This window comes from Balaenoptera ricei, chromosome 9 (assembly GCF_028023285.1).
Source record: "Balaenoptera ricei isolate mBalRic1 chromosome 9, mBalRic1.hap2, whole genome shotgun sequence".
Classification (NCBI taxonomy): Eukaryota; Metazoa; Chordata; class Mammalia; order Artiodactyla; family Balaenopteridae; genus Balaenoptera; species Balaenoptera ricei.
Genome location: NC_082647.1, coordinates 33177021 through 33583621, shown reverse-complemented (window position 1 = coordinate 33583621; position 406601 = coordinate 33177021). Strand labels below are relative to the sequence as shown.

The window sequence follows — 406601 nt, the reverse complement described above, 5'->3', positions numbered from 1 at the left end:
AATCCCAGGGCTTAGTTTTTTGTTTTTTTTTTTTACAGCTGTTTTTACAGTGCCTAATGCCCTGGATTTTCTGGAGTTGTCCCTATTTCTTTATTAAGTTAACATTTTTTGTTTTTGTTTTTGTTTTTGTTTTTTAACATCTTTATTGAAGTATAATTGCTTCACAATGGTGTGTTAGTTTCTGCTTTATAACAAAGTGAATCAGCACACATATACACACGTTCCCATATCTCCTCCCTCCCGCATCTCCCTCCCGGGCTTAGATTTCCCCACCACCCCCCCCACCCCGCCCAGGGCTTAGATTTAACAGTAGTGAGAAATAAGGGAAAAAATCCTGAATGTGATCAAGTTAATCTGGATGTGACTAGAAATTAATCTGGATGTGATAGAACTTAAGTTGCTAAAGATAATAAAGAAAATTTGTCATCTGTCTCCCCTAATAGAGTGTCAGCTGCCTGAAGGCAGATATCTCATCTTACCCATCTTCTTCACTACTGTGGCAGATACTCCTGGCTACCTACTCAAATGCTTCTTCCTTCCCCTTTCTTCCTTCTCCTGTCCCTCTCTACCCTCTTTTCTCTTCTTTCTTCCTTCTTTTCTTCTTTCCTTCCTACCTTCCTTCCTTCCTTTTTTCCCTCCCTTCCTTCTTTTTTTATTAACAGACCTCGAAGTATGTTGGGGGTGGCAATATGCCTTGTTAAAATACACATTTGCCCAGCTTCCTTTGCAGTCAGGGGTGGCCAAGTGATGAGAGGTAAGCAGAAGAAGCTGGGTGGGCCTTCAGGAAATGTTCTTTAAAGGAAATGACTCTTCTGATTCTCTCTCTTTGACCTTTTGCCCTCTGCCCCTCTTCATCCCTAGAATGTGGACCTGTTTCCTGGAAATGCTGCTTCCATCTTGCAGTCATGAGAATAAAAGCTGCACCCTGTACTGGAAACACAGCAGACCTGCAGAAGGAACCTGGACTTTGATGACTTCCTGGAGCAACTTCATGAGCCCTAGACTCTGAACTTCGTGTTATGTGAGAAACAGAACCCCCCCCCCATTTGGTTAAACCTCTATTTTTAGATTATCTGTTACATCAACTGACGACAGTCTTAACGAGAACAAGCCTGAATCCCCAGCTCCTAAAATGGAGCCCACCATAGAGGGTTCTCAGTAATCATTTGTAGAATGAATGAATCAAATGCAGATGCAGCACTAAAACCTCATGCAGTCGATGGCTTTAAGGTAGCAACAGGATGCAGAAGCAGAGAACAACAGTGCTCTGGAGGCCCCTTCACATCACTGTCTTTGTGAACAGCTCTCCTGAAGCCCAAATCAGCACAGTGTGGACGCTGCCCCAGGAATTATCCAACAGGGGGCACTGTCCACATCACCCCAAATGCACACACATCAGCTTTTCATGATTATCACGTAAATGAAAAACTTCATTTAAAAGTTCTTGCCAAAGTTCTTTAAAAACTCATAGATCTTGGACTGCCCTGGTGGCACAGTGGTTAAGAATCTGCCTGCCAATGCAGGGGACACGGGTTCGATCCTGGTCTGGGAAGATCCCACATGCCATGGATCAACTAAGCCCGTGCACCACAACTACTGAACCTGCGCTCTAGAACCCGTGAGCCACAACTACTGAGCCCACGTGCCACAACTACTGAAGCCCATGCACCTAGAGCCCGTGCTCCGCAACAAAGAGAAGCCACTGCAATGAGAAGCCCGTGCACAGCAACGAAGACCCAACACAGCCAAAAATTAAATTAATTAATTAATTAAAAAAAAAAACCCTCATAGATCTCCAAGAATATCCCAGTCTGAGAGATAATGTCCAGAAGGGCATTGTGGCCCTGAGATTTTCAGTCACAAAGAGGAGGCAGCATAACCCATGAAAAGTGGGTGCCTCCTTTTAGCATATTTTATTGGTAGCCATGGGCATGATTTGCTGTCTTCTTTTTTTTTAACTGGATTTTTTTTTAAATAAATTTATTATTATTTTTTTTTGGCTGCATTGGGTCTTCATTGCTGCGCACGGGCTTTCTCTAGTTGCGGCGAGCAGGGGCTACTCTTGGTTGCGGTGCCCGGGCTTCTCATTGTGATGGCTTCTCTTGGTGTGGAGCATGGGCTCTAGGTGCGTGGGCTTCAGTAGTTGTGGCACACGGGCTTCAGTAGTTGTGGCATGCGGGCTCTAGAGCACAGGCTCAGTAGTTGTGGTGCACGGGCTTAGTTGCTCCACAGCAATGTGGGATCTTCCCAGACCAGGGCTCGAAACTGTGTCCCCTGCATTGGCAGGCGGATTCTTAACCACTGTGTCACCAGGGAAGCCCTTAACTGGATTTTTAAAAAATATTTGTTTTATTTATTTATTTGGTTGAGCTGGGTCTTAGTTGCAGCAGGAGGGCTCCTTAGTTGCGGCATGTGGGCTCCTTAGTTGCGGCTTGCCAGCTCCTTAGTTGTGGCATGCAAACTCTTAGTTGCGTCATGCATGTGGGATCTAGTTCCCTGACCAGGGATGGAACCCCAGTCCCCTGCACTGGGAGCGTGTAGTCTTAACCACTGGGCCACCAGGGAAGTCCCTGATTTGCTGTCTTCTAGTTGTGTAACTTCAAGAGACAGAAAAATAAGCATGCCCCTGTGTGCCTGCCCTTACTAAATGTTTAGCAACTTTCAAGTTAGAAGCCAGCACAGTTTATTTTATTTATTTTTTATTTTTTATTTTTTTTAGCTTTTCATTCTTAGTTTATTATGAAAGATAAAAAGCTGCAAGCATGTTAAACAATATTTGACGGGCTGGGACTTGAAGATTTTCCTCCAATGGATCACCAAATATTGATTTTCACATCATTTCACTTAGCAACATAAAGAGAACAAGGCATGTCTTCTAATTATCTCCACACATTCTGGTCCTAAAACCATGCATCCCATTCTTCTATTCAAGACATCTTGGGATAACACATGATTTCTTTCCAACAGAAATAACTGTTCAAAGAAATGTGTTTAAACTGATGTGTTCACTTAAATTAAAAAGTGGTTTCCAGCTGATAAAGGTGATTGTTCTAGCTGATTTGAGTGATTGTTCTCATGTAGGCAATTACAAGACCACAAAGAGAAGCCCATAAAGTCTGACTTCTAATCACAACCTGACTGAGGGCATGCTCAAATGTGACAGTCGTTGATGGAGGCAACCTAGAGAGAGAGCCTGCAAAAATAAACCTCAAAAGAAAATAACAATAGTGGTATTTAGAAACTCTCTCTCTCTCTCTCTCTCTCTCTCTCACACACACACACACACACACACACACAGGCAAGGAGCAAGGGACACTGACCAGAACACGGAACATGGACTAGATCATGCATAGACCCCTAGCCTCTTAGTCTTATTTCTACATGTAGAGTTCCATGTTCTCTCTCTTTTTTTTTTTTTTAAACATCTTTATTGGAGTATAACTGCTTTACAATGGTGTGTTAGTTTCTGCTTTATAACAAAGTGAATCAGCTATACATATACATACATCCCCATCTCTCTTCCCTCTTGCGTTTCCCTCCCACCCTCCCTATCCCACCCCTCTTGGTGGTCACAAAGCACTGAGCTGATCTCCCTGTGCTATGCGGCTGCTTCCCACTAGCTATCTATTTTACATTTGGTAGTGTATATATGTCCATGCCACTCTCTTACTTCGTCCCAGCTTACCCTTCCCACTCCCCGTGTCAAGTCCATTCTCTACATCTGTGTCTTTATTCCTGTCCTGCCCCTAGGTTCTTAAGAACCTTTTTTTTAGATTCCATATATATGTGTTAGCATATGGTATTTGTTTTTCTCTTTCTGACTTACTTCACTCTGTATGACAGACTCTATGTCCATCCACCTCACCAGAAATAACTCAGTTTCATTTCTTTTTATGGCTGAGTAATACTCCATTGTATATATGTGCCACATCTTTATCCATTCATCTGTTCATGGACACTTAGGTTGCTTCCATGTCATCTGTCGATGGACATTTAGGTTGCTTTCATGTCCTGGCTATTGTAAATAGAACTGCAATGAACACTGGGGTACATGACTCTTTTTGAATTATGGTTTTCTCAGGGTATATGCCCAGTAGTGGGATTGCTTGGTCATATGGTAGTTTTATTTTTAGTTTTTTAAGGAACCTCCATACTGTTCTCCATAGTGGCTGTATCAATTTACATTCCCACCAACAGTGCAAGAGCGTTCCCTTTTCTCCACACCCTCTCCAGCATTTACTGTTGGTAGATTTTTTGATGATGGCCATTCTGACTGGTGTGAGCTGATACCTCATTGCAGTTTTGATTTGCATTTCTCTAATGATTAGTGATGTTGGGCATCCTTTCATGTGTTTGTTGGTAATCTGTATATCTTCTTTGGAGAAATGTCTCTTTAGGTCTTCTACCCATTTTTGGATTGGGTTGTTTGTTTTTTTGGTATTGAGCTTCATGAGCTGCTTGTAAATTTTGGAGATTAATCCTTTGTCAGTTGCATCATTTGCAAATATTTTCTCCCATTCTGAGGGATGTCTTTTCATCTTGTTTATGTTTTCCTTTGCCAGCACAGTTTAGTGTACAGGATAGAATTACACTCCTTTCAGTCATAGCTACCTGCCAATTAGCACAGCCTATTTATTCACTCATAAAGCCCTATTCATCTGCAGTAAAACATAAAGCTATTTTTGAGTTCTAAATATAGGCCTACGAGTGTGCAGTTTATTTTTATTAGGTACTCTTTAAAAGCAATTCTTTCCACCCCCTCAGGGCACCTATGAATATTTGTAAGAAACAGGCTGTACCAAAGTCACTCAGCAAGTTAAATCATTTACCTTATGGAGTTAAGTGAAAGAAAGTGATTAAGGTGTGTGGAAAGAGTCTATAATCGGATTATTGTTTCCTGTCTCTCTTTCCTCCTACTCTCCTGCCCTAGGATGTAAGCTCCACAAGAGCACAGATCTTTGTTTTGTTCACTAGTGTAGCCCATGCACCTAGAACACTGACTGACCAGCACTCAATGAATCCTTCATGATGAATGAACGAACAAACGGAACAGAAGGCAGCATAATTTCATAGTGCTGAGACAGCAGTCTGTAAAGGATTGTTGTTTGAAATGTAAGAATAGAGTGTTTCATCCATAGAACTGAATACTTCCTATGATAAGTTATGAAATATATAGAATTATTCCTGGAAACATTTTCACAAAACTGTCCATTCTGTAGGGCTCACTTTCACCCATACTTATCCCTTTACTGAATTGCGTCTGTGTTTCTACCTGTATGCCCTTTCTACAAGTCCACATTCCACCCACACCTTAAGGCCTGATCCAAGGGCTATTCCCTCCAAAAAAGCCTGCAAACTCATCTCTCTCTTTTTTTTGAATCCTTATAATATTTGATTTGTACTTCTCTTAAAAGAGTCATCCTATGATAAATCCTATTATAGTTATTTTGGGAACATGTTAATGGACTGTGAGTGTATTTACCATCACACCTGAAACAACAACAACAAAAGGGACAAAACATAGGAAACAACAGTTTTCAAGATATAAGAACACAAGGCAGTAAAGGACAGTGATACCCAAGGGTTGAAAAACAAGTGAAATGAACCCTGCAATGATCCCAGTCTACTTCAGAGAGTTTCCAGGCCGCAGCACATGGAGGGGAGACTGATGCAGAGCCTGACAGATACCCTGAACTGAGGTGACATTGCTGAGAGTCTGGGGATACCGGGACAGCTAGAGCTCACAGGAAAGAGGGCTGGAGTGGAGGGAGCTACACAAAAAGAAAATTCTGGAGATCTGCAGAGGGGCCTCTGCAAATATTCAGCAGAGTACTGATCAGTGCATGTGTGACGAAACTACCCTGTGCTGGGGAGAGAAGCACCCTAAACTAAGCATTAGAGAAGCTAGTACCCAGTGCTGACATGGGGCTAGGAGACTGCCTGTTCCCCTCAGCCGAACTGGAAGACCTCATGATTCACAGAGCATTGGCTAGACTACTTACAAGAGTCTTTCCTCAGTACTGGGATACAATTAGCCCTCAATTAAGCACAGCTCTGGTTGCATGTAACGAATCTTAAAAGCAAGACCCAAAAGGGTAAGTTGTTTTCCAGTAGCTTAACTATATCCCAGAACAAACCTTAAGAACACAATAAAAGTAATTCAAAATGTCTGGCATCCAGTTTGAAAATTTACCAGGCATGCAAAGAAGCAGGAAATTGTGACCTATAATGAGGATTAAGATCAATCAGTATAACAGACCTGAAACTGACTCATATGTTAGAAGAGCAGACAAGGACTTCAAAACAATTGTTTTAACTGTACTCCATATGCTGAAAAGATTAATTAAAGACATGGAAGATTTGATAAAGAGCCAAATCAAATTTCTAGAGATGAAAACAATATTGTCTAGAATGAAAAACACACTGGAATATGGGCTCAGTGGACTTGAAGGCATAGCAAAAGAAAATATACAAAATGGGACTCAAGTGAAAAAGAAGTAACAGAGCCTCAGTGAGCTAAGGGATAACTTCAAGTGACCAAAGGAGAGAAAAGAGAGAGGACAATAGAAATAATATTTGAGGAAATAATGGCCAAACATATTCCAAATTTGATGAAAACTATAAACCTATAGATACAAAAATCTCAATGAACCACAAACCCAAGAAACATGAAGAAAATGACACCAAAGCACATCATAACCAAATTACTTAAAACTGGTGATAAAGAGAATATTTTAAAAGCAGCCAAAGACAATGTTAAGTATGGTAAAACAAAGATAAGAATGACAATAGATTTCTCATTAAAAACAATGCAGTGAGAAGTCAGTGGAGAAACATCTTTAAAATACAGAAAGAAAAATCTATCAACCTATAATTCTATACCCAGTACACACATCTTTCGAAAATGAAGGTGAAATAAGAATTTTTTCAGATATAAAAGTCAAAGGAATTCATCACAATTCAGCCTGCATTACAAGAAATGTTAAAGGGCTTTCTTCCGGCAGAAAGAAAATGATACCAGTTGAAAGTATAGATCTTTACAAAGGAATGAAGAACACTGGAAGTAGAGGCTACATGGATCAATACACAAGGGTTCTGGGGTTTTGTGTTATTATTTAAATCTCTTTAAAAGATAATTGACTATTTAAACAAAAATAATAGCAATGTAGTGCGGGAGGTTTATAACAGATTTATAACATATATAAAGTAAAATATATGACGTCAGTAGCATGAATACAATGAATACTGAGAGAAGAAAAATATAACTATACTATTTTAAGATTCCTGTATTTTATAGCTATCTTTGTACCTGTAGTATCTTTCCTGTTAGACTTAGAGTATGATCCCTTTATGTTAGGATCCTAGTTATTTGTCTTCTAAGATTATGTGGTATAAAATAACCTAACATACAATGAATTGACCTTTGCAGGCAAGATTCCTTAATTCCTATTTGTCTTCTAGGCGAGTGACTGTGGGGGAGAAGAGCTGACTACATGAAAGATGGTGGCTTTTCATGTCTGAGGAGAATTGCTGAGAAAGCTGTTTTCAACAAGCATCTGCTCTGAGCCAGTGAACACACCTGTTTGCTTGTCTGGGTCTGCTACTTGCTCTTAGCCTAAACTGCATTACCAATGGGCCTGGCAAACACAAAATCTAAAACTGTGGAAATAGGATAAACAGCAGAAAGAAGCCATTAAAGAAAAGAATTATCTAACTCATAAGGACCCATATAGCCAGCTCCTCAAGAAGGAAAAAGAAACTAACACTTATCCACATTGAGAAGCTTCACATAGAGGAACTCACTTCATCCTGTGAGTGATGCATTGTTCCAATTTGACAGATGAAATAGTGGAGATTCAGAAAAGTAAAGTACCTTGTCCAAGATTACATAGAGGATAACCTTAGAGTTCTACCCCCTTAAACAATCCTTACACTTTTTAGATAAGATAAAAACCAAAGGCAATATTTTAAAGTGGGGTTTTCTAGGGATTTCTCTGGTGGTCCAGTGGCTAAGACTCCATGCTCCCAATGCAAGGGCCCTGGTTCGATCCCTGGTCAGGGAACTAGATCCCACATGCCACAACTAAGAGTTCACATGCCACAACTAAAAGATCATGTGTGCCAAAACTAAGACCCAGCACAGCCAAATAAATAAATATTTTTTAAAAATAAAATAAAGTGGGGTTTTCTAAATTTCATTTAAAAGTCTATCATGCATAATTACTTCAAATGGTTTATTTTTTCATTTATAAAGTAAAAATGAAAATAATTATAAGATGTTTAGAAATTCTCAAATTTTATACACACACACTCATTTTTTAAGCAACTTAAGTAAATAATATCACAAGGAGAGTTATCATATTAAAGAAAAGCAAAACATTTTTGTGTGTGTGTGTGTGTGTGGGAGGAGGGTGGCTTAGCCAGATAGAAGCCACTCTCCACGTTCATTTTTTTTTTCACACACACACACACACACACACTGTATTTTATTTTTACAAGAGATAAATAAACTGACACCAAGCATTGTAAATGGATGACCACAACAAAAGCAACAATGATTGCAATTACCAAACACAAAACACACTCATACTATGTCATAATATTGACATTCAGTCCAGTAATCCTCCACTGTAACAGCTCCTTTACTTTGCAGTGAAAATTGATTTGTATATTTTTTGCCTCTGAGTCCTTGTGGGATTTTTTTTTTTTATTCAAACAGAAAGTCACAAAAATTATAATCATCCTCATCAGTTCACTCAGTCCCATGTAATTTATTTTTCATCTTGATCTTTTGTTAGCACTTTTATGAATTCATCAGTTTTCCATTAGAGTTCTGAAAATGCTTATTCATTCAGCTCAGCAGTATAGTCAGTTACCAGAAACCTGTACTTGTCAGAGTCTTTTCTATGAATTCCTTGAAGATGAACCCCTTTTATAGGAACATATTTGCAAAAGCATCAGAGAACACCCAGAACAGTCTGTAAATGACAAAAGACTTAAAAATGACCACGGTTAAAGATTTGATGAAAGTTCATAATAATGCAATTGACAAGGAAATTTAGTTATGAGATATACATTTTAAAGTAATAACTAGAATTATGACTTATAACATTATACCAGAACATATAAGATTTTTAGAAATTTCATGTAATGTCTGAAACATTTATATTAACGTATTTCCATACAAATAACCCAAAGAAAGTTTAGTATTAGTTGTTTTTTTTTGTTTGTTTTTTATACTTCAGGTTCTTATTAGTCATCAATTTTATACACATCAGTGTATACATGTCAATCCCAATCGTGCAACTCAGCACACCACCATCCCCACCCCACCATGGTTTTCCCCCCTTGGTGTCCATACGTCTGTTCTCTACATCTGTGTCTCAACTTCTGCCCTGCAAACTGGTTCATCTGTACCATTTTTCTAGGTTCCACATACATGCGTTAATATACGATATTTGGCAAAACATTTTTTGAAGTCACAAGTTCTCTTAAAAGGAAAACTCAAAGGAAATATCAGGATTAATGGAATGAAAATAATTAAACAGTAAATAACATTGTATCATATTTCTCTGTTAATTTGATATGCTCTATCTATGATTGCTAAAGAGTTGAAGAGCTTTTTAAAGGACCAAAGTGAAAAAATCTAAATTGGCTTTTGGTTAGAATAACCTAATTTCTTTAGTAGCCATAAGGTTAAACCAAGGATAATAGCTCTTTTTTTCATATATTTTTTTATTGAAGTATAGTTGTTTTACAGTGTTGTGTTAATTTCTGCTGTACAGCGAAGTGATTCAGTTATACATATATATATATATATATATTCTTTTTTAATATTCTTTTCCATTATGGCCTATCATAGGATATTGAATATAGTTCCCTGTGCTATTTGCTGTTTAAATAACTCTTTATTATAAACAGATTCCACATCTTCAGACTGTTGTTCACCATTCAAAAGGAGAGAACAGAAGTCTGCAGGGTGAATGTGATTTCTTTCATTAAATGGAGGTTGGATAGTATAGTGGGTTGAATGGTAGCTGCCCCCCCAAAAGATATGTAAACACTAAATCCTCAGAACCTGTGGGTATTAATTTATTTGGAAAAATAGTCTTTGCAGATGTAATTAAGGTAAGGATCTTGAAATGAGGAGATCATCGTGGATTAACTGAGTATGTCCTAAATCCAATGACACATATCCTTATAAGACAAAGGCAGAGGGGGATTTAACACAGACAAAGGAGAAGAAGGCCATGTGAAAATGGAGACAGAGATGGACTTATGCTGACACAAACCATGGAGAGACACCAGAAGCCAGCAGAGGCAAGAAAGGATTCTCCCCTAGAGCCTTTGGAAGGAGCACAGCCCTACTGACGTCTTGATTTCAAGCTTCTGGTCACTAGAACTGTGAGAGGATAAATCCGTGTTGTTTTAACCCACAAAGTTTGTGGTCATTTGTTACAGCAGCCTTAGAAAATTAATGCAGATAGGGCACAGTTTAACCAGTAAAAACTTGTTTCTGTGGAAAGTTGCTCCTCAGAAGGAATTTTTATTGACTCTTTCCTAGCCAATGAATAGATGAAAACTCTTGAGATTAAAATGTGATTTCTAAGGGATGATGTGTCATTTTGATGATGCAGAGTTAAGTATTGCCTGCAGTGTACCGTGACTTAGGTTTGCAAATTTTGTAATTTTTCTAATCGACTGATAGAAAGTGACTCTTGTTCTCTGAGCATTTAATTATTTTCTATTACAGTTTATGAGAAATTTAGGATGGAAACTTGTTCCTCTTATCAAGTCAACAGTCAGATTTCCCCAGTTTTCCCCCACAATGTCTATTACATAACTTTGAGTAAATAAATGGAAAAGAAAATTTAGTTATGACAAAATTTAGGCAACTATCTATCTGACCAGTAGGACTCTTTATGCCACAGATATGATTTACCTGAATGACAGGGCAAAGCTCATTATGTGTGTTGCACAATCATTTTAAACCATGCTATAACTTAAAGTTATGGTTATTTAGGATTTTATACAGTCAGGCTGAGTGGAGTTTTTAAGAATTGCTTTTGAAGAACAAGTGGGCAGCATGTGTCAAGGAACTTTAAAGTGTTCTTAACTTTGACCACCGAATCCACCTCTGCATATCTATCCCAATAAAATAACCCTAAACTTAAAAATAGAAAGTTATAAATGCAGTGATATTCATTATGGAATGACTTAAAATAGTAAAATATTAGTAAGATTAGTCATGGAATGGTTTAAAAATTCTATGTTGTATGGAATATCATGCAATCATTAAATAAAATATGATGCTTTTGAAGACTATATAATAATATGGAGAAATCTTTTAATAATAATACGTAAGAGTAGTCTGCAACAATAAAATTAGGGGATGATTAGAACAATGTAAAAAGTAGGCATGGAAAAACTGATTGAGGGAAATATACTAAAATGTTAACTAACAGAAGGTGTATAGGGTCATGGTTCTTCATTATTTTTGTCTAATTTTCTTTATTTTCTAAACGTTATTGTGATTGTTTTGGCTCAAGTTGTGAACTGACCATAGCCAATTTGGGCATGTGCACTGGGTTGTTTTTTTTTTTTTTTTTTTTTTGGTTGATGTCAATTGCTATGAATAGTCATATGTAGCTATAGGTCTAGGTCTTCCCCCTCTCCTTTCCTTACAGCCTCAACATCATAGCTACCAGGTAGTATCTTAGGATGAAAGCTAGTCTCAGACCAAATTCTGACATACGCCCAAGCATTTATTAGAAACAAATATTAAAAGAATTTATATAACTTGTTCTGTAAGCTGGATAAAGTCCCCACTTTCTGAAATTTTAGGTGCTCTGCCACCCTTACATGAAAAAACTGCATGAAAGAAACAGGATTCAGTTAACCATATAGTTGGTATGAGGTAACCAGAAACCTTCCAGTTATCAACTAGTCCCAGAAGTGTTTAGGAATCATGCTCTTTGCACCACCCTCCCCCTATTGTTTCTTTTTGGAACCCTGGACAGTGTATTTTAAAATATTTTAACCAATTTCATATCTTGACTGCCACTAATTTCATAAATAAAAACTCACTTTTAACACCCCTGCTCTGCCTAGCAGAGGAAAAGGTAAACCCTCTCTAGTAGATGATAACATCATCTGGAACAGCCTCTATAATTATTTTTATACACAGTGTTAAGCATCATTAAAAAATTCTTAGACATATCAAAATAAAGCCAAGAGAGGAAGAAAAAAAAAACCAAATACACAATAACAATAGAGCCACAGGTGATCTAGATACTGAAGTTAATAGATGTGGACTTTAGAATAACTATGATTAATATATTCAAGAGAATAGAGAAAAAGATATGGATAAAAAGAATTTCTTACTCATTTAAAGAATTGGAATCTAAACAAAGAATAAAATAAAAATTCTAAAATCAAAGTGATTGCCATTATCTAACAGCATTACATTAAAAAAAAAAAAATCCCTGCTGGATGTGAGCTGAGAGAGAAAAGATAAAACTTTGTGGAGTTAGGTAACAATCTCCCCCACTCCTGGTCTATATTTGCATCCAATGATTTATACATAAACTAAGGAGACTTCTGGAAACATATAGCCCCCATAGAGGTTCAGACATAAGCAGTATATACTGATGAACTGAAGCAATTGCGATGGGCGATAGGATGAGGCTTCAATAAGAGTGGAACTGCTGAGGGTGCTCAGATGAGGTAGCAGAATGAGATCTCTGTCCCAAATTATTTTAGTATTATCCGCAATAGGCAGCAATGTTGTTATGTGATTTAAGGCAACTTGGCAATAATGAAATAACAGTCAATATATAAGTTCTCTAAACCACTGATCCTTAGTGGGGTGTAGGCAGTCCAGGAGTACATATATAGTCTGTTGAGTTTTAGGGAGGGAATGCTAAAACTTATATTTATGTTCAACTCATCTTTGAAAAGGTTATATATTTATTTTCATTGTGTATGTACATAGTATATTGATATGTGGAGCATACTAACTTGTAAATAGATATACATAGTTTGAGAGTGAGTTAAATATATATATTTTCCACTGTTGGCCAAAGTTTGGCCATTTCTCTAAACCTACATATTCATTTACTAAATTTCATGTTGCTTCTACTATATCATGATTCAAATCCCACTATAGCTGGTTAATATCTGAATTTGGAGTTTCATTTGCTAACCTCAGTTTTCTCCATCTATAATTTCTTGGAATTCAGGTGTTTTGTGCACTGGACTAAAATGACAACCGTATTTTGTAAAAAAGAGAATAGACAGTTTTCTCAAATTTAAATGTCTTTCCAGTACATTTTAATTAAATCTTTGCCTATTGCTGTTATTTATTTTCCAGTCCTAGTAAACAATAAAACAGATGAATAAAAAATTAGCAAAAAGAAACAGTTAAGGTATAGATTTTTTTTCAGCTTGTCTGCTAACTTTGTTTAATGGATACATGCTCTTAGCTATGACTTTTTTTATTGCAGATGTATAATATAGTCATATATTTATTTATTCTTACTTTGTATGCTGGAATTAAGCTTATCAGCATATTGTAAGGTTCCTTAAGGGCGCTAGACTCCCAAGATATGCTGATGCCTGAAAACATTGAGAAGCATCATTTTCTTTTATGGCTTTGATATCTGGTATCTTTTAATAGCACTTGGAAGAGTAACTTTTTCAGTTGACATAAATTTTGTTTACGTGTAAATAACTCGATAGGAGAGCATATTTTGAGAGTAGACAAGGGAAGGAAATAAAGGCGCTAGGCAGCTAAGGAAGAGAGAAGGCCTGCTAGGAGGTGTGGAAAATAAACGTCCTTCTACCTCTCAGTTTGCCTGGGGTAGGCCCTGCATCTTAGAATCTTATGACTTGAAAGAAAACTCAGAGGTCATTTAGCCCAGCTGTGACTGAGGGGGTTCCCAGGACACAGGACTTTCAGTTTTAAAACTAGGAAAGTCCCAGCAAACCTCATGCAACCTCCCACATTGTGCAAGGATCCCTTCTTACATGACAAACAAAAGCTGTTATTGTTCCCATTTTACAGATGAGGCTGGTGTCAGCCAAACATCTTTTAGAATACTCCCAGTGATCTCAGTGATGGGAAGCCAGCTAATGAGTCTGTTAGAGGCTTCCTCCTCAAATAGAAGTATTTCCCCATCATTTACATTCCTTGGTTCCTTCTTACATGAAAATCACAAAGCACTTACATTTTTTAAGTCTAGAAAACCAACTTGTCTGAGAGGTCAAAATTCAAATAACCCTAGCCCCTCACTCTTCAGCTCAATATACATAGTCATTTCAAATCAATTCAGCATTCAAGGCCTGTGTAAGTCTCCGGAGGGTATCTGATAAAAGAACAGGGGTCAATGAACAAATCTATAAAGAATACTTGATAAATGTGTCTAAACATGGTAGCCCAAGATAAGAGCCTCTGTTGGAATAAAAGTGTAATATGAAATGCATATGAGAAATAGAAGTGCAAATAATTAAATCTAGGCTATAGCAAGTTATTTCCTACAGTGTGTCCAATCAGTCAAACTTGACAAGTTAATTCAAATTGGTTTGATTATGTGGACATCTTCAGCTCAAAGGCTGAATGACAAACTCTGATCAAAGAGAAAAAATTATACTGTAAAAATAGTATTATAAAGATAATTTTGAGGGGGAGGAAAAACTCAAGGGAAGCCACAGTTTCAATTATAATCCATATTCACTAACTGTCATTATTAACAAGGCGATAAATCCCATTACAGTTAAATGTGCATAAGGTGCTAAATTTAGCAGCCATGCAATAGCATTGCAACTCAGAATAAAAGGAAAACCTGGAATAATTTTTGCAAGACAAAGTAAAGAAGAGAGGTTAGAAGATGGAGTGGGCAAGTGCATTACTTCAGACTAGCCTGAAATGTGCTTTAAGATAAAAAAAATCTGATTTTTCTTTTTTCCTCTTTTTTAGATTAGGTTTCTACACAGGCCAAATACACCAGATGATTGTGAAATTTTCACTTTAATTTGCATGCCTCAGTATAGTTCCACATTAGAAATGAGAACAAGATGAAATGTAACTGATAAAGTGTAAGGGAATACCTCTTGGTTAAAGAATGGAATTAATTATCAGAAATTAAAGAATAAATGGTCTGTGTCAATAAAAACAAATTTAAGCTTATATCATGACTATCCGATTTTTCTTAATTCTACCAATAATTCTATAACATCAGTTTAACCCAATTTCTGGATTTTTTTCAATGCAACAGATTGTTTAACTGAGGAGTCTAAATTTGTCAGGTGCTTTGGAGGTCTGTGTGCATGAACTTGAAATTTGAAGCCAAAACCACAAAATAACATGACATGACATAGCCAGTAAATAGCATATTATTTTTGTATTTCTCTTGGAATTATTTTATATGATGGTTATTACTGGTTCTGGGTATTTTTGAAATCCTGTAATTTTTAGCAAAGAAATGTCTAGATGTGACTCTGGTTCCTGAAACTCTAGCCAGTCATGGACCAAAAACATGCAGTTTTAAAATAAAATAATAAAGTTGGGATAACTGATGCTATTTTACATATATAGAAAATTTCAGACAATGAATTTTTATTTTGATTAAAAGTGCTGTATTAAAAAAAACCCTCTTGGGTTTGAGTATCAAGAATAAAAAGAAAAGTATACTATTATCATTTCTACACTATTTAAAGTGCAACTGAAAAACCAGCCCATCTTACAGTATCTTCCCAAGAGTAAAGATACTGAGTAGCTTAGTGAAGAATAGAGTAGTAAGTTTTTTTTAAATTGATTTATTTTATTTTTATTTATTTTTGGCTGTGCTGGGTCTTTGTTGCTGTGTGCGGGCTTTCTCTAGTTGCGGTGAGCAGGGGCTACTCTTCGTTGCAGTACATGGGCTTCTCATTGAGGTGGTTTCTCTTGTTGTGGAGCACGGGCTCTAGGCGCACGGGCTTCAGTAGTTGTGGCACGGCGGGCTCAGCAGTGTGGCTCGCAGGCTCTAGAGCGCAGGCTCAGTAGTTGTGGCACATGGCCTCAGTAGTTGTGGCTTGCAGGCTCTAGAGTGCAGGTTCAGTAGTTGTGCTGCATGCGCTTAGTTCCTCTGAGGCATGTGGGATCTTCGACCAGGACCAGGGCTCGAACTGTTTCCCCTGCATTGGCAGGTGGATTGTTAACCACTGCGCCACCAGGGAAGTCCCACCTTGAAGTATTGATGCCCAATTGAATGTGAGGAGGAAAGGAGGTGAGGGAGAGGGAGGAATCTGGGTGGCATGATCCTCAGATTCCTGAATTAGGGAGCTGGAAGGGTGATGATGCCCATTCCCTGATGGAACTCTAGAAGGAAGAGCAGTTGGGGGTGAGGAAGTAATGAGTTCACTTTTGGATATGATGACCTTGGGGTGACTGTGCACCAGCCCACTGAGAGATGGTCAAGTGGTGGTGGGACATATCTGGGATGTCACTATTTCATGAATGGTCCCACTCAACAGCCACCCTTCACTCTTTATCTTTACCCTGCCTATATTACCAGTCACAAAGGCCTGTCAGTTCTACTTCCTTAATATGTAATTTCCACCTACATAAATCTTGGTCATTTGGATTAGTGTGTGCAATGCCAAATAACTGTGAACACCTTAGCATTTCTACAAGGCCCTTCAAGATCAGACACTCTTCAGCTTTATCCCTCTCAACACTACTCCATGTAGAGCCTGCACTCCAGCCATATTGAAGCAGCTGAGGCTCTCACGAGATCTTGTTCTCACTCAATTCTGTATCCGAGCACAAAGACATGTCTCCAACCCCAACCCCCATCTCTGGCTGCACATCAGGGAGAGGCAATGATGAATAAGACAGGGCTGACCCTACAGGATCTCCTAGTAGATAATCAAAAAACTGTGGCTCAACTGAGTCAGATTTATGTCCCTTCTTTGAGGTTCACTGACAGCAAAAAGTCAGGCCTCAGGCTATTCACTTAAATTAAGTAGGCAAACCTATTGTAGAGAATCTGGTGGGTTACTTAATCATCACATAAAATAGATGTTTCATGTACTCATGTTGTTTTATTCTACTGAGAATCCAGGCATCATTGTTACATAAAAAATTGTTTGGTAGTATGCTGCAATAAATATCTATAAAAAAGTATGTGTGTGTCAATTTCTCTTATCCTTGCCTGTCTCACCGCTCTAGTAGATCAAATATATGGAGAAACCAGTAGCTGAGAGTGAGATCGGAATTAGTGAAAATGTAAGAGTAGTTCTATTATGTATGCCATAATACATAAAATACATGTAAAAAGTTAAAGGAGCTTGTTTTATTATGCGGAAACGACAAGTAAGCAAAACAAAATTTATAATAAAATATTCTCTTTAATGCTCAGAATTCTAAAAATGTCTTGGCTGTAGATTGGGTTACCTGCCATTGCTTTATTACTATCCAATACATAGAAAGTGAAATTATTTATGGACAGAAACAGAGTTTAAATTTTCATTTGGTAAAGGCAACGTTTCATTCAGTACAGACAAAAAACGTTTATAATTTACTTCTTGTTTAAAGTAGCCAGTTCAGAGTAAGCCAAAATTATCCCGGAGAATTGTTTATATTAAAAACAGGCTGAGAGTTGTTTGAACTGTCATCACCCCCCAGATTGGAAGATAAACATTCTTCTTGTCAAGATGTCTTTGGAAACCCCCTGTGCGGCTTCAAGGAAGACAAAACAAAGGTAAATAGTGTGCAACCCAAATCTTGCTTAACAGAATGATTTATCTTCAGGCCTACTAACCAGTGACAGGAGCACATCTAATTTTTTTCTAGTTGCTCCGGGTTTATTCATCCCTCTGAACCTAAATTCTGAGAGAAAGGAGTAGAGCGTTGCGTTTAAGACCTCGTACGCTGGCATCCATCGCACTGCAAATGAATTTTGGCTCGAGGTGAAGGTAAACGGCTCAGTCACTTTGTGCCTCAGTTTCCCTTATCTATATAATGGAGACTGTTGAAGGAATTAGGTGAGATTATACAGACCTTGGAACAGTGCCTGACATACAGGAAACCCTCAACATATGTCAAGAGTTTCCCTCAGCGCGCCACTTGGCTTGTCTTTCTAAATATTAGCATAATATAAATGGCATCAGAACGTGAGGGGCAAGGGCCACGTGATCCTTCCACGAAAGCCACTTGTGGGGGCCTTCAGAGAGTTAGCATTAAGGCTGGGAAAAAAAGGCAAGCGCGCCCGCGGCTCGCGCGCGATTTCCCGCCGCGCCCGCGTCCCGGGCGACGGGCGAGCTCCGGGGGCGCCGGGGCCGCGGCGGCGGCAGCGGCGGCGCGAGCGGCGCCTCCGGGCCGGTGAATCATCCCTGCAGACACCGAGAGCCGCGGCAGCAGAGAGCAGCGCCGGAAAAATGGCTGAAGCGGGCACGGGCTTTCTAGAGCAGCTCAAGTCCTGCATAGTTTGGTCTTGGACTTATCTCTGGACCGTATGGTTCTTCATCGTCCTCTTCCTGGTCTACATCCTGCGGGTACCCTTGAAAATCAACGACAATTTGAGCACAGGTAAGGCCCGGGCAGCCGGGCCCGCGGCGCTCGCCCCTCCCCCGCCCCGGAAAGTTAGTGCAACTCGCCCGGGGCCGCGACCAGCGGGGGCGGCCGGGCGCGCGCTCGAGGACGTGCCGGGTCCCGCGCACCGGATGCCCGCGGCCACCCGCGGCCACCCGCCAAGGACGCGGCGCCACGGCTGGCGGGGTAGACGGGGCGTGCGAGGGCGGCTGGCGGCCTTCGCGGCTCCGCGGCCCGCCGACCCCGCGGAGGAGGAGCTGCGCCGGCAGGCGGGCCCGGCCAGCGGCTGCCGCTTCTGCGCCCAAGGTGCTCGTCGGGCGGCGACCGAGGAGACGGAGGTCGGGAGGGAGGGAGTCCCCGCGGACGCCCCCTTGGCTGTCTGCGCGTGAAACCCGAGGGCTCCTCAGATTTGTACCGTGTCCTTCCTCACACGCTGTCGGCTGCGGGTGCAGAGCGTCCGAAGTGTAGTCGGACGAGGCGTGCCTCCCGCTCCCGGCGCGACTCGGCCGGTCGCGGGCGCCCCCGTGAGGGTGCTGCTCAGGGGTGCCCAGCGGCGAAGCCCCCAGAAGGAGTCGACCCCGCACCTGGGGCCAGGACTGCCCGCCTGAGAGCCCCCTGAGTTGCGGGCGAAGAGGCGTCTCTGTCTTTTAGACGGGGAGGGGGTTTCTCGAAGGTACTATCAGGGCTATGGATGACGTGTCAGATTACCAGACGGAATGTCAAAGGGACAAAAGGAGAGACAGGAAATCTGGAATTTATGATGGTTTTAAATGGTCTTAGCCCTTCTCTCTCCCTTCTCCCCGTCTGCATAAGGCGTTGGTAACTAGTCATGTTCAGGATCTTAGATAAAGCTCCACATGCTAAGAAGTGAGCCCCGCCATGTCTCCTCTCCACGGTCGTAAGTGCAGAAGGTAATTAAACAGGATCTTAAACTTGCAGCCAGCCAACTGAATCATTAAAAAACAACCACAGAGAAAACTCACACCAACAGTGACACTCCGGAGACAAATCAAAAACGCAAAGTATATTTTGCAGGAAGGGTTACAGTTCTTGAAGTCTGGAAATAGTTGTGGGACTCGTTAGAAAGGTCTTTTCTTTTTTAAAATTTCACAGTAATTTGAGAAATCCTTACAGTCTTGAATGAATACATATGTATTCTACCTAATGTGTGATTTACATACTCTGGGAGTCAGGGGTCTGGAAATGCATTTTCCTCTGTGTTGTTAACTGCACTAAAACAATTTTTAGAATGTTTGAGGTAATGTAGTCATTTTGTTAGGTACTTGTGCTTTTATTTATTTATTTATTTTTAATTTTTTAATTTATTTATTTTTGGCTGCATTGGGTCTTTGTTGCTGCGCATGGGCTTTCTCTAGTTGCTGCGAGCGGGGGCTACTCTTCTTTGTGGTGTGCGGACTTCTCATTGCGGTGGCTTCTCTTGTTGCAGAGCACGGGCTCTAGGTGCGCGGGCATCAGTAGTTGTGGCACGCAGGCTCAGTAGTTGTGGCGCGCAGGCTCAGTAGTTGTGGTGCGCGGGCTTAGTTACTCCGCGGCATGTGGGATCTTCCCGGATTAGGGCTCGAACCTATGTCCCCTGCATTGGCAGGTGGATTCTTAACCACTGCGCCACCAGGGGAGTCCCTACTTGTGCTTTTAAATACTAAACCTCATATACCTTGATTTCTTTAACTTGAACTCATGTTCATATTCACATTTGTTTCATAGTATCCCTTGGGATGGTACTCCTGGGGTACAGATAGGATTCTGCATCATCTTGCCATTTTTATAGGAGTTGCTCAGCCCTTGGATTCAGTCATCCTAGTGATGATAGCTTTCTGGCTTTTCCATCTGTTAGAGTGGTTGCTTATCAGAGTATTCTTCCTTGCTTTTGATTTCCTTGCCTTTGGCAAATATATCTCTAAGATACCTTCACCTTGCAGCATGTGGGGCCTTAGTTCCATGTGGGATCTTAGTTCCCCAACCAGGGATGGAAACCGGGCGCCCTGCATTGGAAGGCAGGGTCTTAACCACTGGACCACTGGGGAAGTCCCCAAAGTTTTGTTATTTTAAGAAGTTGCTTGAATATATGAGGCCATGGAGTCTTATATTTATTGGTAAGTGGGTTTGATTTTTTTCTCCCAAAAAATTCATTGTAAGGTTTAAAAAATATGAACGTTTCTCATTTAATACACATTTAAAATTTTTATTTCAGAACACACATTTGTAATACTACATTTTCTTAAAGCAGGTTATATAATCATCTACGTGTATATATGTGTGCATGTGCCCATAAGAGCCACATACCAATGCTTTATACAGAACAGGCAAGAAGCAAAATACCTATTGGGAATATGTGTAATTTTAAAAAATATTTATTTATTTATTTATTTGGCCTCCCCGGGTCTTAGTTGCAGGTGTTGGGATCTTCTTTGCCACATGCGGGATCTTTAGTTGTGGCATGCGGAATCTTTAGTTGCGGCGTGAGGGAATCTTTTAGTTGCAGCTTTTGGGATTTGGTCCCTGACCAGGGATCGAACCCGGTCCCCCTGCATTGGGAGTGTGAAGTCTTGACCACTGCACCACCAGGGAAGTCCCAATATGTGTAATTTTTAAGGAAGAAACTTGTTAGGTCCTCTCCCAGCAACTTTAAATCTAGTATTTCTCACAAACACCTTTGTTAATTAGCATTAGGATCATTTCTCATTTGGGCTTCTAAGAGATAGAGAAAATATGAAGACGAGATATGAGATTCAGGCCGTCTGGGCTGAATCTCATCAGACACATGACAGAGGGAACCGGAGACTATTTATCCCAGTGATGCTGGACTTCTGTTTTCAGTGTGGTTTTACGTACATTTTAGTCATAAAAGAAGGTAAAGGAGAAGCACACAGAGAGTACCTCTCTCTTTGCCACTTCTGTGAGAAGGTAAGGGGAGAAGGGGACATTGGACCCTCCTATGGTGGAACTTGTCCTTTCAGGGAGATCTAAATGGGTTCTAATGGGACTAATTTTGCTGTTCCTAAGCGCTATGGTGCTTGCCTCTTCCTGTGATGATGAAAGCACATGTCCCTGGAGAGGCTGCTGAATCTAGAGCTGCTTTTAGGAAGCCGTGGGTGGCTCAGGCCTCCTTCCTTAGGGAAGCTGACACTATTGACTGATTTGCAGATATTGAAAAATCCTTGCATCCCTGGGATAAATTCCACCTGATCATGGTGTATGATCCTTTTAATGTATTGTTGGATTTGGTTTGCTAGCATTTTTTTGAGGATTTTTGCGTCTATGTTCATCAGTGATATTGGCCTGTAATTTCCTTTTTTTGTGATACCTTTGTATGGTTTTTTTTTTAAATTTTTGAACATTATTCTATTTATTTTTTTATACAGCAGGTTCTTATTAGTCATCCATTTTATACACATCAGTGTATACATGTCAATCCCAATCTCCCAATTCATCACACCACCACCCCCACACCCCACCGCTTTCCCCCCTTGGTGTCCATATATTTGTTCTCTACATGTGTCTCAATTTCTGCCCTGCAAACCGGTTCATCTGTACCATTTTTCTACATTCTACATATATGCGTTAATATACGATATTTGTTTTTCTCTTTCTGACTTACTTCATTCTGTGTGACAGTCTCTAGATGCATCCACGTCTCTACAAATGACCCAATTTCGTTGCTTTTTATGGATAAGTAATATTCCATTGTATATATATACCACATCTTCTTTATCCATTCGTCTGTCGATGGGCATTTAGGTTGCTTCCATGACCTGGCTATTGTAAATAGTGCTGCAATGAACATTGGGGTGCATGTGTCTTTTTGAATTATGCTTTTCTCTGAGTATATGCCCAGTAGTGGGATCTCTGGGTCATATGGTAGTTCTATTTTTAGTTTTTTTAAGGAACCTCCATACTGTTCTCCATAGTGGCTGTATCAATTTACATTCCCACCAACAGTGCAAGAGGGTTCCCTTTTCTCCACACCCTCTCCAGCATTTGTTGTTTGTAGATTTTCTGATGATGCCCATTCTAACTGGTGTGAGGTGATACCTCATTGTAGTTTTGATTTGCATTTCTCTAATAATTACTGATGTTGAACAGGTTTTCATGTGCTTCGTGGCCGTCTGTATGTCTTCTTTGGAGAAATGTCTATTTAGGTCTTCTGCCCATTTTTGGATTGGGTTGTTTGTTTTTTTAACATTGAGCTGCATGAGCTGTTTATATATTTTGGAGATTAATCCTTTGTTCATTGATTTGTTTGCAACTATTTTCTCCCATTGTGAGGGTTGTCTTTTCGTCTTGTTTATGGTTTCCTTTGCTGTGCAAAAGCTTTGAAGTTTCATTAGGTCCCATTTGTTTATTTTTGTTTTTATTTCCATTACTCTAGGAGGTGGATCAAAAAAGATCTTGCTGTGATTTATGTCAAAGAGTGTTCTTCATATGTGTTCCTCTAAGAGTTTTATAGTGTCTGGTCTTACATTTAGGTCTCTAATCCATTTTGAGTTTATTTTTGTGTATGGTGTTCGGGAGTGTTCTAATTTCATTCTTTTACATGTAGCTGTCTAGTTTTCCCAGCACCACTTACTGAAGAGATTGTCTTTTCTCCATTATATATCCTTGCCTCCTCTGTCATAGATTAGTTGACCATAGGTGCGTGGGTTTATCGCTGGGCTTTCTATCTTGTTCCATTGATCTATATTTCTGTTTTTGGGCCACTACCATATTGTCTTGATTACTGTAGCTTTGTAGTATAGTCTAAAGTCAGGGAGTCTGATTCCTCCAACTCCGTTTTTTTCCCTCAAGACTGCTTTGGCTATTTGGGGTCTTTTGTGTCTCCATACAAATTTTAAGATTTTTTGTTCTAGTTCTGTAAAAAATGCCATTGGTAATTTGATAGGGATTGCATTGAATCTGTAGATTGCTTTGGGTAGTATAGTCATTTTCACAATATTGATTCTTCCAATCCAAGAACATGCTATATTTCTCCATCTGTTCATATCATCTTTAATTTCTTTCATCAGTGTCTTATAGTTTTCTGCATACAGGTCTTTTGTCCCCCTAGGTAGGCTTATTCCTAGGTATTTTATTCTTTTTGTTGCAATGGTAAATGGGAGTGTTTCCTTAATTTCTCTTTCAGATTTTTCATCATTAGGAATGATGAGATAGGAATGCAAGAGATTTCTGTGCATTAATTTTGTATCCTGCAACTTTACCAAATTCATTGATTAGCTCTAGTAGTTTTCTGGTGGCATCTTTAGGATTCTCTCTATATAGTATCATGTCATCTGCAAACAGTGACAGTTTTACTTCTTCTTTTCCAATTTGTATTCCTTTTATTTCTTTTTCTTCTATGATTGCCGTGACTAGGACGTCGAAAACTATGTTGAATAATAGTGGTGAGAGTGGACATCCTTGTCTTGTTCCTGATCTTAGAGGAAATGCTTTCAGTTTTTCACCTTTGAGAATGATGTTTGCTGTGGGTTTGTCATACATGGCCTTTATTATGTTGAAGTAGGTTCCCTGTATGCCCACTTTCGGGAGAGTTTTTATCATAAATGGGTGTTGAATTTTGTCGAAAGCTTTTTCTGCATCTATTAAGATGATCATACGGTGTTTATTCTTCAGTTTGTTAATATGGTTTATCACATTGATTGATTTGCGTATATTGAAGAATCCTTGAATCCCTGGGATAAATCCTGCTTGATCATGTTGTATGATCCTTTTAATGTGTTGGTGGATTCTGTTTGCTAGTATTTTGTTGAGGATTTTTGCATCTATATTCATCACTGATATTGGTCTGTAATTTTCTTTTTTTGTAGTATCTTTGTCTGGTTTTGGTATCAGGGTGATGGTGGCCTCACAGAATGAGTTTAGGAGTGTTCCTTCCTCTGCAGTTTTTTGGAAGAGTTTGAGAAGGATGGATGTTAGCTCTTCTCTAAATGTTTGTTAGAATTCACCTGTGAAGCCATCTGGTCCTGGACTTTTGTTTGTTGGAAGATTTTTAATCACAGTTTCAATTTCCTTACTTGTGATTGGTCTGTTCATATTTTCTATTTCTTCCTGGTTCAGTCTTGGAAGGTTATACCTTTCTAAGAATTTGTCCATTTCTTCCAGGTTGTCCATTTTATTGGCATAAAGTTGCTTGTAGTAGTCTCTTAGGATGCTTTGTATTTCTGCAGTGTCTGTTGTAACTTCTCCTTTTTCATTTCTAATTGTATTGATTTGAGTCCTCTCCCTCTTTTTCTTGATGATTCTGGCTAATGGGTTATCAATTTTGTTTATCTTCTCAAAGAACCAGCTTTTAGTTTTATTGATCTTTGCTATTGTTTTCTTTATTTCTATTTCATTTATTTCTGCTCTGATCTTTATGATTTCCTTCCTTCTGCTAACTTTGAGTTTTGTTTGTTCTTCTTTCTCTGGTTCCTTTAGGTTTAAGGTTAGATTGTTTATTTGAGATTTTTCTTGTTTCTTGAGGTAGGCTTGTATAGCTATAAACTTCCCTCTTAGAACTGCTTTTGGCGCATCCCATAGGTTTTGGATGGTCGTGTTTTCATTGTCATTTGTCTCTAGGTATTTTTTGATTTCCTCTTTGATTTCTTCAGTGATCTCTTGGTTATTTAGTAAAGTGTTGTTTAGCCTCCCTGTGTTTGTGTTTTTTACATTTTTTTTCCCTGTAATTGATTTCTAATCTCACAGCTTTGTGGTCAGAAAAGATGCTTGATATGATTTCAGTTTTCTTAAATTTACTAAGGCTTGATTTGTGACCCAAGATGTGATCTATCCTGGAGAATGTTCTGTGTGCACTTGAGAAGAAAGTGTAATCTGCTGTTTTTGGATGGAATGTCCTATAAATATCAATTAAATCTGTCTGGTCTGTTGTGTCATTTAAAGCTTGTGTTTCCTTATTAATCTTGTGTTTGTATGATCTGTCCATCGGTGTAAGTGAGATGTTAAAGTCCACCACTATTATTGTGTTACTGTCGATTTCCTCTTTTATAGCTGTTAGCAGTTACCTTATGTATTGAGGTGCTCCTATGTTGGGTGCATATATATTTATAATTGTTATATCTTTTTCTTGGATTGATCCCTTGATCATTATGTAGTGTCCTTCCTTGCCTCTTGTAACATTCTTTCTTTTAAAGTCTATTTTATCTGATATGAGTATTGCTACTCCAGCTTTCTTTTGATTTCCATTTGCATGGAATATCTTTTTCCATCCCCTCACTTTCAGTCTGTATGTGTCCCTAGATCTGAAGTGAGTCTCTTGTAGACAGCATATATATGGATCTTGCTTTTGTATCCATTCAGCAAGCCTGTGTCTTTTGGTTGGAGCAGTTAATCCATTCACATTTAATTATTGAAATGTATGTTCCTATGACCATTTTCTTAATTGTTTTGGGTTTGTTTTTGTAGGTCCTCTTCTTCTCTTGTGTTTCCCACTTAGAGAAGTTCCTTTAGCCTTTGTTGTAGAGCTGGTTTGGTGGTGCTGATTTCTCTTAGCTTTTGCTTGTCTGTAAAGCTTTTGATTTCTCCATCAAATCTGAATGAGATCCTTGCTGGGTAGAGTAATCTTGGTTGTAGGTTCTTCCCTTTCATCACTTTTAAGTATATCATGCCACTCCCTTCTGGCTTGTAAAGTTTCTGCTGAGAAATCAGCTGTTAACCTTATGGGGTTCCCTTGTATATTATTTCACTTTTCTCTTGCTGCTTTCAATAATTTTTCTTTGTCTTTAATTTTTGCCAATTTGATTACTATGTGTCTCGGCGTGTTTCTCCTTAGGTTTATCCTATATGGGACTCTGCACTTCCTGGACTTGGGTGACTATTTCCTTTCCCATGTTAGGGAAGTTTTCGACTATAATCTCTTCAAATATTTTCTCTTGTCCTTTCTCTCTCTCTTCTTCTTCTGGGTCCCCTATAATGCGAATATTGTTGCATTTAATGTTTTCCCAGAGGTCTCATAGGCTGTCTTCATTTCTTTTCATTCTTTTTTCTTTATTCTGTTCTGCAGCAGTGAATTCCACCATTCTGTCTTCCAGGTCACTTATCCATTCTTCTGCCTCAGTTATTCTGCTATTGATTCCTTCTAGTGTACTTTTCATTTCAGTTATTATATTGTTCATCTCTGTTTGTTTGTTCTTTAATTCTTCTAGATCTTTGTTAAACATTTCTTGCATCTTCTTGATCTTTGCCTGCATTCTTTTTCTGAGGTCCTGGATCATCTTCACTATCATTATTCTGAATTCTTTTTCTGGAAGGTTGCCTATCTCCACTTCATTTAGTCGTTTTTCTGGGGTTTTATCTTGTTCCTTCATCTGGTACATAGCCCTCTGCCTTTTCATCTTGTCTATCTTTCTGTGAATGTGGTTTTTGTTCCACACGCTGCAGGATTGTAGTTCTTCTTGCTTCTGCTGTCTGCCCTCTGTTGGATGAGGCTATCTAAGAGGCTTGTGTAAGTTTCCTGATAGGAGGGACTGGTGGTGGGTAGAGCTGGCTGTTGCTATGGTGAACAGAGCTCAGTAAAACTTTAATCTGCTTGTCTGCTAATGGGTGGGGCTGGGTCCCCTCCCTGTTGGTTGTTTGGCCTGAGGCGACCCAACAGTGGAGCCTACCCAGGCTCTTTGGTGGGGCTAATGGCAGACTTTGGGAGGGCTCACACCAAGCAGTACTTCCCAGAACTTCTGCTGCCAGTGTCCTTGTCCTCACGGTGAGACCGAGCCACCCTCCGCCTCTGCAGGAGACCCTCCAACACTGGCAGGTAGGTCTGGTTCAGTCTCTTTGGGGTCATTGCTTCTTCCCCTGGGTCCCAATGCACACACTACTTTGTGTGTGCCCTTCAAGAGTGGAGTCTCTGTTTCCCCCAGTCCTGTCTAAGTCCTGCAATCTAATCCCGCTAGCCTTCGAAGTCTGATTCTCTAGGAATTCCTCCTCCCGTTGCCGGTCCCCCAGGTTCAGAAGCCTGACGTGGGGCTCAGAACCTTCACTCCAGTGCGTGGGCTTCTGTGGTATAAGTGTTCTCCAGTTTGTGAGTCACCCAACCAGCAGTTATGGGATTTGATTTTATTGTGATTGCACCCCTCCTACCATCTCATTGTGGCTTCTCCTTTGTCTTTGGATGTGGGGTATCTTTTTTGGTGAGTTCCAGTGTCTTCCTGTCAATGATTGTTCAGCAGTTTGTTGTGATTCCTGTGTTCTCGCAGGAGGGAGTGAGAGCATGTCCTTCTACTCCGCCATCTTGAACCAATCTCCTTTGTATGGTTTTGGTGTCAGGGTGATGTTGGCCTCAAAGAATGAGTTTGGAAGTGTTCCTTCCTCTGCAATTTTTTGGAATAGTTTGAGGAGGGTAGGTATTAACTGTTCTCTGAATGTTTGGTAGAATTCACCTGTGAAACCGTCTTCTGTTTTGTTGGGAGCTTTTAAATTTAAATCTTATAATGAAAACTGAATTTAGGAAAGACGTAGGAGAAAACAAACATATTAGGAATAGCACACAGTGGTTAGTTTGATAATTGATTTTTGATGTTCTGCCCTTGAGTCAGATAGGAGAATGTTAAAATAGTTCTATGATTTACTGAAAATATAATGAACTTTTAAGAAGATTTTTAAAAACCCCAAATTATATTGTTACTTGTTAGTTTTCAAGTGAATTAATTATCCTAAAACAATGCTTTTCCAGAAGGGCAGAAAATTAATTGTAGATAGGAGCAGTCATGCATGATATTATTCAAGAAAAACAGTAGCATAGATTAATCTTTAAAAAATAGCACCATTACTTGCTTTATATTGTGGTGTTGACAGTGCTTTCTCATCTACCCTGTGTTCTGAGGTTTTAGATACTGAATTTAAAACACTTTGCACCTTTTCTTAAATATATACCTTTGCCATTTTTGCACCAAGCAGCATAAGTGATTTTCCAGCTCTGTGTCTGTTTCCTGAAAAGCAAGTTTTCAAAGATCTTTAAATCCTATTTCATTCCTTTTGGAAAGCGAATATAATAGTCTGACCTAAGTTTAAGATTCTTTATGTTATAAAACTTTTTTTGGTGTTAATTAAGATGATAAATACAGATGCAAAACTTATATTACTGAATGGAAATATACATAACTTCAGGTGCAGCTCAGATTTGAGTATTTTCGTATTGGAAATAGTTGCTCTAAACTTAATGCTCTGGATTTCTTGTCCTGAGGGCCTTGTTGCAGTTTACTTATGTTTTTGACCCTGGTGTGCCTGTTGTCTACAATCTTTTCCCCACCTGTAAATCCCACCTATCCTTCAAGGACCACCTTGCATGCTGCCTTCTGATTCTTTCAACCCAATGTGATATTTCCTCCAGTTTTCAGTGTATATTTTCTGAGAGGCATGTTGGCACTTTTTACCTTGCATGAATTATGGTTGTGTATGTTTAATATATGCTTCAGTGTTTGTGTATATGTGTCTCTCTTTCTGTATACATGTTTTACAGCTTCTACTAGACTCTAGTTCTTCATTTTCCACTGTACTTCCTTGAACATAATGGTTCCTTACCATTCATTGGATGAATCAATCTCCAAGTTGTGGTGTACCTAGTGAGGTGGGATTAGAATAATGGAATTGGTCAAACACATTACTGGGTATGGGCCTCATTTAAGTTTTCAGCTTTAGATCGAGGTCAGAAACTGTCACAAAAACTTAAGGAATTCCATGGTGAGTCATATGTATCTAATCCGTGGTGGTCCAGTTTATGAACACATAAAAAGACAATTTTATGATTGTCAGCTTTGAGATGAGGATCTATCCCAGCCATCTTACTTGCCCTTACTTATTTTTGGAGACATTTCTCTCAACCATAATGAAGCAATCCGAATGATACTTTTTTTCTTAGGCCCTCAGTTTCCGTACACGTTTAATGATAGCTTTATATTCCTTAAAATCCTTTCTAGCTCCAGAATTCTGCTTCAGTGCCTTGGGATAATTTTCATTGAGTGCAGAGTCTATAACTAAGCAAATACATGGACTTAATGAACATATATGTTTTTCCCAGGTTGGATTCTAATTCTTAGTAAATACAACTCCAAATTTTATGTGGCTTCCTTCAGTGGCTTTCCATTTCACTGAAAATAAAATCAAAATATGTTATCCTGGCTTACAAAGTCTGGTGACATGACCCCTACCTACCTCTCCTATCTGAACTTTGCCACATTCTTGAGGTGATTGTCCTTCAGACAATTGTGATTCTTTCTTATTCTTAAACATGCCTTGCTTGTTCTTACCTTGTGACCTTTGCACTAGCTGTGTCCTCCACCCGGAACATTTTCCTACTTGATTTTTACACGATCGTGTTTTTACTATTCTCATCTCTGCTTAAATTCACTTCTTTTGAGAGGCTTTCCCTGATGATCCAATCTACAGTGACCATTCAGTCATATAATACCACCAGATTTGAATTCTGTGTATATCACTTAGCACTGTTTGTAATAGTTCTTGTTTGTTTATTTATTTGCTGCATTCTCATGGTTTCCCCCCATGTGGTTGTAAACTCCATGAGAGTAGGGACCTCATTTGTTATGTTTTATCTGTCTTGTGGTTCCTCAGGATCTTGAACAGTGAGTGTTTGGGCCTAACATACGCTTAGCATGTATTTGTTGAATGGATGAAAAACCATGTCAGTTGGTTGTGGTGACTCAGAAGTAACACAGTCCTGTAGGAAATGATTTTGGAATATATCATGTAGTAATTTCTTATAAGATTTAGAATTGTGTTTACTGACTCTAAGTTATAAAGATTACCTTGAAATATTTACTGAAGTTCCAAAATATTAATACATTTTGATCCATTTTTAGGGGTAGAATTTTAAAGAAGGCTATCCTTCTGGTCTGTACTGTGCAGCAAATTTAATACAAAGGATGTTAAAAGTCAAAAATTGATTGCATTGGGAGCCAATTTGTGTAACATAACCTGGAACTTCAAACAAGGGAATTTGCAGTTAAGTGCCTCATATTATCTGTAAGGATGGAACTTGGGGTTCTACCAACACGGAAAAAGTTCTTGTCTGTCTGGAAGGATAGAGTAATAGAAGAAGTACTTTGCTGGGACATTTTTAAGAACAATATTGTCAGGCATTATGAAACTTAACAGAAACATAATTTCAAGTGATTAGAAATACTTAAGCACAATTAATTTAGTTCATGTATTTGTATATTCCCTTCTATAACTGTAGAAACCATTTCTAAGTTTATATGAGAAGCCAGAGTGAACATAGTGTTAGTGTTATAGAAATAAGCTTTATGGCCAATTTTACTGAAGTACTTCTTTCTCTATAAAGTACTGTATATATATTGAAAGAAAAAAATACCAGCTGCGATGAGATGAAAGGAGCATTGGATTTAGAAGATTTGAGTTCAAATTCCAGGTTGCCAATTGTTGGATAACTTGGACAAATTACTTTGTAAGACTCTTTCCTCATTTATATTATGAGGAGAGTAATCTCTATTTCATAGTTTTATTTTGAACTGTAAATGAGATAACCTTTAGCACTGAGCCTTGAGCACAGCACAAAAATATTAGCAATCGTATATCGTGTACCTGGTTGTTCTAGTCCATTTCACTGACTCTGAACTGTGTTCATTCATTGGTGAATTCATTCATCCACTGGTTTGTTTATTCATTCATTTGGAGTGGCAGATGCCAGTAAAATTGAAGTTACATTATTCCTGTTAATTATTATTTGGACACACAGTCTCACGTCAGTTATATTTCTCCCAGTTTCTGCACTTGCTTTCTGTGCTGAACAATGAACATCCTCTAATTTACTGCCTTGTTCACTAGTGCTTCTAGGTATATTTTGTTCCCTATGATTAAGGATCATGAATGGTAGAAGTCACATCTTAAAAATAAGATCGAGTGAAAATCTGTTGGTTGAAACTAGAAGGGATGAGGAACTAACGTTTACTGAGTTCTTAAATGAGCCAGGCTCTGTGCTGCCTGCTTTATCATTGGTTGTTAGGCTCCCTGGGCTTGTCTACGAGTCTGGTTATATCCCATATAAACAGCTATATAACTGATATTCTCTTTGTACATGTGGAATGAAAATTGTTCAAAGCAGAACAAGTATTGTTATAATACTAGTTGTCCTGTTAAAGAAAGCAACACAAATGAACTCATTAAAACATGTATTTTGATGGGAAAGCAACTTTATGAATGAGGATGAGAACTTGGTGGGAACTCTTGGAAGGGACTGTTTCTTGAGTATACTTGGAAGAGCTTGAGAGCAGGAATTATGACTTTTTCATCTTTGTATTTCCATCATATGGTCATTGCTGGTGATGATACATGAAAAGATGAATGCATGAATAACCTTGGGTGTTTTTAAGGCTTTCCAAGATCGATGGCACTGGTGGTCCTTTTCTTAGTTCACTTTACCACCTAAGGTTTTCTTTACCTCAGTTCAGAGGTGTATTGCTAATGCTCAGCACTCAAAGCTGGGCTTGTTATTTGGCTCACAAATGAAACTCAGAGAGATAGAAGGAATGTAAATTGGCGCAGCCACTGTGGGAAACAGTATGGATGTTTCTCAAAAACTAAAAATAGAACTAACATATGACCCAGCAATTCCACTCCTGGGTATATATCAGAAAAGAACAAAAACACTAACTCAAAAAGATACATGTACCCCAATGTTCATAGCAGCATTATTTACAATTGCCAAGATATGGAAGCAATCTAAATGTCCATCATCAGATGAATGGATAAAGCAGTGGTATATATATATATACAATGGAATACTATTCAGCCATAAAAAAAGTGAAATTTTGCCATTTGCAGCAGCATGGGTGGACTTGGAGGGCATGATGCTAAGTAAAATAAGTCAGAGAAAGACCAATACTGTATGATATCACTTATATGTGGAATCTAAAAAATACAGCAAACTAGGGAATATAACAAAAAAGAAGCAGACTCATAGATATAGAGAACAAACTAGTGGTTACCAGTGGGGAGAGGGAAGGAGGAAGGGGGAAGGGGCAATATAAGGGTGGGAGAGTGGGAGGCACAAACTATTGAGTGTAAGGCTCAAGGATGTATTGTACAACAGGGGGGATATAGCCAATGTGTTGTAATAACTGTAAATGGAAATTACCTTTAAAAATTGTATTAAAAATAAATAAATTAATTAAAAATATAAATTAAAAGAAAGAATATCTAAGAATTGCACTAAGCAGGATAATGAACTATTGGATTGTTTGTAGCCACACTACTGAATGTCTGTTTGTTGTAATCATGAAATAATATCTGCCAACATCCTTATTGTATTTGAAATGTCATTGTAAAGATATCTATAAAGCATTTTGAGTTTCCTGGTAGAGAGGGCATATGTAATGAAATTCGTTTTTTATGTTACAGTGGATCAGGGCAGTTTCTCATGTGTTATAGTTAGCAGTCATTCAAATATGGCAGGCTTTCCTGCACTACCTGTTGTGCTAAAATAAGAAACTGACAGGGCCATTCAGCTCTAGCAGTATGTCATACTAGCTGTGGCTGAGGCCAAAAGAGTCACTGTTTTAATTGTAGTTACTAAACCTCTCAGCAAAATAAGGCAACATTTATCTGTGGGAATATTTGTTTTCCCTCTGAATTTTAAGAAATTGAAGGTGTACTAGTAACAAGTATACTCTGTGGAGAACCCTAACTTTGTTCCATAAGTTGACTTCCAAATCTAATAAAGGATCTTGGTTAAGTGTCACTCTTTCTGAAATTTTGAGCAAGCCTGTAGAGAACTTTAAAGGAATCTCTTAGGTCAGTGAGCAAGGACTCTTTTTTTTTTTTTTTTTTTTTTTTTAGTTAAGACGCTTAACAATTTAAAATAGCATGTGGGCTTCCCTGGTGGCACAGTGGTTGGGAATCCGCCTGCCAATGCAGGGGACATGGGTTCAAGCCCCGGTCCGGGAAGATCCCACATGCCGTGGAGCAACTAAGCCTGCGAACCTCAACTACTGAGCCCACGTGCCACAACTACTGAGGCCCACGCGCCTAGAGCCCAAGCTCCTCAACAAGAGAAGCCACTGCAATGAGAAGCCCGCGCACCACAACGAAGAATAGGTCCTGCTCGCCACAACCAGAGAAAAGCGTGCACGCAGCCACGAAGACCCAATGCAGCCAAAACCAATAAATAAATAAAAATAAATAAATTTATAAAAAAAATAAAAAATTGTAAAAAATAAAATAGCACGAACAGTTGACATGCTCTGAGGCATAAAAGTCTTAAAAAAAGGAAGTGGCTTTTAAAAATAAGCAGTTTGAATCTGAATCTACGTGTAATCTAGAATTAGAGGGGGTTTTGCTTTGTTTTATTTTGAAGTCAGTTGTAATACCATTCTAAAATGTTATTTTATTAGCAGTAGGTAATAGTAGAATGCTTACATTTCTTCCCTCTGTTAAGCTTTTCCAGTTTCTAGTCTCCTTCTCTTGAAAATGAGAGAATGAAATTTACTTCTCCACAAAATTGATCTTTTTCATTTATTTGATAGGTGCTGTTTATTGGGCATTACTAATAGAACTAACAAAATAATGCTCTTGGGGTGTTTTGCAATTTATTACACCCACTTGACTCAATTGGTGCCCTTTCCGTGACATATATGTAGATTCTGGTAGTGTCACGTAGTAAGAACTGGTGTGATCTGGTTTGTACTTTTTGCCTGGGCATTGCTGGAAGGGGAGGGGAATTGCTATCCTCTATCATTGACATCTTTTATTTAAAATAAAACAAATTTTGCTTATCTCAGTTCAGGCTCAGAGTACTTGACATTATGGTTTAGAGAGAAACATTTTTCTTAGCTTATTTGGCTCTTTTAGCAAGGACAGTGTTTTTAATTGTACCCTTACATTGGAGAGATAAGTCTGAGAGGCTAAATTACAGTTCTTAAATATTAGAAACTTGCTTCTGAATTGTTTTTTCTCCAAACTGGAAGTTGTATATGCATTATCATTCAGTAAAAGCCTGAATATAGCAAATCTAATCAATTGGAGAAGGCTATTAACTTAAGAATAAGTTTTTTTCTTTTACATTATTTGAATAATCAGTTTCTTCAAGGGAAAGTACAGAAATGATGACAACATAACATAAATTAAGTTCGAGCAAAGAATGCAGACATAAATTAGTTTTAGCTGTAAAAGTATTCCTAAAAATGTTTGGTTTTTACACAAACAGGGTTTTTTTTTTTTTATTGCCTTGCCTCAGAAAATAATGTAACAGTTAATTTCTGGTAGATTTTAAAAACAGTTAAAAGAATTTTAATTCCTAAAAATGATCATTTTTAGTTCTAACCATGACAATATATGTGATGGAGAAGAGTAATTTAAATATTTAAAAAATATAAGACAAATAACGTGTTACTCTTCAGGGTGGTGAGGAACTAAATTCAAAGCTTGCATGAAAACTGACCAGCTGCTAAGAGAAAACAAAGATTTATTATTGCTCAGTCCAAAGGGAAAACTTAAATGATATTAGTAAGTACAGTGATTGCAGGCTGGGAATAGCCGGGGAAATGGAGTTGTGTAACAGTTGTCACAGGCAAGGGCTTTTCTCTACCATGTCTTGAACATTATAACCATCTGTTGTCTCATGTCTAGCTCACTTTCTAGGAACAAACATGAGCTAGTAGTGAAATATAAAATCCTTTTTAATGTATATTATTCTGTTTGTAACAGCTGCAAAAACAAAAGAAGATATGAAAATATTTAGATATTAAGACAGTATTTTATTAATGCATTATATGCCGTTGTTAGTCATTTATTATTTTGATAAAATGTGTTATATTTCATTAAAAATATGCTATTGATACATGAATGCTATTGATACTTGGCTTTACAGAAATCTCCTTTTAGCATTGACTAGTGGCAGCTAGACAATGTCAATCCTTTCAAATTGCTTTTCTTTTAAATAGTTTAGGCAAGGCAAAGTTCACATGTACTCCTAGGCAGGAAGCCCAACTGTATTTGTGAAATGACATTACGTTATTTCCACTTTGTATTTAGATGGAAACTGCTCTCTCCCAATCTTGGCACATTGCTTTCACCTCTTTTCTTAGAGGCACCAGAGAACAAGTAACTGTTGCTTGCAGCACAAAGTTGTGTGCCCATGTTTAACCTATCCCAATTTTCTTACCTCAGGGTGCAGCAAATTATCCCAAATGGGGTGGTAAAATTCTCAAATCAATGAAAAATTAATGTATCATGTGTTACTGTTAGAGATAAGATGAGTGTTAGTAAATCAAACCACCCATGATGTGATAAAGTGTTGCAAATTATCAAGGGATTCACTTTGCTGCTTATGAGTTTGCATCATTCCTATTGCCTTTTTTTTTGCCACTGTTACAAAGTAACTCAAATAAACCTGGATGTCTCAGGCTATACTGGCCTGGAAGTGTAAGACAGAGGATATATTAGAATGAATAAACAGTAACAATTCTGAGCCCACAGGGTGCAGCGGGGCTACTGTGCCCCTAATGACAGCTGTTAATGCCCACTCTTGTCCATGAGTGCTCCAGGGGGCGCTATTGTTACTTCTGGCTCCTGGTGCTCAGGACCGCTGTCCCTTCTTCCCCTCTCACTGGTACCCATTGTTGAGGACATTAAAGAGTGGCTTTGGTCAGGCAGACTGTGCATATCGTCATCCTGGGGGCAGGTTCCAGCTGGTCCAGTCAGTGTTATAGGAGGCCCATCAGTCTCAGCTAATTGTGTAAATTGTATCCAGCCTTGCCACTCCTGAATTACTGACAGCCTTAATGTATAATCATGCCCTTACCACATTTTAGCACAAGGTCAGTATGGGTTCAAGTCATGTACCAGTTCTGTGATCATAACACTATTTACCTTATTTATAACTGAAGATAATAGGATTGTTATGTGGATATAATGAAATAATGAGTAAAACCTTAGCATAGTGCCTCGCACAATCTAATGCTTAATATATTTTAGATGTTTAGTTGTAGCTGTTTTTGCTGCTACCACTGTAATATTGGCCTTGTTCTATAATTCTCAGTGCCTGACTCAATCAGCTTTTTCTCTTGAGTCAGTTTTTAGACTGGTAGTTTATTTTCCCTCCCCTCCCTCCCCCCCTTCCTTCCTTCCTCCCTCTCTCCCTCACTTCCTTCCTTCCTCTCTCTCTTCCTCCCTCCCTCCCTCTCTCCCCCTCTTTCTTTCTTTCTTTCTTTCTTTCTTTCTTTCTTTCTTTCTTTCTTTCTTTCTTTCTTTCTTTCTTTCTCTCTGTCTCTCTTCCCTTCCTTCCTTCTTCTGTTCTCCTTCTTCATTGTTATTTACACATTTGTTTTCTATATATTTTCTGTTTCCCTTCAAATTTTAGCAGAAATTTATGACAGTAGTTATAGGAACTCCGTTCCTGGTCAGGATGAACAAGCTTTTTATGATGATTAAAAAAAAATTTTTTTATACAGCAGGTTCTTATTAGTTACCTATTTTATACATATCAGTGTATACATGTCAATCCCAATCTCCCAATTCATCCCACCACCACCCCCACTTTCGCACCTTGGTGTCCATACATTTGTTCTCTACATCTGTGTCTCTATTTCTGCCCTGAAAACCGGTTATGATGATTTCTTAGTTTTATTCCTTAACTCTTTGTACTCTATTGACCATTTTCATAATTCTCCTGGAACTGCTTAAACCTCATGGGTAATTTCAAAGCCAAATTCACTAATCTCTTTCCAGATCTTGTTCTTATTGATTTGTTGTAGAAAAGGACTTTTTATGTTGAACCTCTAGTCTCTTACCATCAAATAATAAATCCATTGAGTCATACTGTTAGCAAGTTCCACTACATGGTGTGGGTGTGGAGGAAAAGAAAGATGACAAAGATGTGGTCCCTATCCTCAAGGTACTTAGTGCAGAGAGGGAAAGAGAAACAGGCACATTACCAGCTCTAATCCAAAGTGAAATGTGTGGAATACAAAGGAGCAAATGAATACAAAACAAGGGGATGAAAGAAAGCTTTAAATTCATGGTGGTAGTTTTTGAGTTTTCAGTTGCTCTCAGAACCCCTAGGCTAATGGAACTGTATTAACAAAGGAGTGTCATGTTGCTTGGTGCCTTCAGAAAACTGCATGTGTGGCTGAAGAGAGAGTGAAAAAGGGAGCAAAGTGAGAATCTGTTGGGGTTAAACTGGAGTTCGTTGTGAAGGATTTTAAAAATTTGAAAAAAATTCTAATTATGGCATATTTTACCCATAAAGAAAAGGACAAGAAATAATATAATGGGGTGACCCCCTACCTGTATTTAAACATTATTTATGTTAACATTTTACCATAAGTATTAATATTGTTTTTTATTTCTCTATTTTTAACATAAATATATAAACTATATTTTGTAGAATACTTTTAGATTTACAGAAGATTACTAAAATAGTACAGAGAGATCCCATATACCTAACATCCAGTTTCCCCTATTACTAATATCTTACATTATTATGGTACATTTGTTTCAATTAAGGAACCAATATTGACACATCATTTTTTAAAAATTATTTTATTGAAGTATAGTTGATTTACAATGTTGTGTTAGTTTCTGGTTTACAGCCAATGATTCAGATATATATATATCTGAATATATATATGTAATAGTTTGCATTTGCTAATCCCAAACTCCCAGTCCATCCCTCCCGCACCTCCCCTTCCCCATGGCAACCACAAGTCTGTTCTCTATGGCTGTGAGTCTGTTTCTGTTTCATAGATGAATTCATTTGTGACACATCATTTTTAATTGAAGTCTATACTTCATTCAGATTTCCTTAGTTTTTACCAAATGTCCTTTTACTATGTTCCAGGATTCCATCCAGTATACCACACTACATTGTTGTCATGTCTCCTTAGACTTCTTTTGGCTGTGACAGTGTTTCATATTTTTCTTGTTTTTGATGACCTTGATAGTTTTGGGGAGTATTGGTGAGGTGTTTTGTAGACTCTCCCTGAACTGGGATATGTCAGGAGTTTTTCTCATGATTTTTCTGGGATTATGGATTTGGGGAGGGAGGACCACAGAGGTAAAATTCTATTTTCATTACATATCATGGGTACATACTATCAATTTGATTTGTCACTGTTGATGTTGACCTTGATCACCTGACTGAGGTGGTTTAGTGTTTGTCAAGTTCTACACTGTAAAGCTACTCCCCTCTCCCCTTCAAATACTGTACTCTTAAAATGGAAGTCACTTTGCACAGCCCATGCTTCTGGAGTGAAGTTTTGCTTCCCTTTGTAAAAATAAACAGAGACCACCCAAAAGGAATAAGTAATGGCTATTTATTCAGAGCTTGCTATAGCAAGGAAGAACTTCACCAAGAATTGTTCACCATTTTGGAAACTCAGGACTCCAATAGCAATACCATTTGTAGTGTCTGAGTCACTAATATGACATACTTGTATCGGCCTGCATTGGTAGTTGTTGCATTCATGGTGATGCTATGTAAGGGTACAAGTGTCTGTCTACTTCATTAAATGTTTTACCAAAGTCATGAAAACATGTGCATTCTGAATACAATTGTATTATTTTAAACGGGGCCAGGACTAGGGTGGGCATGTGAGGTGCCTGGGTGCAGAATTTAAGGAGCTGCTCTCTCTCAGTCCTGCAGGTGCAGCTTCAGCATTTGCATGACTTTGCCTTAAATTTTATACCCTAGGTGCCTTGCTCGCCTTAGCCCAGTCCTGCCCTTGATTACAAATTGTGTTCTGTTTACTTCTTCTTTATATTAGAGTTAGGATATTATATTAGTTATTTTTGAAATTTATGTGTGAGAGTAGGTAGATTATTAAGTTTGTTACAGGATAGAAAGAGGGTGTTTAAAATTAGTTTTTATAAAAGGTGTTAGATCTGATTGGACTGAGAACCACTGCTGCAGGGCACATATTTGGAAGTGTCCCTTCCTTAGCCATATCAGCATCTTCAATTTTACTGGATATTGCCAGATTAATTTACATGTGATTGTATTAGTCAGAGATTGCTGCAGTAATGCTACATAAAACAAAACAAAACAAAACAAAACAAAACAAAACAAGAAAACACTTTAAAACTTAGTGGCTTAAAGCAATAAGTGTTTATTTTTCCCTGTTGCAACTCAAATGTGCTTGGCTAGATTCCTGACTCCAGACACCGGGCTCCAGGCTCCAGGCTGCAGATTAGGTTAAGGTCGGATTCAGGTCTGCTCCATGTCTCTCATTCTCTTGGACAAATAGCTACCCAGTCTTCTCATGCAACATGGCAAGAGCAAAAAGAAGGCAAGTGGAAATATGTAAAACCTCATGTGGGTCATATCTAGAACTGGCCTACTGTCTACTTCTCTGTCACTTCTGCCTACTTTCCATTGGTGAGAGCAAGTCATAAGCCCAACATCTGTGGGGTAGGGAAGTATACTCTGCTTATTCTGCAGAGCCATCTGGAAAAGACTGGATCATAATTCCAATACAAGGAGGGTATGAAGAGTTATGACCAATGATTCAGTTTACTACAATGGTTGTACCATTATATACTCTACCAGTCATGTAAGCAAGCTTCTATTTCTCAGCATCTTCAAGATCTTGATGTTACCAGACTTCAACATTTTTGCTAGTTTGATGTGTGCCAAATGACATATTGTTATTTTAATTTGCATTTCCAATTGTATATGTCTATTCAAAATATTTACTATATACTTGTTTTTAAAGATTAGTTTTTCTTCCACTATAAAGTCAGTTGATAAGAATAATAAAATCTTTTTGTGATGAAAACATAAGTTTGGAATATGAGATGATGGTTGTAATTAGTTACAAACTCTAGCAACCAATTTCTAGTCTTTTGCTTACATGATGTCAAATATTCTGAAGAATATTAAAAATGTCTATAGTCTTTTTAAAATAAATTTATTTATTTATTTATTTATTTTTGGCTGTGTTGGGTCTTTGTTGCTGCATGCGGGTTTTCTCTAGTTGCTGTGAGCGGGGGCTACTCTTCATTGCCGTGCGTGGGCTTCTCATTGCAGTGGCTTCTCTTGTTGTGGAGCACAGGCTCTAGGCGCGCGGGCTTCAGTAGTTGTGGCTCGTGGGCTCTAGAGCGCAGGCTCAGTAGTTGTGGCGCACGGACTTAGTTGCCCCTCAGCATGTGTGATCTTCCCGGACCAGGGCTTGAACCCGTGTCCCCTGCACTGGCAGGCGGATTCTTAACCACTGCACCACCAGGGAAGCCCTATACTCTGTTTTTGAAAGACCCTTTTAGTTCTGACATTATGATTCTGTGGACCTGGTGCATTTACAATTTTCTTTCTACTTAGTAATCTAATTCTGTTGAATCCATTTAGTAAGTCAGGTATACGTTATGTATTCCAAACTACTCTTTTGAAAATGTGACTGGTTATTACAGAATATGCTGATGTTGTGAGTTTCAGTAAACGGATTTCTGGGGTGTTTCTCTGGGAAGAGTGCTTCCTCTTTACTGGCACTGCTCCATCTGGAGGCAGCGCTTACCGGTGGACTCCATCCAGGTGAGAGAGGCGTGGGGAGGAAGAAAGGCACCCACAGAGTTTCTGCCTTGTATTGGGTGGGCCAAAAAGTTCCTTTGGCTTTGTAGTAAAAAAAAAAAGACACACTTTTCATTTTCACCAAGAAGTTTATTGGACAATGTATTCACCGTTTTGTTCCACTACTTTCTGCCATTTTTCAGGCAACTTCGTAATTCCATCTTCCCAAAACTATTTATCTTTTTGAGCAAAGAACTGGTCCAGGTGCCTTTTACAGTCTTTCAGGGAATTGAAATTTTCTCCATTAAGAGAATATTGTAAAGACCGAAATAAATGGATATCTGAAGGTGCAATGTCTGATGAATATGGTGGATGAATCAGAACTTCCCAGCTAAGCTGTAACAGTTTTTGCCTGGTCATCAAAGAAACATGCAGTCTTGCATTATCCTGATGGAAGAGTATGCGTTTTCTGTTGACTAATTCCGGACGCTTTTTGTCAAGTGCTGTTTTCACTTGGTCTAACTGAGAGCAGTACTTGTTGGAATTAATCATTTGGTTTTCTGGAAGGAGCTCTGTATAATAGAGGACTCCCTTCCAGTCCCACCATATACACAACATCACCTCCTTTGGATGAAGACTGGCCTTTGGTGTGGTTGGTGGTGATTCATTTCGCTTGCCCCACGATCTCTTCCATTCCACATTATTGTACAGTATCCACTTTTCATCGCCCGTCACAATTTGTTTTAAAAATGGAACATTTTCATTATGTTTAAGTAGAGAATTGCATGTGGAAATACGGTCAAGAAGGTTTTTTTCACTTAACTTATGTGGAACCCAAGCATCAAAGCGATTAACATAACCAAGCTGGTGCAAATGATTTTCAGCGCTTGATTTGGATATTTTGAGTATGTCGGCTATCTCCTGCATGGTATAACGTTGATTGTTCTCAATTAATGTCTCGATTTGATTGCTGTCAACTTCAACTGGTCTACCCGACTGTGGAGCATTGTCCAGTGAGAAATCTCCAACACGAAACTTCACAAACCACTTTTGACATGTTTGATCAGTCACAGCACCTTCTCCAAACACTGCACAAAACTATTTTTGTGTTTTAGTTGAGTTTTTACCTTTCTTGAAATAAAAAAGCATAATATGCTGAAAATGTTGCTTTTTTTTCTTCCATCTTCAATATTAAAATGGCTACACAAAAATTCACCAATTTTGATGTCTTTTTAAAAAATGCACACTGATATGACAGCTGTCACTTACAATCTAACGAAATTGTTTCGAATGAAGTTAAAGACAACTAAGCGCTTCTAGAGCCATCTTACGGAAAAAAACAAATGAAACTTTTGGCCAACCCAATACGTATAATCCCATTTATACCGGATCAGACAGGTTAGTCCTAGAATGGTGGTGTTTTTAGAGAAGCACAGGCCATTACTGACAACAATAACAAAAATGAGTGGAAAGGAATTTCATTCTATACTGTTATTTCTTAATGGAGATAGAATTCATAACCCCAGTGCATTTCTAGTGTCCGCTTTGTCTGCTGTTCCTCAGATATCACCCTGCCCTTTGTTCTCTCTCCTGTTCCCAGTCAGCCAGGACTTTTACTCTCCTTACTCTCTTCAGCCTCAGTGTATTATTGCAGAGATTGACTCTTCAATGGCCCTTTTCTCTCTTTCTACTGTCTCAGGTCCCCTCTTGTCTCTTAGGTCTAGTGCTTCTCTGCCCATTTTTTATTCTGCATCACAAAAATTCTGGGGACAGTGGACTAGGAGAGTCTCTTTCTTGGATTGTGAGGCTGGTGGAGTGAAGGTCTGGGGAGAGTATTGATTTGGATTTTCTTTGGCAGGCTGTGGACAGAGTGAGGACATCTATGCACAGGCCACCATTAATGCCTTTTGTGCTGTCACACAAGGAAGGGAAGGCTGGTTTGGGGCTCTAGGGGTGTGCCCAGTTCTTCCTGTTGCCCCAACAGCCCCATGGCCAGGAGCCATCCTTTAGAAAAAATATGGAAAGGAGGCAGGGCCTTCAAAGAGACAGCCATTGAGGCACTCCTGGTTTCTATGGGACTGATAAGGCTTGGTATTGCCAAGACAGGTCTGTTCTACAATAGTATGTGGAATATGATTCTTTTACAGGTGGGAGAAAAGCCGCCTCCTCATCAGGGATTGGTATATCCTTTCCTGCTGGAATAGCACTTTTTTTTTTTTCAGCACTGCACAGCATGCGGGATCTTAGTTCCCCAACCAGGGACTGAACCCGCGCCCCCTGCAGTGGATGGAGTCCTAACCACTGGACCGCCAGGGAGCTCCCCAGAATAGCACATTCTTACATGACCTGATACTCGGACGTTCAGGTCTTTTCTGTGTGATTCTTTCACTTTTTTTTTTTTTTTTTTAAATTTTATTTATTTATTTATTTATTTATGGCTGTGTTGGGTCTTCATTTCTGTGCGAGGGCTTTCTCTAGTTGTGGCAAGCGGGGGTCACTGTTCATCACGGTGCGCGGGCCTCTCATTATCGCGGCCTCTCTTGTTGCGGAGCACAGGCTCCAGACGCGCAGGCTCAGCAGTTGTGGTTCACGGGCCCAGTTGCTCCGCAGCATGTGGGATCTTCCCAGACCAGGGCTCGAACCCGTGTCCCCTGCATTAGCAGGCAGATTCTCAACCACTGCGCCACCAGGGAAGCCCAGATTCTTTCACTTTTAAGTGTGATTTTTAGAACTCCCGCGGCTTAGTTTTGGTGAATCCCTCCCCCACATCCCCCACCCCTTAAATACCTTTGCACAGTTGTCTTCACTGCAGCTACATCAGGGCCAACATGCCTGCTTGGCTTGGTCCTAGAGAGGTGATTTTAATCTGGAGTATAGCTGACTGGGGCACCAAATCCTGAATGGTAATGAGGTTTTAATCTTGAGGCTGCGGTTTCAGTAGATGGGCTGGCAATGCCAGGATTCTCTTTGACAGGCTAGTGGTTGGTGACTTGCTATATTCTTCAGCATCAACAAATTTTATTCTGTTAGGTAAGCAGGGAAAGGTTAGTTTTTGGTGCCAAGAGCTTAGCTGAGTCATTCCTTCACCCCTTCTGGCCATCCTCACATCTTTTGCTAAGACAGGTACACTTACTGGCTGTTGGCAGTCTTCAAAGAGAGAAACAGTAGGTCAGGAAAGCTGGGTCAGTGTACATGGAACAGCATGTCTCTTGCCAGGGAAGGGAAAGGCTGCTTCCTGATCTGTAGGTGTGAGGTTTTCTGATGCCTTCAGATCTGCTTTTTCTTGGAGGCCCAGCTATCACAAGGGTTAGTGAGGGTGAATCCTAGTTCTGATGTCTTAGAATCCAGCATCTTGGAAGGCAACAGAGGAGACCAAAAATAGAATGGACCTATTTACCTCCCAGAAAAGACTAGACTAGATTCTAGACTAGAACATTGTGTAAGGATTTTGAGTGGGGGAAATTAAATGCTTTGATGTATATTATGAATATAATTATTGCTGGCAGAGATAAGGGCACTATGTTAATGAAGGTCCCAGCAGGAAACATATCATATACTCAGATTGTTAATTGAGAAGAATTTAATAAACAAAGATGTGGGCAGGAAAATAAAAAAGGATATTTTATTGATAATAAAGGGTAGTGCACTACTTTGGAGCTAGCAGCAGCAGGGAGCCATTACCATCTGCAGGCCTGAAGAGACAAGGGGAAGCAGCAGTTACTGGAACCTGGAGAGAGAGCTCTGCAGAAGGCTGTGGCCTTCCGTAGAGAGCCAGGCCCAATTTGTGACTCTGAGGTGAAGCTGTACATTGGGAGCCGGGGAAGAATGTCCTTCCCCTATTCCCCGCCCACGCTCTGAATCCCTTGTTGGGGTCTCCCATTGGATGAACCAACCAGAGCCAGAGGGTAGAGTGAGGAAGGTGGGAAGTAAGCTGGAGGGGCAAATGGAAAATGCCTAGCATAAGGCACTTTTCTCTGCCTCCTTGAACCATTTTTTTAAAAGAGTTTCTTTTTCCTAACAAGAGGCATTTCTCAAGGTTCTGTTTTTCAATAATCTTCTTTCCTCATGCTGTACCTTTCAGTAATCTCATGTAGCTGAAACTCAAGTCTCTATTTCTTTTCTGCCCCCATCTCAGCTTCCAGGTTTGCATTTTCAGTGGCCTATTGGATATTTTCATTGAGATACAGATCGCTAGCTCTCTTCCTTCTCTTCCTCCCAGCAGAGCTCGATTTCTCTGAAGGATCTCACCACTTGCAAGGCTTGTAATAATCTTCATCTATTCTTTCCTTTACGTGTATTTAGTTGACAAATCCTGTCAAATTTTAGTGCCTCATGAATCGCTCTTCAATTCCTACTTCTATCTTTATTTCAGCCTTTATAATCTTATTACAATAATCTCCCAACTGATCTTCCTGCCTCTAATCTCTCCTAATCTATCCTCGTACTGGGATTTTGCTTTCAAATCCTTTAATGTCTTCCTGTTGCCTAGTAAATAAAATGGAGACATCTAAATCTAATATTCTAGGCCTTCTTCCATTAGCCCCGGTGAACCTTTCTAGCTTTTTTTTTTTATTTATTTATTTATTTAATTTTTAAAAAATCTTTGGCTGTGTTGGGTCTTCGTTTCTGTGCGAGGGCTTTCTCTAGTTGCGGCAAGCGGCGGCCACTCTTCATTGCGGTGCGCGGGCCTCTCACTATCGCGGCCTCTCTTGTTGCGGAGCACAGGCTCCAGACGCGCAGGCTCAGTAGTTGTGGTTCACGGGCCCAGTTGCTCCGCAGCATGTGGGATCTTCCCAGACCAGGGCTCGAACCCGTGTCCTCTGCATTGGCAGGCAGACTCTCAACCACTGCGCCACCAGGGAAGCCCCACCTTTCTAGCTTGATACTCAGTATTAACCTTCATATTATGCGCGCCACTCAAAATATACTTTATTTCATGTATTGCCATCATTTCCATTATGCTCATTTCTTAATCACTTTAAAAATTCCTCACTTTTTTTTTTATCATGGAGACCGTATGACACCTATAGTTTACTGATTCCAAATGGTTCCCCAAACCCCCAATTCTAAGTGCCCCACATTACCTATATATCCCATTGGCTCCTTAACCTCCTTGTCGTGTGTTTCCTGAGGACCTTGACCTTTCCTTCCAGAGTCTTACTCCTACTTATGGTACATCCAGGCCTGTCAGCCCCTGAACTCTGGGGGCCCTCAGTTTTCTCCCCAACAGTGTATGTTCCTCTGGAAGCCGAGCCCTTTTATTTGATGCTGGTCACAAGGAACAACTGACAGTCAATATGGAGGCCCCTCTAGCACTTCTGATTCACTTTTTGTTGACTAAAATTTTTATTTTAAAATAATCTTAAATTTACTGAGAAGTCGAAAGTCAGTACAGTTTTTTTTTTCTTCCAGAACCACTAGAGAGGACATTGCTGATGTGATTTCCTACACTTTCCTTAGTATTTCCTACAAACAAGGGTGTTCTCCTACATAACCTCAGTAAAATCATCAAAATAAATGGATTCTGCTAATTAATCAGTTTAATTAATCAGAAATTCATACAGTACTACCGTCTAGTTCTCAGGCACTACTCAAGTCTCACCAGTGGTTCCAATAATGTGCTTCATAGCAAAAGAATCATTTGCAATCATGCATTACATTTAGTTGCTGTGTCTCTTTAGTCCTCTTTAGTCTGGAACAGTTCCTCAGTTTTTCCTTGACTTTCATGGCCTGGATATTTTTGATGAGTACATGCCAGTTGTTTGGTAGAATGCCCTTCAATTTGGGTTTGCCCAATGGTTCTTCATGATTAAGTGCAGGTTATGTGTGTACCTTGGCCAGAATATCACAGTAGCAATGCCGTGTTTTCCTCATTGCATCCTGTCAGGTAGCTCATGATTTTTATTTGTCCTGTTAGTGGTGATGCTCATTTTGATCCTTTGAATCCTTGCGTCTGCAAGGATTTGCTGCTGTAAAGTTATTTTTACTCCTTTTGTAGTTAGTATGTATTTTGTGGAGAAGAGCTTTGAAATTACATAAATTCTTCATCAGACTTTCAGTGTATTCATTTATTTCTTTATATCAGTGTGGACTCCTGGTTTCCTGTTTTATTCAGTGAGCTATAATTTGTTACTATCACGATTATTATTTTGATACTCAAACTGTCCCAGATTTGGCCTGTGTGAACCCCTTCAAGCTGGCTTCTGTATCCTTTTGACCTGTCCCTGTCATTCTTGGAGAACTTGATTACTTTCTAAGATGTTCCAGTCTCAGCTTGTGCTTTACCTGCTCCAGCCTTAGAATCAGCAGTTTCTCTAAGACTCCCTTTTTCCTTTTAGTGGAGACAAATATTTAGAAGCCAAGATCTGGGCACAAGGTGTGCTTATTGCTTATTGGCGTTTTGCTGCTCCCAGTCATCTCAGACGACAGAGCAAGGGAATATTTGGATGGATAGATAGATAGATAGATAGATAGATAGATACAGATAGACATAGGCACGTTTACATGTGTATTTCTTTATATCTATTTATTCCCTATCTAGCTCTCTTGAAATCATGAATTCACATTGATACCTCAGATTCCATTCTAGTCCCTCCAGGGTTCATTCCAGTTTTCTTTCCATATCTGTTTCTTCACTGACAGTGAGAAACCTGGGTCCCACTATCCTTAATATACTTTCTGTTTGCTCAATATATCTGTATGTACCAGTATCTCTTAACGTTCCTTCTCACCTTACTCTGACTCTGACATACTTGGGTTATGAAACCACATGCTGAGCAGTCCTCAAAGGCCCTGCTCATCCTGTTTGGATTCTAACACCCAATACCTCTGCGTTCCTCCCCACTCCCCCCAGGGGGATGGCTTCCTCTCACCATTCAGCTCTGACATCACGTTTGGGGCCACTCCCTATTCTTATGCCCTCCTGACTCTGCTTGGGCTCTGACACCCCAAGCAGAGGTGTTCCCATGCATGGATGAGCTCCTCACCCTGCTCTGGGCCTCTGTGCTGCTGCCCCCCCCCACCACTGTGTTTGCCACCCCAGCATAGAGGCCCACTTTGCTTGGCCCTCCCTATGAGTTTAGCATGGAATTATTTAGGAGGAGAAAGAGAAGAGATGGACCAAACTCTATGATTGTTTACCCCCCTTCTTCTTACCTTTAAAAAAAAAAGATCCAAATAATCTGTTAATCAGTTACGACAGACCGAGAATTTCAATAGACCTGGCCTGTCCTCTTCCATTAAGCTATGCCATCATCTATTTGTTATATCCTTCAGTTCTTAAAATGGAATTTATCTAAATCTGCAAAGATGTAAGGCCCTGGAGAATTGAACTGTGTTCCAAAGGGAATGTGTCCTGAAAAGAAGAAGTTTGAATTCAAGCCCCAGTTTGCACATATTCATGTATGTGAGAGAGAGGAGAGGAGAGGAGAGGAGAAGGGAGGAAAGAGAGAGAGAAGAAAAATTTGAAAGTTGTGATCCATCATGTGTAAAGGCCTCTCTTGTGAAGGGGCCAATCTTTGTGCAATTAAAAAAAAAATTCTAAGAAGCCCCTCCTTTTTCTTCCAAACTAGGTTATGGATTAAGTAGCCTCTCCCAATGTGCGAGAAGGACCCACTTGTCTGTCATCTTCTCTTCTAGACTAGAAGTTTTTCAAGGGCAGGACTGTAGGCTCTGTGAGAGCAGGTCATGTCTGCTGGGACACCTTTGTATCTCCAGCCCCAGCTCTGGGCTCTGCTGCATGGGAGACCCTCCGTTAATATTAGTTTGTAACACTGGTTTGTACTTAGGCCCGACACCAAAGCCCATGAACTTTCTACTACACTTCACTGTGTTCAGGACTAAGATGGGCTTTGTCCCTTTGCCGTCTGATTAGTCTCAAAGTCTGAGGGATTATCTGTCATCCAACAGCACATCTCTCTTTTCTATGTTGGAGTCAGTTTTATGTGGCCTAAACTAAGTGTTGAGTGGGTTTGTATACACTTCATCTGTTGTATTACTTTTTTTTTTCCCCCAAGAACCCAGTTATAGTTAGATGAGCAGTGGATGGGGAGGTGACTTCATCACTTCTGTTTATATGACTCAAGTTCCTTAATATCTGAGATTCGGCTTCCTCATTTGCACAGCGGAGACTTTAATAACTTCCTTACTGGGCTGCTGTGGGGATTAAATGAGATGTAGCATATGTAAATGTGCCCAACACATTGCAGTGTGGGTGCGCGATGCAGTTGCAGTGTGGGTGCCCGATGCAGCTGTCAGTTAACTTCCTTCCACTTCACGTTTGAGTGTTAAAACAGCTGAACCTGGACTGTCCTAATGACCATTTAGTCTTTTTTAAAAAAAATAATTAATTTATTTTTGGCTGCGTTGCTGCACGCGGGCTTTCTCTAGTTGCGGTGAGCGGGTGCTACTGTTCGTCGCGGTGCGCGGGTTTCTCATTGCGGTGGCTTCTCTTGTTGTGGAGCACAGGCTCAAGACATGCAAGCTTCAGTAGTTGTGGCGCATGGGCGCTTAGTTGCTCCGCGGCATGTGGGATCTTTCCTCGACCAAGCATCGAACCCGTGTCCCCTGCATTGGCGGGCGGATTCTTAACCACTGCGCCACCAGGGAAGCCCTGACCATTTAGTCTTAATCATTACCTTAAAACTGGTATTACCCTTGATTTATTAGCCACATGGTTATTAAACATTTTAACAGAATTGGGTCCTGAACGACAAATGTCCATGATTTAGATTTTGGTAGTAATTTCATTTAGATCTGCTGTCCATGATCTCTTTATCTGGAGTAATTCTTTTTGCCACTAGATGGTGCTTGTCCATGCATTTGTGAGGCTTTCCTATATAAAGTTACATTATTTGGGGGAAAACACATCTCGATACCTTGGAGAGTTGTATATGTGGTATTGATACTCATGTTCATCCTGTTGATTAGATATTTTTAGGTTAAACTAGAGGTTAGGGGCAGAAATTTTTGGGACTTAAAAGTTCTTTTAGATCATTCTGTTTATCCATATAATTCCCAAATTTAAACATAAGACATTTATTAAAAAAATAATGAGATGGGAGGAATTAGATGAGTAAATATGGTATTCTTATTTTTGAGATGTACATAAAATTTGACCTAGGCTAATTCATGAATTAGTTAGAAATATCAAAATAATAAGCACTTTGTAAGCCCGTGTATAATTGTCTCTTGATTTTTCAATATGATCAGAAAGACTTAGCAGACAGTTCATCCTCAGATATGTTAGTAGCAGATAATTTAACATCATATTCAGCTCAGAGTGCATATCATTTGAAGTACGGTGATTGCTTTAAAACTGTGAAGCATTTTCTATATTGCTTTCTGATAAAATTCAACCAATACTTATCAAGGCTGCCTTACACGGGGATACAGAAATGAGGAGACCCATGGTCCTTTCCTTTCATGAAGTCATGAATAATTAATTGTGTTTGGCTGAGGTTAGCTGCTATAATAGAGATTGTGTGGGATCAGAGGAAGGGATTATCAGAATTTGTGGTACAGGACTTATTTAGATGAGCTGTAGGGGGAATCCTGTTAGGGATTTCCTACTCATTGTGTTTTCCATGAATAGCTGGACATAACCAGTTTGGGAACAAATACTTTGGTGAAAGATAATTTTAATTTTTAGAATTTCTCAGATAACATAGAGAACGGTTCTGGGCATGTGTGATTAGAGTCTGTTATAATTGAAAGTGGGATAACTTTACTTTTTCATCTTCACTATAAGTAGAAAGGAGTAGTGAGGACAGAGTTTGGTGGCAAATGGGGAGTTGTCGGTAGTAAAGCAGAGTCAGTGAGCTGAGAGCTGGTGGTTATACCCAGTATGGGGTTTTAGTTGCAGCAGAAACTGAGCCTGACCAATGTAAGGGAAAGTGAAAATGTTCAGAATCTAATGAAATGCTGAAGAACTAGATTTCAGAAAGGACAAAATACAGCACATCTCCAGGGATCTAGGTAGCAGGAACTAATGGATAGTTACCTCATATGCCACTGTCAGAATGAATGAATGTCAACTACATCAGTTTTTTAAAAAAACATTGCTAAATATCAGATTTCTTGGAGAGGGCATCCTTGTACCCATCCCAGTAGGCATCAAATGAAATGGGGAAGACTAGTTTGAGGGGAAGGAGGAGGAGGTTTGGGGAAAGACTAGTTTTGGATGTGTTAAGTTGGAGATATTCAGACATTCAAATGGAGATGTCAGGTAGGTAGGTGGATATTTGATTCTGGAGATAGGGAGAGAGAGATTTCGGACATAATTTATAGGTAGTATTTAAAGCCATGAGATTAGATAAGATTACCAAGAGAGTGAGTATAGAGAAGAGAAAAGTTCTAGACTGAGTTCCGAGGCTTTCCAATTTTAAGAGGTTGGGAAAAAGAGGAGGAACCGGCAAAGGTGATGGAGAAGGATGTTTAAGATCTTCTGTTGCAGATGGGCCCTTTACTGAGAATTCGTGTGCATATCTTCATCCTTCGAGCCCTTTCAAATAGTCCACATTCCCTAAGCTCCAACCTCCTAGCCCCCAATCCTTTATTATTACTCCTTTCAAGTCCTTGCTTATTCAGCAGGACATTAGCCACTGTGTCCAGAAATTTATATAGATTCTGAGCCTTGGCCTTCCCTCTTACAGAGTGAATAGATGTATTATTTGACATTCTGTCCACCTGAAGAATCTCTTTTCTTCCTTATCCTCAGAGGCACTCCAAAGAAGGGTTAGAAACTGTGACTGAGTGTGAGTGTGTCATATAGAGCCATCTAAATGGCTTGGTATTTTTCATCCGTAGGCCTCTTACTGGGTTCTGAGGAAGTCCCCATGAAGCCAGGATGTGGCTGAGGGATAGGAGGCCATGGGCAGTGAGTGCCTCGCTGGGAATGTGCATCCCCCTCAGCCCTTTGGGCTTGCTGTAGTGCCACTGGCCTGGCTGCTCAAGTCTGCAGCAAGAAAACTGCTCCGACTTGGATTTTCTATGCCTAGTCCCATAGTCTTGTTACTGAAAACTGGCCCTTGCTTTGGTTCTTGACTCTGCACCACCCCTTGAACTTCATACTTATTTTTCCTATAAGATTGCTCTTGGGGCTTCCCTGGTGGCGCAGTGGTTGAGAATCTGCCTGCTAATGCAGGGGACACGGGTTTGAGCCCTGATCTGGGAAGATCCCACATGCTGCAGAGCAACTAGGCCCGTGAGCCACAACTACTGAGCCTGCGCATCTGGAGCCTGTGCTTCGTGACGAGAGAGGCCGCGATAGTGAGAGGCCCGCACACCGCGATGAAGAGTGGCCCCCGCTTGCCACAACTAGAGAAAGCCCTCGCACGGAAGCGAAGACCCAACACAGTCAGAAATTAAAAAAAAAAAAAAAAAAAAAAAAAGCCCCTGTGGCACCCCGTACTTTGTGTATCCTGCACAATGCTGCGCAAATCTGACCACTAGTCGTTTCAAGAAAAAAAAAAAAAAGATTGCTCTTGGAACTCAGTTCTGCACATTCATTACTGACCTTACTACTTGCTCAGACCTCACAGGAAGCCTATCACCTAGGAGCTGCTGTTGTTCCCACATCCGGAGTCGGTTTCTATCTGGTACTGGGAATCACCCACCATGACCACACTCCTCTTTTCTTATTTTCCAAAAATTCCATAGCTAGTCCTGATACCAAACATTTGTTTTCTCCTTTGCTGGTTTAGGGGTACTGGCTATTTAGCCCCTGTTCTGACCTTAAAAGTTCAAAGTGCTTGAGACATTTTTATAATTCTGTAGAAGGACTCATAAGTATTTTCCTGCATCAGTTCATATCCCAACTTGATTAGTTGCTTTGATAAATCTAATAGAGTGTTTATTTGGGTATATTTGGGGTGATATTGGTGGGAGATTAGGTTGCAAGTTCACCCACTTTAATAAAATCGAATATTTATTGATATTTTAAAAAATGATACTGAAGGATATTTTTGTCTTCAACTTTCATTAAACTGGTTCATTTGAGGCCAATATTTTAGCTATTCACAACAATTAATTTTTTCCTATGTTTTTCTCAGTCTTTTAACATATTTCTATGTACAGATTTCATGGTTAAATTTTTTAAAATTTTATTGTAAAGCAAGTTGATCCTTCTGGATAAATGTATTTATTCTAATAATATTATGAGTGCTAGAGGGGAGGCTTTAAAAGATGAGAATTGTCTATTCTTGTCTTTTGTTGATTATTTTAAAGTATTTTTAGTATACTTTATAGATTACGATTTATTCCTCCCATACACTATTAGAATCCAACGATCTTTTTTTTTTTAAAATAAATTTATTTTATTTATTTTATTTTTGGCTGCATTGGGTCTTTGTTACTGTGTGCGGGCTTTCTCTAGTTGCGGTGAGCGGGGGCTACTCTTCGTTGCGGTGCGCAGGCTTCTCACTGTGGTGGCTTCTCTTGTTGCGGAGCATGGGCTCCAGACGCGCAGGCTCAGTAATTGTGGCTCACGGGCCCAGTTGCTCCGTGGCATGTGGGATCTTCCCGGACCAGGGCTCGAACCCGTGTCCCCTGCATTGGCAGGCAGACTCCCAAACACTGCGCCACCAGGGAAGCCCCCAACGATCATTTTAATTACTAGTCTCAATTATTTCAATAGCTATGATCACAGAGATTTCCAAAACCAAGAAATGAAGAAATCTATTTTTCTTGTCTCTGTTTCTTCCATATGCCTTTTTAAAAGGAGTGTGTTTTTGTCACTGTCCATTCTGTTAGAAATTTTCTTCATATATCTGGTGATCCTTGACTGATAGAAAACTCTGTGTGTGTGTGTTTGTGTGTGTGTGTGTGTGTGTGTGTATGGTGTTTTCAGGGGTGGGGAGATTGGTGATTGTTTAACCTTTGACTTCACTGTAGAGTGAGTGAGTAAATGAAAAAGAGTAATTTCTCCTTCTACTTTCTTTTTTTGTCCAGTTTGGACAAGTTTCTTTCTAGTCTGGGTGAAGCCATCCCTTTGACTTTTGTTCAGCATGCTAGCTGTGTTTGTGCTTAAGAATCCCATTTCTCTAAGGATTTAGTCTTGTTTCATTTTGTTCTGTTGTATGCACACATTGGGAAACAACCTTTTAAAAAATTATTGTACAGTGATCTAGGTTGTTATAATTGCACTAAAATAAGAAAGGAAGGTAGAAAATAAGTGGACAGTTTTCTCTATGTTATATAAATTGCAGTTTATAAGCATAGATTGAACTGTCTGTTCTATGCACTGTCCCCTAGAAAGCTGCATGGCTCACGCCCTCACTTTTTGAGGTTCCTAGTCAAATATCACCTTCTCAGTTCAGCCTTCCTTGACCCTTGAAAATAGTAAATCTCTTACCTTACCTGTCTACATACCCATTCTGCTTTTTGCCTCTATGAATTTGACTACTTGACGAACCTAATATAAAAGGAATCATTCAATATTTGTCCCTTTGTGACTGGTTTATTTCACTTAGCATAATGTCTTCAAGGTTCCAAATTTTCTTTTGAAGCAAGTAGATATAAGGATGTTCAGCAGTCCCACTCCTGGGCATATATATCCAGAAAGGATGAAAACTCTAACTTGAAAAGATACATGCACCCCAATTTCATAGCAGCACTATTTACAATAGCCAAGACATGGAAGCAACTCAAGTGTCTATCAACAGATGAGTAGAGAAAGAAGATGTGGTTTATACATACAATGGACTGTTACTCAGCCATAAAAAAGAATGAAATATTGCCATTTGCAGCAACCTGGATGGACCTAGAGAATATCATACTAAGTGAATTTAGTCACACAGAGAAAGACAAATATTATATCACTTACATATGTAATCTAAAAAAATAATACAAATGAACTTATTTACAAAACAGAAACAGACTCACAGACATAGAAAACAAACTTATGGTTACCAGAGGGGAAGAGGGGGAGGGATAAATTAGGAGTATGGGATTAACAGATATACACTACTATATATAAAATAGATAAACAATAAGGATTTACTGTAAAGCACAGGGAACTGTATTCAATCTCATAATAAACTATAATGGAAAAGAATGTGAAAAATAATATAATTTAATTTTTTTTTTTTTAACTTTTGGGTTTATTTATTTATTTATTTATTTATTTATTTATTTATTTATTTATTTATTTATGGCTGTGTTGGGTCTTCGTTTCTGTGCGAGGGCTTTCTCTAGTTGCGGCAAGCGGGGGCCACTCTTCATCGCGGTGCGCAGGCCTCTCATTATCGCGGCCTCTCTTGTTGCGGAGCACAGGCTCCAGACGCGCAGGCTCAGTAATTGTGGCTCACGGGCCCAGTTGCTCCGCGGCATGTGGGATCTTCCCAGACCAGGGCTCGAACCCGTGTCCCCTGCATTGGCAGGCAGACTCCCAACCACTGCGCCACCAGGGAAGCCCGAAAAATAATATATATCTGAATCATTTTGCTGTACACCTGAAACTAACACAATATTGTAAATCAACTATACTTCAATTGAAAAAAAAAAAGGAGAATGTTTTGGACTTGATTAGTGAATATACTTAACATTCTGGGATTTAAAAACATCTTTCCTAAAGTATCAAAGAAACTTAAAGACATAATTATTTGCCAAAAAATATGTCTAATTGACCAGTGATTTTTGTACATAATAAATAATAGAATCATTGACTAAAGGAAGCAACTATAAGTCTTTGGGGAAAGATAACCTGATTTTTATAGGAGAATTTCCTAAATGAGAAGGTATATTTACCTCCAAACAAGGAGAAACCAATGGACACAATGATTTTAGATTAAGAGAAAACCTTTGGTGATATTTTTATACCAAAGACTATTAAAGAAGAATTCATTAAGGCACTAGAAGAAGTACTTTGACATGAAGGAGATCTGTCTTAGAGACCACAATAAAGAACAGAAATAAATATATAGTTCTTGAACATGAAGTGCTAATAGTGGTTCTTCTGTAGAGAAACTGATGCTCTGAATATATGTGATATCTTCTTTTCTCCTTCTAGATAAATGATTGGAGATAGCATAATGACCCAGTCATCTTCTGTTTTCTCCTTCAGATTCACTTTTAGCCTTTTATACCCTTACATTCTACCCTAGGAGATGACTAATATAGACTTTTCCAGGCAGTTGTCTTGTCTTCTGTTTTCTGGTTGGGTTTAGCCAGTGGGAAGAAGCCTGGTAGGGGACTGTAGGACCTAGGGAGAGTGAGTTACCTGGCTGTACCCCTCCGTGAAAGCCACAGTATCTCTATATGAATTTCACTGTCTCTATGGTTTTCACTTTCCTGGTTCTGGTAATTTCTTCTTGGCTCTTTCCATCTTGTGGATGGTAATGGTCCTAGGGAACTGCACTATTTGTTATGATTACTCTATGCCCTTTCCACACCATTGTAAATAGTTCTTTTATTAAACTCTACTCAAAGTATTCTGATTTGGGTGTGGTATCTGCTTCCTGCTAGGACCCTGACTAGTATACATAACAGAATCTAGTGGGTAGTTGGAAGAGAGGAAAGAACCACCAGCGCAGGAGATCTGGACAGTAGCCTTGGCTCTGCCCTTACTTGTGAGAGACTGTAATCTCTTTACCTTTTGACAAATGAGGAATAGTAATATTAACCCTCCCCACTTTGAGGTGGTTTTGTGGTTATGTACATATATACATATTTAAGTTGCCCTGAATGCTTTTTGAAAAACAAGTTATCACAAACAAAAGGAGTTATTATCATTGTGCTCATGACCAGTTTGGAATGCCAAGTGAGGGGAGTAAAACCTTCTCGGTTGAGGTGATATGAGTGGACAGGAAGTGACTGACCTTTAAGCCTTAAATGACAAGGGTTGGCACTTGATTGGGAGCCCATGGAAAGCAGCCCCAAGTAAGAAGGAAGCTATTTTACAAATTGAGATGGACCGCACTGCAGACTGTAATCTCCTAGTCTTCCTTAGTTTGACTGTGCTTTGCTTCTTTCTCATTCTTGGTATTCAGCCCCTGAAATGGATCGTAACTTTGAGTACATCCAAGGGTTGCAACTCAAATGCCTTATCATCCATTTTACAAGATAAGAACCTTGGTTTACCAAGCAATCTGCCGCCTAAAGTCTTAGAGCCTGTCGGTTTGCGGTGGAACAGGGATGGAAATCAGGCATGCCTGTGCTGTACTGCTTTCCAAATTACTTGAGATTGAAATGTCCCCCCTTCTGCCTTTTAATAGTAGACCTATTAATAAAACTTCAGTACACCAGAAGTTTTGGAAAACTCTGGTTTAAAAGGAATTACAACAGAATTACTGCCTTAATCTTAGAGTTTCAAATAGTAGAGAGGTAGAAAAATACTTTTACAGTCTTATCACATGCTTTTTCAGGAATTTACATACTAAACATTTTAGATAGTTGGAGTGTAGCCTTCCAGGCCCCTCCGTGGGCACAATTCCAAGTGTGGTAAGTATGTGAACTACAAACCCTGTGAGGAAGAGAACCCAGTGACAGATAAAAGAGAAGATGGACCAGCTCTGAATTTGGGAGGGGCAAATAGGAGCAAATCTATACCTCTGTGGTTCCAAAGGGCTACATAGAGCCTCGTGAAGGGCATACTAGCCACCAGATAGTTGTTTTGTTAATAAAACAGAGTTTGGCCCTTAGTAGATGATATTCTGGAAAAGAAAGAAAGGTTAGGTGCCTTCTTAGTGTTATTTCACTTATCAATGTTATCTCGTAGAACAATTTGTTTATGGATATTATAAGAGAGCTGAAACATTCTGTAGCTACTAATCAAACTTGGTCTAATATTGAAGTTTCTGTTTTTAATGTTGCTCATGTCTAGAATTTTGTTCCAAAGCCAAATGTTAAAAAGAGTTTGGAGTTGAACTGTGATTGCATAAGTGCTTTTTGTTACTACCACTGAAGAATTCTGTCTTTGCTGTAAACATCCCGCAGAATGGCAGTGAGGTGCCTTGTCATATTCTTAGGAAGCCTTAGAGTGGTGCTGTCCAATAGAACTTTCTGTGATAATGGAGATGTTCTATAATAAAGCATCTGTTGAGCATATGTACTGGTGCTACCGAGGAACTGAATTTTTAATTTAAATTTAAATAGCCCTACTTAGCTAGTGGCTACCATGTTGGGCAGCAAAGCTTAGAGGTAACTTTAATATTTTTACAAGTGACCAAAAAAGCAAAGTGACCTTTGGGACTTTTTCAAGCTGCATGTTAAACACTGCTTTAGGGCTTAGTCCTATATCCTGTATCATCTCCATTTGTATCTCCAGTTACTTTTGTAGTCTATCAAAATAGTAAAGTTATTAGGAAAAGGTTATTCTGAGCTTTGTGTGACTTAAAATTTAAGATGGCAGGGAAATACAGTATTCAGGTTGGGAGGGCAGTGCTATCCTACTAGGGGCCATGCGGAAATGTGTGTGTAGGCTTTGTGTTGTCACAGTGACTGGTCAGTGCCACTGGCCTTTAATACCTGGGGGCCCAGGGATGTTAACTGTAGTGTTATCCTGCTTAAAATACCCATAGCGCCCTCATTGAGAAGTACTGTTGGATCTTTTTGATGGTAAGAGTTATATTACAATTGAGAAATCCTGGTATCCAAAGGGTTATCTCTTCTCTGAAAAACTCAGATATTTTAAAGACATTCTCTAAAGTTTCTGGCTATGAGGTTTTTTTCTATTCTGCAGCCTGTGGTGTTGTGAATCTAGAGTCCTTTTCAGCAGCAACCAATTAATAGAACATTTAAATGTTGATGTTGGAAAACACTGAAGAGGCTATTTGTCATTTGCTTAGTGCAGAAGCAGTGAAACTGGAACCTTATCTAGTGTGCATAAAAATCCAAAGGGATGATTGAAAAACTGTTCTGCTGCAAATGAATGGAAGCAACAGGAGGTCTAATCATTGTCAGCTGAGTCCTCACCCAAACAATATGCACCTCACTCTGCTTTAAAAGACAAATCAGTCAAACTATTTGTAGTTTTATGTGGGAAAATGCATGGGTTTATAGAATGTATTCCAAATTTAAAGGCCACCTTCTTCTTGAAAGAACAAAGTAGAAAAGAAAACTACCAATGCTAAGTCAGTTGAATGGTTTTACTGCTGTTTTCTGTTATGGTCCCTGGAGCTCAGGTGTCTGTTTTCCTGGAAAGGAACCTTTCACTTGATAAATGAGCTGGAAAGAGAGGCTTTTATATCTATGTGAGTTACAGAAAGGACTAGTGGTTAGTAAAGGTGATAAAATTGCAGGGATCAGGTAATGATGCTTTCAGAAGCCATCCATGTAGGCTGTTAACAGAGCCTACATGGCTCTGTTAACAGCCTACATGTTTCTGGGCCAAGCTTGGGAAAAGGTAGTCTTATGTAACTGTCATAGTAACCACAGACCGTTTCTGATACAGTCTAGTGTTACAATGTTTCTTTTTTCTTTTTTTGTAACTGTGGGTGGTAGACTGATAATTGCATTAATGTCAATATAGGGGGTATATTGACCACTTTTCCTTATTTTTCCCCTCAATGCCATAGTAATGGCAGGACCTTTATCTTGTTGTAGCAAAATATAATCTGATGTCTCTACTTTGCTTAAAGGCAAAATATAATAAAAACATATGGAAACCTGAAAAGACATCATGTTTTATAAATATACTTTCTTACTCATTGAAGTTTCCCTAAGTAATTTTTGCTGGAGATCAAGCAAGCAAGAATATCTGTTTTTGGGAGGAGATTTCAAGTGTCTAATGCAATATTGTTGTTTTTATACAGTATTTGGTTATGCTTACAAGCTTGTTAATTACCTTCAGTTGATAGCATAATTTATTTTTAATGCAGCCTATTTCAAATTGATTAGGTACATAGAATTTCTGCTAGTTCCCTAAGGGCTGCAGTGTGTGTGTGTGTGTGTGTGTGTGTGTGTGTGTGTGTTAAAGGTAGAATCCCTTCAATGAAAAAATTGTGCAAATCAATAATAACAAAATCTTATTCTTTTTCTACAGTGCCAGATGAATTAGTTTTTTAGAATGTGATTTTTTTTTTTTAATTAATTAATTAATTTATTTATTTTTGGCTGTGTTGGGTCTTCGTTTCTGTGCAAGGGCTTTCTCCAGTTGCGGCAAGTGGGGGCCACTCTTCATCGCGGTGCGCAGGCCTCTCACTATCGCGGCCTCTCTTGTTGCGGGGCACAGGCTGCAGACGCGCAGGCTCAGTAGTTGTGGCTCACGGGCCTAGTTGCTCCGCGGCATGTGGGATCTTCCCAGACCAGGGCTCGAACCCGTGTCCCCTGCATTAGCAGGCGGACTCCCAACCTCTGCGTCACCAGGGAAGCCCTTTTTTTTTTTTTTAATGTTTCTTAGGAAGGGGTTCGAAATGGGTTGTCTGTAGGTCATAAATTGCTACTGTTTTGACTCATGTCACATGGAGGGCGTCTTTGCAGGGTGACTACAATCTTTAGAGACCTCACTTCCATTTTCAGTGGTTTCTACAAATTTAAGGTGGGGATCTCTCAAAATGATACCGCCATTATCTATTGTCTACCTTTTAAATTGAGAAAACCTGACTTTTATGGTATCCTATTTTAAATTCTGTTTAGGTTCCTTGTTTGTTTCTTTTTTTCAAAGTTTCTTTATATTCATGTGGATAATGTTGAATAGTATGGATAATATGTTTTCGACAGAATAACTTGATCCAGATGGAAAATGATTGCCTTTTGGATATATAACAATAAAATTGTTAAATTAAGGAGGAAAAAAGCCCAGTGTTCTGAAAATAATTTCTTGGACAGCGATAATCAGAGGTCTAGGGAGATAGCTAAAGGGTTCTTTGACCTTGTTTTTGTATATCCATTTGGCTCAGAATTTTACCATTTTGTCATGTTGCCCATGGTCTCTGGAGAGAAAGGATGAAATATTCAGCTTGTTGAATCTCTTAATTCAGAAATATGTTGTGTATGTTGAAAAGAAATGAACAGTCTATAGAAATTTTTTAAAACTCTGGTAAGATAGCCATTTTAATAATTTAGAGCTCTTGATGGACTCTTTTTTATGCCTTTTAACATAAAGTCCATTATGATTTTATAGCAAAGATGGAGAAAATGATTGTGATAATGTAATATATGACAGTTTCTATCATAGTGTTTCAGTGTCTCTAACACATACTAAAGAACTCAATAAATGTTAGTTCTTGTCTTTTTTTTCTTTGAAAACCTTTTCTTTTGTTGAAAATGTAAAACAAGCATTCCTAGGATAATATTACATAATTTCTACAGTTATATTTTTTGTCACAATTCATACAAATACATTTGCATTTTACCAAAAAAGGAAAAAAGCCTCAGTCCTCAGGCATTAACTCCAAATTCAAAAGCTTCATGCCTCCCACATACTTTTCCCCTAATTCTTTGAGTGCATCTAGAGGACTTATGTAACCAAGTTCTTGTTCTCAGGGAGAAAAATGTAGACGTTATCATTGCACTATCCCCCAAATGACCTAAATAATCTATTCACCTTCAAGAAATCTGTCTTTGAATAGGCATTGATTGTAGTTGATGAGTATCTGAAAATAGACTTTTGATTATAGAAATAAAACATTTTTTCTTTTTTATACTTATATTTTACATTTAGTGTACTTAATGTTTTATGTCTGGTGTTAAGAACTCTCTATGAGCCTTTATTTTTATCTTGTAATGCTTTAGAATAACTTAAAGAGAGTACTTAATTTTAAAAAATGTGTAAGTTACAGTAAACAATTAAAAAGACGTTTTTCATGGGCTATTTTGGATAGAAGAAAACATTTATAATACATTTCTATGAAGACTTGATTCAAGTATAATTAGGAGTATTTTAGGTAAATAGTATGTGGGAACCTAATATATTTTTAATTTCTTTAGATATTTTTAAAACATGGCTATGTTTAAGTGTTTTGCTACTGTATAATGTCTGGAATTCACTGGCCTCTGTATTTTGTTCATTGTTACATCATCTATCCTCAGTGTATACATATTTTTTAAAGAAACATACACACATTCCTAGAATGTACATTCTCAATGAAATGCCAAGACATAGGTCTGTTGAATCTAATTTCACTGAAGCAGAAGGTATTTGTTACTATACTATAATATTGACAAAATAACTTTAAAAAAGTCTCCTATTTGATCATTATTTACTTATGATTCATTATGAGGGCAGATTTTTGATGTTAGTAATTCGTATTATATAAATATAAAATGTAATTTTATTTTAACATTGTACAGAGTGGAAAATCTAAAAGCTGTTGATCCTAAGTCTAGCCCCAGTTTCAATCTACTTCACCCTCAATTATGTTCTGTGGTAATGAGTCATAAATGGTCCCTGTTTTTCCTCTTTGTCTTTACGTTGGTTGTTACCATTAACATAAAAACATTTCCAGTTTTCACGATATATGTATCAGATTTTTATGAAACGCTAAAGGACATTACTGATAGACTCCATGAGATTCAGTTCCTTCTTTGCATATTACACTTCCTGCCTAAGTGCTGGTGGGCTGTGGAAATAATGACTAACGTGAAGCACTGTTTTAAGATACAGTATGCTGAATTCCCAGACATAAATTTAAAAATAAATTATGCTCATGAAAAGTATGTAGGGCATGTTTCTGCTAAAAAAAAGTCCTGGGAAAAAAATCTGAATTGAATCGAGAAGATGGAGTACCATATAAAGAATGACTCAGCCAAAGGACAGATATTTGTTATTTTTTTATCTTTAAGCATTTAACATATTAGAAAGCTGATGTATGAACAAATAACATGGATCATAAATATAAATGTTTCAGAGATGTTTTATTATTTAAGAAAAAGTCACTAATAATAATTTAATTAATAATAATAAATAATATTAACTCCTGACATTTTGCCATTTAGATGCTCTCACACATGAAATATGGGTGATAGGTTTCTGAGAGGTTCACATATTTCATATCTGAGAAAACTTGAGGTACATTGTTGCCTAAAGTCGGATTCAAAATTCAATCTTACTCTAATTCCAAGTAATTTTTCCACCTCGTATCTTTTTCATAGTTGATTGATAGCAGAGTCTATGCTATTTATGCTGTTTATAGCAGAGTCCAATAAAATAAGGACACTGCCTTTTTAAAGGACAGTGTCCATATTTTATTGGAAATAGTAAAGTTTTCAAAGGAGAAAAGTTGTTACAAGTCTGTCACCCTCTTATATCTTTTAAAGTTTCAGAATGAACTCGTTCCTTTCCTAGTTATTGTTCTTGTGTTTTAGGGATGCTGTCACCAGTTGGTAGCAGTGTAATATAATTATCTATTCTGAATGGTTTGTACGTTTACTGAGATTCAAGGAGTTGGTTTCTTTTCAAGTGTGTCCACTTATTCATTCAACAAGCATTGCTAGGCACTAGAGTTAAGAATGAAATTTTTATTCTTTATATGCTGTTTTATTCAAATTAAAAATTTAAACAGACTTGCATAAATGCCACTTAAAGTTAGTATTTCCCTACAAATTTAAGAATAGAAATATACTTCCTTTTTACCAATCCTTTATCATTCTTTTAGCCATTCTGACCCTAGTTATATGTATAGTTCCTGGTGACAGTATGTAATTTTAATGTATTTCAGGACTAATTGAATATAGTTCCCTGTGCCATATAGTAGGTCCTTGTTGTTTATCTATTTTATGTATAGTCGTGTGTATCTGTTAATCCTAAACTCCTAATTTATCCCTCCCCCCCTTTCCCCTTTGGTAACCATAAGTTTGTTTTCTATGTCTGTGAGTCTTTTTCTGTTTTGTAAATAAGTTCATTTGTATCATTTTTTTTAGATTCCACATATAAGTGATATCATATAATATTTGTCTTTCTCTGTCTGACTTACTTCACTTGTCTGATAATCCCTAGGTCCACCCATGTTGCTGCAAGTGGCATTATTTCATCCTTTTTTATGGCTGAGTAATATTCCATTATATCTATATATCTATATATATCTATAGATCTAGGAATATCTATATATATATCTATCTAGATCTAGATCTATATATCTCTATGTATCTATCTATATCTATATCTCTGTATCACATCTTCTTTATCCATTCATCTGTTGATGGACATTTAGGTCTTTTGCCTCCTTAAGTAGATTTATTCCTAGGTATTTTATTCTTTTCGTTGCAATGGTAAATGGAATTGTTTCCTTAATTTCTCTTTCTGACCTTTTGTTGTTTGTGTGTAGGAATGTAAGAGATCTCTGTGTATTAATTTTGTATCCTGCAACTTTACCAAATTCATTGATGAGCTCTAGTAGTTTTCTGATGGCATCTTTAGGGTTTTCTATGTGTAGTATCATGTCATCTGCAAACACTGACAGTTTTACTTCTTCCTTTTCCAATTTGGATTCCTTTTATTTATTTTTCTGATTGTGGTAGTTAGGACTTCCAATACTATGTTGAATAAAAGTGGTGAGAATGGTCATCCTTGTCTTGTTCCTGATCTTAGAGGAAATGCTTTCAGCTTTTCACCATTGAGTTTCCTCTGTGCTTACTTTCTGGAGAGGTTTTTTTTTTTCCATCATAAATAAATGTTTAATTTTATCAAAAGCTTTTTCTGCATCTATTGAGATGATCATATGGTTTTTATTCTTCAGTTTGTTAATGTGGTGTATCACATTGATTAATTTGTGGATATTGAAAAATCCTTGCATCCCTTGGATAAATCCCACTTCATCATGGTGTATGATCCTTTTAATGTATTGTTGGATTCGGCTTGCTAGTATTTTGTTGAGGATTTTTGCATCTATGTTCATCAGTGATATTGGCCTGTAATTTTCTTTTATCTTGTAATAACTATAATGGAAAAGAATCTGAAAAAGAATATATATATATACATATATATATGTATATATATGTGTATATGTATGTATATATATATATATATATATATATATATATATATATATAAAACTGAATCACTTTGCTGTACACCTGAAACTAACACAGCATTGTAAATCAACTATACTTCATTCTTAAAAAAAGGCTAACGGGACCCTTAGCTGGTAGATTTTTACGGCTTTCAGCCTTTTAGGCTTATTTACATATAAAGTGAAAATACCTTTTTTCTTTTTTTTTCGGGTTGAATGTTTTCCATAGTGAATTCATTCTACTTTTGCAACAGTGACAAATCATATAAAGTAGAAAGTGAAAATCATCAGTAGTTTTACTGCCAAAGTATCCACTGTATGCTTTTTTAAAGTGTCTTAAATTTTATTTTATTTAAAAATTTATTGAAAATTTTAAATTGTGGTAAAATGTACATAATGTAAAATTTACCATCTTAACTAGTTTTTAAGTGTACAGTTCAGTAGTGTTAAGTACATTCACATTGTTGTGCAACCATTCTTCAGAACTTTTTTCATCTTGCTGAAGTGCTATGCCCATTACAATTCCCCTTTCCCTTCCTCCCAGTCTCGGGCAACCACCCTTCTACTTTCTTTCTCTATGACTTACCGTAGATACTGCATATAAGTGGAATGATACAGTATTTGTCTTTCCATGACTGGCTTATTTCACTTAGGTAATGTCCTCAAGATTCATCCATATTGTAGCATGTGTCAGAATTTCCTTCCTTTTTCCCACTGTATGCTTTTCAAAACAAAAAACAAAAAACCTCTAAAGTGTTATCATATTATTCCTGTTGCTTTGCAAGTTATTTTTTAAACCTAACAGTGTATTGGAGATGTCTTCCAGAAGACATCAACATTTATACACAATTATATCATTAAATTGCTACCAAGAACGGCATTCCTATTCCACAGATGGGGAAAATGAGAATTGGAGGTGAGTACCTTTCAGTTTACAAGTTGCAGTGGCAGGGACAAAATGCAGGTCTGTTTGATTCTGGAGGCAGACTGCAGTGTGGTTTGTATAGAGTAAGGATGTGATTACTGTAGAAAAAGGAAGCAATTTTAAACACAAATTTCTGTGGTAGCTAAAGGATGATGGTGTGCTTTTGTTATGAGGAGGCTCCACAATTTGTATTTTATAGTTGCAGCAGACAGAAATATCTGTCTCTAGAAGCATCTTCCAAGTATCATACTACATTACATTTTCTCTTGAATCACTTACATCTGTGTTAAGACTGGGTATTTCTAAGGAGGCAGCAATTGTCCTAATCAGAAATATATTTTCATTGGCCTTTCAAAAAGCCAGAGATAAAAGAGCAGAGAAGAAATTATCTGCTTCTTATCTGAAGGATATGAAAAGTGAAAATTGCTGAAACTCTCAGTGAGCTACATCAGATATCATAATTAGTGTAGCTCGTTGCAAGCATTTTAGAGGTAGAAAAGACCACAGAAATAATCTAAACCTACTTCTTAATTTCATAAAAATGAGGTACTGTTGTGAAATGGCTACCTGAAGTAGTTGACTATGCATTTAGGCTTGAAATCTAAGTTTCTTGTTTCTCAAGAGTTCTCCTTCAGCTACTGTTGGTGAATGGGGTTAGATTTTCTCATACTAAACTAGCTGTTACTTGTGTTTTATACTCTGAGTGTACTTTGCATAAAGTTTCCTGGCTTATAGTATAATTGAGGAGATTTGGAGGTCTTAATGATTTCCATTTTTATAGAATTTTTGAGGGCTATAGATGTATGTGGGTTGGAAATGTTTTTGTTACACTGTTAAAGTAGATGATTTCTCACAAGTTGATTCAGCATTTACTACTAACTCTAACATGATAGGGAGTGAACAGGTAGTGTGGGCTGTCAAGACTAGGTGTTGCTCATAATATCATTAAAAAAGAAGGGCATTGGGGTACAAGTTTTCTTAAATTTCCAGCGCTGATCTGTCAAGCAGTTGTTGATGGAATCCATTATCTTTGTGAGTTTTTTTAATGGCAGAGACCTAATTGAAAATCAGAGTTCTTTCAGAGAAAGGTCAAATCAGCTAAAGATGATAGAACAGGCCTGGCAGACTATAGTCTGAGGGCCACCTGTTTCTGCAAGCTAACAGTGTTTTTAAAAAAATATTTTAAGTGGTTTAAAAAAATCAAAAGAAGAAAAATATTTCATGATACATGAAAATGATAAATCCAGTTTCACAGTCTAAAAATAAAGTTTTATTGGAACACAGCTACATATACTCATTTGTTTATGTGTTGTTTATGGTTACTTTTGCACTATAATGGCAGAATTGAGAAGTTGTGAGAGAGACTGGATGGTCCCACAGAATCTAAAATATTTACTGTTTGGTCCTTTGTAGAAATAGTGCTGACCCCTGTTAAAACATCAGTATTATTTTATGTTTTGGAGTACCATGGAAATTTGTGGCTTTCTTTGCTTACCAAAAACTCTAGCTGAATGCTACTACATTTCTTAAAGGATTCTCCACTGTTTTTTTGCCTCAGGGACAACCACAGTAGTCCATTCATGACTGTTTTTCATGACTTCCTTTGCTTATTTTCCCGCGGTTCCTTTTGCCAGCCAGGTGAACACACCAAAACCACACAGGAAGGTCTGTGGTTTTTCTAAAGAAGCTTTCTACAGAAGGATATGTTTGGCTTGGGTACCTCTCTGTTTGTTGTAGAAACCTGGATTTTGCTTGTGATCTTTCCACTAGAACTTTGATTCAAATATATATAAAATGACCCGCACTTTCAAAGTGTAAAATTAACAAACATTTATTGTTAGATTCATATTTGTGGGCAGAAAATCTTAATCTTTCATGTTTTTACCAGACATTTTAATAATGTTAGTTATGTTTTTCATGGCTCTTAATTTTACATCAAGGTTAGTTGATGGTTATTCTTTTTCATTGGTTAGCCTTAAACATTTAAGCCAATGTCTCGTTTTACAGTAATCTTTTTTTTTAAAATTTATTTATTTTATTTATTTATTTTTGGCTGTGTTGGGTCTTTGTTGCTGTGCGCGGGTTTCTCTAGTTGCAGCGAGCAGGGGCTACTCTTTGTTGCAGTGCGCGGGCTTCTCATTGCGGTGGCTTCTCTTGTTGTGGAGCTCGGGATCTAGGCTCGCGGGCTTCAGTAGTTGCAGCATGTGGGCTCAGTAGTTGTGGCTCCCGGGCTCTAGAGCACAGGCTCAGTAGTTGTGGTGCACGGGCTTAGTTGCTCCGCAGTATGTGGGATCTTCCTGGACCAGGGATCGAACACGTGTGCCCTGCATTGGCAGGCAGATTCTTAACCACTGCGCCCCCAGGGAAGCCCTACAGTAATCTTTTGATAGAATAAAAACATCAATGGTATTCCACCTCTTATAAAAGTTATTTCCCCCCTCTCTCCGTCTGTGTTTACTTGATGTCAGTTCTCTTGGGGCTCGTGTAAGAAAGGAGTGCCCCTGCTACTTTATAAGAGGTCTGAGTTTTACAGCTACTGAGAGCTTTGGATCCTGCCACCATTCTTTTCAAGCATAGCAAACAGGTGTTGTCTATCTAGAAATAAACCTTATCTGAAGGTTTGGAGTTGGATAAAGCAGATCTTCTCTCAGGTTTCAGCTTGCCTTTGGTCATAATTGTGCTTTTGTGCTTGGTGAGGATGGTTCTTAATTTTGTCTTGGAGAACGTATAGCACTGGTCTGGGCCATGGTATTGAGTTGAACAGTCCCCGTCTTACTTCATAGGGCTGTTTTGTTATCTGGTTGGTGCTTGATGCTTCTCTGTCTTAGCTTACTTAAACGTTTTGAGGTATGGAGAGCTCACTCATGGGAGGAGATGGGCTCATGCTGTTAGAATCTTCTTCAGTCAGAGAACCCTGTTTGCAGTGGAGTCTTCTCACATTATGGAATAGGCCATGTGGTAATCGTGCAGCTCAGTAAGCAAAACCAGTGAAGGATGACAGAACGTGAAAAGGAAATACTGAGGTGGATGCAGGCTGGAGTGGGTGGTAAGAAGCATGGGTGAGCATCAACTTCTTAGGTAACCTTTGTTCTGACTTAGAGTAAAGGGAAGTTGGGATGAAGCATACCATTAAGGCATTTTGACTTCACTGACTTGTCGGCGAGGAGGGTGAGAATAGAGACTGGAGGGAAAACCCCATGTTATCATTTCTGGAGTAAAAGGGTAAGCATTTTTAATCCAGTCCTGGGCTTGGGGTTTTAAAATGTGCAATAAAGTGAGTTATTGTGTGGGTTGGAAATACAGTGTAAGATACTATGGTAAAATTATGGTAAATGGTTTTATGTTACATTCTCCTTTTCTGAGGAGGGTAAAGGGCTATGGACTCCCACACCAAGAACTACTCCAGATAGGAAAGCCATGGCGGAGAAAGAGAGGAGATGTGTGTCTCAGTCTGAGCTGTCATCTACAGAAAACTTGGCACTCCCTGTCCAGGCTGTCTCAATCATGTTTTGGAAGGAGGGGTCACCTTCAGAAGCTTTATTGCTGGCACCCAGGCCTTGTTGTCCTAAGAGGTATGACCCACCAGGGCATGAACTCTCCAGTAGGCTTGGCCTCCAACAGTTATTTCTGTTGCGTTTCATGAATGTTTGTATTTGTCTGGTCACCCCTAGGCTGAGTTACTGGGGCCTGTCTAGGGAGGAACAGTGCCTGAACAGTTGGAGGAGTCAGCCATTCAGCGTGAATGCACTGGATTTGGACAATACCTGCTGGCTCCCTGGCTTCCCACCCTTGAGGTGGGGCTGTTCCCAAAGCCCTGTCAGGATGGAGGAGGGGATGGTGTGGGCTGGAGGAGGAGGAAGAGCTCCCTGCCGGGAGTTACTTGAGTTTTCTCATCCTGCTGTAATTGGTTTAAAGTAGAATCCTGTATTATTGGATTTGAACTGGATTTTAGGGGTCATCCAGTTCAACCTCCTCATTTTGCCTGTTGGGAATAGACACCTGTGAGGGTTCCAGGACTTATCCCAGACCAGAGAGGTAATGAGTGGCAGTGTTGAGGCTAGACCCCAGGTCTGTTGATTCAGTAACGATGCTTCTTCCAGCTTGGACTGTGAAGGGGTAAATTGTAGCATGAATCTGGGATGTGGTTTGGGGGTGCAGCATGGGCTGCTCCTGAGTCAGTAAGTTACACTTAGGACACTGGTCCCTGGGCTGTAGGCCGGAACAGGTGACCTGCAAAGGACCTCTGACTCCCATGACTTGTAAGCACGTTTAGGAGAGGGCTGTGATGTGATTGTTTCCGTGTCCGAGGGGTGCATCTAGGCATACCAGCGAGTCTCCTCTGCCAAGGGTGAGATGAGGCAAGAGAAGATTCTTGGGGAGGAAGGCAGGGGCGTCTAGTTGAAGGCGCTCTCCTCCTGAGTGAGCTTTGAAGTTGCAGTCAGAGGAACCTGCTCAGACTCTTTAGAGGCCAGACAAGTAGTATCTACTGTGACATTTGGAAACTGAAAAGTAGAGAGGGAGGGACATAGTGGTTGCTAGGAGTGTGCGGGTAGTACATAGTACAGGTCCTTTTATGGTTATAGCTTTCTGCACTTGAGTACTTATTTCTGCCTAACTGGCTAATGCAACTCTCATTTTAAGCTATCACAATGACTGTAAGCCTTATCCCTTTCATTCTGGTTATCTGTTTAATTTTTCTGCATGTTGGAATTGAAGATGGACTATAAAAAGAGAATTTTTATAAACTCTGAATTTTTATTAATACATGGCTTATTAGAATATCTGGCAAACTGCAGGGTTGGAAAGAATGAACCTAGTTTTTGGAAACAGTTTTTCTTGTTCTGCTTCCATTTATTGATCACCTACTCTATGGAGGCAGTGTGTGTAGTCGTTAAGCACAAGGGCTCTGAACGACACTACTTGGGTTAAATCCTGGCTCTGTTATGTATAGTGTGTGACCTCAGTTAAGTTACATACCCTCCATGCCTCAGTTTCCTCACTTATAAAATGAGGATAATACCTCACAGGGTTGCTGTGAGGGTTAAGTAAGTTATTAATATATGAGTTAGGACAGTGCTTGGTCCACATTAAGTGCTGTTTACATATTAGCTGTTATCACAACCCAGGCATTGATCTAGGCCCTTTGTCACTTAACTTATGAGGCAATTGAAGTCAAGAGAGATTTAAAAACTTGCTTAAGATCATCCAGATAAGAAGTGGCTAAGTTGTGGCTTAAACCTTCTCTGTCTGACACAAGGCCTGGCTCTCAACCACTCTGCTGGCTTTCTGAGGTGTGGCAAATCACTTAACTGTATTGTAGGTTTTATAGCTATCTACCCATCTATCCATCTATCTTCTACTTTCTAATTTGGATTTTTCATTATGTTCTCATTTTGTTAATAAAATGCATTTCCTTAAAATATCTGTGACTTAAGAGTTATAAATAAAATATAAAAGATAAAAATAAAACAATTGCTCTTACAATAATGCTGCTCAAATAATTAAAGAACTTTAAAAATCCATGCTAACAGTACTAAATTATGAAAGGCTTAAAACGTCATTTCATGTGACATCTGATAATGGCTATCAGTGTTGCCACACACATGTAAGTTGCGTGGAAATTAAGACAGTTATTATTAGGCATTTTAAGCATACCATTTTAAAACAATCATGGCATTAATGTTTTAACCATTTGCACATTTTAATTACCAGGAGGAAAGTATATCAAATTTTTATAGCTCATGGAAGGCTCCCCAGCTAGCACCCTAGATTGAGACAAAGAGAATTAAAGCCCGAGAAGTGAGACAAGGCTGCTTAGCAACAATGACAGGTGAGGTTGATGGGAATTAACAGCTTTTGACTGTTAGCAGAATGGTAGTGTAATGGGATCTGCTTATGGTGATGAAGCATTGACTAGATGGCTGAATGTAATGATGCTTTCTCATTTATTTCAGAAAATTATAGATGATATTGAGCCCAGAATGTTTAGATTTCTGTACTATTTATACTTTTGATATTGTATTGAAAATTAGATTCATATTGTATAGTACTGTCAACTTTGTAATTATCTTATGGAGAAACTTATTCAATGGAAAGGAAAGTAGCAAAATAAAAGCAAAACAAAACATCCCATTACTCCAGTAAAACCACTCAAAACACCAATACCTTATCTTTCTCAAAGTAGCTGCAGTTTAAGGGAGCATTAAGATGTCTCTAAATTGGAAATTGTCCAACTGTTCAGGTTGCTGAAAAAAAAAGAAAGCCGATAAAAAATTTAAAAATTTATTTATATCTTGTCTCTGGGCAAGGTCTAAAGAATTGTTGTATCAAGATGAAGTAACCATTCTTAAGGTTTCTTTAGCCAGGACACACTCAAGATCAAAACAATTGACAATGAAGGAAAAGATGGCTCAATGCATGTGGCAATGTGACATTAAAGATTACATCAGATACAGTCTGTCTCAGGAATGACCATATGTCCTTTCCATCTGATGTCTGTTTCAGGACTCAGACAAATGAGTTAAAGGTTTTAGATATGCTTTAAAGGATAGTTCTTTCATCACCTGTATTAGGTTTGTTTACAAATCAAATGTTTCAAATTGATCACATGTGCATACTATCAAAGGAATGAACATAATGACAATATTTTTCCTAAAAATTTGGATGCTGATTCATTTCAGGTTATGTGGGTTTGTAACATTGAGTACTAGGATGAAGTATAGATATCTTGTGTTCTTTTCACTTAGAGAAAGAAGAGAATTTATTTTTTCCCTAGTTTTAAACTAATACTACAGGAATGAAATGGGAAGAAATAATAGGTCTTTTCTAAGAAAGACTTTTCTAAGGATGGCTTTAAAAGAACAGGCAAAGGAGAGCAGAGCCATGACCGTTGCAGCTTGAATCGAGATAAGCAGAAGTGTGTGTGCTCAATGTCACATGGCAGGAGGCTTTCCCCAGAGTGGTTTGCCTGTCCAGGGAGCTGTTTCATTTTGTGTCTGATAGAGTTTTACTTTGGAAAATACCCGGTTCCCTGCCTGTTGCTTCATTATGGATTATACAGGTAAAATTAAATTTAAAATATTTTCCAGCCATGTAGAATTACTTAAAATATACTATTTTGAATTAGTATTTTAAAAAGTTACATTGGTTATGTTTGTAAATAAATGTATTTTAAAAATTATTATGCATGAATTTATTCCTGAGTATGTATGAATTTGTTGTATACAAATTGTGATTAATTTAGGATAAGTACTTAAGGGAATTTCTCAGACATACCCTTGTTGTTTCTTCTGTTTCAGTTTGGGTCATACTCAAACAGACTTAAAATAAACTGCAACCCATATTTAATCCGCATTTCTACCCTCTGGGCCAGAAGGTTTAGAATACAAATATTTGAGTTCAGATTATGCCACAGAGAGAATAAAATATATACACAGTCTACAGAGATTGTAAAACGTTTTTGCCATTGTGTTGGTTTTCTTGTGCATGTGTGTGGCCTGATCTTTTAGATGCGGTTGACGTAGTGAAGTGAATTGGAGAATTTCAGTTTTTATCCTAAATTTTCTGAGTGTAACTGACCTCTTCCTTTTTTAAACTGCTTAGCCTTGTTCTCAGTTTCTAGTTTCACTGAGTGGTAAGTTGGTACAAGAATAAAGTTAAGGTGAAGTTAACCAGGGGTGGTGTTTCTTGATGATTAAGTGGGAGCTTCCTTTAGATTGGATGGGGTGAAGGTGGGGTTGGGAGGTGAGGTGATGGTAAGGAGATATGGACATGGATCTTTGCCCAAAACTTATGCAGGTAATTCAAAATTATATTACCATAAATTCGAACTTTTGGGTAACGGTGACACTGTTTTCTGACACATTCCTCTTAAACTAAACAACTAAAACTTTGGAAGATATTTCCACCAGGGCAGGGACCTACTTTCCATACCCCGAATAATGAAAAAATCCCAGTGTGTGTTTAAATTAAGCATTATTTACATGTTCTTTATAAATGATCGCTTTTGATCTATGGAAGGATCTTTGGCAAGATAGCTAATTATGGTGAGAAAATCAAATTTTTTGTGAAATTGTTAATAAAATGCCATTTTTAGGCACTTGCTATGTAAAGGACTTCTGTGGTAAATATATTTTGAAGCTAAAACATTTAAAAGTAATTAATTATCCCAAATACCCAAATATGTTTTTTCTATAAATCCATATTTCCTATTTTAGAGTTCCTTTATAGCAAATACTATAGTAGTATCTCTTTCTCTCCTTCTCTCTCGCTCTCTCTGGATTTTGAATTTCTTTTCCTTATAACATTAGTGTACCAGAATTTCATTCCAGGGCTCTGAAATAGAATATAATTACCTGTTAGAAGGCTCACTGTATGTGTGATACTATGTTGAAGCAGAAAGGACTACATTTTATAGACATATACAAAGAAATCAAATTGCTATAATCTTAACAGGGAGCTTTACTATGAGTTTGTTTTTAATTATAAATTTGTACCTTTTTTCCAAAGAACAGAATCATTGTTTTTTTTTTCATTTTTCTATAGTTTATGTATTGCCATTAAAACACTTCTTTGTTGTTTTTAAGTAATACTTTATAAATGCATAGGTGGTATTTTAAAAGACGCACAACTTTAACATGCTAAATACACATCAAGAGGAATAGTAAGAAAATAAAGCTTTAATGTGAACAAAGGATACAGCTCCAGAGAAATTCCAGATATGACACTTTTAAAATTAGGTCTTGTATGTACTCTGAAGAGAATATGTGGTTTAAGTTCTTACCACACTAATAGAGATAACATTTATTAAGCTAGTTGTCTGATGTGGTAGGAAGCTATTTTGAGTATTGTCTTCTATGGTGATTTTTATAAACATTTACATATTTGCAAATATAGGTATACTTAGTCTACTAAACTTTGAAGAAAAGAACACACATGTTTTCAGTTCATGGAAGAGTGAATTCTTTTGCATTAGAAAAGAGAGTTTATTTATTTCAGTTCAGCACAACCACTTTTGTACTAATGACAGCATCATAGCACTAAAGGGGATATCTTCCAGTAGAAAACTGAGTCTTGAATATTCAAGAATAGATGTATTTTATTTTGTTTTTCTGGAAAGCTCTTTCCCCCGTGTGGTTTCCATGTTACCCATGTGGTTTCCTCTCAGTTTTTTCAGGTCTTTGTTGAAATGTCATCTTTTTAGGGTGACATTATCTGACGGTTTTACCTAAAATAACCCTCCCATTCAATCACTCCTCATTAATTCCTCTTATCTTTCTTTATAACATGTACTACCACTTGATATATTACATATTTGTTTGTCCGTCTCACCCTCTAGAATATAAGCTCCAAAGAGGAGAGAGTTTGTTAATGGCTGTATCCCTAGAGTGCAGAACAGTAGGCTTTCAGGAAATAGTTGTTGAGTCAATTTATGAATGGGGTTTCTTCTAAAAATTACTATTGATTTACTTTAAGATTTTCACTATTATCTTTCTTTATCAGCAACATTCTAATTTAACAATAATTATTTTGACCACTAAATTATTTTGAATACTGATCTCTTCTTTCATTGCTAATTTTATCCTGAAATTAACAGTACTCGCTTTACTAATGGAAGGGCAGGGTCCCAGGCAGGCAGGGTCGCAGGCATGCATAATTAGACATAATTGATAACCCAAAGATCATTTTGGTTTTGGAATGTATTATGTGATTTTTTTGAAGGGGCGTGGAGGACATCAGTCAGTTTTATTCTTCCTTCATTTTCTTTCATGATGTTTTCCTTAGGCAGGCCATTAATATTTGTCTTCATTCTCTGAGCTCATGCCAGCTGCCCAGAGGAGAGAATGGGAGCAAACTAAAATTTTGGCATCTGTTTTGTCAAAGATGGGTCTTTAGCCATATGGATTCCAACCTTCTGAAGTGTTTAGAAATACCTCAGGCATCCAGAGGTTATAGAAACCTTAATAGGAGTCAGAGGTTGTCATATGTGTCCAGATTGCTGGCAAGTGAGACCTAATTTTTTTTTTTTATATATATACATTTATTTATTTAATTTATTTATTTTTGGCTGCATCGGGTCTTCATTGCTGGGCGCGGGCTTTCTCTAGTGCGGCGAGCAGGGGCTGCTCTTTGTTGCAGTGCATGGGCCTCTCATTGCGGTGGCTTCTCTTGTTGCGGAGCATGGGCTCTAGGCATGCAGGCTTCAGTAGTTGTGGCATGTAGGCTCAGTAGTTGTGGCGCACGGGCTTAGTTGCTCCGCGGCATGTGGGATCTTCCCGGACCAGGGCTCGAACCCGTGTCCCCTGCATTGGCAGGTGGATTCTTAACCACTGCGCCACCAGGGAAGCCCAGAGACCTAACGTTTTTAACATACTGATCCTGCTATAGTTATCTAAAAAGTAGACATCTTGAAAAATATTGCAGCCTTTAACTTACTCTTAGAAATCTGTGCCAAGAAATAAATATAGGCACTCAGAAAAATGTATTTATATATGCATATATACACCCTCACATATAAGCTGAAGAAAGAGCTACATCAGTGAGTCAGCAAGAAGTTGTCACATATAGACTATGGCCTCTGGTGGGAAGTACCAATTGTCACTCGGTATCTGTGGCGGATTGGTTTCAGGACTGCCCTCACCCCCAAATCCACGGATGCTCAAATCCCTTATATAAAATCGTGTAGTATTTACATATAACCTACATGCATCCCCTCTGCATATTTTAAGTCATCTCGAGATTACTTATAATACCTAATATGTTATAAATGCTATGTAAGTTGTTGTAAATACAGTGTAAGTGCTATGTCAATAGTGTGCATCAAATTCAAGTTTTGCTTCTGGAACTTTCTGGAATTTCTATTTACGGAATATTTTGATCTGCAGTTGGTTGAATCCATGGATGTGGAACCAGTGGATACGGAGGACTAACTGTATCTCTACCCAGGGATCATTTTCTCATTCTACTTTTCCTTTTGCCTTTCTGATGGCCACATCCACCCCCATTTGTGTGACTATTCATGTGCAACATCTGGGATGCAATTTGAAATAGATCTTATGTTAAGATACTGTTCTGGTTTCAACCCTTTTGAAGTGTATTGCCCTTTCCCACTTCCTGCAGTTGTGTCTCAACACTATTATTGATACAGGCATACCTCGTTTTATTGAGCATTCTTTTATTGCTCTTTGCAGAAATTGCATCTTTTTACAAATTGAAAGTTTGTGGCAACCCTGCTTCAAGTAAGTCTATCAGCACCATTTTTCCAACAGATTTGCTCACTCTGTGTCTCTGTCTCACATTTTGGTAATTCTCAACATATTTCAAACTTTTTCGTTATTGTTACATTTGTTATGATGGTGACCTGCGATCAGTGATCTTTGGTGTTACTACTACAACTCGCTGAAGGCTCAGATGATGGTTAGCATTTTTTAGCAGTAAAGTATTTTAAAATTAACATTTTTTTTTTTTTTAGACATAGTGCTACAGCACTTAATAGACTACAGTGCAGTGTAAACATAAGTTGTATATGCACTGGATCCGATCTCACAGTATCTCTGAGGTATGCCTGTGTTCTCCATTGGTTGTTGACCTGGACCACTTATTTTGGGAGGGATGCATTTTTCTTAATTTTTGCAATTTTCAGTATAGTCCTTTCTGTCATTTTTAGTTTTTTTGGTGACCCTTCTCTTTTAAGAATTTTCTTCTCCATATTTTCAGTTGATTTCTATTTTCCTTTCATTTTAGTTGAATTCTTAAAATATAATTTTGGTAATTATTTTTTTATTTTTCAAGAGGCATTATAGAAGAGTAGTTAAGAGCCTATGTATTGGAACCAGACTGCCTGGGTTTGAGTCCCAGCTTATCACTTAGTAACCAGTGTGACCACTGTCTATCAAATGTGCATAACCCTACCTTGTAGGGTTGTTATGAAGATTACATAAGCTGATACATGTGAAGTTCCCAAAATAATACCTGGCACATAGTAAACATTTAGTAAATATTAGTTATTATTATCTTAGCTACAACAAAATATTTGTTCTTATGTAGCATCATTGCAATTTCTTCATAATGGTTCAGCATTTTCAGTAAGATAAAGGTCAAATTACCTTCAATAAATTATGCACATCCATACAATGGAATATTATGTAACCATTTAAAGATGAGATGGATCTACATATACTGACCAGAGAGTTATTAATGATATTTTTTAGATGATAATTTGCAGTTCCACAATCATATAAGAATTTAATGTTTAAAAACTGTGTTATATAAAGACATGTCTTTGTAAACTTTAGAAAATATTGGAAAAAGTATATACCTTAGATGAATGGATGGAAAAGAAACTTGAGCTTTTGAACTTCCTATTTTATATGATTTTAAAAGTGGGATTATTGAAAAAAACACACTTTTATGCATTTCAGTATTTTCAAAATATTAGAACAAAACTTTCTTTGCTTGTGTTGGATAGACATTCTAATTAAAGTCTGTGCACTTATAGCTTTTAGGAAAAAACAGATTTCTAAGAGTAAAGGTAATGCACGTAATGAGTCAAGAGACAAAATAATAATATCTTCTTTGTGTTGATGGAGGAAAAAGAATTATGCCCACTTGCACACAGGGGTACACTGGTGTGTGCACACAGCGTTAACATGACTGCGTTACTCGGGAGAAATGACAGGAATTCTCACAAGGTAAAATGAAGAAAAATAAGGCAAAAGAGACGGGATAGGAGAAATATGTGTACATACATATATTCCTAGAGTGGTGGTTTTCACATGTGAATAATAGTTGCAAAATAAATAATAATGTATTCACTAACATTTGAATGCTCACTGGGTGTTAAGCAGTGTTCTAAGTGCTTATAGTATTATTTTACTGTTACATTTGCTTGTGAATTTATATGCCCAGAAAGTGTGTGGAATAGTGTACATATTTTCACATATTTGTGGTTGAGTGTACAACCCCTGATCTGTCAGTCTACCACAAGCCTACTGAAAAAACAATGAGCTCTGGAGTTCTTTTAAAAGGTAGGTTATTTTTCTCATTTCTGATACTCTTAATTCCCTTGAGAAGTTCTACTTGCTGCATAAAACCAAGAACCCTGATTTGCATATCTTTGTGGTTGGTTGCTATAAAGCCAATATTTAAATTTCTCTGAGGTCTCTTTTAGTGCCTGGTATCACAGGATGAGGATCTTGTCAGGAGGGTGAATATATATGTGGCTCTTGGTCTGGTGCATTTTGTGACAAAGGAATTCCCCTTTGAATTGCCTGCTCCCCTGAAGCCCCTGGAGCCTCTGGCTCAAGCAGCGCAGTCGGTCTGTGCAGTGTCTCTGACGTCACCAGTGTATGCATAAGCCCAGCTATTGTCTTACTGCTATAACAGGGCTGGGGATTGCAGTATCCGCTGTTGCTGCTGCTCGCAGTCTTGCCCCTGCTGCTACCTAGTCCTGCCTCCCTGCATCCCAGAAGAGCCACGTCGGCCTGCCTTTCCGTATTGGATTTTCCAAAACAGCTCTTCGGTTTTTGGTGCTGTAGGAGACCTTGCTTTTCAATCACACGGGAGAACACTGGAGCTTGTAAGAGGAGAATCTGGCAGCTGGACACAGCTTGGACTGCATTGTCTGTCTTCACGACCTCTGCTGTGTAGCAGCTCATCTCTCCACTCTCACACGTACACTCTCCTCGATTTTTCTTCCTTCCTTTTTTTCCTTTCTTCTAATCTTTTAAAAGCAGCCTCTGGAGCCAGCCATGTTTGGCACTGAATCTTCATGTAAGTAAATGGATCTCACTTTGCTGTTTAGAAATCTGTTTGCTGTCATGGTTTCATTGGCTTGGAGTTCATATCACTTTGCCTTAGGTCATTAACAGCTTTTGTATTTTGGCTCTAATTACAAAGAAATTGGTCTCAGGGAAGGGACTCCCCCTTATCTGGGTTATTCATCCTTAAGGCCAGGGATGTCAGTGTGGTCAAAACCAGGCCTCCAAGAGGGAGGGGAGGAAGACAGGAATTGGGGCAGCCTCCCCAGAACGTGTTAATTGATGGGATCAAGTCTGTCACTGATCTATTGTTGTGGGTTCTATAATGGTCCTAAACCCTAAAATAGATACTGGAGGATCTGACATGATAGTGTTTATTAAAAAGGAAAAAAGGGCTTACATTTTTTATCTAAAAGGAGAATGGGGGTATCATTATATCCTCTTCTTCCATATTTTTACAGAAACATAGGAGTAGATATTATATGTAGATTTAAAGAATAAGAAATAAGCTTTATTTTTAAAGATGGATTTTTTTTTTTTTTTTTTTACACAATGGCTTCAATTTTGATATGCTGGCTAGTGCCACAGTCCAGCAGCATTGTATCTGTCTTAAAACTTATACAATGAAATTGCTTTGGTGCAGAGCAGGCCCTGCACAAGGGGCTGGGCTGGATGGCACTTGTAGACAGCTAAAACGGGTATTTGAAAAATGATGACCAGCCTAAGTAATGAGGATTATTTAATGCTGGATGTAGAATAGTATAACTTGTCGATGCAGTTATACAGGCTCTGCAGAATATTTTGTCATTATCCATAAGCAAAGGTGACAGTTAAGAATTTCTAAAGAGACTCAACCTGCTGACCTAGAACATTAAGCATTGGCAAGACACTATCTTTGTGGGGAGAGGGGGTTAGGGTAGGAATTTAGGAAACACATTTCTGATGAATATACCAACCTTTTCTTTCTGATCTCAGGTGATCAGTGTGACTATTTGTGCATAGCTGATGATTATTCCAGAATAGTAGTATTTCAAGAGAGCTAATAATCCTCAGTTCTTTTGTTTCTTGATTGGCTTTTTTAAAGGGTGGATTATTTTTGTTGTTTTACCTAGAAGCTTCCCATTTCTGAAATTACCACACTGCATTATCAAGGTCAAGATAGAATAACAATGAGATGTAATGTCCCATTCAGCACGTGGCAATTTTATTTTCTAATAATTTAAAAATGTTTTTTGAATTCACTTAATGATACATTTGGAATTATTGTCACCCAAGAAATAGAAACAGATTATTTAGTGGCAAAGACCTTCCAGTTTCATTTCAGTCATGGAATTTTGTTTATGTAGGAACCTAGGTATAGATAGAAATATTTATCTACTAAAGGAAAATTAGTCTTATTACTTTGTTTAGCTGAAAATGGAAGTTGAAACTCAGTGTGGGACTCTTTGGGTTCTTGGCATAGGGACTCTAGCATTGTGTGGCCAGGTTTACCAAGCAGACATGTTGACTTTCTTGATCATTAAACCTGATCTTTTGATAATATCACACATGTGCTATGTGCTCTGTTTGAAAACTGCTGGTTGCTTTTGGTCTCCATAGCTACCAAATTACTGTACAGGTAGAATACCATTCAGAAGACAGAACATCATCATGTAGGTTTTGGGCATTTTTTGACTTTACTGAGTATTAAATTTTGTTTCCTGCTTATCCCTAGAAGACCATAGATAGATTTGTACTGTCAGTGGTTGTAAAGTGTTGAGAATGGACTGCTTTCTTTAGATAAGGAGATTCCTTAAATCTGTACTCAGAGTTAAGACAATTGTATTTTCTTTGTGTTTTGAGGCATAGCTTTTCTAGACCTATAATGTCCATCTTTTGGAGGCTATTTTATAGGCTGAGACTATCTGTATTTGGAATATTCTGAAAAATAGTCACATTAAAAGTTCTAATTAGTTCAGAAGGGATCTTCCAAACCACCTAGGATATTCTTACTAAACTTTTACAATAAATACTTGTTTAGCCATCTACTCGATGTACAGTGCTGTGCTAGATCCTGGAAAGGTCTGTTTTTTTTTTCTAACATATTCTGATTTCATGATTCTTATCCTTGATTTCTGGTTGCAGTACCTTACTTGTATTGGATGCTTTTACTTTTTAAATTGAGGTATAGTTTACATACAATAAAATGCGTAAGTCAAAGTGTGTAGCTCATTGAATTTTTGCCTATGTTTACACCTATGGAACCACTACCCAGTTTGAGATACAGAACATTTCTATTACTCCAGAAAGTTTCCTTGTGATGACCCTTCCCAGTCAATTTTACTTCTCCTCCTCACCAAAAGGTAATCACTATTCTGAATTCTTTTGACATAGTCACTTGTACATGGCTCTTTAAAATTTTCTTTCTCTCCTCCTTGCTCTTTGCTTATAAGAGAAGGAAATGTCAGTAGAAATGTCCATGTCTTCATTTTCAAGTACTGTATTGATTAAGTTGACTTTTTGTTTCAGACCTTTGAGGTCAGGAATTTGAGGTAACCTGGGTATCACATTATAACATGTTTTGTCTCACTGAAAATAGTATTGCTTAATTTAAATGCCAAAAAAGCACCCGCCTCTTCCATACACACACACACACACACACACACATACACAAAAGAGCCTTAAAAATGACAAAAAATTTACCTGGAAGAGTAGACCCTTGTTTATCAAAGTTAAAACTTACATAGTTATGGCAACAAAATTAATAACTGCTTTGTCTGACCTCGTTTCAGTGAATACCTTCTTTTTCAAAAAATTTTATTTATTTATTTATTTATTTAGGCTGTGTTTGGTCTTTGTTGCTGCACGCGGGCTTTCTTTAGTTGTGGCGAGTGAGGTCTACTCTTCATTGCAGTGCACGGGTTTCTCACTGTGGTGGCTTCTCTTGTTGCAGAGCATGGGCTCTAGGCGTGCGGGCTGCAGTAGTTGTGGCACTTGGGCTCAGTAGTTGTGGCTCGTGAGCTCTAGAGCGCAGGCTCAGTAGTTGTGGCGCACGGGCTTAGTTGCTCCACGGCATGTGGGATCTTCCTGGACCAGGGCTTGAACCCGTGTCCCCTGCATTGGCAGGCGGATTCTTAACCACTGCGCCACCAGGGAAGGCCCAGTGAATATCTGCTTAATTCACTTTAGAATAACTCCAACAGTGCCAGTCACATTTTTTTCTCAGTGTATCTGAATCTCCCATAGTTGTGTAAATTGGGCACAATCTATTTTCAGCCCACTTTTAAATGGAAGTGTTCTATGTTATGTGTAGATTAATCATTAGTACAAAGCAGGAAGTATAGCTTCTGTAACTCTGTTACCATCTTGATATATTTCACCGAGCTTTTCCTTTACTGAAATTTCCCATGTCTAAAAATGGGAGAAGTAAGTCTGCTGTTTATCTGCTTTGAGGAAATGCAATTTTAGTCTGTGATCAAAATAATTTAGGTTTAAGAAGAAAGTACTAAAAATAAAGTTTTGTGAGGGGAGTGGTCTTTAAAATGCATATTTTAGGTACTTAATGATAGTTCATATTTTAAAATTGATAAATTGAATTCTATAAAAATTAAAAAATTTTCATTTCCTCTTAAAATTTTATAAATGGAGAAAAATTTCATCTTTTCTTTTTGTGGAGTAAGGAACACTGGTTTTGTACTGCATCCTTCCTCATAAAGCCAGTTATTCTCCAAAGAGTAAATACTTCAAGTACTTGGGCGTTTATTCAATTAGCGTTTATCTTGCTCGGTCCTCCTCCTGTTTCCCCTCCTATGTTTAACTTTTTCAGGCCTCAAGGGTACCATTTAAGATGTGCTGTGGTGGGAATTGTGCCCTGGTCTAACAAATTAATGTGTCTTCCAAAGCACCTACCAGTGAAGAGAGCAACATCTTACCTTTTCAGAAAGTGTGCCCTTGGGGCAAATAGTGTCATTTAATCCCTCCTCTCAACATTTTGTTATAGTCGTGATATATTAGAAAGAACATCTAGTGTTATCTCGAAAGGGAAAAAGAAATCACTGAAGTCCGAACAGAGCAGTAGTATTTTGTGAGCTTAGTGGTGATGGGGAAATGGTGGACCTGTGTGTCAGAGTGTCAGTTCTCTTTAGCTCTGGTGTGGCTGGCCCACAAGTCTTCCCTGCCATTCTCTGCATGCCCACATCACCTTCAGTAGGCAGCTAGATGCTGGAAAGGATTTGGGGCATGGGTGATGCCCCATGCAGTTTTCTTTGATGGGCACCAAAAGTGCAGCTGTTGCTTTCTTTTTTTTTAAAATAAATTTATTCATTTGGCTGTGTTGGGTCTTCATTGCTGCACGCGGACTTTAGTTGCAGTGAGCGGGGGCTACTCTTCGTTGTGGTGCCCGGGCTTCTTATTGCAGTGGCTTCTCTTGTTGCAGAGCACGGGCTCTAGGCACGTGGGCTTCAGCAGTTGTGGCACGCGGGCTCAGTAGTTGTGGTGCACGGGCTTAGTTGCTCTGTGGCATGTGGGATCTTCCCAGACTAGGGCTGGAACCTGTGTCCCCTGCTTTGGCAGGCAGATTCTTTTTTTTTTTTTAAAGAGTCTGTGCTATCTTTTTTTTTTTTTTTTTGCTGCGTTGGGTCTTCGTTGCTGTGCGCGAGCTTTCTCTAGCTGCGGGCAAGCGGGGGCTACTCTTCGTTGCGGTGCGCGGGCTTCTCATTGCAGTGGCTTCTCGTTGCGGAGCACAGGTTCTAGGCGCGTGGGCTTCATTAGTTGCAGCACGCGGGCTCAGTAGTTGTGGCTCACAGGCTCTAGAGCACAGGCTCAGTAGTTGTGGCTCATGGGCTTAGTTGCTCCGCGACATGTGGGATCTTCCCGGACCAGGGCTCGAACCCATGTCCTCTGCGTTGGCAGGCGGATTTTTACTGTGCTACCAGGAACGCTCCGGCAGGCAGATTCTTAACCACTGTGCTACCAGGGACGTCCCAACAGCTGTTGCTTTTTATTTTCATTACTGATGAATGCATTAATTTGGAACTGACAGCTTCTCAGTTTTAATAGTGAGTATGGTACCATGTTTCTAAGAACAATGTAATTATCTCAAATTTTGAGCCATTATGTGGGAAATAGTAAAATGAATATACCCTAGCAATATTAGGTCACCAAGAAACTGTATAATTAAATGGGCATCTCTTTGATAGAGAAATGAGTCACACTCCCTTTTTATGTGCATTTCAGGGCCATTCTTGACAACCAATCATACGTGAGATTAAACTTAGGTCTACTGTTTTGGTGTAATTTTTGTGAGTTGGTTGAGATGTTAACAGCAACTGTGGTCATTCAAAAATGGCTATTCACAACTGGAGTATTTTGCAATATAAACCCTAGTTCTTGTTAAATAATTGTATGAGACTGCTGTTTTTGCTGTCAAATGTATGTTTGACATTTTAGTACTATATCTCCCCCGCTTTATTAGTTTTTGTCATATGAAACTAGGTAATTTAGAAACAACTATTTTCCTTTCCTACGTCTTTAATCTGGCTGTTGGTATTTAGCTATATTGAATTTTAGATGCTTTCATCTTACTTAAAATACAAATACTTAAATATACACCCAAAAACTTACCTCTAATTCTGCACTCAGAACATTGAATGAAAGAAAAAATATTATTGCATGACTTTAGATAAATAGAAACCACAGACTGCTAAAGTCACAAATAAGGAAAAATAATTATAGATCACTGGGATTTACACTGGGACATGGTCATACAGGAGGCTGGGAAGTTAAAGCTCATATAACACTTTTGACTTATCTTACTATATTATTGTCTTTTCTTTCCTTCTGACAATGTGAGTTCTGATGTGAAATTTCCTTTTGGGTTTCTTGCCTGTTAACAGTTGACATCATAATTTTTAGTATCAAGGGAATATTGTAAACTAAATAAAGATAGGACTTTTTTTTCCTTCTGGGTATTTATATACTAATTCTACTAGTGCAGAAATGGGATAAAAATACCCAGTGGTTATTTTAAAATTCTCAGATTATTTATTTTCACTTGAGTATTGGTTTCCCTAATTGTTAGTTTGGTTTGTTCAGCAGAAATTACATATGAGTTTTCAGTGATCTGTTGTTTTCATTGTCACAATGGACCAGATTTATATCCTGTATAAACCGTGCGGAGTCTATGGGGAAAAATTACCATATATGGAAACTTTCCTTATAGAATCCCCATGGAGTTAGTTACACAGGATGTGAATAGAATTGTTATGGATTCTGAGTTGCAAAAGTCACTGATAATGTGTATTTTGAACATTAATCGTAGTCATCACATTAAATTATGTTCAAATACTGTTAAATTTTCAGTACAAGACCATATGGGACACAAGAATATGAATTGTATGGTCATTTTAAATTGTTTTTCGAAGCGTATTTATATCCCACCATTTTTTTCCTAATAAGTGTAAAACATTCATTAACAGCACATTTGCTGTGCTGGAGTAGTAAATTGTAATATTTTCTCTATAGAGATTTTGCTTTTATTAATAATGGATTCAGTTAACTGTGAACTGAAGGACCAAGATATAGTTTAATACGTGTTGTAGAAATGGCAGCAACCACGTGCCAGATACTGTGACTAAGTGCAGAGACTCTGGTGCTTGATTGCCTGGATGCAAATCACGGCTTTACCACGTTCTACCAGGGTTTGGCCGTCTACCATCTAAGCTCTTGGGGCCCAAAATGTGGCTTATCCGATGACCTCTTGATGTTAGGGAAATCTGCCTTTTTGGGCCAGGACATCTGCACCAGGGTAAGGCTTATCAAGGGTCACTGTGGAGATTAGACTCTGGCAGTGGGAAAGACTGGCTGAAGAAAGGGAAATCTCACTTCCTAAGACTGGGGGGAAGTTCCATCACGGGGATGTTTGAAGGGACCCAGTAGGAGATCTGAAGGGAGGAGACTGCATGAAACTGATGAAATAGGTCACGGTTGGCAAATGCCCAGCATATTTCTCACTACTGGTCATCCCTGTGGCAGACATCACTAACTGGTCACAGCACTTTTGTAGAATTGCCTTAAGCCGTAAAGGGTTGAAATGTTTTCCTCTTAAAACACTTATCTGTGCAAGTGTTTTCCACATTAGTGTGAACAATAGTCACATGAATAAATATTTAAATAAACTTGAAAACAATTATTGAATTAAGAAAAAAAATTAGGAATCTTAAGTGTTCCAGTAATATCCCTTTTTATATAAAATAAACAGACCATTCTCTGTTACATTGTGATTCTCAGTAATATCAAAATAATTCAGAGCTGCTACTCTCGTTTTTTTTTTTTTTTGAATTTTTTTTTTCTTTATTTTTTTGGCCGCGTCGGGTCTTAGTTGTGGCATGCGGGATCTTTCATTGCATCGCGCAGGCTTCTCTCTAGTTGTGGTGCTCGGGCTACTCTCTCTAGTTGTGGCGTGCGGGTTTTCTCTCCCTAGTTGTGTCAGGCGGGCTTAGTTGCTCCGTGGCATGTGGGATCTTAGTTCCCCGACCAGGGATTGAACCGGCGTCCCCTGCATTGAAAGACGGATTCTTTACCATTGGACCACCAGGGAAGTCCCCGCTACTCTCTTTTGAATGAAATTTACACCAATTGAAGACATATCCCCAGAGTGTAGCAGCATACCTAACATATACACTAAGCACTCATTCTTTGAAATTTGAATCTGCTGTGGCTTAAGGTAATATTGAAAATATGATGTATGGGCTTTATAGGGGATTGATACTCAGTTTAATTAAATTTTCTGGGCTAAGGAGTTTATCACACATAACTGGCACATATCAGAAATATGTCAGTGGACAACTCTTACCTGTCACCCTTCAGGCAGGAGTAGGTGACAATATGGACTTTTATTATTAAGCCCAAATTTGTTAGAGGTAAACTGCCATTTACTGATACTTTGCTATGTACTGTTAACTTGACTACATCTCATCTAAGTTCACTTATCACTTTTTAAAGATATTTAAGTAAAAATAACGAGGAATTATAATCATCAGTTCATTTACAGCATGAAAACCGAGAATTGTTTCTTTGCCCATCCTGATGTAATTTTAGGAATGAGAAAAATTATGTTCCATTTCTTTGTGAGAATTTCAGACTAAGACTCAGGCTTATTGGCATGCTTTGGGGAACAGTGAGTCTGCTTGGGATGCATACAGATTAGGAAACTGCAGTGACTCCATTAGAGTATTGTTTACTACTTCCTTTATCCACGGCTACTTCTAGAACACCTAGGCTTAGCGGGAGGCTTTGGTAGGGTTTGGCCTGGTGATACGCGTGGATAGTCCACGCATGGGCTTGACTCAGAAGTCTGGAATTTCTTACCTGAAACTTTCCTAGATTTGTTTTAGTATAATGGTGTTTCAGTTGTCTTTTGCTATATAACAAACTACCCCAAAATATAGTAACTTAAAATAAGCATTTATTATTATATTTCACAGTTCTGCAGATTGACTGATTGACTGGAGCCACTGGTGGTTCTTATGTAGAGTCTCTAATGTGGTTGCAGTCAGATGTCTCCTGGGCTGCAGTCATCTAAAGGCTCATCTGAGCTGGAGGGCCAGGATAGCTCTCCCACATGGATATCAGTTGAGGCTGGCTGTTGACTTGAGGCTCAGCTGAGGTTGTAGGCAGGAATGCCTATTCTTGGTTTCTCTGTGAGGTTCAAGCTTCTCACATCATGGTGCTAGGTTCTCAGAGGAAGCATCCTGTGACATAGCATCCAAGAGACCTAGGAGGAAGCTGCAAGGTTTCTTATGACCTGGTCTTGGAAGTCTTAGAAGTCACTTCCACCATATTATATTGGCCAAGCAAGTCACTAAGATGAGCCCAGATTCAAAGGGAAGGGAATTGGACTCCTCTTGGTGAGGGAGTGGCAAGAGTGTATTGTAGAAGAGCAAGTAGAATAGAAAATATCTTAGTGGCCATCTTTGGAAAATACACTTTGTCACAAGTAGTTTCCAAACTCTACTCCATGAAGTTGGTGCTTCAGGGATGTGCAAATCAGGGGTCTGCAAACTTTTTCTGTAAAGAGCCAGATAGTGAATATTTTAAACTTGTGGCCCATTCAATCTCTTTTGCAGCTACTCAACTCTGCCATTGTAGCACAAAAGAAGCCATAGACAAATGAGTGTGGCTGTGTTCCAATAAACCTTTATTTATGGATGTGGAAATTTGAATTTTATATAATTTTCACATGTCAAAAAATATTCTTCTTCTTTCGTTGTTGTTTTATTTTCAACTCTTTTAAAATGCAAAAAAACGTTCTTAGATCAAGGGCCATACAAAACCAGGTGGTAGGCAGGCTTTAGTCCATGCACCTTAGTTTGCTGACCCCTGCTCTTAATATTTGATTTGAATTTCATTTTTAATTGCTAAAAATCCTAAAAGAACAACAGATACATTCACATATTAAAAATAACTAATTTTGATATGTGGGGAACTACTGATAGATGAACTTAGGTTCTCATTGGTTGACTTTATTATTAAATATTATAAATTTGAACTTATAAATGTATGTCAGTTTTACATATTGGGCTCTGGCATAATATTCTGTTTGAAAAAAGGTTGTGTTAAAAATGACTGAAAAAAATAGAACAAAGAAACAAAATCACAGGACATTTGAAGGCTTAATTTCTAGTCTGTTCTTAGAATAACACTAGGTAAGACAGACTATGGAGAACTTCTATTTGATTCAATTTCACAAACATTTATGGGATGCAGAGGAATAGCATGTGATAAGAGATAAGAGGGCAAAAAGCTTTCAAAAAATTTAAAGTTCAACTGGATATGGGGGGTGAGGCAGTGAGAGGAGAACAGAGAGGGTTATGATATTAAAACGATATGTTTCTCTTTCAGTTAAGGCAGTGTAAATGAGATTATTTTTGACACAGGTACCCATGAATCAGAGAAAAAATTGGATGTCATTGGAATTGGCATTATATAATGGGTAGAATATGACAAGGGAAACCAACTTTTTCTTTAAATTTTATTGGAGAGCAATATACATATGATAAAATTATCCATTTTTAAAAGTATATCCATTTAAAATGTACAGTTTGATGAATTTTGGCAAATGTGTACCTATGTGTAACCATCATTATCAGTACAATCAAGATATAGAACATATCCGTCACCCCACAAAATTACCTTGTGCCACTTTGCAGTGTATCTCCATGTTTCTAGAATTTCATATAAATGGGATCATACAATGTATACTTGTTTCATTCAGCATAATGTTTTCAGTCATGTTGTTGTGGCTAGCGGTAGTTCATTTCTTTTTATTACTGAGTAGTAGAAAGAATACATAGTTGGCTCAGCCATTTGCCTGTTGATACGGAGTTGTTTCCTGTTTTTGGTTCTTATGAACAAAGCTGATGTAATTACTCATGTTTAATTCTCTGTGTGGACATATGTTTTAATTTTTCTTGGGTAAGGACCTAGAAATGCAATTATTGAGAAATTGCCAAGCTGTTTTCCGAAATGGTTATACTTTTTTGCATTCCCATCAGCAATGTGTGGGAGTCAGTTGCTTTATATCTTGTCAACACTTGATATTGTCAGTCTCTTTAATTTTAGCTAGTCTAATGAGTGTGTAGTGGTATATTGTGATTTTAACTTACACTTCCCTCGTCAGTAAAGATGTTGAACATCTTTTCACGTGCTTATTGACCATTGGTATATCTTCACTGATGAAGTGTCTGTTCAAATACTTTGACTTATAATTGAATTTTAAGAGTTCTTCATATATTTTGATACGATCTTTTTAAAGACATATGTCTTGATAATATTTTCTTATAGACTGTAGCTTTTTGTTTTCTTAATGATGTTAAGTTTTTAATTTTCTTAAAATACAGTTTTTCAGTGTCTTGTGTCCTATATAAATTTTTTTCCTAACCTAAGGTCGTAAAGGTTTTTCTCCCAAACGTTTTATATGTTTTGTTTCTATGTGTACTATGATCCATTTTCAGTAAATTTTTGTGTATAGTGTGAGGTAATGATGGACATTTATTTTTTTTCCACCAAAATTCAGTTGTTCCAGCACCATTTCTTGAAAAGACAATCCTTTCCCCATTGAATTGGCAACTTTATCAAAAATCAATTGTCTCTCTATTTTATTCCAGAGATCTCTGTGTTTATCCTTAGGCCATGGTATTATAGTCTTGATTGCTACAGATTTATGATTCCTTTTGAAATCAAGTAGTGTAAGCACTCCAGTTCTGTTCTTTTTCAAAATTGTTTTGGCTATACTTGATTCTTTCATACCCATAGAAATTTTAAAATTTGCTTGTCAATTTCTACAAAAAGTCCTACTGGTATTTTGATTGAGAGTGTTTAATCTATAAAGCAGTTTGGGGGGAGTTGATGGTTTAACAATTTTGAGTCTTCCAGTTCATGAACATGGTATATCCGTCCTTTCATTTAAGTCTTCTTTAGTTTCTCCCAGCAATGGTAAAATGAGTTATGAAATTAAAAGAATAGTTGGGGTTTCTTTTTTTCACTGCTAAAAGAATACTTATCTAGAGTAGAGTAACTTACCTCACCCACTGAATATTTGTTTCTAGGGAAAGTATAGTAAAATGTAAAAGTTGGTGGTATTAGTAAAATCTCATTAATTCAAATTTGGAGGACTTGCTTGAACTTGTGAAAAGTCTTAAATAGCCTGAAAAATGAGACTTTACTAAACAAATGTTGTCATGTAGAAGTCTTTGGGGGCAGATATTTTAGCAAATAGATAAGCAGAGTTTGTATGTTTATGTAAAATGCTATTTTTACAGCTATTTTAAAACATTTGCTCTCTCAACATGATAAACTACTTCTTTCTTCCTCTTGTTTGTTATCTTAGGAAATCACTTTCTTATATTTTAGAAGTAAATTTACTCCAGTTTTTGCCTAAATATTCACATTTCTTTAATTAAAAGGATCTGAACTTACAAATTTTTATATTTAGAAACAGGATCCCTCTTCTTATGAAACTGGTCCTATAGTCCTACTGGGTTACCAGCCTTTTTAAGAGTTTATTAAATCTATTGATCCTTATGATTTCAAGAGATTTGAAGCCAACCTCTCTCTAAAAATACATTCAGGATGGCATTTGTCACCTTTAAAAATTAAATTGAATTTGAATTGACTTTATTTTTTTAAGAATGTTTTCTAATTATTTGACACTAGTTGTGATAATTTCCAAAGTCTTCAAACTTCATGAAGCCAGATTTGATAGAGATTGAATTGACCTGACATAGCATATTATGTATATGCATTATAAATATGAATCAGTAAACATTTATCTAATGCCTAAAGCAAGTAACATCAAATCCCCCCACCCTTGTTTTAAGCAGCTTATAAAACAGCAGTTCTGTAATAACCCCCAGTTAACTAATGTAGTCTTTTGAAAACTATGGGGATGAATATACTTAATGGATTATGAGTTCATCTGTACTGACTTTCTCACCCTTTTTCTGAGTTGGTTCCAGGTAGCCCTACTATATTAGTTATTTTTGGTGTAAGTATATAGCACAATGCTTCAGAACCTGGGAGTTGAGACAGACAGACAAGGGGGCCTACTTTTACTCTGTAGCTGTGAGCATCTTATCTCAGCCTTAGTTTGTTCATCTGTAAAATGGGTATAATAGGTAACCTCATGAGAGTCTTATAATTCTTAAGTGAAATAGGTAAGTAGGGGGACAAGCCCTTAATGGCACATAAGCAATCAATAGTTTAATTATTTTTAAAGTTTTCCATACCAGAAATACTACATAGTATGTGTATATTGGTTATGAGATGGAGTATAATTGAGGGTAGAAATGGCAGCATCAGATGTATACAAGTTGAAAAGAATGAGAAAAAATAATTTTAATTGAAAAAGTTATTATTTGGTCCTTGCCGTCTGGCAGCCTACATTCTCAGGGGACAGGATGAATGAAATATATATAAAATTCATGCATGTATACTTTATTTTAATATTGATTTGTAGAAACGTTTTCACACATATATAGTTACCTAAGATAAGTGTTCTTGCCTCTGTTTATATCCACAGTCTCCTCGCTTCTGGTATCATTCTCATGGGTTTCTGTAATAGTCACCTTAACTTGTCTTCTTAGCTCCCCTTCCACCATGCCTAGGTGATTTTTTGCCTCTTTAAAAAAATTGAGATATAATTAACATACTATAAAATGCACAGATATTGTCTTCTATTCTATTAGTTTTGACAATTTTACATGCACCAATAAGCACCACCCAAGTAAGATATAGAGCATTTCTCATCACTTCAGAAAGTTCTCTTGTGCCTTTTCCAAATAGTTTCCCTCATCACTAGGCAGTCATTTTCTGATTTTTATGATTTAAGATTAGTTTTGCCTTGGAGTTAATGTATGTGGAATTACACAATTTGTATTCTTTTATGTCAGCTAGCTTGCTGATCATGTTTTCCAATGGCCAACACCTGTTCAAAAACTCGATGACTCTGCTTTTTGAACTAAATATAAACTTTTTGCCCAGGTGTTCAAAGCTAGCCACCATACGGTTGCCACTTTCCTCTCCTGGCTTAACTCCCACTACTACTCTGTATTTATTATTTGCTTTTTCCTGAGTGCCTTTTCTCATGCAAAGCCTTCTATTTGGATCTTACCTCTATTTCCAGCTATTCAAATCTTAACCATTCTCTAACTCTTTGAGGTTCATCTCAGGTACCAGTTACTCTGTGAATTTTCCTGGTTCTCCTAATGTGATGGTTCTCAAGCACTTTTTTTTTTTTTTTTGAATCATCATCCCATAGTCATCATCATAGAAACTTCTTTTGCACACAGAACAATTATTCTCAACTTTTCCAACATCATCCTTCTCCTATCCCCTGTCCCTCTAATCACTGCTCCCTACCAAAACTCATCCCACATTTTTGAATACCCTGTTGCACTTTTTAACGAAGGGTGCATGGTTCCTGGTTTACATGCTCTGGAATCTGACTTTTGAGGCTGAAATTCTCATTCTGCCCACTGTATGACCTTGGGTAGATTAACTACTCTGCACCTCAGTTTCTTCCTCTGTAAAATGGGGATATGTATCGCATACTATATCATGGGCTGTTGTGAGTTTTTAAATACAATTAAATGCTTATTACTTAGTAAAGACTCAATAAATGTTACCTATTATTATTAGGTATTATATTGGAGTCTTTTATGTTACTGCTTTATACTTCCAATTGCATTGCATTTTCCCTGTGACTTGAGTGTATTCATCTTAGTGGCTATCAAACTAAACAATAATAGTAATTTGTCCGTTTAATAGTTTTCTGTATGAAAGCTATGATGTGTTGGGAGATTCATTTAAAGACAGAATATTAGTGGTTCTGGGTTTTGTGCTTAATTCACCTAACACCTGTATTTATTTAATCTCATGTTTCGGAGTGTCTTGCTTATTAAAGTAAACACAATAATGTCAGTATCCTTCTCTTTATTAAGGAAAATGTGAATGGAATTCATACCTTTGTAGTGGTACCATATTTTATCTTATCTCAAGCTTGATATTTAAGGAGAATCTTTTAAATACAAATAATCATTCCCTAATTTTTCTGATTTATATGTTTGTAGTTTTGTTAGATTTTCTTAAAGTCATGCATATCTATAGTTCTTTTTTTTTTAAAGCTTCATGATACTTTGATATAGATGCTGCAGCATGCTTTGCATTGATTAACCTCCATTTAAATGGATTAGTGACATTTGATAAACTTTTTTCTTTTCTTTTTTTTTTTTGGTCTGCATTGGGTCTTTGTTGCTGCACGCAGGCTTTCTCTAGTTGCAGCGAGCGGGGACTACTCTTTGTTGCGGTGTGTGGGCTTCTCATTGCGGTGGCTTCTCTTGTTGCAGAACACGGGCTATAGGCGCACGGGCTTCAGTAGTTGTGGCATGTGGGCTCAGTAGTTGTGGCTCGCAGGCTCTAGAGTGCAGGCTCAGTAGTTGTGGCGCACGGGCTTAGTTGCTCCGCGGCATGTAGGATCTTCCTGGACCAGGGCTCGAACCCGTGTCCCCTACATTGGCAGGTGGATTTTTAACCACTGCGCCACCAAGGAAGTCCCTTGGTAAACTTCTTGATGCTTAATTGGAATGCACAGAATTATCACTATTTAAGGAAGAATAGTAGGGAAATAAAAGACCTATGAGTTTACTTTTGGGTTTATTTCTTTTAGGTTTTATACTAGCATGTATCAGAGATGTTTTTGTTTGTGTAAGGGGGAACAGATAGCAGCATTACTACTCTCTGCAGTATTTGTGCATATCATGGAAGACTTTTACTGTGGTGTTGCAACATGCCTTGCTTCCCTTCAGGCTTTCACTAAGCAAATACAATCTGTGCGTACATTTGATTTCATGCAGAGGATTGGAGAGTTGGGTTTTTTAGATATAAAATACCCAGGTCCCTGAGTCTTTGGGTCTTCTTCGGCTGGGTATTCATCAGCTGCGCACCTGACTATCATCCATTTGTTTTTAGTATTCAATTGACCTTTTCCAGGCTCTCTTGTTGAGGAAGTTGGAGTCTGCATAACACCAGCTGTGTGTGGTGTCAGAATGGAACAATAATTCAGGGATACAGAGTATGCCTCGCCTTTGTTTCCTGAAATTGTGCATTGATTCCTTTTGTCAGTAGAATATTTCAAATGAATGAAAGCAACATTTTCTATTTTTAGTTATTGGGGGAGGGGTATTTGCTTTAAAAAGCAAATAATTTGTCTGAAAATTCAAATTTTATTCAGTACATCTAATTTGCTTAAAGTAAAACACACATATATAGGAGAAATTTTAACTGTCTTCAATGTCATGGTTGTCAGACCCTTTCTCTTCACAGCCTTGATTATTTAAAGTTATTTTTTAGGCTTTTTCATTTTTAATAAAGGAACTATCTCCATTCTAACTACTTCTGCCAGCACGAGAACAGTTTTTTTTCATGAATATTTTCAGGAATTTTTCTATCTGACATTTTAAAGTGGATTAAAGTGGATTATGTTTATAGAGTTAATATTTCCTTTCCTTTGGCATTGAATGTACTATAATTTGTAGCTTCCAAAAATTAGGGTTAGTCTAGTTTTTTCTTCTTCCCCTGAGTACATTCTTTGTAGAATTTGTTAGTTCAGGATCTAATATGAATCAATAAATATTTTCTGCTAACTATTATGGACAACCAGATGATTGGGAATTCTTGAGCAGCATACAAAGAAATATATAGCTTTATGTGTACTTTATAAATCATTCTGGAGATTTCTTAGGATATTGGCATTAAAAACCTGAGGTACTGATTTTTCTTTTTCTGACCTGGACTGCATTTGTGGAGGACCCACGCTGACAAGTGAAATAGTTCCTTGCTGTTTAATAAATCTTTCTGGGAGTTGTTTATTATGGTTTGGGAAGCTCGTTCCATGCATTAAGACTTGACTTTCCTGTGTTTTCTTAGAACTCCTCGCTCCTGAAATACTAAAATTTCTGCTTTGCCTTCCGTGCAGCTGAGCCACGTCCCTATTAGTGACCCATCCTCTTTGGCAATCAACTCACGTTATCAATGATTGGATGTCAGGCCAAATGATGCAGCATGTTTTATTTTATCATTTCTGTTGTGTAGGACCCCCAAAAACATCATGTCTGGAATAAGGGACAATATGACATGTAGAGTGAATCAGTAGAACTGGATAGGAAATTCCTCAGTATTTTACTCATTGAGCTGACTGGACTTCCATTTAATTTTTTGCTTTTGAAAATTAGTAGTAGAAATAAGGCTAAGTAACAGCTGTGCTAGGCTTTATACTCTTAGTTTCCTTCCCAGTCACTATGAAAATGAGGCATGATCATTTAAGCTGCCTTTTCAGAGAACCCATTTTGTATTTTGAAAAAATAGTTGCATAATAATAAAATGCCCCACATGGGGTTGAAAAACCACAACTGCTCGAATCTCCCAATCCAATCTTCAGTTTAAAATCCTGTCCTAGGGGTGGAAGTAGGTGTGGTAACAATGTCAGACTTTTTTTTTTTCCGTGCCATTTTTCAGCAGTTCAGCCTAAAGGTCCATTATACTCTTACAAAATTCAGGAGGTCTCTTCATAATAACCAAATTTAAAAGCTGTTGGTTGGAGCCAGCATTCTGTCTCTAGGATCGCTGGCAATATAAGTAGAGAGAGCAGCTCTGCCCTGAACAGCCGCCGTGGAAGCCACACGGGCAGCCAGAGCAATTGCCTGTGCCATGTTTGGTGAGTCAGCCTTTCCCTTAAACATTGGTATTTTATGCTGGTGATTAGAAGAATTTGGCATTTGGGAGCAAGGTCCTGTGACCTTGTATCTTTTATGAAAATGCACAGCATTGAAGTTTTACATTATGCCCTTAATATACAGTCCTACCACAAAAGCTTCCTGAGGAGCGCCAGTTTCAGGCTGAAGAGGAAAAGATTTTATGATGCTGTTTAACCTGAGCAAGGCTCTCAAATGTAGTGGATTAGAATGAGGTGGAAAACAGACAAGCCTGTGGTAAGACGGGTCCAAAAAGGTTGATCCTAGCCTCTGACCATCACCTCTTGCATTGACTGGACCCAAGTTACCAATAGAGAGTTTCTTTTGGTCAAGATAATTGAAGTGCTTTGATCTTTTCAAATTCTCCTGTTGGAGATGGAGGGAATATTTTATTCAGTTGTCATGAAACTATTAAAATTATCTGTTACATGTTCAGCACACTGTGCTGCACTTAAAGTTTAAAAAAAAAATTTTTTTTTTTATTGTTCTTATGTTCCCTGAGGGCTTTTACGACTAGCCTATGCTTCTGAAATGTCTAAGGGAGAGATCAAATGAGACTTCTTTTAATTAATTATATAGCAAATAGCATAATTGTGAATTTCATGAAATTATTTCTAGATAGAGTTGAATCTAATATCTGACATTATAGTTTAGCTAATCACTTCCCAACATTTAAACTGTCTAGCCAGTGGTAAATGGATGCTTTGAGAAATAATTTTCTGTAGTAGGCTTCTGGGGAATGTTAGTGTTCGTCTGTATAGGAACAAGAGTGACCCCAGACTGCACTGAAATAGTTGTTTCAGATACTTGTGCTCAGCATGTGCAGATGTTGAGGGTAGTTTGTTTTTTTGTTTTTTGTTTTTTTTTAAATTTTATTTATTTATTTATTTCTGGCTGTGTTGGGTCTTCATTTCTGTGCGAGGGCTTTCTCCAGTTGTGGCAAGTGGGGGCCACTCTTCATTGCGGTGCGCGGGCCTCTCACTGTCGCGGCCTCTCTTGTTGCGGAGCACAGGCTCCAGACGCGCAGGCTCAGTAATTGTGGCTCATGGGCCTAGTTGCTCCGCGGCTTGTGGGATCTTCCCAGACCAGGGCTCGAACCTGTGTCCCCTGCACTGGCAGGCAGATTCTCAACCACTGCGCCACCAGGGAAGCCCGCAATCTACTTTTTTTCATTTAACACTATTTTATAAATATTTTGCACAATGCCAAATTTAACAGCCATCGATTTTTTTTACATTTATTTATTTATTTAAAAAATTTTTATTGGAGTATGTAATGTTGTATTAGTTTCAGGTGTATAGCAAAGTGAATGTTATACATATACATATATCTACTCTTTGTTAGATTCTAGCCATAGATTATTTTGCTGTAGGTTGAAACATTTTTAAACTAATCCTTTACTAATGTTAAGTTTTTCTTTGTTTTTGTTTTCATTTTATCTCCTATAAACATGTGTAGTAAACATTCGTGTGGTTAAATCTTTGCACATAGTGATGCTTTTTTCCTTAGGATAAATTCCTAGAAGGTAGAATTAAAGGACAAAAAGCATGCAAGAATTTAAAATACTTGATTCCTATTACTAGATTACCCCGGGAATTTGTACTCCTTTGGTATATATTTTACAAATGTATTTGTGTAAACTCAGAAGTTATAAGGTTATGGAAGAATGCAATAATTTCATTTACTTTCTCCCTTTTGTATAAGAAAAAGCTTTTAATCTTATTTTTTTTAATTTATAATTTTTGTGTAAAAGAAAGGTGGCTGCAGTGAACCCCTTCTCCCTATTCTGCACCTGTGCAGGTCCCAGCAGGGTGGCTGGGGCCCTCGGTTAGGCTGTGATCTTGGTGTGTCTGGTTTGAGCTCAGTTTGCTACAGTTGGCCCACCTCTTTATAGTCATAGACCATACTGTCTATCCTAGCCAGTCATCCTGCAAAACTTGGACAGCAGTCCCAAGGGAAAGAATCTGCTGTGGGAGCTAGAGGAGCCCAAGAAGCTTCGTTAGTAACATGCTTGCTCGTGAAAAGAGTTCTTTTTAAGAAATTCAGATACTATCAATTGGTAAGAATGTATTTATACTATGAACAATAAATGACACACTTAAATTGAGCAAGTTGCATCATAGTAAGTCTCTAGGGAGTGGTCATTGGTAAACTTTATTTTAAAGATTGGAGTGTTAATCTGCCGATTCAGTTCATTTCTTTGCCAATGGATCCAGATGTACCTGTTTGTCACTATGGAGTATTGACAGGTGCCAGTTTTTTTTTGGAAACCATCACTGGTAGGGAGAGTTCCTGATATATTTAGACTTCCATATTTGCATTTAATATAGCCTATACAATAATATCATTGCCAAAACATCTATAATTAACTCTGAATTAATCTAGTGTCTTGAACAATATTTTTCTCGTTTTATTCTATAAAACCTAGTTCATGGAATTACACACACACACACACACACACACACACACACACACACACACCATCAAACCTTACTATTCACTGGTTTGGGTTTTATTTTTTTTCCTTCACTTCTTCCCTCCTCTCTCCACTATGTACTCCACCCCTTTTCTTTGGATTGAGTTAGAGTTGCCTTCAGTAGAAGATACTTCCTGAAAATTCAAGGATTTCTCTAGGGAAGTCTTTAAGGACTGTATCTGCTTTGTGGTGTGAAGCCTCTGAACATGAGCAGGAAAGCCTGGGTGATGTGTGTGCAAATGCATTAGCTACTTTCTATTTAAAGGGCTTAGAAATGTGTCATTCTGAAATACAGGATTGGATTTTTACTGCATATTCATTTTTTCTTCACTGAGGATAAATGTAATTTTGGTAGGTAAGCAAGCAGATTGGTTATTCGTTGCAAATTCTGCTGTTGCTGGAGTGTTCTGCTTTTCTCCTCCAGTGAAGCCTAGAGACGTTTATGTGCCAGGGAATCATGTTACAGTAACTAAATTAGCAAGAGCTATGAGACAGTGGTATGGATACTTTTAGAGAATTGATATTAGCAAAGGATGAAGGTCTGAAAAGCAGTTGCTACTTTAATTGCAATTTTAATTCATTAATCAAGAATTAATGCTTGATTAATGCTTGGTGCTAACTGGAATGTTTCCCTCTTTTCCATACATTTTCTCCTATGTTATTTCTCTTGCATTATTACTGTGTATCCATATATATTGTCTTTTAATAAGATCAGTTTTCTCACATATAAATTCGCCTTCTGTCTGCATACCTATGTTCCTCTTTTCCTAAAATAGCTGTATAGGTTATTTCAGCACAGCGTATTTTGCTTTAAAGAAAAATAAGAAAGTCCTTTTCCCTAAACTGCATGCGCATACTTGTGGTAAGCAGAATAATGACCTCCAAAGATGTCCACGTCCTAATCCCTGGAACCTGCATATATATAATATTAAATGGCAATGGAAAATTAAGATATCAGTTGGAACTAAGGTTTTTAATGAGCTGACTATAAAATACAGAGGTTATCCTAAATTATCTAGGTGGTCCCAGTGTACTCACAAAAGGTCCTTTAATGTGGAAGGGGGAGGTAGAAGAAGAGGCCAGAGTAATGCGATGTGAGAACTCAACCTGCTGTTGCTGGCTTCGAAGTTGGAGGAAGAGGGCCATGAGCCAAGGAATGTGGGTGGCCATATGTAACCTTCCAGAAATATTTTTGTGTAGTAAGTGCATGCATATATTTCTCATCCTTTTATTTATTTAATCTGTACTTTTATATTCCTTGAGTTATTGCTTTTTAGATCAGGTGTTGAAAAGATATTGTAGAGACTATCATTTAGATCGATTTTATATTTTTAATATAGTAGGTTTTTTTGTTTTTCATCAATAGAGCCCTTTAATTTTTATGTATTTATTTATTTATTTTTGGCTGTGTTGGGTCTTCGCTTCCGTGCGAGGGCTTTCTCCAGTTGTGGCAAGCGGGGGCCACTCTTCATCGCGGTGCGCGGGCCTCTCACTATCGCGGCCTCTCTTGTTGCGGAGCACAGGCTCCAGACGCGCAGGCTCAGTAATTGTGGCTCACGGGCCCAGCTGCTCCGTGGCATGTGGGATCTTCCCAGACCAGGGCTCGAACCCGTGTGCCCTGCATTGGCAGGCAGATTCTCAACCACTGCGCCACCAGGGAAGCCCCGATTATATATTTTTAAAAAAACAGCTTCCTAGTATTCCTTTATATGGTTGTACAACAGTTTATTTAAATAGTCCTCTATTGATGGACTATTAGGTTGTTTTCAGTTTTGGCTGTTACACGTTGTCTTAAACCTTTGAGGCTGCTATAACAAAATATCATAGTGTGGGTGGCTTATGGACAGCAGAAATTTATTTCTCACAGTTCTGAAGGCTGGGAAGTCCAAGATCAAGGCACTAGCATGGTTGGATTCTGGTCAGGGCCTGCTTCCTGGTTCTTGCTGTGTCCTCACATGGCAGAGGGACAGGGGAGCTCTTTGGGGTCTCCTTGGGGTTAGGATTCAACATGTGAATTTTGGGGGTTCATAGACATTCAGCTACAGCAGAAGTCTTTGTGAACACGCATAAGTATATTTTCAACATAAATTCCTAAAAATGGAATGTATGGAGAAGTTTATGATTTTAAAATTTTGATGGTTATTGCCAATTTACTTTCCAAAGAGGCTATCCAAGGTCTACTCTGTTTTATAGCCTCTGTCTGGGCTAGAGTGTATCTTGATTTTTAGTCACAGTGAAATGGAAAGAGCAAAACACTAAAAGACAGAGATCAGACAGACTGTCACTCTCTTTATTCCCAATTAAACACAATGTCAAACACTGTTTCCTGATTTCCAGGCTTCAGTTATGCAGATGATCTGGGTCTTAGAGCCAGTGTGGTTCCTTTGGCAGTGATGAGAATAAACAGCAGTTGGGGTGCCCATGTCCTGCAGCCTAGTTCCTGTGGGATGACTGTGTAACTCTAGCAGGGGAAGGAAGGTGATCTGATGTCCAACCTTGTCTTTTCCCTTACTTGGGATACTGATGCACTCAGAAACACAGTATTTAGCTAGTGTGCATGATTCCTGAGTATAGTTCTGTTTTGGAAATACGCAGCCTGTTTCTAGAAGGGGCACAAGACTTTGGCATATTAATTTTTCAATGACAGGTAAGATGTTTGCCTCATGAGCTGGAAAAATCATGTAGCATTTGAAGGGGCCCTGAATGTGGGGGTACAGGACATTTTCTTCCAAGAGTCTTCCATAAGACATCATCAGCAATAATGTATGAAAATACCTGCTCACTTCACTTTCATCAAGTTAGTCTGAACAAACTTTAAAAAATGACAATTCTACCACTTCCTAGCTCTGTGATGTTAGGATGATTACATAGTTTTCTTACCTATAAAATGAGGATAATAGTACATAGGAAGCATGATCATTTTTTACAGTTACTATTACTCTTTGTCAACCTGATGAGTGAAAATAATATCTCATTTAACTGTTTCTTTAATTATTAATGAGGTTGAACATTGTTAAATATGTATAAAAATTTTTATTGATGTATAATTGCTTATTTTATATTAAGAAGGTTAATTGTTTTTCTGCCATCTATTTTTCAAATAAACTTTTCCAGTTTGTCATTTATCTTTTGTCTTTATTCATGGCATTCTTCTCTCATGCAGATATTTCAAATATTTATGTAGTCAGATTTTTTTGTGTTGTTTTGTTTATAGCTTTTTCTTTGTGTCTTGCCTACAAAGGCCTTCCCTTCTACAAGATTTTTAAAAAATTATTAAAACCTCCCATATTTCCTTCTAGAACTTTTACACTTTTCTTTTTTTTTACTTTTCAATCTTTGATCCACCAATAGATTGTTTTCTCTTTTCAAGGAAAAATTTATGCAATTAAATAGTAGAATGAGATTTGGCATAATCTTTAGGGTCTTTATGTTAAATATATAATATGTTTTAACAGAGTGGTACTGCTCAGTATATATTCTTCATTAACGATGATAATAAATAATTGTTTTTTTACTTTTGAAGTTTCTGTATAACTATTTAGGGGTGGGATAAGTAGTGTTTTGGACCATAATGGCAATGTAAAACAAATCACCTTTTTGTTTTTAAATTATCATAGTAATCGATAAAGAATTAGGCATTCAGGAATGAGTTATCATTGAAGCATCACAAAACATGCTACTAATAATCAATCTTTGGAATACCTTACTATTATCTAAGTCTACTCTCTGATGTCTGATAATAGCAGTTTGGGGGAGGAAAATGTATTCAGTCTTAGTAATTTTTTGTTTTGACTTAAGCTTCTCAGTGGGGGAATAAAGATGAATTACTTATGCCTTATAGTCTTAGAGTTGTTGTTTGAAATTGGTGTTGATAAACACAGTGACTAATGAAGCAAGCATTGGTATGCATTGCTGGGGTGTTTGAGACTATTCTTTTTCAGTTTTTCCATTGTGGCCTTACAAAATTCTTTTCTCCTTAAAGAAGTCATGAGTTTGAGACAAATTAACTTTTTAGGTCCAGAAATATTTTCTTGATTAAATATGTATTACTTCTGTGAATAACTGCCTCGTATTCCCAGGTCAACAGGACTCAGGAGGCCAGAGAGTTTCCTGTGTTTAATTGCCTTTAGCCAACGAAGGCTTGTCATGAGTGGGGTCTAAAGGGAGCCTGACCTCACCTCCCAAGATGAGGAAGTGATTGTCTACACCATCATAATACATAAACATTGTTATTTATTGAAGTCCCTCAGAATATAGCATAAATGTTATTTCGGTTTTCCGATTTTAATATCAGTGCTATTAAGTCCAAACTTGTAAAACAACACCAACACATCCCTGTGAAACAGCAAATATTATTCCCGTTCACAGCTGTAGAGATTCCAGTTGAATATTAGCGCCTGCTCTGCCTGAGCATGAAGATGCCAGTCTCTGTTTCTTAACTTTCTAGCCAGTTTTCCTTAATTTCATTTACATTTCTCATGGTCTGCATTTCTCAGGGTCAAAGAAATTTTGAGAGAATAATAGAAAACTAAATTCTTAGCAACTCTGAGGAAAGCACTTTATAATATTCTGCCTCTGGACCACCCTGCCTGTTGTCATTATTTATTCTTTCTTAGTGCATTGTTCTTTCATAGTGCACAACCCTTGCATGGGTGCTTAAATGCCTCTCTTTTCCCTTTCCTTCTCTCTCCAACATCTTTTCATCTTGGCTTCATAAAGAAAGAAAAGGGGATTGTTACAGTTTTGATTTACATATCTGATAGAATGTTTCATTTTAGGGGAAAGGATAAGGCATGTGGGAGGTGGAAGAAGGAGAAAGAGGGAAAGAAGAATCTTATCTTTCTAACAAAACAAATTGGATAACACCACTCTGGTTAAAAATCTGATAACCCAGTACCATTTGAGGGCTTGATGTATACCAGGCACCATTCAGGAACTTTGTGTTCTTAATTCATTTAATCCCTAGGGTAGGTTTTGTTATACCATTTCACACAAGATGAAGTGAATTCAGAGAAGTTTTAAAGAAACTTGTCTATGGTCACACAGTATGAGAGCCAAGAATCAAATCCAGAGCTCTGTGACTCTAAAGTTAGTGTTTTTCTCTTTGACATATATCACAGCAAGATCCTTTTTGACCCAGCTCCTAGAGAAATGGAAATAAAAACACAAATAAACAAATGGGACCTAATGAAACTTAAAAGCTTTTGCACAGCAAAGGAAACCATAAACAAGACCAAAGGACAGCCCTCAGAATGGGAGAAAATATTTGCAAATGAAGCAACTGACAAAGGATTAATCTCCAAGATTTACAAGCAGCTCATGCAGCTCAATAACAAAAAAACAAACAACCCAATCCAAAAATGGGCAGAAGACCTAAATAGACATTTCTCCAAAGAAGATATACAGATTGCCAACAGACACATGAAAGAATGCTCAACATCATTAATCATTAGAGAAATGCAAATCAAAACTACAATGAGATATCACCTCACACTGGTCAGAATGGCCATCATAAAAAATCTACAAACAATAAATGCTGGAGAGGGTGTGGAGAAAAGGGAACACTCTTGCACTGTTGGTGGGAATGTAAATTGATACAGCCACTATGGAGAACAGTATGGAGGTTCCTTAAAAAACTGAAAATAGAACTACCATACGACCCAGCAATCCCACTACTGGGCATATACCCTGAGAAAACCATAATTCAGAAAGAGTCATGTACCAAAATGTTCATTGAAGCTCTATTTACAATAGCCAGGACATGGAAGCAACCTAAGTGTCCATCATCGGATGAATGGATAAAGAAGATGTGGCACATATATACGATGGAATATTACTCAGCCATAAAAAGAAATGAAATGGAGGTATTTGTAATGAGGTGGATGGAGTTAGAGTCTGTCATACAGAGTGAAGTAAGTCAGAAAGAGAAAAACAAATACAGTATGCTAACACATATATATGGAATCTAAGGAAAAAAAAAAAAAGGTCATGAAGAACCTAGTGGCAAGACGGGAATAAAGACACAGTCCTACTAGAGAATGGACTTGAGGATATGGGGAGGGGGAGGGGTGAGATGTGACAGGGTGAGAGAGTGTCATGGACATATATACACTACCAAATGTAAAATAGATAGCTAGTGGGAAGCAGCTGCATAGCACAGGGAGATCAGCTCGGTGCTTTGTGACCACCTAGAAGGGTGGGATAGGGAGGGTGGGAGGGAGGGAGATGCAAGAGGGAAGAGATTTGGGAACATATGTATATGTATAACTGATCCACTTTGTTATAAAGCAGAAACTAACACACCATTGTAAAGCAATTATACTTCAATAAAGATGTTTAAAAAAAAAAAAAAACCAACGGAATGAACAACATAGAGAGTTAACCCCAATGTAAACTACACACTTTAGTTAATACTAATGAACTGATGTTAGTTCATCAATTATAACAAATTACTTCACTAATTAATGCAGGATGCTAAAAATAGGGGAAATTGGGGAGTACAGTGCAGGATATGTGATAATTCTGTACTTTTTGCTCAATTTCTTCTTTAAATCTAAAACCACTCAAAAGAATAAAGTTTATTAATTAAAAAAAATAAATAAAGTTAGTGTTTTTTTGTTCATCTATTTCTTACATTCTAAATACCATTCATATTCAGACATCTCTCAAATTTTTATCTGTAGACCTCTAGACCTAGTCTGGACTGCTCTAGTCTAGACCTTTAGCCTTGACCTCTCCTCTGAACTCCAGACCTATTCATCCAGTGGCCTGCTCAGCATCTCCACTTGAGTGGCCCATAAATACATCAAACTCATCCTGATTTCAAGCGCCTCTTCCACCTACTACTCATGCATTTATTTCCTTCTCAGATCTTGACTGCTCCATCCTTTTAGTTGCTCAGGGCAAAAATTCCTGGAAGTCATCCATGACCCCTTTATTTCTTATGCTCCACATGTACTCTGTCAAGAAGTCTGGTTGACTTTATCTTCAAAATTTCAGACACCGTTTCTGCCTGGATTACTGCAGAGGTCTCCTGACTGGTGACCATTCTTTCACCCTTGATTCCCAAGTCTATTCTAAACACATTAGTAGAGAGAGCCTTTCCAATCAGACTTCTCTTCTGCTCAAACCCTCCAGAAGCTTTCCTTCACCCTCAGAGTTAAAGCCCTATGCAGGGGTCCCCAACCCCCGAGCCGGGGACCACTACCGGTCCAGGGCCCGTTAGGAACAGGGCCGCACGGCAGGAGATGAGCGGCGGGCCAGTGAGCAAAGCTTCATCTGCCGCTCCCCATCACTGGCATCACTGCCTGAACCGTCCCCTGCCCCCAACCCCATCTGTGGAAGAACTGTCTTCCACGAAACCGGTCCCTGGTGCCAAAAAGAGGGGGACTGCTGCCCTACAGGATCTGGCCCCATTAACTCCCTGATCTTATCTCCTCTTGCGTTCCGTCCTGACCTGCTCTAGCCACACAGGCCTTTTCCCTATCCCTTGAACCACCAGGCACACAGCTGCCGTAGGGTTTCTGCACTTCATGTTCCTTTTTCCTGTAATGGCCTCCCCCAGACATCTGCAGGGCTCACTCCCTCATTTCATCCGGTCTCTGAGCAGATGGTTCCTTCTCAATGAGGCTGATGAAATAAAATTTATATTGGGGCTTCCCTGGTGGCGCAGTGGTTGAGAATCTGCCTGCCAATGCAGGGGACACGGGTTCGAGCCCTGGTCTGGGAAGATCCCACATGTCGCGGAGCAGCTGGGCCCGTGAGCCACAACTACTGAGCCTGCGCGTCTGGAGCCTGTGCTCCGCAACAAGAGAGGCCGCGACAGTGAGAGGCCCGTGCACCGCGATGAAGAGTGGCCCCCGCTCGCCGCAACTAGAGAGAGCCCTCACACAGAAACGAACACCCAGCACAGCCAAAAAAAATAAATAAATAAAATAAATTAAAAAGAAAAATTTTATATTGTAAGGCAGGACAAGAAAAACTGAACATAAATTTCTCTCTCTGTGTTTGGGCCTCCTTAGGTGCAGTGTGCATGTGTATTACACATTAACCAGAGCTCCTCAAAGATGGGAATGCCTACTTAACTGTAAACATCTCTGAGAGTTCTGAGAATTGTTCTGCCTGTTAGAAGTCAAAGGCACACTCATATACATGTTTGAGACAAAAGATTGTATATCAAAATGACACACTGATACTTTACATAAAGTTCACCAAGGATACATAGTACAGGTAAACACGTACAAAGCAAGCAGCAAGTCACCATGACCCCCTACAGAGTTGGGAAAGAAAGCTATTCTTTTAAGAAGTTACACTGTAGCATCAGAAGAAAGGGAAAAAAAGTGAAGTATGCACTTATCACCTTCTAATAGATCATATAATTTATTTATTAATGTGTATTGTCTATCTCCCCTGCCTTGTGCTCTCCCACCCCCAATTGAAAGTTCCATAAACAACAAGGATTTTTTTTTTTTTTTTTTTGGTCTGCTTGGTTCATTTTGTATGCCTCGCAGTTATCTCAAGGCCTGGCACGTTGCTGGTGATCAATAAAATGTGTGGAGCGAATAAATTTATTCACAAATGTGTCCAACTCAGTGCTAAGAGTGAGAAATACAGAGACCTTCCCTGGCTCTCAAACTTTTCATGATTCCATTCTTTTAGGATTTCTACCTTTCGGTTAAAGGGAAATCAATTTCTAGAGAGGTTATAACTCCCAGTGGTGAAAGGAGCCAGCATGTGTTTAGCAGTTGCTTTGTAGGAGATGCTTCATATAGATAGAATGCATTCTTTTTTTTTTTTTTTTATAAATTTATTTTATTTATTTATATTTGGCTGTGTTGAGTTTTCATTGCTGTGCATGGACTTTCCCTAGTTGCGGCGAGCGGGGGCCACTCCTCATTGCAATGCGCGGGCTTCTCATTGCGGTGGCCTCTCTTGTTGCGGAGCACGGGCTCTAGGCACGCAGGCTCAGTAGTTGTGGCCCACGGGCCCTAGAGTGCAGGCTCCGTAGTTGTGGCTCACGGGCCTAGTTGCTCCGCGGCATGTGGGATCTTCCCGGACCAGGGCTCGAACCCGTGTCCCCTGCATTGGCAGGCGGATTCTTAACCACTGCGCCACCAGGGAAGCCCCAGAATGCGTTGTTTTATACCTTACAACAACCCACGAGAAATATGTTGTGTGTGTTTTGCAGGAAACTGTGTCTCAGGGATATTATGTACTCTACAAAATCCAGCTCTGCCATAAGTATCACAAGGAAGAGTCAAACCCATGGCTGTCTGTCTCTGCTTTTCCTACTTTGCCCACTGCCTCTCAGACAGCTTCCCATCACCTCTGGGGTGAGCCCCATTTCCCAAGCATGGCATATAAGACCCTTCCAGGCTGCATTCAGCCTGTGTGGTGAGCCTTAGTTTTTCTTTCTCTTCTGGGGCACTGTCAACTCCAGCTTCTGTTTAAAATCTTGCTCTTTACCTAACAGGCCGTATGCTTGTAGTTTCACACCTCTGCAAAGTGTTTTTCACTAATTCAAATGCTTTTTTCTTCCCTTTTCTGCCTGGAGAACCTCTGCTTGTTTGGAATCCCAGCTCATGTGTTACCTCTGTGAAGCCTTTTTTAGCTTCACTTGGGGAGGTAGTTGGTCACTGCACATTGCTTCCCAGAATGCCACCTATCATGTGGTAATTATTTATACTTTCCACTATATTCTATTTAGTCCCCCAGGAATGGGGCTTTCTTCTGTTCTTCTTTGCTTTACCAATACATAATACAGGGCCTAGAATATACAATATACTAAGAAAATGTTTCTTTACTCACTTGATGGTATGAGCCATAATGGGTAAAGGAAGCATCTAGGGCTTTTGAATTTAAAAACAGAGGAATGGCAGTTGTAATCTGAGAAAAGTCTAGAAGACACCTCATAAATGCTCTGTGGATAAAGCATTCATTCATATATTCATTGCCACAGAATAGTTATTAAGTGCATGGACTTAATAGGTTCAACACCAGCCCTGCCACTTATGTCAGGCTTAACCTCGCCAAATTACTTATCTCTCTAAACCTCCACCTGATCTATGAAATGGGGAACAATATTGGTGCCTACCTAATAGTGTTGCTGGGAGGATTTAACGACAATGCATATAAAGGGACTGCCATATATTAAGCACTAAATACATAAATACATAAAATTGCAACAAAGCTTTCTGAGGGAGTTAATATTTTATGGCATTATCTTAGATTTAAATTGCATTGAATAGATTGAGCAAAATGCTAAATTAAGGACATCGGTCATTAAAAAAAGCCACTTTTTTGTCACCTTGTGTGTTCATCCTTCAGAATTATTTCTGACACTCATCTTTTTTTCTATATCGAGCCCTCATTTGAAGTGATAAATTGAACATTTTAAACATTTAAATGAAGAGGGTTTAGAAATGGTTATTGTTGCAGGGGAAACATTGTAATCTGAGAGTTGTATGTTTCATCAGAACTTTGATTACAGGCATGTAACGATCTTAGTGTTGTTTATGAGATGGGTTAGGGAGAGGTTTTACCAAGTGGAGCATTTGATTGCAAGAACTGAAGCTCACCCAGAATCTGTGTGGTAGGCCCTGTGATATGGTGTCCATATGATAGAATTTTGTTTAGAGAGTCTTCTATTAAAAATTTAAAACCATGCAAATGTGCATGTCCAGCTGCAATATGTTTTTACATTGACTTAGTGTCTGGCACTTTATACTCTGTGTGCATTGTCAGAAAACTTCCTAGGCTGGCAATAATTAAAGTATTTGGATTAAATAGATGTAATGTGAAGTCTGTGACATCTGAGGGTAGGTTAGCCAGTTTAATACCAGGTGTTTGGAGGCTGGGGATGTTTTTCATGGTTATAAGTCTCCATGCCAAATTTTTATTCCAGAAATTGGTGTGAGAGGATATGCTGAGAAAATAAATGAAGACATAAACAATGATTTAAGAAATCAGCTTGGAAGTCAGGGATTTATTTTCCCTGTCCCACTCTAATATACTTGTAGAAATACTACCAATTACAGATGAAACAAAATATTCTTCAGTTCAGTAAACCATATTGTATTCAGCTGCTAGAGATACAACTGTGAACAAGATGGAAATAGTCCTTCCCTCCTGAAGCTTATAGTTTGATGAGTAAAGCAGACATCAAATAAATACATAGCACATCCATATTTACCAAAGAGGGTGCAGAGATAATCGGGCTCTTGCTATAGATAAGGTGGTCAGAGAAAGCTTTTCTGTGGACTTGAGAGTTAAGGTGCAGGATTCCAGGAAGTCAGCCTTGTGAAGAATTGCCTTTCAGGCAGAGGGGCTTTCAGCACGTACAAAGGTTCTGACAGGGGAAAGAGCTCGAGTCTTGTTGGTGCAGGAAAGAGGCCATTGGAAGACCAATTAGGAGGCTGTTGTGTAAGATGAGAAGTGATGGTGTCCTGGATTGGGGTGGTCATGGTGGAGAGAGAGAAGATGGTGTGTTCAGAATGTATCTGAAGGGTAGAACTAGTGGGGCTTGTTGGATTGGGTGTGGGGAGTGACATTAGATGGAGAAATCAAGGATGACTCTCAAGTTCCTGGTTAGAGGAATTGAATGGATGGGAGTGTCATTAACTGACATAGGAAATTATGTGAAGGAAATAGAGAAGGACACACAACGAAGGCCAAAGGAAATATGAAGGTTGGCAACCCTTAGTAGAGTCTAGCCACCCACATGTTTCTATTCCCATTCTCTTGCTCTTTACCAAAATAAAAGCTTTTCATCTGCTGCAGACTCTTTGAACACACTGCAGCCTCTGTGTCATCAATAATTTATGCAGTGTTCTCAAGTAAAAGCGCTAGTGTCCAAGGCCTTGTCATTCAGATCTGGTTTCCCAGAATATTTCACAGGGCAGATATGAAAGGGAAGATTTAAAAACAAAACATGCTGTCATTGGTTAGTGTGGCACGATTTAAAGGGCCCTAATTAAATTTTACCTAGGGTCACTCTCCTTTTCATAGGTGTATATAAAATTTACTGTTCTTCCAGGACCTGTTGTACTAACACCTATACCCTATTTATAGGAAACTAAACAGTTTGATTGGTATGTTTTGCTTTCAGTTGATTTTTTTCCCATGTAAACCACCAGAAAGACTTTTGGAGGTATAACTTTGTAACCTTCCATCTGACATTGTAGTTACTTTTCCAGGAAAGTAATTATTCATGTCTGTTCTTATTCTTTTAATAATAAATAACTTTTCTTGTTATAAATAAAATATTTTCAGTGAAGATAATTTGGAAAGTACAGAAAGTTATACAATCATTTGTAGTTTCAATTACCAAGAAGTAATATTTTTTCCAGTCTTTAAAAAAAAAATCTAATCAGTGTAATGCTTCATACTCTGTGCAGTTTTGTATCATCTACTTTTTTTCTTCACCTAACATTCTGTTATGACTGTTTTTAGTATCTTATAAACTATTATTGAAAGACAACATTTTAAATAGCTATGTGCCATTCCACGGCATGGAGCATTTGATCATTTACCTGTTGTTGAGCATTTAGGTTATTCGCTGTTCTTTGTAGAGAACTTTTAAATGAAGGGAAAAAGTCAGACAATTTTTACAGAACACAGAGGTTTTTTTTTTTTTTTTTTTTTTTTTTTAAACATCTTTATTGAAGTATAATTGCCTTACAATAGTGTGTTAGCTTCTGCTTTATAACAAAGTGAATCAGTTATACATATACAATATGTTCCCATTTCTCTTCCCTCTTGCATCTCCCTCCCTCCCACCCTCCCCATCCCACCCCTCTAGGTGGTCACAAAGCACCGAGCTGATCTCCCTGTGCTATGCGGCTGCTTCCCACTAGCTATCTATTTTACATTTGGTAGTGTATATATGTCCATGACACTCTCTTACCCTGTCACATCTCACCCCACCCCCTCCCCATATCCTCAAGTCCATTCTCTAGTAGGTCTGTGTCTTTATTCCCGTCTTGCCACTAGGTTCTTCATGGCCTTTTTTTTTTTTTTTTTTTTTCCTTAGATTCCGTATATATGTGTTAGCATACTGTATTTGTTTTTCTCTTTCTGACTTACTTCACTCTGTATGACAGACTCTAACTCCATCCACCTCATTACAAATACCTCCATTTCATTTCTTTTTATGGCTGAGTAATATTCCATTGTATATATGTGCCACATCTTCTTTATCCATTCATCTGTCGATGGACATTTAGGTTGCTTCCAGGTCCTGGCTATTGTAAATAGAGCTGCAATGAACATTGTGGTACATGACACTTTTTGACCTATGGTTTTCTCAGGGTATATGCCCAGTAGTGGGATTGCTGGGTCGTATGGTAGTTCTATTTGTAGTTTTTTAAGGAACCTCCATACTGTTCTCCATAGTGGCTGTATCAATTTACATTCCCACCAACAGTGCAAGAGTGTTCCCTTTCCTCCACACCCTCTCCAGCATTTATTGTTTCTAGATTTTTTGATGATGGCCATTCTGACCGGTGTGAGATGATATCTCATTGTAGTTTTGATTTGCATTTCTCTAATGATTAATGATGTTGAGCATTCTTTCATGTGTCTGTAGGCCATCTGTATATCTTCTTTGGAGAAATGTCTATTTAGGTCTTCTGCCCATTTTTGGATTGGGTTGTTCGTTTTTTTGTTATTGAGCTGCATGAGCTGCTTATAAATCTTGGAGATTAATCCTTTGTCAGTTGCTTCATTTGCAAATATTTTCTCCCATTCTAAGGGTTGTCTTTTGGTCTTGTTTATGGTTTCCTTTGCTGTGCAAAAGCTTTTAAGTTTCATTAGGTCCCATTTGTTTATTTGTGTTCTTATTTCCATTTCTCTGGGAGCTGGGTCAAAAAGAATCTTGCTGTGATGTATGTCATAGAGTGTTCTGCCTATGTTTTCCTCTAAGAGTTTTATAGTGTCTAGCCTTACACTTAGGTCTTTAATCCATTTTGAGTTTATTTTTGTGCATGGTGTCAGGGAGTGTTCTAATTTCATACTTTTACATGTACCTGTCCAATTTTCCCAGCACCACTTATTGAAGAGGCTGTCTTTTCTCCACTGTATATGCTTGCCTCCTTTATCAAAGATAAGGTGACCATATGTGTGTGGGTTTATCTCTGGGCTTTCTATCCTGTTCCATTGGTCTATATTTCTGTTTTTGTGCCAGTACCAAACTGTCTTGATTACTGAAGCTTTGTAGTATAGTCTGAAGTCAGGGAGCCTGATTCCCCCAGCTCCATTTTTCGTTCTCAAGATTGCTTTGGCTATTCGGGGTCTTTTGTGTTTCCATACAAATTGTGAAATTTTTTGTTCTAGTTCTGTGAAAAATGCCAGTGGTAGTTTGATAGGGATTGCATTGAATCTGTAGATTGCTTTGGGTAGTAGAGTCATTTTCACAATGTTGATTCTTCCAATCCAGGAACATGGTATATCTCTCCATCTATTTGTATCATCTTTAATTTCTTTCATCAGTGTCTTATAATTTTCTGCATACAGGTCTTTTGTCTCCTTAGGTAGGTTTATTCCTAGATATCTTATTCTTTTTGTTGCAATGGTAAACGGGAGTGTTTTCTTAATTTCACTTTCAGATTTTTTGTCATTAGTGTATAGAAATGCAAGCGATTTCTGTGCATTAATTTTGTATCCTGCTACTTTACCAAATTCATTGATTAGCTCTAGGAGTTTTCTGGTAGCCTCTTTAGGATTCTCTATGTATAGTATCATGTCATCTGCAAATAGTGACAGCTTTACTTCTTCTTTTCCGATTTGGATTCCTTTTATTTCTTTTTCTTCTCTGACTGCTGTGGCTAACACTTCCAAAACTATGTTGAATAATAGTGGTGAGAGTGGGCAACCTTGTCTTGTTCCTGATCTTAGTGGAAATGGTTTCAGTTTTTCACCATTGAGGACAATGTTGGCTGTGGGTTTGTCATATATGGCCTTTATTATGTTGAGGAAAGTTCCCTCTATGCCTACTTTCTGCAGGGCTTTTATCATAAATGGGTGTTGAATTTTGTCGAAAGCTTTCTCTGCATCTATTGAGATGATCATATGGTTTTTCTCCTTCAATTTGTTAATATGGTGTATCACATTGATTGATTTGCGTATATTGAAGAATCCTTGCATTCCTGGGATAAACCCCACTTGATCATGGTGTATGATCCTTTTAATGTGCTGTTGGATTCTGTTTGCGAGTATTTTGTTGAGGATTTTTGCATCTATGTTCATCAGTGATATTGGCCTGTAGTTTTCTTTCTTTGTGACATCTTTGTCTGGTTTTGGTATCAGGGTGATGGTGGCCTCGTAGAATGAGTTTGGGAGTAGAACACAGAGTTTTAACGAAAGAAACAATCTTCTACTCAAATCAAAATAATTTGTAAAAACAACTGTCTTCTCCAGGCAGTTTTAGAAGAATGATTGGAGCATCTGAACAATAGCAGTAAAAGCCCTCGTCTCCTGGGCTCTCTGCTGTGTGTCCTGCTCTTTCTGTGTCCTGGAGGTACCAAAGATAAACGTGGACTCCCTTTGCCAAGCTCCTAAGCACCACTGCTCACCGGGATCTTCTCCCTGGTCCTTTGGAGTCTCTCTGTATTTCCATTTGTAGCTGGCACCTCTGCATCATGCCTTGCAGCACCGGCTGCAACTAGGGAGATAGAGGCACAGCCCTCTTACCACAGTGTTGGGCTGCCAGATTTGCGAGGCTTCATCCTCAGCCCAGCTCTTCTCTGTGGCAGCCCCTCAAGTCTTAGCAGGGCACCTCCTTCTAGTCATCCAGCTACCCAACAACTGTTTATCGAGCACCTACCAAGTTCCAGGACCTGGGCTAAATATTGGGGAGCAATGGTAAGACAAATGCAGCTGCCCTCGTAGTTTATGCTTGGTGGGAAACAACTACACTGAGGGAGGATAGATTGTTAGGTACGGCTTGGGAGAGTGATGTACTAAACAGTGTTCTAGTTCATAGTTCTGACCTTAGCTAGTACAGGTAGTAAAGATTACTATAGCTAGTGTAGATTACTATATATTACATTTTAAGACCTGTGCACATACCCATTCAGGTATGAGCTACATCTGTTAAAACTATAAAATGAGACAGAAGAACCCAGTCAGTGAAACAGAGGCATTGCTTGGTAATGCTGTGTCTCTCTGCTGGCCTTTTCCATTATTGGAGTTGTCAGGCTAGATCCTTAGGTGCCATAGTGCAAGTCTGTCACTCCTTCAGGGATCAAAAACTACTCTTCCCCACTGTGCCTGTGACACATGTCACATGTAACATGTGCACATGCCCCATATTAAAGGTGGTAGTGGGTAGAGCTGGACCTGAAGTCTGCCTAGAAGGTGACAATTACTATTTTTGCATTTCCCTCCTCTTCTTCTTAAAAGGACACCATGAACTAGAATATAAGTGAGTTCTGCCTTTGTCTGGTCATTTCCTTTATCACACTTGGTCTGTACTATAAATGTGCTGTGCTTGAGGGCAGGGTAACGTGTTGTGCTTTCTTTTTGTTTGGTTTATTTGGTAATTTGGCAAATAAATCTTCATGGGTGAAGAACAAGACGGTTTCATTTGCTAAGCTCTGTGTGAGCATTTTCCCAACATTGATTATTTTTTAAAAACAACTAGTATTCCTGATGGATGCAATTGCTATGGCATTCTCTGCTGGACATATCAGGAAAGGGCAGCAGAGAAATAAATTTGGATTTTAGCAGTACATCCAATTCATGTTCCTTTGCAGAGTTGAAGAAATATGGGCTAGTTAAAAGGAAAAGCAGATGAATTAGGAAAGTCTTGTATTTAGTGATAATGTGGTATAAGGAACCCTAGACACGCATTCATTGGTCCTGAGTTACCACCTCTTATTAGTTGTGTGGATCTGATATTTACAATCAGATCATTGTGACATGCACCAACCACTACACTGTACCTAATCTACCTAACTCCCAGTTTGCTCAGTGAGGTAGTGGGGATTTATTTATTTGATACAATATTTATGTATCTGATAATTGATGTTCATATTTTAGTAAATTCCAAGTACCATCCTGGTACTCTTCCTTCTTTCTGTTCAAATTGTCAGTAGGACTTTTTGTTCCAGCTTAATGATCCAGGTGAGATGGGAATATTGATTTGTGCCAGGTGAAAAAAGAATTTTAGTGCATTACTGAAGAGTGTATTTCTTGCTCAGAGTTGTGAGAGTTATGTGAGATTAAATGAGATAAAATAGAAGAAAGTGTAAATTGGAAATAGCTTTGCACATATAAGGGAGTCTTCTACATCAGAGTCACTCTTGGGGAGGATTCTGGTGGTGTACTTCAGGATTCTAACTTTGAACCTGCGCATTTTAACTCTGTATCAGTATCTGGTGAAGATACTAGAATATATGAAGAAAATAGAGAGATACTGCTTATCATCAACTTGTGGATGATCTACAGCTGTAGGTTTAGTTTTCATTGATTCCTTATGTTTTATTTTTTCTAATGATTTGAAAGGTAAACCTTTAAAAATGTAGTGATTTTATTTATTTATTTTTTAAAATATAGGTGTAGGAGTAGTTTTTTTTGCTTTTTTAAAAAAAATTTATTTATTTAATTTATTAATTTTTGGCTGTGTTGTGTCTTTGTTGCTGTGCATGGGCTTTCTCTAGTTGCAGTGAGTGGGGGCTACTCTTTGTTGCAGTGCATGGGCTTCTCATTGCGGTGGCTTCTCTTGTTGCAGAGCATGGGCCCTAGGCATGTGGGCTTCAGTAGTTGTGGCACGTGGGCTCAGTAGTTGTGGCTTATGGGCTCTAGAGCACAGGCTTAGTAGTTGTGGCGCATGGGTTTAGCTGCTCCGTGACATGTGGGATCTTTCCGGGACCAGGGCTCGAACCCCCGTCCCCTGCATTGGCAGGTGGATTCTTAACCACTGCGCCACCAGGGAAGCCCAAAATGTAGTGATTTTAAATCGTGGCCAATTTAAAGCTTTTGTGCTTAGAGCTGTATTTCACTATTTAATTTATCTTGTTATGTATTCATTATTTTTTTAATTGAGGTATAATTGACATATAACATTGTATATTTGTTTTAGATGTACAACATAATGATTTGGTATGTGTCCAAATTCATTCATTCTTAGTATGTCTGAAAGTGCCTTTCTTTTGCCATATGTGTGAATGAAAACTGGCCCAGGACAAAACTAAAACTAGAGTTTTAAATTCATTAGGTCAGGGACTGTTTCTTCTACTTCTTTGCTTTTCATACAGTTCTCGACATTATATTTTGGATATAATTGATATTCTTTCTATAGTGTTGATTTGATGTGAAATTTTAAAAAAGAACTAAGCCTTAGGGAGTTGTAAGATATTGTTTACATGCTTTGAATTAGGGCTCCTCCTAATAGGAGATTGTTTGACTGAGTTCTGTACTAATATGTCTGTGCTTGATTATTTGGCATCAAATGCCTAAACATAGCAAATAATAGCCCAGTTGAAGACCTCTGACATCAACTAATTATTATGTTATTTCAGACCCATACTAAATCATCAATTTGAATATAGTATAAGGTACTCCTTTATTGGGACTTATTTTTCCTTTTAACAGAATGCCTTTGAAAAAAAGTGGGGAAGTAGAAAGAGTCAAGAGACCTGAACTTTGTCACTATGTAATATGTGAACGTGGCCTGTCACTTGTTGGGATCAAGTTATTTGTGCTGTCAAGTAAGAGGGTTAAAAATCAAGATCCCTTCCGACTTTTTTCAAGTCCTGTTACCATCTGTGGCGTCTGGCAGCTACAGTAATCCTATCAAAGTGGGATGTTTTGCAGAACCCCAGTTGGTTTGAGGCAGTGCCTCTGACTCCTCTGACTTAGAATAACAGCTGTTTCTTGTGTGTGGGCCACAGATTCCAGGATTTATGTGAGCTGTCATTGTAAAGCATGCTCATTTTTCATGAGTTTTTATTTTTAAATTCTTTATAAATCGTATTTGTGAGTGTCAAGAGTATCAGGAATATTGCCTAACTGGTATGAGTGAGTGATTGGAAACACATCTGCTTTTGCTTTTTGAGAATAGATTATTCTTTAGCTAGTCAGGTTATCTATCTAAATAAGACAGGGAAATCAATAACACATTTTCTTTTTGCAGAAGAGCAGTTTTTTCCCATACAGTTTGCATGATGGAATTTTTTTGTTTTTATTTCCCAGTAAAACATAAACTTCCTTTAGCTTTATCTGTTCAGAAGTTAATGATAAATTTGCATAAAAAAGTTAATGTGGAAAACTTAAAATGTGTTCTATTTAATACCCTTTGTTATCTTTTTTTTTGGTTGTTAATGCAGACCTCTTTTTCATGAAGGAACATTGTGCTTCTTTACTTGAAGTCTAAATTTGCTTTGATTTTTTGGTTCAATGTGGCGAAATTGAGTATCATAATTCTGGGGAGGAAACCAAGTATCAAAAAAGAGAAATGCTGTAGAATTATAAATCCTATTTTCATAGCTATCCCGTGTCTTATGAGAAATTACAATCCGGAAAAATTTTACCTCGGCATTTACAATTTTTGGCTATATTTATACAAACGCTATATGACGGTATCAAAGAAATAGCAAATACGATTTTTGTTCTTGAATAGAAATTATTATTTAAAGGGAAAAGAGAAGGAATGTTTCTAGTTAAGAATTGTTTCTTTACCTGTCTAACACATGCTAGAATGAACACAAATAATGGCAAATGTGTGTGTGTGAGTGTGTGTGTGTGTGGTATTTCTAGCACATATATGTATATATATGAAATTCCTGCTAATTTGAGACATATAGATCTATATTTATTCTGAAATTGAGAATAATGTCATCCCTCAGATACTTCATTTCATGAAAGTAGTGCCTCTGGTTAAAAGACCTGTGAAGTACAGAAGAACTCTTGATATTAGATCAAATTCTTATATACCAAATAGTTATTAGTTATATTTTAATTTATTTCTGACCTTGGGCCTTAGGCTTCCACCAGTTTACAGGATTTGTTTACTTAAATATTAACATTTAGTTTTGAAATTTCACATCCATTTGATCAGTATAACTAGTTGAGGCATATGTGGTGGCATCCTTTGGTGTGAAGGTCTGGGCGTAGCCAAGCAGCCTGCACAGAGAGGAAGGGTCCACTAGAGACAGACTGTGGGTGGGGCTAGACACTGGCTGCTCAACGAAGAAGAGCCTGTGCATAACAGAGGTCAAAATGGGTCTGAAAGCTATGGAATCAGTTGAAGCAGGAAATGCAGACAAGGCAAGCAGAATATCGGGTAATTCATGACTGCAACACCATGTATAAGGGAAAGGTTTCTAATTAAAGTGCTGAACTAATTTTCCTCTGCCTCTTTCACAATTCCAGCTGAGTGGAAAACCTTGTCTCTTTCCAGGTGTTTTGTAGCTAGAACAGGTGGTGGGCCTTCAAGTATGTTTTGAACTAAGTAAAGGCTGAGACATAGAAATAGAATCCCAGAGATCTTGTTATATACAACAACAATCTCAAGAAATAGGCATGAAGCTTCTTCGCTCTGAGAGAAGCAGAAAACAAGTGTTAGAAAGCCAAAGCATTCCTTCTATGTGTATGCAGCATTTTAATTTATAAATCCAGTCCCTGACCTTTCAAAGTTAATTTATGCATATACTACAATTTCAGTCAAAATCATTCTGGGATTTTTGGGGAGAACTGGAAAGAATGATCTAATGGAAAAATAAACAAGGGAGCTTTCCAAGGAACTTTCCAAATGGAAGAGCAATGAGTAATAATGATGAAAAAGTATAAACACAGGTCTATGGAACAATACTTAAGTCTAGAAATAGATTCAGCAATATGTAAACCATATAATAAGTTTTCTCCAAAAAAAGGATTACAGTGTTGTTGGGGAGCTGAGTAGCAGTTTTTTAACAAGTATTTGCAGGGCTTCCCTGGTGGTGCAGTGGTTAAGGATCCGCCTGCCAACGCAGGGGACACAGGTTCGATCCCTGGTCTGGGAAAATCCCACATGCCACGGAGCAACTAAGTGCATGTGCCACAACTAGTGCGCCTAGAGCCCGAGCTTCGCAACAAGAGAAGCCACTGCACTGAGAAGCCCGCTCACCGCAACTAGAGAAAGCCCGCGTGCAGAAACGAAGACCCAATGCAGCCAAAAAAAAAAAAGTATTTACATCAACATCTTTTACTATATACTAATATAAAATTGAAATAAATTAGTGAACTTAATGAATTAATGAAATTAATGAAAAAATCATGTTCTAGGAAGACTAAAAAAAATAGAATATATAATAGAAATGTGAAGGGATATCTTTTGGGGGTTTAAAGAAATAGAAAAACAAAGAAAAAGATAGATTTGAAAAATATTTAAGATGTATGTTCAGTAACAGTTTTTAGAAGAACAGTAGCAGAGTGGGAAAATAGATCTGTACCAATATGACTGCTAAAGAATATAAAGTACAGTCATCCCTTGGTATCTATAGGGTATTGGTTCTCGGACCCCTGCAGATACCTAAATCTGTGGATGCTCAAGTGCCGTATATAAAATGGCGTAGTATTTGCATTTAACCTGTGCAATCTTCCCATATACTTGAAATAATCTGTAGATTACTTATAATACCTAATACAATGTTATAAATACAACATAAATACTATGTAAATAGTTGCCAGCACTCAGCAAATTCAAGTTTTGCTTTTTGGAACTTTCTGGAGTCTTTCTATTAAATATGTTTAATTGTGGCTGGTTGAATCCACAGATGGGGAACCCGAGAATATGGAGGGCTGTTTGTATAAAGTGCTTGTTTGTTTTTATCCCTCAAACATTGAGACTTTAATAGATGAATGGACAAAACAGATAATTCACACAAAGGGAAATATAGTTAGTAAAGTGAACATGAAAAAATGTTTATCATAATTCACTATCAAAGGTCTTGTTCAAATCTATAGCACATAGGTATCATTTTATAATTATATTGAGGTAATCCCCCCCGGCCATCACAAAAGTGAACGTCTCATATTGGCAAATTTGCAGCAAAATTTGTACGTTTTTATTTTAAAAAGAAACCAAGAACTTATTCATTGCTGGCGAAGACATTGGCACAGTTCCTCTTGGGGGGAAAAGAAAAGGTAAACCACAGGAAAAGTAGAAAAATTGCTAAAACCCTTTAGTCATCTTGAGCTGCCATAACAAAATACAATAGACAGAGTGGCTTAAACAACAGAAATTTACTTCTCAGAGTCTGGAGGCTGAGAATTCCAAGATCAAAGTGCTAATGACTCACATCTCTGGTGAGAGCACTCTCTTCCTGGCTTGCAGACAACCACTTTCTTGCTGTACCCTTGCATGGCGCGTGCACGCGTGCACGCACACACAGAGAGAAAGCTGTCTGATGTCTCTTCTTTTTAGGACACTGATGTCATCATTAAGGCTCCACTCTCATGACTTCATCTAAACCTAATTACATCCCTAAGGCCCCACCTCCAAATACTATCACATTGAGGGTTAGGGCTTCAACATATAAATTTTAGGGGGACACAGCTCAGTCTATAGCAAATGGTAAGTAATCTTTCCAACAGGGACCCCATTTTATACTTTTTTAACCTCTAAGCAGAGGGCTCATTGCACATGTGCTGCCATGGAGATCAGAATCAGTATTGGTTAAGGAAAGTTGATAGCTTGTTAATCTTTTGCTCATTGTGATATGAAATTCAATCACACTTTCATAGTAATCTATGGAATTTATTTAAAGAGTTAGCCTCCGGTTAGAATGCTAAGCAACAATAGCAGTTCAGTTCACGTGTTTATTTTCTTTTCCTTTTCTAGCATGTTTTAAATATGCTAAATTTTCTAGGATACAATAAATCTGTGAGATCTCCTCAAAAGATGTAATTCCACTAGTTTATCATAGGTAAATGAAATCAAATTTACATACTTTGGGGCTTCCCTGGTGGCGCAGTGGTTGAGAGTCTGCCTGCCAATGCGGGGGACACGGGTTCGAGCCCTGGTCTGGGAGGATCCCACGTGCCGCGGAGCAACTGGGCCTGTGAGCCACAACTACTGAGCCTGAGCGTCTGGAGCCTCTGCTCCGCAACAAGAGAGGCCGCGATAGTGAGAGGCCCGCGCACCGCGATGAGGAGTGGCCCCCACTCGCCGCAACTGGAGAAAGCCCTCACGCAGAAACGAAGACCCAACACAGCCAAAAATAAAAATAATAAATAAATAATAAATTAAAAAATTTAAAAAAAAAAAATTTACATACTTTGTAGGAAAAAAGTGAATGCTTATGTACTCTATACATCAAACATGGGATAGACTTCAGGACGAGAGATGAAGGGAGAAATGGTACATCCTGAGCTTGGCCAGCACACCTTGTGACCAACCTAGTGTACCTATTCTGTGCCAAAATAATGGGTTAGTTCTGTCACTTCAGTTAGAATTATTGGTGCCTTAATCCACCACTTAAATGATCAGATAGAGTGGAGCAAAAATGCTGAATTTTTAGTTCTTTCATCTTTCAAGAGGAAGAAAGTTAAGTCTCTTGTTTTTGACTTTTGCTGAGACTCTCTCATTAATCTATATCTAATGATATTTTAAAACACTGACTTTTTTAGCATACTGTGATAGAGACATTGTCCTGTACATGGAAAAATATCTCAATCAGGATTAAAAATAACTGGAAATAGAATCTTAAGTGTTTGCTTTTTTTGTTTGTTTGCTTTTGTTTTTGTTTTTTATTTCACTCAGTTCTCTTTTGAGGCTCTAGGCAGAATTAAATTAGAAGGAAAATCTGAGTGGTAAGGTTCTTTTTATAATATGACTGTTGATTTTATGTAAATGATAAAATACAGTTCTAGTTCTTTTTTTTTTTTTTGCCTTAAGCCAGGAGAAAGATGAAAGGTTTTCAAAATGATAAAGCTTTTGTTTCCATTCATTGTGTTTCCTTCAGTTGAGAGGTAGTAGAGAAAGATTTTTATGTTTCCATTTGTATAAAATAATTCCATCTATTGCTTTCTTGGTTTCTTCTCTTTTTCTATAGAAGCATAGTTTATTTGCTTCTTGGAAGGAAGCTGGATTTTAAAAAACAAACACACACAAACTCAGAAAATACCTGTGGTACTGTTATCCTCCAGTGTCCCCTTCACCCAGCGGACATAACTTTATGCCAACATGTGCCATTTATAGCAATTTCCACAGGCATTATTTGTATTAATCTGTATCAGTGTCTGTGTAGAGGATTTGAAGTACAATAATTTTCAGAACATTAAATCTCTATTCAGAGAAATCATTAGATTTCCTCCTATTTATTCAATAATTAATACAGCTATGACAACATAATATGGCACTTATTTAAAGGTTCTTTTTGTTTTGCTACCTTTGGCTTTTTAATATGGTATTTTATTAAATCATAAAATAAAAATCTGTTTTTTTCTGTTTAAGATAAAAATTTACGGGACAATATACATGAGAAAGGTTTTTGTTTGTTTGTTTGTTTCTCTTTTTCATTATCTGATTCAACATACTGGTAAATAAACACATAACCCTTTGCTTTTCCTTTAGTTAATGCTTTCTTGGAAGAATTGTAGGAAGAAATGTGATATAATTATAAGTCAGCAAAAACATTAATGAACTATCAAGGTAATTAAAAAACTACTTTCCTTATATACTTCTATCAGGGGCTTCCAGAAAAGTCTCAGAAGAATTTGCCTTTTTTATAACCATTTAATTAACTTGAGATAAATCCCTTACTACAAATATACTTCAGAAAAATTGGGGACTCTAATGTGTACAGGGGTGTCTTCACCAGCAGCAAGACCAAAGTGGTGTGTTTTTCGGGTAGAATTTGGGTATAATTTATTAATTTCAGCAGAAGTTTAAACATGTAAACAGGATAATTTTGTCATGAACTTTGCTACATTTCTCTTAAAATCAATCCTTATATTGGTTGCTTCATAAACCAATTTTATAGCAAAATGTTCACTGCTTTTCTCTAGGTTCATACATTCCCTGGCCTGGGCTTCTTTAGGGAAGAGTTTTCTTTACATAATATTTGCTCCCCAGAGATGTGTCTTTGGGAAAAGACTTTTATCTGCAACAACTGTATGGGTTTCCCAGCAAGTAAACGCCATGGAACAAGTAGATGGATCCCTGCTGTTTTCTCATCAGGCCCAAGTATATTGAAGAAGCTTAGCACATACTCACTGAAACAAAACAAAGCAAAACCCAAACCAAACCAAACAAAAAACAACTTTACCTTAAAGAGAAACAAACAACTAATCACAATCTGTACTTTGTTTTTGTTTTGGGTGTATCTCTTAAGTTGACTACCACTTAGAGGGCATTATTGCCTGATACTCTGCAGGCACTTTCACATATAAGTCAGTTAAGTCTTAGAGTAACCCGGTGAGGTAGAGCTGTTATTCTAATTATACTGGTAAGGAACTGAGGCTCAAGGAGGAAATCTTTGCCGAGATTGCATAGCTGGTTGGCAGTAGAACTAGGAATCTGAGGGCTTCTGGGTTCAACTCTGGTATGATACACTTTCTTCTACATCATGTTCACTCTTCCTTTGGTGTTCTATTCAGTGCAAGCTGCATATGTAGAACAGAGTGGAAAGGATTCTGCTGCAAATCCTTGTTTTCATTTCTATGTGTCTCAGCCTGGACAAGGTCATTAGGATCTCTACAACAGTCACTGTTATCTCTCCCCTGGAGCACAGCAGTAGCCTTCTGATTGCATGCTCTTCCCCTCATAGCAGCCAGGGATCTTTTGGAAATGTAATTTGGATCATGTCATACTTCTCCCTTAAAAGCCTTCAGTGATTTTTCCATTGTACTTAGAATAAAAAACAAAATACTTATTTTGGTCTACAAGACCCAGCACAGTCTGGCCCCTGCTTACCTCTCCCTCACTTAGTGTCTGCTGAGCACATATAGCTCCTGGAATGCCTCAAGCTCTTCCTTGCCTCAAGACCTTTGTACTTGTATTTTCCTTTGTCTGTAATTCTTTAAGTCTTTCTACCTTTAGCTGATCCTTCAAGTTTTAGCCCAAATATCATTTCCTGAAGAGACACCTTCTCCAACTTCCCAACCTCATTCCTCTTGTTTTATTAGTATTCCTTCTCTCTCTGGTGTTTATAATTTGCTTTTATAGTCACTTAATTATAACTGACATTTAGGGAGCCCTCCCAACGTGCCAGCCGCTGAGTACTGCCTTTCATCCTGTTTATAGATGAGGAAGTAAGATACTTTCCCAGATTACAGCAGATTGTGAGCCAGGGTTTAAACCCAGCCTTCCTCCACAAGACTATAAGCTCTGGGAGGGCAGGAACCATGTCTGTGTATTATTATTTTCCCAGTGCCTGGAATATAGTAGGCCCTCAACAAATACCTATTGAACAAATAAACCTGTGAAAGTGACTTGTTGTTTCTTTTTTTAAATTAATTAATTAATTAATTTATTTTTGGCTGTGTTGGGTCTTCGTTTCTGTGCGAGGGCTTTCTCTAGTTGCGGCAAGTGGGGGCCACTCTTCATCGCGGTGCGCAGGCCTCTCACTATCGCGGCCTCTCTTGTTGCGGAGCACAGGCTCCAGATGCGCAGGCTCAGTAGTTGTGGCTCACGGGCCTAGTTGCTCCACAGCATGTGGGATCTTCCCAGACCAGGGCTCGAACCCGTGTCCCCTGCATTGGCAGGCGGATTCTCAACCACTGCACCACCAGGGAAGCCCAGTGACTTGTTTTTTATAATGCTTTACTGAAGTATAATTCATATACAGTAATATCTACCCTTTTAAAGTATGCAATTCAGTGGTTTTTAGTATATCTAGAGTTGTGTAACCATCATCACTGTCTGATTTTAGAATGTTTGCATCACCCCAGAAAAATACTGTGTACCCATTAGCTGTCACTTCTCATTTCCCTCTCCCCTCATCCCCTGGAAACCACTAATCTACTTTATGTCTCTATGGATTTTCTTATTCTGGAAATTTCATATAAATGGAATCATAAAACATATGGTCTTTTGTGACTGGCTTCTTTCATTTTGTGCAGTGTTTTCAAGGTCCCTCCATGTGGTGGCATGTTTCAGTGCTCCATTCCTTTCTATTGCTGAATATTATTCTTGTGTATGGATATACCACATTTTATTGATATTTATCCATTCATCATTTGATGGGGATTTGGGTTTCTAGTTTCTGGCTGTATAAATAACACTGCTGTGGACATTTATGTACAAATTTTTGCAAGGACATATCTTTTCATTTCTCATGGGTATATGCCTAGGAGTGGAACTGCTGAGTTTTATGGTAACTCTATGTTTAACATTTTGAAGAATTGCCAACCTGTTTTCCAGAGAGGCACAATGACTAAGACCTCTCAAAGAAAATCAGAGCTGGACAATAGTTAAAGCAGTAAAAACAGGGACTATTGCAGTAGCGAGAAAGAGACCTCAGTATAGAACTGAGCTCAGTTCTGATCACAACAGGGAAGATTGGGGTTTATAGTCAAGGAACAGGCTGGGGGTAGTGGGGGAGGTGGCTAGAAAATCACTAAGAGGGTAGGACAATTCTTTGCTTAACTGATCTAAAAGGATTCTTGCTGAAGACTGGCCAGAGTGATCAGTTATCATCTGGGGGATGGTGGAGGATGAGGAATTTGGTTAGATATTTAGGGTGATCAGATATCAAGGGTGGAGATTCTGGCTAAACCTACTTAATAGGATCCTTGCTAAAGTTGGTGACGCAAAGGCAGACATGCCAGTCCAGAAGTCGAGGCCTAGTTGGGAGGAAGATTCAGAGGAGCCTGATTAAAGGTTGGTCAAAGGGAGACTCTTTGTCAGACCCATAACAGATGATTCAGGTATTACCTTTCCAGTTGCTTTTCTTCAACTGTATTAGCAAGGAGGCTTCTAATGAATTCTCTTAAATTCCCTTAAATTCTACACGGTGACATTTCATTTAGCATCCAACAGATATTTATTGACATGGAGTTAGCTGAGCTGGGATTCAGTGTAGTATTTTCTTAAAGCTGGTAAAGCTGCTTTATTTTCTACTTCGTTCTTACAAATTAGTATTTTTGTTTTGTTTTTAGAAACATTTAGCAGGTCTGATAGCTTAGGCCTCTTTGGAAATCTCATTTATGCTATAAAGAGGAAAGGCAACATCATATATTACTGTGGGTTTCACAGTTTATAAGACATCGGCCCCATTTAAGTAAATTACTATTCCTACCATAAATACTCATTTTAAGTGTGAATATCTTTTTTTCTTCTTTTTCCTTTTTATTAATTCTTTCCTTTTATAAAAAGCATTTTCTTTCTCTGCCTCAGGGTGGTTGGTGGCTCCAATCTAGTACTAAATTGTTTTTATTAGTGCTATTATTTTATCCCACTTACTGAAACATTGTTAGAGTAGGTTGTTTTATAAATTAACCAGCCACTGCCAAGAATGATTTTAACTTTCTCACAAACTGTTTCATCCTGTGTTTTTTCTACTTTACCACCACCCATCTGTAGTATGTCATGTATCTTCAATTAATGCAAATTCAAATTTATTTTGAGAACTTAGCAATGCTCCTGAAAATAATTGGCTGTCTTGGGAGCTGAGAATCCAGAATTGTTACTCACTCAATTGGAAAAATGAAGGCTTCCTCTGAGTGACTAAAGCAGAGCTTCCTAACCTTCACCAAGGTTAACTGCAGCCTCTTCTGTGCAGTTAGTAACTAACGTGTGCCAGCTCCCATTGTAATGATTACAATTGCTTGGGTTACATTAATATTCATGGCACATGCCACTCACCTTACTTGGCACTCATTCTCTGTGTCTTTGACTAATGTCCCAGTTTGCATTTCATTTTAGCGTGGGGAACCATGATTTTAGAGGATGTGAAGCAGAGAGCAGCTGGGGGAAGAATGAATACCCAGCACCCAGTGCCAGGATTAACATACTGATGCAGATATTCTGAGAAGGGATCTTTTGAGACAGGTTAAAAGGAAACGCCAAGTGGAACCGAAGCCGACCTTGCCCTGGCACGTGATGCTAGTCAAGGAGGAGCTTGGCTTCGTTCTGTTTTATTTCCCTCTTGGGTTGCCAGCTGCTTCAAGCCAGCTGCTTAGGCACAGCTAAAATAAAGGCAAGAAAATTATCACTATGTATTTTATATTTGAAAACCTGCCAGTAATTTCTAAAGCTTAGAAAGTTGGCAGTAGCATATGGATGAAAGCTAAAAACTTAGAGATCTAAAAGGAAAAGAGCTTATCCTTCCCGTCTCTGCAGAATTATTTTTAAAAGGTTGTACCTTCTCTCTTTGGATAATTTTCAGAAGAAAGGCATAAAACATTTTTCATTTTCACTCTTAGAGTGTGATTTGATATAATTGAATTTTAATAAGTACATTGTGAAAATGAATGGGCATACAGTATAACTATTTTAAGTTTTATGGATTTAGAATCTGCAGAGAGAGGGAGTAGCTGCTGGAATTTAAATGCCATCCCACAATAGACCTTCTGACTAAGAGCTTGATATGTAATTCAACCCTTCTCTTCTGCTACCAGCTCCCCCATTTCATCCTAAACTTGATGTCTAGCAACAGACAATATCACTCCTTTTTGTGCTCTTTTGATTATTATTACTGGAAGACCCTCCTAACTTGTCCCTTCTCTGGAGCCTTAGGATGCTTGTTGAGAGACACAGGTACTAAAGAGCATCAGAATTGGTATGAACTGTCCAGGTGCCTGTGGAAGTACGGTTTGGTTCATGGGTTACCAGGGTGTCCTCCTTAGCTGTATCCCAGGCTGTTCCTCCTGAGCTGTATCCCAGGGTGTCCTCCTGAGCTGTATCCCAGGGTGTCCTCCTGAGCTGTATCCCAGGGTGTCCTCCTGAGCTGTATCCCAGGGTGTTCCTCCTGAGCTGTATCCCAGGCTGTTCCTCCTGAGCTGTATCCCAGGGTGTTCTTCCTGAGCTGTATCCCAGGCTGTTCCTCCTGAGCTGTATCCCAGGCTGTTCCTCCTGAGCTGTATCCCAGGGTGTCCTCCTGAGCTGTATCCCAGGGTGTCCTCCTGAGCTGTATCCCAGGGTGTTCCTCCTGAGCTGTATCCCAGGGTGTCCTCCTGAGCTGTATCCCAGGGTGTCCTCCTGAGCTGTATCCCAGGTCTTACTACAGGTTTTAGGCTTTTCGCCTCCACACAGTTCTTCTCCTGCTTCCCTGTCAGAAGCCCTAGATTCAAGTGGGAAAGGATAGGCAGCTGGGGCCACAGGCCAATGTGTAGCTCACTGCTGAAACAGGAGTCCCCTGAAGTCCTTTTAAAATAGGTCAGTTTTATATCCTGCCTTGCAATAGATCCATGATTATTTTAATATCAAAATATTTATTTATCATTTAATCATCAAGTACAATCGATGCTCCAGGAAGATATGGCATGTTTAAATTGAGACTTCCTGATGTCATGTGTACCCCAGTTTGGAATACTGTGGATTTAGTGTGACTTTTGGGAGAATTCTTTATTTGGAATGGATCTGGTGGATACTAGGTATTTTCAGAGCAGATGTTGGTAGAATTTGGATAATCATTAGCTTATTTCAGCAGTCTACTCTTTCTGTGGTGAAAAGAGGTCAGACTGAAAGTCCAGCAGCCTACGTTCTAGGCCTGGCTCACTATTAACTTGTGATGTTGTATAAATTCCTTAACATCTTCAGGCCCGTTTTCTCATCTATAGAAAGAGGGGCTGAGCTAAAAGAGAGAAAGTAGCATTTTCCAAAGTATGTTTTGTGAATTATTACCTGCTAAAGATATTCTAAGAGTGGTTGCCAGGGACTGGGAGGAGAGGGAAATGGGGAGTTGTGGTTTAATGGGTGCAGAGTTTCAGTTTTGCAAGATGACAAGTTCTGGAGATTGGTTGCACAACAATGTGTATATACTTAGCACTGTTGAACGTACACTTAAAAATGATTAAGACGATAAATTTTTGTTACGTGTATTTTACCACAACTGAAAAAAAAAGATATTCTTAGGGCTCCGCTTTTAAGTAAACATAAATTGTGTGTTACACTCCCCTTCTGGAGAGTCACAGTGTATTCAGCATATGGGAGCTTCTGAGACATCCTGCACTAAAAAAAATCTGCTTAACTTTAACCCAGTGTTTCTCAAATTGCCCCTCCTCCAATTAAACTAACATCTCTTAATATCCTATGGAATTTACATTTGGAGAATCCCCATGTGGGAAGAGGTAATCTGAGGTCTTTTCCAGCTCGAACATGTTATCATTATTCAAAGACATCATATGATAATATGGAGTGTGCCAAAATAAGCCCTAGACGACAAAGATTAATTCAGGGCTTCCCAACCTTTTCCATATCATGGCAGGCATAGAAAGTAATAATATATTTGAATGGTACATGTGGGTAAACAGACAAGGTGGCTCTGGGCTAGGAGCTCAGTAATCCAATTAGCACACCAGTTGAGTTCAGATCTGGTAGTAAGATCTTTAAAAAGCTATCATTGAGCAAGCTGCATGAAATGTCATGCTCTTCAGATGTCATGTTCAGCCTGCGAAAGAGGCATTAGAGGCAGAACATACTATACTATGTGTTCCATTTTCTTTTTGTTGGCAACAGTTTTCCACTTTAGGTAAATCAGAAACTCTCCTGACCGTCTGTATGGCTGTGGTTATTACTGGTCATTAGACCTAACTGGAAATCTCCCGTGGTTGTGTGAGAGTGAGGAGTGCGAGTTTCCAGCAGGATAATACTCTTCCACAGTTTGTTCAATACGCTTAAGTGATTAATTCAACAGCCTCTTATTTTTAAAGTGAGAGCATATGTACTAATGTCATTAACAGAGTAGTTCTCATTTAATGGGAGACATTTTTTTTCAACCTCACATTTCCTAGAGGAATAATTGTTTGGGGCAGTGATACGGATTGGATGTGGGGGAGAAAAGCATATTCATATTAATGCATTCTTAGAAGAAATATGGTATAGATCAGTGAGTGAAAGCAACACTTTTCCCACTTAAGGCCACTGAAGTTGTCCTCGGCCCTTACGCTTCACCCTATTCCCCTCAGTTGGTGTCATCCTGTAATATTATATCTTCTAAGTGGCTTGCTTAAAGATTCTAGACTGAAGGAAAAAACAAGAGAATAGATTATATTTGAAGGTGACCTACATCACTTTTCAGTTAGTGTTTCTATTCAGCTTACCTAGAAACAAAGATTAGTCATGATCTACTCAGCAATAGACATTCTGATTTTGGAAATGCCAAGTCCTCCCTTATTGCCCTTTTTCCCATAAAACAACTCTTACTATTGCCTTTATTCACTCTTTATTGTTTTCTCTAAGAATCCTGTTGGAGAAAGTTCAAGTTTTAAAACTAAATATAAAATTGCATCCTTGCTTAGCAGCAGGGATCCACTGAGAAATCCCATTGACAACCTCTGCTGGGCTTTTGAGGCAGAAATTTAATTACCACCTATTGATTGAGCTTGATTTGTCACTTCTTGGCATCTGACCAGGCAGAGCTAATTCCTTCTAGCTGAGCAAGGTAGGTGGGCAGGAGCCAGAATTGGGAAAAAGATGCAGCCACTGCAGCTGGTCCAGCTTCAGGTGTGGATGAAGGAAGTGAAGTGTGTCAGATCAAGACCAGAGACCGAAGAGGTGCTCAGGCAGTAAGGGCACATGGTAGGCCATTGCGAAAGGGAATTTGAGACAAAGCAAAGGGGAGCATAGTGACTCAAAATTTCAGGCTTACAGTTGTCAGAAGTCCAAGCAGACTATGCTGGAACCCACCAGGGAGCATTGAGGCTAAGCTTCAGTCTTTGAAGAACAGAACTGAAATGGGGTGGAGTTATAAGCAGGTTACTGGAATGAGACCCGGAAAAAAAAACAAAAGAAACTCAGTAAAAAAAACTCAGAGAAATCAACAGGCTATTTAACCACATCCCTGGGCCTCCACACAATCTAGTGCTGTTGCAACATTTAATTTAATTTAATTTTACTTATTTATTTTTAATTGAAGTATAGTTTATTTACTATATTGTGTTAATTTCAGGTGTACAACAAAGTGATTCAGTTATACATATATATGTATATAGATTCTTTTCCATTATAGGTTATTACGAGATATTGAATATAGTTCCCTGTGCTATACACTAATCCTTGTGGCTTATCTATTTTATATATAGTAGTGTGTATCTCCTAATTTATCCCTCCTCCCCTCTTCCCCTCTGGTAACCATAAGTTTGTTTTCTATGCCTCTATGTCTGTGAGTCTATTTCTGTTTTGTAAATAAATTCATTTGTATTATTTTTTAGATGCCACATATAAGTGATATCATGTAATATTTGTGTTTCTCTGACTTCACTTAGTATGATAATCTCTAGGTCCATCCATGTTGCTGCAAATGGCAATATTTCTTTTTTTATGGCTGAGTAATGTTCCATTGTGTGTGTGTGTGTGTGTGTGTGTGTGTGTGTGTTTGTGTGTGTGTGTGTGTGTATCTCACATCTTCTTTATCCATTCATCTGTCGATGGACACTTAGGTTACTTCCATGTCTTGGGTACTGTAAATAGTGCTGCTATGAACATTGGGGTGCATGTGTCTTTTCAAGTTAGAGTTTTCATCTTTTCTGAATCTATGCCCAGGAGTGGGATTACTGGGTCATATGGTAGTTCTATTTTTAGTTTTTCTGAGGACCCTCCATACTGTTCTCCACAGTGGCTGCACCAATTTACATTCCCACCAACAGTGTAAGAGGGTTCCCTTTTCTCCACACCCTCTCCAGCAATTATTGTTTGTAGATTTTTTGATGATGGCCATTCTGACTGGTATGAGGTGATATCTCATTGTGGTTTTAATTTGCATTTCCCTGATGATTAGCACCTTTTCATGTGTCTACTGGCCATCTGCGTTTTCTCTTTGGAAAAATGTCTATTCAGTTCTTCTGCCCATTTTCCCCAATTAGATGTATTAATTAATCCAGCCATCTTGGGACACAAATTAATTGTACTTATTGGGTTATAATATAAGCATTGTGAATCCAAGTTGTCTTGCTGCTTTCATTCTTTCTAATGGAGTTATTATGCAATTATCAGCTTATTACCATGCAGTAACTTACATTATTTAAACAACACTGCTTAAAGCCTAGGGTGAAGCATAGAAATTCATGCCCAGCTGGAGAAAGCTGAATGCCCGCTACATGGTAGCAAGATAGATGCTCTGCATCAGGGTCTTTCCTACTATTATAAAGCCTGAAAAAGAATAGAACAAAAAAAAGTCGTGGTTGTATGGATGCCTTTATGGGTGATAAAGTTTAAATTAGCATATGCAGGACATTCTAAGACAATTAATGTCTACTCTTTTAGTTAATTGCTTGGGGGTGAATTCTCTCTTATTGTTTCATTTGCCTTATAATTAGCTTTAGCTCAGCAATTAAGTCATGTCACCAGCCCACTGTGACACTGAAGGATGGCGGCAGTGCTTGGGTGGGTGGCACTGCTTGGTGCAGACTGTGCATGTTAAATGACTTGCTGGCTTCCTAAATGGCTCTCCTTCTCTGGCTTAGGAACAGTCTTTCATGTTCTTGAATAAATCTGTGTGTTATCCATATGCAATTATAAATGTACTGAAATAAATAATTTCATACAAGATTTTGTGACTGTAGCATTGTAATCATTAAAAATTGCTCAGTGTTCATCTTTATAAAACTGGAATTCAGATACATGTAAACATATATAACTTTTCCTATGTAGTTCTCCTTGAAAACTTCTTAATAAAAGTAGGAGTGTTTTATTGTTGTTGCTATTAATCTGTCAACTTATCCTTAAATATCTTATTTTAAACTAAAATAGATATGTTCTTTTAAAAATTCCATTGAATAACGAAATATCTTATTTGTTGAAATTAAAAAATAGCATATATTGCTTATGTTAAAAACTATATATATACTTTTATTGATTACCAGAATAATACATGCATATGTAACAACTTTAAGACTATGGATAGTGTAAAAAGTATAAAATTAAGGTTTCACATAATCTCACCCTCCAAAGATAACTATTGCACTGTATAGTTTTTAGTTTTATGTCATGCTTTGAAAATCTCTTTTTCCCCTGATTAAAAGAAACAACACATATAGTAGAAAATTTCAAGTCTATAGTGAAGGAAAAAAAATTCACACATTCTACCACTCAGAGCTGAGCAGTACTAGAAAGCTGCTTTGTATCCTTCAACTTTTCTTTTTTTTTTTAATACATCTTTATTGGAGTATAATTGCTTCACAATACTGGGTTAGTTTCTGTTGTACCACAAAGTGAATCAGCCATATGCATATATATGTCCCCATATCCCCTCCCTCTTGAGCCTCCCTCCCACCCTCCCTATCCCATCCTTCTAGGTCATCGCAAAGCACTGAGCTGATCTCCCTGTGCTATGCGGCTGCTTCCCACTAGCTATCTATTTTACATTTGGTAGTGTATATATGTCGATGCTACTCTCACTTTGCCCCAGCTTCCCCCTCCCCGGCCCCCCCTCACCCCCGTGTCCTCAAGTCCATTCTCTATGTCTACGTTTTTATTCCTGCCCTGCCACTAGGTTCATCAGTACCATTTTTTTTTTAGATTCCATATACAGGCATTAGCATACAGTATTTGTTTTTCTCTTTCAACTTTTCTTTGTGTGCCCAGAAACTATACTTATGCCTATGTACCTACACAGATAGTAAATGTATAATCTATGAACTTTTTACAAAAGGTGTCAAACTATAAAAAGTTATATAATATGCTTTTTAAACTAAAATGTGGTGATCATTTTTTCCTAAGTAATTTTATAACATGATTTTTAATGGCTTCATACTATTCTATCATAATGATATATAATATTTAACCATTTCTTCTGTTGGATATTTAGTTTTTTTTATTTTGCTTTTATAAATAATATATTTATAAATATATTTTCCTGAATATCCTTGAAGATAAATATATGCAGAAATCCATGATTATTTCCTTAAGGGTAAATTCCTAGGTGTATAGTGATTTAAAAAACAATAAAAATGTGCTCAATTCACATGTATGAACTTCAGGATTGACAAGTGGATGAGCAAGATCTCTTCATATTTTTAGAATGATTTTAGCAAGTAAATCTGCAAATTCCAAATTTCAGGCTTTTAATTTATATAGATAATCTTCTAGGTTCAAACATCCTGGGTTTAGGTATTCAAATCCTGTGTTTGAATATATAACCACCCCATTTGCTCAAGGGAAGGCTATTGTATGGGTTTTAGTATTTATACTCTTGTATTTGTCACTGAGTTTCACATTTATTCAATGTTTGGAATTGTGCATATCACATCAAATCCAAATCCAAAGTGAAAAACAAACACATGTTTTATGGCTCAGTAACAAGTATAACAAGATTTCCTGGAGAGAAAGGATATGTGATTTTTCCAGGATGCTCTAAACTTCTTTTCTTGTATTAGCAGCTTTTACTCTAGGAGCAGAAAATAAATTATGTTAGTTGTTTTGTTTGTTTCTTTGTTTCAAAATAAAAATAAAAATAATTATCATAACTTGAAAAATGTAAAAGGGTACTTCCTCAAGTGTTGACTAAATCAATAACTATATGATTAGAATAAAACTACAATTTTGTGCATGTAGTAACTGTAATAGCTACTGTGTAGAGAGCTCGTATTAGGCGCCCAACTCAGCCCTAGGAGCTTCTTGCCACTCTTATTAATCTTCACTAAGGCCAGGATAATAATGTGTGCATGGCAGGCTTGAGTGCTTTGGTTTGAAATGCTCCTCAAATTATTCATCTTTTTGATGTTTTGGATCCAGGAAATGTTTGGGCATCTCTCTACAGTTTGTTAGACTTTTTCAGTGAATTAAAGTTTCTTTTAGACCATGGCATTTTCACAGAAACTGTTTCAAATGTGACTGGGCGTAACCTGTAGCAGAAGTTTTAATCATTTTATCCATCTTCTTACTTCTTACTGCCATAGTTTATCTAAGACTTTTACACTTTACATGAAAATTCAGTTCTTTATGCTCTCAAGTAGTTTTTGTTTAGCTTAATTTTACTCTTTTAGAATTTGTGGTTTGCCAGAGGGAAGTGAGGAATTTAGGTGTAATAGGAGTGATGATACAATAATGTGACTATAAAGTAATGAGTTTCATTTCTAGGTGGCTATATTTATTCAAGGGATTGGTGCTGTCTAAAATGGTAACTATAAAGAGATAACTTAAATTATTTTTGAAATGTTTTCAGACTTGATATATCAGGGTTCTACTAGTAAAACAGAACCAGTGGGAGTTTTTATGTATATATACATATACATGCAGGGGTCAGGTTGGGGAGAGAGAGAGAGAAGGGGAGAAGTAAGGAGTTGGCTTACAGGATTGCAGGCTGGCTAGGCAAGTCTGAAATCCCTAGGGCAGGCTGGAACTCTTAGGCACAAGCTGAAGGTGCTATCCACAGGCAGAATTTCTTCTCTGTCAGGGAGACCTCAGTTCCGTCAACTGATTGAATCAAGTCCATCTAGATTATCTAGGATAATCTTCTTAAAGTTAACTGTGTACTTCAATCACGTCTACAAAATACCTTTATAGCAATACTTAGATTGGTGTTTGATTAACTAACTGGAGACTGTAGCCTAGACAAATTGACACACACAAAATGATATTTGATATCTGAATCAGTGCACAGGTTATATAAAAGAACCAGCTTCATTAATATATAATCATAGTTTATCTGTGATGAAAACCAGAAATACCCGATTTGACTACCTAATTCAGGTACTAGTTTGAGCCATACAAAATTTTGTATGTTACCAAAGATAAAATCTACCTTCAAAGTACTAATATTTACCAGAGTTGAGATTGTTGAAAAGAAAGTACATCAGGCTACAATTACAATTTAAAAAAATTTTTTGAGGAGTGGCAACATCATTGGAACACTGATGGCTCCCCAGCAGGATTTGAAGGGGCAAATGATCATTTAAATCTATGCTTCTCAAGCTGGGGTTCATGACTCCACTTAATTTTCTTCTGCCATTAAGGGATACATCAGTAGAAAATACCAGAGAAACACTTCTGTTTTTTTTTTTTTGAGATGATCATGTGATTTCCCCCCCCCCCTTAATTCTGTTAAGGTGGACAACTTTTTTTTTTTTAACACTTTATTTATTTATTTATTTATATTTGGGTGTGTTGGGTCTTCGTTTCTGTGCGCGGGCTCTCTCTAGTTGCGGCGAGTGGGGGCCACTCTTCATCGCAGTGCGCGGGCCTCTCGCTGTCGCGGCCTCTCTTGTTGTGGAGCAAAGGCTCCAAGACGCGCAGGCTCAGTATTTGTGGCTCACGGGCCCAGTTGCTCCGCGGCATGCAGGATCTTCCCAAACCAGGGCTCGAACCCTTGTCCCCTGCATTGGCAGGCAGATTCTCAACCACTGCGCCACCAGGGAAACCCCAGAGAAACACTTTTTATTTAATGTAGACCAGGGGTGAGCAAACCATTCTGCACAGGGACAAATAGTGCATATTTTCAGCTTTGCAGGTCATAGAGTCTCTGTCACAGCTGTTCAACTCCGCTGTTGTAGCATGAAAGCAGCCAGAGGCCATAAGTAAACTAATGAGCACAGATGGAAAGAAATGATCTGACCAGAGACTTTGGATGAGAGCTGCTGTGGGATCCCTCCAGTGGAAGATGCCCTTAGAACAGTGGTTAGGAACTCAGCCTTCAGAGCCAGTTGCACCTGAATTTATGTCTTGGGTATGTCACCTTCTAGCTGTGTGACTTTGGATAAGCGACTTGAGTAATTTAATCTTAACGATTCTTATCTGTAAAAATGGGCAGAATAATAACACCCATGAAGTTGTGAAAATCAACAGAGGAGGAATGTAAAGCATTTAACCCATTGCTGGGAGTCTTATGAAGATCTCATAACTATTTTCTGCTATTATTATTAGTAGTAGTAGTCAGATGTCAAGTTTCAGCACCAGTGCAAAATTTCAGCCATTTAAACATTATGACTATAAAAGTCTTTATAATTTTCCAGAACTAGAACCTGCTCTATTTTTTTTTTAATTTGGTGGGAATAAAGATAAATTTTATGTTTTTACTTTGACCAAAAGTATTAGGAGTAAATTAATTTTAGATTGTCATTTTTTTCTGTTTCCTCGTTTTAGAACATAAATACCTGTTCTCTATCACTTGGGTGTGTCCATTTTTATAATGTTTAAGTCGGTAATGGTGGTTATTCCTAAGAAAGAGGAAATAAGAGACAAGTACGTAGCAATTCTGTACAAGAAAAAGAAGAAAAGAAGGGGAAAAACGCCAAAAGGAAAAACAAAGGTGTCCATCAAGTCACTAGTGCTCCGTGGCAAGAAGAGAAAGAGCTTCTGTTTCATACTAAACTGAGGTAGACAGTTTAGAGTATTTTCAACCCTAGTACTCTGCAAGTGGGATTTTTTTTCCTGAGTATTTCCTTTCAGCAGCTAGATCCCTCGCCTCCCTGTTTTGAGAAATTATTTGATTTTCTCTGCAGCTGTTTGTCTCATGTTATACTCCCATCATTTCTAAATCTGGTTTTGTCTGTGATGAAGTCTGAGAAGTAGTTCATTTTAATGGTTTCTATGTTTTGTGTATATTTGTTTTTCATTCTTCAGCAGTCACTTAAGAGAATAGTCATGCCTTCCCATGTGATTACATGCCTCTCCTCAAGCCTCCCTTCTGTTCGTGAGCAGTATTTATGGTTTGTGTATGTGAAGGTCTGCTATATCTGTTTACTATGCACTTGCCTAGAGCACTGAGAAGTTCAGTGCAGTCACTGGAGTGGTTTCTTTTTGTTTTGTTTTTCCGCATGTCATCAAATACTGCTGGAGTGCCCTTTCTACATTCTGCATCAAAGACAACTGGAAGATAGAAAGGAGTACTCCAGTCAGTTTTACTTTCTAATAAGCTGTATGTAATTGTTTTCCCCCCAGTAACGTTTTTATCCCAAGTCCTCAAATTTTTTAATAGAAATGTTCTGTTAAAATTCTGGAAATAAAATAAAACTCATAAACAATATTAAAAAACAACCTAGGGAAAAATTTCATCAACTATCACAATAAAAATTTAACACACTCAACTAAAGAAGGAGCTCCTGTAAATCTGTGACCTTCCAATAGAAAAATAAGCAAACAACATGAATCAATAGTTCCCCAAAGAATAAAAACTAGAGAAAATAAACATGAAAAAAATTGAGCTTAGCTAGTAATCAAAAAAATAACTCCCTCCCTTCCTTCCTTCCTCTCTTTCTCTCTCCCTTTCTTTCTCTCTTTATCTTTTTTCTTTCTCTCTGTCTCCCCTCCCTCGATTCCTCCCTCCTTCTTACCTCCCTACTAATTTGGGAACACATAATACTTAATTTGATGAGGTGGTACCCTCAAACACTGCTGGAGTGGAAAGTGGCACAACCATTTTGGAAAGTAATTTGACAGTATGAACTGAGACTTTAAAATGCCTGTCACCTTTAGGTCATCAATATTACTTCTAGGAATCCATTCTAAGGAAATCATTAGAGACGCCTATCAGAGCATTGTACACAAGGATAGTCACTTTCATTTGTAATGACATCAGAAACATCAAAAATTTTAGAAACAACCTAAATGTCCAATGACAAAAGTGGTTACATAAATTATAAAAAAAAACTTCAGGAAGAAATATTATTATACAGCCATTAAAATCATGTTTTCAAAGAATGTTTAATGAGATTGGAAAATATTCACACTGTATTTTTATTTATTTATTTTATTAATTTTTATTGGAGTATGGTTGCTTTACAGTGTTGTGTTAGCCTCCACTGTGCAACAAAATCAATCAGCCAGGTCAAAAAATATCTTGCTGTGATTTATGTCAAAGAGTGTTCTTCCTTCGTTTTCCTCTAAGAGTTTTATAGTGTCCAGTCTTACATTTAGGTCTTTAATCCATTTTGAGTTTATTTTTGTGTATGGTGTTAGGGAGTGTTCTAATTTCATTCTTTTACATGTAGCTGTCCAGTTTTCCCAGCACCACTTATTGAAGAGACTGTCTTTTCTCCATTGTATATCCTTGCCTCCTTTGTCATAGATTAGTTGACCACAGGTGCGTGGGTTTATCTCTGGGCTTTCTATCCTGTTCCATTGATCTATATTTCTGTTTTTGTGCCAGTACCATATTTTCTTGTTTACTGTAGCCTGTAGTATAGCCTGAAGTCAGGGAGTCTGATTCCTCCAGCTCTGTTTTTTTCCCTCAAGACTGCTTTGGCTATTCGGGGTCTTTTGTGTCTCCATACAAAGTGTGCAATTTTTTGTTTTGTTCTGTAAAACATGCCATTCGTAATTTGATAGGGATGGCATTGAATCTGTAGATTGCTTTGGGTAATATAGTCATTTTCACAATATTGATTCTTCCAATCCAAGAACATGGTATATCTCTCCATGGGTTTGTATCATCTTTAATTTCTTTGTTTGTCATATATGGCCTTTAATATGTTGAGGTAGGTTCCCTCTATGCCCACTTTCTGGAGAGTTTTTATCATAAATAGGTGTTGAATGTTGTCAAAAGCTTTTTCTGCATCTATTGAGATGATCATATGGTTTTTATTCTTCAATTTGTTAATATGGTGTATCACATTGATTGATTTGCGTATATTGAAGAATGCTTGCATCCCTGAGATAGATCCCACTTGATCATGGTGTATGATCCTTTTAATGTGTTGTTGGATTCTGTTTGCTAGTATTTTGTTGAGGATTTTTGCATCTATATTCATCAGTGATATTGGTCTGTAATTTTCTTTTTTTGTAGTATCTTTCTCTGGTTTTGGTATCCGGGTGATGGTGGCCTCATAGAATGAGTTTGGGAATGTTTCTTCCTCTGCAATTTTTTGGAAGAGTTTGAGAAGGATAGGTGGTAGCTCTTCTCTAAAGGTCTGGTAGAATTCACCTGTCGAGCCATGTGGTCCTGGACTTTTGTTTGTTGGAAGATTTTTTATCACAGTTTCAATTTCATTATTTGTGATTGGTCTGTTCACATTTTCTATTTCTTCCTGATTCAGTCTTGGAAGGTTATACCTATCTAAGAATTTGTCCATTTCTTCCAGGTTGTCCATTTTATTGGCATAGAGTTCCTTGTAGTAGTCTCTTTTTATTCTTTTTTTTATTCTTTTTGTTGCAATGGTGAATGGGATTGTTTCCTTGATTTCTCCTTCTGCCCTTTTGTTGTTAGTGTATAGGAATGCAAGAGATTTCTGTGCATTAATTTTGTATTCTGCAGCTTTACCAAATTCATTGATTAGCTCTAATAGTTTTCTGGTGGCATCTTTAGGATTTCCTATGTATAGTATCGTGTCATCTGCAGTGACAGCACACTGCAATTTTAAATGAAGAAGAATGAATGGTGCCTAACAAAGAATCAGAGAAAGGAGCCAGATCTACTAATGTCCATGTTTATGCCCTGAGCATTAGATGGTGCTGCCTCTTTCTTTGTGAAAAATCTGGTTCTGGAATTTTATCTTGACTCGTAGTAGTTTAAATGGACAAGATACAAAATAAAATAGAATATAGAATAGAATGCATCAGAATGTGCAGACGTCATCCTTCATTGCTAATGATAGTCTTGAGAAAGAGTCAGAGTCATTTAACATGAGGTTTGTGTGGTAATGAATGGCTCAGTAATCAGCCACCTTCCCCCTCACCCTCAACTCAGGAGGAAGTCATCTCAGGGCCTACGTGCCCCTGACTGAGGCTGTGGTTTGGGGCAGTCCTTTGCTCTCAGGTCCCAGAGGGCTCCCTGAGCCCAGCCACAGGGTCTGGAGCAAGTGCCACATTGTCATTTCAAAAGAGGCAGTAACATTGGAAACCTCAAACAGCAGATTTGAAACTTGGGCATTTCTGTTTTATCTCCGCAAATACGGTATCATTTACCCCAAAGAAAGGTATGTTCCCAAGGGGAAAGAGCACAGGCTTTGGGGTCTGGTAGAGTCATGTTGGAATCAACCTTCAGCTCATAGCTGCATGTCCTTGGGTGAGAATGGGGGTAATAATGTACTTTGCAGGGCTGTGGTGGGGATCAAATGATTAAAGATATATGTTAAACACCTAAAACAGTGCCTGACACATAATAGCTTTCAGTACATCTTCTGAGTAAATATTAGTCAGCCCTTCTCCCTATACTTTGTTTAACTGAAATAAACATTTAAAAGTATGGCCTGATAAGACACTTTTTTTGTCCCCATAATGATGATGTTAGATATCTTGCTGATAACGATCTGATTTATATTGAAAATGACACTTTTGCAAATCACTTATGTACTTGCTTACTGAGTAGTTATATTAAATATTTCTTTGTGCATGTCAGTTTGCATGATTTTATCTTAGCAATTATTCCTAAAAAAAACTTAGCCTGTGCAGGTTGTCATTAGCAGTGCTGTGTGCGCTGGTTTTTCTTTTCTTTCTTTTTTCTTTCTTTGGCAGGGTATGGAGGGAGATTTTTAAAAAGTTTTTTGTTTTTAAAAAAGTTTTAGAAAAAAACCTTGAAAATTAATCCATTTTTTCCCTTTTAAAATGTGGCTATTTTATAGTAATGTGATGGTTGGCCTCCCACTGGTAGTACCCATTTATAATACAGCTGGCCAAGGTGCCCTCTGAGTTTGTGGCACAGTATTTCTTGGTATGAGGTTCACAGACTCATTCAGACCCAGGACTGTGGCCTCATTAACCCTGGGTTTTAACCACTACCGATCCACCTGTAGGTAAACTGCTGGGTCCTAAGGAACTAGGCATTAAACAATTGCTAATTCAAACATGCAGATTTCTTTCTTTCTGCCTTTTTACATTATAGATGAATGGGTCATTCACAGTGAGGGCTGACAATGTCTGAAAACTATTTGAGACAGTAAGAATAGATTTGGAAGGGAAAAAAAGGCCATCCACAGGCATTGGGAGCATTTGTATTAGGGACAACATAGGGCATCTGGAATTTAGATGCATCTTTTAATAGATTTTTTTTTTTTAAAAACTGGCTTACCGGGGCTTCCCTGGTGGCGCAGTGGTTGAGAATCTGCCTGCCAATGCAGGGGACACGGGTTCGAGCCCTGGTCTGGGAAGATCCCACATGCCGCGGAGCAACTGGGCCCGTGAGCCACAATTACTGAGCCTGCGCGTCTGGAGCCTGTGCTCCGCAACAAGAGAGGCCGCGATAGTGAGAGGCCCGCGCACCGCGATGAAGAGTGGTCCCCACTTGCCGCAACTAGAGAAAGCCCTTGCACAGAAACAAAGACTCAACACAGTCATAAATAAATAAATAAATAAATAAAAGAACATGAATTTCTTTAAAAAAAAAAAAAAAGAAATAGGGTAGAGAAAGTTACTTTGTAAAAAAAAAAAAAATATATATATATATATATATATAGGTGGATGATTGAGGACACTCTTCTAAATTAAAACCAGTTCTCTTAACTTGCTGTTTAAAAAAAAAAAAACAAAAAAAAAACTGGCTTACCAGTATTTGAAAATACCAGTGTTCCAGTTTCCATTGACTGCCACCTGTAGACATTACTTAAAGCTGGGTTCATTTGTGATTTACTACTTATAATTTGCTGCCAGCCCTGAACCTGGGGAGATAATTTTAAGTGCCCTCTGGAATAATAACCAGTCATTTGATGCAAATGCAAAGCCAAATCTAGTTACTGGAATTGAAAATAATGAACCCAAGGGCTTATTTTGGATAACTAGGCAGTTGGAGCAGCTGAATACTAAACATTGGTCTGTCTAGTGGTTTCCCCTGTGGCTTCTTAACTCTGTGGGTTATGCATCCTCACCCAAAAGGAAATAGCCTAACATAGCTTCCAGCAGACCTTCTGTTGTGGGGCACCTTTTCACTCAAAAGAGAAGTAGATTAATCATTGAACTAATATAATGGAATATAATAGAAAGAAACACGTAACTTAAAAGTCAGATTTGAATTTTACTACCCCGTGGCCTATAGTTTCTTCTCTGGCCCAAACTATGGTCTTCGTTTGAGCAAACTCGTCAACTATAAGTTAGCAGAGGGTTTCAAAACAGAGCAAGGAAATTATTAGAAAGTGCAAAAATCAGAATAAATAGAAGATAATTTATTTTTGTTTTGTTGTTTAATCCCAAGTGATAAAACAGGAATGTACATAAGTGTAATTGGTAGGTTCAGAATCATTTCAATTAAAGTGCTTCACTCTGTTTTAATTATTCTTTAAGACATATAAAAAGAAAAATCTGAGAAAAAGTAGACACATTTCTAACGATTAACCATATATCTTTAGAAGTTTGGTATAAGAATGAACCAGTATTGGATTTCCTGGACGAGCTAATCTTATTGCAGTAGAATAAAGGTTTGAGTTTTATTCCTAGTTCACTTACTAACTCATAAGGTGCTATTTATATTTTCTTTTAACTTAAGTCACACTTAATGATAAACTCTCTTCTTTTCTTTCCTGCCAGACTTCCTGTAGAGGTAGCCTGTGCTTGCTGCTATAATTCCCTTACCACTCACTGTCTTTAATCACTTGCCATTTGACTTTGGCCCCACTTCGCCAACATTCTCTAAAATCTTACTCTTTATGTCACATTGTTGAGAGCCAAATCCCGTTGAATTTATGTCTGCAGCATCTGATACGTGCAACTGCCCACCCTAGTGGTATTACGGGAGCTCCCCTCTAGCGTAACTCCTAAAGCTATATATTTTACATATTGTTTCATTACTACCAGACACATCTGTCTTGCTCACATCTCTGTTCATGAATGGTGACTATGTTCTCACTGTCTGCGGTGTAAAGTCTGATTTTCTCGGCCTGGCATTTGAGCCAACATTCTCTCCCACTTCTTCTCATCTGCCTTGTACTGCAACCCAATTCCTTTGTGTGTGTTGTAATATCTGTCTGGAGTCCATACACTGTCTTTTCTCCTCTCCAACCTCATGCTCAAAGCTTATCCTTCTTTCAAAGCCCAGACGGAAGGACATCTCATTCATTAAGCTGCTCTGATCCCTCTAGATGGAAGCAATATTTTATTCCTTTAGATTTTATCTGTACCTCTCTTCTGATATGTTTCATATTCTGTCCTGTGTTATTTGTGTGGGCATCCTATTTTCCTTTCTCAAGGTCAGTCTCTTTTTTTTTTTGAATTTTCGAATTTTATTTTATTTATTTTTTTATACAGCAGGTTCTTATTAGTTATCCATTTTATACATAGTAGTGTATATATGTCAATCCCAATCTCCCAATTCATCCCACCCCCCCACCCCACCCCCCGCCACTTGCCCCCCTTGGTGTCTATATGGTTGTTCTCTACATCTGTGTCTCAATTTCTGCCCTGCAGACAGGTTCATCTGTACCATTTTTCTAGGTTCCACATATATGTGTTAATATACGATATTTGTTTTTCTCTTTCTGACTTACTTCACTCTGTATGACAGTCTCTAGATTCATCCACGTCTCTACAAATGTCCCAATTTCGTTCCTTTTTTATGGCTGAGTAATATTCCATTGTATATATGTACCACATCTTTATCCATTCATCTGTCGATGGGCATTTAGGTTGCTTCCATGACCTGACTATTGTAAATAGTGCTGCAATGAACATTGGGGTGCATGTGTCTTTTGGAATTATGCTTTTCTCTGGGTATATGCCCAGTAGTGGGATTGGTGGGTCATATGCTAATTCTATTTTTAGTTTTTTAAGGAACCTCCATACTGTTCTCCATAGTGGCTGTATCAATTTACATTCCCACCAACAGTGCAAGAGGGTTCCCTTTTCTCCACACCCTCTCCAGCATTTGTTGTTTGTAGATTTTCTGATGATGCCCATTCTAACTGGTGTGAAGTGATACCTCATTGTAGTTTTAATTTACATTTCTCTAATAATTAGTGATGTTGAGCAGCTTTTCATGTTCTTCTTGGCCATCTGTATGTCTTCTTTGGAGAAATGTCTATTTACGTCTTCTGCCCATTTTTAGATTGGGTTGTTTGTTTTTTTAATATTGAGCAGCATGAGCTGTTTATATATTTTGGAGATTAATCCTTTGTCCGTTGATTCGTTTGCAAATATTTTCTCCCATTCTGAGGATTGCCTTTTCGTCTTGTTTGTAGTTTCCTCTGCTTTGCAAAAGCTTTTAAGTTTCATTAGGTCCCATTTGTTTATTTTTGTTTTTATTTCCATTACTGTAGGAGGTGGATCAAAAAAGATCTTGCTGTGATTTATGTCAAAGAGTGTTTTTCCTATGTTTTCCTCTAAGAGTATTACAGTGTCCGGTCTTACATTTAGGTCTCTAATCCATTTTGAGTTTATTTCTGTGTATGGTGTTAGGGAGTGTTCTAATTTCATTCTTTTACATGTAGCTGTCCAGTTTTCCCAGCACCACTTATTGAAGAGACTGTCTTTTCTCCATTGTATATCCTTGCCTCCTTTGTCATAGATTAGTTGACCATAGGTGCGTGGGTTTATCTCTGGGCTTTCTATCCTGTTCCATTGATCTATATTTCTGTTTTTGGGCCAGTACCATATTGCCTTGATTACTGTAGCTTTGTAGTATAGTCTGATGTCAGGGAGTCTGATTCCTCCAGCTCCTTTTTTTTCCCTCAAGACTGCTTTGGCTTTTCGGGGTCTTTTGTGTCTTCATACAAATTGTAAAATTTTTTGTTCTAGTTCTGTAAAAGAATGCCATTGGTAATTTGATAAGGATTGCATTGAATCTGTAGATTGCTTTGGGTAGTACGGTCATTTTCACAATATTGATTCTTTTTTTTTTTTTTTTTTTAAAGAAGGTGATTTATTCTTAGTTCTACATGAGTAACCATTCAGTTATTTATTTTTTTTAATTAATTAATTTATTAATTTGTTTATTTTTGGCTGTGTTGGGTCTTCGTTTCTGTGCGAGGGCTTTCTCCAGTTGCGGCAAGTGGGGGCCACTCTTCATCGCGGTGCGCGGGCCTCTCACTATCGCAGCCTCTCCCATTGCAGAGCACAGGCTCCAGACGCGCAGGCTCAGTAATTGTGGCTCACGGGCCCAGTCGCTCCGCGGCATGTGGGATCTTCCCAGACCAGGGCTCGAACCCGTGTCCCCTGCATTGGCTGGCAGATTCTCAACCACTGCGCCACCAGGGAAGCCCCACAATATTGATTCTTACAATCCAAGAACATGGTATATCTCTCCATCTGTTGGTATCATCTTTAATTTCTTTCATCAGTGTCTAATAGTTTTCTGCATACAGGTCTTTTCTCTCCCTAGGTAGGTTTATTCCTAGGTATTTTATTCTTTTTGTTGCAAGGGTAAATGGGAGTGTTTCCTTAATTTCTCTTTCAGATTTTTCATCATTAGTGTATAGGAATGCAAGAGATTTCTGTGCATTAATTTTGTATTCTGCTGCTTTACCAAGTTCATTGATTATCTCTAGCAGTTTTCTGGTGGCATATTTAGGATTCTCTATGTATAGTATCATGTCATCTGCAAACAGTGACAGTTTTACTTCTTCTTTTCCAATTTGTATTCCTTTTATTTCTTTTTCTTCTCTGATTGCCATGGCTAGGACTTCCAAAACTATGTTGAATAATAGTGGTGAGAGTGGACATGCTTGTCTTGTTCCTGATCTTAGAGGAAATGCTTTCAATTTTTCCCTATTGAGAATGATGTTTGCTGTGGGTTTGTCATATATGGCCTTTATTATGTTGAAGTAGGTTCCCTCTATGCCCACTTTCTGGAGAGACTTATCATAAATGGGTGTCGAATTTTGTCAAAACCTTTTTCTGCATCTATTGAGATGATCATATGGTTTTTATTCTTGAATTTGTTAATATGGTTTATCACATTGATTGATTTGCGTATATTGAAGAATGCTTGCATTCCTGGGATAAATCCCATTTGATCATGGTGTATGATCCTTTTAATGTTTTGTTGGATTCTGTTTGCTAGTATTTTGTTGAGGATTTTTGCATCTATATTCATCAGTGATATTGGTCTGTAATTTTCTTTTTTTTGTAGTATCTTTGTCTGGTTTTGGTATCAGGGTGATGGTGGCCTCATAGAATGAGTTTGGGAGTGTTCCTTCCTCTGCAGTTTTTTGGAAGAGTTTGAGAAGGATGGATGTTAGCTCTTCTCAAAACGTTTGATAGAATTCGCCTGTGAAGCCATGTGGTCCTGAACTTTTTTTTGTTGTAAGATTTTTAATCACAGTTTCAATTTCATTACTTGTGATTGGTTTGTTCATATTTTCTATATCTTCCTGTTTCAGTCTTGGAAGGTTATACCTTTCTAAGAATTTGTCCATTTCTTCCAGGTTGTCCATTTTATTGGCCTAGAGTTGCTTGTAGTAGTCTCTTAGGATGCTTTGTATTTCTGTGGTATCTGTTGTAACTTCTCCTTTTTCATTTCTAATATCCTTGATTTGAGTCCTATCCCTCTTTTTCTTGATGAGTTTGGCTAATGGTTTACCAATTTTGTTTATCTTCTCAAAGAACCAGCTTTTAATTTTATTGATCTTTGCTATTGTTTTCTTTGTTTCTTTTTCATTTATTTCTGCTCTGATCTTTATGATTTCTTTCCTCTGCTAACTTTGGGTTTTGTTTTTTCTTCTTTCTCTAGTTCCTTTAGGTGTAAGGTTAGATTGTTTATTTGAGATTTTTCTTGTTTCTGGAGGTAGGCTTGTATTGCTATAAACTTCCCTCTTAGAACTGCTTTTGCTGCATCCAGGAGGTTTTCGATCGTTGTGTTTTTGTTGTAATTTGTCTCTAGGTATTTTTTGGTTTCCTCTTTGATTTCTTCAGTGATCTCTTGGTTATTTAGTAACGTATTGTTTAGCCTCCATGTGTTTTTTTTTTTTTTACGTTTTTTCCCTGTAATGGATTTCTAATCTCATAGCGTTGTGGTCAGAAAAGATGCTTGATATGATTTCAATTTTCTTAAATTTACTGAGGCTGGATTTGTGACCCAAGATGTGATCTCTCCTGGAGAATGTTCCGTGTGCACTTGAGAAAAAAGTGTGTTCTGTTGTTTTTGGATGGACTGTCCTATAAATATCAATTAAATCTGTCTGGTCTATTGTGTCATTTAAAGCTTGTGTTTCCTTATTGATTTTCTGTTTGGATGATCTGTCCGTTGGTGTAAGTGAGGTGTTAAAGTTCCCCACTATTATTGTGTTACTGTCGATTTCCTCTTTTATAGCTGTTAGCAGTTGCCTTATGTATTGAGGTGCTCCTATGTTGGGTGCATATATATTTATAATTGTTATATCTTCTTCTTGGATTGATCCCTTGATCATCATGTAGTGTCCTTCCTTGCCTCTTGTAACATTCTTTCTTTTAAAGTCTATTTTATCTGATATGAGTATTGCTACTCCAGCTTTCTTTTGATTTCCATTTGCATGGAATATCTTTTTCTATCCCCTCACTTTCAGTCTGTCTGTGTCCCTAGGTCTGAAGTGGGTCTCTTGTAGACAGCATATATATGGGTCATGTTTTTGTATTCATTCAGTGAGCCTGTGTCTTTTGGTTGGAGCATTTAATCCATTCACGTTTAAGGTAGTTATTGATATGTATGTTCCTATGACCATTTTCTTAATTGTTTTGGGTTTGTTTTTGTAGGTCCTTTTCTTCTCTTGTGTTTCCCACCTAGAGAAGTTCCTTTAGCATTTGTTGTAGAGCTGGTTTGGTGGTGCTGAATTCTCTTAGCTTTTGCTTGTCTGTAAAGCTTTTGATTTCTCCATCGAATCTGAGTGAGATCCTTGCTGGGTAGAGTAATCTTGGTTGTAGGTTCTTCCCTTTCATCACTTTAAATATGTCATGCCACTCCCTTCTGGCTTGTAGAGTTTCTGCTGAGAAATCAGCTGTTAACCTTATGTGGGAGTTCCCTTGTATGTTATTTGTCGTTTTTCCCTTGCTGCTTTCAATAATTTTTCTTTGTCTTTAATTTTTGCCACTTTGATTACTATGTGTCTCAGCATGTTTCTCCTTGGGTTTATCCAGTATGGGACTCTCTGCACTTCCTGGACTTCGGTAGCTATTTCTTTTCCCATGCTAGGGAAGTTTTCGACTATAATCTCTTCAAATATTTTCTCTGGTCCTTTCTCTCTCTCTTTTCCTTCTGGGACCCCTATAATGCGAATATTGTTGCGTTTAATGTTGTCCCAGAGGTCTCTTAGGCTGTCTTCATTTCTTTTCATTCTTTTTTCTTTAGTCTGTTCCGCAGCAGTGAATTCCACCATTCTGTCTTCCAGGTCACTTATCCGTTCTTCTGCCTCAGTTATTCTGCTATTGATTCCTTCTAGTGTAGTTTTCATTTCATTTATTGTATTGTTCATCTCTGTTTGTTTGTTCTTTAATTCTTCTAGGTGTTTGTTAAACACTTCTTGCATCTTCTCCATCTTTGCCTCCATTCTTTTTCCGAGGTCCTGGATCATCTTCACTATCATTATTCTGAATTCTTTTTCTGGAAGGTTGCCTATCTCCACTTCATTTAGTTGTTTTTCTGGGGTTTTATCTTGTTCCTGCATCTGGTACATAGCTCTCTGCCTTTTCATCTTGTCTATCTTTCTGTGAATGTGGTTTTTGTTCCACAGGCTGCAGGATTGTAGTTCTTCTTGCTTCTGCTGTCTCCCCTCTGGTGCATTAGGCTATATAAGAGGCTTGTGCAAGTTTCCTGATGGGAGGGACTGGCGATGGGTGGAGCTGGCTGTTGCTATGGTGAACAGAGCTCAGTAAAACTTTAATCTGCTTGTCTGCTGATGGGTGGGGCTGGGTTCCCTCCCTGTTGGTTGTTTGGCCTGAGGCAACCCAACACTGGAGCCTACCCAGGCTCTTTCGTGGGGCTAATGGTGGACTCTGGGAAGGCTCACGCCAAGGAGTACTTCCCAGAACTTCTGCTGCCAGTGTCCTTGTCCCCACGGTGAGCCACAGCCACCCCCCACCTCTGCAGGAGACCCTCCAACACTAGCAGGTAGATCTGGTTCAGTCTCCTATGGGGTCACTGCTCCTTCCCCTGGGTCTTGATGTGCACACTACTTTGTGTATGCCTTCCAAGAGTGGAGTCTGTTTCCCCCAGTCCTTTCAAAGTCGTACAATCAAATGTCACTAGCATTCAAAGTCTAATTCTCTAGGAATTCTTCCTCCCGTTGTTGGACCCTCCGGTTCGGAAGCCTGACGTGGGGCTTAGAACCTTCACTCCAGTGCGTGGGCTTCTGTGGTATAAGTGTTCTCCAGTTTGTGAGTCACCCACCCAGCAGTTATGGGATTTGATTTTATTGTGATTGCGCCCCTCCTACCATCTCATTGTATCTTCTCCTTTGTCTTTGGATGTGGGGTATCTTTTTTGGTGAGTTCCAGTGTCTTCCTGTCAATGATTGTTCAGCAGTTAGTTGTGATTCCGGTGCTCTTGCAACAGGGAGTGAGAGCACGTCCTTCTACTCCACCATCTTGAACCAATCTCAATGTCCCATTTGTTAAAATCAGGCCTCACTGCACACCTTAGCCTTCAGTTAGGACCACAGAATGGCTACACCTTGGAAAAGCACCACTCCCTAAAGAAGAGTCATGCCCTAGCACTAAGAACAAAACCTAAAATAGAGCAATCCTAACAATAAAATCAAGTCTAAGTCTCGTTCTTTTTTAATTTCACAGTCCCAGTGTGTAGTTCAGTGTCTTGTACCTTTTATAAGCCACATACATTTTGGATAAACGAATGAACTAGCTAATATTAATAAATGTAGAACATTTCCTGAAAGATGTTTTAGACTATAGATTCATTACTCTTGTTTATATTCTTCTTACCTTTCTTAGTTATTTCCATGCATCTTAGATTTAACAATGATCTGTTCAGACACCTGATTGCCACAAGTATTTTGAACGCTTTTAGGTAGTTACATCTATTCTAACCCTTTAAGTAATGAACTTTGCCGCATGTAATCTTCGTAAATCAAACCATTAAGGCTTCTTTTTAAAAAAAATAACTTCCAGTAAAGGAGGGGTAAATGAGAAGCTGATGACCATATTCTTTTCAAGATGGTAGAAAAGTCCAAGCACATTTTGCATGGCAGATTCTGTAAGGAACCCTCCAGTGTGAACACAAGAACCACCAAGAGTGTTCTTATACAACACTGGTTACAGCCACCCTACCGAAGTGTGTATTATACCTCGCTACAGTGATACTGGACCTTTCTGGAACTCAGCCATCCAGTCATCTTAACTCATCAAACCACCGAGCTCTAAGAACAAAAGGCCAGTGTATATAGCACATACAGATGAGCATCAAAGAGTTACCAGTGTGAGATGACAGGTCTTATTTTACATGGATCCAATGAACATCCTTTGGCTCTGCTTAGCCGTCTTCTCAAAGGAACATTCCTTGATGAACATTCTGTCCCCCACCCTAGCCCAAGGCTGAGTTAGAAGTACCAACTTTTTATTTCCAGAGTAACGCTCAGAATAATTGCCTGTTAGTTCGGTTCCATGTCTGCCTCTTCCACAAAGTCCAGAGCTCCTTGAGGACAAGAACTATGTATTATATATCTTTGTATCCCCAGCATTTTACAGTGTTTGACATACGTTAAACATCAATATTTATTGAATGACCAAAGTTGTTTTTTGCCTTTGAAGGAACAGTAGATTTTTAAGTAGCATATTAAAAAGGAGAGAAAGCAGTTTGAAACAGGCACACAACAACAACAAATAATAGTATGCCAGGTGACAAAAATGGTATGAGAAAGACTGAAAACAGTCTGGGGTAACTTCATTTTGGAGGGAAAAAACATAGAGTACTTGAACAGTTTCTAAAAACATTGCTGAATGCTAGCACAGTACTATAGTTTATGTTACTTTTGTTGACTTGGGGCCATCAAATAAAGATTGAAATATTTTCTGAATATTTTGTATAAAGATGCAGTCAGGTATGTAATGCATTTTGTAAAGATTTCCTTGTTAAGTTGTTTTAAAAAGAAAACGTCTGGTTTTTAATAGGATAGGTCCTTAGCTATCTCAAATAATTCAGTTCTGAGGGTTCTACATAGCCAAGGTCTTGCTGTGTGAGGATAGTATAAGTATGTCTGGACCTTGATTTATTGGTGAGTAGTGGTCATTCAATCTACCTAATAAGCATCTCACACTGTATAGGTACTCTGGGGATAGAAACACACACACACACACACACACACACACACACACACGATCAGAAGACAAGGTTAGAGCCATCAAAGACTCAATTTTTCCAGATACAGGAAGTTTTTTTAATCAGAAGTCCTGGGATAATGTTATTACAACTTCATCACCTAGTCCTCTACCCTTATGCAAGCATGCAGTGTTCATCAAACATTGAGTACCCCTGTGGACCAGGCTCTATGCTGGGTGCTGGATGCTGGATGATGGAGGCACAGTGAGTGCTTGTAGGCTAGAGGAGGCCAGACCCTGGAGGACCATGTCTCCACAAGGCTTCTGTCTCTTTGCAGAATAAGTATGGGGAAGATTTTCTCCCATTAGAGGCAAATATGTCTTTTTTCTTCCTAATGTTAAACAGTTTATGAGAAACAAAAAGATTCATAAATCTTCAACCCTAAATTAAAGCATGTTTTAAATAGCTAAAAATGTAAGACTTATACAAGCCTCTCTCCTGTTCTTGACTAGAGTTCCCCATCATCAGCTTGCTTGTAAATAAAAGGGAACAGATAATCTGAGATCTTGCTTCACTTGTCCTTTTGGGTTACCGAGGTTTGCATGTGACTGGGCTTTGGACAGTCCTTCATGGCTTGACAGACGGCCTCCCTCCAGCAAAGGACAGGGAACCATGAAGATTGAATACTGCTTCGTTATAGTTTCCCAGATCACAACTGAGAAAAGAAAGAATGTGCTCAGTTCCACTCCTCAGTAGAGCCAGATGCCCAGTAAAGCAGAAACAGTATACCTGTAAAGTTGCCAAGGCAACGTCAAGGGTAGAGGGAAGAGTAGACAGAATGATTTATGAAGGTTTCTTGCCATAAGAACGGGTCTAAAAATATACTTCCATGTCTTTTTCCTCTCAAGGATAAATGCCACAGGATTTATCCAGGGAATTGTGATGCATAAAGCTTGAGACCTTATCAGAGCTCAAGGAGACCAGGGGTAAAAGGCAAGGAGAAGGGAAACAGAAGCAACAAATGAGAAAATGTGCTCCTGGTGTGCTTTTAATCTTCTGTTGAACTGATGCAGTTTTGCAGATGTAAAACTGACTTTTTTTGGAAACATGCAAATGTTGTATATTTAAAATGTGCCTATTTTTTTTTTAAAGACCATTTACTGGGGTAAAATGAAGATACTTAGTTTCCGTATTTAAAAAAAATTTCCTCTGAGCTTCTACTTTAATATTAGTGGATTTGCAAAGGCAATCACAGATCAGCATGTGGAATAACGTGCTGTCATGGCAGCAGAGTTTGAAGTTGCATTTTATTTATGAACAGTTTAGAAAGACGCGCTTGGAGCAGATAGAGTTGGCTTATCTTAACACCCTTTCTGGGCTCACTGCAGTTAGCTGGAGTTACTGGATGTCCACATGGATTTTCACTTTCATGAATTATACATGATTCTATCAGTTTCATATTGCTGCGTAACAAATGATCATGGATATAGCAGCTTAAAACAGCACACATTTATTAGCTCACAGCTTCTGTGGGTCAGGAGTAGAGGCACAGTTTAGCTGGGTCTCACTAGGTTGTAATCAAGGTGTCTATCAGGCTGTGATCTTATCTTCAGGCTCAACTGAGGGAGAGTCTACTTCCAAGTTCACTTAGGCTGGAGACTCAGGTTGGGACCATTGACCTAAATAATCATCAGCTAAATGAAATGAAGAAAAAGTAAAATTAAACAAGATAAACATTTCCTTTCCCTGGGATGCTTATTATCTACTTCTCTGGTAGAAGTTGTCAACTCCTTGGGAAAATAAATTGCACCTCACTGTGAGGGTTGAGGGAATACCTGTTTCATGTGAGCCTCAGAACCGCTCTGGGAAGGTGTGGGACTTTCCCAGGGCCACCATGCTGCAGTTGGTTTCACATTTAGAGACGGTCTCCTAACCCTGCTGTCTTTCCCAGGCATAATGCTTTTACACAAAATCTCTTTATTATTATTATTTTTTCATCCAGCTTAAATAGACATAGTTTCTTTAACCTTTCTTCCGAGGGACTTTAGTCCTAATCTTTTCAGTGATTGCTGATTGTTATAACTTTCTAATTTTTTCTTCTTCACATGCCCTATTTTAGCAAGGTGTTAAATGGAACACAGGACAAAGCAGACCCATATTTTTGGGTGTTGTAGACTTTATCACACTGCATATTCAGCTCTATCTAGTCAGTACCTCCAAGTCTTTGATGCTGCCTTAACCTCTTTCTTTTTTTTTTTAATTTTTTTTTCTATTTTTTATTGTATTTATTTATTTATTTTTGGCTGTGTTGGGTCTTTGTTGCTGCACACGGTCTTTTTCTAGTTGCAGCGAGCAGGGGTTACTCTTTGTTGCGGTGCACGGGCTTCTCATTGCGGTGGCTTCTCTTGTTGCGGAGCACTGGATCTAGGTGCACGGGTTTCAATAGTTGTGGTGCATGGGATCAGTAGTTGTAGCTCGTGGGCTCTAGAGAACAGGCTCAGTAGTTGTGGTGCACGGGCTTAGTTGTTCTGCGGCATGTGGGATCTTCCCGGACCAGGGCACGAACCTGTGTCCCCTGCACTGGCAGGTGAATTCTTAACCACTGCGCCACCAGGGAAGCCCAACCTCTTCTTTCAAGGGCTTGAATAAGGCAGAATATATCTTAAGGAGTCAAACCCTTCTTAAGCGTTATGTGCTCACTCTGTTTTACGGCACATCTTTTCCAGGAGTCTAATTTGGGAATTGTTTGTGCTCTGAAGGATACGGGAGAAGGCTCTTACTGTCACGAGGGCCAGAAACAGGGCTGGCTCCTCACAGACAGGGCCTCACAGGGCCATTCCGAGTGACTCCTCATTAAGCCCTCTGGTATTCTAGTTCCCTGCTCACAGGAGTGATTCTTCACTTTCCACAGTTGACCTGTTGTACTATATTCTTCCCTCCTCTCTTCTGTGATCCAGAGGGGTCATTGAGTTTTCAATCTATTAACCCACCCCTCCTACCTAGTTTCTTCTCAGACCTGTACTTAATTTCTTCCTGTTTACTCATTAATTAATGAGAAGACTGTACCAAGTTAAAGTTCAGCATCTTCAGAACACCTGATGACACAGTCCCTAAGGCTGCCCTTGAATAACTGATGCAGTATTCTTTGAGCAGTGACCTGTTAGAGTGCCCATCTGGATCGGATGAAAAGCCTTCTGACTTATTAATTTTTGTTTCCAGGTTGATATAGGACATTGTATAATTTATTTTTACCAAAGCTAGATTAGTCTTTACTGTTTGTTTTTGAATTTGTTTTTCCTTAGCCCCAGCACCTGTGGAGATAGTATTGATATGTCTATAGATGTCAGGAATATCCACTTTATGTTTCAAACCACACACCCCACAGTTTTCTGATCTAATTTTTAGGTACTTCATCAGGCCCTCATATATTTTCAAAAATAATTGCTAGTGACCCTGATGAAACTAGGCCAGGTATTCCTAGGTTTAAGGCAGTCCGGTTTGCAATGTGCAGCCCTCCTAATTTAAGGGGGGAATCTTTAACTAGATGCTCCCCTTCGGGGTGGCTTCTTGCCCTTCCACCCTGGGGCTACACACACTGATGATAAGATCCCAGTGGACTTACCTTTAACAGTCAGTGATAAAAATAAGTACAGTGTTAAAAACATCCATCTTTCAGTATCACTTATTTAGAGCTTCCTCTCCTTTTCCAATGAAAGACTACTGTTTTCCTTTTGCTATTTTGTTCCTTAATGCTTTTCAGCAGCGTTCTCATGTTGCACCCTTGATGCCATGAGCCTGAGCTCTGGAGGCTGGATGACCGGTGTTCAGCTCTTTGCCCAGCCTCCACCTGTGAAATAAGATGAATAATAATATTGACCTCACAGAGTTGAAGTGAGCATTAAGTGCTCTAATTTGTAAAATTGCTTTGTTATAAACTTTAAACACATAGATAGATAGATTCAAATGGCAAGTACTGATTGTTGATATTTGTGCTCAGAATTGCTAAATGCCATGTCTTAACGATGTTAGCCAGAATGCCCAGTAAGACTGTAAAATTAATAGGTTATTAAATGAACAACTCCCACTCTCTAAATGTTTTTCTGTTTCTACTTTTCTCATTCTCTATTTGTGTCTCTATTTCTTTTAATGCCCACCATTCTCTTTCCCAACTCTGGTCGCTTTCTATAACTGGATATAGTAGAGAAGCATGTTTTAATTTTTGTATTACCTATGGTAGCTATATAATCTTAAGTAAAACTAAAGGTGTAGAATGTTTATTTTTATCTCTTTAAAAAACTCACATAGTTTCTTTTTTTTCACTTGTCAATTCATTCTATAATCTTTTGTCCCCAGTGGATCAGCAGTTTTCAGTAGAAAGTCTTTTTTCCTCTATTGCTTTATGCTTTTGTTGCTGGGGAGTTAGCAGGGCTACCAAAGCACTTCAAATTCAGGCAAGTCTTCTCTTTCTTTTAGAAATGGATTTTGTTGAATTCTATGTTCAGTTTGTCCCCAGAAACTTACTGAAAAGTATACGGTACAGATATGAATGTTCATAAATACAGAATAACAAAGTGAATACTCTATTTTGGTGACTTTTTTAAAATAATGGAAAATGTGGGATCATTCATAGCATGAGGAGGGGAATTTTGAGAATTTTAGGCACCTCAGAATCAGACTGTCAATTACAAGCTTTAGGTTTGTTTTTTTAATGGCCAAGCGTAACTACCTCAGCTCAACTGTATCTCCTCTTGCCTCACAGCCCTAGGCTGACTGCTTCTTCTGTGCTTTTCTCTACCTCCCTAAAGAGTCCACTTAGTCAAGTTGTGACTATTGACTGAGCACTTTGTGTTAGTCCAGATTCGTGATTGCAAATGACAGACCATGAGTCACGGCAAACCAATCCATTTAAAGTGGGTGTTGGGGGGAGAAGGTTTACTGAAAGCATGCCCAGTAACCAGGAAGGATGGAGTTAGTGCATCCTTCCACATTTGTGCCTTTGCGAAGGGTCCACAGCCCAAGCTCCTTCCCTCTTCAACCCGTGCAACCAGCTGGAAAGGCTGTGTGCTGTTTCCTCAGGGCCTCAAAGCAGGCCCCGTCCTTCGCTCACATTGCCCTCCTTTCCTCCTCCTGCCCACTTTGGTCTGGTTAACTCCTGCTTATTCTCCCAGACATCTTCCTGACTCCCAGCCTGAGATGCATACCTTTTATGTGTTTTCATAAAATTCTGTGCACAGGACCCTTCTACGCACTTATCAAAACTGTCTGGTGATTGCTTGTTTACTTGTCTGTTTCCCAGCTAGACTTCGGCCTTCTAGAGGGTGGGAGCTGTGTCTGAATCATGCTTCCATTCTTTGTCCACAGTCTCATTCATAAACAGAGAGAAGCATTTGTTGAATGAGTGAGCATAGGATCTTTGTTCATGTTGGTGACTTTGCTTTCTGGGCTGATCGCTGTTCATGCTGGTGGCTTTGCTTTGACAAATACCAAAGCCTTTTCCCCTAATGACATAAAATTGCTACTTCTGATGTTCTTCATTTTGAAACGGGACTGGATATGATCCCCTTCCACAAACATATTCAGTAAAGAAATGTGAATACGCATGCAAAAAACCCTTTAGGTCAGTTGTTGTTTTGGTAGTAGTCAAAGTTTTGTGCAATTTCTAGATATAAATAATGACTTAAAATATACTTATAAAATGTATAAGTGACCTTACTTAATGGGCAACCAGATCAACTGTGTAGTTGATATGAACAGAGTGTCAGGAGCAGGTCAGGAAGGTGTCTGACAATACACATTCATTTTTAGTGGCTTATTTTTCATCTTTTCTGCATTGAATACAATTATTTTGATGAGCAGTCTGACAACCTTGTAAGTTAGCTGAAAAAATTGTACTGATATATGCTAACTTATATGCTAACTCGTCCTTTCTTTTTCAGGGGTAAACATAGTGTTAGAATCTTTAATAACTGTTTAATATAGTTATTTTTCATTTGCTCTAAGGTTGAAATATGCTTGTTGGCTCATCAAAGACTCTGATGTGAGGGTTCCACAAAACATATTAGGGTACCTTCCGTTCCTCTCTAACAGTTTAATAACCAGCTTTGATTTGACTCCTCAGTGGCTGTAAATCCATGAAAATCATTCACAACAATAGTTTTGGGAGGCAGAAACAAAATGCTGCTCTCTCTTCTTGTATGTAGTTGTTTTCTTTTAGGATATGTAACTTGAATCTAATATTCTGAGCCTGTGTAATGCTGAACCATTTTAGTGGCACTTGGCTGTGATTCTAATAATTCTTGTCATCAGAAACAAATGATTTCACCAGAAAGGAAAATGAGAGCTGGTTTTACGGATGACATACTCATGCGTTCTCTGTTCTTCTCCCTCTCTCTTGTTTTTCAGTGAGCATGTTTTTGAACACATTAACGCCGAAGTTCTACGTGGCCCTGACAGGCACTTCCTCACTAATATCAGGGCTTATTTTGGTAAGTGGTGGAATCCCTCCCATTTAAAAACATGCTGATTACTAATATATATGTTACATATGTACAGGAAAAAATTCTGGAAGAGTATACACCAGCAGCTTACAGTGACTGCGTGTGTGTATATGTTGGATAGGGGACTGATAGAGGCCTTTCACTCTCCAGGTTATATGTTTTTAAAATATTGGAAAAAAGACTTTTTTAAACAATTATATACTGCTTTTGTTGAAGGAAAAAACAAAATGGAAACAAAATGGAAAATAAAGGAAGACATAATTCTGTGTCAAATTCTAATGTCTAAGATACTATAAAGTAAGTGTGACTCAGTTAAACTAAAATGTTTTTCATTACCCTTTTCAAAATGGATTATTGGACATAATCAAGATCAGTAGAAATATAGCTCAGTTTCTTTAAATATATTGACATGGATGTGGCAGTTCTAAGCTTTTTCCCCCTTCATCTCCTTTTCTTTTAAAATTTACATATATTTCCCTATTGCTTCCTTGAAAAAAAATCCCCAGTAGGCAAAAAGCAGTATGATAATCACCCCTATGGCTCCATTGCCTTATGTGCTAAAATAGTTATAGATGTAATAAGTTATAACACCTGCAGTAGTTTTCTTTAATTTAAGTGACCTTAGAGGGGGCCATCTGAACTAGTAGAATCACTCTAATATAATTAAATTTATATTAAGGACCTTTAACGAGAAAGAGGTTTTAGAAAGCTTTTTTTTCCTCTATACATAATGCTGTGATTACTAATTATTATAGAGACATGGACAAGAAACAGTGCAATGAGGTAACTGCTAGCGCTGTTTCCATTTTACTAATACATAAGCTGGATAGGAAGTAACCTGTCTTAGGTCACAGAGCTGGCAAGTGGCAGAGCAGGATTTCAACCCAGGCTGGCTTGCACCAGAGCCTGTGCTTTTATCGCTCACTTCACTGCCTCTCTGGTTAAGTTCTCAGCTGTTTTTCCAGCTTGCTGAACAAATGGCAAGTCTGGATTTTATTCTAGTAGTATCTTGGTGTGGGTTCACTAGGCTATAAATTAATTACCAGAATGCAGGGTGAGCTAAGCCTAACAGTCGTTTTCCCTTCTCACTTAGAGATGCCCCATCTCCTTGCTTCTCTTCTCCTCCAAATAAAGGGGTTTCTTTAGACCATGACCACCTTTGCAGATCCAGGCTTGTGAGGCTTTCTCCCTGTGTGTGGAGTGCAGCTGCTGAAGCCTGATGATCACTGCCGTGTTGTTTTATGATATATTTGCCTTGCTGCATTCCTAGCAAGCAGAGGATACTCCTGACTAATGTAAAACTTTGAGCAAAGGAAAACCTCTGATGTGTGAAGATTTTGAAAGGCCTTCTCAAAAATGCTTGGTCTGTCATATATACACTACCAAATGTAAAATGGATGGCTAGTGGGAAGCTGCTGCATAGCACAGGGAAATCAGCTCGATGCTTTGTGATGACCTGGAGGGGTGGGATAGGGAGGGTGGGAGGGAGGCTCAAGAGGGAGGGAATATGGGGCTATACGTATACATATAGCTGATGCACTTTGTTGTACAGCAGAAACTAACACAACATTGTAAAGCAATTATACTCCAATAAAGATGTTAAAAAAAAAAATAGTGTAAAGAACACTAAATCACCTCTAAAAAAATTTAAAAATAGAAAAATAAAAAAGAGTGGATATATGTACATGTATAACTGATTCACTTTGCTGTACAGCAGAAACTAAAACAACGCTTTATTTTATTTCATTTTTTAAAAAATTATTTATTTATTTATTATTATTATTATTTTTAACATCTTTATTGGAGTAAAATTGCTTTACAATGGTGTGTTAGTTTCTGCTTTATAACAAAGTGAATCAGTTATACATATACATATGTTACCATATTTCTTCCCTCTTGCCTCTCCCTCCCTCCCACCCTCCCTATCCCACCCCTCTAGGTGGTCACAAACTACCTAGCTGATCTCCCTATGCTATGCAGCTGCTTCCCACTAGCTATCTATTTTACGTTTGGTAGTGTATATATGTCCATGCCACTCTCTCACTTAAACACAACACTTTAAATCAACTATACTCCAATAAAAATTTTAAAAATAATAATATATTAAAAAAATTTTTTGGTCTGTACTGAAGGCAAAGTCACTACCACGTGGGAATAGCTCTTGATAGCTTTAGGCTCCTGCTTTAGAGATTGTTGACACTGGTGGTATCCAGCCCTTGGGGACTCAGCTTTGCTAGCCCTTGAAATGCACCCAGGGCTGAGCTTTCTCTTCAGCCACTGTTCTTTTCTGCCAAGTGCATTTCATGGAGAGGCAGCACTGAGGTCAAGGGTCAGGTGCTTTGCAGAATAGCTGTGTGCATAGAACTGCTTAGTGGTTTGTTTCCTGGCACCAGAGAGATAATTACCTAACTACTCTCCCCTGAGCAATGTCAAGGGAGCCAGGCGGTGAATACTGAAAGTGCAGGGCTGGCCCTGAGGAATTTGTTTGGGGACCTCAGGATTCCTATGCTGGAGACTGAAATGATCATGCAATGTGATGTCTTAGGTGAAGAGAGGTAACCACAAACAAACAAAAACCCCCCCTGCTGTTTCCCCTATGAAGGAAAAATCAGTTAACTGAACAAACATACATAGAAATAAAATGTATTTGGCAAATGCTGCTTTTACACTAACGTGTTTAAAAATAAGTGAGGACTCAGCAGTGTGTATTGTACTAGATATCACTGCTAGTTCTTAATTTCACAAGTTGAAAGCCAGCAATGAGTTTGTTATGCCACCTACTTGTCATTCTTCCCTTATGGTTCCTGGGCCCATATCCCCTCCAGGCACCTCCTTCCCTTGCTTAACTTCAAGCTGCCCCCTCTGGCCACTTGGTACAAGCTTTCTCATCTCAGCCCAGTTCCAGCCACAGGAACTGCACCTGTTGTCACAGTCCAAACCCACCAATTTAGTCTTTTATCTGCTGTAGGAAGGACATGCCCAGTCTGCTTGATGTAACCTCTGTGGGCAATGTTTATTTCTGTGGAAAAAATTTCTGAGTTTTGTTTTTGCTCTTGAGAATGATAAGGTGGATATGTGGAGAAAATGCTCCCCTTAATTTTCTCAAAATGTTGGCAGAATGGAGAAAATGCTGCTGTATTGACATTTATACATAGATCCCTGTGTCCCCATTAACATGTGTATAGACATGCTCCTACACCTACGTGTTACACATGCATGTTAAATACAGAAATACGGGAAAAGGCAGCCAAAGCAATATTTTAAAAAATGAGAATCAAGAATAAAAATAGAAAATTAGGGCTTCCCTGGTGGCACAGTGGTTAAGAATCTGCCTGCCAATGCAGGGAACACGGGTTCGAGCCCTGGTCCGGGAAGATCCCACATACCGCGGAGCAACTAAGCCCATACACCACAACTACTGAGCCTGCACTCTAGAAGCCGCGAGCCACAACTACTGAAGCCCGTGCGCCTAGAGCCCGTGCTCCACAACAAGAGGAGCCACCACAGTGAGAAGCCCGCGCACCACAAGGAAGAGTAGCCCCCCTCTCGCCACAACTACAGGAAGCCCGAACGCAGCAACAAAGACCCAATGCAGCCAAAAATAAAATAAATAAATTTTAAAAAAAAAGAAAAAAGAAAATTAAAATAGTAAATAAAAGAATTAATTCAGGGATTAGGCGTAAAAGAATTGTTTTCAGAAAAGCAGTAGAAGAGATGACAATTAGATCGGAATCAGTTGTAATGAAAGGCCCTTTTATTGTGTTTTCCATTCTATGCCAGGTACTGTTTTGAGCACTTTGAATGTATTATTTCTTATTTCTAAGTGAATTCTAATTCTGATTTCATTGAAATTCTAAGTGGTTGATATAACCAATGCCTTTGTGCTCTGAGTATAAACAGACACAAAATTTAAATAAATTGCCCAAGGATATATAGCAGACAGATGGTGAGATTTGAATTCGGGTCTGTCTGACCATGCCCTCTATCCCCTCCTGTTCAAAAGTAAGGGAGTGGGACTAGAAGATTGTTATGGCTCCTTTCAACTCTTTTTCATTCATCTAAAGAACTTGACCTCCACTTGACCTGAAAATCATGCAGTTGCAGGGCTGGAGGAAGGAACCCTCAGAAGCCATCCAGTTTAAGCCAGCAAAGACCTAAGGAACAGGCACCCAGAAAGCTTATGACTTGCCTAGGTCACCTTGCTAGGTAAGGTATAGGGAAGGCTCGAATTTGAATTTCCACTGCTTTGTCCCAGCATCATTCTGCCTCTCATAAACATGTTGACTAGGAAGATGGGTAGCAGCATTGTCTAGTGGTTGATGTATTCCTTTGAACAGACCCATAGAAATGGGTCAGGTAGACAAGAATGCAGAGAGGAGAGAAGGAAAGGAAAAAGAAAAATAGAGAAAGGAAAGGGGGAGAGAGGGAGACTACAAATGTCTCTGGAGGGAACATTTTTTCTTTTTCCAATCAGCCATGGATTAGGTCAGATTTGGTCAGTCTAGAACATGGACCATCACTTAACACAATTTATAATTTCATTTGTGACATTTATGGTCTTATCCTCTCTATGATGGAAGCTTCACAAAGGCTGGGAACATATCTGTGTTTTTGTGTTCAACTGTATAATGTTTGGGTAGACTCTTAAGAAATATTTGTTGAATGCACACAGATCCAGTGAGTGAATGAATTAACTGACTGTATCAGAATTATCTGGGGAGCTTGTTTAAAGTGATGGATTCTGAGCACCACTCCAGACCAACTGAATCAGAATTTCTAGGGCAAGGGCCTAGAGGAAAGCTGCCACCCAGGAGAAGCTGACAGAGCTTGGGGCGCCATGGCACAGGCTGGCATTTCCCACTTGTCAGTGGTCCCCATGACTTCACCCCAGGAGAGTGAGCCTCCCGTCCAGGCCATAGTCATTAACGCTACAGTGGAAAATCTCATCCTGTGAACATGCAGACACTGAGGTGGGGATCACTGGCTGTTGACCTTGAAGAGAACCTCACTTCTCTGTCTCCTCTCTTTTCTTAAAGCCTTGGCAGTAGGTGGCCAGGAAAGGGGGTGGAAGGACATGAAAAGCAGTTCTTTACACAGCCCCCCTGAACTGGTTAGGGGAACAGATGACTGAGGGGGGGATTGGCTGGGCCCAAGGCGGCAGGAGGCCAAGACCCACTCTGTAGCTCTTCGGTATTCCTAAACAAAACAGGCAGGAGCCAGGAGGAAAGAAAGGGGCGGGAGGGGGAGAGAGAGAGAGGTGGGGGAGAGAAAGAAAGGAAAAGAAAAGAAAGAAGGAAGGAAGGAAAGAAAGAAAGAGAGAGAAAGAAAGAAAGAAGAAAGAGAGGGAAAAAAAGGAAGGAAGGGAGAGGGAGGGAGGGAGGGAGGGGGGAAGTTAGTTCTGTCATGAGGATTTGGGAGGGACTTTGAAAGGGTCAGTGGTATGGAGGAAAGGGTATACTTGCAAATTCTAACAGGAAACTAAAAATGTTATGGATATTACTATAACCCATGCCAATTGCCTTGGTTTATCTTCAAGCCTAGAAGATCCCCTCTTGTCAAAAAACTGTTTACCACTAGATATATTTCAAGGCTTAGAGCAGGTGTCAATTTGGCAGTCTATTTGGGAGTAGACTGCCAGAGTTTCATATTTCCTCTTCAATCTCCACCATTGCTGTATCTATCCTGTGATATCATCATCTACTTTAATCCTTGGGAAACACATAGCCAGTTTCAGGCTGTGACATCTTTGTGTTTCCCATGGGTTTAATGGAATTACATTGTGGAATTACAATGGTGCTGCTATGTGGAAATTACAATGCTGCTGCTATGTGGAAATCTTGAAGCATTTTTGAGTATGTTATAGGATACAGGGGAGAGAAGTGTTTTATATATAGAACATGCAATTCAAGAAGGGGAGGTCTTGTTGGATAGGAAGAATCTAGGCATCTTTAGGAAAGATTCAGCTTTTAGGTCTGCAAGACAGATGGAAGCGCCTTGTTTGTTAACCCTTTGCCAGATTTTTGTTCCTTCCCTGCAGGTGAAGATGAGATAAATTTACACCCTTAGGCCAGCTGCAAACCTGGATCTCCACTCCCAGCCCACAGCCCCATTGCTCCTTGATCATCCCCTCTGCTTCTGTCATATAGTAATGGAGAGGTTACGAGGCCTAGGTAACTGGGTTCTTGACAAATGAGTCTTTGTTTTAAATATGATCTGGGTCCTGAGTATAGCGTATGGCCCTTCTGTCCTGCAAGGTATAGATCCAAACCATTTCTTTGACCCTCACATTCCCAATTCCATCCCTGCTTCCCTTATTCTCAGACAATAACCCTTACCTGCATCTCCACTGAGATCAGTGTCACCTACATTTTACCCATTTGTTGCCTTCTTACCTGTGAAACAGCTCATCTCACACCCTATTTTCCAAAATAGAATGTATTCTTCTGTTCATTCCTGCTTCCCTTTCATCCTTAGAGCAAGAAATGGTGAGGTACCTTTTTAAGGCAGGGTAAATGTTCTTCCTGGGCTCTTGGTGTCATGCCTCTTGGTCATTTGAACGCTTTTGCACTTTGGTTTCTCTCTATCTACTAGATTCTTTCCTCTTTCACAAATATGTATAGGTCTCTCTTTTTTTATAACAAGCAAAATGTACACAAAACCTTTCATTGGTCCTGCTGTTTATTTAAACAATATCCCATTAAATCACCGGGCCAGCCCTTATTATCCATCCGTTCAACCTTTTAGCCATCTATCCATTCAGTCTTCAAACCATCGATCCTTCCATCCATCCATCCATCCATCCAACATTAACTGAGTGACCTTATTTTACACATTAGGTAACTGAGCCCCAGAGAATCAAGAGTACCAACGAAGACATACAACTCAGCTATTATGAAATATTTTAGGGCCTTTACCTTTCAGCTAGATGGTAGGGTCATTATTGACTTCCTGAATGACAAACCTAATTGATACTTTTTAGTTCTCATCTTACTTGATCTGTATAATTCTTGGGGTAGAGAGATTACACTTTTAAAGACTATGAAATGTATAAATTTATGTTTTAATTTTATGGTTATTTGTCAGATTAAAAACTGTTTTGTTCTACTGTGGCAACTCCATTAAGCTACTAACATGCCTAAGGGCTAGTTTTAAAATCTAAATTTGTTTATGAGAGCTTTGCTGTTTACACTGTAGGTTATGCACCAGGGAAAATAATTCAAAGTGACACCAAATATGTGCGTGTTAAATAACACCATCTGCCCATTTGGATCTGTGCAGCTCTTTAAAAATACTGTGAGGTTCTGGCCCAAATCCTGTCATGTTTCAGGATATGGGACAGACTATTATGCTAAGACCCCAGATTAGAAGATTTGGTTTGAAGTTTAAGAAGGCTTCAAGTCCTTTCCTACTTATTTTTAGTAGTTGTTCATTTAATTCATATTAGAGTATCAGCCCCAGGGCATTGTGGACACTAGTATAAGGGACTGTGTTAGGAAAGAAGCCATTTACCGCTCTGATAGGACAGGCTTGAGAAGACCCTCCTTTGCCTCCCAAGCAGCTGCATGAATAACCCAGTCTTTACTGAGGTCTGTTATTTTTGCATTAGAAATACTGGGTGGAAGGTCTGTCTCCTGTTATAATGCAAATACCCCATTAATATGAATCATTTATACCTTAGGATGTATTATCCAGTCCCATTTGATAGACTACTTCTGGATTAGTTTTGATAGCTAAGAAAGCAAAAAGAGACAGTGGAGTTGGAGGGCATTTGAAAGTGAAGATTTTAAAAGGGAAGCGATAGGCTACATCTGTCTGTTTAAATGAGCAAGAGAGTTATAAAAAGATGTCTTGTTTTAGGGCCCTAGTAAGGTTAGTGGCTCAAGAGCTGGGGCTTCAGGCTAAATAGCTACTTTATTAGCTATGTGACTCTGGTCAGGTCACCACACCTTGACATGTAGCCCTCATTCCTCATCTCTAAATGAAACTGTTCATGGTCCTTTAGGGTCCCTTTTAGTGCGGACGTTCTCCGATTCTGCTAGAGAAACTGAGAAATCTGAAAGAGTCCCAAAGTGTTTTTTTTTTTGGGGGGTGGTGGTGAATGGGAGCAGCTTGTGAGCAGCATTGTGGGTCTGTGGCATGCACTGGTAGTAGCAGGGGCTACATCTGTGTTCTGTGGCCCTGGAGCACAGCCCATGCCTGGAATGGAGCATTTAGTGCTGTGTAAATGAATGAATGAACGCCTGGCAGATGCCTTAACAGCATAAAATAGAAAGCAGAGTAAAGACTTGGGGCAAAGAAAACTCTACCCCACAAGTGGTTGAGAGCCATTGCCAGTTCTGTGACCATTGTTCTGGGTCCTTTGGAGCCTTCCATCTCTTCTAATAAAGGCAAAGCCATGAATCTTTTTTGGGTGGTCAGGACCAAATGGTGAGCAGTCTCCTTTTTCACAATGATTACCACGGCTCTCAGCCAACCATTTAGTAACAAGATGCTGTACTAGCCTGAATTGTAGACCGGCAAGAAGAGAGGTGCACCACAGCAGTATGTGAGGTGTGCTGACTGTGTACAGCATCGATGTAATAAATGATAGCTTTGCTATTGCTTTTGGGAACCAACTATGCAGAAGGCACTGAACTAGGTCTTTTACATGGGGTTTGAATCTAGATGTTTTACATGAGTGTGAAATTGAGAACCCTTAAGGGTAAATAACAAATATGATTTCCGCTTTACAGTTGAAAAAACTGATGTTAAAATAGATTAAATAACTCACTTGAGGTTACAAATTCCCTTCTAGATCCATGGTTAGTAAATTTGCCATTCTTGAACTTTCTACTTTCTTCAAGCAAGATCTTTTATTCCTAGCATTCCAGACGTTACAGACTGGTCCTATCCCTTCTTAGCTTTCATATTGTATTCTCCCTGTCTTCTCAGTCAAATTATTTAAATGTTTTAACATATGAAAATTCATATAGTCAAAAGGAATAACCCCTTGGAATTAAATCACGTTTTCCTGTTATAGGATTGCAAACATTTGGTTTGATTAAGAGTTCCTTCTGGTCATTTGTAGATGTTCTTTCTGTCCTGTTAAAGAAATTTTTGGTAGAGCAAGATACCAATTTTTAAATGATAGCCCAAAGTCCATTCCACAGAAGATAACAAAATCTTGTTTTTATGAAATAAGTAAGGATAAAGGTAATTAAGTCTATGTTATTTCCACATTCTATATTATATTACAAAAATATAGTATAGTTATCCTAGGAGACTCTGGGATATAGTTGATTCTTAAATTTCTTCTGTTTAGTGATTTGTGACTGCTTAAGGAACGAATCGCAAATCAGGGAAGCCAAGGAAAGGATGTGGGGAGAGCAGCTTCAAACAGTGGTGGGAAAGTGTTCAGAGGGGGTTTGGGGGTAGGGGCAGGTTAAAAGATTGGGGGAGGTGGCTTGCTTTCCCCATGCTCAGGAGCCCTGATTTCAGTCTAGTCATGTGAGCATTGATGCTTCTTTCCTTTTATTAATGAAAATTATTTCTTTTCTCCCTTGCAAACAGCACATAACAACAATTGGTAAGCTTGTGAGCTAGGAAACATTAATGGTGTACAACAGATGCTAGCATTTACAAAGCACACTCAGCAGGTGGGACGTTACTGAATCTCTCAGCAGTTGGGTGCCATCGATACATGAAATAGGATGACTTTTATTCTTTCTGTAAAGCCGGATTTCTCTAGGGAGGTGCTTTTTTTAAAACGGAATTTTGCTATCTTAAAAATGTATGCAGTTATGACTTTATCAGAATATAAAATGCCAAGAATTGGAATATTTCATAAGCCATACTCCTAAAACTGGCTTGTTGGTATTCATTTCTATAATTGATTTTTAGCTATGGTGATTTTATTATCAGAATATTAACGTAAATTTGGAGGAAAATAATGAGCAGCTCTTAACAATGTTCTTTCACCAGGATTGTAGCTATAAATTTTCCTTAAAAACCAGTATTAAGTGGACAAGACAGCATTGAGAAGTTAAAATGTAATTGGTATTTACTTTTATCAAACTTCTTAATTTTTAGAATTAAACAATTTTTTTTGGAATAAAAATGTTTAAACCAGTGTTTAAGGTGGGTATAATTAGTAAATGCAACACAATTATGGGCATGTACAAAATCATAGCTGGTAACAAGGACCCTAATCATGCTTATTATCTTTCTGTTCTAGATATTTGAATGGTGGTATTTTCGCAAGTATGGAACATCATTCATTGAACAAGTCTCAGTAAGCCACTTGCGCCCCCTTCTGGGAGGGGTTGACAACAACTCCTCCAACAATTCTAACTCCAGTAATGGGGACTCAGATTCCAACAGGCAAAGCGTCTCAGGTATGGAAAGTCCTTCAGTCTGCAACATTATTTACTTACTCTTACTAAATTATTATGACTATAAGACAATAAGAGTGTTGTTATTTAAAGATTAGACTTCAAAGAAAAGTACGATTTATTTTCCTAAGAATTTGACAACTTCTACAAGAGAAGTAGAGTATAAGCATCCCAGGGAAAGGAAATGTTTATCTTGTTTAATTTTACTTTTTCTTCCATTTGATTTAGCTAATGATCATTTAGGTCAGTGGTTCCCACCTGAGTCTCCACCTCCTTGTCCTTAGTGTCTCAAACCTCATTAAATGTATCCATTCTCTTCCGTGCTAATTGTAGAACCTGATGTCTAACTAGATCTGATCACATCACTCCTCTGCTTAAAAGTCTTCGTTGGTTCCCATTCCACTAAAGATAAAGCCCAGATTCCAGATTACTTAGCACAGCATAAGCTGCTTCTATCTTGCCAACCTTGGTTTCTGTCACAATCTCGTTCCCCTCCTTTGCATTTCTTGAACGTGCCATGTTTTCTCATGACCCTCTGCCCAGAAGTCTGTCTTCCCTCCTCCGTGCTTGCTCATCTTTCACAACCCAACTCAAATGTGACCTCCTGGGAAACTGTACAATATTTCTGATAGACTGTACAATATTTCTCCACCTTTGTTGACTCATATATTTTTACCTTTAGCAAGATTTATTAAATTGTACTGAAATTTTTAAGCTTACTGCTTTACTGTAATATCTCTAGCATTTTGCGTAGTGTCTACTATATCACTGAGACTCAGTGGATGAATGAATGAGGACATACATGGCCTGTAATTTCTCTACTCATGAAAGAAGAGGCATGAGTATAATTTCCTAGCTTGGTCTCTTCATCATCTCAGTAAACATTTCTTAACTCTCTAATATGAACCTGGCCTTATACAGGTTCTTATGAATATTATGATTTTAGAAAATGTCAAAGTCCTTGTCCCCATTGAACTCTTGTGTCTACTGAAGGGAGACAGAGTGTTAAGTGCTCTGATTATATGAGGGAAACATGCAATACTTTGGAGTACAATGGAGGGCTTCCTGATCCAAACTGGGGGAAGAAGTTTGCTTCTTGAAGGAGAGGGTACCACTTCTGAGACTTGAAAGATGAAGAGGGAGAGATTAAAGAACTAAGTTAGATCTTTTTACTTTCCTCCCTAGAATAACTCAGTTCGTATTTCATAACTGTCTAGCCAGGTGATAGGCATCAAGGAGCGTTGTATATATATTTTATTCCTGATGTTGATTCAGTGCTCTTTTAATATAGAACCTTTGCCAGCCAGCCATGTGTGGTAATGGGCACCTCTGAGTACACATTTATTTCATTCTAAAGGGTACATTTGTGAGAGATGGCACCACAGGTAACAAAATTGTCTGGGACTTTATAAACTCATCCACTTTGTGAAAAAAACAGAAAGAGATCTGAGCAAAGTGAAATATTACTTCAACCAGGTACTCTAACACACGTGACATATTATTCTAATGAGGAATCTTGATCATTCGGTCATTGTCACTGTGGATAATTGCCTCACTTTGCATCTGTTGGAAGACCCTACAGATTAAATGTACTCTTGTCTGATCTGACTTACGATAGTCTTTGTATGTCACAGAACATTGTAGAAAATTAACAGATTGAAAACAGAAAGCAACCTCATTTAAGGACATTTTTTATTGTGAGTACATTTTTATTTTCATTAAAATTCTCTCTCTGCCCAATTTAACATCATTCCTTAATGCGACGAAGAGTTCATATTCTCCTTATTGTTGCTGTTACTTTGCTGACTCTCTTTGTGGATGCCTTGAATAAGCCTTATGCATTATATAAATCTTGATGCTATTCTTAGTTCCTGTACAGCAGTTTTTAAAGGGAGAATCTCAGTCCTTTATAAAAATACATTCGACAATGACGATCATGGAACTTCCCAATTTTATTTGTACTGAGTTTTTACCCTGCTAAGACTAAGCTTTTGAATATTATTATTAATTCAATTTCACTAGTATTTGCTGAATGTCTACTAATATGCATGCAATATTTCTATTCATTTCCTATAACAGATACAGCATTTATGATCTGATCTCATAACAGTGTTCAAATAATTAGATTTAGGAAAATGGAAATTATCTTGTCCAAGTATATTTAGGGCTCAATCTGCCTACTTCTCCTTGACATCTGGGTTTCTAATATTTGGCTAACTCAGCTCAACAAACATATATGTTGGTATGGAAGTGCCAGGTACCATGGGACTAATATTATTTCCCACTTCTCTTTTCTTGTGGTGATTTTTATTTTTGAATAAGAAAAATACTATAAAAGTACATTGTCTCTGTTTATCTCTACTCTTAATCACTTTCTATTTCATAGTCTAGTTTCAGCTAAGTATAAAGGAAAAAGAAGGTCCAAAGCTGAGGGTAATCAATACATTTTCTTAACATAGAGGAATTTGTTTTAAAATTTATATTGCCTTAATAATGATAAAATGACTATTGCCTTAATAAAAGAAGCATCATAAGACAGCTCTTTGCTGAATCTTACGTGAAATAAAACATGGCTAACCAAGTCCCATGGACATTTGCAAAGGCAGTTAAATGGCATTGCTTATTTGAAAAAAATCATTGAAAAAGTTAAAAACAAACAGAAAGTACTAGTTATAAACATTGGACTATATGAAAACTCTTAGTGTAGCTCTTTCTTTAAAGAATCATTTGTTTTGATTAAAAGCTGAAAGACCTGGCCTACCTAAGAATAATTTGGGGTGGAGAAATGGGAAGGGAGAAAGTTGTAATTGTTACAGGAGACTATTCATATATTGTTTAACATTTTGGATTTGTGCAAATTGGCCTGAGTGCAAATTGGCCTCTCAAAACTTGCATTGATCTTTATCTGTGGACCAGAGGAGAAATGTAGTTAATTATACAGCTTCCTTTTTTTTTTTTTTTAATATTTATTTACTTACTGGCTGTGCCAGATCTTAGTTGCGGCACGTGGGATTTTTTGTTGCGGTGCATGGGCTCCTCTCTAGTTGTGTCGCGCGGGCTCCAGAGCTCTTGGCCTCTGTAGCTGCAGCTTGCAGGCTCTCTAGTTGTGGCGTTGCAGGCTTAGTTGTCCCGCAGCATGTGGGATCTTAGTTCCCCGACCAGGGATGGAACCAGCATCCCCTGCATTGCAAGACGGATTCTCAACCACTGGAACACCAGGGAAGTCCCACAGCTTCTTAATCTAGCCAAATTTCAGATTGTCTGGTTTAGGTTAACATTTATGAACATTTCACTTATCTTGATTTATTTGGGAGCTAAACTGCTATTTTTCTCACAAATATACAGCTTCTGATAAACCCTGCTGATATATTTTCCATGTCACCATGTTTCTTGCTGCCATTTCTTAATTCAACTTAACTTATGAACTGATGACAGGGATTTAAAATGTGTCCAACTTCTCCCTGTCTTAAGGGAAGGGATTCTCAGGGTCCAGTAACATTCTGAATTTGGGTTCATGGGAACATCTGTTTGATAATTTGCCCTGTTCTCAAATAAGATGTCATAAAGACAAAGGTTTGCAGTGTTCACCTTCTTCAAGATATTTAGAAAAGTGCAGGGTGCTCCATCACATTAGAAGTATCCTTGTCAAAGTCAAGTTTAAATTCTCTGAGACACTTTAATAGCCTCTTGCATAGAACTGGATCTTTAGACAAACTCTGGTTATAGTCACTTGGCTTCCTGTTGCAAATCATCTCATTTTAATCTCTATGTAAGATAAATATATATCATATACATTTTTTAACATCTTTATAGGAATATAATTGCTTTACAATGTTGTGTTAGTTGCTGCTGTATAACAAAGTGAATCAGCTATTATGTATACATATATCACCATATCTCCTCCCTCTTGTGTCTCCCTCCCACCCTCCCTATCCCACCCCTCTAGGTGGTCACAAAGCATCGGGCTGATTTCCCTGTGCTATGTGGCTGCTTTCCACTAGCTATCTATTTTACAGTTGGTAGTGTATACATGTCCATGCTACTCTCTCACTTTGTCCCAGCTTACCCTTCCCACTCCCCGTGTCCTCAAGTCCATTCTCTATGTCTGCGTCTTTATTCCTGTCCTGCCACTAGGTTCTTCAGAACCTTTTTTTTTTTTTTAGATACCATATATATGTGTTACCATACAGTATTTGTTTTTCTCTTTCTGACTTACTTCACTCTGTATGAGAGACTCTAGGTCCATCCACCTCACTACAAATAACTCAATTTCATTTCTCTTTATGGCTGAATAATATTCCATTGTATATGTGTGCCACATCTTCTTTATCCATTCATCTGTCGATGGACACTTAGGTTGCTTCCATGTCCCGGCTATTGTAAATAGAGCTTCAATGAACATTGTGGTACATGACTCTTTTTGAATTATGGTTTTCTCAGGGTATCTGCTCAGTAGTGAGATTGCTGGGTCATATGGTAGTTCTATTTTTAGTTTTTTAGCGAACCTCCATACTGTTCTCCATAGTGGCTGTATCAATTTACATTCCCACCAACAGTGCAAGAGGGTTCCCTTTTCTCCACACCCCCTCCAGCATTTATTGTTTGTAAATTTTTGGATGATGGGCATTCTGACTGGTGTGAGGTGATACCTCATTGTAGTTTTGATTTGCATTTCTCTAATGATTAGTGATGTTGAGCATCCTTTCATGTGTTTGTTGGCAATCTGTATATCTTCTTTGGAGAAATGTCTATTTAGGTCTTCTGCCCATTTTTGGATTGGGTTGCTTGTTTTTTTGATATTGAGCTGCATGAGCTGCTTGTATATTTTGCAGATTAAACCTTTGTCAGTTGCTTCGTTTGCAAATATTTTCTCCCATTCTGAGGGTTGTCTTTTTGTCTTGTTTATGGCTTCCTTTACTGTGCAAAAGCTTTTAAGTTTCATTAGGTCCCATTTGTTTATTTTTGTTTTTATTTCTATTTCTCTAGGAGGTGGGTCCAAAAGGATCTTGCTGTGATTTACGTCATAGAGTGTTCTGCCTATGTTTTCCTCTAAGAGTTTTTATAGTGTCTGGCCTTACATTTAGGTCTTTAATCCATTTTGAGTTTATTTTTGTGTATGGTGTTAGGGAGTGTTCTAATTTCATTCTCTTACATGTAGCTGTCCAGTTTTCCCAGCGCCACTTAATTGAAGGGCCGTCTTTTCTCCATTGTATATGCTTGCCTCCTTTATCAAAAATAAGGTGACCGGACTTCCCTGGTGGCGCAGTGGTTGAGAGTCTGCCTGCCAATGCAGGGGACACGGGTTCAAGCCCTGGTCTGGGAAGATCCCACATGCTGTGGAGCAACTGGGCCCGTGAGCCACAACTACTGAGCCTGCGCGTCTGGAGCCTGTGCTCCGCAACAAGAGAGGCCACGATAGTGAGAGACCTGCGCACCGCAATGAAGAGTGGCCCCCGCTTGCTGCAACTAGAGGAAGCCCTCGCACAGAAACGAAGACCCAACACAACCAAAAATAAATAAATTAATTAATTAAAAAAGAAAATTTACCACTGTTTATTGAAAAGATCAGGCTGAAATCATCTTTAAAAAAAAAAAAATAAGGTGACCATATGTGCGTGGGTTTATCTCTGGGCTTTCCATCCTATTCCATTGATCTATATTTCTGTTTCTGTGCCAGTACCATACTATCTTGACTAAGGTAGCTTTTTAGTATAGTCTGAAGTCAGGGAGCCTGATTCCTCCAGCTCCATTTTTCTTTCTCACGATTGCTTTGGCTATTCAGGGTCTTTTGTGTTTCCATACAAATTGTGAAATTTTTTGTTCTAATTCTGTGAAAAATGCCATTGGTAGTTTGATAGGGATTGCACTGAATCTGTAGATTGCTTTGGATAGTAGAGTCATTTTCACAGTGTTGATTCTTCCAATCCAAGATCATGGTATATCTCTCCATCTGTTTGTATCATCTTTAATTTTTTCCATCAGTGTCTTACAGTTTTCTGCATACAGGTCTTTTGTCTCCTAAGGTAGGTTTATTCCTAGGTATTTTACTCTTTTTGTTGCAATGGTAAATGGGAATGTTTCCTTAATTTCTCTTTCAGATTTTTCATCATTAGTGTATAGGAATGCAAGAGATTTCAGAAGTGCATTAATTTTGTATCCTGCAACTTTACCAGATTTATTGATTAGCTCTAGTAGTTTTCTGGTAGCATCTTTAGGATTCTCTATGTATAGTATCATGTCATCTGCAAACAGTGACAGTTTTACTTCTTCTTTTCTGATTTGGATTCCTTTTATTTCTTTTTCTTTTCTGATTGCTGTGGCTAAAACTTCCAAAACTATGTTGAATAATAGTGGTGAGAGTGGGCAACCTTGTCTTGTTCCTGATCTTAGTGGAAATGGTTTCAGTTTTTCTCCATTGAGAATGATGTTGGCTGTGGGTTTGTCATATATGGCCTTTATTATGTTTAGGTATGTTCCCTCTATGCCCACTTTCTGGAGAGTTTTTATCATAAATGGGTGTTGAATTTTGTCAAAAGCTTTTCCTGCATCTATTGAGATGATCATATGGTTTTTCTCCTTCTATTTGTTGATATGGTGTATTACATTGATTGATTTGCATATATTGAAGAATCCCTGCATTCCTGAGATAAACCCCACTTGATCATGGTGTATGATCCTTTTAATGTGCTGTTGGATTCTGTTTCCTAGTATTTTGTTGAGGATTTTTGCATCTATGTTCATCAGTGATATTGGCCTGTAGTTTTCTTTCTTTGTGAAATCTTTGTCTGGTTTTGGTATCAGGGTGATGGTGGCCTCGTAGAATGAGTTTGGGAGTGTTCCTCCCTCTGCTATATTTTGGAAGAGTTTCAGAAGGATAGGTGTTGGCTCTTCTCTAAATGTTTGACAGAATTACCTGTGAAGCCATCTGGTCCTGGGCTTTTGTTTGTTGGAAGGTTTTTAATCACAGTTTCAATTTCAGTGCTTGTGATTGGTCTGTTTATATTTTCTATTTCTTCCTGGTTCAGTCTCGGAAGGTTGTGCCTTTCTAAGAATTTGTCCATTTCTTCCATGTTGTCCATTTTATTGGCATAGAGTTTCTTGTAGTAATCTCTCATGATCCTTTGTATTTCTGCAGTGTCAGTTGTTACTTCTCCTTTTTCATTTCTAATTCTATCGATTTGAGTTTTCTCCCTTTTTTTCTTGATGAGTCTGGAAAATGGTTTATCAATTTTGTTTATCTTCTCAAAGAACCAGCTTTTAGTTTTATTGATCTTTGCTATTGTTTCCTTCATTTCTTTTTCATTTATTTCTGATCTGATCTTTATGATTTCTTTCCTTCTGCTAACTTTGGGGGTTTTTGTTCTTCTTTCTCTAATTGCTTTAAGTGTAAGGTTAGGTTGTTTATATGAGATGTTTCTTGTTTCTTGAGATAGGATTGTATTGATAGAAACTTCCCTCTTAGAACTGCTTTTGCTGCATCCCATAGGTTTTGGGTTGTCGTGTTTTCATTGTCATCTGTCTCTAGATGTTTTTTGATTTCCTCTTTGATTTCTTCAGTGATCTCTTGGTTACTTAGTAGTGTATTGTTTAGCCTCCATGTGTTCGGATTTTTTACAGATTTTTTTCCTGTAATTGATATCTAGTCTCATAGCGTTGTGGTCAGAAAAGATACTTGATACGATTTCAGTTTTCTTAAATTTAGCAAGGCTTGATTTGTGAACCAAGATATGGTCTATACTGGAGAATGTTCCATGAGCACTTGAGAAGAATGTGTATTCTGTTGTTTTTGGATGGAATGTCCTAGAAATATCAATTAAGTCTATCTTGTTTAATGTATCATTTAAAGCTTGTGTTTCCTTATTGTTTTCATTTTGGATGATCTGTCCATTGGTGAAAGTGGGGTGTTAAAGTCCCCTACTATGATTGTGTTACTGTCGATTTCCCCTTTTATGGCTGTTAGCATTTGTCTTATGTATTGAGGTGCTCTTGTTGGCTGCATAAACATTTACAATTGCTGTATCTTCTTCTTGGATTGATCCCTTTATCATTATGTAGTGTCCTTCTTTGTCTCTTGTAATAGTCTTTATTTTAAAGTCTATTTTGTCTGATATGAGAATTGCTACTCCAGCTTTCGTTTCATTTCCATTTGCATGTAATATCTTTTTCCATCCCCTCACTTTCAGTCTGTATGTGTCCCTAGGTATGAAGTGGGTCTCCTGTAGACAGCATATATAAGTGTCTTGTTTTTGTATCCGTTCAGCCAGTCTCTGTCTTTTGGTTGGAGCATTTAATCCATTTACATTAAGGTAGTTATTGTTATGTATGTTCCTATTACCATTTTCTTAATTGTTTTGGGTTTGTTATTGTAGGTCTTTTCCTTCTCTGTGTTTCCTGCCTAGAGAAGTTTCTTTAGCATTTGTTGTAAAGCTGGTTTGGTGGTGCTGAATTTTCTTAGCTTTTGCTTGTTTGTAAAGGTTTTAATTTCTCCATCGAATCTGAATGAGATCCTTGCTGGGTAGAGTAATCTTGGTTGTAGGTTTTTCCCTTTCAACACTTTAAATATGTCCTGCCACTCCCTTCTGGCTTGCAGAGTTTCTGCTGAAAGATCAGCTGTCAATCTTATGGCTATTCCCTTGTATTTTATTTGTTGCTTTTCCCTTGCTGCTTTTAATATATTTTCTTTGTATTTAATTTTTGATAGTTTGATTAATATGTGTCTTGGCAGTTTCTCCTTGGATTTATCCTGTTTGGGATGCTGCACTTCCTGGACTTGATTGACTGTTTACTTTCCCATGTTAGGGAAGTTTTCAACTATAATCTCTTCAAATATTTTCTCAGTCCCTTTCTTTTTCTCTTCTTCTTCTGGGACCCCTATTATTCGAATGTCGGTGCATTTAGTATTGTCCCAGAGGTCTCTGAGACTGTCCTCAATTCTTTTCATTCTTTTTCCTTTAATCTGCTCTACGGTAGTCATTTCCACTATTTTATCTTCCAGGTCACTTATCCATTCTTCTGCCTCAGTTATTCTGCTACTGATTACTTCCAGAGAATTTTTAATTTCATTTATTGTGTTGTTCATGATTGTTTGTTTGCTCTTTAGTTCTTCTAGGTCCTTGTTAAACGTTTCTTGAATTTTCTCCATTCTATTTCCAAGATTTTGGATCATCTTTATTATCATTACTCTGAATTCTTTTTCAGGTAGACTGTGTATTTCCTCTTTCATTTGTTTGGTCTGGTGGGTTTTTTATCTTGCTCCTTCATCTGCTGTGTATTTCTCTGTCTTCTCATTTTTCCTAACTTACTGTGTTTGGGGTCTCCTTTTTGCAGGCTGCAGGTTCGTAGTTCCCGTTGTTTTTGGTGTCTGCCCCCAGTGGGTAAAGTTGGTTCAGTGGATTGTGTAGGCTTCCTGGTGGAGAGGACTGGTGCCTGTATTCTGGTGGATGAGGCTGGATCTTGTCTTTCTGGTGGGCAGGACCACGTCTGGTGGTGTGTTTTGGGGTGTTTCTGTACTTATGGTTTTAGGCAGCTCTCAGCTAATGGGTGGGGTTTTGTTCCTGTCTTGCTAGTTGTTTGGCATAGTGTGTCTAGCACTGTAGCTTGCTGGTCATTGAGTGGAGCTGGGTCTTAGCGTTGAGATGGAGATCTCTGGGAGAGCGTTTGCCATTTGATATTACATGGGACTGGGAGGTCTCTGGTGGACCAATGTCCTGAACTCGTCTCTCCCACCTCAGAGGCTCAGGCCTGACACCAGCCGGAGCGCCAAGACCCTGTCAGCCACACAGCAGCTGTGTGATTGCAGGTGAAGGATTCCACCGCTGTGCCTCAGTCTTCTTCTCTCAGCACTCTTTACTGGCTTTTCCTGAAGTCCTCTTCTTTCTTTGATCGTCTTTCTTATCTTCATTTCCACCGTCGATGACAAAAATCTCTCTATCTTTGATGTCGATCGATGGATGTGGTGACGTCTGGCTCGCCGGGGCCGGGCCCAAGCCATGCCAGACAACGGATGGACATTCATGGCAAACTGGGCCACCCTTCTCGTTCTGCCCGGGGTCTCTCGCCTCTCCTCCCCCCCTGTCGGTGGTGTTGGAAGGCAGGGGTGCTGCGTCCGGTCCGAACCCCGGTCTCCCAACCCCAGTATCAGAGCCTCAGTGGGCCGGCGTCCTCTGACACTCTTGCTTCGCCTCCTCAGCGTGTCTCCTGAGCTCATATACATTATTATGTAAAACTTTTAATAAGAATTTCTCCTGGGATTCTAAATTACGGTTCATTACATTACTAGAGGCAGTTCAAGCACTAATTAAATACAGGTAATAAATTAAAGAAAAGCAGTGGAGATTGAAGAAACTCAGGTAGGTTGTAAAGATATATCCTAAGACCAGGCCTTTCAGAGCTTGCATTTCAAATATATCTGTCAGCAAATTGCAAGTTGCTTTATGTCCAGGACCTTTAGAGTTGCTCTCTAATAGTCTCAGTCAGGGGAAACTCAGTTTATACTTGCCATAATCTATTTATGTGTTGAAAATGATTGTCTTAGCCAATGCTTATTACGTCTTTTAAAATCTTTTGCCACTAAAATTTGTGTTCTAGGATAGATTAGCTCTCCAATTGAATGGTGAAAATGCCTCAAAAACACTTTTGGCCCCTGGTGAACATTTATTTAATAAAGTTATTTCACAGTTTTCACGTTATTTGGTAGAGTTGATTGACTTAGGTCAGAAATGACCAATGAGAAATGTATGAGAGACACAGAGATTTAGCCATTTTAGCAATATTCTTGAAGAGATTTGTACACTATCTTGAATAAAGCAGATCAATAAAAATGGTCTTAAAACTCATAATTATTTATACCTTTTCTCATTCCAGAAAGGAATTTGAGAGAGTAATATATTTGTTGAATTGAAAGCTACCTACATATTACTTTGTGCCTTTACTTCTAGTAATCTTTTCAAAATAATTATTTCAAAAAGTTATGAAAACAGTTAAAGCTTAGTTATTTAAGAAAATGGGGGACTTCCCTGGCTGTCCAGCAGTTAAGACTTAGCCTTCTAATACAGGGGGTGCAGGTTCGATCCCTGGTCGGGGAGCTAAGAACCCACATGCCTCGTGGCCAAAAAACCAAAACATAAAACAGAAGTAATACTGTAACAAATTCAATAAAGACTTTAAAAAAGAAAATGGATATTTTTTTACTCTTAATGATTGCTTAAGATCGACCTGTATGATGTAGAGAATTGGGTATTCATTTCTGAGATAGCAAAGCTAATAAATATATGCAGAATCACATGTCAGAAATTGACTGGCTTGGGGTTAATCTTGATTGTCATATCCGAGAAAACATTAGTTAGGGCCCTTCTCTGTTGTACTTTGGAACTAAAATGTTTAAAAGTATTATTTCAAAGTGCCTAACATTTCCCCAGAGGAGTTTTCAAAACTATTCCTCTAGTAGAAGATTTAATTGATGAGGTCACAGGATTTTTAAAATATGATGTTGCAGGGTAACAGGTCTGTTGTATATTGTGGGTAATTGTTAGGCAATCTGGATACCAGACTTTAATCTCATTTACTTTTACCTTGCGGAAATTATGTAGCTTTTCTATGCTTTTACTCTTTACTTCTATAAAAAGGGCCTACTCTGTGACCCTCACTAACTTATGTTAGGAATTTAGATGACTAGAGCTTTAAGCCTTTTTATAGAAAGGCTCAATGAAAATCAAGCTCATAGCTATGACACAAGTTGCTGTTGCTGCTATTTGTAATAGTATTATTGTCATTATTACATTTCAGATCCTGGAGGTGGTAACTTTTTGGTATAATACATCTTCCTAGGCTATAAATTAGTTATTTATATATTTGAAGGTCCTAGGAGTGGAGATTCTCTCTATGTATATATTTTTAATTTTAGGGAAAAAAGGTTTTCAGAGTTAAATAAGTTGGATGTAGAAAAATATTTTCTTCCATGTGATTAAAAGCCCTGTGACTTTAGAGCCTTTTGGTTTTTCTGAGAATTAAGTTCTCTTTTTCCTTGAGGACTGTGACAAGGGGAAAGTCTTTTGTTCTCTCGGTACATTTATTCCTTCTAAGGAGCTTCTTCATCTGGATGCCATACAGTGGTTCAGGGCCCTTTTCCTTTTTCTACCAATGTGTTGGCTTGGCCAAAAAGTTCGTTCGGGTTTTTCGTAAGATGTTATGGAAAAACCTGAATGAACTTTTTGGCCAACCCAGTATAAGCTCCCCTAGGTCATAAACTGTATCTTTTTTTTGTAACCCAGGACCTCATACAAGGACTAATGCATAATAGCCATTCTATACATGTTTAAACCACTCAGTCCTATGAGGTGGGCATTCTGGAGGAATTAACTGAGTATGAAAAGGCAAGAAATAAGTATCACTGAGGTGGAAAGTTTTGGTAGGGAATGGTGAGAGGAAAGACTGAAAAAAAGATTGGAGCATAATTTTATAAGTCCTTGATGGTGGTAAGTATTATTTTTTATGTTCTTTATCTCCCACACAGAAATTTATTGTCATCCTATGGGTGAATGGAATCTGTTCTCCATTTAGTTCCTTTGGGAACTAAACAAGCACTATTCCAATGTTTACTGCTTCTCTTTCTCTTGAATTGCATTCTTGTGTGCATGGTGAGGTCTGAACATTCCTATCAGCAGTTATGGGTAGAGACTCCTCTGTGGGCTACTTACTACAGATGGAATCAGAGAGAGCATGTTAATTGTATCAAGGGCATATTTTTAACTGAACTATTAATGATGTTAGCAAGCCCTTGATGAGTCCCAGTCAACCTTTAGTGCTTCTAAAGAGCACTAAAATTGTTGATATTGATGGATAATGGAAAATACCTTTTGGAGGTAAAATTTTAATTCAGACTTAAATAAGAAATTTATTTCTCAAAGATACAAGTAAGATAAGAAACTGGACCTCATGTAGAAAAACTTTTACCCTCTGGAGACCTGAGTTTAATTTATTGACTTAAATCTTCATATTATGATACTTTTGGCATTTACAACCTTTGTCCATATCATGAAACCATCTGGTAGTCTGATATTTATGGGGTATGTTCCCTAGAGTGATTCCAGACCAAGAGAGTTTTCGTTGTAAAGATAAAATTATGAAACAAAGCAGCAAAGAGGAAATTAATGCAGCTATGACCTAATTTGAAGTGAAATTTTTTACATGTGTTCTTATTCGACCTCTAGGTTGCTTATTTCTTAAAAGAAAATTGTACCTGCTCTGCACCCTCAACTTGAAGGATATAGCTCATGAAGACATTTCTTAAATATTTCTTCATCACATGTTTTTTCTCATTCAGAACATTTTACATCTGTTACATTTACTTAGGTACTCATTTCTAAGTTTCAGGAATAGCTGAAGAAACTGAATACAGACCACATGTATGACACTGATATTAACAATGTTTCTTTTTTAAAGTTCAGTTCTCTAGTAGAAGTCATAAAAACAATATTTCAAAATGTTTGCAGCACCCCCTGCTGGCTATATCATGGCAGTTCCTAAATAAAGATGGCATTTTTAGATACTGCTCAGTAATACTTTAGGTATACCCACCATTTCTATTTGGAGTTATTTTTATTTAGAAATAATTTCATTTGCATCTAATGTATAATAGAGTTAAAATTTTAATTGAAGACAATTTTCTTTATAATTTGTCAATTGATATTTGAATGGCACTTATCCTTCCAGGCAATATATTTGTTGGAGACAAAGTATTTGCCATAACCTTTTTACTGATATTTCAGATGAAATTTGGTGGGGAAGAGGCTTCTCCCCAAATGTCCTATTTTATTGTAAATAATGCTAAAATGACCATGATTGCACACAAATTTGTGTGCATGTTTATTACGTGTTAAATACAAACCTAGCAATATTCATGAAGCTTTAAGAAGAGCACTTGGAATCTTGAAAGACATCCTCTTAGGAGGGGTTGGGAGTGGTGAGGACCTAAGAGCTATAAAAGCCATGAGGACTGAGATCATGGTTGTTTGGCTCACCAGTTGTTTCAAGCCATGATCTGGAGTACTTTAGTGATCCCACTAAGGAGCTTTATGTCTGGAAAAAAGGGAAGCATAATTTTCTAATTAGTGTCATATGAAATGACAGCCTTCGAATCTCAGTTTCTCAAGAGCAAAATTCAAAAATGCTGAACTAACTGAGCAAACATCATTTCCTAAATGGCAAGTTAAGCTAAGTGACAAAAAATTTAGGAACATTGTTTCCAAACATTAAGTAAATTTCAGGTGGGATCCTGCCCTAATTTAAAGATAAATTTATTTTCTTTAAATAAAAACATGATTTCCTGTTATGTGTACACCTTTCCTTCACTATTTTAACAAAAATTTATTGAGATTACACAGTGTTCCCATAGTGCTTTATGTTTTCCTCCATTTTCATGCTGTATTGTAATTGATGGTTTACTTGTTTGTTTCACCCACTGGGTGCTCAGTTAATGCATACTGGACGGATGGATGGATGGATGGATGGATGGGTGGGTGGACGGATGGATGTTGAATGTAACAGGATTGAGGGTAGAATCTTACTGAATCATCCATGGCCTTTAATGTTCTTTCAATTTCTGTAATAATTGCTCACTTTTGTGTATCTATGTCTTTGGGTGTGTTTTTTGGCTGACAGCACACATAGATTTTTAAATACTGTTAACTGATCTTATTTGCTAATAAAGAATTTTTCATCCAAAGAAATGTAGCATTCTGAATCATTAGAAGCTCTTAATCATAGACTGTTTTAAAAGAACTGTAGATTATTAGTCACACATTTACTATAACACCGTCTTAAAAGCTAATGGTTGACTTTTCTAAATTAAAGTCCTATGGTTCTGTCTGTGGTCCTTGTATAACAAGATGTATAATCTATTAGTACATGCTAACATTATGATATTAGTATGATGATTAATTACCTGTGTCTGCGTAAGTAAACAATGTTAAAGTACTTGAAAACAATTTATTTTCATAGCATTTCTCTCTACCATAATGGTAACTTTAGTAATTATTTTCTTACCACTCCTTTACAGCAATGTAAAAGCAACCTGGTGAATTATCACAAAATCAATATTAGCATAGGCCCTAATTAAGAGTCTAAGGTTCTTTGCATATTGTACTCTGGAGGTTAAATTTAGCTTGTTATATAGGTAGTCGTTGTAAGATATATTTTAGAGTAACAGAAAGTAGTTTTACCTCTACCTATACCTTCTACCTATAATTTAGAAATAAATTTATACAACCTATTTGGACCTCTTGAAGTGACTATAGGGGTTATGAACTAGCTGCTCTTGGCACGTGCCTTGATTTAGCAAATGAGGAAACTTGGGTCTGGAGAGATTAGACGAAACTTTCCAAAGTCCTGGTGCCTGAGCTACATTTCCTGATTAACTACCCAGAGTTTTTCCACATTGCTTCCCATGTAGAGGATAGAGAATAAAATTATCTTATCAAATGGCCAGGAAGGGTGTTTTGCTGAATTAATTAGCTTGTAGTGTCTCTGAACTTATGTGTAACATTTTCGCATTTCTCTTTGTTGCAGAATGCAAAGTATGGCGAAATCCACTAAATTTATTTAGGGGTGCTGAATATAATCGGTAAGCATTTTGACAGCTTGGGAAACAAATGGGTCTAGTTCAGAGAGCAAAGACAGCACTAAATGTTTTTGCAGGTTCATTTAGGGGTCATTTAACAGTCTGTATAGTGCTTCCATTTTTTGAAGCTATCCTCAAATGTTTTGATTTTTCTGTTTTATAAATATTTTAGCGTTGGAATTAGGATAACATACAAAAATGTGTGGCTTTTAGAGATTTTCTATTACAGTTATTCTTTTCACTATATATTACGTAGTCAAAATATTTTGAAGCTTACCTGGAACATGGTTATAAAGATGCCACAGAAGTAATGTTAGAATTTTATTTTGCAGAGTAATTAGGCAGATAAGAATTTTCATAGCTTTGGGGAAATCTCTATTCATAATACTAATTAGGGAAGGTTTTCATTAGCTAGTGCTACTAAAATTTTAAGACAAAAATATAGCAGAATTTGTTTTAACTTTTTTTCTGCTGATATACTTCCTAAAGGGAGACTAGGATGATTATTTTTTTATTTATTGGCAATAGTACTCAGTGTGTTATGGTTCAACACCTATGCAGCTTAATATTTTGTAGGTCTTGCTTTCCTCCCTCAAAAGTGTCTGACCATCTTATTTCTCCTTTACAGGTACACTTGGGTGACTGGACGAGAGCCTCTGACTTACTATGACATGAATCTCTCTGCCCAGGACCACCAGACATTCTTTACTTGTGACTCGGACCATCTGCGTCCTGCAGATGCAAGTATGGAAAATCCTTTAGATAGTTACTGAGTGGGAGGGCTTTTTGGTTTGTTTTAAAGATCAAGGTTACTACTTGTGGAATATCTGCTCTACAAAAGCCCTGATGAATAAAATATTAAATTGGAGATTGACCAGTAAAACCCAGATTGTTGATACTTAAATAAAGGCTTTATCGCAATGAAGTATTAATATAGAAATGGGTCCCCTCTTTATAATTTAAAATGTTATTTTAAAAAAATATACCATGGGGGCTTCCCTGGTGGCGCAGTGGTTGAGAATCTGCCTGCCAATGCAGGGGACACGGGTTCGAGCCCTGGTCTGGGAAGATCCCACGTGCCGCGGAGCAACTAGGCCCGTGAGCCATAATTACTGAGCCTGTGTGTCTGGAGCCTGTGCTCCACAGCAGGAGAGGCCGCGATAGTGAGAGGCCCGCGCACCGCGATGAAGAGTGGCCCCCATTTGCCACAACTAGAGAAAGCCCTAGCACAGAACCGAAGACCCAACACAGCCATAAATAAATAAATAAATAAATAAAATTAAAAAAAAAAAATATACCATGAAGCTAACTAAATCCTTGGTTGAGCTAGAGTGAAAGGTCATGTCTCCTTGATGATATTCTAGTGAGAAATTCAGTGAACCCAAATAATTAATGAATATATTGTAGTGATTTATATGCCTATTTGCAGGTTCACTAGCATTGAATGGGGGCATGGACTTGGTTATTGGAATCCAGATTTGTTTTCCACCCTAGAAAAGACTTTGTTTAGCATGCATTTCATACAGCTTGAGTTCCATATAATCCTACTGATATTTTTTATATTACCAAACTTAAAGTAAATAGGTGAAAAAAAAAAACCTTTAAAAAAAAGGAATATGTACATGCACCTAAGAAACTAACTTAGAAGATACAAATTTATAAAACAAATTAGATAAGGAGATCGTTACCCTTTTTAAAAAGGTACCCTTGCCATGGTGGATACATAGTACAATGAAAATTCCAAGCATTAAGCTTCCCACAATATATTCACAAACTGCTCTGCTATATAAAAACTGGGTTTGCAGCAAACTTTGGGAACAGGTACGCATGTTAAGCAAAAGCCTAAAGCACTTTTTTCTGATCCAACTCATAATTCTTCCAGTGGTTTTAGAATGTTCTAATATCCAGATCCTGTAGCAAGTGTTTGGGAAAATGACCAATAAAAATTGTGTTGTGTCGAAACAGAAGTAAGAGATTAGTAGCAATCTCATCCCAAAATGTGTAAAATAATATATGTTCTCTAACAACAAATGATATTAATGAGCAAAAGAAATATTAAATATCTGTTAGAATGCCTTTTCTTGATTAAGAAATCTTAATCAAGATTAAGTCTCTATGATTATAGACTATGGGTTAGTCTATAAAAGATTTTAGATCTCTAGTTTTGTGAGCATAAGAAAGATTTGATATCAGCAATTGAAGGACAATGGAATAGCAAATTAGAATGTATTTGTGTAACTTTGGAGTTTTGGGCTAACCCACTTGGTAAGTGAACTGTTCTCTTGTAATTCAAGCTGAAAGCTATTAATTTAGCTATTGCCCTGTACTGAGTCTTTTAAAGTATTTATTGACATGCTTTTCTCTCTTTTTCTAAAATAGTAATGCAGAAAGCCTGGAGAGAGAGAAACCCCCAAGCCAGGATTTCTGCAGCCCATGAAGCCTTAGAGATAAATGAGTAAGTGGGGGGAAATCTTGCTTGCTGAATGTATTCAGTTACCATTCATGGGATACTTAAACTATGCATTTGAACTTGAGGATTATTCTGGGGGTGGTATTAATTTATTTAAAAAATTTTTTTTATAAAGGACATCCATGTGAAGGTAGTTTTAGTCATTTTAGAGAACAATTTAGTGGCTTTGCTATGACCCTAAATTAAATCCTTCAAGGGCTAGCCATGGAATAATGTGTGGACATAAAATAAATACAGTGCTTTACATATCTAAAACATTGTGACAGGGACATTCTTCCAGATGTAGAATGCTCATCTCTGCCATCACATTTTCTAGGTAGAACTTCTGCTAGTAGGGAAAACATAGTAAAAACATAAAGTGAAGAAATTATACTTTAAAAGTATTTCAAGATGAAGACAAAGATAAGAGGAAATGCTATCTTTAGTGCTGTTAAACATTCTGTGGGTCACCAAGGAAGGCTGGGAAGTCTCGTCTGTAGATGTCAGGAAATGAGAAAGATTCTTAAAGTTGGAGTCATAAAAGCTCAGGGTTGGCAGAGACCTTGAAGGTCTTGTAGCTCAAACACCCATCTGGTGCTTGAATCACCTCGACACTCTCCCTGCCAAGTGGTCATTGTTAAACTATTTTATGAGTTTTCTGAAGAAGGTTACAGAATCTTCAGAGGTCTTAGTGAAAAGATTCACTTGAGAGTTGGAAATCCTGCCAGTGTAACCTGTTGATCTGTTTGGTTTCTGATTCTGTCATGCAACATATTTATTTTCCAGTTTCTTGTCATCTACAAATTTGATATGCCTGCCTTCTATGTGTCATCCGTGTTTCTAATAAAAGTATCAGGACCAGGGATAGAACCCTGTGACATGACATAATAGAAACCACCCTCCAGGTTCATGTCTTCATGGATCATCACCCTTTGGTATTTATTGTACAACCAATTACTAAGTAACCCAGTTACACTGTGATTCAACCCCTATTTCTGCATTTTGATCTTAAAAATGCCAGTTGTAGCTATGGATCTTTAATGTACAGTAAATCCCTTAGAGTACATTAAGCTAGCACAACCTGATTTATTTATTCTTAGTGAATTTAAGCTAGCTTCCAGCATTCACTACTTTCTTTTAAAAATGCTTAGAAACTATCCCTTTAATAATCCATTAGAATATCTTTCCAAATCACTGTTCTGTAGTTTGGGAAGTCTGCCTTCTTCCCCTTTTTGAACATTTTTACTACATTAGTCATCTCATCTTCTAGAACCTCTCCATTCTTTGTGATTCCTTAACAATACACAGAGAGCAATTCCGTGGGCTGCCTACAAGATCTGTTGGCTTCCTGGGATTTGCCTATCCCAGTACAATAATTCATTTACAATAGATCAGTTACTTGCTATCTTACATCTTTTTATTCATTTTAGGGTTTAATTTCTTCTCCCTTTGTCAGTCTGACAATCATTCTCCCTGATGGAGAAACCAGGAACAAAATAGGAGTTAGAGAGTTTTGTTTTCTCTTTATTATCTGCTGCTACTAACTATAAACTTACCTTGTTTTGATGTTGTTGTTGTGTTGTTTGTCTTTTTTGCTTATTTATATTTGTCATGGTTTTGGAGAAGTGGGGGTGGTGATAGGGCCTTAAACATAATTTAAAAACAGGGAATAGATGGTTGTCTTTAGCATTTTTTGTTTTGCCTTTATTTTGTTTTGCAAGCTTCAGCTAACGTGGAGTTGTAGCTCTCCTGACATTATTCTGAAAAGCTCATTTCTCTTGTAGCCCTTCATTACATGCCCTCTTTCCATCTTTTTTTACATGTCCTTTAGAAATATGACCTTGTGAGAGATCTCTGTGCAGCCATAGTGGTTACTTGTCACCCCTCTTTTCTTCCTGAGAGGATCATTTGTGATTGCAGTTTCGATTAGACATTTGGAAGCTGCTTAATCCTCTTAAACCATTTTTCCTTCTGCGTCTCATGCCATTGAATCACGCCTCTTTTCTTTGAATTTTTTGAAGTCCACCTTACCTTCTCTGATTATCCTAAGTCCGAAATGACATAGTAACTCTCTCTGAATGTTCCTATCAATTTTCATTTCACCAACTATTTTTTTCTTCTTGGTCAGAATTAGGTCCAGAGTTGAAGTTCCCCTAATTGCTTCCTCTACCATCTGGGAGATAAAATTATTACCAAAGTAAGTCAAGAACCTGTTGAGTGCCCTACTTCTAACCAAATGAGACTTCTTCTAGCAGATATCTGGATGGTTGACACCCCCATCACCATACTTTCTTGCTTCTGTATGTGTATTGTGTTGTGACAGGATGCATCATCTCTATCTTCCATTGAGCTGGGCAGTCTGTTCTGTACTCCCCAACCATTAGCACTTCTACTGCTCTTTCCTTTCTCCTTCACTCATAAGCTCTTAGCATGTTTCTACCCCAGACTCATGAGTTTCTACATAGATGTATGTTTTCTTGGCCAGTAGTGCTACTCTGCCTCTCCTCCTAAGAGTGCTATTTGCAATATAAACAAACAAAGCAAGCAAGCTAGCCCCAACCTGTCTTGAGTTCCCAGCCCACCAACTATAATCTTATAGCTAATTCCTCTGATACTGTGTCCACCACTCAGTATTATAATCTCAATTTTCACTTCATTGCCCTGGACCTATATTTATGTGTCGGCATCTGAAGCCTGAAGTGTTGCTTCCCAATGCCCAACCCATTTATTTCTCCAATGAATCACTGGGCAGTTTTAGCATCATAATTGTTCTCTCCAAGTCATATCTGCTGCCCTCCACAGTAATTGGTTTTACAGCTTTTTTTCTGGGCATTTTTTTCTCCCTACCGCCCCGCATTCAGTTTAAAGCCCTATTGATCAGTCCTGCCTGAAATTAGAGGGACTGGCTAAAGAAGTTACAAGACCCCTCCTCAAGGCTAAGATTAACTAGTAACCCCAAATCTCACATAAGCCATAAATTCAGCCTCCTTTTCCTACCTGGCTGTTGTAGTTTATGAATAGTAGAAGTAACATTTGGTTTCACTTTCTGTTTATTTTCTCTCTTGTGGTCTGATGGAGGTTCTGATAAGTAGGGAAATGACCACAGGAGAGGCAGTGGAGAAAGCCAAGGGATATGTGCAGATCAGGACCTGTGTGGTCTGCTCTGGCCTCACCATTTCCTTATTACATTCCCTTTCTTTGGCATTTGGGTTGTTGTTCTATGATTTGGAAGGTTTAAATTTTCAAGAGTTCCCCTTGTTCGTTAGTTGAGTGTTTATCCTTTCTGACTTCCTATGTTAGAGGTTGTTGAAAGGATTAAATGAGACGATATATGTTAAGTGCCTGGTACAGTGCTTAGTATAAATTAAGCAACAGGTGGTAGCTATTATTGTTAAAGGTGTGAGATTTAACCCTTGTTTGCTACTGAGGCTGAATCTAATTTTGAGCTCTTCTGAAATAACTCTACCTGTAGGTTCTTCTGGTACTCTTCTCTGACATAGAAAACCAGTGCTAACTGTAATGAAATGTTGCAGCACTGCTTGTTAAATGAATAACTTACTTGATTTAATGAATTTCTCATTCTGAATAAATCCTTAGACTAAAGAGAATCTGTGTTTAGTAAATAAAAGTAAACTTTATGGTATCTCTAACTTTGAGTGTCAGAAGGAGATGTTTAATAACAGCTATTATCATTGCCATCGTTAGTTGACATTGTTGAGCATGTACCACATGCTGGCTACTACTGTACTGAGCACTTCTCATGCATCACCTTACTTAACCTTCACAACAACGCTGTGAACACGTGGATTCCATGTTGTTCTCCATCAGGGAGGCAGAGTAATAACTTGCCCAAAGTGACACACTAATAAGGGGCAGCGTCCGTATGCTCCTAACACTACTCATCCTACCTCTCAAGCTAAAACACAGACATTTCTTTTGTACCATTATTTTGTGTCAGCAACTACAAACAGGGGTGCATGAACCAGTTGGCCACTCTGCATGTTTTGGCATAACTCCTGCCCTTCTGCATGCACTCCTACAGCTATTACAATGTCCTTGGATTTGTAATTGATGGCGGCTGTTATCTGAATGGACAGGTGTGCAACTGCTTATATTCTCTTGGCTGAAGAAGAAGCAACAACCATTGCTGAAGCAGAAAAGCTGTTTAAGCAGGCCCTGAAAGCTGGAGACGGCTGTTACCGGCGTTCTCAGCAGCTACAGCATCATGGATCCCAGTATGAAGCCCAACATAGTAAGGTTTCCTCCAGGTTGACGTGTTGGGGGATCAGAATTGTAACATGATTAATCAGAGCAAATTTTCAGTCCAGTTCAAAAGACACCTCTCCTAGATTAGAATAAATATTGTTTTTTGCCTTTCTTTGTTTTTATTAATTTTTCTTCCCCACAAGAGCACAGCACATAATTAACTTATAGCTTCATTACTGTTCATGTTTTCATGCCGGCCCATAGATTTTTAACTCTGGAAATAAAGGTAATAACCTTTAATGGTGACCCTTTTTCTCCTCAGAATTCTTACATATTTCTGTTTATCAGTTGCTTCTCTGCCCCATAATTTTAAATCCTAATTGGGAAACAGGACTTAAATTAGCGTTAATGCTATCAGAGGTTTTGTCTTATGGGTCTTCTACAGCATGGGTTGCAATAGGACAGCTAAGAATATAACAGCTATTGGTGATTGTCTCAGTATTTAGCTCTTATTTAGGAAGCACTGCTGTTGGCTCCTAGGGAGAAAGAGCCATGAATTCCTAATTATGTATCTTTTTTATATTTAAATTATTTAAAATAATGGTTTCTTTTATTTAACACAACTTTAAAATGAGACCTTTCGTTTTAGTACACTAAACTGAGAGTCAGTGTTATTTTGGGGGAATGGTATAAAAACAAGACAACAAAATCATTTCTGGAATTTCTTGAGCTCCTCAACTTGTCAATGTGTTGGTTGTTTAAGCAGAAATTTAGTGATCCTTGTGAGAGGGAGTGTTTTCATTGTCTAACCAAACTTTGGGTTGTTTCTTTAAAATGGAATTTCTCTCTCCTGCGTCTTGGAGAGTAGGAGTGTATCTCCTTCATATTTGAGATTATAAAATTAAGTTTTAGTGTTAAGCCTGGATTTGGTGCAGAAACTGAATGTATTAGTCCCTGTGACTAAGGTACAGTGAGATCTTTGCATTGTGGCCTGTGTATATAAGTCTGTCCACATAACCCCTCAATACACAGGTTTTAATTTTTATTCTTAGTAGTATATATGTTAATCAAGTCTCTAATCACCATCTATATCTTGCTTTTTTAAAAAAATTATGTATAACACAGTGAATTTTGAAGACATATATAGTAAATGTCTGTTTTGTGAATTAAATGAGGATTAATACATAAAATTACATAATCTGTATTATAACTTGAGGAATTTCCTTTATTTCTTTTCTTCTGTAAATTAATCCCTTCAACCTGTTGCCTAAATCTATCCAAAAAAATATAATCACATCTTTAAAGTAATTTGTAGGCACTTGGCAGATTTTCAGCACACATCTTGTTCTCATTGTTTAAAACTTGAAATGTTAGGACTTTGGTCTTAACATCTTTTAATAGCTGCATATTATACATATACTTAATCTATAACAGGTGTGTCATATTTTTCTAAAACATGGTAATTTTATTGAGGATTAAGTACATACATGTTCTCACTGGTCTGGAAACATATCCAGAAATACACATAATTAAATAAGAGATTAAGATGAGAAGTTGTTAATGTACTTTTTAAGAGCCATTTTAGTGACTATTATTACAACTATTTAGCTTGTCAATACTTTCTCTAACACTAGGGTAGTTTTTCATTTTGTTGCATGGTCTATTGTCATATCTGGAATGTGTTATGTTGCCATTTAAAATTGACTGCTTTGGGGACCTGGAGATGATTATGATGTCACTAGTGTTAGGGAAAGAATAATGTAAAACAGAACTTCAAGATGAGGCTTCTCCAGACTTAATGTCAAGAAGGAAAAAAAAATAGTTCATCAGGATGCAACCTGAGATTCACCTCTTTGCATCTTCACCAAAAGCATGCACGCTAGAAGAATGTGGAATTCTTGCTTGTAAACCTCATGCAATGTGGGTATGTTCATTTTCCCAGCACTTTGTGGCAGATGATTTTATTTATCGAATATTCAACATCCTAACTCAAAAGCATGACTTAATAGTCACATGATTTGACCTTTGGAAGTCTAAGTACTTTGACTTTACTCTGTTTGCGTTCTGCTATTAGCAAAGTTGTCAGTGCTCCTAGCCGTAAGGAAAAGTCAAAGGAGCAGACTCTTCTCTCTGAGGTTTTCCTTTAAGGGCATGAAAAATATGCCTCTGTATTTTTTCTTGCTGCTGAGCTGAAAGCTCTTGTTTTTTTTTTTTTTTAAGTTTTGGTGTTTTATGTCTCCCTCTTCAGGACGAGACACCAATGTCTTGGTCTACATCAAAAGAAGGCTAGCAATGTGTGCCAGAAGACTCGGGAGGACCAGAGAAGCAGTGAAAATGATGAGAGATGTGAGTTTGAATTCGTGTTTGGGAACAGTGACAATGCACCTGACTTACAGAAGGAGGAACCCACTGAATGGGGCCACAGCAGATAGTACCACTGATGGTGTGGTGGTCCCATAAGGGCTGGGGTTCTGTTCTAGCTCCAAACTTAGTAGATGAGTAATCTTGGACAAGTTACTCAACTTGTTTGTGCCCTGTTTCCTCATCTGTAAAATGGGGATAACAGTAACTTTAGCAATAACAATACACTAATAATAATGATTACTACTTAGGAGTGTTGTGAAGATTAAATGAGATAATACATGCAAAGCTTTTAATAGAGTGACTGGCCTATTAAAGAAATCTCAGTAGATATCCTTATTATTAGACCTTTGGGACTGTAGCCAGAAGCCAAGAATGAGATCACCCATTTTAGCTAACTGACATTTTTGTGTTTAGTTGTTAGGAAGATTCGAATAAACTATGGCTCAAATTGCTACTCTCAAATTTAATAACATTATGATCTAATCTTATTATAGTCACTTCAAGCATTTTCCTAGGTTCTTGAATCAGGATATTTTATTAGTGGTAGTCAACATAATAAGAGAGAAAATAGGTGAGAGTTTTAAAACAAAAGAGAACCAAAGGAGGTTATTATTATGTAACTTTAAATAAAAACGGTGGTTTTAAGGGAAACCAGTTGAGGAACTTTTACTTCTACATTTTTTTTTTATAGTAAGAAATACTTTTCATAAAGAAGCTGACACCAGTGGGAATTGTATTTATAAACCATTTTCTTTTTAAAAACAATCTCAGAAAGCCTTTGTCAACGTTTTGTTCTACTGTCTTCCTGAATTAGGAGACAGGTAACTGCCCATTATAAAAATAAAAGAAATGAGGGGTAAGATAAAAGTGGCATCCTGCCCAATTCTCAGCTTTTGGGTTTGAGAACAGGACTGTGTAAACCCAGTGAGCCTTTCCTCAGTTTGTCTCTGGAAGGGCAGTAATTCATGTAAATTCCCAGTTACTCTTTGGTGGTGGGGACCTGCACTCCAGGCTCACCCCCCCCTGGTTATTTCTGCAAGTTACAGTATAATGTGAAGGCCCAAGTGAGGCCCATACTTCTGGCTCGGGTTCTGGCTACTCCATTAAACAGCCACCAGACGTGAGGAGAGGAACAGAGGAGGGAGACTCCAAGATAATTCTAACTTGACTGAAGGTGATAGATGCTTCTTAGGCAAAGCTACTGCAAGGGGGATCTCCCAGGATTAAATTCTTTTGGTCGAAGGAAGAATTTAAAGAATGTTATATAGTATAAGTGCTAAATTTTAGAAAAGGAGATTTCTGTAGAAACATGACTTGCTCGCAAAGCTTTTTAACTTGCAGAAATTCCAGCTTTTGATATAGTGCAGAAACTCTACCAGTCCCTGAAAGAGCTGAGAATTTTATGAAGGATGGGGTATTTCTCTGTCTTAAAGTGGCCCAGCCACATTCAACCTTTAACAAGGTATTTTATATTTATTGCCTTTTCTTAACCTTAATTAGCCTGGGACAGGCATGCATGGAGGAACAGATTTTGGTGATTTTCTTTATTATATGCTTAAGCAATTTCATAGGAAAAACAAACTCAGATGATTTTAATTCCAGGTTTTTTCAATCAGTCTCATGCTGATTGTCATCATTTTTAGTATGTACATATAAAATTTCACATGATTAAAACCAATATGTCTATACTATGGTTTGATTTTTGTTTAACCTTATTTTATATTTACAATCCCATTTATTGACTTAGTCTACAAATAGATCTTGGGGGAAAATTTGGGATCCAGTGTAATAAATGCTGGGCAGGGAGTAAGAAAACCTGCAAGTAACTCTCAGCTTTGCTCTTCACTGGCTTTGTGACTCAGGGAAACTTCCTTCCCTTTCATGGGCTTTTCATTTGTCTTCTGTAAATTGAGGATAATGATTCTTACCTAAAAGCGTAACTGAGGGAGTCATGGGGACAATGAAATGAGATAATGTGAAAACACCTGGCATATAGTAGACGTGCTTACCTTTTTTCCCTACTTTTTACCCATTACATAATTATGTCTTAATTTGCTGAACTATTCTACCCTGATGGGCATTTTGGGATATTTATGATTTCTTTTTCTTGAATGAATCAATTAGTCTCTCTCCTTCTCTTTTCATATGTGTATACACACACATCCTTATACATGTATATATCTATAATCCTATGTATATATTTCTTGGGTTACTTTCCTAAAAAAAAAATCTGTCGTATTATTAGACTACCAATACATGTTGCCTTTTGACTGGGTTTACGGAGCATCCAGTGGATATGGGCCCTAGTAACCGTCCAGTGAAGGACACTGTTAGACATGGTGGAGATTTGTTTTGAAGAGAAATATCCAAAGTGCTCTTTCCTTCCGAAACTGCTGGAACCCTAAACGGAGGAGGGGAGGTTGAGGCCCCTCTCTCTGTTAAAGCCGAAGCTGGTCCCCGCCCTGCAGCAGACAGTTGGGCCAGTCTGGCTCCTCTCAGGTCACGGGTCATGCGTAGACAGGGACTTCCCTCAGGGGCCACTCCTTCAACAGCGTGCCCACGAACCATCCTGCTGGGAAGCTTCCTCTGATAAAACAGCACGCTGGGTTCCAGGCAGCCTGCTGATAAAGCATTAGGGCAGGAGGATCTAAGTTTTCATTAAGACACAGCTATCCTACCCCATATGCATTAGTCGAAACTTTCCTAGAGCAGATTTTAAAGTGGACATAGAAATGGCAGCGTCAGAATGCCTTCCCTGTAGAAAGTAGACTCTTTAAAACATTTCTCTGGCAATCCCTTAAGAAAGGGAAAACTGTTAAAAACTGTTCATTGGTGATTTATCCTGAAAGAGAATGAGTGGGAATTCTGGGAAGGCCAGCTGTCGATGGTTATGGATCAAAATATTGATCCTGTAAGTGAAATATTGATGAGGTAAGAAAACATAGGCTCCTTAATGTCAAGATTCATGGTTTCTCATTTTGAAAGCAACACATTAATTATTTTGAATTCCCAGGATGTTTTCTCAAAAACTCACTTTAATTAGCTTCCTTTTGCAGTCAAGAATACAAAAGCACCTTCCTTACTGAAGGAGTATTTGGCAGTGAATAGAGCTAATGAGAGAGCATGGTGGCTTTTGAACTTCACTATAAGGTGTTAACTTATTATTCAAAATGAAAAGAGTTACATTTAAAGAAAGTCTTTCTTTTTCAAATTTAAAGAAAGTCTATTTGCTTGTTCTCATTTGGGGGAATTTCGCCTCTTTTATTTTTTTAATTTTTAAAATTTTATTTTATTTTATTTTTGTTGTTGTTTTTGTTCTTCCCCGCCTCTTTTATTAACATTTGATATATGACACAATTTTTCTCTTTTTACATTTTACCATTTAGCTAACCTCAAATTTTCCTCTGTCTTTCCCTGGCCCTATTTGAGTAGATTGGAAATAGAATTCATAAGGCTGACTGGTCTGGCCCCTTAGCCATACTCAGTCAGAATTGCTGTAAACTGGTATGGGTGGGATTGTGTGCCCAGATAAGAGGACCCTCTTAAAGCTCCTCTTGCCCCAGGTCATTTGGTCTAGGGTATGATTTCCCAGTCTTGGCACTGTTGACATTTTGGGCCACATGTCTTTGTTGTGGGTGTCCTGTATTGTAGGCTGTTCAGCAGTATTGCTGGCCTCTACCCACTAGGTGCAGTAGCAGCCCACCCCCTTGTTGTTCCCCAGTGTGACAACCAAAAGTGTCTCTAGACACTGCTAGTCTTTAGACATTTGTCCCCTAGGGGAGGGGCTGTGAAAAATCATTACCCATTAAGAACCACTGATCTGGAGAATCCTACAGTGAGTAGATATGTTTTAGGGCAGACATCAGATTTTTATTCACTCTGCTTGTTGGTAGTCTGAGTTTCCCCTATGGTGGGTGCAAACCTCTAAAGCGTCCCTAGAATTGATTAGCTCCTACTAGAACCACTGACCTGGGACCAGGCTGGTTTGAGGAGCTATTTTGTCTCATATGGGATTCCCTGAATAGGTATCCTGGGGTATGAAGAGTAAATGAACTTAAAGATTTTGGCGGTGTCCTAGTTGGAGGGATAAGAAAGAAACAGAGGCAAATATAAAGGCCTGATATGGGGTAGCAGTCTTCCTTGGTCCTTGTCCATGCTTCCAGATCATCGTCTGCCTCTCTTCCCTAACATCTAAAGCTCCTTTGAAAGTTGACCATAAGCTCTCAGACTTTACCACCTGTTTTGCCTCCTTTTGGTAGTTTTCTGCAGACCTCTGAGTCATTCTCCCTGATTCCTGTTTCACCCGCTTTCTCTGCAACACTACCTCTTTCACTATGCTGGCCTCTCATTTGACACAGGTCATCACAACCTTCTTAAAACATTTTATTTATTTTAGGAAACCATGCTCTCTAAGTTCTCCTGAAATCGCAGTCTTCCTGGCTAGATTCTCCTCATCTTCCTAACTTCCCAAATTTGAAGTGTCCCCTGGCCTGTCCTAAGCCTTCCTTTCTATTTCCATCTACAACTCTGGATGACGACATTTAGACTCAGAGTTTTAAATACCATCTAAATGCTGATGAACATTTCTGTAGTGTTTATTATGTTCTAGGTGTTATTTTAAGTGCTTTACAAATATAAATTACTTAATTCTCATAACAGCCCTTGACATAGGTGCTTGTTCAAGGTTACATAGCTAATGAGTATTTCTGAGAATGTGATCTTCCAATCCAATCACCTGCACCAGAAATATCCAGGGTGCTAGTTGAGTACCTGCTTCACGGGATTAGTGTAGGCATTAAATGGAATAATCCATACAAGGCACTCGGCACAGGACTTCACGAATAAGTACTCAGTTAGTGGCTATTCTTACCATTACTGTCTAAGATATATTGTTAAGTGATAAGGAAAGGTGTAAATATTAGGTATAACTTGATTCCATTTTTTTTCAATAAAAAATAGATGCTAATATCAACCAGTGGTTCTCAAACTTTTTGGTCTCAGAACCCCTTTAAAATTACTAAGGACCCCAAAACGTTTGTTTGTGTGGGTTTATCTATTGATATTTACCATTTTTGAAACTAAAACTAAAACTAAATTACATCCACAAAGACCCTGTCTCCAAATAAGGTCACTTTCATAGGTACCAAGGGTTAGGATTTCAATATATTTTTTGGAGGACACAATTCAACCCACAACACCAGGTTATATATAAAAGCAAAATATAGACTCTTTGTCAATACTTTTATTCTTTCTAAATTTCACTACCTATATCAGATTAGCTGAAGGCATGTTTTATATTCTTTAGGCCATGTTAAACCCTTTCTCAGTCTAGCCGGTAAAGGTTACAACTGCTAAACACCCTTCTTTTCTTCTTAGTCGGGGCTCTTTATAAAAAATAGTGAGAGGAAACTGCAGTTACCTCAGCCCTGGGCTTGTATCCTTCCTGCATTTTCAGCATCATTTCCATGATTCCCAGTTGAGAACTGGAGCGCTTTCAGTTTTTGTCATGTAAGTTACATATTGAGTATTACTATGTACCAGACATTTTGCTAAGAAGTTTACATATACCATCTCATTTAACTCACACACCATAGGTGTCCTATTAAGTTGGAAGAATAATTTGTACTCACTGTAACAAGTCAAAGAATAAGGAAGTTATGATCTCTCCTCCACTCCTGCTGTGCCATCTCACTGAGGTCACCAACACTCGTGATTCAGTGTACATCTTTCCACCCCCTTTTCTTTGCTCCTATAAATACGTATCTGATCATGTAAGGGTTTTGAGCAGAGTTGACTTGTATCTTAACCAAGTTTCCATATGAGAATTAAGCCTTCATGGGGATGCTCACTTTCCGAGCTTCTTCCATGGGGACTCCCTCTTAAAGAAGACATACAGGCTTTGAGATAATATAGTGCCATTTCTCCTGATCTCTTTTTTCACAATTATATTATCCCTGTTTTTCACTGTTCTCAATTTTTATCTCAAATCACTTATTCAGGTGATCCCTTCATTAAGGAGAGATTAGGACCAATGAACAGAGAGAGACAGGGTTTTTGAGCCAAATTTTAAAAGCATACGAAAAGATAAGTGAAGCTCATTAGATTTTGAGCGTCTTGAGTGCTGGTGTGGTATTTAGTTTTCTTGTGTGTCCCTCTCAGCACACTGCACAGTATCTTGCAGATAGACAGTCAAGAAAATATTTGAGTTGGTGAATCAGAGCTGTGGCATACAAATTCCCAGTTAGCACTTTGCACCTGTGACTTTTGTTTCCCAGCCTTTGTTAAGACACCTCTTTGTTACTGGTTTAATTCTACTGATTTTCTACCTTCCTTAGAAGTGGTAACATTTATTTTTAAACTAAAGTAAATTAAAGCAAGTTCTATTTAGAATATTATTGTAGATGTTCATTCTATATCATCCCTTTTAGGTCATTAGAAGTATCCTAGGGTGTAAGCAATTGACCTTTGGGAATTAATTTAATAGTATTGGTATTAATAGCAAGAGGATGCGCTTTAAATGATTTGCGAAGTGGAGCACTTCTAATGAAAGCACACTTTAGAAAATATAAACCTCTGGGACTAATCAAACTCTTTGGAACATTAAGGACTATTAATTTGCGTTTTTGTCTGCTTATGTTCATGAAGAAAAATCTTCATGAAATTAATGATTTATAAAAAGAACTGGTATGCCCTTCCCAAATTGTTAAAAAAAATTTAGAGAATATTCTGTAACGGAAATTCTGTTTTTATTGCGTAGGTAGGAAGATCTTTTTAGGAGGAAAATTCTAGCTGGATATATTGGAGGTTAATTTCTATTCCCTTTTATCTCTTTTTCCTTATTCTTAAATCCTCTAGTTTCATTCCTTTCTTCCCTCCACCTTTCCATTCCACAGGTCACATTTCCCTTTTCTCAATATTTCTTTTTTTTCCTTAAAATTGTCTTGGATTATTATGAATAACTTGGTTGATGGATTGTTTTAGAAGATGTTAAGTAGATTGTTGAAAGAAGTCAAGTACCATTATGTAGGCGTGAGGCACGGGAAGAGTAGCATTTTAATATGTTCAGGCGACCAAGTATCACTTGAACATAGTTACTTTCAAGCTTTTAAGACAACCAGGTATATCATTAAACTAAAGACAAAGTGTGCAGCGAAATATGTTAATTCCTAGTAAGTGTTCCTGAAGTGTTTGTTGGCATGTTTTCTAGATTCTATCTTTGCTATACTCACAAATAAAGAAAAAGTGAATCTTGAAAGCAAATGCTATCAATAGTAACTCACTGATCTTCAAAGGCTATGACTTTGAAAACTTTATAGACCTTTGCTTTTTTTTTTATCATGATTTGCTTTTCTGGATTTGCCTGATAGATTAAGTTGACTTATTCAATAAATTATTGGCAATTAGTAATTTATATAGAAAGGAAAGGAAAATTATTTAACTAATAAGAGCAAATAATAGATTTATTGATTATTGACTTACCTTGTTGCATCAGTAATGATGAAGCAGTTTCATCAGCATTGTACTCTGCATTCACTATTCAGAGCGAAGGGCGGGTGGCAAATAATCCCTGAGACAGATGAGAGTATTATTTTATTTTCCTTAGGTGTTGTCATTTACATAAAAGTCTTATTTGTGGCATAATAAATTCATGGCTGATAAGCTAGCTGTCACTATCAGGGTTTTTCATATTCTGGGCCCACATTTTTCCATGTGGTGAGTAGTATCCACTACTGAGTAGAGCTTTCAATGTATATGGCTGGCCTATGAGCAATTCTAGATAGATGCCTGTCATCTGGGAGTTTGATTTAGCTTCCCTCCTCCAATCAACTGTTCTTGACCTCCCTTTCCACATATTCATCTTTGGCTTCTGCTTCTCCACTATGTCTACAACCAGTTCTTCTCTTGGATTCCTTCTGTTCTGTATTTCACCTTCCCAGGACTCAATCCTGGTTTCATTCAGTGGCTCCAGTCATGCCCACTGTTTATCTAGTTCCACATCATCTCTCTCCCTTTCTACACTGCAGCCCCCATTTTGGTCTTTCTCTACCCACGTTGCACTAAACCATCCAGTTATTCATCTGTTCATTTATTCAGCGAAAAAGGATTGAACCTCTATTTCATGCCAGTCCCTGTTCTAGGTGATAGGACCAAAACAGAGACCACTGACCTTACGCGCTTTACATTCTAGCAGAGAAAAGAGACAAAAATGAACATAATAAGCATGTATTTGCATTGCATATTAGAAATTGATAAATGCTGTGGAAAAACAATGAAATAGAGCAGGATAAGGAAAATAAGGAAAGGCAGTGGGCAGAAAGTGGAGGCCATGGAAATCACAGTTTTAATAAAATGATCAGGTATGTGTGATGTAGAAGGTGACATTTCACCAAAGGCCCTGAAGCAGGAGTATACTGGTGCACTCAAGTAATAGCAAAAGAGTTCTGGGTGGAACAGAGTAATCCCAGGGGAGGGGTGGAGATTACAGATGATGTAGGGTTTTTGGACCATAGTAAGGGCTTCAGCTTTTGCCCTGGGTGAAATGGGGGCCATGAAAGGTTTTGAGCAGAGGAGTGACATGACCACTCTTAATTTTTACAGCCTGCTGTGTGGCAAGGGGGAAGCAAAGAGGTCAATCGGAAGGCTCTTATATTAATCTTGGCGAAAGACAGTGGTGGCTCAGGCCCAAGTGGTAGCAGAGGAGGTGGTGAGAAGTGATCAGATTCTACATATACTTCAAAAATAGGACCAGCAGGATTTGCTAATCTATCAGTGTGCCGTGTGAATAAAAGAGAGAAGTCAAGGATATTTCCAAGGACTTTGCCATGGAAGGAGAGGAGTTCCTATCAGCTAAGATGTGGAAATCTGCAGGTTTTTTGGGAAAGGTTGAGTTCAGTTTTGAACATGCTATATTTGAGAGAGCACATTACTCATTTTTATCATAAATAATGGCTTCTTAATCTTTTTGTGGATCAAAACAAATTTTCGCTTTGTTGAGGTGAGGAAACCATTAAATAGAGGAAATATAATGGGACCTCTGGGTTTGATGGAATCTCTTCTAAAATATAGATGATGAGGAACTCCCATTATAGTACCATTCATTTAAGAAATCCCAGGAAGGCAAAACCTAATTGATTTTAGAGAGACCAAGACCGTCACAGTCTTGCAAAATATGTAATGCAGTATGTGTTTAACTTACATATCTATAGATTTTCTTTTTCTTACCGTTTTCACTCAACACTTATTTTTCAGGTCTGTCCATGTTTACTTCTCATACCTCTGGTATATGTTTGCAATTTCTAACTTCTGTGTCCTATTCCCTATTATGCTCTTACTCTGTTTTACTTAACCTTTCCCCTAGTGAGGGCCCCCATATTGCCTCCAGCTTCCCATTATCAACACTCTGATAACATGCGAGAAGCCTTCCCTGGGGTGTATGCCCAGGAGTGGATTGCTGGATATTAGGCATATGAATGTGGATTTCAGCATGTCCTGCCAGTACACTTCCCAGAATGGCTGCCTGTGATTGTTCAAATTCTCATCAGCAGTACATGATTACGCCCATTTATCTCAGTACTAGGCCTGTTTTAAACACTATATATATGTTATATATATTTCAAATTCATTGCATATTGCTTTTTATCATGTTATTTCATAATTTAAAAAATATTATGTCTGTAGTTTTTCCCCCCTTTTCATTTTGTATTCTCTTTATTTGCCTCATTTTACTTTTATTTTTGCTGATTAGTCTTGACAAGGGTGTGTCTTTTTTTTTAACATCTTTATTGAACTATAATTGCTTTACATTGTTGTGTTAGTTTCTGCTGTATAACAAAGTGAATCAGCTATATGTATACATATATCCTCATATCCCCTCCCTCTTGCGTCTCCCTCCCACCCTCCCTATCCCACCCCTCTAGGGGGACACAAAGCACTGAGCTGATCTCTGTGTGCTATGCGGCTGCTTCCCACTAGATATCTATTTTACATTTGGTAGTGTATATATGTCCATGCCACTCTCTCACTTCGTCCCAGCTTACCCTTCCCCCTCCCCGTGTCCTCAAGTCCATTCTCTACGTCTGCGTCTTTATTCCTGTCCTGCCCCTAGTTTCATCAGAACCATTTTTTTTTTTAGATTCCGTACATATGTGTTAGCATACGGTATTTGTTTTTCTCTTTCTGACTTACTTCACTCTGTATGACAGACTCTAGGTCCATCCACCTCACTACAAATAACTCAGTTTCGTTTCTTTTTATGGCTGAGCAATACTCCATTGTATATGTGTGCCACATCTTCTTCATCCATTCACCTGTTGATGGACACTTAGGTTGCTTCCATGTCCTGGCTATTGTAAATAGAGCTGCAATGAACATTGTGGTACATGTCTCTATTTGAATTATGGTTTTCTTAGGGTATATGCCCAGTAGTTGGATTGCTGGGTCATATGGTAGTTCTATTTTTAGTTTTTTAAGGAACCTCCGTACTGTTCTCCATAGAGGCTGTATCAATTTACATTCCCACCAACAGTGCAAGATGGTTCCCTTTTCTCCACACCCTTTCCAGCATTTACTGTTTCTAGATTTTTTGATGGTGGCCGTTCTGACCGGTGTGAGGTGATACCTCATTGTGGTTGTGATTTGCATTTCTCTAATGATTAGTGATGTTGAGCATCCTTTCATGTGTTTGTTGGCAATCTGTATATCTTCTTTGGAGAAATGTCTATTTAGGTCTTCCGCCCATTTTTGGATTGGGTTCTATGTTTTTTTGATATTGAGCTGCATGAGCTGTTTGTATATTTTGGAGATTAATCCTTTGTCAGTTGCTTCATGTCTTTTTTATTAAACTTTTCAAAAGAACTAGGATTTGGTTCTATTTATTTACTCAACTTTTTTGTCTTTATTCCAGTTTTACTGTCCATATTTGTACTATTCCTTTCTCCTTCTCTTCTTTCTCCCCTCCCCCATTCTCTGTTTGTTGCCTTTTTATCAGTTTCTTAAGTTAAACACGTAGCTCCATTTGATTCTAAGTATCTCTTTATTTCCTTATAATTTCGTCTTGTTCCACATAGTGTGTTTTTAGCCCCTTATCATTGATTTATAATTTTTTTTACACTATATTTGTTGAACATAGATCATATGATATTGATTTGGGGAAAATTTAATGGAGGCCTCCTCTGAGGCCTAGTTACATGGTCAGTTGTCATAAATTTTATATCTGTTTGAAAGGAGTATGCTTCTGTTGGTTACAAAAGTCTATATGTATTTACTAGTTTGAGCTTATTAATAACCACGTTATTCAAATCTTCTGTCTTAGCAAAAACGTCTGTTTGCTGTATCAGTTTCTGAGAGGGATATGCTAAGAGTATTCATTTCTAATTGTTTACTTACCTGCTGTTTTCCATGTTCAGTTAGTTGTTGCTTTATATATATTGAGGCTATATTGTTAAATGCATTTAAGTTGATAATTATTTTGTCTTACTGATTATTGAGTATATAATGCCCCTCCTTTGTCCCTTAGTCTTTTCTGCCTTGATTTTCTTTTTAACTTGTATTAAGATGGGCTGCTCTAGCTTATTTGGATTTGGATTTGCCTGGTATATTTATTTCCATATTTTATAATCAAGTTTTCTGTAACTTTTTGATGGACGATTTGTATCTGTAAAATTTTTGCTGAATATTGTCTTTATTTTTGTCTTTATTCAAAATCTGACAGTTTTGTATTTTGGTTGGTATGTTTTCCCATTTGTGTTTATTGTCATTATTATTCTGTTTAGAGTCATTTTTTCTTTCATGTTTTGTATCCGTCATACTTTCCCTCTTCCTTTCTTCTCTTTCATTGAATAGATCTGCCAGTTCAATATTTTAAAATTCTGTTTTATTATTCTTGTGGTCCCTACTAACTAGGATCCATACTTATATTTATGTTTCTTTTTTTTTTAACATTTTTATTGGAGTATAATTGCTTTACAATAGTGTGTTAGTTTCTGCTTCATAACAAAGTGAATCAGCTATACATATACATATATCCCCATATCTCCTCCCTCTTGCGTCTCCCTCCCAGCCTGCCTATCGCACCCCTCTAGGTGGTCACAAAGCACCGAGCGGATCTCCCTGTGCTATGTGGCTGGTTCCCACTAGCTATCTGTTTTACATTTGGTAGTGTATATATGTCCATTATGTTTCTTGATCAGCTATTAATCTTGTCAATGTCTATATCTTTTTCCCAAATGGTACAGTTAACTTAGCCTGTGCCTGTACCCTCTCTAGCTCATGCAGCAACCAGGGAAATTTGTAAGCAGCTTTTCCTTCTGTGAGATGTGCAGGGAGCACTGATGTCTGAGTCTCTACTGGTTGGCTGGGCTGCTTCTGTGACCAGGAGCCAGTGAAGCTGTTGACTTCTAGGGTGAACAGAGACGTGATTATTGAAAACAGACGTTTTGGCTGACCTGGGCCAGAAGGAACAGAAACCATAAAGCAGGCAAAGCCAGCAGTGCATGTGATAACCAGGGAGGCCAATGAGTTGGGTCTCTTGGGTTTCCTTTTTAAATAATCAATACGAAAGCATTGAATATATTTCCTTCCTGGATAGTTGTCTGTCCTACTTGTTAAGAGCAGATACCCCCATTGCCTTCTCCCTCTCCATGGGCTTAGAGATATTGCCTTTGTGACGCAAGAGTCCACTGGTGCACAAGGCTACTTTCTGAGACCTGAGTCTCATTGAGCCCTCTGAATGCAAGCATAGTCTCTAGTAGAGCATCTTGCTATACTCTCCCATTAGGAAAATTTTTACTGCTTAGGTAGAGTAAAGGTAGTTATCACTTCTTTTTCTACTCCCAAACACCTTGGACTCCTCTCTTTGCTTCACCTTCCACTTTCAGTTAATGTGCATAAGTCCTGTTAGCTCTACTGCCATATTCGCCTCTTTTCAACTGCACTGCTGTGATCCTCATTCAGGTCACCATTATCTTTCATCTGTACTATGCAGGTGGTCTCCAGGCTAATGCTGCTCTCCTTCTAGAGTCCCTTCCACAGAACGTAATCAAGTAACTTTTATTTTTATTTATTTATTTTATTTATTTTGGGGGGCTGCGTTGGGTCTTTGTTGCTGCGTGTGGGCTTCTCTAGTTGTGGCGAGCGGGGGCTACTCTTTGTTGAGGTGTGCGGGCTTCTCATTGCATTGGCTTCTCTTGTTGCGGAGCATGGGTTCTAGGCATGCAGGCTTCAGTAGTTGTGGCACGCAGGCTTAGTAGTTGTGCTTGTGGGCTCTAGAGCACAGGCTCAGTAGTGTGGTGCACAGGCTTAGTTGCTCTGAGGCATGTGAGATCTTTCCAGACCAGGGCTCAAACCCGTGTCCCCTGCATTGGCAGGTGCATTCTTAACCACTGAGCCACCAGGGAAGTCCCCCAAGTAACTTTTAAAAACTCAGATCAGAACTTGTTACTTTCCTGCTTAACAGCCTTCAATGATTTGCCATTACATTTAGAATAAAATACAAATGCTTTCCATGGCCTGCAAGGACCTACATGATCTGCTCCCTGCTTACTCTTCCAAACTCAGCTTATGCTACTGTTTTCCTCACTTGCTAGGCTAAAGCCACATTGGGCTTCTTTTTGAGTATGCCAAGCTTGCTTGTTCCTTCCTTAGGGGCTTTGTGCACATATTTCTTTTTGCGTGGAATACTCTGTTCCAGATCCTCACTTGGCTGGTCATTTAAGTCCAACCGAAACGTTACATTTAGAAGGCTTTCCACGATACCCAGCTGAAGGAGCACTATACACGCATACTCACAAACACACACATACACACTCACACACCCTATCATTCTGTCATATTACTGTCTTATTTTTTATTGCCCTTTCACTTTTGAAATTATCTCATTTATTTATTTATTTATTTATTTATTTATTTACTTACTTACTTACTTATTTGTTGTCTGTGTCCCGCATCTCCACTAGAAGGTCACTCCACAAGGGCAGGAACTTCATCTTGTTCCCTGGCACATGATGGCTACTCAGTTAATTTTTGTTGAATGGATGGATAGGTGAATGGATGCCTGGGTGGGGAGTAGACAGGAACACTTCCTAACCACATCCCACCAAGTGCACAAACAAGAGGACTTGACTGAGATCTTACGACCACACTGCAAGCTCTTTTCCACCCTGAACAGATCTTCAGTTTCTTTAGTGAGCACTCATCTGATGAGAGATTAGGCAGTCATTTCATTTCCATTAAACTCAGGGGGATGAGAAGGGCTGTTTAGCCTAGCTGTTCTGTGGTCAGGTGTTTAGTCATGTATGGTTACTGCCCGACAACCCACTCCTGCTCTCTGTCTCTGCCAGCTCCAAATTTGGAGCTTCTCTGTGTCTTTTCTCAGAAGAACAGCTGAGGCTTCCTCTGCTTCCTCTGCTGTAGTTTAATCAATGCCCATTTGTAATTTGTCTTGGAGAAGTTTGTTAAAGTCTCTTGTTCAGTGACTGCCAGCCATTCCTCCCACCCCCTTCTCTGTTTTCATCACAGGTATTGGTTTGTCTCCTTTTGTACCACTTTCCCATCATTTCAGTAGGTTTGTGGGAAGGAGAGTAGGTAGACATGCTTGTTCAGTCTTCCGTCTCAATCTGTAAGTCCTTTGCCTGAGTTTTTTTACTGTAGTGATGTGAGATACATAACGGTTTCTGGAGTAGACTTGGAGTTTACTTATTAATAAATAAGTCTGCCTAGTGCTCTCATACATCCCTGATTTCAGACAGGGAAATTTATTTAGACCTTTCTCTAAAAAGTAAGAGTTCATTTTACACTGCTGCATCTGAGCATATGTTCCTTCAGAAAGAGAGAAATGTCACTCCTGTCTTATATAGTTTCTTTTTTAAACTTTGCCATCTATCCTACAGGGATGGGGAGACACATCTGAATGCTCTGGCTTTAATTTAACAGGTCCTGGTAGAACAACCCCAACTCCTTGGCCCAGTTTGAGAGATTTCAGAGGTAGAGTTGAGAGAAGTTGAAGACTGGTTAGATAAGGGTTTTTTGGTCTTTTCTTTTTTTTTTTTTTTTTTTTTTTTTAGCTTTCAGGACATTGAGTGGTGTATGAGGGAAAGAACAAGAAGAGGTCATGGATGATTTCTTGATTTCTTTTTTGGGAAGCTGGGGAGACAACGGTGCCATCATGGAGATTGAGACTGTAGTATTAGTAGCTGGTTTTGGGAGTGGGTGGGGAGGATAGATGGAATTATTTTAATTATAGATATGCTGTTTTGCAGTACCTGTGGGTCATCCAAATGGAAATGTCTAGTAGGCTTTGGGACATACAGACCTTGAGCTCAGGAGAGAGACCTGGGCTGGTGGAAGTTCTGGCAATGATCAGCATGGAAGATAATTAAAACCATGAGCAATGATGGGATCATATATGGAAGAGTGAATATTTAAAAAGAGGTTTGGGGGAGAGTGCAGAATAGTTTGATCAAAGAAGACTTGAGAAGAAGTGACCGGTGAACTAGGAAGAAAATCTAGGAGCATGTTGTGCTGTGAGAACCATAGCAAGAAAGGAACATGAATATGAGATCTAGACAGTTCTTAGTGCAGTACTTGTCACACATTAAGTATCTGGTAAATATTTATTATGGAGACAATATTTGTCACATTTTACTCCGAAGAGGTGGTTGGTAATTTGGCAAAAGCAAGATCAGTGGGATGTAGAGGGTATAAAATAGATTGCATTGCATAGTCCGCTGAATGTGAGGTAATGTGTCTTCTGGCGACAACACTTTCAATAAACTTGTATATAAAAGGGAAAGAGAGGTGATGATACCTAGAAGGGAACACATAAGCAGTAGAAGACTTGAGCATGTTCAAATGATGGTGGAAAAAGACTGAGATGAAAGGCAAAAGTTGAACATATATTTGAAAGAGAGGGGATCGTTGCTAGAATGAGGTCCTGAGGAGTGCATAGTGATGAATTCCAGAGTGCAGGAGGGAAGGATTGACTAAAGGAGGGACCCCATGTGTGGCTGATAGAAATACGCAGGTGTATCTGGATGCAGATGGGATTTGTAGTGGAGGGGTAGGGCTGAAGAATTGAAGGGGGTCCTGCCTGTTGACTTGTTTTCTTGACTAATAGTTGACAAGATCTTCTGCTAAGAGTTCACTGGGAGGAGCTGGGTTAGAAGTATGAAGAGAGTGGTGGAGTGGGGGAGGGAAGTCACCAGGGAAATACCGAGGGTTACTGGGCAACATCGGCCCAGCAGAGGTTGGAGATCATTATATTTTAGTTGTTCCTCCAAACCTTACACTTGTGGCCTTTAGCCTGAATGTTGGGGCAGAATTGATAGACATCTGGGTGGATCAGAGGTCAGGTGTTGTTGGGTGAGTGCGATAGAAAGACAAGTCGGGAACTTGAGGGATTGTCAAGGAAGTGGTAAGGAGGTGAACTATGGGCTCTAGGTCGGGGAGGGGAGGGAGGGAGGGAAGGAAGAAGGGATGATGGACTCAGTCTTTTCTAGAGACAGGTGTCTTTTGAGTGCCTACAAGGTGCCAGCCCCAGTTCTAGGCACGAAGTACAGAGTGGACAACAAGACAGACAACAGTTACAGCTCTAATGGAGCAGTTATGATGAGGAAAGGAGACATGATGATAAAGGCAGTTACAGATTGTGGTGAATGCTATGAAGGAAGTAAAAACGCTGCTGTGATAAAGGGTACCTGGAGAGGGGCTAATTCAGATAATTGCTCAAGGAAGGTGTCCACAGGAGGTAACTTTATTTCTGAGGCCTGAAAGGTGAGAGAGAGCCAGCCACGTAAAGATCTGGGGAAAGACGTTACAGAGGAAGAGCTAAAGCAGAGACCTTGAGGCTGGAAAGAGTTTGGCAAGAATGAAAAGGAGGCCAGGTGAGTGAAAGAAAGGTTGGAACCAGGTGAATGTGAAAAGGTAGGCAGGAGCTGTGTCATCCAGGGCTGTGCAGGAAATAGTAAGGCGTTTAGTTTTCACTGTAAATATACAGTATGTAAAACTTAAACGTGTGTAAAACAAAGGAGGGATGTGATCTTACTGATGATTTTATAAGATTGCTGGGTACATTGTTGAGAATGGAGGCAGGGAGTCCAGGTGAGCAGTTACAGTAGTAGTGCAGACAAGAGCTGATGAAGGTTTGGAATTGGGGGTGGCAATGGAGGAGTGGATGGATTTGAGATATATTTGGACATAGAATCAATATGATTTGACTATTGCCAAATCCTATTGGCTCTACCTTTAAAATAGATTTAGAACCCGACACCTTACTATATCTACAGCCACCCCCTTGATCTCAACCATCATTATCCTACATTGGATTATAAGAGCCTTCCAACTGGTCTTTCTGCCTGCACTCTTGTACCCTTGCATCTACTCTCCACACAGCAGCTAGGATGAACCATTTGAAACATGTTACACCATGTCATTCTTTGGCTTAAAACCTTCATTCTGAATTTAAACCCTACAAGTGGCCTAGAAGACTCTACACAGTCCAACCCTCATTTCTGCTCTGTGTTCACTGTGGTCTAGCCACACTGGCCTTCTTCCTGTTTGTTGAACACGCCAGACTCACTGCCACCTCAGGATCTTTACTTGTGGAACCCTTCCCTGGAATTCTCCTCTTCCAGTCTCATGACTAGCTCCTTCACCCGCTTTAGTTTCTGCTTAAATGCTACCTTCGCAATCCCACCTTCCCACCTTCGCAATCCCACCTTCCCTGTGCTGCCTTCACCGACTGCTCTATTTAAAACGGCATCTGCCTGCCATGCCAGCATTCCCTAACTTTATTCATTTCCGGCTTTATTCATTCTCTTTAGAATGTGTCACCACTTGAGAGTCTCTCTTTATATTTATCTGCATATTTTCTATCTCCCTTCACTAAAATGTCACTTTCAGGAAGGCAGGGATTTTTTTTTTTTTTTTTTAGTCTGTTTACTACTGTTTCCCAGTAGAGCAGTGCCTGGCACTTAGTAGCCTCTCAATAACCAGTTGAAAAAATTAACCACTGAATGGATTGAATGTAGAAAGAAAGAAATTATATTGTCAAGGAAAACCTAGGAGTCCACAGGTTTTTTGTCTGAGCAGCTTCGTGATGGTCATAGCATTTGTGGAGAGGAGGACAAATAGGAGAGGAACAGATTTTCAGGGTAAAGCAGGGATTCTGCTTTGGCCATGTTAAGTTTGAAATGGCCTATTTTACCTCCAGGTAGAGATATCAGGAAGACAATTGGGTATGTGTCTGGAATTCAGGGGTGAGGAATTTGGGAGTTATCAACATATGTGGGAGTGAAAGCCATGGTACTGAGTGAGATCATGTGTGTAGAGATGTAGATAGAGAAGAAAGAAGGTTAAGAAGTGAGCCCTGTGGTCTCCAACATTGACAGGTTGGGTAGGGGAGAAGCATCCAGTGGCTTCTGAGAAGGAGCACCTGGAAATATAGGAGGAAAACCAGGAAAGTGTGATACCATGGAAGCTAGGAGAAGAAAAAAACTAAGAGTAATGGGAATGGCCTGAGAGAGATAAGGACCAAAAAAAAGTGGACAGGATAAGGCACCGGTGGTCTTAGTGAAATTAGAGAGGAAGTTTAGTGTGAGTAATTGTGTAAGATAACTAGAGACTGGTACATTCTGGTCAGAGAGTTGCATAGATGGGACACACTAGATGTCAAGGTCTGGAGTTTGGCTATGACCTTGGGTTACTTAATTGCAGTAGAGGGACAGTCTTTTCCTTAGAGACAGTAAAACAGGTGAGAATCTTGGATACTAGGTGGGATGTTTACATGGACTGTAATCATCTACACTGAGGGTAGGACTTGAGGTTCAGAGTGAGAATATGGAGACAGGTGCCAAAATCTTTAGTGTATGAGGATCTGTTATCTGGTAGAAAACACGATCAAAGGATGGTGGCCGGTGCTGGAGCATTATGGCGTGAGCTTCAGAGGACCAGAAACTGCTGCCCCAGGGCTGAGCAGTAATGGTCTAGATGTGCTTTGGGGAACTAGGAGAAGCCAGCCCTACATCCTGCTGGTACACATAAGTTTTGTGGGGGGAATTAACAGAAGCAGTGAACTCAGGCTCATGTTCTGTAAATAGCTTATGGATGTGTTGGGGAATTTGTATATCATGGACTCAGGTTTCAGGAGGATAGAGTGGAAAGACTTGGGGAGGAAAGAGAACCCTGGAAGTCAAAGTGATTACAGAGCAGTGTGGGGATGAATGTCAGAGGTTGAAGTACTGACCTTCTGCCTGTTGCTATAAAAGAATCTTTCATAATTGTAAACTTTCAGCCTGACCCTGTTGTGAGATGCCTGCCAGGGAGAGTATTTGTTAATAACTGTGCCCTAGATAACCAAATGAGTTAATCTTCTGACTAGAGTTATTTACCATTACCCATGTGAATGTGGAAGGGTGTCTGCCAAACACAGTTATTGTGGTTTTGGCATAAAAAGTCCTTTCTGACAGTAATTGTTGGCCAGTATATTTAGCTGCTCCTTGAGGCCACTCCTGGAACAGGAGAGCAATGCCATGTCATCACAGAGGGAAGGATGCTTATCGTCCTGTTTTCTGTTACCGGGCCTTCTTCCAAGCCATTTCAAATATGCATCAAATTGTTCAGATTTGTTCATGATTTCAGGGCTAGGGCACAGCCCTGTTTGAAGCAGTTGAAGATGATAAAGAAAATGTTTTACTCAACGTGTTGCCTGTCAGTTTTGAGGAACGTTATAAATCATTCTTTTCCCCAAGACAGGATGAGGCTGACTTCTTCCCTGCCCTCTTCTCCAGCTTCACCCTCAGGGTTCTTGAAACTGCAGTTTACCATAGAGTTTAGAGTAAGGAAGTTTTACAAATGTACAATAACATAGATCAGACAGTGGTGCTATCAGATCCTTGCTTTTGGAAAGAAATGTTCTTAGATGTCTTAAAGCGAGGTAAAAAAAAAAAAATGTCACTGAGAAAGGTAGAGGTTGAAGAAGAGAATCTTTGAAGATTCCTAAGGTATGACCAGGGCTGTCCTTGTTTTATCTTTAACGGATTGAGTAACAAATGCAAGAGGAAGTTTTATACTGAAAATATTTTTGTTAGGATCTGTATAAATGCAAAGCTCGTCTAGAAATTTTTAAGGAAAATTTCCTTCTCTGTAATGAACTGAGCATACTTTTGACAAGAAAAGTAGATAATTATTTAGGTAACCTTCCAGCCCTTTGAGTTTTGGGGTCATACCGAGCTGTCATTGGATGATTCACTGTCATGCTGACAACTGTTACTTTCCTCTCCAGTTCTCAGTGATGAATGTATTTACATCATGTGCTCAGTTCAGTGAAGAACTAGTTAACTGGTGATTTAACTAACTGTCCATGCATATCATGTATTGGTCATGTTACTTTGCAATAGATGCAGCTTAATATTTTCCTTTAGATTAGATCTGAAAATGATGTTTTCTTATTAATGTATGTTTAAGCTTCTCAGGACTGCATTTTAGAGTGGTCTGTGTAGCTGGAACTCTCATGGGCCTCTGAGGACACTGGTAAACAATTCATTTTTCCCTTTCATGGCCCTTAGTGTCAGTAAAAATCAATGACAAAATAGTAAGCATGCAATACAGAGTGTCTTTTCTATTTTCTGTTTATGCCTTTATTTGAAACTGTAATTAAATGATGTCAAACTTGCAACTATAAGAAAATAGTATCTGCTGTTTGAATATAATACAGGCCAAATTCTATAAACTTTAATTAGGCCAAGCTTGCATTGAGCTCAGTAGGAATCTGGCTGAGGATCTCTTTTAATTACCTCTGCCTTAAAATATGTAAGAATTTTCACATTGCTTTTCTCACTCAAAGAACAATGCATGGATAGCTAAACTAATAAAATGTTTAAATAGATACAAATCAAACTTGAAAAGTTTAAACTGTTGTTTTCATCCTGTAAGTCAGCTGAGAAAAAGCATACAGATTGTAGTTCTAAATTATGTCCATAGAGTATTTCAAATCCAGTAAATTAACTCTCCTTTTTTTTCCTATTTGAGCTCATAAATGTTAACCTCAGAAGTGCCTCAAATTCTTCCATTGAAATAAAGTTGAACTGACAATAGCCAGATGATGTAAAATTGAAACTGAAATTCTATCCTTGGCCCATCCCATGTTCTTCCCCCTAGGTATTAGAGGAATCATAGGAGAGTTAGTGTTTTCATTGTATGTGAACTGTAATATTTGGGCAAAACAGGGCATATAAATTTCTTACTGCCAGGAGAAAGCAATTACCAGTGCAGAGAAGATAGCTGGCAATAAATAAACAGAACTATGCTAGATAGGACCTTAAAGATTTATTTAGAATGACTTAGCTTATAGAAAACAGGCCTTTATGTTTATCATATGCCTTCATTCGAGTTTCTTAGTAGAAAGGCTAATTATGTCACCAAGCTATTTTTTGTACATTATTTCAAAATAAATAAATGAATTGGGATATGTTATACCGCGCAGTTAAACCCCTGAAGGAAACTTAGTCGCACACAGCGAAACAAACAAATAGCGCTTTGAAAATGCAGTGTATCTGGTGTTAACATGCAAGGATAATGACTGACATTTATCAAGCCCCGGATTGTGTCTGGGTGCACTGTGAGCTAGGTATTATCCTCATCTTGCAGATGAGAAAAATCAGCTCACCTGGTGCCAAGAAACTCCACTGTCCCTGAATGGGAACCCGATCTATCTGATTCCAAAGGCAGTGGTGCTCTTGACTTTTGTATACCACCTCCCCCATGTTGAACCCTTTCCAGCAGCCCCACTGATAGGTGCGGTGCCTTCTCTTTTATTTTGAAAACAATATGTCATGGGAATCTTTGTGGTTCTGGAGAGGAAGCAAGAAGGAATTTTATGACAGAAGAGTTTTCCTGTTAGGTGGTCTCAGCTAAGCCTAACCCTTAACCCTAGCTCCAACGTCAACCCCAATCCCAGCTATAAGGGTTAGAGAGGGAGGGACTTAGAGGCAATTTAACTCGGAAGCATCCTTCAAGGTAAGATAATAATTCTTATAGCTCTTCACACCACGTCTGTCAGCGGCCTTACTCTCTGGAACTCAAATGGAGGAAAATTGGGACTCTAAGATGTGGTTCATCTGGGATTAGCTATTATTATCTTGTCATCATTATCAAATTCAAGTGCAGTATATTAAAATCTATTAACTCACATTAATTTTGGAGGAAATTCTCTAAATGTTGTCTAATCAGACATTGCTAGCAATATTTTAAGGAGCTACAGAGTCAAACCCCCAACAGGAAGAAGTAATTTGGCTTCAAAGGGCAATTAGAAAATAGGAAAACAAATTAAAGTCTAACTGATAAAAGTCGAAGTCTTCATGACTTGAGGAATTACAAATGAAAAGTACATCTAATGAGCTTCCTATGTTTGAGGAAGCAACTTTAAAAATGTATAAAAATTTAATATATGAAAAAACAGCCTCACTACCCAGAATTAATTATAAATAATAATAAATAGTAGTAAATTAATAATTAATGGTTTTTATCATAAAACAATATAAAGCAAAAAATAAAAAATAAAAACAATATAAAGCTATAGACCCCATGTGACTACCACTCACACCATTCACCTCCCCTTAGGTACCAGCAACTTTGTTTTTTCAGTTTGCTTTCATATATTTCCATAAAATATACCCATAAACAATATGTAGAATTGTTTTGTGCGCCTTAAAAAATTTAATTAAATGTTATATTCTCCAGTCTGTTTCTCTAGAGTATTTCTAGAGAACTCAAAACTGCTTGATGTTTGTCTACATTAAGATATATTAAGCTTAACTCATTCCTTTTGCCTGCTGAATAGCATTTTGTCATGAGTAAACCTCATTTGATCTATCCATTCTACTATTTATGACAGTGCTCCTCATCCTGTGTGAATATCCCAGTATGCAAATCCTCAGAAATATGTATGAACGGGCTCTAGGAAACAGAGCTGGAAGAGGAAGTATTGGGTTGTAGAGTAGGCCTTTTTCCATTTTACTACAGTCTGCCGAACCAGCTGTGTGTGTGAGATGCTATGTTTTTCAAATGTAATACCACTATAAAACTCATTTTATGAAGACCTTTTGTTTTTGAAACTTATTCCAGTTAACCAGGGATTGGCAATTTAAGGCCTGCAGCCGAATCTGGTCTCCTGCCTGTTTTTGTAAGTTAAGTTTTGTTGGAACCTAGCCTCACTCATTCATTTATGTACTGTCCATGGCCGCTTTCATGCTGTAATGTCAAAATTGAGTAGTCACAAGAGAGACCATATGGCTCGCAAAGCCCAAAGTATTGGCTCTCTGGCTCTATACAGAAAAAATTTGCTGACCTGTGAAATTATAGTATTACCTACTGTCACTCCGTTTACTGTTTTGCTTTTTAAATTATCTAATATTCAGCTACATAAGTAAATAAATAAGATGATTTCAGAATGTGATAGAAGCAATGGAAAATGGTGATGTGAGTGCAGTGATGACATCAGATAGGTGGTAGAGAGAGTCTGGGAAGATGCCATATGGGCTGAGACCCAGGAGATACAAAAACCAAGGCTCAGAGAGGTTATGTAATGTGTACAAAGTCACACAGGTAGTAAGTGGTAGAAGTGAGATTTAAACTCATGAATAACTCCAAATATAGAGGGTCCTTTGCTCTGTAATATAGCTGTCTTCATGTATTCATGCAAACACAATACCAAGCAGATAGGTAAGTGTTATAGCAGAGAAGCATAAGCAAAATGGTTTAGTTCTCCTAGACTTGGCAGGCCAGAGACAGTGTTCTGATGTGTTGAAATTTGGAATCAGTACTGATTTGAATCATAATCCCGGCACTAACTTGGCTGAATGACTTAAATTTGCAGCCTTCATTGTTGTTTGGTGGGGCGGGGGTGGGAGGGAGCTGTCTGTAAACTGAGGAGGTTGTTTGGATGATCTCCACGAGCTCTTCTGGCTCTCACTTTCTATGATGCTGTGACTTTAGGAGGTGGCATTTGATCTGGGCTTTGGAGAGTGGGGTGATTTTGACAGGCTGCCTTGTAAATGAAGCGAAAAGGTATTCCAGGTGGTAAGAACAGTTTGAGCAAAAACACAGTGTCTAGGAACTGTAGAAAGAATTCCGGGGATGGTGTATAATAGTCTGATCCGACTAGGCTAGAGTTTAATCTGTAGAAGATGGGGAGGAGGCAAGAGGCATCTGGCACTGAGCTGAGGGCCTGAAAGTTATGCTTAGGAGCTGGGATGCTTTTCCTTGGAATTAGAGGATTTAAAAGGTCCTCTGTCTTTTCTTGAGCGTCCCTGTCCAGTGACCGTCCTCTCTCTCTATGAAGTTCCATTGATGGAGACTTTATAGACCATCTATTCATTTTCAGACAGCTCTAAGTATAAGAAAATTCTTCCTTACATTGAGTCAAAGCTTATGGGTTCTAGCTATACCTTTTCTAAGGTACAGATACTGAAAGTCATTGGAAGATTTTAAATGGTAGAGGAACATGTTCAGGGATATGTGACCCCAGGGCCTGAAGCAGGCCAGTGAGAGCACACATATGACATGTACCCCAAAGGAAGAGTACTGTTAAAAGCCTTTAAAAAGCCTTCCATTCATCAAATATGTGTTGAGCACCGATGATGGGTCAGTCAGTGACCAAGAACCTAGTGATAAGACAGAGTTCCTGCTCTCACACTCTTCCCAGGCTCATGGGGAAGATGGACCAGCAGACCATTGTGACAAGGACTCTGGGAGTTTGGGGCAGGAGTACCTAACCTGGCAGATGGAGGATAAGAGGTCAGGAGTCAGGGGTGGGCAGGTAAGGGTTCCTGGAAGTTGAGGACCTGGCCAGATTGACCCAGGAGGCCGAAGGAAGAGCACCCAGGGAGAGGGAGCACACAGGTAGAAATATGAGTGAATGTGGCTTGTTTAAAGAACTGAAAGCCATTCTATGGCGAGACGTGGTGTGTGTCTAGTAAATGGCTAGAAGTGAGGCTGGCCGGTAGACAGGGACTGGTCACAAGGGGCTGTGTTTGCCATGCTAAGGACTTTATATCCTAAATTTGATGAGAAGCCAGTATTCTTTTTTGTTCTTTTTTCTCCCTTTTTATTGAAGTATAGTTGATTTATAATATTGTGTTAGTTTCAGGTGTACAGCAAAGTGATTTAGTTAATACAGATACATATACATATATATATATATATATATATATATATATATATATATATACACACACACACATATATATATTCTTTTTCAGATTCTTTTCCATTATAGGTTATTACAAGATATTGAATATAGTACCCTGTGCTATACAGTAGGTCCTTGTTGTTTATCTGTTTCATATATAGTAGTGTGTATCTGTTAGTCCCAAACTCCTAATTTATCCCTACTCCCCCTTTTCCCCTTTGATAACCATAAGTTTGTTTTCTATGAGTCTGTTTTATAAATAACTTCATTTCTATCATTTTTTTTAGGTTCCACATATAAGTGATATCATGTGATATTTGTCTTTCTCTGTTTGACTTACTTCACTTAGTATGATAATCTCTAGGTCTGTCCATGTTGCTGCAAATGATATTATTTCATTCTTTTTTATGGCTGAGTAATATTCCATTGCATATATACCACATCTTCTTTATCCACTCATTTGCCAATGGACACTTAAGTTGCTTGCATGTCTTGGCCATTGTAAATAGTGCTGCTGTGAACATTGGGGTGCATGTATTTTTTTGAATTCAAGTTTTCATCTTTTCCAGATATATGCCCAGGAGTGGGATTGCTGGATCATATCAGTAACCCTATTTTTAGTTTTTGAAGGAACCTCCATACTGTTCTCCATAGTGGCTGCACCAATTTACATTCTCACCAACAGTGTAGGAGGGTTCCCTTTTCTCCACACCCTCTCCAGCATTTATTATTTGTAGACTTTTTGATGATGACCATTCTGAGTGGTGTGAGGTGATACCTTATTGTAGTTTTGATTTGCATTTCTCTCATAATTAGCAGTGTTGAGCATTTTTTCATGTGCCTGTTGGCCATCTGTATGTCTTCTTTGGAGAAATGTCTGTTTAGGCCTTCGGCCCATTTTTTGATTGGGTTGTTTGGGTTTTTTTGATATTGAGCTGTATGAGCTGTTTGTATATTTTGGAAATTAAGCCCTTGTCAGTTGCACCATTTGCAAATATTTTCTCCCATTCCATAGGTTGTCTTTTTGTTTTCTTGATGGTTTCCTTTGCTGTGCAAAAGCTTTTAAGTTTAATTAGGTCCCATTTTTAAATTTTTGCTTTTATTTCTATTCCCTTGGGAGACTGACCTAAGAAAACATTACTACAATTTATGTCAGAGAAGGTTTTGCCTGTGTTCTCTTTTAGGAGGTTTATGGTGTCATGTCTTATATTCAAGTCTTTAAGCCATTTTGAGTTCATTTTTGTGTATGGTGTGAGGGTGTGTTCTAACTTCATTGATTTACATGTGGCTGTCCAGCTTTCCCAACACCACTTGCTGAAGAGACTGTCTTTTCCCCATTGTGTATTCTTGCCTCCTTTGTCAAAGATTAATTGATCATAGGTGTGTGGGTTTATTTCTGGGCTCTCTGTTCTGTTCCATTGATCAATATGTCTGGTTTTGTGCCAGTACCATGCTATTTTGATTACTGTAGCTCTGTAGTATTGTCTGAAGTCTGGGAAGGTTATGCCTCCAGCTTTGTTCTTTTTCCTCAGGATTGCTTTGGCAATTCCGGGTCTTTTGTGGTTCCATATAAATTTTAGGATTATTTGTTCTAGTTCTGTGAAGAATGTCATGGGTAATTTGATAAGGATCACATTAAAACTGTAGATTGCTTTGGGTAGTATGCCCATTTTAACAGTATGAATTCTTTCAATCCAAGAGCATGCGATAGCTTTCCATTTCTTTGAATCATCTTCAATTTCCTTTATCAATGTTTCATAGTTCTCAGAGAAGTCAATATTCTCAAAAACACCCCCATTTATAGAGTGTACACATACTCCTTTTAAAAATATTACAACGTATGGTAAATATGAAGGAAGAAATAAAAATCACCTTTAATCTCACTAACCTGAAATAACTACTAGTAAACATTTTGTTGTTTCTAACCAAGTATGTTTCTATGCATAGATACAAAGGAAAAGCTTGATCTTATTGTGTTATTTGGTTTGTATCTTACTTTTTCTAATGTAATGTCATGTGTCTGCATTTCCAAGGCCATGCCATTAATAATTATTTGAGAATTTAGCTACTAATGACTGTATATCATAGCCCAATAGATGACTATATCTTATTTTACATAAATGTCTCATAATAGATAAAGTTTTAAGTTGCTTGCATTTTTCACTACTATAAATAATGTCGTGAAAGACAATCTTGTTTTTAAATTTATAGTCACATCTGCCTATTTCCTTAGGATACGTCCAGCCACGTCAGTGGTTGCCTTTTAAGCAGGCTTGAGATGGACTCAAGTGTGTTTATTTGAAAAGCCGTTATGACAGTAATGTGAAGGGTGGATTGGAAAAAGGTGATCTAGAAGCAAGCAGAGGAAAGATGCTATTTGAGCAATTTAGGCCCAGTGTAAGGGCATAAACTAAGTTATTGGCAGCAAGGTCAGAGAAAAGAGGAAATGATAGTGATTCTTAAAGTGTTTGCTTGTTTTATGTTTATGTATTTGTTTGCATGACAGAGCTTTCTTCGAACCTGATGAAAACTACCAGCATTTTTTACATATGAATTCAGGGGTTTTAGGGACCTCTAAGGTGGCTATTGTGGGTAGGGCGAAGAGGTTAGTGGGGCTTAATGGTTCTTTTCCGAAATAGGAAGTACTACGGGGGAAAAACAGGTTTGAAGGGTTGTCGTGGGGAGGAGAAATTTATGAGCCCAGTATTAGATGGATCGGGTAAAACTGTCAGGGGGATAGTTTATAAGTTGATGTAATGGCTTAGGAGAGAGGTCAGAGCAGGATGTGAGGATGTGAGGATGTGGGAGCCATCCCCACAAAGGTGGTGGTATTGAGACCCTGGACACGAAAGTACCCTAGAGATGAGAGTGTTTATGTGAAGGGTACTTGGGGCATAACCAGGGAGACAACCTACTCCTAAGTAGCAGACAAGGGGGAAACTAGAGAAGGAGCTAGAAGATAAGTATGAAGAAAACCAGAAGAGAATGGTGTTGAGGAAGCCAAGAGAGACAAGAGTTTCAAGGAAAAAGTCATCAAACTGTCAAATGTTGCAGAGGTCAAGCAAGAAAAGGACTGGAGGGCGTCCACAGGAGCAATTTAAGTCACCTGGAAATGTGGACTGAACAGATTCAGAGGAATTGTGGGGCTGGAAGCCAGACTGTAGCTTGCAGTGAGGACTGAAGGGAGCTGCGGGGGTAGAACATTCATGGCTTTTTTCTAAGAGAGCTTGTTGTGAAGGGCTGGAGAGGGCCAGGTGAGAGCTGGAGTGAGATGGGGCAGCAGAAGGTTCACTTTTTCTTCTTGTTTATATTAAAGAAGCAAAGCTAGATTTCCAAATTGTCATATGACTTTGATTACCTCTCCAACATTTGCTATTTGCCATGTTTAAAATCCTTTTATTGGTGATTATTTTTTTGGACATGGTATACTCTGTCCAAGCTTCCAGCGAAAGCATTGCTGCCCAAACTCCTAGCATCTTACTTCAAGTTCTGTTTAAACAAGCCAAGACCTCCATGTTTGCTCATAGTCTCATTGGATTTTAATTAGACTCCCCTCTCAGTTTTTAAGCTTCAGCATACTAATATTTGGAGTTGCAGTTTTTAAATTACAGAATATGACTTGTGTCCTTGAAGTCTGACCTTTACCTGAAGAATTGGTTGAAAATGGTAAATGTTTAAATGTTGCAGGTTAGAGAATGTCTTTATTGTGTTGCCAAATGCTGAATGACAGATTTAATTCTAACAAGCACTAATTATAAAGGGAAAAAAAATCAAAAGGTGATGTCAGCCAGAATCAAAGTGAACCAGAACAAGAAATACTTTTATTGGTTACAGAACATCAACAATGTGTGATACAGCCTTATTCACTTACTTTACTAGCAATGAAAATACTGCAGGCTGTCTCTAGGGGGTTCAGACAGGCTTATTGAAGACATAATCATTTTGATAGGTGTTATTCGTTGGTAATATGATGCTTTGTAGCTGCAGGAAGTTACTTATTTTTAGAGATATGCTAAATGTTCTTGGCTTTAAAAAAACAAAACAATATGGCAAAGATTTTATAACTTGGAAGAAGTGGATAGTCAATGCAATGTATCCACTGGTTTCTTGCTTAACAGTAAATTAGCCTATTTTTGAGTATTATTTCTCTCAGCACAATTGCTTTAAACATGTTGACATCAAAAAAAGAGGTATCACTATTTTAGAGGTCATTGTGTTATAATAGAAAACAGTTATCCATTTAGGAGATTAAATAGAGGATATATACATATACATCAATACATACACACACACATATATATAAATAGGCGTGTGTGTGTGTGTCTTTGCTTTATAAAGAACCTGGTTTTCTTTTTCTTAAGGTGAGATTTATTTTTCTTGAAGATAAGATTTTACTCTGAAATTCTTGGTCCTGTCTTCTTTCTCTTTGTTTTCCAGTGAAATTCATTATTATATCTTTTAACTCTCTTTGGACCTCTCTTCCTCCCCATGCTGTCCAGAACCTGAGGCCATTCCTTTAATCATTCTTTCACCATTCTAGCCAGTTCTCTTCTTGACTTTTCATTGAATCTAATTCAGTCTTCCCAGGCTCAACCTCATCATTTGACATCTTTGCCACCGTACCTGGGCTGCTGAGCACTGTTAGCTGAAACCTGACAACAGTGCCAATTATAGCCTCTGTAAATTCATGGTCTCCAGTCTGTTAGGGCCCCAAGACGGCCTCTGCAATCCTTGATTGTTCTACACTTTCACCACTGTCTTCCTATTTCCTCCCTGCCACCTGTTCCCTCAGTCTCAGAAAATAATCTTGACTTCTGTTTTATTGAGACCGCCAGGCAGGAACTCCTGAACATCCTCTTCTTTTACCACCATTCCCTGTCACTACCTACAAATTTTCTCAACACATATCACCTTCTAGTTATTTTCCTACTTTTTCTCCTTAACTTGGTCACCAGGCTGCTCAAAAGAGTAGCGCCTTTTGTTTCTCCTTCTGCCCTCTGGCTTCCATCCAAAACTGCTAGCTGTTAACACCTATGAGATAGTTTTCAGCCTTCACTTTATTTGGCCTTTAAGGCATTTTAACATTATTCAGTACTACCTCTCAGCATGTTTCTCAGTGTTCATAAAAACTCCTCACTTTTGGAATTTCTCCCACCTTACTTTCTCACAAATTCAAAGTTGCCATTTTTCCAAAATAGCAGGAAAAAACTTAAGCATTTAATGCTTTACAACATAATAATTGATATGAATGCTTATCATTCAGTATTAATTATACTTCTAAAAATTACATTATACTTTTGTATATAATGTATAAATATAACAGTATTAGTTATACTTTAAAAAGACAAGAAACATATATTAATTATTCCTTGGTTTCTTCTTTCCTAGTTAATGAAGGAGTTCCCTCTCCTGAGCATGTTCAACATCCATGAAAACCTTTTAGAAGCCCTTCTGGAACTACAAGCATATGCTGATGTTCAGGCAGTCTTAGCAAAGTATGATGGTAAGTCCTTGGGTACTTTTATCTACTTGAGTATTTCCTCTCTTCTTGATGTATTTTAATGATTAGATCAGAAGGATCATTTTTATAGCACAGCACTTTGATAACTATCCTCTTAGAGAATTTCCACCTGATTTCCATGGTCAGGAATCACTCAGAACCTCTGCAGGCGGCATGTACCTTGTTGGAACAGCACTGACTGTTTGAGCTCCTGCTGTGACCCCTCATCGGCTGACTGTGACCACTACCTGTTGGTTTTGTTGATCCTTCGAAGCAATAGAACAGCTGGTAGCTCTTGCTACAAACCTTGTGACAGTTCAGTAATATTTGAAGATAAGATTGTGGCCCTTTCATCCCAGGTCTTCTCCTGATTAGCAGAATAACCCCCATTTCTTCATATGAGAGGTGTTGCGGTCCCTTTGCCATTCTGGTTACTCACCCATGAGCACAGAATAACATTTTACCTCTCCTTAATAAACCAGAAAAATAAGCTGACATCTCCTAGATATTTGAAAAATCTTCTGCTCATATTGCCATTGTCTGTGAATTTACTATTTGATTAATTGTACAAAAAATTTCTGCATAATTACCTGCCATGACTTAGCTTCTGGAATCTCTGCAGAATTTCATACTATTCTGCCATATTTCATTAACTCTCTCCCGAAAATAAATATATTTGCTTATAAAATGGATATTAGGGAGTGATTACTTATGATCATTGTTTACTCTATAAAATATTCTTTCTTAAGTAAGCATCTTTAGTGCATTTAAAGAATTATTCAGGGGGACTTCCCTGGTGGCGCAGTGGTTAAGAATCCGCCTGCCAATGCAGGGGACACGGGTTTGAGCCCTGGTCCGGGAAGATCCCACATGCCGCGGAGTCACTAAGCCCGTGCACCACAACTACTGAGCCTGTGCTCTAGAGACCGCGAGCCACAACTACTGAAGCCCGCACGCCTAGAGCCCGTGCTCCGCAACAAGAGAAGCCACGGCGATGAGAAGTCCGCGCACCGCAACAAAGAGTAGCCCCTGCTCGCCTCAAGTAGAGAAAGCACGCGCGCAGCAACGAAGACCCAACACAGCCAAAAATAAATAAATAAATAAAATTAATTTATAAAAATAAAAAAAGAATTATTCAGGTCAAAATATTCATCAAACATATAGGGCAAACTATACTATTTGAGTCTTATTTTTGACATACAGTTCTTCATAAGGAATCTCTGAAATAAGTTAGAGTTGTTACCCCCTGCAGTTGGAGGAACTGAGGCATCGTGAGACCGTTTTGGTTTTGTTTTATTGTTAATTCTTGCTCAAACTGATGGAAACTAAAAACCGTCAGCCAGTGATGGCATCACTTGGCCTGTGCAAACATGAGTACCCTGTGTAACAAGATATATGCTACCTAGTATGGAACTGATTTTAGCAAGAGAAAAAAGTATTTGTGGCGCACTTTATAGTAAACAAAATAAAGACTGTTTGGCCTTCATGTCAGCTCACTTTTGTTCTCTGTTTATATGTGGAATCTCTGTTGGGATGACCTTGGGAGTCTAAGCCAGGAAACTACCTTAGAGGCAAAATGCTCATACACTACAGGCCTTTTAGTACCAGCAGAACCCAGCACATGGGTTCAACTGGCCATGCACTTTTCCACATGCCACCCCGTAGCCATCAGTGTCATAGCAAAGTTCCAGTGTTCTCATCCCCAGCGCCGACCTGCCCTCAGCCTGATACATCGGGCTTAAGAAAAGATTTAACCAATAGAGCCTTTGGGATCTCAAATCTCCTAAGGCTCCTTTCATGAAGATTTTGGCTCATTACAGAAATCATCAGCTTTGTGTTACGAGACTGAGTGTAAAATAAAGAAATGAACTCATTTGGAGCTTTCTGTTGTCTCTCTCTATTCCATTGCACAGCCTCGGTTCCACAACAACCAAAAGCTGATTTATTAGATTCTGATAACATATGTTCACATTGTTCGTTACAAGAGCTTGTCCCACCCTCCACTAAAACTTGGCTCTCACTTTGCAAAATTCCTTTGTTGCAAATGGACAAACTCACCATACCAAGGCCCTTGTGTTGAGCTTTGTTTATGTTTGTACCTGGCAACAGAGATGATGTTCTTATTCATTATTCATGGAAAAAGAGCCTCATTAGTGGCAGGACACATACTGTTGCTGAGATGCCTCGTTAGGGGTTTTGAGTTCAGCAGTTGTCAATAGACTGCAGATGACCTAACCCCAGCTGAATTCTGGAGGGTGTTTTGGTACAGACTTGGCTTAGGCCAGTGTCATTTACAGTAGAAATAGAATGAAGTGGCTGCTGGTTACTGTTGCTTGAGGAGTGAGCTGCAACCACACAAGACTATTAAAAACATGCCTCTTCTTCCTCACCCTGTACCATAAAATGGGCTCTTTCCAGTTCATCCCTGCTGCTTTTTCTGGAGACCCAAAGGACCTTGACCCAGTTCTTGTCCCATGTTCTGCCCCTGTGTTAGGAAGTGGGTGCTTCAGAGGGCTTGGAGTACAGACAGAAATGGGGGTGCCCTGTTCTTCACCCTGGTTCAGATGTCATCATCCTAATCCATGAGATGCTGGAGACAGCACTTTGAATCCCAGCCTCACCATCCCTCGCCATCAAGCCACACCCAAAGCAGCAGGATTATATGTTATCTTTGCAAATCGGAATGCTCTGGTTTGGTAGCTGTTTCTTGGATGTTTTATGGGTACAGCAATCCTTCTTTATTACATTTGCTAGGTAGCTGAATTTTTTTAAGTAGTATGTTGGAAAGTGACACAATGGGATTAGTGCTGCTTTTCTGACCTTTGCAAAAAGGATTTAGAAATATGGTAAAGCATGGGGGAAAAAAACACAACATGTTCTGAGGAAAGGAGGAAGGCAACCTGTATTCCCTTTGCCTCATTCTTATTCTCCTCCACTTTTTTATTTGCCTTGACTTTTAAAAGTGACATTTACAAAGTCCTTTTACAGTGAAGCCCTTTGGCAACCCTGGATTCTTAGCAGGATTACCAGTTAACTGACCACACCTCCTTGTAAACTGCAGTCTAATTTTGATTTTTTCCCTGATCTTATATTATTCCAGCCATTAGTCTGAAATGCTGTCTTGCCAGCCTCAGGAGTTTTCATGCTCTTCTAGTTTCAATTTGTTAACCAACATTATGGGTGGGCAGTTTTTATCCAGGTGGTTGGTGTTGGTTTTGGAGTGTCCTTCACACAATAACTAAAAAAACAGCAGCAGCAACAGCTAGCATTGAGTTCTTATAATGTGTCAGGGTCAGACGTGATTCGAAGCTCTATGTGGATGGACTCATTTATTCTCACCACAAGCATATGAGGTAGATACTATTATTAGCCCCATTTTACAGCTGTTGTAACTGGTACAGAGAAGAGTTAAGTAATTTGCTGAAGTGAAGAGTCTAAGATATCAAGTAAAGCTATGGAGATGTTATGGTATGAGAGCAAAGACATAAACTGAGAACAGTCTTTGTTCAATAAGATGTGAATTCTACAAGGAAAGGAAAGCCAGGATAAAAGCTGAGGTGGTCTGACCCCTGGCCCATGCGCTTAACCATCATCATACTTCCAATGGTCTCTGCTGTTGGCAGTATTTTTTATTGTTTTTATTAACACTGTTCTCGTTGTTATTATCAGCTACAGTTTGCTGAGAACCTACCATGTGCCAAGCACATTGCACACATTACCTATAACCCTTACAGTGTCTTTGCAAGGAGGTAGTTATTCCATTTTAGCAGATGCAGAAACTGAGGCTTGTGAATTTAAGTAACTTTCAAGACCACATTCCTTGAAAACTGTAGAACTGAGATGCAAATTCAGGTTTAGCTAGCTTTAAAAGCCCATGTGGGGCTTCCCTGGTGGCGCAGTGGTTGAGAATCTGCCTGCCAATGCAGGGGACACGGGTTCGAGCCCTGGTCTGGGAAGATCCCACATGCCGCGGAGCAACTAGGCCCGTGAGCCACAATTACTGAGCCTGCGCGTCTGGAGCCTGTGCTCCGCAACAAGAGAGGCCGCGATAATGAGAGGCCCGCGCACCGCGATGAAGAGTGGCCCCCACTTGCCACAACTAGAGAAAGCCCTCGCACAGAAATGAAGACCCAACACAGCCAAAAATAAATAAATAAAAATTAAAAAAAAAAAGAATCTAGCAGTTTAAAAAAAAAAAAAAAAGCCCATGTGTTTTTCATAAACCTAAGCCTTGCTGAAGTGACTTTCTCTCCCTCTCTCACTCCTCTTACAAAGGCATGAATTAGGCGGGCTGGAGCCGTGGTGCAGAATTTCAGTAATGCCAAATTGTCTTTTAAGATTCTTTTAAAATTATTCCTTAAGAACTGGGCATATCTATATTTGCTTATCTTTCTGAAACCATCTTCAAAATATGGCTTTCCATCTTCAACGTGTACCTGATTTCTTTAGTCACAAAGGGGATTTGATGTATGGTGGTCATTTAATTTGAGATTTATCTTCTTTTTTTTTTTCAGTCATACATTACCTATAAAGACAGAAATGTTTTTTAAGATCATTAAGTCATCAGAACCTTCTTTTCAAAGCCATTGAGAAAGTTGTTACAAGCTTTGGATTGCCTTTCAAAGAAGTTTATAGGCCACCTAGGTTGAAAGCTTAAGTCTCAAAGATTAGGGTGGGAATGGGGAAAAGAATTCATGCGTTTCTTATTCATTATCATTTGCCCATTTCAATTTTAGAAGAACCTCACAGAGCAAGTGAATAGGAACGTGAGTGCTAATTTTGTGAGCATTTCCTTTGGGAGTGTCTAGTTCTGTCTCTAGTTAGTGATCCCTGAGGATGCCAAAGGCAGTCCTGTTGGTGGGGAAGAGGACTAGCCCTGGTGCCAGCCTGCTGAGATCAAGTCCCAGCTCTGCCTTCCACTGGCTGAGTGAACTTCAGCAAATCACTCAACCTTCGAAGCTTCCATTTCTTTCTCTGGAAATGGAATCTAGGCTTAGAAAGCCTAAGTAACTTGCGCAGGATCACACAGCTGGGAATTTGTTGTGAGGATTAAAGCAGTTGATCCATGGTAAATGTTTAGAACAGTGTGGGCCACACAGTAAGAATTCAGTAACTATTAACCATTATAAAGAGCTAAGGTGACCACTCCTGAACTTCACCTCTGTTCTTAATCCATTTTGTTCAAATGGAAAACCATATATAAAATGTCAGTTAAAATGAGAGCATAGGGCTTCCCTGGTGGCACAGTGGTTGAGAATCTGCCTGCCAGTGCAGGGGACACGGGTTCGAGCCCTGGTCTGGGAGGATCCCACATGCCGCGGAGCAACTAGGCCCGTGAGCCACAATTGCTGAGCCTGCGCGTCTGGAGCCTGTGCTCCACAACAAGAGAGGCCGCGACTGTGAGAGGCCCGCGCACCGCAATGAAGAGTGGCCCCCACTTGCCGCAACTATAGAAAACCCTCGCACAGAAACAAAGACCCAACACAGCCATAAATAAATAAATAAATAAATTAAAAAAAAAAAATGAGAGCATAAAAGCCCAGTCTTTTGCACCCCCCAAAAGTGTTATAGCCTGTTATTAAAATTAATTTTAGATCTCATAGGACATATGTGTAGATATTTGATAAGAATGGAAATGCTTAGTTTTATCTATAAACAACTCTAACATTTGGAAAGCTGAAAAATAAAAAATGCCCAACATTTTCACTCTTGATCAAAAGACAAATTGTTTCAGCCTTGGGGCAATTTGTCCCAGTAGAAATACAAATCCAAGCTCTTTTCGATATTTACTCCATTAGGTCATTTAGTGATTGCCCTAAATTTGGGGGCAGGAACTTCCCTGTGAGGGACAGCTGGTCTTTTTTTTTTTTTTTTTTTTTAATAATTATTCGTAACTGAGCACCTTAACACACCAACTTTTTTTTTTTTTTTTAAACTTTGGGTTTATTTATTTATTTATTTATTTATTTATTTATTTATGGCTGTGTTGGGTCTTCGTTTCTGTGCGAGGGCTTTCTCTAGTTGTGGCAAGTGGGGGCCATTCTTCATCGCAGTGCGCGGGCCTCTCATTATCGTGGCCTCTCTTGTTGTGGAGCACAGGCTCCAGATGCGCAGGCTCAGTAATTGTGGCTCACGGGCCTAGTTGCTCCGCGGCATGTGGGATCTTCCCAGACCAGGGCTCGAACCCGTGTCCCCTGCATTGGCAGGCAGATTCTCAACCACTGCACCACCAGGGAAGCCCTGGTCTTTTTTATAATCACGAATACTATATAAATGCAACAACTATATCAAGACCATTTTTACTGGTGCCATCAAGCCCATCCTAAATTAGCATTATTATCTACCATCTGGCAATGTGCAAAGGGTATACTTTCAAGAACAAGACATGTTTGTAACATTGGGGGAAATACTTTCATCTCAGTAGAATGAAAACAGAAATTCTAAAGAAAGCATGAGGGAATCACTCTATGTTGAGACTATTCAGAGAATAAGCTTTTTGCTAATCATTGGTTTGCAGAGTCAGCATGTAGTTATAAGTAAAAATTTTGTACACTTTGTTCATTGCCCAGGGCCTTATAACTAGTACAAGTTACTCAACTATCATCTCCATTCCTCTGAAATGGTCACTGGATACCCTGTCTTTTGGTTAGGCTGTTTTCCATTTATGTTTGTGGAATAAGAGGGATTTGAGATGCCAGAAGGACCAGTGAATAAAATCTCTATTGATGGGACTTCCCTGGTAGCACAGTGGTTAAGACTCCACACTCCCAGTGCAGGGGGCCCGGGTTCGATCCCTGGTCAGGGAACTAGATCCCACATGCATGCCACAACTAAGAGTTCACATGCCACAACTAAGGAACCCTCGAGCCGCAACTAAGACCTGGCACAACTAAATAAAATAAATAAATATTAAAAAAATAAAAATCTGTATTGAAGCAGTCAGCGTCATGCTGTCCAGACCTCCAAAATGGTGCTTTTCGGTCAAGTGTATGTATAGATGTGAATTCTGATGCCATAGGCACAGGCAGCTTCTGAGACATATCCACTACAAAAGGAGGCTGCATTCAAGAAAGAGGGTTTGAAGTGCCATCAGTCCCTAGTGACAGACTCGAAGCCTCGTCCAGCTCCCTTCCCTGGCCTGGCTCTTATGGAAAAGATCAAGGATACCCGGCAAATGCTGAAGAGAATCCTTGTGTAAAAGATAGGCAAATAATCCCATTGCTGCTTCAAAGAAGAAAATAATTATCAGCACTGACACCATGGGCTATGGCTTCAGGCTGGTAAGCACGAGTGACTGAGAAGTGATGGCCCTGTGATAGCTTTGCAGTGGGTGCCCTGCTGACTTGGAAGCTAAGAGGCATATCTGTCAAGAGGACTAGGCCTTTGAGGTTACAAAGTGATTGGCTGTCATACTATACATGCAATGAGCGGGAGTTCTGATAACAGATGCTATTTCAGTGAAGACTGTATGCGTGAAAAACTTCTACAGTCTCTGATGATGGAAGACATTTTATGAATGCATACATCTGTAATTCACAGAGTTGGCACATGAACAAACCCTCTAAATTTATGCTGGCTTTAGTAATCCTTTCTGCCCAGTTGTCATAATTTACCAAGGTAACATCCCTCCTTAGCTGGCCATCACCATCACATAAACTGCCATATTTGGCTCCAGGGCACCAGCCACAGAAGGGCCTCCTGACACAGACCTTTTGGGATAATCCAATTCAAAAGTTGCAAATAAGATCTGTTGTTTGGCTTTGTAGCATGATAGTTGAATCCGTGTTGCTTGCCTCTCCCCCTGCTCCAGATTACCAAGATCATGTAGTATTTCCCCATCCCAGGTGGCACCTCATTTTGAGGTTCTAGTATATCAGTCCTATTTATTTCTTCAGTGAAGTTTTCACCTTTGGTTGAAAGGGGACCTTAGATTGGCTTTTTGAAGGTGGGACAAAAAGACTTCATACTGTCTGGAACCAAAAAAAAAAAATCTAAGGACAAAATTTTACATATCTATTGTTTTCATTGCATCATATCATGAATAGGAGTAAACTGAGAAATTTTATTGAAGACAGTCACATGGAGGACAGCATCACATAATGGTACAGTAATAAGACATTACAGTCCTCAAACAGGAAGGAGAAGTGGGCTGCATTTTCATTAGTTTGTTTTTCAATTTTGTTTGTTTGGTTAGTCAGTTCGTGGCTCCAAAAGCATCTGTCAAGGCTACACAAACTTCAAGTATATCAATTTGCTGGGCAACCAAGAAAAGTGATGCTTGATACTATGTAATCTTAAATGATTACAGAGAGTAATTAGGTTAATTTTTTCAAATTAGTTCAGCAGGGATCTATCAAACCTTTATGTTGAAGATACTAACTTTTAGGTGCTTCCATATTCAGAGATGAATATGATTTACTCTGTGTCGCCAAGAAGCTTTCCGTCTATTGAAGAAAGATGTTAAAAACAAAAAACAACCCATGGTGAGTCGATGTGGGATGAATCCGTGCTCAGTGAATCAGTTTGAAACATGCTGTGGGAAGTACAGAGAAAGAAACTCTTTGAGAGCAAGCCCTGTGTCCTCTTCTTCTTGGACACTTATGTACTACAGTAGATGTTCAGAGCATCTATGGTGAACGAACAACTTGTTAGATGGAGATGCACTATGACATAGTGTCCTTACTTGTGAGGTGCTTTGGGACTTACTTATCTGCTGGTTGCTACCCTTGAAAACATTCTTTTAGAAGTATAGATGTAAAATTGACCCTCAATTGACTAATCTCAATGATCCTTTTAAAATTACATCTTGATTGTTATTATTATTGCAGATGAACAAAAGGAAATTAGGCGAAAAGATTATCACTGGAAAAATTCTGTCCTATCTAAAGTTTTGCCCCATGGGTTTTCTGAGACACATCAAATTGACAGTTTTACTCATAATTACATAAATTTGTCCTAAGATTATTTCATTGAATTTCAGGTTTGATCTTATAAGCCATTTATGACTTTTGAAAACTTAAGAGTCATCCTCCCTGAGATGACTTTTTTTGTTTTTTTCAGCAGCATCATTCTTGTAAAAGGTCCTTGGGAGCCAGAAGATGTGTGGTTTGCCTTCCTTGTTTCTGGACAAAATTCTACTTTTCTTCAACCTTGTTTCAGCTTTTACTCTTGCTTTCTTCCTGCCCCACTTTTTCATTCCACTGCTTTTTCAAATAGACATCTAGATTTAGAGCACAGTCCGATGTCATGCCTTCTGTCGGAATGCTGTAAGCAAAGATAAAGGAAGTATACGTGTTGAGAAATAACAAGTTTATGACTCCCTCTTAAAGCACCCATCAACACTGATCACTTTTGGCTCCCAGAAGCTAAATTAGAAGTAAATGTTTGCATGTTGAAGGAAGGTCATATCAAGTGATTTGATATGTTAGTACATTAACTTAGGATTTTATTCAGCAAACACTGACCACCAACTATGTTTCAAACATTGCTTTGTGTGTGGGTACAAAGTGATGAAGAAACACCGCTTTTACCCCTAAAGCACACCACGTAAGTAGGAGAGGGAAATAAGAGAATGGACAATCGCTGTAAAGTGTAAAGACTGATAGAGTTTAACCCAAGATGGAAGGGACACCTCATCCAGGGTAATGAGGGAAGCTACCCCAGTGGAGGTGGGATCTGTGCTGAGCCAGACAGCACAGGTGCTGGAGGCAAAGAGAATATGTCCAGAGGTTCAGGGCAGGATTGACACAGCTTGTGAGGAGAACTCTGTTTCCCACAGAGCAGAGGGAAGACAGAGGCTGTAGCAAAGGGCTGAACTTGCACTGGGTGAGTTAAGCAGGGGCCAGGCCTCAAAGAGCTTTGGGTCTAGTTTGGATTTTGTTCTGGAGACCATGGAGAGACTTGGAGGCAATGTCAGCAGAGGAAGAGCTTCAACCTGCCCCCAGAGTGAAGGGAGTGGCACAGTGGATTCACACTCTGCCCTTTTTTGACTTGAGGTGGTTGAGAGATGAACACTGGGAAAGCCCTAAGATGTGAAGGAGTAGAATGCCGCTGGAGAGGACTGGGGAGGTGATTTCAGACTCTGCGAAGAAGCAGAATTCTATCCTTCAGGGAGACATATGCAGGGTTTTCCAACCAATAAGTATAAAAGAGTTTTTAGAGTTTGGTTTTTCTTCTTTATACAACAAATGGGAATCCCAGTGCAGAAACTTTTTTAATTTCCTGGGTGATCAAAACTTTCTATTTTAAACTATAACTACTTCATTTCATTTGCTCTCTGAGGATCTCTTTCTTAACTATGTAGACCCAGTATAACCCTTAGATAATCTGTCTTTCGGGGGCATGTAACTAAGATGTTATCAAGAGCCTGCCAGGATTCATGTAGCCCACCAACACCTGCCTACTTCTGCTGAGTCATAACAACGACATGAGGCGGGGAAAAAAAAGTGGAATGTGGGGAACAGGTGGAATGTCCCCCTAGTCTTTAGAGGTTGTGAATTTGGAGCAGGCGATGTGAAGGCCTGCACCGGTCAATCTACAAGTCTCATTTGCTAAAAGCAAAGCATCTGACAAGGTCTTGTCTTACTGACACTTTAATTACAACCAAAGTAGACAAAGCCTGAGAGTAGTTAATACCTTGGATTTAATTCTTTTTTTTTTTTTAATTTTTTTTTATTTATTTATTTTTGGCTGTGTTGGGTCTTCGTTTCTGTGTGAGGGCTTTCTCCAGTTGCGGCAAGTGGGGGCCACTCTTCATCGCGGTGCGCGGGCCTCTCACTGTTGCGGCCTCTCTTGTTGTGGAGCACAGGCTCCAGACGCGCAGGCTCAGTAGTTGTGGCTCACGGGCCTAGTTGCTCCGCGGCATGTGGGATCTTCCCAGACCAGGACTCGAACCTGTGTCCCCTGCATCGGCAGGCAGATTCTCAACCACTGCGCCACCAAGGAAGCCCCTGGATTTAATTCTTACGAAAAAGGAAGCACCTTAAAGGAGAGCATGTTATCGTATAGCTTATAATAACAACAACGAGAAGTCACACCCTTTTTTAATTCAAAGGAAAGATAAATATAAACCCATAAATGGAGATTCAATAAATACTTTGTGCGGACACTATGTGGCATAGGAGATACAGAGATTTTTAAAGTGGAAATTGGTTCAAGAAGGATGAGAGATTCTAAAAGATGAGATTGTAGTTATTCCCACTGGGAAAAAAATGTAAAATTAAACACAAATGATTAAAGTTTATGAAAATATCAGAATGACAAATAGCTAAATAAGTATATACAAGTGAGGTAGAAACCTGTCAGCAGGTGTTCTGGGTGGCTAAAGTTCAGAGGAGGCAAAAGTCTCAAGACTTTAATTGTGAAGCCATTTTCCAAGGAAAATGATAAAGTGTAAGAGAATGATGATAAGGAAAATAAAAGCAAGTACCACATTGGCAGTATGGGATGGTGACAAAGACATGCTATTGCAAGACCATCTCTGTCACTAATTAGTTAGGCAGCTCTTAAGTTATCATTTAGCTTCCCTGGGCCTGTATTTTTTATCTGTAAAATGAAAGATTTTTGAGGGCTGACCTTCACAGTCGTGTGCTGTTGTCCAATTCTTTGATTTATCTTGTAGTACTACTATCTGGATAAGAAAGTAATGTGTTAATAAGTTAATAAAAATATACAACTATTCACTCCTATTTTCTATTTCCCTTCAATACTTTTGATTCCTTTTTTTTTTTAAGAATTTCAACAAATAAATCAATCCCAGCAAAATTCTAGAGGAGAGAAATATGTGGTTTATGAACACTTAGGAAAGAGGTGATTGAAGATCTAGCATGGATTTACTGAGGAAGTTGTGTGACATAAAAACAGATGAGATAGTACATGTGAAAATATTTGTAGTCTATACAATAATATTTAAATGTTTCTTATTAAAGCCATTTTTCTTTATATTTCTGAATTAGAGAAATGCCATGGAAATATTTGTATCTTTATTTAAATAAAATATTTGATAATTTTTTAAACATCTTTATTGGAGTATAATTGCTTTACAATGGTGTGTTAGTTTCTGCTCTATAACAAAGTGAATTTTGATAATGTTTTTAATGCTGTCTTTTTAGGTAACATGGAGCAATGTCGTCATGATACCTATTATACCATTAATAAATGGTATAATTTAGTGGTATAATATAATACCTATCATAACTATTAATAAATGGTTGCATGTAGATCATTGCAGACCGTTGCAAATTTAGGTTGATCTCTAGAATACCATTTTTGGATTCTCTCCTTGGTATTGCCATGGTCAGTATGTTTTTAAATCAGACCTTGTCAACAGCATAGCACAGTTAAAAAGCGTGTGTTCTGGGGGAAGCTCATATTTGTTCTAAGTGTGTGATGTTGGCATATTTCTTAACTGTTCTATGCCTCACTTTCCCCATCTATAAAACAGGGCCTAGGTCCTATCTCATAGGGTTGCTCTGAGGATTAATGTGTGTAAGTGATTAACACCAGTGCCTGGCACTTAATAAACCCTTGATAAATGTTAGCAGTAATTTTGATGATGATAATAATCATATGGGGAGGAAGGTGTACTTACGAGGTATATGGAACAAAGCTGTGAGTGGTAGGTTGAGTTACAACAATGACTGATAGCCTGGACTAACATGCTGAAACCATTAATATTTAATGGTTTAGATTTTATTTTTTTATAAATTTATTTATTTTATTTTTGGCTGCATTGGTTCTTTGTTGCTGCACGCGGCACGGGCTTTCTGTAGTTGCAGCGTGCGGTGGCTTCTCTTGTTGCGGAGCACGGGCTCTAGGCGCATGGGCTTCAGTAGTTGTGGCACGTGGGCTCAGTAGTTGTGGCTTGCAGGCTCTAGAGTGCAGGCTCAGTAGTTGCGGTGCACGGGCTTAGTTGCTCTGAGGCATGTGGGATCTTCCCGGACCAGGGATCGTGTCCCCTGCATTGGCAGGCGGATTCTTAACCACTGTGCCACCAGGGAAGTCCTAGATTTTATTTTAAGATTTAAAATTTAATGGAGTCAAATGTGAAATCCTGCTCATAGGTTCAAAAATTCTCATGGCTGAAGTAAAAGAGAAAAGACCTGGCTTTGGCTGAAATTGGTTTGAATGGAATCAGCGGGGTTTTGTTGACCACACGACCATGGGAACAAACTGCTCCAGCTGCTCAGCGTCAGGGCCATCCCAGCTAGTAACTCAGAGAATGGTAGTGGCCATGGCTCCTCAGGCTGCACGCTTCCCCTGAGCTCTGTACCGTCAGGTTTCAGGGATTCAGATGATTGTTTCCACTTCTAATTCTCATATTTTGAAATCACCCGTGGTTCCGTAACAAAAATAAGTGAGAAGTTCTGAAGACTGTGTCAGTTGAGGGGCTAGAAGTATTTATTCTGGAAAAGATCAGGTTTAGAGGAGATAATTTAACCATCTTAGTATTTGAAAGGCCAACCTGAAAAATAATCGGATTCTGTTTATTAAACTAGGAAGTAATTTTTAGATAAGGATGCATAGAGAGAATGGAGGGGCCAGAATGACGAAAGGCAAATAAGAGAAGGCAGCTTCAGGTGACACAGGATTGTAGGTTTGGCTTTTTTTTTTTTTTTCATCTTTTTTATTGTGGTATAAATTACATATTGTAACATGCACAAATCTTAAATGTAGAGCTGGATGACTTTTCACCTATGTATATACCTCTGTGATCACCGCCCAGAATCATAGAACTTTCCATCATCTCAGAAAATTGCCCCTCTAACCCAGAAGTAACCCTTTTTCTGACCTCTCTCGCCATATATTAGCTTTGCAAACTTCATACAACCACTTTGGAGCACTGTCTACCTACCAGTTTAAACATTCATCTACCTTCTGACTCAATTCCATTTCCAGTTACATATCCAAGAAAAAATGAGGGTTTTTTTTTTTAACCAAAAAGTACACAAGAATAGTCACAACAGCTTTCTTCATAGTAGTCCAAACTGGAGAACAATCCAAATTGCCATTAGCAAGAGAATAAACATATTGTATATCCACACAACGAAATACTACTCGGCAATAAAAAGGAACGAAATACTGATACATGCTACAACATGGATGAACCTCAGAAGCATTATTTGGAGAGAGAGAAGCCAGACACAAAAGTACACATGCTATGATTCCAGTTGTATGAAATTCAAGATTGTAGATTTTAAGGAAAGACTTTCACGACAATTTGATTTTGTACGCCTAAGATGCTTGGAGAAAGTTCTTCTTTCGTAAAAGGATCTGTATGAAACACAAGATGGCAAAGAAATGGAAGGAAAATTAACGCCAACAGTTCAGCTTTGCCGAAGTGAGAAACATTTATTCAGCATTCCTTGTTTCTACAATGAGTATGTGATGTCTCATTTACTTTCATTTCCTCCTTGGATTCTAATTCTTAAGGGGACTTTCTGGCAATAATGGTAGCTACACACCACTTACAAAAGACAGAAAAGCACTGCACAGAGTCTGCTCATACAAAATTGGACTTAGAATGATTTTGAGTTTCTTCCTCAAAATAAAATTTCTGAATAAATTACAAGCAATATTGGAAAGCAGCTTATTTGTTGTTATTTCCTGCTTAAAACTTCTGATACTACCTTTTTCATCAGTACGGTTAGTCACCCTGTTCCCCTTACCATTTTATCCATTTCCCTGGTGGCAAAAGCATAAAATCATAGTAGGCAGACAAGTCTATGGAGATAGAGAACAGATTAGTGGTCACTGGGGGACAGGTATGGGTGGGGAGGGTACAAATAAAGGGGTAACGTGAGAGGGTTCCTTTGGAAAAGTTGTGTATTTTGATGGTAGTGGTGGTTACATGAATCTAGCCTTGGGATAAAATTGCATAGAACCACACACACAGGAATGCATGTAAAAAATGGTGAAAACTGAATAAGGTCTGTAATTGACTTAATAGTACTGTACCAACGTCAATTTCTTGGTTTTTTTATGTTATAATGCAGTTATGTGAGTTGTCACCATTTGAGGGAAGCTGAAGGAAGCTTCACAGAACTCTGTGTACTATATTCACAACTTCCTATGACCCCATAATTATTTCAAAACAATAAGTTTCATAATTATAATAGGCAACAACAACCAAGTCTCAGCCTTTTTTTTTTCCCTAAAGAAATGAAAAAGGCTCATGAGGCAAGCAGCCCATAATAATTAGCTTTCTCCTAAAGGTAGTGTATATGGTTTTTTCTTAAAAGTGAGCCAAAACATGCAGGTCCTGCCTCTGATTTAGATATTAGGCATTTATTAGATTAAAATACGGTTAACAATTGCACACCACAAAAGGAATACACTAACTTTCATGAAGGTATATAAATAATTTTCTACATCTGCGGGCTAACAGCACTTCGTGTAAGTTCTGTCTTTGTCTGTTTATGCTGTCTGTGTCTGGCTCCACCAGTGTATCATATTTGCCCATGAAGTTGCTTCAGACAATTTGTAGAAAGAATTCTTCCACTTAGCATCATTGTTACCTTTTAAAAGTTCACTTATTACGTGTACGTTGCAGGAAGCTTTGGAAATGCAGGTAAACATAGAAAAAAAATTGTCTGTAATCCCAGCACCCAGAAATAAAAACTGTTGATATTTGGTATATATAGTGCCAGCCTTTTTATCTCTGTGCATAAAAATGCTTTTTTAGAAATATGTGAAATCATAATTTTTGTAAACTTGTTTTACTTATTGATGTGTACACAACAATGCAACATTTCCCCAGGTCATTAAATACTTTCCACCACATGATTTAACGACTGCATCGAATTGCACCCTGTGGATGCGCAGCACCTTAGCCATTCTCCTATGATTGACATTTGGGCTGTTTCCAGTTTTCTACCATTAGAAACAATGTCGTGATCAACATCCTTAAAGCTAAATCTTCATGCACAGTTGTGATGATTTCCCTTAGGATAAAGTCTCAGAAGTAGAATTGCTGGGTAGGCAAAATGTTAAAGCATTTGATTTATATTGCCACATTTAAAACAAAAAGTGTTGTACACAAAAACCTTATTTGAACAAGATGCTTTACCTGAAGGGAAATTTAGGATCAGTTTCTTTTTAATGATTCATCCCTCCTTAGAGACAAATTGCCATTACCAAATAGATGTATTGCTTTGACAGAATTAAAAGAAAAATATTGAAAATATATAAGTCATGCAAGAATTGTTTGCTGTTTTTAATTTTTGTTTAATAGTGAGAGCAAAATAATATACTGAAGAGATAACAAATGGAATGAACTTGCCACTAGTGGGGAATGGGGTATTTATATTTCTTCCTTTCCCCATTTGATATTGATTAAAATATTTTTTTAAGCATTATGACTGTGCACATATACCAGTATCTTTACATACAATGAAGGAGTAAGGGTAAATTTTTTTTAAATGGGGAAAATGTACCGTAGTAGTTGTAACGTTGCAGAGTTGTGAATGTCCTGTCTATGGGTGTGAGGGGGTTAAAGATCACCTTTGATTAGGCATCTCTAATATTCTGCTGGAACACATCAATCGTATCTCTTTCTGCATTTCCAACTGGGTCAATGTGTTCATTTGCTTGATTAGGTAACCTTCAAAACAACATGATCGTTCTCATTGAGAAGCTAAATCCTTAACAACAGGTTTTCTTTAGTTTATCAAGTGAGGTTCCATCTGTGCTGCCACCTTCGAATAATTTTGACCATTATTTTCAGTTTCAACTCCTTTCTAGGACTAATCCTTTGTTCCCACTTCATAGAAAGGTGCTAGATTGTCGCAGAAGGAACACAGATCACACCAGGAAGGGTGGAAGCAGGGCTTGGATAATTTTTAAATGAAAGGTCTGAAGTTTAAAAAAAAAAAAAAAAAGGTCTGAACTTTTAAGTAGAATGTGTATTATCTGCAATTTTTTTTATTATCTTCCAGTAACAATCAATAAGTGGACCCTAGCAAACAAGATAATTGATTCCTGGATTGATTTCACGTACTGGGAAGTGGTTAAATGTTTAGATGTTGGAGAAGCAACAAGACAAATCCATGAGTGTCTGACATTTTTTTTTCCTTCTTAGTCATAAGCACACCATTTTACAGTATGCATGTGGTGCTGATATTTTGTTTGAATATAATTTATGAGATCAGGGTCACAAAGACCTCTCACCCTTTCAATTCTGTGTTGGTATTTTCTCTGATTATTTGTATTTTATCAATGTCATTGAAATTTCCCTCAAAGAGAAATTCCTCATGCTGGAATTGGTGGTAAATACTCATTATTGAATGAAAGGTTGTTTTTCTTTTATGAAATTATTTTCTTCTGCTATTGTCTTTTGTCTAGTTATGGACTTTCCTTTTCATCCCTACCGTAATGTAATTCTTCTAAAGTTGAAAACAGCCCGAAAGAAACTTGGAGGGCATTCCAGGTGTTAAGAGTTCTTCTAACCTAGGGTGAATTTTGTAGCACCTGGGAATGGCATATTTTTACCTAGTCTGAGTGTTAAAGAAAGACAGTTCTGGTGCGAAATAGGATCATAATTTAAAAACAAGTCCCACCCCCTGCCCCCAGAGGGACTACCCTCTTTGCATTTATCTCCTCTTAGTGGTACTCTGTGCTTTTATTTGCCTGTAAACTCTATCTGAATCTGGTACCTGTTCCCACCCCTCCATCTGAAATTTTCTATACAAACTGAAAGGAACTGTTTTTCTGGGCAACAAATTAGGCTTCATATGAAAGGGGCTTTATCATGGGTTTGAATGAACAAAAATTGTACAGTTTTATAAAGATTTCATATATAGCCTCATAAAGATTTCTCTTTCCAATTTTAACAAAAAAACTGAATATAAATTTCATGAAATCTGGTTTAAATCTGACCACTAAAGAATAATTTTTAAATAAATTTATTTATTACTAAAAAACCTTAATATTTTAAAAAAATCCAGGTAATATTTTTTTCACTTTAATATTTCATATGCCTCTTGAGAAATTTTATAAGTTAACAAAGAAGTCCTATTTGCCTTTCTTGATATCAAGACTATTCGTGTAATATTTAAATTTATGTATTTATAGCTATTCTCTGCTTAAATAAACTCAACATATGAAAAATCCATATTTTAAATAAAAGATGATTGCTGAACAGTGTGGTGGATTTGAAATTTGAATTATTCACAAAAATACAAATTACCCTTAGTTTCACGTACCACTTGGATACATAAGGAACAGTTAAAATATTCTTAATTTATGCTCCTTAGGCTTACATGATTAAAATGCTAGTGTATTAAAAAAATCATTGCTCTTTGTTTGTACAGACTTATAACAGTTCCTACTTTTTTTCTCTCTAACAGATATAAGCTTACCAAAGTCGGCAACAATATGCTACACAGCGGCCTTGCTCAAAGCAAGGGCTGTCTCTGACAAGTAAGTGGATAGTAGACTGTGCAGTACAGATGCCGGTCTGGACCGAAGGAGATGTGTTGTCTCTGAGGGCTTTCTCTGCAAGGTTTTCTTAGTCTATGAGACCCCTGCTTATGGGCATGCATTTTCCAAAACCTGCATTTTCTTTTCTTTCACTACTAGAAGGAGGGAATGTATATCGCCAGGTATTGTAATGGTGTGTGGGTTCCTAAAGAGGGATTTGTATGAAACTCCATGCCTCTGAGGTGACTTTTTTTTTTTTTTTTTTTTGCCGGACAGTAGATACCAAAAGGCCTGCTTGGGACTTACACAAAATGCCTTCTTTGATTCATTTTTTTTGCATATTCCTCTTCCTCCAGCAGTCCAGGACGGGGTAGTAGTCATAACAAACATATTAATGTGGCAAAAGGGGATGGTCATCTCCCTTTCCTTACCTCATCAATTCCAAACTAACTCCCCACCCAGGATCCGTTTACCTTGAGTCACCATCACAGTGGGACATTTGCCCGTTTTGTTCAGGCAGGTGACTATGGTATAGAGAATTTCCATAAACACCCAAGATGACTGGCAGGTGAAAGAGAATAGATGGCTTAACTGGTTTTGAGTTCATAAACGCTTACACTTCCCGATACACTCCCTCGGTAGCACTGAAAAGCAGATAACAGGAAAAGAAAACAGCCTCTGCTGTGTCAGACAGGTTTGCTGTTAAGTGTGTGTGCACTTCAAGACCGAAGTAATTTTCTTTCATTCTTTTTTATCCTGTAGATCGCCAGTACCTACTGCAACATCTTTTCTCCCTACACAGCGACTCCAGCTTGGGAGGGCAGGGCCAGGGTTGTCACAGCTTCCCCTGTGGTGTCTGCCTGCCAAGCACAGCTCTGGAGTTAGCCCTGGGTGTGAGGTGAGAAAGAGATTGCATGGTCTGGTTTTTTTCATTCACTTGGGCAGGTGTCTCGCCCGCAGTTTGGGCATGCACACTCCCCCTGCCGGAACAGCCCCAAGCAGGCTTGCCTGCTGCTGAAGCTGCAAGACTTAACCCTCCATCGCAGCACTGACATTGGGTTGGGAGCCTCCTTTAAAATTCTCCCCAGTTCTGTTTTTAACCAAGTGCGCTCTTCTGTAACCTAGTTTTCTCTTTTTCCTACACTGTCTGCCCTTGTCAGTCCTACCCCCTCCCCTGACCTAAGCAGGTACCTCCTAGAAAACTTAGATTAGCTATTTAGACAGAGAGACTTGACAGCTGAATTTAATTCCTGCCGCGATTAGATGCAAGCACGCTTTCTGCTTCTGCTGGGGTTTTTGTTGGCCTCTGTCTGAGGGGTCACTCAGAGGTTCCGTGTAGTGGAGGTTTGGAGAGCTCATGCCTTTGGCTCGCTGTGGTTTTCTGGGCCCTTGATGTGTAGATGCCTTTCCAGGTTAATGCCCAAGCAGTGGTCCCAACTGGATGGTGTTTGTCTTTCTGCTTTTCAGATTCTCTCCCGAGGCTGCATCTCGGCGGGGGCTGAGCACAGCAGAGATGAATGCAGTAGAGGCCATTCATAGAGCCGTGGAATTCAATCCTCATGTGCCAAAAGTGAGTCTGTGGAATCCCCATAGGAACTCGTTATGATAGCAGAGAGTGTTCAGTGACCACAATGTCATGTCTCGAATGCACCAGTTATAAAAAAATGAATTGCAACCAATGAATGTTGAGGCCCTGTAGAGCCTATGCTTATTAGCCTTGTTTTTAAGTAAAAGCTGCATTCAAGAGGCTTTGGGGCCCATTTTCGGGCTTCATACAGTAAGGGTAAATTGATAGACCTAGCTTAGGCAGGCCAGGTCAGGAAGCCTGAAAGTGGCAAAATATGAAGATCCCAAGGGTGTTGATGCATTTGATAGGAATTGCACGCCAGTTATTGTCTTACTTAGAACCAACTCGAGAAATGAACCTTGTTGTGAATAAAAGTGGTAAAAAATACTAATCTGCCATTCTGTATCTCCATAAGTAAATGATAGTTAATCAGTATTGGCCAGCAAATAATGAGGAAAACCTCAAAATATGAAGAAGTAGTTTTCTTTTGACTTGTGAGTGCCATTTTAATAGGTATATATATAGTAGGAAATATTTGTCTTGTTAAGCACATGACTGACCTATTTATAAATATGCAATATTTCCCATATATTTTTTTAAGAATTTGATTTTAAGGGAGTCAAATCATGGCAGAGGATATTTCTGTAATCTTTTATTCAGAAGAGGGGTGTGTGTTCATGACTTACATGTATTTGAGTACCTGCTACGTGATAGGCACGTTGCTGAGGGCCATTTTCAGTTTCTTGATATTATAAATCACATTTTGACCTCTAGGAAACCTCCTGCAGTTCACATCAGGTACTACAAGACAGTTTTCTTGGCAAAATGTCTGATGAAGACTTTCACTGGTGAAAAATGACAAAGGAAGGCTGTTTTCTTGTTCTGTTGCAGTACTGTAGCAAAAGGGTGGGGTTGGGTGCGTGTCTGTGTGCCTGTGTGATGATTTATGGAGTTGCCTACTTTAATTTGTTGATATCCAGAGTGACAAAGATAAGTGATCTAATATCATTCCTGAGGTTTTACTCAGGTCACGGTCATCTTTTCACAAAACAGGAAATTGAAGAGTGGTGCACAGTGCCATATTTGCAAAAGGATGTATTTATCCACTCTAGTTTCAGTGGATAATGACCAACAGAGTATTTGTAGACTTAGGTATTGTATATAGGGTGGTATAAAATATATCTATTTAATATTTTTTCAGCTAAGTTAAAAAATGTTTATTCAAATTTGATTAAAATGTAAAACTAATCATGAAATTATTGTCCTGAATTACAGTAAACTTAGGTCATCAATTAATATTTATTGAATACCATTCTCTAACTACAGAGCTATTTTATGAGCTCGTAGCTCATAAAATAGCCTTAAAATAAATAAGGCTCTTTTAAAAGTAGTATTGGGCAATAGAGTCCTAGATTCTGAGACAAAAACTTGGGTTCCAAATCTGGCTCTGTCATTTATTAGCCATGGGATCTTGGGTTTAGCATCTCTGAACTCAAAGTTTTCCCTCATCTTCCAAATGAAGATAAAAATATAAGCCTCACCTATCTTCTGTGATAAAGATCAAGTGAGATAATATGTTCAAAGTTCTTTGAAAAAACTATATGTTTGTAAATTATTAAAATTATTAATATTTGGCTTGTCGGCAGGTCCTCAAGTATGGGACCTGAATCTTAATTTTTCCAGTTATACCAACCTGAGCCTTGTAATTCTGGGACACAAGATAGAAAACTGGAACAATACTTGTTAGTTAGATATTTTAATTGAAGCTGTCGTTTAATTCTAGATAATGGTCTTAAATGGTTGAGCCTCCAGAAGAGTAGTAAAAGCCCTAAGAAATAGTTTAAAGCTGCCATGGAAGAATTTACCTCAGTCAGCTGCATTCCACTTGCAAAACAGAAGTCTTCTAAAAGTGGAAATAGTTTGAAAAAGTTGAAGTAATTTGATTTCACTTTACCTTCTAATCATTAAGCTGAGAGAAGGTAGGGCATGTCAGTAAACTGATTCTCCATCACTTTGCTTTGTTGGTGACTGTGCTGAGGGGGAAACTTGTTTCCAAATCCTCCTCATTATTGACAGTTCTGTGGGGAAAAGGCCCTGTGAGCCACTGACCTCATATGTTCAGAATTAATCACAAACCTCTGGTACTCGTGTACCATATGCAGGCTGCTATAAACATCTTTTATACGTGTTCTGTTTTTTGGACTGCTTGCTAATACTTTAGCAGACATGCACACACACGTGCATACGTGCACACATCTGCGTGACCATGAATGCACATACACGTGCACACGCATGTATGTGTGTGTATATATACGTATATGACTTTTCAGGCAGAGAATAGCCTTAATTCTAATGAAACATCAGTGAAGGATATAAACACGTAGTTTCTTGTTGTAAGAAGGGATCTTAAATGTCATGTAGGACACCTTCCCATTTTAAGCTTAAATCTCTCCTCATAATGATACTATGATAATTATGTTTATTTTTGGTTTCTATTAATGTTTACTATGTGGCAAGCACAGTGCTAACTGAACTACATATGCCAACTCATTTATTTTTCATAACAACATTGTGAGGTGTATCATATTATTATCCCTGCTACGTAGATGAGGGCACTGCAGGTTTGGAGAGGTTAAGTAATCCGCTCTTGGTCACACAGTAAGTAAATGACAGAGCCTGAACTGATTCTGGGTTATCCAGCTCTTAAACGTCTCCCTCCACTGACCCCCACATCCCACCAGGTGGCAGACCAGCCTAGGCTTGAACCTTCAAATGATGGCGGCCACATCCCTTCCCAAGGCACTCAATTCCCTGTAGACAATTCAGATTTCTTCAGGATATTATCATGTCTTGAACACTGCCATAGCTTCTTTTCCTCTTTCACAGGAAGTTGTCAGTGGCCCACCACAGGAATTTTCAGTATATGCATGCTGTTTTACCCAATTATAGTCTGCTTGGAAGGAGAAAAAAATACCAAATATGATAACTGTGAACTGCCTTCCATAAATTTTCATCTTAGTTCCAACTGGTATCCCAGTAAGCACAGTTAATATTTCAACATCCAATGATAAATATTAGTTATTTACCCCAGGAGGGTTATTCTTAGGAACTCTCTTTCCCTGCAAACATGAGGAGTAGGGAGTATTTGCTCCTAAGCGCATCACAGGACCGGGAAATAAATAACAGTAGTAAAAAGCCATGGATCTGTGTTCTGAAGGAGAGCCTCTGAAGCCGTTAGATTCTAAACATGAGGACTTCTGAAGCTTTAGATTGCAGCAGATGATAAGGAGGAAGCAGCCCATAGGCTCATACTACAAATTGAATTGTGTTACTCCCCTCCCAAGGAAGTGCAGCAGTGTCCCCAACCCTATGGAAGGTACCAACTCCTTGGATAGTTCTTCAGGACCCCTCATGATCTAACCCAACTTGTTTTTCATTTTTTTCTAGATCCTTCCAACAGTCCACTAACTGTTCCAGAAACATTCTTCTCTTCCCTCTTTGCTTCTTCGGAGGCAGTCCTCCTCATCCTTCACCCCCACCATTACAAGTCACCACCAGGAAGCCTGTACTCTCCTTGCCCCAGAATCAGTCTTCCCCCTCTGGTCTCTCACTACAGTGCACTGATTATGTGCTTGCTGTTCACCTCTTTTTGAGAATGACTAGGGGTATTAGGATCTTAATCATGCTGGTGATTTTCAAGAACTGGGTACACAGTTGAAGAAGACAAATCTTTAAACCATTAGAGGACTTTCCCATTTAATGTGATTAAAATAGGAGTTTTGAGTTTAAAGAGAGTTTCTCCATTTTTTTAAAGAAAATTTCACTCATGTAATGCTGGACAAATGAAGGGTAAGTTCAGCTCTGTTCTATATCTTTATCTATGTATTGTTATGTTGTATTGCTATATACAGTTTAATGGATTTTTAGCTTCAGTTTTTTTCTTCCACTTTCCCGGAAAATGTGCTTCCTCACCTGCCCTGCTCTTGCTCAGCTGGACAAGGTTTACGTGGGAGGGGGGCACATTTCTATCAGTGATCCGTTACTTTACACAGATCTAAGTTAATTAGTGCTTATGTGCTCTTAGTATGCTCCACCTCCATCGCAAGGCTCTCCCTGTGAAGAGACACATTTTTGGTTTGCAGGATGTTACATTCACTCCTTCAGGGTGCTAAAGATAAATTTCATTTTGACAAATTTCCAAAAAAAGACTAAATTATTGGTTTGTTACAAGCAGTATTAGATATGGTTTTTCCCTCTGTAGTGGTATAATAATAATAATTTTTTTTATATTTGAGAAAAGAATTCATAATCCCATCATATCTAGTCATATTTAAGACTATTTTTTCTAGCCTTTTTTCTATGCATTTTTAATACTTAGGAATCATAATCACATAGCATATTCGTATTTTTAAAAAGTAACATGGGATACTTCAGTTGGACTTTATGGTTGGGAATTGGGGGTAAATTTATTCCTTCTGGGGGAGGATCATCAGATTTTCAGAGTTCTTTGACCTTAAAATGGTTATCCTCTAACTTAACAGTAAAGTGCAAGTCTTTTAGCCATGTGCCTTCAAACATTTTAAAATATTCTCTGGATGATTTACTTCTTTTTTTTGTTATAAAAAGCACATAACATAAAATCTACCCTATTAACAAATTTTTAAGTATACAGCACAGCGTTGTTAACTGTAAGCCCGTTGTTGTACAGCAGATCTCTAGAACATTTTCATCTTCGTGACGGACACTTTATACCAGTCGAACAGCAACTCTGCATTTCTCCCTCCTCCCAGGCCCTGGTAGCCACCATTCTACTTTCTGCTTCTATGCATTTTACTACCTTCGCTCCCTCATATAGGTGGAATCATGCAGTATTTGTCCTTCTGTTACTGGCTTATTTCACTTAGCATGATGTCCTCCAAATTCATCCACATTGTAGCATAAGGCAGGATTTCTTTCTTTTTTAAGACTAAATATTATTCCATTGTGTGTGTGTGTGTGTGTGTGTGTGTGTATATATATATATATATATCACATTTTCTTTATTCGTGCATTCATTGATGGAAATTTAGGTTGTTTCCACTTCTCGGCTATTGTGAATAATGCTGCGGTGAACATGGAAGTGTAAATATCTCTTCAGGATTCTGTTTTCAGTTCTTTTAGATGAATCCCCAAAAGTGTGATTGCTGGATCATGTTTTTAATTTTTTGAGGGGTCTTCATATCGGCTGCACCATTTTACATTCCCCCAACAGTGCACAGGAGTTCTAGTTTCTCCACTTCCTTGCTAACACTTGTCATATTCTATTTTTTTGATAGTGGCCATCCTAACATGTGTGAGGTGATATCTTATTGTGGTTTTGATTTACATTTCCCTGATGATCTGTGATGTTACCTTTTCATGTACCTGTTGATCATTGTATGTCTTCTTTGGAGAAATGACATTTCAAGTCCTTTGCTCACTCTTAAATCAGGTTATTTTTAAACATTGAGTTGTAAGAGTTCCTTATTTATTTGGATATTAACTCCTTTTCAGCTACGGTTTACAGATATTTTCTCCCATTTCATAGGTTGCCTTTTCACTCTGTTGATTGTTTCCTTCACTGTGCAGAAGCTTTTTATTTCAATGTAGTCCCACTTGTCTACTTTTGCTTTTGTTGCCAGTGCTTTTGGTATCATATCCAAGCAATCATTGTCAAGACCAGTGTTAGGAATTTTTTTCCACTATGTTTAACTCTCAATGCATTTTGAGTTGATTTTTGCCTGTGGGGTAAGATATGGGTCCAGTTTTATTCTTTTGCATGTGGATACCCAGTTTTTCCAGCAACATTTGTTGAAGAGAATGATTTGGTTCTTGCATCCTCTAATTGTAGACATCAAGTTGTGGTCAACTCCAATAGTGAACCTCTTTGGACATAAAGATTTTTTGGTCTTTAAGATTATTTTCTTAGGGTAAATTTACAGAATGAGAGTGACTGAGTAACATGTAGAAGCACTTCAGGGTTCTTGATATTTACTGCCAAGTTGCTTACCAAAAATTTGTAGCAGTTTACACTCCCATCAGCTGGTGACTCCTACTTTTCCATTTCATCACACCTTCGCCAGCATTTAGCAGTTTGTCTAAAAACAAAAACAAAACAGAGAGAGTGAGAGAAGGAAAAAAAAAAAGTGATGATTTTATTAAGTACAGATGGAATTCTGTTCTTTTAGTTTGCATTCCTTTGCCACTACTAGTAACGTGGAACATTTTCAGCCATGTGCGTGTCTGAATTGTCAGGCCAAGTATGTAGAGTTCCTATTATTACTGAGAAAACATTAATTACAATGATGGTGCACAGCATACCAACATAAAGGTAGGCAGACCTATCAAGTATTATTGAAAGAGTTCAAAAGTGTTCAAAACAAGGATACCCACTTCCTGTCCATGGGACCAGAGGGAAGTATGGGAAGGAGGAGTTAATGAGCTCCCTGCCTGTTTCCATTTTGATAAAATGGGGATAAGAGTGAAGTCTTCATAAGGTTGTTGAAAAGTAAGTGGAATTACACTGTGTAACTCGTTCAGTGCGTAGTAGGTGCGCGATACGTGCTGGCCCTTTCATCGCCGCTTCCCTTGTACCTTCAGCTCTATTTCTGCACTTGCATGCTGGGTGGAAGTAGAGGCTGCCTACAAACATGCATTAATGGTCCTTCTTGGACCCCCCTAGCCTGAAGAAGGATAACCAGAGAGTGTAACAGTGGCACTCCCGACCTGGAGTACCCACAGGTTCTCCTCAGGCCTCCAGATTTGAGAGGAGGCGCTAGCACGTTCTGGCTGCAGCTGTTGTCTTCAGGGATTTCCAGTTTGTAACTGCTGGCTAAGTCCTCTGCTGATTAAGAGGTACCCACTTCTGACCTCTGCCTTGTATTCTTGTTCTAGCATAGCCATTCCTGCTTCCGCCACCAAAAAAAAAAACCCCAAACAAAACAGGAACGACAAACTAATAACGATTTATTCTTTTTAAAGCAATAAACAGTTTTTCCCTCCTGACGCAATCTTATGTGAAACCTCAATGAACAAAGTAATTAAAAGTAGAACCGCTGTGATGAAACTGGAATGAGAAGTCTGGTAGCCCTGCAACCCCAAGGCACCTCTGCATACAGTTTAAAAAGTAACAGAAGCCTGTGAGCCCTCACCACCACCCCAGGAAAACCCCCAGCTTGCGAGGTCCCACGCATAGAACAGGAGGCCCTACACCCATGCTGGGCCCCAGCTGCTTGGGATACTTGGGTGTTGTGGGTGGAGCTATCGAGGGAGGAAAATCACCAGCACCGATGGGGGAAAGCTTGCTTCTTCATCTTGCCTAAAATCCCGGCACTATTAAACCTCGGGCTCGTCTTACTGGGCCCACCCAGGGACCGGCAGGGGGTGCAGTTGGCACCCTAAGGGTGCTGGCGGAAGGGAGCTCACCATGCTCCTAAAGCTTATTTACCAACACAGCAGCCTAGGCTTGACAGAATATTGAGGTGAAGATCTAGTTTTTAAGTTATATCGGAGTATGGAAAGAAATTCGTGAGAAAAATGGAGAGCAAAGAATGAAGAATGTTATGACAGAAATGCATTCCCATTAAAAATTTGCATTTTTTTTTTTTAAAAAAGCTCATATCATGTTAATCTAAAATTTCATGGGGATTTCGAAAGGCTCATGGGGGAAAACATCCTGGTAAATGTATATGCCAATGGAGTATCCACAGGACCTTGTTATCATGATGGAAATTCTATTTCTTGCAAACGCTAATGCAGGCCTCCCTTTATATCTTGGTAAAGCTGATTGACAGAGTATAAAATTGCTTTTTAATCCAATTTAGGAAACAAAATGTGTAGTGGGTTTTAACATTTAAAAATGCTTGAAGCGTGGAAGCAGAAACTCAGAATACCCTGGCAGATTGTCTGTGATATTGTATATCAATGGTATATTTCAGAAATATTATTTCAATATAAGTTTTTTTGAATTGAGTCATGTTTTGTTCCAAAGCTTTTTTGCATTAGAGTAAGGAGAATGTATTGTGGAAATATGACCCAGAGAAAAATGAGCAGAAACCAGTTTTTAGCAATGTATGTCAGGAATAGAAAGTTTCTAAGAGGTCTCCTTCTTTAATGAAAACCACTGTAGCTGCTCCCACCAAGGTCACTCCCGCCACGGCCTCCCCAGCTCATCCTCTCTCATGTCTCCTGGGCATTTGGTCCCACTGACCACTTTTTCTGTCTGAGGTCATCTAGGCTCCTCGCCACCTTCTCCTGTGCCACTCCCGCCTTTCTGAGCACTCTTTGCTTGCAGCGCTTCCTCCCTGCTCACCCTCAGGTTGGTTCTCCTTTCCTGCTTGCAGCCCTTCCGGGAGACCTCATGTGCTCCCACTGCCTCAGCCTCTCCCCGCACACCCAGACCCCTGTCTCCAGCTGCTCTCCCAGGCTCCAGACCTGCACACCTTCACTCCTCACTGCAGGCAGAGAAGTTTGGCAGGCACGACAGCTGTTTCTGTTACCTTCCCACTGCTAAGCCTTTTCCTCCTCTGGTGTCTTCATCTTAGCTAATGATCTCATATTATTCTAGTTTCCTAAACTAGAAATGTCACAGTGACCTTTGATTCCTTCTCTTGCCCTCAGATTCAGCCAGGCACCACGTCCAGGGGAAGTCCCCCTCCTCGGTTTCATCACCCCTCACTCAGACCATGACAGGAACTTTTTGACTTTGCTAACTTTAATCTCTTCCCTGTTGGGTGCTCCTACACGTGACTTGCCCATTTCTTTCAGAACCACAAACTGTACCAACTGACTTCTCAGTTGCCTACTGCAGAGGTTTTCAAACTGTCTCCCTAGGAGCCATAAGGGTCTTCAGTCTTCTTGTGGGTCCCTCCCCCAAGATCCCCACAGTTTTGTTTTACGTCACTTGCACATTCTGTTTGATATTTCTTTTTTTTCCTTTGAACAAATTTTTCGGTGTCTCAAAGTTTGAAAACCACGGAATAACTCAGGGTGAAGGTCACACTCTGGAGCATATCATGCAAGGCCTTTTACAACCACTTTTCCTGCTTCACTCCCTCGGAGAGTAGCATAACACCTGAGTTCCGGCGCAGGTTCCATCACATACAACTTGTGCAACCCAGGATGAGCTATTTAACTTCCCAAAGCGTCCATTTTTCCATCCGTAAAATAGGGATAATACTATCAGCTCCCTCACAGAGTTGTAAGGAGTTCCTGAGATAAGAAGCTTGACGCACGTTAGTGCTTCATCAGTGTTGGCAATTCCTGTCATGTTAGTACTCAAGCACCTCAAGATTGCAAGCCCAGTGTGTCCTCTGATGCTTTGGTACCCAGCCTTGAAGTGGCTTCTGCCTCCCCTCATCTTTACAGGTAAACCTTCGTTTATTTAGTGAGACTGACTCATATTTTCCTTTTTCTGTGAAGCTGTCCCAGAGACAATGCTCCCCATTTGCTTCCTGAGTACTAAGTATAGACCTCTTACTAAGGCAGTCATCATGTTGAATTTTATCGTTTCTTTGTACACGTGTGCGTGCGCACACACACACTCCTACAAAGATTAGGGATTAGCAAGGTAGTGACCTGACCTGATCATGTCCATGCCCTTGAGGTGAATTGTGGATGCGCCATATCTGTGCCCGTGGGGTAGACTGTGGGTGCTCCCACAGATGATCGTTAGAGAGCACTGTGGCCACTGCTGTATCTGTGCCCTTGGGGGACACTACGGCACTCCCATATCTTTCTTTGGGATATACTGTGAACACACTCATATTTTTTGAATGAAGCAAAGTAACTGATGAATAGATAAGTGAACCAGCAAGAAGCAGTTACCTTGAGAAGAGGACCCCTGAGTGGTACTACAGATCACCAGGTTGAATTTGGCATTTCAGCTTTGCTTTGTGTTTGTCTCCATACTGGTCAGTTGGTGACCCCTGGCAGCCAGTTCTCTTCAGCCGAACTGCTACTACTATAAAATTGCTGAAGTATTTTACCTAGAAACAGACTCAATCATCTGTGGGACACACATACACAAGAAATATAACCTCCACGGTAATTTAAATACTTCATTTTCTTGTTTGTTTGTTAACAAAAATAGCTACTATTTAGTGAATACTTATGTGCCAGGAACTGTGTGAATGCTTTACAAATATTATCCTATGTAATATTCAAAAGTTAAAACAGCAAGATGGATATTTTTATTATTCTAACAGGTGGACAACCTGAGATTGAAACAAATTAAAGAACTTGTCCAAGGTCTCTTAGCGGAATAGTAGAAACAGGATTCAAACAGTGATGCAAAGGGGCAGAGGGCAGATGAGGGGAGGGGGCCGGGGCCGGGGAACTGCGCACCTCAGACTTCATCGCAGCGTGGCCTGAGCGAGCCGAGGTTCCTGCGTCATTTTTGTCCTATTCCAGCGTGCATCTTACTGAGTCCAGGGTGTGGACAGCATTGAAACTCAGAATATGTAGCATGTCTTCCAAGTAGCACTAGCTGTGTTCTCTGAACCCTTTACTGATGTTTTAAAAACATTTTTTTCTGGGCTCACAGCCTCTTTCAGAGCCAGTTGCACCAAAGCACTGTACACATACGAAAAATTGCTCTCTCTGGTTATCTTGTTTGTTTGTGTGGTTTGCTGTTTATGTTCTTGATGCAAGTCTAGAAAATAGTTTTGTATTATATATATATATATATATATATATATATATATATATATATATATACACACACACACACACATGCACATATATATAGAGACAGAAAAAATATTAAAATGCTTATTATAGAAAACTTGGAAAGCATAGAAAAAGCACAAAAGAAATTAATATTCCATAAAATCAAATATTTTGCCACCATTAACATTCAATCTGTGACCTTCCAATGCTTTTAATGCCTACAGGTACATTTGTATTACCAAAATCATAATCTGTATGATACACTTGGTCTTTTCCTTCATGATATGTCATGAACATTTCCTCCTGCTAGTAAATATTCTTCTACTACCTGACTTTGGGGAGCAATTTGATAGCCATCATCTAAATGTACTGTTGTTTAATTAATCTGTTCTTTCTCGTTTTGTTTATTCCTGTATTTTTGCCAGTGATTTTCATATGACATCTGCTGTTGTCGGTATTGAAATCCTAAAAGGGGGTATGGATTTTTTGGCATTAATATCTGTGTGAAGGGTAATCATGGGATCATGTTCACTCTAATTATTATAGACTTTTAAGAGCTTAACAAAAGAGACCTGAGCAGTCACGTGTGGTAGTCTGTGACAGGGCACATCTCTCCTGACAGGAGAGACGGCCTCTGCTCACAGACCTCCAGTAGGCACTACTCAGCTCCTCTTTGCCTGTTCTAACGTTGTATGTTCCTATCTTGGGCATAGGAACTAGATTCTGACACAAATAGATTTTGAAAAGTTCCTTCCGAAACCTTTAGAAGCCTTGCTTCAAGATCAATGTGATTTGAGAATCTGGGAAGGAAGTTAGAGGCAGGATGGCAAGCAAGATAGCGCAGGATGCTGGCTTAGCTAATAGAAGCCAAGTAACTATTGCAGCCGGGCAGGGAGTGTTCTCTGATTTGCAAGCTACAGTTATTCTAATTGATTTCTGCATACTTGTGGATAGGGATCTGCCCTCTTCCATTTATTTTTCTCTCAACAAGTAAGATGTGAAATGTTGCTCCATGCCTTTCTAATTTAAATGTTGCACATGTTGAGAACCGATCTTGCCAGCCATTTTAAGCCTGGCCAGAAACATAACACATTGTTGTTATTAGCCTTCATTATTTGGTTAGAGCCAACATTTTGTTTGGAACTATGCTGCAGTATAAATCTCCTTTATAGACATAACCTATTTCTGCCATAAAGTAGATGCGATGAGAAGGCAGCTGAGTTTCCTTGGTGAGTTGCTCTAGTTAGTCTCACGAGGCTGTTGAGGCCAGGGATGCTCATTTTGAGAGACTTCTTGGGAAATGAGATTCATGTTCTTGAGGACTTATAATTGAGCTGAGGAGAAGGACACACGGATAACTAATCTAAGGTGGTTTGTGAAAAGTGCACATATACAAAGATCAGAGGGAGCTTAGGGGAGAAAGAGAGCATTACCTCACGGCTCACATTGGGTGGCTATGGACGACGTCCTTGAAGCCATATGCACCACGTTCAGTCTGCAGGCTGAGTAAACCATCTGTCTCACACACACGTGCACTATTGCTTTCCAAATGTTATGTAGATGCCCTGGTGGCCAACAGTAGTTTTAAATGAATTCTTGTATCATTACTATTTATTGTAACTATTTGCCATACTGTGTATTTTTGATCAATAGATTCCACACTTACAGTTTCTATCATGGGCATCTGTGAAATTTTTTCATGTTAAAAATTGTTTCCGTTACTTCAGGATTAGAAACTTCCATTGTCTGAAGCAGTGCTGTCCACTAGGACTTTCTGTGATCACGGAAATGTCTCTACATTGTCCAGTAGGGTAGTCATTAACTCCATATAGCACTCGAGGACTTGAAATATGACTAGTGGGACTGAGGAACTGAATTTTTAATTTTATTTGATTTTAATTGATTTAAATTTAAATAGACACACATTAAATAGAGGCTACCATATTGGACAACACAGATCTAACATATCCCTTTGTAGATAATTTTCTAAAAATCCTCCCTCTTTCCCCAAGTTTCCTCTGCCACGCCCCTTCCTAGTTTGTTTAGACTTCTACCCACATGTGGGTGGCTGCCAGGCCTACTTCTTCTCAGGTGCTCCTATTCCTGAAGGTTCCTTAGCCCAAGAGAAGAGTTCTCTCACAGATGTGACTTTGAAAGCCTTTCCTAATCATAGAAATGAAAAGGAATGGTGTGCTCGCTTCGGCAGCACATATACTAAAATTGGAATGATACAGAGAAGATTAGCATGGGCCCTGCACAAGGATGAAATGCAAATTCGTGGACCGTTCCATATTTTTGAGGGCGTGAAGAAAAGGGAACCCTCCTGCACCGTTGGTGGGAATGTAAATTGATACAGCCACTATGGAGAACAGTATGGAAGTTCCTTAAAAAGCTAAAAATAGAACTACCATAAGACCCAGCAATCCCACTATGGGGCATAAACCCTGAGAAAACCATAATTCAAAAAGAGTCATGTACCACAGTGTTCACTGCAGCTCTATTTACAATAGCCAGGACATGGAAGCAACCTAAGTGTCCATCGACAGATGAATGGATAAAGAAGATGTGGCACATATATACAATGGAATATTACTCAGCCATAAAAAGAAATGAAATGGAGGTATTTGTAATGAGGTGGATGGAGTTAGAGTCTGTCATACAGAGTGAAGTAAGTCAGAAAGAGAAAAACAAATACTGTATGCTAATGCACATATATGGAATCTAAGAAAAACGGTACTGATGAACCTAGTGGCAGGGCAGGAATGAAGACACAGGTGAAGAGAACGGACTTGAGGACACAGCGGGGGGAAGGGGAAGCTAGGACGAAGTGAGAGAGTGGCATTGACATATATACACTACCAAATGTAAAATGGATGGCTAGTGGGAAGCAGCCCCATAGCACAGGGAGATCAGCTCGGTGCTTTGTGATGGCCTAGAAGGGTGGGATAGGGAAGGTGGGAGGGAGCCGCAAGAGGGCGGGGATATGGGGATATATGTATACATATAGCTGATTCACTTTGTTGTATAGCAGAAACTAACACAACATTGTAAAGCAATTATACTCCAATAAAGATGTATAAAAAAAAAGTTGACTATTTGGTAGGCTATAAATAATTATTAGAAACTCAGAAGTCAAAGTCTTATTCTAGGGCACTCATTAAGCAAGAAATTTTCCCTTTCCTTTGTTCTCCTGATGATTATTTAAAAAAATTAATAGAGTTCATAGCATTTTACAAGTTATGACTCTTGGGGCCTTCTAAAATCATCATGGACAGTAGCAGCCTATGACATAATGGCTTCTATTAAGGTAGAATCACGAGATGATATATCTCTGAACATAAAATTCTCCTTTATATTTATATATTTATTATATCAATAGATACAGTGCTAGTTGGATTACTAGGTAATTCAAAATCATTATTTTTCCCAAAAGATTTTTGTCGTTCACTGTTTTAAAACAAGATGAAGGAAGAAGGCAGTAACATGTAGAATTCAAAAAAGCGCATGAACTCATGCTTGAGGACCTCGCATCAAAATAATGAACACCTTTCATGGACCAGCCTGGGAAGACGTCTTCCTGTCGAGGAGGGCCTTCAAGCCCACCCGCTCCGCAAGTGTGAGGGCTGCTCTCCGCTGCTCTCAGGGTGGGCTCTCGCTTCCTGCTCTTCCTGCTTTGAGGCCTAAGGCTTGGAGCTTTCTTCAGATACCAGACCCAACGCAAGGAAAGTTTCATTTGCTGAACCGAGAGACCAGAATGTGTCCACCCGGCTCCTGCTGGGCGGTGCGCCTCGACGCCAAGCACGCCAACAGGAGAGGAAGCTTAAAGGCTGCTGCGCCCCACGTGCCCAGTGTGTGAACCCACAGCGAGATGAGAGCGAAACATTGATGGGTGTCTTGTAACCTCCATTCTGTGGATCCGGATTCTTCCACTCTTCACCCTCTTTCATAAATTTCCTCCGACAGATGAATCCACAGTTGTTTCTGACATTAAAATTGTTGGACATCTCTTCTCATAGCACCTCCTTTCTCTGTATTTGTGCTGTTTTCATGAAACACATACCTCTGTGGTCTGCTAATCTCCATTTTATAGGAGATGACTGGGTTGTTGTGACGGTGGTTGGTGGTGTGTGTGTGTGTGTGTGTGTGTTGGGGACGAATCCGGAGGGGAGTTGGTGAGGAGTGGGGCACGGGGAACACCAGCTGGCAAAGACAAGTGAGCATCTGCAAATATAAAATACCGGCCTGAATCTGCTTCCCTTTCTATTCTATAGTAAACACAAAAGAATACAAACGGAAACTTAGTCTTCTGTGAGCCCCCAGAAAGAATATCCATTCTTGCCCTGCGCTCCTGAGACCCCTGAAGTGTTTCGGAAAGGAGCCGAAAGAACAATGTGGTTTGGGGTCTGTACTGCTCCCCTCCCTTGGGTCTTCCTGTGCCCAGGCTGCCACCCTTCCTCCTCCAGCACCTGAGCAGCTATGGGTGACCCTTTCCGCAGGACTAGAGCCTTCTCCTTGATAGATCTGTGAGGAGAAACTAATGGGCAGTGCTGGTCATCCTCAAGTCTCTCCAGTGTGGTTGGTTTAGTCATATGACTTCTTAACCTTCATGTGTTTGTTTTATGTATTTTCATTCTGGTTACAAAATTATACCAAATTATTGTGTCTTCTAAATTTTCCTTTTTGCTGTTTGAGTCTGTATACGTATATATATATATATTTCTTTGATTAGAATATCTTAGCCTGAAAGCCTCTGATCTTCACTGTAGGAAACTAGTACAAGGCTAATTATCTGTCAGCAAACTTTGGATTGCTGGATGTTTCAGTAATTGCCTTCAAATGTAGTAATGAGGTTGCAGGTTTGATTAAATGCTTACAAGCGGCGGCTTTAGGGAAATCAACCTCTCCATTTTCAATATTGAATTCCAAATTACTGTGTATTAACACATCTGTCTCCTGCCTTTTTTAATTTCAGTACCTACTAGAAATGAAAAGCTTAATCCTGCCCCCAGAACATATCCTGAAGAGAGGGGACAGTGAAGCAATAGCATATGCGTTCTTTCATCTGGCACACTGGAAGAGGGTAGAAGGGGCTTTGAATCTTCTGCATTGTACGTGGGAAGGCAGTAAGTAATTTTCTTTCTTTCAAATGTTTTTAAAGCATGAAAAGATGCTAAAACTGTTTTTACCCTGAGTGTTCACGATGAATGATGAAGATTTGCATATCTATAGCTCTCCTTCTCTGTGATATTCCATCACCCAGAGATGGTTAATTACTCAGGCTCTCTAGTTTCCCAGTGGTGGCAGGTGTTACTGTGGTGATCCCATCTCTGCAGCTCAAAAAGGCAAGTTTATACAGTGGATGGGGTGAGTCTGGGCTGTCCTGGCAGAGGTGCATTTTACAGCTGGAAAACCCTCTTTGGAGACCTGGACAGCCCCTCAGCACCATGGGAACCTTTGGCGTGGGGTCAGGCCTCGTGCTGGGCTCTGATGACCGCTTCTGGATGGCCTTTCTGGGAGGGTTGGCTGAAGAGCCACAGTCATCCTCCAGGAGAGCTGGGTTAGCCAAACATAAACGAGCAGCGGTTATGCTTCAGAACAAGAGCAGTGGCCGCTGGCCTCCAGTACGGTGGCAGGTGTAGCATTGTGCGTTAAGGGATAAATGCCTGTTAGATGGATGTGGGGATAAACTGATCTGAGCACGAGCTGGGCACCGTCATTCCGTGTAAGGAGAAGTGGCTCTAATGGTGGGTGAGACGTGCTCCCTGCCCTGGAGAAGCATTTCCTCCAGTTGGGAGGAGTAATCAGCAGCATGGAGCCCCTGCCCAGTGACTTTTCAGAAAGGAGAGGCCTGTGGGGGGGAGCAGTCATGGTTAACCTTATGGGTCATATGAGATTTGAACCAAGCCTTGAAGAACTGGGACAGTATTATAAGCAAGGACACTGTGAACAAATGCTAAGTGGTGGGGCTGTTGGGGAGAATGAAAATTAAGGAAAAAGGCTCAAGATTGTGGATTATTGGACCACATAGATATTAACACTCTGTTATCATTAATTTAAGCAAAACAAACACAACATGTAGCATGGGGTTTTTTTTCCCCCCTCTCATGGGGAAAAGAAATATTAGAGTCTTCTGATAATTTTTCCTTAGTTCACTCCTACTCTGATCAGCCTCACGGATGAATGTCTTTTTAATCCCTTTCACTGTTTATCTTTGCTCCTTCCATTTTCATTTTGCTAATCTTCTGCTCTTCCCTTTTCCTGCCCTTCCCTAACCCAGCAGGAATCTAAACTGGTGCAGGAAGGGAGGGGGGCAGCCAAATGAGATGGAGTAAAAGTAACTTGACAGAGACTCAGGTTGATTGAAAGTTTTTTGTGTAGTTGTTTTGAAAATATTTCTTTAGAGAATTGATAGCGGGTGAAGTTAAATCATTTACTATTTATAACTTGAGGGCCATCGACTTGACCGATGTTTCTACCCCTGCTCTGTAAGTGTGGTAACATACTCCCGGTGTCCTGGCCCTGCTATTTGGATATGTTAATGCAGCACACTCTGCTCAGGGTGTGTGTGGACATGTATGCAGTCCCCTCTGGCTTGGGCTTCTTGTTGCATTTAAAGTGTTCTATCCAGATGAGACAAAAGGAATTTTTATTTAAACGTGAGAAAGGGACAGAAAAAGCCCAGCAAGATTGAACATAAGAGGCCTCACCTAGTGTTAGTCGTGGTAAAATTAAATGGACAAACCGACTTAACCAAATAAGAATGTATTTATAGATCGCGGTACCTTGGAAACATAGTAATAGAAGCTTATTGATTGGATCTAATTGATAAGAAAGTTACCAGTCCTATAGAAAAGGTCAAAAGCGGGTGGGCAGAAGTGATGAAGACACAGTGTTAGGAATGGCATAACTATTAAAAAAAAAACCATGAGGAAATTCTGTTTGGAAGTTAGTTACCCATATAATCATATAACAATAGGGAGATGCTCTGGAGCAACTGGGAAGGACAGTGAGATCGTGAGAAATGTGAAGTCACATAGTGAACCCCACATCAAGCAGTGTAGTACCTCTGGGGGGATGTAATTACCTCAAATTAGACGGGTGGAACACTTTATTAGAATAAAAAGAAGGGGTGAGTTTTTTGTTTTGGTTTTTTTGTTTCTTTGTTTGTTTAACATCTTTATTAGAGTATAATTGCTTTACAATGCTGTGTCGTTTCTGCTTTATAACAAAGTGAATCAGCTATACGTATACATATGTCCCATCTCTTCCCTCTTGCATCTCCCTCCCTCCCACCCTCCCTGTCCCACCCCTCTAGGTGGTCACAAAGCACCGAGCTGATCTCCCTGTGCTATGCGGCTGCTTCCCACTAGCTATCTATTTTACATTTGGTAGTGTATATATGTCCATGACACTCTCTCACTTTGTCCCAGCTTACCCTTCCCCCTCCCCGTATCCTCAAGTCCGTTCTCTAGTAGGTAGGGGTGAGTTTTTAGACATAAAACAGTGTGCAAGGTAGTCAGGGGCCTATAGGAGAGACAAATTCAGCATCTGATCCTTATAGATAATTAAGAACCAGGAAGTTACGCTGCTGTTCAGTTTTCATAAAGAGAGCCATACCATTCAGTTTTAGAAAGAAAAGAGAACCATGAGAGTGCTTACCAGGTGCTAATTACCTTGGAGGATCCCAAGAACCTTGAAGAGTGTTTGTGTAACAGTGTAATTCACAGAGGGTTTGTATTTCCATCATTTCATGGACTCCTGATAAATTTCTGAGTTAGGCAGGACAGAGGTGGCCATCTTAGTTGATCAAGAGAGGAACAGGTTCATTGAGGTGAGTAACTTGTTGAATGTCCTGCCAGCACTGTTGGTAGAGCCAGGTTCACTTTTTCTTCACTGCTCTTTTCTATAATACCAGCTATTTAAGCCTTTCCTGAATAGATTAAGGTTAAGAGGATCAGCCATCTCTGAAACATTTGTTTAGAAGCCCTCAATTTACACCACTGCTTACAGACTGGGGTATACCTATGCCCTTTCTAGTGTTATGAAAGTTAATCATTCTATATAAAATTATATTTTTGTTGTTAAATATTGACATAAACATTTTAACTATAGAATGAGCCCAATTCTATAAAAAAATACATTCTATATATAAACAAAGGTGTAAGAGACTGGAAATAAATACATCTTTAAGTAGATTTTAAGTGATTTTTTTTTCCTATTTGTATTTTTCAAACTTTCTACAACAAGCATATATATTTTCTACAAGCATAAATATGCATGTGTATATATGTGTGTGTGTATATACGTATATGCATGTATTTAGAAAAATAATCTTTCATTACAAACAGTTTTGGTCTTTTTTCAAAAACAAAGCTATAAATCTGTCTTGCAATTTAGAAGAAAGAATTACCACTCCAACTTTAGATAATTGTGTGTAATTGGTTGACAAACCTTCTAGATCTGTGTCCATTCTAAGTTAAATGGAGGCATCAGGGCTCTGGATTTTAAATCAAAAGGACTTGGATTAGAATTCTGACTTAGCTACCTATTAACTGGTATTAACTTACCCATTTTTTGAAAACTGTGAAGCACTGAAGATACTGAATGCCATCACCCCATCCCAGATTAGTGGGCTTCAGGGCAGTTGCCCTCAGGGCGGCTACAGTACCAGAACCGCTCCCTCTCCCTCTCTGAGGTCAGTGGGGCTCCCCTAGACGGCCTGTGCCTGAGCGCAGGAGGCTGCACTTCCTCCAGTTTACCACTGGGTGCCGCATTTTGACATCTCCAGCCTCAGGGTCTAGGTTTTCGCCTTTAAATCATTTTTTTCTTCATTCTGAAATTTAAGGCCATTCCCCAACTCCCTTCCAGTTTCCCCTTTTCATTAGAAAGATGATTCAGGGAGGAAGGTAACAGTGCCTCATTTCACCAGGTTCCATGTTAAAAGTGAGTATTCTTTTAAAAAGTCAGTTTATCTTTTAGAAAAAATTTTAAAAGCCTGACTTATGTCAAAAGTGTTAGTTAGGGGTAGGGATGAGGTATATTTTTCTTTGCTTTTTAATGAGTTTATTATGTTGGAGCATTAGTCATCTTGTGGAATTAAGTGAGTTTCCTACCAATCAGGCTGAAATAACTCACATTTTTGTTAAAACCCCAAAGTCCAGCTGATGCATGGCAGAGATTGTTTGGGTTTGAAACATATGGTGGTTTAAAAAAAAAAAAACACACACAAAAACGGAGTCCTCAACCACAAATACATCAGCATTTCAAAGGTTTGTAAAATATTTGATTCATCACTGTCCCAGCCCCTGAAATTACACAATATGTTCCTCAAAGTCAAGATAATGAAGAAATGGGGAAAGTTTTAATTTATAAGATTTAAAAACATGTTTCTTAGTTCATTACACAGCTGCCACATTATCTGAATTATATTTATTTTAAACACTGTAGGTTCTGGTTACGCTCACACACGTGCACACACACGACTGCAAGTATGTGTTGAATGTGTAAAACATATATGAATGAGGGATCTCGTTTGAATTGTGTCTTATTTACAATGGTATTGCGCCTTATGGGGCCCTATTTTAAAGGGCACATCTTCTATTTTACCTGTATTAAATACTGATGTGGCCTTATCTCCCTTCTACCTTGATCTTTTCAGGGCTCTGTTTTGGCTGTACTTATTTTATAAAGCAGAATAGTCTGCTGACCACAACTATGAACTTTAAGATTTAATTTTCAGGTCCTATATATCAGAAGGCTAGAATGCCATGGGGTAAATCACTTAGCTTTTCTTTGTTTCCATTTTTTTCCACTTGATCAAGTAAGACTCTTTATTTTCTTTTTGGAGATTTTTTTTCCAAAGAATTCACTAAATAATGTATAAGATTTGAAGGTGGTGTTTTTTAGGGGGACTAGGCAAAGTATTTCCTTTGAGAGGAGAAAATGGTCCATTGTTGAAGCAAAGGATGAGATTCTGATTCTAATTTATTCTCTTTGAACCTGATGGTAAATGCTTCTTGCTGTAAGATGTGGTCCTTAGGGCATTTCCTCTAACCAAACCTTTCCTCCAAAAGCCTGGCACCTTTGGGACTGCTAAAGAGAAATTCTTCCACCCCTCACCCCATAGATCTAAGGCTAAATTTTATAATTTAGGAGAAAACAATGGCCAGCTAAAGTCCCTGGCCATAGCCAACTTAACACTAGTAGCCGGACTCCAAATATTATTCAACGCTTCCCCACCTACTGCCCAGTAGAACCAGCTTGCTCCTTTCAGTTATTAAGTTTTGAGCAGCTGACCGTTTGGATCCACTGGGGTTTTTAAAGGGAAAAATTCTGTTTCTGCCCTATTGTGCATTAACTTATTCATTCCTTTATTCAGTTAACATTTATTGAGTCCCTCCTTTGTGCCAGGCATTCTTTTGGGGATACCAAGATGAGTCAGACTCTGAAACGCTTTGAGAGAAACATTAATGTGTGTGTGTGTGTGTGTGTATACACGTATTCTCACATATACATACACACACATTTATAATATATAGTGTGGATACAAGCAGTGCTATCATGGAAGCAGGAACAGAGTGTTATAGAGTGTTGCAGGTCTCTAACAAATTAGTGAATCTGCTATAAAACTCTAGAAGTTTTCTTCAGAATTGGAATGGAACATCATGTAATCTAACCAAAGGAAAGTGGTTTTCCCAAGGCCATATAAGTAGATAGTGAAAAAATGTGGATCAGAACCCAGGCTTTTGACTTTTGAATTTTCCTTATTGTGCCCAAAGCCTCACAAAAGACAAAGAGCCTTTATGGCCAGTTGCCTGCATTACAGTCAAAAGTGAGAACATAAAATGTGTATTTTGGGGCTTCCCTGGTGGCGCAGTGGTTGAGAATCTGCCTGCCAATGCCGGGGACACGGGTTCGAGCCCTGGTCTGGGAAGATCCCACATGCCGAGGAGCAACTGGGCCCGTGAGCCACAATTACTGAGCCTGCGTGTCTGGAGCCTGTGCTCCGCAACAAGAGAGGCCGCGATAGTGAGAGGCCCGCGCACCGCGATGAAGAGTGGCCCCCGCTTGCCACAACTAGAGAAAGCCCTCGCACAGAAATGAAGACCCAACACAGCCATAAATAAATAAATTAATAAAAAAAAAATGTGTATTTTGATGAAAGTTTTCTGTTCTATCATTTGCACTTCTAATTGTTCACAAACAAGCAGCATTTTTGCTTATAATCTAGAGTATGACCTGTTAGAGAAAGTAGGAACTTGGGGTTAGTGGAAAGGCACGGTAAAGAGAAAACTAACTTTCATTGAGCAGTCAGGCACTATGTGTTGACCTTCGCTGTCACACTTAGTCCCTTTAACAGCCTCTCGAGATCCTTGGTGTTCTCATTTTTACGGCCGAAGAGACTGGACACAGATTAATGACCCACCCAAAGTCATACAGTTGTCAGCCTGGTCAAGTTAGACTCATCCTGAGCTGTCACCTCCACCACTCCCCCATTAGGTATCACAGGGGGACTTTCACGCTTGTTTTCATGATTATTGGCTCATCTGTTTCCCACCCTGGGTGGTCAGCTCCATCAGTGCAGGGACAGTGCGTACTTGGCTACCTTTCTATCGCTGCTGCACGAGGAAGGCACTCAAGATTTTGACCATGTAGAGCTGGGATTCGAACTCAGTTCTTGCTATTGCAAGGGGTCTGTTCTCTGAGATCCTCTTTGAAAAGGCAACATAGACAAAGTATCAGACATCACCTTCTATCCTTGTCTACATTGTGGACAGGATGAGAGCTCATTAGAAGTCACTGGGGAAATCAGGAATTAATTTGTTCATGTATCCATCCTTCTGTTCAGTCTTTGGTTCTGTTGATTCTTTCTCCAGTATTGGTCGAGTCTCTGATCGGCACAGCACTGATAGGCCTGGTGCCTAGAAAACGTGTCTGGGCAGGGGTGGAAGGCAGCAGTGTAATGCCTCACACGTCATTGTGGAGAGCCTGCTGTGTTCATTAAGTAGTTCCCAGTTTCATTTTGCCTCTCCCACAAAGGCACAATAGAAACCAAGGTAGGGGAGGGGATGGCACAAAAGGAAAATGCAACAATGCCACTTGCGTCCCATGTATTAACTCTGAGTGGTCCAGGTTTTTTGTTTTGTTTCGTTTTTAACCAAATACATGTACATTTTTAATTCCTCTGAAGTGTATGTTTTTTTGGATGGAGATTTTTCAGGAGGTTTTTAGTCACTCATGAAGTAGATCAAATTCATAAAATAGTTCAAATGACCTTTTTTCCATTCTTACTTGCCCTGCTAAATCAGTGTGTTACTACTTGCACTTGCAAAAGTTCTGGACATTCGGCTAAAGCCACGAGGTTCTTGTGGAGCAGTTACGTGTCTTTGCAGTGAAAGGGACCAGGAGGTGGGAGGTGCAGCTGGCCCGGCTCATGCAGTGCCTCCTCCCGTTCTTTGCAGACCTCCACTGCTTATCGCACACTTTGCTGGGCCCCGCACAGCAGGGTGGACCAAGGATAGAATTGCAAACAGAAATTGTGCTTGCTTTTGTTTAGTGAAGCCAAAAGTCTTAATATTATTTTATGAACTTGATGTAAATGACAACTGACATGAGAATGAGCAATTTTAAGAGCACATAAGCATCTTTACAATCCCAGGGGTTGGGGGCAGAGGACAGTACAAAAAGTGTGTGTGTGTTTGTGTGTGTATTCTTTTTTGAGTCGTATATAATCAGTGCCTTCACCCTCTCCAAAAACACCAGAACTGATTAGAAGAAGGAAAAGACTAACTTGATGCACAAAATTTGTATGCATGCCAAATACTGGAGTAAAAAATATTTGGCATCTGACTGAAGAGACACCAAGCAACCATTTGATGTCTATGGTTGAACACTCTCAAGATCTTGCACTCCTATATTTCATTTAAAAAATTGCTCCCCGAAGTGCAAACTGACTTCAGTTTTGAACAAAATTTAGCATTCAAATTTATAGCCACTTTGAAAACGGAGGGTTTATTTATATCATATGAACCTGAACAGATTCTTAATTACAGCAGCCCTAGTGCACATGGAGAATCTGGATTTCAAAAAAAAAAATACTTCCACATAGGTTTTTCTACATTTTTGGGATGCTTTCATAGCAGCCATCATTCATGGGAAATAGTATTAAAATCCTGCCATATTGCAGTTTAAATTTAAACGCACTGCTTCCCAGTAGAGAGTTTAGTGTATCCTATAAAGGCACTAAATGGATTTTTTTGGTTTTGTAATTTTTCCCCTTCTCTTGCAAGCCTAATTCTACTGAGAGAGCTGCTGGTGCCTTTGAGTAATCTTTGTGTGTTAACAACCTGTACAGGGAACTCCTCTCTTGCTCGTTGTAATGGGCAAAAGTCATCTTGGTTTGCATGAAAGAAAAGGTCTGATTGAACTAGGGTGAGCCTTTCATTTTAAGAAGAGTTAAAGTCTGGGGTGTTTTTAATGTTTTAATCTCTGTTTAAGAGGTTTCTGTTATGAGAGGAAAATTGATAACATTTTTACCTCAGCCAACTGCCAGCAAACTGGCTCTGCTCTAATCCCACGTTTATAGTGATTTATATTCTCCGTGGCAATGTGCTGTAACCTCAAAGTGATACCACTGTGGTGTAGATTGACTGCATTCCAAATGCTGGAATCACATACATAATGTTTTTACTTTTAAATAATATTCAGACACCAGAATAAATACCATATGTGCACTGATGCTGGTTACAATGGAACCTTGTCATTTCTTGTGAGGGAGAACATTCTTTGTTTCTGATTTCTGTTTGAAATAAGTATGCAAAAGATAAATATGTACATTGACAGCATTTTGAGAAGGCTCAGGTAATTACACAGCTGAGGATGTAGCTAGGAGTCCTTGAAATGTAGCATTTAAGACTGAAAAGCCTGCTGTGTTGCCACCATCCCTTTCTGACACACATGAAGGCAAGGACTGTAATCTGACATTCCCAGTGTAGGGTTTAGTTTTTATATTTTATAGCTACAGCATGCTGTAGTTACCGGACATCTGTTGAAGAAAAATTACCTCAAATACTGTTCACAGAAACAGTGAGACTAACGTGCTGATGACCTCGTAACAGGGAGAGTAACACACGTGATAACGGGAAGAGATGGATTGATTGGAAAGTCATAATTCAGTGTGAGACCTAATGTTATCTGATGCCACAAAACCAGAACTTACACAGCCTGATATCATCAAAATACAGATAATCAACCTCTCCAGATCCATTTTTTCCCCACATGATGTTGAAGATTTAAAAGTTTCATAAAGTTTAGAAATACCTCCCAAGTCATGCATTTTTAGGTTCTTGTTTTCATCCATCTTGGTTGGAATTCTAATCCACCTAGACATATTTTTAAAATAGACATACTAGAATGCCTTTCATATTTGTGCATCTGTGACACGATCCAACAAGTCAGTCCACGTTTGCTTCTTGGGGAAGCATTTCAGTACAGGTTTGCGTTATTACCATCAGGTGAGCTATATTGAATTAGTGCTTATGACGTTTTCATAATATTTTGTAGATGAGGAAACCCCGGGCATTGGAATTGATGGCTTTCCCTACTCCTCTGCACCCCCATTCCCCACCCAGTTTTGTGAGGTTCGCGCAGAATATATAGTGTGAGGTTAATGTGTGAGGCATACATCATAATGCATCTCTGACAGCTTATCTGGCACATGACTCAGAGTTTGGGTAAGTCTTGCCTCCTTTCTGGGAGCTATTTGTAGAAGTGTTCACCATTATAAAAATGCTCAAAAGTCTCTTTTTGAGGTTGAGAAGTTATGAGACAAATATTGTACCTCTAACGTATTGTCTGTCCTTTGCAGCTTTTCGGATGATCCCTTATCCCTTGGAAAAGGGGCATCTATTTTATCCTTACCCCATCTGTACAGAAACAGCAGATCGTGAGCTGCTTCCATGTGAGTCTCCCCTCCATATTCCTCTCTTTGGCTGGTGAGGGTGGTGTGCCAAAGACTGGGATGGGAAGAGGTGGAAATGATAAATGTTTATGATGTTCCTTGTCTTTTATTACTCTTCTCCCAAACCCCATCCTCATGTGATAGCATAAGCATTAAAGTGAGTTATGTGTGTAGGTTTGGCTTCCTGCTCCTCCACGTCTCTCCAGATTCATCAAAGGGAAAGACCCCCCCCCCAGGACTGAAATGTAGATGAAGAGCCATCATGTACTGGTTGGTCTGAGCCCAGAGACCCCTAGTTTGGGGCAGATGCCCCTTGCTGGGCTCGGCCTGGGCTCTCCCTCTGGTCAGAGGCAGTCTGCACAGACCGGAGTCTAGAGGGGAAGCACCAGCTTCAGAGGGAGCTGCAGATGAGCCACGGGTGGGAGGGTGGCACCGGGACGCTGGCATTGTGGCCAGAGGCGGAGTCGTGGGCAGGGTGAGCCTGCCCTCTGCGGTGATGCGGTGCTCTTGGCCAGCGGGATTTCCCGTGAGCATCTCACGGATGGCACGCAGTGAGCTGGTGTAACGTGTGCAGGGCACACGTGCGGCCTCAACACTGTCTACAGCAGGCGGCGGGCAAATCCTGCCCTCGAGGGCCTTAAAAGCCAGCAGTCGGAGGGCCCATACCGCACGTGGAAAGTATGATTTGGTTTACTGTAATGCAACATTGTTTTGACAATTCCGGCTAAATAGTGATTATCAAATTATGCTGTGTATGAAGAGCGTGTCCAGGCTGTTCATGTGGCCCTGACTTAGGACGTACTTCCGTCCCTCAGATAATACGCTCCAAATCTTGGCTGCTCTCTCTTCCCCGTCCTCTCTTCTGCCACATCCACCCTGCACCAGCCCCAGCTACGTCACATCTCATAGCTGGAACGTATTTAAATGCTTTGCCAGGAGGGCCAGGATAACTGTGGAGCCCTGGGTGCTGGCAGATTGTCTAATGCCCATGTTTTTGAGCTAGTCGTAAATCTCCAGCGTAGTGGGTGCAAAACAAGGCTGCCGTCTCAGGTTGAAAGAGCAGGAGGCAGCTCTCTCATTGCTTTGCAGGACAGACCCACTGGGAGACGTGTTACCTCGGGAGCTGGGAGACCTCAGCGGGCTGTGGTTCCTCACCATCTGAGTTTATTGTGGAAAAGGGTCGGGTGCCTCACTCTGCATTAGATTTGATTTCAGAAGTCCCTGTGGTGGGCCCATACTTTACCTTTTGACTCCCCCTTCAGGGAGATCCTTGTTAACATTTACGGTTTCTGGTAAGAAAGGCAGTTTTCTGAAAAGTACACTCTTTTAAAATGTTTTAATTGAGTCCAATCATGTTTCCATGGGGTTAGATCCACTATTAGAACAAGATTACAGTTCTTAAAAGAAACTGTCTAGGAATAATCTTTACAGTCCTGGAATAGAAAATTATGGCTCACGTTTATTTAATTGAATGCAGTGGTTCAAGTCTGATCTCCCCTCAAAATCGTTGGGTGCTGAGGGTGAGGATGGGATGTGGGTGGGTGATTTTACATGTTACTTGCGTGCTGCACGTGAGTGGTGTAGTGTCCACGGTGGTCCTGAGCACATGTCCACCCGTGAAGAATCCTAGCAGGTTGACATCCCTGGATTCAGGTGCATGTGCTCGTTTGTGCTTTGTCCCTCCTTGGCCCTCTACACCCTCAGTTTCAGCAGAGTGGATTACTGCTTAGAGCTGGAAGGTCAAGGAAAGGCTTGAGACCTTGGATTTCCTGAGGAAGATGGAGCCCCTAGAATGCTTTGGTTTGAGTGGCAGTATTGCTCACACACATCCTCACGGCTCCCCTCCACTGGGCCAGCCTTAGTTGCTTTCCTCTCTGTGTGGGCCACTCGAAATTTAAAAGTTATGAAAGGCTCTAAAATCTCCCATTATTGATGGATGGATGGTCCTCGCTGAATGTCTATCAGGGTGGCACCCTCCACTGACATAGTTAGATTGTACCAGGAAAAAATACAAGATACACTAATATCACCTTATCACAATGATTTAAAAATTACAGGAAAGTGAAAACCTAGAGAGAGGATTTTTTTTTTCAGTATACTTGACTTTGGATTTTCCAGGTTTTGTTCAGTGAACATGTGTTTTATAATTTGAATAAAGTTTTGTTTTATTTGTGTTTGCTTTTGCGAAAGAAATACTGTATATTAGGCATAGATAGTGTTACTGTCCCTGCCCATGAGTGTGTGACATCCCCAAATTAGCCCTATCATGCCCTAGATAGAGTTCTGAAGGTTGAACATGGACCTGGGAGAAGCAGATAGGCCACCAAAGGCTGGCTGAAATGTTGGCTCTTGTTCGTTCCAGGGCCCTACCTTCTTCATTTCCAGCAGGCTTCAGCCAAAGCCCTGAAGAGTCAGTCCCACCTATAGAAATTCCCTGAGAATGCATTTTACTTCAGCCCTAACACTTCCCTTTTGATCTTCTCCACAGCTTTCCATGAAGTCTCAGTTTACCCAAAAAAGGAGCTTCCCTTCTTTATTCTCTTTACTGCTGGATTGTGTTCCTTCACAGCCATGCTGGCCCTCCTGACACATCAGTTCCCGGAACTCATGGGGGTCTTTGCAAAAGCTGTGAGTATTTGCCGAGGGGGAGGCCGCAGGCAAGGGGCAGGGAAAGTCAAGAGAAGCGGCATAAGAGAAACAGCGGAGTGTTGTGTAGAAGTGGATGTGCTTGTATTGATGCTTTGCATACTGTTTAATTTTCATTATCATCAGTGAGATCAAGGGTTGAGGGTCAGCATGAGAAAGTGTAGCTTGTTTGTTACTGCATGCCTTGCCTATTTCACAGACACGAAAATTCTCAGCAGTTCCCCTAAAAAAATGCATGAGGTCTAAAAGAATTAAAGAATTAAGGGAATCCTAGCAAATGAAAAATACTTGGGAGATTATTCAGTTTTGTATAAATTGAATGATGTCATTTCTAATCTTCAGATACTGTAGGTCTTTCCTTCAAGAAGGATAGAATTTACATTTTCAAAGATGATTTAAATTTAAAAAGTTTTAATGTCTACAAATTAAATGGCTTGTTTGGGGAATGAACTGAGAGGGTGTGAAGGGTGTGTAGTATTAAGAAGTATACAGATACGATATTTAGAAGTATGGAAATCCATTAAGGGTCTTTAAAGAGGGTTATGGAGAAGAGCTTTAATAAGAAAAGCCATCTGCATTGACAACCAAGAACCATTGTTTCCTTGATGAAAACTGACCATTTCAGCCTGCACATGCAGTGAGGATAAGTTTACTGATTTTGCCACAAAGGAGTTTCACACAGAAGGAATAAGGAAAAGAATATCAATTGTTTCCCTGGAACTCCATTCTGATTTCAAGGCAAGTGGAGTCAGAAAGGATGATTTCTAACTTGGCTGGGTTGATTTAATCCCTTTCCAGATGATTGACATTTTCTGCTCGACAGAGTTCAGGGACTGGAATTGCAAGAGTATTTTCATGCGTGTTGAAGATGAACTGGAAATCCCACCGGCACCTCAATCTCATCATTTTCAAAACTGAACTCATCACCCTTCTTCCCCCACCACCAAAACTGCTCCTCCTCCTGTATTCCTGATCTCCGCCAGTGGCACTGACATCCACCCAGTTGCTCAAGCCAGAAACTCGGCAGCCCTCCCAAACTCTTCCCTCTCTCACTCCTTATATCCTGTCTGTCTTGGCTTTCACAGTCTGTCGGCTCTAACCTCCTGAGCCACTAGGCATTCGGTAAATGTAATTCACCTTTTCTTCCCTTCCTTCTTCTCCCATGGCTGTCTCTTAGTTTGGATCTTTGTGGTTTCTTGCCTGGACACCTGCAAGAGTCTTAACTGGTCTCCTTGCTTCCAGTCTTATCCTCTGCCAGTATTTCTTTCATACTGACACAAGAATGATCTTTCTAAATTGCAAGTCTGAGCATGTCACTTCCCTGCTTGAATTTCTCCAGTAGTTTCCCACCAGCATCAGGATAAAGTCCCAGATCTTTAGCATGGCATACAAGGTCCTTTATGATCTGGCCCTTGCTTGCCTCTTCAGCCTCATCTCTCTCCCAACTCTTGCACAGACACTGCTCTTGGGCCACAGTGAATTACTCACCATTCCCAGATGCTTTTGTGTGCCTCGGTGCCTTTGCATGTACTGTTTGCTCTGCGTGGAATGCCCTTCCCCATTACCATCAGCACTTGTCCAGTCTACTAACGCCTCTTCATTCTCTTATACTCAGCTTCCTTTCTAAGTTTCTCCTAAGCTGAGTTAGATGTTTCTCCTCTCAGCTCCCACAGTATTCTATGAATACCTATATTACGTTTATTGTACTGTATTATAATTGTTAAAAACTTGTCTGACCCCCTTGTAGAATGTGAGCTCTTTGCGAGCAGGACTGTGTCTTCCTCATCTCTGTATCCCCAAAGCTTTGCACAGTGCCTTGCACATAGTAGGTTTTCAATAAATGATTATTAAATAAATAAATGGTAGTGGTTTCTGCAGAAAGAATCACTGTAAAAAATTAGATACAGCTTAGCATTTCTTCTCTTCTTTTATAATTATGATCACAGACAGAGTTGAAAGGGACCTTAAATTGCCTTCAGCAGTAACTTGATGAAGGTCATTTAGACTCATCTGGAATACTTTTAGCGATGGAGTGTTCACCTGTTCAACATGGAAGCCCATTTCAGTACTGGATCACTCAGAACTCTTCTTGATACTGATAAAATCTGCCTTCCTTTAATTTCCACTTATTTCCTATTCTACTCTCCAAAACTATAGTGAACAACTCTACTTCCTCTTGCAATTTCTTGAGGCAACTAATATATTCATGGCCACCTCTCACCTCTAACTTACTACCTTCTCTTTTCTTCAGGCAGAATGTCTTCAATTTCCTTAAGTCTTCTGTACATGATATGATTCCTGAACCCAGTATTACCCAAGCTGCCTCCTTGGATGCTCGCTAGTTTATGGGCCTATGCTATTCATTATTTGCTTCTATTCCCAAGCCAACCTCTGAGTTAAAGCAGTTACCAAAAGTCCGAGTAGATTAGAGTGTCATGTAGTAAAATTTAAAATAAGAATACATTTACAACATTAGACAATGTCATTCTTCATTGAACTAACAAGCAGCTCTTGGTGGGAATTTAGGATCAGGACAGTGATTCTCAGCCCCTAGTGTGCACGAAATTCACCTGCCCTACCACCGGAAGTTCAGAGCCTTGAGTGTTAGCACCCGGGAATCTGCGTTTTTAAACAAGCCCCGCCCCCCACCGATTCTAAGGATGGGGGTTGAAGACCATTTCCTTCAAAGAACACCGGTCTCAAAAAAGCCAGCCTTTGAGCAGCCGTTGGCAGGTGCGTGGTGCGACATCAGAGCTGTTGAGGTGACAGGTTTCTAGGAACCAGCAGTTTCACCCCGGCTGCTCCTTGAAATCATCTAGGGAGCTTAAAAATGACAGGTGCCTGATCTCCCAATCCTGGGGACTCTGACTTAGTTGGTCTGGGATGCAGCCTGGGCATCTGAGTTTTCAGATGCCCCCCTAGTGATTTGGGTGTGCAGCCAGGGCTGAGAGCCCCTGTACTGAATAAAGTAACTGCCTGAAACTGCGTCACCCGGGGAGAGGGCTGGGAGGAATGGAGGGTAGTACATAGAATACGACTGGGTGTTCTCTGGGTAAGGCTGTGTGGCCTCCAGAATATCACAGAGATGTGCTCGTTATGGATATTAGACCAAGGGCCACTCTCCTCATTTAATGTTTCCAAAGCTTTGCTTTTGAGTCAAGGACCAAATGATTAAATAAAATATAAATTTGCCTTTATGGTCCTCATATTTTATACTCTACCAAGGTGTGGTAGTTTGGTCAGCTACTCATAGTTTTCAAAAGTAGTTTAGATAAATTTGCTTTTAAACCTCTGTCTGGAGGATCACATTCATCTTGCCCTTCATTAAGGTTTAGCAGTACTAAAACGTCTGGAGAGATTTCATGGGGAAGGAAGATGGATGGCCTGAAGGAGACAAGCCCCGTCTCCCTCCTCCATCCCCCCCCCAACTGCTCCGGAGTCTTCTCTACATTTTCACTCTTGTCACTTCATCAGGCCCTTCGTGAAGCCCCCCACAGGTTATCACAGCCGCCCTATAGGCTGCCTGCAACCATTTGCAGCTTGTGAAAATGATTTTCTCAGACCTCGCCTGAGATAATGTCCCTGGGATAATGACTCAGTAGATGGAGAGAGATCGCACTGCCACCCGCCAGGCTGCGTGCAGCTTGGGAACTCTCCAGTGTGTTTACATGTTGATATGCAGCCAGTAAGGAAGCCCGCAGCCAAGTGTGAGCCACTGGAAAAATAGTAAAATGAGAGGCTTCAACTCTCTCCGCCTAATCTAATCTACCTCAATGACTTAGGACTAACTCTTCCTAGAATGTTTGGTTACCAAGATAAGGTTGCTCATATAAATAAGTGATCATTCCAAACCCAGCCCCTCACAGAATGTGGGAAGGTCAGCATTCTGACCTCTTCTGTTTGAAGGGCCCTGTCTTTCCTCCTCTGGTCTCTCTCCTTCCCTGAGATCCAGCCCCCTGACTTCTGACTCTTGTCTTCAACTTATAGGCCCTGACCTCTTTGAAGTCTGATATTGATTACAGTGAAATGTCAATTGTCTGATTGCAGTAGGGCACCTGGAACTTATTCAGATAAGCAGAGGCGTTTCAAATGTTAACGAAGCACGTTGTTGCGAGCCATGACCTTCTTCTAAATAATGGTGTTTCGGGAAAAGGAGGATCAGGCCATTGAAGTGTCGCTCTCTCTTTTTTATTAGTTCAGTTGCTTTTTCTCACCATAAGACACTGATTGAATTATGGTGCATTTTGGACCGTGTATGTCTGCCCCCAGGACAGAAGTTTTGGACATTGAGATAGATGAGCTTTTCCAGGGTTGCCTGGTGTTGCTCATTCAGACTTAACTTTTCAGGCAATAAAATTTCCCAGGTCCCTAAGTGAAACTGTTGTTTCTCTATGTGCATTGGTTGAGTCTTTGGCCAAAAAGTGTTGACTGATTTTCAAACGTGCAAAGAAGTACCAGTGAGTATCCTAAGTAAGCAAAGCATGTTCCACCAAACTTTTTTTGTTTAATACCTCCTGATGAAAGCCACTGACCTTTGTCTGGTTACTAAATGAAAAGGCTTAACTGTTTCAGGTACCCCATTACATTGCTGCTTCTTCCTTGTGGGTGAGTGATGGGGAGGGGGACTCGGAGAGGGCTGCTAAGGAGGAAGGTAACCTAGTAACAAAGGGTGCACATCGCAACTGGGGTGCTGCGAGAGAATTAGGCTCTCTAGGAAAGGGTTCAAGGCATTCTTTTCTCGATTGTCCCAAGGATAGAACATTCTAGATATGAGGGAGAGCAGTAAATGATCACATACATGGGAGGTATTAGGATTTAATTCTCTTGTGGAGCCTGGTCGAGAAGCACAGGTGTGTCCAGGGGGACAGGGCTCACTGCATCTTGCTGCGCAGGGTGGAAAGAGGGGCATTTACAGACCACAAACTGGGCGAGGCCTGCCACTTACTTTCCAGAGGACTCCCTTTTATGCTTTTTATCCAAGTCAGGTCAGTGACCAAAACTAAGCAAACAGACAGGCCTTTATTTTGAACCAGGTTTGTAACAACATCTCCATTCATTCTGCTACCCAAGCTGAGGTTCCCTGGTGTCCCCCCGTTTAGTGTATGAAGTCGCCCAGGGCGTAGACTTCGAGCGATTCCTATCATCTAACCACACTGGCTCACGCTAATGCATCAGTTGTCCCCACCTCAGTCACAACTTTGGTGGTTATAAATCTGTTTTGGATTAGGTTTGCAGGATATGATAACTTCACCAGCAAAATCACCTTGTTCACTGGGCCTCATCTTCCAGCCCCTGTCAGGATGTCAGGATCCTTGGTTCATCCAGACTGCTTCTTATGGAGCTGAGTATTATAGGCAAAGGCTGTGTGTTAGGGAGCCTTGACAATCTCTGATTACAAACAAATGAATAAATGTTATGTATAAATATTTTTAATTCTACAGTGTTATCATGTCGGTCTGATACAATCAGTAGACTTGTTCCGTGTCATCCTCTTAGAACTAGGATTTTACAAACTCTTGCAGAGGCAGCTCGGGCAGTAATTACTCATTCCTGGGCCTAGTATCTCCCACAATGCCTTCCAGCTGCATCCAGCTCTAGACTGAAAAGGACAGGCCGTTCATTAAGTAGGGTGAGCATCCCATGTGGTACTGTGCACCCAACAAAGGATGATTTCAGAAGGTTGCCAGGCGTTGCCCTACATCTAACACCCACTTGCGGGAAGAGCCATCCTACCTTCACTCCAGTACTAACGTGGCTGCCTTTTTCTTAACTGCAAGTTCCTTAACAGCCTGGCACTCAAGGCCCTCCCCAGAGTTATTCTACTTGCTTTTGAACTCTACCTCCATCTCTTCTAGTCATACCAGCTGCTTTCCCCTTTCTGTTCCAGCTGTTTATTGAGCCTGGAATGCCCATCTGCTCACATTTCTTTCCTTACCATTCTTACCCCATCTCTGTCTTTTCATACCCCAGCCATCCACTGGGGACTATTTCAGTCACCTCATTTTCAGTTTTTCCTGTTTCTTTCGACAAAATGGATTCTCTCCCTTGCCCGAACCTTCCTGGTGCTTTGTTTGTGCGTCTATCTTCTACTCTATCGTGGTCTACCTGGCATTGTTACTTTGCTGGGTACAGGTCTTAGTGGCTCCCTTCCCCCACCGCCTAGGCTTTGAGCTTCCTGACAGTGGGACTTTTGTCCTAGACGCTTTTATATCTCACCCAGTACCTAAGTGCCTTACTGAGTAAATATATTCAATTGATGTAAAAGATGCACTACAGAGAAGGGTTCCGAACCTTATACTCTCTCGAGTTTTGGTTACACAAATCTCGCACTTGATGGTCCTGCCATAATGTGGTACAGGCCTTCCCAGTTTGCATTCTACTGGTTCTTTAAAAAAAAAAGAAGAAGAAGAAGAAGGAAAGATTCTGAGGTCAAGTAAATTTGGGAAACTTGCCTACCACACCCCTTCTTGAGGACCCACAATCCATAGAACATATGACAGTAGAGGAGACTGTCTTAACTTCACTACGTGCGGGTCTACTAACTTGTCTGGCCTCAGACCATGTTCCCCCTCTGCGTATGTACTCACGTCCTACAGCACGCTTCTGTGGGAAATTCTTGGTGGTGTAGACTGTGCTGTGCTATGGGCAAGGGATTGGGACAAAGGACTCCACAGTACAAGAACCAGACATTGAACCCTAGTGAGACGATACCTTGGTTCTGAACAGAGAGCAAGGAAACCCATCCAAACACCCCTCTTGTGCCTGGTTGGGTTAGGGCACCTCTTCTGCCAGATGCTGGATGGCTTGTGGAGGGAGGCTGATCCTTCACGAGAACATAATCAGAACAGATTTGAAATTACATTAAATGAGTCTCAGGCAAGGCGCCTGACTTTCTTAAAAGGCACAGATAATAAGCATTATTCTCTACATGAAAAACAGAAAGGAATTCAGTAACCAAATGAAAGAGATCCCAAAGCTGTCCTCAGAGCAGCACCTTTTCCACAAGGACGTGTCGTCCATGGACTGGCCAGCTTGCTGCCCTCCCCAAGGCTCCCATGATGCTCACCACTAAGCAGGTAGTTGAGAAAAGAACATGGGCTGCAGGTGTTTGGGAGGCAATAGGATCCCAAAGCAATTCACAACCATACAACGAACTGGACTTTTTTTGTTGTTGTTGCCTTTTCCACTTAAAGTTCTATAACTAGGCAAGCAGGTGGAGAAGTTGTCACCATTTTTTAAACTCTTCTGCTCACTTGCCACCCATCTGTCAGTCCCTTTTGATGGCACTGGTCATCTCCATGGGCAGCCCTCAGATCCTGAAGGCTGGTTGGAAGGCCTCAGAACTGTGGGCAGCTGTCAGAGGAGTGAAGGGCCTGTCAGCCAGCACTTCTCCCCCTCATCCATCAGAGCCGGGGGGGGCGGGTGCAGAAGCTGGAAAGTAGGTTTGTTCGTCAACCAATGTTTCCTACAAACATAAATATGAAATCGTAGCCTTTGGAAACTTTTTATAATGCAGAGACTTAAGATGCAAGCATGAGTTGGAGAGGTTCATTTTGTAGTCTTGAACAAGATTTCTCCTGACTTCTGTGCTTTTCTGGTTTGTTCGCAGTTCCTCAGCACTTTGTTTGCCCCCTTAAACTTTGTCATGGAGAAAGTGGAAAGCATCCTCCCATCCAGTCTATGGCACCAGCTGACTCGGATCTAGGGAAGCCCACCCGTTCTTCCACTCACCTCACCCAGCGGGCTGCCACCATCTCTTCGTGCCAACTCCTCGTGGACTGCAAGAAAGCATGACTTTGAAAAAGGGAAGCCGTTCCGAGATTTTAAAACCTTCATGGACTGTCTGTTCCATATTAAAAGCTGTTTTTGTTGTACAAAATTCATTGATGTTCGGTTCTATTATATTTTGCTTTCAGAAAAGAAAAAAGTCAAAAATAAACTTTTGTGTATTGCAGCAACCAGTTGTGTCTTCCAACCCTAAAATTGTTGTGTCCAAATAAACCTACAGGTTACATTTAATTTACTAAGGCCCCAAATCTGCTCAGTGCCACACGATGGTTTTCTATGCTAGTGGAACTCCTTTCACCAGGCCCTTGGCACCCCTACGGTTGGTGGCTTAGGAAACAGACTCTCTTTGGCTAAAAAGTACCATCTTTTTCAGCCCCAAACTGTATGTCCTCATAGGCTAAATGCACAAAAGAAATTTCCAGCATGAATGACAGGAAGCATGAATGAAACAAAATGTATGTGCCATCCCAGGTGGTTCCAATTCAGAGACTCTACTCATGGAATAGAACTCAGCACTGTGGTTCTAGGAATCATTTTACTTCTGCTTTCTGAGAACTTGTCGTGAGAAGAAAAGTTCTGATGAGAGCTACAGCGCCAATAGTCTATTGTAGGACCTGACCACTTTCAACATTGCCATTTTTTAAATGTTTTCTCATAAGGGTCATTTTTTTTTTATCATGTTTGCATTCTTGATGCTTGCATGTGAGCGTTCTTTGAGTGTTTTCATGATCTGAACCAAAGTAGTCGTTTGTCTTCACCATCTTCGAAAGCCTTCTACATGAGTCACACCTGCCAAGCATCTCTTTTTTTTTTTTTCTTTAACATCTTTATTGGAGTATAATTGCTTCACAATGGTGTGTTAGTTTCTGCTTTATAACAAAGTGAATCAGCTATACATATACATATAGCCCCATATCTCCTCCCTCCTGCATCTCCCTCCCACCCTCCCTATCCCACCCCTCTAGGTGGTCACAAAACACCGAGCTGATCTCCCTGTGTTATGCGGCTGCTTCCCACTAGCTATCTATTTTACATTTGGTAGTGTATATATGTCCATGCCACTCTCTCACTTCATCCCAGCTTACCCTTCTTCCCACTCCGTGTCCTCAAGTCCATTCTCTACATCTGCGTCTTTATTCCTGTCCTGTCCCTAGGTTCTTTCATAACCATTTTGCTTTGTTTTGTTTTGTTTTTAGATTCCATATATTATGTGTTAGCATACGGTATTTGTTTTTCTCTTTCTGATGTACTTCACTCTGTATGACAGACTGTAGGTCCATCCATCTCACTACAAATAACCCAATTTCATTTCTTTTTATGGTTGAGTAATATTCCACTGTATATATGTGCCACATCTTCTTTATCCATTCATCTGTCGATGGACACTTAGGTTGCTTCCATGTCCTGGCTATTGTAAATAGAGCTGCAGTGAACATTGTGGTACATGACTTTTTTTGAATTATGGTTTTCTCAGGGTCTATGCCCAGTAATGAGATTCTTGGGTCATATGGTAGTTCTATTTTTACTTTTTTAAGGAACCTCCATACTGTTCTCCATAGTGGCTGTATCAGTTTACATTCCCACCAACAGTGCAAGAAGGTTCCCTTTTCTCCACACCCTCTCCAGCATTTATTGTGTGTAGATTTTTTTTTTTTTTTTTTAAATATATTTATTTATTTATTTATTTTAATAGCTACTTTATTTATTTATTTTTGGCTGTGTTGGGTCTTCGGTTCGTGCGAGGGCTTTCTCTAGTTACGGCAAGTGGGGGCCACTCTTCATCGCGGTGCGGGGACCGCTCTTCATCGCGGTGCGCGGGCCTCTCACTATCGCGGCCCCTCCCGTTGCGGGGCACAGGCTCCAGACGCGCAGGCTCAGTAGTTGTGGCTCACGGGCCCAGCTGCTCCGTGGCATGTGGGATCTTCCCAGACCAGGGCTCGAACCCGTGTCCCCTGCATTGGCAGGCAGATTCTCAACCACTGCGCCACCAGGGAAGCCCTATTGTGTGTAGATTTTTTGATGATGGCCATTCTGACTGGTGTGAGGTGATACCTCATTGTAGTTTTGATTTGCATTTCTCTAATGATTAGTGATGTTGAGCATTCTTTCATGTGTTTGTTGGCAATCTGTATATCTTCTTTGGAGAAATGTCTGTTTAGGTCTTCTGACCATTTTTGGATTGAGTTGTTTGTTTTTTTGATATTGAGCTGCATGAGCTGCTTGTAAATTTTAGAAATTAATTCTTTGTCAGTTGCTTCATTTGCAAATATTTTCTCCCATTCTGAGGGTTGTCTTTTTGTCTAGTTATAGTTTCCTTTACTGTGCAAAAGCTTTTAAGTTTCATTAGGTCCCATTTGTTTATTTTTTTTTTTATTTCCATTTAGGAGGTGGGTCCAAAAGGATCTTGCTGTGATTTATGTCATAGAGTGTTCTGCCTATGTTTTTCTCTAAGAGTTTGATAGTGTCTGGCCTTACATTTAGGTCTTTAATCCATTTTGAGTTTATTTTTGTGTATGGTGTTAGGGAGTGTTCTAATTTCCTTCTTTTACATGTAGCTGTCCAGTTTTCCCAGCACCACTTACTGAAGAGGCTGTCTTTTCTCCATTGTATAATCTTGCCTCCTTTATAAAAAATAAGGTGACCATATGTGCGTGGGTTTATCTCTGGGCTTTCTATCCTGTTTCATTGATCTATATTTCTGTTTTTGTGCCAGTACCAAACTGTATTGATTACTGTAGCTTTGTAGTATAGTCTGAAGTCTGGGAGCCTGATTCCTCCAGCTCTGTTTTTCTTTCTCAAGATTGCTTTGGCTATTCGGGGTCTTTTGTGTTTCCATACAAATTGTGAAATTTTTTTGTTCTAATTCTGTGAAAAATGCCATTGGTAGTTTGATAAGGATTGCACTGAATCTGTAGATTGCTTTGGGTAGTATAGTCATTTTCACAATGTTGATTCTTCCAATCCAAGAACATGGTATATCTCTCCATCTGTTTGTATCAGCTTTAATTTCTTTCATCAGTGTCTTATAGTTTTCTGCATACAGGTCTTTTGTCTCCTTAGGTAGGTTTATTCCTAGGTATTTCATTCTTTATGTTGCAATGGTAAATGGGAGTGTTTCCTTAATTTCTCTTTCAGATTTTTCATCATTAGTGTATAGGAATGCAAGAGATTTCTGTCCATTAATTTTGTATGCTGCTGCTTTACCAAATTCATTGATTAGCTGTAGTAGTTTTCTGGTAGCATATTTAGGATTCTCTATAGTATCATGTCATCTGCAAACAGTGACAGCTTCTTCTTTTCCGATTTGGATTCCTTTTATTTCTTTTCTTCTCTGATTGCTGTGGCTAAAACTTCCAAAACTATGTTGAATAATAGTGGTGAAAGTGGACAACCTTGTGTTGTTCCTGATCTTAATGGAAATGGTTTCAGTTTTTCACCATTGAGAACCATGTTGGCTGTGGGTTTGTCATATATGGCCTTTATTATGTTGAGGTAAGTTCCATCTGTGCCTACTTTCTGGAGGGTTTTTGTCATAAATGGGTGTTGAATTTTGTCGAAAGCTTTTTCTGCATCTGTTGAGATGATCATATGGTTTTTATCCTTCTTTTTGTTAATATGGTGTATCACATTGATTGATTTGCATATATTGAAGAATCCTTGCATTCCTGGGATAAACCCCACTTGATCATGGTGCATGATCAAGCATCTCTTTTTATTTAAGCAAAAGAAAAAGATAAATCACGTTGACTCCTCTATCTGAAGTGTAAAGTACCTCTATTCAAAATCTCAATCTAGTGCTTTAAAAAAAAAGGACTGTCCTTTACATGGTTTATTTTCCCTTTTGTTTAGAATCCTGAATCTTTCCCAATGAGCGTTGCAATAGGCAGCGTTCGGGAAAGCACCACACCACGTCCCCTTCGCAGCTGGACTTCCTGCCACCTCCTGGTCTTCATCCAAGAGCAGAGTCAAGCAGGCAGGTAAGGTTGAGGTGCACAAGGGCTTTTCATGCTTTGGGCAAACTTTTCTCTCTACCTCCTTCGTGCAAAGCCTTGGGGGACATATGCAGTTGGCTGCTGCTCTTAGTAAACTATCTCAGAATAGGTTGAACCCCTATATCCACATCTAGTGGTGCTGCTCTTGGGAGCAGGGGCTGTGTCTGCTTTGCTTGCCTCTTTACCTCTTCGTCCCCCAACACAACTCTTGACCTGGAGTGGATGCTCAAATGATCTGTTGAGCAAATCGATGCAGTATGTGATAGGTACAAATAAACTTTTATTCATGTTCAGAGTAGAGAGATTGGTTCCAGCAGAAAAGGACCAGGGAAGCCTTAGAATTGTAATTTGGAGATGGAAGAAAAAGTAGTAATTATTTAATACAATTATTTGATTTAACAGATGGGGAAACCAAAGTCGAAAAAGATTTCGACCTGAGTTTGGACTAGATTGCAATAAGTCTTAAATGAAAGGTTTGAGAGGCCATAGGCAATGCTAAGTGGAACTGGCCCAGCATGAGTTGTTGTTGGAAACCCCAGTTGCAGGAAATGCAGCAAAGAAATGTAACACAAGGATTTAAAAGCACCTTGTGAATTTAACAGTGAGGACTAGAGCATTTCTGTGGACAGGGGAGGCAGAAGTTAGGCTTTGATGGGTACAGGGAGTGAATGGGAGCCGCAAAGGTGGAGAAAAGGTGGTGACAGAATGAAGACACAAGGGGGGATAAGGGGCTGTTGGAGGGAATGAGTCCACGGTCCAGGAGAGGAGCTAATCATGTGAGCTAATCCCTTTCTTCCACCTCTCCCTTCAGCTGCTATGCTCAACTCTGAGAGCAACCATGACTCACTCTTGCCATTCCGACCTCCCTGGGCCGGGATGCCAGGGAGGGTGCTGTCTTCCCAGCACCTGCCTTGCTTTGCTGCCCCTGAGGACAAGCATTCAGGTCTTTTTAAGGGTTTTATGCAAATCTGTGGAGAGGCAGAACGAGAGCAACTAGTACATAAGAGCAATTTTTAAGGTGATCGATTTTACACAGTTCTTACATTTCTTGCCTAAGGTTCACAGTTCCTGACTTAATAAGATGGCAACTGGAATCCAAGTTGCATTTCTGCCTTCTGCTTCTCTTTCTATATAAGGGGACATCGAAATCCATTCTGATGGGCTTTCCTCTATAAAGACACTTCCTCCCAGCCGGACCATAAGTGTCACATAGCCTCACCTTGCATGTGTTTGTTGGAATACAAATGTAAACATTCTAAATTAAATGCTAGCAGATTGGATCTAGCAGTGTATACAAGAAAACACAATGTGACCAAATGGGAAGGTTGATTTTTTTTTTAAACTTCTTTTGTCAGTACTTCAGTAGCAAAGTCATTCTGTTTATAAAAGAATTGGGGAGCTTTCCATATTTTTATATGGCCCAGAATAATTAAACACTGACATTACCTGCTCTTCAAGGATTAGATAAAACTCAGACATGAAACATCTGATTTTAGTGCTTTGTTAATGGTAGGTCTTTGATCCCCTTTTTACTATCTGCAATGGTGACTGGTCTGTGCAGATACTCTACTTCTTATGTTTAGCTGAGTGCACGTTTTCTAGGAAATTACTGCTTTCTCTAGGCATCAAATGTGTTACCACAAAGTTACATGGGTATATCATTTATATTATATATTCAATCTCTCCTGTATTTGTGGTAATTTCTCTTTTCTCATTCCTAATTTTGTATATTTTTGCTATCTTTCTCTGTTTTATCCCTCTTTAATCAGCTTCACAAAGTTTACCTTAAAGTTTTGGATTTACTGATGCATTCTTTTTGTTTTGTATTTTATTATTTCTTCCTGGTTTCTCTTGTTTATAAGAACTATAATTTTCCTAATTCCCTTAGGTGAGTACTTGGTACCTTTTTATATTATTTTAAGAAGGAGGTATTTAAGGCTATAAATTTTCCTCTGCAAGTAGCTTTCTTGTTCCATAGATTTTGCTATTAAGCGCTCTCCACTCTTTTCTAGAAATTTATGTTTTAGTTTCTTTTTATCCAGGAGGGATCACTTTGGGGACATTTTCTAATAATTGCTTCTCCATTGCTGCCTTCAAGGGATTTATTTTTAATGTTACTCTGCAATATCTAATGAAAACATCAAGGATGTTCAACCACCTACCCCCAAATACAGTAAACCCTGACACCTCACACCCATGTACTACTTCTAAGTAAACTTTTGATTCCTGTTTCCAACATTTTTTCAAAAAATTACATCTTTCTTCAGTGTGAACCTTCAGGGTGATGTTAAAATGTCTAAAGCATGTTTATGTCACTTCCACTGTTCCTGTTGTTCTTATTCTCCCCTCCCCATGGCCATGCTCTTCACCAAGCAAAGACAAGTTCACATCACATATTTGGCTTCTGCTCTGCTATGGTGACAGCTCGGGCTGTATCAGGAATTGAAATGTAAAAGGAGGTGGCAGGGGCTAGACAGGGGCTTGAAGGAGCTAGTCTTGAAGTTCTGGCTTTTGAGGGTAAAGAATGGCTGAGGGGGCTTCCCTGGTGGCGCAGTGGTTGAGAATCTGCCTGCCAATGCAGGGGACACAGGTTCGAGCCCTGGTCTGGGAAGATCCCGCATGCCGTGGAGCAACTAGGCCCGTGAGCCACAACTACTGAGCCTGTGCGTCTGGAGCCTGTGCTCCGCAACAAGAGAGGCCGCGATAGTGAGAGGCCCACGCACCATGATGAAGAGTGGCCCCCACTTGCCACAACTAGAGAAAGCCCTTGCACAGAAACGAAGACCCAACACAGCCAAAAATAAATAAATAAATTAATTTTAAAAAAAGACAACAACAGCATGACAACATGATATATGGGAAAGGGCATGATAGAATGGGGTTAGGAGCTCTGAATTCTACTGTATATTGATTAACTACCTCTTAAAAAAAAAAAAAAAGAATGGCTGAGGCCAAACAGGCATTGACTGAAATGGGAATGTCCAAGCAGAGGTGGGCTGGCCCTCTATCAGGCGTGCTCTGGAGAGCACAGGGGACAGAAGACCTGCAGCTGATAAATGTGTCTCCTTCGGAGTAGTAGCTATGATTCTCCAGCAGGAGCAGAGAGCAGAAGGGAAGCAGGTTCTCTTCTCCTCTTTCTCCAGCTTGTCTCCTATTACATCCAGCTCCAGTCCATTTCATAGTCCCTTGGATCCTCAGCCTTGAAGCTGAGGAAGAAACACTTGGAAGAAAAACTTAGGAAGAAAGACTCTGAAGTCGAACACCTCAATTGACCGTCATCAAAAGGCAAGCAAACTTCAAAGTGGGTCTGTGTTTGTCCAGGGAGGGGGCAGTAGGTTACAATTCTAGAGGGAATGCAAGTATGTCCCTGAAGTCTGGGGGCTCTCGGCTTCCGTGCACACAGGCTGTAGGACCTGACGCCCCTCCCCACTTCAGGCTCCCCACATGAGCCTCACTGCCCCCTTTCTGAGGTCTGGGTGCTGCGTGCAGGCCCACAGGCCACCCCTTGGTGCCTCTCAGCTTCCCCACTGTCCCTCAGGTCACCCAGAACAGTCTCTGCAGGGGCAGCACATCCTGCCAAACACAGGGCAGTTTCAGCTGATTTCCTGATAGTTTTCTGGGGCAAAGAACTACAAAATCTGGACTCCTGCTTGAAATGACAGAAGGGAGAATGCAGGGAGAAAATATGAATTAACATCTGAAAGATAAAGATAGTCTGCCCCTCAAATCAAAGACAACCTTCACATCCGGTATAAATTAGATTCATTTGTTGTCTCAGTCCTTTAAGTAGTTAAAATGTATTGAGGACCTACTGTTGCTGGGGACAGAATCACGCTCTCCCCACTGCACCTTGAACTGCAGCATTTATCACACGGCATTATTTGTACATTTACTTGCCTGTCTCACCCACTGGACCACAGGGAACTCAAGTTCTACATTATGGCGTTTGTCTTCACACCCTCAGGATCTGGAACTGGCTCTTCTATATTCTAGAATATAAAAGCTCAATAAATGTTGGCAGGAAGGTAGGACAGACAGGGTAGAGGAGAGAGTGATGCTAAATAAGACGTGAGCTTCCTTTTATAGAACTCCAGGAAAAAATGAAATGAAATAAAATGTATTTATTCCATTCTTAGAACAGCAGCTTAATGAGGAGCTTTTGCAAAAACTTTGCCCACTTATCGTTTTCTTTGGGATGTGTTCTCTCTTCTCACCCCATGTTCCCTGAATGATCATTGTTCATGTTTATGGTATGTCAGATACCACGCCGGGTCCTTGATGTGCAGGGCCTCTTTGGGTTCTCCAAGCCACTGTGTGAGGTGGGTGCCAGTGTCCTCCCACGGAGCAGCTGCTGAATCGAGGAGCTGGGTTTGAGCCTGAGCACTGGGCCACTGGCCTTGGTGCTGTGTGGCCACAGGGTGCTTGCTCACCTGCCTCTGACTGCCTGCCACCTGGTCTCTCCAGCTCAAGGCAGAGTACTCATCAGCTGACCTTTAGGCCCAGGGAGAAGTGCACCGGGGAACACTGCCTCTCAAACATGCCAGAAAGAAGCAGACGCTGAGCAGATCTCCAAAGACAAGGTGGGCTTCATGTTTTTCTTCACATTCCAGCCATGTGTGGTGTGATGGGAGTCAGGGAACAAATGTTCCCAGAGTGGATGATATGAGCCTAAAAACAAGCAGAATAGTGTGTGTGGACTTGAAACAGGAAGAGGAACCCTGTAGCAAGCACAGACCACTGTTTCCCACAGTGGGTTTTGAGAAGGCTTAAGTCTGGTGAAATGCTTTTTTGGAACACATCACGACAGTTACCATTCTCTTGGAAACTCACAATGTCATAAGCCCTGAGAAGTCCCATGAAAAAGAAATCTGTTTAACCTCATGAGATCATAGGTCACCATCCTCTTTCATGAAGAATACTTCTACACATCTCACCATATTCATTGTGGAAAACACTGGACAAGATCAGTCCTGAATCAGAAGGAGGATCCCACAAACAAGGCATGTGGTCCTCTGGGCATTCCATCCATACTGACCAGGTTGGGACCCACTGGACAGAATTCGGGGGGAATGCAGGCTGGTGCAGCTGCGAACCCCTGCCATGCTCCCTAACTGGCATCAGGTGCTCCGTGTCCCCTCCTGAGTCCCCTTGGTGCTGGCCATGAATGTTGGCCATGGACCCCCAGGAGGGTCCTGGGGCCTTTTAACTGTCTATCGATATCGACACAGCTAAACAGAGGGGAGAGATTAAGGATTGGGGCAGCTGTCGTAATTCATGTGCTCTGTTTTCTCTCCAGTTATCCAAGAAAAACCCTGAGAGAGCCTGTTAAGAACTGGTTTTTTGGCCGTGGTGGCCAGTCAGTAACTGTCACTCTCCTGGGGTTCCCACCAAGTGGGGTGTTCACCAACCCCAAGGCCTATAGGTCTTATATCTAACAAATTATATTTTACATTATTTGTTTCAAAAGTTGGTTAGTGACAACTAAGATCATCCCTCCGCAATTAGAATCTGATGTCAGAGCGAGAAAATCCCCCATTCACTGGGAACTCCCAGGTCACTCATTCTGAATTAATGGTATTTATTCTCCCTCGTTGTTTTATTCCTAAAAAATGGCTCCCCTGGTTGCAGTGTTATGTTAAGCATATTACATGTGACTCCAAAATCAGTTCATATATTACAGCTCGTTACACTCCTGGGTATACATTTCTGAGTAGCTCTCACTCCGCAGTTACAGGTCTACATTAAATATGGGCTGTCCTGAGTGGAGCCTGAGGGCGTTGTCTGTTTATTCCTGGCTCCTTATTTTTCCTGGAAGTTTTCTTCTCCACTTTTATACTCCTCAGGGAAGATGTGCCTTCCAGTAAGAAAAGTCTACCTGGGGAAGGTGGAAAATATTTTTCTCTAGAGCTTTCCGGAGAGGAGGTTAGACAGTGACAGCTGTTTGGGAGCTTGTGGCCTTCTGTGGATGGTTTGCTGCACTGATCAGGGACGCAGGAGGTGGTTGTACCAGAATCCATCAAGACCACTGGCAAAAAGCCACAGTATCTTTCCTTCTGCAGCATTAACGTCAATGAGTTTTTGTTCTCTACAGCCACCAAGGTTTTGTCTTCTGTGGCTAGCATGCTCTTAAGCATTGTGTTGTAGCATCGTTAATAGACAGTGTTTTTGGGATTTCACAGCATGTAATCTTTAATCACGTCAATAAATCCACAATGACAGCATATTTTTATCCAAGCACAAAGTTCTAATGAGCTGCCGGCTTCTTTCTTTGCTCCATTCATCCATTTCTTCAACCTATATTATGCCTTGAGTTCCATCGATGGACAAGAAAAAATCCATTGTGCTCACGCTTGTGAGCTTGTGACTGTGGTGAGGGCCACAGTCCTCTGGGGAAAAAGTCCTCACGTGCAGTCTCTGGGTTGGAGTTCTCACGTGGCACCTGATGCCAGGCAACATCAGTAACCCTCCTCTTGGGTGTGGCTCTTCTTAGGAGTAAACAAACACAGTTGGACAGCCAGCATGTCGTACCCAAGGGGGCTTATGAGACTATTCTCAGTGGGCCCCAAAGGCTCTCAAAAGGTGAACAAGTCAAGAGCCACTTTTCTCCTGTGAAACTTTGCCAGTTCTGATTTCCCCACATGCCTTCTTTCAAACTATCTTAGCCGCTGCCCAACACAGTGTGATGAGCGCCAGGCAGCTCTCTTCTTCAAGATAAGGGGAACCTTCAGAGGAAAAGTGACTGCCACGGGGCCAAGGCACGAGAGCCTCTGGAGGCCACTGCCGTCTCCCTCAGCTGCAAAGGCGAAGGCCTGAGACCCTTGAGAAATGAGAATCCAATTGTGTCCAAAATACATCTCAACCTCTTGGGGCTGTCTGTAGCCATATAAGGAGCTGGTCAAGAGCTATTTATCAGAAAGGTTCTTGAGGGCAAAGAGAACCTACAGGGCACTTCAATTAGCTGAGCAGTCCCTGGCTCAGCTCTGATGTGCCTGCAGCTGTCACCAGGAGGGGAATCAGTGGCATTGCTCCTAAAGTTTCATACCTAAGGACTATGAAGGGCCCCTTCCTTTCTCCTCAACTCCCTTGAGCATCTTTGCCCATATTTGCACAGGGCCTTGGACTCCAGAAAATGTTAGAGTCTAAAAATAGCCAAGCTGTAGGTAAGTAGGTGTTTTAATCGCCTACTTTAATCAAAATGTCAAGTGAGATTGCCCAACGATGACTGGCTACCACAGCCACAGACATGCCTTGAAGGGTCATTCAGTTAATCCACCTGCTTTTCCAACATGATCCAAATAAAAACAGAGAATATGAGTCATGACAGCTGCCCCAGGCCCTCATTTCTCTGTCTTGCTCCACTGCGATTATACCCACGGACGCAGCCTCACACCCGAGGGGCCCCATGGCATCCACGGCAGCACGAACAAGCTCCTTTTGGGTCTCAGTAAGAAACGTTTTCATACGTGTGAATTGTCAGCACTTGTGTGTATTTGCCTTCAGAAATATCTCTACATGTGTTTTAGTTCAGAAAGGTCTCACCAGACACTTGAAAAGCACATTTGGATTTTCAAAAATTAGGAGCGCTCACATCCCACAGCCAGTCTTCTGCCACAGAAAGGCCTGAACCAAGCTTTGAGATATTAGTTTCAATTTTGTCTCTCCAGAATGCTTTCTTCATCTCTCCTATGAAATATCTGAATCCTGATTTGATTTGCCTGTCATGTATAGGTAGCTTTTTCAAAAAATTTCCCTCTATTGACACCATTATGACTACACTCAGAACTTCATATTTTAATGTCTCTCTCTATCCTCCTGTCAGATTATTAACTTATTCATCTTTGTATTCCCAGTGTTTATCAGAGTGTTTGCATTGGTACTGGTCAATAAATGCTGAGCAGAAGGAAGGAGGCAGGAAAGGGGGTGGTGGTTAGAATCCTAGAAGTGTTTTCTTCCCAAGCTGTACCATGTGAGAACTTAAGATCCCAGGGTTCATGGCTTGGGCACTGGCACCCATTATACAATGGTAGTTGGAATAGAGATATTTTGTCGGGTGTGTTCAGAACCAATTTACAGTAGTCACCTGTAGAGTAGTCACTCTCTTCATGTGTGAGTAGTAAAGTGCAAGACCAGCCTAAAGAAAGGTGTGAGGTTGGGACTCCTGAGAAATCCCAGATCCTCTGCTTGCTCCCCATATCTCACCCATAGCCCATATCCTACTATAAACCACCGACTTCTGGAACTGGAAGACATACAAGGAGTCTGGAAGGCTAAACTGAACTATCCAAAAAAGAAATTAAGAAAGCAATCCCATTTACCATAATAAAATATTTAGGAATAAACTTAACCAGGGAGATTAAAGACGTGACTGCAAACTACAAAAAAATTTAAAGGAGACACAAATAAATAGAAAGACATCCCATATTCATGAATTGGAAGATTTAATATTGTTAAAGTGTGCATACTACCCAAAGTGATCTGCAGATTCAGTGCATCCCTATCAAAATCCCAATGGCATTTTTACAGAAAGAGAAAAAACAATCCTAAAATTCATATGTAACTATGAAGGACCCTAAATAGCCAAAACATTCTTGAGGAAGAAGAACAAAGCTGGAGGCATCACACATCCTGATATCAAAATATACCACAAAGCTATAGTAATTAGAATAGTATCATACTGGCACAAAGAAAGACATATAGACCAAATGAACTGAATAAAAAGCCCAGAAATCAACCCATGCATATACAGTCCACTGATTATCTACAGGTTTGCCAAGAATACACAATGGGGAAAAGATAGTCTCTTCAACAAATGGTGTCGCAAAAACTGGATATCCAATGCAAAAGAATTAAATCGGACACTTGTCTCACACCATACACAATAATCAACTCAAGATGGATTAAAGACTTAAAAGTAAAACTTCAAACAGCAAAACTCCTAGCAGAAAACACAAGGTAAAACTTCATGACGTTGGTCTTGGCAATGATTTCTTGGATATGACACCAAAACCATAAGCAACAAAAGCAAAAATAGACAAGTGCGACTATACAAACTGAAAGGTTTCTGCTCTGCAAAGGAAACAATCAACAAAGTGAAAAGGCAACCCTATGAAATGGGAGAAAATATTTGCAAACTATATAACCAATAATGGGGTTAATATCCAAAATATATAAGGAACTCATACAACTCAATAGCAAAAAAACTAATAACTTGACTTAAAAATAGGCAAAGGACTTGAATAGACATTTCTTTAAAGAAGACATACAAATGGCCAACAAGTGTATGGAAAGATGTTCAGCATCAGGTAAATGCACTTCAAAACCAATGGAATAAAAAACAAAATAAAAACCCCACAACAAGATATCATCTCACACCTGTTAGGATGGCCATTATCAAAAACAAACAAACAAACAAACAAAAGATAACGATTGTAGGAGAGGATACAGAGAAATTGAAACCCTTGTACACTCTCGGTGGAAATGTAAAATGGTACAGCTGCTATAGAAAACAGTACAGAAGTTCCTCAAAAACTCAAAAATAGTACTACCATATGATCCAGCAATCCCACCTCTGAATATTTATCCCAAAGAATTGAAAGCAGGATTTTGAAGAGATATCTGCACTGTCATGTTCATTGTAACATTATAACCAAGACGTAGAAATAACCTAAATTGTCCATCAGTGAATAAATGGATAAAGAAAATGTGGTATAGATATACAATGTCATAATATTCAGCCATAAACAAGAAAGAATCCTGTCCTATGTGACAATGTGAATGAACCTTGAGGCCCTTATGCTAAGTGAAGTAAGCTGGTCATAGCATGATTCTATTATATGAAGAATCTAAAGTACTCAAACTCATAGAAGCAGAAAGTAGAATGGTGGTTGTCAGGGGATGGGGGAGGTGGAATGGGGAGTTGCTGTTCCATGGGTATAGAGTTTAGTCATGCAAGATAGCTATAGTCTAGAGAGCTGCTGTACAACGCTGTGCTTGCAGTTAACCATACTGTACTGTATGCCAAAAACTTTGTCAAGAGGGGAGATTTCATGTTATCTGTTCTTACCACAATGAAAAAAATCAGTCCAGAAGTGTGTGTAGAACGCCTCCTCCTTCCTTCTCCTGTTCCTACCCTGACAGAGAAGTGTGGGTATTGCTTGTAGAACGAAAAAGGAAGGGCTTCTCAACCTCATTGCTACCGAAATTTTAGGCCAGATAGTTCTTTGTGGTGAGGGATTGTCCTGTACATTATAAAACATTTAGCAGCATCCCCAGCCTCTACCCACTAGATGCTAGTAGCAACCTGCATCTCACAGTTACGACAACCAAAAATGTGTCCAGAAATTGTTAAATGTCCCCTGGGGGCCAAAATCACTCCTGGATGAGAACCACCGCCTTAGGAAGAATCCCAGCAAGCCTAGAGCTTTGCACCCAAGGTGTCAATGGTGAAGGTCGGATGCAGTATTTGGTGGGGTCGTGTCCTAGAAAAGTCGTTTTTCTCAGGACTGCAGTGTGCCCCACTGAGAGGGTGAGTGTCCCCCTACTGGCTTATACAGCCTAAATTGGTGAAGACATCCAAAGCACATCTTGCTTTCAGTCTTTACCTAGTTTTCTGTCTCCAACAAAATGAAAGAAGAAAAGTACTCTGTATTAGTTTCCTAGGGCTGCCGTAACAAATGACCACAAACTGGGTGGCTTAAAACAACAAAAATTTATTCTCTCTCAATTCTGGAGGCCAGAAGTTCTAAATCAAGGTGTTGGCAGGGCCGTGCTCTCTCCAGAGGTTCCAGGGGAGAATCCTTTCTTGTCTTTTCCTGTTTCTGGTGGCTCCGGGCATTCCTTGGCTTGTAGCTGCATCACTCCAACCTGTGCCTCCATCTTCTCGTGGCCTTCCCCTCTGTGTGTCTCTCCCCTGTGTGTCTCTTGTAAGGACACTTGTCGTTGGATTTAGGACCCACCAGCATAATTCAGGACACTCCCATCTCAAGACCCTTAGCTAAATCACATCTACAAAGACCCTTTTTCTAAATAAGGTCACATTAACAGGTTCTGGGATGTGGGTATCCTTTGTTGGGGGCCCCCTATCAACCCATTACATACTCTAAAACAAAGCTAAATTTTTTTTAAACACAGAGACTGACTTTTTTGTACTTTATTTTTTTAGATATTTGAAGCAAACAAAAATTTACAGAGAAGTTGGAAGTGTAGTACATAAACCTTCTTTTGAGATTTAGTTGCTGACATGATGCCCCATCACCCCCAAATACTTCAGTGTGCATTTCCTATAAACAAGGACGTTCCTCTGTGTAACCACAGTGCGACTGTCAAAACCAGGAAACTGACGCTGACACAGAACAACTTCACTCCTCCCTGTCAACGATCCCATCCAAGTTCCTCCAATTGTCCTAATACTGATTTTGTAGCCAAAGGATCTGCTTCAGAATCACACATAGCATTTAGTTATCCTGTCCCTTCAGTTTTCTTCACTCTGAAACAGATCCTTAGTCTTTTTTTTTTTTGAGTTTCAAATCCTTAACACTTTTGAAGATTGAAGGTCAGTTATTTTGTAAAATGTCCATCAGTTTGGACTGATATGTCCTCATGATTAGATTCAGGATACACATCTTTCTCAGGACTACTCCAAAATTAATGCTGTGTTCTCATTGCATCCTACTGAATTACATATGTTTTCAATTCGTACGATTACTGGCAATGAAGATTTTGATCGTTTGATTAAGGTGTATCTGCCTGGCAACTCTTCCCATCTCCCCTTATAATTAAAAGTATTTTGTGGGGAAGACTTTGGCACTAAGTAAATAACCTATTCCCAACTTTCAATTTATTAGTGTATTAATTTGTATCTGAAAGGACTTGTAATTCCTATTTTATTCAACAGGTTTTAATCTGTTACGATTATTGTTTATTTTGATGCTCAGATTGTGCCACGTTTGGCTAGAAGGAGCCACTTAGTCTGGCTCTGTATATTTTTGACATGTCCCCATCATTCTGTGATCACTTCCTTGCTTTCTGGCACAAGATAAGATATTCTAAGCTTATTTTGTAATTTCTTTGCCCCTAAAAGGAGCTCTGGTTCCTTTCAGTGGAAAATGAACAGTGTTTCGAGAAACATGTTTGCTCTTGTGCGTTTTCCAGACTGTTGTTGTGACGGTTTCTCTCTGCTGCTTCTCTCTTCATTCCTTCCACATGCCGTGTTTTTACCACCAGCATGCCGTCCCCTCCCTTCCTCCCCAGCTCTGCCCCCACATAGGCCATTCTGTCTCTATGTTGATACTTGGAAGCCCTAACTCTGTGAAGCCAGCAGCCGTACGATAGCAACCCCGTGCCTGGGAAAGGCTGGCCTATTGCCGGCAGGCGTGCTGGGCAACTGACTGGCCCCGCTTAGCGAAACTCGGCTGGAGGACTTCTAGGCAGGTAGCTCCACGAGCTTCAGCATCTGAGTATGTGTGAGGCGTTCCCAAGCACAAGCGAGGATCGGACCAGTGGCTGATTTGCCATTTCACGCTGTGAGAACAACTGATTTCTTATCTTAGTTCAGCTTTTCCTGGGATTGATTCTCCAGACTCTTCGAATTTTGAGTGTTGTTGCCTGGTCTTCCCTACGTGGCATCCTTTCCCCTTTAAGAAGGAAAAATTGAAATGTCTAACTAACCCAGCCATCCTTGCTTCTGCTCAGCTCGAGAACTTTCACCCAGACTATGGCATGCGGTAGGGCCAGCTGGTTTCCTCAGGACTGTGAATGGAGCCCCGGGGCTCCCATGGGCTAGCGGTGCCCACACGGTGCTCACGCACGGTTTCCCTAGTGCTTCCAGCCTGTATCCCAACTCCCACCTCCTGGCTCAGCCACAACAACCCAAGATGTAGCCCCCAACATCCAGATACTTTTATTCTCCTCCTTGGCCTCTCTGTCCTCTGCCAACCTTCCCTTAGGTCTTCTGCACTGAAGCCCTCTCCAGCATGTCTTCCCATACCCCCTCCATCCCTGGAGTTAATGAAGTCTTGACTTTCCCCTGTAGCTGCACGTGCCCAACATTTCCGTCCTCCACTCCAGCGTCTCCTGAGTGGATTTGGACCCTGTGAGGCTGCCCAGGTGGGGAGACACTGACCTCTGGGCAACCAATCCAAGGCCAGCAAGAGGCCCTTGACATGCCTGCTGAGAGGGCTTAGTTTCTTTCTTTCACTGAACTAGGGAAGAGAGAAGGAGAGACAGGGTGTGGGAAGCATGAGGTGGAATGAAGAGCTGGAGCCAGCTGTCATGCTGGATGGTGTGAAATTTAAACAAGTGAAGGAAGAGACTAAGAAAGAGGAAGAGGAAGCTGAGCCACAGAGAGAAGCAGAGGGGCCGTTAGCTTGAATGAAAAGTGCAGAGTAGTTACCTTGGTCTCCAACATCTCTCTAGAAACAAATGTCAGTTCATTCAAAGCCCAACTGCACTTTGCTTCCCATTCAAGGATTCTGTCAGATCTTTATAAACTTACAATAAGCTGCCCCTTTTTGTGTGTGCTATTTTGAGTGGAATTTTATTTCTTGCCACCAAAAGAGCCTTTCTTGAACATTCTTGGTGACGGCATTGCCTTCAAGATCTATCCAGTGGAGCTAGATCTATCAAGTCAAGATCTATTAATATCTGTAATATCAACCCTGTGAGAAGGGTTCTATTCCTCTTACCCCACAGTGCCATTTCGCAGATGTTTCTGCAACACCTTGTTAAACAGACCATCCTTCCTTTTAGGTCCATGTCCAGACAAGGATGTACCATCATCTTTCCTATCATTGACATCTGGACACTTTTCCATGTTCCCTAATAAATGTAGATAGGAAGTTCCCCTCTCCTTCCTTTTCCTTGATATCAGCCTGGGCAACCTGAGTATCCACACGGACAATTCATGCACCAGGTCAGCTCTGCAGTTCCTCGCCCTATCCACTCCAAGAATAATGAAAACAATAGATAAAAAGTGACTCGTATTTTATAGGTTAGGAAATATTTTCCCAGTCATAATCTCACTTTGTTTTGATTTTTGAACTCCACTCGCAAAGCCAAATCATAAACTCATCCTCTTATAACTGGCTCATTTCCAAAACCTGGATGTCTTAATTTTCCTTCCATGAAGAAAATTTCTTAGGCTCTTATTTTTTTTTCCCCTTGGTTTCTCCCAGTAAGCCTGCCCTTAGGATGCATCAAGACCCTTTGTCTTTACCCTTACTAATCTCATAGGCTCCCAGCTCCCTTCAGGTTTCCTCCCCAGTTCAGCCGGCATCCCACCCCATGCTTGGCCACGGAAACCTGCACGGGCAGCACCACAGCTTCCCTCATCCCTCCATCTCCACTGCGCTCACCTTGTTCATCCTGCTTATCACAACACCTGCTCTTGTGGCTCAAGTTCTCATCATGCAGGCGTGTCATTCTCTCTCTCTTTCTCTGTCTCTCTCTCCCTCTGTCTCTTTCATTTTCTCTCTCTCTCATCCCAGGTGGGCCCTCAATACCATTTAATAATATTTTATTAATTCTTCATTAACTCCTGACCTCTGTTTTCTTCTCCCCAGTCTAAGTTCTCCTTCTCACCAGCCCTCTGACTCACCCCCAGAATATTGCCACATCAATTTTCCTCTCTTTCTCTACTGTCTCTGTTTCAGGTCTCCTTTTCATTGACCTAAATGAATGGTCAAATATTTTTATAGAAACCAATGCCTCTTCGATCTTGCTTCTCCCTGAAGCTGCCATTCAGTATCTTCCCATCCCTTCTTTAGAGTTTATACTCAGCACTCTGTCCCTGGTTTCGCTTCACACATTTCTTCTTCAACCCTCCAAACACTGTTCTTAGAGAATCTGCTCTTTCAAAGGGGAACAATGACATCCCAATTCCTAATTTCGATGTGACCACAGAGCCCTGGGAACTCTCCTCCTCGGGCCTTCAAGACGCTCTTTTCTCCAGATTCTTCGTGAAGCTCTCTGATCTGTTTTCCCTTTCCACTATGTAAATGCAGGCCTCTCCCAAAGTTCTCATCTTGTCCTGGAGGACCTTCTTGCTTTGCTTCTCTCCCAGGGCCATCTCATTCTCTCGCACAGTTTCACCCATGTGCTGGCCACTCTCCCCACCCACCACGACTCCACCCCATCTCTTCTGAGCTCCTGACCTACACTTCTAACTGCCAGTGGGACATCTCACTTCAAACTTGGCATATCTCAAACTGAACTCAGCGTCTTTACCCTTAAAATCCCCCATCTTGTATAAATGACACCACCAACGAGCCACGCACATGGAAACCCTGGCGGATGAATTCCCACAGTTAATCAGTAGCTCATACCGCCAGATGGCCATACGGTTTTGTGTCGGTTCTGCAATTCCGGGCCTAAGCCTCCCCCCTCAATCAATTGCAATTACCTTCTGCCTGGTTTGTTTGCCTCCAAAGTGCTCTCTTCTCAACACAGGTTTAATCAGACCATTTCCACCTCAGAGAGAGCCCTGATTCCTCCTTGTGTGCAGAGAAAGGCTCAGACTCCCTGGCTGGGCATCCCTGGCATGCTTTCTACCACACTCTCTGTGCCCCTTGCTCCTGCCACGTATCTCCTTGATGATCCCTGAACCTGCTGTTCTTTACCTCATGCCTCCACTTGCTACTCCTTTGTTTAAGAAGATATTTACCAGGCTTCCCTGGTGGCGCAGTGGTTGAGAATCTGCCTGCCAATGCAGGGGACACGGGTTTGAGCCCTGGTCTGGGAAGATCCCACAAGCCGCGGAGCAACTGGGCCCGTGAGCCACAACTACTGAGCCTGCGCGTCTGGAGCCCGTGCTCCGCAACAAGAGAGGCCGCGATAGTGAGAGGCCCGCGCACCGCGATGAAGAGTGGCCCCCGCTTGCCGCAACTAGAGAAAGCCCTCGCACAGAAACGAAGACCCAACACAGCCATAAATTTAAAAAATAAATAAATCAATCAAATAAATAAACCCAAAGTTTAAAAAAAAAAAAAAAAAAGAAGGTATTTACCTTCATTCTGCCAACCCAAATGGTCCCATAGGTCAAAACTCAGATCAATGGCCAGCTTTTCTGTGAAGCCTCTGGACAGACTGGCATTTGCTCCTGTTGTCTCCCTTCGTGCATTACTTTTAGCACTTAGTTGACTCTGTCTTGAATTATGACTGGTTATTTTTATTTCTGCTACAAGTACTTTCCTAACAGTTCTTTACTGAGTGACATGTGCTCTTTGTTCTTATCACCTCATTTGATATTTACCTCAGCTCATCAAAGTGGTATGGGAATCTCCCTTTGCCAAGGAGGAAAACTGAGGCTCAAAGAGGTTACCTTTCTTCTTAAGGTCACACAGCTTGCGAGGGGAAGAACCAGAACGTGAACGTGGGTCTGGTTTACTCCAAAGCTCAGTCTCTTTCCCCCAGACCAGTTGTTCCCAGTCTTCACTGCACATGGAAATCACCTTGGGGAATCTTTAAAAGTGATTGATGTCCACCCGGACATTCTGATTGAGCTGATGTGGTGTGTAACCCAGGCCTTGGGTTGTGTTGATTTATCTTTTAAGTTGCCCAGGGGATTCTTTTTTTTTTTTTTTTAATATTTATTTATTTATTTAGCTGTGTTGGGTCTTAGTTGCGGCTTGTGGGATCTTTGTTGTGGCGTGCAGGATCTTTAGTTGCGGCATGTGGGATCTAGTTCCCTTACCAGGGATCGAACTCGGGCCCCCTGCATTGGGAGCTCAGAGTCTTAGCCACTGGACCACCAGGGAATTCGCTGCCCAGGTGATTCTAATGTACAGCATCGTTTGGGAACGACTGCTGTAGGCTATTCGGTGCTCCGCCCAGCATCTAGCACATAGTGTGTTTAATACATGTTTGCACTGAATCTTGTCTGCAAATGCTTTTCTGGTCCACTGGACACTTTATCTCTAAATTCTAAGGTTGGCAAATATTCAAAAGCAAAAACAAGCAGAGAAAGAAATTAATTATCTGGTCAATATGAACCCCAAATTCATTTCCAATGAAATTTCCCAAATCAATATAAAGAGGTTAGGAAGCACAGGCCAAAGTTAAGTTTTCACAAAATTGATCCTCAGTTGCCTTTTTTGACGAGAGATGCCTGCCTCCTTGGCATCCTCCAGCCCCTCCTCTTTTTCATCACTCCAACAGCTAGCCGCATGTTGACATGACTTGTTTCTACAGACTGATCCCAAGGCAGAGCCTACCTTTGTGGGAAGAGAAGTTGAGGCTCTGCAGGGGAAGCATGAATAGTAGGTGCGGACCATGGCAACAATCAGGTCACACTCCCTGAGTCCTTGACGGTGTTCCCATGGCAGGCTGTCATGGCCATGCACTGTACCAGAAATTGCCAGAAAGAAATCTCACTGGGTCACTCACTCCTCATGCTGCATTTACTTTCCCCTTTTGATAATTTGAGGTTATTTTATTACAGCCAAATTTATGGAAGGAAGTTTGAAAACTAGACTACCTCTTTAAAATATTTGTCCCATTTAAGACTTTATTTATAACTTTTAGTTTTAAATTCCATCAGTGAGGAAACATCACCTGATAAAACTGTGCTGTGAATTTGCATGAACTTTCTAATGAGTAGGATATGCATTCTTATAAAATGCTATTAAAGCTTCTGTTTTGCCACATCTAAGGAGCAGACAGCTCAGAAGACCTTTCAGCATCTGTGAAGGCCATAAAACTACGCTTCTCAGATGTTATTGGGTTCAGATGTTGGTCATTGCTAGCTATAATCTAGAACATATGAGAGGTATGGCCGTCCTTTCTATATGCTCAAAGTTCTGGATTAATTACATGATTCATTCACCAAACTTTATTTGGAGTTCTCCCTAGGTGTCCACACATACACGGTGTCTGTAATACAGAGCCAAGTACTATTTGGTGCCCGGTGACTCACACAGGAGTGTTCTTTTATAAGGACGCCTAAAGCTAAGTTAAACGGTCTCAGTTAAATGACGTACTAAGGCGGTAATGAAGGAGATGCTGCAGGACCTCCTGTGACTGAGTGCGAAGTGAACGGTCCAGGGGGGCGGCTTGTTGTGGAAGGCACGCGAGAGAGCCAGGTAGAGGTCCTGCCTTTAACTTTTGAACCTGAGCTTCTTCGATTGCAAGACAAGAAAGTCATATCAGAAATTTATCTCCAAGGTCATCCCAGCTCTTCATCTATGGTGAGTCTCAGGGTCTGTAAGAGTTCATAGGATGGGCTGGCCATGGAGGCTTCTGGCAGTGAGGTGTGTATGCAACTTGGAAGAGGGGAAATGGGAAGGATATCAGCCACACCAGTCAGGAAACACACACCACACCAGTTGTATTAACAGGCAATTTAATATAGAGAGTTCCTAAGTGGGTTCTGGAGAACATAAGGGAAATTCTGAGGTATTACAGAGACAGGAAGTGCAGGAAGCAGCTACCAGCCATAGGGGTAGAGGAACTAAGGGAAAAGGTGGGATTATTAGAAACTTGGAGAAGAGGTCCTGGAGCTGAAGCAGGGGTCCTGCCCAGATGGGGCTGGTGTCTCTTAGAGTCACAACGAGGCTGGTTCCAGAGTGTGGGAAAACCTGCAAACTGGAAGTCGCTGCTGCTACAGGAAGAACTTTGGCTGGAATCACACCCACAGGGACCATGCAACAGACAGGAGCAGTCTCCCTGTAGCGCCTCCTTCTGAAAGAGCTTACCAAAGAGCAGCTGGCAAAGCAGAAATGTACTTTGCAGCCTCAGCCATGCACCCCAGCCAGGAGGGTGGGTTTGGAGCGGAGAAATCACAGTCTAATAACCAGCCCTGGAGGGACAGCTCAAGTAAGGGATATAGTTGACGCAAAATAGTAATAATATCTACCATGTCCAAGCATCCACTCTGTATCATTTTACCCATTCAGTAATTAATCCTCTCAACAACCTTATGACATCAGTATTGTTATTCACCTATGGCACAGGAAGAGCTACAGTCAGGTTAAATAACCTCCCCATGCTTACCCTGTGCCTGAGGGGCAGAATGGGGACCTGGACACAGGACTGTCTGATTGCAAGGCTTTTCCCTTCACAGGATGCAAAGTTTGCTGAAAAAGTGCATGGTGGATACATTTGGAAAGGTGAGTTTTACCTCATTTGTGGAGGGGTAAGGGATTTGGGCCTTTTAGGCAATGGAACCAATGAAAATTTTGGACAATGGCAGTGAAATGGTGGAAACATGCTTTAGAGAGATTTCTTTGGAAAGAGTAAGATTGGTGGAAGAGAGAAGAGTCTGGTGCCAGTGAGCCTCATTATGAATTAATTACGATAATTTTGGTTTGGGTGGCAGCAGCGAGAAAGAAAAGGGAGAGGAGAGATTTTTTGGAAGAATGAACAGGAATGGCTGTACATAGATATTGTTTGAAAAGTAGGACTCAAAATCCTTAAGTTTTGGGGTCTAGAAAACTAGCAGAAGAGTAACACTGCTTTCAGAAATAGAAATGCTGTGAGTTCTGGAATGTTTTTCTTTCTAGAATATGGCCTCTGCCCCCCCTGCACTCCTCCCACTCCTCCAACACACCATGATAGGACGGAGAGCAGGGGATTCCCAGTGCTCTGCTGTCTCACCCTGTTTATCATCAGTGAAGGTGATAATTTAGATTAGCGGTAACTACACACTGTGTAGTCAGGGAACAGACTAGAGATGAGGAACTGGATTAACTCTCAATCTGCCGCTATTTGCTATGCATTTTACTTTAGCGGAGTTATCTCACTGTGGCTGGGAGGATTTATTGGGATAATGGATAGCAGTGGTTCTCTGACTTCAGTATTCACATCATAATCACTTGGGGAGCTTTTAAAAATACCAGCACCTGGACCCATTTTAAGCTGTCTGATTTAATTAATCTGAGAAAGGACCTGATATTTTTTTTTGCCAAGGGTGGCAACTGTATGGGGTGGGGCCCGTAAGAGGTGGAGGTCCGGGCGGTGAGGTGGGGTGAGGTGGAGGGTGTGGCCAGGACCTGGTACTTTTTTTAAAGTCAGCATCTGTGGTTATCTCCTATTTGAATGCTCTCTCACGTGCATTCTCTATTGACCCCAGAGTGTTTCACTAATTCAAACCTCAGGCTCAAGTGTTGTCAGCACAAGAAAACTCACCTGGAACTGGTTTGCCCCATTAAGGCAGGTGGTGTGTACCTTGCAAGATAAAGAGTCAGAAAGGAAAAGATCTCTGCTTGACAGTAGAGACACAGCTCAGTAGGCATTTTGGATTTTCATAGCCTCAACCAATGAAAACATATTTAAAATTTCCATTGGACTTAGATCAGAAGAGCAAGAACCTGCCACTCTATCTTGCTAATTTTATGTGGGTACCATGGGGCTCTCTGAGAGGGATAGGTTCTATGTATGACGCCTATTCTTAGAAGGGCAGCATATTCCATTTAAGTGGTCCAAGCCCAGTAGAGCCCCAGTTCACCCAGAGGGTAGGTACCGCCGTATAATCAAAACTACCCTTGAAATACACTTATAAATGTATGAAGATGGTGGAGCTCTGCTCACACAGTTCAACACAGCTTCTCCTCTAGTGTTGAAACAGATTGCTGCCTCTTCCCTGAGCCCTTGAAGGGATGGTTGCCATTTGTACCTAAAAACTGTAACTTTAATAAAAGATTCCCACTTAGAGGGCTGAGGAGTTCAAGTTGAGAGAGGCTGTGGCCTGGAGGCAAGGAGGCTAGTGAAGGAAGTTTTCAGAGTTGTCACAGTAGGAGGTGTGGCCTGCTCCAGCCCTCTGTACCTTACCTGAAAGCAGAGGGCACGGATTAACTTTTTGTTGTTGTTTCATTGTGTTATTTTTTTTTAATTTTTACTTTATATTGAAGTATAGTGGATTTACAACATTGTGTTTCAGGCGTACAGCAAAGTGATTTAGTTATACATATACATATATCTATTCTTTTTCAGGTTTTTTTCCCATATAGGTTATTACAGAGTATTGAGTAGAGGTCCCTGTGCTATACAGTAGGCCCTGTTGATTATCTCTTTTATATATAGTAGTTCGGGATTACCAGATTAGCTTTTAAGCTCATGTATCTGGGTACTGTAACTACTAGGTATAGAAATGAAGACACAAATCAGTTTGGAGAAGAATTTCATTATGGGAAGAATCATTTGTGTACCCAGTCTTAGTTAAGCTAACGTGAAGGCACTAGACTCTTCTCGCCCTAGAGGGAGGATGTAACAATCTTTTAAAAATTCCTGTGGCTTATCAGTTTGCAAAAAGAGCCCTAGAGGCTTGTGGTAGGGAAGGAATGCCAGACCCCATGCTCTTCGTTCTGAGAGTTGAAATTAGAGAAATCTGTTTTTAAGAGTGTGGCATCTGCTGGCATGAGAAGACTCCAAGAGCCCCAAGGGGAATTCCTTATGAGGTGATGCAGGCTCAAAGCAGGGTTCCAGCAAAACATGTAGGTGAGGCTGAAGAACCTCTGGACCTAGACACCAAGATGTGTTGTCACTCTTTGAGGACAGTGGATGAATATGTGAGTGAAAATGAAAAGAGCTATACCCTTGAAAGCCAAGTGTGAGCTTTCGGTTGTACAGGGATCTGGCCCAGCAAGGGTGTCTCCTGATCCTTGAGCTAGAGTCCTTGCAGCTCCACAGGATTAGTGTTCAGTGATGACACCTTACCTAAAAAAGTCACAGAAACAATGATGCCTAGACTGGAGAGACTTCCAGTTATGCTGTTTTAGAAGTACTGACCAATATGGGCTTAGTTGAGTCCCTGGGATTCTTGGACAATTTGAAGTTGGAACCCCGAGAGAGATCCTGAATTTCTGCTAATTAGGATACATAGATGAATAAGCAGTAAATTGGGGAACAGTGTGTAAAGCTGGTAAAGAGGGTTATATGAGTAATACTAGCTTTCAAGCTCCAGTTATTCATTCGTAATGAGAGTAGGGATAAAGAGTATAGGGGAATACAATTCTTAGTAATATGTTAATATTTTTGTGTTTCAAGACAACGAGCTCTCAGGGACTATTATGCATTTGGGATCTTTTTGATCATCTTCAGGAAATTAATCAGAGTGTGAATTTCTGATGCTTTCATGAGTAGGTCACTATATTTATACACCTAAAGATTTACTTGAAGACACCTCCTGAGCTACAAAATAAATAGGAAGCTATAGAGATTACTATATGAAATCAGAGCTTTGTTGACTTTAAGAAGCATTTAGAAAGTATTTAATGATTTTCTGTTCTTATAATTAGTGTGGGTTATTTTTCATCAGATTAATACTAAGAAGTCAATATTGTCATCTATCCGTGTCTCGCAGGAAGACGTCTTCAGTAATTTTCCAATTGTAATCAACCCACAAAATGTCCTGCTCAAGAGGTTGCTGTGCATACCTATGCAGAGATTCAAAGTTGGGTATTATCTTTTTTTTTAAAATAAGTAAATTTATTTATTTATTTATTTATGGCTGCGTTGGGTCTTTGTTGCTGAGCGCGGGCTTTCTCTAGTTGCGGGGGGCGGGGGCTACTCTTCCTTGTGGTGCGCGGGCTTCTCATTGCGGTGGCTTCTCTTGTTGCGGAGCACGGGCTGTAGGGCACGCGGGCTTCAGTAGTTGTGGCACGTGGGCTCAGTAGTTGTGGCTCGTGGGCTCTAGAGCGCAGCCTCAGTAGTTGTGGTGTACGGGCTTAGTTGCTCTGCGTCATGTGGGATCTTCCCAGACCAGGGCTCGAACCCGTGTCCCCTGCATTGACAGGCAGGTTCTTAACCACTGCGCCACCAGGGAAGCCTGGGTATTATCTTGATACGTATTGTGTACCATGCTTGATGGAAATTTTTGAGAATATAAATCAGAAATTGCTTGCAGAACAGTTAAATCATTCATTTGTTCATTCCTTTATTTTAAAAGAATACTTATTTGTTGCATATCTGCTGAATGCCTGGTGTTCTATAGTGGAATCATGAGTGAGAAGTGAGAACGGAAACTTGTACAAGGAAAGCAAAGGAGGGAGAAAACCTACCTAAAGGAAACGATCATAATCATCCTTGGCTGGCCTTGTATTAGAGTTGTACCTTTGTAGATGAATTTTAGTAAACAGTTGACATTTTACAATATTACGTCTTTCTATGGTAATCTCTCCATGCATTCAAAGTGTCTCTTATTTCCATTACTAAAGATTTGTAGATTTTTTCCTTATAGTTCTGTACAGTCATTATTTTTATACCTAGGTATTTTTATTGCTTATTATGAGCAATAGAATCCTAACCAGCTTCCCTGCTTTCAGTCTAAGTCCTCTCCACATCAACACCTACAAATCTATTCTTCTTTTAGATTGACTAAACAGTTTTAAAAATTATTTTTATCTCTTTACTAGATAGGAAATTATGCACTTTTTGTTTTAATGGTTATCTTTAAAATTTTAACATGCTTACTTAACAGTGTCTAAAGTTTATTAATATTTCTAACTTATCAATATTAAAAAAACTTAAAATGCTTATATTTAATCACTCCCCTTCCATCTTGATATTGTTACCAATATTTTATTTCACTTTGTTTTGTTACCAGAAATTAGTAATTACTCATTTTTTAAAATATATATCCAAAAAAGAAACAAAATTGAGTTATTTGTAGTGAGGTGGGTGGACCTAGAGACTGTCATACAGAATGAAGTAAGTCAGAAAGAGAAAAACAAATACCGTATGCTAACACATATATATGGAATCTAAAACAAACAAACAAAAAATGGTTCTGATGAACCTAGGGGTAGGACAGGAATAAAGATGCAGAGGTAGAGAATGGACTTGAGGACACGGGGAGGGGGAAGGGTAAGCTGGGACGAAGTGAGAGACTGGCATGGACATATATACACTACCAAATGTAAAATAGATAGCTAGTGGGAAGCAGCTGCATGGCACAGGGAGATCAGCTCAGTGCTTTGTGACCACCTAGAGGGGTGGGATAGGGAGGGTGGGAGGGAGGTGCAAGAAGGAGGGGATATGGGGATATTTGTATACATATAACTGATTCACTTTGTTATACAGTAGAAACTAACACAACATTGTAAAGCAATTATACTCCAATAAAGATGTTTTATAAAATTTAAAAAAACAACTAAAATACTTGTTATACAGTTAGTCACAAATACGGTCCTTTTTTTTTTTCTTTCTTGTAACAGTTAGGGTCTGCCACTATAATTGGCTGAGTTTACACACCTGTTGTAACCTATAGCTTTTTGTCCCTTCTCTGGCTTTCCTTTTCTGCTAAGGTTTTTTTTTTTTTTTTTTTTCTTGACTGTAATTAAAATCTTCTACACTTCCATAACTACCTGTGTTGCTGGAAGACCCATCACCATCTTAGTTTTGTGGTTTGGCAAAGTATTGGCCTTCACCACCATAAGGACCAGAACTTCTGCCTCCAAAGTTTCCTTCCTTTGTGGGTCCAGAATTTGAAGATTAATTGTTGTAACCGTCAAAGTCATTGTAGCTTCCATCATTTCCAAAACTACTTGCATTATTACCAAATCCACTATTGCCGTCAAATTCATCACCAGCATGGCTGCTAGCAAAGCTATCGCAACACTGAAGTTTCCTCCATGACCAAAGTTGCCATTCACTCTAAAACAACCTCCTGCCAAAATTTTTAGAACCATTTTGAATTGGATGAGGCACTATCCATCTCTTGCTTATCCAGGGCTCTCCTTACTTCACAGTAATGGCTATTCACAAGATGGCATTTCTGAATGACAGTCTTATACATGGAGTTATGGTCATCTAAAGTTTTAAAAGCAAAGGCTCTCTTCTTGTCACTTCCCTAGTCTGTAATGATTTCAGTCATTTCATTCTTCGTATACTGCTCAGATTAATCTCCTACATGATGTTCTTCGATGTTGTCTTCACTGCTACTGACAAAGGTCTTTTTCATAGGTAACTGGGCACCTAGTCTTTGAAAATCTTCTCTTGAGACAGACTTCTTTGGTTCACAGCTCTTCCATCCACCTGTGTGGCCTTGCGTTCATGATGCAGCTGCTTGCACCACAGTGGCACATGTCAAAACCCAAAGCTTGTGAAGTGCTTAGTGTTTGGATCTTCCATTACCACACAACCTGTGGGTGTTCCCCATGGCTCCTCAGTCTCTCACTGTTTTTTTTTTTTTTTTAAGTTCAAACCTTTAACAAAGGGCTTATGGAGCTCTCTGGGCTCTTTGGGAGACTGAGTTAGACATGATGGCAGTAGGAGGAAGCCTTTAACAATACTCCATCAGCTGTGGCCACAGGTAGAAAATCACTTAGTTTGTACTATCAGTGATTATATTTTTAATTTCTAGATGTTCTTTTTAATTCTTTTCAATTATCTTTTAACTTAATCTTTTTCTTTAAGTATTATTATTATTTTATTATTATTCATTTTGAATTTTCTTTTATCATTCTTAAACAGATTTGTTTTATAGTCTGTGTATAATAATTTTATTATCTATTATTCTTGAGTAAGTCTGTGGTTTGTTTTTTCTGTTACTCTCAATCTTGTAGTCTTATTCTGTGGCATGTTTTGTAATTTTAGATTATAAATTCAGGTTTGGTGAAGTTTTACCTAGGAGAATCCTCTACAAGCCTGGTTGAAAGTGTGACCCGCTGAAAGGTTTTGTTCTTGAATCTGCTGGGCACCTCAATCTAGAATTTTTTTTAGGTTAATTTCTTGGGTAGGCAATTCCTGGAACAAGTTATGTAAATTCTAACTTCAAACCAAGATGAGGAGAGACTGGTAGTTGTAAATGGTCAGAGCTATAAATTTAATTAATTCATTAACTAATTTGTATTTCCCTACCCTAATCTCATTTCATAGCAAACAAAGTTCCCAGTTGATTCCCTGTGCCTAGTGGTCAGATTTTTCCTTTACTGATTGTATAGCCCTTTGAAGGTTCTGACTTTACATGGGAAAGGATTGGATGTTGTGTCCTAATTCCAATTCCTCACTTCAGGAAGGCCCCAAACCTTGTTTTCTGCACTGACATGGCCAATCTTCTAGAGATGGAGATTAGTAAACTTCCACTCGGGCACCAAAACTTGAGTTTTCAGTTTGCTCTTTATTTTTGGCCTTTGGAGCTTTCCTGTATTTGAGTGTCCAGGTGGGAAGAATTCACTTACACATTTCAAAGGATGCTTATTTTACCTTCTGTTGAATAACTAGACATTTTGTAGCAGAAGTCTTCTTTGGGGGATATTTCGACTGCTACATTACCAGAAAGAGAATTCTGATTTATATCATCTACCTTTTCAATGCTGTTTCCCAAACACTGGGGAAAATACCATTTGGTAGATGGTAAATTGTGCCAGATTTTGTTGAATAAGTAATTGTTGACTTAAGGAATAAAGCTCAATAACATTCACGCATTTTGTTATTTACTTATTTTTTAATATCTTTTTTGGACTATAATTGCTTTACAATGTTGTGTTAGTTTCTGCTGTATAACAAAGTGAATCACTTATATGTATACATATATCCCCATATCCCCTCCCTCTTGCATCTCCCTCCCACCCTCCCTATCCCATCCCTCTAGGTGGTCACAAAGCACTGAGCTGATCTCCCTGTGCCCTGCAGCTGCTTTCCACCAGCTATCTATTTTACATTTGGTAGTGTATATACGTCAATGCTACTCTTTCACTTCGCCCGAGCTTACACTTCCCCTTCCCTGTGTCCTCAAGTCCATTCTCTACCTCTGCGTCTTTATACCTGTCCTGCTTCTAGGTTCATCAGAACCATTTTTTTTTTCTTTTTTTAGATTCCATATATATATTAGCATATGGTATTTGTTTTTCTCTTTCTGACTTACTTCACTCTGTATGACAGTCTCTAGGTCCACCCACTTCACTACAAATAACTCAATTTCGTTTCTTATTATGGCTCAGTAATATTCCATTGTATATATGTGCCACATCTTCTTTATCCATTCATCTGTTGATGGACACTTAGGTTGCTTCCATGTCCTGGCTATTGTAAATAGAGCTACAGTGAACATTGTGGTACATGTCTCTTTTTGAATCATGGTTTTCTCAGGGTATATGCCCAGAGGTGGGATTGCTGGGTCGTATGGTAGTTCTATTTTTAGTTTTTTAAGGAAGCTCCATACTGTTCTCCATAGTGGCTGTATCAATTTACATTCCCACCAACAGTGCAAGATGGTTCCTTTTTCTCCACACCCTCTCCGGCATTTATTGTTTGTAGATTTTTTGATGATGGCCATTTTGACCAGTGTGAGGTGATACCAATTGTAGTTTTGGTTTGTATTTCTCTAATGATTAGTGATGTTGAGCATTCTTTCATGTGTTTGTTGGCAATCTGTATATCTTCTTTGTAGAAATGTCTATTTAGGTCTTCTGCCCATTTTTGGATTGGGTTGTTTGGTTTTTTTGATATTGAGCTGCATGAGCTGCTTGTATTATTTTGGAGATTAATTCTTTGTCAGTTGCTTCATTTGCAAATATTTTCTCCCATTCTGAGGGTTGTCTTTTTGTCTTGTTTATGGCTTCCTTTGCTGTGCAAAAACTTTTAAGTTTCATTAGGTCCCATTTGTCTATTTTTGTTTTTATTTCCATTTCTCTAGGAGGTGGGTCCAAAAGGATCTTGCTGTGATGTATGTCATAGAGTGTTCTGCCTATGTTTTCTTCTAAGAGTTTTATAGTGTCTGGCCTTACATTTAGGTCTTTAATCCATTTTGAGTTTATTTTTGTGTATGGTGTTAGGGAGTGTTCTAATTTCATTCTTTTACATGTAGCTGTCCAGTTGTCCCAGCACCACTTATTAAAGAGGCTTTCTCTTCTCCATTGTATATTCTTGCCACCTTTAGCACAGATAAGGTGACCATATGTGCATGAGTTTATCTCTGGACTTTCTATCCTGTTCCATTGGTCTGTATTTTTTTTTTTTGCCAGTACCATACTGTCTTGATTACTGTAGCTTTGTAGTACAGTGTGAAGTCAGGGAGCCTGATTCCTCCAGCTCCGTTTTTCTTTCTCAAGATTGCATTGACTATTTGGAGTCTTTTGTGTTTCCATACAAACTGTGAAATTTTTTGTTCTAGTTCTCTGAAAAATGCCATTAGTAGTTTGATAGGGCTTGCACTGAATCTGTAAATTGCTTTGGGTAGTATAGTCATTTTCACAATGTTGATTCTTCCAATCCAAGAACATAGTATATCTCTCCATCTGTTTGTGTTATCTTTAAATGCACTCATCAGTGTCTTATAGTTTTCTGCATACGGATCTTTTGTCTCCTTATGTAGGTTTATTCCTAGGTATTTTATTCTTTTTGTTGCAGTGGTAAATGGGAGTGTTTCCTTAATTTGTCTTTCAGATTTTTCTTCGTTAGTGTATAGGAATGCAAGAGATTTCTATGCATTAATTTTGTATCCTGAAACTTTAACAGATTCACTGATTAGTAGTTTCCTGGTAACATCTTTAGGATTCTCTACGTATAGTATCATGTCATCTGCAAACAGTGACAGTTTTACTTCCTCTTTTCTGATTTAGATTCCTTTTATTTCTTTTTCTTCTCTGATTGCTGTGGCTAAAACTTCCAAAACAATGTTGAATAATAGCCGTGAGAGTGGGCAACCTTGTCTTGTTCCTGATCGTAGAGGAAATGGTTTCAGTTTTTCACCATTGCGAGTGATGTTGGCTGTGGGTTTGTCATATAGGGCCTTTATTATGTTGAGGTAGGTTCCTTCTCTGCCTACTTTCTGGAGATTTTTTATCATAAATGGGTGTTGAATTTTGTTGAGAACTTTTTCTGCACCTATTGAGATTATCATATGGTTTTTATCCTTCAATTTGTTAATATGGTATATCACATTGATTGATTTTCATATATTGAAGAATCCTTGCATTCCTGAGATAAACCCCACTTGATCATGGTGTATGATCCTTTTAATGTGCTGTTGGATTCTGTTTCCTAGTATTTTGTTGAGGACATTTGCATCTATGTTCATCAATGATATTGGCCTGTAGCTTTCTTTTTTGTGACATCTTTGTCTGGTTTTGGTGATGGTGGCCTCATAGAATGAGTTTGGGAGTGTTCCTCCCTCTGCTATATTTTGGAAGAGTTTGAGAAGGGTAGGTGTTAGCTCTTCTCTAAATGTTTGATAGAATTCACCTGTGAAGTCATCTGCTCCTGGGCTTTTGTTTGTTGGAAGATTTTTAATCACAGTTTCAATTTCAGTGCTTGTGATTCATCTGTTCATATTTTCTATTTCTTCCTGGTTCAGTCCTGGAAGATTATGCTTTTCTAAGAATTTGTCCATTTCTCCCAGGTTGTCCATTTTATTGGCATATAGTTGCTAATAGTAATCTCTCATGAACCTTTGTATTTCTGCAGTGTCAGTTGTTACTTCTCCTTTTTCATTTCTAAATCTGTTGATTTGAGTCTTCTCCCTTTCTTTCTTGGTGAGTCTGGCCAATGGTTTATCAATTTTGTTTATCTTCTCAAAGAACCAGCTTTAGTTTTATTGATCCTTGCTATTGTTTCCTTCATTTCTTTTTCATTTATTTCTATCTGAGCTTTATGATTTCTTTCCTTCTGCTGACTTTGGGTGTTTTTTTGTTCTTTCTCTAATTGCTTTAGGTGTAAGGTTAGGTTGTTTATTTGAGATTTTTCTTGTTTCTTGAGGTAGGATTGTATTGCTGCAAATTTCCCTCTTAGAACTGCTTTTGATAGGTTTTGGGTCATTGTGTTTTCATTGTCATTTGTTTCTAGGTGTTTTTTGATTTCCTCTTTGAGTTCTTCAGTGATCTCTTGGTTATTTTGTAGCGTATTGTTTAGCCTCCATGTGTTTGTATTTTTTACAGATTTTTTTCCTGTAGTTCATTTCTAGTCTCATAGTGTTGTGGTTGGAAAGGATACTCGATACGATTTCAATTTTCTTAAATTTACTGAGGCTTGATTTGTGACCCAAGATATGATCTATCTTGGAGAATGCTCCATGAGCACTTGAGAAGAAAGTGTATTCTGTTGTTTTTGGATGGAATGTCCTATAAATATCAGTTAAGTCCATCTTGTCTAACGTGTCATTTTAAACTTGTGTTTCCTTATTTATTTTCATTTTGGATGTTCTGTCCATTGGTGAAAGTGGGGTGTTAAAGCCCCCTACTATGATTGTGTTACTGTCGATTTCCCCTTTTATGGCTGTTAGCATTTGCCTTATGTATTGTGGTGCTCCTATGTTGGGTGCATAAATATTTATAATTGTTATATCTTCTTGGATTGATCCCTTATCATTATGTAGTGTCCTTCTTTGTCTCTTATAATAGTCTTTATTTTAAAGTCTATTTTGTCTGCTATGAGAATTGCTACTCCAGCTTTCTTTTGATTTCCATTTGCATGGAATATCTTTTTCCATCCCCTCACTTTCAGTCTGTATGTGTCTCTAGGTCTGAAGTAGGTCTCTTGTAGACAGCATATTTATGGGTCTTGTTTTTGTATCCATTCAGCCAGTCTATATCTTTTGGTGGGAGCATTTAATCCATTTATATTTAAGGTAATTATTGATATGTATGTTCCTAGTACCATCTTCTTAATTGTTTTGGGTTTGTTATTGTAGGTCTTTTCCTTCTCTTGTGTTTCCTGCCTAGAGAATTTTCTTTAGCATTTGTTGTAGAGCTGATTTGGTGGTGCTGAATTCTCTTAGCTCTTGCTTGTCTGTAGAGGTTTTAGTTTCTCTGTTGATGAGTGAGATCCTTGCTAGGTAGAGTAACATTGGTTGTATGTCTTTCCCTTTCATCACCTTAAATATGTCCTGCCACTCCTTTCTGGCTTGCAGAGTTTCTGCTGAAAGATGTGCTGTTAACCTTATGGGGATTCCCTTGTATGTTATTTGTTCCTTTTCCCTTGCTGCTTTTAATATTTTTTCTTTGTATTTAATTTTTGATAGTTTGATTAATATGTGTCTTGGCGTGTTTCTCCTTGGATTTATCCTGTATGGGACTCTCTGCGCTTCCTGGACTTGATTGACTATTTCCTTTCCCATGTTAGGGAAGTTTTCAACTATAATCTCTTCAAATATTTTCTCAGACCCTTTCTTTTTCTCTTCTTCTGGGACCCCCTATTATTCGAATGTTGGTGTGTTTAATGTTGTCCCAGAGGTCTCTGAGACTGTCCTCAATTCTTTTCATTCTTTTTTCTTTACTCTGCTCTGTGGTAGTTATTTCCACTATTTTATCTTCCAGGTCACTTATCCATTCTTCTGCCTCAGTTATTCTGCTATTGATTCCTTCTAGAGAATTTTTAATTTCATTTATTGTGTTGTTCATTTATTGTGTTTGTTTGCTCTTTAGTTTTTCTAGGTCCTTGTTAAACGTTTCTTGTATTTTCTCCATTCTGTTTCCAAGATTTTGGATCATATTTACTATCATTATTCTGAATTGTTTTTCAGGTAGAGTGCCTATTTCCTCTTCATTTGTTTGGTCTTGTGGGTTTTTACCTTGCTCCTTCATCTGCTGCATATTTCTCTGTCTTCTCATTTTGTTTAACTTATTGTGTTTGGGGTCTCCTTTTCATGGGCTGCTGGTTCGTAGTTCCCGTTGTTTTTGGTGTCTGCCCCCAGTGGGTGAGCTTGGTTCAGTGGCTTGTGTAGGGTCTTGGTGGAAGGAACTGGTGCCTGTGTTCTTGTGGGCAGGCCTGTGTCCGGTGGTGTGTTTTGGGGTTTCTTTGTCTTAGTATGATTTCAGGCAGCTTCTCTGCTAATGGGTGGGGTTGTATTCCTGTCTTGCTAGTTGTTTGGTATGGGGCATCCAGCATTGGAGCTTGCTGGCCATTTGGTGGAGTTGCATCTCAGCCTTGAGATGGAGATCTCTGGGATAGCTCTCGCTGATTGTTATTACGAAGGGCCAGGAAGTCTCTGGTGGTCCAATGTCCTGGACACGGCTCTCCCACCTTGGAGGCTCAGGCCTGATACCCGGCTGGAGCACCAAGACTCTGTCAGCCACATGGCTCAGAAGAAAAGGAAGAGAAAAAAAGAAAAGATAAAATAAAATAAAAAACAAAATAAAATAATAATAAATAATAATAGAATAAAAAAATAATAAAATTTAAAAATAAAAAAAGGAAAAGAGCAACCAAACCAATAAACAAATCCACCAATTATAACAAGCACTAAAACTAAACTAAGATAAACATAAAAATCAGAAACCAATCAATCACAGACAGCAAAGCCCAAGTCTGTAGTTGCTCCCAAAGTCCACTGTCTCAATTTTGGGAGCATTTGTTGTCTATTCAGGTATTCCACAGATGCAGGGTACCTCAAGTTGATTGTGGGGATTTAATCTGCTGCTCCTGAGGCTGCATGGATAAATTTCCCTTTCTCTTCTTTGCTTGCACAGCTCCTGGGGTTCTTTTGGCCCCTCTGCATGTAGGTTGCCCTCAGGCATCTTTTCCCTGCCCAGACAGGAGGGGGTTAAAGCAGAGGCTGATTAGGGCTATTTTGCTCTCTCAGGCCAGGAAGAGGGAGGGGTACAGTAGTCATAACTGGAATGCGGGGTGAGCCTGTGGCGGCAGAAGCCAGCATGACGTTGCAACAGCCTGAGGCATGCTGTGTATTCTCCCAGGGAAGTTGTCCCTGGATCTCACGACCCTGGCAGTGACGTGCTGCACAGGCTCCCGGGAGGTGAGGTGTGGGTAGTGACCAGTGCTTGCACACAGGCTTCTTGGTGGCAGTGGCAGCAGCCTTAGCGTTTCATGCTCGTCTCTGGGGTCCAAGCTGATAGCTATGGCTCGCGCCTCTCTCTGGAGCTCACTTAGGTGGTGCTCTGCCTTCTGTGGGCACACGGGGAAGGAATCCCCTCTCCTCACGCACCCCGAAACAATGGTCTCTTGCCTCTTAGGCAGTTCCAGAATTTTTCCCGGACTCCCTCCTGGCTAGCTGTGGCACACTTGCCCCCTTCAGGCTGTGTTCACGCAGCCAACCCCAGTCCTCTCCCTGGGATCTGACCTCCAAAGCCTGAGCCTCAGCTCCCAGCCCCCGCCCGCCCCGGTGGGTGAGCAGACAAGCCTCTCGGGCTGGTGAGTGCTGGTCGGCACCGATCCTCTGTGCGGGAATCTCTCCGTTTTGCCCTCCACACCCCTGTGGCTGCACTCTCCTTGGCTCTGAATCTGTCCCCCCGCTCACCCCCTGTCTCCACCAGTGCAGGGGCTTCCTAGTGTGTGGAAACTTTTCCTCCTTCACAGCTCCTCCCACAGATGCAGGTCCCATCCCTGTTCTTTTGTCTCTGTTTTTTCTTTTTTCTTTTGCCCTACCCAGGTACGTGGGGATTTTCTTGCCTTTTGGGAAGTCTGAGGTCTTCTGGCAGCGTTCATTAGGTGTTCTGTAGGAGTTGTTCCACATGTAGATGTATTTTTGATGTATTTGTGGGGAGGAAGGTGATCTCCATGTCTTACTCCTCCGCCATCTTGAAGGTCCCCCCAGTTCATGCATTTTAAAAGAAAAGTTCCTAACATAGTTTCTTCATCCCCAGGCAGCATTGGTAAGGGTGAGACTTTTAAGCCCCATTCTGGAACAATGAAAGAAAAATGACATTTCGGGGTGAGTTGTTCCCCTCATGGTTGTCTATATAATCTACCTAGGGATCTGATTCTGCTATAGTTGTACAAGGAAAAATGCTTACATGTCCAAGAAATATGAAAATTGCTTTTGGACATCATTTCACTTATTGCTCCAAAAGAATGAATCACATTCTAGGCAGGATTACATTCCCTAGATTTTATTTACTTATTTATTTTAAGGACCACCTTCTCCATGATCTCACGTTGCTTAGCAGTTTTCTCACAAATTAAAATGCATATCTGGGGGCAGGTTTTTTTTTCATCATGAATAAACATGAGTGTAAATCTATTCCATACGCTTTTAGGATAATTGTAATAAAAATTCTCCACCCTCTCCCCTAGCCCATTGTTTAACATTCTATCTAGACCAAGATTCTCTCTTGCTCTCCTACACTCCTCAGATATTCATGTAAGGACTTATCCTTGGTTCCTTTACATTCTAAAGAGGATTTCCTTTTGCTGATTTGACCACCATCAGAAGCAATCCCAACCACAAGGCTCCTGGACTAAATGAGTTGTAGATTAGAAATCAATTGGAGGTCAGTGCCAACAATATGTACTACTCCAGCCCTGCTGGACTGTTTCTAGACCGGAAGGTAGAGCAGAGATCACCTGTTGTTCCTAGAAACATTATCTAATAATCTAGGATTATACAAATCTTCCCAGTTTGCTTTATGGAGAGAAAGACCATCCATACTTCATGTTAAACAAGGTAAAATATTATTATTGCCAATAGATGCTAATATCATATTTATAAGCACTTTGTGCCTTCAAAATATTTTGAAATACATTCTTACATTTGAATACAATTCTGAAATTTTTTTTCTTGGGCATTGTTGCTAAGAAACTTTTAACTGTCTCCCTTCTTTAGGGTAAAAGGGCAAGACTATTATGAAAAATACTTTTAAAAATTATTGACATGTTACTCAACCTGAGTAATCAGTTATTAGATAGGAATTTGGCAAATACTCTTTTTTTATATATAAATTTATTTATTTATTTATTTGTTTATGTATTTTTGGCTGCCTTGGGTCTTCGTTGCTGCACGCGGGCTTTCTCTAGTTGTGGAGAGTGGAGGCTACTCTTCGTTGCGGTGCGTGGCTTCTTATGGTGGTGGCTTCTCTTGTTGCAGAGTGCGGGCTTTAGGCACACAGGCTTCAGTAGTTGTGGCATGCAGGCTCAGTAGTTGTGGCTCGTGGGCTCTAGAGTGCAGGCTCAGTAGCTGTGGCGCACAGGCTTAGTTGCTCACGGCATGTGGGATCTTCCTGGACGAGGGCTTGAACCCATGTCCCCTGCATTGGCAGGCGGATTCTTAACCACTGCGCCACCAAGGAAGCCCGGAAAATACTCTTGAATAAATCATAATTCATACCATGTTTGAACTGATACATAATATTTTTGAACCCTCTTCAGTTGTGGAGTCAATCTCCACATGACAGAGTAAATAGACTTCTTATGACCAGAAATCTTAGATTTTCTAGAAGAATCTCAAAACTACTTTATTTTAAACATAAGTGCCCTGTTAAATGTATAAGTACAAGTCACTTTCTGGTAGAGCTTTTTTACATGTGACTCTACATATGATTTGCTGTCTGGATTGCACATAAATGAAGTCAGAAGTCCTTTGGCAGTCCACACGTCTGCTAGAAAATATGGTCATGGAACCAACTAAGCAGTTTTCACTAGTCCATTGGACAGAATACTTCTCCTTGAGTTTTAATCAGAGAGAGCTCTGGTGTACTGGAGAGATCACTGGAGTGAGACTTAGAAAACAAATATTTGAGTCCAGGCTCTCCCTCCTATAAGCCTTTTTATGATCTTGGGCAAATTACTAAATCTCTCTGAAACTTACCTCATCTAAAAAAAGAGGATAATCATATCTATATCTAAGGGTGGTCCTAAGGACTAGATCCAACCCTGCATGTGAAAGTGCTTGTAAAGTAAAAAGTAAAATACACACATCCCGTGTAGCCCCCCAGAAGGGTCTGGGAAAGGGCATGTCTGTCTTAGTTACTGCTGCATTTCCAGTATGTAGCACAGCAGTTGACTCACAGGAGATGCTCAGTACACATTGATGGAATGAAAAATAACTGTTCTTGCCTGAGGATGATTCAGAGTGTCTTGCTTACATCACAGTCCAAGCCATGACATTTCTTTTGTTTTCCCATGAATAAAATGCAGAGGTGGGAATAAATTATGTGCGTTGTTCCTTCCAAATGTGACATTCTGTGATTCCATGAATCCTGGAGGGATTCTCACTGCTCTCTTGAAGTCCCATATCCATATGAGAGAACAACATAATTTTCAGAAACTGTTTAATTATATGTCTATAATATACAAACCAGAGGGATCCTCTTGAGCCAATCAGTCAGTTCAGAAAAAATAAAGGAAAATCACCAATGAATGAATGGTTAATAGCCAGAGACATACAGTGTTACTAAACACTGTAGAGGAGGACAGTTTCTCATCTGTGAATCATGATTCTAATAAAATCTCCAAGGACTGGTGTAAATACTTTAAAAAACACAAGTGCTTATTATTTCACGAGAGTTGTTGAGAAGATAAGGCATTGTTTATAGTTATAACAATATATAAGAAAATTAAACCCTTACTCCTTTCTTCTTCTAGTCATACTCTTAGGCTGGGAATATTTGTCTTGATTAAGCACAATTCCACAATGACAACTCAGAGTTCAAGGCCTTTCATGAAGTCTTCATTGCTATTGGAGAATAATGATCAAGGGGCAGATGCCAATTTATGTGGGCGGGTAGACATTTGGAGACTCCAGTTCAGATTTCATTTTCTGTATTTCCTGCTATTTGTTCGGCTGGTGTGCAATCTCCACCTGTAACATGAAGCCCCTAAACATTTACAGATGGGTTTGCCAAACTCCCTAGCCTCTGCCCAAGTAACCAGTGTGAGCAAGCCGGCTGAGTGGATACCGGATGCATCTTCATCATTGAAGTATTTGAATTGGGTTTACAGGCAGTAATGTGATTCCTCTCATGTGTGGAACTTAGGAAAGCCGGCGATGCTATTAAGATAGGATTGTGTGCACTACCTGGGGAAATCCAGAGCCTGTGATTCAATTACAGGGGCTTTCACAGGGTTAGTCAGTACTCGGAAATTACAAAATCAACTTGAGTCCAAAAATAGTCTAAATGGTAAATTGATCTTGTTGGTCAGATTTTACTCATGCTGTATTATCTAGAACTGGATCCTAGCATGAAGGAACAGATGAAGAGTTCTTTTGTTCATCCAAGTGGTTCTCATCTGCTCTTTACTTCTTTGGGTAGCCTAAATAGAAATCCAGTTTGGCCCATGAAAAATTGTCAAGTAAAAGAAGACAGGCTTTCTGTTTCCTTCCTTTAGCCAGTTGTCATCTGCCCCAAGTTCTCCAGCCCGCTGAGGTGACCCTTCATTTTGTCTATCACCCAGCGTCTTTCTTCCTCCACTCTACCCTACCTTGCATCCAGCGCACGCTGGCCCTTTCCCACCTTCGCTGGCACATGTTGGACAACTCTCTGAATTCCTTCACTCCACTAAAATACCACCCACACGAGTCTAGGCAGTGTGTGTGTGTGTGTGTGTGTGTGTGTGTGTGTGTGTGTGTGCAGTGAACAACTTGTAGCTGATAACCCACCCAGGCTCTCCACTGGAAAGTCTCACTATATCTGCTTGAAACTCAGACTTTCTCCATTTTGCAGTGACCCCTCTTGACTATTACCCCTCTTCTGTCCTGAAAAACTCAAAAGCACTCAACTATTTTAGGCAGAGCTAGAACGTTCTCACTCCTCCCGCTCCAGGCCATATCTTGGGCTTTTTGTCCCTGAGTGTTGTGAAACTGAGGAGTTCCTAAGAAGAATTCAGCCTCCAACTTCTGAAAACACACTGCATTTTACTAAGAGGACTTGAAGTGTTAGATCTTCGGTTCTCAACCGGGAATGGTTTCACTATCACCCGTCGCTCCCCCCACCCCACCTGGGACATCTGGCAATGTCTGGAGACACTTCTGGTTGTCACAATGGGGAGCAGGGGTCCTGGCATCCAGTGATTAGAGACCAGGGTTGCTTCTAAAGATCCTACAATGTGCAGGACAGCCCTCTCACACAAAGGCTTAGATAAAAAGGGAATTTCATTGACAGTGTCTGGGCAAAAAATATTTCGGGGAAATGCCCTTTGAAAAACATACACAGATACATGTGTTGTGTCACCACCTCTTCTTCAAATCATGCAAGTGTGGGAGTTTCTAGGAATGAATCCTAGAGGGACCAGGAGCCGCCTGACTAGGGGGCTGGTCACCTTGGGGTGCTTGACGTACAGTCAGCACCTTGTTTAGTCAGGTCACCCCAAAATATAGCTCATCAAGGAAGAGAAAATGGGGGGGAGGAGTGGATTTCCCTTGCTGGGGGAGAGTTTATTTCCATTTTCTGAGCTTTTGCTGCTTGTATGTAAGTGGCACACACAGGATGCACAGATCTCAATAAAGGGGTGAGGGATCTTGTATGTTTTTAATCAAGCTGAGAAAAGAAACATTCAGCTGAGAGCAAGCACTTACATGGAAAACAATAATATGGAGAAACTGATGGGGATGGGTCTAGCTGCTGTGGAGAGACGCTGAATTTATAAACGCTGCCAAAGCATGCTGGTGCCAAGACGGGGCAAGCACTTAGGTGGCAACCACAGGAGAACACAGGTGAAAACCTGGAATAATTGTTCAATCTAGAATATGTCTTACCTGTGAATTGTAGTTATCAGTGAGGTAAGTCAATTGCCTTCCCTGAAAATCTTTACAAACTTGAAAGACACCTCTTAATCAAGTTGTGTTAAGTGTGGTCCTGAGAAAAGACGGTTTCCATAACCTGCAGGGATTTCTTTTCACCAGAGGGTTTGGCAAGACTATCGTGAGTTTAGAATAACAAAGTCAACACCGAAAATTCGCTTTATTATATTTTGATTTCACAGAAGATGTAGACTTGTAAATAACAATAGGTCTTTGTAACAATCTGTGTGACACTTTTATTAGCTTGTGGAAGTGGGAGGTTTGGTTAAACAAGAAATCCATGTGAATATCAGGAAAAAAAAAACTAGAGCTGGAACAACTACAATTTAGAAAAATAACGATCATGTTGGGCTTTGCAAACCACCTGTCACCTTGCTGATCCCCAGAAAAATGTAAAGAACATTCTCATGGATGAGTGAAAATTTTCTCTGCCTAGGTAAGGAGAAGGTCAAAATCAGCACACCTTAGCTGTCAGCTTACACCAGAGGACTGCTTTGCAGGTCAGCACAGACCTGACAAAAGCAATTTACCAGCTTTGGAACTGGGAGGTCTATTTGTTGAGAGTACAACTCTTGCTCTTAAGATAAGGAACTCAGGTTGAAGTACAGTAAATAGACAAAAGAATGGTTCTGGTCCACTGGACACCTCTCTGAGCCTTTATTTTGAGAGTGGGCAAGAGGGGAGATAAATGTTCTTCAGCTGAGCGAGACAACACCGGCCCCAGGCCAGCCTTTAATAAATGAGAAGTAATAACAATATCCTGGCCTGAAAATACTGTCAAGCCCAAGCGCATGCACGGTCATGTTGGCTGCCTCTGAGAGAGAGGCCTGCTGTAGGTCTCAGAGAGTCAATGTAAGATTCTTTAATAAGTTAATAAGGCCGAGAAGTGCCAATGTGAAGTTGCATTTTCTGACTTTAAAGCTACCTTTCTTTGAAAAAGAAACGTGATACCTGATGTTCTCAAACTTCGTAATAACTCCGATAAAAAGGCAAATCGTTGTGACAATTGAAAACATCTCTTGAAATTAACCTTGGCAGCCTGGAGCACAGCTAGACAACAGGTATGGACAGCTGAGCAATGGCCCGAGGCCCTAAGGCTCAGGGGCCTCCAGATGCCTTGGAAGTAGGTGCTGGGAGGGGACAGGGAAGCAACAACAGAAGGAAGGGTGGAGGTTACCCACTAGAGCTGAAAAAGCCACTCTCCACCATCACCAGACTCAGCTGGTCTCTTGGCAACAGCTACCTGGCTCGTTCCCTCTCACTCCCCCTCCCATGATCAGGCCACGTGCAGATTAAATTGCCATTTGGTGGATCCTTCTGGGATGCTCATTTCAATCTAGTGACACCCATAAAAGGCAGAGCGGATAGGCGGTGTTCTATGCCTGGGGTTGCCCTATGCCTCTCCCACTCCCATCCTGAAGTAACTGTGGTCCATTAACAGGCCAGGGCCCCCATCCTTGAGGGGCACAGAGCCAGAGCCAAGTGTGGTCATGGCACTGGGGGCGTTTGTGCTTGAGTTTAAACCATTTGAGGGGATAAACTGGTCTCTTAAGGCAGGGTGTTAATGCTTTCAGAGCATGAGGGACTGTCCAGGACGCTGTAACTAGAATACACATTGAAAAGCGTGTTCGCCGAATACCAAGATCAGTCGGCACCACAGACCAATTGAGAGAGGCAAATCTATTGAAGAAAAAAACCCATTTGCTAAGTCTGAGAATCATGTGCAACTATATCTTTATTTAAGAAAACTCCAGTGAACTAGTGAAGATCTCCTACTGTGTGGAACGTTTTCAGAAATGGCAGAAAAATCAATAGGCATCATCTTGAGCTTAGATAACTTCCACTTATAATAAGATATTTACTGGGAGGGAATTTGTAAGGGGATTTGACCTGAATGGATTCCCTCATTATTTTGTTTTGGGTAATTCATGCCATACATTCCCTTAAAAGCCTGGATAATCAAGAGTTTAGTATCTTTTAGAGTCATGAAATATTGATCCTGTACCAAGCCCTAAAGAAAATAAGTTTGAAATTATCTTCACCTTTTTAAAAATTTGGAGATTTTCTCTTTCAGAAGTAAAAGCAGAGAAAAATATTTCACTCTCTTATTTTACTCTCCACAGTGGCTTCATCTACTGCCACTGGAGATGGCTGCCATAGTCTCTCTCACAAAATAGGACAATTTATGCAGCAAGAGGCAGTTTATGAACAAGGGGACATGGACGTGCCTTGTCCCCTTGCTCCTTATCAGGAAGGATGCATTTCAACATAAGAAGAAAGTCAGATCTAAGCATGCCAGGGATAAACCAACAAACAAACAATGAACATCCCCTCAAGATGCTAAAATTGCTTAGAATCCACCAAGTTAATTCTGAGACAAACTAGTTTCATTTAATAGATAAAGTGCTTAACTTTCTTGAAGACTCTTAGAGTGTGGTCCTGTTTGTGGGAGTGTCGGGGTAACGGCTGGTATTTGTACAGATCCCTTCACTTCTCTTGGTCTCAGTTTCCCCAGATACAGGCTGAGGGGAGCTAAGATGTCCTCTAAGATCCTTTCCATGTCTAAATATATCCATGGATTTATGACTTAACAGTTCATCCAGCAGGAAGGGGGGCTGATGGCTTTGGGATCCCCAAGAAAGTCCCTCCATCCTCCCACAGCAAGCTTCAGTGTAACTAAGACTGAGTTCACCTGTTCGGCCTCCCACTCACCCCCCCTCCCCGCCCCCAGACCCACACTGGGCTCAGAGCAGCTACCACCACGCTCCATTCCTCCCACCCTCTGAATCCATAGAATAAAAAGAAGGAAGAGCCACTTTGGAAAAATTAGACAATTAATTTTAGGGTTTGGGAGTGAGTGAAAAGAGATGAATTCTGTCATTTTTAAGAAAGCTAGGAGGCAAATATCATTATGACAAAGCACTCCAGAGGGTTGATTTCCAAGAGGCTTGGTGTAAATGTCCTGCTGTAAATCAAGGATAGAGAACCTGAAGGCCAAAGTATCAAAGGGTAAGCAAGCATCAGTAATTTGACACCAGACGCCTGTAATGAATCATCCTGTTAGTTAATGTAGCTCTGTGAAGAGATCACGGTTAGAACTAGAACCTAACTGGAGGGGGGTGATGAGGAGTACCTTCGTGTATTTCACCCTTCTTTCATCTGATACATCTTTCATCTGATAAAATGGGGCAGGCAGCCTGTCCATCTTCCTTGGATGTCATCTTTCGGTTTAGGGCAGAAGCCGGCCACAATTTGCATATTGATGTTCCCATAATTACAGCTGAGTCCCTTAAATATAGTCTCCAAGTTACGATTTGTTTGCAATATAATACACTAGGGTTACCAACTTTATAAGCAAGGCTATGTGTTATTTGCTTGAGGCTATGGTATCTTGTCATCTTGTAAGCGTCAGATGAACACAATTAAATATGACAGGTCTTTACAATGTGCTTGAAGGGTGACAGGAACTAGTTGATGCCCCTTTGCGCACACGGCCGAGTTCTTTTAGTCATCCACTTATGGTAGGGGCTGTCCAGGCGTGACCTCGCTCTGGAAACCTCTCTGTCAGCATTTTGGTTCCCTGGTCTTGTCATCCCCAAAGTTTTCATTCTTAAAGCCATTTCAGTTACAGAATTCCATGGGCCACAAGCATCACACCAGGTAGGAATTTCATTCCCCCCCTTCCCCCTTATCTGTACAGACGTGTTTTCTGACATTCCACTCACTAGGTTACTTTCCTCCATCTTCACTCAACAGTTACAGAATACTGCCAGATCATCAGTTTTCTTTTAAATTCCCTTCAGATTCTAAGTGATCTCATTCCCTAAAAAGTTCTTTATATTGAGTGGACAGTAATACAAAGCAATCACTTTCTGAGGCTTTTGCTATTGCACAGACTCCAAACTGTACCAAAGGACAACAGACCCACCTTGTCACGTCAGATTTTAACATGACAACAAATGCCTTGAAATGCGAGCATTTGAAACCTAAACTTTATTGAAAGCCATTTTTCTCCAGCCAATTACCAATCACCCCAGAGGTGGTGGCTGTGAAAATCACTTGATCAGGCAATAGCCTTGCTTGGTCTTTTCAAGAATTAAAGTTACTTCAGTAGGGGTTTATCCTGCTTTCTACACTTTACCCTCTGGACAGAAGTATGGAATTTCTTAACTGTGAACATTTGTTGGAAAACACAGAGGAAGCTCCGTTGAGACACTCTTTTTCCCTCTGGCCAACTGTTCTAGAAGAGGAAATGTCTAGGTGGGTAGAGACAGTGGTCTGGGCCCACCACCCCTCCCCCCACAACAGCCTGTCACGACCAGGAAGAGACGTGCCTCAGGGTGCCGGAAGTCGGAGAAAATAGGGCATGCTTAATGTGCAGCGTGTGGGCCCCGTCCTGGGCCCCCAGGGAGCGGGAAGAGGCTTCCGTAGAGACGAAGGCCACGTGCCTAAGGAAACATCTCCCAGAAGGAACCCAAGAGCCCAGCATCCTTGCAGATCCACTGGAGTCCTTGTGGGAGGGAAGGCGGGCGGTGACCTCCGCTGGGGTCACGTGGGAGCCGCCCAGTCGGGGCTCTTCGGGGCCTTGCACGTGTGCACATCCAGGGCTTCCAGGCAGTCCTGGCAGCGCACAGCACAGCACCAGTGGAACTTACACTCGCACTTGGTCATCCGGGTGACGTGGGAGGTGTCATAGCCTCTCCCACAGCACATGACTTCGCAGCTGTCCATGCCTCGGGAAGTCAGGTTGCACACGCGGCCTGCTGTACCCGGGGAGCCTGGAAGACAAGCCAGGGGGTGTCACTGAAATGGTGTGGGTGGAACACAGTATGCTTCGAGAGGAAGAGGTACGGGGTCATCCTCCAGGACGGGGCCCTGATGCCACCTCACCACATCCTGGGGCTGTGCCACCAATTCTGTGGACCCACGGAGCGTGTGTCAACCCTGGGGGCAACGGCAGTGAGCGCCACGTCCAGGAAGAATGGATGTGAAGCTTTGGAGCTGCCTTGGACATCCTGACTCCAGCATTCCCACTTCTAAGTTGGATAAGCTTTTCAGATTATCCTTACCCAGCCTTAGATTGATGGGTCACTGAAGGGGCAAGGTCAGATCAGGATGAAAGAAGGAGCCCTACTAGTCCTCTCTCTCCCAGCCTTAAATCACATTAAGGAAGCAGTGGCCAAAGTTAGCTCTGCTGGAATTTGTTGGGGTATGGAACCCTCCAATGGTGGGGATTTTGTCTCCCTGGATCTGATTACACTGGCTTATTAGAAAGACAAGAGAACTCTGGTTGCTGAAGGGCAGGTGTGGGCATCATTTGTGTAAGGCCTTGAGGAGGGAGCAATGCCCAGCCGGGTTTATCTTCCGTGCTTTGGTCTAGTGGGTCATCTAGATGTACGTGAGACACCTGGCTGAAGCCAGGATTCTAGGTCTTTGATAAACAAAACTTGTATTAAAAGGCTGTTAGAAATGACTAGTGGACATTGTCTTAGTTAATTAGGATGATGCTTGCTGTTTGGCAATTCATATTTATGTATTTGTTTCTCAAAGAATCTCAAAGCTAGGAAGCCTCTTAATTGTTCTTTTCTTGGGGAGGCACCCAGAGTTCTTTTACAAGAGCCTTATCTGGTAACAACCAAGTGTAATGGACACTTTTAGAGAGTCTGCTCAGCTTACAATGATCCTTTCTGCACAGAGCAGGGCACCTGGCAGCCATGGTGAACAACGTGACCCTGCTCTGTTGGCAGCAGGTGACTGGGCCAGGGGTGAGCACCGGACTCGAGCTGGGCCAGTGAGGTAGATTTCCCTGAGGATTTGTGGTTCTGATGGGGACAGTACAAATTCCAAGTATAAACAGCAGCCATTGGCAGCCATGTACCATGATGAGGTCTGTGGACGAGAAGACATCACAGAGAGACGAGAACGAGGCAGATGTACAGAGACAGTGAGGATAAGACATGGAAAGAGAATGCTGCCCAGACCCTGGACTGTTTTCTGGACATTTCTCTCTGAGGTCTGGCTGCATTCCAACCTTTGGATACCTCGAGAGACTGTTTCCTTATAATAAATTTCACCTTTCAGCTTAAAGCACTCAAGTTTCTATTACTTGCAATTGACAGTCCTAAATAACCAACAAACCTAAAGAAGCTAAACTCTTTATTAAAAACAAAACAAAACCAAAAAAAACCCACCTTTTATCGGGATGAAGACAGTGGCTTCATTTTCCATTCCTCCTTCAGTTAACTAGGAATTTTTCCCTCTTCATAACTCCTGCAGTGCCTCGTGACTCTGTGCTTATCACATTCCGCCCTGTGTTCCAATTATCTATATAAATGTCATGTTGCTCTGCCTGTCAAGAATGACCAAGGAAGCAGCCAGGTTCAAGCAGGGCATGGGGTCAAGAAGAGGAGTAGGAGGGGCAGGACTTGCTCTGCGTGATCAGACCACTGACATCAGGAAGACAGGCAGGGCAATTTCATAAGGGCAGGAAGGACGGCGAAGGGCCGGAGTCAGGGTGGCGGGTGGGTCAGCCAGGGATGGCCCTGAGCCTCCATCGTGCTGAAGAAGCAAAGCGTTGGAAGAGACAGCAGCTGGGCCTGGATTCGGGGCAACCATCGGGACAGTACTCAGAATTCCTGACTGTGCAAAAAGGACTGGCTGCTACACGCTGCCTTTCTTAACAGCAGACCCCTTTACTCAATTCAGCAAACGTTTAGCGAACGCAAACATGTGTCAGACACTGTGCGGCTACCTGGGGTTCCTGGCGGTGGCCATGAGGAAATAAAAGAATTAGGATTCACTTCCTATTCTCAGGGAACTCACGATATAATGAAGAGATAAATATGTAAAGAGTTATTTCCACTACTTCAAGATAACTGCTCCATTTGCCAAAGACCTACTGTAGCCAACGGTAGAGTTTTGTGAAAACACCACTGCAAAGCTCAAGACAGTAGAGAGGTTATTTAGGGCTTGGACAAGTCAGGGTTCAAATCCTAGCTTTACCATATATCAACTGTGTGACCTTGGGCACTTTACTTAATCTCATTAAGATTCAGTTTCCTCCTATGCAAAACTGGGATAAAAACAGTTCCTTCCTCATAGGGCTGTGGTGGGGACTGAATGAGATTCTGCCTGGAAGCACCTGGCATAATAAGTGCTCAATAAATGTTAACTATTCATTCACTTAACAAGTGTTTAACAAGAGTGCCTACTATGTGCTAGGCACAGTTCTGGGAGCTTGGGCTGCTGTATCAGTGAACAAAGCAAAGATCCTGCCTGCCTCGAGGAGTTTATGTTCTAGGGGGGGTAAGCCAAGCATATTATAATAATGATAGTTATTAGTAATAATAGTAGAAAACAGGATCAGAAAAGGAGCTGTTAGTGGTTTTGTAGAGGAGGTGGCATTACAGATATGACGTGAAGGATGGATAGAAGATTTGAAGGGGCGAATGGGGTGACAGGCATTTCTGGCAAGAGAGAACCTCCCAGCAGAAATTCAGAGGTCAAGGACACAAGAGACTGTGCAGATTCAACGTGGCCGAGGCAGAGGGTGTGTGTTAGGCAAAAAGCACGGAAAGAGAGGTTGAAGCAACAGGTCAAAGAGTCTTCCTGCCTTGCTGCAATTTGGATTTTATTCCTTGGTGGGTGGTGAGCCAGTCCAGATTTCTATTCAGGGAAAAATATGTTGAAATGATAAATCTGGAAGAGTGGCTTGGGGCAGGGAGGTATCTTGAGGCTGTTGGATTAGTCCAGGCAAGAGATAATGAGTGGAGACAGAAGTGGGACAAATACAGGATGGGTTGAAGAGGAAGAATCACTAGGTCTTGGTGACTCACTGAATTAAAGGGTGAGTTGGATGGTGGGGAGTGTCAAGTAGGAAAGGACTGAAAACTGTTCATCTGGTTCAACAATAAGGAGGTAACTCATGCCTTTTGATGAGAGCAGCTTCAGTGGAGCAATACGGATGGGTGCAGTGGATTGAAGAGTGAACAGGAGGAGAGGCCAGGTGATGATAGAGTGTGGGCAGTTTGCAAGAAGCTTGGTGATGAAGTGGACAGAAGAGCAGAGCTGCAAGGAGTGATGAAGCTGAAGGTGGAACTTTAAGGTGATTTCAGGCCATTACGTTGATTGGTAGTTTGCTATGCAGCAGGAGTTACCTGATACATTGTGTAGGTTTTCATTTATATAAAGTACAAAAGTGGGGAAAACTAGTCTGTGCTATTAGAAGTCAGGGTAGTGATATCTCTTGGGGAGGTAGTGAAAAGGGGCCTGAAGGAGGCTTCTGGAATACTGTTCTCTTCAGGTTCCTGATCTGGGCACATGTTACCTGGGGGTGCTCATTTGAGACAGTTCACTTAGCTGTACACATGTGGTACACGCACTTTGCTGGATGCATTTTATATTTCAATAACAAGAAGAGAAGGGGGAGGGTAAGGAGGGAGAGGAGCAGGAGGCAGCAGCTAAGGCCACAGACGCAAAGACTTGGAAGAGTGTTGGCCGCAGCTGGAGGGCAGTGCTCAAAGGGGACAGTGGCAGGAGATGAGCCAGTGACGTGGGTAGAAGCTGCCTGTGAAAGGCCGTGTGTCACAGGTCAAGGGGTTTACGTTTTAACCAAGGGCAGAGGAATGCTATTGAGAGTTATTACACAAAAGGGAGACGTGATTTTACTTGTATTTCAGAAGAATCACTATGGGTGACTGGATTGAAGGGGGGCCAGGGTGAAGGCCAGGAGACAAGTTAGAAACCAATAAAGCACTCTGGGCAGGACATGATGTGGCCTGGATGGAGACAGTGGTAGTGGGAATGGGAGAGGTTAACGGCCTCGAGGGAAGCTGAGGCGGCTGCACCTCAGGACGTGGTGATTGACCGGACAAGTGGCTGAGAGGATGAGGGGAGTGGAGAGGCGCCCCCAGGCTTTGGCGGGAGTGCCGGGGTTTACGCGGGGGACATTCCCTGAGGTGGGGGACACCTGGGCGGGGCAGGCTCTGGGGAAAGATAACGAGCTTAGTTTTCAGCATGTTGAGTTGGCTGTGACTGTGTGCCATACAGGTAGGAATGGTCACTGAAATCCTCTCTGGGACTCAGGAGAGAGGTCAGGATGGAGACGCCGATTAGGAAATCTTTGGCAGAGGTGGCAACTGAAGCCTTGGGTGTGAGTGAGACCCCTAGGGGGTGTGAAAAGTGCTCTCACCTGCCATCTCAGAGGTAACTGAGTTTTGACCTTTTATGTGTTTTGTTCATAAGCCCTGCACATCAATAAGTATTCCTCACTTCCACTGATATACATTTATCAGAATATAAATACATAACCATGCAATTAGAATTCTTTATCCCCTTTGGGGCTGTGGGGCCCAGGGGCCAGGACTGGGAGGCCAAATGTCTCATTCCTGAATCAGGCTGGGGGCCTTTTACTGACGTCGAACTCCATGGTCTTTCCCCGGCGGCTTGCAAGCCTAAGGACGTCGAATCTTGTGGTCTACCTCAGCCTGGACTAATGGTCCTGGTGGGTTTTGTCCCCCAAATGCAGCAAACTGAACTAGACTCCAACTGAACAGAAGGTTGTCCAGTGAAGTGGCCTCAACACCATCCAAACTCTGAGGGGAGCAAAGCGATGGCCGCTGGCAAGAGCTTAACTAGGAAGTGGTTTCAGAAAAGGAGACAAAGACTCTGGCACTGAGCTCTCTCCGCAGTTCAGTGTTCAGCTACACAATGCTGGAATTCACAATGAATCTGAACCTACCACTCTCCACTGGCTGCCCAAACAGGGCATAATGAAGGCCCAGAAGAAAATGTGAGATGGGTTTTTGAAGGTTGAGAGCCACTGATGTGAGAAGGCTGTGGGGTGCCAGCCTGGAGCAGCAATGGCCCCTCTGAGGGGTCAGCGGCACCAGGATGGGCCAGCCGAGGGGAGGATGAGGCTGCCTAGTGAAGGACTACAAACTGGCCCTGCTTTGGGGTTTGGATCTCATTAGATCTGATGACAGACTGCAGGGAGGAAGGGCAGTTTTGACACTTGCTGCCATTTGAGCAGAATATAGAGCCATTTCATCAAAACCCTGAAAAGAGAGTTTGCCAGAGTGCAGAAGCTACACAAAACTTGTTGGTTTTGCTTCCTGTATTGAAATTATAATAAGGATTCATTATTACAATAGGGCTCTACTGTCTTAGGGACTTCCCATTAGTGTTTGCAAGACAGAAAACATCACCATCACCATTATTCTTGAAATAAAAAGAATCAAGACTATACGTATATATATATATATATATATATATATATAGACACACACACACACACATATATATATATATATATACAAGATTATACACATATATGTGTATGTGAGAGACAGAAAGAGAGAGAGAGCGCTCACATGTGCTTTATGAAAAGGAGCCACTGAGTTTTATGACCTGGCTCCTTGTTTAGTTCTGAATATTTGCGACATATACTTTTAGATCTCTTTTTCTAAATAATATACCAGCTAATTAAGTAATGAGTCACTCATTAGATAATCTGATGATCCCACCTAGGCCATAACAAGAGCCCTGGGGAAATAAAGCCAGCTACACCTACCAGAAGAGCCAGTTTTCACATTTTCAAAGCCAGATAGAGCTGAAGTTCTTCTATCCTTTCTTTTCTTCTCTTTTTTCCCCTCTTCTTTCTTTTTTCCCCCTCTACCTTCTTTTTTATCCTCTTTCTCTCCTTTTTGTTCATAACCGGGGCCAATATTTGTGGAGCACTTACACAGGCCAGGCCCTGTGATAAGCCTTTGCCTGCATCATCTCATTTAATTCTCGTAAGTGCTTATAAAGTAGGTACTATTATCATCACTGTTTTGGAAATGAGGAAACAGAAGGTCAGAGGGGTTAAGTGACTTGCCCGGGATCACACAGCAAGCAGGTGGCAGGGTCAGGATTTGGAGAAGCCTTGTCTGACTCCAGAGTTGGAGCTCTTGACCTTGTGATTTGGCCTCGTGTCCCGCCAGGCCCCAGAAAGCAGGCTCATGTGTAACAGTATGTGATCAGTGCTTTAGCAGATTTCCTGTTCTCTCCCTTCATTATTTTATTAACTGAAGAACTCACAAAGGTCCTGACATATAACTCTTTTGGAGGGGACCTTTTCCTCCAATGCGTGATAGGCCGTAGACAATTAGGACAACCGAAGTTTTGTGAGAAAGTGAACAAGGCTTGTTAACATGGTATTTGTAGCTTACACTGCATTTTTCCCGTACTGATATTCCTGTTGGATTCCTGTCACCTTTTTGAGGAATGAGACAGACTAAATACTTTGCAATACCAGAATGCACATCTCCAAAACACACGTGCTCCCAAGTTGGTTCTAATATATGTTGCTGATGTGGCCGCGACTGAAGACTCTGGGAGGAACCGTCCCTAAACAGAACTCTCTGGTTCAGGAAAGCCTACAGCACCAATGTGCATCTCACCAAAAATGAAATGGCATAGCTCGATCGCTTACCTAACTCTTCTCAGACTTCATTCTAAGATTCTCTGCGCCATTTCCAAATGCCTAATTGATCTTTATGGGTCAAATATTTTCATCATACAATATCTACAAAGCCTGTGTGGCTGGCTTTAAAAATACTTCAAAGGAGAAATTTTAAAAATATTTTTGAGTAATGGCCCTAATATTAGTCTCCCCAATTGATAGGTTAAATGGATAAACAGATATTTAGATGCTTCAGATTTAACATGTTTATTTAAAAGATCATTTATATTGCTTTATAATGTTATTTCTTACTACACTTTGATTTACTCAGTTCACTTAAGAGAAGTGACAAGTTGGAAGCTCTTCTCCCTGACTTCCCTTTGCTTTAGGTTTGTGAAGTGTGCCCAGATGTGTGACCTGCCTGGGTACAGATCCCAGTCCCCAGACACAGTGGTGCAGACTCAGGCTCAGTGGACCCAAACCTTCATCTATCATTTTCATACCGCGCTGTCATCAGATCATCGGCCTAGAGTCAGTGCCCGTAAAATCCGGGCAGTCTGTAACCATGGGAAGGTACGGGTTCCAGCCAGATGAACCTCTCTCCTTCCACAGGTGTTTTCCTCACCCTGATTCACACAAGAGCTCACATATGCATGGGAAAAAGATGAAGAATCAGAGTTTCTAAATCACGTAAGTTTGGGACCACATAATGCCCCTTTGGTGAAGCAGTGCTGAGGGAACTTTACAGAATCAAGCATCCCATCCCCAGAGCTATAAAATTAATGGCGGAGTCAGGGTTCCCAGCGCAAAAACACTTCTGTCTCCCCTGACATGCATCTTCTTGACAGCAGAGGAGGATGGAGGGCTTTTGCTAATAGTTCCCAGACCCACACCTCAGGGACCTGGAGAAAGGGCACTCCCTCTTGCTCTCTCTCTCTCTCTCTCTCTCTCTCTCGCTCTCTCGCTCTCTCTCGCTCTCTCTCGCTCTCTCTCTCTCGCGCGCGCGCTCTCTCTCTCTCTCTCTCTGGATGGGCCTGTATCTTTGGAAATTCCTGCCACTCCAGGCTGACAGAAGCCCATATGTTGACCGTTAGGGCATAAGGCAAGATTCACTTAAGCCCGTCATCCAATAGGCTGTTTCTCCTCTGGCTGACTTGCACGTTGTCATTCACAACACAGATTTATTGAGGAAAGAAAAGAATGTTAAAGAGCAAATGTTAGAGACCGCACATTCATCTACTTGGAAGGCTTCCCCCTTCCTCGCATCAGTGATTGCAAAGCTAAAGCGGGGAAGGACAAAGTCTCTCCACTTATCTCAGAGGGTTTTACTCAACATTTTCATAATAACTAGGACAGGTTTGACTGGCACAGGAAAGCATGTCCCATTAAATTAGCAAATCCTATCGTGGAATTAAAGTTGTTGAGGTTAGACGTGTCAAGGTTTTCCATATCTGGCACTAGCTAGCCTACCCAAGTTCATTTCCCACTGCCCTCCACCCATGTCCTCTAATCAGGCCATCTCCTGAAGAGACTTTCTGATGTCACAGCCGTGTAGACTGTTTGCTCATAAGAGTTACTCTCATCTGCTGCACTGGACTTTCCTCGAACTCCTTTAGATTGAAAGTCTTCCCATCCTTCAAGATTCAGGCCTACTTCAGCACCTTTCATAGAGCGCTCCGTGGCTGCTCCAAGCCCGCCTGGACCACCTTCCTGAGTCCTATAACGTCAGCACGTCAGCCAGTAGAGCTCATACACTGTTTTGAAATGTTTGATGATTTCTCATGCATCTTGCTTCCCAAGGACAGCATTAGGCCTTATATTTCTTCTATATACTGCATAGTGCTCAGGTGGTCAACATATACTTCCTGATTTATTAAATATTAAAATCAATTCCTTAAAAATTAAGATCAGCCTTCCCTTGCCAAAGGAAGGCACACTTCTCCAGGGAGGGGTTACCCAGTCCCCAGGCACTATGGGAGAATAGACCAGCTAAAAGCCAGGTTTTTACTCAAATTATCTCACTTGATACACAGAGAATATATACAAGAAATGTGGCACATTTTTAAATGACAGAAATTCAAAATGACAACTTAAGAGAGTCTGTGGCATCAAGTTCAGGTTGTGTTATTGCAAACTTAGAGTAAGATTAATGAACAACTCATTCATTCATAATTGAATCATGGGAACCTTAGGAATTTCTAGGTGAAATACATATCTTAAGAGACCCTGAGAAGTTAATTTGCCCAAGACTACCCAATTAGTAATCAGTAGAAATAATAATAGGTAGCACCAAAGTCTCCTAGTCTATAATACAGGGCTCTTTCCCTAGGAATATGAAATTTGCATATTTTAAAAAGGAGATTTACCACACTAGCACAAAATAGGTTTCAGGGGGAAAGCTTAAAGGAAGTAAGCAAATACATTATTTTAAAGTACTTAAACATTCTTTTGCTTGCAACACATTAATATGGTAATTAGAGATAATTTTTTTCTATTTCCAAAAAAAGTAAAGGATGTCTATTTGGTAAATCCTTTGTTGTTAGTAGTTAAATTATGTCAAAGATTTCAAAATAAAAATTTTTTTTTCTGCAATTTTCTTTCTTTTGAAAGAAAAAAATTCCCTTTTTAAAAAAATTTTCACAAATTCAATCTGATTGTTACTTTCAACTAATTCAAATTAGGGTACTTTTTAGTGTATCCTAAAAGTATAGTAATTCTAGCAAATCTATATTCCAAAAGGTAATGCAGATTTATAGATCATGCCTATAACATAAAATAGCACTGGAGGTAAAAAGTATTTTGCTATGTTAACGATGAAATCAGATGAACTACCCAGTAATCCCACTGATAACAGTAAATGAAAAAGGCCCCCCCAATAAGTAAAAGAACTGAGTATGTGGTGGCAGCTAAAAGCAACAGAGTCTGCTGCTGCATTTATTTGAGACCTCTTATCTCATCCAAGGAAATGGGCAGCCAGCAGCATCTTAAGCTCTGTAAATGCCCCACTAATGCAGCTGAATATGAGGAAAAATTCCATTTAACACTTAAGCTTAAATGGGAATTTTCACAGGCTGTGTATTATAAAGTAATCAGTGATGAGTGAAGACGTGCTTAGTAATTACCTGTCAAAGGAAAGTAAAGTTATCTTTAAGCTATGACACTGCACCAATATAAGAATCCACCTAATATGATGAACATATTTTATGTTGTTTATAGCTTGCCATTTAATTCAATTCAACACATGTTTATGTACTAGATGCCAGGGATTCAGTGGTGAACAGACATATAGTTCCTGCCATCATGGAATCAGAATCCAGTGGGACAGACAGGAAAAATGGTGACTTAGAAGCTTCACCAGTACATTTTTCATATCATTCTCTCCTGTTCTAGCACTTTTGAGGTATCAGTTCATGAAATTTCTACAATAAAGCTCAACACAGAAAGGAATGAATAACTGATTCTTTACTTTTCAAAGTGACAAATGTAAGGTAAGACCTTGTAATAGTGCAATGGAGTGAGGACTGAAACCTAAGAAAATCACATTCCTGTCCAGGCAGGGTTCCCCAGCACCTAGCCTGAGTCTCCTTGCCTGCCACCCACCTGGCTCGTCCACAAGGACAAGGAGGCCTATGAAACCACGAGGGCAAGGACCAAGTGTGTCTACCTCATTTTTGCATTCCTGGGGCTTATCGTAGTTTCTGGCATACAGAAGAGGCTTAATAAATATTTGTTCCATGACGAGATGAGGGAGCTCAGGTGTCCTGGTGGGAATTGTACATTTAGTATCAAAACAAGGTCCACCCACTGCTATTGGCTGACATGGTGTTCCCTTGTTTTTCATCAGGTCACAAGCACAGCAGTCAGAGGTTCTGCAAACCAGACCACACCACAGGGCAGGTCTAGAACACCAAACTCTGTAAGCCGTGGTTGGAGTTGTGTGTTCCCATGGGTACTGAGCTGTTTGCTAAAGATGATTAATGAGGAAAAAACTGTGATACCCGAGGGAGGTCTTACATCGTTCACAGCCTGCAGCTCTCAGCCAGGTACAGGTAACCCCCGATGGTGAGAAAGTTCACTTCGAGCATTTCACTTTTACGAAAGACCTACACTGGTACCTGTTTTTTTTGTTGTTGTTGTTAACTGGAAGAAATCCCAAGAGAATTTTCGCTTTTACAAAAAAAGGCGAAAAGTGAAAAGAGCGCTCAGCGTTTGTTTTTGCAGCAAGCTGTTAGAGAGGCAGCGCACACCTGAGCAGCAGGGGTGACCCCCCCCCCCCATCAAGCTCCCCAGGACCCACACAGCATCTCAGCATCAAGGCGCCATCACTTTGAAAGGAGTCTGTGAGGATTTGTGCTTTATCTCAATTTATCTTGTGCGTCTATTAGCAAGATGTGTCCTAAGGTAATTGCTTATTCGCTTTACGCCATTTCGGCTTACGAAAGGTTCCATGGGAAGGCTCTACTTCCAGACAGTGAGGGAAACCTGTATCGGGTTTTCAGCAACAAGTTAAACAACTGTTGAACTCCATTTGCTTTTTGTACTTGACTGGACAAGAGGCGGAGGGTTGCTTGTTTTCTACAGTGGGAGAAGAGACCTCAGGGTGACCTCTGGCCCAGGTCAGGGTTTTTACAAAATAACCAGTGAAAGTGGCCTGTGATTAGGTGCAGACGCTGCCCCGGAGAGGACAGCAGCATTCCTTAGTTAGCGATGCACCTATCTCTAACTTAAGGGTTTCTTTGATTTACAGATGCCTGGGGCAATAACCAGAGGAGATAACCACAGAACCACCCTTCCCAGAAAGCCCAGTTCCTAGATCTGCCCTCTCGTTTGGCCTGCAAAATGTCACATGCACAGCATCACATGGCTGTACCTACTCTCCGAATCTCTGGGGAGTATTTATAGTTGAACATCAGAGCACTCACCTTCTTCAGTTGAAGACTGGGGGAAAATGTCTTTTGTTATTATTGTTGCCATAAGAAAATCTTCCTTAATCAGGTTTTGAGCTTATCATTTCTTAGGAGCAACTGAAGACATTAACACTCTGGAAGGGCTTGTCATTGAAAGGGGCTTCCAGGCAACCTGAGCTGGACATGGGTCAAGTCTCTCCACCTCCCACCTCCCTGCTTTGTGGGCACCTCATCCAATTATGTTCTGTGTCCTCGTGCTGCCTCTTTATTACACAGCCCCCCAGTCACTACCATCAAATTTCAGGAAGTAAGGTGAGAAGAGTATAGATTTCAGTTTTGACTTTATTTATTTTGTTTTGTTTATCACTTACAGGCCATGAAATCTTGGGCAAGTTAACTTTTCAGAGGCTCAGTTTCCTTCTCTGTAAATGGAGGTAACAGCTGTGAAGATTCAGAGAAAATACACATAAAGCTTGTAGCCCACGGCCTGATTCTCAGTAGGAATTCACCCAAAGTTCCCATCACCTTTCCTCACCTGAGGTCTGGGTCTGTTGTCACCCAGGAATACCCTAGGGTCTTGACTCACCCTTCTGTAATTCTCACCAAAATTCACTAGTCCTGGTATCACTATTTCAGGACTTCACTAAAGGGCTGACTTGCTGATCTCTGTCAAACTAATTCCAATGGAAGCTTTGATGGCCGAGATCATTTCAGTGTGCTATTCCCAGTAAAAGAGGGTTCCAGAAAATGCAGTGCCTTAATGTGAAAGGACACCCTCTTATACTGGGTAAGTCAGGGCAGGGATATTTTTGAATGACATTTATTTAGAGCTCCTCAAATAAATAGCTTTCTTTCCTTTGCAAGAGATCAGCTATTTAAAAAAAAATCTCTCTGGATTTCTTCTTACCTAATACTTATGGGAAAATCAGGAACCATGGACTACCTAAATCATGGATTTTTCAAATTTTGATGTGCTTGAGTTTGAAAAGCATACAGAATCTCAGGGGTTTTCCTGAGATTCTGATTCAGTAGGTCTCTGAAGAGGCCCTCACTTTGGAAAATAGTGGACTAGACCTGCAGACTTTATCCACTCCACAAACCGAAATGACAAAGAAGCCGGCTTACTTCAGTCAGATTATGAGCGAATTTGAACAGGCAGCAGGTGCTGACCAGCAAGACTAAAGTCTGCCAGTTCCAAATATCTATTACTTGACAATATTCAACCTGCTTACCACCACTGCTTTTCCAAGTGCTGACAAGGAGAAGGTGCCCAATCAGTTGAATATTAAATGTGCATGATATTTTTTTATAAAAAAAAGCAAGATAAAACAAAATAACCACAACACAGCAGAGTGGGTAGTTTGAGGTGTAATCTAGGGAAAAGTTAATATCGATTTTAATAGAGCAAGTGAATATATATATATGTTATTTGATTTAAATTTTACTGCAAACTTCTGACTTATCTTAGAGCCTGGGATACCTCTGATGGTAACCCATCTTGAACATGTTCCATTTACCAGAAAACAGGTCCTTCCTGATGTCGTGTGATCCTAGTGAGGGGAGAGACTCCCTCAGTGATGTCCTGACTCGTTAACTGTGAGTGCTTCTTTAACATACACCATAGGATGTTAGCACTGACCCAAACAAGGGCGCAGAGCCCGGAGAAGGAATGCCACTGAGTTGGGCTCAGGAATCTCCCCTTCTCACAGGTCCCAGACTCTGTCACATCTCCCTGCCTCTACAATCAGAAGTTATGAGCTACTCCAGGAAGATTCCGAACCACACACTCTGACTGACTTGCTAGACTGCATTCTACAGAAATTTCCAGTAGAAAGTGGCCAGGAGAAAGCCTTGTCTTTACACAGACCAGCACAAGGCCCTTGGCAGCTATGCGAGCTGAAGGAGGCTGTCTCAGGGAAAATCTGCATCTCATACGTGTGCTATTTGTATGTGTTATTTGTCCAAATATGAACAATGAAAAAAATACTGTCAGCAATCCAAACTTTTCTCTACATGATATCAAATGCCCTGAATCATATTTTCACTAAAATAATCATCCAATGGTCAAGAGAATTCAAAAGAAATATTGCAAGTTTTCATGGATGACTCTGGCATTTTTCTAGGCAGAAAAAAAAAGGCATTAAGTGTAGTTCAGACAATTTATGACTAACCTAGGCATCTTAGTGGAAATCTGATCTAAAACAATGGAACTGGCTACTTAAAAAATAATAAGGTGGCTCCTGGTTAATCAACACCAACCCAGAACCCAATTCACATCTTTTTAAATCAGAGAAGCTAAAATAAGCCTAAAATAGAGCAGAAATAAATTAGGAGAGGGGGTAAATTATATAGCCTCCCTCAGAAAGCCTGCACCTGCAGCAGTGTGCCCAGTGGCTGGTGCATTGGGAGGCAGAGTAAAATGGTTACAAGCGTGTGGAGACTCGGGCTCAAGTCCCTGCTCTGCCTCGTGCCCATCAAGAGCCCTTGGGCAAAATCCATAGCCTGCCTGTCAGAGCCTCAGTTGCCCCTCCCAGGAAGTGGGATAATAACATACCCACCTTACTCAGTGAGAGAATGTAGATCAAGCCCTAACACGTGGCAGGTGCTGCAGATATGTCTGCTATTTTAGGATCGAGAAACAGAATTGTGTTCTAATACAGGCAGTAGAAAAAGCAAAGTGTGCAGGAATAACTTAGTATCCTGAAGAGGCAGCAGGGGTTTGATTCCAAATCTCCTTTGTGGGGAAGAGAAAGTAAGGTCTTTATTTCAATGACCATCTATGAAGCAGTTAAATGTTCATCAAGCATAACCATTTGCTTCACTGTGCAAACTGCTTCAATCCAAAAAACCAGACAAGGTGTCCCGAGGAAGCAGGTCCTCTTATGTTTAAAATGAGGTTTCTGCTTCACCAGGCCTTTCACATAATACATGCCCTGGGAGAAAGGTAAGGACAATTTGCAGTGTTAAGGTTAGGAGCACAGGCTGTGGGGTCAGACAGCTGGACACCCGTCTCCTCCAAGACCAATGAGATCTTGAGCTGGTCATTCACTTTTCTCATCTGTACAATAGGGATGATGATATCCAGGGTGCTTATCTGATCTCAAAAAATAAGATGTGAATTTGGTTCTTGGTTGGTGTTGATCAACCAGGAGCCACCCTCTTCTTAGTCTTTTTCTTTTTTTTTCAGTAATCAGTTCCAATGCACTGATGTCATAGGGAGGCGCTAAGGTTTAAATAAGACCATGTGTGCAATGGTCTCAGCCCAGTACCTGGCACACAGGAGTCAGTGCATAGTTCCTAAAATGATCCTGATGTCATCAGCCCCATGCCCATCTGAGTAGCCTGAGGTTAAGCAGCTAGTTAATGGCAGAGAGGGACCCAGACCTCTGGGACCCTCCTGTACCAACGCACAGGTTTCTTGGGGATTCGGCGAAACTTTGGCCTGACAGGTAGGATGACTTGTTAGAGGTCGCAAAGCATGTGAGGAATGCAGCAGGGCACAGCATCTGGCCCTTTCGCTCAGCAGTTATTAATCCAGAGGCTGCATGTACAAACTTGCTCCAGTGCTGCAAAGAATCAGCTCATCAAACCATGAAGGAAATTCAACCACTCGGGGACAAAGAAGAGGCTTTGGACTTCTTGTGACATTCCCTGGTAATCATGCCTCTTGGTCAGACCTGTGATAGGAGCTGCTGACGTCTGCACTGTTTTACTGTTTCCTTTGCAATTACTTTGGAATGAAAAACAAACTCAGAACTTGAATTCGAGGATGTTTTTCCTGGTAATGAATTCCCTTGCTTTCTACTAAGTCTGAAAAGTTGGCTTCAGCCAAGTTGGCTGTGGGCTCTCCATCACCTCCTCTCCACTGAGACTTGTACTCATTCTTATTTTGTACCAGAGTCTTTGCATGGACGGTACTAAGCAAGGAGTTCAGTGCTGACCGGGAGGGGCAAGAGGTGGAGGAAAGCATGTGTATAAAACCCACAGATGGCAACAGCTGTGCTAAGGCTGACGGAGCTGCTCTTTGAGTGAGTTCAGGACAGAGAAGGTGCCGTTGTCAAGGGAAGGGTGTGGCTTTAATAAATGAACTGCCTCTTACGCAGCCCTCTTCCACTGCTCACCGACAGCTGAGCCAGTGGGGATGAATTCTTGCTTTCAAGTATTTGGCAACTTCTGAGCATTGTGGAAGGAGCAAGGGAGTGTGAAGTATGGAGGGTTTCAGAACAGGCTAACTGTAAATCCCTGGGACCCTCTCCACAGTCACAGAGGTGGGATTTAAAGGGGCAGCAGATAGACCGCAAAGCTGTCCTCCTCTCAGCCTCAGGAGCACAGGAAAGATGCTGTGTTTCTCTACATATGGACATTAACCCACGAATTAGAGTTCTGTCCAGGCTGAAGAATTTTGCTAATCTGCATACGTTGACTTTTTGCCATGTGCATTCTTGTTGGGTTCCCATTTCTCCAGAATCTGCACATTATCAACTAGTTTCTCCAGGTGCTTAGGAGAGCTCTCTGTGCACTTTAAATATGAATTATAAAGAACCTGAGCATTGAACCTGAAGGCAGCAGACTGCGCTTATAGGATTGGCAGGCGGAAAATACAGAACTTTGCATTTAAATTTTAACTCTGCATTTAAATTGCAGAGTGCTGATTGTTGGAAGAATTAGGTGCTGTGAATAAAGTGTTTTGAACTTACCTGCATCTCGGTCCCGGATACAGTAGTCTGGAGAATTCTCAAAATACACGAGGTCATTTTTCGTCGGCTTTTTAAACCTCTTGTTAGCCACAGTGAAACCAGTGCCATCCTGGTTCATGACAACTTGGATGGCTCCGTTGTACTTCCTCCAGAGATAATCGCCCGTTTTTCTGAAGTCGGCCATGGCCAGCCAGCAGGTCCTCAAGGTACATGAGCCGCTCACGCCATGACACTTGCACTCCTGTTTCAAGAACCGCTTTACAGCCTGTGGGAGAAGACGGGCAAGTTCAGTGGAGGCAGACTCCAGCACGTACATGTGAAGGATGTGAAAAAAATGTATATATATGTATAACTGAATCACTTTGCTGCACAGTAGAAATTAACACAACATTGCAAATCAACTATACTTCAATCAAATAAGTTTTTTTAAAAAGGGAAAAAAAAGAAGTGACCGAAGACCCAGGAGCCTGGGGCTCAGGACTGGGAGATGTTGGGGTCATTTGCTGGTCTCTTCAGCCATACCACACTGCAGCAGGTGGCGGGGGGCAGCGCCTGACTGCGAACGAGCTTCCCTAGGGGGATAACAAAAGCCCCACTAATTTGAATTTACTGGGGTATGAGACCAGCTTGAAGACTGAGGGAATGAATTAGAGTATTTTCTAAAAAAATATAGCTTTACTATCAATATATTGGAAATGTATACTATTACTCAAATTAACAAAGTAATCGCTAAGCCCGTTTTCTTTCAATAAAACAATAATAGTGATTGTTCCTATTTCTGAGGTGCTTTCCATGTTCTGGGCATTGTGATAATGCTTTCTGGACTCTATCTTGATGACCCTGATCTTCACAACAATCCTGTGCTACAGTATTTATTTTGCAGTGATTGAGGAACAAGACTTACAGAGGTTAAAGCACTCGTCCAAGGTTACACAGCTGGTATAGGACAGAGTCAGGGTACACTGGCAAGTCAGTTGGTGACCCTCAGGGTGACATTAAATTTGGGAGATTATCACTCAACTTTGGCCAAGTTATTCAGCTTAGCAGACAGGGCTGGGCTCGCTCTGTTCTTTCGTAGAGAGGAAGCAGAGGCAAGTGGGATGATTAGGGGCTCCCTCATCAGATACCAAAAGCACAGTGACACTCAGAAAGGCAGTGGGAGAGACGGGCCTTGGAGATCTCAAGTCTGAGCCTTTGGTCCTCAGCTCAGTCATGGAGCAGAGGAGGAGAAACCTGCCTTTTGAGGGTCCCCATCCTCTCCATTTGCATGTCTAAGACAGAGGGTATCTAGGGTGGGGGGCACAGGCAGAAGGGGAATGAAACCCCTTGATGACATTATTCAAGGTGGTACTAGGAACAAAATTCTTAGGGTAATGCATTGAGAGACCTATTTCTAAGAACTTGGAGGTGGTAGTTTGAACCTTGCTCAGCCCACTCCCTAAGGTTCTGGTATAATTGGTCTAGGTATGGGGTACGGGTGGGTGGCTCCAGAACGCAGCCCAGGTGGCGCTCCCTGCAGCGCGCTAGCTCACCCTCCACCCCACTCCACAGAAACCAATGTTCCAGGCTGCCTCTCCCTCCGCGGGGCCTCACCCCAGGTAACTCTGCCCTGGTTTTTCCTCTTCCACAGACTCAGTCTCTGAACAAGGCTGTAGTATCAATAGGACTACGTGTGCAGAAATGTTCATCACTCCAGAAGGTCAGACCCACAAAAGCATTCTAAAAGGAGCCAAGAGAGCATGGCGGCTCCACAGGTGTGCCTTCACTCATCCCCTTCCCAGCTCGGGCCTTGGCACCACACGTTTCCCGCTTTGCCCCTCATGGAGGACTGTGCCCTGTTACATTTGAAATCTGTCCTCTTCAGGATGAGCCAGCTTTGGAAGGAAGGACAGAGAAGGAAGCAGGAGAAACGGCATTAGTTTGGTCTCCCAGGTCCCAGGGATCTTTAAAGGATTTCTTAGAATGAACTCCTTTTCTGGAACTACACTCCCCATATGGCCCCCACCCTGCCCCCTATCTTTATATTCCAGGTGTTTGGTATGAGGCTCACCGGGTGACTTGGACAGCAGGCCTCTGCCAGAGAAACACGCCTAGGAGGGCCGTCTTGGCTCCCCCAGTCTGCCCCATTTGGGTCACCTGTCCAGGAGCCCTCTATCCTAAGATCTCGATGGTGCCACGCAGAACTCACTCCATGCCAAGCGGTTGGGAATTGACTATGAATGCTCATCCTTCAAAGCTTATTCCTTTAAAAGCTGGGTTATTTACTCATAAGTAATACCCCTAGATTTAAAAATAACAGGAAATATTACTTCCCTTTCTTTGTAATACTAAGTTTCCAGGTTGCAAAGTTCGAACTTGGTAACTGAAGGGTTTGCATATTAATTTAAAATATGCAAATGGCAGGGTTTGCATATTAATTATTTGATTAACTGAAGGGTTTGCATATTAATTTAAAATACACCTTGTGAGTCCTTATAAATACACACGGCAGTGGCCGTGGTACACCCTGTCGATCATCATCATCATTCACTGTTGAGTGGCAGCAGCCGCTTCCCTCTTCTTTGCTAACTTCTCTTCAGGTGTTGGGCAGCCACGTGCTTCAGAAGTGGCCCGGCTTCTCTCTGACCCGGAGCAGCTCAAATCAATAATACTAATTGCCACTGATTTTTTTTGGCAGAGGGCCTGTGGTGATTCAATTTGGGCCAATATGATGTTAGGAATAATCTGTTGGGAGGCTTGTAAGAAAGGTTTCTTCACTCTTTAAAAGGGGAGAAAGTCCTTTTCCCTGTCTCTGGATGCAGCTTTCTGCAGCAGCCCACTTGGGACACGAGGCAGCCAATGCAGGACAAGGAACAAGCTGCAGACGGCAGTCTGGAAGGACAGAAGAACTGGGTTCTGGAGGGTGTTGCTGAACTGCTTGAATGAACCCACTGTGGCCCTGCCCTGCCTCCAGACTTCTCGTCATCCAAGATATTAAGTTTTCCTCATTATTTAGTGTCCCCGGGGTCTGTTACTTATAACCAAAAGTATTTCCACTGGAACCATGGTCAGTTCTTTTTTTGTTTTTTTTTAAACATCTTTATTGGAGTATAATTGCTTTACAATGGTGTGTTAGTTTCTGCTTTATAACAAAGTGAATCAGTTATACATATACATATGTCCCCATATCTCTTCCCTCTTGCGTCTCCCCCACTCCCACCCTCCCTATCCCACCCCTCTTGGTGGTCACAAAGCACTGAGCTGATCTCCCTGTGCTGTGCGGCTGCTTCCCACTAGCTATCTATTTTACATTTGGTAGTGTATATATTAGTCCATGCCACTCTCTCACTTTGTCCCAGCTTACCCTTCCCCCTCCCCGTGTCCTCAGGTCCATTCTCTACGTCTGCATCTTTATTCCTGTCCTGCCCCTAGGTTCTTCAGAACCATTTTGTTTGTTTGTTTTAGATTCCATATATATGTGTTAGCATACAGTATTTGTTTTTCTCTTTCTGACTTACTTCACTCTGTACGACAGACTCTAGGTCAGTTCTTGATTGTGGATTAATCACGGGCTTGACAATTAACCAAGGGGGAAAGTGAGACACCTTCTCTGGTACTGGGTTTGCTTGCATCTCCAGGCCCCATTGCTAACACACAGTCCGGGAAGTGCTCAATCACACCTGGGTGCTACCTCCACCTCTTCTATGTCGCAGGTTTGCAGACTTGAAATTCAAACCCTTAACCTTGAAGAGGGCAATACCCCACTGCATCAGCGAAGCAGAGGGAAGGGACCTAAGCCTAGGCGGCCTGACTTAGACAGTAGTTGAGGTAAGAGTAAGAAATGGGATGGAGAAGCTCACAATAAGGTTGCCTAGTCTGGAAGAATTCCAATATTCAAATGTTGTAATAACATTATAATAATACGTACCACATATTGAGTACTGCACTATGTGCCAGGCTCCGCCCATTATCTTATCTAATTACCATGATTAGGCACAGCGGGTTATTTTTCCCACGAAACCCGGGATCAGTGAGGAAAGTAAAATTCCCCAGAGTCACCCAGCTAGACAGAGGCAGACTAGGATGTGAATCAGATATGTCTCACTCCCAGATTCATGCTCTTTCTAAAAACACATTTAAAATCTTCATATAAATTGCACTGTGTTTTTCTCAACTTTTGAATTGTGCATACTCTGCTTCCCTCTATCCTTTTGAATAAATCAAGAATTAAATGAATAATATTAGAGACCTATTATAATGGGACAGAAAAGAAGTTGAGAGAGATATGGGGAGGAATTACATTGCATCTTCCAAACTAATTGTCATCAAAAATCTATGAAACAGGCCATTCACAGGAGAAATACAAAGTACTAACAAAGAGACAAAAAGATGTTCAACTTCACTAGTAGTCAGAGAAATGCAAACTGAAGCAATGTAACACCTTTTTTTTTCTTTGCCTAGCAGGTTAGCAAATAGTAAAAAGATTGATAATTTGATAATACTTGGTGTTGGTAAGAGTATGGAAAGGAGATGCTATAACAAACTGTTGGTGAGAATGTACGGTATCCTCTGACCTTGCGATTACACTCTGGAAATATCTGCACAAGTTTTGAAGGATGCACACCCACATGGATGTTCGCTGCAGCATAATTAGCAATAGCAAAATATTAGGAAAAAACCAAATGACATCAACAGGACAAGGGTTAAGCAAATTATGGTATGTGCTTAATAAAGGAATATGACGTGGTCTTTGATTAATGATGTAGATCATTCTTACAGTATAAAAGGATGTCAGATGAAAAGCAAAATGCAGAACAGTATATGTGGTATGATCCACTTTTTAAAGGCCTGCGTATGTGTGCATACACAGAGAAGAAGGAAGGGAAAGAATGTTCATTTACAATCTGGCTGCCGTTTGAGGGGCTGCTTGACCTGGAAAGAGTTAAAAAAACAAACAAAAAAAAAAACACAGGAATTTGGGGATTGTTCTCTGGCACCTAGAGAGAGAAGAGCAGGGGTTCTCCTTCTGGATACACATTAAAATCACCTGGGGACCCTTTCCGTCACAGAGACCCTGGCCTCTCCCGGAGCTGAATATACCAGAACCTGCCCTGGGGGTGGGGCCCAGCCTTGATGGTACTTCCGGTCTCAGGTGCTTCTAATACGCAGCCAGGTTGAGAATCAAGTCCACACCCGGGAAAGCAGCGGAGGAAGGAAGGGGCCTGCGCACCACGGCCAGAGTCCGGGGCCCACGGAGGGCCGGAGCAGGTGAGAAATTCTCACCGAGGGGTCGGTCTTAGGACTTAGGTCCTAGGAACTGGGATATCTGATGACTGAATTAGAAGTTGTGTCCTACCCTATGTCTCCAAAATGTTCTGACCTCCAGGGAAAATTTCCCACAAGCAGCAGTTTGCGCCGCTGCTGCTTTGGAGGGCACGAAAGATGGCGACCAGTGGAGTAAAAGCCAAGCGCTCTCAGAGAGACAGGTTGTAGTGGAGGGTCCTGCCCGGAGGGCCGCTCCCCCGGGGTCTCGGGAGGCGCTGGCTGCGGGGCTGGTGGGCTTCCGCCGCAGGCCGCAGACCTTTTATTTGCACCTTAAAGGAAATGAGCGAACGAAGCGGTCGGGGGTGGGGGGGGGGGGACCTGGAGACATACATCCCAGGCGCTGCCAGTCTGGGGCTTTTTTGTGTTTGTTTGTTTTTAATTATTACTTTCAAATTTTAAAATTAAAGAACTGTGTGCGCATGATTTGAAAAAATCAAATAGTCCAGAAAAGAGAGTGAAAAGCAATAGCCCTGTGCTGCACCCTCTCCTCTTATCTCCCCTCCCGGTCTGCACGGTACAGCCCCAGAGCGGTCACCTTTAATGCCTTCTGCCCTTGTGGTGGTTCCCCAAATGTCTATACGACCAGTTCTGTGCTAGCTGACCGCCAGCTTTGTGAGAAACAGAGGAAGACATCCCATCCTCCAGATACTATACGGACATCCACCAGAAAATTCTCTTCATAACTAAACAAATCTACAGTGACAGTGCAGTGAATGGAGCCCTTTGGAGAGGGGCGCCACGCACGGTCGGCACAGCTGAGTCCGGCAGCTCTGCCAGTCACTCTGTTTACGTATCGGTCAACATTAGATAGTTCCTGATAGACTTCTTCTTATGGGGGGGGGGGTGATAACGTAATTCACACCTCATTTCCCTCACCCCAGCTCCCAGCATGGTTGTGTGACGGTTGGTTCTGACGATCTCTCCAACTTCGAGGAGCACCCTTACACCTTTTCTAGTTCCAAAAGTTACTGGTGCTCTTTCTTATGAGACGAGGATATTTGCAGCCCCTCCTTCCTCCTCCCCTTCTTCTTCCCAGTCTCCGTCAGCAGGGCCTGTCCTTTTTTTTCTTTCTTTCTTTTTTTTTTTTAGGATTACTAATAGATTTTGCTGTTTTTACTTTTTGTTTTGAAATGATTTCAAACTTACAGAAATGTTGCAAGAATAGTACAATGAACTCTTCACTCAGATTTGCCAATTACTAAATATTTTGCCCTATTTGGTTTGTCATTTTCCACACACACACACACATACACATGCACAGAGAGAAAATAGTCTAGATACATAAATGTCTTATCTTATGTGTGAGAGTAAATTGTAGACATGGCATCTCTTAACCCTGAAATACCACAATACTATTATCAAAGTCAGGAAATTTAACATCTTTGGTACAATACTATAATCTACATACCTTCTTCAAATTTTGCCAGTTGTCCCAATAATGTCTGCTCCCGCGCCCCCCCCCCCCACCCCCCGCAAGCTCGCTCCTCCTCCTCCCCCCTTGTTCTCATCCTTCCTCTCCTCCTCCTCCTTCTTCTAAGAGCTATTGTTTTCTCTGGTCCAGGATCCAGCCCAGGATCACATGTTGCACTTAGTTGTCATGTCTCTCATAGTCTGGAACAGCTCCTCAGCCTTTCTTTGTCTTTCATGACATTGATTTTATTCATTCATTCATTCATTTATTAAGTACAGGGCCTGTCCTTTTGTGGTGACAAACACGAGAGCATTAAAATTCTGTAACAATAGTTAAGTCTCTCATGGTATGTCTAGATGTTGAATCTAAAAACTCAAAACAGTAAATATGGATGTCAAACAGTTAACTGCATAACCAAGGACTGCATTTTATAATCTCTGATCCAATAGCATAGCCTCTGTGCTGAAGAAGAATGTTGCTGGAGTGAAGTTTGGCTTTTTCTCACTTTACTTGCTACCAAGTGCGTTTACTGTAACCTAACGTCTTCCACTCTCAGGCTCATTCCAACTGTTCCATTACTTCCCCTCGTTTCCTGGGGGTTCCATGGTCCTGCATCTTCTTAGTCCTATCTGGACACAGCTGGGATCATGCCCTCCTAGGTGGACACTCTGCTCTGCCAGATGCCATGTTTTCTCTTTTTTTGGTTCATTCCTTCTCTTCGCTGCAGCCCCTTCTTGAGTAACTCCTTCAAGGCGCATGGGGGATGCATTTTCTGAATCTTGTGTGTTAAGATGTCTTTATTGAGCCTTCACACTTGGCTAATAGTTTGGCTGGTTATAAAATTCTGGGTTGAAAATAATTTTCCCTCAAAACTGAAGTTATTGCTTCACAGGCTTTGGCCTCTAGTGTTACAGATGGGAAATCTGATGTCTGGCTGATTCTCTGGCAACTGATTATTGTTTTCATTTCACTTTCCCACCCCCACCCCCTACATGAAAGGTTCTAGAAACCTTCCCTTATCCTTGGTGTTCTGAAATATCACAATGATATATTTAGGATTTTTAAAAAATTAGTCCTGCTCAGCCCTCAGTGGGCCCTTTTGATCTAGAAACTTCAGCACTGAGAGTTTTCTCTTAATATTCAACCCCCCCCCCCACACACACACTTTTTCAGTCTCTTTATGGCATTCCAATTAGTCAAGTTGCTGAACCTCCTGACTCAATCCTCCATGTCTCATATTTTCTCTTTTATAGTTTTAATACTTTCTTCCTGGCTTCTTGAGGAATAAATTCCATTAGACTAACACTCCTGGCTCTCTCCATCCCCTTACTCATTTCTCCCCAGGGTAGGACAACTGACTTATCCAACTGGTGAGTTTAGAAGAAGGAGCAGGGCTTATGTGCCTGGGTTCCTCCTCTTTGGCTTTCTCTTCCAAGTTCTCTCTTGTTCTCTAATTGTCACTTTTTCAAAGCATCCATTCTTGTTGTTCATGGATATTAATATCTTCTTGGATCTTCTTGGCTTTTAAAAAATTTTCTTCTCATCCCTGCCTGACTTACTGCTTTTTTGTTTGTTTGCTTTCTTTTACGCTTCTGAATTTAATCAAATATATGTTAATTCTTGGACAGTCTCTTCATATTTAAGAGTGAAGTCATAAAAAAGTATTTAGGAACTCTGGTTATATGATGGGGCTTGTGGACCAGAGGTTTGCTTTCTAATGAGTAGGTAGGACACTGGCTGTTCTGGAGACTCTAACTGCAGAAAGCCTAGAAGGTTTGACACTAGACTTCCAGGAGTTCTGCTTCGGGGTGAAGGGGAGGGGATGGGGTTCTTTATGCCACCAATGGGTTTTTCAGTTAATCCCAATTTTCAGCCCTGTGCTTCTCTCCAGTGCTCATTTGTATCTGAAATTTTCTCAGGGTATCTTGGTTTCCACATTCCTCATCTGCTTTTGTTTCCCCCCCCCTCCACCCCGCCTCATCTGCTTTTATTCTTCTAGGCTGAGGCTTCTCCATCCTGCTTTATGTTACGATTTCTTCATTCCCTTTCCACTTTCCAGAAATGTGTTGAGTTCTCTCATTTCTTTGACTATTCTCTTTATTGTTGATTTAAGCCATTTATATTCCATTACTATAATTTTAATGAGGTCTGAGGGAGGAAGGAAGAGGTGAAATAGTATATGTTCTGTCCACAGCCTTGAGTCCGATTGCACTTTGAAATGTTCTGGAAGGAGACAAGGATTGTGAGGGGAGGAAATGTTCTCATTTTATGAGACACACTTCTGCACTGCTCAGTTTGTTACTTTTGTTTGTGTGAGTATTGTTTTTATAACAGAAAGAACTCAAAAAAGAATCGATTACAGTGACTTGCTGTCTCTCTCCAGTGTGTGATGCTGAAAGCTTCTTCCAGAAACAGGCCTCAGCCCATGACACATTTAGGTCCCGTTTCCCACTTGGTCTCGAATCTTTTCTAAAGGCTCTCTGGTACCACTTCCTTCTTTGATTCTTGATGCGGACTGCTGTCAAGGTTCCATTTTCAACCTACTTCTTAGGCCCCTCTTTGTAAATTCTCACAGCCCTCATGGCTTTTTATATCCCCCAGGCGCCCAGCGCAATTCCTCATCAACCACCTCCCCTCACTATTTGCTTAATCCCACCAGTGTTTACTCTGTGGCATCTCATCACTAAACCTTTGCTCACTTGACATGACTACTTTTATTTTTATTTTTTTAAAATTATTTATTTAATTTATTTTTGGCGGTGTTGGGTCTTCGTTGCTGCGCACGGGCTTTCTCTAGTTGCGGCGAGCGAGAGCTACTCTTTGTTGCAGTATATGCAGCCTTCTCATTGCAGTGGCTTCTCTTGTTGTGGAGCACGGGCTCTAGAGCACAGGCTCAGTAGTTGTGGTGCACGGGCTTAGTTGCTCCGCGGCATGTGGGATCTTCCTGGACCAGGGGTTGAACCCAGGTTCCCTGCATTGGCAGACGGATTCTTAACCACTGTGCCACCAGGGAAGTTCACTGCTTTTAAAAAGATGAATAAATGTGACTGCTAAGGACAGGAGTATTCTTTTGGCATTTAGCCTCATAGAAACCATTTTTAGCTTAATATAAAACTTTTCTCAATAAAAAATCTTCAGTAAGCTCATTGTTCTGTCAGTGCTACAATCTTAGTAGATTTTTGATGGCCCTTAAATCTTTGATTTTGAGCACTTTAAGCCTTCAGATCTGCAGAGGCTATTTTCTACTCTTAGAATTTAAGAAACTTATAAATATTAATATTCTATACCACAGAAACAAAAGTCTGACTGTTTTAAAAAATAAAAGGGGAGGGGCATGGAAGAAGGAAATACATGCATTGTGCAAGCTAGAACAATTCTATTTTATATTTATCCCAACTAAAGGTCAGAGCATAATAACAAGGCATAGCATTCATTAGGATCTTAGCATATGTTAAGCCATGCTGAGCACTTGATTTAAGCACTTTTATTTAATCCACACAAGCATATAAGGCATATACTATTTTCATCCCCATTTTACAGATGAGGATATTGACATACCTAGACCCTGAGGACCTTGCCCTAGGTCTCACAGGCAATGTAGCTGAGGCAGGACGTACCCCAAACCTGTCTGACACCAGGTTGACACCTTAAATCACTCTGCCAGCCTTTCTCATGAACTTCTGGGGGGTTCATGGTCTCTGGTTTCAGTGGATGGGTTCTACAAAAGTTTTTACATTTAGTGTTTGCACATCAAATTAGTCCACAAAGAATTATTTTGACAGTTTTAATAAGATGAACTTCTCCCAAGGAGAGTGAAATTTTAGTCTCTTAACTCAGGCTTTTTGGAGACTGAGCCCAAGCAACGCCAGGGTGTCTTTATAAGACTTCTTTGCAGATCATGAGAATTTTTTTTGTAAGTACCTGCATTTTGCTAAGTTTATGACCCCTGTGTCCTGCTATACTGATTCTCTCCCTATCAGAAAAAGGGCAGGGCTTCCCTGGTGGCACAGTGGTTGGGAGTCTGCCTGCCAATGCAGGGGACACGGGTTCGAGCCCTGGTCTGGGAAGATCCCACATGCCGCGGAGCAACTAGGCCCGTGAGCCACAACTACTGAGCCTGCGCGTCTGGAGCCTGTGCTCTGCAACAAGAGAGGCCGCGAGAGTGAGAGGCCCGCGCTCCACGATGAAGAGTGGCCCCCGCTTGCCGCAATTGGAGAAAGCCCTCGCACAGAAACGAAGACCCAACACAGCCATAAATAAATAAATAAATAAAATTTAAAAAAAAAGAAAAAGGGCAATCCACCTTATACCATATGAAATCTATGCAAACATAACTACTGACCTTGCCTTAGAAATCCTGCTTAGAATTTATTTTAGGTCTTTATATGCTATGTTTCAACTAAAGTATTTAGTTTAACTTGAGCATTTGAAGAAGTGTTAGTACTTCACTTTTTAGTTGGGTGTATGCCACAAAGCAACTACCATATTTCTGGTCCTATATCAGTTTTCCTGAGGGAAACACACATTAAAAACATATTATTTAATTTTCAGATGCTGGCTTAAAGCCAAGTATATTTATTAACAATTAAGTCCCTTTGACAGGTCCACATCTCTAAGAGTTACTGAAAACCAGACCAACAAATCTTTCAAACATACATGCTCTGGAACTAGGAAAACAAGGAATACTTATTAGCAAACTGTGCAGTTGATTTGCTTATGCAATCGTTTATTAACTTAAATAAGACATTGTGATTTCTTGAGCACTGTTATTGTTTAAAAACAGTGACTGTGGGTGGGCTTAGCTAGGAAATATAAGGTGTGGAACTTATTTGTGGAATTCAAGAACATTACCGTTGACTAACCATGTATATAATAATTCTTATTGACTAATGAGGCCAGTCTAAAAAACATTTTCTATGAATAATAGAACTTTACCTGGAACTGTAACAATTTTGTTAACAGTTTTCTCTGCTTTGGGACTTTAATTCTGGTTAGTTTTTGATTCATACATGGTAAAAGATTGACAGTATCAAAAACATTCTATCTTTGGGTCCAACAAGAGAGAGGTGAGGCTGGCAGAACTGATCTAATTTTTCAGAATGCGTTTCATTTTATGAACAGAGATGGCCAGTCAGAACATAAATCTGTACTAAGTGAAAGTTGTGCTTCGAAAAGATGCTCAACATTGATGAGGATATACAGGAGGTTAAAGCAGTCTGGCTCTGTAATTCAGTTCAGTTTTATCACTTTCTTTTCTGTTGATATTTCTTACTTTTTGAGAGTGATTTCTTTTTCATCACACCCAGTTCTCTTGGTTCAGACCCATTATGTATTATTTATCTTAAGTGGCATCATAGGATCTATTCTTGGAAGTCTTTATTAGGCCCAAGATTTACTTGCCTGTAAGGCTATGCTTACATCTTGTACAATATCCATTTGTGTTGACTTTGGAGGTATTTCCTGTAGTCAGAACTTGGAAGTATCTGCTTTGTGCTGGTGCCCCAGTGGGCCGAGCTCAGGGGCAGGCCCGGCGCTCCACAGCACTGACCTTGAGGGGTGCTGGATTGGGCAGAGCACAGAACTAGAAACTCTGGATCCTTTGCCCTCCAAACTTCTCACATATAAAATACAGGATATCTAAATATATATAAATGTAAAATACAGGAGGCTAAGTTTGAATTTCAGCTAGGAAATAAATTCAACTTGTTTCCTAACTCCGGCCACCCTATTATATAGACTTTAGTCTCTTCATATGGAAAATATGGATAGTAATGGTACCTACCTCCTAGGCTTGCTTAAAACCTGGTGCATATGTGTATATATTTTATTTTCTGTAGCAATCCTTGTTAGGTAACTTGTCCAAGGTCATGCTCAAGTATTAGAACCAGTGTCCAGAGCCCCAGCCTCCATGTTGCCTCAGTCAACATGATGTCAATAGCTAAGAACCCCTAATGAGCCAATAACAATGTAAACACTATGTTAAAAATATAAATAGCAGCACAGTTGCCATATGCTAATTTTTTATTACTATCCATCAGGAAGCTTACTGTCTGTATCAGTCCTTATATGTATAGGTAAAGCTGAAAATAAAATTCAGGGAGGTAGAAATTTCTCATAAGTTTCCTAGTGAGTCTATTTTTTAAAGTCATTCATTCAAACCTATTGCAGAAGATTTGAACTTTGAAATCTATCATTCTTTTAAAGTGGACTCTAGAGAAATTAACAGTACATAAAACTGGAACTTAAGTATTTAACATCTCCTGCATTGTTCAATACCTTCCCATTGCTTCACAGCAGCACCCAAATATCTCAGCATGGCATTTGAGGCTCTCCAGATCTGGCCGAGACTCAAATTTGCAGCCTCAGCTCCTATTAATTCTCAGTCAGAGCTCTACCCTAGTACCCTTGTCATTCTTCAACTTTGATGTTCTTTCTACTCTCATATCTTTCTTTGTCTGGAGTCCCTTCATCCTGGAAAGCATTTTCCCTGTCTCAGCCATAGGAAACCTTTATCTCCAGCTTCAACACCCAGCTCTTTTATGACACAACCTTTCTCTCCTCAACTAACTGGCCCTTTGGGTGATTTTTCTATTATACCATCTAGCATAGAGCTTGCCTCGCGACTGTATTTCACTTGTCTTCCTGATTAAAATTTAGTTTCTTGTGGTCAGGATTTTGTCTTATTCTTTTCTACATACCAGAAACAGTGCTTTTCCCAAATTTAGTCCAACAGCACATAGGAACAGTGCTCTAGAACTTGCAGTGCCTTGAGTTGAAATTTTGGAAATCCACCAAATAAGCTTTGGGCATGCTCATGGTGACTAGAAGTTATGTTTTTGGTATTTAAACAAGGTTTTCCCTTTTATTAAGAAATAATACATATTCAGTTTAGAAAACTTGTAAAATTAAAGACACACACAAAGGGGAAACAAATATCACCAGTAAACTACCTTCCAAGGACTGCTGCTGCTGCTGTTTTTTGTTTTGTTTTATTTTTTTTCAGTACAGAAATGCTGTGTGTTTATCTTTCTCAGAAATTCTCAACAGAGACAACATGGAAAGGTAGATAAGGACAAAAAGATGAAAGCAATGGGTTTGAGCCCCCAAGCCCAGCACTTCACGATTGTATGACCCTATGTGTTAGTCACTTGATCCCTCTGAGGCCCAGTTTCATCATCTGAAAAATAGAAATACTAATACTGCTCTTTATTCCAATAGAGGTTTTTTAGAAGATCAAATTACAAAGGATTTTGAAGGTCTTTTGTACATTAGCTAATGCCGTATGCCTATTTTTCATTAGTATGTTAGACTCTACCGAAGATGAGTCTATGGGTACGTGGAGAGATCAGATTGAATCCTAAGTACTAGTTCAAACTGGATTTGTGCCTGACTCTACCCTGAGTTACAGATAACCTTCACGTCACTAAAGGGGGGAGGGGGGGACTAGCTTTTACTGAGCACCTACTACTTGCCAGGTTCTGTGCTATTCACTTTACCCTTGTCTTTCCATAGCACTACGTAATCCCCTTTACATCTGAAAGAGCCTGAATTCAGTGATCTAAGCCACCGGTATTGCAGGGTTAAAACGAAGGTAGGTCTCGCTTCACATCCCTTGTTCCATCTTCAGTATGGTAAGAAATACTTTTGGGGAAAAGTATTTTTATGGAATTCCTCTTATTCTTATTATGGAAATGTCCAGTGATTGAAGGGCAGTATTTGATTGGGTACATGGAATATTTTGAGACGGATTCTCTTAGGAAAGGTAAAAGAAGTTGTGATCATTTCATGTAGAAAGAGTGGACTAATTTAAACCTGTTTTCAAGATCCTGAAAGGAAACAAATGGTGGCTATCAACCAAGTAACTTTCACCTGAAATTTACCTTAACCTATCTTAAAATATAATTTAGAAGTTTTCATAGCATGGCTTCTTTAGCTCTAAAAAGAACTGCTAAGAGAAGTTATGGACTGTCTTTTTCGATAAAGTGTTTGTTTTGAACAAGGTAGATTTATCTTTTCAAGACTTATTAATAGTCCTATTTGGAGGCAGAAAACGAGGCTCAAGATGAGTTTCAAGAAAACATGAAGGAAAGAAGCATCATTACAAATTCTGTTGAAGCTGTGATTAAAATAAAGTGATATAACAGCATAGAAGATCTAAAATGATATTACAGTACAGAGACACATGAGGGTGCTCTAACCAGCTGCTATAATAAAGGAATTAAACTGCTCAAATGTTAGGGGAAAGTTAAGGCCTGTTGTGAATGGCAGTGTTGAATTCTGATTTGTAGCGTTGGCTAAGCAGAACAATCTTGGAATAGATGGCTTTTCTTTTAAAATGTATTGGCCCTGCCCCTTGCTCCCCACCCCACCCCACCCCACCCCCCCATTTTAAAAAGTAGATGTTCGTAGTGGACAATTTGGGAAACACTGAAAAGCACAAAGAAGAAAAAAAAAAATGAACTGATGTGGCTATCAGCCTTGGAGGCTGGGGTTTTCTAGAGCTAGGCCAGTCGGAGGCTTAGCTCAGGAGGCCTGCCTTCAAACTCAAGCCCAGCCTGTTCTCATTTTGATTCCACAGACCTTCTGCTGGTACGAAGGGGGAGTAGAGACTGGGAGTCTAATGACCGCAAGAAGAGAATTAGAGACGCATGTTTATCTCAATACATTTACTCTCATTAAAGTTCATATTCACTGACATCATGCATCTCCTTGAAACAGTCTGCCCACCCACCATTAATTAAAGCCACATTTAAAAAAGTCAGTGTGTGCACTTTTATTCCAATCAAAAGTAGCCTCCTAAGTTTTGCAGAGTAGGCAGGAGAATATCTGAGGCTTGACAGCTGTTCACCTCTACACAGTGAGGAATCATGTAATTTACATGAAAAGTCATGTTTATTCAGAGCCTACAATATAATAGCTAAGATCTATTGTCTTGAAGAGTAGAAACATTCAATATCTAATGACCTATTCAGCAAAATTAACATTTGTTTTGATGAGTCAACGTTATTTTGGATGCAGTGTATGACCATATGCTCTTATCTGTACAAATAGTCTGAGAGATCCAACTATATACTGTGCTTGAATAATTAAGCAGCATTCTCCTATCAAAGACACCACACTTTATAACCTATACATATGGTATCAATGTCAAACAAAGGTCAATGTAAATATTTCCTTATCTAAACCATTGCACAAACAGTAATTACCGCAGTTGTAGGATTGCACAACCGTAGTCTATATTCTTGGCAGTAGTCACTATAAGTTCATAAATTTGTGAAAATTAGGAATGTTGATTTTCCAAGTTCAAGAAAGGTACTATTTGTAAACTGCTCAGGTCACACTCATCTTATTCCGTGTGCTAAGCAAGACTTCTTTCCTTCCAAATTCCTTTAAATGAGATCTGTTCCCTCTGTGAGCCTAGTAAAAGGGTTTTCATCCAAACAGATCTACATTCTTTTCTATTCTTTTTTCCTATTAAAGCCCCCCTGGGGACTTTTCAATTTTATGCTGATCTTTCTTTATATATTAATGTCAAGCACGTATTTATTTTGTGTTGATAAAAGACAAATTATAGTTATCTCTTCTCATTGGCAGTTAGATTATTTTAGAATGGTTCTGACTGAATGTTTGATTAGCCAACCAGTTTATGCTTCTTACACAAAGGCCTAATGTGCAGCATTCCGATTCTCTAGTTCTTCTGGTCAAGCCACCATGCCCAAAGACATGGCTCATCAGTGGATCTGAACACTGGCATTGAAATGGTTTAATCCTAGGCCAAACCACCTCGGGGCTGGGAGTTGAAACCTGAATTCTAGTCCTGGCTTTTCTTCTGATTCTCCGTGTGACCTGGAGCACGGGAGGGTCTATTTCCTCATCTAATAAATGGGAGTTAGGGAACGAATATTGACCAGGTACCCACAGCCCAAGAGGTTAGTCAGGTCTAGAGGTTAAGGGGCCAGTGTGCCTCTTTGGGGCATGGCTTCCCCTAGTCCACTTACTCATCCAGTACCAGAAACCCCTTAAAAGCCCAAGGTGGGGCTTTTAAGAGCGAAAGCAGCTTCTGGTTCTGAAAAGAGCTTCCCTGAATCTAGAAGAAGCCAACAAGCCATGCCTGGTGAGTTGCTTTCATGATAAGTTTGAGAGAAGATGTTCTGGGACTTGATACCCCTTAGATACAAGCATTCAGCGTCCCACTGGTATGTGGGATGCAGCCCTATCCTCAACCACAGATGCTATCTTCTGACTAGATGATACAGTATCCAGAGAGACCATAGGCACTTGACTGTACCCAATGCCAAAAACAGTGGTTGGACTCCTTCAGCTTAGCTGTGGGAGGGAAGGTAGAGTGCAGGTGGGGATATGTCAACCCAGTTGGTGGTATTCTTTAGAACAAACAGCTCTGGGCTAGGGGACAGTGGGAAGTTGTGATGATAGCATTTTAGCACTCTAGGAAGGCTTAAGATAAGCTTGCCTTAAGTGATTTATAAGGCCATGCAGTCTACAAAACGAGCACCGCTGCAGTCCATACCTTCCTGCCGGCTCTGTTGTTGTGAAGATTCATCAGGGCTCTGGCATCCTTTCCTTTCCTTTCCTTGGCGTCCACAAAGGCTCGGGCAAACTTGATCCCATAGTCAATGTTATCACTGCAGCCACCCCAGTCGAAAGTGCCCTTGCTGTCCTTGGCGGTTCCCTTCTTCTTTGGGTCACAGGAACAGGATTTTAATTCTCCTTGGCTACAGGCCCTGGTGATGGCAAATACAACTCCAGCTGAAGAGATGGCGTAAACAAAGGCAGATTCCCGGCTACCTGTAACAAAAATGCTTTTCTTAAAAGCAGTCTGGCATTGCTCGTTCTGAATAACTTTCACACGATGGCTGTTTAATACTTGTTCTGCCTCTGACATACTTTGCCACTAGACAAAGTATCCTTGAAGAATTCTTTCCTAGAGCCAAGGCTCGCTCTTGAATATGAATCATCGCGCTTAATACAAGCTTTTATCAATTTGGATAACTGTAGGACAACTATCCTTAAAGTAAAGAAAGTATAAAAGAAAATGCAGCAAAAGCCTGCCCTGCCCAGTTCCTGGCTTCATATTAGTCTCATACATGTTCTTGCTTTAACCTAGAATCCCACATGTCCCAGAAGAGAGGAGCAGGGCATCTCTAGACCTTGGTTTCCTCCTCTGCAGCATACAGTCTGAATTCTGTAATTCTATCATTCCATAACAGATTTTGGTATTCGTGCTACTACAGCTCTCCCTGAAAAAACCTTCCAGACCTCCAGGCATTATTGTGGACACTTGTATGTGTGTAAATGATTGCTACTGAAATACTGAATTCAAAGTAATCTAGGGGCTGAGGAGGGAAGACAGTTCACAGCAGTAACCAGCACCTCTGGTTAACCCTGGAGAGCTTTGGCTTGGCATCAGCTTTCACAAGTAACGGAGAGATTATTGAAGGCAATATGCAATATCCTTGAGTTACATACTACGTCTAACTATTAAGGTGAATTTACTTTCTTCTGGGACACCTGCACTAATCACTGGTATTGGGTAAAAGACAGTGAAAAGCTTTTCTTTGGTTTTTTCTGGAAGGAAGCAAATTTACCGCCTATAATTAGACCTGGGCAAGAACCCTTTGGGGTGCTTTCTTAGAATTGTTCTTTATTAGAGCACAGGCTACGTTCACTTCCAGGCTGAAGGGTACATATTTCAGTGCGATAACTACATTAAATTATTTTAATAATCTGTAGTAACTCAGAACACGGTGTTGTGGCATAGTGAGAGATATAAGGCTCTTTCGGGTCTGTGTGCACCTCATTTTTCAAGTGGAGCTGTATTTCACTGTTATTAGCATGCCTTTTTACTAATGGCTGCTGCAGCAAATATATTCACCATCGCAATAGAAGCCGAACAAGCTAATGCCACTGCAAGGCAGCAAATGGAGAGCCATTTGGTGATTCACTATGTCAAGAGGAGTGTGACTTTTTGAACCACACAGCTGGGAGAACAAACCACTTTTTCGCGTCGAAGCCCTGCTTGTTTCCGTTTGTCATTCAGTGCTAAAATTTATTATACATCCCTTGCAATATTTGCTCTGCTAGTCTCATTATTAAAAATCAGGAAAACGTATCTACACCATATTAAATGGCATTTGCCTCAGCCTTCAAAAAATATCTCCCCCGAAACCTGTAACCATCCAGAAAAAAGGAATCAATCATGCCTTGAAGTTAGGTAAAATCAGTTATATGAATATTTGCCATAGGTAGCAGGTAGTGCTCTCCAGAGAGAAATGTGAGGGTTGTGGGAGCTGTTTTAGAATTCCAGATTATGTTATAAGGATCACAGATGATTTTCTAAGAGGAATTGACATGTTTTGTAAAAGATGGTGACTAGTAGATGCAAATGTGGCTTAATCTCTGCTAGTGGCTTTCAGATAAATAAAATTTTTATTTTACCCATTTTACCACATAGGAAAATACCTTGTCCATAGTCATCCCATTGATCTGCTAAAGCCTGGTTTTGGATTTGGAGTTCAGTGCCCACATTTAGAGATATCATATGGGGGAAAATTCCTGAATGCATAATATATTTTGCACTAGTCTTATTTCTTAAGGAGAAAGGAGAGAAACTTTATGAGGTGGTCTTTTAGGGGAAAGCTATGGAAGATGCAGATGATAGAATGTCAGTGACCAGACAGTATTTTGAAGGTTAGTAGAGGAATAAATTGTCTAGGCACAGAATGCATCCTGGCCTAACTTGCAAACAACTACATTGACTTGTTGGCTGAAAGAAAAAAAAAAAATCACTTAAAAAATCTGCTACATTTCAGAAATAATTTCCAAAGCAACACCATCACCTTTCTAAATATTTGTCATTTATTATTCAAATGCATTACTAAATAGCTAGATATTTGTTTATTTAAATAAAAAATTAGCACATGGAATATCTTTTCATTTTACCTCCAGATGTTTTGGTATATCATGTAGATACGGCCTTAAGATGTTTTCAGTTAAGTGTCTTAGATGAATCACTAAAATGCTATGTGCAAAATAGTAGCACATTTCAAGAGTTGGCTTTGTAACAAAACAAATTTTGATCTCGGGCCTCTTCTTAGAAAAACTGATTCTTTTTAAAGCCATTGCAATATGAAACAAAATCCAAATCTAAATGGTGCTATTTAGACTTCCTGATGTGTTACTATTGAAGTTTCTCTAATTTTTGGCTTGAGATAAGTCAAGCAATGTTTACTAAGTGTATAGGCTGGGACAGGCAGCTGGGAAGGCAAAACACTAGAAGCTAGGCTTTCTGGAAGGTTATGGGTTGTTCAACTCTTTTTTTAAAAATGCTTGCCCTTTTTTTTTTTTTTTTTTTTTTTAACAAGGATGAAACCTAATCACCTTTTTGTTTAAGGCTTATTCTAGAATTCTGGAAGTATATGCAAATTCTTGCAGGATTATTTTTGAGTTTACTAGTTCTGTCTTTACATTTCTCTGCCCGTGTCTGGTGATAGTCGGTTGAATGAGCAAATTACGAAAGTTCCTAAAAATCGTTCTGCCTTACTCTTGCTCTCTGAAGCAAAAGAGGCAGATGTTCTCCATTTCTCTATGACCACAGGATATGTTAGTAACTTTTATGTTCTCCTTATATGTGGTACTGCCCTTTGGCTTTCCTATTTATCTATGAGGACATTTAGGTTTCCGAAGGAGGAGTTCTTTACAACTCTAAGATGTGAATTTCCCTCCAAGCAATTAATTGTAAAACTCTTTGGATAGCTTCATTGGAATTTCATGATTATTTCCAGGATAAGCTACCTTAGGCCAAATTCAGCCTCCCCATAACCAACACAAAATCATCACTGACAGTCACAAGAGTTTACGTAAATGTCCAGGAAGAAATCTGGCCTTCTGTGAAGACTGGAAAGAAACTGTGTAGCATGAGTGTTTTAAGTTTTGAGTACTTTGGCAAAGCATTCAGCTTCATCTGAAAGAAATCTGAAGGGAGTACAGTTATAATCTCTAATTTACCTGAAGCCTTAGACTAAGTCAAACTTGTTCTGCTTTCTCTATTTATAACCTTTTCCCTCTTAGCCATTCTACAGCTCTGAAGAAACAAACATTGCCAAGATTAAGTTGAATGAATCTCCAGCTTTGGCAGATACACTCTCTAGAATCAGTGGTCAAACTTGCCTCCTTTGATTTGTTATCAAAAGGGTTTTTTTTTTCAATATGGAGACATCTTAATGGATTTTCATAGACAGACTCTATAGGTGATCATTTTATAAATGAGAAGTACACTTAATTTGTAATCATTGGAAAATGGTTGTGAGACCTTTGAAAAGGAAAAATCCTGATACATCTTTAACACCAAGAGCCTGTACCTAATATATGCAAAGATTTATTGTGCCAGATATTTGCAAACTCTCTTTGATAAGGTCCAGCACTTTAATTGATTCACTGGTGAGTTAATCTAGGTGAAGTCTTAAAATTCCATGTAGCTGAAATTTATTATTATCCTTTCAAAAATTTTGTGATGTCATATCAAAACTCCAAAAGGAATGCGGAAGAATATAGTTCTTAAACCAGAGAATAAAATTGCAGAATATAGCAGTAAATTAACTTTAGGGATACGCTAAGAGTGAGAGTACTACGCCCTTGGGGGAGACATTCAGCTATGCATTTGGACTCATGAAACCCTAGGGCTGTGATGATTACCTGATAGAAACACCCTCTGTTAAGCATTACCAAGTGCACAGCCCGAATGATTTTCTTAGGATTGGGAGGGGGAGGTGGGCAAAAACAAGTGGAAAGTTTCCTGTTTCTGGGGTTTGCACATAAACTGTTGTGTTTTCAGTAAGATTTCCCAGTAGCAAATGGGATGTGCTACTTCTTGGAGAATGCTGCTAGGACCAGGTTAAGGGATGGGGATGTTTTGAAAATAAGATCTGATTTTCAGTTAATTTTCTCTGATTGTGTACAAGTTAGTAAGCTACTTTCCACATTCAGAACTTTTAAGAAGTTTATTATGTAATTAGATAATGTTCAATGTGCTTTCTAAAAAAAAAGAAAAGGAAGAAACCACAGGCATACCCCATTTTATTGCACTTTATTGCGCTTCACAGATATTGTTTTTTACAAACTGAAGCTTTGTGGCAACCTGCATTGTCAAATGATGGTTACCATTTTTTAGCAATAAAGTATTTTTAAATTAAGGTATGTACATTGTTTTTTCAACAGTTAATAGACTACAGCATAGTATAAACATAACTTTTATATGCATTGGGAAACCAAAAAAATTCGTGTGACTTGCTTTATTGTGGTGATCTGGAACCAAACCTGCAATATCTCCAAGGTCTACCTCTGTGTATTCATGGTTCCCACCCCTACCCTCCATAAATATCCTTCTGCTTAAAATGTACCTGGAGAACAGGCACTCACTACAAGTTCATCCATCCATTCATTCAACCATTCAATGAATGAGTGATGCCTACAACACACAAGGTACCAAGTAAGGTGCAGGGAAAGCAGATGAGTTCCTGCCTTACAGAATTTACAGTTTACTGAAAAAAATGTTTAATTTAGAAACAGAGTGACCTGAAGCTGAGTAGCCGAATGGGAGGTCAAAGGTGGTGAGCAGAGATTTGTCTCTGCTTCTTAATAACACTGACTTGTTATTGTAATAATGACCATCTACGGCCAATAAAAGATTTGGGCATTCTATCCCAATCTTCTGCTCTTTTCCTTCTGGAAGTTTCAAGTCCCAGAAAGAAGAGTTAAAAAGTCAAAAGCGCTCTGTGGCTGCTGCGTCCTTTCTTCTAGAGACAAAATCTGAACCTGGAGGGACAGGCAGGGTTGTGACATGACATGGATGGACAGAGCCAAGAATAAAAAGACACCAGCCTGGGGCACTACATCCTCCTCCAAAACTTTAGACAAGTTTCTTGATTTCTCGAGTCCTTGTCTGTAAAACGGGACAAATGCCACCCAACAGAACAAGCTCCTGACTGAATAGCATGCAAGACAAGATGAGCAGGGACTTTGAAGACCAAATAAGGGTGTGTGTATGTGAGGGTAGAGCCCATGAGCTGCGAGAAGGCGGGAGACTTACTTCGAAGCAGGACCCTGCCGAAGAGGCCGTGATCCCTGTCCAGGGTGTTGCAGTTCCAGCGGTGCTGGCGGAACTGGTGCTGGCACTCTGCTGTCCACTCGGCCACGCCCAGGCCGATGGCACGCATCACGTCCGGGTGTCGGTGGCACAGCTGCCGCTGGCGGCTCACCAAGCCTGGCACATTGTCACACATCACCCTGGAGGAGCCACCTGTAGCTCTCATGTACCTGGGAAGGACCAACACGGGGGAGAGCACAGAACAGCGAGGCCTCACACGGTGTTTCCCAGGAGAGGGAAGAGCTCAAAGCAGCATTTCAAATACGAATTCCTATCCTTTGGGGGATATTAGAAGGCAAAGGTTATTTAACTTTAGTTCACTGGAGAAGCGGCACAGCAGGCATGGTGAGTGATCCGGTAGAAGCCACCCCAAAACGGAGTGCTGACTGTTTCTTGGACATGAAGCCGAGGCCACCAGATGATGCTCTGGGCAGGGTGGGAGAGGCAAGGTCTGCAGTTGGGGAATGGGATGAGGGGGGAAGGGGCAACATGTTTTTGGAAGACGTCTTCCAAGAAGACTCTGATTTCAACACACAACGTGTCTGGACTTGGCTTTGGAGGAAGCTGACCTTTAGAAGCTCCTCACTCCCATTTATTTGATCTAATGTTTAAGTGTCTTAAACTGTCTGTATCTGTCTAATCAACACCTGCTGGTATCTGATGTTATACTCTCTGCACAGGCATGCCATTCTTTTCCTACTAAAGAATCCGTTAAATATTTCCATTTTCCAGCTCTTTTTGGCTTTTATAGAGAACCTTTGGAAAAAAATCTTTCTATTGTTATTAAGGACACTAAATGTTTGGAAGAATCAAACAGTGTTATAGCTCCATAAAGTACTTTTGAGAAGAAACTTTAACAAAAAATTACATCATCATCTCTACCCAGATGTTCTCTATTAGTTGTGAAATGTTTAGAAAGTTACCTTTTATATAACCCAAGCTGCCATAGGTGTCTTTTGAAGCGATCAAACAAGGAGAATGTCTTTTTCTTGTATTTTCACTATTTTATATGATCATAAAATCATTACAGCTGTGACTCCCCAAAAATATATTTAAGTGACAGCTGAGAGACAATGTGACAAAAAGCCTGGGCAATAAATAATGTTTATACACCCATGGAAACAGAAATAGTCATTTTATTGAAAAACGGCCACTCTGATAAATCAATCTTTGATCTATGTCAGCAATGTCAAGGCTAAACGCCTTTCTGTTCAAAGTGGCTTAGGAAGGAATTGAACCCCTTTTCCCATCAATGCTTTCTTTGCCTTGCTCCTTTGAAGAGCTCGTGTCTTCCTAAAGTTCCCTGCTCCAGTGTCTCATTTGGCTGAGACGCCTTACTTTTGCCAGATTCTTTTAAAAAACAGCACATCATAACAGATAACAGGTCTTTCTGAATCAGTGTTTTAAGTATCAGTTCGGAAGTTTTTAGGTGCGAGAACGTTACAGAGCTCTCAACTCTATCTCTTCTCAAGATGAAGGAGATGGAGATGAGTTTCTGGGTGGGGAGAGCCTCTCCCTTTGGAACTTTTAAGGATGCTAAGACCTGTTAACGTTTCAACGTTCCTTCGCTATGCAGAATAAATCGAAGATCCACGTATAAAGGACAGCAGCAAAGTTACTCTTTGGGGTGACTGTGGTTTCGAACTGACATCTTAGAGCCCCCGGCCTCTGGAACTTCGCATTAAGGCGGTAGTCTCTACCTGGAGGCAGCAAAATGTTCTTCAGCCCCACTGGGGTGAACCACTAGGAATGTGGAAGGACGGGAAAGAAGGCAAAATCACACGCTTTGGGTTCTACCGCTCCTGCCCGCCTGAATTGGCCCGTCGGTTTTTATCTTGAGGGTTTTGGGGGGGAGGGGGAGCATGGGGGGACGATAGTAGTTTTGGAGGTAAGTTCACCCCCCCCCCCCATACACACGCGCGCGCGCGCGCACACGTCTGTGCTAGTAGAGCGAGAGACCCGGCTAGCGCTTGTCTCAAAGATCCCGATTTTGCTGTCGCTCAGCTGTATCCAAATACACCGACCATCAGAGCTCTCAGTTGAGGGGGAATGGAGGGGGGGGGGCGGGGGTGGGTGTTGAAGTTGTCGAAGCTGGAATGGGCTTCCGAGGAAAATCGAAGGGGCGACAGGAGAGGGCAACAGCTGGGGTTCGGGTCGGAAGCCGTGACTGCCGCGGCCGCGGGGAAGCGCCGCCGGGAAGGGTCTATGTGGCCACTGCGGTCTCCACTCCCATCCCCAAAATACCCCGGCGCCCGTGCGCGTGCACTTACCACCATGAAGAGCTGACCTCAGGGCTGAGCCAGGTCAAGAGCAGAGGGAGCCAGAGCCAGATTCCACCGAGACAGGCGTTCATATTAACCCCCTTGCGTCCGCATCAGGTCAGACTCCGTGTGCGGGCGCCATGCGTGCCCAGAGCAGAAGCGCTCAGCGCCGGGAGCGCCTCGTCACGGCCGCCGGCGCCTTGCCGCGCCCCCGCCCCCCGCTCGCGTCTGCGGCGAGTGGCGAGACTCGCTGATAAAGTTTCAAGCGACCAGCGGGGCGAGCGATAAAGGCCAGCCGGGGCCGCCTCGCCCACAGCCAATTCCCCAGGCGCGGCGAGCGCGGGCTGCCGGAGAGCTCTGCGCGCCTCCCGCGCGCCCCGGTCCCTTCAGCTCCCCGCCCGCCCGCCCAGGCGCAGCCAAGGGAGGGGGCGCTGCGCCGGGTAGGATGGCGGGGGTTGGGGGGGGTGGGTCGCGCGGTTTTATATAAGGGTGGATGAAATGATGGCAAGAGAGGTCTGTGGGTGAGGTGATGCGGGGAGGGAGAAGCACCTCTGCGTGGCCTCGAGCACCCGCGGAGGCAGGCACCTTTCGGGAAGCTCCGGGCCAAAGAGCATCAGTGGGTGCCCCGCCACAGGACCGAGCGCTCCGGATAGGCGAGGCTACCCTCCGGCAAACATAAGTCCCCGAGCGGGCAATGTGGGGAAAGGAGGGAGAGGATAGGGATACAGCTGTGTACAGGAGGCAAGAATCCAAGGATGATTTTCAACTCATCCCTCCGCTTCTCTTCCTAATACCGAAAGGAAGAGCAAGCCCTCGTAAATCTGGAGCTAAGCAGGGCAAGGTTGGGGGGGGAGGGTTCAGGCCTCAGGGAAGTGAAGACCTGTGGCCTTGATTCCTCGGTGCTGGGCTTATATACAGAGCTCCAAGGGAGGGGAAACGGGAAGGTCCCTGACCCTCCGGACCTCACCCAGGCGTCCTCGGCCAAAACGTCTGGGGAAGATGCGGTGTTTACGCACACCCAGCTCCTCCACGGCGCTGTAGAGCGCAAAAGATCATGCAGGGAGGAACTGAGGCAGCAGGAGCCCGCCGAGGGTCTGCGCCCCAGCACCGGTCGCGCCTCTTGCCGTCCTGGCGCTCAGCCTTTGCGCCTTGCGGAGGTCAAGGGACTATCGGTCCTGATCTGGGCCCCCGCAGGGCCAAGAGAGACAGGCTTGAGCCCGCGGGTGGAGCATCTTGAGCAGCAACTGGCTTGTAGCCCCGCCGTTTATCACCGGAAAGGAAGGAAGACCAGGAACTCGCGGCGGCCGTGAACTGTTCCATTGCTCTTTTCCTGGGGCGGAGGAACCCGCCGCCCGCCCGCGGAGCGTGCCTTGGGGAATGGGGAATGTGTGTGCGTGTTGGGGGTGGGGTGGGCGCTGCATTGTTCGCAGGGCGCGAAGGGGTGGCCGTCCAGATAGGAAAGACCGGCTCTCACCCCACCCTCTCCTAGAGCCGAGACTGGCCGGAGCATCTGCCCTCGCTAGGCGCGAGCGCGGTGAGAAGCTGGACGGGGCGAATCTCAGAAACGCCAAAAACCTGAAAAATGCTGTCATCGCCACCCCCTTCCCCCCCCGCCCCCCCCCCCCCGCCGCCGCTGGTCCCTGGCAGGTCCGGCCCCTCCCAGGCTGACCCAGATACATCCCCGTTTGGGTCCGGAAAGGGAGGGGAGGGAAACAAGTACCGCGCCACCCACGACTCGGGAAGAGCAGGGCTCCGCGCCAGGGCCGCTCCATATCGCTGGGCCGCGACCCAGGGGAAGTTCTGATCAGTCTGTGCCGGGAGGGAGGGAGGGGCAGGGGAGGTGGGGGTTGTGTTTCTGCTCACAGTGCGTGCACAGGCTCGTGTGTGTGTGTGTGTGTGTGTGTGTGTGTGTGTGTGTGTGTGTGTGTGTGTGTTGGGGGATAGGAGGTTAGGGGGAGACGGGGCGAGTGATGTGATGGGCATCAAAGAGCAAGAAATATCTCATTAACCTCTGTGCTTACACTCATAAACCTCCTCCCTGGGTGAAGCAGAAGAGTAAGTTAAAATTCATTTCCATCCCCCTTCGTCCACAGTCTCTCCACTTCTACCAGTGAATAAAGTAGGGATGTGGATGTGTATGTTGGGAAAGGTAGGCAGCTATATGCTTCTCTCATGGACAATGAGACCTGAAACTACCTAAAAAGCTCCAAAACTCCAAGCTCCACCCACCTCAGCACATCATGTTCTCCCAGCTGAGGGGAGTTAGAAATACATGGAGTATGACTATCAGCTTAGAGGCCTTTCCTCTCCGCCCAGGGGATTATTGAGTGGCCAGGAGATCTGCCCTTCAGTTGTTGATGAGGCCAATGGAATGACCTAAACCTGAAACAGACCTCCTGGAATAAGAACAGGACCATCCCCAAAACTAATTAAATCCACTCCAAAGTACTTTATCCTGGGGCAGGAGAAGTACCTCATGACTTGCAGACAAGAAATCAGCCTTGGTGAATGGCAACTGCTGAAAAAGTTCAAGAGAAACTAAATCCAGATGTGAAAAAGGTCCACCCAAACACTCCTTCCCGACCTGTCTAGAGGCAGTCTGGAACACGTGACTTGTCCCGTCCAGATCTGTGATTCCATTTCTCTCACATTCTCCACCCCTATTCACTTATGACCCACTATTAGCCCTGTACAGCTTCGCCTCCTGCCCAACAAGTCTGACTTTCCTCCCTCCTCATCTGTACCTGTGCACTTTGAAGATAGAGTGTTCACTACTAGAAGTTGGGAAATGCTCAAGAAAATGAAGTGGAAAGAAAGTTATTACAAACCTCACTTCTCTTCCAATAAAAACTACCATCCTAAGGAAGAGTTGATAAATATTTAAGTAAATTGCACATGACTATAGCCTTGCTATAGCAGATGAATTAGGAAAGACAGGGTTCAGAGTGCCTTTAGATCTACGAATTTAATATCTGATTTTTGGTTTCTTCAATGAGAATTCTCATTGAATTGACTGTAAAATTCATTTACAGCATACGGAACCCAATTCTCTTTCTGGATATTAATGTTAGTTTGCTTCTAACTTTAGTATAGCATTGTAGCCAAATGAGTCAGTCTATTTTCTTAGTTAGATCCATTGTTTGTCTAATCTCCCAGGGCAGAGAGAGAACTAATTTACTACCAAACCATCTCCACCCTTTACAAATGGACAGTTACTTCTTCAACCAAATAGTCATTTGTGTTTCAGTCTGAGCTGGCTTCTTCCTAACGCAGTGACTCCTAATTTAGCTACTCACTAACCAGTGATTCAAAGGTCTAGTATTTCCAACTTAGAATCAATGACCTTAAGAAAGAACATTGTGTATTAACAAAAGATCAACAATGGGAAAGAAAAAAAATATATATATAACTTTCTAAATCTAGTAGTATCATATATATAACATAGGTAATATATCAAATAAAAACAATATATATCATTAAAACTTTTTTACTTGCTAAGTCTATCCAACTAAGAGTATCATATACATAACAATAGAGATTGTTTGAAATTTGAAGTGTGTTTTCAATGCCCTTAAAGGCATTGCCCCCTTTCCCCTTTAGTCACTCCTACAATTTTTATTAAGCACATTCTTAGCTAATCTTTGTCAAAAATTGATTTTATAAAAAGTTCTAATATCAATGATTTAAATCTCAGTGTGCATTTAAATTAATGTGCACCAAAGACTTGCTTCCAGCCATGAGAAAGTAATAGGTACGTGACTTGTTCTCCTACTGAAAAAAAAATATAAGACTGGACAAAATGATAAGGCAAATCTTTTCAGGCATTGGGTAATAGGCAGCACACAGCTATGATCTTTGACAGATGGAAAACACCTGAGGTGTGCTCCACAACTATCCCATAACTGTCCTGATTTTTCTGCTGAAGGGCACTTTTTTGGGGGTGCAAGAAAGTGGAAACAGAGCAGTAGTCTTAGTTAAGGATAGAGGGATTAGAGGGCTGGGCTGCTGAAGCAGCTGAAATTGGCAGGGTAGAATATCTGAAAATAGGTAGCTGTGAAGGAGAGGGTCCCAAAAGTCTACATGGTGATTCACCATGTGTCCTTGGTCAAGAGCTGGGCTGAATATAGCCATGAGAAGACTCCGTAACGCCTAGCAGAAATTGCTTTCTGCATGTCATGCAGTGTTGAGAGACGTTGGAGTTCCAGCTCAGTGGGGTAGAGAGACCTCATTAAACACTTCAGGCATTCACTTGAGATGCCAGAAAGGCATCCTTTAAGGGTCATACCTTAGTATAAAAAGCGTGTCTTAGAACAAAATTTAAAATTCAAAATTTTGTTTCCTCATATCACATGCAGTAACAAAGAATAAAAACAAATCAGACAGGCCAAGGGGAATTTACAAGGGTAAAACCAACACCCATTGAAGGAAGATAATGTTGTATCATTTACAATGTCAAGCATACAATAAAAAATTAATAGGCAAGTGAAAAACCAGAAAAAATGTGATCCATACTTAAGAGAAAGCAGTCAAAAGAAAATGACTTTGAGATGGCTCATTTGGAGGAACTACCAGGAAATAAATTTTAGCACAACTCTTATAACTATGTTCAAGTATTTAAAGGTCACAATGAACAACTAAATGGAGAATCTCAGTGGAGAAATGAAAGCCATTAGAAAGAAATGAAAATCTAGAACCAAAAGTACAATATCTGAAATGAAAAATTCCCTGAATGGGCATAACAATGGAATGGAATTGGCAGGAGAAAGGGACAATAAACTTAAAGATAGAAGTTATATAATCTGAAAAACAGAAAGAAAAGATATTGACAATTAAAGAAATGTAACATTAGGTATCTGCAGGACAAGACCAAGCAGTTTAAATACATGTGCAAGTGAAGTTCCAGAAAGAAAGGACAGAAAAAGTGACAAAAATATTTGAAGATATACTGCACCAAATTTGTCCAATATGATAGAACACATCAATTTACAGACCCAAGATGGTCAAAAAACGCCAAGCAAAATAAATACAAAGCATATCACACCTATATACATCATGATCAAACAGTTTAAAATCAAAAAGGGGGAGAAAAATCTCTAAAGCAGCCAGAGGGAAAAGATACATTAAATATAGAGGAACAAGAATATGCATTACAACTGACTTTTCACTAGCAATAATGGAAGCCAGAAGACAGTGAAGCAGCATCTTTAAAATGCTGAAAAGAAAAAATGGTTCACACTGAATTCTACAATCAGTGAAAATATCCTTCACAATTGAAAGAGGAGCTCTTCTTTTGTTCTTCTTCCCCTTACCTTGGGAATAAGGACTACACTCCATGAGCTAGGGCAAAACTGAAACAGGGCAGCCCCAGTAGTCTAAAACCAACTCTTGACAGGATCAAAGTGAGTCATAGGTACTCTATTTGCAAGCCAAAAGAAAACTCGACCCTCCTTGGAGGAACATAATTTCATTCAGGGTCTCTACAAATTTTCATCTATTATATCTAGCATCAAATCTAAAAGCTACAAAACAAACAAACAAACAAAAACCCAGTAAGCAAATCAACAGGAAATAGAAATAGACCCACAAGTAATTTAGAGTTTTGATTTATCTGAGGACTGCAAAATAACTGAAATTTAAAAGTTCAGGGCTTCCCTGGTGGCACAGTGGTTAAGAATCTGCCTGCCATTGCAGGGGACATGGGTTCGAGCCCTGGTCCGGGAAGATCCCACTTGTCACGGAGCAACTAAGCCCGTGTGCCACAACTACTGAGCCTGCATTCTAGAGCCCGCGAGCCACAACCACTGAGCCCGTGTGCCACAACTACTGAAGCCCGCATGCCTAGAGCCCGTGCTCCACAACAAGAGAAGCCACCACAGTGAGAAGCCCATGCACTGCAACGAAGAGTAGCCCCCACTCACCACAACCAGAGAAAAGCCCCCACGCAGGGGGCTTAAAAAAATTAATTAATTAATAAAATAAAATTAATTAATTTAAAAAAATAAAATAAAAGTTCAAAAAATAACAAGTAATTTTAACAGAGAGCTGGAACCCAGGCAGAAGACTTCAATAAAAATCCTAGAACTGAGGGGAGGAGGGAAGTTAAGACTGAAATTGAGAATTAGATAGATGGATTGAGGAACTATCTAGAATCAGCAGAACAGTGGACTAGTAAACCAGAAGAGGTGAATAAAAAGTATCCAGATTAATGCACAGAGAGAATTAAAAGGGTATAAAATATAGAACATAAAATAAGATATAGCATAAGAATGTCTAACAGACCATTAGACATTAGACATAGAAAGGCAGTCAGAATTTTTGGCCTGAACCCAACTGGGTTGATTGTGTGCTAAAACAAGAATATCAACATTTTTCATAGGATTTAAACAAGACCTAGAGTCTCTTAACATTCTATTCAAAATGGCCAGGATGCAATCAAAATTACTTGGCATACAAAAACCTGTAACGTTCCAATTCAATTAGAAAAGACAATCTACAGACACTAATTCCGAGATGACGGAGATGTTGAAATTATCAAAGACTTCTAAAGCAGCTATGATGAAAATGCTCCAAGAAGTAAGGATGAATACTTTGGAAACAAATGGACAATAGAAAATATCAGCAAAGAAACAAAATGGAAAAAGGAACCACACAGAAGTTTTAGAACGGAAAAATATATGTACTATCTTCCACAGTGAGAGGGTGAAATATTTCACTGAATAAGGTCAGTAGCAATATTGAGATGGCAGAAAAATGTGTGAGTGAACTTGAAGATATATCAGTAGAAATTATCTAGTCCTAACAAAAGAAGGAAAAAACAAAAAAGAGTGAAAAGAAATGAACAAAGCTTCAGGAATCTCTGAAACAATTCCAAAAGGTGTAATGTGTCATGACTCCTAGAAGGAGATGATAAACAGTCTATTGCAACAAAAAATATTTGCAAAACTAATGGCTAAAAATTTCCTAAATTTTGTCAAAGGCATACAGATTTGAAAAGCTCAGTGATTTGAAAACCCCAAACAGGATAAACCCAAAGAAATCCATGCCAGATGCTGGGAAAACTGGACAGCTAGCTACATGTAAAAAAAAAAAAAAAGAAGAAATTAGAACATTCTTTAACACCATACACAAAAATAACCTCAAAATGGTTTAAAGACCTAAATGTGAGACCTGACACTATGAAACTCTTAGAGGAAAACAGGCAGAACACTCTCTGACATAAACTGCAGCAATATCTTTTACAATCTGTCTCCTAGGGTAATGGAAATTAAAAAAAAAATAAAAATAAACAAATGGGACCTAACTCAACTCAAAAGCTTTTGCACAGCAAAGGAAACCATAAACAAAACGGAAAGACAACACACAGAATGGGAGAAAATATTTGCAAAATGATGTGACTGACAAGGGATTAGTCTCCAAAATTTACAAATAGCTCATGCAGCTTAATATCATCAAAACAACGAACCCAATCAAAAAAATGGTCAGAAGACCTAAATAGACATTTCTCCAAAGAAGACATACAGATGGCCAAGAGGCACATGAAAAGATATTCAACATCGCTAATTATTAGAGGAATGCAAATCAAAATTACATTGAGATATCACCTTACACCAGTCAGAATAGCTATCATCAAAAAATCCACAAACAATAAATGTTGGAGTGGGTGTGGAGAGAAGGGAACTCTCCTACACTGTGGATGAGAATGTAAATTGGTACAGCCACTACGGAGGACAGTATGGAGGTTCCTTAAAAACCTAAAAATAGAGGTACCATATGATACAGCAATCCCACTCCTGGGCATATATCCAGGGAAAAACATGGTCTGAAAGGATACATGCACCCCAATGTTCATTGCAGCACTGTTTACAGTAGTCAAGACATAGAAGCAACCTAAATGTCCATCAACAGAGGAATGGATAAAGAAGTTGTGGTACATATATACAATGGAATATTACTCGGCCATTAAAAAGAATGAAATAATGCCATTTGCAGCGACATGGATGGACCTATAGATTGTCATACTGAGTGACGTAAGTCAGACAGAGAAAGTGAAATATTGTATAATATCACTTATATGCAGAATCTAAAAAAAAATTATACAAATGAACTTATTTACAAAACAGAAACAGACTCACAGACTTAGAGAACAAACTTATGGTTACCAGGGGGGAAGGGTGGGGGGAAGGGATAGTTAGGGAGTTTGGGATTGACATGTACACACTGCTGTATTTAAAATGGATAACCAACAAGGGCCTACTTATAGCACAGGGAACTCTGCTCAATATTATGTAACAACCTAGATGGGAAAAGAATTTGAAAAAGAATAGATACATGTATATGTATAACTGAATCACTTTGCTGTACACGTGAAACTAACACAACATTGTTAATCAACTGTATAAAATTAAAAAGTTAAAAAAAAAAGAAATCCATGCCAAGACACTTAGTAATAAAACTGCTGAAACCTAAAGACAAAGACAAAATCTTATATGATGACAAAGACAGATGATGCATTACTTATGGGGAACAAAGGAAAATGATGATTTGAATGACTGTAGATTTCTCATGAGGAATTGTGAAAGAAGAAGGGAATGAAACAGTATTTTTTAAAGCTCTGAAGGAAAAGAACCCTCAGCCCAGAATTCTATATCCAGTGAAAATACCTTCATGAATGAAAGTGAAATAAAGACACTCTCAAATGAAAACAAAGAGAATTCATTGTCAGCAGACCTGTTTTAAAAGAAATGCTAAAGGAAGTTTTTAAGACAAAAGGGAAATGATCCAAGAAGGAAACTTGGAAAATGTGGAATGAAAAAAATTCAAGAGACATGGTAGATAGCTGGGTATGTATTATAAACTTCTACTTCTCTCCAGTTCTTTAAAATATGTTTGATGGTTGAGGGCAAAAATAGCAACAGTGTGTGATAGTGGTTTCACTGTATGTAGAGGTAATACCTTATATTAAAAAACTACAATATCAACTAGGGAGGGTAAATTGACTCTATGGTGCTAACTTTGAAAGTTGTAAAATGTTGATTCTGTATACTGCACAAAGTGATGTATAACTAACATTATCTTGATAGCAACCACTAAAAAAACTATACAGAGAAATGTAGAAAAAAACATAATAAATTAAAAATTTAAATAATTCAAAAAAAAGGCAAGAAAGGGTAACCAGAGGAATGAAAAACAGAATAAACAAGAAACAAATAGTAGACATACATTTTAAAAAATCAACTATTATATAAGATATATGTGCTCCCAAAACAAAAATTTAAAAACAAAGATTGTCTGAATGAATAAAAACACAAGTATCTCATTTCAAATATAATACAGGTAGGTTCAAAAGGAGAAGGATAGAAAAAGATAAATCATGCAAACACTAATTAAAATAAAACTGGAGTAGATATATCAATATCAAAGTAGGTATCTGAGCAAAAACATTTACTTGGGATGAGGGATATAACTTAATGACAAAAGGGTCAATTCACCAAGAGGAAATACGGTCCTAAATGTGTATGCACCAAACAATAGATTTTCAAAATATATAAAGCAAAAATTGACAGAACTGAAAAAAAAAAACAGACAAATATACAATTAGAGATGTCAGCACTCCACTCTCAGTAGTTCATAGAACAAATAGAAAATCAGCAAGACCTAAAAAAAGAAAAAGATAAAGAAAACCAGCAAGATATAGAACTCAACAACACCATCAACCAACTGGATTTAGTCCACATTTATAGAATGTCACTCTACAACAGCAGAATATACATTCTTTTCAAATGAACATGAAACATTTGCTAAGACAGACCTTATTCTGGGTAATAAAACAAACCTTAAAATTTTTTTAAAATTGAAATTATACAAAATGTGTTCCCTGATCATAATGGAATTAAGTGGAAAATCAATAAGAGAAAGAAGTCAAGAAAATCTCCAAACTCTTGGAAGTTGAACAGCATGTGTCTAAATAATCTCTGGGTCAAGTAAAAAGTTTCAAGGAAAATACAGTTGATGCTTGAACAACACGGGAGTTAGGGGTACCAATCCCTGCACAGTCAAAAAATCCATGTATAACTTTACGTTGACCCTCTGGATCCAGGAATCCATGGATTCAACCAACCGCGGATTGTGTAGTATTGCAGTATATATTTACTGGAAAAAATTTGCACATAACTGGACCCATGCAGTTCAAATTTGTGTTGTTCAAGGGTCAACTGTATTTTGAACTAAATAAAAATGCATTATTATGAAACCATATTTAATATGTACTCTAAGTCAAGAATACATATTGTGATCTCTCTGTTAACCACTAAAGAAATAATACAATAAATAATTTTCCAGTTATCTATTGCTGCATAAAAAACTACCCTCAAATTACTGCTTTTTAAAAATTGAGATATAATTGACATACAAATGGTTCTAGGTGTATAATATAATGATTTGATATATGTATGTATTGTGAAGTGATTACCACAATAAGTTTAGTTTACCACAATAAGTTTAGTTAACATTCATCACCACATATAGTTACAATTTTTTTCTTTCTTGTGATGAGGACTTTTAAGATTTACTGTATTAGCAACTTTCAAATATATAATACAGTATGGTTAGCTAAAGTCACTATGCTGTATATTACATCCCTAGGACTTATTTATAAGTGAAAGTTTGTACCTTTTAAAACACCGTTACCCATTTCAACCACTCCCCACTCCCCACTCCTGGCAACCACCAATCTGTTCTCTGCATCTATGAGTTTGGTGTTTTTAGTTTTTTGTTTTTAAGATTCTAAATAGAAGTGATCATACAGTATTTGTCTTTCTCTGTCTGACTTATTTCACTTAGCATGATGCCCTCAAGGTCCATACATGTTGCTACAAAAAATAGAATTTCCTTTTTTATGGCTGAATAGTATTTCATTGCATACACACACACACACACACACACACACACACACCACATTTTTTTTACCCATTCATGTGTTAATGAACACTTAGGGTGTCTCCATGTCTTGGCTATTGTGAATAGTGCTTTAATAAACACAGGGGTGCAGATATCTTTTTGAGTTAGTGATTTCATTTCCTTCAGATAAATGTCCAGAAGTGGAATTGCTGGATCATATGGTAGTTCTGTTTTTAAGTTTTGAGGAACCTCCATATTGTTTTCCATAGTGGCTGCACCAGTTAACATTCCCACCAACAGTGCACAAGGGTTCCCTTTTCTCCACATCCTCACCAATACTTGTTATTTCTTGTCTTTTTGATAATAGCTATTCTAACAGGTGTGAGGGGACATCTTATTGTGGTTTTGATTTGCATTTCACTGATTAGTGATGTTGAACACCTTTCCCTGTACCTGTTGGCCCTTTGTGTGTCTTCTTTGTGAGGATGTCTATTCAGATACTTTTCCCATTTATTAATTAATTTGTTTTTTCTATTGAGTTGTAGTAGTTCTTTATGTATTATGGATATTAACCCTTTATCAGATAAATGACTTGTAAATATTTTCTCGTATTCCATAAGTTGTCTTTTCACTTTGTTAATTGTTTCTTTTGATATAGACAATCTTTTTAGTTTGATGTAGTCCCACTTTTTTATTTTTGCTTTTGTTGCTTTTCCTTTTGGTGTCAAATCCAAAAAATCATTGCCATGACTGATGTCCAGGAGCTCACCACCTGTGTTTTCTTCTAGGAGTTTTATGGTTTCAGGTCATACATTCATGTCTTTAATCCATTTTGAATTGATTTTGTGAATGGAGTAAGATAGTGTTTCAGTTTCATTCTTTTGCATGTGGCTGTCTAGTTTTCCCAACACCATTATTGAAGAGACTATCCTTTCCCCATTTTATATTCTTGGCTCCTTTGTGGCAAAGTAATTGACCATATGTGCATGGGCTTATTTCTGGGCTCTCTATTCTGTTCCATTGGTCTATGTGTCTGTTTTTATGACAGTACTATACTGTTTTGATTAGTATAGCTTTGTAGTATAGTTTGAAATCAGGAAGTGTGACGCCTCCAGCTTTTTCTTTCTTTCTCAAGATTGCCTTGGCTATTCAGTGCCTTTGTGGTTCCATACAAATTTTAGGATTGTATGTTCTATTTTTGTGAAAAATGCCATTGAAATTATGATAGGGGTTACATTGAATCTATCAATTGCTTTGGGTAGTAGAGACATTTTAACAATGTTAATTCTTCCAATTAATGAGCATGGAATATCTTTCCATTTATTTGTGTCTTCAAATTCTTTCATCAATGTCTTACAGTTTTCAGTGTGTATGTATTTCACCTCCTTGGTTAAATTTATTTCTAGGTATTTTATTCTTTTGCAATTGTAAATGTGACTGTCTTCTTAATTTCTCTTTCTGATAGTTCATTATTAGTGTATAGAAATGCAACTAACTTTTGTATATTGATTTTATATCCTTCAAGTTTACTGAACTCATTTATTAGTTCTAACAGTTTTTTTTTTTTTTTTGGTGGAGTTTTTAGGGTTTTCTATATATAATATCATGTCACCTGCAAATAGATGCAAATGTCATGTTCCTTTTCAGTTTGGATGCCTTTTTTTTTTCTTGACTATTACTCTGGCTAGCACTTTCACTGTTGAGTAAAAGTGGCAAGAGTTGGCATCTTTGTCTTGTTCCTGATCTTAGAAGCAAAGCTTTCTTTCTTTCTTTCTTTCTTTTTTTAAACCATTGAGTACAGTGTTTGCTGTGGGCTTGTAATATATGGCCTTTATTGTGTTGAGGTACATTCCCTTTATACTCAGTTTGTTGAGCATTTTTATCAGGGATAGATGTTAAATTTTGTCAAGTGCTTTTTCTGCATCTATTGAGACGATCATATGATTTTATCCTTCATTTTGTTAATGTGGTGTATCACACATTGATTTGAAGGCATTGAACCATCATTACATGCCTGGAATAAATCATACTTGATCATGGTATAAGTTTATGATAACAGTATACTTAATCATGTATTGTTGAATTTGGTTAGCTAATATTTGTTGAGGAGTTTTTGTTTGTTTTTAAAGCAGCAGAGTATTTTATTTTTTTTAAATCATCATTCAGTAAATGTTGTTACACTATGAAATATTACATTTTAATCTCTTTTTCAATAGAAAGGTTTTCTAAAGAAATGACTTGGAGCCTTCCACATTTATCAGATGTCTTTTCATTATTCTTTTCCATTTTTGCAATTCTGGATCCAAATTGCATGCCCCATTTTGGCAGAAGAGCAGAGGTTGTAAGACTGAGTTCCACTGCTGCAAGATCCAAAATTAGTTTTTCACCAATTCTATGGGATAAAGTCAAATTTGCCCTTTCCCAAACTGGTAGGAAATTTAGAAAGGAGACATTTTCATGCGGGAAAGGAAATCTTCCTTCTTTTCCATGATCACCAATAACTGTCATCACGACCAAGATTTCTAGAAGAAATTCAACCCAGTTCCATCTCAATTTCCTTATTCATTCCTCTGGCCCGTGTGTCTTGAAGCAGGCACGATGACGAGAATAACCTGCAAGCTGCTCATCTGCACCGATTCCAGTAAGGACTACCTTTGCACTGCTCTAATATGGTTTTGCTTCATCCTGGGTCACTAACCAACCAAATCCTCCAGAAGCAAACCAGACTGCACAGCCAATGCTATCATCCAACACTGTATCCAAAGGCTGAATGAAGTGGGATATTCGAGTTCTTCTTAATCTTTGCAGTTCTTCTAGAGAAACATTAATTTCAACAAAATTCCACATCCGAAAAGGGTTGGCAGCTTGTAGTGCCTTTAGTCCTGTTCTTCCTGTGATTCGATCTGGTATGTTGAATTGTTCACCAGGAGTAGCAGCAGCAACGACATTTTTAGAGGATTCTTCAGAGGGTATTTCACAATGATTTTCTGTTTTCTCCCTTTTTTGTTAAAACTAGCTGGTATGGTCTTTTCTTTAGTCATGAAAGCCACATTAAAAAGATCAATTGGTTCATCTAAGGGAATGTGATGGTCAGCAAGGGCTGCAATAACCATGGACTCAATCCCCCCAGAAAATAGGATTGCAACATTTGCTTTTCTATTACTAGTTTTCAAAACTTTGTTTGATGTCAGGTTTTCATCCCTAGGTAAACACAAGACACGTCTGTTGACTGCAACACTCAGGACATCGATGAACTGCTGAACTACTTCCTTCATGTGTCCATCAATAAGAAAGACCTGAAGGGTCTCTCTTGTCAGTGGGACGCTGGAAATTCTACTGCAATGGATCTCAAATGCAGCTTGTGGCAACGTCATATTTAAAGGGACAACAGGTTCTTTAAGATACAGTTTGGCTTCTTTTGCTACCACTGATACAAATGTTGACAAGTCTGCTGAAATTTGAGTCAGGCTATTAACACATTCTTTGATAGCATCCTCCCTAGAGTTATTTCCAAGGATACAAATTTAAAACAACAGATTTGGAAATGGAAGTATTCTTGAGATCAATTCTGAAAATTCCAGATACTGGAACTTCTTGCCACTGATTGGCCACTCCAAATGATTGAGTGCCAACTGAAGAGAGACAGGAATTCTTGCCCAAATTACTAAAAAGGCCAAAGGAAGCTAGAACGACCAAAAAAAATCCCTACCAAACCACAAAGAATGACTAGATGCTTGATAATATATAAAAGACCAAGGACCTTGGACTTCTGAGAAGAGTGACAAGATATCAGATTCATTCTTACAAGAGGAAAGATAATTAAACATTATTTGAGTATCATTCTCTTCAGCTTCAACCTTTATTCCACTAAAGACTTCTCCATTCCACAGGAATACATTGCCTCTTTCATCTTTCACAGGCTGGGTGGTCAACACACCTCTTAAGTGAAGGACATGACCAGAAAATAAACACTGGTAATTAACATTAGACTTTAACAACTGTTTACTACTATTGGGTCCCCACCGTTTAAGATTACACAGTAAATCCACTTTCAAATCGTTGCTGAAATGCTCAACAGAAAAGCTTACTGCACAACAAATGCCACACATTTCTATGCAAAATTAAGTTTACTATTTCTTGATTTGGTCTTCTCTGAGTTTACTATTTCTTGGTATTCTTTCCTCAGCTCATCCAATATATTTTTGCTTTCAGAAAGCATTTCTGTTCAATATGCAAGAAAATATGTTGCTGTTCTGTTGCTGCCTATATACTTTCCTGTTCTTCTGCAGGTTAGAAAGTTCATCCACAACAATTTTTTGTTCTGTAATCTTGCTGCTGAGGTCTTCCTTGTGCACAGCCGAGTTGTTGGTAAGGACCAGCCCCTCACCGTCCTTGGGTTGTACACCCTGGCTGGGCATCTCCACAGAGCATCAAATATGCAGTGTTGAGGATTTTTGCCTCTATGTTTATCAAGAATATTGGCCTGTAATTTCTTTTCTTGTTGTGTTCCTGTCTAGTTTTGATATCAGAGTAATGCTGGCCTTGTAAAATGAGTTTGGAAGTGTTCCCTCCTCGTCTATATTTTTTGGAAGAGTTTGAGATGGATTGTTATTAATTCTTCTTTAAATGTTTGGTAGAATTCACCGGTGAAGCCATCTGTTCCTGACTTTTGTTTGTTGGGAGATTTTTTTATTACTAATTCCACCTCCTTCCTAGTAATAGATCTACTCAGATTTTCTATTTCTTCATGATTCAGTCTTGGTAGGTTGTATGTTTCTAGACATGTATACATTTCTTCTAAGTTGTCCAATTTTTTGGTGTATAATTGTTCATAGTAGTCTCTTATGATCCTTTGTATTTCTTTTTTTTTATTTAAAGATTTACTTATTAATTTATTTTTGGCTGTGTCAGATCTTAGTTGCGGCACACGGGATCTTTGTTGAGGCATGCGGGATCTTTCATTGTGGCATGCAGGCTCTTTGTTGTGGTGCGCAGGCTTCTCTCTAGTTGTGGCATGTGGGTTTTCTCTTCTCTAGTTGTGGTGTGCAGGCTCCAGGGCGCATAGGCTCTGTAGTTGTGGCGCGTGAGTTCCAGAGCACGTGGGCTCTGTAGTTAGCAGCACGTGGGCTCTAGTTGAGGCACGCAAGCTCAGTAGTTGTGGCATGTGGGCTTAGTTGCCCCGCAGCATCTCAGTTCCCTGACCAGGGATGGAACCCATGTCCCCTGCACTGTAAGGTGGATTCTTTACCACTGGACCACAAGGGAAGCCCAGATCCTTTGTATTTCTGCTGTATAAGTTACCATGTCTCCTCTTTCATTTCTGATTTTGTTTGAGTCCTCTCTCTTTTATTCTTGGTGAGTCCAGCTAAAGGTTTGTCAATTTCGTTTATCTTTTCAAAGAACCAACTCTTAGTTTCATTGATTTTTTCTATTGTCTTTTTAGTCTCCAATCATTAATTTCCATTGTAATCTTTGTTATTTCTTTCTTTCTACGAACTTTGGATTTTATTTGTTCTTTTTCTGGTTTCTTGAGGTATAAAGTTATGCTGTTTATTTGAGGTTTTTCTTGTTTCTTAATGTAGGCATTTATCACCATGAACTTGTCTCAGAACTGTTTTTGCTGCATCCCATAAGTTTTGATATATTGTATTTCCATGTTCATTTATCTCAAGATATTTACTTTGCTTTTAATTTCTTCTTTGACCCATCAGTTTTTCAGTAGGATGATGTTTAATATCCATATATTTGTGTATTTTCAAGTTTTCTTATTGTAATTAATCTCTGCTTTTATACCATTGTGGCTGGAAAAGATGCTTGATATGATTTCATATTTCAAACTTCTTATATTTATCAAGACTTGTTTTGTGGCTAACATATGATCTATCCTGGAGAATGTTCCATGTGTGTTGGAGAAGAATGTGTATTATACTGCTTTTGGATGGAATGTTCTGGAAATGTCTATTAAGTCCATCTGGTCTAACATGTTATTTAAATCCAGTGTTTTCTCATCAATTTTCTGTCTGAATGCTCTATCTACTGATGAAAGTGTGGTATTGAAATCTCCTACTATTATTGTTTTGCTGTCTATTTCTCCCTTTAAGTTTGTTAATATCTACTTTATATATTTAAGTGCTCATATTGGGGGTGAATAAATATTTACAGATGTTATATATACCCTGTTGGATTGACCCTTTTATCATTATACAGTGACCTTCTTTGTCTCTTATTGCAGTCTTGTCTTAAAGTCTATTTTGTCTGATGTAACTATAGGTACCCCAGCATTTTTTTTTTGGTTTGCATTGCATCCATTCCTTCATTTGCAGTCTTTGTGTGTCCTTAAGCATGAAGTGAATTTTTTCTAAGCAGCATATAGTTGGGTCTTTTTCTTTTTCTTTTCTTTTTTAAATTAATTTTTATTGGTGTATAGTTGCTTTACAATGTTGTGTTAGTTTCTGCTGTACAGCAGAGTGAATCAGCTATACATATACATATATCCCCTCTTTTTGGGATTTTTCTTCCCAATTAGGTCACCACAAAGCACTGAGTAGAGTTCCCTGTGCTATACAGTATGTTCTCATTAGGTATCTATTTTATGCATAGCATCAGTAGTGTATATACATCAATCCCAATCTCCTAATTCATCCCACTCCCCCTTTCCCCCTGGGTATCCATACTCTTGTTCTCTATGTCTGTGTCTGTATTTCTACTTTGCAAGTAAGATCATCTATACCATTTTTCTAGGTTCCACATATATGTGTTAATATACAATATTTGTTTTTCTCTTTCTGACTTACTTCACTCTGTATGACAGACTCTAGGTCCATCCACCTCACTACAAATAACTCAATTTCGTTTCTTTTTATTGCTGAGTAATATTCCATTGTATATATGTGCCACATCTTCTTTATTCATTCATCTGTCGATGAGCACTTAGGTTGCTTCTATGTCCGGGCTATTGTAAATAGTGCTGCAGTGAACATTGTGGTACATGTCTCTATTTGAATTATGGTTTTCTCAGGGTATATGCCCAGTAGTGGGATTGCTGGTCGTATGGTAGTTCTATTTTTAGTTTTTTAAGGAACCTCCATACTGTTCTCCATAGTGGCTGTATCAATTTACATCCCCACCAACAGTGAAAGAGGGTTCCCTTTTCTCCACACCCTCTCCAGCATTTATTGTTTGTAGATTTTTTGATGATGGCCATTCTGACTGGTGTGAGCTGATACCTCATTGTAGTTTTGATTTGCATTTCTCTAATGATTAGTGATGTTGAGCATCTTTTCATGTATTTGTTGGCCATCTGTATGTCTTCTTTGGAGAAATGTCTATTTAGGTCTTCTGCCCATTTTTTGATTGGGTTGTTTGGGGTTTTTTTTTTGATATTGAGCTGCATGAGCTGTTTGTATATTTTGGAGATTAATCCTTTGTCAGTTGCTTCGTTTGCAAATATTTTCTCCCACTTTGGGGGTTGTCTTTTTGTCTTGTTTATGGTTTCCTTTTCTGTGCAAAAGCTTTGAAGTTTCATTAGGTCCCATTTGTTTATTTCTGTTTTAATTTTCATTACTCTAGGAGGTGGGTCAAAAAAGATGTTGCTGTGCTTTATGTCATAGAGTGTTCTGCCTGTGTTTTCCTCTAAGAGTTTTATAGTATCTGGCCTTACATTTAGGTCTTTAAGCCATTTTGAGTTTATTTTTGTGTATGGTGTTAGGGAGTGTTCTAATTTCATTCTTTTACATGTAGCTGTCCAGTTCTCCCAGCACCACTTATTGAAGAGACTGTCTTTTCTCCATTGTATATTCGTGCCTCCTTTGTCATTGATTAGGTGACCATAGGTGCATGGGTTTATCTCTGGGCTTTCTATCCTGGTTCATTGATCTATATTTCTGTTTTTGTACCAGTACCTTACTGTCTTGATTACTGTAGCTTTGTAGTATAGTGTGAAGCCAGGGAGCCTCATTCTTCCAGCTCCATTTTTCTTTCTCAAATTTGCTTTGGCTATTCGAGGTCTTTTGTGTTTCTGTACAAATTGTGAAATTTTTTGTTCTAAGTCTTTGAAAAATGCCATTGGTAATTTGATAGGGATTGCATTGAATCTGTAGATTACTTTGGGTAGTATAGTCATTTTCACAATATTGATTCTTGCAATCCAAGAACATGGATTGGAACATCTATCTGTTTGTGTCATCTTTTATTTCTTTCATCAGTATCTTACAGTTTTCTGCATACAGGTCTTTTGCCTCCTTAGGTAGATTTATTACTAGGTATTTTATTCTTTTTATTGCAATGGTAAATGGGATTTTTTCCTTAACTTCTCTTTCTGTTCTTTTGTTGTTTGTGTATAGGAATGCAAGAAATTTCTGTGTATAAATTTTGTATCCTGCAACTTTACTAAATTCATTGATTAGCTTTAGTAGTTTTCTGGTGGCATCTTTAGGATTTTCTATGTGTAGTATCATGTCATCTGCAAACAGTGACAGCTTTACTTCTTATTTTCTGATTTGGATTCCTTTTATTTCTTTTTCTTCTCTGATTGCCATGGCTAGGACTTCCAAAACTATGTTGAATAATAGTGACAAGAGTGGACACTTTTATCTTGTTCTTAATCTTAGAAGAAATGCTTTCAGTTTTTCACCATTGAGAATGATGTTTGCTGTGGGTTTGTTGTATATGGTCTTTATTATCTTGAGGTAGGTTCCCTCTATACCCACTTTCTGGAGAGTTTTTTTTTTATCATAAATGGGTGTAGTTGGGTCTTTTTCTTTAAATCCATTCAGCCACTCTGTTTCTTTTGATTGGAGAATTTAACCCATTTACATTAAAAATAATTATTGATAGATATATGTTTATTGCCATTTTGTTAATTGTTTTCTGGCTGTTTTTAAATTTTTTTGTTTTTTCTTCTCTTGCTCTCTTCCTTTGTGACCTAATGATTTTCTGAAGTTACATGCTTAGATTCCTTTCTCTTTCTTTTTTGTGTATCTACTATAGGTTTTTGCTTTGTGGTTACCATGAAGTGTACATAATACCTCTTATATTTTTAACAGTCTATTTTTAGTTGATACCAACTTAAGTACAAATGCATTCTAAAGCTCTACATTTTTACTCTCCCCTCCCCGTTTTATGTTTCTGATATCATGATTTACATCTTTTTATCTTCTGTACTCATTAAAAAATTATTGTAGGTATAGTTTTTTTTACTACTTTGCTTTAACCTTCATACTAGATTTATAACTAATTAACCCACCAATATTACATTATTCTAAATTTAACTGTATACTAACCTTTACCTGAGATATTTATACTTTCATGTTTTCCTGTTACTAATTAGCACCCTTTCATTTCAGTTTCAAGAAGTCCCTTTAACATTTCCGGTAAGGCCAGTCTAGTGGTACAGAACTCCTTCAGATTTGCTTGTCTGGGAAACCTTCTCTCCTCCAATTGTGAAGGACAACTTTGCTGGGGAGATAATTTTGGTTGGCCATGTTTATCTTTCAGCATTTTGAATATATTGTACTCCCTTCTGGCCTGCAAAATGTCTGCTGAAAAATCTGCTGATAGTCCTCTAAGGGCTACCTTGTATGTAACACATTATTTCTTTCTTGCTGCTATTTATTTATTTATTATTAGTTATAAAAAATATTTATCTATTATTAGTTTGATAAATATACTTTTTATTCATGTATAGTTGATTTACAATATTATATTAGTTTTAGGTGTAAAACATAATGATTCAAAAGTTTTATAGGTTATAGACCATTTATAGTTATTATAAAATATTGGCTGTATTGCCTATGGTATACAATATACCCCTGTAGCTTATTTATTTTATACGTAGTAGTCTGTACCTCTTAATCCCCTTCTCCTATCTTTCTACACACTCCTTCCCTCTCCCCATTGGTAACCACTAGTTTGTGCTCTATATCTGTAAGTCTGTTTCTTTTTGTTGTATTCACTAGTTTGTTTTATTGTTTAGATTCCACATGTAAGTGATAATATACAGTTCTTGTATTTTTCTGTCTGACTTATTTCACTAAGCATAATACCCTCCAGGTCCATCCGTGTTGCTGCAAAATGGCAAAATTTCATTCATTTTTATGGCTGAGTAGTATTCCATTGTGTGTGAATATATATATGTGTGTGTGTGGGGGGGAGTGTATGCCACATCTTATTTATCCATTCAACTGTTGATGGACACATAGGTTGCTTCCGCATCTTGGCTATTGTAAATAATGCTGCTGTGAACATTGGGGTTCATGAATCTTTTCAACTTAGTGTTTTCGTTTTCTTCAGATGTATGGACTGGAATTGCTGGATCATACAGTAATTCTATTTTTAGTTTTTTGAGAAACACCCATACTGTCTTCCAGAGGGGCTACACCAACTTACCTTTCCACCAGTAGGGACCTAGGGTTCCCTTATCTCCATATATTCACCAACATTTATTATTTGTTGTCTTTCTGATGATACCCATTCTGACAGGTGTGTGGTGATACCTCATTGTGGTTTTATTTGTATTTCCCGGATGTAGTGATGTGGAGCATCTTTTCATGTGCCTGTTGGCCATCTGTATATCTTCTCTGGAAAAATATCTATTCATGTATCCTGCCCATTTTTTAATTGGATTTTTTCACATTGAGTTGTATGAACTGTTTATATTTTTTGGATATTAACTCCTTGGTCATATCATTTGCAAATATTTTCTCCCATTCAGCAGGTTGCCTTTTCATTTTGTTGATGGTTTCCTGTGCTGTTCAAAAGCTTTAAGGTTAGTTAGGTCCCATTTGTTTATTTTTGCTTTTGTTTCCTTTGCCTTAGGAGACAGATCCAAAAAAATATTGCTACAATTTATGTCAAAGAGTGTTCCACCTATGTATTCTTCTAGGAGTTTTATGGTTTCCAGTCTTACATTTAGGTCTTTAATCTATTTTGAGTTTATTGTTGTATGTAAGAAAATGTTCTAATATCGTTCTTTTACATGTAACTGTACAGTTTTCCCAGCACCACTTATTGAAGAGACTGTCTTTTCTCCATTGTATATTCTTGCCTCCTTTGTCATAGATTAATTGACCATAAATGTGTGGGTTTATTTCTGGGCTCTCTATTCTGTTCCATTAATATATGTGTCTGTTTTTGTGCCAGTATGATACTGTTTTGATAACTATAGCTTTGTAGTATCATCTGAAGTTGGGGAGCATGATACCTCCAGCTATGTTTTTCATTCTCAAGATTATTTTTGCTTCTCAGGGTCTTTTATGTTTCCATACAAATTTAAAAATTATTTGTTCTAGTTCTGTGAAAAATGCCATTGGTCATTTTAACAATATGAATTCCTCCAATTCATGAACACAGTGTATCCTTCCATCTGTTGATGTTATCTTTAGTTTCTTTCATCAGCATCCTATAGTTGTCCTAGTACAGGTCTTTTACCTCCTTAGGCAGGTTAATTTTTAGGTATTTTATTCTTTTTGATGCAATTGTGAATGGAATTGTTTCCTTAATTTCTCTTTCTGAGAGTTCCTCCTTAGAATATAGAAATGCAACAGACTGTTTATTAATTTTGTATCCTGCAACTTTACTGAATTCATTAATGAACTCTAGTATATTTTTATTGGCATCTTTAGGATTTTCTATGTATAGTAATCATGTCATCTGCAAATAGTAACAGTTTTACTTTTTCCTTTCCAATTTGAATTACTTTTAATTCTTTTCTTGTCTGATTGCTATGGATAGGACTTCCAATACTATGTTCAGTAAAAGTGGTGAGAGTAGGCATCCTTGTCTTGTTCCTGGTCTTAGAGGAAATGCTTTCAGCTTTTCACCATTGAGTATGATGTTAGCTCTGGACTTAACATGTATGGCCTTTATTGTGTTGAGGTATATTCCCTCTATACCCACTTTCTGGAGAGTTTTTATCATAAATGGTTGTTAAATTTTGTCTGAAGCTGGTTTTTTTTTTTTTTTTTGCAGCTATTGAAATGATCATTTGATTTTTATTCTTCAGTTTGGTGTATGACATTGGTTGATTTGTGGATATTGAACCATCCTTGCATCCCTGGGATAAATCCCACTTGATTACGGTGTATGATCCTTTTAATGTATGGTTGGATTTAGTTTGCTAATATTTTGTCGAGGATTTTTGCATCTTTGTTCATTAGTGATATTGTGATATTGGCCTGTAATTTTCTTCTTCTGTGATATCTTTGTCTGGTTTTGGTAGAAGGGTGATGCTGGCCTCATAGAATCAGTTTGGAAGTATTCCTTCTGCAATTTTTTGGAATAGTTTGAGAAGGATAGGTGTTAACTCTTCTCTAAATGCTTCATAGAATTCACCTGTGAAGCCATCTGGTCCTGAACTTTTGTTTGTTGGGAGTTTTTTATTACTGATTCAATTTCATCACTGGTACTTGGTCTGTTCATATTTTTTATTTCTTCCTGCTTCAGTCTTGAGAAATTGTACCTTTCTAAGAATTTGTCCATTTCTTCTAGGTTGTCCATTTTATTGGTATATAATTATTCATAGAAATCATTGTGTTTCTGTGGTGCTGGTTGTAATTCTCCTTTTTCACTTCTGATTTTATTGTGCTGTCAATTTCTTTCTTTATGCATGTTAATATTTGCTTTATGTATTTAGGTAGTACTATGTTGGGTGCATATATATTTATAATTGTTATATCTTTTTCTTGGATTTATCCCTTGATCATTATGTAATATCCTTCTTTGTTTCTTGTAACAGTCTTTGTTTTAAAGTCTATTTTGTCTGATATAAGTATTGCTACCCCAGCTTTCTTTTGATTTCTATTTGCATGGAATACCTTTTTCTATCCTCTCATTTTTAGTCTGTGTGTCTTTAGATCTTAAATGAGTCTCTTGTATATAGCATATATACAGTTCTTTTTCTTTTTTTTATTCATTTAGCCACTCTCTGTCTTTTGATTGGAACATTTAGTTCATTTACATTTAGGGTATTTATTGATATGTATTTTGTTAATTGCTTGTTGGGTTGTTTTTATAGTTCTGTTTTGTTCATTTCTTCTTTTGTTCTCTTCCCTGGTGATTTGATTGGTATCTTTAGTGGTATGTTTGGATTCCTTTTTCTTTTTCGTATGTGTATCTATTAGAGATTTTTAATTTGTGGTTACCATGAGGTGTGTGTGTGTGTGTGTGTGTGTGTGACCAGAGTTATATGCTCTAGGGGTGCCCCCTGTGTGGGCTTTGTGGGTCCTTCTGTTGTGGTGGTGAGCTGAGTACTGTGGGCAGTGTGGTAGGCATGGCTGGCCCCCAGTCTGGTTGTTGTCAGGCCATGCCTTGTGTAGAGGCTACTGGCCACTGGTGGCAGGGCCAGGTCACAAGGTGGCTGGCTACAGAACCACTGGTGCCTGGTTCACTGGTGGGTGGAGTCGGGGTCCAGGATATCATGGGGCTGGTTCCCGCCCACCAGTAGGTGAAGCTAGGTCCTGGGGCTAGTGCCACCTCACTGGCAGGCAGAGCTGGGTCCTGGGGTCTGGCTGTATGGTCCTGGGGGTCTTGGGTCTAGTGTGTGTGCATTGGTGAGTGGGGCCAGGGCCATGTCCAGGGGCAGCTGTGGGCTCAGGTGATCTTAAGGCAGCCTATCTGCTGATGGATGGGGCTGTGTCCCCCCCAGTTAATTGTGTGGACTGAGGTATCCCAGCACTGGTGCCTACAGGCTGGTGGTCTGTGGCAGGACTTGGTCCTGAGGCTAATAAACTAGAGGAAGGATTCAAAAATGGTGCGTGCCAGCACCACTGTCCACGTAGTAGAATGAACTCCCCAAAATGGCTGCTGCCAGTGTCTATGTCCCCAGTGTGAGCTGCAGTTTCCTCCTGCCTCTTTGGAAGACTCTCTAAGATCGGCAGGTAGGTCTCACCTAGGCTCCTTTCAAACTAGTGCTTCTGCCCTGGGTCCCAGAGCATGTGAAATTTTGTGTGCACTGTTTAAGAGTGGAGTCTCTATTTCCCACAGCCCTCTGGGTCTCCTGGAAGTAAACCTCACTGGCCCTCAAAGCCAAACATTCTGGGGGCTTGTCTTCCTGGCATGGGACTTCCAAGCTGAGGATCCCAATGTGGGGCTCAGACCCCTCATTCCTTGGGAGAACCTCTGCAATTGTAATTAATCTCTCAATTGTGTGTCACCCACCTGGGGGTGTAGGTCTTAACTATACTGTGATTCTGAGCCTCCAACCCATCTCTTTTTGTAGTTCCTTCTTTATATCTTTGGTTGTGCAAAGTCTTTTCTGGAAGCTCTGGTCTTTTTCATTGATAGCAGTTCTGTAAATACTTGTAATTTTGGTGTGCCCATGAGAGGAGGTGAGCTCAGGGTCTTTCTACTCTGTTGTATTGGCAGTGTCCCTCTCTTGCTGCATTTTAGAATCTCTCCTTGTCTTTAACTTTTGACAATTTAGTTATAATATGTCTTGGTGTGGGTCTTTTGGGATTCCTCTTATTTGAAACATTCTAGTCTTCCTCGATCTGGATGTCTGTCTCCTTCCCCAGGTTAGGCAAGTTTTCAGTAAATATTTCTTCAAAAAGTGTTCTGCCCCTTTCTCTCTCATTTCTCCTTCTCAGATTCCTATAATGTGAACATTGGTCCTCTTGATGTTGTCCCACAGGTCCTTTGAGCTATCTCTACTCTTTTTGTTTTTTTCTTTATGTTCCTCTAACTGGATGAATTAGAAGCCTATCCCTCAGGCTGAAGGTTTTAAAATAAGCAAATAAGCCTCTTTTAGTGAAAGAATGGGTGTTTCAGTCTACTGCCTCTGCTCTGTGCTCTGAGGGGTAGCCACAGTGAGTCTGAGTGAGCCCTTTAAGAACTGTCTCTTCATTCACTATAGTCTTGTAGATCTCATGGATGCAAGCCGTTGGCTTTCAAAGCTAGATGTTTTGGGGGCTCATCTTGAGGGTAACAAGGTAATGCAGAAAAACATGTAACATAGGAGATATAGTTGTGGCCATCTCTGGAAAATATAATCTTCCATAGTCTTCCCTCTGGACACAACAACTCACATTCCTTCTGCATGCACAAAACCTTCACTCTCTCTCCCACACTTGTCTTATTCCAATATGGTATTGGCTTGAAGTCTAGGACCTTGTTATCTAAATTAGTTCTAGTATAGGTAAGTCTCCTCAGGTAATGATTCTAAAATGTATATGAAAATGCAGCAGGCTTAGAACAGTCATGATTATTTTGAAGAAGAGCCAAGTTGAAAGATTTATACTATGGGCTATCAAGCTTACTTAATATAAAGCTATAATAATTAGGGCAAGGTGATATAGTGCAAGAATAGTCAAGTAGACAAATTAAAAATAATAGAGCCCCAAAATAGGGCCCTACATATAGAACCAACTTGTTTTTCAGCAAAGGTGCAAAGCAATTTAATGCGGAAGAAAGCTTCTTTAAATATTTGGTAATAGAGGAAATGGATTGCTGAATGAACAAAATTAATCTTTAGCCCTACCTCTTATAATACAAAAAAATATTGATATGGATTATAAATCTCGATCTGAAAGCTAAAAACAATCAAGCTTCAAGAGTAAAACACAGGACACCTTAATGACTTTTGTATAAGCACAGATTTCTTAAACAGAACATAAAAAGCAGTGTGAGGGAAAAGAGAAAGATGTTGAACTTAATTAAAATTAAGAACTTCTGTTCATCAAAATATGCCATTAAGAAAGATTGAAAAGCAAACCCCAGACTGAGAGAAGATATTTGCAATACATATATCTAATAAAGGACTTTTCTTCTGAATATTAAAAGAATTCCTACCAGTCAAAAAGAAAAAGGTAGACAATTCAATTATAAAATGGGCTAAAAACTTGAATAGTCATTTCACAAAGAAGATATCCAAATGTCTAACAAGTATATGAACAAGGCCAAGTAAAACAAAAGGAGAATGATCAGAGTTAAAGTTTTCTGGTTTATAATTTTAAGGGGAAGGGAGAGTTACTGGTTCTCCTTAGACTTTCCATCTGTTGTTAAGTTAAAAATTTAAGGATAATTGCTAAAAGGAATAAAAAAGAATATATAATTTACAGTATGGTTGGAAAAAGAGGGGGGTTAAAAAAACTTCATAAATCAGTGTGAAGTAGGAAGGAGAAAAGCTTAATAAAAGCCGAAGGGACAGTGGAAATAAATACAAATACAAGTACACCAATAATCACAATAGATGTAAATTAGCTAAACTTTCCATCTCTTTTTAAGGACAGGATTGGCAGATTTATTTCCTTTTAGGACACAGAAAGAATGAAAGCATAAGAATGGTAAAGGGCATACCAGGAAAATAATCTTTTTTTAAAAAGTATACCTCTATTAGTATCAGACAAATTATATTTTAAGGCAGAAACATTAGTTAGGGATAAAAAAGGTTAATCGCATAATGATAAAAGATACAATCCACCTGTAAAACAACAATAATTTTAAGGTTAAATTCATCTAACATTACAGTCTCAAATCTTCATAGCAAAAATTAACAGAAATACTAGGTTAAACTGAAAATCTTAGCAAGAGATTTTAACCCATCTCTCTCAATTGACTATATCAATTTGCTTTTGCCACATAACACATAGCTTAAAACCACCACCAAAATTTCGACACTTAAAATAACAGCCATGTATTAGCTATTTTGTGGATCAGAAATTTAAACAGTGTTCAGCTGGACAATTTTTCTGCTGGTCTCAACTGGGGTCACACATGTTTGATGGCCTCACTCACATGTCTATGAGTTTGCAAGAGTGAAGGATAACTGGGCCGTGATTATCTCATTATATTAAGTTATCCTGAACTTGTTAATGTAATGGAAGATCAGAAAAGCAGCGAGAGTGAAAACCCTAATGCACAAGCACCATTCAAGCCTTTGCTTCCATCCCTTTTGCTAATGTCCCATTGGCCGAAAAAAGTCAAATGGCCAATATGGATACTGGGGGTTAGGAAAGAGACTCCACATATTGCAAGGGCATGGATGCAAGGAATAAATATTAGAAATAGTCCCCAAAGTAACAAGAACATCCATTATCACCACTATTATTAACTATGGGACTGAGGTCCTAAAATGTTCTGGTAAGATAAAGAAATAAGAAGTACAAGAAATAGAAAGAAAGAGGTAAAACTTTCATTATTTGCAGATCTACATAGAAAACCTAAAACAATCAATGGACAAAACTATTAGGATGAATAAGACAGTTCAGATTCTTGTTCTGGATTCAAGATCAAATACAGAAGTAACTTACATTTCTCAGCTAGCAATAAACAAATTAAAATGTAGTAGTAAATTACTGTTGTGCTACTAGATGTTAAGACATATTATAAAAGCCTTAGTATCAATTCTTATAACAGTGTGGTATTGGCAGCAAATAGATGAACGGAATAAAACATAAAATTCAGACCCGTAAGTCATTAAAAATTAGGCATGGAAGTAGGCACCATTTCAAATCAAGGAGGAAAAGACAGATTATTTAATAATGGTGGTGTGAAAACTGGCTTACTATGAGGAAAGAAATGTTATTAGATTTCTATTTCACACTGTGCACAAAAATAATTTTCAGCTATGTTAAAGTCCGAAACATGAAAAGTAAAACTTTAAGACAGAAGAAAATACAGGTAGATTTTTAAAATGTTTGGGCAACAAAGAACATCATAAGCAAGAGATAAACAGTAGATAGAAGAAAGTCCAGCACATGTTACAGATAAAGGATTAATATTTCAAATATTTAAAGGATTAAAAGCCAACAAGAAACAGTCCAGTAGACAGATAGGCAAATGATAGTAGAAAGTAATTTATAGGGAGAAAAATGGCCTATAAACCTAAAGAGATGCTCAATTTCACTAGTAATCAGAGAAGCACAAAATAAAACAAAAACAATCAACTTTATTGAATCTATAAGATAGGAGAAAATGTAAGTCAGTTAATATTAAGTGTTGGTGTGGCTGTGGGGTAATGAACACTCTCCTGCACTGCTGGTAGGTCTGTAAATTAACACGGGCTCCTTGGAGAGCAGTACAGGAGGGATGCAGTCATGTTCTCACCTGGAAACAGATGGCAGAATGATTTGAGATTTGCTTTACAAAGAGACTATTTTTGAAGGTGTGGGCAGAGGAGCTGTTACCAGCCCCCAGACCAGAAGGGATGTGGGAGGGAGTCAAGGTTCCAGGAACCCAGAAGGAGTGAATCTTGTAGAGGTTGTCTTGAGAGGAAGCCTTCAGTTGAGGGGCAAATGTAGCAATCTCACAGGGAGTACAGCCAGGTGGATGAATATCTAGATTTACGCTCCCTCAGATATTCTGCCATTGGAAAAGCCCCATCAGGAGTTGAAAGGTCCTTTGATGTATTTTGTATTGATAGACTCAGCTTCCCAGGGTAGGGTGGAGTAGAGGGAGGATTGTGAGGGGCAAACAGAAATACCTGGCAACATCAATAGTTAATGAAATAGAAACTGAAAATATTTGTGCCCTACAACTAGCTATTCCACTGCTAAATGTAGTTAAAGAAACTGTCGTATTTACACAGGGACACATGTACAAGTACGTACAGTACAGTACTGTTGAGAAGAATAAGTTAGATATAACTCAAAATTTTATCAGTAGGGGAACAAGTAGAAAATGTGGGATGGACATATGATGGAATACTATAGAGCAGTTTAAAGGAATTAATTACATCTTTACTTTTTAACATGGATGCATCTGAAATGAAATGTTGACGGAAAAAGCAAATTGCAGAATGAGGCAACACAGGCATAACCCTGTATTATTTGGGAATGCCTTTGGCACCATTAACAGAAAACCCACACAGTGGTTTAATAAAAGATGGGTTTCTTTTTCTCACATCCAGAGCTGGTGCACCTGCTCCAGGATCTATACAAGGAGAGTTCTTGCACCGTTCTTAGTGTGGGGCTCCGTCTTATGCCTTTCAGGTATTTGGTAATAGCCCCACATCTGTGCTTAAAATGGAATCATTTAATGTTATTTATCAATGCAGTTAGCCCAGATTTTACCATGTCTTTAGTATTCGTTTTCAAGTAGACATAAAGTGGGTAAATATTTTAAAAATCAAGCGAAGTTAATAAAAAGCTGAGAAAATGTGTACCTCTCAGGTGGATAAACTGGTGCCCTCATGGTGTACAAAACACTTCAGGGAGAAGAGGTCCTCTCTGTGGCTTGAGGAGGTGAAAGTGTATTAGGGTGTCATTATCAAGCTGACAGTCTGAGCGGGATTGAATTACACACCTTCTCACACCACCACCAATCCTCATCTATGGAACGATAAGAATGCAGATTCTAGCTCTCGCCATCATCACAAGAGGGTTTAATAAACTTGGTTTTATAGACAAATGGTCTCTGCTTTTGAATACAGTACCACCTGTTAAAAACGGAGAGGGGAAATAGAGGGAGTCTTCTCTGATAATTTATTATCTGCTTGGCCTATTAACTGTTGTCTTGTGGATTGTGAATATATCTGTGTTAGCTTAGACGATTTAAGTATTTTTAATTCTATGTCACTACATGATAGAAAATATTTCTCTCAAACAAAAATATGGTCCTGGCAATTATAAAAATCTGATTTTTGGTACAAGTCACTGTAATAAATGCTTTATGATGAATTATAACAGTAGAAATTATACTGGCTACCATTTATTTATGTATGCTATAAACGCACGCATTGGAGAAAACTCTCTATTGCCTTAGTTCACTTAATCCTTACAACAACCTTATAGGTTTAATTAAATACATTTATTAAAATATAGGTTTTTAAAAATTAGCTGAATGACTGGCATATAGTAAATGCTGAATTAAAGCAATGATTTTAAGTCTGACTATTACTATTATTCTCATGTTATAGATGAGAATAAATGCTGAATTAATGCAATATTTTAAGTCTGATTATTACTGTTACATGCATGTTATAGCCAGAGACTTGGAGACCTTTGGTAGTGTTCTAAAAGTTGCATGGCTAGTAAGAGGCAGAGCTGAAATTGGAACTCATGTCTGTTTGGCCACAAGTCTGCATTAGTTATAATACTCTACAACCACTTGTATGTTACTCCATTTAACACTCCAACAACAACCCTAGTTCAGGATGATCTTTATTTTTCAGATTAGGAAACTAAGTTCTGGAGAAGATAATTATTAATAATGACCATATATTTCATGACTTATGCAAGGCTCTGCTGGTCAGTGACAAAATTGGGTTCCCTGGAAAGTGAACACTGAGGTCAAGATTAGTATACAGGACATTTATTAGGAAGGGCTCTGGAGAGCAACACCTGTGCAAGGGAAGGGAAAGAAGCAGCACGGGACAGAGGGAGAAGATGGGCTGTGATACACTCTTAATGAAAGCCTCGGCCAGCCCCACCAGGAGCTCTGAAAGTGGGATGGTCCTTCAGAGTTATCTTGATTTGGGATGAGGGCCCTTGAAATTGGGGCCTTTAAATCCCTATGTTGATTAGTCATTCCTGGGACTAGGACATGCTTTTGGGAATGCATCTTTCTTTAGCAGAGAAAACTCCTAAAGAGGCCTTTCTGCTAGCTACATTCCCAGCAGCTGTGGGAATAAGTTCTTTATTCCTAAAGGGAGATCTGGGAGCCACATAACAGCATATACTTCAGGAAACCAAACCTTATTAAGAACAAAATCCACAATTTTTCTTTCATTCTATGATGCTATTCCCATTTTATCTAGAAACTGAAGAACTTTGCATAATAACTCTAATCTTTCGTTTCTACATTTTAAGTTCAATTTTCATTCGCCACAGGTAACCACAGTGTTAATGTAATATTGCCACTATTTTAGTTCTACCACTAACTACAGTTAATTGTTATATTACCACGAACTGGATAGTTAATAGTATTACTACTGAAGATTCTAGGTGTCTTATTTTAATACCTTACACTGAGGGCAGGGGAAATTGTACATATGCAACTCCAAAAATTGGTTTAGCACTAAGGTACCTTGAATCCACAATGAATAGAAACTTACTTTAAATCTAGTCTAAATCTCTTCTAAAAGATTTCACACGCTGGGACTTCACCGATTTTCCCTCTGTAGCTGTTTTTTTGTAGGAAGGCATTGATTGAGGTTGAGCCCTTCTCCCATAAGGAAAGATAAGTCTATCACACCACATTCTCAACTGTGGAAATTTAAAACAAAACAAAACGCTCAACCACACCCTTTGCTATGAAACAGTTTTACAAAGTGGGTTTGTAAAACATCCATAAAACAGCAGTAACGGGGCTTCCCTAGTGGCGCAGTTGTTGAGAATCTGCCTGCTAATGCAGGGGACACGGGTTCGAGCCCTGGTCTGGGAAGATCCCACATGCCGCGGAGCAACTAGGCCCGTGAGCCACAACTACTGAGCCTGCGCGTCTGGAGCCTGTGCTCTGCAACAAGAGAGGCCGCGATAGTGAGAGGCCCGCGCACCGCGATGAGGAGTGGCCCCCGCTTGCCGCAACTGGAGAAAGCCCTTGCACAGAAACGAAGACCCAACACAGCCAAAAATAAAATAAATTAATTAAAAAAAAAAAAACAAAAAAACCCCAAAACATTGGTCAGCAGATCATTTAACTGAGTTGCACAATCATAATATTCATTTAAAAAAAACAAAAAAACAGTACCCTCAATGTCTCTCTTAATAATAGCAAACATATTTAGGTTTTCTGATCTCATATAAAATATGTAATGTATGGGTGTATTGTTTTACACATACTAAGCACTCAGTAATTATATAATGAATTGAAATGTAATTACTAGTAATTTTCCCCAAAATATTATAAAATATTGGCAACAACCAAATGTTAAGATCAATTCTCATATCAGATCCCTGGATGTGAGCTCAAAAAGCAAAACCACTTATGAGGGGTTCACTTAGTCTAGGAAGCATTGATTCTCTTACATAAAGCCCCTAAGATTTAGTTCTAATTTCAGAACTCCAAATTGGACCTATTAACAAGGAGGCATTGTTCTGATTCATTTAGTCTTTAGAATCTATTTTACAGATGAGGAAACCAAGACTCGGAGAATGTACTAGATAAAGTGACAGGGCTAGGAACCTGGGCTGCCTTCTGCTTTATCTGTCAACAGAAAAGTGAAGGTTAGGGGTTGAGAGGGAAGAGGGAGCATGTCACAGTAGACATGGACTTCAAAAGGAAAGAAAATACAGAAGATTAAAGTGTTAGAAAGCTTCCAGGAAGGAAGAAAATTCATGGAAACAGTTATGAAAGATCAGTTGGGAAGAGAAACGTGAATAATACTGCCTTACAGAGATAAGTCCAGAGATGGTGACACTTCTGAAAATGTCATTTTATTTACTCTCTCTCCAAGATTGTTATGCAGTATAAAAATTTATTCATTTTGTTTAGAATATTGATAAGATAATCTGAATTTACAGATAGAGGAATATAATAGAACGTCGCTCAAATAGTTTTGAATTAGTTCCTCTAATAACGAACAAATGTGTCACGTACGTCCAGTATACCGTTTTTATTGGCACTTGAAATAAACGTATTATTCACTAGTTGAAGTGCCAGAAAGAACCCCACCCTATGTCCACCCCCCCAGAGCTACAAACGATTATTTACGAAGCAGTGACAGAGTGACCTGGAGTACAAAACAGAAGTCATTGTGGTAACCTGTGTTCTTAAAGATTAACTTCTGCATAATGTTAAGATCAAAAAAGGCTGGCAGTGTAAAAAGTCCCATTAAAAAATCAACTCAGTTTCAATTCTGGGGCTTGCAATTGTAGCTGGTTTCTTTATACTTTTACATATCCTGTTTCCCATATTTAATACATATAATTACTTTAGATTAGGTATTAGCTTAAATACCTTCCGCAGGATTTTTAATTTAATTTTATTTTTTTAAGATTGATTGATTGATTGAGTGATTGCTATGTTGGGTCTTCGTTTCTGTGCTAGGGCTTTCTCTAGTTGCGGCAAGCGGGGGCCACTCCTCATCGCGGTGTGCGGGCCTCTCACTATCGCGGCCTCTCTTGTTGCGGAGCACAGGCTCCAGACGGTGCAGGCTCAGTAATTGTGGCTCACGGGCCTAGTTGCTCCGCGGCATGTGGGATCTTCCCAGACCAGGGCTCGAACCCGTGTCCCGTGCATTGGCAGGCAGACTCTCAACCACTGCGCCACCAGGGAAGCCCCAGGATTTTTAATTTTTAATTTCAATTTTTAATTTCAAAATTGAGAGTGTAGTCTTGCTCTGCCCATCATTTATCTAGTCCTAATGTATCCTGGTCAAAACAAGGTGGTCTTTCCCTTTTGCTTCCAACAGAAGTGCTCGTTAGGTGCCCTTAGAATTTTCAGCATCCTATGATATTATTACCCTAGGGCTAGGTAAAGCTTACGTGAGAAGTATTTAGCTAATGTTTCTGGCTTAAAAAAAAATTCTTTCACACTGTTCTGGGCCATATTTCTAGGGTATCTGCTATATTAAAGGACTTGGCAGATACCCTAGAAATACCGGTTTAGGAGTTTCACTGCCAGGATGGAAGTGTGAAGAGCAGCATGGACATACACCCCAAAGAAACAAGCAAAGTTAGACTAGAAAGCTATAAACATACAACCTTTATTTAAAGTCTTTGCAGAGTCCTAAGAGCTCAGAACAAGTGAAAAAACATTTATTCAAGAAAACCTACTAAAACTCAGTAAGAACACTGAGCCACTGATCCAATCTCTCCCTTACCACCTGCCTCCCGGCAACCCCAAGTCATCTCAGCTTAGCAAAAGCTCCACTCTGGGTGGATGTGGCCAAGAAGATGGGGCTCCCTCTCCCCTCAGCTCCCAAATAAGAGTTATCATATCTCATCTGAAGGGCAATCCTCCAGCTTTTCTAATGCCCTCCAACTCCAGGCTTGAGCAGCTAAATTCTGATGAGTGTAGCTGAGAGGTAGAGGGCTCTCTCCTTCCGTCGAGCCTCACAGGATGAGAACTCTACCCCAGGAATGGCAGGCCAGAACACTAAGGCTGCCATCTTCCTTTTGCCAGCTCACTTATAGGGCAGAAGTGTAAGAAGCAAACGCAGAAGACCAGAGGCTACTGCCCCACCCAGCACTCAGAGGAGTGGCTCAGAGATTTTGTCCAGGGGGGAGAAGCAGTGCCTAAGAAAGAGAGTTTCAAAGTTCTCCCCAAAGGAACTGACTTCATTTGAAAGAGAATGTGGAGAAAATCAAGCCTAAGGGCACTCCTGAAGACAACAGCTCCTCTTACTTAGGAGCAAGAAGCTAAACTGTAGGCCAGCTAGTTCACCAGAGAGAACCAGGGCAAGAGACAGCTGAGAAGGACCCTTCCCTGATCAGAATAAGCCTCAAAAGCTGGCCTCAAAAATTACCCCTGTCCAAATTTAATTCTATCAGACTGCTGAGCAATTCATGCCCCAGGGCAGGTCAAAACAGTAGAGCAATCAACCAGTAATTAGTGGCGCCTAAGGGTTGGGTGTAATACCAAATGAGGCAGACAGCCTATGGGAGAGATTAGAGAGAGACAGTCAAAAAGAGCACTGCTAAAACCACTGTTATCCCAGTTTTAGATCAACTGCATCTGTTCTAAGTATGGTACTAAGTCAAGCAAGATTTAACTACTATATTGCCTGCTAAATTAGGCCTGCCTTTTTATTACCCTCACTTTTAAAATCTGAATATCATTATTTTGATTTTGAAAAAAAAAAACCCACAAAGAAATCGTGCATTACTTCTTTAGATTGGTGTAAGAAATTACACGCCAAATGCCATTCACTTTCATACCATCCTCAAGAATGTTACACATACTACATGTCATATGTTCCCAAAAGTATATTACATAAAAAATTCTAATGTGCTTTAGGCTTTCCACACTACTCTCTGAATTTTCTGCTTTTAAAAATTTACATTTAAAATATTTTTCCTAGGTTTTAATCCATAGTTCAAAAATTTTACTTTTTTTAAAAAAATTATTAGCACCTTTATTTATTTATTTATTTATTTATTTATTTATTTATTTATTTGGCTGTGTTGGGTCTTCGTTTCTGTGCGAGGGCTTCCGCTAGTTTTGGCAAGCGGGGGCCACTCTTCATTGAGGTGCGTGGGCCTCTCACTATCGTGGCCTCTCGTTGCGGAGCACAGGCTCCAGAGGTGCAGGCTCAGTAGTTGTGGCCCACGGGCCCAGTTGCTCCACGGCATGTGGGATCTTCCCAGACCAGGGCTCGAACCCGTGTCCCCTGCATTAGCAGGCAGATTCTCAACCACTGCGCCACCAGGGAAGCCCCAAAATTTTACATTTTATCTTTATACTTTGCATTCTCTAAACTACTCTCATGTTAATAATTTCCTTATAATGATATATAACTATAAAAACTAAATAACAAATTCCTTATTACATAATAATGGAAGGGAAAAATAAGAACTAAAAGAAAGCTACTGATTTATGAACACTTTACAGATAGTGTAAGATTCACTGTGACAAATGAACA

At 39.7% G+C, this 406601-nt stretch overlaps 3 protein-coding genes, 1 non-coding gene and 1 pseudogene across 13 annotated transcripts; 2 read left to right on the top strand and 3 right to left on the bottom strand.

Annotated features, from left to right (window-relative positions):
• The first annotated feature begins 18311 nt into the window (after window positions 1-18311).
• ST7 (suppression of tumorigenicity 7) lies at window positions 18312-281907 on the top strand. 10 transcript variants are annotated; one of them, XM_059933535.1, is made up of 16 exons: window positions 18312-18568; window positions 159895-159977; window positions 170203-170362; window positions 185924-185978; window positions 186604-186719; window positions 188355-188430; window positions 190553-190621; window positions 192522-192676; window positions 194879-194976; window positions 225563-225677; window positions 244019-244091; window positions 245559-245661; window positions 261317-261467; window positions 271211-271303; window positions 273792-273931; window positions 281559-281907. In XM_059933535.1, the coding sequence occupies exons 1-16, from the start codon at window positions 18418-18420 to the stop codon at window positions 281652-281654; spliced, it is 1734 nt and encodes a 577-aa protein (XP_059789518.1). In that variant the 5' UTR covers window positions 18312-18417; the 3' UTR covers window positions 281655-281907. The 10 variants fall into 10 exon arrangements, with proteins under 10 accessions (XP_059789518.1, XP_059789517.1, XP_059789520.1 ...); XM_059933534.1 differs by lacking the exon at window positions 281559-281907 and adding an exon at window positions 274748-275795; XM_059933539.1 differs by lacking the exons at window positions 18312-18568; window positions 281559-281907 and adding exons at window positions 18812-18877; window positions 274748-275795.
• Window positions 258535-258641, top strand: LOC132372294 (U6 spliceosomal RNA). The gene has a single exon (XR_009505162.1). It is a non-coding gene; the product is annotated as a U6 spliceosomal RNA (small nuclear RNA).
• A 46660-nt stretch (window positions 281908-328567) lies between the features above and the next one.
• On the bottom strand, window positions 328568-370417 carry WNT2 (Wnt family member 2). The gene is made up of 5 exons (XM_059932682.1): window positions 370259-370417; window positions 367932-368158; window positions 362355-362632; window positions 345112-345376; window positions 328568-328842 (listed from the first exon to the last, which is right to left on the bottom strand). The coding sequence occupies exons 1-5, from the start codon at window positions 370339-370341 to the stop codon at window positions 328613-328615; spliced, it is 1083 nt and encodes a 360-aa protein (XP_059788665.1). The 5' UTR covers window positions 370342-370417; the 3' UTR covers window positions 328568-328612.
• A 12918-nt stretch (window positions 370418-383335) lies between these two features.
• Window positions 383336-385254, bottom strand: LOC132371436 (asparagine synthetase domain-containing protein 1-like; annotated as a pseudogene).
• A 73-nt stretch (window positions 385255-385327) lies between these two features.
• Window positions 385328-385563, bottom strand: LOC132371435 (ASNSD1 upstream open reading frame protein-like). Its single transcript, XM_059932680.1, has 2 exons — window positions 385418-385563; window positions 385328-385373 (listed from the first exon to the last, which is right to left on the bottom strand). Exons 1-2 carry the CDS (start codon window positions 385561-385563, stop codon window positions 385328-385330), a joined length of 192 nt encoding a protein of 63 aa, XP_059788663.1.
• Between the last annotated feature and the right edge of the window lie 21038 nt (window positions 385564-406601).

Bases quoted from the DNA above. Each gene is read 5' to 3' on its own strand.
- ST7 (XM_059933534.1), top strand. From the start codon at position 18,418: ATGGCTGAAGCGGGCACGGGCTTTCTAGAGCAGCTCAAGTCCTGCATA. The intron at 159,978-170,202 runs GTAAGTGGTGGA...TTTCTGTTCTAG, and splicing joins TAATATCAGGGCTTATTTTG to ATATTTGAATGGTGGTATTT. The intron at 261,468-271,210 runs GTAAGTAATTTT...TGTCCTTTGCAG, and splicing joins GCATTGTACGTGGGAAGGCA to CTTTTCGGATGATCCCTTAT.
- LOC132371435 (XM_059932680.1), bottom strand. From the start codon at position 385,563: ATGCCCAGCCAGGGTGTACAACCCAAGGACGGTGAGGGGCTGGTCCTT. The intron at 385,374-385,417 runs AGTATATAGGCA...TTTCTTGCATAT, and splicing joins AACCTGCAGAAGAACAGGAA to TGAACAGAAATGCTTTCTGA.
- WNT2 (XM_059932682.1), bottom strand. From the start codon at position 370,341: ATGAACGCCTGTCTCGGTGGAATCTGGCTCTGGCTCCCTCTGCTCTTG. The intron at 368,159-370,258 runs GTAAGTGCACGC...GGTCCTTCCCAG, and splicing joins GAGGTCAGCTCTTCATGGTG to GTACATGAGAGCTACAGGTG. The intron at 362,633-367,931 runs GTAAGTCTCCCG...TTTTTGTTACAG, and splicing joins CGGCAGGGTCCTGCTTCGAA to GTAGCCGGGAATCTGCCTTT.